Below are 468,406 nucleotides of genomic sequence, written 5' to 3'. Positions count from 1 at the left end.
GTGCATCTATTCCTACAGACTTCTGAATTAGATAGGCTTCTGAATTATAGGCTTCTGAATTAGATCTAAATATGCCAGCGAGGAAATGGTGAAGCCATTTGCTGTTTTTCTGTACTTACTGTTTCTTTTACTTCAGCAGCTGCCTTTGTACTTGTAGATAATACCATCTCCCAAAGTGATGTTAGCTATGTTGTCAAAGTATTAAATCTAAATGTTAGTTGAAATTGATTCAGATGTGCAAAATTGAACAGGTGGCTTTATTGTGAAAAACAATTTTTGCTAAATAATTACCCAGCAAGAAAAACAGAATATAAGAATCTTTTCCATCTCCTGCATTAATTGAATGAACAGAATTCTTCCATATGACTTTGCAGACATAATCTGTTATTGAATTATTGCATTAACACCGGGTTGCTTTTCTTTTGCCCCACTCAACAGAAGAGCTTTCAGACTTTTGAACTAGAAAGTCCCATTATCTATGTCCTTCTGACGAGACCAGTGTTCATATAAGACCTTGAGATTGATGATATTTTAACTACCTTAACTTTCCATTGGCTTGTCAATGAAGGACCTGGCAACCAAAAGTGGATAGGACTGGGAAGAAGCCTTCTTTTTAACAAGAATTCATTAATTCTTGCATAGAAAAGGTAGGTTCATAAATTCTGTTTACATGTAGGATCATCAGCAGATTCTTCCACCCACTTCTAAGAGTTCACTTCTGGGTTGAAAAGGTCAAGCAACAGTTACTTGAGCAGGTAAATTGTGCAGACTGGTTTTCTTTCATTGTGTGTTCGACATTTTTAGTTGCTATGGTATGTCTCAAAATAGGATTTTTAAGACTGCAGTTGATTCCCTGTGATAAAACTGTGGGGATACTTAATCTTTGAACAATAAACCGCAGGTGACATTTGGGGTTCTGGGGTTCTCAGTGTCACAGTGTGAACACAGTGGCAGTTCATGTTGTCACTGTGGAACAACTGGTTAAAGTCAAATCCTCAAAACCCTTTGTTCTTGCTTAGGCCACGGTGGTGTAAGACTCAGAAACCGCAGAGTGTAAATACTTCGCTGTGTTAAGCTGATGTTATCTGAAATGGAAATACTGCTGAAGCCATTGTATTTCCATTTGATGAACGCTACTGGTATTATAGTAGCAATTCTAGGTAAGACACAAGTATGAATTATGCAGGAAGAAACATTTCCTCTGTTTCTAGCAAATCCATAATTTCATGGCAAAATTTTAAGATTTTCTAAAAATATTTTTATTCCCAATTTTTTATGGGATCCTCTCCAGTGGTTGCACTATGCGGTCATATTAGTGTGGGTTTTCACTACATCAGCAACAGCAGCTGCAGTGAATACAGAATAAAGAAAAAAAATTACTTTGTTATTAATTGCTATTTGGATGAGAGACAAAGACTTATCTCAGAGCATTGGCCTTAACTACCTGGTGCAGGGCACTCTGAAGGGAGCAGAAACTTTCTGTTGGCTTCATTTCCATGGGCCCATGGGAATAGCTCGGGGAATGAACTGCCTGACTGAGCAAGGTCACAGGTGATAGATAGCTCAGGGGCCTGGGAAGCACACATCTGTCAAGTTTCTTGCACCATGTAAGACTCTCTCTGCTACATGACACTTCCCCTCCTCGGCATCATCATGTAATGATCGTCATGATCAGAAACAAGCCTTGTAACCAGGTGTACATCCTTGTCATCTAGTGTGGAGAGTCAGTTGGCAAGGAGTGTCAGTCTTGTACACTGACACCTGACTAAGTCAAAAGCAAAAAGCCCGCAGCTTTTGTCCATTTTATTTCAAATGGACTTCATTCTTCTCCCACTGAAACAGTTAGCAGCCTTGCCAGCAGGTCTAGCTGGCCGATGCCTTAAAATTAGAGGAAACAAAAATGAGTGCTTGTACCTTGGCGTGGCCTTGCTTGCTGCCCTGTAATGAGAGCTCTCCTTTGTGTTGACCTAATGGTGATCCCACTAAAAACTAATGAGTTGTTGAACTACCGCTACATCCTGATGAAGAGGTCTCTTCAAATATAACTCCAAACATCTCCTTTTGTGTCCTTTGTGGAAGGTGGTGTGTTTTCCACAGCACAGTGTTTGCTTACAGAGCTTTGCTCTTGCAGCGGCTGAGAGCCAGTGCAGATCAAACAGGCTCAGACTTCAGAGTGATGGAGATGCTAAGTCAAAAGAAAGGAGAATGCTGACAAAACATCCATTTTTAATTGGGGTTCTCCACTGAAAGATAATGAATCAAAAATCTCTACTTAAGAATTGACTGTAAAGCTAACTATTTATTTTTTTTTTAATTCAAAAGCAGCCCTGGCTTTCTGTATCACTTCTGGCCACCTCCAATATAGTACTCTCACTTGTGAGGGAAAGGTATACTCTTGGTTCCTATCTTCTTTAGAGCAGGTCAGAAGGGTGGATGTGGTTTGTGGTAGAATTCCTTGCAACATTCTTCAAGCAAGATGATGGTGCATTTTCACCTGAACGTGCATTTCTGTTCTAGGCTGAAGAAATTAGTAAGGGGGTGAGGGAGGAGGGGAAAGATATGGGTCCTACTGCGTGATTCTGGTTCTCTGCAGTATTGTTGGATTAATTAATTTCCTTGTCAAACAGAACACACTTTGTACTACAAATTTTTACCAAATTTTCTATTGCTAAAAGAGTACAGGAGGATTTTAGGAGGACTTAAAATTACTCAGTTGTTGCTTTGACTACCTATTGAGTTGATCAAACATTTCCAGAGGTGAATCTATTGATAAAATCTTGACATTTTAACTTTTAAACTATTTTTTGCAGCATCCACGCAGGCTTCTAGTGTGGGGATTGTCGACTGCTTACCGTTATAATCAGGCAACTGGACATTTGTCTTACATGCTTAGGGCTTGTCATGATAAACTGTGCAGGAACTATGCCTTTCCCTTTGAGGTGTAGCATGCAGAGAGAAGTAATGGTGCTTGCTTAATCCATGGTCATCTTTGTCAAAGAAAGAATCCAAACTGCCATCTTCACTAAAAACAGCCAAATACTAAAAAGTAACAGACAGTGGAATATGGTAGATTAAATTTAAAAATAAATTCAGTTATCCGAAGTGTTGCAGTACTGGAAGGAGATTTTAGAAAGCATTATGTTACATTAAGTATGTCCTTTAAGGATAGAAATATGTAAGGCAGATGTGATTGTTCCTATCAAACCGTTACATTTAGAAAAATTTTGTTAATATGTTTGCAATAGCTGGAAAGTAACAGCCAAGGCTGTTTAACTAGAATTGTGGAAATACATCGCTTTGCCCTTTTACTGGTGTACTCGGTAAGAGTGAATGCCCAGGGGGACTTGTCACCATCTCTGTCAATGAGTACTTTTCTTAAATGAAAAAAAAAAATCAATTCTATAATCAATCCAAAAGATTTCCATGTTTGTCTTGGGAGTAACAATAAACAGTGGGCAAAGAAAACCATCTCTGTCTGGAAGAGAGGAAGTAATGATGGGTGTCGTGCTGAAGGAGTACCTGTTTTTCATGGAAACCCCTGTCAGATTCCAGGCAGAAAGGAGGATCCCTGTGCTATTTATTTTGAGGACAGAAATTTATTTGCAAAGCCCTGCCAGTTGCAATAAGGCACAGAAACACCAAGCTTTTGTACAGGTAACAAGGACACATGCTGCTTTTCAGAGAATCAGGTTTGTTTTCTTCCCACAGTGCTGTGTAGTGTGTTGACCATCACTGCTCCCGGAGCTGACAGTGTTTCACTCACCCCATTATGGCACACATATTGTTTCTTCCACCTGTTGCACCCTGTCAGTAAACTTGTTGTGGTCCTGTAATATCTGGCACTGTGAATGATACCGTCATTTTCACTTAAATCCTAAATAATAATCTGTTCTGTGGTTTGTGAAGCCTTTGTGGCATCCCTCAGCCTGAGCTGCACTCTGTAAATGAATGCAATGCTTGTAACTACCAGTGATAAAGAGATGTTAGGTCACAGCTCATCTCTCTCATTAAGGCAATTAGTGACCTGGAGAAGATGATCAATCAAGGATTTTATGCATCTTGATGTCGGTGTCTGGTTGCCTGCACCCAAGGATGCTGTTTATAGTCCAGTTTATAATTTCTCCCTTTCCTGCTCATCATTAATATTATGCAAAGTCCATTTTTGCTTCTGTTAGCAAAGCCAGAATCCCCCATGCCCCAGTTTTAGCAGCTAATGTCCACAATAGGGGCAACTGATCCAGCACAGGAGTTAAATATAACCATGTCTAGTGTAAGGAGAAGATTTAATGGGAAATGGTTGGCATTCTTTTTTCCTAAAGGCACGGAGAGGGTGGGGGAGAGGGGGAGAGAGAGAGAGGCATACACACACACAGACACACACCCGCATCCCACAGCAAGGGAAGAGGCAGAGAGCAGGCAAGGCAGAGAGGGAGCGAGGGTAGAGAGAGAGAGAGAGAGAGATCCCCAAAGCAGCCCTGCGCCTCCGAGCTGGAATCTGCCAGGGTGCAGCCAGCATGTTGGTCCTCATCCCACTTGTCTGGGGATCTTACCTGCAGCTTTTCTTCTGCTTTGCTTTATCTCAGACTACGTACGTTGACAATGTCTTCTCAGTTTCAGCAGGTAAATTGCTTTAAGTCTCATTATTTTTCCTTGCTTGGAGCTCTCCTCTGCACTCTAATACTTGCACTTTCTGGTGATTTGGAACACAGGATCAAAAAAAAAACCAAACCAAAAAACAACAAAGCAACTTCAATTGCAAATCTCAGTGGAGGAATTTTACATTGCAGACCTGTTCTGCCACGTGCCGGGACATTTTTGTTGCTTGCTTGTTTTTGCTTTTTGCTTTATTATTTCTGGTTTCAAACCCCTCCCTTCTCTTCCCCGGGAGGAATAATAGACAAGATCCTCAGCTGCTCTAAAATGCTTTTTTTCCGTTGACTTCTATGGTGCTGTGCTAATTCGTGGATCTGGCCCAATTAGTATATTACTTGCATGTCTGCATGTTTCTTTCTATTTTGGATGAGCTTAAGTAGATTACAGCAAGGGAAAGAAAATGAATCTCAATGTATATCTGCTTCTATAAATAAAGCCCTGACCTCAATGAGTGCTGCCGGAGTCCGACTGGATGTTAGCAGAGTAAACATCATCTGGCTCTGGCTATGTCACTAACAAATACTCAAATGACTTACATAGCAAACAAGAGTCCACTGCATGGAAAATCCCTGCTAGGCAAAGGCAAAACAAATTAGTTGTCGGCTGAGCCAGGGCACTGGAAATCCCACTTAACAGATTTTACAGTTTCATCAGCAAGACCTTCCTTTAGCCCCGTTCAGTGCAAAGGAAAGGGAAGTCGGTGAGAGCTCTGACTCCGTCTCTCCTTTGAGGAACTTTCACCAACTTAGAGCAAATTGCTCTCTCCTACCTTCTGTCTGTTATTCTGTGTCTGTCAATAGAGATGCTTCTAACCAACATCGTAGATTCTTTCAGTGTCGAATTTGAGATGGTTTGACTGGGATTTGTAGGTCAAGGCCAGCTATACCTACAGATCCTCCCCGGGTCTTTCAGATGAAGACAGTGACCAAAAGGGTGTACATTTTAAGACTGTACATACAACCTTAGACATGAATCTAAAGACACAAAACCTTTCCCTCTCTCTCTAATGTCTCTGGTGTGACCACAGGGCCAGATGGTTTACATTCAAGGCATTTAAGAGAGAAAGGTGGTCAGGAGGTAGCTTCCATGAGATGATAGATTTCTGCTCTAAATAACACTAAAAGTATGAATTATTTCCTCTAACAGTCTTTTAAAAGTCTTTTAAAATGTGCAGAGCTAGGACACTGTATTCCACTCCTAAAGGTTTGAATAGTCCATTCATTTAAAGATATTCTTATTCAAATAATAAGATTCTGAGGACTGCAAGAGAATGCAGATATCCTTTAGGAAAAAACCCTATAGCATTTAATAATGCAGCCATTAGAGTTCTGTAGTAACTTCAGATAGCTTTTAAGATAACATCTAGAGAAGCCTAATGTTCAAAGAAGTACATCCTTTGAAAAGCCATTTAATCCATTCTTTTGAACCTTTGGGAGCTAATAATTTTTTCTGCTAACCTCTATAGAATGCCAAAAAGCATTTACGTTGGGTATGCTTCTTCCATGGTATTGAATTAGTTAATGCTGAGGTATGGGAACCATAAAGTTTTATCTTCTCTAATATATTCTAAATTGCTTTGCAATAGCATGGTAAGTTATTAGACATCAAAAATTGTTTTGAAGAGCTTTACATTTATTTGATGCTTGTAGATGCCACCCAGGCAAACAAGAATTTCACATTTCCGTCGCCTCATGGCCTGGCCTTTCTACTATGGCACACACTAGTGTGTCTAGAGAAGTCATTTAAACTGTTTGCGAAAAATAACAGTTTAACAAACAAGTCCTTTCTTTTCTGAGGGGGAAGTTCCTATTTCTGCTGAAAATGTAGTAGAAGAGGCAAATATGAAGGAAAACGCATAGACCATTTTTGTCCGCACAGGTGCTTTGGGGCAGAAGGGTACTATAGTATTTCATCAACAATTCAGCTATGTTAACAAGGAGATATGAACACCATTTGAATTCCTAAATCTGCACCAGTGAGAAAGCTGAGATAGAATAACAATAATTGCACAGCAATAAAAATATTTTACGGCAGTAATGCCACACGTACAGGTTTAATGTTAAGGATGGTATAGTGTCAAAGTAGAAAGAGCACTTGGAGACGGCAGGCTAATCTTCCACCCAAATAACATGTCATGAAACAATGACCTACGCCTACAGCTCTTGAAACTTGCTGTTGATAGCAGCAGATGCTGCCTGGTTGCTCATAAGGCCGGACTCCACTCTTCTTCCACCAGTAGAATATTTTCCATGGTGTGGCCCCCAGGGTTTGCCCACAAGAGACCCCAGGGGTCCCCAGGAAACAACAGCAGCCAACAGTGGTCCTCCTCCTCCTCCATCCCTGCACGCCAACAGCTTCTGGTTTCAGGCATGGAGAAAGTGTGAACCCAATCAGGAAATCTGGTTCCCAGTGTAGCAGCTCGGGGAAATCGCCACCCCATGCCCTGCTCCACAGTAAGCCCTGCACCATGCTCTTCCGGCCAAGCCACTGCAAATTTCCTTTATACCCAGAAAGCTCTTAGCAAGGCTTTTATCACAAATGTACTGTAAATGTTTACTCAATATGTGGAAAAAATAACATCTGGTGGATGAGTCAGTCATAATCCCAGAACCACAGGGCTGGATTAAAAGCTGTACTTTGGGGAGCTGTTATACGCCTCTGTGCCATTATTACTTGCTAATCAGGGCTACTGGGTATGAAAAATGACATAATAAATAAATTCCTTTAGTGCTTTGATTGCATCTGCATTTTAAGAAACACCTCCTAAGAAAAAAGCAAAAACGTCACTATTTTCTGGTATAAATCTCACAGTGGGTACAGAAGATGAATTAATTCCATTTAAATTCTCAGTTATTTTAATGGTCTCTCAAATATTCTGTGACTGTCAGCTGAGGCAATTATTTGTATCTGGCACCAAGGTGTAATTTCACATTCAAAGAATGCATTTCAGCACCGTACTTGCAAATTTTAAAACTAATCACATTTAACAGTGAGGATGTTCTTAAGTGACAACTTGTTTTTCCTATGGTTGGGAAAATACATTTGGGTATTTTTCAGGTATGTCTGGAAACTGCTGGGCTAAAAGTACTTTTATTTCTGTCCTCACCTTTGCATAGCAACAGTCCACAAATAGAAATGTTTACAGGTCACAAAGCTGTAACTAGAAAGCGGAGATGAACAACTGGTAGCGGGGGAAAAGTGTTTGTAAAATTATTGGGGAAAGAAAAATAATCTGGATCATTGTCTGTTTTGCTGCCAACCCCGCCTTACAGTCCTACCAGCCTCAAGCAATAGTGCATCCTTGTTTCTGGAAGAATTTTGAATGTCATGTCAGCTCCAAAGGGTTGGATCCCCTGGTGCTGAAGCATCATTTCTGGAGGAAATCCATCAGGGAATAATATTACAACACGCCTAAGCATGTGGCTGTGGTTCCACATGGCAGTGAAGACCCCCAGGGGTGGGTAGCTCAATCCTCCTGGAGACAGCAGGTTTCTTTTCAGGGTAACCTGTCATATCCCACCCTTGCATCACTGTATTTATAGTGTCCATTATAACCATTTTTCAGAGCTCAGCTCTACTGAGGTCCACTTGAAGAGGTTGCACTCGTAATGAAAACTAGGCGTGAATTTTATACTCATTTTCAGTAGGGTTACATGAACCAGTCTGCACCTTGTAAGAACCAGACTGAAGGAAGCCACCTTCCAAATTCAGGTAGTAGAAAGACTCTTTTCTCTCCCCCTCATTCCTTCTCCTCCCCTATTCTACTCATCCAGGCTGAAGGTTTCTGTGGTTTTGCAGAGAGATTCCAAAGTATTTAAATTACCAGCAACAGTGTCTTGATGCTTCTTCTGACCCAGACTGCCTTTTATGCATGCCACAAATGTATTCCTTGATTGAATTTTCTCCTGCAATCAGTATTGATACACAGCCCTATGAAAAGAATATGGCTGATTAATTTAAAGGAACAAAATGGGACGGTAACATCTGAGTACTACTGGCAGTATTCTTCATGCTTTCTTTGACTTTATCCCATTATTTTCCCAAAGTAAAGGAACTCCACATCTCACGGGTGGGTGGTATAGCCTCTTTGAATCAGGAAGGTGTAATATTAACCTGCAACCAGACCTTGTGTGGTATAGCTGTAGAAAACAATTCAACTATATCTTGTGTACTGACACTGTTGGAGCAGTAAGAGCTGCAGTGAAGGGCAAGGTGGGGTGGGAACAGGAGCTGTGCAGGGTGACAGCCTTGGCAGGGCAAAACACAAGAGGGGACCTTGGTACTCCCTGCGTGGCTCCACTGGTGGGAGAGCATATTGTGTGTTTGTGAGAGAGAAAACACAAAATCATGTGGTGATTCCTGACATTGAGGGAGTTGGGATACTGGCTGCCTTTCTGTAAAAGTAGTATCTGACCCCATCATCAGGGTGTTTTTTTTCCCTCTAATGAAACAACCTGCAGGAACCCTGAATACTGTCAAAACAGACAGCAGAGGTGGCAGCTGGATGTTTTTTGTTTCTAAGGAGAGTAATTGTAAATATTTATTTGCATAAAATCATAAGGGAAAAAATGATCAGAGTGATTGCAGGAGAAAGAAAGTTGCGGAAGGTATTTAAAGTAAAACCAACAGCTGGAAGACTCTCAAAGGAAGCATCCAGAGCCTACTGGGAAAACAGCTGGAAGGGTGACTAGCCAGCAGAGGTGAATATTTGAGAGGCAAAATTATCAGCCCAGGGAAGGAAGTCTGACTCTGCTCTGGAAAGTCAGCATGGGCCCAGGAGGTGCCCCGCATCCTGACTCTGTTGGTCAACAAGTTTCTCATGGAACACGCAAGAGCAGGAAATCTTTGGTTAGATTAAAATTCCTGATGGAAATCACAGAACCACAGAATGGCAGGGGTTGGAGATCAGCTTGTCCACCCCCCCTGCTTGAGCAGGCACACCTAGAACAGGGGGCACCGGAACTCATCCAGGCAGGTTTTGAATGTCTCCAGGGAAGGCAACTCCACCAACCTCTCTGGGCAGCCTGTTCCACTGCTCTGTCACCCTCACATTAAAGAAGTTATTCCTCATATTGAGGTGGAACTTCCTGTGTTCCAGTTTGTGCCCATTGCCCCTTGTCCTGTCATTGGGCACCACTGAAAAAATCCATCCTCTTGTAAACCACCCTTTAGATATTTGTAAGTATTTATAAGATCCCCCTTCAGTCTTCTCTTCTCCAGGCTGAACAAGCCTAGGTCTCTCAGCATCTCCTCATAAGGTTGATGCTCCAGTCCCCTGCTCAAGCAGTTCCCTGTCTTTCTTAAAATGGGGGGCCCAGAACTGGATGCAGTACTCCAGATGTGCCCTCACTAGGGCAGAGTAGAGGGGGAGGATAACCTTCTGCTGGCCACACTCCTTTTAATGCATCCCAGGATACTGTTGGCCCTCTTGGCCACAAGGGCACATTGCTGGCTCATGGTCAGCTTGCTGTCCACCAGCACTCCCAAGCCCTTCTCAACAGAGCTGCTTACCAGCAGGTCAGCCCCCAGCCTGGACCGGTGCATGGGGTTGTTCCTCGCCAGGTGCAGGACGTTATACTTGCTCTTGTTGAATTTCATCAGGTTCCCCTCGGCCCAGCTCTCCAGCCTGTCTGGGTCTCGCTGAATGGCAGCACAGCCTTCTGGTGTATCAGCCACTCCTCCCAGCTTGGTATCATCAGCAAACTTGCTGAGGGAACACTCTGTCCTTTCATCCAGGTCATTGATGAGTATGTTGAACAGGACTGGACCCAGCACAGACCCCTGGGGAACACCACTAGTTATGGGTCTCCAACCAGACTCTGCCCCGCTGATCACAACCCCCTGAGCTCTGCCATTCAGCTGCTTCTGTATCCACCTCACTGTTCACTCATCTAACCCACACTTCCCAAGCTTACCTATGAGGATGTTATGGGAGTCAGTGTCGAATGCCTTGCTGAAGTCAAGGTAAACAACATCTGCTGCTCTCCCTTCATCCAGCCAGCCAGTCATGCCATCATAGAAGGCTATCAGGTTGGTCAAGCATGCTCTTCCCTTGGTGAATCCATGTTGACTACTTCTGATAACCTTCTTGTCCTATGTATTCCTGGAGATGACCTCCAGGATGAACCACTGGCAAAGGCTACAGCTTCATCAGGAGAAGGAAAGCAAAGTATCATTGGTAATAAGAGAAGGCAGTCACCTGGCTGTGGATCTGGCTGGGCAAAGTTCTTGGGGTGGGGCATTTAAAGGCTTTCTATCTTGTTTGTGGCTCACAGAAGCCTGAAGGGGAAGGAACAGATTCTTTCAATAGAATCTCTCTTAAGCTTGAAAGAAATAAAACAGCCTTGGGATTGGCCATTTGCACTTGATTGCCCAAATAAGGGGCTAGAAAGGTAAGCCAAAATAAGGGTTGTATAGTAGTTACCCTTCTAAGCTGATAAAGGCGGCAGTTCCTAAACAGCCTCTGTGGAGGTAGAAAAATAACAGTGTTGTATGGTTAGTGTTGCTTGAAGTAAATGGGACTTTAAAATAAACAGTTACATTAAAGAAGCACCTGATTTGACTTCATCTGTAGTTTCTCCCCTGGTAGATAGGAACTGTGAGAATCAGGTTTCCTAGTCAGGTCAATCTGGATAATACTCATGAATGAAATTACCTTAGGATTCATAGATAATTCTCTGGTGGCATATGGTGAGACTGCCTGTTCTGGGTCAGGCGAGAGCAGAGCAGCCACGCTAGTGCACAGCCTGTCCGTGACATCATGCCTGCCCTTAGCCTGGTGTTGGGAAGGGCAAGGAGAAGACTGATGCAAGCTGCAACAGCAAAGGACCCCCAGGAGGTCCTGTGAAAGTAGCATTAGACCAATGAATAGAAGCCCACTTGATCTTGTGGGTGAGGGACAAGGAAAGTACATCCGGAGGTTGTGGCATTTGCCTTGCAGTAGTAAATAAAAATCAGAAGAGGACGCAGCCACTAGTGAGGAAGATGAAAGCTGATTGTGCCAAGGCTCCTTAAGTACAGCTCTGGGTCTTGCACGCAGTAGAGGAAAGGGGCTTCTGACCTGCTTGTGGCATTACTGGATGGCAAGGCACTCAGTTTGTCAAAAAAGGTTCAGTGACTATAATGCAAATGAAGGGAAAGGGTTCCATGAAATGCTGTTTAAGGTATCATGAACGTTCACTCACTCAAGAAAATGTATGTCAGAGGACAAAGTGGTCCCCCATGTCTTCCCCGTGCCCCCTGGTTTAATATAAAGATTGACTTGGTGGGCTTCACTTGGTGAGCTGATGGGGTAGAGGCATCCTAAATACAGAAGCCAGGTTTGATACCTGGACTCCTGAAGTGCAGGAAGCTGGGTCTACACTGGTGGCCCTTTCAGATTTTTTTTCCGGGGCAACATTTGTATTACAAGTAAGGCAGCTGTCCGGCTTGAGATATCGAAGGTCCTCTGGAGGCATGACCCAAGCAAAGCCAACATTTTTCAGGCAATTCTTCTGTGGTGAGCAAGTTCTCCAGCTGCCAGGGACAGTGGTCAGTACAGGAGCTGAGGCAGTGCTTGCTTCACTCTCCAGTAGAGGAAGCAGTAACTGGTCTGAAAGTCTTTCTATAACTTATGAAGGTTTCTGACAGGCAGCAACCAGTCCAAAAGGGAACCTCAGCTGAAAGCAACACTGCAGCTGGCATGGAGATCCCAACTGGTTCAAGTAAGCTTGTCCATGCTGCATTGCTGCTGTCAAAGAGCATAGCACTACCTGTAGTCCATAGGTATTGACCATGCAAGTGAATACTAGATTTTTGTTGTGACCAGACTGGAAGGTGGAGGCTTAAATTCCAGTACGGCAAAGCAAGCTGTTTCAAAAACAGGTGTTTTCAGTGAGTAGATGAGCGCTCCACCAACAAGAAATCCAAAATGCTGTAAAATCAGCTTACTTCCTATGTACTAGGAGAAAAATAGTGTTTGTAGGCCTCTGCTCCTAGTACAGGCAGTTCATTTGTGGTTTTGTCGAAATTACCAAACCCCAGCACAGGAAGGTAACAGCCTGTGATTTCTCATTTTAGCCCTCTTGGTTTTTACAGTCTGTTTCATATTGGACACAGAAGCTTCCCGTGAGTGGGGTGTATTGACGCAGGAGCACCAGCAGCATGATTGCAGCAAGAGAAACTGCAAATCTTAGTTAAAACTATAGAAAAATGTAATTTCTGTTTATTCAGGAGGAATTTTGCTGTCAGGATAGGCCATGTATCCCTGCAGTCTTTAACTCTTGGTGCTAGGATAGAGTGTGATTCCAAAATCAGGGAGCACATTCAGCTGAAATACAACACAGGGCTTGCCTAGGATATGTCTGGGAGACCTATTTCATGCTGCAACTTAGTAGGTGGAAGAGAATTAGGAAAGCCCTTCAGCACTAGGGGGAATTGTTTTAGGAAGATCAGAAATAGGTGACAGAGAAAAATCCCACAGGAATGATAAGACTCCAACCTAGATGTTCTGTTTCTCACCTTCTCCTCTCTAAGGAATCACTGCTTCAATGAAAAGGAAATTGGGGGAATGCTTTCCATGGTCACATGACTGTAATGGTAGAAGAGCTTATGGGATGAGAAAGTGGATATAGGAAGAACACAGACGAGGGCTGAGACAGTGGGGTGAGGAGAAAAGAAGCTGTTAACCATTTTTCTCAGGAACTAGCAAGTGTGTATGAATAAATGCATGTGGCTGGGGAATGCACACAAGTAAAGGGAGATGCTTTGTCTAAAGAAGGCAGTGCTACAATTTCAGTTTTCTTCTACCCAGGGAAAAGTGTCAATGGATACTTTTTTTTTGCTTTTTCAAACTACAAAAGTTAATGACTTTTTACAATGCTAAGTCAATACAGATTTATTTTTTGTGAAAGGCAGGAGAATAAAGACAGCTGGGCTGTGAATCTGTTGCAGCAAGGGAGTCATGAGGAATTAATTTAGTCCATGGCAGCAAAGTTTCAAACAGGAATTTGAAGGCGTTTCTCTGAAGTCTTTCTGAACACACAACAGCACCCACAGTCTCATAGGGATTGTCTGGGACCATCTGAACATGCGGTGGAGCAACATCAAAGTCAAGTACATGTTTGATCTATGCCAGCACCGACAGATTATGATCTTGCAGTTGCAGAAGGGTGGTACTGGTGTCTCTCAGCTTTGTTGCTACTGATCTCACAGATAAAGAGGGAGAGGACAGTGTGGCAGTGAATGACACGTAGAAGTCTTTCGGAACCAGCACAGCAGCCATCTTGCATTAATCGTTAGGATTTCAGGCTCTTCTACAGATGGTAGTAAGTTCTTAGGCTTTAATACTCTTTATAATATTGGTCTGGTGTAACAACCAGTTGAGTTTTATAATCTTGCTCATAAAATGACTGAGACAAGATATTGTGATTTACCAGACTGGAACTGTTTCCAGTATTGTAATTGAGTCATCCGTGGCTTCGGGGGAGTTGCCTAACTTCTCTGTGCCTCTGTTTCTCATGTATATACAGTTGTCAACATTGTTTAGCAGTACCTAGAGCTCCGTACCTCTGCAAATGGAAGGCAAGAGAAGGAAAATTGCACAAAATAGCCCTGTTGTGGTTATTGTGATTTATAAGACATGGGTTTATTTTATAAACCCATATTATAACCCACTGAAGTGTTCCATCCATGAGATTTTATTGGGACTTTCATGTTCTTGTGAACTGGAGCACAGAGCCAACCCAAGCAAATGCTCCTCTTTTTGTACTGATCTCAGAATTTTCCTTCTGCAGTCAATCCAAGAGAACAGTATATGAACTTTTGGCATGTGTGTTACCTCATACATGCATAAACACACAGAATAAACGGCTGAAGTATTTGTGTATAGGGAGCAAAAGGCCTTTCCCTTGCTTAAGAATCTCACGTGTCCCTTTTCTTTCCTGTCTCTTCCATTTCTGCGGCGTTTTCTAAGGCTGACCTGCAAAAGATGCAGCCATCTACCGCTCATCAGCCAGGCTGTGAAGAGTTTACCTGCCTCACTGCCTGTGAGCACGCGGGAGGTACCAGGAGATGCTGGGGGCTGCGGGCTGAATATTAGGTGGGGATGGAGGACAGAGTGTCCTTGCTTCTCGAGCCGGGTGAATACTATGATCCACCAGCCAGGCAGCATGCCAGGGTTCATGCTATTGTCAAGCTTTTTGAATGTCAACTGATTTTAAATACTTTTATTTATTTATTATGACAGCTTCTGAGTGTGTGCCAGCTGGTAAAGTACACATTGCTGCTGCCAAAGCCCAAGCCACTTTGGGGATTAAAACCAAAGTATTTTCAAATTTTTATGAGGTTTTCTTGGCTGAAAAGAACCTTGGAAGGTTTTGGCTGGATATTTTCATTTTCTGTCAGAAGGGTGAGGAATTTATCGCTGATCATCTTTGTTCTGTTCCTTAAAGAGTCTGAAACCTCATTTCAAGCAAGAGGAAACCAGAAGTGAGGGAGAGCTGCAGTCCTGTGTCTCATATTGTAACTCCCATGGGAGCTTCGTGGGTCACCACCTCCTCTGTGCAGACACCATTACCTAAGCTGTAGGGCTTGATATATTTCTTTGGCATATTTATATTAGCTGGTTTATAGGAAACTATATATTTAGGCCATCAACTATAAGGTCTAAGTTCAAAAGGGTACTGAGAGAAGCAGATCATTCACCAACCTGTCTGTCCTACCTGGCTCCAGACACGAGCTGTATTCCTGTCTCTGCTTATATGTCCTTAAGGCACATTTTGGGTCACAGAGCTTTGTAAAACACATTTTAAAGAAGTACATATTGTTAATGCTGACACATGTCTTCGGACTTTTAAAGGAGAGCTTAATACCTGCACCTGCTCTGTAAATAAAGGATTTTGACCTGTATTGCTCTCAAAAGGCATGTTTGACAAGTTCTTAAATTTTCCTAACTTAAAAGGAAAAAGTGTCTTATTCACCTTGTAATAGATGTACAGAATTGTACTGGGTGGCTGCAGCCCGTGGTGCACTGTTCTGCTTGGAAGGATAAGAGGAGACTGAATGAATGACAACAAAGCAGATGAAAAGTCTCAGTTTCAGCTGGACAAGCCCACATTCATTCACTGACTAGTCTGCCCAGCTTGTTTGTTATTAATACTGAGCGCCATCCAAGTGGGAGAAGCACCTGTGATGGGGTGTCACCCATCAGAGGTCTCCGTCTGGCAGAGTCCTGCCTGTCGCAAGCTGGGCAGGCCACCAACGCTGCTGTTGAGGTGACAGGCCTTTGGATAGCAGCTCGGCTTGGATGAATGTGGTCACAAATAGGAAGGGAAACACGTGTTTATCTTTTTCCTTTTTTGTCCTTTCTTCCTGACAGTTGCACTACAGCTTTGTGATTTTAGGATAAAAGTCAACTTCATGATTTACTTATTATTTTTTTCAATGAAATCCTGTAAATCTAACCTGAGCCCAGGACAGCACTTCTCTAGTACTTCTGTTGCAGCTGCGGGGTTGTAGGGTTGAAGGTCAGCTCTAGGAGCTGCTCTAGGAGGGCTAAGAGACCTACGAGCCCCACTTCAGGGGACTCAGCCTGGGTGAAGGCTTCTCTCTGCCTATGCATTGCACCATCTCAGACCAGAGTTCCCAACTTCCGGCTATGGTCAGAAGCAAGCAGTCTGCAGGAACAAAATGAAACATTGCAACAGCTTATTTAGAATATGTTATTTTCTGAAGAAACCATTGCCATAGATTTATACAGTCACTTTCTTGAATTAGATTAACATATAGTCTGCACTGTAAAAATAATTTGCTTTTGAAAATTATAAACACTTTCTATTTTAAAGCTGACAATTAGAATTTTCATGTTCTCTGAAAACAAGTGCCACTTAGATAAGTCCTATAAGGAGTTTTTCATTTTGACTTTCTTCTCTTATTGAATACGTTCACTGATATTGAGCCTGTTGAAAGAGCGGTTTCCCTACAGAGGTAACCACACACTCTGTGTAGGCAGGGTCTTCCCATTTCCCAGAAAACTATGACAGTCCTATTTTTGGTCTGAGATTTTTTCCGCTGGTGGGACTGAAGTATTCTGAAGCTGTGTTTAGCAAACAAAGGTAACCTGGAGTCTAAAAATATACGTTGCATTTGCAGAGAGCCTATAGGCCTGTCAAGGTAACCCTTTTGTGATATACAAGACAAGCCAATACTGTAATGGTAGCACGCCTTGGACATATTGCAGTTACACAATCCACACCAATGAAATGCAGTGCTTATTGGAAGAAAAAATTATAGCAGTTATACTTGTAGTCACTCTGTGACTCACTCATTTTTTTGATCCCTTTTCTGTCATATCCATCTGCCATACCTGAGTGTGGGAGGTCCTTGGGTCCAGGACCAGCCTTTTCTTAAATATTTGCTTTACAAGTACATTTTTGAGAACATAGCCATGATTAATGATGGAGCCCCTGAAATATTGACTACCTACATCATTATATAATTGATATATATTCTGTATAACAGTAGTTAGATACCCTTTTTTTCTTGCTTTAGCATTGAGATCAGTACATGCTACCACTGTTTACACCAGTAAACCTAAACTGGGTTTCAACCTAACTTGTCGTGCAGTAGTATTAGAATAGGACTATAAAGACTGAAATCGATGGGTCTTTTTCTATCAACTTGGTTAGCTATAGTGATTTTCAAAATAAAAGCTGTTCCACAGAATTTCAGACTTCAGTGCCAAAAAGGGAAAAATCCCAATATTTTATAACCCAGGGCTTGACTTTACTCATGAGGACATAATAAGTATCCTGTTAAAGCTATAGATGTACATCTATATTTAATCTTATCTTTGCAAAATATTTAAAGAGCAACACTTTTTTTTTTAATTAGTAACAGTACAACTGCAGTAATGCAAACCTTCTTCTACAGTGCCTGGTAGTGAACTTTTAGCAACTAAGCCACATTGGTCTAGCTTTCATATTCTTATTCTTGTTGAATGATAATAATCCTACTGAAATTTAGCTAGGTCATGGAATAAGGTAATACTAAGAAAGAATGATGATATTGGAATATGGCCTAAAATAAAATAATAATCACATTTTATATCCTGTTAAATTACAAGCTGTCTATTGCTTTAATAACATGCAATTTAGTCCCAATGCAATATGTTCAAATACAATCCTGAAATTAAGACAACCACAGAAGTATGTGTGGTAAAAATTGAAGGCTTTAGTTACAGTTGCATAAGAGTGACTGAATTCAAGCTAAGCCAATACAGAACTTAACTCTATGTATCTTCTTATTTTATTGTGTCTGCAAACTGGTTACAAGAGAACTCAAACCTTTGCTACTTTTTGAAGAGCATTGGCATTTTTAGTATGTATTTAAAGCTCTGAATGAAATTATATATCTGTATTTTTTATTATACATCTTCTGCCTTTCTCTTAAATTTAAGTTTTTGGCTGAGTTTCAAACTTGTGAGGAAAAATTGAGAAAGAGTCTTCATTATGCATCCTTTCAGATTTTAATTAATTCTTCTTTCAAAGGTATCATTACAAAGAGGGTTTTGAAAGAGAAAAAAATCTGGATAACGTAAACTGCCCCTGAATGCTGCTGAATGGCACTCCTCTGGGCAGCTGGTTTTCATGCGTCAGGACTGAGGGAAATGCTGTCCCCATTAACATGGGGTGGTGGAACACATATAATACATTTTCTCAGGTATTTGTAAAACTAGAAGAATCACTGCCCCTTAGAAAATCTGCCTTAACCTTGAGATGTAACTAAAAGCCAGCCTGCAATTGATTTGCACATAAATCTAGCAATTTTGTGGGGTTTGTTTGCCTAGAAACTTAATTTGGAGATTTTCTATTAATATCAGATACTGATACTTCACCATGGGCTTTTCTTCCTACTGTATTTGGCACTCTGCCACCCTTCAATTCACAGACACCCATTCCAGCTGCCACTAGCCAGAGGAATAAACCAACAAACATAAATAAATATTTGCTGTCCTTGGCCCAACCTTTGCAGAAGGCCGCCACCCTGATTAGAGATGTATTACCCAAAGACTATATAGATACAGGGGGAAAAAAAAAACAGTATAAATATATCATCTTCACATCCTTTCTCTGTGAATCTTCGGTCACAGCTGATTATTTTGTTGGTGGAATTTTTCGTCTTAGAAAAGGATAAATACATTGCCAGACACAACTGAAATCCTGCCTTACCAGTCAGTCAATGGCAAAGCTATCGGCTAAATCTCAGTTGCAGAGTATTTATTCTTAGTGGTGATACACAGATCAGAAGTAGTGCAGCCTGATTTCAGTCCCAGGGGAAATATAAGCAAATGTTCTGTGGAACAACTTCCCACTGTTGTCACAGAAGTGCCTGAAGTGATTCCATCCACAGGGAAGGTTGGTGGGCAATAGCGCAGAGGGCTTCCTGGTGGCCCATGGGCCATAACGGAAGATGCTATTTCTAATAGACTTTTGGAACAGGGAGGGGAGAGAGAGAAATATTTCAATCTATTTTCTAACGTTATCTATCTGAAATTTTCCAAACTCAGCCTGTGTCATAGCCACATTAGGAGCTTAAAAATCTGCATAGCCCTCAGCACAAGAAGGATCTTTAGACTTTAGGGACCACCCGGTTTCTTAAACCCCTGCTTGAATTACAGTGTTACAATCAATGCATGCAGGATGTAGAAAAGTCCTTTGGCATGGTAACTCCTCTTGTTCTGTAAGAAATGTTTGTGGTCTTCAAGACAATGGATGAGTGTTTGTATTGAACAGATCTCCCTTGTTTGGAACAGAAGAAACAGCTCAGTCGCAGAGCGTGCTGCCTCCTCGGCCCCCCTCCACCACCCCTATTTCCACCACCGTACTTCAGGCATGGCTGGAGCCCTGTAAGTATGGCCTGGGAGCCTTTGTCTTCTTTTTATGTGACTTTTTGTGTTTGACAAAGACTGACGTATCCTCTCGAGCACTGCTTCATGGTATCCACTCAGCAAACCCGTATGGCTGTGTTGATGTGGCTCTGTCAGGACATTCGACATACCAGTCTGGGGCCTGAAGTAAACCTCAGGTAGATCAAGGAATAAAACGAGGCCGGGTTTGTTCAAGCAGTTAGTTTGAGTAACTTACAATATTCTCCTTACTCTGTTTTGGGACCTTCCTTAGAGTAAGGCAATCGTGAACTAAAGGAAATGGAAATGCAATAAACCAAGTAAGGACAGAAAGGCAATTTCCTATCCTACGCAGTGATTTCAGAGAGTACATTATATATTTGTCTTGTTTTGCATCATATTTGCCTTAGCCAGTAGGTAAAATGAAGGTCCTGAAATCCTCCTATGGAATCTATTGCCATCATTTCTTTTTGCAGCAATAAAAACGCGTTTGGGTTGTGGGAATGGAGTTTTCACTCACGCACCTAGGCACACACCTGCTCTATAAGATATGTATCCGTACACATATGTTATCATATGAAACGTACAGGATACTATGATACAGCACTTATTGCCAGGGTCTATTAACTCCAATATATTTTCCATCCCAACATAAAGAATTTCTCTACCTACTGAGTAATTCCTATTTCTTAATTCTACTATTCATTTACCATATGCAAATACTGTGATCATTGCTAGTGTTATGTAAATAATGATTAGAAAGATCCCTGACAAGCTCTAACCTCAGAAGAAATACTATGTAAAGTCCCCCATTGTCTTCAGAGAGACCAGGGTTGAGCTCAGGGTGCTATTCCCCCCAAACCAAAATCTAGTTGACCCCCCTTTCCTCATCCCCTCCCCTCCCTCTGCTGTGGTTTCCACAGAAGGGAAACCACCCAGGGACAAGATCTCCTTAAGAAATGGGATGTATTCCTTCAGTGAGGAGGAGGTTGGGACCAGGGCCCCTGAGATTAGCCCAGAGAGTAATCTGAGCATAAAATCACCCTTCACACCATCTCCCCCATAAAAACATGAAATAAAACTAAGTAGTTACTAGGAGGATGTGAGCCACGTGAATTCACTATGAGCAGTTTGTGCCTTGGAGTCTCTGGTTAGAGCTTTTCTAGAAAATGTCTTTTCACTTGGATGCTGAAGATCAGTTGTGTTAATGCAATGTTTCTGGCTCAGTGTTCGTCTGTATTTCCGGGGAGATGGCTTTTGTCACAGGACATAAATAAGGTAGTTTACTCATGCAAGCCTAATATTGAAGTGAAAAGGTCAGACATTCATTGATTTTTAAAGGCATCAGCTCTGGTCTGCAGTGAATGAATGCCTATAGATTAGTATCTTCTAGAGCAAAGTTCACACTGCCTATACCCCCACTGAGCGCAGTCTCTATTATTAGAGCAAAGACACTATTCTTAGAGAGGAGCTGCTACTTGTAAAGTGGGATGGAGAGAGCAGGGTCAGGTCTAAGAATAGGCCAGGGTCCCAAGATGGCTCTGAGGGGCGTGTGACAGCCTGGCTGCAACGTGCCTCTGGGAGAGGAGGAGGAGGAAGTGTGGGGCAGGACGCTATGCTGAAGTGCTAATGTTCAAGCATCCGTGAAGATAACCTTGTGACAAACCCTAGGCTTCTCCCTAAGGGAGCGAGTAAACCCCCTTGAGGCTGTAGCATTTGGTAGCTGTTTATTTATGCATTTCTCTGGCTGGCTATGTATGGCTGGATGTTCACTCGTATGTTTTGTGTTACGTAGAAGCTGCTTGCCCTAGATATGAAAGAGTTGTGTCAAGAGCTCCAGATAACACAGGCTGCTTCTCTGCCTGAATTGCATTGCCCCGCAGGGCCTCCTGGCCCCCAGGTGAGTGATGCATTTGTGATTAAACCACATCGTTCTCTCACTTGCTCCAAGGTCCTTACAAAGCTGTAAAACATCTTCTGCAAATGCTTTTTACCATTTAATAACCATACCAAGCTCTGGATTAATTTCATTTTAATACCACTATGTATAAATCATATAGGCTTTTTACCCTATGTTCTCATCCCTGCTTTGCGTACTCCAGTAGGTTTCAAGTCCACCCCTCATTTTTGTGGAGTTTTAGAGTGGGTAGCACCCATCAAAAATCCCAGAGGCGCCATCACTTCCTTCAGAGGTCCTCTGCTACTTTTTTCATTGCCTTACACTGTGTCATCCTTTATGTGAGGGAAAGAGCCCATGGAGCGGATGCACAAGAGGTGTAATGAACTTGAATGTTAGTGGAGTACATCCCTGAGAAGGCAAACACCTACAGCACAGATCAGAGAAAAGTAGGGGCCTCAGAAGGGCAATGGGATGGGGTTCAGGAGATGTGGGATCTCCTAGCTTGACTTGCAACATCTGCGCCTCTGACTCGCTAGGTAGCCTTGGGTCAGTCCCTTTGAGCCCCCATTCCCTTTTCTACAATTTGTACATTCAGGAATCTTCTGAGGGAGGTGAGAAATCTTCTGAGGAAATGGTCCGCCTCTAGGGGGAAGGCTTTTGTGAACATCTCTGTAGTGTGGAGAAGATCACCTGTCTGCCTTTCTGTTCCAGTTCATCCCTTCCAAATTAAAATACAGCTTCTCAGGGAAAGTACTTCCAGTTTCTCCTGGGGCACAGGCGGTCCCTATCTATGTACCATGCCTGCTGCTTTGGGACAGTAATCTTCCCCAAGGCTGATGGGTGCTGGTTTTATTACAGTACGATAATAGCAGGCACAGCATGGGACCTTCACTGCAACAAAGCTATGACTGAGGCTTTGGCAGTCTGAGAGGTTAACAAGCAGACAAACACTGTTTAAAAAGTAAGGACAGTGCGTCACAGTAAAGGTTTGGTTATGTGGCAAAGAGATTAGCTTTAATTATTTACAAGTCAGTACTTCAGAAGGTATTTGTAAATAGCCTGGAAGATGCGCTGTGAAAGCCACAAAGTATTGTTTTATGAACCTTGACTTTTCTGTTCTGCCATTTTGTCTTTGCTGAGATGCAGGATGAGGCAGGCTCATTTAGCATGTGAATGATGAGGTGTGGAGATAAGCAATGGGAAACATTTGTCCTGTTCTGTATTGAGAAAAGACTTGTCTGCATTATGAAACAGCCCTGCAGTGTGGTTGGCCATGATCCAGAGTTGCAGTACATGTGAAAGAAGCAGTTGTTATTTCAGTCTTTGCTAGATTGTCTTTTTTTTTTAAAAAATCCTCTTAATTCTCTCTCTGACTTCAACTGAAAGAACAGTAATATTAATTCTGCTGCTCTGCAAGGTCCATTGCTATAAATAATATTAATCTTGCAACCAAATGATCTATGGTCCCTCCAAGAATATTTTTAAATAGAGTAGGCCGGCAGATTTTATCACAATGGCTGACAGTAGGGTGGGTATAACACGGCTTTGGAATTTTTAATTATAAATTGCAGTACTGTGCCTTATAATGGGGCAATGTTAGAGCCAGCAGTCCTCTGGGCAATACTTTAGGACAATGGTCACCTGCAAAGAAATGCTGCCATTACAAAAGATTATCTAAGAAATATTTCTGAAATCCTTTCTTCTGTAGCTTGCATGACCTTCAAAGGAGTTGTAAATGTTCATACTGTTCACTCATAGCTGAATTTTAACACTTTTTCATAAGAAGGAGAGTTAGATTTGTAATGATATAACTCAGCGTATAATTCCTCACATGTGCAACCTAAAGTAAAATGAAAGAAATAAGATAAAATTTGTCTCTGACTCTGATAGGGTGCATTCTGATTTACGTTATTGAATATCTAAAATAACTCTACTGACTAAAATAGTTGTAGTAATTTGCATTCGAGGGTACACTTTGCTCCTATTCATGTACAATTTGCATCATGTTTTGGACAGTATAAGCCAGAATCCAAACCTGAAGGGAGTGATTTCTACAGTGAATCTAAAGCTCCTCTGATGCAGGCTCATGGGATTTTTTTTTCTTGGTCATTCAAAAATAAAAGGTATCTGTGAACTGAAACATTCTAGAAACAAAACTGTTTTTCTGATTTTTTTTCTGAGATGAGGTTTGAGGTTTACCTGGATTAAGAAGTCTCTGGAAGGAGAATCAGCCTTATTTGAAAGAGACAAATATCTCCAGGATTCAGAAGTGGTTGCAATCTTCCATGTCCATACCACACTTCAGAGCCCATCCCACATGTTTTATGCTACTTCCCTTACCACCCCTTTGTCTGACCTCCTTTGCCAGCTGATGCAGTGTCTCCATGTCCTCTTTGTTGCTAATTCTTCAGGACTCCAGTAACTTCTCATCTTTCCTTTGTCCCAGGCCTTTTTTTCTTGCTAGCTGTCTTCATCTAGAAGATGATCCTGCACTTCTCATGTTAGTCCAACTCTCCAGCCTGCCCTTCAGCAGTGGCACAGACCTGGCATTTAAAGGCCACATTCAGACACCACATTCAACACTCCAACCTTGGGGGTTCACACTGTTCCCGGGAGATTCCTACAGGGCCATGGTTGAGGGAAGGCAACCACAAATGCCTTCTTACTAAAACATTAACTTTCCTCCATAGGGTCCACAAGGAATTCCTGGTATAACGGGACCAAAAGGGGATAAAGTAAGTGTCTGTGTTATGGGGTTTGGTATATTTTTGAGGGAGCAAGGAAGGAGATGGGGGGCCTTGTGTTCACTTTTTTCCTTTTCTGTTTAGTCAATGGTGGGCCTTTTGGATGTGGGGATTTGCTTTAATTTGAAACATAAAACTGTGAATTGGTTTGAAGCTACAACTTAAATCTTCATCTTTCAGTGTTCGTTTTCAATCTCAAAATTTTTTTATGGATGCTCATAATAACTACCTGTGTCTACAGTATGTGTTAAGAAAGCAGTTCAGGTGCACAAGTCAGTGATCTTACTGATTGAATAGCCTTTGACCACCTTGTCCCTCTGGGAGGATGTGAGAAGCAGAGCTCTCCCATGCAGTATTAATGGTATGGGTCAGCTCAGGTATTAAAAGTGATCTATATGTTAAGTTATGGCTTCAGATCTGCAAAGCATTTGCTCCATGATGATGTTGAAGGAGCCTTAAACCTGAAGCTGGGCACATAATTACAAGCTTTGCTATACAAGGGGGTGACTGTAGATTTAGGGCTGAAAACACAGGAAAGACCAAGAAGCTCTGCTAGAGCAATTCTTCTCATTTTATCTCTGGAAATAAAGTCTTGAACACAAAGATATTCTCAATTTATTTTATTTTTTTAATAAATGTGTTAACTAATGAGCCACTGTGCTTCGTGTGGTGTCTATGAGACTAATATATTCCTTTCTCTGGCAGGGGGAGATTGGCAGGCCAGGAAGAAAGGTATGAACAAAGGTGCTGTCTCAGACACCTGTCTAATACTTGACACACAGCAGCTGTCAGAGTGGGGTGCAGAAAACAGTTAAATAAAAAGTAGCTAATGTTGGAATTTAAAGGGTTTGTGCTGCTTCCCCTGGTACCAGGGTGGGTGGTAGGGAGCTCCGGGCACAGGGCTGGACAGCTGGGCCCTTTGGCTTGGAGAGCTGTCCCAGCTGGTTTGAATTCGACAAATTCCCTCCGTAAGAACATGCGGCTCTGGCCAGACTACTAAAACAGATTGGGAAATTACCTGAACTATGTCTCTGTGGACAGGGGAAGGGGAGTATGGGAGCTATTATAAAAAGTATATTTAAAAAAGCCCAAAGCAAATAAAACTTTTTAATCCTCCAAAGTCTATACACGGCTTGGCCAAATACCCCTGAAGGAGGAATAACCATTAATGATTACGCTTACAGAGTTTTGGCATCAGTGCAATATGCTGACTACAATTCTAGGCTTGATGGCATATGAGCCATGATATATTGTCAAAAATATGTGCCCCTACATGTAATGAAACAGAATACGTTATCTCAGTTGCTAAGTACCTCCATTTAATGTAATTAAATTTAAAAGAAGACAGAAATGCAGGATGAAATCAGAGATATGCAGGGGGTAGTCACTAACCAGGAAAAGAAGTGCCCTTCTAATAATATACCAAGGATTTTAACACCCTTCTAATAATATACAAAGGATTTTAACACCAGCTACCAATTAGTAATTCAAAGAAATATGAAACACAAACAAATGAGGTCTTTTTCTTTTTTCTAAATTACAAATGCCCTAAAGTGAAAAAAAAGCATTGCTTATATAAAGTCAAGTGTTCAAAACAGTTATGTCTCAGAGAGAGTCACCCACCAACCTACAAAAGAGTGCAAACCTTAAACAAAATGCACCAGTACTTACTCTTCTGACAAAAACTAGTACGTCCCAGAAGAGAAGTGGTGCTGGCTGGAAACAACACAGCATACCTCCTGCTAAAAGCTGCCTGGTTAAAAGCTGTGGGAGGTCGATCTTAGTCCCAAATGTCAGGATGACATTTTGTCATCATTTTGTCAAGATCATTTTGTCAAGTGGCACAAAAAAAGGGAATAGCACTAATCTGCAGCATTTTAGCAGATACTCAAAGAGTGATTTGGAGGCAGTAATTAAAATTGATAAATAATTGTATGTGTGTAATTATTGCTAGTCATACGGTAGCTAATAAAGAGCAATTATAGCTAATAATATGAGAATGTTCAGAATAAGTATAATAGTAAATAAAAATAGGAATATCTTAGCTAAAGATTTGGTTCTGTTCTTAACATAAATTGGATCTGTACTGATATAATTACATGCAGGTCTTTTTGATTTACACTGTATTATTAAATGAAAAGAGGATTTAAGTTATTGATACTGGGTTGTTAGGATGATTATTTTGACTGCATGTAGACTTACTCTGCAGCTGATCTATTTATTTGGTTCAGTATAACCTGTTATTTGTGCAAGCCCACACTTCCTCCAGTAGCATCAACACAAACTGTATTATGAATATAATATAGTGTTGTTTGTGTTAAAAACAATGTAAAGAAGCATTTGCAGTTCGTTTCCTGAAAAGACTTTATTCCTCCATACCTCCTGTCTGCAGCAGAGGCCTGTGTGTGTAGGAATGATGTTACATGAATCGTTGTAATCAATGTTTTCCGTTCAAGGGTAGACCAGGTCCTCCGGGCGTCCCTGGGATGCCAGGACAAGTAGGATGGCCTGGACCTGTGGGACCGAAGGTAAGGCTAAAATTTGCATGGGATCATCTGTTCAACATCACACTCTGAACACAACCGTTATCTCAGGAAGTCTCTAAACCACTATCTGCTGGAGGCTGGGAAGTTGCAGCAGTGCAAAGACACTCTGTGCTTGTCCCATTTCTTACACTGCTCTGCAAAGACCTGCCCAGTCTAGGGTTAGGTTACTGCACCTTCCGCCTAGCCCCTGTAGCACTTCTTATGTTGATTGAAATACATGAAAAGGAAATTGAAAGTCAATCTAGTGAAGACTCACTGATAACCACTGGTGTCTTACAATCACACGAATCAGCATTTCAAAATTGATCATCACCTTTGTGACTATCCTTTATAAAGATCTCTTTGCCTGAATGTGTACTTCTTGGCAGCATAACCGTGTGCCCATGTGATCACAGGGAAAAGACCAGGTTGGTGTCAGGGGAAAGAGATTAAAAGCCACATGGATTGCTGATCAGATCTCTGAAGTCCGTTCCCATACAAACAAACATTCAGTCCTGTGATTTTTCATAGCCAACAGCAGAAGAAATGGCAGGACATTTTTTGCTACTGTAGAGTGGTTGCTTCATCTGTATTTCTTGTAAAAAAGCTGAAGGCCAGTCCTTTATTCTATTACGTTATGCAAAAGGTATAGAGCTCTTCACAGAAGCCACAGTACGCAGAGTTTCTACTGGGACTTTTGAGATAAATTTTCTTCAATCCAGTATGCATCAGGCAAAAGGGCTGCACACAATATTTAGTTCAAAACTGCATTTTCCAGAAAATCTTGACTCTTCATTTGCTCCATGAAGGCTGGTGCCCACACCTCAAATGATGTGATGCAGTAGCTCTTGCTACTGCAAGAATAATAGTAGATGACTTCTGAATTCAAGACACACCTGGGAAGCAGACCCTCGAGCTCTTCACAGCTGTGTCAGATAAGCAACATCGTATTATAGTGTGTGAGAACGTAGGCAAGCAACAAGACACTATGTACAAAAAAGGAGCCAATGTTCACTTTAAACTGAGAGATGAGAAATGGTGTCCCCCAAAATGCAGTGTGCTGTGATTTCTCACAGTGGGAGCAGTGAGGGCAGAAGGAAGGTCCCTCACAGACTGATTACTGAGAGCACAGTAGTCAGGAAATTAATTCACTTGGCCTTTTCCTTATATAAGCTCTAATTTTATTTATGAAGTCTTCCTAATTTTAATTTTATCTCCTCTTTGTCTATTATTACGTTTTTCATCACACTTCTAGAAGCATCCCTCACATTCAGGAGTAATACTTTTTCCCATACTTTGACTGCAAATCCTACTTGGTGTGTGATTCCGATTCTCCTGCTTTTATTGTCACATCTGATACCTGCCTTCTCTGTTCTCTAGATGGGTTCAAACTTTCGTTTCTTCTGGTCTTTACAAATTTCAGTTTCCTGCCTGTCAGTGAAGGCTCCAATTAAACAGAGACCAGCAGATCTCTGCGCTCACTTCCATTGGTTGTGTCTGTCTTTCCTTTCTCTTCGTCTGATCTCTGATCTTCCCAAACTCCTGATACTCATTTTCACTATAGTCATTTGCTGCATCCTCTTCTTGCTGTAAATCTCCAGTAATCTGCTGTTTGTTTTTTTTTCTCACTCCCATCTCTGTGCCTTCTGTTTCTTCAGCTGGGTCTCCTCACTTGTGCTGATCCAATCCTTATTTCTCCTACTTTGTTTCTTCAAGTCTTTTCTGAACTTCTGCTGGGGCAGCAGCCAGTGTTAAAATCCTCTCCACTACTAGGACAGTGAAAGCCAAAGGAGAATGAGAACCAACTGTATTCTGCTGGTAGGGCTTCTGCATGTCTGCGGGGTCTTCTCTGTATTTCAGCCTAGATATAATTATCTGACAGCAGCCGGAGAAGTTGTTGTAAAGCCTTTTCATGACTTACTGGCTCCAAACAACTGTAAAGGACATGATGTCTCAGAACGATGATAAAAGTAATTGCTATGCCTCCCCGGGCCATAAAGGCTTGCAGCAAAATGCTTTTTTTTTCTGCAACTCAGTGGAAGCAATGCTGGGTAGAGACAATGCACCTTCATGCAGCAAAAGGATGCACTGCTGCTGCTAATTTGCTTGCACGTCCTTTAATAGCATCTGGCAAAACTGAAGCACAAGTTACACACCCAAGAAAATGCAAATAGAGGAATAAGATAACATATGAGGACTCAGGCAGAATACAACTGCAATATAGACCTCTGGCTACAAAGCTACACCAAGGTCAGGCTTGACTCAACTATTTGACATAAAACCTGAACCACTAAACTATCAGACATTCAAATATGACCTCATCAGAGAGCCACAATCAATAACTCTCTTTATTGACCCCTTTAGGGTGAAAAGGGAGAGTTGGGTGTGATGGGATTGCCAGGTACAAGAGGACCAATGGGCTCCAAGGTTTGTTAACCAAGCGCTGCATTTTCAGACATTGGTTTCTAATGCTCTGCTGACAGCTGCTTCCCTCATGAATTTGCTGGAAAGCTTTTATCAAGATATAGCTTTTGTAATACAGCTTAAAAGATATGTCCTCCTTCAAGCAAGGTTATGTTGCCTGGTTGGGCTTGGCTGTGTTTTTTGCTTTTCATAAAAACGCTTTGGTGTAAATTACTGTAATGCAAAAATTTCTTTTAAAAGCAAAACTCATATATAGTTGTGTCCCACTAGAAAACTGGAGTTCTTAAGTGTATCTGCAGCATTAACTTGTGTCTGCAATGTTTTCCACCTACTCGTAAGACTGTGGAGACCATTTTGGTCCTCTACTAAAACTATGCATATGGATTGATAGTTGGACAGTAAGCACAATTAGGTCTGGATGTTCTAGTATCTGTACGTCACTGTCTAAAGCATGGCTTCTGCCTTTACAAATTCAAGCCACAATATTTCAAGGTACTTGAAAAAAATTATGCAATTAGTTTATTCAAATAAAGGACTGGAAAGAACTGAGCACTGTTGTTTATTGTATGTTTCTTAAAGAGAAACTCAGTTTTATAGTCATCTTCACGTTAGAAGATTACTTAAGTATAATTTAAGGATGTTCCACAGAGATAAAAAAAAGAAAGAGAGGAAGATTATTGCTAAAATTATTTTAGATTATTAATTGTGGTGTCTAAGGCTTCATTCACTTTCAGCTACATTTTATTTCCCTTGTTTCAATTTTAAAAGCAATATCAGACCTGTTGGCTTTACCTGGCTTTTTCACATTGGCTTTGGGACTGAGTTGTCTTGCCTTTAATTCATGTTTCATAGTTCTGTTTCAGTGTAATTGTAGAAGCTATAAATATTGTTTTGCATTTACAAGTTGATGCGATTAATTATTTGTGCTTCATTCTTTTTCTTCACTTTAAAGTTTGAAAGTTCCGCTTCTTGGGTAATCTTGAAAAAACGAGTAACATAAACATATCTATCTTTCCCTTTAGGGTTTTCCTGGAACTAGAGGAGAAAAGGTCAGTGTGACAACAGAATAATGTATAATTTAACAAGTGGAAACAGCTATGTTAAAAAAAAAGTAATTGTAGAAATGAGAATGAATTTTGATGGAGTGAAGTCTAAAGGTCCCAATGAGAAATGAAAATAAGCATTGACAAGGAGCACAGTATTGTGGCTTGGGCTGGGATGCTAAAGAAGTGAGTTTTACACCCCACCTTCTTATGACCAAGTTACTACTGTGCACCTCACTACAGTTTCCCCATCTGTAGAATGGGTGTAATAATCCTTAATGGTTGGTCTGGTTTATTTAGGCTATATATACTTTTGCACAGCGACATTTTTTAGTGTAAGATCATACAGTGGGACCTGAACTTGGATGAAGCCAGCTGGGGAAAAAAGTCATTTGGAAGTATTACATCAGGAAAAACATGTATTTAAAGTAATTATCTGGGGAGAATGGGTCCCTTTTCCTACAGGCCTTACTCAATTCTGTTATAATATTAATGAAAGTAATAAGGAAACATTCTCAGGTATCTACCATATACCTTACTCTGGAGATATTTCTGTATTCTGTATGACTCCAAAGAATGCCTTGTGTAGGAGAAATATTTTTTTCTTCCTTGTGAAATGGTAGTAATTAAACTGTTGTCACGCTGTTATCTCTCTCCAGGGATCCAGAGGTGACAGAGGTGACAAAGGAGTCAAAGGAGACCAGGTAACTTTCTTTTCCAAATGGCTGTGAGCTTCAGCTGAACATGCACATGCGGACTAGTGTACTTCTGATAGCAAAAAACAGGAATGGTATGGAGGAAGGGAGCCTGGAGGGATCTTTCTGGGAGGGCAAGAGTGGTGAGGGCAGGCAGCGGTCCTACCTGACAGGAGGGCTGTGGGGCAGCCTCCACATCCATGTGCCTCCCCAGCCCCAGTGCACAGTGGAGTGATGAGGCAGAGGGCTATTTCCCTGGAGGCAATCTCAGTCTCTCCTGGCCTGTGCAATCCAGAACCACAACAGCTTGCCAGAATGCTTTTGGCTGGCAATATGATAATGCTGGGAGGGGAAGGGGGCTGGGAGGGGGAGTGTGAAAAGGGAGATTCTTGACCTGGGGGCTCTTTTGACTAAGAAAGAAGAAATAAACTGCTTTTGATGAAAATGGAAAAATGCCACTCCCAAATGCAGGCTCTGGAGTTCTGCAGGTAGCAGCATTTCCTATAGCCAAGGCACAACTGGAATGTTTTTCCTGGAGGAAAAGATGCAGGCAGCAGAGGATCAGATGGAGGAGTAGTGTTATCATACAAGGGGCTTTACAGTAAAATTTTGCTTAGAATTCTCCACCTACTGCATCACCTGCAGCGCTGAATCACAGTGAAAGTTTTTTAACTGATATCATTACATAGAATTTGATTTTCCTCCTTCAGAGGAAGGCACTGCTTTGTCAAAGATCACTCCACATTTTTGATGCTTTTTCTCCTTTTACTTTGTAGGGAGAAATAGGCTTCCCTGGAATGCTGGGACAAAAAGTAAGTGGGTGTGATGTATTGGGGAGTTGTGTTAAGTGCTGGCATAGGGTCAATTAATGGCTTCAGGGACATCCTAGAAAGTATAAGGCATTGAAACCCTTGCTTGACTCAATGACCAACACTTCTTCAACTTGATCAAATTCTTTAAGCTTTTTATTTTAGGAGAAAACTCTGAGATGAAGCTGTTTATTCTTGTTTCTCTTTTTCCCCCAAACATTATTTTAACCATAAACTTCCTCCTGTTTAACTCTCAGTTGTAGATTCATAACTGGCCTAATTATTTGGGTGTTATTCACTTGAAGATAATAAGTGTTTCCTTCTTGATACTCTGAATCAAAATGCCACTACTATAAACAGCAGTGGTAATCCTGACCAGTTTTGATATCATAATTTTTCTGCACTTACAAAAGAACTTGGATGTTGTTTTATGGATAGAAATCCTAGATGAGGATAATTTTATAGCATAATCGTATCTTATCTCTGAAATTATGATAAGGAAATAATGGTTGCTTCTAAGGAGGCTAGAAGATGAGTGAATTCACCTTCCTTTCCCTAAGTGATTTTATTACATGTGCATCTTAATCACAAAGCAAGATATTGCAAAAAGGGTCAGAGGGTTTTGCTAGCCTCGACGTCCCCAAGTCTCTGAGCATGTTTCTGAGCCATCGATTTGGCTTCCTCTTTAGGAAAGGATTTTTCAGGGAAATCTGAGTAAATTGTGAAAGATATTTTTCACTTTATATTTGTTTTAAAATATTTTATTATTTATAATATATTTTATAATTTGGATATTATGAGAAACAAATGGTGCCAGCATTATCTAGAGGAATTGTATGAATTAGAGCACCATCCACCTGCTGTCTTCTATAAGGCAGGTTTAACGAAGTTAACATGCATTTTTGTACTTACATCTGCTTCCTTCCCTCCACACCCACCAAGGGGGAGATGGGCCCGAAGGGACAATCTGGAGTACCTGGACACAGAGGACCTATAGGAAGACCTGGAAAACGAGGCAAACAAGTAGGACCATGGTGTTTCCTGTTCCCATGACTTCTGGTGTCTGTGAGGCTGTGGCATACCGCCATGCAGTCTGTGCTCTCGGTACCATGCGCTTTGTCACACCAGAAGCATACAGAAGCCTTGGAACACCTCACACACCTGCACACGCTGCACATTAAAGCCTCAGCTTTAGGACTGGAGTCTTATGTGCAACATTCACCTCCCTGGCCACACAGCATGGGGAAAGTTGTATTTTTCCTGGCTTGGTAACGAACTCGTTGCACGTAACTTGAGCAGACCTCAAACTCCCTCTTTGAATCCTAAGCAACACAGAGGTATGGTCCCAGCCCCACCTGATGTCTAGAGAGTTGACATGAGGTCCAGGTCTCAGACAGCATGGGACATATAACTCTGTGGGGTCCTACACTTCGTAGATCCCTAGTCCTGAGGCTGACTTAGGGAGTTGAGCTGCTTGATTTACAGGCAGCTTGGTAGGCTGCAATGGCAAATGGGATATATCTAGAATTCAACACATTTCAACATGCCCAGGTGCCATCCTCTACCCCTCATGAAAACGCGTTCTTGGGATAAGCAAAGGAAGGTTTGTAGGAAAACACTGGATTTCTGGGGCTCTGAATGAGGGAATAATTTCTGTGAATGCTACAAAAACCAGCCCCCTTCACCTCAGCTCCAGCAGAGAGACAGCAACAGCATCTTGCAAGGGACATCCCGTTGCCTGTCCATTAATTTTCTCCCTGGCTCACCAGTGCAGAGGGCTACACTACTTCTGCTAGCAAAAACACTGCTTGTGTGCACTGGCAGTGGTTGTCTGTACATTAAGGCCTGTATGCTGTAATGGATTAAGCCAGTATGTGGTCTGTGGCAATGAAAACCACTGGTCTATACATCCAAACCTCAGTCCTGTAATACACTCCTGCTTTCTACCCTACATGCACGGTGTGGCCAGTGTCCGTTCAGGCTCTGCGGTTGCTGCCAGGCCCACCTGGGGGATGCTTTCTCTCCACACCATCCAATTCGGTTGAGTCAGGCTTTGCCCAAGCCCAGGCTTTGGTCATCACAGATCAGTTTGCAGAGCCACAAGGCCTTGAAGATATCTGACACAGTGCAAGGAACCAATGTACTAAAACACCCTCTCTGTTTCTCCTGTTTCCTCTGTTAACGCTAAACTGCGACTGATTTGTTAGACTGGATATTTATATGGCAGTTCTCAACATAGTACTGCATGCCAGGGACATATTCTTCTGCTCTGAGAAAGGTCAGGAAGGCACACAGAGACCTTAAGGGATGGTAATCCTGCATGGAAGCCTTTCAGGAATGGGATAGTTGACAGATGGACCTTATTTTGGGCTCAAAAGAATTATGCTGGTGGAACTATTTTTCTCAGTCTTTCAGATTAATTGTAAAGACCAGGAATTGTGGTAAATTTGATACTCACTCATCCAATACAGCATTTTCAAAGGAGGAAGTAGCAATATTGATATAGTTACCTGTTAAAATCACCAAATGGACCTCTCTGAGTGCACCTTTCCTTGTGTATTTCTTTTAAGCAATGACGTTAACCCGAAAAGCGGGTTCGTTCACCCTGTGTGCAAAATGCCAAACTATACACAGAGCGGTGGTATTTTATTTAATTCATTTTTGTGCCAAGATTGGTGCTAGGTGGTATCCCACAAAGCTAGCACCCCACACCGAGAAACTACAAGGCATTTATACAGTTAAATATGTCAATCACAGCTAATATTCACACACGTCAGCTAATAATTGGTTAATTTCTTTCTTGCTTCAATGTAACAGTACAGCTCACTTTTAATTTATTACTTATGCTCATAGATTAAGGGACTTACTAGGGGACTTACTACGGTTCCTGGCCTGTGGGCCTGGGTTTTAGTATTATAATGAGGATAGTTCCTGTACTGGGCACTTTGTTTTAGTTCTTATCTACTTCCCAGTTAGTTGTTCTCAGTGGCTTCTGAGATGATGTTTTCTTTGATCAGTCTCTCAGCTCTCCCCAAGGATATAGTCATAAAACAAGAGCTTCTCTATCTCTCAGTTTCCATCTCTGGCCCTCAACTTCTGTCTTGCTGGGCTCGCATAGTTCATTGTTATGTCTTTAGCGAACAGATCCAAAAATTCAATTTTCTTAAGGATATCGGTGATATTGAGGCTACAAAGGACACCAGTTCCTGGTGCTCTAAATTGCCACCTGCAGAGCCTGATTCTTCCCACTGACTGACAGGGAAGGGAACCTGTTCTCCCTAGGCTGGCTTTGATGTTAATGTGCATCTACTGAGATACAGGAACTTGTAGATACCATGGTTAATGGGCTTAGCTGAAAGCATTTTATTTGCAATCTGGTTATGCCCAGCATTGCAAACAGAGGTACATGCCTGCTCCTCTGCCACTCTGATGCCATCAGTTAATATCTGAAGTGAAAGAACAGACCAGTGTGGGGAAAATTTCAAGTTGGATGTTGGTGAGGGAATAATAGGTCACCAAGTAAGGAAGGTATGCACACTGTAAGTCTGCTAGATGAGCTGGAAGAAATATTTTTTTTGTCCTTGATTTGTCAGTTTTTAAAAGCTGATGCATGTTATTTGCTGTTTTTTGGGTTTGGTGGTTTTTTTGTAAACTATGCTTATCTGCCCTGCCAAAGTAATGTGCACAGAATACGTTTCCATAGCATAAGGCAAAGAGAAGATGTAGCACCTGCAGATCAACTTGAACGTAGGGCACTCCTTACTTGACCCTAGGTGTTTGGTGACATTACACAGTGTCTTAATCAAAAATTGGTGACATAAGGCATGTCATAATTTAAGGCAACAATCAGTGTGACTAAAAGAGCTATAGTCTGGCCACAAAACAGGATTTCTAGGCCCAAGGCTCACTACACAAACCCCTTTCTGGTGCCCTGAAAGCGATTTCAACATTGATCTTCTGCAGGAAAACTAGGCTTCCCTCTGTAATTGGTGAACTAGCTATTTCCTTTCTTCTTTTCTAATCCTTTGTAAAAACTTGAGAGTGGCATTTTAAGGCTCTGCGGCTCTGGCTGCTGCCTTTAAGTGCTGTAGTTATCATCTGGCTGTTGTTCAGCTGAGAGGATAGTTTCCATCAACATGGGTCAGTTTCCTGTCTCTTGATCCAGCTGACATTCCTAGATAAAAGCAGCTAAAATTGGAAGGTGTCACTTCCACTTCCACTTTGAGTTACATCTTGATTATCTCACTGACTTCTTCAGGTCTCCTCTGCCTCTGGGGCAGGCTCTTCCTAAAAGGTGGTCAGGAGGTGAGAGTCACTATTCACAGCCTCACTGCCCTCTGACTCAGATATAACACCCAAAGCTTTGTCACTTGGGAATTGACCCTAAGGAGCAAGTTCAGGGTTTCAGCCTTGATACGGAGGAACGACTTAGAGCTTTAGATAGACCTTTACTTTGAAAGAAAGGAGAGGAATATAAATAATGTCCATGGGAAAAGCTTTTCTGAATGCCATGGGTGCATGTGAAAAGGAACGAGGCAAAGACATTTAATATAAATCTCTGCCATTAGTATTTAATCTATCTGTGCTAAACAAGAAAGCATTAAGCAATCACTCCTCCAAAGCAGGAGACACAGCAGACAGTGTTTTCAGGCAGTACATGTCCAACTGGCCCTGGCTTGCCTCTGCCAGATTGCTATTGTGTGGGGTAAGAGATTACCCACAGACTTCTTGGGGGCCAGTTCAGTGTTGCATAATGTAAGAAGTAATTAGGGATCAGCATCGCTGATACTCACATAAATCCTGGAATATTTTGATGGCACAGAGCTTACCTAATAGGATTAAACAAGGCAAATATTCAATTAGTTCTTTATGGACCAATGCAAAATCGACCTTCCTCTGTTGAAATGGTGCAAGTGACATTCAAATGTATCCATGGGATGCAACATGTTATATAACAAGAAATTATTTTAGCATATATTACTATATATATTTCATTACTCTGAGATTAGACATGCAACAACTCATCATGCACTTGTGAATGCACATTAACCTGGAATTACAGCATCTTCAAGGAGCTCCTCTCTTTTTTCATTAAAAGAAAACGTACATAGCACATATCATTTTTGTTACGCTAAATAATGTATACAGTTACATAAAAATCATATCAGATACTTAAACTTTAAGCTAGTGAAGACACTTCTGAAATATAAAGCTGAGAAATCCATCCTTGGAGAGTATATGAGCAGGAAGATAAATATAGTTATTTTTAATAAGTGTCACCATATTAAATTCAGGATCAATAAAAGGGAAGGCGCTGAACAGTTCTAGGATGAAACTTCCAAATGCCTAAGGGTATGACTGCACAAACAAGCTCCCATGAGGCAAATTAAGCTTGATTTTACATAATATTAGCTATTGTATGGTAATTGTATGTAAGCTCATCTCCCATAGGTAATTTTACAGCATTTTGGAGGGACGCCATTTGTCAGCACAGTGTTGCCACACACCAACTTGCACTTTTTAAATCCAAGCCCTTGCTTGCCTTGCAATGATTTGTTAACATAGCCATACCCACAGTGAAAGTCAAGGAGATAAAGAAATCCAGGCACCTAAAGTACTTCTCAAAACAGTGTGGGCCTCAAAGTCATTAGTGTGCTTCTGAAAAGCTACACCCTAAAACTGGGAAATGTCACTTTGGAAGCCCTTGCCAACACCTCACTGAATTTCCTCTTTTTCCCCCATTGTGTATTATTGCAGTGAATAGGGATTTCCAGAGTCACCTATTTCAGCTCCACCAGCCCTTTCTTTCTGAGCTGCACTGACTCCTAGAGAGCTACCAGGGGTAAAAGGCATTCTTAAAGAAAGGCCACCAAATGACTGGAGTCAGAGCAGGGTGATTCCTGACTCCACACAGAGCAGATCTGATGGGATCATTCACTTTTAGGAGCAGAAGTCCTGCCTGGACATGCTTTTCTGTCCCCACATAGAAGAGCACCTCTTCCCTGGGGTGATGCCTTTGAAGTTCACGTGGCAGGTTCCTATTGGCAAATGTCTTGGCTTTCTTGAAAGAGAAGCCAGTGCTGATTGGAACAGGTTATATGTTTTTAATAGTTTAACAAATAAATGGATGTCTTCTCTCTCCTAGGGACTAAAGGGAGACATTGGACCTGCAGGTATCATGGGTCCACCTGGAAGACCTGGTCCTTCTGGCCAGCCAGGTCCCCCTGGACCTTCAGGATCAGGTAAGCAGGAGATCAGGTGATTTCCTAAACAGTGTCCCTGCTCCCCAGCCCGTCCTGCCTCATCATGTACACCTACATTGGCCCCTTTACAAAAAGTGCTGCAGGGCTTTGTTTGCTTCTCCACTGACAGCAAGGAGAGAGGATTTCTCCTGAAGGCAGGTTATGCCATCCTTTTCCGTTATAAGGACTCTATACTTTACTTTAAAACATACATTATGGCTTCTGATGTTTTAAATAAAACCAAAAACATGGCCTGTGTTGGACTTTGGTGGGTGGAGATGATGAAAAGCCATCTGGCACCCTTGGAGGGGCTAGTTAATCTCTGTCATGAAAGCTCTGCTGCTTCTCCAGATATCCTGGCTTACTGTGAAAGATTGCAATTTCTAATCAGCCAGGACATACTCCGTGCAGCTCTGTAAAATAAAAACAGATGAGACTCAAGTCACAATGGCAATAAGGAAAGACGGAAAGGGATAGCAGTCAGAGGGAAAAAAGGGTGGTGAGAAAAAAATCCTCTCTCTAGTTAAGTGCTGTAGATCTATGCTTGCTGCAATTATGCGTATTGTAGAAATCATGAGAAGAATCTTCTGATAATTGTACAGCTTGAAATCTACACATGCACATGAACTCTAGGCAGCTTGTGAGACCAAGCATAGACATGAATGAAGGTCAATACATGACCCACAATCTTCAGTGACAGTGAACATTCAGGCAGGGTTTTCTCAATCTGGATATATACTAAAGTGACTGAAAAGAAAAGCAAATCCAGTTGGAAACTACAGTGGCCTCAAATGGACAACAGCTGCTTGCATTGCAGCTGAGCTGTTCAATGTTCTCTTCCATTTTGCTTTCCCTTTTTCCTCCCTTGTTTACACCAGTGGACAGGAGGTGTCTTCCTTCTGGTGGTCTGGAAATGGGGGGCTGCTTCAAAACCTTCATATATTTCATGTCTCCCATTATGAAACATCTTTATCCCGAGTAAAACAGCTGGAAGTTCTCAGAGGGCAGGATTTTCACCATGCTGATGGGAAGGCAGCCAGGATCCTAACATTACTTTTTAAAGGTTTTATTCCTTCCACGGAAGGTTTCTGTGTCAGGCTTGTTAATCTTTTTCCTCTAGAATATAAATTCTGATCCTAAATTACCTTTCTATAATGATCTCATTGCTTGCAGTATGAACATGCTTGCTCATAGTCTAAATCTGCAGGGTAGCACATCCTTGACAAAGTTTGAAAGTCAAAAGCAGGTTGTTGTGTTTGATTTTTTTTTAATCTGTAGCACTCCTGTATTTCTGTTTGAGTTTTATTGTACAGAAACCTCTGAAACAGCATTGCTCAAGAGGTTGCACAAATGCACAAATCCAATGCATGGTAGATGTCTCCAGAGTCTGACTCTACTATACTTGGTGCATAGGGGCTGTAGAGTGATCCGCGTGTTCATCATGACCTGAAACAGGCTGACGTTTATCTGGAAATCCTAAGCAAATGGCCTCTCTTTTTCTTTGTAAAGTTGGTAGGAAAATTTAAAAAGTGATTTGAAAAAAAAATGACTGTGTTATAAACCCTGCTCTTTCTCCTGAAGTGCCAGAATTGGTGGTTCTGGTAATCACTTCCTTCAGTTCCCAGTGGATTTGGTGGGAGATGTGTGTCTCTGAAAATTTGCATAAATGCGTATATCCACCTGACCTGTACTTTTTCCACTGACCCTGCATTTGTGTTTTGTATATGAACTTCATAACAAGGCAACCTGGCATTTTGCTTCCCAGGGCAATTTGCAGTAGGACCAAAAGGAGAAAGAGGACTTCCAGGGCCTCCGGGGAGATGTCTCTGCAGATCCCCACAACATGTGAATAACCCGCCATATGAGGAACCTGTGTTTGGACACAGTTATCCAAAAGTCCCTGCGGTAAGCTGATTTTCTGAAAGAGGATGTGAGTGGTTCTTAAGTACTTTTATTGTAAGAGGTGGTGTACTCATCAGTATTTTGGATTTAACAGGGAACAGGTCTGTGTGTGGGCAATGTGATATTTCTAGTACCCACCAACTCTGAGATCCAGTTGGTGCAAAAGAGTTTGGTCTCATAAGTAGTCTGAGGGTGTGTGATTGAGGTGCTGGAATGCAGCTGTTTCAAACCATCAGTAATGTAGCACTCTTAAGAACCTTTTTTCAAGCCTGAGGATGTTCTCTTCTATCTACTACTGTACATATATAGTCTGTTCTTTTTTATTTCAGTAAATTGAAATATATTTCAGATTGGTCTGTGAAATAAGCATCTCTTTTTGCTTATTTTTTATAGCTTCTTCTGCAAAGACAGTGTTTTCAGAATTAATATTGAGGTTAAGCATTTCACATACACAATAGAACTTTCTCCCAAAGCACAGACCTTCTACCTTGGTCCAAAAAGGAGCCTCCACGAACCTTGGGAGTCAGACTTCTGAGCTCCTGTCTGTAGGCATACACTTTATACAGCTAATTTCATTCTCTAGCTTTCTGGAAAGCATTTTTACAAGCAAATTGGACAAAGTACTTTAAAGGACAAGTCACTGATGGAAAGTGACCTAGCAATCTTTCATCTCTGATTTCTTTGGGCTTTGTAAATGCTATTTCTGTACTTTCCTTCTGCTGGTCTCTGCCTTATTATTCTGTGCATCGTAGCACTTAATCAGCAATAAAAACGCTACCATGCTGCTGTGTACCAGCATAGCCCAGCCACTCCACTCATGCAAGTGTATATTGCGCGGTGTCTGGTCGTCTCTGAATGACAATAAGCACCGATTAGCTTTGTTAACTTTCCCATCTGTCACGTTGTCAGAAAGCTGTTACAGTGTGTGAAAGGGACATTCTCACAACACTGTCCATTAAACTGGGTCATTGAACTCAATCTTTTGCATGACTGTGCTGCAAGTCTTGTCAGCTGCTCGCCTGTGTTGCACTGCAAAAAAGGCATGTTATTTTTAAACCTTAATGGTGAGAGAAGAAAGTGTATGACATAAAGGTGCATATCACATCATGCTGCACACTGCTGCAAAAAACTATCATGTCCTTCACAGCATGGAGAGCTCATAGGATAAAGTATAAGGCTTGCAATATTCTGTGTAGATCTTACAACCCTCCTTTTCCACCTGGCACATAGTGGATCCTAAAAGATGGTAATGAGAGTGTAACCACTGAAAATATAAGTACCCTACTCTATCTCTATGAACCCTTATTTGGTGATGATCAAATGCCATTTCGCTCTCCAAAATGAGGGATGGCAAAGAGGCAAGCCTCAGCTCTGAAAGTGGAGCACTTGCAGAGCAGCGCTCCTGCTTTGCCTGCCCCATTTCTTTTACTCCTCCAAATGTCAAGAGCAGGAGCTTAAACATCACTATTATTTATTCTGTTCACATCCCCATGTAGCACCTTTGAAGCCTGCCTTGTACCACTTGACAGCTATTGTCGGGGTTGCTATAGTTGCACATGGAAAAGGCCCAGAAGTGGTGCTCTGTGCCCCCACTCCCCACGTTGCGTGGTTTGCCAAAGCGGCATCCTACCGCAGCACGTCCCCCAGTGCAATCCCCCACTCGCCCGTCAGCTCCTCTGGTGCCAGCGCTGCCAGAGGAGGGGAGAGGCTAGGAAACAAAGCGCTGTTTTTTCTGTCACTGGCTAAGGTTCATTCCGGTTTTTAAATCTTTTGCAATTTCAAAGGCCAGTATCCGTAACAGACAGTTTCAGAGAGCACAGATCTGCTATTGATTTCAAGAGAAATTAGAGCTCTGGGGCTGGGACTTGAGCTCCTGAACACAATTACAGAATCAGTTCTTCGCTGGCTTTCTATTTCTTTTTTTTCTTTCATTCAGGCTGAAGGGATTTTTATTCAATGCCTCTTTAATTACATTGGCCTTTGTCTAGGGCTATGGGAATATCCTGCTCTGTAAAAACTTCAGGGTAACGTGTTTTAAAAAGAGCCAATTCTGTTTATGCTGGTAGGAATCAGGCTCAGCCCTGAATCCATTTTGCTCAGAAGTACTCCATTTGCTTTTTCTTTACTTAAAAATGGCTTGAATCTTGCTAAAATTAATTTGATTAGGCTGCTGAAGGAAATTATTTCCTAATGCCCCTTACAACCAACTTCAGTGACTGAGACATTAAAAAAATTGGTAAGAGAGCAGCTTGTCCTAATTTTTCCATTTTGAACTAATTTTTTTCTGTTTAATTGAAGATTTGGCTTCAGTCTAAAGTATATGCGTATAAAGAAGTGTGCATTTCAATACCAATTAAATCTAAACAGAGTTCAAATTAGTAGGAGATAAGTGAAGGTTGCACTGAGCAATGCCTTATTTATTTTCTGGGCAACAGCGTGCCCACAAAAAGCACTTATGCCCATATGGATTTTGCAGTTGTTCCAGCATCTAACCATTTGAGAATCTGACAGTTTTTCTCAGCAATGATTGTGCACAAGTATTTGCATGATCGTTACCCCGTGGATGTGCATTTTAAAATAGGGGCCATTGGAGCCATCACTAGGTGCTCAGGAAAGACCATTCTCCTTTGGAAATACCTGTCTCTTACCAGTCACAAAGGAGCCTCTTATGGTCTGGCAGTCCACGGGTGTAAGTTCTCACACGATTCTGCTTCTTAAAACAACCAAACCATTTTTCTGTGAGTTACTTACCTATTTTCAGATACATACGTCAACTGGCAAAACTAGATTCTGTGACAATCCAAAATACTTTTTCAGAGGGTTACCAATAATTTCTTTTTCTGTGCCCCAGATTTTTGTGGTGAATAATCAAGAAGAATTGGACCGCTTAAACACTGAAAATGCCTTAGCTTTTAGAAGAGATCAGAGATCTTTGTATTTCAAGGATACCTTTGGATGGCTCCCAATCCAGGTGAAAATATGACTGTGGTCTCAGAAAACTCGTGAGTGTATGTTTCATTTTTAAATACAGAACATACTTCTATACTTGAGGGGTCACACAGAATCAATGAAGCAATTGGGGAGAAGCTTATTTTTGAGCACAGCCACAACTGTACATAATTCTGTGATTTTTGTTGACAGGAGTATTAATTACTGAGGCATTAACTCATCAGTGTTGCAGGTTTTGCTAACCTCCCTGTGAACCAGGCTTCACTGGTGAACAAATGGGCTGAGTTCAGGGAATTACAATAGTAAAGAGCATTATTTTATTTAATACAAAATAAGGGAAAACTCACCAGGGTACAAAGTTGCAGAAAAACACAAACTCTGCAAACCAAAACCGTGTATTTCCTTATTGCTTCAAGGAGCTAAGCTAAGTCCTGCTGAAATCAGGACCACTGGACTTGGAATCAGATTCTGTATAAATCCAGTGAACCACCAAATAGCAGGATATGAAAAGCCAATTGCGGCATCTACCTCCCACAGTCCTTCACCTCTGCTTGCTATCCAGGCTGCTTGTGGTCCAGTTCAGTAATTTCTGTGTGTTTGTTTGGCCAGCTCACCCCTTTCTATCCAGTGGATTACCGCTTCGAAGATGGGAGTACCTGTGGAGATGGGATTGTACAGGATGGGGAAGAGTGCGATGATGGCAATGTGGTTGTGACTGATGACTGTATAAGTAAGTTACAACGCATCAAAAGCAGCCTTCTTCTGCCAGGGAATGTGCATTAGTTGTTTCCACAGGGTACACTGCTGTGTAAATCACACAAGCGTTTTGCTCAGGGGAGCCTGTGTGGTTTGTGGATCGAGTGGAGGCACAGGGAGAGGGCGGCACGACGGCCACAGTGCAAAAACTGTGGTCCTTCGTGCATGTGGGTGTCACACACCAGCACAAGACAGAGGTGATGCCAAGTACTTCTCACGCGTCCTCATCATCGAGGACTGTGTACCTCACTGAGTGGTGGTTGCAGTCAGAGCAAAACCACTGCATTTCCCGGGCCAAATCCAGCAGCTGGGTTACATACACACCTCCCCTGGCCAAAAGATGTGGCATACCTTTGCACTGCATCACAAAAACTCCTAGGACAGACACTGAAGCTGGCTGTTTCTAATAGTAAGCTAGAGCCTGGGTCCAGTAAAACCACGTTGGATTTTGTTATTCACTTGCACAGAGAAGGTGTCAGCCCACTACCTTCACTATTAGGTTTATACAACATTTGATCCCTGTCTAGTCAAGATTCCTTTCATTTTACTAGTTGTGGATAGCAAAGGGCATATAAGCATACAAGCAGCTGTGGCAACCTTCCATTGTTCCTTTCAGTTACTTTTACCGCTTGATTCTGTCCCCAGAGCGCAGCACTCTACACCATTTACAGCTGACACACAGCAGGTTTGGTACTCTGTTGGTTCTCACAAAGGAATGCCTCTTCACATTTCAGAATAGGCATCAGCCACCACTGAAAGGTGCAATTTTTCTTTTATATAGCCCTCCATTTTTTAGCCTGACTTTGAAAATGAGGTGTATGAAGCCACGCTCTGAGTTTGTCCATCCACCTGTCCATCACCACCCTTCCCTTATAACTTAGGAATCCCAGCCAACTTCTCAATGACAACAGGAAAGAGATTTCAAAGGCAATTCAGTTGCAACAGGTATAGGGAGACATATAAATAAATGCCCTAAGTTTGCCTGACTGCAGAGTAATCCAGTGAGAGATCATGAGCTCTCCAGGCTCCAAGCATGAGAAAATGATTCAATTAAGATTTGCAATCAACTGTAGGGAACAAGCATGCAGGAAAATAGTGTTCATTAGTTCTAGTGCCTGCAAAATTGTACATCGTGTGTCTAGAGACACACTGTGTTACTTTGTGCTATGCACTGGGCAAAGCTTCAGGTTGATCAAAGCCTTGCAATACATAACCTTCTGACATAGATGCAACCCCAAGCATTATCAATGAGTTACTTGGAAATGAGCACATTTTCATCATTCTGCTCTTCTGACTGACCCAAAACAAAAAGGTTAACCAAATGCTAAGTGGATTTAATTGTAAAGTAGGCACATTGTTCTTAGAAGCATCAACTTCTAACAAACAGATCCTTGGTGCAATAAATTAATTATTCCTTTTTGTAAATAACCTGCTTTAATCTGTTGCTTAATAGTGTCTCCAAGAATGATGTCAAAGGGATTTTAGCTAAATGAATTTGTTCCAGTTATAAAGTCGTACTCAAAAAGTTGAAGACATCGAAAGCAAAGTCCAGTTGCTAAAATAGCAAACCCACGAATTACTGCAGCCTACATGCCAGTCACAATGAAAAAAAGGTCACAAGGCCCACTCACGCTCAAGTCAGTAGGAGTCAGCAGTGGGAAAAACTCCTTTTTGGCAATCGTTATGTAGTCTTTTTTTTTTTTGATAGACAGGCAGTAGGTCTGCATAATTCTGTTTGTATGTGGGAAGTTGCAATAGACACACATAGATACTGTGCGGTACTGGGTAAAAGTCTAGGGGGGATTTTCAAACAACTAAATGACCTCAGAGTGTTTTTTGAAACTGTGACCTCCCCAAACCATTCATGTTAACTGTGTTTTATGCTGCCTTTAATTTGATTTGATAGTAATTATTTATGGTGTTAATAATTATTAGAATAAATGCTGTTGTAATTAGTGTTTCTCTAGTAATTATTTTAGTAGTTATCCATACTTTCCCTTGGCCATTTAAATTAGGCTAAAAAAGCATACTCTTTGTAGTGAAGAATACTGCTCCTCCTCAGACAGTCCTTACAGGATGCCCTCCCCAAAATGCCTTGTTTTATATTTTACCCTTAAAAATCTAGTTCCACGTACCTCACCTGTGTCCTTTACATATGAAGTGCCTTGAAAGTATTTCTTTCTGTATTTTTCGCTAGGATGCCGCCGTGCTTACTGTGGAGATGGCTACAGACATGAGGGAGTTGAAGACTGTGACGGGAAGGATTTTGGATATTTGACATGTAAAACATATCTCCCTGGGTATGTATGAGCCGTCTTCACTTTGGTTAGGGTGTTGGTGTTGTTGTTTTTTCCTTCTTTTTTTTTTAATTTTCTTTCCTTTTTCTCTTTGCCAGCTTTAAAACAGAAAAGTATTACCCACTTAAACCTTGTTCCACTGGGACCAGTGCAGGTAGTGGGGGAGAAAGAGTCTATCAAGTTATTTCTGCATATCATTGACTTTAAGGGCTAAATCTCATCTCTCAGGAATAAGCACATGCCTCTTACTGTACAAAAAGAATGAAAGCCACATAGATATAAGTTTGCCCAATGCGTGCAGAGATTTCCTTATTTGGTGACATTATCATTGCATTAATGTTCACCCATAACACACCAACAGTAGGAAAGGCCATAAAAAGGAAATGACCACACCGAAGTCAAAAATAAGAACTCCAAACCACAGCCTCCAACCGACCTCCGGTTGCCCTTACTATTAACGGGTACTCTAGGGGTATCTTTGCTTCTGAATCAACCAGTCATCTATCAGCCTTTCCAAAGACCTGGAAATTCACTCAACAGCAGATGCAAAGCCATGCGTCTGCTTAGCAATGGCCTTCATTTAAAGCGTCTGCTTATTGTTGACTTGCCTTCTCTGCCTCTGTTTAAGCAGCTTTCTCTGGTCAGCATTTTGCCTCCAACGGCAGTACCTCTATTTAACTGTCAGGTATTGTTACTGGCTAACAGGAAACATTTAATTTGCAAATGAAATTATGCGCAGAGCCCTCATCATTCATGGAAGAATAATGTGCTAATTGACAGGAATAAGAAACCACAGGATCCCTTTGTAAATCAAGTGCTGTGCTAATCCTTCCACTGCAATTGTTGGAGCACTCCTGCTGTAAGAGGTGACTGAAATCGAGACCAGCAAACCTGACAACCTGAAACACTTTACAGAGACCTCACCTGCAGACAGCGTGGAGCTGTTTTCTACTGTGAAAACTATTCCCTTCTAAAAGCCTGTAGTGCCAAAAACAGCACCCTAAAAGCTTGAGAAAAATTTATAAATTGAACTTTCCGTGTATATAATCAGGTTGTGAAGAGCAACTGAGATCCTTTATTTTTGTGTGCAGTCTGCAAATTATCTGCTAAACTAAAGAAAAAGCTGTGAATCATGAGTAAAGTGGGATAAGTATGTAAGGATGGCACTCCATGGGCGTTTCATCCCAAAGCAACCTTTCCTCGAGAGCTCTGCTGCAACTGATTTTCCCATTTTCTACTCTTTCCAGCCCCCAAATCCCTCTTCATATTTCACACAGCTTCACTTCAGATTTTATGTTGGTTTTCTGAGAATGTGGGTTATCCAAGGACATCGTTTTAAGGACCTGCTTAATGACTGCTTAATCCACAGCTTGTGGATTATCTGATGGATGGGTTATTCACTTACACATATGCTAGCAATAAAACCTCATGAAAATGTTTATTTTATTAACATCTCTGGTCAGGTCCTCAGTAGGTAGAGTCACTGCAGCTCAGTTTAAGTCGGTAAGACAAAAATCACTGTTTTTTCTTATTTTGCAAGGACCTTTCCGTTTACTTTTTTTTATTTTGAGGGTGGGCACGTGTCACTATCATTATTTTAAGTGCATGAAAAATAAGTTAAAGGACAGGCACAGTCACGCCTGCTGGAGCTATTGGAAGTAACTGGAAAAACACTTAACTCCAAGCCTCAGATATTTCGTTACACAGTTCCCATGGGTGAGTGCCAAGGCCTCCTGCACCCACCCCCAAAAAATGCTCGAGTCCTGTTGCCAATGGGGATTTTTTTTTTTTTTTAAATTGACTTTACTTGGATTTAAGTCTTCACTCATAGTTTCTCCTAGACTCTCATTTTGTTGACAAGGGGGAGCACAGAGAAGCACTGATAGAAATTACTCTTTTACTTTGGTTCCCATATGTTGCTGCCCATGGCATTTTCTGGTGTTCTTACTCCTACAGAGAGTTACATCCATAATATAATATAATGTGAATAATAAATATAATGTGAACTATAGCATACTCTGAGATATTCTCTTTTATTTTAGGTCTTACGGAAAATTGCGATGCACTGCTTACTGCTACATTGACTCTACACAGTGTCGATACTTCACATGAGGGGAGCAGAGGTGGACAGCATCCCACATGTAGCAGGGTGCTAGGTGCTACACTCTCATCTATTCAAGAAGGACTGGGAGAAAAAAACATCCCACCCACCTCTGTGTGAAAACAAAGAGATGTCATGCTGCTGATGGCCATTTTGAGATGTTTTTCTTTTTTTTTTAATTAAGTCAGATTGGGAAAAAATAGTACCACTGCATCCTGTCTTAATAGAGAAACGTCAAACAGTGTTTGCCAGTAAGACTTTCATGTGGCCATGGGTGGCAACTTGCTCTCCATCACAAATGCAACATTAAGCTACTGGAAACTGTATTTCACTCGCCAGGAAGATTGTGTAATGATTACCTCGACTTAGCACTGTTCAACCTACACGTAAGCTCTTCAGGGTTTTTGTCTTTAAACCTTCTCAGCATAAACACAAAGCATATCTTGGACGCTGTGTTTATAGAGACTTTCTCTTTTATTACAATGTGAACTTTGCAAGAGTTGTAACCGTGTGAGTGATGACTTCAGCGACATTAAGGTTAACTATACACCTTTGTGGGTCGAAGGAGCAGAGGCCCTTCAGTAAGTGCTTTCAAGATCAGCAAATCAGCCAAAAAAGCTGGTCAACTTCACCTTCAGGCTAAAAATGTTTGGCTATGTGTGTCTGTGTGCATGCACGGAAATGCAAGCAGCCACAGGAGGCCTGAAACTGCAGACCACAAAGGCCAAACTGGACAAATAAACTGTGAAATAGCCAAGAATCTCTCTCCCAGGAGAAAATGAGACAAGGAGGGAAGATAAAGAAGGAATGTATTTCTGTATTTTTCACCTCTGTTGAGTTGGCTGGGCTCTGCGTGACCCTGAAGGGGCTGGAATAGCATCGGTTACCTGCCTGAAACCACAGCGTGACCACGTACACATTGCCTTCACTCTGGTGTCTACACCAGAAGGTCTTTTCATTTTCATCCCCTTGTCCACCTGATCATCATCATTCAATTACTGGTTACACCCTGTCCCCTCTCCCACTCGCTGTTTCCACCATCGTGTTGGGGCTACCCTCCCAGTGTATGTTCTCACTTTTGTATCTCTGTAAATCAGATCTTGGAGTAGGGTGTTTATGGATGCTCATTCATGCTGCGTAATGTACATGTATTTTTGTTTTTCAGAAATTTTGTTTATCAGCTCTGACAGGAGTCAGAGTAATTATATACTTATTTATTAGCAAGCATTAAAGAGCAAATTTCACACGGAAAACATATTAAATGTTATGTGAAAAAGAGTCTATAACAGAAGAAAATGAAACAAAAGATGTGCAGAATTCAGGACTAAAAGCCTCAAACCAAGGTGTTATTTTCATAGAAGCCACTTTTTCCTGCTTTGCAATAAATGCTGTACACGACTGAAACACATGAGTTATCTGTACCAGTGACAGCACTGCAACAGCTGCACTTACACTGGTACTTCTGTAGAGGTTAAATAAAAGTGGATGCTACATTATAATGATAATGCATTAAAGCAATCAAGAAATATATACAACTTTTACCACCTGTATGGAAGACTTTAACTCTGCATGTCCAAAGTGATACTGGCAATCACGAATTTAAAAAAAAAGCAAACAACAAAAAACCAAACCAAAATTAGTGTACTTTTTGTGTCTATCACTTACCTGGGCTATTTATGTTGCTACAAAGCCAAGTCACCAGTATTTGTAGCCCGGTTCAATAGTTCAAAATTTTTCGTCTTTTTGCCTTTTTTTTTTTTTTTTAAAACAATAAGGTCTTAATAAAGGGTCAGGGAACCACTGGAGCAAGGAACTTGCCGTAAGTTTTGGAAATCTGGACACTAGCACTGCTGCCTTTTCATTTCCTGTGCTTGTGCAAGTGGTGGGGTCCAGCAGCATCACACCACGTGGGAGCGTGTACCCCAGCGGGAGACTCCTGAGGACAGCCATGCTCCCAGCAGCACGTCCTGCTGGTCAACCCTCCGGCTGAACCTCTGGCAGCATCTGCCTGGTGTTACCATCCTGGGCTTGGAGACACTTCACCTGAAGTCCTCACCTTCTCCAAGGAGTTCATCTCTACTCCCCAAAAGGCTGGAGAGTTTGAGAAATTTGGTAATCCCAGTGGTCTTTCACCTTCAGTTTTAAGTTGCATCATTTTTAAAAGCTCCTACCTCCAAAGGACATTGAAGTTGCAAAGCTAAGTGCAGAGGGTAGGAAATGTAAGCAGGAGATGTGATCACATAGGTAAAATTGTACTGTGCCGCACATGCTCAGGAAGGGGCGTATCTGTCTGGTCAGAAACATTCACAAAGCATGGATTTGAAATGGACTTTATTACTACAGCACAAAAAATTAAGCGTCTTAACAGAGAGAAAGCAATGTAAGATATAAGGGGAAAAAAAAAAACAAGTTTCTTACCACTGTTACTGTCTTGTTCCCCTCAGATGATAAAGCATGAGAAAGACACCTGGGAAGGTCTTAAGTATATATGATTTAAAAGGCCACAAAAGAAATCCTTCCTTCTTATTTCTGACATACCTGCTTTCTCATGGATTGGGGGTCCTTCAGTTGGACAGTGCCTGGTCTGCTGTGAATTATCTTCTCTCCTTTTCTGAGGTTCTTAACATTGTGCTAAGACTGGTTCAAAAGTTAATTGGGTATTTCAGTTCCTTGGCCTTTTGCAGCAGCAAATGCTTCTGGGAGAGTTTTCTAATAATCAGTATGCAACTCTAGACAAATACAAAACAAGTATGATCTTACACCATGCACTGTATTAAATGTGTACTAAAAATCCAGCTTGCACTTAATATATAATTAAATATATGTAGTTACCTACTGCATGTATTAGCAGCTCATATCAATAAATCATGCTACCTTAGTTCTGCTATGTCCTTACTTTCATTTATTTCATTTTGCATTTAACAACACAGTTTTAAAATATAATTACCTAGTTTAAGATGCTGAGGAGGGGAAGAAACCAGTGCCTCCTCTCCCACACCTGCTGCATCTCCCCGCCTGCCGCTGGACCTGGCTCTGTGCGGGCACACCGGCATTCACAGCCCAAGAGTGCGACTGTGCATCCCCGCACCTGGTCTTGCCACTGCCTCAGCCCCAAACTGACCGGTGCAACACACCACATGCAGAACCGCTCCACTTTCTTTGATTTCTGGTTGTAATCTGTGTCACATGGACTACTTTCAATATGACTTTGGGATGCAGTTTGCGGGACTATCTCCTTCTCGTACCTCATAATGTACTGGCTGGTTTGTGATTTCTACAAAAGACTGAGCTGATGGGGCAAGTCTGTCCTCCTGAGGCCTTTGTGTACAACAGAGCATCGGAGAGAAGGGCAGTGCTGTCTGTCCCCAGGGGAAATTGAAGTGTATTGACAGCCAGAGAATGAATGAATCTTTGGGGCAGTATCTTTTCTGCTTGCCTTTCTAAAAGCTCAGCTTCTGTGACGCTCACCTCTCTGGCTTCCCAAATGCCTATGTCATGTCTCTTTCCACTTCAAATCATTCAAAACGGTAGCTGCCAACCCTGTCCTTGCCCATAAATCTGGTCATGCAGCTCATCTCCTCCTTTCTTTATTCTTATGGTTTCCTTTAACAGCACCGAAGTTCATATACTGTGTAGCCCCTCCAAAACCCTGCATCGCCTCGGTGCTCTGTAGCCACTGGGTTTTGTCAGTTACTTTTTCAGCCTCTCACACTATCCCTTTTCTAACATCTGCATGTCGCAGCCCCGCAAATGTCACAGCAAAGCCCTTTGCCACGGTTCTTACCTTCTTAGGTAAGAAGGATGTTAGGGTGGCTTCTTAGAGAAGCTAATCTCAACATCTCTCAAAATCGTGTGGTGCAATTCCCATTTCAGTCCCACTGATTTGGACAAGGGGAGAGGGGATTGGTGGTTATTCTTAAACTGGGAATCCCCCAGAACAGGCACTGTCCTTGAGCACTGGCTGTACATGAGTAATAACTTCCGCGCTTAGCTGCTTTTGGGGACAATTCAATAGCTCCACCACTCCACTGCTACATACAATCAGGGCATGTATTTAAAAAAAGAAGACCAAGATAAACCCAGGAGGAGTGAATCAACACTGTGCTGTTATTCTTTGATGATACTCAAGCGTATCACGCAGGCAAGGCAATGCCACAAGAAGATCTTTAAAGAGTTGTTGGAAAAATCATGTTTTAATTCACGCAACAGAGAGCACTTTGTGATAGACTTTCGATTTCTTCCTCTGATAGCTTTTTCCTGAGGACATAGATACAGCAAAGCAAGTGTCCCTTCCTTAGAAATCATTCTCTTGCACAGAAAGCACCAAGTCATGGGCTAGTGAAGTCTGCTATAGGCAATGTAAGATGCTGGCAGAAAAACAGACTGAAGCAGACAAACAGTGAATGTAAAATTGGGATCAGGAATCCAGTTCAGAGTAATTGATGCTTATTGATCTGGCAAGGGACTGTGCAACTTGCAGACTGTCTGAGTCCTGCCAAGCCTCAATCAAAGGGAAAAAAAGAACAAAGCCTAAGCAAATGAGCCATTTTGTGTCTTTATTGAACACCGTCATTGGAAAAACCCCACTGAAGTAACGTATTCAGTTACATGCCTGGCAATGTGCTCTTTGCTGCAAACTGGGGTCCTCTGTGCTGAAGGCTGGTGTCACTCCAGGTCTGAAAAGGCCAGAGCAAAGCCTTAGGTGCATACTTTCATTGCACTGGTAATTACTGGGGCATTTAGGAGGATGGCCCTGAACCAGCCCAGCAAGGAAAGGCTGCATTTGGCAGGGTAGCCAGGCCAAATTACATTAGAGGAGTGTACTTCTGTTGGAAATTACGTTAGTGACTATTCCCTCCCTCTGTCCCCAACAAAATATTGGAGTTCAAAAGCACTGAGTTATAGCCCCAGCCTTTCAGGGCTTTTAATTTACTCTGACAATTTCCTGTGCATCTGATGGAGGCTCTGGTCTGGATGCACAATCTTCTCGAGTAAGAGAGACCAGGGTTTAAACAGCCACGTCTTGCTGCAGCCTTCCCACCCTCTGCTGACCAAGTAGCCCTCCCTGCACTGGGTCCTGCTCATCATTTTCTCTGGGAAAAGAGGGGGAAGGAGAACCATGGAGATGAACCCACCAAAGCCTCCCGAGGCAAAGCCAAGCAAAGCGGCAGGGCACTGCAGGGAGCTGGAGCCTCTCTGGCCACCGTGCTCAGGGCAGGAAAGGGCCTCATGCCACATGTGCATTGGAGCACCTCACACTCTTCAGGAAAAGCTATATGCTGGGCTGCCCCAGGGACAATGCTAGCAGTGGCATCTCCTGAAGGACACAGGGAAGGATAAAGCACTCCCCGAGCTGTTTTGCAGGCACGGCTGGGACCCTGCCTGGCTGGTGTGTGACAACACCAACACAGAGCCTCAACAGAGCAGGAATCTGAGGTAACAGCACAATAAATCAGCCAGGAAGAGGGGATGTAACACTAACCTCCTCTCACAGCAGAGTGTTTAGTATATTTAGAAACTCGGCAACTGATGACCCCCTCTTAGCTGGTCTAAAGTGTCACCGTTTAAGAAGTGAATAAACTGACATCGGTGTTAAATTCAAGCCTGTGGCAAGACATATCTGTTTGACCCTTGTGCCAGGCGTGGGAGAAAGCCTTCAGGATTCATCTTGAAGAGGAGACAGAGACCTGTCAGGGTCCTCAGCATCCCCTGCATAGGGAGGGGGACAGTTATTCACCGTCACCCTCCCAGGAGAAATATGGCATTTCTCACTGAACCACTACTGAGTGCTGACTTAATACATGGAAATGAAGGCATGTAAGACACACTTTCCTTTGCCCTCTTAACCAGAGCGTCTCCAGTTTGGTGGAGCAAGGAGGCAATAGCTTGGGGACCCCATACTGTTCCCCAGCCCCACCGAGGGGCTCAGAAACATTTTGATGATTACATTTGTTTGGAAGAGAAGAGCCCCCTTCTCGTTTCCATCGGCCGTGTTCTCCTACAAAACTCACCACACAGGAGCTGGGGGAGGCTGTGCTGAGTCAGGCAGACATTTGGGCCAGACTCTTTGGTGCTTCCCACGCCTTCCTCTCAGAGGTTATTTGATGGACAAACATATAGGGGAACCTGGCAACCCTGACACTTCATAGCAATATAATTCCTTTTACACATTTCCATTGCATTTGTCTTCTTACCTACCTGGCACTACTGCTCTGAGGACAGGATGTGCCAAGCAACATAATATTGAGGGCTGCTTGGATTTTGAGTTATTACTAGATTTAAAGGGGAGGATGATTGATTAGAGATAAGAAACAGTAAATCATTCAGGCAACTGAACTGTCCCAAAGTGTCCTGTGGAAATGTGAATACTATGGGCCAAAAACCACAGGGAAGCTGGTTGTGAAGTACAATAAAAAGCCATATTTAAGCTGCGATGCTCCAGCGCATTCAGATAAAGCATCCTAAACCATCTGGTGGCCATAGTGGCCAGTTACTGCTTCACTGTCATTCGATCAGAAATTAGTTGTCAAACCCAGCAGTAACCCCAAAGCAGCAGCATAGAACCAGTGGGGTGAAGGTGGTAATCTCGCTGGTCTTGGTGGATGCAGGAAAGGGCAGAGAGGTTTGCTCTGTGCCAGGACTTATTGAGCAAGACAACATCTGGTGTGAAATGCTGCAGGATTACAGCTTCTAAATAAAGCCAGGGAGCTCTATCTATTGCTGCCTGGGGTCAGCAGGCTCTGCTTTAAGCTGAGACTGAGCTGTTGAGCTGTTACACTAATCTAAAGATGTTAAATATTTGTTCTCTGCTCCACACTATCCCATTATCTGATGAGCAATAATGTCCTGTAGGTTTGCCAGGGAGTAACCACATGGCAGGGATGATAGAACTGCGTGACTGGTCCTTGGGGGAAATAGGTTGACATAAGAGAGTTTGTACTGGGTATAGGCAAGGAAGAACCGAGCCCTAAGGACATACAAATGACGTGATTATTCCTCCTGCACTCAGCAGTCAAGTATCTGTTAGACAGGCCATTTGTAAGGTGAAACCCATACTCTCTTTAGCTGTTCTGCCCCTGTATTTTGCAGCCCTGAGGACAGCGGGACTCCAGCTGCAGCATAAAGAGAGGTGAAGCTTCCCTGAAATGCAGAAAACCACCCAAAAGGCCATTAGCGTTGTCTCAGTAGTGGGCTTTCTGCAATGCCACACAGCATGGCCGCGGGCAATGCCAGGTGGGTCGGGTTTCTCCTTGCCTTGCAACACACATGCCCAGGTTTCATGGCGGGGTGGTCTGTTTTGCTAAAGGCACCCATATGTGAAGGTTGAAGGCTTCTTAATTTCTATTGCATCAACAGCAGATGCATTGCATCAGCATTTGGGAGTGGAAGGAATTACCCTCTGCACCCCTCACCACCTATGGCTCAACTGAAAGTTGTCTCCGAGTCTGAGGGACACACACTTAACAGCTCTGATTCATAGGGGTGGTCAGATCTGTCAGATGTTTATTTAGGGATGTAAACCAAGGCCCTTTTCCAGCCCCTCTCTTGGTTTCACCGAACTTTGAAGCCCACAAGAAAAGTCCTTTAAGGCAGGACTCCCTCAGCAGAGGGCTGATTATTTCTTTGCTTCTTTCTTTTTTAATTAAAAGGGTAATTACAAATAGTTATTTTTGAAAAGTTATATTTTTGCAGGAATATCCTGATTTTTATATGATTTTAAGCATCTTTATCAATAGCTGAAAGCAAAATCCACTTAAGAATATGAATGTAGACAGATTAATCCTCTCCCTGTACTGATAACAGCTACATATTCACAGGCTGTTCATATTGCCCAATGTTACAGGCTTAAGAAAATGTAAATTAATATTCAATTACTTTATCCAAGGCGGAAGAGCTTCGACAGAAGAGAATGCTATTTCAGAAGGAGCATAGCCTGCATGTATGGACTCTCCACACAAGTAAAGAACTGATATAAGAAAACGAAGTGCCACATGAAGAAACGTTCAGGCTGGCTGACAAAAAGCATGTCCACATTCCTTGAAATAGCCCAGGGTTTTCCCCAGCTTCCACCCAGGGGATGGTTTGAGCCCCTGTGGGGAGCAGCCTGCTCAAGGTAACTGATGAAGAGCGAGGCAGGTACAAGTAGCAGTGACTATACACCAGCAGTGTGATGCAAATTAAAAGTGAGAGAGTACAAATCCTTAAAAGACTGGGGGAAGGGGAATTTAATAAGTCAGATTGAAGAAAATTGTGAAACGTTCTGGCAGGATCCAGTGTGCAGCTGGGAGGTTCAGCATGTCCCCGATAAGGGGACAACTCCTTACAGACAGGTGCCTGCAAGAAGGTCCCTGCGCCTGGCTGGTGCATCTGGTGAGGCAGGACTGGTGGTGCCTCAACACAAGGGCTAGGGGCAGCAGAATGAAAGCTCTGTTTAGGAGAGCATGCCTCTTGCTCTTGACAAGGATCTCCCACCGTGTTTATCGGAAGAAAGCTCTCGCAGCTACCACAGTGCTCAGAGCAGTTCAGGTTTCATAGAGACATCCGCAGTGCCCTGCCGCACACGCAGGTGTGTCCTGCCAGTGGAGCAAAACCTTTTGTTTTGCTGGTTTTGGGAGAGCTGGTTGCCACTTGATGCATAGGTTATGGAGCGTCGGGCTCAGAGAATGTCGAATACCTGAGACCACGGCTCAAATATCACGGCAGGGAGAAAGCTGGGTAGGCGAGCGGTGGCGACGCAGCACAGGCTGGGGAGTTGGGTCACGGCGCACAGCTTCCTCTTGCCCACAGGAAGGAGGTTGGGTACCAGCTGCTAAGCAAGAAAGCAAGTGGAAAACTGTGACCTATAGGAAACTATGTGAGGCACGTCTGGTCTCTGAAGACTACAGATGAGCTGGCGATACCAACACTGCAAACAGATGCTAAATCGATTGGAAATTATGTTGGCGGAAAGCCATAGCTGGAGCAGGAGCCCCGGTATAAAGACAAATTGATGCAAAATGCATTTTTAAGTCTCAGATCTGTTTGATTTTCAGAAAACAGTGACCTGTTCTCTCTTCAGCATCACTGCAGGACTTTGCACAGGCCACGCACCAGTGCCTTTTGCTGAAAGCGCAGTGAGGCACACACGTAGAACGCAGCCAAGTGCTGCTGGTTGGCACCAGGACCCACTGGGGGCCCTGACAGGGAAGCAGCATGTCAGCGACTCCATGATTGGGAGCTCTGGAAGAACATGAGTGTCACTAATTTCAGCTCCTCCGGCTGCAGGAAAAACTCTGCACTAATGGCGATACCTTGCTAAGTGGTGGGTAAACAGCAAAAGATCCTGGAGAAATTTTACCAGAACTTGCAAGCCGGAACACAAGCAAAGTACGACAGGCTGGTAAAAGGTGAAAGTTAAGGGAATGCAGGAACACAACAAAACTCGGAAAAGCCTTTTTTCCCTAATCCCCAAAGTCAGGGGTTAAGCCTGCACTGCTGTCACTGCAGCTTCTCTGGGAACCATCCCCTCATGGGGCAGGGAAGGAAAGCTGGAAGTTCTCTAAGGCTGATGTGGCTTTTTTAATGATAACGCACAAGAAACAAATCTAAAATCTATGCTAGACACAGAAGGAGAGGAATAAGTATCTGTTGAGTAAGAAATATATTTGGGATAATGTATTGAAATATTAGGAAAAAATAAATGGCAATGTCTTGGATGAAATCTTCAGATGGACAGACAGACACAAGCTTGGTTGCACCAATGTTTGGAAGTGTCTTGTGTACTGCAGCATCTCCTGCACTTCCTTTCCTCAGTCCTAATACTTGTGCTTGACATTACTCGACCAGTCCCCAAATGATAAAGAAAACTTTTCTCCTTGTGGCTCTAATGTGGGGAACAGCTTTGCGCAAACACATTCAACTGGTGTTCAAAACCTGTGCTCTGTCCAGGCTGTAACACTGAATTACGGTCCCATATTCTGCATTTCAATAGCTTTGTATTTCCTGTAGGGCAGCAAAACTGCCCGCCAGCCCCACACTGCCCCCAGAGTAGCAGGGTTTCCAGCTGGGCTAAAAAGCAAGCAACCTAGTAAAGGTTTCGCTCTGCTTGGTTGCATTGGGCAAAGCTTTGCTGCTGTGAGTTTGCATTGCCTTTCCCCCTTAAATTCAGAAAGCATAGCCTTTTTCCACATAGGAGAACCCTAAAAAAATTTTACAGATATCTTGGTCATTGCAGGATCTTTAATGTGTCCTCTTTGAGCTTCCCATTTTAACAGCAGCACCTGTGTCTTCCTATGAACCCTACACGTTCAGCACACCATTTTTTATTTTGAACCATGGATCTAGATTCCTGTTGGGACAGGGGTGAGAACAGGAATTTAGCAGCCACCATCACAGCCTACGACCTTTGCTAACAAACATCACAAACTCTGTCAAAGCTGCAGCTGGGGCTCTTTGTGCAGTTCGTCTGGGATCCCGTAAAGGCTTTTTTTAACAAGGGGAAGCTGTGGTGAGGAGATACTTGCCTGGGAGATTCTTTTTGTGCATGGGCTTTCTAATAGTGTATGTCTGTGCAGTGCTGCTGGCCTGTGTTCGGCTATTTAGGAGAGCAGAGCATGTTACTGGGGTAACTCCTAAAACTCATGCTGGCAGACAGTCCCTCTGCACAGCCACAGACCTCCTTGACACAGACACCACACTGTGCTCTTTCTTTTAATGTCTGTCTCTGTGTACATCCTCTTCGCTTCGGTGTGAAGAGCTACAGCATAATACAGTATAGATACCAACACCAGAAGTGACAACGCTGCACAGGACAGGGCTCTGCCCCAGCAGCAGCCCCATCCAACTGCGACACGTAACGGCGCGCCTTCGGAGGAGCTGCCAGGTAACGCAGTGAACTGGGCTCAGCGGTTCGTTGTGGTGCAGCCGACTCTTCAGGAGAGCCACCAAAACGATCTGCACCATGGCTGCAATGCAAGGTTATTTGCACATGCCCACAGCACAGGGCCAAGACAGTGTCTTAGGGGAACCTCTAAAACCATTTGTGACACAACTGCTGTTAGTCAGCTGCACCACACAAAGCTGTAACTGCCAGGGTCTCATGTCTGATAACCTGCTCATTTCCTTAGGAAGGAGAGAAGATGAATAAAACCCTGGGGTGGGGTGGTGAAAAGGGGGTGTGATCTCTGCCCTGGGAGGTTTTCTAAACTATTCATCCCTCATTGAGTTGTCAGCTATCCACCAGCTCACCCCCAGCAGGTGAGGCAGAGAGATGCTGAGTTTGGGGCTCCTGCCAGAGCTCAGACCTTGCTGAAGCAAGTGCAGCTCTAAGCCTTTGCAGAGCTGATGATCTGGGGCCCACTGCAATTAGAAAGGTTCAGTGTCCTGCATCCCACAGGAGACAGCCAGCTCTAGCTATGTAGTGCTGCTGTTGCTGCAAGAGGATACGTGCATGCTCCTCTCTGCCACTGGGCTGCTTAGGCACAGGCAGGGGCTCAGCCTCATCTGATCTTCCCCAGCTGAGAAAACGCCTCCACCACTTCACAGATCTCCACCTGGATGCTGCCATTTAACAGAGGGACTTGCTCTTGCTAGAAAGAGACAACTGGGTATTACAGATCTGCTCCCAAGTCCACGCTGCGTTTATACAGAGAAAGAAAAGGGGGGGGAAGAAAGGGAGACGTTACGCCCACATTAAGGAGCACTAGTCTTGATCTGCATCTCAAGATGCCCATGCAGGGATTTCAAAGACTTCAGAAACTTCTAGAGAAGATATTCAAATCAGGCAAAAGAAGGACATAATACATGCAATTTTAAAACACAAATTCCTCTCACGCTGCCAGGCTGGCTTTTGTAACTACAGCCTTCACATATTTACACTGGCCAAGGACCCACAACCGTACGCCAGACACAGCTTTTATTCTTGTAATCAAAACAGGCTCCATGTGTGTTAACATTCTTCGTACAAAGATACATACAGGTAGTTTCTATGAACCAGAAACATACTGTTTTTGACTGTTCACACAGTACCTAGAACAGATGCAGTCCCGAAGAGGACTTTAGGCCCTCTATTGTAATAAAAGAAACAAAATTCATGCAAGGAGAAAGCAAGATTTTAAAACATGCTTATTTAAAATAAGTTTATTATAATGAGATAATATAAAAGTCTGACAAAGGTCTTAACAATACTCCAAAAGAAGGGACAGGTGCTGTATGATTTCAGAAATGATGCACACTGGAAACTCCGAAGTATTTAAAAACTGAACTGCTTACGACAGCACAATCTGTGCAATGTTTACACTGGAAGAGGTGATTTTGGGGGCATGAACAAGCCCTTAGAATTAAGTAAATTTAAAGTGTGAGGCAATATACCTTCTCTTCATCTCCAAATGTATTTCAGTATGTATGAGATATATTTTAGTATGTACAAGTAAGGCTTGCAGTAAGCTCAGCTTGACATTGATAAAATGTATGCTCAAAATTGGCTTGAAAAAAAGAAAGAAAAAGGAAAGGAAACCATAAAAGCAAGCTGCTTTGGTTTTCAGTTTAGTCACCATATTCTGGAATGCAATTTTCTTATTTAGTTTCAAGTAGACATAAACCTCAAACTTTAAGTCCTTTATTTAAAGCCATCTTGAAAGAGTAAGTTTTGGACCCCTTGAATGCTGCAATGCAAAACAACAAACTCAGAATTATGCAACTATTAGGATATGAAAACAAGGAATTTTCATATATTTTTTAAAAAATCCTTTAGTACATCTGGAGTATTTGGGGGGAAGAATAATATACCAAGAAAGGGATATTAAAAATTATAGTCAAAGGCCACATTTTGAAGGACTGCATGCCAGTGGGAGGGCAAGTGTGTGATTAAGAGAAGCGTATGCCTATGTTCTAACTTCAAAGCAAGCGCTTAAATCCTTGTGTGACCTGTGAGCAGGATCAGCTACTGCCTGGGCTTGCTCAGAGCCAGTAAGTGCACTACGATACACCTTTTTACATGAGGGTGATCTTATATTGCTTGGAGCATGCAGTAGTTTGCAGGGTTTGTGCACCAAGAGACTACAGAGGTTAGCAGAGAGGCATGAATTCAGCTATTCCCGCCCCCTTCCCTTTTTGTTTTGTTATCTGTACTATGCAGGCAAGAGAATGGAAATAAGTCAATTAAAAATAAAAATCCATGTGCTTTCACTCATAAGAGGTAGAACTCCCAAGTGTCAAGTGTTCCAATTTAAATTCCATCAGCAAAAGTAGAAGTTCAAGGTGGTGTGATTTTACTGGCAAAATACATCAAACCAGGAAGAAAACAGAAAAAAGCAGCGCATTCTCCATCTGACTGTAGGTTCGGCTGCCTGCCAAACAATTCAGGTCTGATTTTCCAAGTTTACATTTTTATCTCTTCATAGAGTGCAGAGCAGGAATTTTTGTGAGAGATGCTTCAACTTGACAGCAACACCTCTGGCAGCAAAGAAGTTGAGGAATGGAAGGAAAGGAAGGGGTGGTCACCAGGTGCGGGAAGAGGGAAAGACAGCCAGATAGGAACGGGCCAATGATCTTTTCAGGTGTCTGAAGGCATTTTAGTGTTCCGTAAAGCTTTTCACAAAAGCCAAATTTATAATTATAAGAAAGGTTTAGAAGGTCCAGCATATGGACATACGTAACACTGTTTTCTATAACTGTCCACACCCCGTTGCCAAAGCACACTGCAAACAACTGGAGCACATTTTGGGCATACTTTTTATACGTCCAGCCAACCAAGTGACACTTTTCAAACTGTGAAACATTTTTAAAGCAAACAGCTGTAGCCTAAAACCTGATGATGCTTTACAAAAAGCTTGTAAGTGAAGGTATACGGCCCTTAACTTTAAGTGCATCTGTTAAAGGGAGACCCATATTACAATAGTGTCAAGATGGGATGTTTCAATGACTCCTTAAGTTTACACCAAAGCACTTGAGTATCCGGTTCATATTCTACAATTGTAATGTCACAGAACTTCAATATGCAAGTGAGCGTGGTGTCTTAAAATAGCAGAGGGGGCTCCAGAACATAGTTTGTTTCAAAAAAAAAACAAACCCCAACAAAATAAATAAAATAAATAAAAGCCTCCCATTGCTAAGCAGAACCTGACTGAAACTATTTGAGAGCTCTGCTCTAATGCCAACGGCACTATATTACAAAGATGTTTGTACGGTCTCTATTCAAATATTCGGACTGCCATTATTCAGTACTAGACAGCATTTCTATCAGATTGCTTTGGGATTTACCATGTCTCAGCAAGGATGGGCACTAGACAGACACTTCAGTGTCATATGCTGTATCAGAATCCTACGCTCAGCTTACTAATTTCACAAAAAGCAGCCTTACTGCCCTAGGGTAAGGCTGTGATTACGCTTATTTTGCCATGGCTAAGTAAAATCCCTGAGAATACGCAACTGTTAGACATTGAAGGAAAGAGCCGAAAGCATTTCTAAAGGAAAGGGACGCAAAACTTCAGACTAGTACAGTTTAAGAAACCAATGCAGTTCATGTAAAGTATACTGAGCAAGGGTGCTGTTATCTGAGAGTCACGTGGACCTCCATCAGTATATGCAGGTCAGTTGTTCATAAATGTCAGCCATTAAAAAAACCAAAACAACCTTAACCAATTGACAAACCAAACAAATCAAACAGAAAGCACCGACCTTCTCTCTAATTCTAAATTTGAAGGTCAAAAGTTAGTTGCTTGTTCTCTACAATTATTAAAATCAAAAGCAATCCTCTCTGCTTGCCAAACCGGCATCACAAGAAAAGAAAGAAGTGAATTGTCTAGCAGCGTATTTGCTTCCACTGGTCTATTGCATGCTTAGTGGTATAACTTGGGAGTTCGGCTCCAAAACGTGCTGCATAGATTTCTTTCTCAGTGGCGGTTTGACTGGAAAGACAGCATTTGTTCATCTTAGAAGTGCTCAATGCCCTGCAAGAGCAGCGCGTGGTGAAGCACAAGTTTTGGAGGCAAGGAGACCTTGCTCAATTCCTTCTCTACAAGTCCCCTGTTTAACAACAGGCACACAGGGGTCTCCTTAAGCCACGGTCTCCTAGGAACATTCTCAGAAATACCAACTTTACAGAGAAGAGCAAGACAAGAAAGCCTGCTCCAAGGCAGGATGCCATGCTGATTAGAGGATATGCAACGTGGACCAGTCTCTATTTGTTAGAAGAAAGAAGAATGGTAGAAGTTAGTAACTGCTGAAGCTAATGGTCCAATGAAGCTGTTAAGTTCTCTGCTTACAAAGTAAAGTCTCCTTACTTTTTGCACCAAATACTGGGTCTGATGCACTGCTAACAAACCAGTGGTTCTCCTGCTAGTTAAAAAACAAAACAAAACAAAACAAACAGAAAAACCAAAAATACCTCCAAGACTTTAAGTGCTGAATACATTTTGCTGCTACTGGAAAAGCTTAGAGCAAAAAGGGAAGCCAATTTTCATCATGACCTCACAGTACATGTTTAGAGAAGAGGGATCTCTTCTGGCTCTCCCCATACCCCAGCTGATATTTTGAGAAAGTGTGGTCTCCATTACCTCCCCAGAGCATTCAGCTAAGAACTGTCACAGCAAAGTTTCTCACACAATAGCAGAAAACCCTAAGGAAACCACACGGGGTGGAGAGTCGGTTGTTCTGCTACAGAGGTTTCTTTGCATTCACGCTTAGAAGCGGCAGACAATCAAATCCCAAAGGCTCTCTGCTTCGTTTTAAGCACTGCAAGTAGTGAAATAATTGAATGGAGCTTTGGTCAAAAGTTTTGACTTCTTGAGTTTTTACTCAAACATAAATATATACTGCTTAAATTAAGAAAACCCCAGAAACTAGAACCTCCACATCTTTCTGATTCCTCCTGGTGTATGTAGGAACTACAGGCAGGCTCAACTCAGAGGTGACATGGACAAGAAAGACATTGTATAAATGCCTAATTACAGTTCTGGTATCTTGCTTTATACACCAAGTGTGATATTTGGTCTTTTCTTCAAGCATCATATGCTTTTCTTAAAGCTCACAATGCTAGGCTCTTTCAAAAGGATCAAGTATTTGGTGTGCAGAGGGGCTCCCACCGCAGAGCGATGCAGGGCAGCAAGCCTGCAGTACATTCATTTTACTGACAACGTAGTTTTTAGCCTAGCAAAAGCCAGTACTTCTCCTGTGAATATGGTGACACCGAAACTTCTCCTGTATTTATGAATATTTACTAATTCTACGTACCTCATTAGCACAATCTTCCCTCCTCCTGCAGATGAGTTAAACTCGACTCTTTGCACAAAGCCATCTGAAGCCCTAGGTCACCACTGAGACCTGTTTGTGCCTTGAATGGGCAGTCAGTAACTCAAAGACAGCCTTCAAGTCATCAGCGCAACTAGGAATTTTGTGCTTAACCATATCACTAGCTAACAGGACTTCTTTATTATTTTTGCTAACAGCAGTGTTAAGGAGCACATTTTTATCCGTATCAGCAAAATGGGAAAAAGGGCAAATCTTGCTTTCTTAATTTCCAGTCATTTCTACATCATTCCAGATTTTCAGGTTTGTAACTGGCCCAATGTGTAATGACGAGACAAATTCTAGCTTCTCCTACACTTTACTCGTCTCATTCCACTTTAATGAAGTCTCTGCCCATAATGGCAACCTAGGAAGGATTTTAATAAAATCTGCTTTTTAAACTGCTAGCTGCATCCAATTGAAAGGTACATATTACTTTTTTTTGTGTGAATGTGATTTAAGAAAACCCTAAACCCAAAATAGAAACCCCCCCCAAAACCTTAATAAACCAAGATGATGGACATGATCTTCAATTGCTTGGGTAATGCACTGTTGCAATCAGCTGGGCTCTGCCAGTCTGTCCCAGCAAATTTCTTCTGGCTCACTGGCAGAAGCTGATAGGGAGAACGTGGCACATACTGGGAGCTGGTCAGGGAACTCAGTCCCCAGTTTCAAAGGCTGGTTCCTGGGGAAGCTCAGACCACCAGCCACATACGCTTGTGGTGAAGATCTCCGTAGTATTTTGGGAAGTGCTTCATTAAAAAGCTTCAACCGAAATTAAGGGACAAACGCACCACAGATGTTATACGGTGGCATTTAACTGACTGTCTCTTCTGCTACCAAAGTAACAATAACTCTCACTACCTCTGTCCTCCTACACCGTTGCAAGGAGCGGGCAGAGGGCACACGAGAGCCAGAGCCAGCAGTGCCTGCTTGGGCTCCATCTTGACACCCCGACTGCCCTGCTGCACACGCAGCTCTCTGCTAAGGTAGGGGAGCTAAAGGCCAAATTCTGCTGTTACTTTTAAGAGGTGAAGAGAAGAGAGAGTGCACAGGCAGGAGAGAAACTGTGAAAAACATTAATCACAAACATAGTTATGACCCAAAGAGAAACAGTACCTCTGCATTTAAATACAAAACACGCATTAACAAAAAAATAAAAATCATACATACCCTTCCCCAGAAACACTCACAACACCCTTCCCACCTGAAAAAATACAATGAACAGACACGATGTCCAAAAAAACCACAAAACGAAAGAAATCTTTGTTAACAGACACAGTCCCTGAAGTTTTAAGACATGGTCTTGCTGTAGTCATACCACCTCATCTGACTCCAAACCATGTACTTCATAGAGAGTGTCCAAGATATTTAGCTGCTTTTCCATGGCTGGTAAGTAAATGTTGAGGTCCCTTTGCATTCCTTTGTAAAATGTTTCTTCCTGAGGATCACACTCCTCTACAGACAGAGCTGCCACAAAGTCTTCGTACGTTGGAGCTGCCCTTAAAGCTAACTGGGAGAGAAACCAAAGCTTAGATTTGCAAAACAGAACAGGAAAAGAAACTGAACTAAAGCCACAAAAAACTTCTGAGACATTCCTCTGCACTTAGATTGCATAACTTTAACATATTTACATGTACGTGCATATGTTAAGATTTTTAACTAGCAGGGGAACTTTTAAAATATATATTATTTATTTATTTTCTCTATGTAGATGCCTGGTTTAAGGCATCTTCAGAGAGGTCTGATATTTAGGAATCGAATACAAACCCCAAATAAAGTACAGTTTGTTAGGGGAGCTCCCAACCCAGCATCACACTTTTCAACATTGAAGTCTCATTCTCAAAACACTCTTCAGAAAGCTTTCCCCAACATTTCTGTCTCTCCCAGTCAAAGTCTCTGTCATTATTGCCTGGATGAGGCTCTTATTTTTTCCTCTGTAATTTTAGTGGTAATTTCCAGCGACAGACACGAGGGGGAGCTGCCAGACTGGACAAAAATAAACTATTTCCTCTAGCCAATATACTCTACTTCAACCCCCTGACATATTCTGCACTAACCCTTCTTGACATACAAAGACAGATCAATCCTCAAAAAAGCAACCTCAAACCCTCTTTTCTTCACTTAATAGCCCTGCAAGACTGTGCTAAAAATCACATAATGAGAAAGATGTGCATGCGAGCATGATCCATCTGGTTTGGCTCCAGAATGCAGGTTCCACTCTGAAAGCCCAATACTGAACATAGTGATAGCCACAATCCTCACCCAAAAAATAAGGTCTGACAAGGGAATATATCCATTTTAATGCTTATAATTTTAACATAGTTTAATAATTACACACAACATAAGATCCCATTAACAAGCCCCCCAGCTCTATCAGCCACCAAAATAAATACTTACTGCAAAGACCCCGCGGACAACCCAACCATGGTGCTGCCGTAATGTCTTTCCATAAGCATTGTCTTAAAGCAATAAAGAGGGGAAAAAAAAATAAATCAGGAGATAGATGCACGACAGTTAAGTTTGTACCACAAAGAGAACATGGAGCTTAGAAATTACTATTTAAGGATATATTCTTGCCCCTGGATGCAAATAATGGCTGTTCTTGAGTACCAAAGTTATGACTGAAAGGAGATGACAGATTTGGGATTTCTGCACTGGGGTCTCAGCTCTGCTGTCAAATCTCCTTCAACTCATCCATCGCAAGTAAGTGTTCTAACAGACAGGAAGCCAAATGTAATCTTTATTTGACCAGTGGCGCTTCACGACAAACACTTTGTCTCCTACCTGGTTCTCAGTTCAGTGCAAGTCTGAGAAAATAATGTACGGGTGAAACAACCCTGCAACCTGATGGTTAACCAGCCTCATGCAAGGTGGTTAGCTCAGGCATTAATCAAGAACTCTCTCTTTACATCTGAGAGTCAAGTTTCGAGGGTCATTGGAACAGAAAGTACCAGGCCTTTATTAAAATAATCCTCAGTATCTCTATTGAGTGCCCCTGATGAAGGCCCTTGTTATGTTCCTACACAGCTCCACTTTCATATGCAAAGCTTTCCATATACAAACCCAAAATATCTTTGAGCCATATTTTCCCAGTCCCAGATTGTCACTGTCATTTCATATCCTTGTCCTTCAGTTGAATTTTTAAGTATCTGACATTGTATTATATTCTCCCTGAGCTGTTCACCTTGAAGAAAGAGAACCTCTACATTTTGCTGCTTTAGGATATTCGCTCAAAAGACTGCAGACAGTCATTGGAAGAGTGTAAAAAGTCAGTAAAACACAGCTGTAATTTTTGTTGTAATACGAAGTACTCCTCATCTATCATTCTGATGACTGGGGAACGCGGCTTTTCTGTCCTTACAGTAGGAGTGAGAAAAGCATACAGTAATAAAAGTAATGAAATACAGAAAAAAAGAGTATTGTGTAGCAAACAGGACTGACAAGTCTATTCTCTGCCTTACCAGCAAATATAGGGGACATCAAAGACACCAGAAGTTGAAAAGTTTGCTTAGATGTAAATCCCAAGTAAAGACAAATCCCTTTCGAAAGCTGTTGGTTCCTCATATGATAAGAGCTGGTGAATGTTTCATTTTTTATTTTCATTTCATTAACTTGTTATTTGGGGTTGTAGAAAGAGAACATACACTCCATCTTTACTCGATATTCAAATAGCACAGTAATTCATAAATAAGAAACTGTAACAGTAAACCAAAGCTGCGCTGGTGATAACAGCTATGTAAGAGCTTTTCAGTGGGAGAAACGGAGAAAAAAACCCAGCAGCATGTCTCTGCTGCAGACACAGAGCAATTCAAGAAGTAATTCAGTGCTGAAGCCTTCAAACTCAGAAGGTCAAATAAGTGCCTTGACTTTCCGTGGTGTTTAACATCCACATCTGGTAGCAGTGTATTTACAGTCCCACTTCCAAGAGCTGCTTGCATACTTCAGTGTAGTAGTTCTTTTTACTAATCCTATAGGACAACTGCTTAGCTGTTTAAAAGAAGCTAAAAAAAAAACCCCAAGCCTTAAAAAACCTGTTTTAAAGCTGTTTTAAAGGATTACCATAACATTAGACTGCATGCACACAGAGAAGGTCTTACTCGGGAATAACCAAGTCAAGTCTAAGAGGGGTTTGTATTTCGTCTTATACTTGCTGTGGGCACTAGCCTGACTCTATAAGTGTCACAAACTGTGTACTTGGAAAAAATTCCTTCTTTTGTGTTGCAAACTCACTTCTAACTGATAACAGGCAACTCACAGCCTCACTGGCAAAGAGGTGATTTCAAAGAATGATGACCAATCTCACAAGGAACTAAAAAAATAACTCAGAACCGCAACTATAAATTTGGGAGCACTCCCACTGCAAACCAATAGAGAAAATGGAATGAGACAAAGCACTTTTTCCCCCTAAGATAGGGCTGTGTCTCCCCTGCCAAAGCTATACCAATTAAAGGAATTTTATCTGCTTTTAAATCAACATTGACCAGTTATCTAGTAATCTGCCTGAAGATGGCCATTTTTAAAAATTGTGATTTTCAAAGAAGGTTTGTCTTGGAGATTACTTGCATCATTAGTCACTGAAGAAAAGAAAACACAGGTTCTAAACAAGGATGAAAACAGCCAACTATATAAATTCAGAAGTATATGAAGAATAAAGCAACTGGCACTTACTCAGAGCTGTTTGGATATTCTTTTCCCCATTCTTCACTTCTGTTAAAAACCCTTTCAAGAACTTTAAGCCTCTGTCAGGATGAACCCAGGAAATAAAAAGAAACCATGTTTATAACAAAGTAATACACAGCATAACAAAGCCCCCAAAGTTGCAATACAATTCAGAAGTGCAGTAAAACTCAGAACTAAGGCGCCGTTTTCAATCTGAACAACAACAAAAAAATGCAGCCACCTCCTCCAGCCTCTCTCCTAGCCCAAAGCAAAACACTTCGCTAAAACATTTATGCTGCAGCCTGAAATCACCTGCCTGATGTTCTCGCCCAGAAGGATCAGTCACTCACTTTAACTTTAATTTTATGGGGAAAAAGGTTGCCTGAGATTGCTGTTTCAGGCCTTTTGGCAAAATTGCAGCGATACAACCACAGACAAAACAGTAATCTTGAAACTAGCCAGCTTGGATTGATGGAACCTGTGGAAAGTAACCAGTTTGCTCCATGTACATAAACTTGCACTGGTGAAAGGCCCCTCATTCCACCTTAGCTGTTCACAGTGTAAGCAGATATGAGACCATTACCTTTTCAGCCACAGGAGAGCCTCTGTAGCAGAGTTTCTAACTTGTGCTACGCCAGCATTCACTTCATGGAGCACTATCTTCTGAAGGGTATCAAACTCTTCTTTGTTGGTTATAAATTTCTGGTTTATTTTCTGGATTAAAAACAAGAGGCAAAGCTTTAGGCTTTTAAGACCAAACAGTGGCCTCTCCTACAAATACCACCCATTTAGCAGGACCCTTCCCTGCAAAGGGATACCACAGATCCCCAACCACATCACACACTCCCCATGGCACAGCTGGTCTGCTACACAAGGCAATGACTTCCCAGGGCACAACCCCAGACACATCTGGCTAACACAACCAAAAAAAGAGCATCTCAGTCAAAGATTTACATGGAACCTACCATTTCTGTCTGACAAAACGCTTTAGGTTCACATGGCAACCTCCATGCCTGTGGAAAGGAGTTAACTCAACCTGCTCTACGAGCAAAGTCCCATTTGCCCCAAGCTTCAGGTACAAGCAAGACTGTCTTCTCACAACTGCTAAGCTGCAAATTCTCAATTACACTTAGCAGTCATCGGCATACTTAAGCTTTTTAATTTATTCCAAACTTGGTTATAAATAACTCTTCAAAAAATAAGAAGGAAAATATATGAAGCAGTTAAACAGAGTTGTCTTCTACATTAAAGGAGCAGCTGCCTATCATTTAACAGATATAGTAAATTTTTTTTTTTAAAAATAGCATTCTTCCCTCTTGCTATTTTCAGTCTTTCAGTGACTACCTTCACCAAGGTAAGTGCATATCTGCCTTACTTTGTACCAAACAGATCTGAATATATGCAATGTTCCTTATCATACACTCATGAGATATGTTTTGTTTTTCTCTTTTTCCTTGAAAGAAAAGCTATGAAAAGTCTCGCTATGAATACATCTTGTCTCACAAGCAGCACTTCAAACCTTTTCAGACTACGAGATGGAAGGGCAGTCAGAACAAAAACGGAAGCTGCAGGGTCTGCCCTGACCTGCAGTGAAGCTCCTTCTTAGCACACTGATTTGCACCTACTTGTTTGAGGAAAGGGTTCCACCCCCCCCACCCCGGTTTGTTTTACAGTCTAAAGTCAATATTGCTACCATCGCATCATGACTCACAACCTATTCAGCTCAGAATCATAGTCGTTAGGTGTAACAGATGTTTTACTTGGCAGTCAATCAAGTATTTTATAAGTTCGTACTCAACAGCTGGATTTATTTAAACACAGCATGTACTATAAGAACAGAATTAGGGGCATTTCAGCATTCTGATATAACAGATGGTAACATTATCAAATATTAAATAGCCATCCAGTATTGACTCCTACAACAAAGATTCTTGAGCTTTAGTACCTAAAATAGATATTTTGGTTAAAAAAAATAAATCAGTGTTAGAAATAAGCTCTTACCTTGATGTTACCTACAAAATCCATTTTAACAGGGGCAAAAACAGTTGGTCCCAGCTTGTCTAGAAAAAAAAAAAAGGGTGGCCATATTTTAAAATTGTGTCTTTTTCCAGTCCTCATGTCTTAGTAACAATTAGTTTCATTTACTCTCTTAACAATCCTTCTAAATGGCAGAAGAATACAAAATGAATGATGTAAACTGCAGTTTTTGTTTGGTATAGAACCAATCCACCCCAGTGGGATGGATTTTAACAAGTGTTAAAATACACCGACCTACGATCTGAAAGTTTTCAAAAGGGTGCATGCTTACAGGGTCCTCACATCTACTGTTAGATTCAGGGGCCAAGCAGGTGGGGGGGGCCTGCGCTAGCTGGAGATAGAAGTCTCTGTTAAAATCAAGTAGCAGCAATAGCTAGCACAGCTGATGGTGTGCTGTCAGCAGTATTAAGACATGAAAGGCATTCCATGCTGTTCTTTTGAGGGCGAGAAATTGCTGTTCCAGATATACCCAGAGATTTCCTCACAGCTTATAGATGAGTCCCATTTAAATGAGAGTGGATCCTCTACAAAGCGAAAGAGTAAGAAACATCTCTTGGTACCAGTCAAATTGATTCTGCTGATAGGAACTATTTCTATACCACTTCAGCAGAGAAACAAATTCTCCAAACCAACTGCTCCACCTTTTCTCACAGCTGGCAGCAGTCAAAAGGAGTTAGATGCACCCACTGCATGAAAAGAAAGCTGCTTACCCAGAACAGGCACAATTGCATAACACGACTCCAGAAACTCTTCTGTTGGGATGCCCTCCTCCTCCCGAAGTTCAATATCACTGAACCTGGTGTCCAGGACAAGCAGAAAAGATTGTTACCTTAACAAATCCTTTTGTGCAATTTCTGAAGACAAAATTTCATTTCATGCCCACTTCACTTGCATGGAGGTAAAATTTATAGACATGGGATCACCAACATGGCTTTTGTTTCACTAGGTTAAAGTAAATGACTGCAGAAAATACGCATTTGGTGGCATGGAAGCAAGGCCTGTAATTATAACCAAGGAAAAAACCTCCCACTCTACTCAATTACACAGCCAATTCTACAAAGGATATCTTCTTTGATTACTGTGCTGTATGCAGCTTGTTAAATAATCTCAGCAAATACAGCTTTGCAGAAGGAACAGACTTAAAAATGAGTCAATTAAGGGCTTAAAGTTTCAATAATCCTTGTAATTTACATCTGCCACATATACTACCTATTGCTCATGACACTGAAGAAGGTAGGAGAGTCATTTTCATTTGTGTCTTCCTCACACAGAGTCAATCCACTTAAAGAATTCGTTTCTGACTGCAGCAACTTGTGGGCACCAAAGTTTTCCACAGCTTGCAGCTTGTTCTCTCCATCTTCTTTCATGCCTTATGTTTATAGAAAATAGAAGAAAAACAAAAATAGAAAAGAAACCAGCCACACATCCATATTGTTATTCCTGTTTCTTAAAACATGTCCTATTTGAAGGAAGGTACTTGGATATCTGGTTCATACAAGTTTAAAAGCTTTCCGTGCCAACACAATGACTCTCACCACAGTTCCTCTGCTGCCTGGTGCTCAGCCCACATTTCAACCAATCCCCTCCCCATTTCTTTTAATCAGACAGACCAAGCACCAGGCTCCAATGCAGGTGAGCCCACACATCCTCAGCAAGGACAGCAATATGACAGAAGAGTGTTGAAGGAGTGACTGGGTGCTGCAGGGAGCAGACTCATCTCCTTGAAAGAGAGATTACTTCTCACATGCTGTAACCTCTCCAGTGCTGATGAAGTGGCACTGTGCATTTTCAAAAGCAGAAGAATAATAGTGATTTGTTTGCTCCTTCTGATAAGTAAATTGGCTGCTTAGATGGGTACTGCTATGATATCAAAGGCTGCTATGTTCTCCCTGATTTGTATGAGTATTTTTAAAGATTCCCAGAAGATCCAGTTGCCTCTTCCCTGCTGTAGTCTGTTTTATTTCTGCTTTGGGGTCAAGTGCATTTTTTTCAAATAAACAGAGCACTACATGAGCAACTCCAAAGGAAGACGAAGTCTTAGACACCCAAAGAAAGTCACATCCCATGCATGGTAAGACCTTCTGACCTCACAGATAAGTGCAGAGGACAAGTCAAGAAGCAAAAGTGATATATTCACAGCATCTGCACCACACAGGCCATGGCCACAGCATGTCTTGCTGCCACACTGTCACAGTAACATAAAAAATTTCTCAGGGAACACATCTTTCCAAGAAAGAAATATTCTCAAAGGCCAGTGAGGATTTATAGACCTGAAGTGCAACTGAGATTCTGGCTGAAGGGACCCAACTACAAGGAAATATCTTCTGAGCAAAGCCTTAAGACGAACTTGCAGCTTTCCCTATTACTTGTAGAACCACTAAATAAGCCTGGTGCTGGGTGAAAAAAGAATCACTTGCACCCGGTAACAGCAACGAGACTTTAGCCATGCTCCTTAAGGCAGAAAAAAAATGTCCCCAGCCATCACTGACCATGCCTCACTCAGGAGCGAAGTGACTCTGATAAGGAACTAGAGTTTGAAGGATGTCACTGATCTGCCCTTCATCAAGACACAGGGGATGGTGAGTAGAGAAATAGCCCGAGTCCACTGTGACTCCACAGGAGTGCCATGCATAAAGCCTGAGGCCCTCTGAAACGTCAAACTCAAACACTGTGAGCACTAAATGACAAACAGGAATTTCTTACAGGAGTTAAATGCTTGAGTGTTTTTAAGGAGTGAGTGCTGTTAATAGAAGGAAGAGGGAGGGAAGACTATCTGAGACAGGGCAGAGCTCCTGGGCTCACAGGTAACGCCCAAATACAGCCATCAGCCAGACAGAGCCGCAGGCTGGCTGGGTCAGCCCATCCCAGATGGATGGCACTGCTCGTCCTGCTCTATCCTGTACCACCAGCAAAACTTTGCAACTCAGATGTGTGTATCCAAGAGGCAGTAAGCTTTTCTCTTTTTTGCACAGGAACAACCTCAGTAGCTAAATGATACCAGAAACGTGACTTGAATTAGTTTGATCTCCTTGCTTTAGCACTGTATTCTTGAGGTATTACACTAAATGTCGACACATGCATGTTAATCTGCAGGGACTTGCCACACTACACAACACCAGTTAAACAAATGGGAAAAATTCCAAAGAGAACCCATGTCAGAGCAAAATCACCATGTTAATTAACTTGGGCTTAAAAACTTCAGATGATTCACTGACTGCATATGTATCTTCTGGAATAATGGCCAGGCAGAGAAAGCTACTGTTCAAGAATGATACAGCCCATTCAACAGGACAAGTAAAATCGTACATTACTTGTACAGACTTACCCAAATTAAGTTCAACAGCCCTTAATAGTATACTTATGTTGGATGGAACTTTATACCAAATTAATTCAACAGTGTTACACTGAAGTCACCCAGAAATCTAAGTTTCATGCTATTGCTAAGGTAATGGAAGAAATAAGGTGCTTTCTAGTATACTCTTAGTTGCAGAAAAAGTGTTAATCGTCCACAAAGATTTGTCAGAACAATCAAGAGTGACTACAAGGTCAACCCCTCCAAGGTAAGCACATAAAGCTTCAATGCCCCCCTTCTGACAGTGCAGCCCTACACCCCAGCAGAGGTGCTGGCATTCCCAGTGGAGGGCCTCTGGGAATAACATGTCTGTCCACACTGCAAGACAAGCCCAAGCCCTGCCAGGCTGTATTGTTACGCATGTCAATCAGAATCTAGAGGAGCCTCTACTTGTCCAAAAAAGAATTTTTAATTTCCTTCTCCATTCGGTCTCCAGCTAGCTATCAACAAGGGCAGGAGCTATGCTGGGAAGACTCAACAACAGGCAGATATCAGACTAAAATATACTGACATTCCCTCTCATAGGAAGCAAGGTATCAGCACTCTCACAGGCAGCCTACACCTCCCTCCATTTACACTTAAAGAGTAATGATTCCGGATAAAAGACGGTGCATATATTTACCTGTCAAATCCTCTGCTATGTGATCTTCAGCAGAAACATCACTGCCCCCCTCATTTGTTTCCAGGTTTAAACATTCCAGACTTTTAATAAGGGTTTGCTCTTGATGGTTAATTTCTGCTTTTACAGAGCCATTTTCACAGGGGTTCATCTGCCTGAAGAAAGGGAAAACATAATGGTTGGTGTATAAAAGATTGCTTGGTAAGCTTCTGCCTGTGAAAACACAAATAACAATAAGATTAAAATAGTTCACAGAAATTATAGGCTGTCACAGGCTTCTCTGAGCAGAAGAACTTGTCTAAAGTAACAAAAGGAACCAGGCAGCTCTTTGCAGCAAGTAGGATTACCGATTCAACCTCAGTTTGCAGAGTCTGAATATATTTACAATGACCTTTACTAAAAAGAGATATCATAAAAAAATACAATTGATTATAAAAAAGAAAATCACAGGCAGGTATTATAGCTAAAAGAATATCCCATCATTAATACTTTAAAATACATACCCTTGCCATCTACTCCACAAATCACAGCCTGCTCTCTATCAATGATTTTATGAGCTTATGGAGTCGAACCTGAGATGCAGGAAAGAGCACTGAAGTGGGAGAGAGCTGGCTGGTGACTGACCAGTAACTCACTAAGTGGATGGCTGAGAAAAATAGAGGGGAAAGGGCTGATAAAAGAAGAGACATGAAGTGGGTTGAGCCATCTCCCTTTTGTTGTGTCTGCTTCCAAGTACACAGCTCAGAGCAATACAACCCTGCCTGCATTCAGTACTAGTAATATTAGAGTAAAAATATGGAGAGAACAGACACTACCAAAACCAGAGAAGAAAGAGATTGACAGTAAAGACTTTTTTTATACCTTTCCGTTGAGGCGTGACTGGACAAGACAGAGTGCTTTACCTGTAACATAAGTGGGGAGGGGGAATATTCTTTAAAGCAAGAAGCTGTATCATGCTTCTCAAACTTCACATTTTATTAAACATGAGCTGGAGTCAGCAAAAAAGCTGAAAAGCTAAGTATACACTCACCAATTCTCTGACCTGGAGGCAGTATATAGACAAACGTGAAAAAGGTGCTCCATTATTACACCATTAAAATATTGAAAAGAAAAAAGAAAAATAAAACAAACAAAAAGAAAACCAGAAGACTTCTTTTAGACTCTAGCTAGCAAGTGCCAAGTGAGACACCATACAGTATGAGGAAAAGAAACAAGGCAGTGAGTTTTCTTCGCAATGATGTTTTCTTCACTTAAGAAAAAAATTAAAAAAAGAAAAACCAGAAGAAACGTGAGGCCAGATACCAGGTATGGTAAAGTAATCTTACTTCCCAGATTCAGTGATGCATCTACCTTCCTACGTACACCTTAATCTGCTGTTTGCTGGAGATGCTCCAGTTTTGCATTTGTGGTTGTGGATTCAGGATTCAAGAAAGTGCCCTTGTCGTTAAAAAGATAAGCTCATCAGCTCCTGTTGGTGTATTACCACACATCAGACACTGCAGTAGCTTAGGAGAGTAATAATTGCTGTGAGCTCCCACAATGGACCAACTTGTCATACAGCCAGGTGTTTTTTGAAATCCCACTGTATGCAGCTGGATCAGGCCCTGAAAGTTAACGCTTAATAACTTTCACCTATCATTAAAAGTTAAGAGATTGGTCACTGCTTACTAAAAAATGGCCCTACCTCACTTGCAAACCACAAGAAATAGCAAAGTATGTCCAGTGGAGGACTGCTTAGCTATAATATGGGTTAAAATGCATTCCCTACTTCTAAAAATGGTACTTCTCAAAAGGGCACCTTACCATCCATGCCAAGACTGAGAGAAAAAGGATACTGGCCATTACCTTGTTCGTTCTGAGAACTGCTAAATGTGGGGATCCAGGCGGGGTCTGATGCAATAACTCAGAAGTGAAGGCAGTATTTGCAATCTGCATACATTCTTCAAGAGTCTTCAGGAAGGTGTCACAGGTTGATTTTAACAGAGCTCCCATGTCAATCCCGCTCTGTGGGAAGAAATCAATTAGAAAATATGGACTCACCACAGAAGATCAACTTGGAGTAATTGCCTACAAAGCCCACAGCTGCTACAGTCATGATTTCTGTTTAACATGAATTAGAATGCAATATGTCAATGGCTGAGAGAACTGGCATCACCTATTACTGGGGCTATGCCTCCTCACAGCATTACCACTCTTGCCAACCTCTCACTATCTGGTGTTAAAAGTGCATTAAATACTAAGCCTTGATGTATTCAGCAATGGCATTCCAGAAGACACCACTGATAAGAGAAATGAAAAGTAAACAAATTAAATAGATACAGAATTATCTGCAGATTATAATTTCAAAAATCCCATGAACAAAGAATTACTGCAACTGAAAAACGGGCAGAATGAACTACCTGATTCCCACAATACCCTTAATCTCTGCAAAGTGCAGTTATTGATGCTGAAATGCTTTTAGCACTAAGTCCTTCCAGTTGAATACCAGTAAGATCAGGGAAAGCGAGTTTTCCCCTAGAAGCATGAACTATGAGCTGGATAAACACCACATTACTTGTTTGTTGTAAACACGTGTGAGCTGTAAGTTCTAACAGTGCCCTTTAGTAATTTATACAGTACATCAGGCTTCTGCACTGTCTGTTAATTCACCATAAACAATTTACCAGGTACCTTTACAGAGGTGGTTTGGACGTTCAAATTATTAACCTTCAGGTGTTTTGCCTGCCTGTCCTGCACCTAAGGACCCATCTCTCCAGTGGGAGCCATCCTGGAACTCCACACCAGCTTCTCTACCAAGTGACATGCATCCCTCTTCACAGTTTTGCTATCAAAGCAAGGCACAGGCAGATCACTGTCATTAGGAGACCCCTCTTAAACAAGGCTTCTCTGGTCAGGAAGATTTGCAAGGGTTGAAACTTTAACTTAAGTGAGGCTAATGAGGCAGTTCTTTCTAGCAATTTTGCATTATTGTGGTCTGCACTGTCCCTTTCCTGTTAAGGGTTTTGGCTGAGAACAGAAGTGTTTTGCTGAGCAGGATGTTAGTGACTCAAGAGCAGACAAATGTGTGCTTCTTGGAAGTTATCTCTTTATAAAAAAAATCTTTTGCTTTTTTGATCCACTATACACACATTATCACCTACAGAGATATTATTTAGATCACAGATACCGTATCTCATCTCACTACTTGCTACCCCAACACAGGGAAAGTTATTTGCAACAATATAGTGCTTCTCCATTTAAACAAGAACTGTTGTGTGGGTACATTATTTCCCACAGGGTCTCTGCAGAAAGAGGGTGCAATATTAAGTAACTGTGAGTGAATACTACATTGGCTAACCAGAAGAGTTCACAATGCTCAAGGCTTTACAGGCATGGTCTACACCAAAAACAGAGCTGTACCTCTGGTTCTGATACACCAGAAATGCTGGCTTCCTTTGTTTTATGCACTTGCTGAACAAGGAGGTTACAGTAGAGTCTAAGTTCAGACATTTTAGTCTTCAAGGCTTCTGTGTTTTCAGTGAACTCTAAAAGTTAAACAAAAGAGTTAAATTTATTGTACCCATGTTGCAGTATATGATTTTGCAAAGCTGCTGAAATAGTACTATCCAATCTAATTCAATCAATACTTCCTTTTTTCAAAACATTTTCTATCAACTCAAAAAGGTGAGCTGGACTGGCCATAAATTATGCTCCTGACAGGTAAAATGCTGTTTCATGATTCACCATCATAGACAGGAACAGTATGTTCCTAGACTAAGAGAGTTAACACCTGAGATTTCTAGCTAGAGTTCCCACATGGCTTGCCTTTAGCAGCACCAAAGACCTGAAGCACAGGTTGGACACAGAGTTCAGGCATGGGTTTTGTCATCTTTGTGTGCACATCTACTAGGACAAGGATAAAGAACTAAAAAGCAAACAGTATATGCTGGCAAAAGGCTGTTATTACCTTTTTCCTTCTGTGTCCTGCTGTCAGTCAGACAGGCTTTGGCAGTTCCTAGTGCAACCAGCCACTTTTGCCTTTCAACTGCATTTCTTGCCTTCAGATAGAAGTATTGTTCCCCCGGGATGATCAGGTCCATTCGTGTGTTATCTGCAGGATGAACTGGAAGCAACACAGATTTCAGACCAGTACCTTAGCCCTTCCCAGCCCAACTGAATATACTAACAGTTATGTTAGATGGCAGGTCAAACAGTAACGAAAGAGGAGGAATCTACAGCCCCTAACTTCCCCTGTTGCCATTTTATGACTTATCTTCTGAATAAGGGAATAGGCAGGACACACACATGCACAGCTGTGGGACAAAAGGCTATGAAAGGCAGTTTTCTGGTCAGTACAATATCATCTGGGAGTCTTTATGGAAAGGACATTCTCTTCCAGCAAACCTCTCTTTTCAGGTTTCCAGCCCATAACTGAACCTCAAAGATGTGGCAAGTAATCCAATATGAGTGAGCAGAGCTAGTACTGAAGTTTTCTTATTCATATTTCTAGCTTCAGCTTTGTGCTTATGAAAAGTCTTTTGAAGCTGTGTGATGTTCCACCATGGCTCCTGAAAAACAGTGACCCACTTGCATGTAGAATACCCATTATATTAGAGGCTTGCAGCTTTCTCAACATTTTCAAAATACTATAAAATAGAAACCAGCATATAGTTCAAGTTACTGACTAACTACAAATACATACCAAAGAAATAAAGCTCTTATGACCTGTAATCTCATCCCGAATGCAACATTATTCAACAAACTTCATGCACCTGAGTGTTACTGTATCTTAGTTACCTTGAATTTCACACACGGCCATTTGGATGCTTCCCTTACAACCCTTCCAGGCATCTTCCTGAGAGTCATAATAGGACAGGATGCCACCACAGAGAAGAAACCATCGAGGCTGCCAGCCTGAAAAACAAAACTGCATTTCTCAGTTATTTCTCTCCCTGCAATTCTAGTGCCTCTCTCATTCAGGACTTGCTGCAAATAAGGCCCCAAAGATTCTCAGTCCCTCCAGGAAAAACAAACCATTTAAAGTGGAAGATTTGCGGACAGGCCTGGATGTTTACTACATACAGGGGATGTACACTACAACCCCTGCCTGCTGGGAGCTACGCGTCCTTTCTGCAGACAGCTGGACCACAGCGGTATGTTCCTGAGATGCCATATGTCATTTTAAGTAGTTTTGCTAACACAGTGTCACTGACTCACTCCCTCTTCCAAAACCACCTTTGCAGTCCACCACCCCTCAACTCCTTCCATCACTCCTCAACCCACCTCTTCACTCCTTCCAAAAGCTACCCCAGCTGTCTTGCCTTACACCTCTTCCTCCCTTGTGGGAAGGGCTAGCCAAACTGTCTTGAAAATCAATGGGCAAGAAACTCCTAAAAATCAGGGGAAGGAGGGGACAGAGGCGGATGTGTTGCTTTCTGAACACCATCTTTCAACGAAGCAGGTCTCATTAGCTCTTGAAACTCTCGTACTGCCCACACAAAAAGTGATCTTGAATTAATGACTTGCGCTTCTGGATACCTTCCCAGAGGATAACCAAAACACCAGGCTAGACCAAAATCAGTAGTTCCAAGTACCACTTTTGCCCACCCTGTTGCCCAGCTTCAGAAGCAAGTTACCCCTTTTGTTTTCTTCTTTTGGAAGTACTACAGCAGTAATGAAGAGATATAAACAAGCAAGACATGACAGCTGTCATTTATGTCTAATTAAAAACTACAAGCTCATTAACTTATGAAATGAAGCAGCAAGGTTACTGGAGTAAAGCAGCTTTCATCGCTGAGCTGCAACAAGCTTCCCCAGCCAGGCCAAGGGATCGAGATACTGAAGCTCCCCACGCTGTGCTGGCAAACCATCTCTCAGAAAAACATTTTGACACAACCATGTGGGCCACATGGCTCCTATGCATTTTTGCAGGGGTGGGGGGGCTCACTTCTGCTGTGCCCTGCACAGGGGCTCTTCCAACCAGCACAGCGCTGGGGGAGCCCACACTGGGCTTGGACCGATATCATGTTGGAGGAATGACCGCTCCTTATCAGATAGGGACTGATTCCTTAAGGCTACTGCTAAAGCCAAGCGCAACTCAGTTTAAGGTTAGAAAGCCCTAAAGCCACAGGCTAATAGCAGGAGTATGGTTTGGGTTTTTTTTTTGTTTGGTTGTTTTTTTAAACAAGCAGTACTACAGCATCTGGGCCAACCTGGTCTATTCCTTACTGAACCTTCAGGGCGCCTGGAAAACAAATTAAACATAAATCCTTTTTCACACTCTTCCAGAGCTCTTCCATTATTTCCATGAAGAATATAAAAACATCACAGTTGCCAAACTATTCTCAATAATTCTTTATTTTATATGAAGGGGAAAAAAAATCACAAGAATGAGCATTAAAAAAAAAAGCACCAACCCAGCAGGACTGATTTTTATTTGTCTTGCCACCAAAATAAAGAAACTATCCTAAAAGTCACTATTGATATGGAAGAACTCAGAAAAAAAGGAGGTGATTGTTCAGCAGAGAGAAGCAGTTAATTGCTTCAGACGCTCAATGGCACAGAACCAATCCTTTAAATAATGCACAGCACCACAGTCAATACAAGCCTCTAATTCAGTCTGGAGATCCTGCTGCTGCACATGAATCATTTCAGCCATGGTCCTACAGCTTACAATTGCAGCTGATGCTCAACCAAATTGCATCCCATCAATCAAAGGCTGTGCAATCAGTTAGCCAACATAGAAAGTACTCTGCCTCCATCACTTTGGAGGCTGGTTAAAAATATGTTATGAGTCAATATATTTTGTTGAGGTTTTTGTTTGGTTGTTTTTTTGGTTCTCGGTCTTTTTTTTTTTTCAGGGGGAAGAAGCAATTGCCTGTCTTCCTTTGCAGAACATAACTCTTCTTTATTAGATATGTATTAAAAAGACTATCACAGGCAGTTGTTAACTAGGACAGCCTATATTTTCAGAACAGAATTGTTACACTAATAAAATACATTTTTGTAAAAGGGAACTAATTTAAAAAAAAAAAATCACAGCAAGGTTCTGTCAGAAGATGCACTATCCACCTGGTACTCACTGATACTGAGTCAGCAGTCATGGGAAGGTTATCCTAAACAACCAGCTAAAAATAGCGTGTGGCTGACAAATCATGGGCAGTGCAACAAGGATACAATCTTCAATTACAGGAGCTTCAAACTTGCAGACAAGTAAAGAGCAGAGGAAAAAAAAAAACCAAACAACATGACAAAAAACAAAGCAGCAAAAGGACACCTAGACACTTCCATGAACACAAGCCTTGGGTTTATTTGGTTTTATTCTCTCCCCATAAACTGTCCTAGGAATATTGCAATTTTTGGAACTGAGCATTCAGACTTCATATGATATAAAAAGTTAAAGCTTTTGAGGTCTTACTGGTGCTAGCACTAACAGAACTTCGAAGAATTTACTAACCTCATTTATACTGGTGGTGAACAGGCAGGACAAAATATAGCTCATACTTCCACAGCTCATTTTAGAGGCACAGAGCCATTAACAGTAAAAATTGACCTTGCTGGGGAAAGATATATATATATATATAAAAAGACAATAAAATGCAAAGCACAATAAAAGTGAGTAGTAGCTTAAGGTCCCAGCCATAGAAGAAAGTGAAGAGATTACAAACACTGGTTAAGGTCCTAATACATATTGCACTTCTCTGTGAAACTTAAAGTTAGTACCTGCAGTACCTAAAAGATCTGTCATTGTCCAATACAGAAACAGACATTTAAGCAGGCTGTGCCTGCTAAGGACTCAGTATTTCTCCAGAAGTTTCCACAGCCTGAAAGTTCTGCCTACTTCCACCATTACACTTCAGGAAGTCTGGATGCAGCTGTCACTGAGCAAACTTGACATTTCTTGATAACACAGTTGAAATTTGGACATAATTCAAACTTTAATGTTATACAACTCAGACTCCAGACAGCATTTGTTCCAAAGTGCTAAGCCTGAAGAAAAAAAAAAATAAGAAAATTTGAAGACATGTAGATCATGTCAGACATCCACAAAACCAAACCATCTGGGAGAATAACACACTCAAAAAGTCAAACTGATGACTTGAAAAACAAGCTGCAATTAAGAGATGCCAGTTCCAGTTGCATTTCTAAAAGGCACAAAAAGACCAGACACCCAGGTTTTAATTATTGCTTGCTTTCCACTAGGATTATGTAAAACTTTATGCTTATTAACTTCTTGACCTTCAACATTAAATCTTTATAAAACTTACGCAATAGATAGTCCTTGGACTTCTTTGACCTTAATTCAGACTTTAAGCGCAGATAGGAGATAATTTTGAAATTTCCACGCTATGGCAACATCTGTGTAATAGGAGGAATTAAAGCCTTCATCACACCCCTACTGCTAATATCATGGGCAAGACCCAAGACTTAGCTGCAGGTGGCAGAGCAGGGGCAGATCCCTGCTTTTCTGTGCAGGGTTGCAAGAGAGCCCTTGATAGAGACATCTCACAGCAAGAACAAGCAATATCCATCTTTTCACCCCACCCTGAGCAAAGCAAGCTGCGCCGTGTGTTCACTGTACCACCACCGACCGCTTTATCCTGCGGCACCCAGGGGCTAAACAACCACAGCTTCTGCCCAGCACTCTGCCAGTGACTGATAGCTAGACTAGAGGTGCTAAAAATTCAGCTCAGATAGGACTAACAGTGCTGGTGTCTTGCAAAAAGCAAGAGAAAATCCAGCATGTGCCCTTCCCCAGTTGCCAGTGCTGATGTAAGACTATGAATGCCATCAAGTTCACACCTTTGCTGAAGCCCAGCCTGCTCCCGGTTGTTCAGGTAGCAGCTGTTGGCCAGAACATACCACCTTCCCCTCGCGCAACTGTGACCACAAAACACCTGCCTTCCAGTTACAAGGAAAGTCATGTTTTCCAGTCAGAGGATGCATCTAACAGTCAAAACACAGGACCGGGTCAAGAGATCTTATTTCCAGCTTACAAGGAAGACTGCTGAGCTGCCCTGAATCATGCTGAGAAAAACCCGACTTTGCGCTGAGCCGCCTGCGTCTCCTCACCTATAAAACACAAATATTTCATACTGGCCCAGAAGGACCACTGCTGGTCTTATTTATTGCACTAACGTCCAAGGGATGAGGATTTCCCTGGGGAATTAAGGCTGAGAAAATCTCCACGTCATAAATGGACAAAGCAGTTGTTTTCAATAACCCAATGTGCTTGCAACCTCAACTACTGGGTGCATGCACTAAATCTTACAATCCAGTTCTGAACAACTGATGGTGTGTACCTTTCACGAGCCTAAGTTCAGTTCATGCAGCCGTGTTTCGTGCTGTCAGTCACCACTCTGTTTCTAGTTGGGAACGGCATATAGCAAAAGAACATCTTGCACAGACCAAACTTGACACTTTTCCCCTTTTTTTCTCATACAGTGAACAGAAGTAATACAGTTAAAGGGTTATTTTGATATAAGCAATTTGCACCCAAAACCACTGCCTGCTCTTTCCATACAGCCTCCTAAGGCTACCCAGTATTTTGGGAAGGGCAACCCCCGGCACTGGAACACACTTTGCAGCCTTAATTCTGTAGCAAAACAATTTGTCAGGATAGAAATCCACAGTCCCTATCCATGAGGGACAGCAGACAGGCAGACAAGAGTGTGTGACAATTCATGCATCTCCTCTGAGCTATTATCATCTCACCTAGGGAGCAGCTTCTAGAAATGTCTGCATTGCAATTTTACTCTGATTATGTGCACATTAACAGCAGGCATCAATACCAAAAAAAACCCTAAAGGTCATGGAATTGACAGATTTAGCACTTCAACAACGGTATTTTAAAGAACTTGTTTGAGGGACACTAGAGGTTCAAGTGAAGCAAGCAACAGCCGGAACCTCTCCCAAATGATTTTTCTCACAGAGGTCCCATAAAATCCACCCTCATTTCAATCACAACTGTTAATGCAGTGCTAGCAGCATTGAAAAAGCATCCAGCCATCACAGGGCAACTGAGTTTGTTTGCAAATGATTCTATGCCAGTGACCATCCAAGGCACAGAGAACGCAACATACCAGCAGTTGGGCATTTCTGAAGGGGATGCAGTGAAAGGATGAAGGGCAGAGTAAGTACCATGGCGAGTGATGGAGGCAAAAGTTCAATAATCCAGGCCACTGCTCAGACACACTAATTCAAGTAATTCAAAGCTCTGGGGGGTTTCCCTCCTCTGTTTATACTTCCCAGCCCCAGCAAACTAGCTGCTCCTCTCTCTGACCCCTGGGGTGGTTATCAGGCCAGACTGGGCCAACATGATGAATTTATGAAAACACAAAAGGTGCTATCTCTTCACCATCATTCTGCCACACCCTTCATTTCTGTCCTACCCAGCCATTCCCTGAGATCACTTACTTATTTCAGTGCAGGACTGAATGCAGAGGCACCAGTACTGCAGCATACCTGGCAGGGAATGCTGCACTGTGTAGGCTCTGCACCATTGCTCTAACACCTAGAGGAGAGAGGGGACACCGTTTTCCACTCCTGCAGCTTCACCAAACTTTTCTGCTGTGAGCATATTTCAATTCCAAAAAGGTATGAGAAAAGCAAGATTGCTGCATGAAGAAAAAGGGGAAGGAAGGGAAGAGAGAGATGAGAAGGAAGGTCAAACCAAACAAAGGTCATTATGCAAAATCCAAAGAGAATGAACTAACTAGTCTCTGAAGCATCCTGGTGAGAAGCATAGCCAGGACTGGGTGAGACTAGGTCATCCATCTAAACCAACACCTGGTCTCTGAAAGGAGCTACAGTCAGTAATATCAGGCAGACCATTGTCCTGAAGGCAACAGAAACCTCAGGTATCTAGGTCCACCTCCACAAAAGCCAGACATCTCATTTTATACAATCAGAACTTGGACTACACCCAGAGGCTAAAAACAAAGGAAAAATGATAACAAAATAGCTTTTTAGAACCAAGTTTTTATCTAAGTGTGAAGTTTTCAATTACTTCTTCCATCTCTGGAAACAGGACCTTATTTCCAGAGCTTGATATCAACTGTTACTAAATGCTTTCTTTTCTTTGATCTTTACTGCAGAGGCTGGCCCTCAGGCATCCCAGTCCCCAGAGGTGAGAGAGAAAATCTGGAGAAAGGAAGAATTCCCCTGGCTGCAGAGGATTGGGTTAGAGATCATTTAGGCAAACTGGATCATCACAAATCCATAGGCCCTGATGAGATGCACCGACTGCTGAGGGAGCTGGCGGATGCTGTCGCTAAGCCACTCTCCCATCATCACTGAAAGGTCACGGAGGCCAGGAGAGGTGCCCGAGGACAGGAGGGGAGCCAATGTCACTCCAGTCTTCAAACAGGGCAAGAAGGAGGACTGGGGAAACTACAAGCCAGTCAGCCTCACCTCCATCTGTGGAAAGGTGATGAAGCAGTTCATCCTGGAGGTCATCTCCAGGAATACATAGGACAAGAAGGTTATCAGAAGTAGTCAACATGGATTCACCAAGGGAAGAGCATGCTTGACCAACCTGATAGCCTTCTATAATGGCATGACTGGCTGGCTGGATGAAGGGAGAGCAGCAGATGTTGTTTACCTTGACTTCAGCAAGGCATTCGACACTGACTCCCATAACATCCTCATAGGTAAGCTTGGGAAGTGTGGGTTAGATGAGTGAACAGTGAGGTGGATACAGAAGCAGCTGAATGGCAGAGCTCAGGGGGTTGTGATCAGCGGGGCAGAGTCTGGTTGGAGACCCATAACTAGTGGTGTTCCCCAGGGGTCTGTGCTGGGTCCAGTCCTGTTCAACATACTCATCAATGACCTGGATGAAAGGACAGAGTGTTCCCTCAGCAAGTTTGCTGATGATACCAAGCTGGGAGGAGTGGCTGATACACCAGAAGGCTGTGCTGCCATTCAGCGAGACCCAGACAGGCTGGAGAGCTGGGCCGAGGGGAACCTGATGAAATTCAACAAGAGCAAGTATAACGTCCTGCACCTGGCGAGGAACAACCCCATGCACCAGTACAGGCTGGGGGCTGACCTGCTGGTAAGCAGCTCTGTTGAGAAAAACCTGGAAGTGCTGGAGGACAGCAAGCTGACCATGAGCCAGCAATGTGCCCTTGTGGCCAAGAGGGCCAACAGTATCCTGGGATGCATTAAAAGGAGTGTGGCCAGCAGAACGTTATCTTCCTCCTCTGCTCTGCCCTAGTGAGGGCACATCTGGAGTACTGCATCCAGTTCTGGGCTCTCCAGTTTAAGAAGGACAGGGAACGAACTGCTTGAGCAAGTCCAGCGGAGAGCTACCAAGATGACCAGGGGACTGGAGCATCAACCTTATGAGGAGATGCTGAGAGACCTAGGCTTGTTCAGCCTGGAGAAGAGAAGACTGAAGGGGGATCTTATAATACTTACAAATATCTAAAGGGTGGGTGTTCAAGAGGATGGAGCCACTCTTTTCAGTGGTGCCCAATGACAGGACAAGGGGCAATGGGCACAAACTGGAACACAGGAAGTTCCACCTCAATATGAGGAATAACTTCTTTAATGTGAGGGTGACAGAGCAGTGGAACAGGCTGCCCAGGGAGTTCGTAAAGTCTCCTTTGGAAATATTCAAAACCTACCTGGACCCAGTCCTGTGCCCCCTGCTCTAGGTTTACCTGCTCAAGCAGGGGGGTTGGATGAGCTGATGTCCAGAGGTCCCTTCCAAGCTCTACCATTCTGTGATTCCCTGAATGGGAAGTGTATGTCTCTCCCATCGTAAAAGGTCAGCTTTCTTAAATTAAACTCCCAAAACAAAGCCTCACTCTAAGCAGTATCATGCGTATCTGGATTCAAGCTATAAAAACCAATGCTCTTTCACATTTTCTTGAGCTCTTCCCCCAAGTTTGTTAAGGAATTCTGAATCATCAGAGACAACAGTAATAAAGTTTTATGTGAAAGCTGAAATTTACCACTTGGTGCTGCAACTTGGCGTCTTGGGATAAACTGAAAGGAATTCAGAGCAGAACAATAACATGAGAGTGGATGATTAGAGACAGGAAGGTGGGGAGAGTGAACTATGGTATTTGGTATGATGCAGCGTCACTAGTGATGGCATGAATGTAAGCGTGTCATGCCTCGAGGAAGAGGAATTAGAGGTACTCAGCACAATTACAGAAGTGAATATTTAAATAGGAGGAGAAGCTTAGCTTTATGACGAAAAGTGATCAAAGCCATTTCACAGAGCATAGAGAGAATCCTAGGCAAGTCAGTGGAGGCAGTCAGCATTTTTCTTTCTAATGACGAAGCTGCCTTTGATCCCCAAGCCAAGAGCACATATCACCTTTTCCAGAGTCAGCAGCAATCCTGCCTCTGGCCAGTGATCCCAGGTAAGGTGTGCCTTATGCTGCAGATCTGAACTGAACTAAATTGCAGCAGAAAAATCAACGGAAAGTGCCGAGCTTTTCCAGACACCATTGAAGGAAGGTATTCCGCAACTCCACTCTCTGTTTCCCTGTGTGTAAGCGATAGTTTACTCATCCTATAAGCCTGGTGAGAAATCAAAATCGCAGATTTTTATAAGGTAATCTCCAAAGAATAAAGAAATTTCTTTTACTAATCAAAAAGTATGCTTAACAAAGAGCATGAACTGCAGCTTGAGTTCAGTCAGAGTGTCCCGTGGGAAAGTTTCCAAACAGCAAAGAGCAGCCCTCATGCAGTTCACCTCTGCTCTCTCCTTTCTCTATCCTGCAAGCAGCATCCCCTGGTTTGAGATCGGTCCTGCTACAACACTGCAGCCAGGATCTGGCTGTGATGCTGTCCACACCAGAATGCTTTATGCTCAGCCAGGACCACAGGCAGCAGCAGCACAACGTGCCAAGGAGCTATAGGGAAGGTATAGGGTGATGCTTTTGTCACCCCAGCTGCTTACTACAAGAAGCCCTACTGAAATAAGAGTTATACTCCCTTTATCCATGCTATAAAGCCCATCCCTAGGCTCCACAACCTTTAACACGCAATGCTAACATTAGATAAAGAGTTTTGGCAAAGGATGAAATCTAGGAATTTTTAAAGATCAAGTTACATGCTTTGACTGTAGGTTCAGCTGAGGCCAACTTACACACCTGCATGATTTAAGTCACCCAGCTCCAGGTTTTAAGGATTAATAATTTGAAGTTTGCAAAGGCATCATATATTTGCCCAAGTGAAAATGTGCATTCCCACTTTATATGTCAGCAATAATTCTGCTTGCAAAGTTCCCTGTTCCCTTAAGGTTTTAACCAATTTACTGGGGGAAGCATAGGCCAGAGCAATCTCTGGACATGTATATTGCAAACACAAGATGCCAAGTGGGTTTTCATGCATATCTGATCCAAAGTTGGCTCACTTCACTTGAATTTAAACAAAAATATCACACTGAGAAACCACCATCTGGTGGCCATTGCATCAGGGGAGAGAAAAACTCTAAAATCTCAGTTCTCTAAACTCTCAGGTTTCAGAGGCTGCACTGGAACCGCTGCATATAGAAACCACAACAGGATCAACACTAGAGGAAAAACTCCATCTCCAAGCAGGAGCCAAGTAACACTAATTCAATTTATCCTAATCTGTATAAAGCAAACAAGTGCATTTATTATAAAACAAGATAACTTGTTTGAGCAGTAAAGCAAGCTAATCTGTCTTTCAGTTGTAGGCAATCATTCTGTGCTTTCTTTCCCCTTTGCCCACAGAAAGCCAAGCTTGCTTCCTACTTCTGTAACGTTCTTGCTGTTAATAGCTACGTAATTTGCAACAGAGTTCTAGCTCCCTGCCCAAGAGGCCGGGGGAGATAAGTTGACGTGGACTTGACCTCTCATCATGGCAATAACAGAAGACGTTATAAAACCAAAGTTCCCAGAAAAGATTCAATTACCAACAAACTCCATCAGCTCCTCTCTCACAGCAAGATGGGAAAACAGTTCTCCTTTTCTACACTTTTAACCCTATTCTTTGGTGAATGTCTTATCTCCTCTCTATGTGAAACAAAGGTGTGTTCCTCATAATGAGGAGGAAAGGGCATAAGATACCTGCTGTGTATGTTTACATTAGCAAAGTGTTATTAACACAGGCATCCACCGACACACCAAAGATGACATTTTCCCAACCGTTTGCGTATGTCGTTTACACCATGCAGCACCAAAGTAGTTAACCTTGAGCAAGAGGAAAAGCAGAATACTGACACAAATACAGTTCTGGATGACCTGTTGAACCCTCTTGCTTCCCTTAATCCCCAAAGGGAGGATTTCCCGTCTCTCACTCCCTGGCTCTGTGCTACTGCTATGAAAAATGCCACATTCCAGCACAATGTTTTTTTTGCATCATCACATAAATTTATAACTTAATGGCTTTGTGGCAGGAAGTCCTAATTTTATGCCAAAAGAAAGCACATATAAGCCTAGTTAGCTTGCGGAACAGTAAATTTACTGTTCTCAATCACACACCAGACAGGCCTTCTACAACCTAAGAAGAGGTACGGAGTGACCTTGACCACCACACTTACTAGCAGAGTCAAGTTTTAGCAAAGAAATAATAATGATGCTTCAATCCTCCCTCACTGATTTTCTCTCTACTGAGAGCAAAAACTCATCTAGTTTTCAGCTGGGGCAAATCTCATGCATCCAAGGAAAAGTGATTCCTTTGGTTTGCATTCCCTTAGATTGAGATTTGCGAAGTGTCATCCTTCTTCATGAAGGGTCATTTGGCTGAAAGTGCATATCAATGCAGCTAGCAAAAAAAAATTAATTCTGATGGGACTGAAGTATTTCTAGTTCTTAGTCTTCATCTCACCATCAAAACAGAAGACAAGTCAAGCTGATCCTACCACATACACACTCAGGCACAAATGCTACAATGCCAAATGCCAGTCAGTCATCTACACACGCACTGGTTCCCACAGACACTCGCTCCCCAGATGTCATGGCAGGAAAGCAAGCACGAAGGCTCCAAATGCGTCCTCACATCTAAGCAATGCAAAGAAAAACAAACACATAAAACTTTAGATCGACTAAACCATGGACATTTTTATTATGGGGAAAGGACTAAAAACACTGCCCAAATTCTGCAATCCAAATGGAAAAGCCAAGCATGGCTGGCTGCTCCTACTGCCACATACTCCATCATTCAAGAGCATTCACAAATAATAATAAAAAATAAATCCATGCCTATTCACTGAGACCTGCCAATTTTTGATTCTCCTATTAGAACACCTATTGCCAAAAGTGGGAGAAGCCACAGCAATCTTCCAGCACACCAATAAATCCAGCCTCTCGCATCACTCCCCCCTCTCCACTGCCACATGAATTCATCGCTCGCTTGCGCTTCAGCTTTTTCTTTGTTCAATTTGGATTTCCTACACTTTCCCAACTAACCAGAGAGATGCAGCTGTTCCAGCCTCTCAAAACAATATTAAAGCAGGAAGGCAGCCCTCCTGCCTACACTCCCGAGCAAAACTTGCAGCTGGCAATGTCAAGGTCGTGCTTATTTACCTCTGACCATCAAGTTTCCAAACTGCTTCAACGAGCCACTGAGAGGTCTGCACCAGGCAAGACCCCATCCACGCACCCCAAATTACGAGCCACCCCCGACTCCAACGCGCCCGGAGGTGGGCACCCCACGGGAACACGGGTGGCACCGGACGCTCCCCGCCTCTGCAGCGTTTCTGACCCCACCACCTTTTAACCTCCCCTGAGGAAACCCTGGCCACGCACGGCTGCGCTCAGCCGGCTACAGAAGTCAGGCGTCCCACGGCACGGGAACACCCAAAAAATTCCAATCCGGGCCTAGTGCTAGCAGGACAGCCCCTTCCCCCCACCCCTCTTTTTTTTTCCTTTGCATGCATTTTCATCCAAATCCCCCAAATGTGATTTAACGCTGACACCTTCCCCTCCCGGGTCTGGGATTCCCCCCGGCTCCCCGAAGCGACTCAACAAAAGCACTGAAAGTTTCACAGGGGCGTACAGGACAGGGAAGTTCGCTGGCGACTATGACCTCACGCACCCAAAATAACCCCAAAGCCCAACCACACGGAGAGCAAGGGACGCCCCAGAGGAGGGCTGGCGCCCTACAAGTGGCTCAATCGCCTCTTCCACCGCTGGACGGTGACAATGTGGCAGCGCGGCTGGAAAACCAGGGTGCGCGGTGGGGTCAGGGGGCAGCGCTGATCCAGACTCAGCAAATATATATATACACACACGTACATGAATATATATATATATGGGAAGATAAGGGTACCCGTCCCGCCGGGGAGAGGCTGAGGACGGGCAGCAACTCACCACTCAGGTAGTTGGTCCACTTGTACAGCACCCCCTCCATGGCGGCCGGCCCCCGCCCCCATGCAGCGCGGCCGCCCCCCGGCGGAGTCACACCGCCCCCCGCGCCCCGCCGCGCCGCCGTCCAGGGCCATAGCGGGGCACCGCCCTCCCGGCCCGGCCCGGCCCGGCCCCCAACGCCGAGCACTGCCCAACCCCTCCACCCCCGCCGCACGCTACTAGCGCAGAACGCGGCGCTGCCCCACCCCCAAAGAACAGCTCCGCAGCGCTACGGAAGCGCAAACAGTTCTAGGAATCGCAACCCACGTGACCGATCGGAGAGCGGAGACGGGGTGGGGGAGGCAGGCGCAGAGCTCCCTGGCCTTTCGCAGCCAATCGAAATGCGCGTTCGCTGAGAGCACCGCCCAATCGGCAGCCGGCAGAAGCCGGCTCTATTGTGTGAGCGCTCCGCAGGGGCATCCTGGAGCGCCGAGGCCCGCCCACCCCTTTCACTCAGCGCCCCTCCCACGGAGCTATGCTTCCGATTGGGCAATCTGAGAGACGGACAGGGGCACACCCAATGGGCGACTGATTCTTCCGGCCTGGCTCTGAGGCGAGCCAATCAGAGGGCGCGCCTCCCGTCCCGGACGATCGGAAGGCGGGGGCTGCCAGCGGCGAGGGCGGTTGCCACGTCTGCTGGGCGGGCAGGGAGCGGGGCCAAGCACCGGGGCCGGCTGTCGCCGCCGCGGGGCTCGGAGGGAGCGGAGGGTGTGCGGCATGGCGGGCCGGCGGCGGTGAGGCGGGATCCGCGGGGCCCCGGCGGCGATGGCGGCGGCGGTGCGGGCCGCCCTGCTGGGCGCGGCGCTGGGTTGCGCGGCCGCGGCGCTGATCCCCGCGGCTGACGTGAAGGTGGAGGTGCTGCAGAAGCCGTTCCTCTGCCACAGGAGGACCAAGTGGGGGGACATGATGCTGGTCCACTACGAGGGCTACTTGGAGAGGGACGGCTCCATGTTTCACTCCACGTAAGTCGCTGGCTCCGGGCGGCTCGCCTTGGAGCGGGCCGGTGAGTGGGCTTGCGCGGGGAAATACATATATATCCTTCTGTTTATATGTATTTTACCGTAGGTGATCACTTCTGGCAGTGCTTTCCTGGGTGTGGACCCCTAGCAGCGGCCGCAGTCTGTCTGCGGAGTAGCTCTGTGAGGAGTGTTTTGCTGAGAGCGGGTGGCTTCTTATTTTATTTTTACAAATACCTCTCCCTCCCAAAACCTCCAAAACTCGCGTTTGCCTCTGTGCGAGGAAACAAAAGCAATGCATGCATGTTCGTAGCACGCCCTAGACTGTATTTGTTACTGAATTAAAGTAGCTTAAATAACGCCGCGGAAACTTGTGCGTGGGACCCTTTCCACCGCCACCTATTTTCAGAAAGTTTGGTTTCCTTTTGTGCCTCGGCAGTTGAGGAAGCACCCGCGCACAAGGCTGTTCAAGATGAACGCCAACAGTAAAGCTTACCTCCTTTCCCTTTGCCAGATTGCGGCTACAAAATAAATCTTATTTAGCTTTTATTTTCTGGGTAGTCTGTAGAAAGTAGAGCCATGTGTCATTTGTTAAAAGATGGGGATGTTAGGCATCCTCTTCAGCAATTTAGATATAGGTTTTGGTGTATGATCTCAGCAGTTTAATAAATCTTCTGCTATGCAGGAGTTTCTGTCTGGTTTCTAAAGCAAACTTCAGGGGGAGAGGTCTGCCTCTAAAAAAAAAAAAAGAGTTATATATATCCTTCCACTACTGGCAGCACAATGGCACCTTTTCATTACTTAAATGGCATATTCCTCACGCGCCTCCGACCAGATAAATCAACATACCAGAGCCACAGTGATGTAAGTAGGAGGAAGAGCCAGAAATTCGAAGGAGTCTGCTAAGAGCCTGCAACGACTTGCTAATGTTGCCTTTCTAGTAAAACATCAACGAAGTATTAATAGAGGGAGACAGCAAAATGCTCAAGTATCTATAGGCTGTGTCTGAAGTCTACTTTTGTGGAACATATTAAAAAAAAAAGTGTGTTTTGCATGTTTATGCTGTCGCAGGCGATTTTAACTAAAATCTCATTAATTTTCTCTTGTAGTTAACCTGCCTCTCTAAAAGGAGTTCTAATGACACTCTAAGTTTTTGCTGCTGACTAACTTCTGTAAGTGCTCTGTTTTCTTTTTAAGCACTTTTCCTGCATGACTAGTAAATCGAGCTTTTAAAATTCAGTGTCTCTCAGTAGAGTAATAGTCCTGGTGTACCACCTGGTTAAATTGGAAAAGGGACTTGTCTGCCTATCCTAAACTTGAATGTTTTGCATGCATTTGTTTCTGGTTTTTTCTAGACTATCTGTTGTGTAGCTGTTTGGGTTTTTTTCCTAATGGCTTTTTTGGAAGAGATGTGGCTGATTCTTCTAAGCATGTTATAAGGTATATTGTAATCATGACCAAACTGGTTCTTGATTTGCAATTTGCCGAAGAATATGCATGACCTTGAATAGATTTTTTTTTTTTTTTTTAAGTAGAAATGCCTTTCTTGTCTGATCAGTTTCAAAGTGGAAATAGGTGATCAGGAAAGTTAAGGTGGGGATCCAGGTTGCTAAGTGTGGTCACAAACACACCATGTAGCTGTTGTTTTATTTCTTTCTGCTTCTTAAGGAACCTTGTCATGCAAGGCATAAGTTTTAAAGACTTCAAAAGCCTAGGTCTTTCATCTAAGAAATGCCAAGGGGCAAATAGTGGTGTGTTTTAAACTATATGTCTATGCTGTGAGCATCTTCCATCTGCTCCAGGTGCCTTTTATGGAACTTACTGTCTAAAGACTGAGTGTTTTACTCCATTCTTTTCCAGTCACAAGCATAACAATGGTCAACCTATGTGGTTTACGCTTGGCATAAGGGAAGCTATCAAAGGCTGGGACAAAGGTTTGAAGGACATGTGTGTGGGAGAGAAGCGGAAGCTAACTATTCCACCAGCCCTTGCTTATGGAAAAGAAGGGAAAGGTAAAACACCTGAAGTCCTTCCCTTACTTTAATTGTTTTTAATCTCTGTATTTTACTGCTCTTCTTGGCCTGAGAGGTTAGCAAGCTTTGGAGAAAAATTGATGGAGTCAGGTGCTCTTTCTCACAAATTTGTTTTCTGCAGAAATAACCATTAAGTGGTTATGTGGTAAATGCAGGAAAAAACAGGAATTGATAGTAGCTGCTGTGCTGTATGCTCTTGAGCATCTTTTCTGTTAGTGCTGTGCACAACAGTGCTCTGCTTTTCTTTTTACTGTCAAACTGGAAGTGGTTGCTTAGGTAACAGTTGGCTTTTTGGCTGTTGCATCTCTGTTTGTGGTAATGCTTCATGAATGTGCATGTGCAAGCCTCATTCATGTTTGCAGGCTTCTTTTAAAGCCTGAAGAAACTCCCTGTACTGCTGCCCAACCACTTCTTAGCTGATACAGTGAAAAGTCACCATTTATTTCTGCATATAGGGACACTTAATTCTTTCTCTCCTTTAGCAATTTTCAGTTTTGGCAGTGGTCCCTGTTATCCACAGTAAGAGATGCAGGTACATGGGCAGTAATGCTGGCATCTACTGAAAATGTATTAAATGATGTGCAGATAGACAAAAGCGTTGGCATTGTTTGTAGTGTTTTTTCAACCTGTCTATTACTGATGGTGTTCGGGTGTTTTCCTTCCAAATGTTTCCAGATTGCTATTTTAATGGGGGGGGCTGGATCTGCAATTTGCAGTTAAATGAGTGAAAGTTTGAAAGATGAAGGAAGGTTACTTTTTCTGCTTCATGGGGTTTGTTTTAGTTAACATTTTTGAGCAACTACAAGAATATTTTTTGTCATGACAACAGTTATCACAAATGACCTAAGGTAATGCAAGCTTTTAAAGCAGAAGGGGTAAATGTGTTGGAACATATCCTTCCTGCTACTTTCCTCTCCCATTAATCTGAGACTGTTTTAGGAATGAGGAGTGTTTGCATGTCTCTATCTTCTGGCAAGCAGGGCTGAACATAGGCTAAGTAGTACTCCATATTGCTCCACGCTAAGTATCACTCCATACATACAAGCATACTTCATACCTTCCTTCCTTGAAAATATCCTTTTAAAACATCATCTTCTAGAAGCTGTAGTTTGGGGTTCAAGAGAGAGTGTTAGTAGTAATCATATTTCTAGTAGAGAACAGGAAACTTATGGTGGTCAGTTAGTCAGTATGCAGGGCCCAACTGTAAATTTTTCCACAAAAATATATTAAAAATTGCAGTGTTTATGTAGTCATCACAGGCCTAATTGCCTTGATTAATATGTAAAGCACTACAGTTGTTCTTCAAAGATTTGCAAGCCTTGCCTCTGTGTTTAGTGCAAGGCTGAACAAGTAAACACTGCTAGCTGCTGTAAGAAATTACTTGCTTTAGGAAAACTTTGAAGTATTTCAACGTAATTATGTTGCTGTTTTCAGATTATGCCCTTGAAGGCAGAATTATTCCATATTCTTCATGCTTTCCTCTGAATGCACATAATTTCACTAGCCACCCACCTGGTGCCTTCCTTGCTGTCTGACTTGAATGATGAGTCAGATGCCTTTTTCTGTAACACTTGGAAAAATTACTTGTGTTCCAAACTCTTAAGCAGGCCACAGTGCCCTGAATTTCCAGAAGTTTCTGCACATGTATTTATCCCAGAAATCTACAAGCCCATTTGTTGCCACAGCTCAGGGTGTATTAAACACCATAGCTCCAAAATAGTAGGTGTGGATTAGGTTTTTTGCCTATCTTCTTAAGGTACGGGAATAATTTTTTGGGGTTCTGCCATCCAATACAGAAATATATTTGGTCCTGTTCAGCCTCTCTCTCTATAAGAAGCAAAGTGGTGTGCTAAAAGGTCTTTGAAAGTAGCTTTAGCTGTCAGCACAAAGGCATATCACACCATTGTAAAAGCCAATGCCTGATAAACTGAAATCCTGGGTGGGGTGGGAGGTGATGGTCTTTGTGGCACTATTATGAAATTAGCAGTCTGTTCACCTGCATCAAAAATGGAATGGTGCCAATGCATGTCTTCTGAGCAGGTTTCTATACTTAGTTTCTGCTGTGTTTGAAAATAGCTCAGTGCTTTGTGTGGCAGTCCAGAGACAGCTATGGGGTACTGACAGCATTGCCGCCCTTTTGTGTCTCTGCAAGAAGAGTTTTTTCAGGGGCAGAACAGCAGGTACAAGGTGTCAGTTGGCAGTGGAGAGAAATTTGGGGACTGGCGGGGTTATGGTGCATCAGGAGGACTGAATTCTACCTTCTTGCTACTCTGTCCATTGGTCTTGGCTGTATGTTGCGGTAGTGGCTATCTGGCTGGCTGTACAGTCTCCTTCACTGTTTTCCACTTGCACTGTATCTGGCTCTGGCCATGAAAAAAAAGATTCAAGAATGTTGTCTCATAAACTTGTGATGACAACTGCTGAATATGAGCTCACATCAACACATACTAGTATCTAACAAAACTAGTTGCATCTAAAGTTGCATATGGACCGTAAGGGCTGCTCAGGGTCCAGGCTACACTCTGAAATAGTTATACTTATCACTGTTGCAGATACTTGTCCTTGTTAGTTCAAATTGCAAGATGCTTTGAAAGCAGTAGGATTACTGGAATTGCTCTGATGCATATGGCTTTTGTATGGCACTGAATATGTAGCTGTTTTTAACTTTTCTCCATGTTTACCATTTTGGGCAGGAAAAATTCCACCTGAGAGCACACTGATTTTCAACATCGACCTTCTAGAAATTAGGAATGGACCAAGGTCTCATGAGTCATTCCAAGAGATGGATCTTAATGATGACTGGAAACTTTCCAAGCAAGAGGTGAGGGGGTTACCCTTCTTGTGAGCAAACCTAACAGGATGAGATAGCGGCAGGGGAAAGATGAGCTTAACTTGATCTTGTTAGGGAAGTATCTAAACGCAAGTTAGATTTTTAGCTACTACTGTGCACAGAGCAACTCTGCAAGCTGAATACACACTATTTAAGAGTGCTTAAAGCTGTTATTTATTGGGTGATGCACAGTATGGGTAACTAGGACTAATGAGTTGTTGGCGTAACTACTGAACTGATAGGCTTATCATGAATAGTAAGACACCCAAAAAGTTATTGCTGGCCAGGTGGTCATTAGTCATGTGGGGAAGTCTCTGTAATTCTCTGGAGATGAGTGTCAATGTTGCTGTCTTCCACTCTTCTGCCTTTTTTCTGCCTTTGGAGTTTTATGCCTCTTTGTGGTGGTGTCTTTTTCTCTTGAATGCTCTTGAACTACTGTTCCTGGTTCAGCCATTAAGCTCCTCTCAGTGCTTTGCCTTTCTTGCATGACTTAAGCTCACATACTTTCTTATACCTTCACAACAGATTTTTTTTTTTTTCCTTCAGTAAAACTAAGCCAAAGATGCACACCTATGCTGCACCACACTGAGCCTTGGATCCCAGTAGAAATGCTAGACTGGGCAGTCCTGTTTCATAGCATTCACGGTCTGAAGGATGTGTACTGAGCATTATTCACCTTCTGTTTGCCTTTTACTTTCAGTCTTGTGCTTTTCTGATGTGCAAAAGTCATCCATGAGAAGTTAGGATAAACCACTGCATTCTTTTTGATTTGATGCTGGTACAGTTTGCTAGACCCAAAAGACTAATCTTTCATACTGTGCATCAGACAGTGTTAGTGTGTCCAGTGTCTGTGTATTAGAAATGTAAGCAATGACCCTAACAAATACCACGATGTGAAATGAATAGAACAGACCTGAAACATGGCCCATTCATCTTGCTGTTAACAGCCCACGGTTGCATAAGTGGTACCTGTTTACCTGTTTAACAGGTGGGTGTGCTGGCATTGATGTTCTTGTAGAAGGCTCTGTAATTTAGAACACTTGGGATCTCAAGAGTTAAACCTTAAACCTCAGTAAAAATAATCTGATGTTCAAAACGCTGCTTACCATTATTAACTAGCTTAGTGTAAATAACTGTTCCAGTAGTCTGTTCAAAAGCTACCATGAATATTTGTCCCTCAAAATTTTGAGATGTCTATAAATAAATCTTTATTAATGTAGTTCCCATTAGAGCAGCAAATGCTGAGATTGCCAACAAATATCTGTATATATTTGGGGCGACTATTGACATCTACTGGTTTGTCAAAGTGCTAGGATGTGAAAAAGCTGTTTGGGTCTCTGACCAATTGCTAGCTAGTAACTTCTGCCTAGCTATTTATACTTTGCTGTAATGACATCAGATGACAGGTATTCCCAGCTCATTTTTCAGTCAGATACTGTAAAGGTATGGCAACTAATCTGCTAGTCTTACTCTCACTTATATTACTAAAGAGTCTTTCATCACTGAAAGGGGCTGCAGAATCAGTCAGACAAATATTATTCTGGCAGAGGCATGGGAAGGAAGGTGTCTATTGTCTAACACTACCGTCCTGAACATAGTGGTCCTCTCTTATGCTACAGTAATTAATTCTTTCATAAGCCTAAAAACATTAACTCTTACCTTTCTGTCCAATAGGTGAAAATTTACTTGAAGAAAGAATTTGAAAAGCATGGAGCAGTGGTAAATGACACCCAGCATGACGCTTTGGTTGAAGACATATTCGATAAAGAAGATGAAGACGGTGATGGATTTATATCTGCAAGGGAATTTACGTACAAGCATGATGAGCTGTAGAAAAGGGTGGCATAGGGGGTTTTTTTTGACACAAATGGCAGTGACTTAGACTGTCTGGTTCTCTTGTCTTAAGTCTGTGTTTTGGAGTTGACAGCTGCTGTTGGCAAAGAAACACTCTTTATATAATTTCTATTCATTGTGTACAAATGTTTTAAGCTATTTTAAAGTATGAAAATGTACCTCCTTTTATGTAGCAAAGACTTGCACATCAGTGTTTTTTAAACTTTGTATTAACTTATTTTTCAGAAATGAAACAAACTTTCCAGTTATCAAACATTGTGAAAATCAAAATCCAGTTCAGTGCCTTTTTGATTTGTTTGCGTGTTAAGATCACTTTCAGTGACTCCTGTATGTGTAACTTCTAGTCTGTGGCTTAATTTCTTGACCTTCCTTCTTGCGTGTTGCTGCTTGAAAAGCAGTGTGCTGATCTTGCTTTTTTTTCTGCTGATTTATAAAAGATATGCTAGAAAGCATCAGCATCTCTTTATACAGCTGAGAAACTGATACAAAGCTGAATGAGAAGAGTGACTATCCTGTGCTGATTTTGCCCTTCTAAAGGGAGTGTTACCAACCATGCCAATAATTGTCTGCATTTTTCTTTAAATTATGTGAATAAAGTAGGAGTTAAATGTCAGACTTTCATGCTTAATGTCAGCACATTCTAGGAATTGTCTGTAATTTGGAAAATAGCAAGTTACACTGCAGTGCAGAGGTGGTGTCTTTTATGTATAAACACATTTGTTTTGAAACTTGGAGCTTGCATTCATGAAGAAAGGTCATACCTTTCTCCTCAAGTTTTGGGTGAGATCTCAAGCGAAATGTTGCAAGTCTGAGGCTTTTACCATTTGCAGAATGGGAAGAGCAAACTGACAAGGAGGGTCAGTATGGCCTGAAGATCCATTTGCATTGGCCTGCCTGCTTTGCTACTGCCTGAGTTGCAGACCTTGTTTTGTCATTTTCCCTTAGCAGTATTTTCAAAAGTAGCACACAGGTGATGTGAATTTTAAATAACAAAGTGACTTTTTAGAAAAATAGAGGCATGAGGTAAATATTATGGTGCTTTGTCTTTACAGAGGTGGAGACCATGAGGATTTCAACTCCATTTTGTGGGTATTTTTAACTGTTTCTGGAGAGGAGGAACAATTTAGCAATTGTTCGTGGGCCTTAAACAAGAGGGCAGAGTATCTCAGGGAAGGAATTGGCCTGTATTCTGGCACTGCTAACACCTGGGTCTCTGAACACAGTATTTTACTTGAAAAATGTTGCTCGAGGCTATGTAGGGACATAAAGCAAATCCAGTTGTATGAAACTGAGATTGCTGCATTGCACTAATCCTTAACGGTTGCCAAGTGAGACTCGACATTCAAGGTTCTTGATGCTGTAGATGAGCTAGTTGTTTTCCCTGCCACCTAGTGTTGCAAGTAAGTCTTAACCAGACTACTTTATTAAACTGAGTTCAGCTACATATGGACATTACAGGTTGCTGTCAACAGTGATTGTTATGGGGAAAAAAGTATAAGTGAAAGGTGCGCAATGGTGGGTGGTTGGTTTGGCGGTTTTTGTGTTTTTTTTTTTTTCTTTCGTTTTTTTTTTTGTTTCATTGAGTTTTTGTCTTCCAGCATCTGGCATCTTGTGGCTAATGGCCTATGTGATAATTAAATTGTGGCCACATATTTTGGTTTCAGGCACCTGTATATCTTTTTCCTCAATGATGCCATCTAGTTTTCTTGAACCCATTTATACTATTGCTCCCATAATATTCTATGGCAGTGAGTTTCATAGTAGAATAGTGTAGGAAAATATTTCTCTTTGGTTTTAGGCTTGTTGCCTGTCCTGATTCTTGCCTTGTGAGGGAAGTAATGAATAATCATTCCCTATTTAGCTCTTCTTGCTAGTCATGATTTTGATATATCAATTTTTTAAATTTTTTTTTTTTTTACTCATCAGTTGGGAAAATTCAGCTTGCCTGCCTTCAGCTCCCAAGGTTGTCTGTGTGTTTTGTGCTGGGTGTCTTGATTTCTCCTGCAGTCATTGGCGTGCTAGGCACTATGGGGGGAACTCACCACATGTATATTGTTCATGTTGTATCAGAATAGGTGCCTTATCAAACAGAGGTACCTGTCTTTCTCCGTTGTCTACGTGGGGAGCCCGAGCAATTACCTTAGCCTAGGCTGAAGAGGGCTAACAGAATATGAAGTTGGCCTGTAAGGCGACCTTACCTCCTTTGTAATAAATATGAGTTGGGAGTCAGGGAATACTGTGAAGTGTAGATACGCATTATCTTCTGCTTAGTGGGTTTTTTTAAAGCATTTCATAAAAATAACTTTCAGTGAACATGTATTGTAGTTAATTTGTTAATGTCAGCAGAGCATTAAAGCTGCAGGACCAAGATGCTTCATTTGGTGCATTGTAGGTTTATGCCAGATGAGTGGATGGTTTTTGTTCTTAGTGCTTTTCTTGGTAGCTGTATTATGTTTCTGAAATGGAAGTAAAAAAGCATTCCAAAAGTGCAGCATCAGCAGCAGATTTGAGAAGCCACTTCAACTTTATTACTATTTGCTTCTGTTAAAGCCCTTCTGTGAAGATGAAGGGATTTCTTAGGTAGAAATAGCACTGCCTGTCTTAACCTCAATTGCATCTGCTTGTTAATCCACAGGGCAGTGCTGCTGCAGTGCCAGCAGGAGCTGGCTCACTACCTGAAGGAGAGCAGAGGCAGGCAGCTGCCTGTCCTCTGAGGAGGGAAAGAATGTTGGAACTTCAATGGCATTCAGCAACATTTTTGGCTGGCTTGTGTGTGAAGTGCAAGGTGTATTTCCCTTGAAGAACCAAACCCTCACTGTGTGTCTGTAAAATGCAGCACTTTTTCAAGTGGAAAGGGCTCAAAACAGTGTTGGGAACATGTACCAGATCGTTCCTCCTGCAGCTTATAGCCTTCTTCACATGTTTCTTGTCATTCTGTGGTTATATAGGAAAATATGTACTGATGGTTTTTAGAACGGCAGCCTGTCATTCAGAGCCACTACCCAGCAATTACAGTAGGAGTTGCTGCCTTCTGTAGGTACAGAAGCAGCCGTCAGAGCTCATTTTATTTGAAAATTCTTGATATGCAATGCAGTGACACAAGAAAGCTTTTGGCAAAGCTTCAGGAATGATGCTTATAGTCTGAAATGTTTTTAAAGCTTTCTTTGAGATCAACTGACAAGGCAAAGAGTGTTGAAAACGAAGGAGTCGCTTTATTGGGTCTTAAATCTTTGATTTTCAGTACCATATGTCCTTGTGCTGCCAGCAACGTCCCCAGTATAGAGGTGTTTTGGTGAGTACTATATATGACAGAGTCATAAAATTGCAGTGCTAAGTACATATTGAACAAACTGCTACTGTAGTTTCTTCTCCATGACACAGAGAATGAAAATGATTCATAGTGTGTTTCCTGAGTACTTCCGTGTAAAAACAGGTATTACAGGTCAGCCTTAAAATTACAGTCGTTTTTGTCATACATGCTCCCCGCACCCCATCATTTCTGCTGTTAGATACGAGGTGGTCTATCCCTTGATCCAGAAATCCCAGTTTCAGGTGGCAAGTATTAGCAGAATGGGGAGAGCTCACTGCTTTGGGGCATTCCAGGAAAAGGAACAAAACTAGGGGAAGCATGGTGAGAGTGGAAGTACGCAGAATGATGTGAGAAACACAAAAGATATTTTTCTAGATCATTTGGCATCTGCTTACTTGGCAGAAAGGACATTGGCAGTCACTGATGTAGGTACTGCAAATTATAAAGCTGGTTCCTCATCTGGCTTTGACTAGAAATCACTGCTTCAGCCAGTTTCTATAATGATTTATGTAACAAAGTTTAAATTCACGCTTCCAAGGTTCGTTAAAGAGTATTCAAAATAGCTATGTTGCATTTGACTGCTTCTTAAAAATACATCAGCCTCATTATAGAGTTTTTGTAAAAAAAAAAAAACAAAAAAAAAAAACAAACAAAAAAAACCCAGAACCCCACCCAAAACCTACCGCCCCAAAACCTTCATATATCTTCAACACTGAATTGTTTTTGGTAACAGGAAATAAACAATAACTGCTTATATTTGTATAATCCTGGATAATTTTAGCCTCTCTTGGAAGTTAATCGTAATGCTTACATTCTGTGGCCTAGTTTTTTCCTGGTACATAGGAAAAACAACTCTCTGACAAGATAGGATCTTTCTTTAGCTATCCTGCATCTGTTTTTATGCTTGTGCTTGATTATGTCAACAGTTTCACACAAGCAATGTAATTGAAAAGCTCAGTAGGAAGCTATATATCTATCACAGGGACACGGACCTTCATTATCAGCTCTCCCAGCCTGGAGGGGATTCAGATGGAGCCTCCTCCTGCATCACATTTCTGCCTTTTAGGAGGTTCTGTTCTAAAAGCAGGCTGGTTCAGCTAGGGGTTGCACCCGGTTAGGAGCCATGTGATATTTCTGTTCTCTTGAACAATGTCAAAGAAGCAGGAGTTTGGTTTAGCTGAGAACTTTGCCATGAAGACAGAGGATAGTTTGAAACACGTCAGGTAAGGAATTTTGTGCAAGGTTTCCAAAGGCCATGTTCCTGACGGAGGGCTGGAGTTTGTCCACAGAGGTAGTATTTCCTTTTTTTTTTTTCTTTTTTAATAACTGCTCTGCATCTCCATTAGGTAAACAATAAACAAAACCACTTTTAAAATATTACAATCTGCCTGCAGAAGTCTAGTGGAACCAACTCTTCAGAGCTCCCAAATCCCAGTTATGTTTTCCTCTAAAAAAAAAAAAATTTGAGGCTGATGCTAACTACCATTAAGAACTGCTCTTTGTATTAGATACAATGCTTCTAATTTCTAGTTTGTGTCATGACCTGCTTAAAGAGATTAAATGACACAGGATAATTGATTCCTCATCTGGGAGCCAGGCTGAAAGCATTGAATCAATCCTGTCCTCTTACATTTTATTGCCATTGAAATTTCTTTAAAGCAACTGATGTTTCCTCTTCTGCCTCTTTCCCTGAGCTGTCAACTAGGTAATACCTATTTCTTTTGTGTGCTTGGCCTGCTGTCTGTCTGGGAGTAAATAACACAGCTTAGCTCTGGGCTCTTTAATCCACTGGGATATGTCTTCAGAGAACAGGTTTTCATTCAATAAATACAATGCAAAATGTTCTTGGTGACCCTGTTTCCATCTCTGGGTATAGAATATATATGGCTATAGCTAACAGACTAATGATAGCTTAAAGAAAATTATGTCCTGCTGGATCTTGCCCTCGGCAATGCTGATGACCATACTTAGGTAAGACTGGCAATGCTCCTTCTTTTTAACAGAAGGTAAGAATTTACATTTGCATCCAGTATTTCAGTCCTTAAGTGCTGTCATGTCCTCATTGCTATTGTAATTATTATTAGTTGGGTTAAAGCCTGGGCTTAACACGGCCATTATTGTGATGTAGACTTGCACTATGAAATAATTCAGTGCTCTCCTTCTGCAAAACAGTCTGAAACAAAGCTCCCAGGCGTGCTCGTCTTCCTGCTGACAAATGAGCACAAACTGCAATGGGAGCACATAAGGAGCAGAAATGGCCAATGCTCCTATTCATTTGGTACCAGATCCTGTTACTGCTAGCCTGAGCCAAGTCCAGCTCACTGTGGCACCCTTTCGAAACAGCTACCACCAGCCGTTCCTGCAGTGGTGGGGCTGTGTGAAGGCAGGCTTTTGAGGTGAGCTTTAGGACACCAGTTAATAAGCTCTGCCAGTCCTCCACTTACTTAGAACCTTCATGCCTTGCTTCTTGAGCAGGGAGCTGTGGGAAGGCAGCACGAGGATGTGTTGGTGTCTCTGGACAGACGGGAGGGGCACCAGCCAGGCTCATGCTGTTAGACCAGTGCCTGGGGGTGTAAGGCCAGGCTTGGAGAAAACACCAGTGGCCTTTGCACTGGGGGGAAATAGGAGAGAAAGTAGAATTGTAGAATGTCTCGAGTTGGAAGGGACCCATAAGGATCATCAGGTCCAATTCCCTGCTCCACTTAGGGCTACCTAAAACTAAATCATATGACTAAGAGCATTGCCCAGATGCTGGTGAACTCTTGACAGGTGCTGTGACTGCTTCCCTGGGGAGCCTGTTCCAGTGACCAACAGCCCTCTCAGTGAAGAACCATTTCCTAATGTCCAACCTGAACTTCCCCTGACACAGCTTCATTCCATTTCCTCGTGTCCTGTCGCTGGTTACCAGAGGAGATCGCCACCTCCTCCTCCGCTGCCCTCCCTCAGGAAGCTGCAGACTGCCAATAGGTCACCCCTCAGCCTTCTCTTCTCCAAAGCTGAACAAAACATTAGGCAGGGGAACAGCTCTGCTACCATCCAGTTCTCCTTGGCTGACATCCACAGCCGATACAAAGAAATTTAAAAACTCCTGGGTAATTTATTATTGACATTTCTTTATTAAAATACGTACAGAAGGAATAACACACAGCCAGCATTAAATGTACAATAAGGTTCGAGCTTTGTTATTTTTCCCATCTCCTATTAGCTACTCTTTTCCAGTTGTACGTTGTGGACAAGGCCATTTATGTAAATGGATTCCTTTATGAGAAGGAAATACTCAGTTGTGGATATTTTGAAAAATATATTTTTCCCATCCTTTTGGAAGTACAGGAGCCAGAAGGACTTGTATTATTTAATTTGAAGTATTTCCGTTATTAGAGGTACCTTCTCACCTGCAGCTACCACTTCCATGAATAAGGAAAATGACTTAATCATTGAGGGGGATTTTTGGAGGCAGGACTCCTTAAAGCTGTATTAAAAAAAAAAAAAAAGAAAGACTGCCCATGTTTTAAGTCTTCTGAAAAGTGGAAAATGCTGCAGCAAAAACATCTGTAGCCTACGAAGGACATGCCACTGCTCACAGCCCCTCATGTATGCTGTGCATGGGAGGAAAAAAAAAGCTTGCTGACAGATGCGTAACTTTTAAAGCATACTCAGCAGACCTGTTGCTGTGGTAACTAATCAGAAAACTGTAACTCTCCCTGAATGAGCGCTATTTGCACAGCACCAGCTGGCTGATAAATGGTATAGTGGCATTTTCTGCCCTTTGTATTACTGTCCCATCTTTCAGTGCTGTGATTTAATTTGCAGCAGTTTACACGTAGGTTATTGGGGCAGGACACGCTAATATAAAACACAAAGCTGCTTCAGGTATGCAGTCACTTTAACAAATTCCTGTATCACCTGCATAACACCAGAACTGTTTTTATCTTATGGATTTATGTTCAAGCTGTTGCAATTTTTTGAATAATGCTAAGCTGAGAAAAATCCTATGTTTGAATTTTAATATAATTTGAATAAGGGTAACTATATAGCACAGAGTAACTATAGCGCATTTCTTGCAGAGGGACGTGAGATGCTTTTTCCAGTTCATGGGTCTGCTACAAACATTTCTGTACAGGCAGCATCATAACAAGGGAACCATACATGAAGATTAAACAGGATCATTGCATAAGAAAGTAATGCTGTTGTCTCTGTATTTTCTGCTGCTTTGTTGTCATTACTGGCTTATCTTCTCAGGATGACATTTCCTTCTTCCACCCACTTTAACTATTTATTGTTATGAGTCTTAAGCTATTGACAAGTATTTTAGCTTCATTGTTACGGGTGCTGTTCTAACACGCTAAAAAAGCTCCAGGCTCATGGACTGTATAAGCCAATAATAATAAATGTGTCTTGGGGTACCTTTTAGAGTTATGAAAATGAGTATGCTGTCACAGGTTACTGTAAATTAAAGCAAGGAAGACGACAAAATTTATTAAGACAAAGCAACAGACAGATGCTTTTTTGATAAATCCAACCATTACTCCAGAAAAAGCCAACCTTTTTGAATGGGCAATGGAGCAGGTTGGTTGTAGGCTTCAGCGCTGTCCCTGACAGGTTTCTAGACACTGAGGGTAACTGTACTGGGCGCAGAGTCCTCATAGCATGCTGTCTTCTGTCCCTGTGACACTGGCTGAGCAGTTTTCTTCCATTATGTTGCTTGTGCAATGGAGAAATGAATCACCTTCTGCGGTGCATGAGTAAGAGAGTAAGAGCTCAGCATCTAAGGCTGCCATTGTGCCTACACTGACATCTTATGTACAGCTGCAGCCATTTACATAGACTAATCTTCAATGCTGTAATTGGATAAAGGGGCTGCAGTCAGGATTTCTCGTATCTTTTTCATTTTGAACGCTCACTGAGTCCAGCAGGTGAAGTATTTACTTCACATCAGAATATTGCACCTGCCACCCTCTTTCTTTGTTATGGGAGAAGCCACCTTTAGTGTGGGAGAAGTACTCTCAACTCTCTGACTATATAAAAAACCCTAAGCACCCAAGTACTATTGATACTTTTTGCTCTTTGGATTTGTTCTACGACATTGGATTTACTGGCCTATGGTGTAACTATTATCCTAGGGGCTCACAGGGTTTTTCAACATTACTAACTCTTCTGTAGGTAGGAAGTTTTTTGTTCCTGTGACTCCCTGTAAGACGAATAATTTAAGCTTAGTGGGGTGCCTTTATGGGAATAGGCTTAGAATTCTGACCTCACAGCAACCAGGTACATTTGCTCTGTACTACCCCAGTTCATCTGATTTTCAGGTACTCCAAATCAGTGCTCCACCAAAGAGAACAAGACTAAGATGGTGGCTTGAAGTAACGAAAATGAATACCAGTAAACAGGCTTTCTTGGCTGCACTAGCCTTTCTTCAAAATCTATTTGGAGATAATTTCAACAGTTAGATGGTCGTCTTTACCATCTGCATTAAGCCAGCTTCTCTCCTTCTAAATACTGTTTGCTGAGAAAACTAGTTCCATCGGTCATATGCCTGCACAGCTGCTGTCTTGAACTTGCAGAGGAAAGTATTGTAGAAATTATGACTCAAAGATTAGTGCTGCAGTGTCTTGAGGATTTGGGTTACTACTTCTGCTGAATAGGCTCTGATCTCCAACTAAGGAGATGTTTAAAGAACAGAAATAAACTGTAACTTAAGCTATATGTTGATGTGTTTGCCTTTTGGTCTCTTCCTTTCACAGATAAAACACAGAACAAAGGTTCTTTGAAATTCTCTTTTCTAAAGAAGCGTCCTTCCCACTCTCCTCCTTTGATGTTGCATCCCATTGGAAACTCATCTTCTGCAGGAGAAAAAAACATTTTTTAATATCCATAAATTCTGCTGTTATGTTATTAAAGATAAACAGCAAATAATCAATAGATAAGCATTGTGGATTTGTCCTAATTACTGTAATTTTGTATTTTCTGTTTACGCAGCAATCTCCACTCAAAGATTTCAAAGATACAGCTGTGAGTAAATGCTTTCCCCATTTCATGTATGAAGTAATTTAATTGCCACGAGGTTCCAGTATTTACCCAAAGTCGAGCAGCAAGCTTATGGCAGAACAACATACACCCCAGGGTCTCTTGATTCCCAGGACCACGCTCTAACCACTCATCCTTGCTGCTTTGCTCAGTTCATGGCAGCTTACACAGAAAGGAAGCATCAAAGATTTCTGCTTTGCCGGTATGTAATAATTCTGTACACAGTCTAATAATTCTTAGGTAGATTATACTCAGCCACAATAATCTCCAGTGTAATTAGAGAATACACTTAGTCATCTAAGTGAGCGTAATATGGGTAATCTAAGTGGTGTGTTATAGGATATAATTTAAACCCTCTTTTAAATTGCACCTGCTCTTTTCATCGGCTATCTTTCTGATTGTAAGCAGCAAGCTGCTTATGACACAGTTCATCCTTGATGTAACTCCAGAGCAATGAATTTGGGTTGTTATGCCGAACTGAAGTTGTTACAATTAAACTCGTAGAAACTCCTCAGCTTTCCAGTGATCCAAATCACCTTTCAGTTAGATATTTTAAGCAGGACATACCCAGCCTTTTTTTCTGTTGCAACATATTGAACTGCAATTCTGATGTCAGGGGAAAACAAAGGTCTTGCTTAAAATATGTAATGGAAGATCTTAGAGTATGAAGGCCTCCGTGTTGCTAATGATCAGCCCGGCTTTTTAATCAAAAGCATTGAGGCTAAGTAATGACATCTAAATTAGTCCCTATTCCAGTTACTGATGTATGCCCAAAAGGTGCAGGTGCCACAATATTTCACATTCACTGAGATTTAGACTGGGAACAGCAAATTACTTGCTCTTTTGGTTATGTAATGAAGTTGCAACTTCCGGTCTGCAATTAAGTTTACAGCAACAGTGTCCAAAGCTTATCCATAATTTCCGAACACGTGCAGACCCATGGATTCTTCTGCTGCTTGTGGTGGTGATGAAAAAAAAATTCTTTTTCCTGCATATGGTTCCAGGATTTTTTCTTCTAAATTTTCTTTTTATGTAGGGTCCCATATGCAGATTCTGTCTGTCTTGTTGTTTTTCTTTTGCCAGATTACTAAACTAGATGTCCTGATCTAATAAGCAGTACAATATTTAAGTGTCTTGATTCTTACCTTGTAGGAGTGAATGATGTGTAGTACTAACTGAAATTTGGAGTGACTATGCTTTTTGTGGCAATTGACTCTGCAGACATGTCAGGCTGGCTTGGCCTATGTTAATGAGTTACACTCCTGAAGAGAGATAGGAAGAAAAGCAAATATCCTGAGGAACCCAATTCTGACCACCAAGTTGTGCAGAACTGTAGAAGACATTCTGACAGGGTACTTTCAGGTAATTAGTTCTGCTGGCAAAAAGCATTAAAATCTGTGAAATGAGGCAATGGCTGCGACTAAACCTCTGGGACTTATGCAAATGCTCTTCTAGAGATTTCTGTATTTTCTGTGTCTTCCCTCAGTTCTAGACTGCTGCATCAACCTAACATACTTGCTTCTTCCTGCTCTCCTGCTGAAATGCTCTAGTTTTTAATGCTTTTTTCTGCCTACTGGTTCATCCTTGCATTTCTGACCTCTTCCACAGCTTCCTTTTAACCTTCCTGTCTTCCCACACTTGGCAGTCCCTTCTCCACAGTGTCTGGTCTGGGGCAGGCATCAGTGGAGCATGCAGCAAGGTTCCCGTCCTTTAAGACAGAGATAGAAATGTAAAGGTGCTACCTTGCACCAGCAAACCATGTTTGTTTTCCTAAACCAGAGCCGTTTAACTGGGTAGCCATGAACCTGCATGATTACACCTAGAAATGAAACTATTTTCACCTCTGCATGGAGGCACAAGTTGTGTGCTGAGGACCAAGTACACAATGGGACAGCCCCATTTGGGTGGGCATTGACAAACAGAACCGACCATCTGCTCCATGCGCCATGGCTGAGGCATGCTGTGCTCTACACCAAGTCTCAGAGGGACAGTCAGTGCCATTCTGCGCTGGGCCTGGCGGTGCTGGTGCTCTTGCTGAGGACCCCAGTGATTCAGCCACCAGAAGGGCAGGAGCCCACCATGACACTTCACAGGCGGTCAGCAGAGAAGTCCCTGATCACGGGATCATCCCGTCAGCTTTGCAAAGTTTGGTGTACTCTTTATCCAGCGGTTTGACCGGTTAATGAGGTTGCAGCTACGTCTTAAACCACCTGCTTGACTTTCTAGCCTTATCCTGTGCGCGAGACAGAGGAACACAAGTCACACATACAATTATAACGCTAAAACTGAACGAGCGCCTTTTCTTCCAATGCCTCACGTGAAGGGGCACGCGAATTTGTGCCCCCTCTGGGTCCCCGAGACGGACACGGGGAGGCCGCGCCCACCACTCCCCACCCACCACGCGAGAGGTGGACGCTTCTTCTTGGCGCCATTTTCATGTCCTGGCGCTTTGGTGGCCTCTGCCTCGCTGTGGCGTTTGAGGGTACACCCGCCCACGCGTGGCACTGGCGGCCACCGCCTCTCGCCGTGAGGGAGGGTGGCAGGGGGCCGCCAGGAGCTGGGACAGCCCCTCTCCCTCACGACGGCGACGTGGCGGCGGCGGGAAGACCCCGGGCAAGGGCAGGAACGGCTCTGAGGGAAGGCTTGGTGCCAACACGGCAGCCGTGGTGAAACGTCAGAAACGGGCAGTCCCTGAAGCCCGCGGTGACCGTCGGTGAAGCGCCTCGCCCCGGCCAGCACTCGCCGCGCGGAGCGGTTTGGCGGCGGCTGCGCGCGCAAGGGGGGAGGGGGCCGCGCGCCGCGCCTGCTCCCACCGGCAGGGGCCGCCGCCGCCGCCAGGCTGAGGGGAGCGGAGCGGAGAGTCGGGTTCGCTGAGGTACGGTCACGGCGACGGTAACGCTGCGGGGCAGGGCAGGGCAGGGCAGGGCGGCGCGCCATCTCCCCGTCTCTCTCCTCCTTTGAGCGGCGGGGCTGCGCTAGTTCCTTACCGTGGGGTGGGGAGTATGCAGGGTCTGCGGGCAGCGACCTGCCCGGCGGGGCTCGCCCCGTCAGCGCCGGGCGGCGGCGGTGGTGTGGGGAGGGCGGGGGACGATGGCGCAGAGCCGGCTTCCCGGGGCGGGTGCCGGCGGCGATGATGTCCCTCAGCGCCTCCGTGCACCTGCTCCTGCGGCCGCGGCGGGCGGCACCGCGCCGCCCTGGGCGGGGGCTGCGGGCGGGCACCGCGTAATGGCTGCCCCACCGGCCTCCCCCGGCCCGCGGGGGCGGCAGGCCGAGCCCCGGCGGTGCGGGTCGGGGTCCTGCGGCGGGAGGAGAGGGGGCTCTGTGTTTGGGGCTGGCATGGGCAGACGCTGTCCCCGTCTGTCCCTTGCCTTCCGGTTGGAAGGAAGGCTCCCTGGTCGCTGCCTTCCCTGGTCGCGCTCTCTCGTAGCTGCTGCTTTCCCTTCTTTAAGGACCCGGCCTGGATTTTGTGTGCGTGTCACCTTTTTTTTTTTTTGAAGGTGCCTTTTCATACAGTCACCTTGAAATCTGGATGCCTTCGTGAGCGTTTGTAAGCATACTGTCACACTCAGGTAGGTATGTGATGGTTTTGTTCACTTGAGCCGGCTAATGAGCAGATATACCTTCCTGCGAGAGTCTACAAAAGTGAAGTCTTTATTTGTGCTACTAGAGGCTATGAGTGACCTGCTTTAAAAAAAAAAAAAAAGACATTTTCTCCAGTACTGATAATTATAGGGTGGAAAAAATTATATTAAACCAGGATCTCAAGCAGAAGACAGCTTTGTTAGGGTCCCAATCCTATGAGTGCACATACATACATTTATACGTAAATCTACCCCTATGAAAAATATCCTTTGAACTGAGTAAAGCCATCCATACCTGTAAGATATGAAACTTTAATAATCCCAGGGAAGTGGTTGTGTTGCAGTACACTTCGTAAATTCTGTGATGCAAACTATCTGTGTATGATAAATTTGCTCAGTAGTTTAGAGGATAATAAATACATGAACTTGTGGGAGGTGGAGTAACTGACTCATTTGGTTATAGGTTATTACCGTTTCAGCTATTGGTCTAAAAGCTGATTTAAAATTAGGGATTTAAAGCATCTCTAAGCATACTGGTTTGTTCACAACATGTCACCCAAACCCTCTTGCCAGACAAAAAGAAGCCTCAAAACAAGTCTTCAGTCAAATGTATTTAGGAAGTTGATCTCTGTGAACACAGGACTTCCACTGATTTGAGATGAATCAAGACTGAAGTTAACTTAAAGCATTCACAGTGCTATAAACTTGCCAAGTAGTTTAGATCACAGAGCTTACATAGACAGTCTACAAAGACGGGTGTTGTATTGAGGCAAATGTGGTAGATGGAGATCCTTTATTGATATGAGTAGGTTTTGTCCTCCCAGAAAGTACTTCTGATATTTAGAGTTTGATATTTTTTATGTTAACTTCCTTTTTTGGAAGACATAAGTAACTTTTTTTGCTGTTAAAGTAGGGCATGGCTTGAGCTCTGTTTGTTTACTTTTGCTGAGTTTAGTATTTTTGGTAAAGGGTACTGAATTTGGCTCTCCACTGTCCCCTTCAGTAGTCAACAACCGTGGATGCTTTACGCAGTTTGCGTGTGGGAAAGTGTGCTGGTTTATGCTAGAAACTTCCAGTAAGAATTTCTGTATTTATTATGGACTTGAAGAGTTGTGAAGCTGGCCATTGTCCCTGTAGTCTTTTGGCATTCTCTTTCTGTAAATTCAGCAGATTGAGAAATTGCACAGAATTGCTAGATATACCTGCCTCTGTTAGGTACCCAAATGGCTGGTTTCTGCCATAATGTGTTGCATTACATCCTAACGTTTACAAACTCTTTTGCTAGTATGGAACACTTGCTGCTGTTTTAGTTTATATTCTAAACTAAACTGAGACTTCCAACGAGGTATTTTGATGCTTTTATTTTACCCATTGTTAACATAACCATGTTGCTAATTTGAAATGACTACCAGTCAGTGTGGATTAGCCAGCTATGTGTGGAGGCAGCCAGCCTCTCCTGTGCAGTGATCAAGACCTAACTGAACCCCAAAACTGGATTGTGGTGGCTCTATGAAGAGGGAAAGCTACATGGCTAAGCATTATGCAGCAGTTAGCGACTTCTCATTATGAAGTTGTGTGTTGTACAAAGATGCTTTGGATGCCAGAAGCTCCTAACAAGGGGCTCTGCCCCCAGTGATAGAGGCAGGAAAACAGGTGCTTTTCTATGAAATGGAGTATGTTACAAATATGACCTTAGACTGCAGGCTGGAATAGCAGCTACAAAAAGAATAGAGTTCTGGGACTGCTTGGAGACTTAATTAAGTGCATTGACATCCACTCAGTGAAAAGTCTGTATAAATAATGAATTTTTCCCTGTATGCACAGCCTGTGATGGAAATGAGACTGAAATCTTGTCTTTGGGATGACCGACCCTCATTTGTTTTTAAATAGAACTATGTTTTCATTAACATAATTCAGATTACTTGAGGCAAAAAATAAGATCCTGTCTTCTTTTGAAAGATGCCTACTCTGAAAGGCTGGTTGAGGCTGTATTAGACAATTAAACTAGAACTGGTTGGTCGGGACTGTAAACTCTTGTAACAGCTGAAATGTTACTGTTTGTTAGGACTTTAAGTGCTGAAGAGTTTTACCATGCTCGTTTGATGGCCAGTATCTAATTTGTTAGGCAGTCTTAAGGACTTAAGACCTGGCAGCTGTTGCCAGGAATATTCCAAATTTTCCCACATACAGCAAGAGAAAAATTTTCAATTCTTTCAAGGCCTACTATGCATTTGCTCAGTTAAATGACCGAAGGGGATGTACTGCTTAGAAAAGCTTTGAAATGCAGCTTGATTTTTATGCTGGTGTAGGGAATTGCTACTTCTTGTAATTCAAAAGTTAACTTGCTGGAGAAAATGGCCATACCAAATGTCTGACTAGAAGGTTGAGAAGTTGCTCGTTTTGAGAAAATTCTTGAAAAATTTTTAGCATGTAATTAATATAGACAAAAAAAGAAAAGTTGAGCATGGCTTGCAAGTTTCAGCTGCTGATAACTCCTCTTAGATGTCTTCTCAGACACAGCTTAGAGGGACAAAGACAGTCAAAGTTTGGGTGTGGTACCTTCAAGTGGTAAACTGGTATCATCATCCATTGGTGGTAAGGAAAGAGTCAAACAGTTGGACTAAGGTTTAATAATGAAATGTCCAATGATAGGGGCACACAGATCTAGCATGGTTTTGTGCTTTATATTGAGGAACAGTCTCTGCTTTCTAATTTCTTAATAAATGAAACCTTCCTCTCTCCTGATAAGTCATGCATTAAAACTGTCCAAAATGTCAATTAAAAAAATAACCTTTCAGTGTTTCCTCAGATGGGAACAATATTATTATTGTGCCTTTCAGTTTGCTGTCTTTGTTCTGTGCCTGCAGCTGAATGAATTTTGTTTTTCATTTCTGTTTTTGGAAACATTGCTTTTCTGCAGGATGCAGAGATCACATGTCTGTGCATAAGACACTAGGCTTGATTTGTAAATGGAAATACAAGCTTGTCTCAGGCACAGGAAACATCTCGATTTGAAGGTTAAAATAGAGGTTCAAAACCAACAACTAAACCCTGAACAAAGTTTTCAAAGCTGTAACTGACCTTTCTCCTGCCACCCCATTAAAAATATGGAAGAGTTGAGAATGCATAATGTGTGGCCTATTCGATATATTCTTGCCTTCCTAATGAGACAGCCTTGATCCAAATCTGAGTACCCTTGCTCAGTTGGTGCCTCTCAGTTTTTCACTGTAAATGTTTCTTGCAGGTTAGGTCACTTACCCTTTCTGTTAGTAGTGAAAACAGATTTACTGAAATCTTTAAACATTACTGAAATAGTTCAGAAGTATTAGCACAGCTGGGTTTCTGTTTTATAAAAGCCCAAGATATAGTGAGGAAAAGTCATCGTTCAATACAGAGAAACAAGCTGTATGTCTTTGTAAAAGGTTTAATGTGCTCTCTGGACTTTAAAAGCAGCTCAAATCCCTTTTGCAATATAAATGTTAAAGAAAATGCTGTCATCACCAGAATGCACTCAGAACTTAACGCCAAGGAGTTTAGCAGCCTCTGTATTTCTGATACCTAAAGCACCTGTTCCAGATCAGATTTAATTTGAAGAAACTGTAGAAGTGAGGGTGGAAAATTTAGGCTGTATGGTCAGTAAAACTGGTGTGTGAGCAAGATGCTGTGGAGGTCTGAGATGAAACCCCAGTGTAAAACCTCCCACCTTGTTTTTGTGGACACCCTCACTGTCTTGAAAATAAGATATTGATTATCATCAGCATTAACAATGGTTTACCTACAGCAATTGCAGGTGTGCTTGAAAAACTGGGGCTTAGGATGGGTTTAGACTTCACCCTGTACAACACTTTGTTATGTCTCTGCTTCAGAAAGCTCGACAGTTATGCCAACAAAATTCTTGAAGACAAGCTTAGAAAATGTTTGAAACAAGAATGTGTGTGATGTATCCGTGCAACCTCACTAAGCTGAATGAAAGCGAAGTGTGTTGTTCGTGGTTCCATCCTTGCTGGAAGACTTGCCAGGATAGGCGTGCTGAGTAATGAATGCAGTGCTTATGCTCCTAGGTGAAGGATTGGTTTGATCACGCCGAAGTTTTGCCAGCTTGTGAGTTAAATCATATCAATACAAGGCAAATTTTACAGTTAAATTCTACTTGTAGTAACATGAGGTGAATGCTTTCCTGTTGTCAGTGCTGACAGCTTGGTCTCACTGAACTTCTCTTCCTTAATATCCACTTGAGTGTTGTTTTGATTTCTTGTGACGAGGAGCTGTAATGGCAGTAGCTGACTTCCAATGTAATATTTTTTACTGGTCTGATATTGCTCTACATGATGGTGACTGGGTATTATTAAATTTTTAGGGAAGAGACTATATTGGTGTAGAAAGAAAAAATTTTGTGTAGCGTATTAAGGACACAGCTGTTTGTACATGTGTATCATTTAACATGTCCTAAATGGTGCCTTGTCAGGAAAGGAGTAGCTCTACACATAGGAATAGCTATTTCAAAATTTTTTTCATTTTTTGGAAACGTTAATTAATGTTAACAATAAATTTTAATTAACATTCCAGAAACCCCAGCTAACCTAACTTGCATTAAAACCAAAGAGTTTCTATATGTGACTTCAGGGCCATCTTTTCCTTTTATTGTGATAAAGTTGCAGGGCATTAGGTTAGCAGCAATTAAAAAGGTATGAAGAGCAAATATTGGCTCAGCTCACTAAGCGTGAGTTAAATATCAAGATGGACCCTTTTTTTGACCGTTTTCTCACACTAATCCTTTTTATTACTCACTGCTTCCTAGTAAGTGGTGCACATTAATTGTAACCCTATTGTTTTGTTTTGCGTTCAAAACAAAACACAGAGGAAAAAAACTTGCTGTTGGCAAAAGCAGATTTACTGTTTTAGAAATAAGTTTTGGAATTGCTTGAAAAATAAGTTGTTAGAAGAGCTTCAAAAACTAAAAGTTCATAATTGAATTTTTATTTTTGGTAATTTTTTTAAAATAAGGCATAGCAACTATGAAAGCTACTATTGGCAAGCCAGTTTTCACATAATTTGTAACTGTAAAACTGGTAATTTGTGCTTAATGTCTTCAGGGTATTTTGGTAAACAGGAAAGTTAGTTGGCTTGAAAAGAGTTGATATCTATTTGATATGGGAGAATAAAGTTATTTTTCTGATAAGTAATTTTATTGTAGCAGTTAAATGCTTGAACGTTAGAAAAGATTATTTCAGCACTGAATTGCAGCTTTCAGGGAAGCATTATATGGTATTATTCTGGAAAAAAAAACCAAAAAGGTCTGGAGCAAGTTAGTATGAAAATCCTCCTTTCTTCAGTTTGGACTCCAGCTTGCTAAGCTCAGAGTACCTTGTTGTGGATACAAAGCTATTTCAGTTTTCCTGGGTTGGGGTAAGGTTCCAAACCACATGGAATAATTTATGCCTGCCCCTGTTCTCTCAGGAGCATGGCTTCCGTCTCTGACAGTCATGTGTTCTTGAGGGGAGGATGGGATTCTGCAATCTGTCCTGTGCGCCTGTTGCTATAACAGCATTATTTGTCTGTTCCTTTTTTCTAAGTGAAAAATGACATGTAAATGAAGCTTCCATTAGATTATGTCACAATCTTTATGTACAGACTTAAAGAATAACAATTTTATTCCTGGTTGACCACTCTGAAAATCTTGATTGTGGACAAAGTTTGTCACTAATAGTGCAAGTTGTTCTAATTAGAATTTGTGACCCTTCTTAATACAAATTTGCATTTGTAAGATCGTAACACTGTGAAATGGAAAATACTATAGAGTGAAATGTTCCAGATCTTGATATCTTCAACCTGAAGGTTAGTATTTAATGTCTTTCAAGATTTATGGATTAGTTTTCTTGAGGTGGTGCTAGGCAATAGCACTTCCATGTTCGCCCTATTTCAGGAGTATAGTGATGTTCAGATGTGTTTATAAAGCCCTGGTAACTGTTGTACCTGTTGTTTCACATTGTGATGTTTGGAGCCGGATGTTGCCCAGTGGATGTTACTCTTTTCTTTCTGCATCAAAGTACTTAAAAGCTTGTCTGTTTTACCAATGACAGTAAGAGTGATTTGTTCATAGAATTAATTTCGCTTGGCAGTCTCTAAATAAGATTTATCACAGTTGGAGAAGGTCTTAATAAAGGAACTTGTTTAACAAAGCTTCTTCATAGTGTCTGAACACAAACTAAGCTAAATGCCATAGTGACCAGGAGACCCTGGAAAAAATATGATCTCATGCAATATCACATAGTACATTTTTGTCAGATAAAAAGATAGCAAGTGGAGTATGTTTCTTGGGGTTGTTGCTCAGAACTGGTTTTCAACCATTGTGCCTGTAGTGATTCTAGGTCAACCAGGTGTGATGCCTGTTAACTACCTGAAACAGCAGCAGTTATTATGTAGTGGCATAGTGTAACGTACAGCGCTCTAATTCTAGTGCTTTTGTATGCAGGATGGTTTTGGACATAGCCTGTAATAGGTGGCATAGTCCCTGTTTCTCTTAACTTGCAGTGGCCCTTCCATGAGTGTAATCATCTGCAGTCAAATCTAAGGCCTGTTGACATACAGTGTAGGTTTACTTCTGTCTGTCTACGCCAAAATGTATGTCTGAGGTACAATCTGTTGAGAAAATCAGGCCTGTATGCTAACATGCTTTGTGGTAAAGAACTGCAGCTGTGAATGGGCAACAAAGGTGTTCTTTGAGATCTATTTGCAGTCATTCCCAGTGTTTTCCAAGGTTTTGAGGATTGCCTTTTACTCGGGGAGCAAATAACAGGGTGTTTTTTTGTGGTTTTCTTGAAAATTTCATTCGAAAATTACAAAATTCGTGGAAGAAGAGCAGGAATTAATAGTAGCTGGTTTTGTAAGTTAGCCTGATTTATCGGAGGTACTGTGAAGGAGTGCTCTGTTCCTTCTGTAGATGAAAGACGCTTGTTTGGTATTGAGTCAGGATGGTATCTTGTGAGAGGACAGAGAGGTGGCAAACGCGTGAAAATGAGAATGAGGACAACCTGCAGTTGAACTAAGAAAAAAGGAAAATTAAGTAGGCAGGTAGAAATGTCCTTCTTAGGTAAGTAGCTGCTAACAGACTGCTTTAGTTACATGATGGAGGAAGATGAAGGTCGGTTGTGTTCTGAACAAACACAGGTTGTGGGTGTATCTGAGAAACTGCCATCCTTGCCATATTTAAAGTGAACCAAATAAGGTTCTAGGAAGAACTGCTACCTAGCAAACTGAGTAGATTTAAACTGTAGTAGACTGCTAGCTAGCTTCCTTCTCTAGAAACCTAATTTAAGATCCCAGTGCCAACTCTTACGACAATCATGTTTTCAGTACAGGGTTGTAACATTCAGCTTGCAGTGTTCAACTGTTGTATACGCCCCTGTATGAAATACAGGCGGTTGACATGAACTCTAGTTATATACTTTCATACTTAAAAAGTGTTACCAAAATAGCAATTTGGGTTTGGTTCAGTAACTGTTGGTATATTTAAAGGAAAAAAATAAAAACCACTCCAAAATATAGATAAGCCTGCTTTATTCCAAGGAACACTTTAGGAGTCTGTAGAATATTAGAGACCTACAGGTTTTTAATTCTTTTCTCTGCATGCTTAGTCTGCAGGTATGTAAAAGTCTGCCTTGCATACCTTCCAGTTCATTCAGGAGCATAGTGCCGAAGTATTCCTTCTCATCTTTTTAAGCCTACCTTGCAATATATTTGTTATGTAAGTTGAACAACTTCATGTAATAAAAATCAGAACTGTGTATCACTTCAACCTTTCTTTCTAGGCTGTTGGATGACTAATGTCTTTCTGCTGCCTTATGTATTAGTTTGTGTTTAGAATGAAGAAAATATTTCTTTTGAATACTGAGATCCACAGTAAGGCTGCAAATTATTAAAGGTTTTGGCTGGTCTGGCAAGGCCGCAGAAGATAAATTTAGAGCACAAAGTGATGACTTATCTGAAGGTAGTTGTGAACCCTTGGGATGCTGGGAAGCAGTCAAGTTCACATCACCAACATGGCAAAATAGATGTACATACTGGGAATAATTCATAGCAAAATATTAAATGGTTTCATTAGTGGTGAAGCTTGGGCAACGCTCTACATGTTGCGTTTCAGTTTAATTGCAAATGCTCTGATGACTTGCAAGTGGTAAGAGTGGTAATTAAATGGGGGTTTTGATCTTCCTGTGTGTCTGCAAGACACTCATCTAGAAGCAGTAACGTACTGAGACTTACTGGCACAATATGCAAGCCTGCAGGTAGGTGTTCTCTGCTGGATGTATTTTATCAGCTGAAGTAATTCCAGCTTATAGGAGCTTGTCCCTTCCCACTGGTCAAAACTCTGCTTGTAAAAAGGGGTTGGTTTGTTTCCTAATGCGTTTTCAACTCAACTGACTGATTATTCTTGTATATAATCTTGCCTAAATTCAAAGGTTGTGTGAGTTTCCTAGACAATTCATCACCCCACATTGTGTTGGTAGAGGGCACCTTTAACATATGCCTTCTCTTGAAGTTTTTTTGCAAGGTTGGGTGTCAGTGTGGCCACTTCATAGTGTACAGGCAAACTCTTAAGTGTTTTCTTCACAAACAATTACCACTTTATGGATTATAGCCTTTATCCAAAAGGCATTCTTTGGTTTAATATTGGAAGCCTGCTATTCTGTGAAAAGAGTGTGCTCAAATGGTACTGCTTTTAAAAAATAAAAAATCAAATTTGAATGTCCAAGTTAGTGATCAAAACAAGCTTTGCACACACCCCCACCCCCAGCATTGTCTTTCAAACAAATTATCAGCTTTTTTGGGGGAAACTTTTAATTGTATTGGTTGTTCTAAGGAGTCCAAATGTGTGCAGATATTTTTACTTGTTTGGGATATTGTGGAGGGATCCATGAAGAAATCTCAGACATCTGTGTTGAGTGCTATTTTAACAAGCAATAAATCCTCCACCTAAGCCACCTTTCTGGCTTAGGTGCCAGAAGTTTCCTGAATGGTGGGAAAAAATGTTAGATATGGCAGTGTACACAAGAGCAGCTACAGTGGTGTCATAGTTCTGAAACAGTTTGGTTTTTAACACTTGAAATGTTCAAATGTATGTGCTATCCTATAAGCATTTTAAAGAATACTCACATTAGCCTGCATAAACAAATAAACCACAATCAATTAAATTTAGGCAAGAGCAGCAATGCAGACAAACCACAGAGGAAATAAATTGCAATTAATGCTTCAGCCTCTCTCTGATCTGAGTAGATAAATCGACGGACAGTTTTTGATACAATTGTGCTATATCTTTGCTCTGTTTCTAGTTACACCATTGTCCTCCCTCAGGAATCCCTCAAACATGTTTTCTCTTTCCTTTTTTAAAATTTTAAACTGCATGGCAGCAGAGAGAGTAAATTATTTAAAATTATTCTGTGTCTCTGCACTTGTCTGAGTCAGCAGAATACATCTAGGTCATATGTTCCCAAACAGCTCTGGTGCAGAATATCTTTTTTTCTTTCTGTGAGGACTAAGTAGACTCATTAACTTACAGTCATCTTGCCTTTATTCCTCTTCTTTATGTCCTCACAAGGCTTGAGTGAAAAATGTCTGAAAAATTACTATAATTCTTTTTATTAAATCCAGATAAGCTTCCTCTGAGCTGACCTGTTCTTCCATTATCATTGCATGATTCGCTGAAAGATAGAGGGGAATGCATTGTCTCTTCGCTATAACAAATAGCAGTAGGCTCTGATTCTCTAATGCATGCAACTGAGTTCGGCAAATGCTACTTCTGATAGTTTGCTCCTCCTTTCCTTTCTAGGATGGCTGCAGCTCCCCCGAGCTACTGTTTCGTAGCCTTTCCCCCATGTTCTAAAGATGGGCTGGTGGTGTTTGGAAAGAACTCTGCACGGCCTAGGGATGAAGTACAGGAGGTGGTCTACTTTCCTGCCACAGCTCATGATCCGGGAAGCAAAGTTGAGGTAAGGGTGAATTGTTACATTCGAACTCTGAGCAGTGACTATTATTGAAAGAAATGAATGCTGCCTTGTTTTCTTGTCAGATTGTGGAGTCCTTGTTCCCATCACTCAAACCTCTCTTGAGTAGAGAGCAGGCAAGATTTTTGAAAGTCCTGAAAGTGTAACTCAGAATGTAACTTGTTTAATTGAGGAAAAATCTGTGACCTGTACTTTCTCCAGCAGACAGGCTGAACTGTTCACATTTCAAATTCCTGCACCATGTAGCCTATCACTTGCGTTTTCCTTTTAAGGGAAAAATATCTGGCTAACTGGAACTAGAAGCAAACTTTCAAAGTTTGTCACTTTGTCACATCTGAATTGTTTTTCATTCATGGTTGTTGTCTGACAGTTGTAATGGGGCCTGACTATGCTAGGTGTGTTGCAAAACAGGTAGCCAGAAATCTCTGCTTCAGAGAACTTGTGAGGGAATGCGAGAGGAGGAAAGCAAGAGCATAAGCTTTGTAAGCCAAATACAACTCTTGCACATACAGTTGGCTTTGGTGACATGTTCTGCAGCTGAGTCACCTGCATCATGGTCAATTTTCAGTGCCATGGCTTCTGTCTGAATCCAGGCTGGATGTGGAGTCCTGAAGCTGGACACTGCTGCCTTGGGTGCACATTGAAAGGGACCCTGCTGGAAGTAATTTTAATTATAGTCTGTTACGGCCGCCTAACTTTAATGTCAGGAGAAATGAAAGGATAAGCATATGTGGAAGGGTGAAGCAAGGGGACAAACAAAACAAGAAGACAGGAAGAGGAGAAAGTGTGCAGTGAAGGTGGAACGAAGAGACTGAGGCAGCAGAAGGAATGACAAGGATTTGTGGGGGTAGCCATTGTAGCAGAGACACAGAGCCTGATCTGCACTGTCAGGAGCTTTTAAAGTCCACAGGTTCTTGCTCTGTCTGGCAGCTGGGAAAGCAGGAGCCGTGAGTTTCCCTGCATTCAGCTTCCCTCTGTCCCTGTGGCTGTGCAGAAGGCTGAGGACACTAGGTGTTCTGCACCAGGGTGGTGTGTCTCATCCCTACAGGTCCTTTGTGGATGTAATTGCTGCTTCCCCAGAGGAGATCCTAAGGCCAGTGCCAGTTTTAATTCTGTCTTTCAAGAAGGATGACTTCCAAATTTCAGAGGATTTGGTGGTTTTCTTTGTAACAGTTAATGTTCTCTTGATTCATGTTGCTCCCAAAATCTAGTACGGCTCATGCATTATTAAATGGTTTAATTTTGGATATAAAGGAATCCCCTCCCCCTGTCCAGAAGCGCTAACTGCTGTTAATTGTAGTGATGTATTGGTACCACTATGGTGGACCCATGCTAGTATACAGAACACAAGTGTGACAATAAGACAAGAAGAACTTTTGGAAGTTCTTCTTCCACAGTAACAGAACTTTTTTTCATTTCCAGTTCTATGGAGAGAAGCTTTAAAAAAACCTGCTCTGGAGTTTTTGTATCTTTAAAGGAGAATGCTTTGTAAGAGCTTAATGTTAGAGTACTTGATTCTTTTTGTCTCTTTGCCCCATGTCTTACTCTTTGATGAGATTGTCATAATTTGCGGAAGGGTATAATTAAGCCATATATAATCTATTATGATCCCTCTCTCACCCATGATTAAGCAGTTTAATGCCTTTTATAGAATTCAGTCATAGACTGGACTCTTTTGCCAGTCCTTTCGGAAGTGAGGAGTACAATCCCTTTGCCTAGCATGCCAAAGATTGCGCTTTTAAACAAGGGACTGGAGTGGGCTCATAGCTTTTTTTTTTTTAAGTAGGGGCTTAAGCCCTAATTAGATGGATAATTTGGCCTCTGCTAGTCTGTGTTACTGTATAATTCTTCATTAGCTAGCCTCAGGTTTTGCAAGTACAGTGTTGTACAGAAACATACAGGCTCCAGTTGTTTACCAAAAATCTTCCAGTTTCCTGCCAGTAGAGAATAAAACCATCTTTAGTTGCTCCGGGAGTAGTGCAAGAATCTTCATCACACTCACCACTAAATATTGTTAATGACTTTTTTTGGTTTGGTTGGTTTTTTTTGTTACTCATAGGTAATTTGGGTAGAGTAAGCTGGTTAAAACAAGATACTGATTTTAGTGGTTTTGTTAGGTCTAAAGGCTGTCTGGTAGCTTTAACTGCTCTCCTTTGGACAGACCTGAGCATAGATTTAGTTGTTAGTTTTTCTTTGAAGTTAAAGGGATTTTTTTCCACCTTCAGAGAGAGAGGGTGTTCAGTCAAACAGGTCTAGCAAATATCAATGTTGTAGAGTAATTCTCATTAGAAATAACCCTCTTTTTTTAAATTTTATTTTAAAACTGGCCACTTCAAAGGCCTTTAATTAAAAAAGTATCATAGTAATCCTCTTCACTGTAGGCATTGTGAAAGATTAATTGAATCAAGCAAAGCTCTACAATCCAAGTTTTAGGATGCTAGATTTGCTGCTAGATTTTGTGGTTTTATGAACTTAAGGATACTAGTGAATAAGATTGCAATTTCAAACCCGCTGTTTGTGATAGCAGAACTGGAGTGAGGTCTTCGGTTTTTGCTAATTAGCTGAAATGTATGTATTTCTCCTATTGTAGGGATGTGTCTAAGGCTACTCTTGTCTCATGACAAATGCATACTTACCTATAGACAGAGCTTGTGCAAAGCCTGTTCATTCCTTGTGTACTGTTAGGGTACCTCTAAAGGTTAAGAAGTGCTTTAAAGTGGGCTTGAATTCAGCTGCTTCATGTTTTTTAAGTAGCAGGCATGCAACACTATATTCACCTTTTAAGCAAACTTACCGAGTTGTCAGAGGTAATTAGCAAATACAGGGAGTGGAGAGGAATGTCAAAGCTTCTAGAGGTAGCCTTTGACATATTCAGAATTATTACTTTGTTCTTTAAAACCCCTGAAAACTGCCAACGGTTCAGTTATTGTTGGGCGGGGCTTTCTTTGTGACAGCTTTCCTTCCCTTGTATTTTATGAAACTAACTAAACAGTTCTGAGAATTAAATGTATGATATTTTGCAAACAGAAAAATGTGGTTGGACTAATTTCATGCTACTATTTGTCTAAGTCAGTAATCCTTTGTGCCTCTGACTAAATTTTCCCTTTCATCCATCCTAGTGTGGTTTTTTTTTGCCCTCCCCACCCCCCCAAATGAACAGCTTTTCTCTCCATTCCATATTATACATTTGCATTGGTTTCTTTTGTTAGATACATGATCCTTTACCTTCACTGGGCAATGATGGTGGACTTGCTTTTCACTAAATTCTATTTGTTGCAGGTAACACAATCCAGTGTGTATCAGATTTTGATTACTTCTTTGTGATTGTCACTCACATTCTGAACTGTTAAGAGGTGGTTTTCAACACACCAATAATATGGGTTGTTTTATAAGGCGCTCTCAGGATGTCTGTATCCTGTTTATCTTCTGTGCTGCTCACATTTGTAAATGTGATAATGCATAATGTAACCAAAAGTGGCAGAGTAGTTCAGCTAAATTATTGCTATAAAGGAATCAGGCAGGCTATGCTATATAGCTATTAGCAAGTTTGTGGCAGGGCCTTAAACAAGGGAATTCAGTGAATGCTGCAAGTCATTTTAAGCTTGATCTTTGTGGCTCAATCTACCAGACAAGTAACCTTGCAGCTAACTCATCAACATAATTCCTTCCCCCATGTCATCAGGTTCCCAAGACTCTGAACAATGGGGCTTTTCATAAAGGTCTGCTCTGTGTGTGTGTGTGACAACTTTCTCAACTTTGTTCTTGTTTTGCATTTTAACTTTGCAGTGGCAGATGCTGATCAGCAGTGCTCTTCCTTGTTGTAGTGGTCAGTCTAGTGAATTTGTGCATACAGGTGAAATATTGCTCCCTTAAGCACAAACAGGGTCCTTTTTTGAATTTTTCTACTAAAAGTGTGTTCTTCTTTTCCCTGAGATATGGATTTTAAGAATTTTTCATGTGTTAGTGAGAATTCATGTTGTGTGGGTTTTAAGGTGCAAGCCCCTTTGTCTTACTTTTAAGGTAGATTTTACTGACTAGATTTCTCTTGTCCTCTAGTAACCTGTTGCTTGTTGTGGTTTTCTTTCTCCTGAAGAAGTCTTTGGTGGACAACCTTTCCTTAGCTGAATTCTCTGGGTCGAATTTTGGTTTTTTTCTTTTCGATCAACCTCTCTGTCTTCTAGTCTGACCTTTTATCCATGATTTGAAAATAGTCATGGTTGCTTGCTACAGCATAGAGCTGTAGAAGCTCTTTTATCTTGATAGCATGCAACATCTTATGGAGGAGTGGAATGGGGAAAATAGAAAGGATGGTCTATAATAAAGTCTGTTGAGTTGTGGAAATGCAAAATTTTTCTAATATATTGGTATTAAACTCTTCTGGCCTTAAAGCCAGCCCTCTGTGGGGCAGGAAGAATTTTGTGTTCTCTAAAACTTCACGGCACAGTTATGCCTTAAAGTTGGTTTTGGGTTTTTTTCTCTTTTTTTCTTTAATAGGGGCTTGTTTGGTTGGTTTTTTTTTTTTTAAAGGATACCATCCTACCTCCCCTTGCTCTGAGTTTTCAGAGGAGTGGTAAAATTATTTGCTGTGCATTGCTCTGAGTACTGCAGACATAAAAGCTCACCTGAAGCTGGCTGAAGGGTCTGTGGTGTTGCAAGATAGATATAAAGCTTGGAAAGTAGAGCAGAGTTTGGCTGTATTAAAGTTGTTTTTGTATTACCTGGAGGTATCTTAATTCCGGTATTTGTAATGTAATCATCAGGCATCATGCCAGTGCCACAGTTTAGTTGTGGTATGCTTTGACCCCCTTTTATGACAGCCATTTGGGTTTTCTGCATTATATCTGGGGGTAAGATATTTAGAATTTGGTAACAGAAGCCAAGCATCAGCTGAATCTACTGAGAATTTGCTCTTTGGGAAGCCTCCAGATCAGATTGACAGTGCCGTGCCTTACAGTCGTGTTACTGCAGTGTGAACTTGAAACTGGGCACCCCCACTACGATACCTCCATGGGTGACTGGCAGGAAACCTTGAAGAAACACAGCAGTGTATGTGCCCATAATGAAACTTTTCACTTTATGTAGATGATAAAGGTTGTGGTGTAAAGGCTTACAATTCAGAGATAGTTTAGGAAGCTGCTTTCTCTTGCCTCTCAGCTGAGACCTGATAACTGCCTGTGTAAGCAGTCTATCTCATGACACACGCAGTCAGACAGCTTACCTCAAGCTACCTTGTTTAAGCTAACCTTTAGACTGCGCAGAGATAGAGAAGAGGCGCTATGCAGGCAGACAGCAACTATAAAAGAGAGAAAGTGGTTGCTGCCTTTAGCAGAGACTATTGCTTGTCTAATGTGAGCTCTCTCTCTGTTCTGCTTCATTGCAGGCCACTGGCCTTTAAACTAATGTGTTTGACTTTGCTTTGTAACACAGGGCATGAGCCAGCAGCAGTTCAGAGGTAGAAGCCATAATCTCTTGGATGTTTCTGACCTCTCAAAACCTCTGTTTTTACTGCAGGAGTGCTGCTTCTTTACTCCCTTCTGCTACTAAAGCAAAACTCCTTAGCTTGAACTATTTTTTTCTTAATCTCTTTAAAGTTTTCTTTTTAATCAGAACAGAGAGGAAGAGGAGGGAGAGAGCTGGAATTGTGAGGGGCAAACCACCACCAACTGTCCCGTCTTGACCCAAACTGTTTAGCTGTGGCAAAACAGATGTGTGAGCAGGCATTTCAAAGTGGCCAAACAAAGAAATCAGTCCTAGGATGTCTGAGAGTTCCAAGAGATATCCTGTGATGGGCTTTTTGTGACTACTTTGAAATCTGTTTCTTACCGTTTTATAAAATTAATAATTGTCATCCCTATTTCAGTTTTACTTTTGCTCATCACCCAAGAGACTGCTATACTTGTAACCTAAAAAACAAGAGGTGAATTCTTGACTGCTAAATCAACTCTGCCATACAGTGTCTCCAAAGAGTGTTCTCAGCCTTGGGTGCCTTGCTGCACTTTGTGGTATTTTATTTGTTTAAAGTTTTCTCTATTTAATTTTGTTGAGTATATTTCCATACTGTGGGTCACATGCCTGAGGCTCCATGGTGGCTTGATAAAGTGGGTTAGAGTAGGTCAGAGGGTGTGCAGTTCTACTTTTTGACAGGGGAACTGTTCGGCTTTTTCTAGATTTTCTAATTCTTTTCTAGAACAAAATCTGTCATCCTCTTGTCTGTCTTCAAGATAAATGGCACTGCTTGAGATCAGAGGTATAGGCATACAGATTCAAATTTTACAGTTATTGGTTGCAGTGAATAGAAATAGCTAGGAACAATACACAAATGCAGAAGCTTATGTAAAGTGTACTAGGGTCTTCATAAAAAGGGGAAAACTTAATATGAAGAAGTAAGAGACACTCTACTGTGGCAGAAGTTGATTTTGTTCTGTGTGTGTACACTTAGTAAATGTTGCTTTTGTTTATATCTGGCTACAACATGGGGATACAAGTGCTAGCGTAACATGCGTTTTGCAAGTTAGCTTCCTGAGGGTTCATTCTGGCTTGACTATGTGACTGCTAGAACTAGGGCTGAATACTTGAGATGTACCCAGGCTAGATTTATTCTGGTGTACAGATGTCCCCTCCACTGTGGCACAACAGTTTTGCTGCTAGTAGATGATGTCATGGGAGTGCTTAATGGGTGTTGTAAGATCCTCCAGGTGTCTTCCACTGTATACTTAGTACTGCTTAGTGCATAAGCAAGCAGTGGTAGCAGCATCAGCTAGTCACATCTGCTGTATTGTGTGCTACTGCTTGCGTATTCCTCTTAGCAGAGAATTATTATTCACACTCCTTTGAGTTCTGTTGCGTTTGTTCCTGTAAATAAGCAGCAAAAGAATTGTCTGTAAAACACACCATGAGGCACATCGACAGGAGATGGTCTGAGGGACTTTTTTGAACTACCGTGTTCTAGCTTTACAGTCCTCTGCATCACCATGATGGGAGGGCCCAGGTAGCCCATGCCACCTGTGGAATTGCCTCTCTAGACACTTCCAACCAGGCTGTCAGTCTTGGTGTCTTGATGGCCATGGAGGCAGCAGGCTGCGAGACTGTCATCACGTTTTTGCCATCCCCTTTTGGAAGGGGCTAAAAGCAGCCATGGTGCAACTTCTAGAGTTACTGCAATAGTACAGAGATTTTGCCTGTTTTCAAATATGTGCTATCTTACAGCAATGATTGAAGTAGTTAAGCAAAGAGTTAACACCAAGTTAGAGCCTGGATCTGATGAGGGGGTGGTGTGGGGGAATCTCTTCTGTAATCTAGAATCTTATGGCCTTTCTTCAAAGATCATTTCTTTCTAAAGCATTCCCTGACTATTGCCTTTGTTACCCAGGGCCAAAGCCTATGTGATTTCATTGATATTTCATAATGACCTGATCAACAGTGCTAGGAATCAGGCTTCTGCAGCCTGTGTACAGTAGAAGCTGCACAATAGTTTCTTTTCATTAATGAAAGAAGAAATCTCTTGTGCTTATGACTGTCGTGTCTGTTTTTGGAATACCTCCAACATATCTGCATGCCCTAGCTAGGGTGGGAGGTACATTTGTTCCTTGTACTATACTTAGAACTGCCTTGATAAGATTCTTTTCTTGATACAGTAAGTGAAATAAAAGAAATGTCATTAGTTTCCAGCCTGCTCAATTCTCTTTAAAGTTATTGGCTGCATCTCTGCTATGGGAAGTCTCTGTTCTTTTATATTTTCTGATGGGAATTTACTGTCACAGGGCATGATGCCAGTTATGCTGCTTTCAGGGCTGGAGTTGTAGCAAATCAATGGAGCCTGACACCACTCACTCACAGCTGTTGCCACCAAATGTTTCAGTATTCTTCTGTTTTTAGCATTCATACTCAAAGAAAAATGTTAGTGTTAGGAAACGCTGAGGCTGGATGCTTCAGGAATTTTAAAGACAGAGTTGGTAGCAAGGAGAATCACAGCAGTACCTTATGTCTATTTGATTTGCCATTGCCTAGGCTGGCACAGCACTCAGTAGAACAGGCTGCTATGCTGTTGTGCTGGAGGGATTTGCCAGATAGGTGGGGTGCAGGAGGCAGGACAGGGACATTGTCACTTGTGCTAACTTTTGAAATCTTGTCATCTTATCTCCCATTTCTGGAAATCTACTGGCCAGTGAGGCTTTTTTGGTGGATAGTGTTGTCTTTCCTCTACCATATCCTTCCATGTCTCAGCTGTTATATGCTCTAGTTTCTGTGGAATAAGTAGCAATGGTTTGCTGTGCTGCAAATCCAGTGCTTGGCTTTAGTTGACCTACCTTTACGATTTACGTGTCGTGGATACAGGCAGATAGCCTGGTTCCTGTTTCTTGCGTGAAGATACTCTTTTATCTGGAAAAGAGTTTTCTGATGTTATTTTAAGGGGAATGGGGTGGTGGAGTTATGAAGAGTGAGAGGTTTAGGTTTAAAATGAATAATCTATTGTCACATCCGGACCCTAGTTTTTTTTTTTTTTGAGAAGCTAATACCTATTATTAACAAATATGAACCAAATACCTGCCTTAATACATCAATCCTAATGAGTGCCTACTTTTCTGCTTACTGGAGTAAATCATTCTAGTGGGAATGTTAGAATCTCATCAAGGCTTTTTCATCGTTGGCAGTAATCATGGCAAAGGATTGTTGAACCAGAATCAAGTTAGTGGTAGTTTTACAAGGCTGTGTCATCTACTATCGGATTGGAATGGTTTTCTGTTAAGTCTTCTAAGGCAATTTATATAAATAAGGCTTGAATATTGTTTATATACCTGAGTTACTGTGTGGAAGCTGAAAATAGCATGAAAATGTAGTCCCTGTTTGCTTGGCCTTGGGTTGGGGGACGTGAAGAAGCAATATAGAAGGTGAAAGCTGTATTCTGTTGGTTTGCTGTCTCGCTAGCTCTCTGGTGTGCTCAGCCAATTGCCTTTGTTACAGATTGAAATCTGTTTCTAAATGGAAGAGGTGCATAGAGAGGCCTCTGGATGTTTTCTGGCCTCTGATTACACAGTTACAAAGCAAAAGCACTTTTTTCAGAATGCTCTGGATCCTTCAAGCATGAGTAAACAATTTCCTCTTTCCCCTTTCTCGATTGATACCATTGACAATAAAATCTTTATTGTGAATAGCAGCTTTGGAAAGGTTTGGTTATGGAATAAGGCCCCAAGTAATAAGTGTTTGGTAACCAGAATGGTCAGAAAATGTTTTGGAGAGAAACGACATTGAGCATTTTTTTTTAGCCTAACCCCCACCCCCCCCCCCCCCCCTTTTCAGAGTGTTTTCATAATTTTTCCTTCTAGAAAATCAAAGCCTCAGTGTAAGCAAGCCTGTATAATAGGGGTATTCAGCCAGAGAATGGTATACGAGTGGGCTTTATGGAGTACTGAAGTCTCCTCCGCACTGCATCTAGGTTTTTCTTTCTGCTGCAGATTTGAGAAGGTTCATGTTCTGGATGGCTTCAAATAGCTGACCACCTGTGAGGTGTAGGGAGCCAAGACCTGTGCTCTGCAGGGGTTGGTGTCTCCCTGGCTGCAGACCTGTCTCCTGGTAGCTGCTTAGTCGTGTCTTCTCTTGTAACGTGGGAAGGTTCTTGGCCCAACCCCTTTTCCTGCTGCTGCAGCTCTGTGTCCTCCTTTGTACATCCAGGAAATACAGTTATTCTCTGTTCATTCACACGCATGCATGAAGTGCTAATCCAAACAGCACTGGCCTCGAGCTCTGAAAAAAAATTTGCAGAGAATGTCAAAAATGAGATTTGCTTGCTGACAGCTCAAACAGAGAAGAGGCAGTCTTGGTAAGAAATGGCTGCTGCATCATGGTTTGTTTAGAAAATGAAACAAAGGGTGAACTGTATAAAGTGTTTTTATTACGTGGATCTTAGCTCCTCCAGTGCCAGATGTTTTTTCACCTCAGTAGATGAGGAATCTGTCTCTACAAAATCATAGTGTGTTATGACATAAGCAATTTGGTCAAACAGCTTGGTTAAATATTAGGGATTTTCTCCACCAAATACAGCAGGTAAGTCCCTGTTGGGGTCTTATTGCCTAAGCCAAAAATCAAAACTAAGAATGTCCCTACTCTATTTTTAATTCCCTGGTATGGAAAAGTTCCTGTTCTGCCCCCCCCCCCCCCCCTTTTTTTTTTTAAAATCATGTGTCCTCTGAGACATCCTCCTCTTATTTCATCTATAATTTGCCTGGTTTTATAGGAAGATGACAGTATGACCTGTTTGCACAGAACTCCTAATGAAGGTGCAAGCTCATTTCTTGTGTCCTTCTTTCATGCTCAGAGTGAAGGACTCTAAAAATGCCGTTTCTGATCAAAGATTGTCTGTTATACATATTAATTGCATGCTAGATTATTACTGTAGAAATCATTACTCAAGACTGGAGGCTGAAGATGATCATGCTGTGTGTAATCCTTAGAGGGGGGGAAAGACGTGTTAGAAAAAAATAGCTTCTTACCGCTAATAATCTTAGACTGATTCCTTTGGCTTTAGGTTTTAATGTAGACAGAGCATTTTTTTTCATGGCAAACAACTTTCAGTCCACAAGTCCATTCTGTTCATCCTGCCTACTTTGATATGCCTGACCAAATATTCCTCCAGAATGATGTTGCAGACTACTTCCTGCAAGGAGGATGTTACAATACAAATGCTAAACATGGAGACACATCTCATAAATATCACAGACAGCTCCAGTTTTCTCTAAAGAAAATTCTGTGGACTTTGGCCCTTGAAGAACTTAATGTGACCTCAGTAGTAAAATGCAAGGCCCGTTCCTTTGGCTTGTACAAGCCAGTGATCTAATGATGGATCAAGCTCTCTTCCATGCTGTCTGGGAAAACATTGCTTGTTTTTAAGTCCTAGAGCAAGAGAAAAGTAAATCTATTTGAAAGATAACAAATGATTTCTTTCTTCCTTGCAGTTTAAATTACTTCTCTGCAGCATTCCTCTATTTTTGACTTGTCAGAATACATTCACAGACCTCTGATTACAGTAGACCATTTAAAATAGCAGAAACATCAGTTTTAAGCAAAAACAATGTCTGTGTTTTATTTCCTGTGACTGTTTATCAAAGCATTCCACTGAATCTTTTAAAATATTTTTTTGTTTTTTCTTTCTACCAGCAGTCTCAGTCCTGGGGTCAGCTGCAGGGGAGGCAGCAAGGGAGAGGGGGAAGCCTTCTAATTGCTTTGTCCGGCTGCCATTGTTACTCTATGTACTTAAAGTACTGGAGATTGTTCTTAGGTGAGATGGTAGAGTGGTTTGATGTTGTTACTATGTACAAACATGACCTGTGTTTCTTTACTGTAACAGTACAGCCTGTCTACTGGTGCTTTCCACTGATTCTAGCACTTGGGTTCTTGACTCTTTGAAGCCTGCAACTATCAAGAGATGTTTTCCCAGACTTTTGCAGTATAAGGATGTAAAGGTTCAAACATGACCATTAAATGTTTTTTAAAAAAATTTCCCGCTTATACTCAAGACAGACTTTTCTTAAATAATGTGTCCTGTCTGTATATTGAAATCTTGTGTTACTTCAGTCACAACATTAAATAAAATGCTTGCAATTGTTTTGCCTTTTTCTCTTTCTGCTCTCTGCAGTGCACGTATATTGAGATTGAGCAGGTGCCAAAGACTCATGCTATTGTGCTGAGCAGGCCCTCCTGGCTTTGGGGGGCAGAAATGGGAGCTAACGAGCATGGAGTCTGTGTAGCTAACGAAGCCGTTGTGACCAGAGAGCCAGCTTCTGAATCTGAAGCCTTGCTTGGAATGGATCTTGTCAGGTGGGTGGCTTGCTGAGCTGTGACCAGCCTTTTAAACACTGGAGGTTTAGATGATGATGATGATGATGATGAGACTAGGTAACAGCTTTGTGGTGCTGGCACTAGGAGGAGATTTTAAAACAATGTAAGCAGGGCGCCCATCTAGGCAGAGCTCTGGACACAGCTGAGTAAACACTTAAAACACTTGGAATCTAAATTTGGCTGTGAAATATGTACCAGTCAAATGTAGGTTCACTAAACACACCTTGTCTACCTACCCCACAGTCTAGCAGTGGCTATTCTGACAGGAGAAGAGAAACGATTGCATTGCTAGTAAGGAACTGCTGACTAATTTGTAACATCAGATTGCTGGTGTGCCTTTCTTTTCCCCCACTTTACACCAGCCTACTCTGACCTAAAAAGCTTATCCTGGGCTTATAGCCAACTGTAGGCATAAACAAACTACTATGCCTCACTTCAGCCCATGCATTCTAATGCAAACCATTGCCCTTATTTGAATGCTGGTAAACTCCTGTAAGTCTGTTCATTGAAGGCTGTCTGCCTAAAACGCTTGTGCTGCGCTGTAAGTCTCAACCTGCAAGCTGGTTCTTGTAGTGAAGAGAATTTAAAGGAGAGTTAGGTGAGGGAAGAAAGCTGAGAGAACAAGAGAAAATGGGGCAAAGTTACTGTAAAGAGGAAGGGAGCAAATGGACTCAGTTTAAAGATGGAGCAGGAAAACAACTGCCTATCTAAGTGAATCAATGTCAGACCCAGTGGTCCTGCTAGAATTTGCCCTAGGATACTTACTGAACGGGCTGAACCAATTTCAGGTGAATTCTCGTTTTTCTTGAGAACAGTGAAAGATGGGAGAGGTTCTGGATGACTGGAAAAGGTTAATTTTGTGGCTATACTTAATAGAGTTAAAAAGAATTGTGCTTATAGACCAACTTAACCTCAGTTCCTTAAAGGGAAAAAACCTACTTAAATATCAGGAGATAAAAAATGTGCAATAATGGCTGTTAGTCAAGAAAAATGCTGTCAAACCATTCTACTTTACTCCTGTAATGAGTTAACAAATTATATGGATAGAGGATAGGAGATAGATACCTTGACTTCTAAGAGGGCATTAAAAACTTACAAGGTATTCTCATAAGCAAGTTGGGAAGCATAGTTGGAAGAAATTGTTGTTAGGTGTATAGCTGACTGAAAGTGTAATTGTAAATATTCTCTGTAATGATGTCTCTGCAGAAATACAGTATCTGTTTCCAGCTACCATAAGTCAAGAGGAGTATGAGCCAGTTAGAGAGAATGCAGTGGAAATGGGAAATATGATCAGAGACCTATAGAACCTGACCAGTGAGAAAGTCATGAGGGAGTTGGGGTTATGGTTCTCTTCTGTATTTTCTCTAAACTCTGTATTACTGAAGGAGCCTGTGGAGAAGCTGTACCTAGGAGGACTGGGGAGTTTAGTTGTATCAAGGGAGACTGAACAGATTGGGGGTGGGGTGGGGGTGGGTTTCTAAGAAAATGTAGGAGAAGCTTTTGTCAAGAAGAGGGAGGTATTAGATGACTTTTCAAGCTCCACCTTTATTTTTTCCCCTCCTACTACCATCCTTTGAAACTTTAACAAGCCATTGGTTTAGATGCAGAGTTCTGCTTATTTTGGTCACAGTTATTGCAGTCTCAAAATACTGATTTATCCACACTAGCAAATCAGGAGATATGAAAATAAGGAGAAACTGGACATAAACTACCAGTGATCATAACCTGTAGATATTACCTTCCCTCTCTCTTATCTGCCGAAGGAATTGTCTGTAGCCTGAAGGCAGAGAGTGCTTCAGGCAAGGAGAACTAGAGATATATTGCAGACTACCATCTGTCTCTGTTCCAGCCAGAGTGATTCTTTCTCTTACTGTGAAGACTTGGCCAGTTGTGTTAAGCTTATCTGTTTTGGGCCACCTCATAGAATAGAGAGCTGTGCAGTAGAAAGTCAATCATATAGGCTGCTGGGAAGCAGCTGGCACCGGCTCTGCCTCTTTTTACCCATCTGCAGAACAGACTAATTCTATTGCTCAGGTTTCATAGGAATAAAAATAAAATGAGGAGTGTTAAACCTAATTAAGAAATGCACATTTCTGCTGGCTAAACTTTTCTCACACCTATGTATATGTTGGACTTCTGCAGCTGTGTCATCTTAGCTGAAGGATGAAGTCTGATGAAGACGCATGTGTATATGACTAGCTGCTTGCAAAAGAACCTAAAAGCTTTATACTCTGAAACATGTTCTTCAGAGCAGGTGTAAGAGTTGTCAGCCCAGGAATGTTATCTTGGTAGTAGAAGCAAATTTTCCTTGAATGCTCAAGGTCTCCTAAGGGCTTGCTTCTACATTGTTGTAAAGTGATTATTCTTCTTCTGTAGAGGAGACTTCCTCTCTCTTTGAACTCATCTGGAATTGTCACTTTTCCGTTAGGATTTAAAATCCAGCTGACACGGGCAAAGGCTGTAGATGGGTGTTGTGAGAGCACATGGTGTTAAATGGCTGGAGGCATCTTTCAGCAGGGTAGTATAATTCTGACATCAGCACATTTTGTTGTTGAAATAGTAAATTGAAAATCCACCCTGCAACCTCACAGAGCATTTTTTTCAATAAAGACCACGATGAGCATCAGTAAAGATGTATTTCATAAAGTTCTTAGCTTGTGTACTAACGGGCTGCTGGCTTAATGACTGAAAACTGTGTTACCTAGTATACTGCAGTATATGAGGATTAAGACAGATGGGTAGCTTGGTAAGTGTACCACAGCATGTCAGAACATATGAGTGATTCTTAAGAAATGAATAAAGTTTGTGTGATTGACTTTAGGGGTAGAAGTTGGTTCTACTCCACGAAGGCTTGTCCCTATCGCAGTTTATATGAATGGAGAACATGAACCTAGTCCCAACAGACAGAAAAATTTGGAGAAAAGTTTCCAGCCCAAATTCCTAAGAAACACTTCATTTCTGTTTTAGGGATTTATTCAAAAGCTGTTATTTGAAAGCTGCACCAGTATTGCTGCATTGGTTAGCTTATCAGATTTTCTTCAGATATCCTTCCTAGTGTGGCTGCAGGGGTTTGGGGTTTTTTGTGTTTTGTTTTGGTTTTTTTTGAGGCACGGTTGCCTTTATAAAGCACCTGTTTACTTAGGGAAGTACATTCATCTGAAGAGATGGCGTACTGTTGTGCTTATGCTGATACAGTTAGAACAAGACAACTTTATCATATAGAAGGTATGTATGAAGAAACCCGTAAAATATACCCTTATTTCTGCGTTGTTGTCTTAATTTTTAATCCCTATGTGCTATTCCTCGGTCTTTTCATCGCTGGTGCAATCAATTTTTCAGAGCCACACAGAGATGCCAATCTTGGCAGGGAGTCAAGAACGCTATTTAAAATGGAATTAATTTGTTTACCAATTTCTTTCCTTAGAGACATCAAAACCGAATAAAGTAGAATGTCATCGTCATCATGTACGTTAGTTACTTCATTTGGAAGGTCTGCATCTGTAACTGATACGTGCAGTTGAAAAGCTTAAGATAATGTTGTTTGACAAGGTTATAATATGCTGTGATAGTGTATTAGAGGTACTGAGGCAGTGGATTGTACTAAGTCACTGAAATTTTCTTAATGAATAATGCAAGCTCTCATCTAGGGGTGAAATTACTTAAAACTTCTCTTCCAGCTCGAAGGGTACCCTGAAATGTGTTAGTGGGAGGGTTATGCTGCAGTTACCCAGGATGTTGGTGCCAAGATAATGACAAGACCTACAGTTTTGTGGAGATGAGCAGTATGGTTGTTGTTTAAGGTGGGTTTTTTGTTTTCTTTGTTTTTTACTGCCCCTTGTGGCTGACAGATAGGAGCATCCAAATAAAGGCAGAACCCAGGCCTTTGTTAAATGGAATTAAATGTACCATTGGAGCTATTTCCAAAAATATGATCTCAAAGATGTTTCTTCAGCTTGAATCTCTGCAGTAGTTTTGACAGAGAAAGATAGACTATAACCATCTCAGAAGGAAAATTTCAGGGAGACATTATTAAGTTTTAGTGTGATGTTATCTCTTGGCAGGTTTTGATCTAATTATAACCTAATGCTTTTGGTCATAAATTGGAGAGAAGGGAGCAGATTTTCACTGAATCTAGTGACTATATGGTCACCAAGGTAGTTGTCAGCCCATTCGTTTACCTGTAGTGCTGACAGCTCTTGGAGTTGTTCTTAGGGAATAAGACATGCTTTTGGACTGGCTTTTAAATTATGTCTATAGTATGTGCTAAGAGTGGCATCTCTCCATTGCTCTGAAAAACCATTTGTGCCAGTGATGAAAAGAACAAAGGAGTAATGTAAATACACAGGGACTAAAACCAGAGATGATAATGCAAAGCAAGTTTCAGCTAATAAGAGGAACAAGACAAAAGGGAAAGACTCTACAAATGCAAAGTAGGAAGATGGTGGGGAAGAAATTGTCATGGAAAGTTAGGATCTAAAATGCTAGTTGGCTCATTTGTCACTAAGTGATGAACAGGTGCTGAGAGATGAAAACACTGCTTTCAATTATTCAGCCTAAAACAAGGCTAATAGCGGCCAACTACTTAACAAAGCAGGCCCAGTGCAGAGATCAGGTAGAAAAGTATTTAGATCAACAAATTTGTATTAAAATTATCAGGACCTATTTGTGTACTGTAGTTTTTAGGAAAGAAACAGAGTAGTGTTCTCTTGTCATGGGATTTCCAGGGAAATGGAAAGGGCTAGTGTAGTACTTAAATTTAAAAAGGTGAATTTCTTGGAACTATCTATCAGTAAAAATGACTTTGTCCCTAGAGCTATTAGAGAAAGATAAACACAGAGGAAAATTTTAAGGTGACATAACAAACAGAGAGAAATTTTGTTATGATCCAGAAAGCTCTCCCAAAGAATGGAGGCGTGGATATGATGTTGTTTGAAATACTGCATTTCTTCATTACCAGTAGTTGCATTTTGGAGCCAGTGGAATTGTTTGCAAGTCTGATTTGGACTCTTCTGGTTACTGCTTTCGTTGTTGACTTGGTTAGGGCTGTAAATTACCTCAAGGGTAATTTCATTCCCTTTATTCAAGGCATGATACAGTCATTCCCTATAGTTTTGTAAAGCCTATTCTTGTGCTTCAGTTTACTTTTCCCTAAAATACCCTTGCTCTGCTCAAACTTTCTTGTAAAATCATGTTCTTTCAGCATACGGTTACTCTTAGTTCAAACAAAAGCTGTATCTGGTCTTTGTTAAATGTTTTTTGGGGGAAGTCTCTGCAGGAACACTGAAGCGTGACTGTGCACAAATGCTTCTGTCTACAGTGTGCAATATGCATCAAAGGATAACATACATCTAGATTTCATGGCCAATTAAATATTGGAGCATTGGGAAAGAGAGGTTATAGAGAGATTGTAACACTGAATACTCCTTCCCTTTTTTTGATTTCTGGTAATGTTCATTTGCAATTTCCCACTCTTCTGTACAGAGAAGTAAACTGGCATACAGCTGTTACTTTAAAAAGGTGTTTGCAAATTGTCCTTCAAATTTATTGTGCCTGAGGGGGGATAGATAGAGGATTGCATGTTTACAGTGCAGCTGAGGCCATTGGTTGGTAATTGGACTCTTTTTAAAAACTAAAACCCAGCTATGAGAGGCTTGAGAGTAAAGAACCAGTGTAGAAAACAAAGGCTTGAAACAAATTAATTTAATATCTCATCCTGTAATTCTAGTAACTAATTAAAGCAAGAATTCTTACACTAGGCATACCTAACACATCGGTATTTTAAAACCAGATCAGTGCTGATGTTTACAATGAATAACTTATGAAGACCTCACTGTTACGTGTCTGAATCTGTTTTACCCTTTTCTTACAGACTTGGCCTAGAAAGAGGTGCAACAGCTAAAGAAGCATTGGATGTAATAGTTGCTCTGTTGGAAGAGCACGGACAAGGTGGAAATTATTATGAAGATGGGAGTTCGTGCCGTAGTTTCCAAAGTGCATTTTTGATTGTGGACAGAAGCGAAGCCTGGATACTGGAGACTTCTGGAAAGTACTGGGCAGCAGAAAAAATCACAGGTCAGTTTATCTCTCATAGCAAACCTCTCATTATAAATAGCTGTTAAGACTTGTCTTGGAAGAATTGGTCTTAAAGTTACTGAGTTTAAACAAGTGACTAATCTATGCAAGTGTTTAAGTCATCAATTTTAACCTTTTTCTGTATTTGTACTACTCTTATTTCTTTTAAATGTCGATTTGCACTGGGTGATAAAACTCAGCATTTTCTGTGAGGCTGGAGATTGTTACCTGTATACATAAGCACGTGATAATCATCATACTTAAATTTTTATCTTTCATAAGAGTTGGATTTTCCCAGATTGATTTGCTATTTGGAGTATGTCAAGTGTCTTTGCGATGGAGTTAATGCTCAAATTGTTACTTACAAAACTGAAACATTAAGAGGGAAGGATAAGCATTGATAGCTTTGAGTAAAGGGCTTGTGTTAGGTGGTAAATTGAATGGGCTGCTTCTGGTTGCTTTACTGCAATAGATATAGTCCCTTCATATCCACATTTCTTAGGTGATACTGCAAACCAATACCTTTCTGCTCTTTAAACTTGTGGGTGGTTTCTCTTTTTGCACGTGTGAAGCCAGAGCTGTCGAACTAACTTCTGGATGTACTCACATTTGACTGAATTAAAAACTCAGATAATCTAAGGGGATTTTTGTCATCCATGCTTTGAGCTATGACAGATCCATTCAATTCTCTTTTCATTTCCACTTCCTTGAGAGGTAGGAGATAGCAGATATGGGGAAGTAGGATGTTTAACTTTGTTGAAAATTACAAAACAAAGATGTAACACCAGGCTGTGTAATGTTGTCTGGTGGCCTGTTGTCAGTTCGTGCCATCAAATATGAATCAGCTTACCTTAGCAGCGATGGTGTTTTCCAAAGCAAAGCTTGCACTTTAAGGATACCTACAAGATGGAGGAGGTCGTCTGGCATAAACAGATACCAAACATAGAGGAAGGAAGACTGATAATGCTGTGCTGATAAAATCCAAATTCTGGAAGAGTTGGCCCCTGAGGTTCCTAGGATTATGCAGTGACAGCCTGCTGCCTTCTGTTGACCTACCTTGCTGATATTTGAAGAATGGTGTATTTTACTTAGCCTTTTCGCTATCTCAGCAACACATAACCTTCGTGTCCTTCTTCCCAGCAAATGAACTGTTGCCTTCATCTGCTGCTTGCAGCTTTTTGAAATTACACTGCAGCTGTTTTCTGATATTTACCGGCACATTTCTCTTCAGGAGGTCCCTGTGAGCTGCAGATAGAGTAGATTCCATCTCCTGCAGCCTGCAGACGCTGCCAGGAGGAAAGGCTGCTGGCTATGTAAGAACCCTATATTTCAAACTTTGTTCAGGGGGTTCTATCTTTTGCAACCATAAGGGTGCCTCTTAAGCTTTCAAATGAATGCACAAATGCTGCTAAAACAGGGAAAAAGTGTCATTCCCCAGTGCGAGGGTGTTTTTTTTCCCTGACTGTCCTCAGAGTGGTTCTGTTTACAGAACTGCAGCAGTAATATTGAAAGCTTATACCGAATGTTTATCAAGCAACTCTTTGACAGCAATTTAAAGATAAACACCATAAAAACCTATTCTTGTTCTTCAGTATGAGAGGAAAAATTTTATTTGCTTGATAAATTTTCATTTTTTGAGGGGGATCAAAACCATTAAATACTATTTCACACGAGTTACTAAATGTAATATTTCAGAGCTCTTAAGGAGTGGCTTGCCTAGCTTGATACGAACATAAATATTCCTATCACTCAAGTCAAGAAAATTCCCTGAAAGGTCTGCTGTTTGAAAGTCTGAATCAGAATGAACGGTCAGTGACCTAATGTAAGTCAGAACTGAATGACAGGGACTTTTTGGCAGACTGATGCACAGAACTTCCTACTCTAAGTTGTTACTCATTATTTAGATTGCATGCATGAGGCATTACAAAAGCAAGCTTACTTTTGTGGAAGGCAATATTAATAACTCACAAATACTGCTTTGATTTCTGTTTAAGAAAAAGTTTGTGCCAAATTAATAAACCTGGGTTTATTTTAGTTTTACTTTATCAGCTCTTCCCCTGGCTTCCAACGCATTTCCTTTATTCTCTCTGAGGAGTATCTGCAGCAGCCACTGTTAGTCATCCTGTAGATACATCGATATAAGCACTGCGGTATTTTTGAGAAAAACAAATTAAAAAACCCTTTAATATTCTTTGAAGGTTACTTACACTTCCCTTTTACTTCATGCCATTTTAAAATTTAAGATTAAAAATGAAGTTTAATTTAAGCCCATCCTGCTGCTTAAAATAAAATCGTTTTGCAATTGGTAAGCTTTTAAAAACATTTTCCAAATCAAATTTTCAATTTTGAGGGCAAAGAAGGTTCATTAATTTAGCAAACTGCATTTAGTTTGTATTTTGAAATCAAGTCAGACCTCAAGCATTGTTGTGGCAGTGGCATACACCGTAGGAGAAAAGATTAGGCAGGTGCCTTTGGCATTTGGAGACCCCTTTTATTTCATGGTGAGAATGTATGAGGTATGGATTGTGAAACTGGTGTTCTGACTAAATAGCACTATTAATCACAAGGCACTGTAAATACCTAAGTAGGCACAGAGAATTTTGCTCTGCAGCCTGCAGTGACTGGTAATTCTGTGTATGTATAGTTAGGTAGTCATGCCAAATGTACATCCTAACCAGTGGTTTAATTTGTTTCCTAATTGAAATTACATTGTCCTTCCAGCTTCCCCCAGAAAAACTGTTTTAATGCTCTTTTTTAATATGTGGCTCTTTCTACAGAGGGAGTGAAATGCATTTGCAATCAGCTTTCATTAACTACAAAAATTGATGCTGAGCATCCTGAACTAAGGAATTACGTGAGAAGTCAAGGCTGGTGGAATGGAGATTCAGACTTCAATTTTTCTGAAGTGCTCTCTCTTGCTGCTGACCATTTACCCTGCTGTTCTGGCAGGGAGAGCCTAGAAAAGCAAGGTGGTAAGTGCTGAACTAATCTTCCTGTGTGTGCAGTGGGATTTTTAGTCACTACTGCCTCCTTTCTGGAGAGGAATACGGATACATATTCCTCTGGAGAGGAATCCTGTGGTTTCTGGCATTCTATCCAGAGCTATGTGTGACTGAGAAGAATACCTGTACATGTAAATCATGTAGAAAGGAAGACCAGAACTTAAGACCATCCCTAAACTTGCCACAATTTAAGATGAAGACCTTAACATCCCCCTCAAGTTTGAGGTTCTAAAACAGTATTGCAATTATAACTTTCTTTGCTGTTGTCCTGTGCATGATGTGCAACGACATTTGTGCTTTGGTGTATTTATAGTGGCCCTACTGTATATGTAAAATTCTACTATTTAAAAAAAAAAAACCCACCTGTATGAAAGCTTGAGGTCAAGTAATTTTGAGAGGTTTTGTGGTTTACTTAGGCTTTGGGGGAAGGAATTAAGATCATAGTTTAAGGAAGAGCGGTGCTAGTCAGTTGCAAACTGAAGCCCCTCTTTCAGTGTCAAGCAGAACAAAGTTACCACAACGGACAATGTGCCAATTGCCTTCAGCCAAAGGAAGGGTTTATCTCCAGACCAAAATTTATTAATGACTTATGTTCACTGCAGCTGGCCAAAATCGCTCTGAAATGACCAGGCTGCAGCTGTGCATGGCTGACATGTATCTGCTCTTGTATGTGTGAAAAATGGTACAAAGTACCTTTTTATAAAAAGCCCCTTACTATAAATGTGACTTTACTAGATTGTTAGCATTTTCAGATGTTGGCAAATGTCAGGAAGACTGTAGGAGTGAGATATTTATTGCTATGCAGAGTTCCTGCTAAGGCCATGGAATTACATGGAGCGTGGTTTGGATCTGAGAGGCAGATACAGTAATTCTGAAGGACCATAGGTGAAAGGTCATAATAAACCTGGGTTATAGCACTAAAAAGCCTCAGGGGTCCTACAGAGAGATGGCTATGGCTGCACATCTTGCAGACTGCTGGATCATTTCATGTCTCCTGGTGTATTGAGGCACCTGTACATGGAAGGGTGAGTCAGCACAGGGTTTGAGAAGTTGCTGGGGAGGAAGCTCTACCTGCCAAGGGGGTAATGCAAGAAAACATGGAGGTGCCGTGGGGAGAAAGCTGTGATAAGATACAGGCAGGCAACGGAATGAGAACAGGGGATTTGTGTAGATAGTGGTTTGGAAAAAAATCTCAGTGTCTAAGTACACTGCTGTAACACCTTGTGAATGCGAGATGATGTTTCAAAATTTTGGAAATAGATGAGAAGTGGGAGATGCCATTCTGCCCGGGCTGGGGTAGAAGTAGCTTCTTAGAGGAAGATGGGTATTTTATGGAAGTAGTCTGTTCATAGTGTTTGTTAAAGCAGTATTACAGACATGATGGCCTTCTTCCTGAAGAATGCCTTTTAAATGTCATGTCTCCCTACCTAGGAGATTTAATGTAATGTTTTAATGTAAGCCTAATTAATGCTTCTTACTGTTCTCCTTTACTAGCTGGGCAAGTTAATTCTGGGTTTACATTGTTTAAATAGAAACTATTAACTGGGATCTGTGACATGCCCATGTCGAGTGTCACTGGCCATATTAGGCCAAAGCCCATTCAGGCTAAAATCTTTACCTGGGGTCCAAGCCATTGAACACTCAGGATATTTTTTTTTTTTTTTTAAACCCCTTCATCTAGGTGACGTTTCTGCACAAGCTATGATTAATGTCCTGCGTGATAAGGATAGTGGTGTCTGTGTGGACTCTGAATCTTTCCTTACTACAGCTAGTATAGTGTCTGTTCTGCCTCAGGACCCTAGTTTTCCTTGTGTTCATTACTTCACTGGCACGCCAGATCCTTCAAGGTAAGCCACAGCACTGCATAGCAGACAATGTGTTGAAAGATATTAAACAAACCCTGCTACCTGAATTGGAACATGTTTCAAGGGCATGTTCTAAGCAGAAATGCAATCAGTAGTTGTTGGTGTGCAACCTGATACTCCTGTGTTACTGAACTGCATCTTGCTGCAATTCTAAATGGATGCCATTGGGCTGAAAGGCTTGATCTGGAACTTTGCCTAAATTCAGAGCTGCTAGAGTAAATGCAGTTTAGGGAGAACCCAGCAACTACTACTCAGGCATAGTTGCTTTCCAGTGGGTTCTTATTAAGATGATGAGGTTGAGACCATATTAGTTGCTTCTCTTGAACAGGTGGGTATACAACTGAAACAAATGAAGTGTCTAACTAGCAGAGAGGGGGCGTGTACTGTCGGTAGCTTTGTATGACTTCAAAATGTTAACAGCAAAACATCAGCAATTCCCAGGTATCCCAAGCATGTGTGTTTTTATTGGAGGGACAATTTCTTGTTGGTTTAAATAACATCTTCTCTAGTTGAAAGCAGCAGAGGAGATAAGGGAAGTCATGGGCCAAATCATGAAAGAACTAACAAATTATCTTATGTTTTAAACAGAATCCACCTGGGATTCACAGAAATTAAACTAAACCACTTGCAGTTATTCAGGAGATCTGCCACTTGCATTGAGGTAAAGAGGTTATGGAGAGAAGAAGATGGTGTCCTTGAACAGCTGACAGACTTTCCTATGAGAAGAGTAGCGTTAGTTTCTTAGGTAGAACCTAAGTAAGCATTAGGTTCTACTGAGGGCTACAGAAGTCATCCATGTCAAAGGGACTTTCTACCTGCCTTGCATTATGCAACTCAGACCTTCTGGGTTAAGTATGAAGTTTGAACTTGCTTACCAGAACTTTTCTTTGACTTGATGCAAATCCTTTGAGATAAAAAGGAGCAAGGCTTTAAAATGTTTTGGTGGGATTTCTTTTCTTTTAAAAGGTGGAGAGCCTAGCTGTAAAAAACCCTTTAGTGGCCTTTCTTGCTTTATTTTACACTCTAATGCATTAAAAAAGCATTAAGTGCAGCTAGTGAGTCACATAAACTCTTAGTCAGCAAGCTTCATGACAGTGATGGAAAGGGTAGCAGCATTGAACCTGCTGACTGTATGCAGGCAGTGATTATTAATCACGTTTTGCAGAAGTCTTGCACTTCTGGCAGCTTCTTTACCGCAGAACGCAGGGTGATGTTTTGTTGTGTATCTAAAGGGAAGGAAGGCAGTTTCTCCATGCACTTGCCAATGCCTACTCTCAGATTCTCAGTAATTAAGATCCTGGATTGCTGGGGTTTTGTCTGTCTGTCTCTGTGGAGTTTAGATCCAAACACAGTTTGAAGTTGTTTGAGAAGCATCACAATATTGGTAGCTATGTCTTTTTTTTTTTTTTTTCCCCCCACCTTGAGATAAAATTTTGAAGTCCTGCTGGTTATGTTCCAAATCTTCTTATATTGAGTAAGGTATGTAATCTTCCCTGCTCCATACCAGTGTGTATTTGTGATTTTAATGAAAATTAAATCTGGGAGGATGAGGAGGAGGATAGATGGCAGTCTGAACAGAGGAGAAAAACTGATGTGAGGCCGAATGCTGAGATTTGTTAAAAAAACTTGGGAGAGGAAAATACAGTGCTACTTTTCTAAAGAAGTGGCAGAACTGGCATGAAGGAGACCAAAGAAGCCAGTATGTAAAAAGGGGTAATAAAGTTTTACAGTAATTGGCAAACCTAATTCTTTTAAAACACAAAGATGTATTTTAATTGTGACCAGTACCAACTCTCTAACCTAGTCTGTGTCTAGTGCACATGAATTACCTATGCTGTTCTGTATCTGTCATTTTAAAATAGCCTGGTGAACGTTTGAATAACATACTAAAACAATCTCTCTTATTTACTGCAAGCAATAATTCTCATTTCTTTCAGGTCCATATTTAAACCCTTTATTTTTGTTGATGATGTAAAATTAGTACCAAAAGTACAGTCTCCTTCTTTTGGCAATGATGATCCTGCTAAAAAGATACCTCGATTCCAGGAGAAACCTGATCGCAGGCATGAATTGTACAAGGCACATGAATGGGCCCGATCTCTCCTTGAGAATGATCAGGTAAGGGCTGTGGGACCTGGAATTCAAGAAGTAAATGTAGATTCCTAACTCTATAACTTCAGAGTCACTCACTGAAAAACAAGGATACAGCCTGTTCTGGCTAAACATTCCTCCATGCTATCAGAATTTAAAAAAACCAAACAACAACAACAACAAAACAAACAAACAACCCAAAAACAAAACAAAACAAACAAACGAAAACCACAAAAAACCCCCACCAAACATTCTCTGAATATTCTTAGAATCCTTGCAAGTTTAGTTTGAATAATGACGCCCTCTGAAGGACAAACTGTTCTGCATAGTTTGTTGGTGTTTTTTTTTTAATTCTTAGAGTGTTGCTCTGCTCCATTATTTTTACAAAGTGAAGAGTCAAACTGACGAGCTGGTTAGCTTGTTCAATCCCCCATTGTCTGTCTACCTTTTTAATTGATCATTGAACTCTGGATGCTAGTACAACATGGTATCAGAATTATATGATAGGATGATGGCAGGAATGTTGTAATTATATGCTGGATTAAGAACTACATAGTTTGAGTTTTTTTTTTCCTTGAAGGAATAATTTGCATGTGATGGTTTTGCAAGTCTCAATTCAATGCATTTCTGTTAATTTGTACGAATTAACTGAAAAACGCCATGGAAGAAGAAAGGACGCTTGCTAATGCCATGCAGCAAGTACCTGAGAGCTGAAAACCTTCCACTGTAAAAACCTAAAGCGTTGAAAATCTTTTACAGGAATAAATAAAGGCAGGAACAGGATTTTTCTGTACAGCTGTTCCAACTGATTTAGATACAACTTTTGCTGTCATAGTGCAAGTAGCTCAATAACTGTTCTTTGACATTTGTGATTACAACTACAGCAGTAAACTGGATAAGTGGATATAAGGAAGTAAAACAGAGGGAGACATCGCCAGGGCATGCCAGTCAAGCTGGTATTGGTATTTCGGGCAATTTGTGGAAGACCCACATAGTCATGTTGAACTTCCACAGAGGACTTGCTTTTCTGCAATTTCCTCTGTGTGTATTTGGGTAAGTAAGAGTCTAACCGAGATCGTAACAGCATTCAGACTTGTGCATTAGTGATTAAGGAAACCACAGTAACCTTTGCTAGTACAAACTTTATTTAAGTGCAGTCTTGGCTAGATGTGTATTTTAATCCCTTGGAAGGGTTTAGTTTCAAATCTGTGGCCTCTGTGGTAACACTGACTCAAAGTGCAGCTGGCTCCCATAGCATTACGTGAGATGCTGATTTAGGGAAGACCTAGAACAGGTATGTTAGCATCTTGTTAATTCTTCCCTATTAAAGTCCCCCAGTGTAACACCAAAAGTTGTGGTAGAAAAGGAAACGCAGCTTTTTGGTCAGGCTTCATGCTATAAAAACTGCCTGCCTGAGAGCCTAAACCTTAGCTTAGGTGCTGTACTCTTTCTGCACAAAGGCTGGCATAAATCCTGGAAAACTCAGAGCCATCACTCATTCTAAATGATCCCCCCCCCCCCCTTTTTTTTTTCCCTTCTGGAATTCAAAACAAACAGCACTTCACCATTTAAAAAAAACCCAAACCTCATTTAAAAATAGGAGACTTTAAAGAACATCTGGATAAAACAGAATGATACCTTCTTCAGGAGAGAATTTCCTGCCCAGAAACATGAAGAAAAGTCAGAATGACATGCAGAGCCTTCTATGGGATTTGGGGTCATAATGCTGTACATTACACAGCAGTTCAGATCTAATTATCATCTTGCAGGTGATGATCTGAGGGATAAACATGCATATACCATGATCTGTACAATCCTTGGGGTTTCTGGTCTTCTCATATAGTTCTGTTTGCAGGTTTGCAGGCTTAAGAAGTCGCTTTACCTCTTTCTCATAGAGGTATATGTGTACTCTTTCTCACTGTGTACAAATGCTATACCATTTTCCTCTATCCATCTTTCACTCCATCTTCCTTCTCTGCTTTAAACTTAGCAGCTCCTTGGTTATTTTTAATGCATAAAGTATCCAGCACTGTTCCTTTTAGCCTTGGACCATCAAAAAAATCCCTATTAACAGATATAGTTTGTACTTAAAAAGGCTTTCTCATTTTGAAAAATACTTGAAAAGATCTCCATAACAAGAGTAAAATGCTTTAATGAGCCTGTTTGCTGGTTAATTGTGTTTGGTTCTTTCATGCCTTTAGGATAAAGGCCAGAAACTGATGAGGATTATGTTAGACCTTGAAAAACAAGGCTTAGAAGCAATGGAAGATATCCTTACTCGTACAGAGGTTCTGGATCCTGCTGAAGTAGTGGATCTTTTCTATGACTGTGTTGACACAGAACTAAAGTTCTTCAAATAAAGTAAGCAAACACTTTAATTCTTTAGGTACAGAGTTTCTGATACCATGTGTCAGTGAATGTGCAATGTTGGATCAGATTCTGATCCTCTTCTGTCTCTTTTACACTAAGCCTAACGGTGTTCAGAATTGGGTCCAAAGCCACCTTTCTGTGACAATGCATCTGCTCGGATTGTCTCCAAAGTCCCTTTTCCCTATACTACATTGCAGGCAATTTCTTTTCAATTTCACTTTTGTTTGGAATGGATTTTAAATGAATTTTATCTCATTTCAGCTACAGTGGCTATTGTTAGCCTTTTGACTGGAAGACTGCAAAGTTCTTCAAGCCTTGAAAGAAAGTCTTCACACTTGTGAATTTGCAGGAAAAACATTTCTAGAGGAAAAAATGTTAATTGCTAGCTGTATCCGGTTAACAAATTTGCTTTCCTTTGTCCAATCTTGTGGTGTTCCTGTTTGTGTATGTATATAGTGAAAGGAGAAAGTCACTGACTGGTCCAATTGCTGTGTGCATGCTGGCTAATTTAGTACAGAATGTTTAAATATGTATGTTGGGCAACCAATTAAAGCAAAGATTAACTTCATCAGGCTAACTGCCATATCATCATTGAAAGCAATCTGGTTTTTCCTCTGTCGCTCAGGACTAGGCTTGCAGCAAAGCTGACTTGCATTTTTCTCTTCTTGCCAATTCATACAAGGAATAGTAGGGTTGAAATCCCGGTTTCAGGGGGCAGGAAGTTAAGTCCTGGTTCTTGACCTTCCTGTACTGGCCTCATATGGGCATATCTGGTTACATAACTCAGCATCTGACATCATGGCTGTACAAATGACCAGAATTAGGTCCCCCAGGTTAAGTTTTGCCTTTACCTGAACCCACCTTTGGGAAGCTTGTGTTTGTAATTCACCTGTCTGCTGCTCTAGTACTGAGTACTAAAATGCAGAGCCAGCCTGGATGCCTAAGACATCTGTACAGAACCGATTGGCTCTTAAGATGCAATTAATAAGGTGTCATATTTATATATAAGCTACAAATTTGGAAGTTTTTGAGGGAATAGATGCTGGACATTGATCAATACCTGACTATTCTCTATCTTTCTGCCTTTGTACTGCTGAACAGTTCCTAGCAATCTCTGTGGTGAACATACATGGCTGATGAATCCATTAAGTACCAGTGAGTTACTGGTGGGTGTGGCAATCCAACTGGGTAGGCTTAGAAATGGCTGTCTTATGCTTCCTTTTATTAAGTGCAGTTCTGCAGCATGCTTTCCTTCCTTGACAGTCTTACAGACAGACCTGCTTTTCATGTATTTTCTTCTTGTAGAAGTGAGATAGGGCAAACACTTTTAAGAATTAAACCAGTAAACACTGCTTCCTGTGTCATGTGAAGATGGTTGGGTTTTTTTTTTTTAACAGGAGGTTCAGACAAGAAGCCCACGTCTTTAAAAAGCGGAACTTAGCATATGGAGTTAAAATCCTTCACTGTTCAGGGAAGGTGAGGGTGAAGAACCATGGACTTTTGTACTGAGGAAATAAAAGCTCTTTAGAAGGCAGCAACACCTCAACTTGAAACTGTAAGAGTTGTGCATTAGGGAAATACAGTCATTGCCATATTGGCACACTGCATTCTCAGAACTGTTTTTACGGAATTATTCCATTCAGACTCGTTACTTTGGTATTGCCTTATATGACAACTGGCAGTTGGACAAGAAAACATTGGGCCTTTTCACTTGCAGAAAACAAACATGAAGGTATTTTCTCTTATGGCCTACCTAACCACCTTCCCATTCATAGTACATTCTTCCTGTGATCTCTATTACTGGAAGAGCTCCTGTACCTAGGTATTCTGAAAATGGAGACAAGGGAAGCAGAAAATAGGCAAGTAAACCCTAAAACTTAGCTTCTCTCTACCTAGCCAGAGTAGGGACCACAAGGAGCACACCTAATTCCAGAGGGTATTGTGCTGGATGAAGCCAGCTGAAAGAGAAGCAGTGCTTTTGCCAACTGCCCGCAACTGAAGTAAATGGATTTCCCATGAAATCCACTTTTGGTAGTCTGAATGAAAATAGTCCTAAGCAGAGTACCCTTAACATATACATACTGAACTTTGAAGCTGCTTCTGTCAGTTGTTGTTTGCATGCTGATAGCAGTAGCTGGATATTTGTGAAGGGGAGAACAGGGATAAAGGTGATTAAAACATTTTACAATATGGAATAAAACAACTGCCCCAGCCAGAAGGCAGAAGATGGGATATCCCATTTCACACAGCTCTTTTGCACAACTTGGGTCTGTAGCCTTTGAGAGTTGGGAGGGGAGGCAAGATAGAAGGAGAGGGTGTTCCTGCTAAAAACATAATATATCTTATTTGACTGTTTCTTAAGAAAGAAAAAACCAACATTTGCAATTATCTTGTGGGAATTTGTCTGTATTGGAACTGTTTATATGACAGAACTAATAAATTGTTTTGAGCACAGTGATCCAGGTAGTAATTTTCTAATAGTATGTTGCTTTTGCTTCAGCTGTGTAATCCTTTTTAAAAAAAACCCAAACCAACCAAAAACTGTGCTACACGCTTGAGCACAATCACTGTTCCTACAAGTTTGAAAAAGCAGAGCACGCCCACGCCTTAAAACTTCAGTGGTCTTGAGTGCAGCAGTGGCTCAGTGCAAGGGCATAGTGGGAGTAACGGCCACTGGGTGACAGCCAGTGTAATTCTCTATCTCCAGGTAACACAACCTCAGAAGCTTCAATGGATCTTGAACAACAAGGATCCAGTATATATGAAACAACATTTCACCAATGCCTGTAACTGTGCATGGGCTTTGTAGTTTAATCTCTAACCAATGCTGTTTCCTTCTAGAATACCCCTAACCATAATAAAAACAGGAGTAAAATTTTTTCTCCTTTAGGTATCTTCTGGCAGGTAGCGTAGCAGTAAATAATTTTAAAATCCTTATGAAGGTACTTCTTATGGAGCAGTACACAAGTTCCAGAACAAATGAGAACCAACAGTAAGTCACCTTTAATAGTACTATAACAAAATTTTCTTCAAAGCAGTATTAAACTTTTCCAGTTTTTTGAGAAGCAATGTATATGCTGACCCCTGCTTACTAGTGTATTCATGCATATTTATCAAGTAACTACAGTAATGGTGTGACAGTAAGTATTGGTCAAAGCATCACTTTTTTTTCTTTTCACATGAACAACAAGGTATCACAACAGGCTAGAAAAGGCTAATAATGCTTTCTGAAGAGTCCTACAGGTAAAGAGCTTCTTACCCTTACACCATCTCCACACCATGAGCAAGCATGGGTGTGGGAGTAGGAGTTAGAGCGTAATGGAGCTGTTGCAAGAACTAAGAGAAAAGCAGAGATCTGTAAAGATGCAGTTACCTGTCTTTTCCAAATACTTTTGTTCAAAGGCAGGGCCAGTGGAAAGATTGATAATGTTTACTACAGCCGCAGCTGAGGGGAATTTATGGCAATTACATAAATAATACCATAACTGTAAATTACCTGGCTGTTAGCACCAGTGCAACAGCAGTGCCCTTGCTTAAGCTGGTGAACCCTGGAAAGCTGTAAGAAGAGGAATCAAAGAGTGGTTGAAGTTAGAAGGGACCTCTGGAGGTCATCTGGTCCAACACCCCTTGCTCAAGCAAGGCCACCTACAGGCAGTTGCTCAGGACCTCATCTAGGCAGCTTTTTAATATCTCCAAGGATGGAGACTCCACAACCTCCCTGGGCAACCTGTGCCAGTGCTCTGTCTCTGTCACCCCCCACAGTAAGAAAGTGTTTCCTGATGTTTCAGTCTGTGCCCACTGCCTCTGGTCCTGTCACAGGTATGCTGGAAAAGAGCTGGGCTCTGTCTTCACACCCTCCCTTCAAGTATTCATACACATTGATGAGATCCCCTCTGAGCCTCCTCTTCTCCAGGCCGTATGGTCCCAGCGCTCTCAGCCTCTCCTCACAGGAGAGATGCTCCTGTCCCTTCTTCATCTTTGTGGCCCTTTGTAGGACTCTCTCCAGTATGTCCATGTCTCCCTTGTACTGGGGAGCCCAGAACTGGACCCAGTGCTCCAGGTGTGGCCTCACCAGTACTGAGTAGAGGGGAAGGATCACCTCTCTCAACCTGCTGGCATCACTCCACCTAATGCAGTGAAGTGCACAAGAATAAGGGTAATTCTTGCTGGAAGTAGGTATCGTATGACCAGAGCTGAACATCTGTGATCCAAAGCCCTTACCCCAGGCTGCATATTAAAAGTGGAAGCTCCAAGACTTGTCCGCTGCTAGGCTGTTACTTTTTTCCAACCAACTCTATTCACGGGAACAATCACTGTGGGGACTCCTTCTTTCATACTCTGTCTTTTGGACAATGAATCCTCACTGCTGCTGTGGGTGAACAACAGTAGCTCTAGCAGCCTGTTTAAAAGGTAAGTGTTGGACCCCTCAGCCAAAGGTCTCCTAACGGCTGGGTAAGGATGGGCTGTCAGAGAAACAGGTAACATCCACTTTGCCAACAGGAAAAGACAGGACACGCCCTTACATACATCGTGGCACGTGCAGTCACACACAGCAGGTTTGGGGTTTTTTTTGTGTGTGTCTTACAGTAGAACAAATTTATTTCCCTCCAGTTTGGAAAAGTTCTGTCTTTGTCAAGTCCACGACCACCCTACCCAGCTGGGCTTCTTCAGACACTATCCTATAAGGCTCTGTAATCAGTAGGAGGTAGGCTCAACAGCAGCCACAACTTGTAATCTCCTTCCTCTTCATGCTTGATGAGAAAAGGATTGCGGGCCCATCTGTTCAGGAGAGCGACGTTCTGCTGCCATCCGAGGATAGGGGGAATAGAAGTGAGGAAACATACAAAGAGGCTAAAAGAAGTATCACATTAATTTCTGCTGGTTCATTGAAAAATGTCTGAATAAGAACTGGAGAATTTCCAAAATACTTAAAACTGGTGATGGAAGGGGAAAAATGAACTACAGGCATGTAATACGAAAAGTATTCTAAGGTAACATCTGTCAGCGTGGTAAGAAGGAGAATTGTTTTAACACTACAAAGAATTTAAATTTGATGCTGCTTTGCTTAAAAAATATCCACCTATATACAACAATTTAAAAGCCTGTGCTGACATTCTGGCATGTCAGCCAGGTCAAAAAGTATCATTTACATTGCTTTTCCAGTTCATAGAGATGTCAGCATTGTAGCACTCGCAATTCAAATATAATCGCTGTCGCTGTAGTGGGGACCCCTTCTGTTTTATATATTGTCTTGTTGTTCTTTTTTAATACCAATCCAGAGAGCATCAGAAGACTCATCTCACATGTGTTCTTAATGGAGGATTTTTAGAGGGATCTGTAAATGGAAAGGACAGGTTTAGTCAGAGGTGATAGATGCCTTTTTTGGATACACATTTTGGCTGCAGCTCTACGGCAGGGACGCTGCAGTCATCTCCTGCCCTTGAACTGAGATGCGTATATTGCTCATGCTCTGTTGCCCTTCAGTAAAAAGTCTTTGATCAGATCATACAGTGAATGATTTAGATGGACTGAGGCTGCTATGAAAAGTCATGGAAACAAAAAACCCCCCACCATCTTAATGAAAAGTTGGAGATAAACAGTTGACCCAATAATACAGAAAAGACTGGATTTTATAAAAAGCAGAGTATGGGCATGAGATCTTTCAACATCTTCAAATACCAGTTTCCAAAGCTGGAGAGGTGAATGTCTACTCTTACAGCAGTGTTTCTAAGTTAAGGGGGAAGAAAAGGAAAAGTAAGGTTCAGTCATTCATTACTTTCCTGACAAGGCTCAGGTTCCAAGTCCCTTTGTTATTCAGGTGTGTAAAACACCATGAATAGGATTTATATGAAAATGCAAGATGGAAGATCAAGTCACTTTTTGTGATTTCACAAGTCCATGAACAAAAAAACCCCAACTCAGTAGCCACCTAAGCCTGTTTATGGGTCATCACTGTTTTTAACACCTAGGGCTCTGCAAATTGAACAACCTAAAGACCACAGGCTGCGTGGCAAGCCACATAATTTTGTTTTTAGCTACTAAGACTTTAAAGTAATTAAGTGCTTTTCATTGTATCTTTAGTCCCTGTTACCACTGTAGCAAATCCCATTGCTCTCTGTGCCGATGCTAGCAGCCCAGTTCTTCACGTTCATGCTGGTTTCTCTTCTTATTTTCGCTCCCCGTTTTTAATCCTATTGGATAATTTTCAGACCTTCCCATGTTTACACACTTACCTCTAGCTATCTTGCTGGGATATATTTTCTGAAATGGCTTGAATTCATCAGGTGGGGGGAAGTCTTCCACGGAATGGAAAGTAAATTTAGATTCGAAGTCATCTGGGAAGTTTGAGGGAAATAAACATCAGGCACTGTTAGAGATATACTTAAAAAAAAAAATGCCACAAGTAATTTCAGTTAAAACTGCTGACTCATCTTCCCCTGGAACTGATAGTGGCTCACTCCACATAAACCACCTTGATGAGTACATTTGTGAGCCATCCAGGTTTTCTTGCTTAATTTCAAACACTGCCTGGTACTAACTAAAGTTAAGCTCCGTTCCAGTTTTCTGCCTTGATGATATTGTAGTAGTAGAGGTATTCCTAGGTGGTTTTCAAGCCATTTACCTATAAGCAAGAATGAATGGCCAATTCATCAGACCACCAAAATAATTCTTAGCAGTCTCTGCGCTATAGGATTGAAGCTACTAAATGTCCACGAACTGGTTTTAAGAATAGTAATATAAGCATGCTACAGCAACGTCTCACAATCTTAAATAATTCTGCAGGTAGTGCATGCTTTTCTTGTCTGCTGGATGATTCAAAACCTTTCTGAAAAAGCCTTCATTTTCTCTCATCGTATAAGGTTGTACAAAAATGTTTCTTATGGTTCTAGTTATGCTGCCCTGTTGTTGTCATGAGGAAGTCTCGAATGAGTTTTTGAGGTCTGAGACACGCACAGGCTTTTGTACTAAAATCATTACCTAAGGCTAAGAGCTCTAATTTACATGACATTACCAATGATGTGCATATTTCCATTTTTAAGTGGTGGGTAGGGGTCATGAGCTGTAGCCCAGGCTGAGACTCCAGACTTGCTTGTGAGTTCAGTTGTTGGTGATCTTGCTGGTGGCTGCGGAGGAACGGCCAGCTTCCCAGCACCAGTTCCTGGAAAAGAAGCAGCACACCAGTACATAACCGTCATCACGGCTTAACAAACCTGACAGTGAGCTTTGCACAGAAGCGGAGGGAGTGTAGAACAAACGCAATATTTGGGGCAAACGTACCCAGCTATCGTAGGGTATTTTGGAGCTGCTGCTTGTCAAGCCTGACCGTGGATTTATAGCAATAAGTATTAAATTTAAGTCACTACTGGAGCTGGCTGGGGCTTGCTATTTCTAGGGAAAGTCTGACTGAAGCATGGTTTTGCCCCAGTCTAGAGGGGAAGATTCTCTTTCCACTTTCACAAGAACAAGCCATTTCTTTAAGAAATAAAAAAACCAAACCAACCTCACTACATGGTCTCTCTAAAAGAAAATAATTTCCGGACACTTTGGCAGGTGCGCAGAGGAATTACCGCTATTCTTGTGCATTTCACTGAGGAATTGCGAGAGCCTGCAAAGCTTACATCGTCTGGGCAGCCCTACCACAGGAACTGTGTCAGGGGGAGGGAGCCCAAGGCCTCCAAGTTCACAGCCTCTCAAAACTGCTTCTCCCCCTAGATAGCCAAGAGAAAGGCAGCCTAATTTTATGGAAACCTCAGAAGTTGAACCACTGTGAGAAACTGGCATCTCAATAAAAATAACCATTCATCAGACAACTCCTGAGCAGCATTAATCACCATCACAAAGCACCTGATCCACTGTACTTACATGGCCTTTCCCATGGCTGTCAAAGGGAACCAGTAATCTTTCTCTTGACATGTGGCTGCTAAAATACAGGGTACAGAACATTCTCTTCAGATGTTCCTTATTAAGTGGCTGTCTCCATTTTTCAAACCCACGCAGATCTAGGCTCATTTTTTTTTTTTATCATCTTCATTATAGCAGAGAATGATAAAAGTTCCTTCTACCATCTGCTCAAGGAAACACTAGCCAATGTCCCCACTTCCCAAGCAGTCAAGGAAACCTTTGGCTACCACCTTGATCACAGGAGGCACTGGCTGCTCCTCTTTGTTGAAAAGCAGAGGGCTGCATTCATATTTGCTCATCTATGGCCGTAGCTGCCCCATATTTGTTTTAATACCTCCTGTAACATTTCCCAGCCATTAGCAATATTGCTGCAGACTGCACTGGTGCAGCGTAGAGGGGTGTCACGGGTAGGCTGGCACTCGAGCAGCTGCAGATCTGGCACACTCTGCTGTCCTACCTGAGACTTGTTAGGACACCACTCACGAGCTCAGTCATCGCACTGCTGGAGGCACACCAATGCCAACACAAAAGCAAGAAGCCCAGCAGTCCTAAAACGTTGCTTTGACTGATCAGCATGTTCCTTCCAAGAATCACAGATGTGAGTGCCCAGTGCTAAGAAGAACCTGGTGTCTCACGTGCTCATTATGTGCCGTGCAACCTACGGGTGTTCTTCCCAGACAACGGACGCCACCTTCCTGCTACATGTGCTCTTCATCCCCACCCCTCCAAGCTCTCCAGCCACCAGTGGCCATTTCCCCCGCTAGGCAAAGGGAGAAGGAAGCCTCCCTTCTTCGAACGCTGCTCTCACCTGCGCCTCGGCCAGGTCTCTTCTTCCTGGTCTCGGCCACCACTGCGGGCTGAGGGAGTCCGGGGGTGGGAGGAAGCGGCAGCGACTGAATACTGCTCGGCTTATGGAACTGTGACAGCAAGTGTGGAGACTTGGGGGGCAGCGGAGGGGGCACGTCAGCACTGCTGAGAGCGCTGTTAAAGGCTGGGGAGGGTGGAAAGGAGAGCCTGTTGGAGGTCAGGGAGTGCGTGTGTGGCGGAGGAGGAGGAGGCAGTGGGGGCGGTGTGGGAGGTGGACAGTCCCTTCCTTCAGATGGAGAAGAAGCAGCAGCAGAGAAATCGGTTGTCCTGCCTGGAAACCCGCAGGGGGGCATGAGTGGCAGGGGAGGAGGAGGAGGAGGAGGCGGCGGCAGCTGTGAAGCACCTGCTTGAAACTTGGTGGGTTTGTCAGCCTGAGGAGGAGGGAGCGGGGGCTGAGGGGGGAGCAGGGGCTGAGGAGGGAGCAGGGGCTGAGGAGGGAGCAGGGGCTGAGTAGGAGCATTGGGGGACACCCCCTTGGGAGGGCGCTCGGCTGGAGGGGGGAGAGGGGGAGGAGGAGGGAAAGTGAGGGAAGGTTTGCTGGAAGCAGGAGGTGGTGGAGGCGGGGTGGGCAGGCTGGGACGCCCAGGGCTGGCTCCGGCTCGGGAGATGCTGGGGGGCTCTGGCAGGACAGCTGCCCTTGGGCCTTCGGCTGGATGCGAGGGGTTACTGCTCGCCTTCGCAACGCTGCTGTTCGGTGGGGTGGAGGGCTTGGGAGCTGCTGCTCGGACTCCAGGAAGCTGCCCAGGCCTCCCAGCTGAAAAACAGGTATCCCATGTTATACATCAGGATTTCATTCCCACTCACAGATACAACAGTGCAAAGAGCAAGCTCTTCGTCATCCTCTCCCCAGTGGTTACCCTCAGCGATTAAACTAATTCTACCAAAACATCGCATCTCCCAGCAGGTTGCCCCTGGTGTAACGGGGCTTGGGAGAGGATGTATTCCAGTGCACACTGGGGACTCTGCTTAGTTACATGACAATCTGCTGAGAGACCCTGCTCCCCTCCCTGTTCCTCAGTTTCTGCAGAAAGAAATAGTTTAAGGAGAAGGTGCTTTTCTGCAGAAGCCTGGGGTCCTTCATATCAGCCTTGTCTGCCTAGTACAGCCTGCTGAACATGGATGAGCCACCTGCTTGGAGGAATCAAGAGTCCTAGTGAAAAGGCCTCAGACAACACAAGTAGATTAACACTTACCAGCTTGCATTCTTGAAGTCAAGTACTTCCTTAAGATCAAAAAATTCACGCAAATGTTACACAGACATCTCAATCCCATGGATAAAAGCCAAGTTCTTAAAAGTAGTGCCTCAAAGGCCTCTATGAGGCACAGGTACAAATGTTTCCTTTTCAACAGCAAATGCCCAAAAAGACTCTTGACCTTACATAATGTAATTTCCTGAGTAAATGTCAAGGATTTCACAAAGCAAGATGTCAAAAAAGGCGTCTCGTTCTATATTCACATCTAAGAACAACTCAAAGTAGCTACTGCAGCTGAAGCTATGTGGGGAAGCCTAGTCACAAGCAGTGCTGTGCATCTTGGGCTTGCCTTCCAGGAAAAAAAAACAACCCTGCAGGTAGAGCCAAGTTCTGTCTTTCCCTGCAAATGCCTACTTCGCTGTGTGCTGCCTGAGCAAGCAGCAGCTGCCCAACAGCACCAGAGGTCATTGCTGTGACTCTAAAAGTCACCCCTCATTGATGCTGGCACTTCTTGAGGTGAAAGCAGCAGTAGGGCTCCCACACATGCCTTCCTCCTGTCTTCATGAAGCAGCAATAACCTTCTTTTTCAGATCAATAAATAACCTTGACGGATGAAAGCTGTACTTAATAAAATCCAGAGGGCAAAAATCTGAAATATGAACCTTTGAAAGTAACACACAAGCCCGTAATACCATAGAAATACACGGTAATGGAGGGAAGGAAATAAGATTTCTTCCCCATTTGTGCTGAAGTTGATAAGATCAGATCTCAACACAATTTGAGGCACAATTAAAAGTTTTCATTAAACTAATGGAAAAAGTTATGTTAGTAACAATCTACTCGATCTCCTTCCTATCCAGTGTGGAGATAGCTTGTTATTACATTCTAAGGAAAAAGGCATCCAAGATCTAGAAAGACGATTTCAAGCACATTATTAATTGAGCCCTCCATAGTCACATGATGAACTGAGGGTTCAGAAAAAAAAGGCCAATAAAAATCAACCACTAAAGCTAACCCCAAAGCACTTTTATTCCAAATCACAGTTCTCTCCAGCTATTCCTTCATACAAATGAAGCCCTTACCCGGCATGTCCCTCTGGCCTGCTGGTCTGAGAACAGGAAAGCCACCAGCAAACAAGCCTCCCAGAGGCTGCTGAGAGCCGCCTTTGTTAATAGCTGGATTAACTCCATCTCTGTTAGTTCCTTTGGGTTCTGTTAAAAAGAATAAAAAACCCCAGGATGTATCATAAATTCATTTATGCCCTCAGACTGCTAAGACTTGGCACCAACACACATAGCCAAGACCAGACTTTTCCCTCTTTAAGCAGGCTCAGCAAGGAAAGTTACTGCTAGTAGAGTAAACTACCATTACTCTGACCCACATCTCAAGAGCAAAGCACACTCTGGTGCTTTTTAATCTCATATCAATAACGACACCAACAAGAAGTTGTGTTAGACAACATTAAATTTATACTTCCAGATTTTTTTTGGCATTTTTTGTTCTTTTTATCTGTTAAAGAACAATTCTGCTGCCAGAGCCAACAATTCCACTTGAAGAATTATTTTACTGAGTAACTCTCAAGTACTTCATCATTCCTGGTTTGTTTGGTTTTTTGGGTTTTTTTTTTTTTGGACAATGAATGCCTGTTAAAGTGATATCCCATTACAGGCTTATTATTAAGCATTAGCAGTTGCTGATCTCAGAGCAGGATGCAAGTTTAGAAAATCAAACCCTCCCTACTCTGTGTCCTAAAGCCATTTGAAGATGCAGGCTTTGCTGATCATCAAACCTGCCCTTCAATTTGAAAACGGTCCAGCTGACCTCCCCAACTGAGGCTTCACCAAAGCTCACCCAGGGACCTTCCTCAGGAGCACATCATACTTACTTTCAATCTGTGGTGCACTGCGGTCATTGATTTGAGTCACTTTTCTTAGGCGTGTTCCCTGCTGGATATCAGCTAACAGTGCGTTTCGTGCTTTTTGGTCTTCCTTCCGCAGTTTTGGTATCTCTGAACTTGCCTGTTGACAATAACAGCATTACATGGGAGGTACAGGCAAAAATGCATGCTTAGAAAGGACACAGAGGCAAACATGGGATAGAAGATTTGAAATAAACCATCCTTGGCAGCTGTCATTTCAAAGCCTTTGAGTCGTATCCACAAGAACAGCATTCAGGTGTATAGGAGGCAGGAAAGCTGGAAGTTTAAATGTAACACAATTCTAATACTAGCTGTGCTAATATAGGAATAAAGGAAATTTGGGGGCGTGTTTAAATGAAACGGGACCTCTTGCTTGGCTCTTTGTGGTCTCTCCCCCACAGCTCCAGCTCTGACTGCCTCTCTCATAACCCTTTTCATGCTATTTACAATGCTTTACAACAAAGATTTTATATGCCTCCTTAGAATAAATATCTCCCTGGTTTATCCGCTTTGCCTCAGGAAAAAAAAGACAGATAAATGCGAACTGCACTTATATTTGAATGTGATCACTAACTAATTTGGACTCTCCCTCTCTCTATTGGAGATTTACACCAGTTTGAGTAGACTGTCTTTAGAACAATCCAATTATATTTTAGTAACATTTCCAGCCTAACCAAGGTCTGTAAATGTGAAGTCAGGTTGTAGTTTAAAGTTTTGTAATAAAATAACAACAACAAAAATTTATTCTTTATGAAATAAGAATATATTTCATCAAGTTTCCTGTTATTAAAAAAAAAATCTTTAAAAACTTTGGGCCTTGACAGAGTGGTCTAATGGAGGAGAATCCTGCCAGAGGAGCAATGTGCTGAATGTTTCCACATCTACTGCAAGTTCCCGTAGGTTAGCTAACCTCCTAAGGAGAATGAATACCAGAAATGTTTCCATAGCCCTTAATTTTAGCATCATAGTCATAATAAAGCGCAACAATATTGTCACACTTTAAAATAAACAACCAAACTTGGAAATAGCATTCTGAAAGCAAAACAGACCCTTGAAAATACTTAACCAGCTGCTGAATTAATGAAATGCCTAACTTGTGAATCCTAAATGAAGAATTACACCATTACAATCTTACTTGTGGTTATTTTTGTATTTGCTAAAAAGAAAAAAGCTAGATTTGCAGAGCCCCACTAGATGGAGCTCCAGATTGCTGCTAACGCCAGCTGCATTCCTGATACCTGATGTAAAATCTCAGAATTATAATCTTGTGACTGACACTGTAACCATGTATTTAGTTAAAAATATTAGAAAAAAACCCCTACTTTGTTACATGGCTTCCCAATTTGAAATAGCGCTGCCTGCCCTTGTGCTTTCAGGACAGCGAGTCCCACCGCCCACGGAGACAACCCAGAAAAGCTGCCTGTGTAAGCGGCGTTAGACCACGTACCAGCCAGAAACTATTTCCACCTATATTTTCTACAAGTTCACAATACTTACTGTGAAAAATGGAAATACCATAACTGGAACAAGGGTGACTCCTCTTCTCACAAAAGCTTTTTACCAGTATCTTGAACTTCACGCCTCTCTACTCCCACTAACGACTTTACTGTAGTGGGACAACTGGGATCTACAGGGATCTGATCAAGACCTATGTTTAAAATTAGATCCAGCAGCTGTGTTTTCGTTTCCGGGTTCAAGTGTCCGTATATTATGCTAGCTGCCCACTTCACCTCCCTGATCTACTTCTCTGAGCAGGTAGGCTATTGGAATATATATTGGAATATAAAGTCTTGATATCCAAATAGCTATGAGGCTAAAATACCTGACTTGTGGCAACTTATATTTGTGAGTGACCCATGACTTGGTATCACTTTAACTCTTAACAAAGATACTAATTTGTTCATAATTCGTAGTATTGAAAAGGCAGGAACACTGTTCTGCAGGCCCATGATGCAGCGTAACAAGCTGCCTTTCTCTTACAATAGATGCCCTTTCTTCAAGCACAACTCCATCCCACGCCCCAGCTGTTCCTTCTTCCTCCTCAAATACGTAAGAGATACAATCTCCCATGCCCAGCCTGGTGGACTCAGGTGATGGATTCGCTGCTGAGTAGCTTGATACGGATTCTCTTTTTCCATTACAACGTGAAGATGGTTTGGGGTGTAGTGTTGCCTGGTGGCACAGCGGTCAGAGCTCCTTCGGATTTCTTGTTTGCTGCCTGCAGTCCCAAGGCTGTTGACAATTCTTGTCAAGAATCATTTCACCAGGTAAGTATCTCACCCACTCATCTACTGGTGTCCTGTGTTTGCAAATTCGTGTTTTTACCATATTGCTTTTTGATACACAATCAGAAAGGAACCTTCCTTTGACTAGAAAATTGATGTGGGATTCACTCTCATGCTATGCCTGCAATACATAGCACAACAGAAACCAAATGTGTAAGCTGCGTATCAAGAGAAAAAATAAACAGGAACTTTTATGGGTGTCAGATGTTCAATCCTGATGACATGAAATAGAAGTGTTTAAACAGGAAGACAAATGCTTTTGGAGTCACAGAGGAAAAACAGCTGCAAGACAAAGAATGCAATTCTGAGGCTGCTTTCTACGACACCATCCACAGGGCAGCCTCATTTGTTTACAGAAAGAGAAACATCTCAATCTTTCAATGAAAATCAGAAGGGAAGCAGCGAAGAATGTGAAGATCGTGTGTTTTATCAGATGCCAGAGCTGCCTCAGGTAACAGAGAGTGAAATTAAATTCCATATGTTATTTACATGAATCGGTAAGGGAATCGGTGGGTTCTCATTACCTTAGTAACCATTAGGTTTTTCTGCTACGATTTCAGACATAAAGAATGGCACATTCAATACATACTTGGAAACAGAACAGAACAAACCACACAGGTAAACAGGCGGAATATGAGACGATCTACTCCCTTCTCATCTCGCCAAACTCCACTACGTTTGTCTTCAGTGTCCTAAATTACACCCTCAGCTATTCCATTCGGTACGGTATAGAGGATCAATGTTTGGGCTACCTGACAGGCCTCCAAAGGACCTGTAAACAGGAAAACACCGTCAAATCACAACATTTAGAGTGATGTTCCAGAGTGTAAACCATCAATGATGGAAATAAAAATTTCAAAACTTGCAGGTGGTAACTTAGACTGGGAGAGAAATGAGTAACGAGGATGGCATGGTTATACATAGAGATCCGAATCACTGCAACTTGAGGCCATTTGAAAAGAACAAAAAACCAAAACTTAGCGTTCCTCTGCCACTGGGGAAAAAAAACACACAATATACAAATGTAAAACTGAAAATTACTGGATGACAAGTTCTGGCCGTATCTCTGAAACGAAAGCCTACATCCACCAGAGTGCCACAAGCCTGAACCTGTCAGCAGGCTCCAGCGGTGAGTGTGCAGGAGCAAGTGCGCCTGACCTCCCAGCAGAGTGTCGTGGCAAGAAGGGACAGTGCACTCCCCTGACGTATTTTTTCCTTTCAGAAAAAGAATGTGAGCAAAAATGGAACTAGAAGTTCAGTTCTGGCCTCCAGATCTTCAAAATTACGTTGAAAAACTGGAGATGCACAGGAAAGAGCCAATGTGGTATTCAAAAAGTTGGAGGAAACCACTTGGATTTTAGCAGCTCAGCCTGGTCCGTCAGCCCTGAAGTCTATCTGAGGGGTGGTCTGCCCGCACAACACACAAACCTTTACAGGGAAATGGTGGTGAGGACTCAGCATCTGCTGATTCAGCAGAGACAGGTATTTGGTGAATTAATGCAAGACACAGCCAGACAAGCTCCGATTAGAAAGCAGCACGTATGGAAGCAGCCAGAGTGACCGTTCCCCGCAGCACGGGGCTGCAGATGGCAGCAGATAATCAGTTTCTTCAGATGAAGGCCAGATCCTCTCTGGCAGAAGTGCTTTTTGTGAAGCACGACTCATTGGGACCCACACAGAGCTACTTGCTGACGTGCAATACACCTTGCAGTGGGGAGGTAGCCAGTGGTTTGTAACAGTTTTTTCCCATTTTCAGTGTGAATAATTTATTTTAACAGAACAATTCTGTTTACACTCTATATATGGACCACACAAGGTTCGGCCCGAGTAATCACAGTCTTAACATTCTAAACTGGGTTGTACCAGACAAATTAAGATCAGAGACTTTTTTCAAGAAAATTGACAGAAATCCATTGCAATGAGCTCCATGTCTGGGTACATGACTGCTGTGATACTTGCATCTCCTTGGGAAAATCACTTTACATCAACCTACCCTCTGGGTTCCTATGATACTTAAAATATTTAAGAGGTGTTTGTGCTCAGGTACTAAAACGATGTAAATGCACAAAGCAGCAGGCATTTGAAAAAGTTCATAGTAGCACTAATTATAGGGAACTACTAATTATTATTTTTCAGATTTTAAAGAGCACCCCTGCACACAGAAAAGGGGAAATCCTCTGGACTCTGGGAAGGTTGTTCAGGTCACAGTGGATACATACACTGTCCCATAAATGGGTTATATTTACTGTGATTTTTAAATTACTTTACTGAATTTACTGCATTTGCAAAATACTTCAGGGTAGCATAAATCTTCATAAACGTGACAGCTGCAGCAAAAATGTACCTCCAGCTGTCTGGACAATCAGTAGCCAGGCAGTCGCGGACCTTTGCTTCAGAAAAAACCCATCAGCTAATTGGGAAAAAAGGGTCCAGTACTCCAGCTCTATCACAGGTAGGAGCCATAAAGTAAGATAAAATAAAGCACAGTTCCATCCAAAGACACTACATTCTCTTTTATTTCAGAGAATTTAGAGTATTGAGTATTTATACTCCTAGCATGTAATGAATTGTATCATCACAGTAGATTCCCTTTCCTGGTGACTTTTTATCAGAAATATTGGAAATACAGCCATGTAGAAAATATGTTAATTTATCTGAACTAGATATAAAAACTAAAACAAAAAAGAAGTCAAAATACATTTAGCTTATCCCTAACTATCCATTTTGTGAGACATATACTGATAAAAAAAAAAATAATCAATCAATCAATTTGACACACAGTACTTTATTATGGGCAGAATTGTCCCATGTTGTCTCTCCATTGCTGACAATTTCCTTTATTTCTGCGAATCTGGTGTCAATCTCTGTTCCTCTTGCCCAATTTTTTCCCCCTAGACAAAAAGGATTCAATGCAGAGATCAAGCACAGATACTGGCAGAAGGCATACACGGTGTATATTTTAGTAAAAGAAGAGTCTGAGGACACCCCTTAACAAACCCTTGCTTTCTTATTTTTCTCTGCCATGGCCAGCCAAACCTGCACAGACATGGGCTGAGGCAAGGGATCTTCACCAACGTAGCACACAACACTTCAGGTTTGGCTTTTAAGGAAGGGGAAACACATTACAGCAAGGCAAAGAAAGGTGAACAGAAAGCACTAAGATAAGGGATGCTTGATCAGAGACGCATATTCATGAAAACAAGAGGTCCAGGGCCAGTCCTGGCCTTCTCTGGTGCCCAATCTGACATGATTCAGAGACCAAACTTAAACCAAGAAATGCAAAAGGAGAAGTCTGCAAACATGGCAATGAGCAGTTAAAACCAGCATGCAGAACAGCAGACGGGGCAAAACCAGCAACAGCTGCGTAGGCGATGCAGTCAGTGACGTGACAGTGCCAAGTCTGGCCAAAGAAACCGTGCATCAACAGTGAGAGACAACTGAAACATCTAGACCTGAATTCAAGGAGATGCAAAGCATGAAGGAAGAGCCTGAGCAACTGGAAATGTAACAAAAACACCCCTAAATATTATTCCTATATTAACAATAACTGGAACTCTGGGGTAGACAAAAATGGATTGTTCAGGACAGGAGGACAATAAAGGTGAAGCTAGCTGCGTAACGCTGTACGTGCGTCACACCAGAGATGGCTAAGAATATAGAGAGGAAAACACAGCTTGTTTGGGGTTGGGAAATCATCTGAGGAAGGATGATGAGTGTTCTCGTCATCCATATGGCATAGCAAGGCTCTCCAAGTGGGAGAGCACGGAAGGAGAGATGATGACTGGGTCCCCATCCAGCCATAAAGCTCCTACTCCCTTGAAGGAAAGCCAGGCACAGGGTTGGTGCTCACAACAGTCTTCAAGGGCACAGACATAGAGTGAGGGGCTGTAAGGGGCAACATCCTGCTAAAATACCCTTCTGGGGACTCTACTGATGAAAAAAAGTGGTCTAAGAACAGGGGAAACCTGCTTGCAACTTACTCCATAATGTCCTTCCACTTAATCACAAGCTGCTGACCATAAGTGCTCCATAAGGAGATCCCTGTAAGCATCAGGACTAATGTATTTAAATTAATTCAACTCTTAAGAGACTGCATCCTTTTCAAAAACAGAACTGACAGAAAAAAAGATATTGACAGTTAGATGCCAGAAGATGCAAACAAACTACAATGTAATAATTTTTTATTAAAAGAATGATGTTTTGGAACAAGGTAGAATATGGAGGATGACCAGAAATCTCAGTGTAAGGTAGCCAGTGTGTCTCCCTTGACATAGCATAGGATTATAAAATTCATCTATGCATCTGTAGCCCAGTATGAAATCGGAAATGCCAGAGGAACTTGTTTTCCTAAAATCAGTCCACTATTACTAGATTAGAATTATGCCAAGAACTCACAAATTTGTACTTGCAGCAGAAGCAGTTTGCCCAGCAGGCAAGAGGCTTTTACAAAGAATTCTCAAACCAGCAGCTGAAGTGTCCCCCAGGAATGTGCCAAGAAATGCAATTGCAACAAAACCCAGGAGCTTATTAAAATAATAAAATAATAAACCCAATTTCCAGCAAGTCACGAACAGAAGTACAGTGGGGAAAAAGATTGTCATCCTTCTTGCATTTACTTTAAATATGCATCAGGTGTGGTTACACTCATGCACAGTCAAATGCAAAATAAAACAATCAAAACAATCTCCCTGTCCAGCTTAAGGAAAAATCCAACAAGCCTCAACAACAAAGCACATGACTTCTTTTAAGTATTTTAAATGTTCATTTATAAAGAAACTTGCAAGATCTGGTACGTGCGAGTTTTAGTTCATCTATTCACAATAGAGCCCTGACCTCTGATTTAAAGCTTTTTAATTATGGGAAACCTCACCACGGTGCAAGACTCCACCTGCACAGTCAATCACAAGATCAGAGCCACCTCGTGTGTTTCTGCTGTGTAGCATAGGATGAAACTAATTAATTCTTGGCAGTTGGTCTACCTGGGTAAACATGGCAATCTTTCAGCCTTCTAGCAAGCTGAGCTTCAAGCGCTTCCCATGTAAGGGGTCACTCTACAGCCAACATTTTTTCTGAGGGAACCCACACAAGGGGACCTGCCAAATAGCTTCCTGGCAGCTAATGAAGTAATTGTTTTAAGAGAATGACAGGACCAGTGTTCCACGATTTCATCTACAATAATGATTAACCATGATCTCAGTCTCCATTGCACAAAGTTCTGCAATCTGAACCCGCTGGGTTGAAAAGGTCATCGAGCAATGTGTGTACTTAGATAGGCTGCGTCTACACCAGCCTCGTTCCTCTACTTCTAGCAGGGGAAGTACTATGCAAAAGTTGTTACAAACCTCTTCCCGTCATTTTAGCCACTGCCTAGTCCTGGCATTAGTCCCAAATAATGAGGTGTTTCAGTGCTAGCAGAAACGGTGCCCGCTCTGCACTAGCACCTACCTGCTTGAAGTGTGCCAGTAAACACAATGGCAGGGAACAAAAGATAAAATAGCACAGCAGGAGTGACTCTCTTCTACATCTATATTCCAGTGCTCATTTCAAACACCACCAGCAATCAATGCCACTGCACTCAATAAAAGCCCTCTTCATTTTACATTAGCGCCACCCCATCAGACAAGGTAAAATCTTGTATACTTAAAGGTTCAATTGTTCCTGCTACAAATGAGCAGTGGGCTTATTAACAGGGGTGTATTTAAAGTTTTCCAGTGTGGGTTGCTAAATTTTTGTACCTGAATGCAAAAATGCAACAGAATCAATATGATGATTTATACCTACTGAGCCATTCAGCTTTTCTGTGGGTATTTAACTTAGTGACACCCACATTTTAAACATAAATTCTGGCTGTTCCTTCACTGAAAGAAAATATGCCGTAATAGAAGCCACCAAAATGGAGGCAGTAGAAAAATCAAAGCTACTCTAAAATTGTTTCCCAGCAGTTCAGAAAGATCACAAGTCAGATGCCAAAAATACTCTGAGCTGGCTTCAGAAAATAATTTTGAACTTTACCTTCTGATTTCTAAATTTTTAGTATTCAAATTCGCAAGATTTCCTCTGCATCAGCTAAAACAGAAGTGAAAATCCTTACATAAACAAGAAAACCTGAGGCCCCGGCATTGCAATGAAAATGTCAAACAGCACAAGGCTGAAAATATTGCTGTGGGAGCTGGTGACACTACTGTTGTTTATTTTGTCTACCATAGCAGGGTCCCCAGAATGACAAGGGCTGTTATGAGTAGTGATAACAAAATATTCAACATGTGACAACCTACACATATCACGATTTAATCTCACTCAGTTCTAAGAACACTAGGCCATTTTCTGCTACCCGGTTACCTGTGTAGAAGCTACTGATCATTCTGAAACGCCTTTTAGCAACCACGCAAAATTACGGTCAGTCCAAGATGGGAGAACAGTGAGAAACTAACATTTCTTGCAATGTCACCTTCCAGCCACACAGAGAAGTCCAACTCAAGTGTCGCTATAATTCTGGGTTCTCTTTTAATTAAAAGGCTACACGCACAATAATAATTGACAGACGGAATTTAATATGTAGCCACCACATACCCTACAGATGGGGTACTGATTTTTCAGGGAAGTATTACCTTGTGATTAGAATGGTAAGTTAAGCTATTAGCTCTCTGCAGCTAGGCTGCTTCTAGTACCTGGGCTTGATCATTTACAGCTGGTACCTCTGTGACATGCTCCAATTTTCATACTTACATGGAAAATTATACAGATGAAACACAGACAGCAAGAATAAGAAAAATAAATTTAAATGCTTTCCCTTCCGTTCAGACAACATGTACAACACACGATGTTATGAAGAAACCTGCAAAACAGAACTCACCACCTAAATACGTTAGAAGTGGTGACCCAAGAGATCTCAAGTAAAGCATTCAAGAAGATTAGCACGTATGAATATATGTAGTACATGCCTCCGTACCTGTCCAGATGAAACATACAGAGCAATGACAACCCAGTATTTATGTTTTCTTTACATCTTCCCCCCCTTTCACAGCTCCCACTTACCCTTTCTGTATTTGCTGCTACAGGAGTAGAAGGCTACAGCAGCAACACTTTGAGACGCCACAGCTATCCAATCCCACATTTTCCACTGCCTGAAAATTAACTCAGATAAACCTCACAAAGACACAGCATTTTTTCCACATAATTCCCTCTCACTCCTTTATGAAAGCAGACTGGTGCGAGATGTGATACGTTATTAAAACACTATAAATCAGTTCCTTTATTTTGGCTGGAACAAAGCACTCTTAAAGTTTTCAGCTGTACCTTGCCCAGTCCTTAGCACAGTCTGTACGATGACCAGTCACCAACAAGATTACCAAGTCCGCACTCTCGCTCCAGTATGTTTTACCTAGCAGCAATAAATATTATGATTTAATATCTCCTGACCTAGGGACTTCACGACAAAGTACTAAATCTCATCCTACTCACAGCTCACATAAAATTTTAATAAACACATTCCTAAATACTTTGTAATTGGCACTATGCATGACTCTGTTAAGCTTTCAGTGTTATGTCTGTACGCCTAGGAGTCTGAATAAAAACCTGAGAAATTAGCTTCATTTTAAAAATAAATAATTAGCAGGCACACACACACATTTATGCATACACACACACTTATATGTGCACATTCTCTTTCTCATATTTGGTAAGACCAAATCAAAATACCACATATCATCAGTATCTTCAGCCAAGCTGTTTTACATATGCTTTTTTTTTCTTTTTCCAGAGCACAGTAGTACTAAATGTCATAGGAGCAAAACCAACTCCCACACAACTTCAGAGAAGCACTGTGCCTCCCTGAATTTCTTGGGAAGGTTGAGGAAAACAACTCAACAAGGTTTGCACTCTGACAACTGCATGAAGGAGGGGAAAACACCCCATCCCCACAAGGAAAACTATCAGCTGATGTTTTCCCTAACATTGGGAATCCTACCTCTGTGTAAATTATGCATTTATCACAGTGTTATACCATGAGGAATTGCTCGTCTGAGTTTTTTATTACAAGACTAGAAAATAATGTCAGAATAACCTGGTAAACACTGACATATATTTATCTACTACAGCAATTCTATTTCTTTCCTTTTCTTTTTAACTAAATAAGGATACAGTAATCATTAAGATTAATCTACATGCCAGTCTAGTGTTCACCATTATTTCAAGTTTCACATTTCTCTCCCCAAAGTAAGCATGTTCCTTTCTTCTCCTGCTCTCCCAGTTTTTAGTATGCCGATAAGGCAAATAAACTCCTGGTGCTACTTTACTGCCTTTAATCATTTGATTCTCTGTGATATTTTGGGGCTTAATTTCTATGCTAAGACTTTAATAACACCAATTCTAAAGAGAATAGAAGTATTCTCTTAAACTCCACAAACATATGAATCATTAAACAAATATCTTCTCTGAATAAGGCACAACCCAGCAGGGCTGCTACACATACACACTTCCTTCAATATTAACATTTTAATAGGTGATGACTGATCCTAACATTAGGAATTCAAATGTACAGACAAAGGCTGCATAGCAGTGAGCAGCCTCCACTCCACATAAAAATTCTGTCTTGATCCTCTCTTGGGACATTAAACAGAAAATTTTTAATCAGTCTCAATGGTGGTATCTACTCCAGGAAATATGACAAACCAAAACTAACCAGCATAGCTCATATGCCCAACTAAAAGGCAAAAGGCGTAAAAAGAAAGAGAGGGGGAATAAAAATAAGTTTTTCAGGAGCAGAAAGCTTAAAAACCAACCAAACAAAATGCCAAACAAAAAAAAACCCAAACAAAAAACTATGAATGTGATACACATGTGCCTATAAAATTGTAAGAGCTTTAGGACAGACATCCTAATGACTCCTTTCTAAGTTTTCTTTATTAGGGTGGAAGGGCAAAGGGAGTAAAAGATCTGAATTCTCTAAGCCAGTGCCAGGAAATAAGTTGGGGCACAGTTTCATTCTGCCTACTCATCCCTCTCATCTTTATCTATGACCCACAGAAGGCAGGCATTTGAAGATATGCTCAATTAATCCAATAGCTATTTTTACATTTTGACTTAGCCACCTACATCTGCGATCGCAGATACCCTACCATTCCCTCCTGAAAAAGCCACTTCATTTTAAGTACACTCTAACAGCCAGTAGCTTTTCAGCTGTTGGGCACAGGTGGCTCCTAGCATGTCTTAAATACCATCTCCAAATCACTTTAGTATTGCCTTGCAGCAACTTCTGTGAACAGAATTTGGTACAAATACTTACAGAATATCTGCAAGGCCAAAATCTTTGAAAATTGTAAGAAAGAACCTAACTGCCTTCCGCCTTAAGAGGGAGTCGATAGTACAAAAAGGTCAAGTGTCAACAGTGCTTAGGATTTCAATGAAGTACGGACTGAAAAATCATTTGGGACCATGGCTTATAATATTCACTAAGACAATATACAGGGGAAAAAAAGGTAATGTAGTGACTATTTCTGCTAAAAATATCTTAATAATGAAAGTAAGAGGAAAGTACAGCTATTATCAATATAATCAGAAAAGCAAGACAAGACTACAGTACCATGCATTAGTATCAGAAGATTAGACAGGATTCTAAAACCTCTACCTACACAGAGACATTTCTCTTTCAGCCTAAATCAAGTAAGTTAAACTAGAGGATTGCCTGCATATCAATACTGCATTTAAAACCTAACTTTTATTTGCTAATATGTAAATGTTATGTTTATTTTTAATTATGTTGTGGTTTAGCCCCAGACAGCAACTAAGCGCCACACAGCCGCTCACCCACTCTCCCCGCCCCAGTGGGATGGGGGAGAGAATCAGAAGAGCAAAAGTAAGAAAACTCATGGGTTGAGATAAGAACAGTTTATTATTATAAATATTACAGTATAATAAAAATCACACTACTGTTTACTTTGGAACATTTCCAGGTGTTGGCCAAATAAAACTTATTTGGTTTGAAGGTTTTCCTTAAACCTAAGTGCCTGACAGAATTTTTCTTCTCCTATCCTCGAACTGTAGATTTAGCAGCTGTAACAACAGCTGGGCAGTTTAGCAGCTGTAAAAGACAGATGACAAGCTCTAGAAAATAGCTTTCTAGTAAAAGAAAATAGGGTCTGTAGCAAGTTTTCATGGATTCCCCAATTACAGGGCTTTACTCTGCAACTTGGCACCAACTGGAGAGCTGACTCTTTCATACTGCGCTTTTGCCAAACTCACCAGGCAGACTACAGATCCTCTCAAAATTAGCCTTCTCTGATTCAGTTTTGACAGGGGAAAATCCTTTTGCTGTTACAGAAAAACAACAATGTTCTGTCACATTATTTCACTAATTCTTTAAGTTGGTTCACGTGCTCTTTTCACTTGGAAGGCTTTAATATCAGACATTAATTAGAAATACATTTGGTTTGTATCACATCACCAAAAAAAAGCTGACCCTAAGTTCTGTATATCTTACATGCAGAAGATCACATTTGAAATAGAATGATCTAACTAAAATATGGAAATACACTATAAGCCTTCTTGTATCAAAACCGTATCATAGTAGTGGGTTTAGTCGTCAGAAAAGGAGGGGAAACGAAAAACCAAACTTGTTCATAGTGGTCCTTAGGTGTCCTCTAGCTTTCTCAAGTTTTCTACAATCAGCATATGTTAGAGGAGCCTAAAAACGTCTCTGATACTTACTGAGCTAAATTTATTAGGATGAGAACCCTTGCAATTAAAATTGGGGGCATTAAGTTGCTCACAAAATTCAGTCCACTAATTTCAGTATCTAACTATAGGTTGTGTACCAACCCAGAAGAGCTGCTAATTGAAAACACTGCTCGTGGTGCACAAAGTTAAGCCAGAATGAGAAAAGGAATTAAGCACTGCTTATTTCATGTGCTGTCTTTATCTTCCTCCTCTTCACCTCCACAATTCATGGAGAGGTTTACAAAATGGTTCAGCCTGGAAAGTAGCAGAGAGAAATATGCAAGGAAACCTCCTTCTGGAAGAAGATAACATAAGAACATTATCAAACAAAATCAAAAGACCTTCATGGGAACAAAACAGGCAGAGATGCCAGAGGGTTCAAGGGAGAAATACAGTTATTTTAAACAAAGAAACCCCCAAAAAACCCCAATATTTTGAAGTACATTTGAAGTATCACATACTGTTTTGCTACAGGGACTAACATACACTGCAAGTAAGTATAGCACTGACAGAAAAATATATGAAAAAAAGTCAGGAGAGGTTTTATGTCTTGAACACAACCATGCCAGGTTTCACTATTTCAAAAACGGTCTAAGAATTTCAGTGCAGAAACAAGCTATGAACAAATGACTGCAGAATAAAAGGAATGACAAACATGTTTTATCACAGGTACAATCATTGACTGTGAAGGTACGAAAATGTAATACCCTGAAACTCCACTCAGAGCATCCCTCTGATTGCAAATAGGCTGGCAGGGCACATGTTCTACTTCATGACACACAGAGTAATGATCTGTTACAAGCCATAATTGTTCCTGCACATGTATAAAAGCATATTGTGCTGTATCACCAGGAAGACGGCATGTGCTAGAAAGAGCAACACCTACAGCTGAACACTGTGAGTCTTAACAGAAGCTGTAAGAAAGATGAAGAAATTAACACTTACCACCTGCACATTACCAATACAAAAATTAGTTCTCTGTGGCTGGAGTATTCACGAATGCTAAATTCTCACCACATGCACTCTAATGCAATCATCTCCAAGCTTTTTGGTCCCACACCCCGAACAGTAAAACAATTTTTGAGCAGGCACCCCAGTATACATATATTTTATAAATTATACACGTATATGACTGAAGTTCTAATATTTTCTTCCCACACCCCAATGGATTACCTCACGCACCCCACTTTGGAGACCATTGCTCTAATGAACAGAAGAACAAAAGGCAGCAAAACAAGCATCTGCCCCAGATATTTGCTATGAATATCCACGCCAAAAATCTGGGGGCCCTAAGCTGGCTACTATAGCTGAGCTTTTGCTAATAGATACGAAAAGTCAATCTTACCAGAGGCGGTGGTGGAGGGGGCCCTCCAGAAGGTGGTGGTGGAGGAGGAGGTGGTGGCGGCGGTGGCGGCACAGGCATCCGTTAGGATTTCTAGCTTCACGCAGTTATGAAAAATATAGACGAAGTCTATGTCCTTGAGGGGAAGGAAGGGAGGAGAAAGAAAAGTGGGAAAAATAAAAATAAAAAAAAGAAGAGGAATGTGTTTATACACTGTAAGCTGAAGATCAGCCAAATTTCTAGCTCTCAGCAGACTGAAGACTTTTATACTGCACTGTTCCAAAACTACAGTATGAACAGCCTCATTATAGTTATCTGATGACAACATTCATCTAAAGAGCAAGCTCACAGATCTGGACAAGTGCCATAAATACCAAATGCATAGATGCCAACCTGTCCAGCTTTAACTATTACGCCTTGCCTTACTCTAGCCCACAGCCCTGAAATGCAATTCTGCAGAGAAGAAATCACAGTCAACCACATGTAGACACTCTGCTGGGACAAAAACTCCATTGACTTTGAGCCAGAGATTTGCTGCTCTAGGGACAGAGTAAAGAACTGTGTAAGGTTCACTGGACTTGCTCCAATGTTAAAAAGAAAGAAAAAAGAAAAGAAAATACCCCATGACTGAATAATAAATGAAGAAATAGTTCTACAAATTAAAGCTTCTATTACCAAATGACAGCATATAAGGACCAGACATTTAAGTATTAGTCACATGTGTTTTCCCCACCATTTTTAAATGTTAACTTTTCACAAGCCTTTAGTAATACATTGACTAAAAAGACTTATGTCTTCTAACATAAGCTATATGTTTTTTTAAATCTCTTGCAGAATGACAGTGCATCATTCACTGATTTTTATCTCTAACCTAGCCCCCAGCATGACTGCATCCACTCTCAGTCTGAAGTCACCTGTGAAGTTAACAAGCAACCCCTGTATCAGTAAAATTGCAAATGAAAGTACTAGGCAGTGCCAAAGAGAGCCCCCTGCAAGCCATAGTCGATAACTTTTTTATTTTGACAGTGACTCTTGGCTAAATGCTTCAAACATGGTTTTAAATCTAGTTTTATGTCCATGGTGCCATGACTGTCTTCTGAGACTCTTTACAATGTCACGTGAAACAGTGTCAAAAGCCCTACAATAACACCAAGTATGACATCTGCTATTTCTTTCCTTTCTGTAAGGCTTTTTCTTAGCAGGAAATTACATTGATTTGACACATTTGTTCTTTATATAGTTGTTTTCCTGTCTCCTCCAAGCATTTAGAAATATTTTACTCATTTTGATGTTTTTCTAGAAATTGATGTTAAGTTGAAGGGACCACAATTCCCAGGCCTTATTCCCCTCATCCCTTCCTTCATTTTTAAAAGCAGGCACTCTGCGCTTTTCCAGCTGCCTGAAACCTTTTGGTCAAGCAATTTAAGAATCACCTGTGTAAGCAGGAGAAATGAGACAGTTCAATACGGAGAGCTTCAGGACAGAGGACAAGACAGAAGTGAGACAAGTTATAATCTTTAGAGGAATATCTGGCTGTTTTGTTAGAGAGGGATAGGTTAGAAGAGGTAATAAAGTTAAAAGGTATATGCTACCTTGTCCACTTCCTAGCAAGTGTACACGAACAATAGCCAGACAATACCCAAGTATTTCCCTTCTGCTGCATCTTTTACAATACTCGATGGAAGACCGATCAAAAATCGACTATGCAGAGCCTCTACAACATTTCCTTTCTCCCATGAGAGATTGCTATGCAAAGGACTAGCATATCAAAGCACTCTGAATCTGTAACAGAATTGGTTACAATCACTTCAATAATGGCTTAATGAAGCTTTCCAAGAAAGCCGGCATCACAGCATCGCCACCGTTCCACCCTCACTGTTGCCCTATGCAAAAAGCTATTATCAGAAGATACCTCTTTTCTTCAATTAAGTCATTCAAAAACATGGACATAAGGAGAATGAGTCTTCCCAGCTAATAATATGTTTCGGGTTAGTATCTTCCTACCCTGCAATAGAGGCCTTTTGTCTTCATTAAGGATTTAGATTGGGAAATATGCTCTTAGTCAAATTAGAAAAAAAATACAACCCACGCTTCTGTGACAGACCATGTGCATGGCAGCAGGAGGTAAAGCACACTGGAGGCGAGTAGCAGTGGGAGAAAGGAAATGGGAATCAGCTCTTAGTGTTTAGAAGTCACAGTCTGAAATGCTGTCAGCTGACTTTTCTAGCACTCTCTCTCTCCAGTCCCAGCCCCAGCACCCATGCCTCCAAGTGAGGCAGCCTAAGTTCCAGAACCAAAAACTGGGGGGGCCATCTACAACCCAAAATTGAATGCACAGGAAGTGTTCACTTCACCATGTATTCCACTCTCCTATCCTGAATCCTCCTATCCTCAGGAGAAGAATGCATTTCGGGGGGCTATAAGCCACAGCCCGTGAATGAAATATTGGGGACGTCCTATAGCTTTCCTCCCATGCTGTTTTGGATCCTCTACAAATGAACTATCTTTCAGAAAATTCTGTGTATGTGCCTTGCTTTGTCTCTTATCACAAATTCAGAGGCTCAGTGTCCTGACCTTGGTGTGCTTTTGTGCACACAGGCAAATTCATGTGTTTTTTACACTGGTACTATTACAGCGTGAGGGTGATTACATCTAATAGCTACACAATGAAGAAACATTTTCCATGTAAGGGTTCTATTTGTTCAAAAGAGCTTTGGAAGGAGTGCTGTCATTCACACAAGCAGACACTGAGAGCAAAGAAAGACTGTACACAGATAAAGGGAGGCCTCTTCAAACTAACGTACAATTTAAAAAATAGGCTCTTAAAATTTACAAATGACTGCATGTTCTCCACATTTAATATGTAGGACTGGGTACGAGAACCTCTTTTGTGTCACTGCACCTATCTCACATGGTTTGTAATGAAATGAAATTACAGAGAAGGCTGCAACACTCTCGATATATCAATATACATTATTTGGAAGCCTCTCTTTCTTGGTTAAAGGCTATATTTCATTTGCCCCCCTCCCAATCAAGTCACTAGTACAAATATGGTTGGCAATTTCAGACAATAGCCTCAGAACATGCCAGGGTAATGGATTTGCATATTATAAGCTAAATAAATACTGAATTAAAAACAAAAAAGGAGTATCACATTGATCAGTTCTAGTGACTGTTAAGATCCAGCGAAGAGGGAAATGCCACAAAGGGTCCTTAAGGTACATGTGCCCTTTCTCCTCTCCTTTAAATATATATATTTTTATAATTGGAAGAGAGGGGTCTGAACTATCCCTGAGGCACAGAAATAAAAATATGCAGTTTAAAAAGTTGGCAATAGGTGGAGGGGAGAAACCTGTATGTTTAGCCTCAGTTTTCTCAGGCAAAAAGCAATGTAAATCTTCCCTTGACTTCCACATCACAAAACAGAATCAGGCCCAACAATTGCAGAATTTATTGCAAGGAAAAAACCCTGTGTTTTCTAGTCCACCTCCCCACCGAAGCAAGGTTGTACATTTTTTTTTAGTGCTTTCTGAAGTCTAATTTTAGGTGTCCCAAATAATGTGGCTTGTATTATTTCCCTTGGGAAGCTCTTTCACAGTCAAATAACTTATAGTTCAGATTGCCTGTCACACAGCCTAATTTCTCCTTTTCTTAATTTGATCCCATTTGCACTCCACTGCAGCTAACTCTACTTTGTACCAAGCAAAACAGTTTCTTCTACCCCCCAGCACCAGCTTTGTGAAATATAAGAATTACAATTCAGGAGTACATTTACAAGGACTAATTATATTTTTTGAGCTGTTTTACTTCTTATAACGTTCACTGACTGATGGGACGACTTGTTACTGTTCTCCGATCTCAAAACAATTGGTCTTTTTTGTCCTCTTGGTAAGGGTAATTCTAAGACTGGTAATTTCAGGTGTCACAGACTGTTCCTTGCTTCTTCTCACAGTGCTTCCTTGAATAGCAGCTGGGTTTAAGTAAGAACAGCAAGTGCAGTCCTCAATATAGAACCCAAGCTCCAAATTTCTGAAGGCCCAGATAAAGTCTCCACCCAGACTTTCATTTTGAAATGTCAGGCAAGATGGACCAGATGCAGATCTATCTTCTTCATGAACTGCTCTCAGCCCTGTGCTGGATTCACCTGTGGTAAATTCAGTACATCTGCCTACGCTTTTATATGGATTTGGTCTCACCTTGCCCAGGCACCAGATGTAGACAAGCTCTGATCCAAAAGCTTCCCACAGGTCTCCTTCTACAGTGTCACTGCCACAGTGCTGGGCTCACACTTAGACAAAGTCCTGCCGGGAGCACAGAGCCACACTAAGAAACAATGCGGTTTTTGGACAGCAGCCGATACGCCTCCTGCCACACTAACGCCCAGCAGAACCACCACGGGTCTGTCTGCAAGGGCTATGCTAAAGTACCTTTACCCGTCATGGAAAGGCAAGCCATGGATCAGCTGTGCCTTCAATTTGGAACAACCTCTAGAAGGAGAAAGGACAGGGATAAAAATCACAACTATTTAAATGCACATGATATGCATTTATACACAAAATTATTTCTTAACTAGTAGGGTTTATTTTGTTGGGTTTTTCGTTGTTTTTTTTCTTTTACATGGCTATAGTCCTTAGGTCTTTAGGTGGTATAGTCATTAATATATAACAACACATTTGGAATTGAAAATGCCACCCTTTTAATCAATTTGGAGAAAGGACTGCAAAACAACTGATTCATTATTACTGGATTTGCAATCACTGCAACTGTGCACTCTGAGCTAGGTAATTCAGCTTTGGGGAAATTCAGAGATTTTTTTTTTTTTTTTGCTTCAGAGTGAAGGCTGGGGTAGATATTTCACAAGTGTGCAGGAAAGCTTACCTAAAACATTATCATTTTCTTGATTAAAAACTAAGAAAAAAAGCAGACCACAAACTCTGGTTTTAACTTTTAATCAGCTTTCATATAATCAAATATCATTTCCCCATTAACTATACTGTTCTAAGTTACAGCTTTTAAGTCCTTGTATTTTAACAGAAAACAAAGAATTTCAAAATTACACAGGAGAAACAGCATCAATAAGCATCTGCTCGACTTCCACCATCTGAAAAGTAGACAATGAGCCCAATTGTGGCCCCATTTGTTCCTGTCAAACATCACTGAAGAACAGCTGAAATCACTGGTACAAGCACACCACAGGTCTTTTAAAGACAGTACAACACATGTAGAGGCAGAGAAGAGAAAAAACAGAGTAGTAGACATGTGCTACACAGATCAGTTTTTCTTCTGTCACTATCACACAACTCGAAATGACTTGGAAAAAGCTTCTGTTAGAAAGGAACCAGTTTAGATTTTAAGTATAACAGAACCAAAGTATGTATTTTTCAAGCGCCAGATGCTACATTTCTTTCTACCATTTTCAGTGTGAATTCCTTTTTGTGTTTAGAGAACAGAATAAGGAAGAATCAAGGTAAAGCCTCCGAGTACCCTCATAGTCACTCTCCCCTCTGCAAAAATAACCCTGTCCACAATATACTTGACAGTCTCTGCTGTATTTGAGAGATTTAAGAGCAGTGCAGAAGCATGAAACTGTTCGCTTCTTTTACAGCTCACGAGAAATGCAAACCCTCATATACTTACCTATCTTACTAGATATCTTTTAAGACATTCACAGGTATACTCCTACAGCTGAATAAGAAAACATTAGCCTTTCACCATTTCCTAACAGACAGTATCTGGATTGCACAAAACTTGTGAGAAAAATTTTTGCTCTCAGTCACCATTTACATCACTGCAACTAAAGGCAGATTCTGGCTTTTTCATTTCCGTTGAAATGTACAACCCTCGGGTGCTCCTCCTCCATTTAATATCTGATGAAACACTCCTTAGCAGCATCTGTCTACACAGGGTCCCTGGAATTATCTCACAGCATGTAACAGTACCCTGCATTTAAGCCAAGGAACATAAGTTCTCTGCAGTTTGGACTACTTCCACCAGGCTTGATCCAGCTAAGGGCTGCATCCCCTTTCTGCCTGAAAAAACCAGCATGACTCTTGTTCTGTCAGGAGCTTGATAACACTGCAACAAACCAGCTGGGGCTGACCTAGCACAGATTATAGGAATTTGAAGATGCCTTGCTTCCATGTGTGCCACGGGCAGACCTCTCTGCTGGGTTCCCTGAGAGCTAGAAATTAAAGTGCTATGTCTTGACAAACCTCCCTTCAGAGGCCAAGCTGCGCAGATGACTTCATGTCCCTATACACGACTATTTCAGGGTGTAGCTTCCTCTGCTCTGTGGAGATCTGCCATAGAAGACTAATTGCTGTAAGGAAGCAGCAGAAGAAAATTTGTTATCCTCTTTTAAATAAGGAGTAAGAGGAAAGAACAACACCTGAGAAGAAATATATTATGCTGACAGTAGCGCTAGCCTGTAGTTAGAGAGTGCAGAGACAAATGAGGTAAGTTAGAAGCAATTAGGACTTCCACAAAGACATGCCTTTGCAAATGAAACAATTTATACAAAGAGTTTCCTTTAAATATATCGTATCATCCATGCAAAGACAGACATGGCCTATTTCACTGCCAGATATATAAACAACGGTGAATTTGATATACAGTCATTAGAAAAGTTAATCATTGGCTCAAGTTAAATAAAGAAAGTGCAGCTCAGTGGAAGTTCAAGGTCATTGCCACATTCTGAAGACGACTGTTTTACACTCCTCAAGAGTTTCACTGTGAACAGCACTTGAGCTCTCTTAATAGAGGCAATCTGACGTTTCAAGTCAACACAAGTTTTGTGGTCTCTGCAGAGAAGTACATTGTATGTTTTAACATCGTTACTAATAATGTATTTCTTTATAGTTATTAACATATTTATTTACTATGATTCATATGATATAAAGAGAGATATTTGATAAGTATATCTGTACACGGAATGGTTTCAACCAAAGAAATTCCTGAAGTTGTTTAATCAATTCTCCTAACAGAAGAAAGTTTTGCTTCCGAATTAAGTAGCTAACATCAAAATAGAAAACCCAAACAAGGTAGTATTCAGCATCGTGCTTTTTATATTTTATATTTTTATATTTGCACAGAAAATGTCTTTTTTCAAATGCCAATTAAGTGAAAAGAATCTGCAAACGTGGGTATCAGAAGACTACAGGACTTTCAAAATCCATGTCTCATTTCTAAAATTTTCACTTTCAACCACATGATGTTTCATCAGAGATCCTATTTTAAACATTCGCAGCTTTCCATCTTGGAAATATAAATTTATAGAAACCTGCACGCATGCCACATCAGGCTGATATGTATCAGCTTAAGAAACACAGTCTAATACTGGCAATACAAGGAAAATAAATCTGGCAATCTAACATGAGCCATTCTTCCCTACAATACAGTATCGGTATCATGCCCCAGAGCATGGGTTGTGGTCACTGTACGCTGTAAGGAGAACTGTCTTTCATAAGGGATGTAAAACACGATGGTCTGGTTGCCTGCAGGAATAAGTTGCCAGGGAAATCCTCACCTCAAATAAAGAAAGGGAAGCTTTGATCCTGGTTTTCAGTGAAGTTGTGATTACTTAATATTCCTTCCAAATCTGTTTCCAATGGTGAAAATGCTAGCCGTGATGTCCCGACAAATTAAACTACTTCTGAACATGGTTATACATTCTTGCTTTCATGCTCTTATCTGTCAGTCCTGTTGAAACTGCTGTTCCATTTCAATGACATAGTTGGTAACCTCTTCTTAGGTGTTCTTTACATCAGAGTAGGGCTTCCACACGTGTAAGTAAAAGGTACATAAAACCCTACGTTATTAAGGAAGTCTCTCTACATTACCACAATGTTGCACTGTTAGTATTTTAACTAATTCCGTGTTACAAAATAAAGTGCAAAGTGCTCTTATTGGCCCTTAAGTGTCATAGCTAACACATCCATAAAACTTCCTATGTGCATAAAAGTGTAAATATGTTCAGCTGTTTTTAAAGGTAATGGACAAAATATCTAGTTCTGAACTTAAATCCATTTACTCAGGACAATGATTTCACTTTGTACAAAGAACCGCAAATTGGAAAGTCATTTGCAACTGTTAATTCCCTAAAAAATCCCTGACAAAAGATATTAGGATTTGTAGGCCTAGGTCTGAATTGCTAGCAAAACAAAGTTCTCAGAAGAAACATGAGTTTTATTGAATTCAAGATTCAACCCTTTGACTTACTAAAGGACTTCAGTTGCAATTCTTTGTGAAAGTAATTATATTCAGAGGAGAATGTGATTGATACCTACCTGTACACACAGGATAAGCAATGAACACTAGGAATCCAAAAATAGTCAACTAACTTTGCTGCCTGCTGAAGAAGGAAAGTAATTCTAGGGATTAATTGGCAATAGAAGATTTTTTTGAAGTTGTGTCTATCATAAAAACAAAGGAGCAAAGTGGTTTTCTACAGTTTTCCTTCTTTGAACAAGTAGATCAGAATTGGGTGCCAGAATCAGCTCCCAAGCACACTTCCAGTTCAGCCTGCTATGGTCAGACCAAGCAAGGGAAAGATAAGGACACATTTGTTTCCACCAACTCTGCTATCAAGTTTTATGCTGGTTTTGGACTCCACCTTTCACTTTTATCAGTCTGGATTTGGCCCTTCTCCTTCTTTACTTCCCTCTGGGAAAATTCTCTCCTCTTCTAGTGGTTTACCAGTCTCTCTACTCCCTCTCTCCACTTCCTCCTTTGTCTCTGCTCTTTTCACCAATCACCTCACCTGTTGCCTGCTGCTGACAAAAGGCAAGAAAAATGAAGACAATTCACTTAAAAGGTAGAGTTGTCTGCCCTGGGGAAAGAAATGCTGCACATGGTGCAAAAGTAAATAACTTTGCATGATGATACTAGAGGTTCAGCACAGGTTGCTAGTACTAAGAAAACAAAAGGAAATGCAGAACTATGCTGATTTGGCTCTGAAAAAGGAAATGTTATTCTAAGAGGTACCAGGAGACATATCCTGACTAGAGATGGTAAGTATTATTGCCAATGTACAAAGCCTCAAAGACTGGATACAAAGACTGGATACAAGACCAAAATTTTGGAGAAAAAATGACGAGGTAAAACAGTTTGGACAGAGGAAAGCAGCAAAGCAACCACAGTATATGCATTCTGCAGCTATACTGGCCTTTGCAGCTCCTGGTACAGCTTGTTCAGAGCAAGCTCAGGTATCCCCACGTGGCACTGCAGCATTTATTGTACTGCTAAGTCAATGTAAACTCATGATCGCTTGATCCAAGAATATTTTGTATAATCCACTTTTGCATAATTTCCTTGCTACTTAGTCATTTCAAGGCTAAAAAAGGCTTTCATTCTGCATTAAATGCCCTGTTGGGCCCCACATCTGTCACACAGTACACTACAGAGACAGTCTCCATTCCCTCTGACAATTTACTAATTTAGGGACTAATCCATCTCTTCTTATTTTTATGCTAAATTTTCATTTGTTTTAAGTAGAAGTGAGGTCAGTCTTTAGGGTTTAATTCCGAAGATGCTCTAGAACATACAAGCTGCAGTACAGTACATACGATGTTACATACAAGTAACATCACTAATGTGTGTCAAGCTGTTTGCACTCATACACTCATCAACTGAAGCAACTTTCTGTCCAAATCCTAGGCAGAATTTGACAGATACTTTTGCAGTGATTCACGCATCCCCAAGAGGAGCAAACATTCCCTCTGAAAAGAAGTTACTAAAAAATGCTCTGTTTTCCTGATACATAAGCCTGGCTTGCCTTTTCTGCTATTTTCTTTATGCGTCTACTCAACTTAAGCAGCAGATTTATACATTTTGCACAGATGCAGTGTTATTTCTTTTCTTCTGAACATACAACAAAAGTGTAACTGACTTGGATAAAGGCCCAAAACTTCCCACACTATTTTATATGCAGTCAACAGTGCTGGTGCAGGTACTTTTTTCACTGCATAAAACTATGCCAGTCAGGAAAGCAATAACATAATACCTTTCAAACAAGAGGATACGAAAGAGGAACAAGAGATCCCAAGACTTCCCTTGTGATCCGGTACCATATTCTGCTCTCCTCTTTTTACCTTTTTTGTTACTGATAATTAAGAGAGTAAAACATGATATAGTAACTAGAAAAAGTTAAATGGTACAGCAGCCATTTACAGACCTGCGCAGAGTTCGTGAAAGGGACCAACACAGAGGGGTTACTATCTTTAAACCCATTCATTCACTTTGTTCATCTAGAAGGACGCATTTTACCCCACCTTATGAATCAAACAGAAGCACTGCAATTTCTAGCCATCACTTTAATTTATCAGGGCAGACACTGTAATTGCCAACAGTGTAAATGAAGGCTATAGCATATCCATTACACATAAGCTGCAGAGCAGACACGGGAGGTAGTTTTCTTAGACCTTTGCAAGAGCAGCGTCAAGATTGAGCAAGTGCTTTCATGCTGAATTTTCTGTTCTGATGCCTACTAAACTTTATCTTGTAGGGACCTTTGGTCCAGCTTGCCTCTGCTTTTCACTTGGTATCATCACTTACACTGTAGCTATAGCATAGCTGGTTTGTTGCTCTCTGCCCGGGGTTGGCTACAAAATGATACCACTTTTATCACAGAGGGTTACATATCTAGTCATAACAGTGGTGAAAGATGAAACAGCGTCAATGCAAAGAAGAATGAGGCTCCCCATGCATGATCTTATTTGAGAGGGAGGTATTTCTGGTAGTCTAAAGGAAATCCATTTCAGCTGCTGTCTGAATTGCCAAGGCAGGAAAATACGCTTTTCACACCTTATGAAAATTCTTCAGCTGTTTCACATACTTTCAAAACAATCCAAAGGCAGCTTTACAGCTGTCATGCATGTCACACTGAATAAGTCCATAAGTCACATTAAGGTGGGCATATTCAAAAGCATACAATTTTGACTAAAAACACACTTTTTTTCCTCTCTGATTTGGAAGCCCCAAGGACATTTTTTTCTGTTTGCAGCTAAAGCTCTGTTTACATCACTGTTCATCCTGGCTATGAAGCCATAGGACAACCCTGATGCAGAATGACCACACATGAAAAAGCAACTGTGGAGTCCCACTAAGGTTTTGCTACTATGAGCCGATTTCCAGAAAGCTTCAGCCTTTCAAAGAGAGTAACTACTTTGTGTAAGAGCACAGATTAATTGAGGAAGACCTGTAAGAATAGTGGTAAAGGCATTCCAACAAGCTATACCTCAAAACTACATAGCAGTCACTAGTAACTCAGTATGAGTACTGAAAACTTACAAAAGAATTTACTGGACATCATAGTTGATTATTACATTTGTTTAGACATTAATTTTACATCTACTCTGAAGAAGCTAGGAATCTCTATTCTGACACAACAGAGCCTAGTAGCATTTTCCCCAAAGCAATCATCTGCTTCAACTTTTCAGCTGTGATATAATTTATTAGACCTTAAAATGAATGGCATAAAATACGCACATAATAATGTAGCTGATGCTCACACACACCTAGGATCGGTAACTTATGGAAGTCAATGGTAAGAGAACTGAACTGAGTTAGTCCAGTCTCACCTGCTTTTGATAAATGAACAGGACTTGTCCCAGTCACTGAGCACAGAGAAGAAAAGCTTCTACAGAAACAGATATTTCTGAAAAATCATGTAATTCTTAAAGGTGAGTTATGACTAACAAACATACAAAGACATTTAATGCCAATCCTTTCACTGCTCTGCTTCTCTTTGGGGCTAGAATATTTTAATTATTAATATAAACCTATTTAATATTTAATATCAGTTAATATTTATTTTAGATATAATGTAAAATAGTAAATCATGTTATTCAACTTCGAAGCTTTTAACGTCTGCCTCTTTAATTGTGCAAATATTTTTCTATTTGTTATGACTAAGAGATTGTTTTCCCTTCAAGGTCTTATTTTCAGAGGACAATGAATTTCCCAAAATACTGACCTCATCAACAAAAAAAAATAATTACTGTTAAGTATAAAGAGCATCTATTATCATCTATGCTACGTTCTGTTACGACATTCAACGAACAACGCTGACTTTTATGGAATGATCACTGAAATGCGACACTGCTAGGTTTTGATTTACTGTTTACAAAGATTACCTAAATACTTTCCACAAATTCTTATTTAGTAGTCATTAAATACACAATCCTAGCATGGCCCTTCCTAATGTAGTGCAGTACCAGAAACTGAGATGCTACAGGATCTTTATTTGTATTTCCTTTTGGGGAAGCTGATGAAGAAACAGAAAAAAAAAATAATGAGGGAGTTGCTTTGTATTATACTATATGATTTGATAAGTACAGTCATATGTTGCTCTTTCCAGTGCAGTACAATCACAGAATCAGAATCTCAAGTGCATCTTAATCATTTTCAGGAACAGATCCAAACTAGCAATGACTTGAACATTGCACCTAATGAACTTAAGCTTTGCATCTGCCCCTAAGCAACCCGTCTGTATACAAAGCTGATGAAACTATTTATACACTCCTGTCTTCGCAGAATATGTATTTTTTTTTTTTTTAAATTGAGTTTCATATTTATAGTGTAAGCTGGCACAGGCACCTGCACTTTTGTATGCCACTTAGTCTACTGGAGCTTCAGTCTTAATAAGGTGTTGTAGATAATACTTAATAATGTTTAATAGCAAAGTCGCTGTAACAAGAGGGGTTGCATGTTGGTTGCTAAGCCCCACTCCTTCTAGGATCTTCTACAGGAGAAGAATCAACTCCCACAGAATTTCCTTCTGGTTATGAGTCTAACCCACATTTTGTCATCATCATCTACAGCAAAACATCCAAAGCATTCTATCAGTGAAACAAAACACACTTACACAACCCTCTCTAAGGGTCCCACTCTGAGCTCCTTGTATGTTACCTTGCATGTGGAAGCTGGTAACTGATGGCAAAACAGACTCGGTCTTCCCACCTCACCGTGGGCAACGTCCCTTAGGAGCTGTGGGTGGCAGCGGTGTCTGCTCCGCCCGCACATTCCAGCCGGGACACTGCTTTGGGTCGCAGGTCCACGCAGTGAACGGGAGCCATCCTCACACACACATACCTAACAAGTGTCCCAGCTCGGACTGCCATCACGGAATAAAATTGTATTCATTTCCTTGATTATCTTCCCTGTGGCTTGTCTTTCACTACAAAGGATGTGAACTAAAGACTTTTAACAATGATTATACAAACACATGGTGTTAAACAAACAGAAGTTTGTGCTCGATATTCAGGTGAAGAAACTGAAAATACTGATTGTATCATGAAGCAGTTCAACGATTTTTATTCATGCAGCATCCACGATAACAGGTATCACTGTTATCACAATTTCAGCAATATTTCACTGTCTGAATCAGCATAAGCACTTGCAAATTTTAGCCCATAAATCCAAACTGTCCCAAGACCATTCTGTGTTGAAGTCATAATATCTCAGTCCCTCCTCTCGTAAATCAGATTTATTTTGCTCCCTTTCAGAAATCTTGGTAATATTCCACTTTCAGGAACAAATAGAAATAAAAAAAGGCATGTTGGCCTAACGTGTCCTTCTTATTCCTAGGACTCCTGAACTTCTCGAACTACGCAAACACACCCTTCCTCCGCTCCCCCCCTGCACGGGCAGGGACACCGGCTGTGACACAGCCTGCCCCGCTATGCCTTTGCAAACTCCGAGCATATCCTAAGAGTAATAAGGGAAAACCCTCTTCCCACCCTGTACCAACACATTCCCCGCCGCTCTGTATTAGCGTAAACAGGCTGATTTTAGTCAGGTTTTCACCCGGGGTTAATTATTATTAAATAATAAACCTTTAAAGCTTCTTTCTAACACTTCTCCAGAGCTCCCCCGGCAATAAGTGCGCAAGCGTTCAGCACACGGTAGCTTTGGTTCGGCCCGGCTCAGCTCAGGCCCCCCTACTCCCCCCTCAGCTGACCTATTCCAGCACATCTATTTCAAGGGCAAAAACTAGGGGAAAAAAACCAAAAAACCAACTTCTTCCTATCCACCGCCGCCTGCAAACAGCCCGTCTCTCTTTACTTGCAAAAACAGAAGAGCACCGGCAGCAGCACCACGCAAGACCTGCGCCTAACTCGGAGGCACGCTTCCTCCGCCGCCGCGAGCGACCGCGTCCCGAGGGCTTGGGCACCCCGCGCCCCCCCGGCCGGGGGCTGACCGGGGCCGAGGCCGAGGCCGGGGCCGGGGCCGGGCCCGGGCCCTGCCCGCGGGGGTGCCGCTCCGGTTACTGGCCCCGGCCGCAAGTTTGTCCCCCGAGTCGTCTCGGTCCCCGCGGCGAGGGTAAGCGGCCGCCGCGCCCTCAGGGCCACCAAACACCCCGCCGCCGCCACCCGCTCCCCCCGCGGCGGGCCGGGGGCACCCGGCACCCCCAGAACCCGGCAGCCGAGCGCTGCCTCCCCCCCGCGCCCACCTGCTCGGCGGCCGCCGGTGCCGGTGCCGTGGGGCCGGGGCGCGGCGCGCTCCTCCCCGGGCAGAGGGCGGCAGGTACGGCGGCCGCCCGCCTCCCCTCAGGGGCGGTGGGAGTTGGCTGGGAGGCGGGGGGAAGGAGCGGGGCGGGGGGGTATCTTAACCTCTTGAGGGGGGGAAAAAAGCCTATCCCGCTCCTCAGGGAGGCATAATTTTTTTAATTTTCCTTTTTTTTTTTTAGGAGTAGTAATTTAACACACGCCACCCCGAGCCGGAGACGGCGTGGAGGGGGAGCGCGGGAAGCACGTGAGCGCCGGTCGGATCCGGCCGGTTCTGGCGCCAACAGCCCCACAGCGCTGGGTGCCGCCGCCGCCGCCCCCACACCGGCCCCGGGACCCCCGGCTGCTCCCCGGGGGGGCCGGCACCGCGCGGGCGTTCACCCGTGGGCCCCGCGTTCCCTCCCCACGCCTGAAGCACGCGAGGGCGAAGTCCAGCGGTGGCCTGGCGCGCCATCCCACGAGCGGACGCCTTGGCAGAGCTGCTTACATTTTAGCTTCCACGTGGGCTTTAAAATGCTGCCCCACGGCACGGAGGAAAGATGCCGCTACCCAGTCCCCCCACCAAAAGCGATCCATCCACCTGCTGAACCACTTCTGCTGAGCAGCCTTGGAGCTGGCTGGGTGCCCTCCTTTTTTGTGCCCCAGATTGTGCACTAGAAGCATCTGAAAAAAAAAATACTTGTTTTCATCTGAATTTTTTTCCAAGGTAGTTGGCAAGACGTTTCGGCCTCGCCTTAGCGAGCCTTCCTTGTTTCTGTCAGGGCGAGGGAGTTGCTGCCGAGCGGCCTCTCAGCCAGCTGGGGAACGAGGCACCCTCATTTGGTCATGCAGCGAACACCGCAGGAATGAGGATGCTGCTGTATTAACTTTATTATAGTGCGGGTTCTTGTCTGCCCGGTGGCCTTTGGATGGTCCTTTCAGGTGGCTGAGAGGTAGGTCTATCTTCTCTGGATTTCTCTGGAAAACCTGTCTTGTTGTAGAAATGTCAAATTGGGTTTTTCATTGCCCTGCTTGGTTATAAAGCAGCCCGGGCAAATCGGTGTCGCTTTGATCCGGACAATGGCAATATCAGCCTCGGACACTGGTGTACAGTCACTGATGGGCTGTGGAAACTTTGCTTGTCAGGGCAGGGGCATGAAAACCTGTCTGTCTAGGGGTATGAGTTTGATCTATTATTCTGAAAATATCCTCCTGATTGCTTGTCAGACTAAATAATTCTCAGTCCAAAGTGTCTGCCTCAGTTGCTTCCAGAGTGGTCAGGGAGCACTAAACCCATTTCCAGCTGGTCAGTAGTTTGAACTTCAAAGCACAAAACAAAGCCAAGAGTGCCATAGGCAGTGCCCCAGGGAAAAAAAAAAAGGTAAGCATTCACTTAAAAAAACAGATATAATGGCACACTTAAAAATAGCTTTCATTATTCATGCAAATTAATCTCCGCTGAGATTTGGTTTTAGATTGCTGATGCTAAAATGGATTTTGTCCACCTTTTGGTTTAGATCAAAAAGGAACTTAAGAGGATCAAGCTGCAAAAGTGCAGGAAAAAAATTGGTTTTGTCCCATTTCTATGACTTTTCTTTCACTTTCTTTCTTTCACTTCCCAACGAAATCCATGTGACAGCACAATTTGTACAGTGCAACAGTGACCATTTCCACCCATGCAGCTAGGCTGGCCTGGTATGAAGTTTATGCACTGGTGTAGTCTGAATCAATCAACTTTACCCGCGGTGCATAGCTCGCATATGTTTAATACACTGAAGTACATAATACTTGCCTCTTGGCTAGTGGTAGCTGGTTACAGAAACCTGTTACACATTAGATTTTATTAAGAGAGTCCTACGGGGCTGCATGCCTAGGAATCATAAAAGTCTCCTCTTCCTTTTTTGCCTTTGAGAAGCATAGGTGGAAAGGAAATGCTGAGTCAGAACAACGGCACTTCTGGAGCGCTCGGTGGTAGTGGAAGAGGCCAAAGACTTCTGTACAAACTGCAAAGAGCTTTGTGAAGGCCAGTGCACTGAAACCCCCATTTTTATTGGTTCCCCACATGGAATCCTCCTCCTCTTCCTCACAGCTGCGTCCAAGATCACAGAAAGGGCAATGCAGCCGGGACAAAACTGACCCCAAAGTATTATACAAGATGTGCCTTTGCTCAGTTGTATTATCTACCCATTTAAGATAATTTTAAGTGTTTCAAATACAGAAAACTTGCCTCAAACATATTTGTAGCTAACACCAATATGTTTTACAAAACATAGCCATAAAGAGAAGTTTATTTTCCATACATCTCATCTGCATAACTATTAAAAATTATGTTGTATACTGGAATTATACCTTTGCTCTTGAAAAACACATTTTAACATGGATGAAACAATATATCAATTTCTCCAGAAAAGGAGAACATCTGCATCTGTCCTACACGCAGGCTACTGATGCGACAGTCTCTGCGGTTCCTTGGTACCATGTTGCAAGCAACTGCAAGGCTTATTTTGGGTTTCGCCGCGGGTTGGGAACATGCCTCTCAGGTCAGTCTGGGGAGTACTTTCTGAGTGGCTGTGCTGAGCAACATAACAGCTCCAGTCTGTCATCTTTTTATTCCAGCACAGACAGCTGCTACACCAGTATTTTTCTCCATTTCCTTCCCTTGCTCTGTCTTGCACAGCTGAACCCCAGCTTGTACCTTCAGCCTTGACAACCTAAATGAGAAATTTCGCACCGTCCCATTTCTGGTCCTAGCCCTTCTGTGGAAGGCCAAGTTCATTGTGAGACTATAATTTCTGAGAGGTTACAAATGTGTAGTCTAACAAGAGTATGAATAAATGGCAGGATAAACTTAACCTAAACCAGGAGGAAGCAGAATGTCTGTCCTCTACACCAAGAAGCCGTGACTTTTAAAGACAGAAGAGATGCAAATGGCCTGTGGTGACCTGCCATAGTATGTGGTGGGTGAGGGATGCTTTGTAGCAAGAGAAATTTAATTTTGATTAATCTCTTTTTGCTACAAACGAAAAGAAAATTAAACAGATTTCAAAATGCATATTAATTGAAGATTCCTCCCGTTCATAACTTGTTCAATACTAGATGATAATAATTCTTAGCAAATATATCATTGACCATTTCTTTAAAAATATCTTTCCACACTAAGAGCATGTTTATGACACTGCCATCTTCAAGACTCCCCAAGAAAAAGCTGAAAATCTTCATTCCCTTACAAAATTTGTACCTTTGTATTTTGAAAAAAAAGCACATGTAAAGCTTTCTGGTCACCACTGAACACAAGCAAACAATTATTTAAATTTAAAGTAAAAAAAATTATTTTAAACTTTGGTCAAGGCTAAATACATCTATCAGAAAATATGGATTGGTTTGTAGTTGTCATTATTTATGCACACATCATTAAGACACAACAAAAATTCCTACAGGTCGAAGCATTTGTGCGTAATGTAAAAAGTAGTTTTTGCATAAAAATGCATGAAACTTAAAAGCTTAAGAGAAGAAATAAAAAAAGTTTCTTGCATTTAGCGTGCCATGTGATTACACTTCTGAATAGCTTACAACACTTGAAATCTGTTACAATAATAGTCTCATCCGTTGTGTTTGATGACTTTGTTAGCTCTAATTCCATAATTAACGACTCATTCCCATGTATGAACAGAGATATTCCCATATATTTGTCTCCAAATATTGATCTTCTCCTTGTTATCTGTACAAATTCTGTCCTTTCCGTAGAAGGTTAACAATAACTCAAAACTTTAATTTTGCTCTAATACATTTTGCTAAGAAATTCCTAAAAGTAACTGAGTTGCTTGCTACAGGACAACGGAATGATGCTTACAAATGCAGTTTAGAATGCAATACTGAAGAAAGCTGTAGACAAATAATTAGTAGAGATGATTTCCCTAGAGGGGGATATTAGTGTTTACTTTTTTTCGGTGTTTTTAATCCAAATCCTAAACCCTTACTCCTGATCTTTTTGAGCAAGTTGTTTGCTGAGTTCATTGGAAACAACATCTAAGTACATTCAGGCTCATAGTAAATAATTAGTACCTAGCGTCAATTCCTTCGACTAATTATATTTCTTCTGCTTATTTCTGTTTGTGCTGTGGGATGCCTTAAAAGTATCTCTTAGTAAAAAAGCTTTGGATTTTTTTCAGTGCTTGGTTCTGCCATTCATTTTCTGCATGACCTCTGTGAAAGTACTTAATCGCTTTTAATAGCATGAGTAGAACAAGAATGCATTCATTAATATTTGTGAGGCTGCCAGATACTATGCTCTTGCAAGCATTTACAGTACCTTAAAAAAATTATAATTGCACTATCCAGCTGGTTAATGTTTATCCAGTTACTGAACAGCTAAACAAAAAGCAGAGAGGCAGCCCTACTGTTTGCTTTCCATTGGTATTGAATTTGAAAGGAATTTTTCCATGTTAAAGCTGTAGAATTAGGCAGTGGATGATCTCCCATTAGCAGGCCTCTGTAGAGAATAATGAGCTGAAACCATGCCCTGTGCTAGTCTGCAATTAGGGTGAAAAGTGAAATACGGCAAGAATCAGAATATCATTTTTGAATCTCACTTTTCAGTGTATAACCGTTTTATCCCCACCAGGGGGAGTGTGCTTGAAGATAATAATTAGTAGGCACAAATAGTGTGTTTGAAGAGGATGGTTTCCTTTGCCACTTTCTTGAAATAGAAAGGTACCTTGTGGTCTTTGCAAGCAATTTTCCCCCCTAAAATTCCCTTTGCTTCAGCTATCACATTATGGCAAAGAAGCAGCATGAGTGTTGTTCTACGTCCTGGGCTTTGAACATGTTTGGAACGCTTCTTTTTTTAAGCATTGATGTCAAGTACAAGATTTAGCTCAGAATTTACCTAGAACACAAGGCTAAACAGCAAATGAAAGTCTCCTACCTAATGTCATGCACAGTTATTAACACTCATGTGCTGCTCAGGTATTAGCATAGTCAGAGAGAGGTGCGAGTCTGTATCTGTTCATCTTGGGTACAAGTGCCGAGGTAGTCCCTACTGCTCCTGACGGTAACTCAGGCATAACTAACTACTCTTGGCAAATTATTGTACTTCCCTGATACTCTGCCTCTGGACTGCTCCTCTTCTCTGTGTATTCACCACCAGCCAGACCTGAAATACCGTTCAACTCTGCAGTCCTTAAAATCAAGCTCATACAGAGGGACCAGCCTATGGTGTTGGATAGCAGGACATGGGCAGGCAGCAGGTCTCGTGATTTGTTTGCATAAGCAAACTTGCAGCTTTAGCATGTGGATATATTCTTGTAAATCCTTTGGATTTTCTTTGAAATAATAATTTGGTCCTTTGTGTCTAAAGAAAGATATAGTCTCATTTAAAACCAAGATTTAAACATACTGTTAGTAAATGCCTGTTCAGCTTTTCAGCACTTAACAATAAAATCTGACACATTTTGCGGTCTGTTGCATATGAAAAATATTCAGGTAAGTCCTGTTGGAACAAATGGACTCACACATATTTTTTACAAGTGGTGGTATCAACATTTTTGTAGATGTTTAAAGGTATTTTTCTCTTTGAAATATAGTTGATATCTGGCCCAGCCCATGAGAGCACTTAAAGAACTTTAGACTCATTGTAGGGATCTGAAGAAGGGAGTGCCCTCTGCTGCGCTAGATGCAGATAGGAGTTTCAATCAAATTGTTAAAGGGGAAAGATTAACACTGGAAGGACTATCATCAAATTCACTGTCAATTTTCTCGGCAGTAGTTTCTGATACTATCACTGTCTGGTTTTGCCCAAAGTGACATTGTTATTTTCAATCATTCAATGAGATAAAATTCAATAATAACTTATTATCGTGGACTACTAAGCGGAGAATTTCTTCTCAGTACATATGAACCCAATGATACAGGTTATGGTGTGACATTCAGGTACTAATACTAGCCACAATAAGGCAGGGCTGAAAAATATTACAATGGATCATTTCAGGAGGAATGGCTGGCGAGGGGGAAATAAGTGAGAATCATTGAGAGTAGAACACACATTTTGTGAGTGGGAAAACTAGTCACAAGCCATGAGCAAGACAGAATTGTACAGCTGGGAGTACAGCGCTCGGAAGCTATTGCCACTGGCCTGGGCAGCTCATTGGAAATGCACTGCCTCCGCCAAAGGAAGTGTGGTGCGTTGGTGAGGAGAGCGGGAGAAACAAGCCTGCTGAGCACCGGAGAGCCGAAATGCTGCTGGATTGGAGCCTTAAACAGATAGGACATCTCTAGAGATTCCTGGGAGGAGCTCCAGTGGTTTCCCTTGTGCTTATGTGGTTGCTGAAGGCACCAGGCTGGACACAGCTATTGGGAGAAGGTTGTTGGGAAAGGGAGGAAATCAGATAAGCAGAGGGAGGTAAAGCATAGTTTCTGTTTGTGATATTCATTGCTTACTTTCCTTGCTCTATAGTTGTATCCTTTCCAGACTGGACTTGCAAAGTACAGAGCTTTCAGAAAAACGGAAATGTGGAAAACTATGACCAAAAGTATTTATCTCTCCCACACCAATCTTGAGCTCAGTTGTAGTGTAGAAAGCAGAAGAATCATGGAGATCAGTATAGAAAAGAGCACTGCATGTTTTTTTCCATTAAACCCTTTAGAAACATCTTCAGAAAAGGTGCTCAAGGCTTCAAATGTGTGGCAGGAGCAGCGTAAATGTTACTGAAATTTTTTTCTTGCTACTTTTTTTTGCAGAATAAAGCTTGACAACATATTGGCAATAAGCATCAAAAAGAGAGGACTGGATTCTCCTCTTTATTCTTTCTCCTGTAATATTTTTTCCCTTTCCTTTCTGTTTTCCTTTTTTTTTTTTTTTTTAATTTTAATCTTTTTTCTTTTTCTATTTATGGCAAACTGACACAATAATTTCTGGGAGTTGGTGGTGTTCCCATAGAAACAGCCTTGATTTGATGATATCACTGCAGGTTGCTGCTGTTATTCTGCTATGTTCTAATTAAAATAAAATCTTCCTAGATAAATTACATTTAAATCTTTAGACATTTCTCTAGGTAATTGGACTGGTATAATCTCCTTTTTTCTTTTGGCCATGTCTGTGTGGGGGCCAAAAGACTTACAATGATCAAGACACCATTCTTTTTGAAGTAATCTTTTTGTCTCAGTTCTCCAGCATTCATAAAACCCGAATGGGCTTTTATAGCTAATAATAGTAGTTCTAAGTGGCTTTAAGTGATTTGTGGAATAAAAGCTGTAACTATTACATACCACTGAGGTGCTGCTTCTTTTACTCAACGTTTAATACTTTGCAATAACAAATATTTTTGTTTCAGGATCTCAATGCACTTTCTGTTATTACGACTTAAAGTGCTAATGAATTCCACATGAAGAGCCAGATGTTTAAGTATCTGGGATAAAACTCTTCAGAGAAGGATTTCAGTTGCCTTGCAGTATCTGTCCCAGAAGTGTTGTAAAAGGCGCGGTGTGTCAAAACCACTCTTTTTTGTCTTCTGGTTTGCATCTACTTCCCCTGTAGGGCATAAAAAAGGCATAATTGCCAACTCATCTTTTCTAAATACTGAGATGAGAATAAAATTGTGGGTTTTTTCTAGTCGTGAAGTGAATTATATTAGAGGGTGGGAGGGCAAGCAGCATGTGGTTACTGAAGCAGCAGGACTGCTTTGAGTTTGTGTGAGAGAGAGACTCAGTGTAATTATTGATGCAGTCAAAGATGCCTCACCTTCTTTGGCAAGCAAAAACTACTGTTGTGAGATTTGCTACTGTCCTGTTTGAGAAGACAAAACACAAAGAAAGTAACACAGTTCTTATTCTCTGATTTCTCCACCTCTGGCAATGTAACCCACATAATCACGAGCATTAGTACTTCTTAGCAAAAGGCAACATGATTAGCACACAGCTTTCATCTCTCCCTAGCAAAAGTAAGATTAATAAGTCTTTTGCAGAGGGTATGGTAATTTATAAAAGTGTAGCAGTCCCACAGGTGGAAAATCTAAGAACAGAATTTGGGGCAAGATCTTTTTTTCCACTTTCTCTATTATAAAATTGCCATCAAATTGCCGTTCATTTAGTGCAATTACTGTGCTTTGTCATTTGTTTTTGATCATATATTTATCAAATTACTATGTTCATCCTCAGAAAAACTCATAAACAAAGAAAATTTACCTGAACATGAGCTAAAATGGGCCAAAGACAAACACATTCTTAGAAACTACTGGGAGATTAAATATGTCAAGGCAGAGATCACCTTTTTCTTCTGAGGCTGGAGTGTGCTCTTTATGGTAGGGTCAGAGAAGTCTGTCTGAGGATCCTAGATACTGCAACAGTAAAAAAAGAAGAATATTTTTTCCCTCAGAAGGTGTTGCAATATCCAGAACTGCCCAATCAACTCATCTTGTAAGCATGGCTGGCACTCCAGCTCAAAAACTAACTGAATAAATAAACAGAACAAGCCCAGAGGAAGTAATTTCTGAGTTTCCAAGATTAGCAAAGACACACTGTGAAGAGGAGCAGGTCAGCACTAATCAGGCTTATGATTCTGGTGTTTAGCATGAAAGGGCTAGAGAACGAGAAAGTCTTCCCCTGAAGCCGCCCAGGTAGCCTGCAGTTCGTTTCCCTCTAGAAAACTCTGTAGCAGGGCTGGTGCCAGACTCCACAGGTGCTCTGCAGCAACAAACCTCGTGCAGCACATTTCACCAGCTGAATTCATCTCGATACAAAGGGCAGAATGACCCTGTAGAAAACGAGCCACCAGCGTGTTGCTAGAAATCAGCCAACACCTCTGGGTTGCACTGGGCTGCCAAGTCTACCCCGGCCAACTGGAAAGTCACAAAACACACTTCAAATGTTTCCAGGCAACAAGGTCACCATGTCTTCACTGGTTATACCACTTGCTTTATACCCAGCAGGCAGCTACTTTGTCTTAACAGCTAATATCTCCCTTTTCTTTACCTTCTAGTACTCTCCAGTGTATTGAACACCACCCTCATCTCCTGTTGGGGGCCAGTTTTTGAGTCCTGACTGAAAAAGGAGGGATTTTGATGCAAAATTTGCTGAAATCAGAGGTTTTGCACCAAGTGGTTTCTAGCACAGCTATCGCTTTTAATGCAGTTAGTGATCTGTTTTTCACAGATCTTTTTCTCTACTCATCTTTGAGGCCATCTATGTCTCTTTCATTCTGATTTATAACAGATTGCCCCTTTATGTCACCTCTTTCTAAGGTTTTTTGGTTTGTCATTTGAAGCAAAGACAGAAAAAAATCCTTTCAGTTTGACTAGAAAACTTTATTTTTTAAATTTATAGTTCATAAATATCCTGTGAATTAAACAAAACTTCCTTTTTGGAGGATGGTACATTTCTTTGCGAGTTTTGAAAAAAGTATATACCGTTTGGAATAAAATCAGATTTATTAGGCAAAAGTGTTGTGCTTACACCAGATTCAGCTTAAGGCATCTTAGCAGCATCAGCAAAAATGAATTTTGCTGCCTGGAGAAGAGGTCTGGGTTCTTCCTACCACAGGAAAGGAGGAAGGCGGGGAGGGGAAGGACTGAGCTATGGTGGTGTGGAGAGGAACTTCAGGAGAGACAGACTTGCTGCTGCCAGAGGAGTGGGTGAGGATGACAACTGGTTATTCTGAAATGGCTCATTCCCTGTCCTAAGTAGCATCCCTGACTGGGTTTTCAGGCTCATGCTTTGACAATGCTGCCCATGTAGCTCTCATTGTCCCTGCTGCTTATAGTTGACCTATGTACATATCCAGCTTTCACTTAAGGTACAGGAAGATGATGTTCAGATCCTTTCCTTGGCTGATTTGGAGCAAGGAATTATATTTAGGTCTGATATTTTAGGAGAGTACCTTGGTCATTGGCTTAGGAAGTGTTTGAACATCTGCTCTGGAAACTGTCCACTTTGTTTAACTCCAGTCATCAGAGCGGGCCCTGGAAGTCACAGATGAATGTCCTGCAGAGCACTGTTGCTCGTTCTCTGGCCCAAAGAACATTTGAAGTGTATGAACAACTCCTGTGAGAAAGACTGTGAGAAAACAGTCCTGTTGCCATGTCACTGGCACTAAACCTGGATGTGGTTCCTTCTTGCCAAAGCATGGAATTATTCTTGATTCTCTCCAAAATTCCCATTTTTCCATTCTGTTTTTCACCCCATTCAGCACACAACTGACATTCATATTTAGTTTTACATTATTTTAACTACAATATACTTTCACATATTCGGCTCCCACCCTTACTGTAGCAGTTCCCTTCTTATACGTCATAGTATTACAAGGTTCAGTTGTTGTAGAAAGCTGAATTGAACTACAAAACACAGAAGAAAGCTATTTTCTTTCTGTTTCTGAATCAAATTTGTTTACTCTTCCTAGTTTTTAAAGTTCTGCATGTTTTTATGGAACTCTGCCAATCTGATCCAGTGCATTTCTGCAACCTTAGGGCTCACAAGTGATTGAGGTATGAAAGCTTAAGAAGTTACTGCACATCAGCTAAGCCATGGCAACTGTCCTGTATTCAGGCTTAGCCCGCTGCAAATGCGATGTATTGTGAGTTATCTTAAGCCTCTTTCGTGATGGACTTATCTCTCCTCCATACTTAGCTGGGAGGCTGCTGGGTGTTGTTATTCCAGTTGCACAGATTTGTCTGTTTGGACTCTCTATCCCCCTACCCTGCCAGTAATTAAATCACCTCCTGCTATACATTTAACCTTTAAAATCTTTGCTTTTTTACTTCACTTTAATTGGCTGCTGCTGCACATATCATACTTTGCTCTTACGTGGAAGTCAGTATTAAACATTACAGGCTGGTTAGAGGAAGGTTTTTCAGCAGAGAAGAAAGAAAGAATAAGAGTAAATGCAAACAAGTCTACACAAAGGCAGCAAATCCCTTTCTAAATGAATGCCTGCTCTATAACAGACGTCTCATCTTACCTGACTGCTGATGCAGGAGACTCCAAAGGTCTGACCAAAAATGTTGGAGGCAAGAAGAAGTATAATGGGCGCACCTAAGAGCATGAGGACACCCAACAGATGTGAGACAGGGTGTGTGGCTACTGCTTGGGGGTGACCTTGGTGCAGTCCTTCTTTGGTTATGGGGCAACTCTCAGAGAAACTGCCAGGGCTGCAAGGCCACGTGTCAGGTGCATTTGTATTGCAAATGCTAGAGATGCAGGCTCTGCAGCAAGGCCTAGGTTAATGCAATGCAAAAAGGGCTTGGAAACAGCAAGTCTAATTATTACAGTTGTGCAATAGAAGTAAAGAGGAGAGTGCAACTGCTAAGGGCTCAGATACCAGGCAAATGAGCAGAATGTCTGTCATCCGCTCATGGACTAAGAATGGTCTACAAAAGATACCTGTGTATTGCATCTGCAGACCAGGACAAGTCCAGCTACAGCATTAAAAGAAATGTAGCCTGACCTGAATACCCATCATTGCTGAGGCCTCGAGCTTGTGTCCCTCCTTAGGGGCTGGGTTAAGTACGTAACCATTTAGAAAGGGCATGATAAAGATAATACCCAACAATATACTACAAGATATATAGAACTAAATAAATATATACAAAAGAGACTTGCTGCTTAAGGGTTATGTGATTCAGGTAGCTTGTCAGCTGACTGCTGCTTGATTGACAGTAAACCATTGCTGTTTGTTTTCCTGTCTTAATAAAGGCTAGTGATAAATCTGGTATCAAGTTGAGCGCTGTGGCTGAGCAAGGCTAGGAGTGAATTTGGTTCATGGAAGAAATAGGATTTGAAATCAATTTAGGAGAAGCCAATTGTGGCTTAGCAGCTGCACCCTAGAGAGCCAGGAGCAGGAGTGAGGTGTACCTTGGGGGAGCAGCCGGTGCAGGGGGGGCCTGTGGGAGGAATTCAGTTGACAGCGCTTTGTTCTCATGGCATGAAACACAATATGTCTGAAACAAATGAACAGAACTTGTTTTGAACAAATATCTTATCCACATTTTCAGCCTTTGGGACCTTAGCTTGCCCTGTGAATACAGAGGTGAAACTAAAGCAGTCCTGATATCCAAGTCTGACTAGAGTCCAAACTCAAACATGTTTCAAAAAATGAGCTAAATATAGACCGAATGTGGACTGGATTTTTGTATCATAGGGTCTTCCCTGCAGTTAATAACTCTAGGAATATTCTTCCCTCATCGTTTGTGTAATGAAATGCAGCAGTTACTTAGTGGCCTACTGTGAAACGAAGAATGAGACCACCTGTCAAAGCTGGTGGAGCTGGGTGCAGCAAAATTGTCCTGCCAAGTCACCAGGAGGCTGCCACATGTTCAGAAGAGATTAGTGCAATCATGGGACACCTACAAAATCTGCCCTGAATGTCTGCAGTCAGGTGATTACTTTCTATAAGAGTTTTTATCTCTTTGACAGATTGTTCATTGCAGCGTTGGGTCTGTGAAGAGAAGACAGTTGGCCTACTTCACTATTTCATTACTTTAACATTAATGAAATTGTATAAACACATTATAATCAAGGGAGTTGCACAGATTAAATGGAAACAACCAAACATTGCGTTAGACCCATGACAGATCTTTATATTCTGAGATAGTTGCCAAAATTGTGACTATTTTCATCATACTCTCCTACACAGAGAAATAAAATCTGTGCTAAACGTGTTAAATTTCCATTAATATGTATGAATATGTAAAAAGAAAAAGAGTTTGGTTTGACATAAATGTGATTGTCATTACTGTAGCAAAGTATATATACACCCAAACACAGGAGAATGCTGGTAAAGAAAGCTGATCCTCGTCTTCTGCTTCAGTCTCTCAACATGGCTTAAGCTGACAAAAAGATTAATAACCTTGTCACATCACAGAGGTTAGAAGTCACAAACTGACACTGCTCCTACTGCAATAACTGTGGAAATGAGAATAAAGGCAAAGAGACTAAGAGACCATTTTGATAGTGTTGTTCATGGCTATTAATTCATTAAACCAGTAGAAGTTTAAACACATCAGTTCATTGTTAAACCCCCTGGCCAAATTTAATCTGATTGAGGTAGCCAGAGTCAGCTGAACCGAAGTGCAAACCCCTTGTGGTGTGCGATACAGATCCCATCTGTGCTGATTCACAGAGGCGTTTTACAGCTCACAGCTACGATGCTGTAACTCTTCAGCTCAGACTGCAGCAGCACATAGATCCTTGAGGTTTGTTTCCCCCAAGGTCCCTGGTTCATTCCTCAATGTATCAGCCAGGGCAGCAGCCTGCACATGAGCTTCCATTGAAAAAAAGAAATTGCATGTGAGACCTTGATATGATTGAGAAGATAGCCTAGTAAATATGATTGGACAACACCACATCCTAGGCAGTCAGCATCAGCAGTTTTTGATGTATAAGTTGTCCATGTAGTGGACTGAGGCATTAACTTTGAACGGTACCTTGACCAAGTAAAGCTTTACGCTAATCAAGGAATTGCAATTGTGTGATCACTTTGGAGGCATAATTATTACAAGGTGCACAAATCAAGCAATTTAGTCTACCAATGGCTACACGAGTAGAGGACAAATAATACACTGATATTGAGGTGCTTTGCATCTTATTCCCTACTGCTGTCCAGTTTACCTCTAGTTTTATACTGTTCAAGCTATATCAGCTTGAAAACAAATACAATTCACATGCTAACCATCATCCTGCTAAAATAAGGCTGATCTAGTCTCTTGAATTTAGAATTTATTCCCAACCAGTGTTCCTTTGCTCCAAGGCCACTATCATAATCCAATATAACCCTCACCAGTTTGTATACACCCAAGGCCGCTGGAGCCTTACATCTCCCACACTCCTTAGGACTGCATCCTGCCCACTACACAAGAAATTTCAACTAGATCCTGTTCCTTTAAGCAACAGGAAGCAGAAAAATACAGGTCTGGCATTCATCCCAGGTCTTAAAAAAACACATACCTAGGTACACGGTTTTATGAACATATTCCAGCTATGAGTAATGTTTGTACAACTACATGCATGATAAAGCATTGGGTATTTTCATTTTGTCACAGTATCTTCAGGACATGAATTGTACATGCTGTAACAGGGCAACTGTGACATCTGTAGTGGCCACATCCTGAGCACAGTCTGCTCTAATACCCATGGAGTGACTGGGCCTGGAGCTTTTTCAGGTTTAACTCCGAATGTAGTTGCCAGAAGTTGGACTTAAGCATGCAATCTGTCTTGTAAGATGAATTTATTTTACAAAGCACCAGTCTGTATCTAAAATTTTCTTTGGGTCTGCTCCTGAGAGGTGCTTGGTCCTTGCTGCTCAACAGGAAGCCTGTTGGTATCAGTGGTTTGGAGAATGGTCTTTGCTGAAATACAAGCCAAGGTTCCCAAGCCAAAGTTGTCTGTGTTGGATCACTGGCTCAAAACAGGGTACAATATAGTTGCAGGAGGATCTTTATTCCAGAGAATGAGGGAAAAGTCATCTTGTGTTTGTGTGTTTTTTTCCATCTTTGGAGCTGATTGCATTAGGTGATGCATGTGGTTGGTCACATCACAATGACTTACCAACACGAACATTTCATGATAATAAGGTTCATGGACCACTGGAGACATAAAAGACTCTCTTTGTTTAGGCACCCAGAAAGAAGTTCCTCTTTGGCATTTTTATTTTTCGTTGAATAAATAATCTGAAACTAGAGACTCATTCCCCACCTTGTGAGCAGCATTTTAAAAAACCAGGATAAACAGGAAAGGATTAATGATTACGTAAGCATTGTATTTCGCAAAGGGCAGGATCCCAAATGCTCTCACTTTTGTTAGGTGGCAGATCACAGCCAGTAGAAGTTCTCGATGAAATGGCTTCTCATGAAGTCCAGGAACATGGGAGGGACACACCACAGGCCAGGAACTGACCACCTCTGATGGTGGATTCTGTAGCTGCACCTAAAGACAAATTTCCTGGACACCATGCTTTCCTTCTGCATAGTTGGCTTTTATGAGCAGTAAACAATGTGAGACCAGAAAAGACCTGACTGCAGAGCCTTCCAATGATAGTGTGGAACACAAGAGTCAAACTGGTCCAAAAATACTATTTGAAGATGTCTTTGCTTTAAAGAAATTGCTAGTTGTAATCCCAAGCATTAAGATAATCTAAAAATGATGTGAAAGTATGTCAGTTTTGCAGAAGAATCAATGATGCTGTGACTTCTATCATAGAATATTAAAAATATTTTTTAAAATGGCAAGCAATAAGAATGGACAAAGTAATTGCAGAGTCATATTCAGTGGATTAGAACGCACTGACCACTATGTAGATGTAGCATATGAAGTTCCTGTTCATCAAACACTTTCAAGTTGACAGTTTCCTGTTGTGAATCAAGAATTGTTAAGTGATAGCTGTTGGTAAGCTCAGAGTGGTAAATGGCAACAAACCAGCTGATCACCCTACCACAGAATCACAGAATGGTTAAGATTGGAAGGCACTTCTGGAAGTCATCTGGTCCAACTCCTCTTGCTCAAGCAGGGTCACATACAGCCAGTTGCCCAGGACCACGACTAGACAGCTTTTGAATGTCTCCAAGGAGGGAGATTCCACAGCCTCCCTAGGCAACCTGCGCCAGTGCTCAGTTACCATCACAGTGAAGGTTGGGCTATTTGATTTTAAAAGTCCCTTCCAACCTAAACCATTCTTTAATTCTATGGAACTGTTCAAAGTCAGGTTCGACAGGGCTTTGAGCAACCTGATCTAGTGAAATTTGTCCCTGCCCATGGCAGGTGGGTTGAACTACACGACCTTTAAGGGTCCCATCCAACCCAACCCATTCTATGATACTATGAAAAGTGTTTCCTGATGTTCAGACAGAGCCTACCGTGTTCTAGTTTGTGCCCTTTGCCTCTGGTTCTGGCACTGGGTACCACTGAAAATAGCTCCATATTCTTTATACCCTCCATTCAGATATTTGTATGCATTGCTGAGATCCCCGCCCACCCCCCCCGAGCCTCCTCTTCTCTAGGCTGAACAGCCCCAGCTCTCTCAGCCTTTCCTCATATGTGAGATGCTGCAGCTCAGGATACTCTTGGACTCTTTTGCTGCAAGGGCACACTGCTGGCGCACGTCCAAGTTGTTGTCCAGGACCCACCATGATTAATCCTGTTTCCGTTGCAATCATACAGCTTACAAGTAGCATTTATTAATCCAGAAAAATTGTGACTAAATAATAGCACACTAATTTTTAAGAGACTTAGCTACTTGAAACCCAGCCAGATAAAGAAGTAGATGTGTTAATGCAATCATTTCTATTGAATTTTCTGAATGGTGATAAGTCAGAGTTGTACAGTCCAGGTGGTTCTTGTCTTCATAATAACCAATGTCAATAGCTCAAATAGTAAGTTACCTGCTCAGGGCTGTTTCTTTTACAGCAGAGCATTGTACTGAAAGCTGTGTCATCTACATTTCAAATGGTTTACCTCTGTGATTAATCCCCTGTAAAATAAAAAATTTATTTGATTGCATGATCCTTAATATTTGCTTTGCATGTGTTATTATGGAGATACTTTGATCTGCACTATCATTTCTAAACATTGCTATATATTCTAGCTTCTGCTTACAGAAGCTAAAAAATTGCATTAATTCTCTTTTACCACTGGGTGGCGGTCTCTTAAAAATTATAAACGTTAAAAGTATCTTGCTCGATCTTTTAATTTCGGTATAACTAAAAGAAAACTCAGAGATAAGACTTTAATACTTCTGAATAGCAGTGGTAAAGTCAGTCTAAAGGAAAACAATATCCGAAAGCCTGCTTTCTAAGCATAAGGCATCCCAGCAGATCTGGCTACAATGAAAATAATACCATTGTTTTATAATGTCACCTGTGCCAAAGTATTCAAATGCTGCAGAGTTTTCTATGACTTATCAAAAGAAGCAAAGGGTTTTCTACACAGCCAGATGCAACTCACAGCTTTGGAGAAATGTATTAGGTGTAAATCCTCTCTGAATGACATACCTTTTGAATTGTATTTTCAATCACTGTCTGGGATTTTGTGGATTTGGACACATTTACACATAAACAAAACTTTTCTGCTTGAAAAGTCCCCCTGAAAAGACTTTCTCATGTCAGCAAGTCCCAAAACTATTCTTATTTAGTATAAGAATTAATAAAGATTTAGACACACCTAAATGAAATCGAGCTCTCCAGGAGTGCAGTGTCACATTAGCTAATCTATCTTAGAAATTGTCTTTCCTTTTATAGGGTTTTGCAAACTTTATAATACTGAGAGTGAACTGTGACCATTTTCTCACAAAACAGTGTTGCTTCCTAAAGTCAAAGACCTTCTGATTTTTATGGTACTTTCAGTACATGCAATGCTGTGGTGCTTGTTACTTACCATCCTTCTCTACATTCTACAGCTGGAGTAGAGTAGCTGCTTAAAATACATTTTTTCTCATTCTTTGATTATTGTCCAGATAAGGAAGCCACCAGGAAGGCTTTACCTTCAACAATGGTGTACCAAGTGCAGTTCTGTAGACACACTCATTCCTTTATCATACCCTCAGATATGAAAGTGGAGGAGGCAATGTGAGCAGCAAGACAGACAAAAATAGAGAAACTTTTTTGATAAACCTAGCAATTAGGGTTTTTAATATACTGAGCGTGTGTATTGTCCACAGACAGGATTTCCAAATGGGATTACCATGTAGCCTTAAAATGCCACTGTCTGTATAGAAGCATTGCTGAATACTCCAAATTTTCTTAACTAGTGGAACTAGCAAGTGCTGCAAATGAAAGTCAGGTATAGGTTTGATACAAAACAAGCAGCCAGTCTTGCATCCCTAGACAAAAAGTCTCCTAGGTTTGAGAAGGTTTACAAAAGTGATACCTTATAGATGTGTGTGGTGTTGTACTGCATCTAGTTGAAAAGCTACTTACAGTTTAAGGATAATTCTGATTAGTGTTGAAATATGATTGAAGAAGTTTTTATATCTAGCTGTACCTCCAGTGATAACGAGCTCCACATTTGGCATGGATGGCACCGCAGTCCTGCAGCAAAAAAATTTAGATTTAATATAAGGTGACCACTACCTTTTCCCAACCCAATGAGGGGCCACAAGACATGCCCATTTCCTTTTGACACCAACTAAATATAGAGATATGGTTTTCAGTGTATAAGATAAATAAGTCAAGCCTGGACTCTGCCAACTGCAAACAAAAAGCAATCCAAAAGCACATGAGCAAAGGTTGGCACCACACCTGGCTGTCCTTAGCTCTTTTATTTTCATTTAGTCAGCTTAGTCACAGTAGAACAGCTTGTGATATGTCTTGTTGCAGTTACGGGACACGCTGGAGAGGCCAACAACACCAAATGGACCTTCACACCAAATGGGTCTTCACAATCTTTCATCTGTTGCTTATCCTAATGAGATAATAAAATAAGTGCCATAATTTTTGGATTTCATAAGACAGTGATCAAAGTATGAAACAATAAAAAAGCAGTATCATAGAAGGGAAGAAAAAGCCCTTAGCTTAGATACAAGGCTGGAGAAGTGCAGCTTCTCTAGTGGAGAACTGTTTCCAAAATATTTGTCCATATGCAACGTTATTACAATAGTAGTCACTTCCGCCATGCATCTTACAGACTTACTTCTTCCTTGCTGGCTTTTGGATTTGATCAGGAACCTTAACCCTCTGGATTCTGTGGAAATGCATAATCATCCTTCTGAGCAATCACTTGGCTTGCAGCCAAGACATTCTTGCCTTTGCTAAGCAAAATGGGAAGGAATTATGACCACAATAAAGCATCCAGCTTACTAATTTCTATAGTTGCTCAGCATTTCCAATGCAATAACTAGCAATGATGGTGTTATATAAACACTTGAAAGCACCAGCTGACTCTTTAGGACATAGGGAAAAGCATATAGCATGCCTGAGCGTGCATGTGTGTGTGTTCTTGTGCATGTTGGGAGGCATTAGACCTGAAAAGGCTTCTCTTCCTCACTCTGCATGACACATAGTCGTGAAGCATATGGATGTCTCCACCAAAGGAATAGCCATTGAGTCTAGGTGATTCTTTCCTATAGACTTAACATCTCCAGAGGGTGTATATACATTCCAATACCAGCTGTACAAGACAGCTCTGGCAACAGGCTTCCATTTTTCAAGTGAAACTCCTGGGTTTTTTCTTCCCGCCCCATCCAGAAATGCCCCTCTCAAAATGTTGTGCTTCATTAGAAATGCAGTCTGACAATGCAGGATGAAAAAAGAAAATGAAAACAAAGGCAGAGAAGAATAATTCCTCCTCTTCTATAAATGGGGAGAAGAAGGAAAAAGGGAATAAATTCAAACCTAAAGAGATTCAATATTTTTAGGAATAGCTGTCAATAAAATACAGTTCCTTTCAGCTCTTGAAGAATGCTCAATTTTCTATGAAAAATCCTTCCTGTCACCATATCTCTGCCTACCTGCTTTGTTCAGGGCTGCTATGTGCTAGGCCATCCACATGCACAGATAGACCTGGAGCAGTTATAATCTTGGGACAGGTTAAAGACACTTGTAAAGGCTGTGCCTTGGGAATGCACTGGATATGCTGAGCAGGGGACAAGCTGGTGTGAGCCCTCACTCTGTACCCATCCCCTTGCATCGCTGTCAATGCACAGGGACCAGTGCACACAGAGAGAGCTGGGGGAGGTAATGGGACTAGGGCCATAGGGCACCTTGCGGTGTACATCCAAAGCCTAGATCCAGTCAGACTGATGCAATGGATTCCCATGAGCACAGTGTGGTTGTGGTTATAGTGAGCTGAGATGCAGCCGCTGGGCTGCATTTCAAATGCTTTCAGAGCAGTACAAGTCCTGAAAGCGTTCTCAGCTTTGTGCACGTCAGGAGCATGGGCCTGCATTTCTCATGCACCCCACTCTATCTATCTGGCATTGGCAGGTTAATAGCTAATTCACATTAGGTGAATCTTATTTCATTGTCCTCTGCAGGCTCTAATAAACAGAAGGAACACTGATCCAGAATCCCCATCAGTATTATCCCATCAGCAACAGTTGAGATGCCTTCCCTATGAACTGTGCGCATACGCCAGTATTCCTCATCCCTTTCCTTCTGCACTCCTCCATCGCTATTTTGCAGCACAAGGGGTGAGCCACCAGAACATGGGCACTGCAAAGATCCTGAGAAGGGCACTCACTCTAAGCACAACATCAGCAGGTGTCTCAGTGAGGTGTGGATGACATTTTGGTTAAGATAGCACTAAAGACTATGTAAATTCAAATCCATTTTCTGCCACAAGCTTCCTGTCCGATCTTGGTCAAATTACTTAATCTGCAAAATAGGGTATAAAATAATTTCCTTTAGAACCCCTTTGGGGCAGAGACTGTCTCCAAGACATAGCTGTGCAGTATTGACTACAAAGAAATATTGATTTTATTAAGAGTCTCTTGATATGCTTTAACATACAATGAAATTATAATGTAGTAGTCATGGGAAATTTTCTTAGTAACCCATAGATTATGTGGTTTGAGGGATTATTTTGGTTACTGAAGCTGACTTCATACATACCATGAATTAGGAGCTTTTCATGAACACTTTCCTGCTTGAACTAGAGCTTCTTTCTATAAATAATTCTATTACTAGCCTAAAATGGCAATGATTTTATAAAAAATTACATCTTATTTAAAGACTGGGTTTGCTGCCACCCTGTCCCAGATCTTGTTATATCTTTGCCTGCTAGATCAAGGAGCCTGAGATCAAAGTTTTGTCATGCTGTGGCTCCTTTGTTAAGCTAAATAGATTGAACTCCTCTTGTCTTACACTATGAGGTATATTTTCCAGTGCTTTAATCATTCTTGTATGATCTTGTATGATCAGTCTTCTCTCTAATCATTCCCAGATAAATGAACTAGATGTTCTTTTAGAAGTGGCTACGCTGGTGGAATGATGGAGGCAATATGTCTTCCGTGCTCATTCTCACCATTCTCCTGCTCACACATCAAGGTTTACAGTAGACATTTTGGCCACTGGAAGTTTGCGAAGAGGGCTTGCCCTTCATGGTCTAGTTGCCCTACGATCTCTGTGGGAAGTAATTTTTGTTTGTACACATTGTCTGATGTGACCAGAAGATCCAGATTGGTCTCTATCCATGACACGTCTTCTTTGTTGTTTACCCACTATCTCCAGCCTTTGTGTCAGCTCAAGCTTTCAGTAATCGTTAAGACTGGGAATTAATTTTTCTTCCATGTCACTGATGAAAAATGTTAAACGACAAGAAAATAAGAATCAATTTGTGTGAGATTTTGCTGGCAACACAACTGTGCTAATTTCCCACTGACAGTGAGATTTTGGACCTGTCAAGTTGTAACTATTGAAAATATACACATTTTTAAAAATTCTTTTGGCTCAATAAAAAACTAGTGTCATTGTGAGTATTTCTGCACATTATGATTTCTGTACCTTATAGGCCATACTTTACCGTCAAGGCATTTAAGGATAAAATATTTTCATTCCTGCAATTTCTCCATCCAGTGTTTAAAACTGAAATCTAAACGCCTTTGGAAGGGAGAGGCTACTCCTAGCCTCCCATCTCCATTGTATGGTATAGAGACAGAGGGGAATGAGGCAGGGGTATAGCTCAGCGAGCACCAGGACAGTTCCCAAATCCTTCTGTCTAGAAGGAAAGCTAGGCCAACTCCCATCAGCAACAGCAAGAACAGCTGGGAGCACGCTCTTGCAGGTGTTGTGCTTCCAAAGGAGCACCCATCTGCACCTAGATCTCCCTGCTTCAGGAACATGCTCTTCTGCAGTCTCCCTCCCACTTGACAGTTTTGGCTTGCTCTTGGACTGTCGCTAGTACTGCAACCAACTCCTCTCCCACATTTTTTGGTATCTTATTTGGAGACAGTGGTATTTTGGTATTCGGACAGGACACAGGTTTACCCAGACAGTTTTAACCTGCTGTCCTTTTCCCACAAAAAAAGTGAGAAGTCTGTGAAACCTGTTAACAAGAAAGAAGTGAGAGTCTCTCCTCATCTCACCATCAGGAGACCCAGCCACATTAGGTGAACAGACCTGGTGCACTGAATGGGTGGCCAGTAAATGCCAGTTCCTGCTCCATGTTCTAAAACTTCTCAGCCAAAACCTTTTGCTGCTATTTAATAATCGATTTTTTATCACTAATCCCTAACATGAGTTGGCAGATTTACTGCTCCAAGGCTGTGCTTGCTACTGACAGATGTGAATGTGGATATTTGCTGTCTCCTCGGATTTGTGCAGCTCCAGGGTGGGCACTGTGTCACCCGCTGTGTGAAGTAAACTTCCAGGGACTGCTGCAAGGGGCTGAGCTGAGGCATTGCCTCATGTTGATTCATGTCTGTTTTAGGGTTCTCTAGCTGCAGACCAAACTATCTAAACAGCATTTTTGCTTGGTAAGGAAATGAATGGCTTCAGCTCAGACTGGAAAAGGTAAATGTTTGTGGGCACACTGTAAGAAGCGCTGGGAGAGTAAAGCACACACACTAGCATGAAATTTAGAATCCTCCCACACTGGTTTGTTCTGGACCCTGGAAACAGCTGCATTCACCAGTTCTTACGGAATTTTTATCTACTGCTTCTTTATCAGAGCTAGTAATTCCTTTTAACATGCACTTTGCAGAAGTCGTTTATGACTTCAGCTTCCCCAAGGCCAGATGGCTGCGCTCCTCTGAGTCATTCTGAAAAGGGCCGAGTTTTGGCATCTACAACCCCTTACAGATCTTATTGCTGAGAAAGATCCTAGATCTTTCCCAATAAGAGGCTTTTCTTTATATTACTCTAGCTTCCCATAGTACATGCCAGGTATTGTGAAGGTGGTTACGGTCTTTGCGGGTGTCATAATTATCCTAGGTCCATACGGGGATTGAAATAATTCATCATGTTTCCCAGGACCAAACAAATGTTTTCAGCAAGATCAGCTTAGTATAAATTTCTTTCCTCAGTGGGACTGCTCCTCCTGTGTCCATAAAACAGTGAACAGAGACAGCCAGCCATTATTTCTCCCTTTACAACCAACTGCTTGGAAGGCTGGAAGGAATCCAAAGAGATCCCTGGCTCCAGCCTCCTGCCCCAAGGCAGCGTCAGCTATATTTCAGAGACACCCTTATCTTAAAGCTGTGTATGGCAAAGGCAAGCCTTCCAAGCTTTGCTTTTTCAAATGTCAAATCTAAAGCTCCCTTTCTGTAGTCAAGACCTATTACTTCTTACATTAGCTACCAAGGACACAGGAAGCAGATTATTCTTTCTTGCAGCAATTTTATAGGTGTTTCGAGACCATTATGTTTCCTGCTCTTTCTTTTCCTTTCCAGATTAAAAAACTCTATTTTCTTCAGCCTGTCCTCATATATAATGTTTTCTAGGCTTCTGCTCATGCATATTAAGCACCTCTCATAGACTCTCTTAATTTACTCTCCCTCTTTCTTAATGCCTGAAGGATTCAAACCTGGATGCGTGCTGCAATTCCAATCTCATCAGTGAGGAACAGGCTTGAAATATTGCTTCCCAGGCCACGCTACTCTTGATTCAATGCCTTTTCTGCAACAGTTTAATAGCATTGTCGGTGGGTAAAAACCAAGACACAGTGTTTAAGGGACTCCAAGTATCAACATGGCATCCTTTGTCACAGGGGTCAGAATGCAACTTCAGGAAGAAAAGGACTCAGAGGCCTGCACACATAAGACATAATCATTAATCTTCTACAGATTTGTTGTTGTTTTGCTTTCAAAGAGACTTCCTGCTGTTTCTGCAATAAACTGGAGAACAGTACATCAAATGCATTGTCAGTAAAATTATAGGGATCTTACGCTCATTAAGGATATAGACTCTTTGGTAAATTGCTGTCATTCTTCACTTTCATTGAGTTACTTCTGTGATGCAGTTCATCCAGACTGCAGCAATTCTTGCTGCCCTAGTTGTTCTGCTACCACAGCCTGTCATTTGTATGCAGTCCTTGCACTACTTTCCTGGTAAGTTCCATACTAAAGCAAAGTTCTTCCTAACAGCATATTCTCGTGGTTCTGAATGGTGATTTCCCACTGAACCAATGACTACCGTCCTCTCTGTTTTCCTTCAGTTTCTTAAAATTATCGGGCTCCTTTGAGATCAGCTGGAGGGGTTAGGAACCTAGAAATGAGATTTCAAGAATGGCTAGGGGAATTTCATGTTCCTTTTCCCACTGGAAGTCAGCAGAAGTTGTGTGTCTAAACCCTATTTAAAAAAAAATTAAAAATTATGTAAGAATTCTGTAAAGCTTAATTGTGAAGCACCCCTTGGCCTCTGGATTATGTGAAAGGTTTTAAGCTAAGTGGTCAATTGTTATTTATAAAAGATTTTTGATCCTAAAGGGTGCTGTTTGTAACTCCCTGAAAATACTGTGAGTCATTTCTGAACATTTTGGCTACTTGCATTTTACAGAGAGCATAAAGCAGTCACACCATGAAAGGAAAAGGATTTTAACAAGGGATAGGTTCACACTTTGTTCTGTCTCACTCTAAGAGCGCCTTTTTTTGGTTGCTTTTCTTCATTGAAATGTTTTCCATTTAAAATAGAAGACATTAAAACATATCTTCGTACTTTGTGGAAAATATTCCACAGAAAACACCAAGGCATTTAAAGAGCTCTATGAACATGAGCAGATCACACACTAATGCAACAAGCAGTGATTCATGATTTGGGTACTCAACTTGGAAAGTAATTTAAAGGGACTGAATTTTCAAGGAGGAGCTCAGCTTTTCCTGAAAACCAGAACTGGCAAAAGAGAAGTAGAATTTAGCATTTTAGCCAGCCCTGCCAGCTCTGTGCCTGGCAATGTTAAGGTCCAGGGTTTTTTTCACCTGCCTTTTAATTTCCCTTGGAAATATCCTATCCATTTACTAGGAAACCACATTTCCCACCTGCTTTGCAAAACTCGGCAGATGACAAGTGATGTTATATGGCTGACCAGGACTAGCCTTACCTCCGTGCTCTCCTCCAGCTTTCCCTCCTTGGCCTTCCTTTATATTCACTGTTTACATTCACAAGCCATCCCACAGGGGCACAGACTGCTTGCACTGGAAGTCCAGTCATGGTGTTATTTTGTTTGGTTTTGTGTTTTGTTTAAAGTGGAGTGATTCATTGTCTCCAACCCCAAAGTCTGTTTGCTAAAACATCACCAGTTACTGATCCTCTAGGTGAACCAAAACACCCATTTTCAGTAGCTCAGAGCAAAGGGCGGCAGCAGACACCAGCTTTGCTCCGCCTGAATTGCCAGCCTCCAGCTTCCCCAAAATGCTGTACTCTCTCTCCCCTTTCAAAAAGAGAATGTAAGTTGATCAGTGAATAATGGCTTTGCTATTGCAAGTATGTGAACCCAACCTACAGGGAATATTCCAGAGAAAGGAGTGATTTCTAAACTGGCAGTTACGATTTTGGAAGGTGGCACTTCTGTGAGTCACGAGCTCATTGGAAATTCAATGGCAGGAGTTTGCTAACAGGAATGGGATTGTAAAGAATGAAGTTCAGTTGAACTCAACCACAGCTACAAAAAGGTGTCTTTTCTGACAAAATACAGTAATCTACTGGACCATCAGATATCCCTTTAGTAAATATTTGGTCTTTTCTTAATTTAAAGTGCAATGTGAAAATATAACAAAGTGGAGATGTGGGTATAAGAGAAAGCTGCCTTCACAAAACTCACTTTTTTGGTGCCTCTTGCCAGGGGAAACTTCTGCAGTGATGTCTTCTCATTCTAAAAAAGAGGTTACTTTAGTGCCTGCCTACTTCACAGCCCTTAGCTAATTGATGTTTGTAAAGCACTTTGAGTTCCTCAGATAATAAATGGTACTACATGAATGGGAAAATGTGGTTGATCTCTGTTAAAGATAAACCACTGTGTAGTCTGGATCTTTCTATAATAATGTGGAAACAAAAAGCCTTTTCTCAGCCCTCTCTAGCACATGGGTTCAGAGTGTTAGTTCATTGCGGTTTGCAAGATTTTGTAAACTCTTAGTTCTTTGAAGTCAAGTTTTATTTTCAGAGATTCATCTAAAACTGTTAACTTCAATGCATCTCAGACCCACAGTTTAGGCATACCCTAATTTTTAAGATGGCGTATATGAATTTATTTTTCAACCAGACTGATTGGTAGCAAGACCTTGATCTCAAAGCAACCATTTGACTTCAACAGAGAAATAACCTTTTAAACTATCATAAGTTCTGGCGCCAAGATTCTGCCATGACCCGTGTTATGAAAATAATATAATCTGTGGCAATATAACATTACTGAGTTACTACCAATAGTCTCAGAGAGCGTAGATAATGAGGACATCATGTCATTTTATAATATCTCCCTGCAATATTTTTGCAAGAGCATGATAGATTGCTTGTATACTTTTTATGGGACTCTCATAAGATAGCGTGTATCTTCTAGCACTATCTGATGCATAAACTTCATTTCAGTGTATTTGCCTGTCAAACAATTAGATTTATGGTGCCCAAGTGCAGTCATACTGGATCTGAGCAAAGGTCCATCCAGGCCAGTAGCTGGGCTCCGCCGGCAGTCAGTAGCAGATTTTTAGGGAGAGAGTGTAAGAATAAAGTGAGTGCTCAATTATACATCCTGCAGTATATCCTCACAGACCCTAACAGTCTAGTTAGGGACTACCTGAGACAGAGGTTTAATCCATATCTTTGTATTTAATAGGTTTTGATGGATTTTTTTCATCTGCAAATTTATTAATTTCACTTTTTTCAACCTACTTATACTTTTTGTCACTGTAACACCCTATGGCAAGGAGTTCCACAGCCTAATTCATTGGTTGTGAAGAATACTTCCCGATTGCTTTAAAACAGCTTTCTCGAGCTTTGGCATAGAGGGAGAAAATTACAGTATCCTGCTCACCTGTCTTTGCTGTTTGTGATTTTGTATAGCTGTGTTATGTCTTTTCTTTACTGCACTTTTTCCAAACAAATCTGTCTAAACCCACCTTGAACAAAAACCTTTCTGTTCTGATCTGGTTGCTGTTGAAGACAAAACTTTTTAATCCCGTGCGCTTTATACATTCGCAGCCTCAGTCTTCATACTCAGAATTAAAAGGAAATGTCTTTCTTTAAACATAACAGCTCTGGATCCTGCAATCAAATATATGTAATTTTAAAATATATACGGTGGTTGCTGCACACTCAAAGCATTGGTTTGGCTGCATGGACCTATGGTTCAGTGATAGAATCATAGGATCATAGAATCATTAAGGTTGGAAAAGACCTCTGAGGTCATCAAGTCCAACTGTCAACCCAACAAATCCATGTCTCCTAAACCATGCCCTGAGGTGTCACTTCTACATGTCTTTTAAATACCTCCAGGGGTGGTGACTCCACCACATCTCTGGACAGCCTGTTCCAATGCCTCAGCTTTCTTTCAGTACCATAGTCTGAAAAACACAATAAAGCTCTCAGCATATATACTGGTAATTATTTGTTTTCCAGAAGTATCAGGAAATCTAGATTTTTCTGCATATAAAACTTGGAGAATAAAAGCAGAAAAACCTCAGAGCTGTTCTACTGTGGCTGAGGCAGCAGGAACTGTTGGTATACTCTACTGAATATCAGATATCAACAGTATAATGAAAAAGCTTTTCTGTCCTCAGCAGCTTTTCTCAATTGGGAAATTAAATGTCCTTTCGTCTGCCAGCCTCAGATCAGGATCAACTTTGGTACTTTACTGCTTAAAATGCCAGTATAGGATTTGTTAGTAGGCATTGAGTCATGCTCATAATGCGGATAACAATAAAACACAGAATCAGTGTCAGTGCTGTCCCCACTTCATTATTGGTCTGTTTCCTCTGACTGTACCAAATCAGACTGCTTGCCCATCAAAGAGCATACAATGTGCATAAATATTTACATCCAAACCTGTTTTATAGTGGATATCACATCTGAAGACATACCATCAGCCCTTATTCCTTTCTGGCAGGTTACCCCGCTGCATCTGTAACCAACACAGATCAGATCGTGTCCTACTCCTCAGCTGCTGGTCTTCCTACTCCTTCAACCTTTCAGCCCTGGCACAATTTACAGTTCAAACCCAAGAGCATTTGCAGGACTCATGGCAAATCCATGAATGAACCATATTCCTCATGCTCTGGGTGGGGGAGAGAAGGACTTTTCCCTGCAGATTTCTGGCTCCCCCCTTCCAGGTGCCTTCTGTGACATTTTCAGAAGCAGACTGTCAATCCGGTATTGGGAGTGTGCAGCATGCCATCGCTTTCTGTGGAGCTGGCAGTGTGCAACACATCCATTTGTCAGGTTTCCTAAGCCAGCAAAAAGCAGAGCTACTTAGCACATGAGAGAGTCAACTCCTCTCACATATGAAGATAGGAAATTAAAAAGCCTTACATAGAAAATTCAGACTTCGGAGAATGTGAGAGTGAAGGACCTTTCACCTACACCTTAGCAGCTACATACGCTGAGCAGAGGACAGCAGCAACCACGTGATGTGAATGAAGTTACTAGGGAAGGCGACAGAGCAGAGATTAAAAACTATTTTGGTGCCCACTGAGATTGCTCCGGGCCCAAGACAAAACAAGGCTGATATATTGAACTGGAGCCTATGTGCTATTTCTTAAAGCTCTCCGCCACTTTTGGCAGAGTGAAGCATTCATCCCTTGTAATGCCTTGAGCACCTAGACATACATATGCATGAGTCTTAAGAACATCGGATTAACTCTCCCTCCCCAAGGAGTCTAATAAAATCATAGGCCCGGCTTACTCTTGATTTAGTTATACACAGTAGTCTTAAATTTAAGCTAAATTAAGCTATTCCTACAGTGTATTATTAGTTGTGGATAGGAGACAGCTTTAGAAAACCTGTGAAAGCTGTGTCCTTAGCCAGATCATCAGTGTCAAAAGGAAGGCCTGCAAACACAAAAATTAACATTTATACCCCTGTTCCTAATGCGTAAAGCTTTAGGATATTTATGTTTAATGTAATTAAAAGCCTGATTAAAACCACTTGGAATCCGATGGTTGGATATTCCCTTGAAGTACCAATCTGCAATTTCAGTGTGCCTCTCAGGAACTCGGAGGGCAAAATGAGTGTTAAGACTGATGCATCAAAGAGCAAAAGCTTTGTTATGGAAAGCTTAAATCCTCCAAAGAGGATCACTTCTGACAGAGAATCAGAATAAATAACAGCAAATATTGTCAGCACCCAACAAATAAAGCTTGTAAACTGCATGTTTTCAAACTGATAAGAGGGTGAGAAAAAACTTGTGTGAGCCATAGATTGAGCCTGGGATTCACAATTCATAGAGATTAAAATCTCAGTAGTTACTAAAAGTTGGTTGTCTGACCTCCTTGCCTGAAGCTGGTCATCCAACTTGCAATAGCCCCTGCTCCAGAGAAACCTGTAGTTCCCTTTAAAAAAAATCTTGGAGTTTTTTTTTCTTTTTTTTTAAAACAGATCCTGAAGTATTTATGACAAAAGAAGTCTTTTTAGTGATTTTTTTTCCTGGGACTTATTACAGTGGTGTAAAAGGACAGCCAGTCTCTATGAGAGTGAGGCTGTTGCTGGAGAAGATAAATTATAAAGAGCTACTATGTGCCAGCTCAAGAAATTATCAATGTTAAGCAATTTTACATATACATGAAAGGGACTGTGCAGTGGTCAGCCTTACACAGCTGGAGTTGTACAGGTAGAGTTCTCACTCTTCCTGCAGGTTAAACTTTTACCAGGGCACTCTAAATCATCTTAAGGTTACATCATAACTGATATTAAAAATAATTCCCTTGGTAGGTAAGTTTAAAATCTGTCGAGTCACTAGAAAGAGAACGGGAGTGCAAAAGCTGTCATCTACTGCAGAAGGAAAGCCCCTGGAGCTGACAGACGTGGGAGTCTCTGCTGGGAAGGAGTTTGAGGATGGGAGTTCCTCCCAAAGGCTGTGGGTAAAAAGCTTTTCACATCAGCCCCTCCCTATAGCAGGAAGGACGTTGTCTATTGCTGTGTAATTGTGAATATTTTATTGTTTGAACATTGGACAGTTTAACTGCTATACAACACAGCATGTCATGTCACCCTGCATGTGCCTGGAGCTAGTTTGGTTTTTTTCAAATATTGAATATGACAAGGCATTTTTAAGATACTTGATGTTCTAGTGCAAGCACAGGAATTCCTGCCAAGTACTTGTTCACCTCTAGGAACAGAAAGTTATCCCTTTTGCTCATGCAGCTCCCATGCAGAGGAATTCAAAAGCATTTAGCAAATATTATCTGCCTAGAAATTAGTACATGATGTTCAAAAGTACAGCCGCATTTAGATAAAAAATATAGCAAAGATAGCTTGTTGTAGCAGTTGCAAAAGGTGCCTGCTAGGTTTGAGCCTAGCAGAGAAATCAGCACTGACAAATGCAGACCTTACTGTACTTTTGTGTGAAGGGTCCTTGCTCTGGTGTAAATAAAATGCATGACTTCTGGCTTACTAGCATAGCCAGATTCACTGAAGAGCTTTGGTTTTTAGGCTCCATTCCAGTCTGGGACTTCTCAAAGCTCAGGTGCTAGGCTCAGGTGGAAGTCCTGGGGACAGGCATGAGTTTTTTGTGTTCTCTCTGCTGGGACATGCTTTCATAAGGGCACACTCCACAGCCCAGAATCCCCTCTTGAGCACAGGTGCCAGCACCATTTCTTCCACAGAAGTGCATAGGCCTTGCTTTTATTTTTTCATAACAAGAGAGACAGATCTTTACCAGCTCAGACCAAACGTCCACCTAGAAGAGTACTTTCACAGTAATTGATAGCAAACTTTCTCTTTCCTCATCTCCTGAACATGACTAACATGAGATATCTCCTCTGCTATGCTTTCCCACTTCTGACAAGAGATCAAGGCTTGCTGGTCAAAGGTGGGGTTATAACCCCATCTTTGTGCTAATAGCTCTCCATGGACTTTTCTCACTGGAATATGCCTAAGAGTTTCACACTATCACCCATCAACAGTACTGAGATAGCTAGCCTGACAGTTAAAGCACTTACCAAGGAAGGTGGCTACCTCAGCGGTGTTTCCCTCATGCCTCAGGGGACTCAAACCTACCTCTGTCAGGAGAGTTACCTGAGGCTGCAAATCTTCCCAGTCTGTTGGATGGGCAGGTTTCTCTAACTACCTGATAGAGCAAAGCATCTTCATTCTCAGGCATATTTTTAATAGCCTCTGGGCAGATTCAGAGAGAAGATTACCAGCACAGAGTAATCTCACAGAGATCACAGAGTGATTTCTGCTGTCCAAAGCAGAGATCAATTAGCTGGATTAATGAGCAAGCAAGGCTCATTAATGACCACAGGCAAGACTGATCAAAATGGCACATCGATGATACATTGCCATAAGCACAAAAGAAAACTGTCAATCTGCCTTTCTTAAACCAATTACATGAGTGAAAAGTCTGCAGGTTTCCTACTCATTGGGATCTGATCCATTAGCAAGGATAACAAGTCTCAGGCTTAAGGTCCCTCAGAGCATACACCACTTCCTACTGGAGTGAAAGGGCATCTAGATCAGTCCCCTGTATGTAGCTGCATCTTCGGATAAAATCCTGTAACTCCAATTCACAAGAATTTCATGGGTATGTTTGTGAACAGATATAGACCTTGGACAGGGGGATCTCTCTCCATATATTTAGTTTTATTTTATTATGTAAAAACGGCTCTTCTCCAAGCTCATTCTTATTAAAGCCTCCAGTGAACCACACCCCTTCTCAAATCTGTCAAACACATCCAAATGAAATTACCACACTAGTTAAAGGCAAATGAAAGTAGCTGGGGAAGCTGTCACAGCAATAGCCAACAGCAACACAGCTTCAACAAGCCAAAGCACAAGTAGCTTTGATTTGGCAAAGAAGAGCAATTAAGATGGGCTCCTCCAGGATCCCTGTGGCATTAACTCCTCCAGTAGTAGTAGCTTTTACTTTCCGTTTGCTGGTTGAGCAAGCCCTGTTTCCTCTCAAGGGCCTACCAATGTGCTCTAGGAGAGGTGTGATAGAGTCAGAGCCTTCTCAGGTACAGTGTCACTGAGGAGTCACGTGGGGCGTGCATGGATGCTGTAGCCGATGCTACAATCCTCAAGCAAGACAGGAAGGACAACATTTTCAAAATGCTCCCGGCGTGTGATAACCTATGTTGATTCGCACAGGTCCACGCCCAAATGCAAATCCTTCACACATACTGGCAGGTGATATCTTATGCGCAGATGCCAAGGGATGGGTGTCACACATGTCCTGAAAATACCCCATTTGCTAGCACACACTGGGCATTCACATGCAGAAGTACCCAGTCTCAACAAACCCAATTTGTACTGCCATTTTGCCTCTCCCCAAATAGCAGACACTTCTTGGTATCACTTCTAAAAACTGTTATAGAGCATGCAAATACCAGAAGGGACCAGCAAAGCCGTGGCAAGTGACCTTTCCCCAGCCTTGGGAACAAGCTGTGGATCATTATGGTGATGGTTTAGAGCCAAAAGCGAGTTAAAGATCTATTGCTGGTTACTGCTCTGTGTTGCAGGGTTTGGAAAGGTGTCGTATGACTGCTGCTTGACATGGGCATTTGTTGAAGCAAACATTTTAAAAAAAGAGCCTGAATAGCTCTTGATTAAATGGGTTCATATTGTGCTGGGTGAGGGTGTGCCCCATCCTGGCTGGCAAAGCGACACAGGTAAAGGCCAAAGCAGTAACTAACACTGAAACGCGGGGAGGGACAGGGGGCTCTGCACACCTCAGGACTTAAAACTGTCTTCAACCTGTGGTATTGTTCTCCACACAGACAAAAACCACGAGAGAGGATTTCATTGGGGTTTATAGAGAACCTGTTTAGCAGTAAAAGCCGATCTACAGGCAGAGGACAAAAGAACAATGGCTCTGCTGAAATGCTACACTGAGAGGTTCTGTAAGGAATCATTTCGAGTCAAGACTGGAAAAGATCAAATAGCAGCTGAAAAGCAGGAATATACCAGGGAGGAGGGGAGCAAGGAGCTATACTGCTTCAGCACAAACAACTGAAAATACAGAATTAAAAATATATGTGTTATTAGGCAGCTTTTTTGCATTGTTAACTCTATCTGCCTTGGTAAATAAACCAGAAATTTACCTTTTTAACTTCCTCATCTTAGTTCAATTTTGACAGTTTTGTATAACTATGCTCCCTCTTCTAAGAGGTTTTACTGAAGCTTAGCTCCACAAAGGTACTGAGACACCATTGAAGCAAGTGGAATCGGACACCTCAATGCTTTTGTCAATATGACCCTTTGACCACACTGGAAATCTGCAGCTGCACGAGGGGAGATACATACTCACACGACCACGCTAGTTTAAATACACATCTTAGGTTATAACTAAATTGTTTCTCCTGTGTGTACAAGTGGGATGCCACTGCCACAAATACAATTCAACTTCTGCCTGTCTCTGTGGTTCTCGTGGAAGTTGCAGCCACGGTTTACAATGCACAGCATCAATAGCAGTCCTGGGGGTAGCTTTGCAATGACATGTAAGTAAAAATGATGTTAAGACTCCCACATATCCAAAGGTTCCTCTCAGAGATCTAAAACTTCAGAAAGCCCATTTGAGTGTCTTGCCACCATTTATAGCTTGGTTTTCTTAGGCAGTTTTGGCATAGTCTGATTCCTGGTCTCAGACTAGATGAGTCATTCATTCAGTTACTTACGAGCTATACTTTAGCCCTATAGCCTGAATTTCCTTTCTTTAAGGTAGGGATGATGCATGATTTTTTTCAGAAAGGTGAAAGGATCAGTCTTCAGTGGTGAGCTCACGTCGCCAGAGCACTCCACGACTGCAAGGTATTTTCATTAATTTGAGTTTAGGTGTAGGCATAGGTTGTAAGAATATCTTGAAATTTTGTGGAAATGTTTTGCAGGGGACAAGCCCAGCCAAATTTCTGTTCCAGCACAAAAAAGAGAAAACCAATAAATAAAACTAGGTAGGTAATATGTAGTGAATAAGATTACTCATTAAAAAGGTAACTTCACGGTAAATTATTATAGCAGAAAAATAAAAACTTACAAATTCAGGAAGAACAGCTGTCTATATCAATAACAGATCATATTTTAAGTATTTCAGCAGATCATTTAAAATGGGACCTCCGCTTTCCAAAGCTGCTTTCAATCATGGGTCTGCAATGTTTGCTGTTCTAATGTGATTCCTCACTTTCTCACCGCTTTCCATTTCAGAAGCAATTCAGCAGATATTAATTAACACCTGCGGTAACTAATATATTTCTTAGAGGCATTTCCATATCTACTGTTAGCCAGTTGAGAACTGAGCCAGGAACAAACTGTAGCTTCCTGGCCTTGCAGGAAGAATTAAACCACCTTTAAATGCTCAGTGTAATGTCTAGTCATTGGTTTGTCTCTTCCTCAAGAGAAAGCCATTGCAAAATGCTGTTCTTGTATATTCTGTACATCTGCCTATTTCATAAATTTTACTTCCCTAGCTGCTTTAGGGTCCAGCAAGGAGACTGCTATAGCACAGGTATGCCAAGAAAAGAAACCAAAAATAAAGCCAGAAAATTTGTTTTTTTCTCTTCCTTGCAGAGGTCTGAGCTACAGCATTTCTAGGAAGTACTGCTGGCAGGATTTCTCTTTTAAGTTTACACCGTGTTCCTAGTCCTGTATTCAGTGATGTTAAACAGCACAGGTAAACCAACTCTGATTTTTGGAAACTTGTGTCACTGAAAGCGCATGCCAAGATAAACACAACCAAGGATGTGCAGACTATGAGGCTCCTTCTCTTTCTCAGGTAGCTGCATTTCCAGAATCAAGACTAAGGCTCAGTTCTGCTCCTGTTCATAAAACTGAGAGGGAATGTGCCCAGAAGCACATGCAGAAACGGACCTGTTACAACTTCTCCTTTTCCCTTGGCCACTGAGGTGCTGCCGACTCTCCTGTCACTGAGCAGTTCTTGTGAGATCAGTGGACAGTTTATCTGCTCAAACATTTACAGGCTGAGGATAAAACAAGGGCCTGGTAACCAAAATGGACTGAAGTCAGCGGTGAAAAGAAAAGGAAAAGTGAGCCACCAAGGTTCAAGGATGCAGAGTACCTCTAATTTTTCATTTCAACAGACATATACAGGTATGGTTCTTATTTTCAGTATCACAGAGGATCATGCTTTTTACCTCCCTGGTGTAAACGGAACTACTATGATAAATGGCAACTTTGGATCATGGGAAAGACCCGAGGCATTGCAAACAGGCAGCAGAAGATTCATGGCATGTAAAGGCTTGCATCTGAGTGTCAGGCCTACTTCACGCATCCCAAAACAACGGATAGCCTGGTAACTAATAATACCCTGAAAAAACATTCTAACTAATTTTTACTCACATGAAACATGACATCTAGATCGGATGTGGATTACTCACCAAAGTAAATTTTTCATTTAAAATCATGCCTTACAGCTATCATGGAAAGCTGTTTGCTATCCCCCAAACATGTATTATCTGATGTTATATTGCTTTATCTAGATAAAATGGGCAGTAAATCAAATTCCTAAGCTGCAGCTGCTAATCAATATGCTTTAGTTGAAGACTACATCCAAATATTTTTTCTTAGAGCTATTTGTGGATTTCAGATGTGTCATTAAGGATAAAACAGATAAATTACTTTACTACTTCTGGTATCTGTAAAATTGAGCAACTTTATCCCTTTTGTTTTATTCTGAAATGAAAAATCACAGCCAGCAGGTTGCCCATCTTATTTACAATAAATTAGTGATGAAGGGGAAAGGTTTGTTTCTCAAAATGGTGTAATTATATGGCATCAGGTATAATTCTGTAACCAACCCTCTCTCACCCCAGCTTTTAAAAGACATCTTAGAAAATACCAGGTTTAGGTTTCTTTCTTTCGCCCTACCAGTTAGGATCCCAAAAGGCAGCAAAATGAGCTTCCAGTTTGTACCTGCACTTGCAACATCTTTTCTTTCAGTTAGATATCAGATCTTTGAATGAGCTAAATTAAACATGGGCTTTAACATGAAGCATCCAGCTGCGCTGGCCAGGCCAAGGCTGGGAGTTCTGTCCTTCAAATTTTAGCCCTTGTATGAGGTTATCTTGTTAATGGACAAAAGACTTGAAATTTCAAATGTAAAATTATCATTGGTTGCACTGAAGACAGAACTTTAAAAGAACCAAACAAACCAACCCAAAAACCAGTGAAGACCCCTCTCCTCCCCAAAACAGTAAAGTCCCCTGTCTGTTCTTTCAGTTCAGTTTAAGTCATACCCTGAGATAACATCTGAGGTTAAAAGTCTTGAGGCTTTCAAGGCATTTATTCCAGTGTTTCCAATTTAGGACCATTTTCTGCAGGTGCTCTCTATAATCTTTGTTGAGGTCCAGACTGACCAGCCTACAATAGCAAGGAATGATTCACCAGGCAGCTACTCAGAGATTTATTTTTAGTTTTGGCAAGAGCAGGAATAAGCAGGCATATACTTTGCAAGTTTATTTGAAAAGTTCACTCTATTTACCAGGTATTTACTTTTTGTCCCAAGCCTGCAATCCTTAGAAGTATCTGGAATAATATTAAGAAAATTGCACTACAACTGACGTAGCTGAGGTTGAACCTCATCTGCTTATTTCCATTTATTTTGTCAATATGTCACCGCTTGCCTTTAAAAACAAACAGCAACTACTTTCTCAGCTGCCCTGTTTCCCAAATTTGCTTTCCAGTGCATGATCTTTATAAAGGAGATGAAGAAAATACCTACATTAAGAATGACGACAGCCTTTTAATAATTCAATGCACAGAAATGCACTATTGTTATAACTGAGCAAGTATACTCCAATATAAAAGGAAGGTCAAACCTTCTCCACTTCACACAGCCTCCATAAAATGCCATCTTTTTCTGTATCAAGCTTAATTAATTTACATGTGTATAGATTACTTAAAGCTTTGTCTGATGCTCAGACTGAGAAATGAAAGGACTATTTCGGCGCTGCAAGTTGGTTATGGCCAACTGGGCTTCTTGCTCCTTGCTGTGGCACCCAGGGCAGCGCTAACCTGAAGATATTGCTGCGTGGCCCTTGCACAGAGGGCAGGGAAAGTGAGACGAGGTGGTCAGCCCATTTTCTTATGGATCTAGTTTTTCAGTGGCTGCTATCAAATTCATTGAAGCAAGGATTTGACTGAGGAGGAAGATAGAATTACGTCTCCTTCCCACAGCTCAAGGTCAGGATAAAGATGGAAGGTGGCTGCAAGGGAGCAATTTTATGTGCATTTATTGACTTTGTGACCAAATTTCCAAGCTGAAAGTACCATACACAAGGATTAAGATGTGGCTTATATTTAGTCACATATTAACCAGTATTGATGTTGAATCTTAACAGCAGCCATCTGAAAATCATACCAGACTTCTTGAACAAAACACAAATTGGTAGATACCTTGTGCCTTGGTAAGGACTTGCAACTAATAAACCTGAGACATTTCCAAAGAGCAAATAGAGGTAGCTGTAGAGAGAGGTAACTCAGAGGTACAGAAGTGAGGAAACTCTATTTTCACAACAGTGTAAGGATTAAAACTGCAGAAAAGCCTCTGCATGAGATGTATGAAACACTAGTCTGCATACCTGGGGCTCCGGGTAGTTCTGAGGACCCGACCCTCACAAAGCTCACACAAACCATATGCAGGAGTAAGAAATGCAGCAGTGCAATATCTGCTTACTTGTTCTTCCATTTTGGACACACACACACAAAAAAGGTTCTTTGGGCCCTAGAATATATAAATACAGGCAGATTTTTTTTTTTTTTTTGCTTGTAATAAATGTGAGCATGTTGCCATCCAAAGTTAATATGACAACCCGGCAGCAAACCCACCCCTTTCTGCCTCCTTTCCCCCCACCCGGGGCTAACTGTAGCTGAAGTACAGTTCTTCTTCACCTGTCCCTCCATTCCCAGCTTTTAAACCTTCCTCCTTCTCTCTCACACCCCGTTGCCTGTGGCTGGGTTTGCTCCAATTGCTTCTTCTCAACAGAAGGATTTCAGATGCCCCTTGACTGAAGAGGCTCCATATAGGAAAAGCATCTCTGAGGAGAAACTTCTAAGAGGTCCCCCCGCAGCTCCCCAGCCCTTTGCTTGGTCAGCATGTAGTCAGGAACATAAAAAGGCAGCCCAAAACCAGTACCTTGTAGTACTGCTAAATGGAATAAAAAATCATATGTCTGCACATTGGGTTGAAAATAGCTTTTATGGAAATAGATTTGTTGCTCCAGTCCCTTCGTCCTTGGGTTTCAGAGTCTAAAGGACTAGCTGAGTGAAGGACCAGTAAGTACCTAAGCCAGCTAGGTTGTCCGAGTTTATTGTGCGGGAGCTTTCAAAGTTCATTATATATTATTACACACTTTGAACCACGGGGCACTTGCCCAGCATCTACTGCATCATTTCAGTGATTGATGATAACTGGTTTAATCCATATTTTCACCTGGAACTCAGCTCTTGTTTTCTTTCAAGTCACTTTTTATTTTTAATTGACCTTAAATCATTAGTTACAACCAAAGAAAATCATAACTGTGTAATACTTGACTGCTAGGAAATAATTTTCAGTCCCTGCCACTATGTAATATCTCACATTCAGAAAAAGGCTAAAACCATTTTAACAATATAAAGTATATTGCAAATGCATTTAAAATAAATAAATCAGTTGTTGCTACAACTACTATCAAGAAATGTGTAATTGCCAAGTGTTTTTAGCTGACTTTGCTCTGTAAGGCACAACACCAGTATGAATCTGGCTTATAGTTTACTTTGTCCAAAAATCCAGGAGGAGCTGTTAGAGGGGGCAGATAACTGCCTGAGTTAAAGCACATTATCTTGCTATCAAAAGAAATCCTGGGAATCTTTAACCTTGCTTCACAAGCCTCGGACATGGTAAGCAGTAAAGAACATTTCCAGTGGTGCCCAAGCCTATTTCCACATTAGGAATACAACCCTGCCTGTGCTCTCCAGGGCTGGTCTCATCTCCTGGAAGAGTATTTACATTTTATCACAAAGTTTCTTTATTGGAGCTTCATTATACCAGCTACCACCTATTATGCAAAAATCATGTCTTTCCTGGGTAAACAGCATGAATTGCTAGACAACAGCCAGCCTCCTTCTGTAACACAACTACGGGAGACCAGCCTCTGAAACACCTGCTTTTCATTACACAGTAAGAAGAGGGAGAAAACCAGCACAGTCCTGCCTTTTGCATATTTAAATGCCATGTGATGTGGGGCATGGGCGAGAGCAGGCGCACGGCATGCCCGCTAATGGCAGGGTAGGAACGCGTACGGCACCGCCGCAGGTCCTTGGCCCTGAAATTAGATAAGAGCACTTTGTTCCCCCCTTCCTTGGATAAGGCAATGCGTGGGATGAGAGCAGCAAAGTGCCTCCTCGGCTGGAGAGCCTAGAGAAGCTGGGTCACAGGCCTAAGAAGTCAGTGCGCTGGCTCCTGGCAAGGGCTGGGGAGAGGTAGAGAGACCCCAGCGTCGCCCCTGGGATAGCACCTTTGAATCCGCTCACCACAGTACAGGGAGTGGGGTGTTTATTGGTGTTATTTTGTTAAGACAATCACATCGTCCCATCATCTGGGGGTTTGGTCTTGGCAGCGTTCATGTGATTCGCTTGTCTGGCGGAGTTGCCGGGCTCCCCGCAGTGTCCGGTCGGGGCTAGGGAGGCCACTGGCACGCACCTCCATGTCGCCCATGGGGCCAAGGAGGCCACCTCCAGCCGCGGGGCAGCTGCAGGCTTCGGCCACCTGTCCTGCCGGTGCTCCGGCCACCCGTCCAGTGGCGGCTCCTCACGGGGCCTCGGCTCCGGGGGCGAAGCCTCCCTGGGCTACTTGCCCCCTTGGGCGGCGTGGCCCGGGGCACCGCCGCCGTCGAAGACTTCAGGGCTGTCGGCCAGCAGCGAGGTCCGCACCTTCCGCCTCTCCTTGAAGCGGCCCGAGTGGGAGACGCGGAGGCTCCGGCGGTTGCCGCCGCCCGCCCCCGCGGCCTCGCCGCCGCCGAAGAGGGACGGCGGCTCCTCCCGGCCGCCGGGGCTGGGGGGGGCGGCGGGGACGTCGCTGGCGGCGGCGGGGGGCGCCGGGGCGTCCGCCGCTTCCTTGTGCTTCTTCTTGCTGGTCAGCGACTTCCACCAGGGCCCCGCCGAGCTGCCCTTCACGCCGGCGCGGGGGGCGGCGGTGGCCGCGGCGCTGTCCGCCATCTCGGGCTTCTGCGGATGAGGCGGGGGGGGGGAAGAGAGAGAGGGCGGGCTGGTAGCCCGGGTACCCTCCCGCCGGGGCCCATCCGCCCCGGGGACCCCTCGCCCCAGCAGAGGGGAGGCGGGCAGCCCCCGCAACGCGGGCAGCGCCTTTGGGGGAGGCCCGCCCTCGGCCGCGGGAGCTGCCGCGCAGGGGGGACGGCTCCTGCACAGGCAGCCGGGTGGGCGCGGGGGAAGGATTTTGCGGTGCCCGGTATCGGGCTCCGAAAGGCCACCCCGCCTTCCCGTGCGCGGCTGACAGATATAAAGGTAAATAAAGCCCCGGAGGTGAGGCGCGGGACCCGTTCCCTGCTCTCGCCACCCCCCGAGGCCCGGCACCTTGGGGCTGCCGCCTCCCCGCGGGACGGGGCCGGCAGCTCCCGTCCCTCCTGGGGGCTCCCGCCGTGGGGCGCCGCAACCTCCCTCCCTCCCTCGCTTCCTCCCTCCCTCGCTTTCTCCCTCCTTCCCCCCGCCGGCTCCCGGCGCAACAGGTAGGGGAGGCGACACTGACCTGCGGCCGCCCGCCCGCCCGCCCGCTGCGGGAGCGCTCTCCTTCTGCGGGGAAGCGCGGCCGCTCCTCCCTCCGCACGCCCCTACGGCTCCATCGCCGCGGCGGGGAAGGAGGGAAGAGGCGGCCGGGCGGCCGTGGGGAGCGGCGGCAGGTGGCGGCCAGCCCCGCGGCTCGCCCCCGTGGGCGGAGCAGCGGCCCGGCCGGCCCCGGGGCCGGGGCGGCTCCCGTTCACCTGCCGGGCTCCCGCGGTGCGGGGCGGGGAAGCTGCGGCGGCCCGGTGAGGGGGTCCGGCCCCGGGTCCTCGGGGCTGCAGGGAGGGGGCCGCGGGGCGGGGGAAGGTCGGCGCCCCCCTGAAGGGACAGGGAGGAGGAGGAGGAGGAGGGCCCCGCAGTGCAGGTGAGGCAGCCCCGTGAGCGCATGATGAAATGCGGGGCTGCCCGCGGTGGATGCGGCGTTGTCGGCGTGCACGGCTAAAACAGTAACGCGTTTTGTTTGTGCGCATGATACGTGTCCGTGGGTGAATATTTTGTAGCCTTGAAGAAAACAGAATTGCCCTTAATTGCCCGTCTTTAAAAAAAATTAACGTAGCTGACACACTAAGAGTGTCGTGCTGCCTAATGGTTAGTTATACTTGAACTGGCCTAGAATTGGGACTTGGATTTTCTGTGTGATGATACACGGCCATGCAAATGCCTTTACCTTTTTTCATTCATCCAGAAAGGAAAAAAAGATTTGCTTGTGCCATACTACGTGTTAAAAACGGTGATTTGTTCTTGGGAGAACTACGCCATGTAGTATTGATGTGATTCCTCACACCCGTTCGACCAGCTACACATTCAGTTACTCAAGGATGCCTGTGATCACATGGAGGAGTTCGTGAAAGCAGTGGTATTTCAGCCTCATCTTCTTTTGCAGACCAACTTCTGCTACCTGCAGCTTCTCTGAATAGCCCATAAAGATAAGACACATGGAAATCGGTGAATGCAGGTTACTGAGGGAAGGGAGCCTGGGGTGTGCGCTTCTATTACACTGTAGATTGCTCTCTTCACACCCAAAGGGTTTTAGACAGGGAAGCCTGCATGCACATACACTTGAAAGCACTCTATACTGTCTGTCACACTAACTGATGTCATCAGCAAAAAAATCTCTTCTATGGAATAAACCAGTAACTTCCAGTGCAAAAAGATGGCCTTTACATTCCCTTCTAACAAGTAAGCAGCTAGCATTTTCTAAGATGCATAGCACTGGGGCATTGGTCTCTGCTGGGCCAAGGACAGCAACAGATAGAAGGTCAAGTTTCTCCCAGTGACTATAACCTACTGCTGTGCTACTCATTTCTATCTATGGATAAAGAGAGCACCAGCATCTCTCCTCATCTTGCGTCCCAGGGAAATGCTTCAGGAAAAGGGAATTTATGGAGAAATAAGGGTAAATATTATTATTAAAAGGCCTTTTCACAAAACATTGCTAGTTGACATTCGTACCTTCCATTCTCGTTACAGGCTTATACAAAACATTTACCACTGTATTATTTGTTTATATTATTTTGACCACCATAGACCTGACATCTTCCCTGTCTCATCCCTAGAAACATTCAAGGTCAGGCCGGACGGGGCTCTGAGCAACCTGATCTAGTTGAGGATGTCCCTGCTCACTGCAGGGGGGTCGGACTAGATGACCTCTAAAGGTCCCTTCCAACCCAAAGCATTCTATGATTCTATGATCCTAGCTCACATAATGCCAAATGTACATCAAATCAGTGCATTTTTTTCAGTTCAGCCAGTTTCAAAAAATCTTACAATATAAGAGCTTTGTCCTTTTTGACACTGGACTGAAAGCAGGGTCTACTGAAAAGAGGCAGGTTGGAAAGCTTTGTGAGAGATGGTGTACGTGGGAGGGTGCTTCCTGTGTGTGTATATGGCTGCACAGGAGAACAGCAAAACCTGCTCTGCATTTGAAAGTCACTGGTACGATTCAGTCACAACATGCTGTTCCACAAGATTGTCACTAAGGGTAGTGTTTATATACAAACAACTCTGACAGTGAAAATGTTCTGCCCCTTTCTTACTGCAACGGTAGTTGTTGCGTTCCTTCAGTATGCATATATTTACAGCACTGATATAAAAAAGGAAAGTAAAATAAACCATGGACTCTTTCAGTGCATGGAAATTAGCTACTATATTCATTTAATATGACTGCTGCAGTTAAATTCTGTCCTTTCTTTGCAGGAGGAGAAGACAAAAATTAATGGGGTTTTGTAGTCCCATCTAGGGTGGATGTGCCGGATTCTAGCAGATGCCCCAGTACACTGCAAAATAAAAATGTAAGGCCTTTTCTCCTACATTGTAACATGCTCCTTTTGTGTATGATTGGACCGTATTGACATCAGGTCCCTTCGTAATTTTGCAGGCTCTCCAAAATTTAGTAATACCCTGGTATTCTTGAGATTTAGATTCTCAAACACTAATGTCAGGTCTCAAACTAACCTTACTTACAACACCTAAACTCTTACTGCAGTGAATTAAAAAAAAAAAAGATGTTCCCACCATCCTTTTTCCAAACTTGGCAGACCCTACTGTGTTCAGGTTGAAACTGGGCTCTGGAAACCACACCCTTACCGAACTGTGTTGAGGGGACCCATTTCTACTCACAGTAGAAGAGAGGCGCCATCAGCCTTCCCAACACAGTGGACTGTGCAGTGTCCAGCTGTGCTCTGGAACCTTCAGGTTTCCAAAACATAACAGCAACTTTAACCCATTATAATTATACCAAGGGGATCTAATGATGCCCTCAGAAGCATAAAGGGCACTAGTGAATATTGATATCGGATCTCTTATTTACCCTGACGTCCCAGACCATACAGCGAATATACTGGACTTTTGAAACTTGGGATTCTCAAATACTAACCTTAGGGCTAAGGACAGGTTTGAGCCTACTGTGGAAAAGAACATATGACACTGGCACCTATAAAGAGCAGAGTTCTTGTTAGGTCCATGTTCCCAGCAATATTCAAGAGCATGCTTAATTCTTCCAAGTTTCGATTCTTAAACTCTAACCCTGATCTGACATACAGCTGAGCAATTGGCCCTTAGAAAATCTGCAACACTGATACCTGCTGGCACAAGCAGGCCTTTTAGCATTCAGCGTTAAAATCAGTTCTAGAAACTCCTAAATCTCAAAGCCTAAATGCCACTTCAATTTTAACCAAGGGATGCCTGTCTACAGGAAAATACTGCAGAAAGAATGGGGCCCCATCCACATCAGGCTGTCTACTCTGAAAAAGGCAGCAGTAACTTCAGCTCTTTAAGCTTTTGTTTTCCAAGTACTAGCAGCATCTCAAACCTTAGCCTTTACCATAACCACAGGAAGGACTCCAACCCTTTTTTAAAGGGGAAGAACATTTTCCCTGTTGACACCAGGCTGCTTCTTATGGCTGTGGGACTGCAGCATCCACACCCAGGCTATATCTGTTCCACCAAAAAAAAATAAAGCCAGGCAGTGAGTTTGAACCCTGCACATGGTGAACTGTCCCTCTTCTCAGTGGTGGCTCCCTGGTATGATTTTGTCCTATGTAAATGACATACCTGCTGTTCAGGCATGGTTTGGAGGCAGTAAGAAGGAAGACTTATTCCCCCTAGGCAAAATGGACAGAACGACACGTTTGCCTCCCTCCATAGTAATCCAGCTTCATTGCAACAGGTTTTGCACCCTCAAACACTTCAATATACAACCACTCCTCTTGTTATAGTCTAGGACATGCATTACATCATCTCAGCCTCAGGGTATGAAAATACCAGTTTGATGGGCTGCAATGGAGCCTTTGCATTATTACGGGTGCTAAATCACAATTTTTGATTCAGTGACTCTAGAAAAAAAATTACTCTCAAAGGCCATAGGTGACACCTCAGGGGACCTCAGTTAAGTACAATGTAATGTGGACTGGGCAAGACTGTGCCGCTTGGGATGGGAGAGGGCCCTGACCCCATTTTATTGAGCGACACAGATGTAGTATTCCCTAATCTTACCTCCAACACTAGTACGGACAATATCCTTGCTTACATGGGTGCTGACAGCAGCTCTGCGAAGAGAACTAGTCCTGTAGTGGAATGTAAGACTTTAGCATGTGTTAGTGCTAGTGCTCATCCTCATTCAATGGGAATTTCAGCTTTGTTAATAAATCTGGCTCAGAATACAACAGATTCTGCAACTTTACCTTAACAATACCTATACCTATAATGAAACCCTTCATCAAAGCAGACCATAAACACAGCTCCTCAAACTTTTGGTTCCCAACCAGCGACCAGCCCTTTCTTGTATTCCATTAATTCATTCCCACAGCAGAAGCAGTGGAGTGTAGGCCTCTAACAACACCAGCCCTTTTCTTATGTCTGTATATCTAGCCGCAAACTCAGTCTGCTTATTTGAATCCCAGATTCTAAACCTCATCTTCTCTTTCACCCATGTAGTATCTGGACATAAAACCAAAGTAATGTTTCTATAGCAGAACATAAAAAGAAAGAGGTTTGTGACTGTTGACATCAGTACCCTTCCTAGCTCTGCAGGCCTTGCAAAAAAGCAGTTCATCCAATATCCATACTCCTAAGCAGAGAACCCACACCATGAATACAAGGAGAGAACTGATCATTTGCTGCAACAGCAAAAAACCCCACCATAAATAACTGTCCCTTATTGACATCAGCCCTATTCCTAATACTGAGGGCTGTGCAGCATCCAGTAACAATACAGGTTTCTCAATATTTGGATTCCTAACCTAACCCTTATTATGAACACCTATGGACCTCAGTCTCCTAATGTTCTTGGGCAGCAGCATGTGGTAAATAATATGGATCTTCATGCACATTGGCCATATTTGTACCTGCCCTATAGTAGAACGGAAAATAAGGTACCTACAAATACTGCCATCAGCGATTTGTGTTCTTAAAGATCTACAGTTCCAAACCCTACAGCTAACCCTACTCCTCATTCTAACCTTCATCTTAGTAGTAACAAATGCCTTATACTTTTGAGAAAAGAGAGAATACTTCAACCCCGACTTTATCAGGCACTGCAGAACTCTTCAATGAAGGCAGCTTCCAGTGGTAAGCTTGGTTCCTGACATCCCCAAGTCTACTGTAAACTGAACCCTGACAGTTTCTCTACTTACAACCTGCTGCTCATTTCTACTGTAGTTTATAAAGCACTGGCTTCAACTGACCCAAGCTTTCTTCCTAACTGCAGTCCTTGCAACATCCTGCAATAATCCAGGTCCTTCAGGCTTTGAACTCCCAATCTTGGCTCTAGCTGTAGCATCAGCATAATTATATCCAGAATACCATGCCTTTGGAGAATGATAATGTAAAGTATGGCCCCCATGTAAGACCCATTGATGCCCTAAATTTGCAAGCCCTAGAGCACTCAGCAATAATCATAGTGCCCTAAGGTTCAGATTTCTGAATCTTAACCATGATCTTTAATCAAGGAATTAATCTCTACAGCTAAAGAACATAAAACATATTGATGCTCTCACTCTTATCTTCATGAGCCTTGTAGTCTCTTCATTCCCTTTAGACAGCTGTAGGGGACATAGCAATATAATTCTGCTTTGAAGATCCAGTTAGATGGCATTCTTCTCCTTGTATAAGTGTTTTGAATTACCTTCCTACTCAAGAGTTTTCATCAGTTCCTGGTTATTGGCAGGGCATTTGAATCTTCTTCCTCCCTTTTCTGCAGACCTTGAGCACGTACTTGTCAATAAAGAAGGCAGCCAGACAGGCTCCTGCGGCTTGTGCCCTTTGAGCAAGGTTTGGCAAGAGTGCAGCACCGAGGGAAAATGTTGTAGCCTCTCCAGCTGCTGCCACTTTGGGGAGCTTGAGCAGCTGGAGAAGCGCTGTTTGTGGACCCTTCTGTGAGCCTTCTTCCCACTCCCATCTCCTTTTTGGTCCTCTCCCCCACCTTAGACAGCAGGGCAGTACCTACCCAGCCATTAGCAGGATGAGGGGGCCAGGCTGCCTTTTCCCTGTCTGTACTGTGTTTGGGAAGAAAGTGATACTGGCAGCAGCTGAAGGTACAGCAGAAGAGGCTGTCAGCTGTCTTCATCTCCAGGTGGGAGGGAGGAGGAGAGAGCAGCAGAGAGTCTAGCTGGGTTAGGGAAATGCTTTGCCTCCAGACACGTGAGCCCAGGCGGGGCCCTGTGCAAACATAGTTAATCATTTTGCAGTGTCTCATTTGTACAGGTCTGCACTGTGCAGCGTTTGAGCTTATCACAAAAGAGAAGACGCAGTTGATCCACTGCTCTGAAGTCGCTCTCAGCACCTACCTTCGCTTTTACCTCCTTGCAATGTGACTTTAAGCCTTCCTTCAGCCCAGCTATTTATTACCCCAGGCACTCCTGGCACATCTCTGAGACCTTACTCAGGCCAGAGTTTCGTCCAATACTACGCCTGCAATTCTTCCTCCCTCCTGTATCCTAAATTTGACAGTAACGCACAGCTCAGGTCTTTCAAGCACCTTGTTTCAGCAGAGATCCCAAATCTGCTATATTCCTTCCCAGAGTCTCAGGCCAAGTGTCCCTGCAGCTCTGCTTCTTTCGTTAAACTCAAATGTTGTGTGAGCTTTGAGACTCTTTAAGTGTATAGGAAAGTGTAGTCTTAACTGCTTGCTTAGAAATAAAATGAACATGGTACCAATTCATTCAGTTTTGTGCTCTGTTAGACCCATGCTCTAGATTAACATCATCTCGCAGAGCGGTGAGGGCAAAGCTGTGTCTCCTTTGTAACCTAATTTTAAAAAGTTTTCCCAAGGAAACAATATCTCCACTTATACTCTTTGTTTCTCTTCTTTTTCTTTTTTTTTTTTTTCAAATTCTTCTCCTTTCTCAGTAACTTCTACATCCTTTGTCCAATTCCAATGGTATTTGACAGCAGGAGAGATTAAGTTTCACAACAACTGGTCCCTGGGTAGACGAGCCCCAAATCGGTGTCTCAGTTGAGGAAACCCTTCAATGGTTCCCTGTTTGATCTTGCCTGCCAGCTGCCTTTTCAGCACACATGTGCTTTGGAGTCAGACACAGTGCATGCTGCCTCGCCGCCAGCGTGGTGTTCTCAGGAAACAGTTCCTTTGCCTGGTTGCCCTGGCAGGCTCAAAATATTTAAACCTGACAGCAATGAGTCTCACCAAGACAGAGGTATAAAGATGAAATTTCAGCTGTTCCATAGCACTTTGGAAAGTTACTATCTTACAAACCATTAACTTGATGTTTTACTAATTGTGGCTAAGACACTTCTGCCTTATGGGAGGCAAGTCATCTCACGCTGGTAGCTCCAAGGACCAGCTGTAAGGGGGTACAGAGTTGCACCCATCATACCAGAAGATGGGGCTAGCTGAATGGCAGATGGGAAGCACGGGTGGATGCTGGTGCTAGGGGACTGCTGCTGCACCCGCAGCACTCCACCGAAGGCCTTCTCCAGTAGTTGGATGGGAACAAGGTTCCTACTGAACATCCAGCTGCACACAGGCTCCAATGCTGTCAGACGCAGGCATCTCACCTGCTTGCAGAGGAGCAGAGCTGCATTCCCCTCAAGATGAAATGACCTCGCAGGGAAATTACATCAGCTGAAACGCAGACTCCCGGAGCATCTTTCAAATGACTCTTACCACCCTCTAGTAGTGCCTCATGGGAGATAGTCATCACACTCTGCTGCATGCTTTGAAGCAAACGGAAGATCCAGTCAGACATTTTTCCCAAGTACCGCAGTATGGGCTTGCATTGCAGAGATACATGCTTTGTCTTCTGCTTTAGCAGTCAGTTTTGCAGAGAAAAGTCTGCCGGCTGTTTATTTCCCTGAAGGGTGAATTTGGAACAGAGACAATCAGATCTCAGAGGTGCTGCTCAGCCCCAGGTGCCGGGGTGATGGCCACAGCGAGCCTGACATAAGAGATAAAGTGTGCAGCACTGAGGAAGCATGGAGGGGACAAGGTCCTCCATACACTCAGTATGCCCCTGAGGATGCTGACCATTGGTTAGCTGAGACAAACATGGACAATTAATTAGATAATTGTGTTTTAAGATGCAGAATCATACTCTTCCCTCCATCCAACACATTAGAAACTTCTGCCCTCCAAAGCCACTATGCATGGGTATTTCTAAACACACTGCTTTGTACTGTCATTGAATCCTTAGGATGGGGCATGTGTTGAAGACCCCAGACTGCGAGATGTGGCAAAGCTACTAGTTTGCTGATGGTAGAGGGAAAGGGAGAAGCAGAACGGCTTGTTTGTCTTCCTGCAAAAATAAAAAATGGTGCTAAGAAACTGTTCTTGCCTTAAAAAAATAACTTATTACTGAACTGACCAGAAAAAATAAAGAAAATCATTGTTAGTCAAATGCCTGCGTTCGAGGGAGTGGAAAAGTGCTCTGATAGCATTGATTCTTAGAAATTGATTGGACTGATATTGCAATTCATTGCTTGCTTGAAGTTTTACACGGGTGGTTCAGGGTAGTCGTAGAAAATAAATGTGTGCATAGGCTTGGCTGTGGTAGTATGGGCATCCAAGTGCCAATCTGAAACTGCTGACATTCAGGCAAACTGTTCTAAGTTTTCCAAGTAGGAAAGTTTCCAGCAATGTCAGGATGGTAATTAGCGATTGATTTTCATTTGGCAGCTTGCCATGTGGTCAGAGTGACAGACACCAGAACTCTTTAACACATTTAATGGGATTTTTCCTTCCATTTACACTATCATAAATTACAAAGCATATTTCACTTCACAAAATAAAACCATTTCCAGATCATTTTTATGACAGCATTAAGTAGTACATAACCTACAACAAATAGTCCTGTACAAGGCAGGAGGATCTATGGAAGTATTGGGAACTCAGACTATTTAGCATTTGCTCTGCAATCTGGGTTAATCTATCTAGCCCTTAGTTATTTCTCTAGAAGACGACAAATTTACAGTCATACCCTCCACCTCCCTTCATTATCATAGTTACACATATTTTTCAGTTTGAATAGAAACATGCACTCCCTGAAATAATTCAGGAAACTGCATCACTGAGTTACCAAGCATATGATACAAACAATCAAGATGAGGGATTATTATAATTTTTTTTGTATTGAAAATTGAGTTTGGTAGTAAAGTATGTTGATTTTCTATGCTTGCAGAAACATCTCATGCTGAGAAACAGTTTTAACATTAGGAATAAGTTGCAGTTAGACTATGAACTCTGTCGGTCAATGTTTGTGAGGGGAGAAAAATATTAAAATTTGGTAATAATTAAATTTACCAACTCCCACATTTCCTACACATTCCTTCTTTTTTTTTTTTTTTAAAACAAACCATCAGGAAACACATTCAAGATAAATACCTACATTTTTAGCAGATTTACTGTACGTTTATAAATAGAGAAACATGACAAAACATAACTCAGTTTTTACAGATAAACCAAATCCTTCATAATTAACCCAAAAAAGTGCTAACTTTTCAACAAGGCCAGAAAATATCCAGTGTCCCAGCATCACTTAACTTACATATTACTGTAATCCCAGAAAAATCTGGCACATGAAACTGATACGACCACCAGGACTTCTGAAAAATTCTCAATACCATATTTTACATGGGAGTAAAAACAAAAAAAAGAATAGAAAATACTATATGTTTTGGGAAGTCTCAAATGGCTAAAAGTGTACAATCTTAGGTGCTAGTGCCTAAATGCAAAGAAACCTAAGGAAAGCGGGAATACACACAAGAAAAGAATTCTCCTTTAAAACGCTTGCAATGAAAGAGGTATGTCAGGATAATACTGCATTAGTGGTAATTGTTTTCAATATATCATAGCAAAAATGCAGGAAAGAATTATGTGGAAAATAATCAATGCACCGCATTGATTTATAGTTTGCTAAAATAAAATGCCATTCTTTCAGCTAGGTAAAGTAAAAATATCTTTATAATATAGGTTCTGTTTCACAACTGACATATATAATTATGTCGCATGGAGAGGGAAATGTATAGGCGTATACAAGAAACACTGATTAAGTACCTTTTCACTTCTCTAGCCTTATTAAAATATGTTTTGTGTTTCTTAATAAGTTAACAATAAAATTGTTTGCAACTTCTCAAAACAAATATACATCTGAGGCAAGGCAAAAGATACAAGGTAAGAGGATTTTTTCTGACCTTTTTTTTTCCCTTCTACAAAGAGGCATATGTCTATGAGACATAGGCTTTCCCTAAACATTTTGGCATCCATCTGCAACTTTGCAGAAATTGAAGTGCAGTCAAGGAACTTTTCCTTTATGTTTAAAAAAATTTAAAGAAATGTTGCTTTTCCTTCAAACTAATTATTTTAAAACAAATGGCTTTGAAGATACGCCTCTCTCTGTCTAAAAAAGAACATCTTCGTTTTCTATTAAAATCTGCACAATTAACTTCTGGTACCGCATGTCATTCAGCGTAGCAAGGGTACTGTCCTCTGGAGGTCTCATTAAAGTAGGCCCAAACACTATTCCCAGGTTTTCAGCATTCATAAAATTCTCCTTCTCATGCAAGGTAACCCTAAAAGAAGGGGGAAAAAAAGTAAGTATTTGTTTACTTCTCAGAAGAAAAGAATATATGCATCTTAATTTGTAGTCCACTTCACATCAAAAAAAGGTAGGCTACGTGTGGCTGGTGCAAATGCAGGCTGCCAAGGGTGCACAGAAGTCACCCCTTAGCCTGGCTTAAAAATGCGAAATGTGCTCAGGGTTTCCCTCCAGGTAATAGAGCTGGATCACACCCGTGTTATCCCAGCAGGTCTTTGGCATTTGAATTTGGTCCTGAGAGTGGGTGCTCTTGCACTGCCGTGTAGAGGCAGCTGTGGTCCCTTAATCGGTCACAGTCCCTCACGGACCAGACACTTGCCATTACTAAGCAGAGCACAGGTGAGGTTTCACATCTTCTCCACACACAACTCCTCTGCCAAGATGGAGCACATCTGATTTTGGAACCAGCTTTCCCGGAAACAGCTGAGACCACCCCTGGCCATGGCAATTCCCAGCTCAGCAGCAGTGGATTCACTCATGCCGTCAGGGGAGCACAAAGTAATCTGGTCTTTCCTTGTTTGCAAGGTCCTTATATGATTATGTTTTTTTTTTTCCTACTGTTGGCTCTCTGCAGAGTGGCTCTGTCACAGAAAAACACTGTCCCTCTTTGCTTTCAGGATAGAAGTCCATCTGTGCCCCTGCTCACAGACACGCCCTCATCTTCTAGCACAGATATGCTAGCTGTGCTTTACAAGGAGAAAAGACAAACCAAGGTTGCCTAGGTGAAGCCGCCTCTGTGCAAGTGTATGTCTAACACTGCTTTGCATCCATGGCTGTATGCAGCAGAGAAGTTGAACAGCTATGCAATGCCACATGCATCGACCCAATGCCCCTGTGCAGGAGTGTGGGGCTTCTTGCATGGCCTGGGGTGAACACAGAGAAGACTCAGCTGCACAGCTTCACTGCAACATCAGCATGGATGGAGTTGTATGTATTTCACCACAGGGGGGACTGCTCATGCTATTGTATTTCCTCCAATTCTGAGCAAAAGATTATCAGAAAGAATGCTCCATTTAACTGAAGAAAACAATTAATTAATTGACTGACAAGCTCATTTTTCATTGCTGATATTGTCCTCTGCTGGATTTTCCTGACTGCACTAGGTTATTCCTTCCATGGAGGAGGAAGAAAGACAATAAACAGATTCAGGGAAAGTAGCTCTAATATTTCAAAAGCAATATAAAACTCAACTTTGACTGAGCTCAATTTAGTGTCCCTTCCATTTGATAAAGAAATATGAAGTGCTTTAAACAGCAGCTCAGTGCAGTTTCTTTTCTGTTGAGAAACAGCGCTGGTGTAGAGGCTGTGATCCTGCAGTGATCCTGCAGTCCATACATAAGCAGACTCCCTGACACCAGTGCGTGTTTTCTCCAGCAGGAAGAGCCAGCCCTATGGGTCTGGACTTGGGATTTTATGTTTAATCTACGGAACAGCATAGTCTGAACCTGAAGAATCCTTCCCTCTTTTGCATTCAGATCTCTCTGACAGGTTCTCTGTGAGAACTGACATGCACTTGATTTCCGTGCAGGCACTGAAAGCTACGATTTGGGAAAGGAGAGAAAATTCATTGTGTGACTTGCAGATGTTTGAGAAAGAAAGCTTCATCAGCTGTTTGGACTATTTTTGTCTCATCAGTACTTCAGCTCAATAGCTGAACCAAAGCCCCTACTGCAGTTCATGAGAAAGAAGGCAGGCAAGTCAATACTTGGCTATTAAAAATTTGCTGCTGGGACATGGAAGTACTGATTCTGTTTACGGGTTGCTTGTCTACAGCCTCCACAGGCCTCCTTAAAAGCCATCATGGCTCGTCCTGAGTTGTCCATGCATATGCGCTGACAAGGGGGGGCGTTTGCACATCTCATTTCTGCAGAGTCCAGAGAAGCTCCTGCATGCCCAGGTAACATCTCATCGAATGGTAAAATTACTCAGTTGTAATGACCTGAGCCGATCCAAAATGAGAAAACGTCTCTGCATAATGAGAATCTGACTGAGCATGAAATGCACTTCACATAAGCTCTCTGACGCAATTTTACATGAGTTAAGGTCTTTTTCTTTTCACGTTGGCATTAATATGGCAGAATAGTGCACATCAAACCCAGAAAATACTCCAAATTTGCAACCATGCTGCAAGTAGTGGGACAACTAAGAAGAGATCAAAAATGAAATTTAGGCACTTTTGAAAATTTTGTATGCCTTATGACTAAAGAATCTTTGGAAAGCAAATGAGGCAGAGCGTGTTTAAAACAAAAAGAGATAGGAAATAACTGGTAAGGGCCTGTATTGCTTTTACTAGTCGTACAAAAATAGGCCCTACTTGAATCTTGGCTTAACTGTGATATGAGCAAACAACTCATAAGAGACAGCTCTTTCCTTTTAGGGTTATCGTTCAGGAAGACAAACCAGGAGCTAAGGGGAGGCAGACGCAAAGTGTGATCAAGTGACTTGCTGCAGCACATCTAGCACATCTCTAAACTACCTACCACTCTGGTATTTTTCAGATATTATCGGCCTCAGAGAAACACGGCAAATCTCAATTAACTCTTCAAAGGCTTGCAGTGATCTGCCAGCAAAAGGGTCTGTGCTATACATGTGCATAGCTTATATGCATTTATACAAACATAGCTTGCCTGTTTATTTGTAACATTATTACTTTAGTGGCAGTGCCCTAATGGAAGCTTTATTGGTACTTTCAGTAATATCTCTCTTCCAAAGCACAAAATTGATAAGCTCTTCAAGAATTATCCTACATGCCAATTAACTCACTTTTTGAGATGAATCATTAGGTATCTAAGTGTCTCGTAGTGAGCAGCAGGGAGTAACATCAACACTTCATGTATTGCTTCTAGTCGTTCATCAGGATTGGAGATTTCTGAAAAAACACCGAACAGCATTAATGTTAATAGGGCTTTCCATTTGTAAACACCAATAATTCAGGAAGCCAAGTTATTATTATGGAGTCATTTGCAAGCCACTGACTGTGCTTGGAGGGATAAATATTAAACTCATAAACATGGAGCTTATCAGCAACTTCTGCATCCTGAAAAAAAAAAAAAAAAAAAGGCTTTACAAAGAAATCAGCAACAAAGACCACTCAATACTCATCTCTATGGTCTGTAGCTCTATCTACAGGCCTGTATAGGTACAGTATCCAAGCTTCAGTAAGCGCTTCCTAATACTCTGCCTGGAACTGACTCTTTAAAGTCTGAAATAAGATTTCTTCCATTAGCCTTCAACACCAGCTGGGAGTGTGGATATATGCTTTAGAGCCTGTGCTTCAATATATGTTTAGGTAGAGATTGAAAATGGAATTACATGAACAAAGATTTCTGAACATCTTTAAATATGTAGGTGTCAGCGATCAGAGAGCATCTATGCTCATTTGGCAATCTCTCTAAAATCTGAGCAGGATTTACATGTATTTTACATGAAGAGTATGGATTCCTAAGCTGTGAACTCAGTTGGAGTTATATTTGCTGCAGGACTTTCCATACAAATGGTACCAGGAGCTTGAAATTTTACAAGATTAAGAATCTCCATGTCCTCCTTTTAAGAGATTGGTTTATTGACGTGATAGGAACTGCTTCCTCTGGGCATGTTCTTCATAGGACTAGTGACGAGCAAGAATAATTTCTCTGCCAAGGAGGAGAAGGAGGAGAGTGCAGGAGAGAGGTATCTGGGGTTGCATGGGGAGTGCAAGGTGGGGTAAGCCAGAGGGGAAGGGAAGGTGGCACAGTCACACAGACAGACCACTCTTCCTGCTGCTTATCCATACGCTGGGTGCCATTTCAAAATTGCTAAGGATACTTTTCAAAGAAGAAAGCATGCTACTTCTTAAGACACCTCAGGTCTTTAACGTTTTTTGCTAAGACCCAGTCTTGCATGCATCTGCGGCCGTGACACCAGTCCTGGGATGTACCTGTATGATGTCCCATCCGCAATAACATTCAGGCAAAAGTGTCATGTGGAAGACGGGTAAGGCAGAGAAGTAATGAACAGGACAATGCCCTTGCTTCCAATTGTTGCCTGTCTTTCTTTTTCTTTAACATGGACAGCTTTATGGACAGGAAGTGTAATTAAAATCGGTACAAATTACCATGCAATACTTACTTGCTGCCTCTATGAACTTGGAGTAGGTGTCGTAGGTGATCACGGGAATCGGTAAGTCTCTGAAGTATAGCTTCAGTGCTCCGGCAATGATGTTTATGTCTGGATAAATACTGGCAGAAATATCAGCCTTTTCACCATCTAGAAGAGGAGAAAGAAATCTTTTTGAAACCAGGCTAATTTTGACTGAAGCGAGGCTAGGCTTCTAATTCAGATTTATTGTGTCCAACCTCACAAGAAAAAACAACCTGAAAGCATGTGGAAGCCTTAAATGAGAATATATTGCTACCAACTTTACAGTATACGAATAAGGAATGGTAGTTTCTTTATCTTACAGTAAACAGTTTATTTGCTTACATGTTTTGGAGAGGCTGGTGATTGCATCAACAATATCTGCTGTGTACCATCTCACATATAATGTTTTAATGCTGGATGAAAAATCATACTAATAATATATTTGTTGAACTTGGCCCATCTATTCACTGAAAATAAGCTATTAATAACTTGTTCTGATGTTGTATTTTGTACCCACAGATCCGTGCACAGGAGTATGAACCATTCTTTTAATTTTCACTTCGGGAAACAGAGACACAGAGAAATAACGTAAATTTCCAATGACCCTCAGGAGACCAATAAGAAAAATCACCAATATTGTGATTGGATGTTGTAAACATCCAAATGTTGTAAGTCCTGCACCAATCTATCTACATTAATTAGCTAGGAAGAAAGCCGCCTCTTTTTCTGGATGTCCTCTAATGTCTTCATATTTGACTGATTTATATATAGTAAAGGTTTGAATTTAAATAGACATTTAGTTATACAAGTTATTCTGAAATGTGGATTGCAATTTGTTAAATGAATATGGATACTTGTAATGGATGAACAGCTAAATAGATGAATTAAGTAACAGAAATGACATACATTTTGTTTGCCACTTATTATAATACAGTAGTCAGAACTCCATTATGAAGCACTTTTAATCACATAAGCTTTATATTTTGCAAGTGTTGCTGGTAAGCCCTTGACCAGCGCATGGCTTGCCACAAGTGAAAGTACAAGAACTAGCAGCAAGGCTGGATCTCTGTTATTTTTCAAGTTCAAATGACTACATCTGTTCTGTACTATCTAGTACCCTCATACCCACGTTTTTCTCCAGACCGAGAAATTCTGCTGTCCTCCCCTCCTGCGGCCTGTCCTTGGCGGTCTTCCAGTAAAAAGATGGGGTAGGACACTGGTCAAACGGGGGCTGAGGCTGTCTGGATTTAATCCCCAGCTTTACCTTAGGCCTTTTTGAGATCAGTTATACCCCTCAGTCCTTACTCACCACCTTTCAAGTGAGGATAATAGTGCTTCCCTCACAGGAGGTGGTGAAGATCAGGACCATATGGTGAGTGGGGGCAATGTGAGGTTATGCTTGCTTGAACAACGGAGGGGAGTTTGCTTGTACGTGCCAGGAGGTGCAAGCACAAGCTTGGGCTGTTACCACTGAGGCGCTGACATGCTGTAAACCCATCACCTTGCTTGTCTTGCGATAACTACTGCTTGTAGACATGCTCTGATACAGACAGATGAGTGGGTGTGCTTGATACACAGCGTCTAAGATGTTGATAAAGGCTTTCACAGCAGAGTAAAAGAGTTTATATTGATTGTAGACATTTTATACAAACCTATGGCATTAATCTTGAAGGGATATGTCCTGTCCAATGTATGCACATAATTCTCATTAAGACTAATAGCACTACATGCTCTCTTCAAGAGGAGATTATATGCTTAAGTGTTTAAAACAAGCAGCCTTTCTTGATGCAGCTGAGCAGTCTGAATACATCCATCAGCATTTAATTTAATACAGCATGAATAAGCCCTAGGAGGATGTTTACACTGCCCCAATCTTTTGTTTAATCCACACGTTCCAGGCACTGTAGCATTAGTCTTGTAAAGCTTTGTGTGGAGAGCTCTATTTAATTGATGGACACTGAGCACTCAAAATGCTCCACTGAAAACAGATACCTCCAAGGAGCCAGCAGCTGCATCAGAACAGATACAGCAAAGCAGAAGGTTACTTCTATTATCCAGGTCACCAGTAAACTAAATGGAAGAGTTATTTATTTAGCACTTTTACAAAGCAGCCCAGCAAGCTTCCTTAAAGGGGCACTTCAGCTAGAGGTACTTCAAACTAGAATGTACTTCAAGCATATCTGTTATTTACATATTTGCTTACTATAGGAAAAAACGCATTAATTCATGAGTCAAAGATTTTTCACTTCAGAGACAAATGTACATCTATTGGAAACACACTGAAGATTATTTTAAAGTGAGTGTAACAATACATCTGTTATACCTACGCATTTCTGCAGTGGGTATGTAGGGGAAGATGGATTTTTATTTTCCTTCGGTAGATTTTGGATTGCCTGGGTTTTTTTTCCCCTCCTCCTTTCAGTTTCAGCAACTGAAGGCCCTTGGCAGGCTGCACTTATTTCTTATGCTTACCAAATTCCTGGATTTGATTTGTATTTTCTATTTAACCACACTTAAAATTCGAAGCACTAAGAAAGAAAAGTTAACTCATTGCTGGTAAAGCCATGACAAATATTTCATAGAGGATCCTCTGCAGCAGCATACTGTATGAACTACATCTATTTTATATGGTGCTTTCTGCATTACCACAATATTTTTCTTCACTCTTCAATACAGTAACTTTCCTCAGATTGTAATTAGTATTTTCAGTATCATTGCAGTGGCCATATGTTAATACAATCTTTTTGTTTTTTAAATTTTGGATTACAAACATACAGTTCATTTCAGCTTTACAAACTTAATCCTACCCAAACCCTGTCATTTCTCTTTCCTTGTAACTTTGACTCTCAACATATTCTGTTGCATTATGTTGAAGTTTTAATATCTCAAGACAAAGAAAGTCTTTATTCTGTTCCTTAAAGGTTGCAGCTGACTTTGGATGCCATAGAAATACATCAATAGTTTTATTAGAGAATGAAATGGAATGAGTATTACATTCTTAAAGCCTCAGCTATGCCCTCTGAATACTGAATTACATTTCTACTTAAGTTCCTTTTCCCTTAACACTTTGTTTTATTGCACAACCTTTGCCATGCTAACGTGCTTCTTTGTGGTTTTTCTTGGATTTGGCATTTGACAGGTTTTCAGCTACGCTGGCAAAGGAGCAAGTATGAGTTAGGATGCCTCTAAGTACTCATGTAATATTTAACAGCATAATATTTTTAGCGAGTGTATTGTACTAGGCAGTCGTACAAACAAGTGGGGGGACAGAATGCACTGGTGACAATGGCAGCTCTGTGGATAAAGTGCACAATGAGGGTTTTCTGGATGCACAACGCCACAGCTCAACAACGCTGACAGAGATCAACTGTCGCTCTATAGCACCAACATTCACCAGATTAAATAAATCCACATTATTCCCTCCTTTTCATTATAAAAATCACTAAAATGGAACATTGTCAGTGCCTCAGAGCGCTTAACACTAATTTACAGTAAGGGTATTTACACTGGTTTGGCTTTGGAAGGGAGTCTTAGTTTAAATCAGATGAGGACCAACTTCTCCCTGTTTTAAAATCAACTATCACAGCTTCATTGGGCCCAAATAATATTATGTGGGTTGCCATTCTCTTCCCGAGATGTTAACTTTCAAACCTGCCTTTGCTTTTCTGTTCTCACTATAATTCTTCGGAAGCAACAAGTGAGTGCGCCTTTGGCAAAGCTGAATTAGGTAGAGGGAAGGCTGGCTTCTCTTCATTGTGCCTCTTCAGCTGCACTTAAAAATCAGCAGGAGAGGCACCCTACGGTCAAGTCAACCCCTGCTCCTCCTCCCTGTATCATAGTGTCTTCTGGCTCCTGTGGCTTGACGAAAAGCTGGACATGAGCCAACAATGTGTGCTTGCAGCCCAGAAGGCCAACAGTATCCTGGGCTGCATCAAAAGAAGCGTGGCCAGCAGGTCGAGGGAGGTTATTCTGTCCCTCTGCTCTGTTCTGGTGAGACCCCCCCCATTGCTGTACGGTGTCCAGCAATGGAGCCCTCAACATAAGGACATGGAACTGTTGGAACCGGTCCAGAGGAGGCCACAAAAATGGTCCAAGGGCCGGAGCACCTCTCCTATGAGGACAGGCTGAGAGAGTTGGGGTTGTTCAACCTGGACAAGAGAAGGCTATGGGGAGACCTTATTGTGGCCTTTCAGTACTTAAAGGGGGACTATAGGAAGGATGGGGGAAACCTCTTTAGCAAGGCCTACTGTAATGGGAGAAGGGGTAATGCTTTTAAACTAAAGGAGGGTAGATTTAGACTGGATATAAGGAAAAAAGTTTTTACAGTGAGGGTGGTGAAACCCTGGAATGGGTTGACCAGAGAGGTTGTGGAAGCCCCATCCCTAGAAACATTCAAGGTCAGGCTGGACGGGGCTCTGAGCAACCTGGTCTAGTTGAAGATGTCCCTGCTCACTGCAGGGGGGTTGGACTAGATGACCTCTAAAGGTCCCTTCCAACCCAAAGCATTCTGTGGTTCTATGATTCTAGAAAGCTTGGGAAACCAAAAAGCTTAATGGCATTATTTGAAGGATGCATCCTGCACAGTAAATGGGAGGACACCTTGCTTGTTTATTTTCAAACCTATTTAATAAAAGCTGTATTTCCAGAGATGCAAAAGCATACTGGCATTTTAGCCAGGTGCCTGGGGACTGACTTGGAAGTGATGGGCAGGAAGGGACCTCTGTAATGCCAGAGATCCCTGTCTAAGATAGTGACCTGGCCACAGATACGGCCACTTCTGCTGCAACACCCACCTATTAACCAGAACTGATCAGGAATTTTCCATTTTATATTTCAGACATGAATTTTCATTTTTTTTTTTAACTTTTGCAAAAAATGTGTTAATTTTATGTAGTGAACGTGGAACAACAGTTCTGTAAAACTCCCACAAACTTCACTTTCTGGGCAGAAAATGAAATTTGAACAAAAACCTTCCAGGTGTTGCTGGAGGTGAGACCTGCAACCTGGCTCTCAGCTCCCTTCTCTCCCAGGTCTGTCACCTGGGACAGAGATCTGGGATATTCCACATCCTTGGGATAGTCCAATCCCTCCTGCTCTGGCTCCTAAGGCTAAGGAGGGGTAACTGGGCACCAGAAAAGCAATGTTCCTACCTGGGGGGCTGGGATGCAGAAGGTAGGGTGGGGTCCCTGTCTCTGTAAACTTGGATCTGACAGAGAAGCAAGCCCTGATCTGTCAGATTGGAAGTGTCTTGCCAATTCAACCTTCTGCCAGCTGACAACACCTTGTAGCTGCACAGTCCACAAGTCAGAACAAAAAAATTGTTTTGGTTTTCTTTAAATCCCTTACTGCAAAAAAAACCCCAACAAACCCAACCCCCAAAACCCGACTCCTGCTTCTCCATCTTAGTTCAGGGAGAAAACATTTTCAGAACTGTAAAGTGAAGTTCTCAGCTTCTGGTCTCAGCAACACTGTAGTAATACAGTTCTCATAACAAGGTTTTGTTCACTGTTTCACTGCTTTTAGCATTATTCATGGCAATGTTCTCCTTTCCTATCCCTTTTCCCTCATGAGATTGTTAAAAGAAGATGAAGACACAGCTTTTTATCAATTTATGCCAATGGTTTTCCCCACAGCCTGTGTGTACAGACTCAGTTCTTGCCTTCTCCGCTTCCATGTTTATCCATTTCTTTGGAAATCTGATACTGCTAGTGACCTTACTCTTCTTGTTTCTAGGTGCTGCCTTCTTTGCCACTAAATCACACTTTCTTCCTTGCTGTGGGTCTAATTCAAGCGTGTATTGCCACCAGATTATGCCATGAGTATATGCGATAATAAAAGTTATACTGTCTGTAAAACTGAACTGGCTCCATTGGTTCAAAGCATTTGCAAAGGAACTACAGCTGCAGCAGTATTCAAGTCATCCTCAGATATAAATTTCCATCTGCTTTCTTCAAACTCTTCCCTCTGCAGCCTGCGCTTCTCCTTCTGGGTTTCATTCAGGTTGGTACACATAGAGGAGAATTAATACACAGAACAGAGGGTTTGCCAGGCCAGATCTACCTGTGGGGAGCAGAGTGGGACCTACAAGGACTGTGACTCTCAGTAGCACTGCTTCATGTGACACACTTGCAACATACATCTTCCTATGATAGCAGTTACGTCACTGTGCATGTCTTTCACCCAAATCATGGCTGACCTTTGTGTATATATGCATATCTTCACTACTGCAGCATCCAACACATTTAAAAATATGTATTATTTTTGAACGGATATTTCACTATAGCAAGAAATCAGTCACTTTGGAATTTCCTAGTTGGACTTTGCCACTGACATCTGTGTGACAAACCGCCTCCAAACAAAAATGTATTCAGGCACAGTAAGTGTAAGATGTGCCACCCATAGACCTTGTTGGGCCTGCCCAGCCTCACCTGAAGCCCCCAAACCTTCTGCCCATGGGCCCCCAGGGCCACTAGTCCCTGCCTAAGCAACATCATAGCTGTCTCCAGCTGGGTCATGGCCATGCCTGCACTTGGCCATGCACCCTTCTGGTTGGTATCCTGACCCACAGGCCGACTTCCTGGCTTTACCTGGCCCTGCCTCGCCCATGGGCTCGCAATCATGGGGCTGTGTCTGACCCTATTCCCTAACATGGCAGAGGTAACACCTGAAAAACTCAAGTAGGAAGGAAAGCACTATTTAAGCAAAAGGAGAAGAATATGTAACTTCTTAAATGTACTTGAAAATGTATTTTCTGTTGATGAAGGCCCTACTCTGCACCCACTAACATACATAAAATTAGTCTTGTATGGAAAGACTGCGTGCACAACCAGAACCAAGGGAAGCAGCTAAATCAGTTCAGAAGGGCTACTAGGATGGTAATCATGATTAACAGGCAGTGATTTATTCATTAGTTTTTCAATATGCTATACAACCAATCTCCCCGGTGCTCCTCTCATCTGTTGAGCAGATGCAATCATGTGCACTGTGGTGCGGTGCTTTCTACAAGGCTAGAGGCAGAATGACTTCCTGGTTGGAGTTCCTTGTTCTTAAACGCATAAATAGATTATTGTGTTGTAAAGCACTGAGACTACTAAAGATAGGACTAAGAGCTTTCCCCTGGTACTGTCTAGGCTTGTACTTGAACAAAGAGCCAAGGCTGTGCTGTTTGGTTGAGCAATCATCCTGTCCACGGAGCACTTAGCCTTCTGCCTGCCATTACTTACTGTTAAACTATTCCTTCCAACTATGAAATATGATTTTTTCTTATGAAAAGTAGTACAGATTAATTTAAGAACTCAGAAAAGACAGGTTGCTTTCTGTACTTCTGCTTATATGCCAGTTTCATTACCACAGTACCTACATAAACACAAGAAGAACTGAAAAGTCCTAGGACTGAAATCTTATATTAACATTGTACAAGATTAAAAAATGGTATACCTCGATCAAAGGCCATTTTCACATCTTCAATGTGTTCAGTGAAGCCTGAGACTCTATAGAGGCCCTCGGACTTTAAACCTGAAACAAAAAGTTCTTGGTTAACTTTGCTTCAGTAACCAACAAATATTCAGGCTTAAAAACAATAAAGCAAGAACAACAGATCTAGTAAGTATAGCAAAATATTAATTGTAATGTGAAACTCTGGAGCGTTTAAGGAAGGATCAAGCTAATTTTAAGTTTTTTAAAGGATTAAATAATTTTAGAATTTGTACTTTCTGATTTTGCTAGGTACACAGTTGATTATGTTAGCGGAAAGTATTGCGATTTGCTAATGGTGGCGCATGTGATGTTATTATGACTTATTTATTTTATGTGGGAGATTTTCCTGGATTTGGCTATAATTAATAAGACTTCAGAGATCTCCTTTCCTTTTGCCAGTTGCTCAATGATAAATAGCAAGGCAAGGAAAAGACTGCCTTTATCTACAAGCACATTTGTTCCCAGTTTTGGTCTCAACTTTTACTTATACACAGCTGATAGATGTGATCGATACTGTTGTTCTCTGCATCAGTATCTCCCTTCTACAGTTTTTTCACCACAAGAGACCTAGACCTGCTCACTTGCACAACTCTCCCCCCATTGCTCCGCATCACCATGAAATGCAGGGCAGCCCGCAGAGTAGGCAGAGCTAGCCAAAGAGTTACACACGTTACTTATTTTTATCCCAGAGCTCCTTATTGTGACTATGCAAAGTGCTAACCTACGTATAAGATCCAATACACTTTGTTTTCTTAAGAAAAAATCAGTAGCTTACACAGTTCTACAGCAATTAAAGAAATTTAAAGATGTTGAAAAAACAGCAGGCAGCAGATTTTGTCTTAATCAATAAATGTTTCAGTAAGTGATTAGATCTCAAATGCAAAGTAGCTTCCTGCTGTATCATCAGAGTAAAGCTCTTCTGTCTTAGTCCAAACTATTCTTTCTATTTGTCCCTGCAATGATGATATAATCCTGGTAGAGCTTTACAGAGTAGTGCAGGGGATTTACTTGTAAATCTTTGATTCATTTCAGTAAATGATGCGTGGCTTTGAAATCCCTATGTCTAGTATCAATGTGTTGCCATGCAGATTACTGTGATGCCATGAATTCAACATTATGAGATTCCTGTGCTGAAGCTATGACTAACAGGGAAATTTGGCTTATTGGGCAGCATGACATACACATTTGCTATCCAAACCAAAAATAGGTGATCATTACTGTGTTGTGTTGGAAGGGATATGGCATTTCTTCAATCTGGCATGCTTCTGTGTAGCAAAAACCTGTCACAAGCTGGAGCTTTGGCTGTGACATGCCGCCTGAGCCATGGCATCCATCAGTCAGCACCTGAGCATCATGCAAAACCCTGTGCGGTTTGTGACATACCACAAAACGCCGCAGCCTGTGACCTCACTTGTCTGAGTCACTTCCAGTCACCTGTGTTCTCTTGCCCATAGTGTCCAGAAAGGTTATTAATAACGGGTTTGATTTAAACTGATTAGTCTGAAATTGGAAGTGTCCCTAGGTATGTTAAAAGAAAATAATGAAAAAAGACACATAAATGTGAACTTAAAGTTCACTTTAAAGTTCACCCCTTTCAGAAGTGTAACGTAATACATGTTTTGACATGTTTTCAGAACGCATTTCAGGAAATTTCATTATGAAATGTCATGATTTAATCTTCCTAGCTAATGCAAAGCAATGTATCACCTACACTAAAAAAACCCTTCTCTCATCCCGTCTTCAGTGTGCATAAACATACTACCCTGTCCTAGCTTAGCATGTAATTCAAGTTGTCTTCATTTAATTGTGACTGCTGCTTTCTGAAGCATACAAACCTCTTGCTTCGATCTCTCGAATGCATGAATCCACAACCATCGGCCTCTGGGTATTGTGGGCTTTCACTAGTGTGGTGAGATCGCAGCAGTAGACTCGCTTTATCCTCTTGAGGTCTGGCTGGCAGTCGTTGGGCACGTATTTGGAGCACTGCTTATGTACGTTCAACCCACAGTCTGTAACCAAAGTTAGCCAGGTTAATTAATTAATACTAACACCAGCAGGTGTTGCCTGACAACTTCTTTCCTTGGGCCACATCAAGCAAGGGGCATAACTTCCTCATCAGTCAGCAAAGCTAGAATTAATAAGATGGAGATGAGAAGGATGAGCATGGAAATCTGTATAAAACTTACGGTGGGCAAAGTGAACTCCAGCATAGTTGTTAACAAAGCTATATAAGCTCTGAATGTCCTTCACATGCTTCTGAGCTGGAGGTGACCGCTGGTGCGGTCTGGGTCAGTTCACTGCTGGACATGTAGCTCTAGGTGCTGTGTTTGAAAGGACACAGGACTTAACTTCTGAGTATTTTAGTTTAGCCTCTGTAAAATTAGCACAGTAATGACTTTCTTCTGCTGGCCAGCCTGGGGCTTAGCACTGCTAACGGGCAAAGGACCTAAGATTCACCTGAGCACTCAAATTGGGACAGTGCTTTGAGCCAGCATGCCTCCCTTACCCTTCCACTTTTCTGCAGTGTCGCATTTTGACTCGCTCTACCACATTAGCAGCCTCCCTATCCTGTCTCATCACTTCACTGGTGACTAAAGTGTCCCCTGTGTTTAGTCTGTAGGTCAGTTTAGGCATATAAAATGCTGTGAAGGGCATGATGTAACGAAGCGGTTCATTTTACAAATGGTTCTTGGTGTCTTACTCCAGAGTCAAATCCTACTCTTGGTTGCACAAGTGGGTTTCCATTAAACATCCTTGCTTGGTCTCCAAAAATTGAATTTTTCTAATAGATTCGAATATTCAGCGAAATCAATTTATAAGCTTCAGTGAAGAAAACACCACCACTGTGAGTTACATTATCTCACATAATTCTGATTCCTGTTTTAATGCCTTCCCAGTCATGCCCATCATTGACAGTATCTTTTGCGCTGACTTAACATGTCTAGTATCATCACTGACATGTTACTGTTTTTTCATGTTGATTTACTGCCCGAGCTCTTAAAAATGTAAACATGCCTCTATTAGTTGCAGCACATTTTGGTATTATTCTCTAGAAAATATTAATCAAGCAAAATCATATCCTCACTACAAACACACCTACACATTTAATGGAATTGGTATTTTCTGAGTGTTTCTCTATACAGTTATTACTGCACAACACATTATTGTTCTGTGGAATCTAAACAAACGGGAGCAGCTGCAGTTAGGTTCCTCCCTGTATTGTTTTCAGTGCTGTTCTCCAAGCATGTGAAGTTAAATCCAAATGCATCTGTCTACTTAGAGTTAAATGTTGGTAATTTAATGAGGGAGAGTATTATGTTTCATACTAAATAAATAAGCCTTTCACAAGTTTAATATTTTATGTATGTGAAAAAATACAGCCCTATCCATTAGTGAGGTCAGTTTTTGCACACTTGTGTTAAAGATCAAATAGATTGAAAAGCAAATTGCTATTAATTTTCATCTTTTTTAATGTCCTCTCATATTCTTTGTGTTACCATCATTCATCTACAGGCAGACAAGATGTAGCAGTAACTGAGACTGCGCTTATTAAAACTTTGCATTTGTGAAAGGTATTTTGACCCTTTAAACTGCTATCTAAATTTTAGGTAACAACCGCCTCCTCTACCCATGCAAGGCAGATGTTGGGGCAGATGTGTTTGGTGCCAGTCTGAGATCAGGAACGCCCGAGGGTCAGGGCAGGGAGAGGTAAGACAGAACCATATTCTGTTGAGACATGGAAGGGATTGAAGGTATGCAACCCCATTTGCAATGCACCAAATACCATTTCACTTGCTGAATCCAAATGCTCACGATATGATGATTATTGCATTTTTGCAGGATGGGTTATTTTTTATAAAAGAACAAAAAAAATTAAAGTAATTAAAATGCTGTTAAAATGCTGACACTATTACAGAGGCAGCAGAAAACTAATCCTGGGAAAATTAAGGTTGTATTTTTTGCTTTTCCTCGAGGTGAGCTTAAGGCTTGCAGCAACACATGGTATTTTTATAGGAGACAGGTGACCGTCTTTTTGCAGGCAAGAGCACTTCTCAGCCATGGGTGCAAAAAGACGAGTTACGAAGCCTAGCTGCTGGCTGGCTCTGCCATTTCCAAAGGTTGTTTCTTAAGACATAAAAATATTCAGGGATAACTTAATGATACCATAAAGAAGAATTCTTAATATATACACCAAGGCATGTGCATGACCAAGGTACTACTGAAAGGATGTCACCTTCAGCGACCAAGGGCTGGTGGCTTCATTTCTAAACCAGCTAATGGGGAAAATGACAGCACTCTAACTTGCACAGGAGGATTTCTTCCCTTCTTTTCTAAAGTAATCCCTACCCGCACTCCTGCAGGGAGTGCAGGCTGGGGGTGGGAGGGACGCCTGAGCATTTCAACAGAAAGACAGAAGATGTTGAAGGGCTACCTGAACACCTCACTCCCTGAGCGATGAGACCCCACATGAAGTTGGCGCAGTATTCACACCAGTGCGGACCTCGAAACGTATGGACCTGTAGTACAAATGGGGGGGAAAAAAAAGGGTCATTGGGAGGCAGATGGTCTGACAGATGGAACAACTGAAATGGATAAACAACAGAAGACTCAGTAGGAGTAAATCTTTAGCACACAGTGCCCACATCTTTCCAAAGTCTAGATGAAATAAACCATGGGAACAGAAATTTGCTTTGATCTTGAAGTTTATCTTTCAATAGGCTTAACATAACAGAGAACTGGGCTGTATACGGCACTGAAAACAAATGGGTTTGCTAGCTGACATTTTAGGTATAGTGGAGGGGAGGAAACCAGGTTCACTAGTCAAAGGAGAAAACAGTAAAACTAATAATCCCAAGGAACTATAGTCAGTGCTTTTATTTGACTAGTTCAAACAAAACAGGAAGGATTAAACACTCTTCAACAGATCACTTGAAAGTAGGGGAAATGCAGTGACAGAAAGTCCCTTCGAATGCACCATGTTTTGGTTCCCCATAAACCCATGTGACCACAGGTCTAGTGCAAGACCCATATTATAAGAGCACCAGGCAGGTTTGAGCACACTATGACTACGGTGTTACATGTGTATTTATATGTCCTTCAACACCAAACAAAACTCAAGGCGATTGCTGTATATTTTTGTCAGGGATGATAATGAATGCTTTGTGCAGCCACTCCAGGCAGTGGTTGGCTAATGATCTGATTTTGCATACTAGAATACATTACTGATAAAAGCAAATGACACCTTTCCCCACTGTAGTAAGCAAACTTAGTAGACTCTTTTTCAGAAGAGCAAACTTAAGTTTGCTACAGTCCACACATGAGTAAATAAGGAAGAATAAAAAGACCTGCGTGCTGACAGAGCCCACCACTCCCCAGCCAGGCTTTTTACAGCACTGCTGCTTCTTCCACTGCTTTTCCAAAGGCTATGCTGAAAGACCTTTTTATTTAAGATGCATGGTCTGGTAAAGTAAGCATTTAATTTTCATTGAAAAGAAGAGTAATTAGTGAGGTCTACGCCCATGTGAACGGACATGGTATGGGTTAGTTCTGGCCAGAGACTTAATTGAGCTTAACAAAACATAAATCATGCACACTCTGGCTGCTAATGCTTCCTTTTCCCTCTCTCTGCTCTTGTTTACCCATCGGGTGGATGGCTGAAAGGCCACTTCCACCCCCTGGGATAGGGAAAGCTGCTCTTTACTTTTCATAAAATAAAAAAATCGTCACTGCCCTTTTCAAATAAACTTGGTGAAGTTTTAAACCAAGCATTTGGCTTGCTAATGTTTCGCCCCATTCGTCTGCAGGGTCACACCTAAACAAGCCTGTACTCTTGAGTCCATTTCCCAGGAAGATGAAGTAGTGTGATTTTAATACAGACCTTTCTTTCTGATTTAGTAATAAAAATGTGAGTCTGACCACAAATGACTCCTACTCACCAACTGCTCACAGTCAATAACTGTGTGAATAAGCTTAAAGGAATAGTGATTCTTCCTCCCTTTTAATAGTTAAAGGTCAAAACTGGAATGTCTGACTGGTCATATTTATTTTTTGAAATGGTATTTTACCTCTCAGAAGAACGTGTATCTCTGGGAAACAACACTTTGCAATAAAGCTTGAGAGAGATAGATTGATAGATATAGACACATACTTCTTGCTCATTTCATCTTATTTTATTTTGCAGGGTGGGTAGCATGAATTGCAGACATGGCTTTTAGTGGTGGTAAATGACTACACCTGACATCGGCTGGTGACCCGAGTTTCAGGCATATGCTCTAGTGTGACCTTCGGTGGATACAAAACTATGGATACAACTAATTATGCCTGCCTCTTTACCATTTTTAGATTGATAACCACATAATTAGTAGGTCTGCACCTGCATTTAATTGTGGGTGAAAATCATCTGCTGTGGGAAGGTAACTATCTTCTTTGCAGCAGTTTACAAAAGCTAACCTTGTGAGAATTGGCTGTAAAAGCTCATTCAAGATTTTTAAAACTGCACCATTTCACATTTAAAGTCCATCATAGTTGCTAGGATATTTGGGGCCTACTCGCTCACTTTACATAAAGCTTGTTTCAGCTGATCTCGCTGTGGAATATTTAGAAAACTGTAGCTGATTGTTCCTTGATCTCTCCTGTCATTAATAGGAAACAGTCACCAACGCTGACTGAGGGCTCCATCTGAGAAGTGCTGACTGTGCACCCTTCCCTTGTTCCCTTCAGTTTGGTGGCCCTCAAAGGTTTAGCTCTCTTTATTCATTCACTTCAATTTTTCGTGGATCTGTGTTTTAGCTCAAATGGCAAGTTCCCAGCTGAAATGCCATTTGAAAAGCTAGTCTTGGTGCTTCCTGGTCAAGTTGATACAGGGAAATATCTGCTATCTCTACCTGAAAAAGGGATATCTTCACAAGTTTCTAGATGAAGGTGCAAAAAATCTTTTAAGATGCAGTTTTGAACTAAGTCTCTTATGGCTTGCCATTAATTTTAAAGAAATAATGAAGGAAGTCTCTCCTATGAACACAACACTTGAACACAGCCTGAAGCTTGCACACAACACTTTTGAACAGTAAATGGGAATTCTGCCTGCAAGATTGGCCTCATCTCTATTTTGAACAAGGAGAGGTAACAGCAGGTCTTAGGTTTTTGAGATGGGTTTTTAGGTTTTGCCCCATCCTTTCTAACTGCATCATTACAAATGGACTGGGCTTAGATTTTCTGGAAACATGATCAATATCTACTTCTTATGGATCCCTACCCCATCCTGCAGTCTCAGGACAACTCTGTGTGTACACACAGCATAGGCTCAGGCTGCTTGGGCTACAGTTGACACGTAATTCCAATTTTTAAAAAGAATTTACAGGGAAGCATTTCTTCATATAAGCCAAAACCATGACATTTCAGACTATACACTGTACTTGTCTTGTTCAGTCTGTCATCTTCTTTCCACAATGCCTAACTTCTAACTTCTTCACTGTTTCCTTTCCAGCTCTTTCAATGAAATGTTATTTCTTTACATTCATTCTCTCTTCTCTACTGGATGATCTCACCCAATACTACACTGAGTGTCTCTTCTTATTGCCTTCCTGTGCTCTCACTTTCATCCTTCGGCCCTCTGGTGCTTTTGCTTCCAAATGGCAAAATTGCCCCCATGGGTGCTATCTCATTCAGTTTTAAGTTTGTGTCTGAGCTGTCTTCACAGAGGCAGAAACTGAGACCAAAGTTAAGGAGTGCCAATACAGTGGCAAAACAAAATAATCCCTTAAGCAATATTGCAGAAACAAACTAAAAAATTACCTTGAATTGAAATGCATGTTTTTTATTGGCATCATATAGTACTGTTTCTGAGGCAACTTTGTTGTTTATGTGACTGGTTTGGAAGACTTTTCTATTTGCCTCCAAAGAAAATAAGTTTTTCAGACTTTCGCCTGAATACATGTACTTTTGTACTCTCTGGTGGACTCCTGCTGAACTTGATCCGTTAGCAGAGAAGAAAAGCTGACTCTGCTGTTATTTTTGTTTAAATACATACACGTAATCTTCATGATGTCCGTAAAAAAATGCCTCCCCTAAACCCTTTGTCTCCCAGAAGCAGTGTTTATCTGCAGTGGTTAACACAAGGGAAAATTTATCCCAGAGCCTCCTTTCTCCCAGCAGATGATCTGACTTGTCTGTAATCATCCACCTTTGTTCAACTAGCCCACCTGTAAATGGGATTTGTGCATGCTGTAGTGGCAAACAGGCACAATATTGTGATAAAAGAACATTATTCAGCAGTATTTGCTCACTTAAAGCAGCACAGAGGCCCTCTCATTAATTCCCAGCTTAGAACAAAACGTGTGGAGCATCCCCAAACTCCATGCTGCTGCCCTTGGGCATGAGGTTGACCTCACCACCAGCTGGGACCCACTGAAGTTGGGAGGTAAAGCACATCCCTGCTGGATCCTAACTGTAATGAGATGCAAGAAGACTCTGCGATCCAGTTAGGCTGACGCCCACATAGTTACAGAAATACCTCTGTGTTTTTCTAAACAGGGCTTCAGAGATTTACTCTCTTTCCTGAATTACAGTATGTCTACGCTGGCTTATGAAAAGTTGTCCCGCCAGACAGACGCCAGCTCCAAACCTAAATCCACGTGACTGTGTTGTATGCTCAGGATGAACCCAGCTTAACAAATCAGTCTGGATACTAAATCTTTTTTTGTTCATTTGCCTTGAGTGCCTTGAAGTTTGGAAGAGGGGCTGAATGAGAAAGCATGGATGCCTAGAAGGGCATAACCTGGTGTCCTCACACTCCAAACTCCAACACTCCTTTTTAATTTTTGTATTCGCTTGCAAAGGATGGAGGGAGGGCTGCCCTCGCTTGGAATCTTTGCCTTGAGTCTATGTCTTCCTTTCGTTCCTTCTCTCTTCCAGTAGGTAAGATGTTCAGTGTAAGATCTACAAAAATGTCATCAGCTTCACTAAAAACGTACCCTTCATTTTTAAGATTCTTCATGGCTATAGGACAAGAGCTAAATGACAAGATTATGAAAGACACTGTGACACGTAACCTTTGTCCTTATGAACTGAGATGAATGATACAGTACACATAGGTATTCACCTAAAAATGGGGAAGATGACTCTGAATGTCTGCAAAATAGCGTTCTTCTTCAGATAAATCCCATATCATCATACCCTGAGTGCTGTTAAAAGCCATTAAGAATTTTGCCCCAAGACCCATAAAGCCAGTCTTTCTCTTTTAAATTATTTCTTAACCCTTTTAGGTAATGAATAGAGAATATATTAAAGATATTAAACTTGAATTTATCTATCTTTTAAATCGAAATGTTCTATTCTAAGCATTCTATCCACATTTTTTGTTCAACAACTAGACATGTTCTAATATATTCCTTTGGAAAACTAACTGTATTTGCATAGTGAACATATTTGTTCATTAAGTAAATGTAACACTTTGGCCTTTCTGGAAAATTTTTAAAAAAATGTTTCTTCCCTAAGTTTATTATTGCCGTTACTGGGATAAAACAATAATTTTCTGCTGTCAAGGCTTCGAATACATATAAATTTTAATCATGTCATTTTCCAGTTAAACTATGACTCTTTTGAAACAGAAAGGAACAGAGACTGTACAACAGCTAGATTGTGCAAACGCAAAGTTAACCGGGCACACGTCCAATTATAAATCAAAGCCAAAACAAGGGGAATTTTGAAGAGGAAAGAATGCATGGGTCAAAATGGAAAAAAGTCTCAGTCATGAGAAAATATTTTCTAGTTAAACTAAAATAGTTTTGATATTAAAATGATAATGAGGGCAAAACCCAGAAAGAATGAAAGCTGGTTTAATCAAGCAAGAAAACACAGGGTATTTCCCCTGTTTCCTTCAGTGCCTATCAGTGAGATAAATATTGTCTTTTGTGTAGACTGGGTCAAGGGGGGAGAATGAGAAAAGGGATGCCATTTTTTGCTTTGCTCACTAATATTAAATTATTGATTTACCAACTACAGCAGAAACACTGCAGAGGAGAGCAATGTCTGCATGGCAGAATATATAGAAAAATAAGAAGTGAGGCTTTCTTGCTAAACCAGAAAATCAGTGAAATAATTTTAATCAGCCTTCTCCTTTTTTGACAGGCCCGAGGTGAATATCAGAAAATTCTCTTTTTGCTAATGAGTTGAACTGTTCTGACAGTGACCCAGATCAGCATCCTCAAGGAGCATTAGTAAACTGAGGTTTCAAAGCTGAGATGCATTCCTTTCTTGTCTTGTTACTGCCTCTTACTCTCTGTATCCACCCTGATAAGCATCAAACTGCAGTTTGACAGCATTAGGTACGGTAACTGGCTGGCATACTCTGAAACCAGCACAGTTCTTTTGGCAAAACATTTTAGTACAAGCTGCCTGGAAGGTCCTTTTCCAAAGCTGAGTCACTTCCCTGCTGCAGCATGCAAGACACAGCACTTGGGGAAAAAAATCCCTAAGAATCTGATTTTGTATGTGTAAGACAACAAAAAGATGATCCATTTAAACATCCCTGTGTTTGTCCAGCTATTTGGTTTAGTTTGACAAGCAAACACAAGCTCAGATCCTATAGCTCAGTGGGACTCTGAGAGCATTTCCTTAGCATATGGTAGTGGAACAAAAGCTAAGAGACAATACCACTGCTGTGCTCTGCTTTATTGTTAGGGAGCACCCGAGCTCCCTCAACTTCTGAAAACAGAGAGAGTCCAAAACGTTTGCTGGTAAAATGCTACTGGCTTCTGATAATAGCTAGATTTTGAAAAGGGGGCCTTTTTCTCATTTATAAACGGATACGCTTTAAGATAAAGACAATCAATATGAAGTACTTTGTTTCTGAATAAAAAAGAAAACTGAATCTGGGCAAAAAGAGCTAAAATGCCAGTCAAGTAGTGTAGTGAGTAGCAAAACCGTTATTTGGATTAAGTGCCTGTATAAAAGCATATTAAGAATGAAGTCAAGGGAACTTAAAGTAAAAAGAAAAATGCTTTTTTCAACACTTCTCTCAGAGCTAGTACAGATGGGTACGTGAAAACCCCATCACAGCAAAAGATAAAATGTGAGGCATCTAAACAGAACTTTTTGCTGAAAATAATAGGAAGTTGTGCTTACCTTAAAATTGTGTGCTTTTTCATAGTTGAAGTGGTTGTCATTTTGAGTTAAGGCTGCTCTTCTGACCAAGGAGGTGATCTGTGAATAGGCAAAGAGTTTCAGAGGTTGCCACAGAAGTGCCCCCTTGACTCCCACCTTCACCCCCAGGGCCACGGCCAGGAGCTCTTGGCGCTTCCTTCCTCTCTTCGACTTGTGAACAACGGCACAGTTTTTCTCGTTTTCCAGCCACAGATCCTCTGAGAACATAGCGCTGGGATCCCAAATCTTTTCCCTGTCTTCCTCGGCGCCCGGGAGCCTGACTGTAGTCAGTACAGTACAGTTTGTCCAACTGCTTCTGATGTTAGACAGCAGATTTGAAGCAGCTGCAGCCCATTCTGCCGAGACCTCTGGCATGTGACTTGAATGGGCCGTCTTGTGGGACGGAAGGAGCTTCTGCATCTGAATAAGTAACGGCCTGTGCCGAGCAATGTCTCAAGGCAGATGTGTGCCTCGAACAATAGCCCGAATTCATACACTGAGCGACCTTCCCCCCTACCTTCCCTGAGCGGTGGTCTCCAGCTAGGTGCTGCTGAAATAATGGCTGGGGGGGTGGAACAGCGTTACAGCTTCACGCCGAAACGCAATTCCAGGGACAGATCACTTCAACTCCGCAGCATGTTAGAAATGAACAAACAAAAAGCCCCAGGAAAGCCCTCACAACTGAATCCGATGCTGCATCCAATTACACTCAGACTCGGGAGACTTACCAGCCAGCAGTCTGCATGCCAGCAGATTAAGCCCTTAAAACCACGATGATTGTTTAATCTTACAGGGCTAAAAATCTCTCTCTTCCCCCCCCCCGCCCCCAACCGTATCCTGTGCGAGGGGAAAAATCCAGCAGCACTCCAAGCATTAATAGCACTTTCATGCCACGTTTTAAACCAGAGCATTTTGTCAGTGTGCAATTGGTAGCACAGAGCTAGTTCACTGCCAGGGAAAGTTGAAAGCCCAGCTGGTAGGATACAGGTGGGAAGCCCCCAAGACCCGTGCAGCACTTGAGGGAAGTCAGGGAAGCTTCATGCAGATGTGGGAAGCCCTTGTGCACAGCCCCGTTTGCAGAATAGGGTCTACAAGGCAGCAAGAACAGTTGTCCTTCACTCTGGTTACACGCATCTATAGATTTGGGGGAGGGAAATGATTTCTAGTTAAAGCCCAGGGACAGCAGGGATCTGGACTCTGCCAGTCTGTACTACAGCTTGCAGAGTTACTTTGGGCACCTGATTCACTTTACAGGCAGGAATTTCCCCATCCCGGGACACAGAAGTTGTGTGACACTGAGCATCCCCTGCGAAGCACATTCAGTGCCCCCTTCCCACCAGCCTCCTTCCCTCTAGTTTCCCTCTCCTGCTCCCTTAGTGACTATGCCTGTTTTCCACCCATAAGAGGAGGATGGGAGTTACCTGCTCGGCAGAGCACTGTGAGAATTCTCTAAGGCGTGTCTAACGCTTGAGATGCTGCGACAGAGCGAAGTGGGGGGTTACCAGCACTACTGGGAAAACTGCCTCTTTGGACTAGAGACACTAAACACCACATCAGCCTTTTACAGTCTGCACCACTTCAACTTACCCAGAAAATATGTGAAATTAAAGTATTTAATCCACTTATGTCAGCTTGTGAAGTTGAACTTGCCTCTGTTTTTTCAGTCTGCTTTTACCTCAGGCTGAAAAGTCAGAAGGTTCATCTAATTCACTTACTAAAACCTCCACCATATAGACTGCCTGCTCTTAGTAAAAGCAATGCTCTCCTGATTTGAAAGCCTGTGGGGACAGATGGTCGGCTGTCAGTAACATCAGGCCATGCAATTTCAGATAGTGCCCTACTTAGGCTTTTCAAGAAGTTGTGCAACCTGCAAAAACAGCTTCTCAGTTATAAAACTATGCACTTACTTCTATGTATAGCATACTTAATTCCTTTCTTTTCTAGGTAACTCACAGCACCTCTTTTTATGTGCTCCCATACTCTAAAGCTTCTACTTTCCTTTAGGGAGGATTTCCACACAACCCCATTGTTCCCTGAGCAGTTGCTCCCTGCTCATCTTTTCCCCAGGACTCGGCACTGTTATCTGACCACCGGTGACAACTGGCTGTGATGTATGTATGAACATTGCTCTGCCTGGAGGAAATCCCTGCTGCTCTTCCATATGTCCTCCCACTAGTGAGTCCTGATTTCTGCTAGCTCAGGACCTTTATCTTCTTTCCAGAGGATACAGCTCCCCAGCTCTCTCTCAGTGTATTTCAAGAGATGAGGAGCACTGGTTTTAGGGACATCTCTGACCCCATCAGTGGCAATGGTTTCATTTTGGGCCATCATGAAGGAAACTTTGAAGCAGCTTCAAGTTCTTATTACGCTCCAGTTTCTTTCCTCAGTACCGTTTTAAATGTATTTACATTTATCTGGAACAAAACCCCCAAACTAGTTCTGAGTTGTTAGACACCTCTGAAGCTATTGCATCTAAATCCTCATATGTACATAAGATACTTTCTCTCTGACTTCCAGCATAACAGATCCAAAGTTGGAGTCAGGTCCTAATAATGCTCTAGTATTTGTATTTATGTCACTAGACTGATAAAAATCCCATTATATAACCAATATTTTTTACATAACATGGCAGATTTGATACTTAAACTACAGGCTTATGACGATACATCTTGGAATTTCTATTTATTAAACTATTTTTGGAATATCAGAGTGTCATCCTGGGATCAGACATACAGTACTATATTTAATGGAAACTTTTGAGTGTTCGCACAGAAGCATTAAACAATAGACTTGGAGGAGGACAACTCAGCCAAACCAGTTCATATGACTAAGTAGATCAGTATTTACTGTTTATCATATATGAAATTTTATTTATCCCTGAGGTTGCTTTTTCTGCCTTGCTTGGGCCCTGTTTAGACAGCTGTTTAATGGGATCCCTTGCAAACACAGGATGTGTACAGAAGGCCAACAGTGAGTGCATCCTCTTAAAAATCTTAATCATACAAAGCCCTATCAGGTTCAGCGTCTAAAATGGTGCTGTAAAACTGAGATGAGCTGGACCACATATACAACCCCTTCCCTCTCTAAATATAATGCAAACAGCAGCGACAACAAATTCTCAGCAGCAACCATTTCCAATGTACTACTACCATAGGCCATCCTCAGTGCTCTCTTTCATCCATTTTCTTTTTCTTAATACAAAATTTACTGCATATGGTGTCAACTCATTTAAAGAGGATCTCTTGATCAAGTTAGGAAGTTAGCCTGCAGCTAAGGAGGAGAACGCCAGTGGCTAAAAATATTATTGCTGGTTATCACTGAACATCTAAGCTAGTGACGATACGGGCAGATACGGGCGGTCTGTGTTTTCAGCCCAAAGGATTTCTGCATAACATATGATTTTAGTTTACTAGCCTCTCTGTAAAACACATGTACTACGTAGCAAATTGGGCATTTACAGCAAAATAAATGTCACTGAACCAGAATAATAAAATTAAAAAGGGGCGGGGGGGGAAGAGGGCAAACTCAGCTGTTGCAGCATTTCCAGGATGCCTTCGCGGAGCGAGCTGTACCACACCATTGTCTCTTCCCTCAAACACTGGCGTCTTGTTTGCTAACAAAGGCCTCAGGGGTGGGAAAGAACAAACTGTAGTATGAAAAGCTTTCGGTTTTGTACATGTGGTATGATTTCTGTTGTAGTCGTGTGGGCAGCGCTGAGGACTCGCTGGAAGCAAGCGGTGGGGGAACTTCGCATGCCGCCTGGCTGCTCTGTGCCAGCTCCAGCATGGCGGGAAGAGATGCTGCAGTAGCGATGGCTCCTTTCCCCCCGCCACTGCCATTCCCGCACAGGCTGGCACGGGTGGGGTACTGAGTGGCAGGTCCTTGGCTCGCCACTCTATCTGCCACAGGGCACAACTACGGTGAGCAGAGGAGCAGCACAGGCATGTCTCCTTGGACAACGCCACATGCAAATGGGAGCTTGCTCCGTGATGAGGAATTGTGACAAACCCATGACTGATCTCTATCTAAATACACTTAACACCACACACACGTACAGTCATAGGTCAAAGACAGGCCTGTTTCCTCGCAGGCACGGCATCCTCGGTAATCTGCCAGACAGATTATGTTTGCTCAATTGCAAACACGCCGTGTAGATGACACAGAGTGCAGGAATCTTGCAGCTATTTGTTTTTATTTCCATGATGCGCTTAGGAGACACCAAAAAAGCTGCCTTTTAGCAAAACACAGGGCATGGAGGGGAAATGGTGGCAGAAGCTAGTCAGCCAAAGGCCTTTGCCATACCACAATGCCACCAGCCTGTGCCGTGGCACCGGGAAATGCCATTAAAAGGCTTCTGTGCTGCTGAAACAGGGGGAGAAAACAAGTTCCTGGCAGAAAATGTACTCAATACAAAGCAGAGCACAATGCCTGCAGTGGTGCTTGCCAACCTGATCTTGCAAAACCCACTTTCCTAAGAAACCCTCCCTCTGGCGGGAAGGCTCTTGATGTCAGTTAGGTAGGCAGAGACTGCAGAGGTGAGCAGGGCCAGGAGGCTCCACAAGACAAAGCCCGGGGTTAGGAAAGGAGTCAGACTGCACAGAAACTGCGCTGCTAATGTTCTCTGGCTTATTTTTGAGGGGAACACAATCTACTTGCTCCCAGGGAATAAAAAACCCCACAAAAATAATTAGGATTAATTGCCTGCCACCCTCCTCTGTTCAACAGAGCTCCAAGTGCAACTGCTGAGCGCTTCCCCCGAACGCAGGTCCTGGACTGGCTCCTCAACGGTGGCAGTCTGGACTCCTCAAGGGTGCCGTCTTGCCCACTGAAAACCTGACAGTGTCTCATTTCAGGCACAAAACTTCCTTTCAGGTGAGATGGAGCTCAGTAAACTGAACATCATTATTAAAGAGAAAGCACTGCAGGGTTTTTTAAAGGATTAAGACATATCAATGGTTTTGCTTTTTACTCCTCAGTTTCAACTTTCTTTTTTTCAATAACAGCCAGTTCCGCTGCAAATCATGAGTCTGAGGAGCTGTCAACAATGTGCTGTAAGTGTTTATGGCAGCAGACTATCTACACCGGGCTCCTATTCTGGAGAGCCTGGGTGCACTTCCGTCACCACTAATCCCACCTATCTTTTGAGGAAAACACACTTTAGAGAAAAAGGAACTGCTCCTTTAGGAGGACTCCTCCAGTAAATGCTCTGAAGTTAAAATTATTAAACTTTTAATCTTTACACCTCTCCTAAACTAATGCGATTGATTGTTTATCAGCATTGCAGTGACCAGTTGTCATTTATATGTACTTCTTTCTGACAGGGTATTCGATCCCCTCCCCTGCAGATAAAAGATATCTTACCTACAGCAAATGGAAATATAATCTCCCTTAAACTTCTTATCCCCTTTCTAAATCCTTCTCAAACAGATTTTTCTGTACAAATCATGATTATTTTTCTCAAAACAATGTAGTGAACAAAACAATACAACAGCCAAAGGTGAAATGCTGTAGAATCAGGAAGGCACTAGCGAGATTATTATTAAAAATAATAGTTGCTGTAAGCCTCTTATGGAGTATTAATATAATAAACTATTGTCTACTCTGGAACAACAACTGGAGGTTAAATCAAATGGTACATAATTACATAGTCATCTTCAATTAGAAAAATAATGGGCAGACTAAAACATTTTATGTTGTCAGGCAACTGCATCACTTAATGTGTTAAGATGTGTATTTCATGTCCGCCCTTGTATTTAATATGTCTGAAATAGTATTTGACTTCTCATTTTTGTAAACTGTAGTAAATATGCATTGTATTACAAATACATTGTTGGTATCAAGGAAGAAATAGTCCAGAAATAAGGAAAGGACCTAGGTATAGGATGAACTAATTCAGCGATTCCCCCAAATAACCCTGTAGAGATTACATGGTAACAGCAGGTCTAGCCTATTTATTGCCTTGTCTTCCTTTCCTCCCACTCTCTCCTTTATCCTTCCCAATCCATCTCCATACTTGTCAAGGTTATTAATGACATTTTCCTGGCCAAGATCATGAGCCTCTCCTCTGTTCGTAATATTCCTGACCCAAATGGTAGCAGAGGGATGGAAATGCAGGGACGTGAGGGCTAAGCAGGGCAGATGAGAGCAGAACCGGACACTGCTGCCATTGCTGCCACCATGGAGGAAAAGAAGCACCTGGTCCCCCACAGTGGGGCTGGAAAGAGCCACTTCATCTGCAGATAGGGCTTTCTCAGGGAAACTGCACCAAATGTAATTCTGAATTACTTCTTGTTCTCTGCGTGGCTACAACACACGTGACTGAATTTGTCTGACTGCAATGTATGTGAATAAGTACTGCTACCAAACCTATAAATTAAAGTATATCTATTATAACACCTGGTCTGTAGTCAAAAATTACAATATTTATCCCGATATTTGTAAAAATTCTGCAGTGATCCTGTTATTCTGTCAATGATTTTGTTTTTGTTGACAACAAAACTAACAGTATTTTTCTAACATAGTGACATTTAGGCTTGGATGGATGGATGGATGGATGGATGGATGGATGGATGGATGGATAGCAGGTGTCTAATCTAAAACAGTAATCTGGTCTCTCTTTACAAACAAAGGAGAAAACCAGAAACCTCCAGACAGTGATTCATCCTCTTCTATGACAGAACAACTTTAAAATGGGTCTTTGCAGATCATTTATGAATCATACAAGGAAATTAGATGACTCAGGTAGAAACAGATAGCTTACTTTAAGGTATTCAAAATTATGTAAGATTTATCTCTCTCTGAACTCTTCTCTACTTCTATTTTTCTATTATCTATTCAATTTTAGAATAAATTAAATAAGGAATCATTTATTTTATCAGCCTCAGCCATATCTATAAGCAATTATAGAATAATAACTGTACTTTGTTTTGGTTATCATATTTCCCATACTTTAGACCTGGTTAAGACTCACGCTCTGCAAACATGGAATACCTAGTTTACTATATCATTAGTTACACAGCTGCATAGGTTTATCTGGGCTCATTGGTTGAACTTTTTCAAGAAGTATAACTATAGACAAAACACTCTGTAATTAATGCAAATTTCTCACGCTGATTATATAGGTGGCCAGTATTTTGACATTTCACCCACAGAGGAAATAGCCTAGCAACATAATGAATTTAATATGATATACAATGGCTTCTCTGAATTAAGAGGGAAGTGACTCATGCTCTCTGCAAGATATGGGACTATTAGTCAAGAGACAGAGATTAAAAAAACTATCCTAAACATTACAGTTTTTATCCAGACCCCCAGTGGATGCTGGCTCAGCACCACAAAAGCTGTGCATGTATATGACCTGTTCATCTTTTTACATTTTTGCTATGAAGCTCTTGCTTTCTGAAGAAACGGCACTTTGTTTAGGAAAGCCAGCTTGCCATTGATTGAAACTGTCACTGCCCTGCAAGGAGACTGCAGAGCTTGAACGAGAGCCAAACCTGCTGAGTTACCACAATGGAGAAGTTGATGTCCTTACTTCCTGGTCTGGGGAGAGAGAGGGGAAGGCAAGAACATCCCTGCTGAGAAAGGCGATGCCTGTGGGCACAGTGCAGTGCCCTTGAAGGGATGAGAAAGGGCTAGAGGCACCATAAGCACATAAGTCCTGCCCTTGGGGCTTTTTCGGTTTGCTTGTGTGGGGTTGTCATTAACCATAACTGCTTGTGCATTGAAGGACCTGGGTGGGTGCCACGCTCAGTCACAAGGTTAAATTGAGGACCACATTTTGTGAGACTGCATTAAGTCTGTTTAATGTCAGGACATCACATGAATGAGCTTGATAACAAATCCCAGTCCTATACAGCTACTGTGTTGTACAGCTGGTGTGTGTAACGCCTGGATGTTTGACCGTGTGCCTCATCATACCCCCTAACACATACATAGGACAGTACACAAACACCTACCTCCACACTTCTGGGATAATTCTAATTTCTGTTTCTCAAACACTACTACACCCTACAGGCAGGTGCTATCTCAAAGCAATACAGTAACTGGCTATCTGCTTCATACACAGTAAAATTAACACAGCAAAAAGAAACACAATACAAAAAATAAAACACAGAAAGTTCTTCTGTTTCTCACTTTGAGTTCTGATACTATATGTTGGTGGAAGTAAAATTCTGTGGGAGTGAGAACAACTCAGCCTTGCAGCATGTGCTCTAGGCTGAATCTTATGGATCATGGTCAGAGCTTCTGTTCGTATAGTGAAGTAAAAATCAGCCCCTCCTGGGATTATGACAAACCATGGAGGAAAACAGGCTTCAGGAAAGTTTCCCAGAAACCACAGAGTCAGACAGCAATGGCATTTATGTTCGGAGCCACTAACCGCTCAGCAGAGCCAGCTGATCTCTGGAGGGGCTGTAAAGCGATGCCGAGAGAGCTGCCAGAATGTAAAGTATGCTGTGGCAGTCTCGGGAACCAACATCAGTGCTGTAAGTTTTGCCATAAGAGACTTTAATGTGGGTTAAAGAAGAGATTTATGTAAGTGAAAGAGAACAAAAAATTTGTGAACCAGAGATTCATGAAACAGGAAGATGAGGATGATAAGCAATTTGCAGGCAGGACAGTGCCAATTCAGTGTCAAGCAGCAAACAGGATTTTTCTCTAGTTTTGGCAGTTTCTCGGTGGTGTGAAGGAACTCTAAAGCTTCAATCTGAAACTTATAAACAGTATGACTGAGTTACACCACTGCTCAGAAGTCACGACACCCTCAGGTAAACTACACAGAACCTAGAAATGTAGTCATGTGTTTTCCATCATTAGTAATATTTCTGTCCCCTTTTACTGAAGCATCTTGTGACTTCCTATAAAAATGCACAAATCAGGTAGACAATCTAAGGTGAAAGAAATCATTCATGCCAGTTAGGACACAAAGTAGGCAATTAGCAAACACATTTTCAGGTTGAAAGAATACTTTTTAACAAGCCTGAGCCATTGTACTTTACCAAAAAAGGAAGAAATGCTAGTTTTATAAAAATGCTGTGCTTTATGACTGTGAACTTCTACTTCAGTATCCTTTATGAATCGCATGGAAAAAAAGAAAAAAGGGCAATAGAGAATCATTTTCAACGTGCATACGTGGGACCGCGGCATGCAGGGGATCCCTGGTTTTGGTGCTGGGGCAGCCATGGGTGTCTTATGGCTTGTCTGAGCTCAGCTGTACATCCACGAATGCCTCTGTGTCCCAGGACGTGTTCCTCTGAAGTGGGAGCATACGGTGTTTCAGCCTACCCAGCTGTGAAATACGTGCTTCTGTCCCATCAAGCTTCAAAGAACGTCACCCTGTTCATGAGAGTCAGGGTCAAATCCTGGACCATCATGCCAAAAGAAGTGGTACGGCTGTATGACCCCTGGTGTATCTCTGACTAATGGCTCCAAAATGTGTGCTTGCTTAGAGACAGAGCAGGAATCCATGCAGACAAAAGTGATGTGGGGTTAAAGAAATGATAGGAGGCTCTTCACTCAGCTGTGATCACTTATTTATTTCATTATATGCATGAACTTTACCCTATATATTAGTTCCCCCTTGGTATATAATAGAGGTTCCAATAGCATAAACCTTTATCAGCCTCTGTTCTTCTTATGAAACTAGCACAGAAATGGAATAGTTGGGACAGGACTGGCATCACTTGTTCAAAAAGTAGAAAGCTACCTGCAGGAATGGGCATTTTCATCCTGTAGGGTATGTACCTTCCTCGAGTGCCTTCCAGCTCACCCTAAAGAAAAAGCAGCTCAAGGCATAACCAACTACTTTTGCTGAATGTAGCTTCTGAGCAGCACTTGGCCCTCACTCAGCTTCCCTTTTCCTATGAACAAGCAAGGGAAATACTCTGTGCTGCAGACTGTGTATAAAAATCATGGTTTACTGCATTCCTATAAGGGTGGGCTATAGGATATGCAAACCACTTGAGATCACAGAACGGTAGGGGTTGGAAGATCATCTCATCTTGTCCAACCCCCCTGCTTGAGCAGGCACACCTAGAGCAAGGGGCACACAGGTCTGTGTCCAAGGTGGGTTTTGAATGTCTCCAGGGAATTCTCTGGGCAGCCTGTTCCACTGCTCTGCCACCCTTACAGGAAAAGGTTTTTCTCATGTTTAGGTGGAACTTCCTGTGTTCCAATTTGTGCCCATTGCCCCTTGTCCTGTTGGGCACCTCTGAAAAGATCACATACTTTGAACTTGTATAAAGTACCAGAATATATACAAGTTGTTTAATTTTCCCCTCAAAAGAATTGTTTTGTGTCATGCTTGCTTTGCCTGATGCTTGAAGCTGGTTTTGTTAGTCCTTTGCTCCATGGGTAAGTAGCAGTGCAGCTCCCCTTGAAAACACATATGAATTCCCATGGCCATTAGCATAAAGCTCAGACAAAGACTGACCCCACTTCTCTGCTAGTGAATGAACACATATAGGCCGTATAATCCTAGTTTTGTTTTTCCGTACAGCATGGCATCAGGTGTCATTTGACCCTGATATCCTTATAGCTCCCTGCGACCTGCAGCCCGCTGCCCTCCGGTATGAAGCAGTGGCTTTCGTTCCTGGTAGCACACCATGCACAGCTGCTTCTGCCATTGTTTGGAGGGGGACAGATGGCTGCGCTCAACACAAAAAAGAGATTAAAAAAGGACTGGGGGAATGACATCACTACCTAGGCTGGGATTTAATTCATGGGACCCATGGGGCTGGTGGTAACCAGCATGAACTCAAACTGCAGTTGACTCTGCCCACAGAAAGAAAAAAGTTTGTATTTTGCAGAACAAAAAATGTTTCTTTTAAAATATGTAGTTGCCATCACTCTAATATTCTTTTACAGCTGTTTAGCTAATCTGCATGGATGCCATTTTATCATCATCACCACTTGTAAAGTACTCAAAAAGCAAGACTGATACTGTACCCTACCTCTATCCATGCCCATAGTTCAACTTGAGTAATTTGGCCTACAGCTTATTTATTTTGTTTGGCTTGTGATGAGGCATTCATAAGAAATGGTTGGGGAAACACAAAACAGAATAAATGAGTTTCACCATCAGGACCAATCCTGCTAAAACATTTGTAGGTAAAGGATTTCATCCATACCTCATAGTCCCACTTAAGTCAATAGAACTAAATAGCACAAAACTTCAGTTCTGGAAGTAGTTAACTTTGTAGTCACTTTTTTTGCCTTGAATTCAGCTCCAGATCCATGAAATCATGCTGAATTCTCCCCTTTCTGATCACTGGACACCAAACGATGGCAGCCATTGTGACACTCCCAGAGGAACTCTCTGGGGAACTACAAATACCTTCAATGGACTGTGAATACAGTGATTTTGTCCAGCTGAAGCATTTTCTGCAGTTTACCGAGCTAGTATTTATCTGAATTTACATATTATCTCAAGTACATTACCTGATTTCTGTCTGGGCAGGGGAATTTGGCCTCTGTACATGTGTGGTACCTGGCGCCATCACGTTTTTCTGCAGAGCAGAGATTTTTGCTTTGTGACAGATTACATTCCTAGGAAAACCTTACCAAAATAATGAAATGAAAGTTCTGAAATGGAAGTACTTGTAAGATCTTTCCAAAGTGTTAACCTTCATGAAAAAAGCTTAGCAGTATACATAAGGCACAGTATACATAGTGTTGCACATATATATTATGTCATCGGCAATCAGAGCAGGATTGCAACACTGTTGTAACACTGTTGACCTCACAGACTAGGCTAAAATAATTAATCTTTCTGTGCCTCCATTTTTCCAGCTGTAAATGTGACACAATACAAGCCTGCCTGTGATCCTGGGGCTTCTGTAAGATGTAATTCATACTCACGAGCTTCTGCTAGGGTGTACAGGGACCAGCATAACAGAAGTACAGTTTTAGAAGGAATACTAATAATTTGGTAAAATTTCTAAAATCCAGCAAACACTTTTATAAAAAATAAAACTCAAACAGGGCATGCTGATGTTAATTTTGATCCACAGTGTTTAGGGATTGTTATATTCAAGTGACATTACTGCTTTTAGGATGATACTCATCAGTGTGGCCAAGTAGCTACTACCATCCGCTTTATTTTACTAAACATTGCCAAAAGGACCAGAAATTATTTTTCCAAACTGTTTTATTTCACCCTTCCTGTTTAACAACTGACAGGCACTAGATGTGCAGGAGTGCCGCCATGGGAAGACGAAACCATTCCACAAAGAACAAAAAGCTCCTTCAAGGCTGGGTTTTTTCCCTGAGAGGAAAAAAATGGAAGGTATTAAGCACCTTCTCTCTCCTCAGAGACAACTGGGAGCACAACACATGGGCATTACCAAGATCAAGGAAGCCCCCAGCATCTTCTGTAACTGAAGCAATTTCTTCTTTCCTTGAGTGACTGGGAAAAGCAGAGATGTGCTCCTTCATGCAGCCCAAGTTGGGGCTGGGACCCATCACCCAACGGTGCCCCACCACAGCTCCTGCCCCAACCCCAGCACCTGAACCAGGCTTAGACCCAAGGGTGGTTTTAATCCTGAACACAGAACAGCATCCGTGAAAGACATCATTGTATATTTGTGGTTTTGCCTGAAGAACCAAGCTGAGCCTTTTTCTTCTTTATCTAACCACACAGAGTAAGGTTAAATTACCCCCTCAGGCACAGCTGTACAAACCAGCTCTATCTGGGAGACTTCTGGAGCAAACCCGTGGATTTGCACAGCTGCAGCCAGCAGACAGGAGCACAGAAAACCATGATGCTCATGAGACAAGAGACGTAACAGTTCCCATCAAATGTGCTCTGAGTTTTACTGTCTCAGCAACGCTGACGGCAGCACCAGCACATACTGGAAGGGCTCAAACCAACAATGTGCTGCACATCTTCCACTGCCACTAATTCAGACCTGAAGGCATTCACCACATCACAGAATTAGACCAGAGGTTATGATAAAAAAGAGGAAGGAGTCATTTGCTTTATAAAGTACCATCATTTTTTACTTTGCTAATCTGAAGAGTGGAACAGCATATCTGTCAGTTCGTTTGAACTTGGTGGGGGGTTGTTTCAGGGAAATATTTTTTGTTGCAGAATATGTAACTCATCAGACCGGGAACTTGGCACAGCAAAGTTCTGATCAAGACCGAAATTAAATGTTTTTTGAACTATGGAAACATGTAAGTTTGAAATATTTTAAAAAGCAATTTTTTGTTTCCGGTTTGAAACACTTTGTTAAAAACAGTTAATAAAACATTAGAAGTAGTTGGAACAGTTTCAGTCTATCTAACTCAAATCTTTTTCTGCCTTTTATCCTGCTTACTCAGAGCTGGGTCTTGAAAAGTTGACTGTTTTATCGCAATTCAGAAAAAAGTAAAAACAAAAGTGTAGAAATTGCCCATTACTATTATAATCCTCCACTACGGTGCTTTGATAAAATATTAGTTTCAAAGGCGATTCTCTACTGATGACTGCTGAGCAAAGTTGTATTCCCCTGTATGAGCTCAATACAGAGACACTGGGGCTTTGCATTTGCTTTCTTTCTGTTAATCAGTTGTTCCCCAGGGCTCTTTTAATCTGCAGTGACAGCCTCAGTCCCATCGAGAATGCCTTTTCTGCTTCTAAAACAAAAGGCACGTCCCTAAATACTTTATAATTTCAAACAGAAAAGAATCTTATTCTCCTGCTTGAAGAAAGCAATAACAAAAGACTCATGTCTTAGTAGGCTGATGTGAATCACCGCCACCTTCTGCTTTGATTTTTGCTCTCTCAGGACTTCAGCTGAAAGACAGACTTAATCTAACCAGCACGGGAAGAAGGAGTCATGCCACAGCCATGCCCTTGCAAAGGCCGACTGATGAGAAGCGCCCCTGAAGGAATGCCTTAGAAAGACTCTCAGCTGTTTGTAAAGTATTGCACTTCAGCCCCGGTGGAGGGGACAGACATACTTAATATAGAAGGCATTAATGAAGGATTTACTCAGCCAGCAGCAGGGAATGCAGCATTTTAAACCTCATGTTTACACAAACTAGTCAAAGACTTGCTAGAACACAACGACTAAAATCAGACTTCACTGCACTGAAAGGAAACCATAGCTCCATGCACGTCTTTTTTTGGGTAGTACGTTTTCACACCACACTAATTGCCTCCATTTATATTAATTTCCAAATTAGACAAAACTTTAATTTTTTTTTTAATTGCAACATTAAGAGTAACAGTTCATTGGGTCTACATTTTGAAAAATAGGCTGAGTGCTGTATTGCCCATTCAGACAAAGTAAGTTAATTTATCACTTAAATGCATTTTCACTTCATTCTAAAACCATCTAATTTGCTTTAAGAATTTAACAAGTTGGTTTACTATTGCTTTAACACAGGGAGATTTCATTAAGCGAACTGCCATCTTCCATCAGCATCATCATGATTACATTGTGCCCTTGTTTTATTTTAATTTATAGCATTTTGTTTTTCAACTTGCCAGCATGGGTTCTTAGTAATTTAACAGAAGTGCCAGACTAGCATGGAAAGTAAACCAGTTGTTTCCATTTCCCCTGTGCTAGACATTTCATTTGCACCCCAGTTTCACAGCCTTCAGTGCTGCATAGTACTTGCAGAGCACCAGACCTGGAGACTTTCCTGATGTGTAGGAAGAGGTCTTCCCAGCTTGGGGCTTTTTACTCTCTTACTAATCTTCATTAACTTCAACAGCAGCAAAATGTTGCAAAGAGAAAGGTTATCTCCATAGGCAACAGTTCACAAATCACCTCAAGCTTTATAGGTCAAACCTCAACATCCTAAATTTGTTTGCAAACGGGCAAAACACGCCTTACAACATGTGTACCACTTGCTCCGCAACGCACGAGCCGCTGAAGAGGCTGTTGCTCTAACACTGGTTTCTAGCTTTGTTTTTAGGAGCAAGCAGCCAGTAGCAGCAATGGGACAGATCATGGTGGCAACGAAAGTGTCTAAAGGAAACCACTGCAATCCCCAGGTAGATGCAGGTTAAAACAAAAGCACCCTCACTAGATACTACTGCTGGTACATGCTAAAGAGTAGCAGAGGGTGTAGCAATACGCACAGCTGCAGGCTCTAGTAACACACACCAGGCAAACACCCAGACTTGAAGGAGCAGCTGTAACCCCCAATAGACTTTCAGGTTGCTTCATCACATCACCCAGATTCAGCTCCAAGTTATCCAGAGCTTGACTGAGCCACTGACTTCCATATCGTTGCCTCTATCCACACGATGGAAACCAACTGGCTGTTGGCAAGATAAAGCCCTACACCTCTGCACCACTGCCACTGCATGGACTCTACAGGGCAGAGGCAAGGGGGAACACCTGTCCCAGGGAGCCCCTGGGACAAAGAACAACACCTGGAAATGACCAAGTGGTGGCTCTTAGCTAATAAAAAAGCCACTGAAAAGCAATTACGGCTGTTCCCCCAGATCTTTACACTGACACTGATCAATGATGGTCTCAGCAGTGTTAAAAACACACATGTTTATTGATAAGGGGAAGAGTTAGGAACCACACAGGTACCAGCTCTCTACATCCAGCCAGTAAGGGCCAGGTACCAGGTTTTGGCACATCGTGTGCAATGGAAAAGCATGGGGGAGGCATCACGTCTTAGAACGTGTGGCAGCTGCTTAGCACCAAATGAGATCAGAAGGGCCTTGGAGATCAGTCAGGGATAAGGAGATTAGCTCCTTGGTTTCAAACAGACCAATGTCATGGGAGGTTTATGCTATAGGTGAAAAAGAGTGGTGGAAATTGTGGCAGATTTTTCCCTACCAGAAAAACATCAGCTGGGCAATCAGAAAGCCTCCTGAGCAGCCAGAACATTCTGTCTAAAGCACTCCTCCTCCAAAAGTAGAACGACAATTTACAACCACAGTACTTTTATTTCTTATTTTTGAATGATAAAGAATTCCACTCAGAAGGAAGAACTCTTCCATAGTTCAGCACCAGCTCTAAGCAGGGATCTCTGCCATCTCACAATGACATACTTCTACCCTGTGTATTTTTCACCTTTTGCTTCCTGCCCTTGTGTAATTGCCTGTCTCATGTTTGAAGTGAGCCATCCATCCCAGTGAACACATTTGGGCCACTATTTTCAATGCAGTTTTACGTACGCTATCCATACTATCAATATTCCCCTCATTTCCTGCTCATATTCAGCTGAGATGACTCTGGTCTCCTAACCGCATCAAGCATCAAATGAGAAAAATACTTACTGAGCTAATTCTGTTGGTAAAGTTTCATTTTATTCTCTAAGATGTCTGGAATCACTAATACACATTAACTCATTGCCTAGAGAAACTTTTTTTTTTTTTAAGAAAAAATGAAGTGTCTTCTATGATTAACTATATGGTAATACAGGTAGTGAATTGAATGATCAGACACCCTAGATTTACAGAAGTACTTCACTGTATGCTTTAGCAGTTCTGCAGTTTGCAGTGATTTATATTTGCAGAAGCCCTTTAGGATTCAAGGGCTTTTTAAATGGCAGGGTCACAGAGTAAGAAGAATTTCCCTTTGTTTGGTAAATCTGTACAGTCTCGCTATTTATTGCTAACAGGAAATATCATATTTATCATCAGCAAATCTTCTAAAGTCTGCAAATTATGAACTAGCTGCACAGCTAATTTATAAAACTCATTAATATTTTAAATTGTTACTATAAGCCTAACAACCCATAATCGAGAGCATTGACTTTGACACCTAATTTCCCTGTGTTCATACTTGGTTGCAACTCCAATTGACCGAACAGACTCTTTATTTTTCACTAGTGTTTATTATTTGCATTGTAATAGTGCACAGGAGCTTGAGTCTTTAACCAGGTCAAGCCAACAGCGATGCTGTACAAATACAGAGTAAGAGACCGTTCCCTGCCCTGAAGAGCTTACAGTCTAGAAAGCTGTCCCTCCTTTGTAACGAGGCCTTTTTCTCGCACAAGAAAAAAAATATGAAATGGAACATAACCACAACAGACAGAGACATTCATTTTTAAGCTCGTGAAGAAGAATTTGCAAATATTGGAGCAAGTACCCAACAGTAGATTACCAGAGTTTTTTAAAAGTGCACTATATATAATACCCCAGGTAGTAAAGCTCCTGCCTCTCCTTCGGTTAAGTGCTGAATCAGTGATTAACACACAAATGAAGAGGAGGAGGGAAGTAGAAATCTTCCAATTCACAGGTTTTTCTCCTTGCTGTCCCTCTTTTGCCCAGAATAACCAGATCCCTTATTTCTTCAGAGAATAAATCAGCAAAAGTTCAAGAGAGGAATGTGTACAACAAAGGCCAGACAATTTATTCAACATTTATAAAAATCTAGAGCTCTCCTTGAATATTATCATGGGAAGTAGACTATTTTACAACCCGATACTCCATTTTATAATTCCTAACAAACCCCAATCTGCCTGAGAACCAGCCCTTGCTACTGCAAAAGTCTGCAGTCTGCAACACATACACAACTAGAATATTGTTAGAACATCTACTGAAAAATTACAAGTATTCTAGTTCAAAATAAGCCTCTTTTAGACTTTCCATTAAAATACATCTTTAAAATAACTTTGTATGTTTATAAATAGACTGCAAACTAAAATGTTTAGGAGCCAAGAAATACCAAAGTTAAGAACTATCTGAAGAATTCCAGCACTGCCCTTCTGGGCATAACACAAATCTACCTACTTACAGACAACATATTTTGACTAATTTTGTGTGTGTGTATATATATATACACACACACACTCTCACACACACAAACATATATAGAAATGTATTTATTCATAGAGTTTGTCGTTCCATGGACATAACAGGAGAGAAGCAAATATTTAGGTAAAGGTGTTGTGAATTAACATGATTTATCAAAGAATGTGAGTGGACTAGACTTGTCTGAAAAGCAAGAGGTTTGTTTTGTGTAAAATTTCTTGTCTTTTTTTCCAAAATTTTAACCCCCAGGGGAATGGCGGGCATTTGGTAAAAGGAGTTTTCTGGCAAAAGTGACACTGTTTCAGGTCTGCTGTGTCTGGGGAAGATCTGCCAGCCAGAGAGGGGACCTGTGTTTCGGGTTCTCAGCTTAATGGCAGACTGCCTAAGGCCTGGGAATCATTAAACTTCCAACATAATCAGTCAATCTATCAGGCAGATTACACCAAGGCTGAGGACACCCAAAGAAATCCAAGGAAGTGTTGAGGTGTGAGTGCCGAGGATGGAGGTGTGATGTGTGAATACATATGGTCACTTGGACTCAGTGAAATATTTTTTCCTTTTTAATGAAACATTTCAGGCTTGAACATACATTTTCTGAAAAATAAAAAGGAAAAAACCCTAGGTGTTGCTGGAAAACTTCCAAATATCTCTAACCCAGACTCCTGCCAGAGGAGATAGACTGTATTTACTGGAAGAACCAGGACTAATTTAATGAGCAGTGGGTCTACTTTTTCTGCAATGAAGATAAAAATAAATATTGAGCAGCTGCCTACTTCACTATGCAGCAGCCACAGGCTTTAATCCATTTGATAGTCCATAAATCTGCACGGAAACCAAAGAGCAGTGGGAGTATTTCATATTTATGAATCCATTATACTCATGCAATATAACATTACACTATTTGTCTTTAGTACATCTGCATATGTATATATCTTTTGATATGCTATGCACATACTATATTCATGCATATAATATGCATATCAATATAGAAGCATCTCTATATCTAAATTTAATTAGTTGGCCATATTTGAAAAATTTATTACAGGCAAAAGAAAGAGTCGGCATGTCAAGTGGAGCCATGCGCAGTAAACACCACCCTCACGTACCCAAAGTCTGTCTCTAAACCAGATACAATTGTGCTAAATTGTGTACAGGTAAAATTTAACTACGGGGATGTTTCATCAGAAATATGCAAATATTTAGAAAATTTTGGATATACAGTCCCACGTGAGTGCATTTTGTAGCAGTGGATATATAGGGAAAAAGTACAGCAGTTAGAAAGATAGAACAGATTTTTTCATATGGATCTAAGTTCACAGCCAAATCAAAGTAGGAAGGCTTTTATTCTAAGCAAAAAGTGCCACCTGTTCTTCCTGCATACCTTTCAAATGGTATTGTTGAAAAAAAAAGATTGTGCTAGGAAGTATACTATTAAAACAGCTTTATGTCTCAAGCAGCTGTGTACATTTACAGCCAGCAAGTGTGTTCGGTAAATAAGAACCTGAGCTGTCTACAGAAGGAAGATAAATCACCTTTCCCAAAAATGATAACCAGCAATTAGCAGAATTTATTAGAGCTAGCATCCCTTCTCAGCCATCACGGAAGACTAGTGCCTTACATCATTTAAAATGTCAGAGAGGATGTGAATTTTTGTGTCTCATGTAGACTTTGCAAGAGACTTCCATGCTTTACCACGTTCAGGGTGAAGGTACTTCCATGCCATTTGTTTACCATCAAATCTGGAGCACCCACCAGAGGCTCTGCATGACACAGGTTGTAGCCACCAGCCTCCTTGGTGGGGATGGGATGCTCAGAGCACCCAGCATCTGTGCTGAGCCTCCTGTGAGTCACTTCTCCCCAACGGTTCTCCTTCAGCACCAGGAACGTTGCTTCTCCCATTTCCTTCTACAATACAAATTTGGCAGGCTACACAAACATCTACTTGGCTGAGTTTCTGACACAGCTAGAATTTGGAGGGGAGCTAGAAGAAAAAGAACCAGGAAAGACTGATCTGTTAACTTTTTTGTTCTTAAAATATCATTCCAGCTGCAGGTCATGCTTAGATTCCGCCGTGGATCACCTACCACATTTCTAGTTTTTGTAGAACAAGAGCTGTCACGGCCAGGCATGCAAGATAAATCGTTAGAAGTAATAGATAAATAAGTACAGCCCAGAGAGATTCATTTTACGCTACTGCAGGCAAACCCCTATTGATTGCAAGTTCCTAGGAAAAGTAACTCCCTTCCTTACTTGTCTGTAAAGAGCTTAGTACATGTCGGTGCTTTTGTAGAAAACAGATATTAACAAGAAGAGAAAATATTAATAGCAATCCTCAATATCTGTGAGACAAGCAGATACTTGCTTCTGGGTGATGGAAAGCAAGTGACAACTGAGGAAGTAAGTGTGGTCTATGGAGAAAGCCTCCGAAGCATTTTCTGAAAAAGCTGTCTGATTAATTTTCCTTTCTTTTTATTACAATATTGCGACTAAAATTTTTGCTTATAACGATGGCAAAGCTGGCAGACTGCTGCTTTACCCTTAGTGGTAAGAAATGCTCTATTCAGCCACATTATGCTCTTACAAAAAAAAAAAATCAAACACTCCCTGTGTAATTTGTTTTATTTGTTTCTTCCCATGACTTTATGGAACAAACCGGTGGCTATTTTTCCATCACACTGACTTGTATTCAGCAAACAGCTGAATGCCATGCATGTAAATCTTTGAAGTGCAAAGAAAAGAACAACCCTATTTACTTCTGAAGTGAAATCCCAGCATCCAGCAGAATTTTAAAACTGATTTTTCTAGGGCAATACTTCTTTCATCGTCCCAGCACTAAATATTAAAGAAGGGAGATCTGTCTTAATTCAAGCTGAGCTCTGACCCTTGAAGTCTTATGATGCTATGTTTACATGAGCGCAGACTATTTTTCTCCAAGCCAGTTCACATCATGCACATTCCCCTCAAAGTCTCTTCTCAATCCTGAATGTTATTGTCCCTCCCTCGCCCCCTGGCTCACCAGGGAATTGGGAAGCTGTGCAGTCTGGATGCTGGACAACAATTTTCATCAAAAGGCTGGTATTATTCCCATTTCATTGACAAGAGGCTGACTCATTATATTAATTTTTTTCTCCTTTTTGGCACCTAATTGGAGTCACAGCTTGCATTTTTTAAATAACATTTAATAGGGTATATTATTTTCTATATTCAGATAACAGATCCCATTAGTTTCACCCGCATTTACTCAATACTTATGCAGAATCTAATTTGTGCACTCAGTAGCAGAAGTAGCCTCATTAGCCTCTGAACATGTTTGAGCTAGTTGCCAACGTGAAATGAGGGCTCTGGGCAGGGATGTAATCCAGCCCATTGTGCAACTTTCAACCAGTTTCATCACTGCAGTAGACAATTTTTTTTTCCTTTTCGTCACATGCCTTTCACTTCCATAAATAGCAAGGCAAAGCTGCTTGCCCACAGCCACCCACTCTCCCACAGCCATGACTTAACAGTCATCAAGAAGTGGAAATAGAAGAAACTGTAGTCAGCCATAGCTGTGGCATTCAGGGGAAGGCAAAATTTGGAAATTATTCTTATTTTGAAACCACTTGAATTCAACCCGTGGACAGCAGTTAAACAGCATGTTTAACAACATAACCATGCTTCTTTAGCTGAGCAAAGTTGTTCCAGTGCACTGAGCAAGGCAGGAGCCCCACAGGAAAGAAATGGGATCCTGTAACTAAAAACAGTACCATCATGTAAATGTACAGCTGGGGTTGTACTGGCAACCCTCCATTTGGCATTCCCTAACTTCCAAGTGCTTAACTTTGCGCCTTCAAAGCTCTTTTAATGTTGACTCTTTTCCCTAATTTCTTTGGACTCCTGCAGCAATGTGAACCCCTTCCCAAGCTAAAAATATGAACTGGGGAGCAGCAGGGACCCCAACATGGTTAATCACCCAGACTGGACCAAAGCTTAAAAACCCAGGGTCAGAGATCTGTAGTACGAGCCAGCACAGTGACTGTCAGCAAGGAGCAGATAATGACTTCATGGATGGGTCAGTCAGGGAAGAGCATGAGGCATCAATGGATTTTCACAATTGTTTGCTGACAGCAGGGTAATGATGAGACCTCAGACACAGAATTTTTAAGCCCTTTAAGGAAGAGGGTCATGGGGTACAACACCACCCCATCAGGCATCAGCCTGAGCCTGGCCTCTTCTATCTTGGGGTCCTTCAGGCTGTCCCCATTAAAGTGAGTCATTCGTTAGGGCTGACCCTCCTCCACAAGGAGTTGGCATTTTTGAATAGAAAAAAATGCTGCGTAGAAAAAATCCCAAAGAACTCAATTAGCTTGAATCTTCTATGTGCTGTCAAAACCTTGTACTTCTCCTCAACCTCATCTGATGTTCTGCAGTCAGAGAAGAAAAAACAGCTTGACACATGATGTGGAAACCTCACAGTCACATGGCTGAGGCCGAGCAGAAGCATTTCTGGGGGCCCTTTTTCAAATGGAGAAAATCAGGCATTTATTCCTCTGCACAACCAAGACAGTAACTCACTGGGAACAGTTTCATTAAAGAAGCAAAGGAAACTCAATCTCTCTTGGAATTGGAGCAGTCAGACAAAAATGGAGAACACGTTTTAGAAGTTGCCAACCTGGAGATTTAAACCAAACCAAACTAGAGGAGGCAGCTTGATGCATGTTTTTGTGAGATAATTTTTCAGTATTGCTTAGCAATAGAAGGCTGGAGACCACATGTTACTCATGAAGTTACTTCATGAGCATGAAGTACAGCTACAGTGAAACCTCTTTTTTTCTCCATCCCATACAAAAACATCAGCCACTTTCTGGAGAGGCAGGAGTCACCCACCTCACAGTTTCAAATGAGCAGGTCTCAGATGCTGTTAGTGAGGTGCTCAACTCAACCACAGCCACATCTCCTCCCAGCAGCCATCAAGTAGTGGAAATTGCAGTCAGCTACAGCAGTGGCATTCAGGGAACAGCAAAATTTGGATTTTTTTTTCTTTTCTTTTTAAATCACCTGAAGCCAATATGTGGGATATAATAAGTTGGCAAGTTACAAGGTACCTAGCCAGTTCCCTGTAAAACACCCAGAAGCAGTCTGCATAGCACTGGTAGAAACCAGTGGAGCCCCTGCAGCCGGGTATTTTGCAGATGCAGTATGTTTACAGACATGGGGTAGGGGGAAAGAAGAGGTGGATCTAATCATTACACTTACAGAGGTATAAAAAACATGCCTGGAAATGGTACCTATGGAGCTTAAAAAATATTATTAAAAATAAAAGGTAATACTGGTCCCAAAGTAGCCTGGTTGCCTACAGAAACATGACTGCAGTGTGTGTCAATCTGTCTTGCAGCTTGCCCTGACTCTCTTTGGAACCAGCTGGCTAATTCTAGCTTCAGTTGATGGGCCAACAGACGTCTGAGTTTTGTGAAATTTGTTAGCTGGACCAAGGCCAGAGACGCAGCCTGTGACCTGAGCTCCCATGCTCTCTCTGGGCTGGCCTGGCAGCCTGATGCAGAGCTTCCAAGCCTGCTGTCTCCTTTGCAGGTACTGAGAAGGAAACGTTGAGGGGAGAAGAGGGTAGGAGGAATAGGTGTGAGGGAGGGATGTGTGAAAGGTCTGGAGGGATGGCCAGGCTTACTAAAGTGGGATTGAAGTGTGCAGAAAGATAGAGCACAAATTCATCAGGAACCAGGCACCACCAATTCCAGTGTTCACAGAAAACCCCCCTATATAACTGGCTCCAAGTGTTTTGTCTCAACCAGAAATATCTGGAATTGCAAAGATTTATTCTGTTATGTATTCATAGATTTTAGCGCTTAAAATTTCAAGGCATTGTATATCTTTGCTATGGGGCTCCCTTTAACCCCTTTGCTGCTGGTCCTCCTTGCATCTTCTGTGCTGCGGCAGAACGTGACTGTTTTCCTTTTCTGTGCCGATGATCCATAGGTAGAAACCAGGGTATCTGTGTTGGGGTTTCTGAAGCATAAAGTGGGAAAAAGCCAAAAGAGAGACTTTTTCTTGTCCTGGGAAGGCAAGAGGGGAAATAATGAGGAAAAATAAAGGTGGCATAGGGTGGTTTTCAGGATGGTAGCTTAAATAAAAGAAAAATGATCGAAGGAAAACCACAGGGTGAGGGGGAGATACTCCAGCGCATCAGATTGGAGACAAGTCTGTTGGTTTTTCAAGTGAAATTTTTACTGAGAACATCCCTCTTTTTAAATTCTTAATGAGTATTAAGGCAAACTACCTACCGGGGGATGCTTTTGAGAGGTGATAATTTTATTTAGCAATTAAATTTGCTGCACTTTCTCACAGAAGGCCAGGGCAAAAGTTGTCTTCAATGTAATTTTCTCCAAGATTTCTCAGAGCAGCACCTGAGAACTTTGCAAGCAGAATCCCAATATAGGAGTCTGCCTGGGTGACCTGAAATGTTGAGGATCAACATGTTTGATTGCTGCCAGTGAATGAGGAGAGCTGATGAGAAACACAAAGCACCCTGTGTTCCCAGCCATGCCAATCTTTTCAGCTCCCAGGGAGCAGGTGCATTTATTTTTTTTCATGGAGAAGCTCTGAATTGCTTTTTTTTTTAACCCTCTGGATCCCTGCTGTCACCGGTCCCCCTCTTCTCCCTTCTGTGCTCCTCTTCCAAAAAAGCTACACGTAGAAGAGCATGGAGGCAGCTGGGCATGCCTCCTCATGAGTCTCAGCTTTGGGGAAGGAGTCCCAATAACATAATGGGGAAAACAGCCTTTCTTATACCCTCCCTGGGCATCCTTTTCTCCAGCTTCTCAGGAGAGCCTCCATTTCCACTTTGACATCTGAAAGAAGGTAGCAAGGGCTGACCCATGAGGACTGAGCAACCTTGTAGAGACCAACTGTTCTGATGGTGCTCTGATTAATCCTGCCACGGCCAACGCAGTGTGATATCCGTAGTTCCCTTTGCTAACAAGGCAAAAGCTGAGACTGCAACACACCTAATGTAAAATGTTAATATATTCCCCAATGAGGGCTTTGCACAACCAACCAGCCTGGATGACACTGCTGGGGGTGTTGAAAAAGTGCCAATGACAATGAAAAATGACAGTGCCAAGTCATTTTCCTCTAGTATCTGTGTACGTTAACACATATTGAAAAAATAAAAAAGGTTGTTCTAGAAAAAAGAGAAATGTTATGGACATAGAATTCCCTAAAAACTATTGTATGAGGAAAATATATTTATATACATATTTACCATGACCGTAAAAGAAATGCTTCCAAATCTGCAATGCCTGTTTTTGTCAGGCTGAAGATTTTACACCAGCTTCAAGCTGATGCAAGCTGTTGGAGAACCAGATCCAATAGTTTTTTAATCCAGAACTACCTTTTGTTTCATGTAATTTTCATATATTAACAATACTCAATATTCATATAAAAGTTGTTATACATTTTGGGCCAAAAATAATTAGTTTTATTTCTTCATAACCTTGTTCCTTCAAATGATGGCAAGCACAGCATTTATGACCATTCTAAGATATTTTAAAAGGGCTATTCCTGAAAATGAATACTGTAGCTTAGTATTACGTATTAGCTGGATCCAACCCTTTATTATGTGTATATCTGTAAAATATGGCCATTTTGTTCTGAATTTGGAAGGCTTCTTTCCAGTTGTTGCTGTGCCTTCAATGTCACTTAAGACTAAAGACAGACAAGGCAGCAATTTCTGTACATCCCTCAGCAATTCACAACTTTGATCATTAATAGTTTGATTAGAAATGTGTCTATGTTGTTTAAATGAAAAGAGAGGTCAACAGAACTAGGATCTGCTAATGGACAGATCTTTATTTCATATTTTTGATGTTTACTTCTTCCCTCATTGCTTCTCTGGAAGTGATGTCACTTGTCAGAAGAAATTATTAATGCTCTGCTTCTTAGTAGCAGCAAAAGGAAGCCACATTTCTCATCATGTGCTTCTCTTCGCAACAGAATCTGGGTAAATGTCAAGTCCCATTCTTGCCAAAATTGTCATTTCATCCCATGTGAGAGATACATGATGCAGAACAGGGACTAAGGCCTACCACCTGCCCTTCAGGGTGGTATCCCAATGGTGGGAAAGATTTGCAAATATCCAATAGGAAGAGGCATAAATAAGAGCTGGTGCTACACCCTCTTCCTTCTCTGGGATTAGTGTAGACACCAGAACGCAGCTATGATTTTTAACAAGTTTGGTCATCCCATGGACAAGCAAAGGATGGGACACTAGGACAGAGCTTGGTGTTGCCTCTTCCCAAGGTCCAGGCACTTGAATTTCTTTTTCTAACTATCAGCAATGGCCTGTTGCTGGAGTTTCCCCTCCACTGAAGGCTGGTAATGGCAATAACTCAGTGACTTTTACACTGGGGCAAACTGGCGGTGACTCTTTTTATAGCAGTTAATCTATGGGGCTTTCTAAACACCACCTGTTGCATATTCCTATCTCTCACCAGCTCAGAAGCGCAGACAGGCGAGTTACAAATCACTGCCTCTAATATCCCTCTTGTCTGGTGGAAGAGGCTGAAGCGTAGCTGGAGGTGACTGCAGTATTGGACGACAATATTAAATTTTATTGTTGCTCCCTTTGAACAGAGCAGCAGAACCTCTCCTGAAGTGACAGCACAGCACCTTTAGAAAGTCAGTCTCACAAATTTAAAATAGAGAAAAATTTGATTACTGAGATGGGACATATACTTTCTTATACAGACCACACTGCCAGATTCAGCAATACCTCCTTGTTTTGAAGTGTCTGCTTCAGAAGATGTGGAATCTAACCACATTAACATTTTAAATTTTTTTTAGAGGCTGTATTTTAAGAACTCCCTCCTCAGTTTCTGGCTTAGGCAGTCTCCTCTGCCAGAACAAGTTCCCTGGACTCCTTTATTACACCACCAAAAGTTCTCAAGCTTGATTTTTGAGAGAAAAAGCCTTGTAAAAGCAAAAAAATTAGACTGAATGGAAGGGCCCAAAGCTAAGGAAGGTAAAGCCTGAAGCACCATTACCGGAGATACACCCATGAGAGGTTAGCAAAGGCACAGATGAGAAAGCTGCAAAGTGTTTAACTAGGAAAGGGACACACTGCTTAGTAAGTCTCCTAAGCATACACCGTGAAATCTTAGAGTTGCAAAGCTGAAGCAGTGGGACCTATTAAACCGAGGGATGAACCAAGAGCCAAAAGCTGCTAGGTTCAAGCCTGGGCTTTGCCCCCGTCTCACTGCCACAGTCGATTCACTTAATGGCTCACCGGGTGCGTGTTGCTACGTTTAGATGCAAATCATACACTTATCTACTCATCTGAGTGAAGATTCATTAAAGTTAGGGGAATTTGAAAATTCAGGCTTTGGAGACCAAATCTGATGCAATTTCTAGCACTATCTTCTCTGTATTTGTTTTAACATTAGCTATATAGATGTTTTAAAAATTCTGCAATTTTTAGATCCTATACTCTCAGCTATCAAGACATCTTCTATAAAAGTGTTGTTAATGCAAAATGTTTTGTCTTTGATATTGTGCTACAGAAAAACGTTCAAGGAAAAAGGCTGATGATTGAGAAGAATAAACGCATTTTTAAAATGCTTTTTATGACATTTCTGCTATTGTTTCTGTCTCTTCTGGCTCTGCAGTTTCTTCACATTAGCTATCTTTTCTGCATTTGCCACTGAGATCAATGAAGAGCTGTTAATTAAAAGAAAAGCTGCTGGAGGTTGTACTTTTCAGTTTGGGATTTATCCTGGGCCCCAGCTGCAACACCTCACTGGCCTTGACTACAATGCCAAACTAGGCCTGGCCTTGCGTCATGAACACGTGCTTAGGCACAACCCTGACCTTCAGTGACAGTTCCACTAGCACAAATGTGCCTCCTTAACATCCTGCCACCAGACCCCCTCTTTACGAGAGTGACTCCTGAGGGCAGTTAGGTATACAAAATACATTGTGCATCAATATTGCTATTCCAAAAAACCAATAATGAGAATGTATTTACAAAACCACCCTAATTATCACAGCCACCCACTGACACATCAGTCTTGAATGAGACGGATCTGCATTTCTGTCCTAAATTCACTGTTTGCACATCTTCGCCTTTCTATCTGTGAATTGAAGGAAGCAAGCATCCGTGTGTAAAGCCATGTGTGCAACGCACTGCACGTGCAATGGAAGGTGAGGTAAGGACCCAGTGGAAGCCAGGAGAAAGGACTTCACCAGCTGCTGAGATACAAATATTAATTCAGCTGGGTACAGTATTAAACCCGACAGTGGTGAACAGCAGAAGAATATCCGGTGGTTTTGGTTGATAAATGGTGAACGCAACAACGCAGCAGGTTCTTACTACACCAGGCAACACGACCACTGACAGACCAACTGCTCTGTGTAAAAACGGTGAGGCAGACAACCAGCTCAACAACACAGATTTAAGTTCAGCAGAATATGTGTTGCTAATGGAAGGAAAACTGAGAGGGACAAAGATCAATGACATGCTTTCTGGGAGCAAAAAAGGCATCCTCTGACGCTCTGCATGACAACTATTTTCATTAGGTTCAGTGAAAGCAAGCCGAAAAAGAAAACAGGAATCCCACTGAAAATAAAACAGACAGTTCGAGGTTCATTATTGTGTGTTTTGCCTGCACCTACGAGTGGGCTGAGAATCCTTTCTGCTAGGTTTCTTGCTTTTTAAATATATCACAAACACATGCACAGGCGAATCATGAGGCATAGACCTGTCAGGCGGCAGACTAATGCCAGCACTTCAGCCTCCTGGCTGTCAGGTCTGATTCCAAATAACCTTTTGTCTTCCTGTTCCAGCTACTAAATTACAGATCAAGAGAAAAATGTAATTATACCCCAAAAGACCATAGATAGCATCTTAAAATACACTGAACTGTGAACAGAACAACAATAATAAAAAGATAAACCATGATTACCCGTGGTGCATAGCTAATCCAAAATGCTCCATGGTCTCACATGCGTTATTATAGACCTGTTTTCTATTTGCCGATTTCTATTTTGCAGGGACAAGTATCCCCCCCGCCCCTATTTTGATTATAATTTTGATATTTGAAATCTTTTGAAAAATACATCTCCCCTGTTGCAATAAATACTGTTATACTGCCACTGAATTCTACTGTACCTGTTTGTTTTTCTGAAGATGATGCAGAACTTGAGCACTAGCATTTTTTTAAAGTATTACGAAGATGGGAATATCAAGATTTATTTTCTATGCACAAACTTAGCTGCTAAATGTTTACAGAAAGAAAAAACATTAAAAGCCTACAGGAATATATTATTTTCTCAGTTAGCTCTGAGTATGTTATGTTGGATAGGAAGTGCTGTCAAATACTGAATTAACTTGTTTTTTCATCTGATTATTGGAATATTAAATATTCAAGTACTTTTCCTGGATTCTTGCACACACCTATAAAAAGATAACTATTCAAAACACTAAACTATTCTTAGCAACACCTGGAAAGGTTAAAAATAGGTGGTGGTGTCAGAGTGCAAACCTCCACAACTGTTAAGCCAATCTACATACAATCAGCAAGGCTGCTGATGGCTGAAATTTTTAATCTCCTCTTTCTTATTAATGTCATGATGCTTACCCTTATTCAAGAATTTGAACTCATGTTTTCAAAGGAAAAGAGACAGGCAATAAAATAGGAAAACATTAACATTTCAGTCACTGTCCCTTTATTTGCATCTTCTACTTCAAATACATTTGCAGAAGAATCAAATTCACCATCCCCATCTGTTTGCACCGAAGAGGGTTCTTCTGAGTTAGAGAAGATACGAATATTTATTACCCCATAGATAGCTCAGGCACTAGCCGATACAGTACTCCGGTCCCAAGTCTGATCTTGAATTTTGCTGCAAGATGTTCGGCTTGTGTAGTAGAAAGTCTAGATGCTAAATTGAACTAAATGGACTGATTTATTCCCATAAAACATTCTACTTAAAAGATACTGAGCAGGTAGATGTCTGAACTCTATCTGTGTTCTAATGCGCAGTGCTTTAATCTCCCCATTACTGTCATCCAGTAAGATGCATGTACCGAGACCTCCAGGTAACCTGCTCAGAGCACTAGCCCACGTGCTCTGTGAACTGCACTGGAGCTGATATATTGAACAAGCTGCCTGAAATGGCTGTACAAGCTGCCTATGCTGTACCAGCTCAGAAGGCTGGCTCACCACAGCCCCAAGGGACTGGACTCTGGTGTATATCACAACATACTTGTCCACATTTCTAGTTCTGGGCAGCTCTAATGGGACACCTACATGCCTCAACCCATGGCTATGTAGGCTCGCACTCATTTCATCTGGGGCAGTATCGTGCCTTTGTTGTACAGCATATGCTGTGATCTGCAAAGGAAGAAAATGCTACACGTACCCTAACTACTTACTATTCTTTTTTTTTTTTAATTTGCAACATAAAATTTGATGAGGAATAGGACAAGGGAAATTACAGAAGGTTTTGTATTTTCTCATGAAATTCAATGTCTATAGCTGGACGATACAGAACTTGTACACAGCTCACATGTGAAGAATGGAACTTCAGCCCCTGAATTGAGAGCTTATTGAAAAACCACACATGGAAAAATTCCCTACAAAGCATCACGTGGAAATTATACAAATCCTCCATTGCATGCAACATCTCATAAGAAGCAAGTTATATCAAATGATGACTTGACTTTATTCAACTGGGGTTCTGCCAGCCCACAAAGAAACCACAATCCAGCCTTTTCCCTTAATTCCTAGTACTTTGAGGTCTACAAGAAACCAAATGATGTGAACAATATCCTTGAATATACACTCCCTTTAGCCCAGTCTCTGCCAATATACTTCATTTTCAGCCATCCTGGAAGTGCCTTAAGCTTTGTCTGCAAATTCTCTTGGCCTGACATTCGGCAGTGCATTATAGACCAGATGGATTTAGGAAACTGCACTGACTGGATTAATCAAATTAAAGGAGGGGAAGAGGGAAATAAAAGGAAATTATTTTTTCCTCTACTTCCTAAAATATATAAACAAATAGAATTAATTTATTTGAAAGAGTGCGCCAGGTGTCTCTGTGTGTACATATACTGTAAAACACAGCCTTGTGAATGCAGCCCAGCAGTGGCCAGGGATCCAGTCACTGCATGCAGGGGAGCGGACTCAGTTCCCTGTCCAAATTACACACTGGTCTACTAGTATTTTCCTGGGAGCTGGGAAAACAATGGACATAAAAAGCCTTACAGAATATGGGCATCAAAAGTTACTGCTGAAAATGAAAATAGGCATAAATTCATCTCTGTGGTACAAAGCTGACCAGATTCTCCTGATGCCTGAGCACAGATGCTCTGGATGCATTTTTGATATCCTAAGGCAAGCTGTAGAGATGTTCAGCTTTTGCCCCACCACATCCCCTGGCACCAGAAAATACAATAGCTACAGCCTGCTTCTTGTGTGTGAGGATAGGATGGAAAAGGGAAGGGAAATGGGACTTTCTTCTCCCCTTCAAGAAGACAGGCATGCGTGGGGCATGGCCAGTGTCAGGCAAGGAAAGGATTTGTCCCCATAATCCTGTTCTCATAGCGAGGTCTACTTTCCACACTCCTTGGCACTGGCATAATGAGCACATCCCAGTTCAGACCTACATATTTAGCTCCCTGTTTATACGGCCTACTTGGTTTACAAGAGCTTGCACTGACCAGCTGTTATCAGTTCTGTCGACTTACAGGTCCATATATGAGTTACAGCAGAGCTGACTGATGGATGATGGGATTCATCTCAGAAAGCGAGCCAGTGTGTGGACACTGGTCAGCAACCTACAACGCCCTTCCAGAGGCGGCTGCAACAACCTGCGCAACCAGCACTATGGAAATCTCCTGCACTAAGGAAGTTTATCTTCATGGTATCTGCAGTTAGTCCAAAGTATCTATCTGTCTTAAAACACCCATAGGAAGAATTAAGAATTTTTAGAGAAGACATACTGAACATGGTGTTTTTTTGATAGAGACTAAGTGCTCTACCCTGGCAATAGCTGTGGCACTGTGTTTTCTCAAGGATGCAGTGTGTGAAAAGGCATTTCTATAAGCTAGGTGTATTTACTCTTTCACCGATGGAGAATCAGCAGCATATGGAAAACTGCAGTCTGGATAACTTAACAGGTGTCATGCAGACATAGAATTAAGGTGTACTTTCTGCCTTTGAGGATTTTGTCCAAACCACTGGATGCTATTACCTTAAAATACCAGCTCTGAAATCAAAAGCTGTGCTTTGCATTCACATAAGGAGAAAAGTTATGTTTCCTTCATTTGACTTTTAAAATGCATTACATATTCCTACATTCAGCCTTTCAGACAAGTAAAATAAGTAAATCATACTATTACTTTGCATATTAACCCCTCTCACTATTTACGCAATTCCTCTGAGACTGGACCTTCTGTAGGACCATTGCCATGTACACCTATTCCTTACCGCACTGCATCTAACGATCTGTGCATTTATATAGAAGTGACTTTGAAGCTAAAGAATAACTTTAAGGCTGAAGCAAGCAATGGTGTCTTTGTGTCAAGTTTTTAAAGAACAGGATGAATGCTCATTGTTATAAAAGTGCATCAGGTGGTCAAATTTCCATGAAACTACACTCATTGCACAAGCACAAATGGGTGTCAGCAGTGTGAGATGCCCTAACACAGTACCTGGAAACTCTTAAGTAAATATGCCACCTAGTGTTTAATTGGGACAATTTCATTCATAAATCACCTTGATCGATTCCTCCCAAGCTGTTCCCTGCGAGTCTAGGTGGTATAGAGTCTGGCAGAGGTATCTGGAGACACCTTCTCTACCTTTACTCCTCCTTTCCCCCAAACACCCAACCTACAGCTTTCTTATTGAAGAATTATCTTCCCCTTGGGGATTGTTTAGTTCCTGATGGACTTTGCCAAAGGGCCAAGCTACACTCCCAACCCATCTTTCTCATTTGAGGAGCCCACACCTCAGACTGCCACAAGCAATCCAGAAGGCACCAAGAACTGATCCTAAGGGCTCACCCCTTCTGTAAAGATCTCAAATAAGCCTGATGGACTTCAGAAAAAAAGGCCTTGTACCATCAGCCAAATGGTACCTCGTCCAGCACACGGGCACAGAGTGAAAGCAGGGCTTTTCACATCTCCCTGCCTATGGGTGCTGGGCACAATCATTTTGAGAAGCCAAAGCACTATTCCCAGCTTACAGCTTGCCAAAAGGGGACAATGAGTTACCACTGCAATAGGTATTATTTAGATGGATGTGTGAACCAACAGAAAATCAGGGAAATAGGCTTTTGAAGCGTAGCGACAACTATCTTGACAAGCAGCAGAGACATAATTCCTCCTGAGGCTATGGCAATATTCTCCTTCCTCGCCTCTAGCCCCTGCTTAATAGTGACACACATGGCTTAAATATAAGCAACCCTCTCACTTTTGACAGAAGAGATACTCCAGGTATGCACGTGGCTTGGCCCCTTTTCGTGTGCTTAAAACATGCCAGATTGTATTCTTATTTTCTAATTCAGGTTGTCTTGATGTTTCTGTCATGGACGCTCATTATGTTTCCAGAGATTAAATTCCTATACTGAGTCACATCATAGCATAAACTATCCTGAGTTTTTCGTCATGTCTTGTTTGCACTTTTTCCAGATCAATAAAAATCTTAAATGAAACTCCCATCCCTGCAGTACTTCATCAGCTACCTTTCCCCAGCTTATCAAGCAGCTGTCTATCTTTATTCTTTGCTTGAAATTCCTCTACCTATTTTTGGTCCATGTGACAGTGTTCATGTGCCAACCCGTTTGAAATAATGTCAAGAGTATGATTTCATGAGACATTGTACTACTTTGCTAAAAATCCAATTACTCTGCATCTGCTGCATTCTTTTCATTCAGTACTTTTGTAAAGCTATCAAAAAGGCAATCAAGTCTAACTGGCAGTATTCATTCTATATAACCCATGCTGACGACTGTGCGCAGTCCCACTGTTCTCCAGGGCTGAGAATACATTACAAGAAAGAGCCCATTGTTACGATTTGTACTTTTCACACCACAGCGTCCTCTTTTCCAAATATTAGCAGTTATGAAAAGCACCGGTTCCTGACCTTTGTAGTCAAGCCTCAGCTGAGAAAGCTGTCAACAGCATGTGCTTCACTGTGGCCATTATTAGTTGTCATCCTGCCCAGGCTGCTGCCTTCTCCTGCCGGGCAGCTCCAGTGAGCTCTGCTAGCCCTGCGGCTGAGACTGCGGCTGACTGAGAGCTGCTGACCCAGCCCACAGGTGACTGGGTTGATCCACGCACCTGGATTCCCAGTATCCCAGCTGCAGGGTAAGGGTGTAGGCTGCTGAGCTGGCTCTCCACGGCGAGAGACCAGATCAAACAGAGGACATTTGCTTGGGCTCTGCACCTGACTTCACTTGAATGCCCACATGCCTCAAGGGTGAGATCTTCTGCACCCTGAGTATGGAAAAAGATGCTCAGTGGATATGACATACACATTTTACGCTCAGAAAGGACAATATCTAGAGCATGATGGGACAAGTGCCAGTCAGCCTGCAGGGAGACAGAAAGCTAGCCAAGACATTCCTTGGCCGAAGGTCTGCAGAGTGCTCAGGATATAGAAGAGGAAGAACTCAGCATATCTTGGCTAGCATTAAGCATTTCATGGAAGCCTTGGATATTAGGATCATAGCTGCTGTTAATTTCTCACTAGTGAAGTGACGATTCAGAATTGAATCACAGAATCATAGAATGGTTTGGGTTGGAAGGGACCTTAAAGATCACCTAGTTCCAACCCCCCTTGCCAAGGGCAGGGATACCTTCCACTAGACCAGGTTGCTCAAGGCCTCATCCAACCTGGCCTTGAACACTTCCAGGGATGGTGCATCCACACCTTCTCCGGGGAACCAGCTCCAGTGCCTCACCGCCCTCACTGCAAAATATCTAATCTAAATCTACCCTCTTTCACTTTAAACTTTAAAACTGTTATGTCTCATCCTATCACTACACTCCATGACAAAGAATCCCTCCCCACCTTTCCTGTAGGCCCCCTTTAAGGACTGGAAGGCTGCTATAAGGTCTCACTAGAGCCTTCTCTTCTCTAGGCTGGAATGTACTCTCCCCTTCCTCCTTAGCTACATTGGTAAGGCATCTTCATCTAGACAGGATGAATCAGAGGCTAAAGAATATATTTTTCAGGCACAAAAAACCACAGGGAAATAGGACTAAAAGGTAGTTTAAGAAGTTTTTCTCCTGCCTGCCTCAGGTGTCAGTGCTACCTGTTCCATTTCTCCCAGATGTTTTCTAAGGTGTTTCTATGCTTCATGATGAGGGAGACTTTGTCGCCCCCTCAGGCACTCCATCCCAGTGTTTCACTGTTCTTTCTTTTTTTTTTTTCTCCCTTAATAGCTAACCTGTGATGTTCATCGCTGTATTTCAGGTTTATCATCTCTTGTCATGTCCGGCATGAACACAGAGACAGGTTATTTTTTTTCCTTATAAATAGCCAAGCAAGCATACAACCTAAACAAGCACATCACTAAACCCATTTATTTTCTAAACAAAATATAAAGGATAAGTATCAGTCACCATTTAAACACTTTCCTGTTGACACTAATTCCAAGTCCTTCACTAACAGAAATTAATATCTCTCTTATTCTTAAGAAATTGAACACTTGTCTTCCAAGATCAAAACATGGCAGTTTAGAGGCGCTTGTAAAAGTTTAGTGCCTATTCCTTCGTGGTGTCTCAAGATTCATGCAAGATAATCAAGTATAGATTTTAACTTAAAAAATGGCTTTTCATTTTCCAGTGACTAGACAAATGAAATGTTTATGCTGAAGGCTCCATCCCAATCCCTATGGAAGTGTGTTTATACTAATTTAATACCATCAAACTATGTAAAGAGTATAAAAGCCAAGATAAAAAAAACTTAGATAAGGCTTTTATTTTTAATACATCAAAATAAGCATGGGTTTTATGCAACAAACATTTAGCTTTATTAGATTTATTAATATGCTTAAAACAGGAAAATACCCAAGAGGAAAAGACTAATTTATGTATTCAGCAGAGCCTAGCTGCAGATACAGTACTGTACCTGAAGAGCCAAGTGGTGTTTGCTTTAGGACTACTATAAGCACTTCTGGTGTATCTGATCACTTTTAGTACTCGTCTGACATTCTCATTTGAGAAAATTTCAATCTATGGTTGTGGTACTCAGGTAAGAATTATTCTGCACCACTTCCATTTGGCTATCTTTCTAAAACACTGGATTGGGAAATACTTTGGTGGTAACAAATTCCATATTCACCTTTGCCCCGTATGCTTAGCAGTACCCCGAGCAAGCTCTCTTCTGGCGTAATCACATCACTTATTCTGCTTCAGGCAAAAATCCTGAATCCTAAGCTGACAGTAATAACATAAACCAGGAACCTGGAGAGATGTTAACAGCTCAGGGAAGCAATGTAAGCAAATACTTTGCAATGGAATCTCTCTCTCTCTCGATTCCCTTATTTTCCACTACTGTTAAAATGAGCCCGAATTATTCCTCTCAAAAATCCTTGCCTAATCAGGCAAAACATAACGTATTAGTTAGGAATGCCATGGTCAACTACAAAGCAGCATCCTTTTTCCTGTGCATAAACACAGACAGCCAGAGGGAAGGAATTGAAAAAGATAATTTCCATGATTTTACTTTGGTAGCTTTCTTATCTTTATTTCTATGTATTTCCTATTTCATATTTATCATGCTTTAAACAAAAAAGAAGTTGTAAAGGGACACAGCTGGAAAAGAATACAAAAGAATGCCAACATTGAAAGGCAAAAGAAAATGATCAGCCAGCTATATTTTCTGTAATATGGTATTTGTCACTCAAAATATAAAACCGCTTACTAAAATACATATCCTGGTACATCCACTGTAAAAATATAAACTTCTCCTTGCTGTGGTATAATACCAATGAGTATTCTGGATTAAATCAGTACTGAATTGCTAACAGTTATTTAAAGACGACATTTGGGTATGTAGTTAAGTACTCGTGTCAGGGCATGCTACAGTTAAGAATGTACACATGGTAACCTGTGTGTAGAATACTACTCTTGCAGGACAAGCCTGAGTGGCTGATGAAAAGCATTAATTACTCCCAAAGTAATTTTTATGTATACGTTTGTTGCTTCTAGCAGCAAAAAATGCCATGCACCTTTTATCACTGCATGTATTACTGAAATCTGCAGATAAAGGCCATTTTTGTGTACATGCTTTATGCTGCTGCTTATCAGTGTGGTGCCTGAGCATCTTCCAGGGAAAATCAGCTGAGGAGGAGTCCCTTGTGAATCCTGTGGATACGCAAACAGGAGTGAAACTGTAACTACTAATAAAAAAGAAGGTGGTGGGTTGTTGATGTCCCTGTAGAACAAATTTTAATTTGTTGTGACCAAGCATACATGTTGCAGAAACCAGGGAGTTGAAGGAAATGTAAATCACGCTGGGTCAAATTATCAGTGTCGCTCCAGCCCAGAGTCTGCAGGAACAGATATTTCTGCTCACTATCCTCTTAACCCCATGATCTGCTGCTAGTGCCCTGCAGCCCTCATGTGGAAGGACATGCTCAACATCTAGATAGACATCCCAGCAGAGAGTTAAACACTAGCTAGCAACCTGTAATAGGATCATTAGAGGTTTATAGGAGCTACAGAATGGGAAGAATAATGAATAAATGAAAGACTGAAAAGATTCCTTTATTGTTGGCTAACAGCAGTACCTGTAGAAAATTCAATGAAGAGACAAAATGGAGTGGTAAGATGAGGCTAAAAGGCCTTCAGAAAGGGACGTGGTGTGAATAATAATGTAGCAGTGTAAATACTTACAAAAATTGAACCAAACCAGAGGTTCTCTTACAATTGGCTGTCTCCCATGCAGTTTTGATGTAAGGAAAACTGCAGTGCCCCTAAAAAATTTAATTCTATAACCAGATTACATCTCCAATTAAGAAATATTAGAAAACAGGCTTTCCTGGAAGTCCTGCATTTTCTTCTGTGGGAAATTGTGTGTGAGCAGCATGACTAATGAGAACAGTAACACCAATTCCTACTTCTAGCAAAGTTATTCTTCCTTTTCTGTGACCTTTGTCTTAATCGGAATAGCTTTTTAATCTATCTATTATTTGTGTAGGATTTTCTGCTGAGGATTCCAGACTCCGTAATATGCTTATCAGTTCAGCTCTTAAGTTCTAGATGCAGTATTAACTATGGGCTCTGTCATTTCCACTTAAATGCCCGGTAATGAGTTCCAGCAAAACAGACAGAAAGGTTACCATTTCAAGCAGCAATACACAGTTTTCTGCAATGTCCTGCTGTTAAGTGAAGACTCCACATACAGCTTGCTCTTGGTTTCACTCAAAATGCTACACTATTCTTTACAGACCATCATCCTTAAATGCCTCTTGCTGCTCCTGGTGTCTACAACAGAGAGCAGAACAAGCATTCCAGCCCAGGCTCCAAGCAAACTCATATTTCAGGTACAACTCGTATGTTTGAACTGACTGAGCCACATCCTACTTGGAGAGAAGCTGATGGGAGCTTTGCAAGGGGCAATGAGCACAAACTGAAACCCAGGAAGTTCCACCTGAATATGAGGAAAAAATTCTTTCCTTTGAGGGTGACAGAGCACTGGAATAGGCTGCTCAGGGAAGTTGTGGAGTCTCCTTCCCTGGAGACATTCAAAACCCGCCTGTTCCTCTGCCCCTGCTCTAGGTGTGCCTGCTCAAGCAGGGGGGTTGGATGAGGTGATCTCCAGAGGTCCCTTCCAACCCCTACCATTCTGTGATTTCAGTAAAGGCAGCAGTTGCAGGATAACATGATATGTGATAGCGCTAAATGTTTCAGAACTACATATTTTACTGACAGACTGCTGCAATTTTCTCTCTCCTACATGTGAAGATTAATTGCTTACAGCAAGTTACATTTCTCGTACATTCACCAGTAATGTGAATTACTGATAATTAATTACAGTACGCACCAGTACCAGGTACTTATCTGCCCTACATCTCCTAGAATACATTCATTTGCCCCAAGTACAGCATTCCATAAGCAGAGCACATACGAAGCAGGCGATCAAAACTTGCCCAAGCTTAAATCACAACCCTAAACAGAAAACATACAACCTTCAAATGTTTTTTTTCTACAAAAAACTATTTCTTTGTGCAAAATCAGTTATGAAGCTGGATGCCATTAAGATGAAAATTGCCTCACTGCTAAGAAAGCATTTGCAGCATGCTGTTCTCCCACAACACTTCATTTCTAAAAATCACTGTGGCTTCTTTCAAATTAAAGACCTGCTAAACTATTTGGACTAAAATTTGGAATCTCTGTCTACATATCTAGCACCTCTTTAAAGCTAGACAGAAATAACTTTTGGATGAAATGTTGGCATTAAATATCTTAAAGAATAAATGTTTTCTTAGGCCTGTTACAAAAATATTGGATAAAAAGGCATGAACAACAACAGCTTAATCCAGCCCGTGTATCACACCCCCCTTCTGGAATGGGCATGACTCCACTAATTACCGTTATCAAAAAATTATTATGGGAACAGACAGGTACCCCAGGCAGTACCAAGACATTTCATCTGAATGCGCGCTCCTCCCACCAGCCCGTGCCTTGGCGACCCCCTTCCATTGACCTACCCCACGGGGAGCGGCAGCGCTGGAGTGGCTGAGGCATTGAATAATCTCCGCTGTCAACATGGGACACAACAGAATGAGCAGACTCCCTGGATGGTGTTAACAAACCCGCTAAGGAGACGAATGCCTTCAGCTGCACTTTCACACTCTGGAATTGGTTTCAGTATAAAACAAAATCTCACTTGTAAAAGGCCTAATCTGTAAGAGAAGTACTGATGCTTAACCTTAGAGCACTGAATTCTCACATTCCTCTTGAGAAATAATGGAAGTTTCTGTCCTGTTTTCTTCCCTGTACGCTTTCGCCCCACTCCATCATTTCTGAAACATTCAAAATACTCCAGGCAGCACTTTCAAATAAACCAGCTCAATCATAAAAAACCCGACATTTTTCCTGTTAAATTGGCCAGAGAAAACACACCTTACAAAAAACACAATTGTATTTCACACATGTAGCAAAGAATGCTGAGTATTCATTCCCTTATTTCTAGGGGCCTGAAATTTATTGGAGTAATTGAAGGTTTTGATCTGTGGGCAGACCATGGCCTTTGTCTAAAATGCTGTACAACACATGACAGCCTCAAGCAAAACATCTGATACAACTCCCGTTGAACTACCATTTTCCCATATTATTTTTATATTTTAGGGGACTTCTAAACTTTATATAAAGACAAACATTAAATTCCCTTTACCCTCCTCTGCCCCTATATGCTATTACTGACAAATGCTCGGTACTTCACTGGTTTATTACAAAGCCCTGTCCATACTTTATCTGAGTTTACTGCGAGGAAGAAATACGAATGATGACCTCTGAGTCTTTGTCTGCTACCCAAACCTCTCACGAGCTTCTCCCGGGAACATATGAAGCAAAGGCAACCATAGTAGGCTTCACCGTATAGAATTCTGTGAATTTCTTTCAGTTGCTAGTAATTTAGCTGAAGTAATCTTTTTGCACATGGATTTCCATAAAATGATGGCAAACTACTGGTACCAGTAGAGAAGCCCATTGGGAGTCTTAATTATCAATAGTGAGGCCCCAGCTGCTATGGCAGGTCTTCAGCCTGTGAGCAGATTACCTTGCCTATTTAGCTCTGCTCCTCTTGTAGCTGTGATTGCTCCTACTCCTCCTGGCAAGGAAAATATGTTAGAAACAGCTGCTGTTCCTCCTTCTGCTGCTTCCCCTCAGTGGGAGGAAGGCAAAGAGGGTTGCCAACAATGTAATGGCTTAGCTGAAGCCAGCTATTTTTACATGACAGCACAGCCACGCAGGCTGCTATGGCCTGCATGTATGGAAATTTAGATGAGCACTAATCCTTGTAAGGTAAGGACCCATAGTACCGCCTTTTGCATCATGGGCCACCTCGGAGGTAAATAACACTTTACACACCTTAATTTCATTCAGCTGCATTCTCTTTTCCCAAGTAACAAGCAATAGGACAAGATGAAATGTCTTCAAGTTGCGCCAGTGGAGGTTTAGATTGGATATTAGGAAAAATTTCTTCACTGAAAGGGTTATCACACATTGGAACAGGCTGTCCAGGGAAGCAGTTAAGTCACCATCCCTGGAGGTATTTAAAAGATGTGTAGTTGTGGCACTTAGGGACATAGGTTAGCAGTGGACTTGGCAGTGTTAGGATTACGGTTGGACTTGATGATCTTAAAGGTCATTTCCAACCTAAATGATCCTATGATTCTAATTCAATCACTAATGAGGTCCAGAGATGTATTTTCACTATTGACAGCAAGTTACATCAAGGCCAAACATTTTCAAGCACAGGTGCCTGGAACTAAAAATGCAGCTCTACAGTTACTTTAAGCCTATATCATAATTTTCTGAGCTGTCATCAGAAGAAAGTCTTGCCCTCTACTTTGTGCTGTGTTTCATTTTCTCGATATGAAAGAAGCTTTTCCAGAACATCCTTTGGACCATTCTCCTACCTACACAAAAACACCTACACAAAAAAGTCTGTCACACTGCACTACGTTTATTTCGTATTGTGCCTCAAATAAAGTCAAAATTCACTTTGTTGTGCCTGCAACAGCATTTAAAAGCAACCAGTGTCCAATCACAGGAATCAACTGAATGAGCATGAAACCTGTCTCAATGACATCCACTCCTTTTGCATATTACAATACCATCCAATTGAACCAAAACTATTGTCATCAGTGGATTCATTTTGAAATAAAACTTGAATGGAGGACTTGGTGCTGTGCCATTCTCCAAAGGACTTCCCTGTGGCAGCGCACCTTCCCTAAAAAATGTCATTGTTAATGGAATTAATTTGTTATAGAAGGTGAATAGGTTTACATGTCAGGTCAGTTACTCAGACAATTATTATTACTGAGAAATCCAAACCAGTATACAATCAGCCAATGCAGATATGTGAACCCAACAGATAATTATGCCACAAATGTCCTAGAGTGATGAGGGTATACACAAAAAAGCTGATCTCTTTTCATGTTCAATATTACTATATGATAGCAAATTCACTCCCTGCTTCCCAAATTCAAACTGGCTCTAGTTCTTAACTAGCTAGTCAGCACACTGAACACTAAAATCATCAGTCACACAGCAGAAGTACGCTTGCAAATGTCAGTAAGTCAATTCAGCACGAACACTGGACTCAAAAGATTTTGTTTGACAGTTCTTACTGCCTTACCACCTGGGAAATCAAAATATCCACATGTCACTGCTTACAAGACTGTTTCTCATATGTAAAAGATTTTCTAATTTTACATCTTCAGATGGCTTCTAACTGCAAGGAATTCTCAATTTATCATCATGTAAGTCCTACTCCATACAGTGCTATGGGATACGGGTGCATGGGAGGAGGAGATCAAGGACAGCCCACTTCAAATGAGAAGAGCAAAGGGAAGCAGACACAGAATATCCCGATTTCAGACCCACGAGAAGAAAGGGAAGAAAACACAATATCCCAATTTGAGACCCATCCACCAAAGAGGAGCTTTGGACTGTGAATGGAAAGATAACAAACTTGAGCTGTGGTGAAGGGTCAGTGGGAACCAGTTTCATAATCCTACTGTTGAATATGCTTGAGTATACATGGACAAAGAAACATAACCTTGAACAATTTTAAATACAATTCCCAGTCAGATGGTGTGTGTGTATATATATACATACATATGTATTTACACAGTGAAAATATTGGCATTTGGTACTTATTAAAAAGCTTTCATCATAAGCTCCAGTAAAATATTAGTTTGGAGCCAAGATCACATTAACAGGGTATAAACTTTTCAGTGGGATAGTAATACTTAATGAAGTATAGAAAAATTGAAACAGGGCTTTAGACAAAACACTTTTTTCTCTCAGATTTGATAGAAAGACTGGTATTAATTGTCAAAATTTTAAACTGAATACTTACCTTTTCAACCGGGGTATTTTCTTCACTCGTTACACTTGCTTTTCTTGATTCATTTTTTGTTCTGCTCAGCCTCCGGGACACTTTATCTCTAAGCAAAGTGGCATATCCAATGTGTTCATAGATGGGGTTTGTTGTCATTTTGGAAATATACTCAGAAGCCTTTGTTTCTATATACAATGTTATCAAGCCATCTGTAACCAGATCATGGATTGATTCAAATCTTTTCTCCCCAACAAAATGCTTCCCATCATAGAACAACCTGTAGTTTAAGGTCTGATTACCAAATCTGCAAGTACCAGAAAAAAAGGAGGGAGGGAAGAAAGAGAGAGAGGGAAGAGTTAGAGGGAATTCGTACTGGCAAAACACTCAGGAGGTAATTTCGCTGATGAGTCTATATGTCTGGATTACATATGGAATATGCACACAGCTGCAACAGGGTTCCTGTGTAGAGACCAACTCAAATTCAAACCCAAACTTGACTGCATCATATGGACTGGGCTGCAGAACTGAGGCCAAGTCTCCGCAACAAGCTACATGACCCAGACATACGCGGTTTAAACCTAAATCCTAAAGGGACTACCGCAGCGATCGGAAAGGCATGTTTGCATTGACAAGACCTTACACCAGGGTGCATAACTGTGTTAAGGCCTCTTCCATCCCAAAATATTTCTGAGGTGTAGAAAGTGGATGCTTAATTTACAGTCAATGAAGAGAGATGGGCATCTCTAGCAAGTAATTCAGACCATAAGGGTCTGAATCACCCTCTGGCAGGCAGCCAGGGAGACCAAGCTCCTAATTCAGGGGCCCATTTAAACACCCAAAGTTCTGTGGGATAACCCTGGCCCTATTTATGGCAGGTGTAATCTATGGGTTTTTTAAAAAGTGTTTTAAAAAGCAAAGTGCTGTACTAGTACATTTGGTTTATAACACTGAAGTTGTAATCCCATTCTTGATTAAAGGATTCAAAGATATGACATTGGGTTAAGTAGTCCTTATATTGCATCAAATGTGCATGTCTCTGCATAGTTTGTTGGGCATTCAAATCAAACTGTTTAAGCCTCTTATTTTTCACCCACATTTTTCATATGAATTCCCAATTTATAATCAAATTCAGATTTTGTTTCTACAAATAATGATCCAGATGGATTTAGAAATCATGCTGTTGTGTCAAAACAACAGGCACTTTGCCATAATCCCATCCTTTAGTACTTTTTATTCTTTATTTTGAAATATCTCTCTAAAGCCCTAAAAAACTACATTTGTTCTTTTTCAGCTGACAAGAGTTGCTTTCAATTGACACCACTTTTTAGTTGGCATGACTCACCAGCTTTTCCAGCTCTACCATCTGCACATCAATATGAATTCTGAGGATGATTTCACACCATATCACAGTTACTTGGGGTAACTCCTTAAAGGATTTTTCCTTCTGGCTTATCAGTAGCAAGGTAAAAAAAGCAGACTTTTATTTTGTGTATATCTTGTAGAAGTAATAATGCTATAAAAATTGCAAAATATTGCCAAGGAACTTGTTTTGTCAAAACCCAATAGAATATCTTGTCCTCTTGCCACTAACCCACAGCAGCTTTAAGACTGTCGTGTGGGCAGGTTTTGAATGGCACAGCTAAGCCAGGAGCGGCTGTATTTTCAAGGAAAGGCACCTGTGAGGGGCAGTGAGGTTGTAGCTTGGGTTTCCACCGAATTTTTCATTCAGTGGAATAGCAGACTCTTACTTCTTTGAGCAGCAGCGTCCCATGCTTCACACTTTATGTCTACAGCAAGCTGAAATTCCAGCTAGGGAAGAAAACAGAAGTCCAGTATGCAGCCTTTGACAGCTGGTCAGCCACTGGACTTCATGATTTTCCAGGTTTATCCACAGTTATTATGCTGATGGTTGTTGATGTTTGTGTAGAACACTTCACTGCGCTCAGAGGACAACATGGCTGTGTCCACTGCTGGGACGCTCTCCTGTTCTGTACTCACTCACATCTTACACAGTTTTCAAGGAGAAGCTCCATCTTTACAACACTCAACTCTAGGTAGCAAAAATTTTGAAAAATGGGCGCAGGCTGCTTCTGCAAAGGACTTCCCTAGACAAGTTCTAAAGGAGTGACTGAATTGCTGCTGTACTGCAATGGTCAAACTACTGACAAGAGGGTGTAAAATCACTCTGACACCATGAAGTGCATTAAGTGACAGTGGACAGAGTTCACTCAAAAGGGACTGATACAATCCCCTCCATTAAACACATTTACATTTGAACTATAAGGCTCTATTAAACAGCATTTACCTGAGAGCAAGAGTATAGCAGCCGGGTTGCCGCTGGCTTTCTCTAAGAATATAAGCTCCTTCTACGCCGGCAAGTATTTCATCTGCTTGCTCCCGAGAAATGATCCCGTGAAACCTAAGGGAAGACATTTCAGTGACTAACAGAACAACCAGACCAGAAACACCTCCTCCTCTACCCCAGAAACCATTTGAAAACTTCTGCACTGCAGAACATCATGGTCTAAGCCATCAGGACTGCTTCCAAGCATCTAGAAGCAGCAGCACAGTCATCCAGCCTGGGCAAGTCCAGCATAGGGGCAAACCAAAAATTACACTGTATATGCAGTATCAGTCAGTATAAGCCAGCATGACGCTTCAACCACACCCAAATACTTTTTTCTGTAAATGCCCCATCTTTTCACAACCTTCTTCTCTTCTACCAGTCGACGCCCCTCTTCCTTGTTTCCTTTCTAGAGCCCTTATGACAGTATTAAAAACTATCTCATTATCAGTTTGCTTTATTTTTATATTCCTCAAATTTGTAAAGGAAACTGAGACAAAAAAAATTGCAACAATTTTTCAAAATTCTATTCTGCATATATTAAAGTAGAAGATACAGAGTAGCCTTGAGAAAGATACTGTTTTTTCATTTCAATGATTCCCTTGTTCAGCGTTAGAAAAAAGCAATACTTCTCTGGTTCTTTTGTGATTGATACTTTAAGAAAGAAAGAGGCCTTAGGATGCAGAATTAACCTTATGCTAATCAATATTTAGAGGTGATCTTTCCATAAGTACAAATGCCGCCTTTACAGCAGTTTGAGTCTTAACTCCTACGCACATTTTGCTGGCTGGTAAGTCTCCGGGGGTCTCCTCAGAGGTTTTGAAAGTTTCTGGGTTTGCTGCTGTCTGAAAAAAGGCACTAAAATGTACTAGCCTTCAGCATTTTCTCTCTTCTGACAATACATATGAAGTGGCACATTTCTAACACTGCCTCTGGCTCAGTAGTGAAAGAGAAGAAAAACACATTGGATGTAAATGCAATTGTTCCGTTCTCTTTGCACAGTCTTTTCACAAATAATATATTTTGGAAATATTAGGCTTAGGTGATCTTTCCAGAGCGACTTTCTATTCAAAATTATGTAAACTGATTCATACTTCCTGCCTGTACTGGTGGGGGACACACTCATTTACTGCCACGTGCAAATTGAAATGAGCATCCCCTAGATGACATAATTTAAGCATGTCTTTACCACTAAACTCATGGCAATTCATAACGCCAGTTAAAAATAATGAGCATAAGCTATTTGATGCCAGAAGCTCATTATAGCAGGCTTTAGGTTAGATATTAGGAAAAAAGTTCTCCTGGTGATCAATTTAAGAAATCCCTGGGACAGGATACCTGGGGCACCTGTGAAATTTCTTTAAGCATGGGTGGTAAGTACTGGGTAATCCAAGCTCTCTCATGGATATTTTTGGTACATTTTTATAAGGGCATAAAACCAGTTTGTACACAGTACAAGATCCCCTGAACTCAGACGCCTGCCTCTGACAGCAGCCAACAAGAAATGCTTACGGAGAGAGTACAGGAAGCAGTGACATATTTCTTTCACTTCACATCCCTGTCCATCCATCACTGGTTTAGCCAGAAGTTGCATCTGATCAGCTGTGACCTTACCCTTCATGAATCTGAGAATCTCACTTGTAAATCCTTTAGTATCTTCATGCTTTTGGCCTTTGCAGCACCCCGTGGCAATGAACCTGAGAGGGACACTGTGGTGCACGTCCCTCTCTTGGACAGCCACTGAGGAAGACCTGTTCATTTTCCTCCTATGGTAGGAGCTGCATGCCTTTGCTCCACCAATGTTGCACTGCGCTTATGTTTCATTTCGTCTATAATCTTTCTAAAAAGGAGGGAGGGGGAAGGGGTAGAGAGGGACCAGAACTACAGGCACTTTTAAAAATGCAGCCACATCATAGATTTATATAGTAATATAATTATGTTTTTTTCTGTTTCCTTCCCTAGAAATTCCTGATTCTCTTTCCAAGCACTACTGAACACTGAGTCAATTGCTTTTATAGGACTGTCCCAGTGGTTCTGAAATCTGCTTTCTGAACGATAATAACTAATGTTATCTTCCCTGAGCAGGTTCGCCCAGGTGACCTTTTACAGTACCTGCCAGCCCCGCTGTTCCACAAACCCAGAGTAAGTCAACAGCCAAGCAGGTTCCTGGACAAGAGACTGGGGTAATGGTTTTACAATTCCCGCTGTAGGAAGTGTGATGGGTTACCCAGCTAGTTACTGTCTTCAGCTGTGTTGTACTTTAATGGCTAGACCTGAATTCCCTGTTGTCAAAGATAATATTTAAAAAATGAAACTTCAGTAATTAGGGGCAAAGCTACTGGCTCTTGAGGTTTTTGATGGTAGAAAAGGATCATTAAACACAGATTATGTGTCTGGGATGGAAGAAAAAATAGAACATGGGATCTAAGTAACTCAGCTAGCGACAAAGGCTAGTGCCTCAGCAGATCACTCTAGTAAAGGCCAAATGCCAGGTCTGGGTGGTTGCTGCAGTGACTGTGCCCAGATCTCCATGCCGATGCAGGATCCAGCAGCTTTCAAGCTATTTATTGGCAGGAAGACTGCTGAGCACGAAGGAATTATACTCTTTTCCTCACAACAAAAACGCACCTCTTCTTTGGGTATTTCTGACTTCATAACTTTAGCAGGGAGAACAGCATTTACACATGCAGTAGTATACACACATACTTCCACAACCACGTAGGGTGGTGAAAGTATAGGAACATACACAAAAAGGCAGTGAGAGGGGCAAGCAGCTTCTCTCCTCCCCAGACCAGTGGGAGGTTAAAGCCACAACCAAAATAAAAGGAAGAAATATTCCAGACAGTATTTATTCCCCAAACTGTCCTGCAAACAGCAAAATAAACATGCAAGCTCACACAGCAGCACAGTCCACGGATTGTGAGCAGCAATACTGGACTGTAACATAGATAAATTATTAGGCTTTCAGTATATTTAGCTTCCAGTTGAAGTGAAAGGTAAAATAAAATATTTTATCAGACCTCCACTGTGTCTTTTTTTTTTTAAGTTCTAGAACAACAACTTTTGATTACACTCAATAGATACTTAAAAGAGGAAATACTTACTCTCTTCCGTAATACTTCGGTCTGTTCTCCACCTAAATTTTGAAAGAATAAAGAATAATAAAAATATACTCAATTTTAAATAAGCTACAAAAAAATAAATTATGCTTGGTTATTAATGAGGACTACTGCATCTAAGGGACAAAATTCTGCCGATTCAAATCTGTGACTGGAACATGACTACAAAGAAGAACAGAAAAATGAAAACAGAAGAGGTGGTTTTACTGATGCATTTCTGGGAAGAATAATACATATTAATGGTAAAAAAAATAGACATAATTGTGTAAAAAGTACATATAATTGCAAAAAATCTGATCAGATGGATAAAGAATAGTTTAATGCAGTTTTGCCAATCTAATATTTATACTATAAAATAAGACTATTTTTGTTGTACTCCCTTCAGCTTCTTAAAAACATTTTTTTCCTATATACAGCAACTAACCAAAGATAAAAAAAATTAATATTCTTGGGAGAAAGAAGGTTTCTGGATTTAGATCTCGTTTTAAATTCCTTGAAGTCTCAAGGACTTGCGGGCCTGATCCAAAGTACACTGAAAGTTGCTGGAAGGACTCACAATTATTTTAAAGAGCTTTGAACCAAGTTTTAGGAATGTCGTGTTTTTATCCAGAAACTTTGGCTACGTCTGACACTTTGACTCGTTTCTCAGACCACAATCTTTTGCCAAGTTCGCAAAAAAGGAAGCTCCCCAGCCCCTGATTTCATCTGTCACCAGCCTGTGCCTTCACCTCGCCTGCCTGGTGCCAGCAGGGGGCATGGCTGCCCAAGCTTTCACATGGGGGCTGGTGCGGAGGTACCTTGCCATGCACACAGGCTTGCTCGATTATTACGTTATCTGACTATTACAAATTAATTTTCAGATTTTAAGATGTATTCATATATATGCATGCATTTAAGTGTCTTTATAAAGAGATGCTCTCTCTCCAGCTATGGCACTTATCAATAGAGTCATCTTACTGGGCTGCAACTTCAGCCAGCGTTTTCATGTGCAAGCATGACAGAACTTAATACAAGATATAGATGAAGTCTCTTAATTACAAAAAAAAAACCAGCTGAGTGCATGGAAGTTGTCCATATCCATGGAATTAGTGCTTCATACGTAGTGGCACACACAGAGAAAAATTATGGTTTCAAGACTGTTTCACCCTTTAGGATAAAACCAATGAATTTTCACCATTTTATCTGACTGGAATCAAGGACGCTTCTCTTGTTTTTATTATATCTCATTATTCCATTCATAAAAACTTTACATCAATGAAAGTTTTTAATTTCTGAATAGCAAATGCATACATGTGACATTTTTGATTCAATAACTGACATACCACGCACTAAACCGAGCTGACTTTCTACCCTGCAGTCACTAAGGCTACAACACAGTGCAAAATGAACAAAAGTCTGTACAAGATAATGAGAATCTTCAATGGAAGCCCTATGGGAGTTCAATCAAGTCCTTACTGCACTTCTTTCTCAGCTCGGCATTTGTCTTCTAGCACGGCACTAACAATAGCAGTGCCATACCCTTGAAACTCCTGCCTAGGAGTAATACCTTGATGCCAACACTGTTGAGCTCTGTCTGAGGGGCATGAATAAGAGGAAAAAGCAAACACAGAAGTGAAGTGAGAGCAAAATTGGGGGAATTGCCAAGTGCAGGTGCTGTGTTTCTATGTGCATAAACTGCAACTCAGAGAACAAAAAAGTATATGAATTAAATTTTTTTTCACCTTTATATTTTTATAAGTAAAAAAAAATATCAATAAAAAGCCATATTACCTCACAAAGGAGGTTGTTCATATGTTAATCTTTAGTAGCACCACATGACTTTATTATATTGGAACTGTGCTGCTTTCCTGTCATCCTTACAGACATTAATGATGCCCCAAAGCATATATTTAGCCGGGAACTTGATTAAAATATACATATCCAAACCTGGGTTAGGTGAGACCACCACATGCAATCTTCTCTTTCATGGAAACAAAGGCTACTCAGTACATGAAAATGGTGACAAGTAACAAACAGATAACATTTCATTCCCACAGAAAGCCAAAGAAAACCTTTACACCACGGAAGTAAAGCATGACTTTCATCTAGGATTCAGAATCTGCTTCTTTTTAAAAATATAGATTTGCCTTGATTGTATGTACACACAGAATAAAACCCAACACTTTCAATCTACCTTAGAAAGATAAGAGTTAAAGTACCAGCACTCAACCTCAAAATTACCTGTAAGCACAAGTGTCCTGTATCTGCTCCCCCCTTGCCCAGTATATATAAAGTATAAAAGCAATCGGAAATAACTCCTTGAGCAAATGGGGGTGCATTTTGTATCCCTCTCACAACACCATTCATGCAAAAATACAAATTTGTCTGTGAAATTTTTCTCATTTAAGTAGCAGCTGACTGAACTGCCCTGGACACTGAGGCTTCCATTTTTCCTGCTGTTCGTGAGCTAAAAGATTTGTTCTTCTGAGAATCCACGCAAATCCCATCAAATCTTTGGTTCCTCCCTCTCCTCCATTAAATAGAAACCTTTTCTCCAACATCTTTGAGCATCCCCGTGTTTAAAATGGTCAGAACTTCAGCACTTGGCTTTATGCAAGGAAGATACTGTAGTGTTCCCTGACATTTCAGGGATTCAGTTCCAGATATGCCAGACCATCCAGGCGCCCCAGAATCTAGAAATTCTCTCCTGTGCTCACCGCAACCTTTAGCCTGAAATAATCGTTTCACTGCTAACCAACTTCACCGCTAGGAACAAACACAAGGAAACAAAGTTACAGCAGGATAAAAGATCAAAATAACATCAGGGTCCCTAGATCAAAACCAGAATGTTGGACTGAACTTGGAAATAAACCAAAAGCCTGCACAATTGATGGAGGCTTAAAAGTATCAAAGGAGCCAGTAGGTCTGTTTTGCGCCAACCGCAGACTCTGTACAAACTTCAAGGGAAATTCTATATATCCCAGAAGGCAAAGGTGACCGAAATTCACTTGGGCTCAGCTTTCCCTCTTCTGCTATAAATGGGCTTGCACACACAAAGTCAGGCAGATCCGCCTAAGAGAATTCTTAGTGGTGGAAAGAACAGAAAACCTGCAGGTAGAAAAGTGACTGTTTACCGGTGGTAGGAGCCCAGAATAATCAGCCTTATTCTGAGGACACATACACTTAGGTATTTTTCATAGATAATGGCTATGAAGAACACTTTCACCACTTTCTGTATAGCCCTCACAATTTCCTTGTTCAAACAGGGGCCACTTTTCCCAGGTGACCAGTTGGTTTTATCCATTGCTCTGCCCCATCTCCCCAGACACTGAGCAAAGGGAAAGGTCAGAGGTTTTGAATCATTTAGGACTCTTATGCTAATAGACAAAAACAAAGTACAAAACTGATGAAAATTACATAAGGCAAATAATAGGTCTTCACTAGTGGAAATATATTTTGTCTTAAAGAACTCCACAGCTTGCTTTTACTACTCCCATACAGAGGATAAGTTAAATGGGTTCTCTCGCTCCACTAGAAGTAAGCAGTAGCTTTCAATTCAAATGTGAGATGGTAATTTTTTGGCTTAGAAAAAGGTATTATTGCCAATCTTAAACCAAAAATGCTGTTACAGAGCAGGCATTTCTGGCTGTTGTTCCAGCAGCCACGGAGAAAACGCTGAAAATTAGTACTGAAATTCATAGCTGTATAAATTATGAATCAGCAGTAATGCCAAAATTTTCTAAAACTATAGCCAAGTTGATCAGGAAATAAGATGTATGGTGAAAGCACTACTAATCCAGTGCTCTTACAAAGCCAGCAACATTCAGTGATATCGAATATTGAAGCATGCTCAAAGGAAAATAAAACGCAGCACAGCTCTCCTGGCAATCCCCAAAGGCCTTTGGAAGCTAGTATTTGAGAGACTGTGCATACTCCAGCCTTGACACCCAGCCTGCCAAACCTGCTTGCCTCTCCCCACCCCAAAAAAACCCCTGACTTGTACACTTAGTCTAGTTTTACAAGTTTTTTTTTACAATGTTACAGCATATTCTTCAAGGTGCGGAGTTAGTTGTACTGGGGTTTGAAGTCAACACTGAGATGCAAATAAGTATTCTTCAAAAAAAAATGCACTCGCTATCTAAGGTAATCCAATATATTACACTTACATAATTTTGAAGTTTACTGAATTTTAATGCCCTGAGATTTGTGGCTCCTCTTTTGGCCAGGATGGTTTAGCCCTGGCATGACATACTCCTGCTAATGTACAGATTATTGTATTAAAATCCTACACCACTCTGCAAGGGAACTCACCACAAAGCTACTGGGAATCATGCAGGCAGGAGGTGAGCATCCCCTAATCTGATAGATTTTCATTGCAACCATTGACACACAAGCCACACTGCACTGAAGATTTGAAGATACCCTGAAGGATTCTGTCTGCGTAAGTACTACCACAGAAATAAGATAACCCTAATTTCAGAAAAATTTAATTTCTCTTCAGCTTCATTGCACAAGAAATATTTCCTTATCCAGTGGCCAAAGCTGAACTCTAGAAATGTTGGAACGAAAATTTAGAAATCCTTCTAGGACAGCACTCTGTCTGTAATTCAGAAGGGCCAGCACAGCATAACATTGTATATCTACCTATTTCAATTACTGCCTTAATACATCCATGAAAATAACATAAAAGGGGAAAGGAAACAATACGGTGGGTAGCTGCACCTGGTGCTCTGTTGTTCTCTCCAGTACACAGAAAGATCAGAGAAACAAGATCCAGGAATTAATAACGTCAGTGTGTTCACTCAGAGCAGGCAGCGAGGCCTTTTTCCAAAGGAAATTTAATCTGATATATTTTCTGTTTGGAACAATCCTAATTATTTTTCAGTAATTCTAGCTGACTAGATACAAATACATTTTTCAGTTCGGTTTGACATAAAGTGAAATGGAAGAGTTGGAAGAGAAGCTTTCAAGACAAGCCCAGTAAAAACAGACTGTACAGAAAAGGAGTTTATTGTCTGAATTGTGCAGCTTCTGCTAGAATTGTCATAAGGGAACTGTAAACTTTAGCCTTACAATCAACAACCCAAAAGGATTAAGGAAGATTGTAAGCCCCCATTAAATGGAATGAAGTAAAAAGCTATGTTGAATTTCATTACTTCTATATATTTTTTTGCCTCCAAATTTTTCTTGAAGAAGTTTCCACTTAGATCAATTCCTGTGTATAACTTTCCCTCTAAACAGGGCAAATTATTTTACACCAATGACTCTTCAGCAATTTAAATTTGGAGAACGTTCTTTTTGAATGGCAATATTTATCCACCTTTTTTACTACCTTTCTGTCACTTTCTTACTACTACCTTATCAGGCTCTCTGGCACTAACATTTTCAAAGAGAAGCAACTCTTGGTTTTGCAAAAAGTATCATATCGTAAAGCCTGTTGCTAATTTTGTTAGTAGGAATAGCAGCAATGTAACATCTGCAATCCCCAGGCCAAGGACCGGCCAATTATAGTCACTCACTATGTAGATACATAGTGAAAAGATGGTCTTCTCCCCTAAGATTTTCAGTCAATGGCATTCAGCCTGATGGATGGGACAGGCTTCATGTGACAAACCTATCCAGCACGTTTAACCTCACGAGTATGTTCACGTGCTCTGGCTGTGTGATAAGGGAGGAGCAAAGACATTCCTCAGAAAGAAGCTAGCAGTGCACAAGTCCCCAGAACATATTCCACATGCGCTGCCCATGTTTCTGAGGCTCTCCAGAGAGGTCACATGAATAGTTTTGGAAGTCTGCATCTCCTTTTGTCACTCAGTCACAGAGCCATGGGGATGCCAGCGTAATGGCCACTCGATGGATACACATTCAGCCACATGATGGCGAGGGATTACAGTGCCTCCAGGACAAGAGAAGAGCTGGGAGCAAGATGTCAAAATCATTCAAAATACCAGAGGGGCAACGACTAGACAGGTCTCCATAGAAAAGGACCCTGGCATCATTACAGAGCATAAAATGAACATGAATCACTGACGCTGTCTGTTGCAAAAACTGCCAAAGCCAGGATGCCATACTGGGATATAAAACCAAGAGTGCAGCCAACAAAACAATTTAGAGTAATCCTCTCCTTGCAATGTCTACTTGGAAAGCCTCTAGCTGGAATACCGAGTGTGGGTTTGGGCACCACGTCTCAAGAAAGACTGGAGCAAATAATCAGAGTGAGCAGGGGTTTAGCAAATGTGAAAGACATGAAAAGTGAATGGCCTAAAGAAGAGAAGGCAGAGAGGGGCTGTAGCAGAGAGGTATGAAAAAGGCCACTATCAAGAGGAAATAAAAGAATTTGTTCTCTGTGTGCTTACCAGACATGACAAGAAGTAATTGGCTTAAACTGCAAAAAAAGAAGATAGATCTTAGAACTTAGGAAAGTGTTAAAAATAATTAAACACAAAATAAATAAGCAGAGGTGGTAATGAAATCTTCAACCTTGAAAACCTTTAAGAAGAGGATATGCAAACATCTCATCTCGACACAGGGCTAGCAACCTCTTGAGTTTCTTCCAGCCCCGAGATACCATGACCCAGCCTATTCCTCATCTCTGCCTGGACTGCTCTCAGGAGACAGGGATCAGCAGGGAGCACACTGAATAGGTTGTATAAATCACATATAAAACCACAATAATACCATGTCTCTGCCCACCTCTGTGAGGCTCTCAGGAGAGAAGGCAGCAGGGAGAAGGCAGTGCAGAGTAAACCGTTCTGGAGAAGAAAGGCAAACCGTCAAGTGATAAACTGGTCACCACTTACCTAAAAAAAGTCAGTTTAAATTTATCAGCATAGCGAAGCACCAAATTGTGTTTGATATCTTCTAACAAAAAATTCTGCGGTAAAATTTACAGCCCTGGGGAGAAGGTAGTAGTGGAGCTCTTCACTATTAAGAAGAATATAAAATGAAGGACAAAAGCAAAGAACACAAGGAATGCTTTTATTAACTTCTGCTCAAAGCTGGACAACTTCTCCGCTCTCATGGCATGCTGTAATCTACGGAGAAGGTAAGATGCGTAATGACCCTTTCGCAGAAGGATAACGCGTCACAAAGAAACGCAGGAAGCTCAGCAGCTCTGATTGTTACTTACTGCAGGCTGATTTCCACTCTAACAAGGTTATTTATATCATTTTTAAAGACAAAAAATTTTAAAAGAAATGGGTTTGTTTGCTTACTTGCTTGTACCAAACTTTCAAAAGAGCTGCTGCAAGGCATCCTTTATGAGGGTATTTTTAACCTGGGTTTGTTTCCTATCTATGACCTTGAGCAAACTGTCCAGCAGCCAATAACCAATATACCAGACAGAACACTGTAAACTCCAGAAGGTAACAAAAATCTTCCCCAACACAGACATCTGCTATTGCTACTAACCAGAATATATTTCTGTATATATTCAGCTCTAACAGAAAAAAGCAAGATTTAACAAAAAAAAAACAAACCCCAAATATTTTCTGACCTAGTAAAGAAAATAATGTGCTCCTGAACATGAGCTAAAATAAATTGAAATAAATCTTAATCAAGGAGGCTGCTGCTAAATAGTCAGGGGAGAGAAAAGTCAAGTTCAAACAACTTCAACAGCAAAAGCAGGGGTCATCTATTTTGTTATGCAGCTTCCATTCACACAGTAAGGGCATCGTTAAATGTAAGAAGGAATATCAATGTTACCTTGAATGAAAGATGAAGAATTTGAATATAGCATTTAAACTGTGCTCCCTTTTTCCAAGAATTATGTGTTGAGTCATTTAAATGGGAGGAAAAATATCCCCAGCAGCAGCAGATAAATGCAGTAAGCTGTATCAAGGCTCTAAATGCTGCTTGCAATTCTGTAACCAGCGAGAAGGATTTAAAAATTCCTGACACAAGCCACAACAGTCCACAGCGCATCTGCACAAACCTACTGGTGTCATGTCACCTACCTTAATGCACCCCAAAAGCTCTGTTTCCTAACCAGCTCACTGCTACTATTTGATGCAAACATGCAGCCCTTCAGCAAGGTGCCTAGTGATGCACTTGGGAAGTGCCAAGCGGACATTTATAACCAACCTGCTGGAGACTGGTTATAAACTCGAGGACGGGCTGGAGGTTTGGAAGGAAAATCAGGAAACAACTCATCAGAACTGAGAGTGGATGGGGTAGGTGGGAAGTGAGGAGGAGGGGGCCTTAGACAAGCCCCTGCGTAGCGTCGTGGGGTGTGAGACACACTGCCACTTCATTACACTGGGAGAATGCCTGTGCATGGGGACAGGGGAAGGATGAAAGCAAAAATCCAAGGAGAAATAATAATATTCATTCAGTTAATCTCCTGTCATTTATTTTATGAATACTTCTGCTCCGTACTTGAGAACAGGAGACATTTCTCTTAAGTCAGGCTATCTGCAGAGTCTGAACAGGAATAAGGGAGCTTAGACAGCACTGGCTGCTTTTCCTGAGTCTGGAAAGGGTGGAGATCCTATTAGCTCCTCTGCAAAATACTAAGTAGGAGAATATTTCCATATGATGAACAATCTGGTAACCTACAAATGCTTTCATTTCAACAAAGCTGAATATTTTGAGACCTATTTATGAGATATACTATCAATAAAAACATCTCTATCACATACACACACACACACTCACTTATTTGTACAGGGTAGTTGACATGTTTGTGTATAATAGTCATGACGGTACTTCAAACAGATATGCAAATATTTTGGAAACGAAGGATATATTATAAATCTACATTGCAAACCTTCTGAATTTTCATTTTGAACCCTGAAATTCAGGAGTCCTTATTTGAACACAATACAAACTCCACCATGTTCATGACCACTTCTCTTCGATGTTCCAAATAGACCTGTACCAACTGGCTGATGTGTTCATTCATTCTGTGTGTAGGTATATACGTACATATACAGGAAGATAGGAAGCAAGACAGGTGTATATATAAGAAATATAAATTCATCAACTGTTCAAAACTCTGTGTTCTTATCTTAAATCTTGAAAAAAAGATATCAGACACCTCACAGAGCATCAGTCAGAAAGCAGAGAGAGTGAGACTCCCTTCTACCTATTATTTTAACCAGACACAAGGAATACTGGCCTAAATTGGAACAGATATGCAAATCTATACAAGCACATAGGATTTTCACCTACACACAGACTTACTGATGAACTACTAAGGCAAGATATGAAAAAGGCTTTCATTTATTTTGGCTTGAAAACTATTTATATTTGACATCATGTCAAAATAAAGAGAACTCGGTGAAAAGACTGATATGTAACAAGAATAAAAGGAAACAAAATATTAGGAGAATAGCAAAATCATAACCACACATACGTATCACACACTTCCAAGGGAAAATGGAGAGGCGGGTAAAACTTCCCAAAAAAGCTTTCAACCAAGACCAGAGGGATAATTAGCAAGCTCATCAGTCCAGAAAGACAGCTACATACAGTTTCATTAGTCAGAAGTTGCCATCTTGTCTTCCAAAAAGATGGCTTTAACTATTCCATTTCACAGTGATTAATAAACGCACCAACTGGTTCACACTGTATTCCTCTGATGAAGATGAACACCAGTCTAATTTGAAAATCATAACTTAGAACATTAGTAAATCAAACTTGATTAAATTCAAGTGGAACAGACAAACCTCTTCTAGTTTTGTTTAGCTGTAGCTACTTAAATGAAATATTTACTATCGTGTCTACAGAATAATTAGAAAGCTTTCTCCTCCATTCAGTAGCCAATGGACTGTTAAAATGAAGATGATGTGGCTTCATCTGAGTGCTCCACCACCCTACTACTGCAGTGGGGTGAGACTTTATGGATTTTAGGAGAGATGAGATTTGCTGTCAGTCCTTAAAGTGCCTTGGGAAAAAAACACACTGGCAACTTTCTCTGGTGTGATGAATATAAGAGAATTTTGGGCAAGCAATAATCCAGTCTCCCTTATTTCTTTCATCCACTGCTGCAAATCACAGGCATTCTGTGGGACAAAATTCACTATGGAGACACCACTGAAAAATGATACCGGGTGTCAAACCACATTTTAAACCTAACAGAAAAACCTGCATGTGGCCAGCTTAGAGGGATGCTGGATACAATGCATTTTGACATTCCATGGGTCCTCTGCACCAATTTAACCAAAGACCCTTCCTGGCCCTTTTCAGTCCCCTCCAGCACAGCCAGGCTTTCTATTTTCGCTATGGATTTCAGCTGAAGAACTTTCCTCCTTTTGTCAATGTCTATTCAAAATTGCTCTTCAGCTTCACTGCAACCCACAGACTACTGCTGTGTCCTCCTTGTTTCTATCATAAAGATAGGATTATAAAAACACAATTAAAGCAGCAGCAATATTATAAGAATTTGAAGATATAGGCTCCATTAAGTCTTACATGTACAAACATTTTCATTAATGAAAATAGGTTTCAGAACAATTCTCCTCATTTTCACTCAGTTGCTGGCTAATGGGGTCTCTTGGTGTGTCACTGTGCGCGTCCTGAGGTTTCTTTCTAAGGAAAGATAATATTATGAATTATCCTAGATAAGCCCTCAGGACTGACAGTAAGAGACACCTTCTCATGGTAGTGTCTGACTTTTTGCAGTAGAGTGATTTGAACAAGTGCCATGAAAATTCCCATTTACTCCCATTATTTACCACCAATTTCATGACCAATTTCAATGCCTATTACAGCTCTCTCGTACTTTACCACAGTATAGACATTGTTCTTAGAAAGATGAGGGCAGAGGAAAAGAGGAAATATTCAGCTTGTAAAGGTCACTAAGTAAGCAGAATAAGGGAATTAATGGAAGACTTATTGCAATGATTAAATACTTATTATCCAGTCAGATACACTCTGCAAACATCTTCCTAAGGCTTAATTTTAACAACCTTGCTCAAGCTTACCTAATCACAAGCTTTTTCTTACATACCAATATAAAACATTTTTGTACCTGAAAGGACTGACAAAAGTAACCAGCATTTTTAAAGCACTTTTCAATATCGCTATTGTTTAAATGATGCTCTGCTAATTGCATTGTTCTTAGCTTGAATCCCATGCTTCAGAATAAACTCTGAGGATAAATGAGTAAAGGAAAATTTGCAGTGGTTCAGTTTTGGTGATGTGCAATGATCCTGTATATTCTCTGCTGGTAATGTACAAGATGGCAGTATCATTACAAACCTGCTAGTGACCACTGCAACAGTTATGTTCTGTGAAATGTCACTATTTATACACTGTTTTGATAAAGCTGGGTAATTGATACCCAGAGAGTCAAAACAGTTCCTGACCCTCTGGATGGTTAGAGTGAAAGACTCTCAGCGGTCAGGTCTGAGTATGCCATCATTATTTTAGTCTCTTACAATCACTTAAGCAAAAAGGAAATGGGGTGGGTTGTTTTTTTTTTCAGAGAAAAGTCTCCCTTTTGTAATCATATTTGCTTTTAATCAAGAAACCATAATTTTGATACTTTAAGGGTAGAGACAATAATTTCTACCACTTCTGACACAACTTATTTGGAATTCAGAACGACAAGGAAGGCAATTAACTGACATTTTTCTACATAATAATATAAGTTAGGGCTCTAAGGCTTTGTCTACACTAGGGAAATTTAGATGAGTTTCTCAGTGTTGCTGACACTGACTTGGCCAAGGCACTGTTAGGAATATGCAAGGTCTAATGCAGACAAACTCACCAGCCTCAAAAATTGCTGTCAGCAATTAAGGCTTTCTTTGAACATAACAGGAATAGCATTCACAGGTATGAATATCTCTCCACAAGTAATCCAAAAACTCACAGGTAAGAATTGCTCCCTCTTCGACGGAAATTGATAACAAGCCTATTGTTTAACCAACAACATTCCCAAATAATGTCACCATCCTTCCTTAATTCTTTTACTTTGTTAAAGCCTCTATTTCTTTAAAAGATATTTTAACATTGAATAGTCTACTCCTGAAATATTTCTTAAAACTAAGAGTTCTTTAAAATGTTACTTTCGAATAAAACCAGGAAGTTCAATGCTTGAATTATTTTCTGAGAATGTAATCTTTTATCAGTATTTCTGCAGCATAAACCCTGAAAGATGCTTTATAATGTGAATTCCTTACAACACGAATCTGGTTCTTCGGTGCCTGTCATCGCACTTGCACAATATTTAAAAGCTACTCCTCCACCTGAATAGTGCTTTTAAACGAAATTTTTTTCTGTTTAAAAAATAAATCATTAAAACATTGCTGGGAGGAATACGGTTACAAATTAGGATATTGGCAGAAATCCAGTGTTATTGGGAAGATAGGATATTCACACTAGTTCTGCTGCCAGTGGTGATTAATTAAAAGCCGTTAGATACCTGAAGCCCTAACAGTTCATTCAATATGATTCCCATTGTAGGAATGACCTGCTTTTGCTGACAAGATATTTATGCAGGCAAAAAATAAAAAGGAAAGAAAAGGAAAATCACGATAGCAAAGCTCAAAGACACAAAGATATAAATGTTCATGTTTTATTTACGGTCCCAGCTTTTAGTCTGGTGGTTTGCATATCAGGAGAGGTGATTTCTGTCTCCACAGTACAGTTAATCAAGAAATCCACACAAATCAGATGGCAGAACTGCAGAGATCTGAAGCTAAAACCCCTGTGACTATGGGGTAACAGAGAGGTAATGGAAGAGCAAATGAATGCAGAGAATGTGGAAGATTGCAATGGAAAAGATGGAGGAATGATGAAAATGCCAAGTGCTGGAGAAAAAAAAAACCTGCAACCCTTCACAAGTTTATCTGTTGGTGTTACAGATTTTGTTTGCAGCAGATGCTTCAAGTTCCTTGCGAACAGTGCAGAATTTGGCAATTATGAATTAAAGACATCTTCCCATACATGTGAAGGATTTAAAATTATTTGCAATTTTTACATTTGGCTGAAGCAGTCTGAATCCTGAATTATACAACAGAACACCATCAACGAAGTCCAGTTCCTATAATACGGACATGGAAAGATAAATCTTTCTCCCATCAGTCACACATCCTGCTGACACCTGCTCCCCAGATGTTGGATGAGCATCACATTGCATACTAAATAACTACCGTATTGCCAATTAATACACTTTCACATACAAAATGCAAAATTAGATTTTGAGATCTTTCTATGTATCTGAAAGAAATGTGGGATCTTTAGTGAGGCAGGCCTATACAATCATCAGATTACACTGAAGTCCAACTAGAATCAAGAAAAACAACTCCAAAACACACACCTTATAGTCTGTGTGCTAAGGAAAAGCGAATAGGTGTGATAGGAACATAGTGCTGAATTTCCTCTCTAAACCAACCTGTGATGCTCTATAAAATCAGTATGTAGCTCTACTTTATATAAAACTGATAATATGAACCGCAAGGAACAATCTAGGTATCAGGACACCCCACCTGCCCCCACCTCCACAGCTATATGTAAAAATAAAGCACATCATCAGAGTTGTAGTGTTTTCTGATTCTTGGATCAGAGAATCTGTGTTTCTAGCAATCAGGTTGTGAACACATACAGTAGAGTCTCTTATTTTCAGCTGTTTAACTAAATTAAAAAAAAAAGTCAAACCAAACCGGAATAGTCTTCAGTCCATGAAGTGAGCCACTAAAAATGGTTAATGAGTCAGAACCAAACCCAGATTATGTGAATCAGACAGTTTTTACTTATTTTGTTATGTACTGCTTTGCCAATTACATATTAATTTGGTTAATATAATATGATCTTAGCGTCTTTCTGCAAATCTTTGGAAGTGACCTGAATAGGCACTAAATATGTATGGTGTTTAAACATCAGGCAAAGGGAGCAAAGTCTAACTTCAGTTCTTGAGTCTAAGGAAAGAAGTTCAATACAGCACACTGGTAAAGAGTTCGTAGCTGCACATATACTCCACTTGTGTAGATGATCTTGTTTCTAGAACAAGAATACAATTGCTACTCCACTTTAAAAGCACATTTAACCTTGATTCAAATTTTCACTTCTGGAGGCAAGGTAAAAATGCTTTGAGTTAGCATAATAAATTTTGGATTAAACTTATTCAGACTAAGTCACTTGTATCCCCACAAAGATGAGTTCAAATTGTAGACAAGGCTTCCAAAGCATTCAATGCTTACTAATCAGATTTTCTCAAGACAAGTTATTCCTCAAAGTAGTTCCAGTATGAAATAGATAAATAAAATGTTAGATAACTATTATCTCACACAAAGCGAGAAGCTCCTCTAAGGGCGCACTGGAAGTAAATAAATTGTTTACCTTAACTATTTTCAACTATATCACTACTAGTTTAATACCTGTTATGAGATATTCATTTAGTAAAACCCTTAACGTACTCTTCTTTAGAGAATATCAGCCACAGACACCCATCATTTGATCTGCATGAGAATTTTGGAGAGGAAGGTCTTATTAAAACCCTTCAGCACACATGCACTGAAGTCCCACAGGGCTACAGCGTGCTCCTTCTCCCCGAGCCTTATATTTGACAGGGAGAAAAGATGACATGAGGGTTCACCCACTCTGGTGTTTTGCTTGCCCTTCTCAGCATCCTGTGTATATGTCTTGGGACGATCCTAAACTGACAGGGGTTGAAGACTTCCAGTCTGAGGCCAAGACCCTGCTCTCCCTGCCCTGAAACAACTGGTAGATGGCACGTGAGAGGAAAATGCAACAGCCTTTTAAAAAGTTAAGGCACTGGTTGGACTCAGGAAAACTGGATTAAATTCCTGGCTTCACAGTGGATCTGCTTCACAACCCTGGGCAACTACCTGTGCATTGGTACAAAAACTCCCGCCCCACGCAAAACCGTATCTGTTAGTATTTGACAGACACTGCGCAAGGGCTCTACTTCAATGGCTACGCAGTGTGGGAAGCAGGTCAGAGCTCACGATGATATTTGAGAGTAGGGCTATATATCATGCCGATGAACTGCGGTTTCTATCTTCTTCCACATCATCTTTCATACCTCCGGCAGTCACTTCATGCGTTTAATATTTCTATTACTAGTATTACATGTCTATTTGCACAAAATTTGTCCCTGACATTATAGATGATAAAGCTATCACAGCTTTATTGATTGAGCAGAGACATCTACATATGTTTTCCATTACTATTACGCCATGCAGGTTGAGGAACTGACATATTTAAGTAGAAATGGAGAAATACAGAAAAAGAGAACAGGGAGACAAGATGACTCAGCCAAACCTGCAGCCTTACACATTTCTAAATATCCTGTAACCTTTGAAATTCCTGTGACATAACCAAGCTTTCTGGCTATTACGTCAGTATTTTAACTTGAACATAATCCTTGGCAGAATGCATTCAACAAACTGGAGCTACATGTATCATGTTGAAACATATCACACAGATGTTAATACGCAGATGCAGGAAGAAAATACACCTTCATTTTGACAACGAAGCACAAAGCTTCAGGCAGTATACAGAAAAGCACACTAAACAATGATTAATGAGCATTTGTCTAATGGAGGGGCTTCTAGTGGTAGAATGAGGCCTCCATGCCTAATTAGCAAATATTAATCTGCCTTAATTAATCAACCTTAAGAAAAATTATTATATAAAATAATGGCTTTGAAAAATTAAAGAAAATACTACCCGCAGAGTGTACAAAAGTTTTTTTGGTAATCATATGCTGCTGACAATTCATCAGATTTAACAAGGTAGAGCAAAACAAGAACTAACCTCCCGAGGACAGATGATTCTCTTGGGACGTGGCGCCTCTTGTTGCAACTGATACACTGTCAAACACAAAAATGTACAGACCATTAGAAGATGGCAAATTACAAAAACTTTTATTGAGATGAGTCTTCTTAGCCAGAGGCTGCAGAGAAAAATGCAAATATAAAGAAAAGGACAGCAAACGGAGGTATTTCAGTGTATCTGAGTCATTTATATGAAAATCAGTTGTTGACCTGCAAACTAACTAAAGTGATCATTGCTTTAACTTTTAGAAGTATTATCTCCTTTTGTACTTGTTATTAGATTGCTATACCAGGGAAGACAAGCTAGAAAGATTTACTAGGTGTATCTCAGGATAAAATCTCACTTTTGCATATACCATGCTGTAACAGCTCAAGAACAGACTTCTTACCAGTAACACCAGCAGTTTTTTGGATAGGCCAAGCAGAAGTTCAGCACGTTTGAAAGGATTCACCACAATCTCATAATTTATTTCAAGATTTGCTGGCAATTACTGACAAGCAAGCAAACATTCCTTTCAGAGCAATTACGCCCTATTCAAAAGGCCCTGGATCAATTTTGCAAATCTTCTGAGGGCTGGAGGAGAGAGACCTGAGGCTAGGGGTAGTCGCTGAACCCTAGCCCCCAGCCTCTTCACTGCATGTATTTAATGAGATCCTCTCCTTCCTTTCCAGTCCAGAGTCGTGAAAAGAAGCTGACATGCAATGACAGTAATCAATTCCAGCACAGACAGACTGTCTCTCCATAACTCCAGTAAAAATCCCAGAGGTTTGGACTGCGTCCCTTGAGAAAGGCCTTCTGTATGCTGACCTCCTTGTATTTAGAAAGATCATGTCGTGTCAATGAATATTTTTAAAAGACCGAGTTTCTAAAACAGGTCTCTTCATAATGTTTGTGAAGCTCAGAATTATGCCCCAAAAAGTGGTAGATTATGGGAGGAATATAAATGCCTGTAGGTTTGATAAACAGCGAAGCCCTGTTGCAGAAAGTGAACTGAAATGGTAGGTGTTACTCTTCAGTACCTTCTCTCACCTTCTGCACCTTCTCTTTAAATGGGGCTAGGAGGCTAGGAGTAATGAAATCTGAGAAGTGGGGAAGTCGCCAGCTTGCACCCAAGTTTGTCACCCAGGGGATGTGAAAGCTTTGGGGGCTTCTGATCTCTGGTAATGTCAAAGTGGAAAAACCCATCACCTCTCCTTTTCCTAACCCAGCCTTCATCCCTGGTTCCTCAGAGGGGCACAGAAAGAGAGTTCATAATTTCTTATAATCCCTATCACTTTTAATGCATATGTACGTGATCCAGCTCTGAATCTGTACTAAGGCTTTGGATTAATCCTGCATCATTCAGCACTGCCAGATCTCCCACTACTTTTGCACAAGATTCATGATAACACGTGGTCCTTCTTACCTCTTGTAACTGTGTGACTAAAATTCAAAGCCTTCCTTTTACTCTTTTGTGATCAAATGACTTGTGTATCCAAAAGAATTGCCAAGCAAAGTGTGAAAATTTTGCTTCAAAAACCAAAGATAATTTTTTTAAAACTCCTGATTAGTCTGGAGCCCAATACCATGACTTTAGAGTCCATTTCTGAATGTCTGAAATCAGCATAACCATTGATTCAGCAAGTTATTGATGTTTAATATTAAACATATCCAAGAGGAAACCAGTAACTTTTTTCTTCCCCCATACTTTTCCAGTAGAGAGAAGGAGCTCTAAGGATTCAAAATATTGCAAGAATATGACTGCTTCCTATTTAAAGTAAAAGATCTATTTCTCCAATTTATTAATTTTAATTGAAAAATCATACTTCATAAAAATCCTGTTTTTCAATAATCAAACCTGTTAAATATTGACTGACATAGCAAATGAAGCTAGTGGAGCTGTTTCTAAGATAACCTTGATAGCTGTGGTGCAAAACAAGTTGGTCTGAAGAATACACAGGAAGCCTACGATGTGATTTCATTTCTAAGAAATGAGAAAAGCAAAGTGCTCTCTGAAATGACCAAATGGATCTCTGAGGCTGATAGCACTGGAGAAGCAAGGGTAGGGAGAAGAGTCAGCATTTCACAAAACAAAGGAAGGAATGACTAACAGGAGGGGGCAGATATATGAAAGACTTGAAAGCAAACACAAAAAACTGGATGCTGATAGGATGCAGGGATTCATGATGAATGCAAGGAAGACAAATCATCCTAACAACTGTATTTTGGATAGACTGGGAAAGGTTGCTGCCACTCTCAGGCATGGGTAATTAATCTGCACAATAATCTGAACTGAGAAAGATATCTGATTTAGAAATACATCAGAGGAAAATGTAAAATTATAAGTATACAAATAAATAATAATAATGATGATGATGATAAATAATATGCTGCCTTAAATGTGCAGGATGAGAAAATGGCCCCAAGTAACAAGCATAGTTGAGATTGTGAATGGTGGTAATCACAGAAAACATTATGAATGGAAAATGGTTTCCTGGGAAAGATAAAGAATTTGGATTTGGCCGTATTAGCTTTAAATTGAAAGACATTAAACTGACAACCCAGTGGAACTACTGGAGAGAGATGCAGAACTATTGGAGGGAGAGAAGACAGACTGGGAACAGAAAGAAAAGGACTGAGAACAACCAGTGGCATCGTGGTATGGGATGCCAAGCAGTTCAATGGGAGACAAGAGAGAAGAGAGAGATAGGCACACAGCTGCCAAGGATGCCCAGAAAAGGCACACAGCAAGGCAAGGGTGGAAGAAGTAAAACAACAGTGAAAGAGCAGTTCAGGGAAAAACCAGGAAAAAGCAGTATCTCACAGACTAAGTATTAAGGAGCAAAGCAAGTGTGACCCTACCAAAAGCTGTATTCTTCTCTAGAAAGGTTCTCTCCTGTTTCTGCTTCAAATGATTGCTATATGAAAGCCTGCTAATGGGCTATGAATACAAGTGCAATATTATGGCTAAGGTGACTTGAGAAAAACGTGCCCTACAGCTAAGTTCCAATGAGTGTAGACACCTCATTAAGTGACCTCATTTTCAGAAGTGCTGAACATTCTGCAGCTCTGCCCAATTTCATTACATACTTTTTCCGAAGTGCTGGGCACTCACACTCTGGCTGACATTGCTGAGACCCCAGCAGAGTCCAGGGGATGGTCAGAAGTTCAGAAAGCACATGCCCCTCATTTACTTGCTCGAATAACAAACAAGCCTTGCCTTTCTGCCTCGTTTTCCCCCCCTCCACCTCTGAAAAATCTTAAAACAGAATCCAATGTATAAGGATATGGTTAACTGAAATAATAGGAAAACACACTTATATAATACAGTGTTAAACAGTGATCGACATCTGACCCAGTCTATTCCAGCATTTAGAACTTTCAGGCAGGATAGAGACAAACCCACTGCAATCATAGAAAAGATGATACTTGAACACAATGATGCATTATTACTTTAGCTCTGAGAAAATTAACCTTATAAAAAGTCAACTGCATGCAAAAAGAAAATGTATTATTACTGCTTAGAGAACAGCATCAGAGTGGGAGTAGCTTTTTGTTCAGCATCAGATGCAAATGAAATGCACAGTAATAATACACAGTAAATATTAGACCAAAAAGCAGCACTGCAATAGAAAAATGCAGTAGCTTTTAATTGGCCCTTGAACATTTTTATCAGTTTCACAATTCAGAGAGTTTGTCAGCATTCATAGTATCATGATCACCTGGGATCCTATAAAGTTAACAAAACTTTAAATTATTATTGAATTTCTAGGGGAACATTTCTTTGAGATGTAAAGTAACTAGTCAGAATATATATCTCTTTTGTTCCTGCTACAGGACGAGTCTTGTCTCATGGGATGAACAAGGTAAATTCTACAACATGTTTCAGAAAGGACTGTCTAATTCTGAAATCTGATCTAAGAAACAAAGGGGTAACATGCAAAAATCAGCACTTACTCCTTTTCTGCCAGGGAAAAAGGACTATCACCAAACTCTTCACACTTTTTTCATGCTGCAGTGTGTCAGGAACTCAGGCTTTCTCCTTTAACTCACCTATGACTAGTGTTCAGTGATGTTCCAGCAGAGAGAAATTCCTATTATTGCTTTTATAAAGCAGCAAAGAAACATGCTGCCTTCTCTCTGAAAATGTTTCACAGAGTTCCTTAGTTTTACCTCCTCAGCCTCATCTCAGTCAGGCATTTATCCACGTGCTGAGCTTGAACAATATGAGCTGTCCTACTTCTGCAAGATTACTCACATGCTTAATTAGGAACCTAAGTGCCTGCCCGAAATAAAGCCTCAATTTCTAACAAAACGGAGTCTCAGACACTGCGCTTATTATTTGATGAAGGGCAGAAGGCAGGGAAACTTTGCGAGGAGCTGAAGCATGGCATCAGCTGATGTTCTGTGCCTTGCCACATTGCTTCACACCAGTGTACTGATCTTAAATAATGCAAATAAACATTGAAGTAGCATTGACATTAGACTCGCTTGTCACATGCCAATCTCAACAGTGGTAAAAGGAGACAAAGAGCGGTTTTACATCTCTTCAAAATTCAAGCATGTAGATGCTTTAGCTGGAAGTCAAAAATGACTATGCTGTTTCAGCAGTCAAACAAATTGCCTACTTGTCACATGAAGCAGGTAAGACCATTGGTTCTGCTCTAAGAGGGCAGTGCAGCGCTGGAGCAGGTTACCCACAAAGGTGGCAGAGGCTCCATCCCTGAAGGTTTTCAGGATGTGGCTGGATAAAGCCATGGCTGTTCTGCTCTAGAGTCATGCTTTGTGTGGAAAGCTGGATCAGCTCACCCCAGCAGTCTCTGTCAACACGTTTGTAATTCTTATCTTCCTTTCTTTACTACTTCAGTGATGGTAGAAAGACAAAATGCCATTTCGCATAATATTCCTAACACACAGCAGACTACAAAAAGAAGTCTGTTATTGGATATTTATTTGTTGATCTGTTACTCAAGTGTAAATGCAGTCAAATCCACTGCCTAGTGACTGCTGGCTGCTAGTAACTTTCCAATTTTTTCCCCCCAAGTTCCTTCCTGGTAATACAAAATTATTCTTGCCATTTCTTTTAGTCTCTGTATCCCAGGGCTATCAGGAAAAGTCTGAAAAACCTTGTGATCTGTGAAACCTATATACCTTCTAACAATTTGTCATAAACAAGTGAGGATCTTCAGCATTAGAAGTGTCCATCTTTTCAAAATACAGTTGAAACAACCTTGTACATTATCCTGAAAAGTAAGGCTTGGATTCTGAAAGCTGTTCCACTTTGATCAGCGCTTGCCCATGGATATGTGCAATACTGTTTATCTGAATACTTTGCCTGCATAAACAGGAAAATCTGCCTTTGTTGAGAAGCTAGAAGGATTGAAGCCTTGATCATGATGTCAATAAAAGGCACCTAAATTTAGTTCATCTAAATTTATCCAGGACTTAAAAAAGAAATCAAAACTGTATGCAAAGTATTTTGATAGTATGTTAGCAAACTTTAAAAGTTACTAGCTAAAATACACTTAAAATAATTGTTACGTAGTCAGTAAACACAAACTGCTAAGATTGAAATACGTACACTAAGTTAAAACTGTAATGAGACAAGACAGTAGATTGCATCATAGATTAATGTTATTGTTGGACATAACCTCTATAATTAATTTACCAGATAGGGATTTCTCCAGCAGAGCAAAGAAGCATACATTACCTAACATTGCAATGAAAAACTTAAGTCTGTGGCTACGCAGCCTCAGCAGTAAATCTCTGTAACCTTGAACTCTTTTCTGCATTTTGGAGTTGTGTAACTTTTTCCAAGGTCATTCATGCGTGTGGTTCAGATGCTGAGGCCATGACTTTGCCATTACCACAATACTGGCAACCTACATATATCTGAATAGGAAATGACATATTCATATTCTATTAGTTCATTCTGTTTTTTTTTAAATTTTTAAAAATATTTCCTTGGACTATTGGACTATCAGGAAAAGTAACAACACCTTTTTGCTACATGCAGTGATCTGTCTGCTGCACCAGTGGGGCAACTAAGAGAAGGTAAGTAAAGACATGTGCTTATTCCCTGAGTCTCTAATGAAAACTTCCTGCAAAAAAGAGGAAATATCTGTCATTTCAAATTCTGGTCTCATCAGAGTCAATGGGAGCTTTTCCATTGATTTTGAGTAAGCCAAGTTCCTCTTCTAAAAAAACCCACTCAAGTGGCTGTTTCTTTCCAAGTGCCCAGGAAAGTACACTGGAATGGTCCAACTCAAATAAATACACTCTTGCTGACGTTTAAGGAAGTTTTTCTTGTACCGCAACAAAAAATAAGTCTATGGAAAACAGTGTTCTGAGAAACAATTTTTGTAATTTAATGGCATCCCTAAATTCTGGTTGAAAAATTCCCAGTCCCTTCTGAGGCAGAATGTCATTCTTAGGTTACACAGAGGTGATGCCTTTGAAGGCAGCAAGGTAGTTTAATGTGCATAAGTGAGGCCAACAAGTTTATTCCAGTCATTAAAATTATACATGTACATGCATGTAACTACTGTGATCATTGTCTTTTTGTAGTTACGTTTTGTTAACGGCACTGTACTGAATTTGAAGTTGCCACAATAAAAGAGATGACTTTTGCTTAGGATACTTCTGTATCTGAAAACAGCAAAAACAACCCCTCCGCACCCAAAACCACAAGTTTCATTAAAGTTCCAGTAAGGGTTTAAAATAAAATGATCAAATTTAAAGGTCATCTTTAGTAAGGGTTTTAAAAGCCAATATTTTGTCTTAGATCTGTGCTATTTTATTAGAAAATAAATTTGGAACAAAGCAAAAAGAGCATTAAATATGTACTTCTGCACTGCACTCTATGTAAATGGTTTTTCTAAAGGCAGAGAGGAAGGTTCAAAGAACTGATAATGGTGTCTCCAATTTCTAAGCCACCACTTCAAAAATCAGCTTCTATTGCTAGGATCAAAAATATGATTATCTTAGAGTGATTTGGTGACCTGCATAAAAAGACAAGTATACTCAAGCCTGACCTTTACTAAACACATGAAGCATTAACCTCTACCTCTGGAATCCTTCCTGAAAATCTCAGCAGAGAAACCATGAAACACAGGACTTGCACACTTGTAAGGCAACCCAGAGTCTGGCACTCATAACCCTCCTGCACTTGCTCCATGGAGAACCAGAAAAGTTCAGGTTTCGCTGCTGTCTCATACAGTAATTTCTACAAGCATCTAGTACATTTATGTCTTTTTCCTAAACAAAGAAAGGGAAAAGACCTAACAGTGACACCTTAGTAAGGTACTAAGACTAGTCAAATTCCTGGTATACTCACAGTATGATTTCCATATTGGAGGCTGGTATTCTTCAGCATCTGAAATAGAAGAAAAAAAGGGGGACAGAATTCAGTCAATTGGCCACTGGGTCAAACTGTCAGCATGCATTTTTCTGCTGAGGGACCTCAGCTTGTCAGCAAAATTCATATTTCTTTCCCTAGAGAGATACTAGCTCATTTACAGTACAGTTTCCTATGCGAGAGAAGAATATAAATTTCAACCACTTGTGGAACCAATGTGCTTCTTCCAAATTATTCAAATGTAACAGGAATTAATTTCTTACCAATTTGCATATAGTTTCCCAACTCATCAGTATTATTAAAATAATTAACTAGACTGGTAACTACGTTCTTTATTTACTTTACTTGGCACGATAAACAGACAAATCACTAGTGGTTTTCAATCAGGCTTCTAACCACACTATTAAGATTTTAGAATGAGCATCAATGAATAACACATGCCTTAGCTAAAGAGATGCACGGCTCAGGCTGGACTTTGATGCACAGACCCGACAGTTCCAACAACGAGATTCAATTACACTTCTCGAACCCACTAGAATATGTAATTGGCATATTTTTCAGAAACTACATCAGCAAAAATAATAATAAAAAGTTAGAAATAGGAAAGACTGCAAAATCTGCAACTGGAAACAGACAATCATTGCCCTTATTGACTGAAGGGGCACAAAGACAGTTGGTGCTGGGTAAATTTTTGGCAGGGGCACCAGAGCTTCTGTGTTTAAAAGTGTAAGTTCATAGAATCTGAGCTAATAAAAACCCCTATCTTAAAAGCCTAGTGAGCAAAATGCTCTCCAGGCTGGGAGGCAGACTTCTGCAACTGGAGGGCATAGCAAGTGTATGATCCTACTCCACAGGGAGGTTTCCAGCTCTCTGCAAAAAGGCTGTTGCTTCAACCTCCAGAAATCCCAGAAGAGGCCAAGCTTGAGTGGTAGGAGTTAAATAAGTTACCAGCCACAAAGGGTGGGTACTAGTTTGGCTCTAAACTGCCATGCTGCCAAACACACACATGGAAGAGTCATTTACAGGGGGTATGTCATTAACCTCTTAATACTGTGCAAGTTAATGAAGGTGTTGGGTATTTACTAAACTTATACTTATGTTATGCTAATGTAATTCAATTATAGTTGCATAGCTCATGCTCCCTGTCTATTTATATACACACAACCACTTTAACTATATCCCTGCAAAAGTTTGTTTACTAGGAATGTTAATCATTAACTACCATCTGCCACTTTTAACTCTATTGTTTTAAAAAAAGGGTATACCTAGCAATGATCACAGTTACTGCCTGGAATAACGCCCTGCAACAATTTGCAGAGATATTGATCAGCAGACCCATTCAGTTCCAGTTTCAACTGTATCCGCTTCACAACTTTGGCAAAATTTAAAACACTCCCAGACTAACAGAGTTATACCATGCTGTGGCAATCCAAGAGTAATTAGCTTGCAAGTTCATTATACGTAAGGATTATTTTAAATTATATGAAGCTATTCATGAGACCAGTGAAAATTATTCATGCAAAAGCTAATTTTTTCTCTTCTTGCATTAGAATGGTAATATATTACTCTTTTTTCCTATACATCTGTTGCTCCACATATAGTTTACTCTAACACCAGAATATTGTGTATTAAATTCCTCTGTCATACTTCTGCACTACTGCAAGAGAATTTCTGAATTTGCCTGTTCACTTAATATATTTTTCCAATAGGAGAAACATTGAGATAATGCAAATATCTGATTATCTATACTTGTAACTCCAGAAAAGGAAATACTTGAGGGAGAAACAATGACAAACCGCCAAGTACCAGTTGTTGCTTTAGTCTTCCAAATTAATTAAAAAGAGCACAGTAAATTGAACACTGAAAGCAATCTACAAGTGGCCATAAAGTGCTTCATTAGCTTGAGACAGACTGATGATGTGGAAACACTGCAGCCTAGGTGGAGAACAATCATCCAGGAGATAGTCATAAAACAAAACTCCTGGTGATTACATTAGATTTGTCATGGTTATGAATCTGTCAGGCCAGGAAAGAGTGGACAGAACCATTCCTCAACAGCTAAAATAATTCTTGAGGGCAGCACACTTGGAGGAAAACCATGGGTCACTGGCTCCACATTCACCCTTATGAGGCAGTGCAACATCCTCTGTGATCCCTTCAGCTGATAACACACCCCTAAATCAGGGAACAAAACTCCATATAGGTGATAGCATTAATCCCATTTCTGGTCAAGCTATCATGCATGACATTTGATGGCACCCATTTGTAGGGAAATAAAGAACAATTAGTTTAAATACAACCTGGAGACAGAGGTCACACTTAAGGATCAGGAAGATGCTTAATAAAGCCCAAATCTAAACCTCTTGCTCTCTCTGTGGAAGGAGGCCACTGGGCCCATCTAGACGTGGGCCATGTACTGCTGAAGATACCATTCTACACGGCTCTCAGCGTGGAAATTAGCCTTAGGACAGCGATGACCATGTCTGAGTCACCCCAGGAATACACTGACTCTCCTCCTTGTATGATACAGTCTTAGGAGTCCCATCCTGGATGACTAGATTAGACTAAATGTCAGCCCTTCTTAAGTCAGAGATCAAGTGAGACAAATCTTACCTGAGCAGACTGGATTATTATTATTTGCCCTTTTCTGAGATTTCTGCTGTGCTTCTTTTTTATTTGTCCTCTTTTACTGTAAGGTAGCTCTACTCATTAAATTGTGCTCTACTCTCTATCACTGGACTAAACACAGCAGGTTCACAGAAATTGCCACAAACAGTTTGGGTGGTTGGCTCAGTTACTATGAAACACACCTCAACTCCCACAGTTTCTGCCTTCACTTCTGGTAACAGTCTCAGCAAGGACCACAGACCTCAGTTTTGAGCCATGCAGCAAAAATCAATCAATCAATCAATGAATCAATGAATGAATGAATGAATGAATGAATCAATCAGACTTGGCACAAATGACAAGTGTCCACACTCAGCTCTCATTAAATGATATTCCTAATATGAACTTCAATCATCATGCCTATCACAACTGCGACTGGCAGCATGGGAAAAAGGATTCACTGAGATATCCTTAGCTGACAAGACAGGATCTCTCCTATTGCTGCCTTCTTGAAGGGTTCACACTTCCAACAGTGACTTCTTGTCTAAATTCAGAGATTGAGCCGGCTAAGGTTGAAAGCACTTGTCACAGGAGAAACTCAGAGCAGAAGGTGAGTTTCAGTTCTGAAAAACTCAACAAAATGTCACAGGGCCAGCTATGAGACACCTTTCTGAATCTAGAGAGACTCACCATAAAAGAATTACAGAATGCCCAGTTTAGGTCTTCTTTATTGTTTCAAGTCTTACCCATACTGTATCAGAAATGACCTTAGCAAAGCCAGAAAAGCTATGCAGAACTCAGGGAAAGACTAGAACTGGCAAAAAAGCCTGAGAGACTTCCACGAACAATATTACAGGCACTATTGTTAACTAAAAGCTTTGAAACACACCAGTTGAGAAGGTTAATAATTATTAGACCTAAAAAAGTAACTAGAAGTTAGTTGTATGCTAAACAGAAAGGCAAAAGGAATGGTGAATGCTGACTCTTGGATAATATTGCAGCTACCAGAAGGTTTCTCACTGCATGCATAATTGACGTGAAAAGATACTGGAGAGAACCATCAAACCAAAAATGAGACTATGGAATTGGAAGCTGGGAGTAAGGAAAAGCAGGTTAATTCTTCACTTAATTTGCTTTACTCTTCACAGAGTAGAGAGGATAAAAAGCATCTTAGGAATAAAATATTTTCATAAAGCTGATGGAGCACTGTAGACCTGTATAAGTGTAAAAAGACTACAGTAAAGGGAGTACTGAAAAGTTGACAAACCTTTAAGCAGACAGATAACAAGTAAAACTATGTAAGTTTTTTTTTAAAGAAACAAGAAGACAGAAGACAGTATTTCTGCAAATGATGTGTGGTAAATGGTTAATGCATTACTCAGAGCCATTCTTAAGCAATTTCTGAGAAATGGGCTTACGTTAATTACATAGTAAGTAAAGTTATCCATGGACTTCAAACCTTGTTCTTCACCATGCCTGGCTTCATACCAAAGGTGGCACCTTTCTGGATGTAGTTGTGCAAGACACTGGAATGACTGAATTGCTTTTCACTACTTCCTTGTACTTTGTGAAGGTGATGACGTAATGCCAATGCTTGTGGTTTTGTGCTACCAGCACTGGCACTGACCTAGCTAAAGCAGGTCTAATAAGATACTGATTAAGCTAAAACTTTGATGCTTCGAAGTAGCAAGAGGGCTAATGTGCTAGAAAGAGGAAACAGTTTTACAGGAAAGATCACATATTATGTCACATGAATCAAATATTTGACTTGTAAGTAACAATTCTAATTATACGGGGAACAGTAACAGATTTCCGTACTGTAGCTATATACCATGTCCAGTTCTAGATATTCTAAAAAGTGTTAATGATTCCTATGGTAGGAAGGAATTATGCAGAGTAGTAGCAAGACAGCTACCAACGGGTGACCATCATTCTTGGCTAATTTCTTCATAGTCACTGTGAAAGAGGAGAAAAGGTTTTTTTTTTCTCTTTGTCCTTACTATAGGATTATAAAAAACATACTGCAGTTCACCTTGGAAGAACTGCCTGAGCCTGGAGTTTCTGCCACCATTGTCTGAAGTTTGGACTTCCTTTCCAGTAACAACTAATTTTAAAACTCTGCATGTGCAAGAAAACACACTTGTGTGTGAGGAAGAGCCAATTTGGAAGCCACTAGCTTACTGGCAGTGTGCAGATAAATGATTCACCGGACGAATAAGTCTAGTTACTAAGTTTTTCATCTTCCATTGTTATTTTCAGGACCAAGACTAATAATTATTAGTATTTTAATGCCTTTTGTATATTTCCTTCAAAGAGATTTTTCAGTTTTACCATATACACTTTCATATTTATAGCTTTGTTTCCAAAACATTAAGTTAGCATATATTATTAAATACCTTTTTCTTATTTTCATGTATGTAATTATATATATCTAACTGTTGAGTAAAAGGCTACGTGAAGATGAACAGTGTTTGTACTCTCTGGAGGTCATCTAGTCCAACCGCCCCTGCTCAAGCAGGGCCACTTACAACCACTTGCCCAGGACCGTGTCCATATGGCTTTTGAGTCTCTGCAAAGATGGAGACGGCACAACCTCCTCGGGTAACCTGTGCTAGTGCTTGGTCATCCTTACAGTGAAAGAGTATTTCCAGATGTTCATACAGAGCCTCCTGTGTTTTATTTTTGCACCCCTTGCCTTTGGTCATGTCACTGGGCACCACCTAAAAGAGCCTGGTTCTGTCCTCTTTGCACTCTCCGTTCACGTATTCATGTGCTTCGATAAGATCCCCCTGAGCCTTCTCTTCTCCAAGCTGAACAGCCCCAGCTCTCTCAGCCTTTCCTCATAGGAGAGATGTTCCAACCCCTGCATCACCTTTGTGGCCCTTTGTAGGAGTCTCTCCAGTATGACCATTTCTCTCTTGTACTGGGGAGCCCAGAACTGGACACAGTGCTCCAGGTGTGGCCTCACTGGTGCCGGGCAGAGGGGAAGGATCACCCCCCTCAACTTGCTGGCAACACTCTTGCTAATGCAGCCCCAGATACCATCAGCCTTCTTTGAGTGAAGGGCATGTTGCTGGCTCATTTTCAACTTGGTGTCCACCAGGACCCCCAGGTCCTTTTCTGCCAAGCTGTTTTCCAGCTGCGTGGTCCTCAGCATATATTGGTGGATGAAGATTAAGTGAAAGAGTAATAATGGGGCTTCTTTGATAAGGTCAGTTCTTTTTCAACACATAAAATATCACTGCATTCTTTAATGTCCACTCTGTGCTTAAAACTTATCAATTCTAGAAGCTCATTTTCATCTTATCTGAACCCCTAATGGCTAATCTTGTGGATGGTAGATGGCTATTTTCATCTATTTTGCCCTCTCACCAATTAATATATATGCATACACAACTATCTCACATTGCAGTCAATTTGCAAACTATTTTAAATAGGCGCTTTTTTCTGTGTTTGATTGTCATTTGGCATATACCTTTGGGCGTTACGATTACTTCTATTATATTCAGTAACTGTCCTTGCAGGCACATCTGACTACACGTTGAGAAAAGAACATTCTTATTTTTCAAGTTGCAAGTAATCATACTGTCAAATGAGCAGATCTCTGTAACTCCTGAAAAGTCACAGTTCCTTTGAAGAGCAAAATGAATTATCTTGCAGTTAGTAATTAGCAATGTAGCTGTTGAAACATTTCAGCATGTCAAAAGCTCTGTTTAACATTTCGTTCAGAATGCACAGTTGCCCATGGAGGAGCCAGCAGTTGCCAGCTTTATAGCTGAACTTTCTCATCATCAGTACATGGACAGCGAAAATATGGAATGAGACTTCAACTTTGGTTTTAATGAGACACTTCAACTTTCAGTGTAAGGCACAGAAACAGAAGTGATCACTGTTTATTTGCAACATAGTTAATAATTGGTGTATTAATTCAGATGATGGGTGCTTCCCACTGTGCTATTCTCTTTTAGAAAAAAAATTCAGCAATAGTGTGTAATTTAAAATGTCAAAAAATGCTGACAAAAGGGGTGGAGTTCTGTCTTGCACAGCAATTAGACTGAAACAGTAAGCTTTTAATAAGCACAATATAAATTGACAGCTATTTTATATCTTTTAATTTTGCCTACCATAAACTTGTTGTTAGAAGCCATTGCTGTAAAGATAGCTCATTTAGTCCATTCTATGAATCAGAGTCTTTCCAAATTGTGCTCTCTCCTGCTTTTGCTTCAGATTTCAAAACAGCACCTTTCCACTAATAGACAGGTGGTCACTCCATGGCTAATTTTTTAAATGCACTTGTCTGTCTTACTAAAATGCAGATGAAAGGTCATGCAAATAGGTGACTTTAACAAGTTAGAAGAGTTATCAAGTAAAAAAAAAAATATGGCTGTGAAATAACTGAATTATTAGGGACCTAGTCCAACAGATCACAGGAGATATGAAAAATTTGAATCCACGGCTAAACCTGTACAACAAAAGCTTAAGAAGCCATGTGAGGGGTGTTCTGCCAGCTATGACCATCCAACTGGAGCAATATCCCATTTAATTAAAAAATCTGCTTTTTTTATTCTGCACAGATTTAAAGTGAATTAAAAGTGTTGGAAATATTCAAAATTTCAAAATGGAGAGAAGGAATAAGCAGGGCTCTCAATAGCAATAGGAGAAGTGTAAAAGGGCAGGGTATTTGTACAACTCTAGGTTTAGAAGTCTCTTTAGCAGACTAGTCTTTCTTAGGGCTACACTATGGGGCCCAAGAAATAGAATTAAACAGGCTCTTCCAGAAAGCAAACCCAAGAACCCGACAGAGGTCTAAGTAAGCTGATGCAAATATTCCCAATGCTTTAAATATTTCCTGGGAAATCTGTAAGATTTAATAGTGCAGAGGGGTACTCACACTGCCTAATCTTAGGCAGGTAGGTCCTTTTTAATGCTGAATCACACTGAGTCTATTTGACCTTGGATGGCATTGAAGATCCTCCACGATTGAGGTGCTTTGAAACATTTTGTTCACCAAGCAACAAGGAAGAATTTCCTCATCCAAGTCACCAAGCATTTATGTCTAAAAACTAGAAAGGTAGACAATGAAAAAAACCACAAAATATCTCCTTCATGCTTGATTTCCAAAAATCTGTTTGAGTTAATGGCTGCCATTAAATTTAATCTGGTCACTAAAAATTACTCCCCAATGCTTGTTACCATTCTCCATGTTAACACTACTGACAGTGTAATTAAAATGTAAGATGGCTATTTTCACATTTTCATGTTTTTCATCTATAAACCAGAGGTATCAAGACATTGAAATGGCACAATCAGGGCTCTGCTTGACTGAGAGATTGACATTTCTTTGGTAGGAATAAACGCACGACATAAGTTAAATCACATTACATCAGCAGACCTCCTATCTTACACAGATATCCTCTACCTTCTAACAAATGACCAGGTAGTTCCTGGCTAAAAATCAAGACCAGATAACTGGCAAATATGAGAACAGCTCCGCTGAAGGAATTTGATCACTGTGCAGAATGTGGCAATGCATTTCCAGTCATTTACTTATTGCATCCTAAAAAAAAAAACCCCAAAAAACAAAAACCAAACCCTCTAGCCAATGATCACTGGACTCAGCAAAGCAGTCTAGGCATTGTATAAAAACGCATGTGACTGAAATAACTGCAATAATGCCAAAAAATGGCATTAAAAGGGTCGCTGTGAAGTATTTCAATTAGAGCATTTATGTTGAAGTAGTGTCAGCACATTCCCCGTTCCAGAAATGCACTCATACATTGACATGATGCCCGTTTATCTCGCCTGTCAAAGGAGCCAGCACATGCCCTGAAAACTTATTAACCTTTAGCAAAATCCAAATCATCGCTTTTGGTAACTCTGTTGTTTCTGACATGTGTTATTTTATCATCTCTCTAACCAAGGGCACGGGTGTTTGCTTTTGACTATTCAAGGATATGAGGTGGTCCTAGTCCCGCAGCTGCCTGTGGAGGCTGTTCAACAGCTTTTCAGAGATCATCTCGGTCTTCTCCATCTAGCCCTGCATTTGCCCTTCTCTGGATAGAGAAATGTAAGTATTTTAAAGGCCAAAACTGCAGACTCTGAATCAAGTGGAAACCTAGTCACTCATATCCCTCAGGAAAGCCATGTGATTTAGAGAATTTATGTTGGTAGCTTACAAAAATCATAAAATTAGTTGTACTCTGCTCAGAGACTACTTATATGCTAGGGACTTTACTGAACTCTGCAGCCTAAATTCAGTTTCAAGGCTTGGACATCAGAGATGAGAACCATTCTGCCATGCAGAGCATGCATAATGACCTGCCGAAGAATAAAAGGTTAGCAAATAATTAGATCTTTCTTTGGCTTCCTTTACCGGTCCTGTAGCATTTGCTGCAATATTTGCTTCTATACATAAAAGCATGAAAAACAGGAAAAACACCACCCACCTGCAGAGCATATTAATCATTCCCACAGCTCTCTGATAAAACTGAATAATCAGGGCTCCTAGAATAAAAGGCAACACTGTACCTGTGTACGTCCACTGTTACAAAACCACAACATTTTTCCTTTAATTGGAGTCTTTTGGCGGACTTTTAATTACACTCTTTGCTGGATTTAAGTGTGCTAATCACATTCAAGGCCAATTGAATTATTATTTTATGCAAAGTTAGTTTCTGGATCTTCAACTTATTTTTAAAAAAATAGTTTTGATTAATCAATGTCAGATATTTATGAGGCACCCATCTTCTCTTCATATACATTGTACAAATGGACAAACACTTCACAGTCTTTTCTATTGTATTGCCACCCACCAATTAACTGCTCCCCTAGTACTGCTGTTCCTACAGTTATTAGTTTGGATCTAAATAATAGAGAAATGTTTATCTTCTTAAAAGTAGGTTCCATAACAAGAAGTTTATGCTGACAAGACTACACTTTCCTCCCTGCAATCTTAGCAATAACAGAGTTACTACCAATATTTAAGATCACTAGAAAACTGTAATGGACTATTCCCTCCGAGAAGAATATGTTTTCTGTATTGTTTCCCTACTCAGGAGGAGTTTTAATTGCTTTCTGGAAGTCTGTAATTCTTTCAGGAGCTTTTTACTATAGCTTGGCACTTCTACAGTTGATAATGAGTTCTTACAGTACCATATAGTTGCAAAATACCTTGTATGAAACACTATAAAATTTAAAATACACTTAAGTGTTCCACAAGTTTTATCAAACTAACCAACAGGGCTGTGCAAAATATCCTGATGCCTGGGCGTGGGTGACAATTTTGCTTTGCAGCTTTGCAACTTGACTGTGTTTTCCCTAGAGAAACACTGTGGTTAATGGCACATCTTATGAGGCAAACCCCATGTCTCCATAATATTTTAACTATCAAATTAAAACACAGCCAAACCAGTGCTCACGGGACAGATGTACGAGTGCCTCCAGTGGCATTGAGTGGGAGGACAGAATTTAGCCACCTGTGATGTATAAAGGAAAATGCAAGTGTAGCCTGGCTAACACGCTGATTTCCTAGTTCGCAAATTTTAAAAATGCATATAACATAAGGATACTGTATTTAAGTGTCTTAGAACGCATGAAGGTTCTTTATATGTGACAAGTAAATAAAATACAGTGAAAGCAGTAATTCCCAATATAAAAATTAATTTTGCTTCTGTATAATCAGAGGTAGGCCGGTTATTTTTACCCAAATAAATTACAAAGCGAGTAGAAAGCACAATTTTTCTCAATAACTTTTCTGGAATTTTTTTTCACCCTTGTAGAAATAACGAAGCAAACTTGTTTCTTATCCCACTATACCACACTCATCTTGCAGATACACTCAGAAGACAGTCAAGCCAGTACTTAAAAGCTCATCCATCAGATCTTTGATCATAAAATCAGTACAGTAAGAAAAAAAATCCTCATCCTTGGAGTTATTTTTAAAGATACACATAGCTGCCACAATTTTGAACAAACCTTCTAACTCATCCCACTAAAACACTTTATGTAAGGTCAATTAATTATGAATAAGCCTATGGTTTTGGCACAATAATATTTACTATATTTCATGGCAGAGGCGCAGGGAAAAGAAGCAATATTCATCAAAAGCTTAGCAAGTATATTTGCAATAAGCTTCCAGCAGTTAGATAATAACCAGTACTCAGTACAGTATCAGTAAGCAAGTACACTTTCTAATGTGATTTCTATGCCAAATGATAAAGTTTAGATGTCAAATATCCCAATTCTTTTTTACTGTGGGCCAAAATCAGCAGCTGATCTTTATGATCCAGCACAGGCTTCTCTTTAAACAGCAAATGTGTCAGAATTTCAATAGCTATGGACACAAAAAAGATGCTTTCCACCAATTGCTTCCTAGCAATGAAAACAAGGAGAGCTTTGCTCCTCTGATAACGTACCAGTCTTTGTCCAACAAAAAGAGGTTCAGGTTCAAGCATTTTTTGACTCCTGAAGAGTGAACATGTGTCTACATGCTCAGAGACTCAAAGCTATCAGCATAGTTAGACTAATGTTACTCCGGAGCAGAGAGGGAAGAACAAAACAAATTCAGGCCTTTCCTTTGGGAAGATCTGGCGAATCTCCAAAGCGATATGATGCAATTTTTTTTAATCTAAGAGGAAGGGTTGGTGCCGAGTAAGAACTGCAAGTCTTAGTAGCAACCACCGCTCTGCTCCCACCTTGGGAGACAGGAAAGCTGGGTAAAAAGATGAGCTAATGCTCTCAACTCCGACACCACCCAAGCTAGGATGGATATTTCATCTCATAGATATAACAACCCATGTAGAACACTTTTAAAAAAAGATTTTCCTGCTTTTCTTATATGTTTTTTATATCATATAGGAAAGCTTGTCAGAGCTTGTCAGATCATCCTAGTAGCTAAACTCCCAAAATATAGATTTTCTTGAGAATCCAGAGGCTGAGGTTGCTGTTTGTCTGCAGGTTTTTTGGCATCACCAAAGGTTTGTAGCTAACAACTGAGACAGTGTGCTGCCCTATTAGCCGCCCCAAATGAAGCTATATTTTTGCCAAGTTTTTGCTTCATTTCATCATTACTTGATGCTCACAGAGACAGTGAGCAACTATGTCAGCTTCATGCACCAGGAAGTATAAAAATATTCCACAATTATAAAATATACATTTATTTTAAACTTTTACTTCTTGTGCTTGTTATTTTCAAGGACAGTTAAAAGGTGAACCAGGCTGAGAGAGTAAATACGCCTGCTTAGGACAGCAGAAAATACACCTGAATATTAAAAAGAAACACATCTCAAAAGACAAGCACAGTGAGACTTAAATCCAATTTGTAAGTTAAATGCCATCTGATAGCATTCAATTTTGCTTGAAATTCATTAATATACTAGGTAATGTAAGTACAGTGTATGTATACAAAATTAATTCTATTAATTTCTACATTAGAAAAATCTACTGAAAGAGGAGGAGAATAATTATAAGGCAGTCTTACCCATCTGTGGAAAAGGCAGCGCAAAACCAATCTAAACCTCAGAAGAATAATTATCCCATGAGACTCCCACCTCCTGGGAGTGCCCATTATTGTGTTAGGAGAACATAAAACTGACAGCTATTCAGAAAGACTTCCAGAGCAATTTCGGGCTTAGCTCTACTGCTTATCTTACCTTGTCATCTTTTTAGAATATCTGCAAGCTTCCAGCTAATTTACCAATATTGTATTTTATTTTTACAAGTGAGCAATAAATGCTTCTTTTTAGAGCATATGCTTTGCCGAACAGACCAAATGTTGAAAAAAATGCTTATGCATCTTAAATAAAAGGCTATTCAAATTTAAATGGTTTTATAGAGTAATAATATTTCATTTAGATCTGCCTACTAACTGCTGATTGCTTAGTCAGATTAGGTGGAACTCCGAATGAGACAGAAGCAAAGCATTTTATTATCACTAAATATTCCCATTATGGCAGCATTTGGAACCCAAAATCAGGTTTCGTGTTACGTCCAACGGCTAACAAGTACAGTTTAAAAATAAAACACAGCAGTTGCTGACCTAAAAGTGCTTGTGATTATAGTGTGAGGCAAGCACCCAACAGATAGAAGGAAAAGGAATGGAAAAGCAAACGGGTAACAGGAGGACTATCCATGTCAGAGTCATAAGTACCAGTCACAGCATCCTCCTCTAACTACTAAGAGAATAGTTTCATCTGAATGCAATGCAAAGATAGCTAGAAAACAGCAGACGATGTTAAAACCAAAAAAAATTAAGAACCATGGAGCATCACACAAACACACACAAAACTTCAGCTGATTTATTATTACATTAGGAAGCTTTGCTTATAAATGTTAAGAAAAATGGTGGAGATTTAGTTCCTTCTGAGAGCATGAGAAACAACAATGTCAATACATTTATGTTACATTTTTATTGAAGTGACACATCACATAAATAATAAAATTATTCTGGATCAAGGTTTTGTAATAACTTATCTCTACTGAAGAGTGAATTATTCAAAAGCAAACTGCAGCTCACCCAGAGCATATCCTTTCCTGCTTAAGGTGCACCAGAGAAGAGTACCTGATTTCACTGTATTTTCAAGGACATGCCTATACCCTGTCACTCAGCAGTTTGATTTCAGTGCATCATTTTATCTGATGCCAGCCAATTTACTTACACTGCTGCTGGTCTGGCCCAGAGTCCCCAAATGGTAAACATTTTCAACAGAGAAATGCTTCTTTTCTGAAACTAATTTATTGTCTAGAAGAACAACATTTCCTCCCAGCTTCTCACTCATTAGGGTCCAAAACTCAGTCCCCACCGGAGTGAGGAGGCCAGATTTGAGAGCAGTCATGTATATCTGATGAGGTCCATGAGGCACGCGATTGGTGCCATTAGACAGTGAAATTCAGGAGAACGCCAAGTTCTGCCGCAGACAATTTACAATGACATAACCGTTGGCTAAAAGGAGCTGTGAAATGTGAGCTTCCATCTAACGAGCCAGTGGTTGTGCGCAAAAGCACTAATGAAAAATCAACCTGAGGTGGTGCTTCATGATCGTTAGCTGCAAATCACACCTCCCCAAGAAATGTATTACAGGCACTTTTAATATAGCAGAAGAGCCTTACACAAATGCTAATCTCAAAACACTCACTTGAAAATGCTTCAATGGTTTTATAACAATTGAAGAGATGACTGAATTAGGTGCTAAAGTGGTTTGATGCCAGCTCTGAAGAAAGGCTTTGCAGCTCTTATGATCTCTCTTAAAACAGATGCAACTTTAAGTTGCAGTGTCCTTCAAAGTACAGGTGCCTTTTTGCACCAGTTCCGACTGGGATTTCAGAGCTGTGTCCTCACTGCTCCTGCTGCTGTACAGAAGTGTTAGCCTAACAGGCATGCTACTTCTTGCATATCCAAGACTGGTGCATAACATTCCTGCACCACTTGTTCTGCATCTAAATCATTATCTTTATTGTCTTCTGTACAATAGCTGACGAATACTCACATGATTTACTTAAAAGGTGCTGCAAAATATGTATTAGCTTTAAATTTATTAAAAAATGTATACAAGTGGGAATAATGTAGCATAATCTAAAGGTACATCACCTAGGAGGTAAACAATGAATGCAGCCTACAACTAAGATCCCCATAATAGTCCAACTCAGTAAAAATTTCAATATCAGAGTGCCAAACTCTGACTTATAAAACTTACCCTTGTTCCATTGATTTCAGTAGGGTGGGAGTGATTTCTTTCAGCCAAAGAACTGTCCAGAATTATATACAAGCATTGTGAGCTCAGAAATCCCAGTGGCCATGGTGTTAACAGCACACAGTTCTCATGCCCCTCTCAGTAAGCTCAGTACAATGACTGCAATGTACTCTACTAACACCGAAGTATCAAGAACTTAAGTTTACCAATTATAATAATTCTATTAATGCACTATATAAGAGTAGCCAGAGCCAGGCACTCTATGATTTATCCCTTACAGTCCAGAACTCTTGCCACTGAAAGGGCACTTGAATTCTGCACCCATGTCCAGATCTAGAGAAGTATTCTTCTACGGCAAAACTTACATGAACTGCTAAAGTAGTAACAATTAAAATGACCTACAGAACTACAGAGGTACTGGATGAACACAGATTCAGCTGATCACTGAAATAAATATCTAGCCTGATAAAAAAAAAGATTATTGAAAACCTCTTTAAAAGCTAAGCTAAAAAAATGCCAAAATCCCAGGCTAGATGCAGTATCAAACACCTTTTAATTCAAACTCTGTTTAAATCCAATTCCTTCATCCATAAATACTGTGAAGATAATCGTATTTCAGAACTGAAACCTGTATCTTTACCTATAACAAAAGTAAAACACAGCAGCCCTGACCAAAGACCAGCACTACACAACCGTATTTTAAAATGGATGAGTTCCAGTGGCTTGATCCTAAATGAGCCGAAAAAGTTCAATGAGGTCCATCTTTCTTCTGAATGTGCTCATATACATTTACCGGCATATACAGATGTAGGTATCTTTACCTTATGTACTTACTAAGATTCAGTCTTTCTTTTTACAAGTGTGCTCTGTGTACTCCATCTCACAACACACACACTCTCTAAAACTCCTTCAATCACTTCAGGTTTCAGTGGATTTTTCCTAAAAGAGTATATAGAATGATTGGTACGTTTTCCTGCCTCTTTGCACTGACTTCCAAAATAAATTATGTGGTTTTACCAATTTTTTATTCAGAGTTTCATGGGTCCAGCTAGAGAGAAAAGACAAACCAGTGACACAGCTCAGAGGTGTATCAGAAGGGAACACCCTGATATTTAGGAATGACAAGGGATGGGTCTGCAATTAAAGGAGAGTACTGAAACTTCAGATAGTGAGTTTAATTCCCAACTCTTCCAAATATTCCCTGTGTTACTCTCCATACCTATAAGAGAGAGAAAAGAGCACAGTCTTTCTCCCAGCCACTCTGAGCTTTCCTGGGGATGGAGCCACCTTGCCTGGAGCCTTGTGCAGCAGCAGAGTCACAGTCCAAATCTGGCCTTCAGACATCATGGTAAAATGAGCCACAAATATGACTGCTACCTCAAACAACAGAGCACATTTCAAAAACAAGCAACTCTCCACAACTGGCACAAAGTAGGGGCAGGGCAGAAAAAGAGGGAGACAGAAGTAAACAAATCCAGTCTTCAGTGCAAAATTCAGCAGAGTAAATATTTCTAATCCGACAAAAGTAGCCCTTTAGTGCCGCAGTGCTCCACCCAGGGCACAAAAATCAATGGTAGCTGTTGAGAGCATCATTGAAGAGGGGTACAGGGAAGAAAACCGCTGTTGCACTGTGAGCTGACATGAGTTTCAGGAGCTTTACTTCAACATTTCTAAATGGACATCTCCATAGCAGGCAGCAGAAGATGAATTTCCTCCATTCTGATTTCAGCTGCAACCCGTCTGATTCCATGGTGGAGGAAGTAAGAAGCTGTAAGGTGTGAATGTGGAAGGAAATCCAGAAGGGGCTGGAGTGGCTGTGCTTGTACCTCATGGCACATTCTAAAAAGGGATCCCTCCACACCTGCCCAAAGCACTGCAGGAGGCTGAGCAGGAGAGAAGGAAAGCAGATAAAAAAACAGCCTGCCTTGGTTCCCTGGCCTCACTGTGTCCCCTGCTAGAAGAGCCACTCACCTGTACAGGCGGGCAGCGTACTGGCAGAGCACAACCCCAGCAGTGGCAGAACCATGCAGAAGAATTTGCTGGATCACACCTGCAACAATCAGCTACCCTCTAACCGAGCACTTCAATGCGGTTTCTGCTGTCTCGCACTCTTGTTCTGGACAAAAAGAGCAGGTCAGGTCAGACAAACCTGCTGCTGAATGTTTACCTCGGCGGCTGTTTATTTCTTTATTTATTTTTAGTAGCGCAATGGGGGTCTCGGCAGGCACCGCTGCCTCTTGGGCTCATCCCATAAATGCTTGTGCGGGCTGGACTAGTCCCATCTCACCACCTGCTTCTGGGGGCCTTCAGTTCTGACCGCTGAGGTGGGTATTTTCAGCCGGCATCTTCACTGCATCAAACGGTTATTATCACTCTGAGCACTCTTTTCATTAGCCAAACATTTCTCTATACTCTTTTAAGATGAAACCACCACTTCTACTTAATGGAATAGCAATTAACTTGAAATACTTGGCTTTTTAATGCAATGCATCACTCCTTCACAGTCTGATATGCTAATAAAAATTGTATGCTAACATAATGTATAAAATATCATCTCTGATTTTAAACTAAACCAAAATTTATTGGCTCCAACAGTGCAATACTGATCTACCTAATGAATATTAATGTATTTACTTAGGTAGCAGAGTCTTACACTGTCAGGGAACTAAATCAGAGCAGAGCAGACCATACAGTGCACTGGAGAAAGTCTCAGTTTTTCTGTTTCAATAGAATTTCAATTCTACTTCAATTCTCAATGCAGCTCCAGACTGAAAAATAAACTTGAAATGATAAGGGTTTTTTTGACACGTGGCAGCTCTCATACTCCATAAAATATTCCTTCAACCCCCCAGTAAACAAATTAACTGGCAATCTTGCAAACAAAAATCTCAAGTTCTTTTACTTCTTCTGAGGCATCATTAGCAATTAGAGGATGCTGGCAGGACAAATTATGCTCTCACTTATATCTCTACAACCCACCTCTTTCCTGCTTATGCTCTTAATCCTTACCCAACTCCACTGAAAATGCAAATCTTTACAATTATGACTGCAGGAATAATGGTACGACATCACTGCCGTAAAAATGCCCATTACCTCAATGGTGCTTAAACTCCAAGCCTTGCACTGGCATGGATAAACATAAATTAACTGCAATGTTTAAATGTTTAAGCTGCTATTGAGCAACCATCACCCCAAACCAAGCCAGCAAACAGCACTGCTGGACTCCATAGAGAGCTACACCCATCCATTTCAACTGAAAAAGGAAGCTGATGCAATGCAAGATGACATGAGAAAGTGATGATTGATTCAGTTCCTCATAAATAAAGTACTCCCTAACTCGATGAAGGAGCAGTTAAGTGCAGGAAGTAACTGAAGTACTGAGACAAAAGTTACCAGCAGACAAAAAAAGAAAAATCCAAATATGGTCGGACAGACAGAATTATCCAGGAAAAAACAAATCTCCAATAGCTGTACAATTCAGGTGTCTCTTCTGATTTCAAGTTGTGTACAAATTGGACAAGGACATGTCTACCTTACCCACTTCTAAAAGTTATTGTTATATATCCAATTCCAGCTCTATTCATTATTCATTTACTGATTTGGAATTTCATCTTGCAAACAAACTGTTACTGAAAATCTTTCGAGAAGTGTCTCTTGTGACCTTTGAGATGTCTCCTTAAAAGAAACATAATTCTGAAATACAATTATGCAGCAGACCTTGCACACCGATGCCTCACTGAGTAAACTGAATTAAGGTCAAAGTCAACGGCTCTTTTGTTACTCTCTGGTACTAGAAACTAACCCAGGAATAAGCCATTTCAGCTTGAATAAGAAGTACAATTAATGAAATAGTGTACATTTGTGCTGCCATTAATGCATAAAAAAATAAACAGATGTGCCAAAAGTTTGACTTGAAAAAGCTTTTACAACACTATTTTTTCATCCATCCTATTGACAAATGCTAGTTACTACTAAAAGCTATTAGAAAACACATTCACAGAATCACAGAATGTTAGGGGATGGAAGGGACCTCTGGAGATCATCTTGTCCAACACCCCCTGCTTGAGCAGGACACCCAGAGCAGGGGGCACAGGAACACATCCAGGTGGGTTTTGAATGTCTCCAGGGAAGGCAACTCCACAGCCTCCCTGGGCAGCCTGTTCCACTGCTCTGCCACCCTCACAGCAAAGAAGTTTTTCCTCGTATTGAGGTGGAACTTCCTACGTTCCAGCTTGTGCCCATTGCCCCGTCCTGTCATTGGACACTAATGAAAAGAGCCTAGTCCCATCATCCTGCCACCCACCCTTTAGATATTTATAGGTATTTCTGAAATCCCCTCTCAGTCTTCTCTTCTCCAGGCTGAACAAACCCAGGTCTCTCAGCCTTTCCTCATATAGGAGATGCTTCAGTCCCCTGGTCATCTTCGTAGCTCTCCACTGGACTTGCTCAAGGAGTTCCACATCCTTCTTAAACTGGGGGGCCCAAAACTGGACACAGTACTCCAAATGTGGCCTCACTAAGGCGGAATAGAGGGGGAGGATAACCCCCTTGAACTAAATATATAGAAGAGAAAGTTAAAAAGTATCAAGATATAGAAGTCATAATAACAAAAAAGTGGCAATACCAAGGGAAGCCCAAATGCCCGTCTCACCCAACATTTCCATTCCATTTCCAACATTTCCAACAATGGCCAACAACACTGACTCAAGAGGAGAGTTTGAGAGCAGGATGACCACACTGAAGGAGGTTCCTTCCCATGTGACCCCATCGAAGCTACATCATACCACTCACTCCAGAGTGCTTTGGACATAAACAATCCCATGGCATATACCAGTACCCACATGGAATAACCATGGGAAAAGTTTTATGTATGCATTGCTTTTTCTTAACTTTAAAATACAGAATATAGCCAGCTGCCATTATTTGGTCTCTGAAGTAAAAAATATGCAAACTGCAGACAGGTTCACTGCCTATATTTCAATTTTATGACACTTTAACTGCACTGAATTATAAAAGCAGTAGCACTGTAGCATAACTGTAAAATCATTATGTTGAACCAGAGCAGTTCTTCTGAACAACATGGGCATTTACACCAGTATCCTAATGTAATACATATTTATAATAGAGTGCCTGGTGAGATAAATTAGTCATACTGTAAATAGCCATCAGGGATATGGAAAGTAATAGTTTCTCCTGACCTGCTACATGTGTACAAAAGCAGGTGACTGAAGTGATGTAAATATTAAGATGGTATCTTTAGCAGGCACTCCTCTGCCCTGGAGGGAGGAGAATGACGGGAACACTGTCTGCGCACTTCCAGCTTCCCTGTGCTCTAACGAACACGCAGGCTGCAGATACACATCCTCTCCAAGAAGCAGTTCTGCTGGTTAAAAAGGCAACAGAGGAGTATAAACACATTGCTCGGTCACTAGGGGTTAATATCAGGAAGGTCAAAGGCCAGTTACAGCTGAATTATCCAGCTACGCAAAGGGAAACAAGAAGGGCTTCTGCAAGCAATGCCAGCAGCAAAAGGAAGTTCAGGGAAAATGTAGGTCCAGAGGTGAATGGCGTAGACAACCCACTGACAGGCAATATGGAAAAGCTTGCCTCCAGACCTTTATATGCACCTCTATAGTTTGGAAAAGGGACGGGCAGTTGACAGTTGGGAAGTAACTGGTTAGGAACTTGTCAACAAAACTAGATGTATTCATTCAAATACCTGGGGCTGGATGGGATTCATCAAAGGGTGCCAAAAGATTTGGCTGATGTGATTGTGTGGCCATTATGTATGAAAAAACACACACAATCAGGGTAGGTCCCCAGCAGCTGGAAACATACGGATATTATGCTTATTTTAAGAAATTCAAGGAGGAGAACCAACAGAAAAACAGGCCAGCCAGCCCAACCTCAGTCCCTGGACAGGGCAGGAAATGTGTTCGTTGGAGTCCACTTCCAGACACACAAAAGACAAGAAGGCAATCAAAAAGGGTCAACACAGGCAGACCACGCTTTGCCGAGCCGACGGCTTTCTGTAACAAAATGACCTGCTATGTGGATGAGGACAGAGAGGTGGATGCAACATACCCTAACTTATTAAGGTTTTTGACACTGTGACTCTCCCATACTACTTCAACTCCCAAATGAGTAACGGCTAGAAGAACAGACTCTTAGGTCATTTGAAGACTGGTTGGCCGGATTGCCAGTCCTAAATGGTGATAATCAATGGCTTTACAACTGCTTTGCAGCTGGTAATGAGCAGAGTACCCCAATAACAATAGCGGGTTGATATAGTTCAATATCTTCATCAACTACTTGAGTGACAAGACAGACACCTCATCAACTTTGTGGCCAATAGTAAATTACCATTTAGCTTAATCTCTCCCTGATAGATTCAGTTCAGAAGGACCTTCATAAACTGAGGACTGGGACAACAGAAACTTCATCATGTTCAACAAGAAGTGCGAAGTTAGGGGTCTGAGGCAGACTAACTCCATATATCATGGAAAGCTGGGAACTGACTGGCTGGGTAGCAGCCTTGCTGAAATGACCTGGGGGTCATGCTGCACTCCAAACTGAATATGAACCAAAAGCATGCTTTCTTCACGAATAACACAAATGCCGTACAGAAGGCACATTACCCACAATGAGAGGTTAAGGGACCTGGGCTTTGTTAGCATGGCAAGAGGAGGCCAAAAGGCAATCTAATAGTAGCCTACAATTGCTTAAAGAGCAGCTTCAGCGATGGCAGACCCAAACTCTCCTCAGTAGTAGCAGACAATGCAACAAGTGGCAAACATCACAAACTACAGCTTGGATGGTTCAGATTGGACAAAAACGAGTAAACAAAATTCTGGGCAGCAGTGGTAGAGGTTGCCCAGAGAGATGGTACAATATCTATTCTTGGAGGTTTTCAAGATTAAGCTGGACAAAGCTATGGTTGACCAGATATAATGCTGGAAATGGTTTTGATTCAAGACCTCAAAAGGCTCCTTCCAACCAACTTTTCTACAATTCAATGAAAAGATTATTGCCCAGCTCCCTCACACAGCCCTCTTGCCAGATATCTCAGCTCCCAAAATTGCAGCAGGTAGGGTTAAACAAAGCCACAGTTTTTAGGCTGCATAAATTAATCAAGCTTGTTTTGGATGCAACAAGGTCAAGAAACATCTTAAACAAGCATATCTGTGGGAACATCTGAGAAAATAGTTACATCCACCAAGACAGCCACACAAGCAATTGAGGATGGGCTGGAAAAAAAAGCTGCAACATGTTTCAGTGTTGGCAATAGCTGCTGTGTAAGTAGCTGCATGCTTAGTTTCTTGCCAGGATTGCTCCCCTAAGCACACCAAGAACTCTATACCTTCCTCACCTCCCAGCAGTGGCTCTACAAAGAGCTGCAAGAAGTTTCATGTCTTGCCCTCTTTTTTCCTGATTTCCAACCCAACAGGCAGGTCCAGCTCACTGACATGCATTACATTTCTCAAATAGTGAAACTCATCAGATCTGGAGTTCAAAATTTATCATACTACGTCCAAGCAGAAATGCTTGAACACGGTCTTAACATCTCAGCCAAAAGTCTCCAATAAAAGCAGTGTAAAAGCTGATTAACAAGATCCAATTAGCTGATTAGTCAAGATCCAATGCACATAGGTATACAGAGTGCAAAGCTAATAAAAGGGTGTCATGGTGGTGGATGAGGAGGTAGGAACAGCCTAAACTTCAGCTAATAGCTTCTGATGGTGTGGCACTGGCAGAGATAATCCAGTGACTGAAAGCCTGTCAAAAGCCATGAAGAATAAGTCAGGGATACCACAGGATGCAGTGCTTGGTATATTCTTTCCAAAGAAGATAAAATCAGCGTTACTTCTTCTGCCTGAATCTGCCAAAGAAATTATGAATCAGACTGGTATGTAATTTATATTTATTTAAAACATATTAACCTGATCCAATCTCTACCACACTTAAGACATACCTGTGCACTGGGTATACGCACTAGTTACCAGTAAGCTGCTGAGACAAACTGGTTTGGTCCCTCCATCAGGCCTTGGATTGTCCAAAAACTAAGCCTGGACAGAGGGAGCATAATGAAATGTTTCTAGGGATTTGTCTCCACTTAGCCATCTAGAAGATGTGCACCTAGTCTCAGCTAGTCATTTAGGCTACTGTAATTATCAGTCTGGAGAGATGCTTCTTGGTGTATTTGAGTCCTGTGTAAGATGGATGGAATAATCCCCCTCTTCCGCTCCCTCTCCCTCCCACCAAGGCAGCATTTCTCCACTCCTACCATAGGGAAGAAGGCAGTTCAGAACAGTATGGGAAGTGGTCCATCATGGGGGAGGTTTTGAGAGGATTTTTATCTCTACCTTTACAGCACAGAATCTGCTATGTGACTGTGTGCTGGAAGAGAAGATAAAAGAGAAATACTAGATAAAAATATTGCTTAACCAGATTTTTCAGACTTTTGGAAGGGCAATTATTCTGAAGTCAAGTATTTCTTATCCAATGTTATAGAGAGGTCCTGAACATGTCCATGCACAAAGGACATGCACAACACATACATGCATATGCAGGACTTTATAGCTCAGAGCAAGGTTGTGCTTCCAATTGTCTAAACTGAAATCCTATTGCGCACATGAATTAAGAGAATGCTGATACAGGGAAGATCTCAGGGGATCAGTTTCAATCCCTGGACGAACACACACACATCAAACTGATTTCAGAGGAGTGAAAAATTTGCCCCTCAAGAGTTTTTATTTATGTGAAATCACCACAGGAAAATTAATTACCAATCCACAATATAAAATTTTGCTATATGTTTTGATGTTGCTATACAGTCAAAGTTCCTATTAACATTAGGACCTCTACAAAACATGCCAAAGGAATTTAACGTACCTAACGTAAATAAAACCTGCAAGAACCTCCTGCAACTCAGCCCCACTCTCTGTGTTTTATAAATTAGATGTTGGCTGTTGTGTAGTTCTGCTCAAAAATTATCTGTATCTACTTATTTCAACTAAGAATTCTTTCGACCATTTTTAAAACAAAGGTAGGAAATGGGAACAGAATTGTAAATAATTAAAATGATTTCTTTTGACAGAGAGACAGGAAATCACTGTTTTAGTTTCTAAATCCTGAGTTTAAGAAGTTCCCTTCAGGAGGAACATGTGCTCAGTGTTAGTGGGCACATGCTTCAACAAAGCAAATTGAAAAGGGTGACACTAAATGACAATTAGCAGCGCCGATTTTTATATCAGAACGTGTTTTTTGCTCAAATGAACTGAACAGTGACATTAATGAAGTTCTACTTTTTCCCCTCATGGGACACCCATTTACTGAAGACATTCTCCTCTCCGTTCCCAGGTCTGCAGAAGGGCAGGCTACCCTCACAAAGATGGCTCCAGGAAATGGGAACTGCCACACGACCCATTAGATCACATAATGGCATTATCAAACATCGGTCTTTCCTCAGACTGGATACTTGAGGCTGGATTTGCAGCACAGCTTTCATTTTATTTTCCAAGAGGAATGCTTCAGTGAAATAAAATTCACCACCCTGTAGCTTATTCCACTCTGCCAGGGAGAAAAACAAAAGGAAATACATAACTCTCCTGAAAAGCCATTCAGCACTCAAAACTCCGCTAATGACAGGGAAGGAAACAGATTATTCTCATTCCTGACTTAAACTTAGCTTTAAATAGTTAGGATGGCAAAAGTAAGAACAATGACATGCTGCTTCACTTGGCACTTAACGCAGTACAATACCTGGAGCAAGAAAGAAATAGAGAAAATAAAATACTAGAGCACTGTACCTGATCTTGAATCAAACCCCATGTATTCCTGATAGCTTTCTTCTTTCAGACCCATCTAGTGTTTCTTGCTATGCCCTTTCTATTAAATAGAACAGTCTTTTAGTTCTTTTTGCACAGATCAGTGTGCAAGGGGTAGAGGTCAAGACGCAGAGTAGATGTCATTAAAAGACTGACAAGGTAGAGGGTCCAGGACATGTAAGATCGTTTTCAGATCTGAGTACAGTTAAAATTGAGGGTACCTAGCATTCACCAGAACTGAAGCTGCATACAAAAATATACCACTGCTTTTAATTACAGCACTCAGATCCTTCTGGGGAGGGTCGTAATGACCAGGTATTTTGTATGCCAAGCTATGTCCCCCTCCCAACAGGCATCAGCTGTACTCCCTCAATTGACCTTTCCTTGCAGCTCCTTTCAAAGAAAGGAAAAGGCCATACAGCTAAGCAAGAAAACCCCTACCAATAACAAAAAGTTAAACTACATTTTAAAAATCACTCTGACCTCTGTACTGCTACCGAAAAGGCTTCCTCATTCCTAAAAATAGTGCAGTAAATTTTATCAATTTACACCTCAAAGTCCTATAATCTTTCCTGAAAGCCTCCTTCAGAAGAAAATGAACTCAGAATAAATAGTGCCATTTTAAAAAGTTCTTGCAGTTGCTCTAACAATCATGAGTATTAAATCTGTAACCATCTAACCCTAAAATACCTTTTGAAATGTTTTTGTCTAATGCTTTTGAAAAGCCCACCTCCCTCCTGCCTCGCCTTCTCCAATCTTGAGATACTCCTAAAGACATAAACTTTTAGAAAAATGGCGTCATGCACTTTGCTCTGCATCTACAAGGCCACTGCCATTCATTCAATTTAAGAAAAGCAAGTCATTATTATGAATTGCAAATAGAACAGTATTTTACCCTTCCTCTCTCGGCTCTTCAGCACTGTTTGCCTACCAGTGCTTTCAGTACCATGTGTATACTAATCAGTAATGCTGCTCTACAAATAAAAGTGTTGTGAGATGATAAGAGGTTTAAAAGACAAACAGAAATTGTTAAACTGAAATAAGTTTGTGACTAATTCTCACCATGAGCTTAACCATTCAAATACTTCAGAACAGAAATAGGTCAGCGTATAAAACAGGCACCGTAACTGTACTTACATACAGGCTTCTTGTGTATTAACTGCTATATTAGTGTCTTCAGCTAAAGTGATCTGGTCACTTTATTAAATTTCACAGAACACCAGGCCGGAGACTGTATAATGGCCTATATATCACACCCTTATTTTTACTAAGGTTTTATGAAAATACAACTTTTTCAAAAGCATTCAGTGTTGATTGGAAGAAATCGAGGGATAGAGACTGCACCATCTCCCTCACTTATTCATCCTTTCTCACATTAAATCATGTACTTTATTTCTACTACGACTGTATCTGATTTCTGTTTCTGACTCTTACTCATTTTCCACTAAGTTAAAAAAAATCTTTAGCACTCCCTGTCTCCTCTTGGTGGAGGAATTTGTACACTGTAATCAAGCTCTCCTTCAAACTTCTTCCTGATAAAATGAGCCTGATAAGTTTTTTATGTTTACTGTATAAAATGCATTCATTACTCAGGCCCCATATCATTCTGGTGTCTGTCTCATTTGCTGTTACCTTTTACAACTTACTTTCTGAAGGAGATAAGGACGACTGACTCAGTACTCTAGTACCAGTTCCACCAGTGACACGCACACTGCAAGTCATCAGTCTGCTCCTGATGATTACTGCCCTACTTACCTTTTCTCAGAGTTTATGAGCTTATTTTGTCAAAGCCTCTCTCGAGTTGCATTTTCACTATCACCCTTCAAAAAAGTGCCATTCACTGCTTGCTGGGGCACTGTAACCCCATTCTGACACAGTCAATCAGAGATCACCCTTTAAACCAGAAACTATTTTAGGGTTTCTTTTGGATTGGCTCAGCTTTTCCAGATGACCATACTGTCCAATATGACTGCCTTGTCTTCCTCATTATGTACATCCACTAAAGACGTCAGCAGCAATTTTGTGTACTCCAGGAATATTGATCAAAGCTCCATTCCTCTACAACCAAAACAGCCATAAACCCAGATCAGTCTTTATGGCTCACAAATACTTTGTGGTAAATGTCGCATTACTTTTCAAGCCTACTTGGATCACCACACTATAATCTGTTTCATATTGAAATTACATTGAAAAAAATCTGCAGGAAATCAGCAAAGAAGCAAAACTAGGGTCAACATCGCATTTCATTCCAGCTCTTTTCATTGCTCAGGCTATTTGAAAAGCCACTAAAATAAAAAAAAGCAGAGCTCATCGACACTCACCAAGTGACTCAACTGTCACAGAGCATAAAGCAAAACCAGAGAGAAAGAGAAATGAAACCATAGTGCACTGAAACAACAGCAAATACTGCCAGTGCCATACCTTTCATGATAGATTTACTGTGAAGTGCTACTGCAGCTAAAAGCACATTGTGAGGGAAGACTGTTCTGATTCATCTTGGTACTCTGTCACCTTGCAAATGAGCATTTTGTGAACCCTTATGGTCACAAAACCAGAAAAGTGCACCACTTGTATTATCCAACACAGGCATATTAAAAGAACTTTCCCAATCCATTATGTAGCAAAGGAAACAAGTTACCAAAGAAATGGTAGAACTTAAATGCCCATCAATAAATATATAATTGATAGAAAGTATAACTCTCCACTTTCCTTCTAAGTTGGTGAGAGTTAACCAGGAGTTAGTCAAGGGCCTCTCTGTATCTTAAGGACTAGAGATTTTCAAAAGCCACAGAGATCCTACAGTCCAATAGGTATAAAATATGTGTTCAAGTTGCAAAATTTCAGTCTGAATGCAGACTTTGAAGATCTCCATTTTTTTTCCCCAACTAAATAGTGAATAGTGTCTTAAGGTTACCCTTACATTTTATCAGCTGCATTCTCAAGAAGGAAGGTAAAATTTGTGATTGAACAATGCGAGAAAGGCCACAGAAGGGATTTAAGGGTTTGGTTTGTTAAATTCAAGAGCAATGCATACTGCCTGCAGCCCAGCTGGCAGTTAAGGGAGAATGAAGGGAGGAGGAAATATTATTGGGGGCAAAGCACAGGAAATTGTTTTGAGGCAAGGGAACACTGAAGACCATGGGAACTGCAGCTGCAGATACTGGGGTGAAGCACATGGTGAGGAGGTGAAGTCATGCAGTGCAGTGGCTATGTTACACATCCATAGGAAACCAGGTTTCATTGCAGTTCTGCTCATGGAATAACTTGCTCTTGATCATGACGATTGCCCGATTGAGGAAGTATTATATTCATCCTCTCTGGTGCCAGACCTCACTGGCAAAACTGTTCATCTAGCCAAAGACTTCATTCATTGTCCTTTTATTCCTGCAGTTGTGAATCATCTCCGCCTTTGCATATTCATGCCTAAGCCTGTAATTAACCTGCCAGCCATGTTACTCATGGTTAGAAATTGCCAGGTTCCCTTCTCATTATTTATTTATTTTTGTTTGGGCAATGAAAATACAGTAAATACATATAAATCTAAATGGTATTGTATCTACTTTCTAGCCTATACCTTATTATTAAGAGCAAGCGACTCTTATCACACTCAAAGTCAACATCCTGTGACAGAACAGCCTATCTGAAGCAGATTCTAAAAGACATTTAAGAACTAATTAAAACTTGGAACCAAATAAAAGGAAAAGCAACATGCAAATCCTTCACCAAAAAGCTTGTGTTACAAAGAATTAGTGTTTACTTAGCAAAATACATGCAAATACCTGTGTTAAGGTATCAAGTCTTAAAAATGAGGTCTTCTTTTCCCCAAGTTATGCCTTTCTATCAGCACTGGCTCATCACTAACTGTTCATACTTCTCAAATACTAAGGTCTTAGCACTGCAAATTTGAGGTTAGCTGGGACTTTGGCCCTGTTTTCAAAAGAGATTCCGAGTCCTAACTTTTCAGCTTTAGAAACTTCCAACCAGATGCTCCCAGAGTACCAAGCTGCTCACCTAAAATTAGGATATGTTAATCATCAGTTGTTATTGAAGGCTTTATGTCAAATTTTCATCTCCTTTTTGTCAAGGGAAAATCTCCATATACATTCAGTGCTTAGCACTGAAGTTCTTTGTTGCATGCTGATGACCCTAAAAGTTCAATCTTAGTTATTCAAAATACCCATGCAACAGTACCACTGCAGGCTCATCAACTGCCTCACCTTGGACACTCCACACTATCAAAGTATACTCAGTTACAGTCTTCAAAATGCATTCTGTATTTGCCTTTGATTCTTTTCAACCTTGTATTTCAGCTATTTTGAATTACTGGGGACACTCCCCACCATTCAAGTCTGTTGAAGAGCGGTGATTTGAAGTTACAGGTAAGGTAACAACATTCTCTTACACTATCAATGAACATTTTGACTGCAACCCTAATAACATTCTCATAAATGTGATTACTACACAGTTGAAAGAACTTGAATGGCTGTGTTATATGCAGACTAACATTAAGGTGTTACAGACTGAAAACAAGGGCAGCTTCAAACAGCCACACTGCCAGAGGAAAAAAAGGCAAAGGGAGGCTCCTTTTGTACCTGAGAAGCTTTGAAGCTAACAGCATTAGAGGCAGGTCTAGACTAGCCTCAAGCCCATTAAGTAAACAAAAAAACATGTAGGTAAAATTTGGGACTATCAGCCTTTACAGTGTCTCTTAAAACAATTATTTCATTGTTGATACGCTCCACTGCTTTCAGAATCAAGCTTCCTATTAAAAATCCTCATCTGCAGCACAAATAAAAAACATAGGAAGCATGATCTAAAGTAATGCAATTAATAGCTCTGCGTTGGTTATTTCACAACACTTTACACTTCTGATCTCTAAAGTTGTATAGTCATATCTTGCTTCCCTATAATAGAGATTTGAGAACAAATTATAGACTTAAATGTAATTGATAGTTGCACAGGGACATGAAACTAGAAGTAGATCTATTATAAAAAGTGTTCTCCTGACTGCATTGTGAGTAGGGTGAAAAAAAACCACTTCACTCCTGCAGTAACAGCATATGAATGGGTAAACCAGAATTTGGGTGAACAGTTTTGGCAAATTATTATAATATAGATTACCCATATATTAAATTTTTAAATCAAGAATGAAGCATTTATTTCCACTTCTCATGTCCAATAAAGAAGATTACTTAATAGCTGCTGGGGATTTGACATGGTCTTGGCACTTTGTGCAAGATACCCGTGGTAGTTACACTGTTATGGCTTCACATACCCCAAAACAGTAAGCAAGTCCATCAGTAAATCAACCCTGAACCCAGGATGAGGCTGTGCCAAACTGTTCTGAGTTGGGTTATCAAATCTGGAATGCTTGATCACACTGGGAGTGGTGCTGAGGCATCTGTCCAGAGATGGGCAACCACTGATTCTCTTTCTGCCCAATTTTTAAGTTCAGCAGTATACAGTGAAGTATCTTTCTAGCAACATGTACAGTATATGCGATGAATTCTGAATTCTGAATTCTTACTAGAAAAAGTTCTAAACTGTTATTTTAAGCTTGCATTAGCAGACCCTCCCTGCTGAAAATTTTGTTATTATTGATTATACCAGCCTCATTCCTTAAGGCATTTGTCTGAACTTATAAACACATGTAACATAAAAATCACTTTCCACAGCATGCAAATATATGTTATTATATAAAACATTCAGGTCTTATTTCATTAAAAGAAAGATAGAGTCTTTAACACACCCAGTTCTAACAGGTCCTAAAAGACAATCTTCAGAAAAGACCTTTCCATTTTGAAATGTAAAACTCCTTGTCTCTTAAACTCTCTCTGCACTCTACCTTTTGCCATTTCCCAGTGTCACCCACCACCCTACCAATTAAGTTCAAAAAGCTGGAGGTAGTTTCTATTCCTTCCCCCCTGTCCAAGGAGTGTTGATGCAGTGCTACTTCTTCACAATGCCTCTAGGATCATGTCCTTTCCAAAACAAGATAAAAATTGTTCCTCATATCCCACCAACTCCCATCTCCATTGATGATTTATTCAACAACCGTAGGTCTACCTGGACCATATGAGGGAAGGCTGCTTCAGCATAGAGATTTCTGGAGTGCCCTGGGATCTCCAATGCTCAACCAACCTCTGGCTTGACAGTTATAACAGCTTATCTTGGCATTTTGTCCTCTGACAGCATTTAAACTTGCTATTGCATAAATGTTCTCAGAAATCACTGTTGTTTTTTTTTAATACATGAATTTACCTAATTACATCAAGCCCAACTAACATTTTTCCCAAGACTAAATTTGCCAAAAAATTATGAGGCCAAAACCTAAATACCATCCATGTGGACTAGACAGCTTGCCTAAGCCAGCCGATCTCCGACCTCATTCTAATCCTGAGGACGCCAATGATGACTGCAGCTTTCCACAGACCTTCAGCAAACTTTATTTGCAATGAGATCTGTGCAGAATGGTTCTGATGTGTATTCCCTGCACTCCCAAACCTCCTGCTGCCATCCACAGTCACTCCTGGAGTACAGGCTACACAGGAGCCATTTCTGAACAGCATCTTAACCCAGAAAAACTACGTGTTCCATGGTGGAACAATACACAGCTTGTGCAGATGAGCAGAAAACTCAACAAATTTTTTGGTTTCAGTAGCAATCCTGAAGAACCCGAAGCATTTGGTAAATAATCTCTTTCTTCAGCAGAAGAATTATGACTGACTGAAGCCAGACTGTACAGTTCACACCCAGGTGGTTTTGCTGAGCAGGAAGCAAGAAACTGCATAAAAGGGTAATCTTTAAAGACGGTGTTTTAACGTCCTGAAGTCTGACAATCACTTCTGCCAACAAAAGTATTCTCTACCACACAGGACGTAGACTAAGAGGGAATAAGGCTTTCTGAAGTGGTAAATGGTGGTTTGTGCAGTGATTATCTCAGGACTTTCCAATCCCAGCTCGAACATAATGGGCAGTACGGCAATAAAACATCAGACCATAAGACATGGCTAGTCAAAACCTTTCCCAGTCCCAGAAACGAGACATGCATGTTAAAATATTTTTAAGCAAAGCTAAAATACACCACTTTCCAAGTTCTGTTTTTCTGCAAGACATTCAGTCATTACCTGTTTAAAAAACAGGATGCAAACAAAGTTTATAAGGGGAGTGAAAGCGTGTGGGGCTGTACACAATCATTTCCTGTCAGGCCTCACCAGCTACTTCTGTGACCCATGCTAAGCAAGAATCAGAAGTAGGAAATGCTAAGAAGTGTTCCGCTATGCAGAATTCAAAGCAGATTTTTAATAGTAAATACCAAACTGAGTGTATTTATCTTGCATTCCAGTATTTTTTAAGTTGCCATCCATATTATTAAAAATTTATGCTTTTCTACTATCTGACTTCCCTAGTTTTATATGATTTTTATACTTGTTTAGGACTTCCTAAAAATTATGAATTGGAACATTTGACTCCTCTGGAGATGAAAATGATTTTCATCTGATAATTAAATTTCAGTAAACTGAATATGTTTCTGAAGATTCTTTTAATTATGGAGGATTTTCCCTTTAGAATTTAATATGTAATTCGCACTTTGCAATTACTACTATATATACTATTACTACCATTATTTATGCCCCTACTAAACAAGTAGGAAACATATACATCCTACTCCATGCTTTCAAATTTGTTTTGAAAGCCTTCTTTTTTTATCAAGAAAGGAAGAGCAAACGTCCCTGGAAATGCCAAGATATTCCATGTAGATTTTTTCTCGTGGTTAAGGTGCTATTTGTGCTATTTTCTTCTTCTTTTTTTTTTTTTTTTTTTTCGGTAAGTTCCATCTGTGTTATAAGAAACTTTATAGCATAAACCAAAACACCAGTATTTTGTCATCAACGGTCTTGCAAAACAAAGATGACTAACGTATCGACGGCATTCCCTTCATTGTAGTCAGGAGCTACCTTCAAAATCTGCCACTAAACTCTACCAATGGTGTATGGGTCAATGCCCTAAGGAAATCTAAAGTGGTATGTCAGCATCCAAGCACCTATTCTGACTCAGTCTGGTACCACTCTCATAGTGCTACTTCAAACCCAATCCTTAGATTTTATATGTATACAGTCTAACGCTGCAACAGCTGCTCATGTGAGCAATACTATTAGTGGGTTTGCATATTACAAACATTGTTTTTCCAGAATAACTTCTCTCATCTTCCGGATACTGAACAATGAACTTTATCCCACATTACAGAGTAGTCACCTTCACTCATTAACTTTCATTATTTGTGAGAGCAGAGCCACTCTGCAACCACCTCTTGTACCATGTTCCCTAAAAATTCAGAATTGGGCACTAGCAAACATATAAAACTTTCAGCAAAAAAAAGCTTGTAGATTTTAAAGGGAAACTAAAATTTAGAAAGCTCTGAAACAAACAGAAAAAGCCAGCATGGGCTTGAGATGCTTTGAACGTATATACCAGCTTCGTACCGCTAAAATGATAGGTTTCTTCTTTAATTTCATTTACTCCTTTCTGCTACTACTCAAGTGTTAAAAATTTCAGTTCTTGTCGTGCTGTTTTCCCCTTTTCTATACTCTATTAGCTTTTTCTTCTACAAATAGTTAAATCCGTTCACAAGTAAATTCTTTCATTTTCCTAATATGCAAACTCCATGTGTTCATCTTGCACTTTTCCACAACCCTAGATCTGTACCGGCCTTTCCCTTTAAATTCCCCTTAAAGCTGGTGAGCATATTGGCTCAATGCTGCTGCTGGAAAGAAGCTAACCGAAATTAAGGAGCAAAATTACCGAAGTTTGAACATTCCTAAAAATGCTGTGCTTGTTAAGATCTAAGTTATGCAAAGGTAAATGCAAAAGTCCTTTATTTACATAAACAGCAGGAAGAATGTATGAACGTTAACATGCAAAACATCTGTCCATGAACTGTAATAGCTTACAATAATACGGCTTATCAACTAAAATTACAATTGGAAGAATGAAAAAGATCTGGGACGTGAAGACAGACTTCAAAATATTCAGTAAATTCCACTTGGGAAGTGGGCCATAGTCCTGCAACTTTTTTGCATTCTCAGTGTTTCTTCTGCTCATAATTACATTCCAAACCCCAAATTTTGGCTAACACATTTGCATATGCTTTGTACTTCAAAGGCTGACTTGCTTATTAGCAGCATAACCTAGTTCCTGTTACTTGTATAAATAACTACGAACAGGAATCACATTGATCTAGCTGCACTTGATTTCCATTCTCTGTATTGGGAATTCTTCAGATTCAAGCTCGCATGGAAATTTTCAGTCGGTTTGTTATAATCAGTTTTTGATTATGTGCTTCTATGGGGAAAAAAAAAGTTTTTCATTAATAGAGGAAATTAATTTTGTTAGGGAGGTTACAAATGTTTGGAGGCTCAGTGGTAGTAAAATGTTGACATAAAAAAAAATTTACAAAGTGCTAAATACAAAGTGTTAAACACAAAGATTAGGAGAAGACAGAACTTGATCTGATTTTCAAACACTTCAGAAAAAAGACTTCATAGACATAGAATTTTATCTGAAAAGAGTTTGATTTTGACAGAGTTAATTTTACAGATTTGAAAAAGTATTAGAAAGTTTATTTAGTAAGAGTTTTTTTGCAAGTGTAATAAAACTGTTAAAGTATAATCTATGGTACACACATCAGGTGAAGTGCATATACAGGCTTGCTCAGTTCTAACTCACAGCAATGCTTAGGGCCCCAAGGCTAAACTTTGGGTGCATATTACGGGCACTGAGAAGCTGCTGAATCAGGCCTGTTAAAATGTCCTTTAACAAAACACAGCATGGATTTTATCAGGATTTCCCCTCCTCACTCTATTCAGTCTACAGCTACGCCTTCCTCTCCCTTGGCAAAGAATTTTTAGTCTGAGAAATCAAAGTTGTGGTTTTTTTCCTGAAAGAACATGTATTAAATACTTTCTGACAGCATCACCACTTCCTGCCATTGACCATGATAGCTCTTTAAAAGGGAGATCTATCGCTTTCCTGCAGGATGATGGGAACACCTCATGCTGGTAAGCAGGACAGAAAAGGAGCTAGAACATTTTTTCCTGGTGGAGACAGGATGAAATTAATTTTCTGGGGTTTCAGATTTTTCCCCATGACATGCATTTACATACATTTTGGGAGTCAGTCAAAGCTTACTCTGAGCCATCATACAATGACAGTTCATTGACACTGCCCTTCTTTAACAGGGGAGCACTAAGGATGGTGGACAGATGTGCCAGGGCCTGTGCCATCTACAAGGGCCCAGTACTTTCTCAGCATCCTGGTTTCCTCAGTCTATTCTGACCATCTGTGGCCCCAGAAAGTCCATTCAGATGAGGTTGATCCACCCAACAAATCAGGACACGTTCTCCTCCGTAGTGTACCCAACAAAGTCTAGGCTAAGCTGGGTGTTTTGAAGTGTGCTTTCAACTTTCTTCTAGCCAGAAAACAATGTACAATTATTCATTAATTTTAATGCCATAGAACCTAGTTTGTATAAACCATACATCCCATGTCAAAACAAGAACAAAGAGAAGTTCTAGTTTCTTCATAGCTTCTAGTGAGTGTGCAGTCACCACCAGCATCACTATGGAAATGAATAACGCATCCTTTTGGAAATGCATTGACAAGCATCTCTTTGAACTGAACTCTAAACTCAAGATGACTAATGGCAATATGCCCAACATGTTTGTGTGCTAAGCTAGTAAATGAGCCTGTCACCCTTGCATTTTCTTCCATGCCATAGTCCCCTGTGCCCCAGCTTAAAAGTGATTTATTACTAATCAGCAGAGAAGACATAGCAAGGAGGAAAAAGGAATAAACTTCAAGCATTCAGAAATTAGCATATACATTGCTTGAACGGCACTACCTTTTCTGCTAACCCTACTATAGGTTTTAACAGCAAAAAAGCCTTGTCTGACATATGCTCGTTAACAAAAAAAAAAAACAAACCTCTTTGCTTTTTGAAGTGCAACGCAACATCTTATCATTCCTTAGGAAATTTAACCAGGGCTCAAAAATTCTAAGTTTTTTATCCTTACATGATTTTTTATATGTCAAATATTGCCTTCAGCATATCTATGTTCTTGGTGTTCTAAGAGGAGAAATGTCTATATATGGGGAAAACTATACTTGAAAGGCAACAATTACTACAGACCCAAATACAAGAACTCGCAGAAATAGTGGTGGATATAATTTTTTTTTTTTTTTTTGGGGGGGGGGAGGGCTTTTGTAATATATGCATTACATTAAATGAGAATATTTTTTGAAAATATTTTTTTTTCTGTGGGAGGGAAAAGCCTTTTTTAGAAAACAAAAGTGTGCAGCTTTTCACTTGACATTACTTATTCTGGAAACTAGCAAAAATATACCAAGGGGATGGATTGTTTGTTCCTTGGCTGGTTTGCTGCTAACAGCAACATATGCAAACAGACCACAAACTCAAATCACTCTTAGGATACATGAATTCTTGTCATATTAATATTTTCTACATTATAATTTAGTCATCACTGCCTGTTAGTCAACTTATAATTTATTAAGTACATGTTTACAAAAAGATTCGTTCCATGGAAAATTGCCATCAAAAAGTTAAGCTGTCAAAATGAGTAACGTAGAAATAGCTCATATAGCTATCACACACTCATCAGAAATATCAGGGGGAAGATTGCGTTCAGCTGCATTTTGAAGAGAAATGCACTATAGATTTTACTATTACACCGTCAGATGCTCAGATTTCTTTTAATGGAGTTAGGTGGAATAAATTTCTCAAAAAATAATTTTATATATGCTGAACTAAGCATCCTAGAAAACACTGCATTTTCTATAATATGAGTGTTAGCTTTTTTCCCCTCAAATAAACAAATCACAAGTCAGAAAGTTTTAAAACATATTTCACACACAATAAACAGAACATTATATTTGTAAACAGTTTTTAGTTCACAGGCTACCTTTTCAACCCCTTTGTCTTGGGAAGCCCTAAGTATATACCTAATTAACAAAACTGATTTTGGATTTTTAATTCCTCTTGCAGTTCCAACACTCATTTCATTCAAAAAGTGATCACAACATTTACGTCCCTCAGTAACTCAGTAAAGCAGATGCATTGGTACAGACCTCACAGATTTCTCAGGTCAGTTAAAATGCTGTATTTGCAAAGGCTTTGATGGCCTTCACTGAAATATATGTGAAAAAGAGTACTATTTAAATTGTTGACTTGTATTGATGTCGAAATTACACTGGGCACATAAGAGAAGTTTTCTGAGGTCAGACCCTGTTGTCAGTACCCAGCCTGGACAGAAGGTTGGGTGCTGCCTGTTCCAGGTAACTGGCTCCTCCACACCAAGATCCTGGCAACCCTTCCAGTCCCTGCTTCCCTTTGTCACAGAGGTTTTGGCTAAATATACACACAGACATTTATCCACCCTTCAAACACTTCCTCTTCAGATCAGTGCTTCACTGTGCACAAGGAAATGTTTCCAGTCACATCCTGCCCCTCTGTGAACTTGACTAGCCTTTACCGCTTCAAGCTTCTTCCAACCTAAAAAGAGATTACAGGAGCAACTTCACTTTCTGTAATTAGCAGTTTGCCTAAGATTTAAGCCATAATCTAGCTTATTTCTTAAAACCAAATGCAAAATTAGAATCAGACAGACTCATTCTAAGATGACACTCCACCTACATAACCGGAGTACTACACTTGCTTGACCTATGTTTAGGTCTGCCTGACTTCTCACATTAAACACATTTTCCACCACAAGTGTGTTCTTACCAACCCTTCTGAAACCTCCCTTTATGTAATCTGTGAAGCATGACTTCTACAGCCCCAGTGGCTCATTATCTATGGACCATAGCTCATTTATCCTGCTGCAGATGAGGCTTTTATCTCAAAGCTCCTGCTCCTTGCTCTCTTCTGGGCTTCCTCCATAGGAGACTGACACCATTACACAGTGTGTATGTAACACCTGCCTATGAACCTTAGAGGTTCTCCATACTCCTAGTAGATGCTTGTTGTTTCTCTGAATGACAACAAATTGCCTTCTTCATGCAGGCCTGGACCTTCTTACGCTGGATAAATCTCGTTTGTCACCTGTTGTGAAGGCCAGCTTAAAGCAAAGCCAGCCAGGCTTTAAGACTACTGCACAAAGCATCAGGTCTCACTGTGGGTACACAAGCTCAGATGAGATCCCAACACTCAGAAACAGGGTTACAAGGGGTGTCGTAACTCCAGAAAAGCACTGCACCTTGCAGCTGGAAACTGTGCATCAGGGCTGCAAGGCAGGAAAGAGTCCAAAGCAGGTAAGTTTGGGAATTGTTGACATAAAAGATGTATCAACTTGAACAGGCACTAATAAAAGAAGGTCACAAAAACTGCAAATATCATCTTAGCATTTTTCAAAGATACCCCTCTACAGTTCTGTTTCTAAAAGTGACACATCAGACATGAAAGAGACTTGCTCGCATTACGGAATGCATTGCATCATGCTAAAATAACCTCAGTGCAGTCAGAAAATTTCTTTACAGAGAAATGACCCAATTATAGGAACAAAATTTAAACACCAGCTTTCCCTCCTAAGCCACTTAGTTTGTGAGAAGAGCAAATGCTCATTTTGCTTATATGCTTATATGTTCATTTTGCTATGGACAAGTCCACAGATAAATTCAAAGACGTATAAATTTCACACCCCAACAAACATTCAACAACTGAAATGGTGTCAACAAAATTACTTTTTATTCTCTTTCAATTTTTGAATGTTAGGGTACACACAAAATTTGGCAGATATGGTTACATAATAGGCTTATCTACACAGAAGTGTAGTCCTCTTAACTTGAGCCCTAGCTCTTTGGCAAGATTGGATTAATAGTTTAGACATGAAACCTGGCATTCTGTGCCAGTACTCTCCGTTTGTAAAAAAGTGGGCAGAACTCAGGCACCTCTTGAACATACCCTGTCCAGATGAAACTCAGCTGGGGCCAACAGTGGTCCTGTGCCATTCCCCAGAGGTGAGGAACTAAACTGTGTCCAAAGAGAACTCCTTCCCATCTATATATCCTGCTGCACCATCCCAGCCCGCCAGTAACCTCAGAGCATGGGACTGGCATAGACTGTGAGTCAACGTGCTTGAAAAAAGGTCATGTTTCAATCACCCACTGCTCAATGCTATGTGCTGGGGCCTCCTGGCAGCAGGTAGAAGGCCTTGCAGAGACTGCATTTCACACCAAATGAGTCCACAGTCTGCAGCAACCTTGAAGGATTTGCATCTTCCCAAGGAAAAGCTATGCTAAACTGCTCTGAAGTTTTTTTTAAATAATGGAAAAACGTAGCCATTTATAGTGGTTCTAAGAAAGATTAAATTGGTTTTTAACACTAGAATAATTGCTTCCAAGCTAACAGGACATATCTCATTGCAAAATGTGAAGTTTGGTTACTATTTTCTGATGTTTCCGTCCAATTTTCAAGCTCAGACCTCTTAAAGACATAGACGCTTTTGGGATTGTTGCTCTGCCCCTACACCATTTCTGCTGAAGATTCAGTCAATGCCTCTGAGCCAGAGACCTCAGCAGAAAAGAACCTGGCTGGGATTCAGCTATGAATGATTTCTGGAGTGGAAAAGAAAGCATTTTAGAAACATACAAATACTTAATCATACAAAACACACATATTGTGTCAAGGGCCAAGAAGTAGATTTAATTGTGAAGCCCTTAAGACGCCAGAGCTCAGTGATGCTGAATGCTACGGTCCCAAATAGTAAAAATACTTATGCACAAGCTTTGTATTAAGTACCAGTGTAATCCACTGAAGTTTATGACAAGCACGTTGCCTCAAACAACAAAAGCTCGTGTTGAATACAACAGGAGTTCTATCTGTGTAAGGTGGAGAGGAAAGGCTACCTCGAACAAAAATCCAGTATGTGCCGGTAACACTGAGGCTGAATGACTAATCTCTCTTATTCACATAAACCTCATTTCCCTGTTCAGAAAATTCTGTCCCACCTTTTAAGGTGTTTTTAGTCTGGTGGATATAATAAAGTTAATACTCTATCCATAAGATTTCAGGAGATGAGATGCAGAGCATTTAATTCTATTAGAGTTTTATCAAAAGAAGCTCCTTCCATTCAGTTAAGGACCCGAAAGAAGGCACTTCTAATCCAATGACTCTTCTAATTTTAGTAATGGAGACCTAATTTAATTTTAGACAAGTAGATAAAAGGATACTAAAAAATGAGACATATCAAGGAAGGTGTTGTTACAAGTACTGTCAACAACTGCCTGTTTTCTCTCATCTGTCTTAAAGTCCTGTGTGAAAATGTCTTCACTGAAACTGGTTCCTTCAAGAGCAAGCAAATCATGTAAAAATACAATAAAGCTCATAATGATCCACACTCATGCTCATAATTTCAAAGAATGCCAGGAGCAATTACCTCATTTCCACTAAACCTTTAAAAGTGACTACTTTCAAAACAAAACAAGAGGAAAACTGTAGTACTGTCTATGGGATGAAATCTAGTGCCCATTTTCCTTTCCTACATGTCCTACTTGCAAGAGACCGCCTCCACCTGCTACCACCGTCCCAAGTTAACAGAATTTGTCATGCAAATTGGCTTCCCACTTGCACACACAAGAGAAAAATCTTGCCAGCAGCTTGGAAGACACCATCAGACACAGAATGGCACTACTAGATGTATCCGTGATGGTGACCCAGCTCTTGCACTTGCCATTCATCGCACCAGGCCTGCACAGGTTGCTGCTTGGGGTGCCAAAGCCCTAGTGCCATGACACTGCTGAAGCTACAAGCACACAGCACTTCACTGAAGTTGCACAATTGCTTTTCTAATCTAATGGTTGGGAGAAACAGAGGGACTGCAGTTTTAAGAAGGTGTTTCCATCCCTCCAAGCACTCCTGGGCTTGTCTCCCTGCACGAGAGCGTGTGGTAAAGAGAGGCAGAGGGGGGAACGGTCCCAAGCCACTAGCAGTACTAGTAATATATCACTCTGGTTGCTATACCACTTGTATTCATCAAACATGTAAATGTGCTAAGAATGTACTAATTACTGCTTTCCCAAGATAATTTTTCCTGTTAATATCTTCAGTTTGCACAGTGGTTACTAGTAGCAGCAGCTGCCAAAACAGTAGCAGCAGTAACAGGCATCAGTAGTTTACCTGTGAATTTTTAGGCTACTTATTCCTGTTTTCTACATTTATCTGAAAACTTGTACTATTTTGCCATCACGTGCTGCCTATTTAGTACATCCAAAATATTCTAACAAATTACCTATATTCCGCATTTAGACATTCTGTATCATAAAGATTATGTTAACTAAGCACCCTCAGCACTCAGCCTATTTCTAAGTATGGTCAAGCCACTAACTTGTCAACAGGAATTCTCTTTCTATGATTAAAATAAACAAATAATTTTTTATCAGAGCAGATGACCCAGAATCAGGTCTCTTTTCTAGCACTGATCAAAGATAAAGCCAAGAGCAGGAAAACAGAAACTTGTTGTCCAAATAAAACAACGTCCTACTAAACACAAATAATTATTTGAGAATGTTCATGTACTTCAGATATACATATTCATATATATTACTTCAGAGCACTCATAGAAAGTAACAAATTTGCTCTTAGAAGTCGTACAGCAATATACAATCCAAGTCTGTAATGCGCACTGCAGGGCTGACCCAAGCATGAATCAAAATTGTTGTTTAAAAAGTGTTTAGATTCTTTTGACAATCAGTAAGAGGGAAACAAGCAACTGGTATACAATTAATTGTTCATCTGTCAGATTTTAATTTTGATACTTTGATGTCAAATCATCTCTTTCAGTATTTTTACAATTCGCAGAAGATAAAGATGGACTTTCAGCTATCCCTTAACTGCTGCTATTGAATTATTTTATGCCATTTTGCAAGCCTCCATTTACTCAAGCGTACTCCCTACAGTCAATGCTGACTAATAAGGAAGGACTAATGAGCTTAATTCCCTCTTTCTTTTATGCTTTTAAACAAACAAAAGCCCATGCTTTCTTCCTTTTCAACAGCAGAAAAGGAAGGGAGCACTGGCAGCCCAGGACCGGGGTAAGGACAGATGAGAGAGCGGCAGATGGAAACCTAATCCCTAGCAACATTCTCCCACCCCAGCCCCCTTCCTCTCCCCAACTCCCCATCACTCTCCTATTAAGAACTGCTGAGGCTGACAACCTGCCTCCAACATCTCCTCCCCTCCCATCCAGAAAGGCCAGGCAAGTCTGGGACCTCAAGAGAGGACAGTGGAGGCAGAGGGACCATGTAGCTGAACACTGCGATTTCAAAGAGAAGGGAGAGAGGAGAAAAGGTACTCTGGCAAGAGGGATAAAGTGAAAAGAGAAGAGCAGGGAAGGGAGGTGAGGATGGATGCTTATTAATTTCTGAATAGATCAGGAGACTAGCGGTGAGCTTTCTGGCAGAATAGGGGAGCAAACATGCACTTAACAGTAAAGTTTGTCAAATTATGTGGGAGGCTGGAAACAAGTTTGTGTAGAATTGAGAAACAAATGTTTTGGACAGGTGATAAAGGGTAAATGGCAGCAAAATGATTTCCAGCTCTTCCAATGAAACGTTTTATTTCAGAACACAGACTAACATCTATTACGCTTAATACCTTTTCATAATACTGTAAGAAAGTTGTCATGATACTGAAACATACAGCCTTGGGGAGGATGAGGGATAATTTCTGAAACTTCACCCCAAGCAAACATCTCTTCAAACAGCCCTAATTTGCATAGATATTTGTTAATGTACATAAAGAATAATAGGAGGGAATAGCCAGAAAGCAAGTCCACTCCCACTCTGTGGGCCACGGCTTCACTCCGCTTGTGTCTGTCAATACACTGGGCCTCATTTTCATCTAAAATTGGTGTCATGCTGCAAAACGTAGTCATTCACTTTGAGAACTGCAATTATTGCTGTGCTCACATGCAGCAAAGCACCATCTGGCCTGTTCACAATGCAGGCACAATGCAGGAAGAGTGAGAGCTGATGTAAATGGTTTTCCAGTAATACTGAATTCCTCCATAAAAAGCAAGTACACTTGGATTTCAATAATTTCTTACAGAATCAAGCACTCAGATTTAAATGAATACTCAAAAATTTTTGAATGAACCCTACTATCATCTTCTGTTACATACCAGTCAATATTTCAGGGACCTGAAGAATCACTGAATATTAGAGTTTGTATCTATCTGGATGCATTTCCAGAATTTCTGGAGGAATATATGACTCACATTCCCCTAGGCATACTTACGTTACAAACATATATTCCTATTTTTTAGTCAAAGCAACCTATGGATTATTCAAACACGTAAGAAAATAATACTAATCCATGTGATCCTTCCAGTAAAAAAATTACACAGCCAGTAAGTGCTTACCATTTTTACAACTATTAGCATTTAAATATACATGATCCAATGCTTAAGCTAGTATTTCAGCTATGCCTCCATGAACAGCAAGAATAACATTTAAAATGAATAGCCTGCTACAATCACAGAATGCATTACTGAGCATATACTGAATTAAGCTGGTCACACAGATGGTGGTCCCTCCTCTGTCCTCCCCTCCACTTTGGAAAGATATGATCTCAATAGTGATGTGATAACATAGACAAAAGTACACTGAGAAGTGCTAGTTTGGATACAGACTTTGGCAAGTTTTACACTAGAGTTTAGGCATGGATCAAGCAACTGCTTTGGCAGCAAGGGCAACCCAAGGTGCTAGCGAAGGCAGTAACTAAAAAAACAAAGCTGCCACCACATTAGTAGAAATCTCACAATTATTTGCTCCAAAAACGTCATCACCTCTTGCATTGAAATCTGGTAAAAATTGCTGTTCTTGATGCCTTCCCAATCAGAACGAAGAGGGAGGTACTCCACAGATTTTGGATTTGTCCCAGATCAAAATGCAGGAGGTACTTGGGAACAAAGCTTCGGTTTGGGGCCAAAATTGATTATAATGCTTAGCAGAAAGCAAGTGGCAATTCACTTACCAAGCTGCCACATTTTAACTTTGTTTTAAAGAATTAAACTTGCAAATTTCACCATAACTTTGCTGTACATGTGATAAACAAACCGGTAAGGACTATCAACCACAGAAAGAGTGCTTTATCTAAGAAAATTTGTGTTCAAACTCGGATTCAGCTCACTTACCCCAAGCCATCTGACGCTGTTACAAAATCATTGAACACAGCCCTTGAAAAAATGAGTACCGTCTCTCAATGAGCGATGAACCCTCACGTCAAATACCAGGGAACACGGATGAGACCCCAGCTGTTAAAAAGCCGGAGCTCGAGGCTCAAGGGGAGAGGAGAAAGAAGAGAGAGACCCCGGGAGTTCTGTCTGTGCCAGCCCGTCTTTGTTCATAGAGAAAATCCAGTTAATGACTATTAAATCACAATACATGCCAAGGTACTCCAAAAGATCTCATTTGATAGAGGAAAGAAGCCAGCATTAAACTGAGAACAAGTACAACAAGGAACAGACTGGGGAAATGAATAGGAAATTTAAAAAGATAGCATATGATTTGTTTCCAGAAGCACAGCATAAGACATTGGATTCAGCAGGCATGTCCATCATTGTTCAGATGATGTCTTTTTTATGAAAGTAATTTAAGTTTTTGTGTAGAATACAATATACAACCGGGAAAGATAAATGAATTTCACATCACCCAACTGAACCGTCTGCAACTGGCAGCAATATAAAAATTAAGCTTGTACACATTATTTCCAAATGAAGGAAAATACTTCAACAAATAATTACACAGATTAGAATGCCTCCATTAAGTTTATAAAGAGAGGTCTAGTAAAGTTATTTTCAGGAGTCAAGCACCTAACAATAACAAAACCATTTAAAAATGTTAAGAAAACAGTACTATTGGAACAATGGCAATACATCTGCTAAATGTCAGTGTGTAATAGTGACAGGGTAGAGTTGCTCACGTTTTGCAGCAAGAAGGCAGCCAGTGCATGCAGTCCAAAGGATGATTTACAAGTGTGCTCTGTTATGGCCATAAAAGGAGGAGAGGAAATCTGATGGCCAGAAATAGAAACACTGTAAATTAACTAGGGGGGAAAAAATACTAGAGAAGTACACAATAAATGAAATCGTTAGTAAAAAGATGGGCAAGTAAAAACAAGGCCAAAGAATGGAATATCAAATTAAGATGCAGGGATACTGTGCAAAAATGTTCTTTAAAAGATGATGCCAGGCATGTATTGACTGCTGAGATCAAGGAAAACTCAAATTACTGTCCCAGTGCTAACCAACTCTCTGTGAAGGAAGGACCAAATTATTTCATCTTGCTATCTTGGTCTGCAAATTAAAGGCAACAATACCTACCCACGCCTTGGGACAGGGCAATGAAGAGTCAATCCATGTCCTGACAGCGCTTCGAACATTGTGTGTGAAATCCTGGCTCTGCTGAAGCCAGTGGGACTTTTAATGCCAACTTCAACAGTGCCAGGATTTTATCTAAAATTTGTAATAAAAATGTTGGCTATTATTATTTAAAAAGACTTTGAAGCCTTTATACTTAGTCTCAGTTACTTTCCAAAACAAATTTGCTTAGTCTGTAAGTCAGGAAACAAGCAGGGATGTGGAAATCCCACTCCATTCTTCCTGCCTTGCCTATCGCTGCCGTGAGCAAAGAATCAGGATTTGACCTGAACTGACAGTTCTTTCTGTGTTAACAGAGTAGCACCCAGTTCATTGTTATGCACCTAAGCAGGGTCTTAAAGTTAGCACTAATAGAAAACTGCAAAGAACTATCTATGAAAAATGCACATAGAACTTGAAGACTTTCAGACATAAAAATCTGTTGTTTCTATATTGCAACTTTTCCTAGAACAGCTATTCTTCAATACCTGCCACAGGGATCTCATTAAAGACACAGAAAGGAGAGGGAATTAAAAAAAGAAAAACAAGATCACCAAGAAATATTTAATGCTATTATTATCACTTTTATTAGACATTTCAAAATGCAAAAGAAACTGTCAATATTAACATTATGAATCCAAAAACAAACATTCAGAAAAGCTGAAATTACAGACAAAATGCAAAGCAGTTTCCTGTATCAAACAATGCCGCAAAATAACACTCTGCTGGCACTATTACTGGGAGATAACTTCATGCCAACATCGTGGCTTCTCCATATGTCGGTTGAGAAGACAGAAGTTGTTAGTGAAAACTTCCAGAGTGCTTTACAGAAACTGGGGGGGGGGAGGGGGGTAATATATGCCAAATTCTTTTCAGAATACCGCTCTGGAATATATTACATCATGCTTTGAGTGTACTTGCATAGTATTAAGAGTTCAGAAATATATGTAAAAACAGTAACTGGGAGGTTCAGTGCTTGTGTTTTATCATTCAAATATATGTTACAAGCTGTAAACGTACAGCTTTGCTGCAGGGGATGAAAGCATCAGCCCATTCCTTAGCATCAGCCATCAGGTTCCGGTTTCATGTGTCCCTGTCATGATCCAATGGTTATGCAGTCCCTTCCCACCATGACATCAATACACTATCTGCTGTATTTCAATTCTTACAAACCTATGTTCTGTTATTTCAAGGCGCTGCAGCTAAAAGCATGTCTAGACAGAAAAATGTGGCAGATTCTACCTCTGCCGTTTAAGTCAATGCATTCTCAAGTCTTAAAATGTAGCTACCGTGTGATAGACTTTGATGATAATCACAGCTGCTCATGAAACATCTGGAGTGAGAAGTGCCAAGTCAGAAGCCAGTCTGTGCTTTGGTTTGAAGGCGAGGATAATGTCGTCCTCTGGATTTGCACCGACCCGATCTCCCAGCACAGTGTGCAAAGTCCACGTGTTGTCTGTAGTGGCAGTTTTCAGAGAAAGCCATAAACCAGCACACTAGATGGTTTATTTCATGACTCATTTTACACCAGAGGCGGCAATGACTTCAGTGTTGGTGCCAAGTTCCCCTTGGGGTGCTTGCAGCCCACTCACCTACAAACTCATATGCAGCAGCAGATGCTTCCTAACTTCCTCTGTTGACCTGTTGACCTTGCTCTATGCTGCAAGGCTGTGGCAGCAGTTAACCCTCAAACTCTTCTTATAGTGTACTCAAGGCAGTGAAATATTTTAATTTCCTGACTGATTACATGCCTTCCATGAACATAAGGTATCAGCACCATCAATCAAACCAGCTGGTAGTCCCTGACCCTGCCCCAAAACTGGAAATGAATGGACAGCTTTAACAACAGATCACTTTACTGAATAGATATAATTTAAAGATACTTAAATTATAGATACTTTAATTTAGATCTATCTAAAATATAGATACTTTATTATTGCTAGGGTAAGTCTTAAGATGAAAGGGAAAAATTCTGACTTCAATTCACAGGAAGCTGAAGTTTCTTGGTGTTTTAATTAATCACAAATTATGAATACTGATATTTTTTCATCTACAGACATGCTTCAGATTCTAATGAATAATTTTCCCCCCTTTTTTTTGAATGTATGTAACTAATCAGACTGAAAGGGGTCACATTCAGCCACTCATACAGACACAATAAACCAGCTTTCACACCTCTAGAAAGTTGAATTTTTACTTAGTATCAGTTCTGGAATGACAGTACCTGCTTTTCTCACAGTCAAATAAGGCTTACCGTAACTTGTCGTCCAATTACCACTCAATTTAACATAGAGTGAAAGATCTCAAAGACATTAAGTTCCCGTACGTTTAGTGAAATTCTATGCCTAGACAGAGGCTCAGTGGAAGATGGGGAGAACTCAAAAGCTTTAACACCACTGATGGTGTTAGAGGGAAAAACCTGACTGGGAACCTAACTTTGCAGAAAGACAAACACCCCTTCTGCTCACCTGATAGGTATGCACACGTTTCCTGACCAGTAAGTGCACGTACAACTACAGACTATCAAAAGGAAACCATCGTATAGAGGGTACTGCAATAGGGAGCTTACAGATTTGGGAGGATGTGGAAGAAACTAGGGAGGGCTGCAAGGAATTGGATAGAGAGGAAATATGAGCACATGTGAGGGGAAGACAGATAGGGACAGTGCCTGGAGCACTACAGCTGGGGTCTCACATAGGATGTAACTGGGATGTGGCGTCATGGCAAGTGGGTAGTTTTGAGGACTCAGGATAAAGAGGGTTAAGATGATCATCTATTCAGAGGATTCCTTATTTTAGTCCCCTTCCCCCCAAGTTGCCCACCAAAAATTCCCCAGAAATTGCTATTAGGATTAAGCAGTTTCAATCCAAACCGAAGCCTGTGCTTGTGTTAGCCCAGGCAGTAAATAAAGACCGTAAGTATAGCTGGATGAAACGCACCTAATGGAAACAAAATAATCACAGGCTTTATCCTCATGATCAAGAACATCATACAACATTTAGCTGACCAGATGAGACATGCTGTCACTTCATTTTGATGATGCAATCAGCTCTACACAGTTGAACCATGTACTATGTGGGGACCTGCTGATAAAAGTGATGTTCTGCAAAGGCAGAAATGTCTATCCATATGGAGCTCATTGCACAAACGAGCCTCTCTTTACACTCCTGGTTGGATTTCTCACTTATCTTCATTATCTGTTATTGAGCATTTGCAGAGATCTAATGTTGTGAACCACAGAGCCAATTCCATTTCTACTGCTCTCCAAAGCACTTCTACTGTTCCACCAAAGAGGTTCCAGAGATTTAATTATAAGGGGCATTTACTCCCTGTTGAAAAGACTTAAAAGTTTTTTTTTCAAAGTATTTTTACAAAAAGTTTAAATTAACATCTGTGTCATCTCTGAAACTCCTTACCTGGCTATTTGATATACAATGAGTTGTCTCCCAAGATTCAATGGGACCAAAGTGTTTCATGTAAATAAAGATTTTATGTTCCTTATTTTATTATCATGTCACTTAAGATCATCATGCATCTGAAAATTTAAACTTATCAAATTACTAACAGATTAAAAAAATAAATGTTTGTAGAATGTGTTTAAGCTAGGGGAATCTGTTTCCTAAAATGACATGACTCTGATAATCTCTCTGCTTTTAAAGTTGTGTTAGTCTTGGTTGTAAAATATTTCATATATATGAAATAAGTTATTCATTCAGCATTTGAAAGCTGCAGTTTAAAAATTCTCATGGTAAAATATACCCCCTTGTAGATGTTATTTATCTAGAGCTGCTCAAAAGGACAGTTTAGGTTAAAAAAAGAAAGCAAAACAATCAACTTTGAATCCAAGGATTAATAATTAACCAGTTGCTAGTAACGGCTTTATTGAATTGGAAAGACAAACTGTCAGCTGCACAGAAATTCACAACATTTTTATAACCCAGGTACTATGAAATATTGAACCTGAAAATTGGCACTATTTCTCCAGGCAGAAAAAGTTTTCTTGGCAATAGCCCAAGTTAATACAATAGGTCACAGAACATCACTGTTTCCACTCCAGTGTTTCAAAGGAATAGGGAAGAAAATAACAGAAAAAAAGACTGCATCCTTAGAAGACAAAAAAATCAAGTCTTTTCATGTAGATGGCAAAACAGGACTCTAAGATGTTCATGTATGAGTACAATTCTCCCCTCTTCCCTTTTTCTTTTAATCCTTTGGCGTTTAAGGGTATTGCTATCTCTGTTTAATAAGCACACTTCATCTAAATAGTTTTCTTCAGTTCCAGCTCACACACTGAATAAAACAGAGTATTTCAGAGATGTGCCAATATTGTAAGCACAAACTGTATGTTATATTTTATTTTTTGAAAATTAATGTTTCATCATACGGTTAACAATGACATTTTAATCATTATGTCAACAGCAGGCCATGAAAGTGTGCACCTAGACTCTCAACTTTGGAATTTTATGGCTCCTCATTACTGGGCAATACACTCTCCTTAGCACCATTTTTTCTTTGTAATACAGAACATTGTCCTTTTTTTCTCAGAAAGCTCCCAGTATGGTCAGCTACACTAATATTAAAAAAAAAAAAACAACACCCAAAGATGCTCTATCAAAACCTAAGAATGCCTCAGATACTAAAGAATTAACAAAATCCACGTACAATTAATCCAATTAATACTGCTTCCTACATGAAAGGCATGCAATGATACAGGCACCAAGAGGTTTTACAGTTATGAATGAGAACAATTGCCTGAAGGAGGGCAAGAGTAGGAACTGAGGAGAAAGGCATGGGCACTTTGGAAGCCTCTGAATGGTATAAGAAGTGATCAACATGCCATATACTTTTGAAGAGAAGGAAAAATCAGATTTTGGGTGACAGATACTGGAATAAGGAGAGGAGAACCTTGCTAAGCAAATGCTAGAATGAGATTTCTGCTTTTCACTGTCAGCCCTGTCTCTCAAACGGTGCCGTCTGCCAGCTCACAGAAGGATGAGACAAGTGCCAGAGCTGCGCACAGCAGCAGCAAGAGCAGGGACCGGGAGCAGGCAGCAGGCTGGGACACCCCTCTCTCCAGCAGCAACAAGCTGTTCAGTCTGTTCAGGCTGCCTCCTGGATCTTCACCCTGTGACTCTGCTCTAAGTCAGGCTTAATAAACCCTCTGTTTTCCTACACATCTTCTCTAGCACTGGGGATTACGATGAGCAAAGTGAAAATGGTGAGAAAGCATGCAGGGCTTGCTAAGGTGAAAGGGAGCTGCACAAAGCAGGGCACATGCACTCAGGAGGAACATACTCCCCAAGGAGATGCCTCAGGAAAAGAAGTGGGAACACATCGTCCCAGTTGGACAAAAGCCTCAGCTGCTTCTGGAATAGACCTCCCTAGCCATTAACAGGAACCCATTTCAGTATAAGATTTTCCTTATCCAATTAACATAGAGCCACTCATCTTAAAATCATATTAAAAATATTAATAAACTATAAATAAACAACCTGAAACCAAGCAAGGATTTGGAACACACTCTGTACACGTTCATGTCATGGGCAAACTGAAATCAAGTGTGACCAGCCAAGAAGAGATGCTTCTCAGACAGGGGCATTTCCAGGCTCTTTGGTCTCTGCATCTTACTCATGCAGCTGAACTATTCTCTTGCAAGCTCTAAAAATAAACTTGCTTTCAGATAAAGCTCAATGTTGTAAAATTCAAACATGCAGAGAAAGGTTCAGAAAGACAGCGTGGAAAATATTATCATAAAGAGAGCTCTTGTTTGAAGTTTAAAGAAAAAAATTCACAGAGCGTGTGGTTCTTGCCTGGAACAGGCCAGATCAAGATTAATGGCTGGCTAATGTGACAGCTTTTGAGTACATGTACTATGTATATTGGCTCTGCTATTAAACAAACTGCATGATTTTGATTTAAAGGAAGAACATCATCTCACTGTTTCATCTTTTCTGAAATTCTTTTACCTTCTTCTATTACAATATTTAAACATTACTAATCCTCTTCACTTTTTTTCCCCTTTGAGCAGCAGTGTCAGCAATCTTATGATGCAATCCAATTACTCTTACATTTTCTGACTCGCTGAAAAGCTTTTTCCTTAAAAACAATATCACAGCTAAGTGACAGGACTTTACTAAGCTTGTTCAGATGACATCAGTCCACACTTACTACGGCCCTTCATCAACACTTACTGACTTTTCAGCTGGATCTATCAAGTCAGCTGTGACAAAGACATGCAATTTTAGGGGACAGCTCCAGATTCTGTCAGGAATAAAGTTTGCCTACTTTGGCCCCAAAAAGTATGTCTAACTGTATAAGTTGTCTTGCTAAACTGTCTTGATCCGAATTCCAAATTCCAAAACCAAGACCTTGCTTCCCAGACTCCTCGGGTGCAAAACAAGCTTGGCTGGCCCTCAAGCAGACACAGGTGTCAAAGAGGGCAGCGTTACATCTGAAGGTACAGTTTCTGCTAGTTTAGAGCCTGATAAAAATAAACAAAAAACAGCTTTGACTGCCTAGATTCTACATTCAGAATTATTCTTCCTGTCAAGAATGATTATCTGTTCCCTATCTATGATGAACAGACACACGTGCTTACGCATTCACACATAGGTTTTACAGTTAGGACATTTTTAATGGGTTTGTAACTGTAGGTAGTGTTGATACACATACTAGGAAATTTTGACAGGACTGATAAAACCTTCAAAATATGATTTTTTTAAGTCACCCTGGAGGATACATTAAATCTGGCTAAAAGAAAGCTAGCTAAATGGGGAAGCTAAGAGGGTTAAACCTTCCCAGGCAGTATGGTAAACAGAGATACCACACTGGAGACTGAGAGAAAATACACGCCACGTAGCAAAAAAAAAAAATTAAGAAAGTGGAAAAGGAAGGCAGTGTAGCTGAACAGCAGGGTACGAGAGGTTATCTGAAGCAAGAAAACATCCTTCTGAAATCTGGAGTCGTGTCCAAATCAGGGAAGTCGAAAGACTCATGAGCTGCTGCAGGTTAAATAAATAAATATAAACCCCCCCAAACCAAAACCAAAGCAAATTCAAACTACAATAAGGTAAGCCAAAAGACAGCCTGAGAAATGACTAGCAGAAGACATAAAAATTAACAGCAACCCCATTTTCATGCCCAAGTGCAAAGTCTGCCAGTCTGACCAATAGATGACCAAGGCACAAAAAGCAGCACTTACAGGCCATAGCAGAAAATAATCAAGTATTCCGAGTTCTGCATATAGAGGACACAGAGCTTTGAGAAGTCACCACGGCAGAACATGTCTTTATGAGAGACTGGTTGGATCATCCATTTCAAATGGAGGTTTTGGTGGAAGAGGTTACAGAACAAACATGAAAAAAAATTGTACAGATCAGATGATATTTATGAAAGAGTTCTTAAGGAACTCATGGATGAAACAGCAGTACGACTGCCTCTTTTAAAACTGCCTCAGTATCAGAGCACTGCAAAATGGCTAACATCACATCAATTTTATGAAATGCCCCAAGGAAAAGACAAAAAAATCCAGGTAGCCTGACATCTGCACTGGGCAAACTGGTAGAAACTATCAAAAAGAACAATACTAGCAGACACATGATAATATGTTGTATTAGGCAAGTCAATTCAGCTCTCATAAAAGCTTGAAACTACCATGAATGCAAAAGTAAATACTAAGGAACAGAGAACAAGGTGAGAACACCCTAATTCCAGTGCAAGAAATATAGGATGCATCCATCCCTTGATGACTGTTTTAATCTCTGATCCATTTTTATAAGATTACATTAGGACTGGAGAAGAGTAATAGAAGACAATACGAATGACCAAAGATATGTGGGTTATTCCATACAAGGATCGGCCAAGTACCTTGTGACTCTTCATGCAGGAAAAGAATTGACAGTGTCACTATGATAAAGGGCTCTGTGCCACTTTTCATACATGTATATATAAAAAATCTCACTGTTTCTTCCAATAAAAGAGGTGGGGTGTATCAAATGAAACTAGCTGATGGCAAGCTCAAAAGCAAATGAAAAAGGTATCTTTTTCCATAACACATTCAAACTCTGGAGCTTTTTTGACACGGGATGTTCCAAGTTTACACAGGTGCACAGAACAACTAACCAAATTCATGAAATGAAATATAAGCGTAAAGTAGATCTATTAAGCCTACGAATCCAGCTCTTCGTCTCAGGAAATTCCCAAGCCACAGCTTTCTGGACACCAACAGAATATTCTGCAGAAGTTTACTCTGCGTGTTCATCCTATTCTTACACTCTCTCCTCAGCATTTGCTGCTGGCGCAGGTGGGCAGAAGGCACAGGGTCGTGGCTGAGCTTGAGGCAAACACTGTACAGCTCTTCCTATGCAAACATGCTCTAGCCACTGTTCTGGGTGTTGTGCTTTAGCCAACTGCCCAGCATGGGCAAATATCTTGCAAGTGACTGAGAACAGGGAAAATAAAATGACCACAAAGTCATCTTACAGTAATATTGTTTGTCCCCCTTCATACTTTTTCAGCTCACCTACCTTCTGCTGCATTTATTCTGCTGTTTTCAAAGGCAGGAAAGAAGGACCAGCATGAGTGAGGCATTTTGAGAAAGTGATGCTAAGGGTTGAAGGTAGGTTCCCCATACTTGAACCATTGTAAGGCTCATTTTTATTTTCCTCTTACTAAGGCTGGCAATATGAAGCCAAGAGGACAACTACTTAGCACTTCTGTTTTAATTCCCATTTGCACTGAATGGGAACTTTACACCACTCTGACAGGTCAGCTAGTCCTGACTAGATTAACTAGAGAAGTTAATCTCTTACAAAACAAAGCCAGTGGTGCAACTTCGGGTTTAGTTCCTTATCATCACAGATTATAAAGACTGGTGTGTTTACTGGGCAGGAGGGCTGCTCTGGGAGGAGCAGTGGGAATGAGATGAAGACAGACTGGCCTAATATTTGGTTTGCTTTCAAGTAATAACCTCATTACAAAACTCTTTTCTTCTCAGTATTTCAGAAAGCTGGGCCAGGCCTGAAGGTGAGTTTCTCATACTTTCTTACAGCCACCTCAAATGAGAGCTGGCATCTCCCATTACATGGACTGCAGGCTCCAATAAATCACAGGATACAGTAAACTGAGCTGACTACCGAGTCGTACCCATACAATCGTATTTCTTTAAGTTTGTCATAACCTGGCAGGTAATCAGAAAGAAAGTGCCCTTGCTCATGTGCTTATGGGAGCCTTAGATATACAAAAAATCCTTAAGTCACTCCTGCTTGACATCACACAATCAGACTCAGTATCTGGAAGCAAGATAAACACATTAATGGTGGGAAAAAAAACCTGTTAAAAATAAAATATGCAAATGCTTTCAGGCTTGCACGTCGTTGATACTTTGGAAAGGTTTTGTGCGCCCACGATGTTTCTTCTTTCAAGGGTGGTAGGGGACACGTCCAAATCGTTACCTCAGCAGCTGCTATTCCAAATGGTGCTCAACAGCCCCAGAAATGAACAGCATCAACTTCTTTAAGTACATAGCAGTGAATAAATCTGTTCTGAAATGTTTACTAGGGAACAGTCTGGTCATCAAGGATGGGGAAAGTCAGTATCAGACTAAGTAACTGTCAGAACATAAATCCAGGATAACACTGTTCACATCATTGACGTTACTTGCAGTTACTTAACTAGTTTAAGCATAAGCCTACCTAACCCCAAGCCTATGAGTGGCAAAGCTTTACATTTGGAGGGAGAGAGCACATGTGAGAAAGGATGGAAAACCAAAAAGAATGCTATCTAAATTTTACTGAGACAAAGCATGTCCTAAGCTGAGTTTATAAAAACAACCAAAGATGTATGAGACAAATTTGTGACACACTATTATATAAAACAAAAATATGGTAAACTATATAAAAGGAAAAAAAAAAGTCCTGAGCAAGTCCCTTATATGGGCCAAAGCTCCCAATGAGGTCCAAGGGGGGACGGCGATTCATTCTCTAATGAATTGAGAATGTTTCCTGAAAAATCTATTTTTACTCCATGTTGATTTTACTTTTAGTCCCTGGTAGTAGCTGAGTGGTTCCATTTTTCTGCCTAATTTCTTTCCAGTTATGAAACAGGTGCTGTGAAGATTAAGTATTTACAGAATGATGGAAAAAACCTATTTTAAAAAATGCTGCTATTATTAAGCTCTTCCTTATATACATCCAGTATTTTTGAAGTTAACATACTTCTTACAAACCCTAGACAGTGATGGAGCTTCCTTCTATAAAACACATCCCTTTCAGTCAAATCTGTGTACACTTATGTTTTCTAGACACTCTGGATGATTTCAATCAATACACTACTGCCAGGAGTCAGTACGTAGTTTTCTAAAGCTGCTTAAGGGATGAAGCTGAAAGCGTTTTCCTGTAAAGTGAAAGTAAATTACGCTACTCAATTACACTTACAATCATTTTATATTGAGTTTTTTCATCTTTAATTTTTGAGAAGTCTGTTTTGATAAGCTTATTATGCATATTGATAAGACGGATCAATTATTTTTTAAAAAATCAGCCTGAACCAGACTCCCCCTCGTTTTCACCATTTAGGCTACAGTACTTTCCAATAACTGAGAATTACATAAATTTTAAATTATACTCTTCAGTGAAAATATCTATTACTGTCATATCTGAGCAAAAGGAAGCAATTGCAATACCAAGTGATGACACGTACTCATCAAACCAGAGATCAAAGGATCTGAAACAAATACAAGACAGAAAAGGCTTTCATGAGCCAAAGCCCTCTGCAGCAATTTTTTGAAGACAATGGCACTCCTCCTTCTTAGTTACCACAATTAAAGAAGAAACAGCTCGTGGGGGGCAGGGGGCAAATAGCTGCTATTTTCCTAAACATTCTCATTCCTGTTCTTTTCTTACACATACTCACACATTTTGATACACGTAATTAATAGTAGCGTGCCAGTTCTTCACCATTTCCACTGTAGTGTACACCCACTACCCTCAATGCTTGTAGCGTTCTTCAAGTTACAAGATTTTTTGGCCCCAAACTGCCATTTATTCTATATTTATACAGCTACCAACCTCCCTGTGACCTTTTCATGCAATCTCTATATAAATGTATGTCAGCATAAATGAAGCAACAGTAATTATAATATCCTGTTCAACAACATTCAGCAAAGTAGACCTCCAATCCTGACAGCACCTTGTACGTGCATGATATGAATGCTTCTAACAATTAGCTGTTCTGTTTAGCAAAGTTTTACTCTGAAATGAATCATCTTTATCTTCACGTCGGTTTATCCTTTAATAGTTTAACTATTATGTGATCAGGTCCTGTGCTAAACAGCACAAAATGAAATTAAAGACGAAAAAATCTTGAAAATGGCAGGTTCAGGTTTGAGTTTCTGATGTCAAGAATGCATTATGTCTCTGAAAAAAAGGAGCAACGAGCTTTTAAGAATACATCAAGCAGAAAGAAAAAAGAAACAAAAGAAAAACTTAGTGTTACTCGACAAATTAGTATAATTAATGGTATATTCCTGCACTTTTCAAGTCAATTATCTACATTACTATAACTTAACAGTGTTCAGGAATAGCTGTTCCAGAAAAACTATTCCATAATATTTCCATGGTGGAACATTTTCTTCACTGTAGCTCTTAAGACCTTTTTTTGAAATAATTTTTATGTGCAAACAAGCCCATATATAACCTGTACACATCTGCCAAATTTTGTAGTTCTAGAAGAAATCACACAGTATGTGTTGATTTCTTAAGTTGCCAGTGCTTAAAGACTTACTGTTACATTAATCATTAAAAGTAATACACTTAACTGTTTGGTTTTGCACTTAAAATTCATTTTTTCAGGTTTATTTTTAAAATCAATGGTATAAGGCAATTTAATGCATTTGGGAGGAAAATTTTTTCATTTCTTCTTTCATAGAGCTTATTGAATGAACTAATCCATCACTTCTGAAAGGAAATAAAACAACTGTTTAGCAATGTGCAATAGCACTACTCAGCAATGCTACCCAACAGCATGCCCAGAAAACCTCATTTTATGTTCATGATACTTTTCAAATTGCAGGAGAAATCTCTCAAACTGCAATATGGAAAGCCACCACAGTGGTCACTCCAGGCGCTGCACTGATGGAAATGCAGCTCTCGGAGAGTTCCATAAAAATTCGAAAACTCATAGCCTAGAAAACATGTTGTACCATGTGTGCACCTAAAATGCTACTGTAGCATGGGATGCTTCTTCACTTTGACAGTCAACTGCTGGTTCAACTGGAGGAAAAAAGGTTATTACCTAATTTTTCACGGCCAGCGACTGATGCTTTCAGGCATGCCTTGGAGCTCCCTTGCTCCTGCGCTCACTACTCACAAACACCAGATAAGGCCTGAACCCAGCATTCAACATTTTGTAAGAAAGCGTCAACATACCTAAGGCTCTTCTGTCTCACACGCTGGGACGTACTCATCCACTACCAAAATGACCAGATGTTCTACATTAAAAACTTATAAAATTCTACCTCTGTTAAATAACATGGTCTGACACAGCAACCTGCTTTGTAAAGAGTTCAGGATCCTGTATTCTTATCTCTATACAACCTAAATAAAAACATCTCTTTTTCTTGTCTATATAATTCCATAAATTCTCACCAATCTGACAACTACTTACCCCCATCCTCTAGTTCATCCGTTTTATTTCTCAATGGATCCCAATTTAATGCTGTTTTTAGTGTCATAATGGAAAAGGAGAAAAAAGCATGCCTGTCAATCACTATTTCCACAGCTTTAATTTGTCTCCCAGCCTCAAGCGCTCACTCAGGAGCACTGAGGTTTCATCCACGGCAGCCACTCCTATTTAAGTCACTGTTTACTGCTCTTCACTAAACTTAAGCAGAATTTCCAACATACACCAATACGCGAGGCACAAATGAGCATGCGGAAGCTTAGAATTTAAATTTGTCTTTCCGTTTTTGTTAAGACATCAAAGGGTTCAGTATTCTTTCAGGAAGTAAGTTCGTCAACACAGAACAACCTAAATGCATGCTTCAGATTGCAAAATAAAACAAATGCAGAGCTATCACAGCACGATGCTAAAAGCTGTCCATCATCTTCATTTGCCTGGCAGGAGATCAGGAGTTACGGAGAGTATGCTCTCTCAAGAAGCAGGTATTTATACAAATTATGTACAATTTAAGACTTGTACATAACCCTTCGAAATTCATCACCAATGAATTTACATGTTCTATATATATAAATATATATGATGTAAACGCACTGAATATTAAATATGTTAGCTACCAGTACTTGGAGGAGGGGAGGTTTACCATGTAGCCTATAATAATTTGCCCCATCATAACAGCAGATGCTGCTTTAATGGAAACTGCATTAAAATACTCAGATAAGCAACTACCCAATCCTGCAAGCTGCTGATTTACTACCTCAATGCAGTGGAACAGAAGGTACCAAGCAGCTTGAAGGGTCAGGACTTCATATCTTGTGCTTATAAAGGGTCTGTCATTTAAAAAACAAAATCTTTACAAAGAATTAATTCAGCTTTAAGACACTTCTGTGCACTACAGAAATTTGATTGCAACATTCAGGTTTTTTTGTAAAGCCCTGAATTTTGGGACTTTGAGGAACCTTATATGAAAAACTCCGTTCTAGCTCTTAAAAGTTTATCAATTGCTAGCCTTAATATTGGAATAAAAAAGAATATGATCCAGCTACAGCTAGACCATAAATCCAGCTGAGTCATATGTTCATAAAGCAAAGGAGAAGAAGGAAAAAGCTTTTCAATCAAAGGAAGAAAGAGGGTTTGAGACAAATCTATATACTATTCTATACAGCATGCTATTAATAAGATTTTCCTGTCAGGTCTCATGGCAACATAGGTGTGAGTTTTGGTTTTGTTTTTAACCTGCAACACAGAATGTCAACTTCACATATTTCAAACCCACCCCAAATTTCTCCTCTCTTCTAAGAGTTCTTGGCTGTAGAAAGCAGGACCTAGAAGTCACGGTGTGCTGGCTCAGCAATAACTCTACCAGCTATATCCATAAGAACAGCAACGATGGGTCAGATCAGTAGATTATCCCCCACAGTGACTATCGGCAGATACCTAAAGAAGTGTAAAAGGATACAGCAGGCATATAGAATATATATTTCACCAGCTTCCCAGACTATACACAGCTCAGGGACTTTAGACAGAGTTGGTATCATTGTGTTTAAAAGCAGTGGATGGTATTTTTCCGGTAAAGTTATCTAAATGTGCTAACAGCCCACGTCACCCGCTAGCATCCCCAATTTTCTGTGCCAAAGAGGTCCACAGTTTATATATGCCCCTGTGCTAGGAAGTACCTAACGCTGAACTCCTAACCAGGATAGGATACAGTCCACTATTAAGCTACACAGGCGCACACACGATGTAACTGCTTCAAAATGAGAGATACAAGGGCTGTCACTCTCCGTGGGGCCACGGCACTGTATAATTTGCACAAACAGTACACAAAGACAGGGTACAGCCACACAAAAAAATGCAACTGCCTTCAGCAGCAATCACACACGATACCTTGGAAAAGCTAAAAATGGAGCACCTGTCTGCGTGTCTCGTGATCCTCTCACCCTCTCCTTTTGCTTTTGGGGCATTTTATCTAGCTTATTGGGAATCAATGTCGAATTCATGCAGCTTCACACAGTGAAAAAATACTGTAACAGATACTCCATGTCTTTTGTTGGCAAACTTAATACTGAAAGAGCTGTCAGACTTTTGCTTCTGACCACAGCACAGGCCCTCTGGCCCATTGTACACTGCTGGAGCAGAACCACCACCTTCTCCCAGAACTTCTGCCTGCCTTTGCAGTGGCCATGCCCAGTACGCCTATAGATGATGTTTGCTTGCCATTTTGCTTCCTTGCCATAACACAAAGCCAAACATTTAACCAATTTATCTGTCAAGATAAGACAAATTCTTAGCAATTAAACATCTGCTCAACAAGCTGAATCTCATTTACAAACAGAGGTCTCCATCTCTTCTAACATTTAATTTCCTTCTTTGATGAAATAAAAAGCGTAACACCACAAATGCACTTCATAACATGTTGTTTATTTTAAAAGCTACAAGCAATGTTTAAACAGCCAACAAGAAGGTGATAAGGAAAGAGAAGAATAGCTACATGACAAGCTTGTAAGAAGAAATTGAGAAATGTCACTCGACACACAGGTCACAGCAGGTGACACGTGATTTACTGATGCTAAGAAAGGGCCCACACCTAGTACTTTCTACACTGTCAGTAATACTACCGTACTGGAGACACCTCGTCTCAGAGGAATCGGACTGCCTGATAAAGACATCCTCAGAACAGATGTCTTATTTACTGAACTAATTCGTTTGTGATGACCTTGATCAATAACACCAGAAGCAAGGTGAGCCACACTTGCGCATTCTTCTGAATTTTAAAAACCCTTTAACCTCTCCTTACCTTACCAAACATATCAGCCCGTGCTGTCAAGTTTCAACATATTCATCGGCAAACTTTAAAGCACATTAATGTTACAAGGACACTATTGCAACATCAGTTTCCTTCTACCAGGGATACAATCACTCTCCAGCCCCAGGATTTGGATTATTGCTGAGTAAAACAGGATGATGAAACTATTATTGCTGAATTGCCCATGACTCATAGTTTGTAATAACCACCTCCAAATGTAAAATTCCAATTTACATTCTCATCATCAAAGGTCAGAAGAAGATAGCAAGAATGGGTCGTTATTCACAGCAGTTAAAACTATACCTTTACACTAGCTACTGTATATAATTCTTACATGAACTGTGACTAGACCTGTAAAGACTGTGATATATACAGAATTACAGACTTATAGCTTCCTGTATAAATCCTACATTTCCCTGCAACAAAAGCTTTTTCATGCAATATTAATGTGCCATTACTTAACGCACAGTTCTCCAAATATTTAATCTCCTAAGCATCTCCTCCTTTTGTAGAAGAGAAGAACAAGCGACAACAGACTGGCTCCCCAGCATGGGAACACCTTCTGCCAGCACTCAGCGTTGCAAGCAAGGCAAACCCAGCCACTGTTGCCCTTTAGCCAAAGGTATGTATAGAAACAAAGCAACTTAAAAAAAAAACCAAACAAACATTTCTTTGTCTAAAACACTACATTTAAGACTTACCTATGCATCATAATAGCCAAATTATTACAATCTGAAACATGTGAAACACAGGCACAGGCATACAAGAGGACTGTGTATAATACTCACTAATGCAAAATGTTCCTGCCTACAGTCGCTCAGCATTTGGCATATCTAAGCCTTCTCAGAACCATCAAACAGAAGGCAAGAACTAGTCAATTGAACTGGTATCCAAAAAGGTCATCATCATGACAGCATGAAAGACTGTTCGTCTGATCCTCCACATATGTCTTTGAGACAAGCAGATCCATAAGAAGAATAAGACTTTTGCTTTAGAGTACTGATATGAGCTAAATTGTGAAGCAGGCATGCATTGTACCAGTTTCCAGGCTATTTTATTCTCAGTAATCACAGACTCCACATTCAGTAACTAACTGTTGGACCAATCACTACTTCAGAACGGAGTACTTTGGCATTTTTTCCTTTTGAATTTTTATTATTTTTAATAAAAATGGTGAGCTCTATATAATCATCAAATACAAAAGGCTTCAGCTTTAATTTAGACCAAGAATACCCTGGCCAGCAGAAGCCTGGTACAAGGAACAGAAATAAAAAGAACTCTATTGCCCTTTTCAAAATCAAAAGTAGCACCTTATCAGCATAATGGCAGCATTATTTAAATAGCTTTCATGTGCTGTTTTCACAACACTATTTCTATTACATCATTGAGAATAAACATCTATTTTCATTTACTAATCTTTTTCCCAATTAGAATCTCTCTGAATCTGTGTACAATAGTAATTTCATTTCTTCTCACTTGCTTCCATCTTAATTAAAATCAGCCTATGTTGACTTTCATTTTTACAACATATCTGCCTATTTCACATCATAGCACCTTCATGACCCCAAGAGAGTCATGAGCCTTTAATATTTTATTTTGACCTTGTTAAGTTACTGGAACCACTGAAGATTTTTCTTCTCCCCTCAGTAAGTGGTTTTTTATCCTTCTTGAAACACAGAGTATGTGTGAAAACACGTAGTTGAGAACTATGCTGCCTTTAAAAAACATATCTCTGTTCATTTATTGAAAAAAAAAACAACCCCTCAACAATTTATTGCCTTTCAATTTATTAAAAGAATTAGTTTATGAACCTGTGCTTGTTTTGGCTGGAGTAGAGTTAAATTTCTTCACAGTAGCTGGTATGGTGCTATGTTTTGGATTTGTGCTGAAAACAGTGTTGATAATACAGTGATGTTTTGGTTACTGCTGAGCAGCGCTTACGCAGAGCCAAGGCCTTTTCTGCCTCTCACCCCACCCCACCCGCCAGTGGCTGGGGGTGCACAAGGAGCTGGGAGGGGGCACAGCAGGGACAGCTGACCACAACTGACCAGAGGGATATCCCATACCATATGACATCATGCCCAGCATAAAAAGCTGGGGGAAGAAGGAGGAAGTGGAGGACATTCAGACTGATGGCGTTTGTCTTCACAAGTAACCGTTATGTATGATGGAGCCCTGCTTTCCTAGAGATGGCTGAACACCTGCCTGCCCATGGGAAGGAGTGAATGAATTCCTTGTTTTGCTTTGCTTGCATGTGTGGCTTTTGCTTTTCCTATTAAACTGCCTCTATCTCAGCCCATGAGTTTTTTCACTTTTATTTTCCCAATTCTCTCCCCCATCCCACCGGGGGGGAAGTGAATGAGTGGCTGTGTGGTGCTTAGTTGCTGGCTGGGGTTAAACCACGACAGAACCATAAACTTTGTTATAGTTAAGTGAGGATCAATGTTTAAATGACACTTAAAGGCCTTTTCCCCTGAGCTTCAGGACAGGAAAACAGTTTTAGATTTTCAATTAAAAAGCAAAAGCATCAACAATTGGTGATTTCAAACGAATTTAGAGTGGTCATCTTCTACATAGGTATACAAAAGCAGGGAGCTTGTGGGGAGAACCAGTATCTTTTATCAGAGCAGCAGACACAGCTGAAAAGTAAAAATACCCTGACAAGACACACAGCCCTTCTTCAGGTGTGTAGCAGACAGCTTGCCCATACGTTTCAACTTCATCATTTGGCCTAATAACAGGTATTACTTGAAATGCACCCAGCACATGAAGAAGCATCAATTCAGATGGGAAACAGAAAGGTGCTATCCCTTCAGCCTCACACATGCAAATTTATCTTTGGAGCTCATGGAAAACACAAAATACTGGGTACACTGGCACGTATGTTTACATGTTTGCCTTGGGTCTTCATCCACATTCTCCTAGTGTTACCACTCTCACAGCACAGGCTCAGACTCAGGCAAAAGTTTCGACACAGTCTGAGTCCTGCCGGAGGAGAAAGCCTGATTACATGCCATCATTTACCAGACTTACCTTCAGTGTGGACCCTTACCTGACAGATAGCCCAAGCTACCTAACCTATTCACCTGTTACAGGGAGACTATTTGGCAGAAGACTTTTCAAGCAGAGCTCAAAGCCTTAAATGCAGCTGGGATTTACAGCCACTCCATGCTAGCTTTGGATGGCACAACTGCACGGAGGCTGAGACATCCAACACTTAGGAATACTGCTGCATGGAGCCTAGCTAGGAAGCATGCTGGATTTTTTTGCTCCTTAGACAAACAGAACAGAAACAGCCACAAAGGTCTCTTCACTCAGGATTGGATTTACATTCCAGCAAACAAAGCCTCAAGTTTGTCAGTCATGTACAATTGGTATTTGGCTATTGGGTGGAGAAAACTAGAGGCAGCTGGTGACGAAATGGGAGAGGTAAGTTGTTTGCCAGGAAAAAGCTGGAAAGTTTAAACAACAACAACAACAACAACAAAGTTTTAAATTAAGAAAGATGAGTGAGAGTAAGAGTCAATAGGAAGACAGGGAGCAGCAAGGAAATATGTCTATTTTAAGGAGAAAGCAGCATGAAGGAAAGCATAGAAACATGTACCATCCTCGTTAGCAGTTAGGAGAGACAGAAAAGATGCTGCTTGTGGTTGAATCAGCACTTCATCTAGGGAGAAGAACAAAATTTAGGGGCTTGCAAGGAATACAGCTAATAGATCACCTAGGCATGTGCTATAGAAGAGATTACAGAAAGTAAAGCAGAATTCCCAGTGGAAGTAATCATAATTTCAGCACCTCATATACTGTGCAGATTTACCCAGGATCCAAAGAAGAATGCTTAATTTAACTGCTTGTCACGCCAACCTTCTTCCCTCAGCACAGTGTACCCCTTTCTCCCCCAGCCACCTTCAAACACAACTGTTGGTAGTCAAAGAGCAGCTTAATTTCTGTCACCAAAAGCGAAAAGCTATATATGAAGAAATACAATACAAATACCCGCAGCTCTCCTGTAGATTTTGTTACCAGTGGGTGCTAGCTTACTGAAAAAATTCCTTCATAGGCTCCTGTCAGATGGGCCCCGTGACAAGTACCTGTTGTTATTGAACCTGTAACTAGCAGCCCCACAGTGGCTCTTGAGACCAGTATGCAGACCACAGACATGAGCTCTGAAGGAGGGACAGGTTCTCTAGCTGTGATAGCAAAGGAGTAACAGATTCCCAAGTACAAATACTTGCTTTACCATTATTTGATAGCTGGAGTCCTAGCTCTACATGCACATTAGCTCCCCATCTGTACAACAGATACAGATAACCACCCTGCCATGTCACTGTGCAGGTAGCGCTTATGAACAACTGCTCCAGGACAGAATCAAATTCTGGTCTTTAATGTAGGCACAAGTTCAAGTGAAGACTATAAATCCTACTTGCACATTTACAGAAACGTAAGTGGGAAACAGAATATCTACACCATAAAATTCTTGGGCAGCTTCCTTACTGTAAATGTATTTGAACTGTGTAACATTTTTCCTCATTGATATGAATTGGCAGGAATCAAGACAGGAAGGTTACATTGCAAGTGGTCACTGCAGCAACACATTCTCAGCCTTCAGCAATCAGCATTTACAAGCAGACCTTCCCCCCTTCCCAGGCCTAATGTGACTACTTTGTTCCTACAACACATCTGTGCTCACCTGTATGAATACATGATTTTACAAAACAAGAGTACAGATGGACACTAAGGAAGGAGAACCATCTGTATGTTAAGAAAGGCGGGTAAGAGATGGAAGAAATCATCCTTTTAAAAAAGTTAATGAAAATTTCCATCTGCCATTCAAACTCTAATATCCACTGTTATCACTCAGTCAATAAACTTTTTTACTCCTTTTGAGATGGATTCTAGCTAACCCTTGCCTTTCCATACAGGCAATGGAGGCTAACCAAAATCTCAGTGTGAATAGAAGGAACCTGTAGATACTCTGCACCACTTAGATTCTGGCCCACCTGACCAAAATCAACCACTTCAACTTGTACTCATGCATATGCAGGTCAGCTATTACCCCCAGAAGTTCTTAAACAAGTCATCTATCATTTCTCAAGTATCATGTCCTAGTGTTCAAACCTAACCACATATTTGGATGTTACAGACACTAATGAAGGACAGAAGTGAGGCAGATCATCTGTTGTTATCTCAAAACAACAGCAAACCCTATCAGTGGTCTCAAACTTGAATTATTTATATGGTGTCAAGATGAAGTTTTATTTCTTCTCAGAATGTTTGCATATGAGCATGTTTTTTTTAAAAAACCTAAAAGTCAGGTTTTGCTGAAGCTAAAATTGCATTTGCAAATATGGCAATTGTTCCTAGATTATTTCAAGATCTGAAAGGATTATATAAGTAGTCCTTTAATTGGCTTCAGAAGTTCACTATGAGATGGGCAAACACTAAACTGCTCTTAAGATGGGCAAAAGATCCAGCAACACGCTACACAGCTTGACCAAGGCCAAGCATCAAGTCACTTGCTTTTTCCATTAGTGAGAAGTATTGTGATACTATAGCCTTCCCTCTTCTGTGGAATAGGAATAATTATACTGTTTGGAAGCCTTCACATTGGTAAGTTAAGCATACATGTAAATTCTACCAAATGAAATGTAAAAGCAAGACTGTTTGGTTATATTATGTAAGCAATATGCTCTAAGACTTGCTGAGTTCTGAGAAGAGAAACCACAGGCAGCCAAAATACAGCTGCATACAGTCAGATATGGTGTGTCTGCTAATATTGGAAACTTTATCATGCTGCAGCAAATTTAACTTCTGATTAGTATGTGCATAGAAGAAACATAGACTGAATGTGCTGGAACAAAAACAAAAAACACTCCAAGGTTGTAAGTGATGAAAGCCAAGGGCACTCAGTTATTTTATGAAGCAGTTGGCAATATTTATTAGTTGTACTATTGTAGCATCTAAGAGCCCCAAGCACGGGCCAAGGCTCAGCTGTGCTCATCGCTGCAAAAATACAAAACAAAAGATAAACCAGAAACTGCTATAGGCTGTAGCTAAGGGCTTCATACAAAGCAGGGTACTATCAAGTGCCAAAACCTGACTTTCATGAACGTGCACCTAAAGCCCAGAGCTCAGTTCCTCAGCTAGATGCTAAGTTTGGTGCTAGATTCACCTGCTGAGCAGGAGGCCACCTGGAGTTAGCTGCTATCAACTGCGTGGACCAAGATTGTGCCTGAACTCCCACTCTTCCCTGCAGTTCAGGCATGTGAACCAAGACTGTGAGGGAGACCCATTGGCCAATTAGGGATTCAGATCCTGGGACCCAGATTCAGTAAAACCAGAGGGGATTCAGAAGTACGCGCTCAGTATCCTTTCTCAGAAGTTGGAACAGTATGCAACAAAGACCTTGAGATTCGCGGAGAAAGGAAGCTACGCACGCAGGGGACATGCTTCTGCAGCTTAATGGTTAGAGCAGCAAGGAAGAGAGTCCCACATTCCAGTCTGGGCTTTTAGAGTTGTTTCTGGTTGTACCACATAACTGAGATGTAAAAATATACAAATGATCCATAAAATAAAAATCACATTGCCCAAACAAGTACCTTAACTAACAAGCTATTGAGTTGTGTTGACTCTTGCTTGTTTTCATTCTGGTCTTGCGATTCTTGCATCGTGAATGTGAACAGAAGGCAGAACTTCTCATGCCTACTTCTTTCAGGTGCTTTCTAGTTGAGGCAATCAGGGCTTGCAATGTTAGTGCTTTTTATTAAAGAGATGGAATAAATATTTATTTTTAGGAGCCAGTTCTTTCTTTGGATCTGGCTGTAAGCATCGCATGCTGGAACAGTGACAGAATAATTTGTGTAAGTCACATACACCACCTTTAAAAAAACATAGCTGCTCACTGCCTTTTTAGATTTATTTACATTTTTCTACAGTTGTATAGATAGTCAAAGGAGCTTCTCTGCTTTTCACGGCACATATTGCTATGTTTAAAACACGCTCTTACAAATTCTCAATCTGGCACCTCAAATAAAACACTGAGTCACAAGTGCCTTGAACCCTAAAGTTGTTCATCCTTCTATTTACTTCTTCAGCCCAGTAAAATGCCAGGATATTATCCTCTGCCAATTTCTCCAAACTTAAATATTAAAATAACTGCCCAGTGAGCTAAGAAGCAAGCAGTGGTGCCTATTATATCACTGCTTTCAATTTCAAGCTGCCTCGCTCAGAAATGGACCATAACTTTTCTGTCCTCCCGCAGGCAGCCAGCCCTCCCCGTCAGAGGGGCAGCAAGCCGCGCCGCCTCCCACCCCAGCACCCCCAAAACCCACAACAAGCACCAGCTTTTCACAGCTGCCCGCAGCCCAAACGCTTAGGGCGGTTTTTCACCTGGAGCATTTTTTTTAAACCGGATGGGCAATTCCCGGTATTGTAGAAGTACTCAAAACGCCCCGGCCCCACCGAGGGGCGCGTCAGGCACTCCACGCAAGACACGCGCCGAGATGCGATGCGGGGCCGGTCCTGCCCCGCGGGGAGCGCGGCAGAGGACGCCCGTCAGCAGGGAGAGGTGGTCTCCGAACCCCCCCAGGCCACCCAAACCCTGAGGCGGGGGCTGCCGATAACGTGCCGGCCGCGGAGGCGCGGGGGGGCCGCGGGCGCCCCCCTTCCCGAGCCGGGAGGGATACTGCTCCCCCAGGGAGGCAGCCGGCCGCGGGGGTCCCCTCGCCCCCGCCCCACACAAAGACACGGCGGAGCGGCGAGTAGGGCCCCGCCGCGCCTCCCTGGTCCCGGCTCCCCCCCCGCCCCGGCGCCGCCTGAGGGACAGCCGGCCCCGGGCAGGGGCACCGCCGCCCCCCGGGGAAGAACCCGCTGGGGCTCGGGGACCACCGCGGCGGCTGCCGGCGGGGCCGGGGACGCTGCGGGCAGGCGGGACGGCGAAGCGCTCTGCAGACAGGTAGCTCCCTGCTAAAATGGAGGGAGGGGAGAAATGCGGTGCTCGCCGGAGAAACTTACCCGAGGAAACCGACGAGCCGGACAAACTGGAGTTACTGGATGCGGCCATGGTCCCTCCTCCTCCTCGCCCCTTAGCTGCGAGTCCCGCGTCGGCCCCCGCTGCTGTCCGGCCGCCGCTGCCACCAGCCCATCGCAAAGTGCCGGAGCCGCGCCGCGCCGAGCCGCCGCCGCAGCCCGCGCTCGGCCCCCCGCGCCGCCGGGGAGCGGGTGGCGGCGGCGCCCCGCCGAGGCGCTGCCGGCCGCCCTCCGGGGCTGGGCGAAACCGCTCGGCAGGTCAGGGAAAGGGGCCCCGCGGCGCTCCCAGCGCCTCTCTCCGCCTGGGGAGCAGGGCTTACCTTGTGACGGGGACGGGAGAGCCGCCCTGCCAGCGCCTTCCCTCGCCTCCTCCCTTCCCTTCCCGTCCCTTCCCTTCCCCGCCTCCTCGCGGGCAGCGCTGACAGCCCGCCGGGGAGACCCGCCGCAGCTCCCCTCACGCACACAAAGGAAGCAGCGGCGCTGCCGGCCGGGCTGCCGGCCCCGGCTGAACGGGCAGGGTGGGTCCCGAGCGAGCGAGCCCCACCGACCGGCGGCCAAGCCCCTTTCCGGCCGCCGCCGCCTGCCACGGGGCTGGCGGCGAGCGCGGCTCCTGCCATGTGCGGGCGCCCGTCCCGCCTTGCCCGGCGGGGCGGCAGCGCCTGTTGAGCGCCCTGTCCCGGCGCCCCCCTGGGCGGTACCGCAGTGGGGGCTGCGCGACCCGCCGCCCCCCGGCCCCCACCCCCCGCGCCGCCGGAGACTCCCTCGCTACCGCGCAGCCATGGCTGGAGCGGGGCTGCGCACCTGGGGCAGGGCTGCGCCCCCCGCCGCCCTTTGTCCGCCACCTTCCTCCGCAGGGTGCCCCCGGTTCTCCTCCTCCTCCCTCCTGGTGCGCTCCCACCCTCACCCCCCCCCCCTTTTTTTTTTTTTTCCCCTCCCTCCTGGCATCCGTTTTCTTAAAAAACCGCCAGCACCAACACCGGGCTCTCCCCAGGCTCGGCCACATTTGGGGCCTCTCCCCTTTCCCCCCGGCAGCGCTCCCGGGCCCGGCGTCTTTGGGAGGGACACGAGGGGCACCCTCCGGGCCGGCTGCCACCCACGCAAAGGGGCACGGCGGGTCTGTGGCAGACCAGCCTGGGCCGCTGCCCTGTCTTTTAATGGGCGAGTGGGAAAGAGGAAGAGCCAAGAAAGCATCACTTGGCAGCTTCCTCCCGTTGACTGCCCTTCGTGCTTCCTTCACAGTGCTTTATCGACAGCCAAAGCTTCCATCTCATTTTCTAAAATGAGGGCGAGAAAGGCTGCAGGAAGGTGGTCGGCTGCCATACGCTCGTCAAAAGCCCAGTGGCACAGCAAAGTCTGGCTGGCACGGGATCTGTAAGAAGCCTACGACCCATTTGCCTTGATGATGATTTATTAAAGCCTTCCATGTTTCATAACAGAGTCTGTAACACAAAGTTACTTCGGGACGAGCAAGGAAGCACATTAAAGTTCCTTTGGCAAGCTAAGCCTTACCCACCCAGCTTACACAGCCTCTCAAACCAGCGTGCAAAGCGCCTGCCCTCTCTGACCCGCTCCCAGCCGCTTCCCCCCTTCTCCCAGAGCCAAAAGACAACCCGGGCTCCCCAGACTCTGCTGTCGGTATTTTTTTCCTCGGGAAAACAGGTACGGAGACCCCCTCTAGCGGCAAAGACACCAGTAGCAGTGATCCCCGCAGCCGCGGCCGGCGGGTCCCACACCTCCCGTGGGATCTCTGCCAGCAGCTTTAAGGGCGCCGCTGAGGCCAACTTGCTTTTCCAGGTTTTATTTTGTAATGACGGCTTGCTCCATATGGGAAGGAACGGGCTTTTAAACCAAGCTTTAAGCACTTAACTCTTACTAATCTGTAAATTGCCATGAGACAGACGTAAAAATGGGACAGGCATGTCACTGCTCTTTGGCCTTTGGCCAAATATTTCATGTCACGCATTTTAAAGACTGAATGCTGAGAACAAAACGAGAACAGCAGAAAGTTTATCTTCTGGATTAGGTCATAAAACCAGGCTGATACCGGGGGTGTAGGAAAATACTGTAGTAATACAGTAAACATCAAGATTGTGCTGGTAAATTGTCCACTCAGAGTACATGATGTTTCGAAGTGGCATTCACTTGTCTTCTACATGTTTGTTTTTCCTGCTCCTATTGCTATATCTTTCTTTCCAGTATTCGCCTCCCTGTAGTCTGTCATGTCTTCATTTTTCCCTCCATAATCTAGTGTTGCCTTGCCCTCACGTCCCTCCAGCCGCTGTTGGAAGCCTATCTCACACGATTGGTGAAATATAGTGGTGTTAACAACACTGGCAGAATCTGCAGGTAAAGAGGTAAATAACCTAAAAGAGAAAAACAACCCGCACTCTGCTGAGACTTTGCAGACATAAAAGGATTTTCACAATTAATTTTCAGTTATCTTTGCAGCTATACATCTGGATAAAGCAAGAGAGGAATTTCTTCAGAGAATGACTACTCCAAGTATTCCAGTAATTGCAAATGAAGTATTTTCTCTCCAAAGTCAGTGAGTCTGAACATGTCTGGTTATGAACATGTGTACCTTTGAAGGACAGGCAACTGCTGATAATCTTTGTGATAATAGCAGGTATGAGGTTGTGTAATCTCAGTTTCCACAACATTGAAAGGTACATTAATAAAGTTAAGTGGAATGTACTGTAGATTAAAAGAAACTCTTTCGCATTTCAAGACAGGATAGCCTTTTTCTTGTTACTAGCAAAGAACATAAAAGCCATGAAATTAGATGGGAAATTACTAGATCAAAGCGGAAGCAAATTTAAAAGAAACAAAAGTAGCCTTCTTATGTGTAAAAAGTGCAAAGTGAGGACAATGCAGCCAAATCTCAGTTCTATTTTATAGCAACTGTGACCAGATTCTGTCCTAGTCTAATTTGTGCAAAGCCCGGATTTATCCATTACTAATAGTGGAAATACTCAGATAACAAGAATAAACTTTAAATTGTAAACTAGATGCTCTCTTTGATGTAGACTATTCGTGGGCTTTCCACAAGTGCGCGCTTCATGTAAGCCTGATAAAAATCTTCCACTTTACACTCTCTGTGGAACTAAATGTAGTGCCTGCTTGCATGGTATCAGCACTTTTATGAGAAGTCCCAGCTTCCAAAAGTTTTGAGGAACACAGAAAAAATACGTTTCCCTATGTATGACCTTAGAAACCCCCCACAGAGGGTGTCATTGACATTAACAGTGATTTGCAAAGGAAAAATTACAGTCTGTGTGCTTTGTATTACGTGTGAGAAAGATCTGAAAGCTTCTCTGGTTTTCATTCCTGGGGAAGATTCCTTGAAGATTTCCTTGCTTCTAGATTGGTTCAATGCAGTGTTTTTTTTACTGAGAGTTTTGATGTTTGTTTCTTTAAGCAGGTTTTTTTGCCTTTTTTTTTTTTTTAATAATGAAGAGATTAGGGAGTTTTTCAAAGAAGAAAGATTTAACAAACCAGTCCTCAGCCTATACCTAAATTCTAAAGAAGTGACAGCCAGCTAGCGACACGATATTTTAAATAATATGAAACTTACTGTGGAAGAGGCCGCTGTATTTCAAAAGCCAATAGATGTGAGAATCCCAAAGTAATAGTTGGAAGATTAAAGGAACCCAAAAGCATTGCTGCTTGTTTCCAAAGAAATCTATGAAAACATTTAAAAAGTTTCTCCAAACTTTCAGTGTATTAGGTTATTTCTGTACCCTACTTTAACGGACCACTCTCATGCTTCTGCATGGTAGGATTCCTACTGAAGCTAGAGCTTACACACATTTTGTTCTCAAATAGCCAAAAATTAGTAAATACCATCTAATTACAGTAAATAATAAGTCTTACAGCACAAGGCCTACTGAACCCAGCGGAAAACAAAGTGACATTGAATTTGGTAGGAATGCTCTTTCACAGTGAAGCTCTGAACCTGTGTTGTATGTGTACCTGCCCAATTTGATTGTCACATGAACTCTGGTGGAACGACATGTTTTGGTAAAATTATAGGTATGAGCAGGATGAGGACCTGCATTTGGAGAGCCATCGGTGCAATGCATAGTGACTTTGACAGCTGAGGACATGTCTATGCTGCTCTTGTGCTGTGGGGTGGCCTCTGGAGTCGCCTGGGTTCCTTAGCCAACTGGTACGTACTGGTTCGTGTCCTTATTTCAAAACAAAGGCGCTGCAGAGCAGACAGGCCACCTGCCTACTGCAGCCATTAGTGTCATAGCTAACTTGTAATGGCTTTGTGAAGGCAAGGCAAATCCTAGCTGATAAATAGGGTTTTATGTTCCCATGCAATAAAAGCAAGCAGAAAGTCACCCTTCCCCCAGACAGCAGGATGAAAATCTAGAAGTAACAAATAAAGGAAAGCAGGCAGAACTGCACTGCCTTCCTTCAAGAAGCCAGATTTTTCCCTTTTGACCAAACTGCTTATTGCATATCTAAGTATTTACACATATTTAACATCCTGGTTTCCTCTCATTCAACTTTAGACATAGTAAGCACTTTTGCTGTGGAGGCAAAGACCTCTGTGCAGAACTTTTTTCATTTTACTGACTTGGCGGAATGCTTCCTGCTGTAGAAAAAGACATCTGAAATACAAGTATAGATAAAAAAAAAAAAAGGTAGGTCACTAGATAGCGACCTGAATCTCTGCATCAGCCTGATTCACTCAGTTTGAAAGACATTAATTTAAGGCAGACAGTCATTTATATGGCTATCTTCTACCAGTTGAAGTCTCCATTACACAGGAGCCATTTCATAAGAGCCCTCCTAAAAGAACCTCGCCCAAAGTCAGTACACCTTGAGTCTCCTCATCCACAAGCCCTCCCCATCCAGCACTACAGCCAAGCTTCATGTTGACTCCTAGCAGCCAAGCCTTTGTAGATGGCTGCAGTACAATCCTTAAGGCCCTTCTGGTTTTGCAGTCATGGTATCTCAGTTTACGTTTATGGAATCTGGCATGATCCACTATAGCTGACTGCTGGGTTAATACAGCAGAGTAGCAATGTCTTACTCTGCGCCCTAAACCTGGTGGGGAGGGCAGGAATTTGAAAGCCTGTTAACGGATTTATTTCAGGACGAAAATTGTCATTTATTATTTCAGTGTGAGTATAGACAGCTTGGCAAAAATGTTGGGTTTTAATTAATTATGCAAATTAGAGGAAAGTAAAGATGTTTGGCCCACTGCTTTGATTATGTAATAGGTATAGAAATATAAATGTTCTGCACAAGACATCAAGACGTATGACACAAGGATTTAGTGTTGTCAAAGACCTAAAATGCTAATCCTTCCTTTCATGTTTATATTGCTTAGCTAGAGAGGGAGGAAATGCATTATTCATTCTTTGATGTTATGAAAGGGAAAGGCCTTTATAAGCAATATATAATCCATATTTATATGTTCTCCACAGTACTTGGAAATTTTACTCAATATAAGCACAAGCCATAATAAGAAAAATAAACCAAAATATCAATAAATAGCAGATGCACACTGTATTTGGGTATGAATAAATTATGTGAATCATAATGGTTGCAACAGCAGGTGGTGGTGTAGTTCAAGACTCTGTGATTTCTTACTATTTTCCTCATACTCTAAAGAGGAAGGTTTGAGACCCCTAAGATCTGGTGCAACTTTTAGCTCTGCACCTTTAATTGGTTAACAAACTAGAGGCATCAACTGAATTTCATTAGGTCTGCAAAAAACACAGCAAATAAGCTGGTCATCATTTGTGAGTGCTAAACCTGCTGCTATGACTAATTTATGAATGCTCATCCTGTTTGTCCTTTCATCTTTCTTCCTCTCTCATACATTCTATTTTAATTAAATCTCAGATTGAGAGTTCACTGGGGCAGAGAATTTCCTTGTTATGTTGTTTTCAAAGTTTTTTATACAGTGGAGCTCTAATCTGTAATTGGAAGCTGATAAAGATTTTGAAATTACTAGAGTCGACTATGTAACTGCCATTAGACCTGATCTGAAAAAGAAAAAGTGCAGAAAAATTTATGTTGAAATTGAGCTTTAGTGTGTTTTTCCTTTCTTAGTAATAAGCAGCAAGTTTCATATCCTTTGCCTTAGAGAACAGTCCAAGCTACTTGCAGTATAGTTCTCCTTTACATTGTGATCAAGCTCTTACTTTGGAACATGTCAGCATTTCGTTTAATTGTTTCCAGGGATGGAACCCAAGACTACTAAATATTTAAGCAGATATATAGTTTTTTACTGAACCATAAACATTCATAATTTTGGACAATGAAGCCTTTTCTTGGTCCAGACAACAAGTATCAGACAAGTAAAACATACACTGGAAAAGTGGAATTTTCTCCATGTTTCTATACCACCTTTCTCTGAACAGAATGGATCACATTTCAGTGTGAAGGTCATGTTTGTATAAAAGCTACTTTCAACCTCTGTTAAGCACTACTACATAATTTGATATAGATGGAGAGGTGGAAAAACAAGAACCGAAAAAATTTTGAGAACTTAACAACAATCAGTCTCTTTTTCTGAATATTCTGATTCTCGTGTTACTACTGACAAACCCTACATGAAATATGGTTCTGTTGGTACTAAACTGAGATTTTCTTTCCAAATTGTTCCAAATAGATAACACTTAAAATGAAACTCCATGACATACACTGCATAGCTTTTATTAACCTTTGGCCTTTTATCTAGACTAACATGTAAATAAATTATTTTCCTCATAGTTCAACATTTCCTTTCTTGAACCTATAGTAGAGTCATCATGTTGAATTCACAGCTTCCCAATTACCATGACAATGCAGTGATATCAAAGCCTCAGCTTTACTCTTTCATTAAGATGGAAGAAAAGAGCAGGACTCAGAGCAGAACTGCTTTAACTCCTCTGTCATTTTCCCTTGTATGTCAATTGTATGCAAACCTATGAAGATTTAATTAATTATTATTATTTGTTTGACAATTGTTCAATGCAAAAATGTATCTGGATATCCAGAATTCACAAATAGTGGTGGAGCTGCATGATTACTTAGATAAGTCATGTGTTATGAGCCTTTAGAAATTAAATCGGCAGTTGTCCAAAATAAATTTTATTTCAGCTACAGAACTGAAAATTGCATTCGTCAGACTCTTGCAAAAACAAAGCTTTGCTCCTTTATTTGTCAAAAGTAAATTAGTAAAAATATTTATTTAGAAGTTATTTACTTCAGATGTTCATGCATTATTTATCTGAATGTTTTCCCTGTTTAACTGTGATACCAGATTCTCTTAATTAGCTACAAATATTTTAAATGATTCAAGGACAGCTACTAGAGGAGGATTCCCATCTTAATGTGGTTTTTATTTATAATGTTTTCTGCCCCTTTATAAAGTTCTGTCTAAATGTAATTTTGCGTCCTTTACGATTTACTACTATAGGCTATGGTAGCCTCAAGCTTTGCTAGTTTATTCTTAAATATGTTCAGATATGGATGCTCTGTATTACATATGTAGGGAGAAATCCTACAGGCTATAATGGTTTTGCAGCTGGGTTCTTTTTTCTTCATTTATAGAAACAGAGGTCAAATATAGAGACTTTGGATGTTTCATTGAACCAACATACCATTCAGCTATGTAATGCAATTTCCTAAAGGCCTACTGATATTAAGCATCCTAGATTCCAGATGAAGGCATTTCTCTTCTCTACGGTTTTACCTAAGAGGTAAAATCAATATATGGCTCCACATTTGTCCCTTAATGCTTGGACTGAAACCTTGCCTCTTCTGAAGGCAGTAATAGTTTTTCTCACTGACTTCAGAGAGGCCAGTGTTTCACCCTTCATTTCCCTGCTGGATACTGCTTTTCCCTTTAAGCTACCATGTATCATAAAAAATGGTGTGATTTGGAAACTATAATGCACCACAGTAAAAACTGTAATGCCACGAGGCAATGTCAATATACATTTTTAGGTAGTAGTGGGAGGAGGAAATAAACCAGGAGAGACAAATGTCCCTACTCACAAAGCTCAGAGTTTTTGTTATATTTATAAATGAAAATACATCCTTTCAAGCAATAAAACCCCCATACAGCTGCTTAGTACCATTCCACCAAGGGCAGCTGTCAGGTAAACTCAGGTTTACCAACAAATCTATTATTATTTCTCAGTTGCAAAGAAGGTTAGAAATGGGATTTTGAGCTCTAATGAAAGGGGCCAGTATCAAAGAAGTTCTGCAGATCTTGCGTATTGAAGAATGATCCTGGGGAATCCTAGTTTTTAGTAAGTTCAACTTTATTCTAAGAAATGGCATCCTGGATTACCTTGTTGATTGTATTCAGTTTTCCCAAGCATCTATATTCTGCCTGAGATCCTTTGCTGTAGCTTTAAGCATCCAGTCCAAAATATATAAGGGATGATATGATGGAGTTCTACCAAAAAGTTAAGAATAAAACTGCCTGTATCCTGCAACCAATTCTTGTCCAAATTCCCACGGAAAAAAAGGTAAGCTTTGTCTCACATTCAGAACTGGATGAAGTTATTTTGTATGCAGACAATAGAAAGTACAGATCTATAGAGACATGGAGCAGTTGGGACGGCAACTCTTCAGTTTGGGCTGTTTGCCTCTTTTCATTTCCTAAGTCAGGTCAATTTTAAGATTTTACAGGCCTGACTCCAAAAGGAAGGTCAGGTCTTGGTCCCAGTGCAGTAAAACCAAACCTTCATCGACTTCACTATCATCAAAACCTCCCCCTGTGAAACTCCCAGTAATGCTTCGATGAAATCTGTATTTCTATACCTGTTATTTGTGATTTTGGGGGGCATGTTGGGCCAGCAAAGATAAAAGCACAACTCATGGAATATTTTAATGAAAATGTAGTAAAGAATATGTCCATACCATGGACAGTTTGCTGTAATTATAGACTCATAGAATCATTAAGGTTGGAAAAGACCGCTAGGATCATCAAGTCCAACTGTCAACCCAACTCTACACAATATATTTTTTATATATATATATAGTCTATACCATAAACAGAACTTTGTTAAGTAACTATCTAAGACTGATAATGGAAAAAGCTGACAAAGTGAGCCAAAGCAAAGCAAAGTCTCCTGTTTAAAATCAGCATCAGAGGTAAACAACAAATCTGGGAAGGGAATGAATGTCTCCTGATAGTCCATCCAGGAGCCTATCTGTAATACCTGTCATAGCTCTTCTCTGGCTTGTTTCTGGTTGGGTTGGTTGTTGTTTTGTTTTAAGGAAAAAAGAATGCTTGATTAAGCTCATTCTTTGGCTTTCTCCATTTGGTGCATAATTAACTCAATATTGAATACTCACTTTGCATGTTATATAAAATCAGCTTAAGTGGGCAGGAAAACATTCGGAGTACAACTGAGCTTTCATCAGTGACTGACGATTCTATTGTCTATGATTCAAAAGGAGAGTAAACAGAGGTGCCCATACCCAACCTGCATTTCATTCCACAGGTATAAAAAGAAAACAAAATCTCAGAAGTCCTGCTCTCATTATTATGCTGACATTTTGAAACATGTGAAAACATAGAGTGAAATGCTAATTCCAGAGGATTTTATCAGATGCGAGTGCCTCAAATGATATGATTCTAAAACTGCACATTAAATTAAAGATAAAATTGGATGGAAGGTACGTAAAAGAGCTGTAAATAAGTATATATGTGTAAATAACATTAATACGTCATAAGCATAGCTGGATAGCATGGGGGCTGTAAATGTGTTGAGGATGATTTGGTTCAAGATTGCAGGTTCTTGGCTACAAAGGACATACAGTGCAGGATTTCAAGGCCTGGGCAGTTGCCCAGGGAATGCTGTGAAAGGAAAGATGGATGTCATTCAGCTAAACTCCTGCTGCGAACACCAATAAAGAGATTACCTTTTCAGGCTCTGCAGAGGTCCCATTTAGCAATGGTTGTTTTGCCCCAGAGCATTAGGAGCACCATGTGCTCAAAAACTACAGAAAATTAAGGGAAAGAACTCCACCACAGAAACAGCAAAGTATTTGTATGTCTTCAGAAGGAAATGCCTCAGAAGAATGAAGAATTAGGTGGAATGACTTGCTAACAACCAACAACTTATATTAAAGTTCATCCTGAAAAGAAAATGGAAACGACTGGTACAAATGTTAAGGATGAAGTCAAAGCACATCCCTCTGCAGGGGTACCACTGAGCAGCTGAGGAAACTTGCTGATGACTAACCAATATTAGACTCCACACTCACCAAAGTTAGTAGAATGAAAGCAAAATGTGGTACAGGGCAAATAAGGTTGTTCACCAGCCTTTTTTGGTCATGTCAGCTACCCCTGACAGCACATTAAACACTCAGATTAAAAACAAAAACAAATTAATTAAGCAAAATCTATCTTCTTTTATCCCTACTTGGGAGGAGCAGCCAGTGGGAAGAGCAGCAGAATTTCAGACAGCCCTGTGCTATGAATCAGCCTGGTTGGAAAGAGACAACGACTGAGGAGGATGTACTTGTGTGAGTCTGTGAGACACCACCCATATACACATCTGTGAGAGTGTGTGTGTATGACTGCTCACATACATATAGCCTTGGGAAAGCCAGAAACATTTCATGACTGGCTGGTCATGAAGCCCTTTTTCTCCCTCCACTGGTATAGAAAAAGAAATAATTTCTGTGGTCATTAGAAAGCTGCAGATAATTTTCTTAAAACATTTTGCTACATCTGGGGGCCTATTTTCCTCTCCATAGGTTGCTTAACTCTTATTAATATCAATGGGGGTTATGCACACATGTGGAGAATAAATTAGATTCTTCATTGTTTCCTTCTGATAAAATTAAATGTTCTTTCCACATGTTAAAATTAGCTCACATACTGTTGTTCTCATGGTATTGGAAACAGAGAACATTGGTCACTAAATGAATCTTAAATTATTTCACCTCTTAATAAAAGACCTTATCCTACATCTTTTAGAATCAGAAACCAGTTGTCAAAAGCCTCAGTCAGAACTTGAGTGGAGCATCAGTTTTGTGACCACTGATTTAATCCTTAGGCTGGATAGAATACCTTTTCTCCCAGTGTGGTGCATTATACAGACTAGATCTGTGAGTAGCAGTTGCTTCATACTACTAAATGACTAAACTCTTACCCAGTCAAATTTTTATCAATCAATTCTTATTTTCTTTTTTCTTATTTAAAAGCATCAGAAGACAAATGTTTCTGTCACAGCCTGTATCAGGACTCTCTTAACTCATTTTCCTCTGATGCCTGTAAGTGAAAAATACTAAATGAATTTTCACTGACACGAATTTTAGTTGCAATTTAATACTGTCATTATGCAGGGAGTCATTATTGTGCATCATTTGGTGTATGTAAGATGCTGGGATGGATTTTATACCCTTTGAAGTGTTTTTTGTAGGGCAAATGCTTATATTTATAGCAGACCTATTAATATTTATCCTTGACATTGCATCAAAGGAATAGCTACAGAGATTATTCTGTATTCTGTAGACCTTTTGACATTTTTAGAATATGGAATGCTGTACATTAACATTCAGCTCAGTTGTAAATGCAATTCCCTGAGGGATGATGACATCAAACAGATTGGACCGTCTTCTTAGAAACTGCATCCCCTATGGATCACTCAGTAGCAGAAAATGATTAAGCGTTATAAATTCCTAGGACAGAACTGGAGATGCAGCTGCATCTACAAATGGAATAGTGTGTTGGTAACGTCTGCCTAACTATCCCAGAAGCAGTGCAAGATGGGTGAATGTCTACAACTTGAGAGACTGGGAGATTCTGTAATATTAGAAACCTTTTGTTGTAGATACACTCTTGGAAAATAATTTGACAGAATTCTATTGGATAAAACCTGTGTGAACTCAACTTTAACCTACAGCTAAGAAAAGTGAGGAAGCCAAAAGAACCTGTACCTATGCCATAGATGGAGTGAAGAAACGGGAGTCAGTGAAGTTACTTGACCCAGGAATCAAGCCAGTATTATCAGAGAAAAACTGATAATCAAACTGTCAGAGAAAAAATGGTATAATAAGAAATAGATTTACCAAAATAAAAAACCAGCATCTTTTTTTTAGTATTATTTCTTTTACTGTTTAGTAACATGAACAGCAGTTTTTCACTGCAATTCATAAACTATTTAGACTTCAATTTTTTCTCAAAACTATAGTTCTAAGCTATAGGTATTGGGTTTTTGTTAGAAACTCAGTATGACACAGGGTGTCTTTATGACCTCAAAACAAGTTACAATCTTTTTGATACCTAGTTGTACTTTTCAGATTTTGTTTCAGTTTTTCTCTGTAATTGCAATACTATATCTCAAAAGATGTTAGAAAGGCAAAACTGTATTTTGTGGCTAAACAGATATAAAGAGTAGCGATATTTATTTTTGCCCTTGATTAGACTCTGAACGTCTTTCAGGCTTAACTGGAGTTTGACACACCTTCTATGTCCTTGGGTGCCCTTGTATGAGAGGTGCTGAATGAGAAGACTTGCTATGAACCGTTCAGGTCACCCTGTAGTGGATGGAATCCACAATATCAGAGCACCTACATTTAGGCACCTAGATACTTTAGTGACTTACGTCCCATTATAGTTAATCAAGATATTGTCAGAGTCATCAATGGATCTTAAAGAGCCACCCAGCTGCCCGGGTAATAGGTATCTATTTTAGAGAGACAAGTTGATTCTACTCTGCTGGAACTGAATGCCATAGAGAACTGAGTCCTACCCAGAGTTTCAAAAAAATTGGATGTTCTTCCAAATCTTCCATGTTATTAAACTCTAGCTTTTTTTAGCCAGAGAGATAAGATCTGGTTTACTGCTTTTTGTCCACTGGTTTTGCAAGGGTTAGAATGAGGGATTTTTTTTTTACTGGCCACACTATTGTTGGAATCCTGGCTCCCTGTCCACATTGCTGAAGTATTACACTGAAAGATTACTTTCTTAACTTTGTTATGGCTAATAAAATTCTAATTTGCAAGTCTTCACAGAATCACAGAATCCCAGGTTGGAAGGGACCTCAGGGATCATCTAGTCCAACCTTTCTAGGAAGAGCGCAGTCTAGACAAGATGGCCCAGCACCCTGTCCAGCCAAATCTTAAAGGTGTCCAACGTGGCCCAGTCAACCACTTGCCTGGGGAGATTATTCCAATGGTTGACTGTCTCACTGTGAAATATTTTCCTCTGATGTCCAGTCGGTCTTGGTTCACTACAGTTGATATGCATGTGAGTAATATGGAATTCCTTTGGCTAAAGCTGTTCAGAGAGCCCTACAAGCCAAATATATTATACAGGAAAGAATTTGCCTTTTTTTTTTCCTTTTTCTTGAATTGATGTTAATCTATACTTGCTTTTTGTCCACCAGATATGCTTGGATTTACAACCAAATCTTGAATTTTAATTTTGTTCTCCTAAAAATTAAAGAATTACTGTAAGGGCAGTTGGAACATGTTCAGAGATTATATTGGCCTTCTGATTATTGAGCATACATTGAAACATGAAGTTTCCACAATCTGAATGTATTAATTACTATCACTGGCACTATAAACTTCTCTAGCTTACACCATAACAAAACACCTTCTAAATCAAATACTCTCAATATTAGAAGAAAGTTTTCAAATCAAGTGTCTGTGCAGTGCCTTGAACTTCTTGAGGCTTTTAGTATTCATTAAAATGTGTAAAATGCATTTTCAATAAAATAAAATATGGCTTCTTGCTCTGACTATGTTTGCATATTGTATAATGCACAGTTATGAATTATTTCTGCAGATAGATTTTAATACACATTATCTTTCCTACTTTATGTTATGACTAAACTATTCTCATTCTGCAGACTCAAACCAGAGCTTATGTAAGCTGTGGTGCAGCTGTAAACAGCCCCTAACGCTGCTGCCTTTTAGTCACATGTCTTTTAACCACAAGATCCTTCCTTAATTATAGTAGTGCTTTTGCAGGGGCAAACATGTATGATGAAACTTCATACTCTGCTTTTTCCTGAAGGAAATAAATTGGTTTCGAGTGCAGTATAAAACTCCATGGCTGTGAATTTAACTGTATAGAAATTCAGTAAGTTGGATTACAATTTAGGAAGTTGGATTGTTTGTATTATTTAGGACTGTGGATGGAAGTAAATAGGATAGTGTTTATGTTAGAGCTGTGAACTGATGGCAGCACAGCATGCCTACCCATTTTTCACTGTGCCATATGCACTATGAACAGAAATTTCATTTTAAAAGTTCATAGTCTCTCATTCACATGGAAAACCAAGGACTTCTCTGTGAGCTTATTATTTGTAAGTGAAAGATACAGAAAATCTGAAGTTCCTTAAACCAGCTTCTTGCAACCTCTGCTTTTTGTTATTTCCTGAGAAGCAACTTTGACATAAATAAGAAGTGCCTTGGCCTGCTCTTGTCTTGAGATATGCTGTAAAGTTAGAAGAGTTTTGGATGCCAAATTCTTACTGTCGTCACCTTCGCAGAAGTGGTCATGAGACATGTCACTCAGGGTTGTCTTTCCATCCCCTCCACACAGTCACATAAAAACAACAGTGAAGATAACTCTCTTTAAGTGTAAAGTTTTGTGAATACCAAGGCTTGCGCAGTCACTTTGGACAGACTCTGATGGCCCTTCTACCTACTCTCCTAATAGTATTTTGCTTTTCACTCATCCAAAACTCCTATGCTAGAGCGATTTTATAATTTTCCTAAACTGTAGCTTGCTGCCTACCAAAGCTTCAGAATATTTTCATGTCACTTAATGGCAATATGGAAACCTGAATATCAACAGTTTAGTCATCTTGGTGAACCTTATCAAAAAACTCAGCTGCTTTTGCTGAAATGGGGTGAAATTTCTGATGACTTAAAGTGACACTGCCAAACCCAAATGTTGCCTTAACTGGAAGTGATGACAAACCACAGTGAAGGATTTTAGATGCGCGTTCCTTTACAGCTGAACCTGTTTGACCTGATAAACAACTCAAGGCTGCAACAATGTCTTACCTGTATGGAAGAGGAATGGTGAGAAGGGGAAGGAATTAGTTTGGGGACTAACCCTTCTGCCTCATGCAAAACCTTAAATGAGGTTAACAGGGGAGGACAGAAATATTCATTGCCAAAAAAGAGGTTGAGACTGTGTTGTCCCCAGCCATGCTGATTGATGCATTCCTCTGTGAGCATCTCAGAGCTGACAAGGGGAAAACTTACTTAGCAACACCTCTTGTAGGAGTAGCAGAATTTTGTTTAGCAGTTGTATTTAAAATTAAAGGAAGTGTTTTTTTCCAGTGACCTGGAGTCAGTCAGAGTATAAAATCTGCATGCTTTCTTTTTGTGCCAAGGTAGAGGAACCAACAATTATAAAAGGAAGCTATGTTCCCTCACACCTTTCCTGCCTGTTTTCTGAAAGCAGATCTTCCACCCTACTGGATACAGCCTGCCAGCTTTTATTTTTGTTGGTTTCCCCTAACCCACGTTAGAGTTGGTTTTGGTGTCCTCTCCGCACTGTTACTCCTCTCACAAAATTTCCTATGACTTGCTTCTACTATATTGTGGAAACAGTGATTGAACCAGACTGGCACATCGTGGTGTGCTGTGGTAGCACTTCCACGAGCCCTGATGGCATCTCCCACAGATGGTCTGCTCAGGGTTATTTTCCTTGTATTTGTACTTCTCAAAAATGCGTGTCAGCTGCCAAAAGAGGAAGAAATGTGGTCCCTGTGACTGCAAGGGTTGTGTCTGGTCTCCTCTGACATGGTAGTGTTTGCTGCCAAACTCTGCTCCAGGGACGCAGTGCTGCGACCTCATGGTCGGGTGTAAAGCTGTAATGTAAACTGTGTAAATCTCTGCCGTGCTTGTTGCTGCCTCTCTCTTCTCTGGAGGAATTAATGTGCTTACCAGATGGTTAAAACACAAGCAACACACAAACACCAAGCTGTCAAAATATCTAGCTGACATATTAGACACACATTTTACCCATGTCGGAAAGCTTGTCTTTAGGCAGACTGCTGAACCAAAGGCTCCCATTTTAATGTGAATTCCACTTGTTTCCGTAACTTTGCATCAGGGACTTTATAAAAAGTTAACATCTTCAGCAGAAACATCTTGCTGCATCCTTTCTTCCTAAGTCAAAAAGCTGCAGCAGCATTAAATGGATTAAAAGGAAGGAGCTCCATAACTTGTGTTGATGCAACAAAGTACTACACCTAACTTCTGGTTTGGTGCATTCATTCAGTCCTCAGTGTGCTCCTGTGTTTTCAGTAGAGTCCTTCCACATGTGTGGATATAAAAGTCCCACCTGTGACCCTCCCAGCCACCCCAGCCTCCATAAAGCAAAGGCCGTGAAACAAAACCATCCCAGGCTTTTCAGAGTGTGGTGCCCAGGACAACACAGAGTGATGACTGAAACACCGCAGGGTGACTGTATTGCCACACGCAAGATTAAATCAAGAATATTCAAGAAGTGACTCACTGGTATTTTGTACTGGAAGTGGCCCTGGGCCGCCTTGGTTGTCCAGTACTAATCTGTGTTGACAACACTGAGCCTTCGTACTGTTTCCTTCCTTAAACCCGTTGAAAAACTCCCAATGCCAGGCAGTCTGTTTCTGAAGGTTGACAGGTTTTGTATGAGTGGAACTAATGTGTTTCTCATACTGTTGCAAAAGCACAGTTTAGTGTTATTTTCTGATCCATCTCCTTTATTTGCAGAAGACTACAAGTAGCACGGCCTTGCTGCATGGCTGGGCTAGGGGCATTTAAACAGCCTCCTGCTCACCTGCTTTTCATCACGTATCTTCATGCTGAACTTGGGAGGAATTTAAAACATGCTTAGAAGAACAAAAATAAGCACTGCACCCACACATGCGCAGTCTAAAAGTAAGCCTTTGGGAAACTCCTACAGGAAGAATGACTGAGGGTTGGCAACTCTCCTAGCAGAGTGACCAACACCCTAACTGAAATCAGCATGATAAATGAATTTTAGCATTGCTGGCGTAAGAAAGCCACGTTGCCAATTTGGTCTTTCTGAGAGACAAATCCACGTGGAAAGCAATAGCCAGACCCTGGTGTGTAGCCGAGCAATGCAGCACGCTGCTCTCAGTGTGTGCTGGAGCCGATGAGAAGCACAGCTTTCCCAGACCTCTGCTCCTGTCCTGCACACCCGACTGCAATGAGCTCAGGGAGGGAGAGCTGTGTGTCTGCCTCTGGGGTGTGAATCACTTCCACTAATCCAGACACAGGAGCAAACTGCAGCTTTTTCTCAGATTTTAGCAATGTTGCAATTCAACTGCTTTTTCTTGCAATGTTTTTCTTTAAGGCTAAAACTAGAAACGCAGATCAAGGGAACAGTTTAAGCTCATCTTCTTCTTATGGTTGAGAAATATTTGTAGGTGTAACCAACTTCTGCTACAGCCTTCACAGTCCAAATGAATACTGCAATAGGTTATGAAACACAAAACAGCTCTGTTCCAACATAACTGCTGAATCCAAATTAATCCACTGATTAACCAAGGCCTCTGTCTAATCTGTCTAGGCCTATAGCATAATCTATAACGAACAACATAAGAGAAACAGCTTTGCTTGTAATACAGTTCAGCCTTTATATGAATGAAGTTCCACCTATGATATTCTGTAAAATTGTGGAGATTTTCAGTAAATTAGACTTGTAGATGAGTGAAGTTCTATTTCTTTGTTTTCCTTAGGATGTCTCTGCTCCATGGAGTTAAGAAAGGACACTTTGACTTTTGTTTTCTCACTTAAATACTCACTTGTAAATTATCTTAGAGCATGGAGCGTTCAGTGCTGCCTGTCGTAGCCCCTTCGTCCGGGCAGGAGACTCAGAACAGATCTCTCTTGGGGAACAAGCGATACTGGTTTCAGTCTCTGAAAGTGGGAGAATCAATAAAACCTGGCACTTTCTTCTGCTGGCTTGGAGTTTTAACTAATGAGTCATTTAAACAGCAGCAGCAACTGTGTGACTCCAACTCTTTCTTTAGATTGTTTCTCTTGATTCAGATCCAAAAGGGTTGAGGCTGAATGGATTATCCTGTGTCCAAAACCACCGACTGACCTTGCTCACCAAATAGTTCTTTCAGATTTTCATTTCAGCCGTTTCCTTTCTTTTTCTTCTCTTTTTCCCCAGGACTCAGACAATCTCCAGAAGACTATCAGTTATTCGCAGGGCCATATTAATACTATTTTGAGGGTGTTGCCACCTTCTTTCCCATCCTCTCCAACCTCACACAGTTTTCTTGGCCCTTTGAATTAGCACACATATATCTGTTTTCTCTTAGTCACAGAAGCTGGTCTTTGTTCCAGCCCTCCTGTGGCATATTTTCTGGTCTCTGTTATAAATGCAATTAAAGCCTTGAATGGACATGTTAGGATGTGGGTGCAAACTTGTGATGTTGGTTAGCTGGTTTATTTTGTAGTGTTTTAGCTCAAACAGCTGCACTTCACCATAGATCCTGTCTTCAAGTGAACAGCAGGTTTTATTTTTCATTGCCAGCTTTGCACACGTGTTGTGAAACTACATCCATCTGTGGACTACCTTTTTCTGAACCCTGAGCTGTGAAAACGTTGGACCTTCTACAGGGCCTGGTATCCTATTGCAGTATTGTACTGTTTAAATCCTTGTAAAAATATGAATGAACTTAGGAGAAATCTTTCCTTCTTTTTCTCTGCAAAACCTAATGTCAGAAGGCCTCAAGGAAGGCCTTTATTAGTTGTTATCTATCTATCTATCTATCTATCTATCTATCTATCTATCTATCTATCTATCTATTATTACTATTCTTTATTGGAATAACATGTGAAGCCAAGCTCCACAAAATACGTGTTTCCTTTTATTTGGTGGAAGTTCTTGAACAGTCAGAAAAACTTTCAGGTTTAGATTAAACTATGTTTAGACTTCGTTTTTCCCTTTGATAATGTCAAAATGATGGAGCTTATTTTGCTGTACTAGGCGAATATTTATTTGAAACCAACATATGTTTTGGTGTTACCAAGTCCATGGGGCTTTTCCTGGGAGATTTTTTTTCTAGCCAAAATGTTCCTTCAGTATTCTTCCCACAGTCTCAAGGTCCTGAGCAGAGGTTTGCAGGCATTGCATACACAGAAGAAAAAGACCTCCAACCTGAATAGCTTGAAACCTTCTGAGTCTTTGCTGCTTTTTTATTTCTTGTTTCTCATTGTTTGGGAAACAATATGACGTTAACCCATAAAACCTTTTAGATGTGATGGTTTTAAAATTCAGAATTAGCTTGTAATACCACAGTGAAGCAGCCTTAGAACTGTATCTGGGAGCTGAACAATTCCAAAGTGCAAGACACTCAGGACATAAATACAAATTCTGTAGCTGGGGCCTTTCTGAAATTACAGTGTAGTCTTTCTGATTTTGCCTTTTAGAAATGTGTTTATGAAAGCTTTCCGCTTCTCCTTCAGTGATGCCAGAAGGGCACATTATCTGCTTCCTGCCGTAAGTCATCAGAAACTTTCTTTTCCTCTGCTGTATTACTGTGAAAGTGAGAACAACTTAAAGAAGTGAAAGCAATTTGTTCTGCAGAAGATATTAGATAAAGGGTGCCTAGAGGATTCTTCATACCATGTTAAGATGGGGATAAAATGGAACGACATGACAGACCATTAAGCAAAGCAAAGTAAGCACAGCAGCAAATTCCTTTCTTGTCTCAAATCTGTGATATATTTTCTTACCTTGGATGATTAAATGACAGGGTCTAAAGCAACAGCACTGCTGGCTTTGCTGAGCTGGCATGGGACCTTAGAAGTCAGCAAGCAGTCCGTGTTCAAAGATATCGAGGATTGCAAGCCATCAAGAGGAGATCCAGGGCAGCTCCTCTTGCTTACCCCTTCTTTTGAAAATGGCAACACAGTGAAAACAACTTTACAGACTCCTTGCCTCGCCTTCACTAGGGAGCTGGAGGACTCTATCACTGCCAATTTCTGAAGTTGCAAGAATTAAGAATCAAAGCAAGAGATTAAATGAGACTGCAATGAGATAGCCTAAAGTACTGCTCATATGGCAACAGCAGAGTTCATTAACTGTGCTGGTGCTTGAAATGTTACTGAACACACTGTTAAGCAATTCATTTTTAAAGGAATTCTTCGAAACATGAGACCTCTGCTCTGAAAACTTTCTGAAAATTTGGAAAACAAAATCATGAGAGTTACAATTTGCTTTAACCAAAAAGGTTTTTGCTTTCATCCTCTCTCATAACAAGTTAAAAAGTGCTTATATTTTCCACATTACTACTAAATATCTAGCAAAACCCAGGATCCTATAGAACTGGTTCAAGTGAAATAAGATCATTAGGAAGCTAAATTACCTTCGCCCTTCACTGCTCTGCCATTTTACACATTCTGTTTTAAGGGAGAGTCACTTCTATTCCCCTTCTCGTCCTCAACTCACGTGTGCTCTGTTCGAGTTGCACTGCGTAAGGAGGATAACTGGAATGGTCCAGTGATGTGCTTGAGGGACAGGATCTTCCCTGGGTCATGTATTCCCTGAGGGAGGTTTTGGTTAGATCCCAAGGGCTCATTGTGCAACTCATGTGCTGTGCACTGTGCTGGACTGGAGCAGGAACCAAAGCCGTTGTGGCACTTACCCTAAATTAAGATGCTGATGGTGTGGATTTTCCCCTATTTTATTTGCAGTCTGTAAAGAAAGGATCAGCTTCTTTAAGTGCCCAAATGATAATATTGGCTCAGGGAATAGGATGTGTGATTTTGGTCTATCCCCTTCTTATTTTTCTCCTTCCATTCATCACAGGTAAGAAATCTCTGTCCATCACTTTATGCCTTATAATGACAGACTCACTAATCTGAATGTCCTGTGTCTGCCCATTGGCACCCTGTACAGTGAAACCACCCATTCCTGTCAGCTGAAACCAGGGTTTTTCCTCACCCTGCCACTTTTTTGTGGTGTGAAGAAGTTTGGATCAGCACTGTCACCTCTGTTAGCAGAATAAATCAGAACAAGTCTTGAAGTCAACACTGTTGTGTACAAAGAAGTGCTCTGAATTATAAATATATTGACTTTTCAGTGTATGAGTAAAATAGATGATGCCTTAAAAGCTTTATCACAAAAGCGTGTGTGTGCATTAACTAAAACTGACTTTTTCACAAATATTTTGAGCATATACTCCACTCCTTGTTTTAATTTCCTCTTGCCCGTTGGGAAGGAAATTAAGTTTTGTTGCTCCCCTCCAAGGAATAAATGTGAAAAGTTATTCTGGTTTCCCTAAACTGTGCAAGACTCAAAACAGCAGTCTCTTCTGAGTACTCTGTGTCAAAGGAGAGTTATCACGTGTGAGGCTGGCAGAGATAAATCCTATGAAACAAAACAACCCACCCCTAAACCTCAGCATGGCAGTTCTTTCACTCTTCACAATAGGAAGATGACATTTCAGAAGAAAAGCACTATACCTTAGACACCAGCTATCAAACAAGCACACAGAATAGCTCGGAGTCAACATCTGTGTAATGGAGACCAGATAATAGCAATGATTCCCCTGGAGAGGCTTACCTGCACCTCTCCTTTCTCTCCTACCCATCATATTCTCACTGGCTGTATGTTGGCTCCAAACTGTCGCAGGTTGATTTAAGAGGTCCAAAATGATCCCAGATCAGCTTGTGTGCATCCATCAAAATTCAATGACCTGTCTCAAAGGGCTTTTTTTTTTTTTCTAAAAAATGGAATATGGCAGGAACAAAAAGGTTATGAGAACCTTACATTGCTTTGTACTAATTTCCCACTGCTGATTATCTATTCTCAGTGTTATTCTCTTCCCTGCAACTCATCTCACAAACAACCTTTAGAAATTTCCGTCTTCTGTTTCTTTCATCCATCCCTTTAATGTTCTTTAGCTGGGAATTATCCCATCATATTTGCCTCATGCCTTCCAGGTCTTATCTGTCTTTTCTCCAAAAAATTATGGGTGATTGATCCTGTTTTTTAAGGAAAGAGTAATTTTAACTTTCTAAAGCAGGTTTTCATAGCACACTGTATCCTGTTACATTCTGCTAGGGTAGCGTGGTGATTCATTTAATGATGTGCGATTACAGTTTTTCTCTCCTCCTGAGTACTGAAGTAGAATATTTCATCTCAGAACGCCAGCCTTTTCCAAACTGCTAGCAAAATAGATCCCTTATGAGAAATGTATACTGTGTGCAGTCCCCAAGGTTAAAAAGGAAAATAATGAAAAATAACCAGCTAATAGTTTTACCACATTTGTCCCCAAGGATCCTGATACTCTGTAGCAAGTTGGAGAAGACAGCCCAGCAATGACTGACTCTCAGGCAGGTACTATGAGGTCTTGGAGGGCATTTAGCAAGGAGAAGCCAACACAACACATAGCTTTCAGCTTCTTGAAGGAGTCTGACTCCACATTAGCCCTGCCATTGACTAATTTCAAAAGTTTGGTCATCTGTATGAGTCACCATCACACTGAGGCAAAAGCATTTGACAACAGACTGGTATCTTTAGGTTAGAAAACAGTAAAGCTGCATGTTCCCACAGGGCTGGAGCAAACATCTCTGAGTCTCGAGTACTGCAGGTGCCTCCAATTTTACTCCCATATTTGGTGTTACACATCTCCGTGCTACGTTGCTCTATCAGCCTTTGTTGTTCTGCCTAATTAGGTCAGCAAGAAGGAATCTAGAACTGTTTTGCACTTTGCCTGAGCATGTTGGAACAGGAAGAACTGCATATCAGTAAGTTCATGAGGGAAGCTAAAATGGAAGCAGCTCTATTTCTTAATAGAATAGGTATTTCAAAACTACCTACAGGGTTTTTTCCTGCGAGGATTTAGGCTTCCTATCCAGCATGACCTGCAGGGGGCATCAAAAGAATTCAATGGACACCGAACATCGTTTTCTGAACGTAACTCTTTATCAATAGCGACCCTTAAATGAAGTATTTTACCATTAAATTAAAAAAAGCTGAAGAATGCATGTCATGCATGAAGAGCATGACATTTCACTGCATCTTTTCCGGTTCTTCTGGTTGCTTGATAAGTCTTTAATAGTAAGACCAGTTGTTCTGCAGGTGCCCAGACCCCTGAGCTGGAAGACAGGGACAGGGAGCAGAATGAAGCCCCCATAATCCAAGGGGAAATGGTTAGCAACCTGCTACACCACTTGGACACACACAAGTTTATGGGGCCGGATGGGATCTGGGGGGCTACAGGCCTGTCAGTCCGACCTCAGTGCCAGGGAAGGTTATGGAGCAGATCATCTTGAGTGTCATCACGCAGCACGTACAGGACAACCAGGGGATCAGGCCCAACCGGCATGGGTTTGTGAAAGGCAGGTCCCGCTTGACTAACCTGACTCCTCCTATGACAAGGTGACCCATTTAGTGGATGAGGGAAAGGCTTGTGGATGTTGTCTACATAAACTTTAGTAAAGCCTTTGACACCATTTCCCACAGCATTCCCCTGGAGAAACCAGCTGCTCATGGCTTGGACAGGTGTATTCTTTGCTGGGTAAAAACTGGGTGGAAGGCTGGGCCCAAAGAGTAGTGGTGAATGGAGTTAAATCCAGTTGGTGGCTGGTCACAAGTGGCGTTCCCCAGAGCTCAGTGTTGGGGCTGGTTCTGTTTAATATCTTTATCAATGATCTGGATGAGGGGATCGAGTGCACCCTCAGTAAGTTTGCAGATGACACCAAGTTGGGCACGAGTGTTCACACAGAATCACAGAATGGTAAGGGTTAGAAAAGACCTCTGGAGATCATCTTGTCCAACCCCCCTGCTTGAGCAGGAACACCTAGAGCAGGGGGCACAGGAACACATCCAGGTGGGTTTTGAATGTCTCCAGAGAAGGGAGGTTGTGGAGTCTCCTGGGCAGCCTGTTCCACTGCTCTGCCACCCTCACCAGAAAGAAGTTTTTCCTCATATTGAGGTGGAACTTCCTGTGTTCCAACTTGTGCCCATTGCCCCTTGTCCTGTCATTGGGCACTAATAAAAAGAGCCTAGTCCCATCATCCTGCCACCCACCCTTTAGATATTTATAGGTATTTCTGAAATCCCCCCATAGCCTTCTCCAGGCTGAACAAACCCAGGTCTCTCAGCCTTTCCTCATAAAGGAGATGCCCCCAGTCCCCTGATCATCTTGGTAGCTCTCCGCTGGACTTGCTCAAGGAGTTCCACATCCTTCTTAAACTGGGGGGCCCAAAACTGGACACAGTACTCCAAACGTGGTCTCACTAGGGCAGAGTAGAGGGGGAGGATAACCTCTCTTGATCTGCTGGCCACACTCCTTTCAATGCAGCCCAGAATATTGTTGGCCTTCTTGGCCACAAGGGCACATTGCTGGCTTACGGTCAGCTGCTTGTCCTCCAGCACTCCCAGGTCCTTCTCAACAGAGCTGCTTTCCAGCAGGTCAGCCCCCAGCCTGTACTGGTGCATGGGGTTGTTCCTCCCCAGGTACAGGACCTTGCACTTGCTCTTGTTGAATTTCATCAGGTTCCCCTTGGCCCAGCTCTCCAGCCTGTCCGGGTCTTGCTGAATGGCAGCACAGCCTTCTGGTGTATCAGCCACTCCTCCCAGCTTGGTATCATCAGCGATCTTGCTGGGGTTACACTTTATCCCATCATCCAGGTCATTGATGAATATGTTGAACAGGAATGGACCCAGCACAGACCCCTGAGGAACACCACTAGTGACAGGCCTCCACCCAGACTCTGCCCCATTGATCACAACCCTCTGAGTTCTGTTGTTGAGCCAGTTCTCGATCCATGTCACCATCCACTCATCCAACCCACGTTTCCTTAGCTTGCCTGTGAGGAGGCTATGGGAGACACTTTCGAATGCCTTACTGAGGTCGAGATAGACAACATCCACTGCTCTCCCTTCGTCGACCCAGCCAGTCATGCCATCGTAGAAGGCTATCCGGTTGGTCAAGCATAATCTTCCCTTGGTGAATCCATGTTGACTACTTCCGATAACCTTCTTTTCCTCTGCGTGCCTGGAAATGACCTCTAGGATGAACTGCTCCATCAGCTTTCCAGGGATGGAGGTGAGGCTGACTGGCCTATAGCTCCCCAGGTCCTCCTTCTTGCCCTTTCTGAAGATGGGAGTTTCCTAGCTCTGCAAAACCTTTTTTTTTTTTTTTTTTTTTGCCTACCTCCAACATAAATCACTGTTTTGCCCTCAAATAGATGTCCCTGCAATATGCTTCTGCCTGCCTTCCAGTGTGCTGCTTGCTTATTTGTTGTTAGATAGAAGTTGTTTGCTAGTATATAATTTTCAGGGAAGGATGATGTTATTGATAACTTACACTTACCTGGAGAATACTGTAGCATTTTCTTTGCAAAGAACTCACTAATACCTGTTTCTGTTACTTTTACACTTTGGAAAAATACTTTCCTCAACAGTATCTCCTCTCTATGTTTTCTTTGCTGCACATGGGTAATCATTATGTTTCATATACCCTATTGAGGTCTTTTGAAAATTAACATTTATCTTCTGATACAGCTGATATCAGGTGCATTTTGGAACAGGCACCATTGTATAGGAGACTAACTAAAGCCAAAAGAAATTCAGTCATCCTATTTTGTCTGGTTGTTCTTCTAGCAAAATAGATCATGACTTGTTCAGCCTCTTTTTGATTTCCTTGTAAAGATGAGGTGCCATAAAAGCAAACAGTTGCTAATCTGAGTGAGAGTTGTGATAAAAATTCCCCAAAGATGACTGAGCTAGGGTTACAGGCTAGGGTTAAGGCTAGGCAGCCTTAACTCTCTAGCTTTTGAGCCCTTCATTTGACAAAAATATTCTTTTAAAAGGCAGCTTTTTTTTTTTTCTTTTCTAGTGAGGCATAGGTTCTTCTGATACTTCTGTCCAGCCTCAGCTCTGACCTTCTGCTCTATCTTTCTCCTCAGTCTCTTTCTGTGCCAGGCCTGTCTCTTCCCTGGCTTTGTGTCTTCCTCCCCATTTTTCTAGCCTTCACTGTTATTTTTCTTACCCAGCCAATCCTTCCAGACCTGCATCTGAAATTTTCTTCCTAGCACTCCCAGGTTTGACCCAGCATGCTCTGGGGTCCCTCAGCTGCTCTCACGCGCTTTGTTCTGCCACTTCCACCTTCCTCCAGAGCATTGTTCCTTGTCTGGTCGTTTCCCCTTCCCACTTCCTACCTCCTTCCCAAGCTCTCCCTCCCGCAGTTTCTCCTCCAGTTTTAGTGTTCTCCATCCCAAGACACTTCCATATCCAGCCTTAGCAGGGAGAAGGACTGCTTCCACTCTCCTCATCCCAACCACCTGTGTATTCTCTTTTCCCCTTCCCATCCACCATCCCATCTTCTCCCATCCTCACTCCTTTCCACAACACCTCCATCTCCTCTGGCACACTGTGGACAGGGTAAATATACTGCCAAAGTACTTGCGTCAAAGTCCAGAAACACAGGACCTGTTTAAAGGGAAAATCACCAGGATGCTTTAAGATGACTCTTGGAAATGATGAAATAAGTAGATCTGAAAATGTTCTCCCCTAAATTGTCATGGGTCAGACATTGGCATGGAAAATTTCAACCAAACATGGATGAAATTGGGCAACTGAAAACAGGTCTTATAATGGAGAGGGTCCAGCACTTATAATACAGAACATACTGGGAAAAATCAGTAGCTGCTATGTCTCTTGTGCAAATTTTCCATGACCATATTAATTTTATAACACTGGTATTACAGCTGTTTCTAACATGTGCCACTGACATTAGTGGCACATGTAAGGGAAAATAGGGAAACATCTAGTTTTTGGGGGTGACAGGAAACATCGACGATATTGTTCTGTAGTAGTATTTTTATAAAAAAATTCCTTTATTAAAAAATAGTCAGGGGTGATAAAAAAAGTCTGTTAGCAGTGAATAAGCAAGTTTCCTTGTACATCCAGGTTTTCCATGCTTTCCGTTGATAATCTTCTAAGTGCAAACACTGAATACGTACTTCCTCCTTCATACCTGAAAGTAAATGGTCTATACTTGCCAACTACCCTTCCGCAATAGGCTCTTAAGACACAAAGAAACCTTTGGAGACAGAGAGCTTTCTGAACCATGTGCATGCACAGGAAAAATGGCAGCTGCATATATACTTTTACATCTATGAAAGTACACATCTATTTATAACCGTCTAACCATTTTTCGAGCACCTCTGGCTAGATGAGGAACTTCACTTTAGCATACATTTTCTTTCTTACTGGAGAAATAATAATTTTTTTTAAAAAAATGGTCCACCCTGAGCTATGCAAATCTGCAGCCTCTGGAAGACTCTTTGCTCCTGGACCTTGGTAAGCATAACAGCTGAGGAGTAGATGGAAATTTTTAGATGATCCAAAGCAGTTTGGGTTTTTATTTCTGGTTTTTAAAAACAGATATAAAACATTTTATCTGGTTGATAAAATGAAATATGCATTCCTTTCATCTTGGGCTTGTGTACAATGCCAAAGGAGAAAAAATGCAAGCCTATCTTGACTCTATAAAATTTAGTGGCCCTAAGTCTAATTAATTTGTTTTAATTTCAAGAAGCAACACAATGTTATTTTCCTAGATGCTACAAGGAAACGTGAGCAAACCCCTACAAGTAGGGTTAGTGATGAAGAGCTAGGAGTGGGCTTTTCTTTTTCATATATCCAAGATTTTGTTTTATTGTTAGGCTGGGATTTACTTTAGTTATGCTAATGCAACAGAATGTGTAGTAAATGAAGATGATGTGGAAAGGGTAAATGCTGCTTCCTTGGTTATATTATTTCTCTTTTTTAAACACTTGCCCTTTGGGCTCCCAGAAGCCAGTACTGCTAACACCTCCTGGGCAACTTCTAAAATATTTTTAGTTCATCTTTTTCCTTTTTCTCCTATATATTTTAAAGAAATTGATGTAAAAAGAGCTATGAAGAAGTTACTGCTTTTAGTGATAATCGCTGGTGTTAAGAAATCTCTCTGGGGCACCAAATTGTCTGTAATACCTGTAATATAAATTATTAACTGAGAGAAAATCAGAAATAGAAAACTTAAGGGAAAAATAATGGTGGATAGTTAAATAATGATTCAAAATGGTAAAAAAAAATCACTTGCCTTATAATTTGTCCTTGGAATACCTGTTTCACACAAACAAGACTTTGAACAGGTTATCTCCAGGAAAAAGAAATTTTTCTTAAGATTTGGTTTTTGTCTTTAAGCTCTTTTCCTACCATCTTGGTGTAAATGCTTCCTTTTTTCTTAAAAAAAAAGTCTCCCCTAGCTCGCTTGCAAGCATCTGCCTTGATCTTTTTGTTTAAATAAATACAGCGTGAAAAGTCCACTTGTGGACTTGCAGCCTGGATCTTTACAGGCCTGTTTGAATGGCTTTCAGAACAAGACTACAATTTCAGTGTTAATGTTTTTTTCAAAATAGGTAGCCTGTTATCAACTAGTAAGACCTTTTTTGGTTTTTTTTCTTTCCTAGTTGAAGCAGACAGTCACCTGCTGTTTTGAGGCTTTACTGGTGTTTCCAGGAACAAAATCTTCTAGTGGATGGATTGAATTTCCTGTATTAGATATATTTACTTTTCTGTTGATCTGTTGTCTCCTTGCATCCCTGAGCAGCAAGACATGATCTTAGGGGATTGGCTTCCCTGGAGGAAATGGGTCAGAAGCGTTGGGCTGCACAGGGACAGAGTTTGGAGCCCCCAGCACCACTATATGTTCAGGTAGGTTTACATTGTTGCTGCTCTCCTCCATTAACAAACGTTTTACTTGCTTAATTAACAGACATCTTGATTTTAATCTTTTCTTAAGAGTCCCGAAGATGCTTTTATTTGTTAGTTTCCACCCTTGGATTTTGTTGCAGATTCCGGCTGACCTTCTATGTGGCTATTCACTGTGGGCACGTCACTCTCTCCTCTTGCATGACATATGAAGAGAAGCTAATTCAAAGCGTTCATTGTTTATGGCTGAGTTTTTTAGTTCTTTTAGCTTCAGGGGCTTAAAGCTGGAGAACAGCTAATCAAATGCTAGTGCAGAAAACTGATTTCAGCTGTCTCTTTATAGGTTTCACATTTTTTTCAGGCATCTTCCCCCCTCTCTAATAGAGTCCCCTTCCCTAGAACCAAGAGGAAAGCAAAGGCAAGTTTAAAACTTCCAGAAAGGCATGTCTAGCTACAGGAAATTAAGGGCTGATGGGCCATTTTTAGCTTTATGCCCTCCCTTCCTTCACTTAAATACTCAGTCACTGCTGATGGTTGCCTCCAGGACTAACAAACTTTTCTCACTCATAACCCCAGGACTGTTCTCTCCAACCTTAAACATGTTTACTGCCTACTTGTATCTAGGGAGGTACATATAGCACCTCAGAGAGAAAACAGACTTCTTTATGGCCAGGGCTTAAGCCAAAGCCAGCTACACTTCCCCCTCTTTGTCTTCTTGAAAGGAGAGAGCTGTTTCCTTCAACAATACTGTTTATAGCTTCACCAGATGAAAACTGTCATATCCCATTTCCACTGAGACTGAGTGATATCTATTGGCTAGATACAGAATTAAAAAAAACCCAGAACTTAGTTCAATTTTATGCTTGCATAGACACCATACAAATTTCCTTCAAATGAGCCAGGAAATTCTAAATATCATCTCGTTGCAAAAAAAAATTGCTGTCTCCAAAGGTCAATTCAGAAATGTTGTGACCTGTGATGTCCTTTAGCATTGGCTGCATTTCCCAGAAACTATGTGAATTCTGGATGAGATGACTGCTCAGGCTGGAGTTACATATTCAACACCAAGTAAAGAGACAGTTGGATCTTTTGAAGTGCCATAAACCTAGCGAAATGAGTTTTCTAATGATAAGGCTACCAATCCAAACAATCATGTCCTGCAAAGTCTCTGTGGAACCCTGCTGTGTATTTCAAGTAAATGTACCTTAAAATGTGTTGCTTGAATTGGGTGAACATTTCCTATATAAGCCTGATTTGTATTTTTATTTATAGTCCAGTACATTTACCCTGTTTTCCAGTGATTTCTGTGCTACCAGAGAAAGATTTTCTATGTTACCGGAGAAATGGCTTTGGATAACACTGCCCCCAGTCCCTGGAAACTATCTTGCTTTATAATTACTTGGGAGCTCAAGAAATAAATCTTCATTGCCTTACACTCAGTGACAGAGACCAGTGAGCAGAATGATGAAAGGGAAGATTTAGGATCTTCCAACAGTAAAGAGGGGTAGGAACAATTTTCTGTTGTAAATCCTGTATTCCTTCTCTTAGGTGAGGATGAAGCATTTCAAATGCAATGTAATTCTCTGCATCTGAATCCACTTCTTACGGTTTCTGTTGGAGTATTTCAGTTTTGTTATCGGATTAGCAAAAGATCACCTGACAAAAGGATGGATGTAAATTCTCTATATACCTCACAGGGAGAGTAGTCACACATATCTTTCTTATTTATACACATTCCTCCCTAGTTCCTTCAGAAAATTACTTCACAGAAGCAGTCTATCAGTGGATGCTACCATTACTTTTGAAGTATATGAGATAAATTATTAACCAAGTTTGCCAAACTTATTGCAGATAAACTTTAGATAAAGATTTACTTTACTATTTTGTTACTCACTGGATTTATACTTTAAGATTAGAGACTTGCCTGGAATAGATGTTTTTCATTTTAGCTCCTTCATGGGATGCATTATTACAATAAGTCCATGAAACTGTCATTGAAGCTTTTACAATATTATCAGATTTTCATTGGGTTCCCATTTTGGTGGAACAGGTACCAGCTCCTTAGACAAGCTTGAATCCTGAAGCCTAGATTTCTAAAGCTAGGCTCCCAGCTATATTTGGAAATTAGTAAATTGCCCTGTAACCCAGTCATGGAGTTCATCTGGAAGCTTGCTAGAGGGTGTTGCTAGACATTATCTTTGGAAATTATTTCCTTTAAACAATTTTTTCTACTAGTTGAAAGATTTTTATTTTCCATCATTCACTCACTCCATAGGAAAGGTGTATTCTTTGAGACTTCTGTTGGTCTTCCTTTCTCTGATTAGAGAAACTCTGTGATGTGACTATATGCAAGGGTGGCCTAGAGGTGTACAGGTATTTTATGTAGCTGTTTGACCTTAAAAATGCTAACAGAAATCTAGATGAAAAGCTGAAGGCTAGCTGTTTTGTGGCCTTCACCCCATGAACCACCATGTTTTGCATCCTGAGCATCGCCATGGCTCACATTGCAGGGCTGGCTGGAAGCGGATGTCTCCTGCTGAAGCTACTTTAGGAGCTTCAGACGAAAGCTGAGACACATCTGACCAAGGTCTGGTATCACCACTGCCTCAACAGACTCACGGAAAAACACATTCTTCATTTGCCAGGACTACTCCTGTCTCCTTTATCAACTTGCACTCACATCAGTTTGACATTGTATTATCCTCCTGCACCAAACTGGCCTTATCCTTAGTTCAAGGCATTGCAGGAAATTCTGAAAAGAACCCCAGTCCCTTCTGAAGACTTTTCAATTCTTTATTCATTAATTTAAAGACAACTTTGGAATTAAGTAGGATCAGGAATTCGTCTCCATAGGTGCCTCTGGCAGATGGCAGCATCCCTCTGGATTCAACTGCACCTGTGAAGTTTTCTTAATTTGATTTCTAAGTCCTGTGCCAAATGGCTTACAAGTAAAATGTTTTGTTATTTCTGTAGATTATTACCTTTATCTCAGATACAGATAAAAAACAAAAAAAGGATGCTTACTTTTTCCAGGTTGGTGTTACATGAGCAAGCTGCTCTTGTTACTTGTATAACTTCACTTTAACTTACTTGTCTAGAATAGGCAAATATCAGGTTCCTACTAAAAAAACAACCAAACAATCCAACACAGCTCTTCAGGAAAGATGCTTTTAATATATCTGGCTATTTATAAAGGAACACAAATAATAGCAGAAATTTTTCACCGGAGAAATTTAGTTCCTAGAAGCCCTATTTTTTCTTCTTTTTCTTCTTCACACCTGAAGGTAACCTCACCTACACTGAGACCATATAGGACTTTAATCTACCCAGAAGGTGTAAATTAAAAAGAATTATTAAATTTCCTTTGCTGACACTTCATTACATATTTTCATTAAACATATTGAAGCTGCATTTTATTTTTACAGTAACTTAATAAGAGAAAGTAGGCCTGCCACATTTCAATTAGATTTGCCTAAAAAGGAAGGCAAAGAAGAAAGAAGAATAAGAATAAGAAATAATTGAATAAAAGATAATGACAAATAATTTTCCTTGGTAAAAAAAGCTGTTACATAAACAAAGCTGCATTTCCTGATATCCCAAGTAAAACCTCAAATGAACCACAGCTGGGTGGATGAGAAGCTAGCTACTTGTCTATTTAAGCCTACACTGGGTTATTACAGTGAATGGATTCCACGGGGTGAGTATTTGAGAGCATGTGGTCACTCCTGCATGCTTTTCACTGAGAGGACAATGCTTAGATAATAAAAATCCATTAAAAAATAACAATAAAAGAGTGCTTTAGGGAGTTCCATAGTAGAAAACACTATTTTCCTAAATTAATTACAATTTCACATGAAGTGCTATGTGAGAGCACAGAATTATAAGTTCATGTTGTTTATTTAAAGTATAGGGTTTTGTCAGGGTAGAGTCTAATTAAGTGTGTGGAGATGAGAAGGAAGAGTCAATGTTTGCTTTTATTTGTTATCTCTCAGTACTGCTTAAGATAATATGCAGGGCTGAAAGAGTCAGTCTTTTTGCTTCTCTGCACTCTACTGTTATCACTATTGTAAGCTTTTTTTTGTAGGGACAAATGTCTTTGCTCGTGTAATGATATTAGTGAGCTGCAGAAAATTCAGCCATCAGTAATAGTGTGGCTCTGGGAAACGTTCATGAATTAACCAGCTGAGGGAGCACAAGCCATCAGCTTTTCAGTAACAGCACAGTGGATTTTAGGGGACTTCTAGAAGAAACAGTATGGTAGTTATTATGTCTGCTTCACTTAACTTTCCAGTGAAACATCTGAGGGACTTCTTTCATGCAGGATAGTTTGGGTCAGAATAGATTTGACAGTGGCTGTTCTGCTCCTTTATTTAACATTCTTACCTAGAATATATTTATATATATTTAACTGAAACTTATTTCCAGTCAATACTGTTTGATTTTAAAGGTATGAGGTGAAATTCTGGACCACCCGAAGTTAATAGCAAAGTATAATTTATGGGATTATAGGCAAGTGTTCATCCCTGGTCTAAATACAAAGTTGTATCACTACATGAATATAAGAATAGTTGTATCATATCAGGCCTACAGCCTGATCAGTCCACGATCTTGCCTGTGGCAACCAAGCAATAGCAACATCTGCAAAAGAAAATAACAGCAGGACAAGCAATCTGGGGCCCAGAGAATTCTTGATTTAGTTGGGGTATTTAATACTGATAAAATAATAAGCAACTAAGCCAACAAAAGAGTGTCGGTCCACCTTTCTGTGTGCACTAGACAAGTTTTGCTTTTCTGTAGGACGGAAGCAAGCCGAGGTCTTCTTTTCAGCTTTTAACAGCTGGGCGTCCACACAAGGATGTGCTGGGCTGTAACTGAAGCAGTGCGGGTTCCTACATAGAAAAGCCCTTTGAACTCACTTTGCAGACTATGATTATGTAGATAGGCAACACTGAGAAAGGTGGTGATAGTAACCACTAACACATGTGAAACTCTGGTCGAAATACATTGTTTTCATTATAGTTTTGTTCTCTGCAGCTACTCTGACTCTGAAGTGTCAGATTCCAGTTTGATTTTTTCATTAGGAAAGCCGCTGCTTCAGTAGTAATGTACAACAGAAAAAGCACAAGAAAACCTGACAATGGTCGTTTTTGTTTGAAAACGATAGCGTGGGTTAGACAGTGTCTAACGCTAATGCCCGAGACAGGCTTCTTTCATTATGCTTTGCATTTCTGCAAAATAGGTCAGCCTGTTTTCACAGAAATTGGTTAATTCATACAGCATAGGCCAGAACAGACACATAAACTAGTCATGCTGCTTCTTTTCAAAAAGAAGTAAAACGCAGCCTCTTGGTAAAGAACCTAAGGTATGATGCCATTATGCTTATTTACCACCATAGCCCATCATAGGCCACTTACTGTAAAATGGTCTCTCATTTCCTGAAACAGAAACCTGGTCTCGTGTTCCTGTAAAGCACTGTCCACCTCCAGATCAAAATATGATGCCTTTCTATTTTTTGTTCATAGGAAATATTATCGGATACTGGGATTTTTATGGTATTGAACTTATGTGGCTCTCTCCAGATTTATGAGAGTATATAAGCCCCAGTTCACTGTTCTTTGCCTTTCCTTTAAGGAAATAATGCTTGAACTTACTTTTTTGTTTGTGCTTCAGGAAATTTCTTCTCTTCCTGCCTTGGGCAAAAGTGAAGTTATGGTAATGAAAATATGCACAAAATATTAAAGGTGAAAATCTCTGTCCAAAAGGAAATGATAAGGAATGCTTTAAGGGTAGATTAATTCCATTTTAACTACTAAAACTTTACTCCACAGTCTCTGCTTGTGAGAACTAAACTCCTTTTGATAAAAATGTTTTCTTTAGGTCTTGTATAATTAGTCTGGATTGCTGAGGTGACAGTGGAATGTGAAGATTAAATTTTGAAATTTGACCAGCAGTGTTTGGAAGACAAAGAGATGGCTGAACAGCAGGGTCATCTGCAGCCGCCAGCACAGGTAGGCTGCATTTTTCTGCCAGAATGAGGCTCTGCACCACTACCCCCACTTTTTGCATCAAGAATGATTAAACAGTTTGAGATCAGATCTTTGCTTGCAAGGAAAGTCAAAGGCATATTTTGCTGATGCTCTAAGGATTTTCTAAATTTGATGGTGGGATTAGCATGATTTAGGACCTGTATACTGACATGAGCAGAGATAGAGGCAAGGGAAGATAACATTTATGTATGTCCTGGTTTTGGCTGGGATAGAGTTAATTTTCTTCCTAGGAGCTGGTACAGTGCTGTGTTTTGGATTTAGGATGAGAATAATGTTGATAACACACTGATGCTTTAGTTGTTGCTAAGTAGTGCTATACTAAGTCAAGGACTTTTCAGCTTCTCATGCTCCACTGGCTGAGAAGACTGGAGATACACAAGAAGCTGGGAGGGGGCACAGCCAGGACAGCTGACCCAAACTGGCCAAAGGGATATTCTATACCATATGATGTCATGCTCAGTATATAAGCTAGGGGAAAGCTTGCCTGGGGGCCGCTGCTCAGGGACAGGCTGGGCATCAGTTGGTGGCAAGCAATTGTTTTTCAGTTGCATCACTTGTCTTTCTTGGGTTTATTTCTCTTTTGGTTATTTTCATTTTCATTACAATTAATTTTATTATTATTATTATTACTACTATTATTACTGTTATTATTATTTCTATTATTAAACTGTTCTTATCTCAACCCACGAGTGTTCTCACTTTTACTCTTCTGATTCTTTCCGCCATCCTGCCGTGGAGGAGGGAGTGAGCGAGCGGCCGCGTGGTGCTTAGTTTCTGGCTGGGTTTAAACCACTACAATGTACCACATACTTTTTGAAACATTTCTCTTTTTCAGTCTTGACCAGAATCAGTGCATTCCTGCCAGATTCAGCTTGTGACAGCTGCTTCTCATTCAGCATTTGATTTCATGAAGATGCTGTGGTGAAGTCACTAGATGAAATAGGAAATGTATGATAGAGACAAGTAAGTCTCACTCTGTTACCTGGTGGGTCATTGATTCTGATTATAACTGACCTTAACAGCAAAACTTTTCTATCAGATAGTCCAAAGGGTAAGTTAGGGGGGAAATAGTGGACCTCCCATTTTCTGCCCATGTAAGACCCTGAAATGATATACACAGAAGATGTGGACACCCTACTCTCATAGGACTCTGGTCCATGGACTCTGCTGGCGCACTGGCCTTGGGTCTTAAGCAAATAGGGGCGATCAGTCTCCTAAATGACAGCAACATAGGCCACCACACATCATAAGTGATTGTCGTTAAACAGTCCAGTCCAGTCTAGAAAGCATTGCCGGCATAGTTACCCCATGAACACACGCCTGCAGACATTAGAAATTTTTCATGAGCTTAAGTCCATCTAAGGGTGCCAAAAAGAGCTATCCAATCCCATCCAGTCCAGTCCTTCTCTGTCCTTTCCCCTGGCTCATGCATCTCCTAACTAGGTGAACATGGGAATGAGCATGGGTATTTCCCCAGGAGAGCAGTGGGCACCCTCGGCTGGGGAGAAGGAGGACATCACAGGTATAAGCCTCTCCAGGAACTGCAGTGTACACCATCACCCTTGCAGGATAGTGACCTCCATGTCAGCCCAGAAGTCCCAAGCAAAGTCTGATGTCAGAGTGGTCCTGCTGGCAGCAGCATCCCTCTTCCCCTCCATCCAGGGCTCCTTGCTGGAGGCAGGCTCTTGGGCTGGGAGCAGCAAAATGCTACCATGGCTAACATGCTTCTGGGACCTGTTCCAGTGCCGCATACGTATGTTAGCACCATCAGAACTTGCTCAGGAGTCTTTAACAAGGTAGCTAGTATTTATGACTAGAAGGTTTTTAAACATATACTGAGCCTTACATAAGGAGGGGACTAACTTGCCAGATTCTTATATTTGCAGGCTAGAGATTTCAAAGCTGTTTCTCCTCACCCTCTCAGTTCATGGAAAAGAGTCTTTTCTTTCTTCCTTCCCTCTTTTAGGGTGTAGCTATGAGTTGGAATGCAAGTTTTCATCTGTGCCATTTCCCATCTACCTTACTGTTGAAGCAGACACCAGAGCTGGCTCAAAGGAAATTGTGGAGGAGTAGAGCAAGGCCAGTTTGTGAGCAGTTTGCACGTAGCGTGGCTCAGATGTATTGTAAAAGTACACCTTGGGCACACTGGGATGAATAGGGCACTTCATTGGTCCTAGTGCTACTGTTCCAGGTGCTCTGCACCTGTTGTTCTGCTCAGACATTGGCCTTTTTCTTCACAGCCATAACCATGATAGATGCTGGTTAAATAGACTTAATATTGTGTGCGGTGAACTAGGAGCTCAAAAACAAAGCTGGTATGTCATGCCTCTGTGTTCCTGGATAATGACATAAAATCATTCAGCAAAAAATACTTTTAAAGTATCAGATTTCTATGTGGTTGAACTGCTCAATTTACATTGTAAGTAATGAGATTTTATTATTCAAATCCTCTGGATGATTCGACAGTTTTGCCCACAGAATTTTGAAGCCCTTTGGTTACGATATTAAGTAAAATTTTTGCTTGTTAGGAATTGATTAGGTAAATGCTGCAAAGAAATAGAAAATAAAAAGACCAGAAATCTATAGTCACCATATGAAAGCTGAATTTAAAAAATATTGCTAGGCAGTCTATCAGAGAAATCTTCCAGCCCTAAGACAAAACAAACCATGTAATCTCATTTTAAATCTCATTGAATCAGTCACCCTAGTGCTCCCTCCAGCTTTAGGATGTACCTGATGTCAGGTACTATATTCACACCTATAATCCTAGCTCCCAGGTTATGAACAACTTCAAATGAATTGTTTAAGGAGGTGGATGGTAAGAGATTTACCTTTCTTTGTTTCTCAATTCTCTTCTTTGCAATTAAGCAGACTTGTTTGTCCTACTTTGATAAAAGCCATTTTGCAAATGATTTTCTAATAGCATTAAACCTCTAGTAGCTGTCAGAAAAGTCAGATGTCACCAAACTGATTATGTGTTTTGTTGTCTAATATAAAATGCATTCTAATGCATTCAGTTTTTGTTAGAGTTACAAAAAGCAAACAGAAGTTATCTTTGAGAAGTAAAATATCCTTCCCCCAGGAACCAGTTTAGGATCTTGCATGCCCATCCAAAACACGATGGCTGCAGAGTCCCCTCCCCAGTGGGCTCGTGGGGCAAGAGATGGAGGGGCACATCCAGCAGCCAGCCAAGCAGGCCCTTAAACATATCCAGCAGAAGGAATGGAGAGATGCCACTAAAGTACATGCTGAAGGACCTGGTGTTGGCCTTCTGCAATTAAAACCAGCTGAGTGGCTGGAGGTCAGAAAGGGGCACAGGGGAGGTCAGGAGCTGTCTGGCAAAGGTGTTCCTTACAGCGGCGCCGAGGGGGGAGAGGCAACCAAAGGGAAAGGAAGAGCTGGCCGCAGCGTTTGCTTTGGCCTAATTTCAAACAAGCGCCTTCAGACTCTGTTTATACAATCCTGTCTTTCATGAGCTGTTTTAATTTCTTTAACTAAGGGTCTGCAAGCCCTGAAGGTTTCACTTATCCCATGGAAATCAGAAGAAATGCAGTCTAGAGAGATGAAGCAGACTCAACCACATGCTTTATAAGTTTCACATTCAGAAGGAGCGGCTCTGCTTTAAGGCACAGCTGAGCAGGGACTGCAAGGAAGCATTGCACTCTCTGATGGACACCAGGTCGTAGTTGCCAAGAGGGTTATAGCACAGACATTTACTAAGCACAAAGTAATACACTCCCAATAAGTTACAGCAAGTTCTACTTTAATAATCTTAACATTTGTATGTCTAATGTGTAACTTTGCTTTTTGATAAGTATTGCCCATCCCCTGTAGCTGTGCTACTACATGTTTAATATGCAGAAATATGTCCCTCATTAACATTTGCAAAAAAAGCAATAAACTAAGACAAATGTTACACTTCAAAAATAAAGGTGAAATGCTATTAGAAGTCATCCAAGAGTATTTGGCAGTACAGTACTAATTTTGGAGATGAATACCTCACTAGTTTGATAAGGCTGGAGCCTGAAACATATCTAGCATGGTGAAAAGTTTCACTTGGCATGTGTGCCAAGAGCTGGACACCTTCCTCCAAGTCCTTGAAAACTTCATGTTTGATCCTGGCCAAAACACGAAGGCTTTGCTCAGAGTAAGACTTAAGGAAACCAGGCACTTGCTACCAAAAGTACCTTCTTCTGGCCCAGCAGCATGGTGCCTGCCATCTCAGCAGCCAGGGCAGGGCATCCTCCCACTGCACAGCTAGCCCCAGAGCAGCCTGTCCGTAACATTGGGACTTATATCTTGGGGACAATGAGATGTTGCTATAACACTGCCGCTCAGTTAGGAGGTGAAGTAAATAGCCCAGCAAAATTGTATATGGGCTAGACGCTTCTGCCAGATTTTTATTGTCATGTCTTGTTTGGTTTGGGAGGGGTTGTCTCCATAAGGCATACATTTTGCTGATACAGCTGCACATGTGCAAATACCTCACTGCTGTTATGTCCCCAGGTTTCCAAACCTGTAAAATCTCTCAGTTAGGTAAGGCATAGATTCACCTGACCAAATTCCCTCTTAGTCCCAGTGCCAGCTGTTTCAAATTACCTCAGTCCCTTTAAAATCTCACAATAAGGCCATAGGGCCCCATGTGCTAGTGTCTCTGCTGTAGAGTAGGCAAAGCTCAGTGTTTCATCTCATAAAGATGCTACAACGGCAAATTCTTTAAAGGCAAGGCAGTGTTCAAGTACTGTAGGAACAAGGTCAGATAAATACCCATATATCTGTATCCACATTTAGGTAACTTGTCACTTCTGCAAAGATGATGCCTGCTACCTCCAGTGATGAGATATTTATATGGCCAAAGACATAAACTTTGGGGTATCCAACTCTGACACTGTGATGGGGGGCATTCTCCAAAGGCCTACAGTTTTGCTTTTTTGTATCTTTACTTACAAGAAGCCAATTCCAAACTTTCCCAATAAAAAAATTTTACCTTTCCCAATAAATCTTGCCTTTCTTTGCTTCAGACTAGCACTGTTGGAAAATTGCCATGTAGTCATCTGGAATATTCCAGAGTCTGGATTGAATTTGGATCAGTAAACTTAAGGCCAATGAAAGCAAAACAATGTGGCAAAACTCACACAAATGCCTGCTTATGTAGGGCCTGATATTGTTCTCAACATCTCTGAAACAGTATGTTGTAATCTACTACTGTGCTCCATCAAGAGATAGCGTTCGAATCCAAAAAAAGAAGTTAAGATGCCCCAGGGACACCAAACCCTGTACTTATTCTCTAGCCCAACAACTTCTTTACCAAAACAGGGTAGATAAGGATCTTAGGGTAAAATCCAAAAAGGTGGGACAGATTTAGAGAAGTACAGTATTTCATCATAAGACTAGAAAGATCTGGCCCTGTTGGGTTCTGAATATTGTAAAGGGACTGGAATAGAATAGAATAGTTGAGTTGGAAGGGACCTCCAACGATTCTCTAGTCCAACTGCCTGACCAATTCAGGGCTGATCAAAACTTGAAGCGTGTTAAGGGTGTTGCCCAAATGCCTCTTAAACACAGACAGGCTTAAGGCATTGACCACCTCTCTAGAAAGCCTGTTCCAGTGTTTGACCGCCTTCTTGGTAAAGAAATGCTTCCTAATGTCCAGTCTAAACCTCCCCTGATGAAGCTTTGAGCCATTCCCACACATCCTTTCACTGGACTCCAGGGAGAAGAGCTCAGCACCCCCCTCTCCACTTCCCCTCCTCAGGAAGCTGTAGAGAGCAACAAGGTCACACCTCAGTGTCCTTTTCTCCAAACTAGACAAACCCAGAGTCCTCAGCTGCTCCTCACAGGACGTGCCTTCCAGCCCTTTCACCAGATTTGAGGCCCTCCTCTGGATGCATTCAAGGACCTTCACATCCTTCTTAAATGGTGGGGCCCAGAGTACTCCAGGTGAGGCTGCACCAGTGCCGAACACAGCAGATTAATCACCTGTTTTCATCAGCTGGTTACGCTGTGTTTGATGACCCCAGGATGTGTTTTGCCCTCTTGGCTGCCAGGGCACACCGCTGACTCATACTGAGCCTGCTGTCGACCAGCACCCCCAGATCCCTTTCTGCAGGGCTGCTATTGCTTTAACTTAACGTCACAACACACATGAAAAATAAATGTTTTGAATAACAGGGTGTCAAGTAGAAAGAAAACAAATGTTTGAAAGTGGCTTTCATAACCTTGCATTAAAAAAACCTATTGGACTGCAAAGCTGACTTACGCTATCTGTTCCATTAGTCTTTGTCTCAGTAAAAATGAAGTAATGTGTGAACCCTTAAATGTAAATAAGAGGTTTTGTCTCTGATTTAGTATATTCAAGAGATTCTTTCACATATTACACTGGTCTGAGTAATAAAAGCTATCACAGTATGTTAGAGAAGGAGTATTTGTTCAGGCCAGAACTTCAGTGGCTATGAAGGTATTCATCTATTTTTTCTGAAGCCACTGTTGCTGTCTGCCATCTTAAGTGAACTAACTTGTGACAGAAATGTCATAAAGCAATACAAGATGCTCCAGATAATTCTAAACCCACCTCGGTGCTTTCTTATATGACCACAATGGAAGGCCTGCCGTGGGAGCCAAGGTGAAAAACCAAACAATTTTAGAAGAGATTTAATGTATCTGATAAATTGCACTATCGCCCTGCTTAAATTTCAGATAATCACAAAGACTAAATTTAAACAAGGCAAAAGACTTCACAGAAATACATGCCAGGCCATTTTATAAGACAAGTTCAAACTTCAGGATCACTTTGTTTTTACGGTAGAACCTTGGGACAAATGATAATGTGGCACTTACTGGTTGCTGTTAAAGAAAATAAATGGCTTTACAGTTACTTTGAATGAGAAATTTTGTGATAATTAGCCAACACCCAAGGTAGTTGAACTTTTCTTATAGTACAATGCATGGATACCATAGGGACTTCTAAAATAATAGCTGAAGCCACGTATAAACCTATTTTTCAACCTGTAAAGTAGTTAAAAAAGCTTCATTTTTACTTTCTACTTGCAATATGCCTGGCATAATGGGATCTGTCTCCTAATGAGTATTTTTAACTGCAATGATAATACAGGTAAGGATAGTCCACTTTCAGCCCTGCAGTGACTTGTTATTCATATGTATGTATAAGCCGTCTCTTAGCCATCTTTTTAGGGTTGGAAACAAAGCAGAGATCCCTTTGAAAAACATTAGCCCTCAAGTCTTCTGAACTAAAACCCAAACTGGAAAGCTTCTCTGAGAACAACTTGAACTGGGCACGAACTCAAGCATTATTGAATAGAGGCTAAAAATATAGTTAAGTCCTAAAGATCTAAATATTTCAAATTGAATTGTACCTAGAAACTAAACAGAATCTAGTGTTAAGGGAAAAAAAAAAGAAAGTGAAACCCCATTACTTATGGGGGGGCAGTGAGTTTTGTCTGTGGTCGAGTGCAGACCACAGTCTCCTATAGAAAATGAAAGACAAAAAGGAGTGTTTAATTACTATGACTAAATGCAAGTAGTTAGAAATACTAACAGACCTGTCCTACACTGTACAAATATTCCTCAGTTAGCTTCCACAGAGAATAGATAATCTTTGACTCCTGTATATGCTACAGCTAGGCTGTACATTTGAAACCGCTTATATTAAAATGTAATACAATTCCTTGCAGGTGTGAGGGAGCACTCCGTACAATAATGTGAAAGTGTCCTCCTCTCTCACTGAGGGTTCAGTATAAGAAAAGTAAACATTCGCTTTATATTTATACCTGGAATGGGATTCAAATTTAAACTTCATCAGAAAATGACCTAGAAAACAAATTCAAGCTGAAGAAAATTTTTATTATAGGGTTTGTGTTTTAAATACAGACATCCATCTTGGTTTACAGTGATTGTTTCTGCAGGTATTATCAGGTTGGCTGTATAATAATACAAATTGTCTTCGTTCCCTCTATAAGAATGTTACAGAATATATTAACTTCTATAATTTCTTTTATTGCTAGGCAAGCTCTCAGTATAATTCAAACAAATGACTTTGCTACACCATCCACTTGGCGTACAACAAAAAAAAAAGTAGTTTAATGTAAATAAATGTCTTATTCTTATACCAGCACTAGGAAATAGCCTAAATGTAGCTAGTGTAAAATTCAATTTATTCTTGCCATATACCCACGCACTTCGCTGTATGTTGTTCGAAGTGTAGGAGCAGCTCCTGCTTTCAAAGAGGCTACTCATACAGATAACATTTGGCTTATGCACTCATTTAGGTTAAAGCTTAGAGTATAAGTCACCTTTAGAAAGGACATTTTGAAAAAATAACGAGCTTCTTGATAGCTCTTGTATTCAAGCCCAATAACATTTTGTACTAGAGCTTTGTCACTAGCTGGAGAGGAATTCCCTTCCATGCAGATCAGAAAGAGAACACCTTAACTACATGGTCATGGTCTCACCTCTCCTCCACTTAATTTTTTGTCAAGGCACTTCCCCTTACAGTAAGGGTTATTTGAGGATTGCAGTGGACTCACTCACAAATGCTATGAACAAGCTTAAATGATAAGGATTATGGTCTCATCTTGGTGCCTGAAGTCAAACCATTGAAAATTGCTGCTCAGTTTTCTTTGGCTTTTGGATATGAAATTAGAAGCTGAAATGATGAATCTGACTATGCTCTCCATAACTGGTCTAATCCCTTCTAGAGCCAGGATCTTTCTGAATTCTCACAATAATGAGCCAAAATATTTTATAAGAGTATGTCATAACTGGATTTTTGGTCCTCATGTAAATATTGTTTTAAGGCATTTCTTTGCTTGACACTGATATTGCAGGTATCATTTGTTGATCACTGGTGTATTTAAGTCTGTCAGAAGATGTTTACACTCTCTATGGGATTATCTAAAAAGGCGAAAACATATTCTTAAAAGAGTTTTAGCTGTGCCTGCTGCATCTGGGAGATCAGATATTTGACATGCCTGACAGCATTTTATAAATGACTGACTGAAGTTAAAATGCACCTCAAACTCTGTATGTTTTGCTACAAAAAGATATTTAAAAGACTAAAATTTAAATTTAAAGACCAAGTGTTTAATTTCTTTTGTATAAAATGCATTTTTGGGTCCCATCATACAGTCCAGAAGCAAAGACTAATACCTGACCTTGTGAGCATAGAGTTCAACTGACCAGGAATACGCCAAAATCCTATTGGGAGTGGGTTTGATACAATTAGCTTCAATTCACTGCCTGGCATGCATGAAATGTAAATTTAAATAGCTACTCTTTCCCTTTCTTACAGGGGGGAGCAAACACAGACAATATGTGATACCTTTGCTTCCCTGTGCATTTTCTCTTCGTAGAGAGTGGTCGTGGTATCGGAAGCGTGACTGGTTTGAAAAGAGAATCTTCCATCTTCTTTTCTGTTAGAAAACACATCATCCTCTGGATCATGGGAGGTGTTTGGGTTACTTTGCTGTTGTTTTCCCTCTTCTGACACAAATATTATGAAACATGTCAAATGATTTAGGACTCTGAAGTGCTAAAGAGAGATTTCAAAAATCAGGAGATTTTTATTTCTGTGGTAATTTTCATAATATTAATTTGTTCAATTTATTCATAATATTCAGTTGAATCTCTGCATCGTGATGTTGGAAATAGGTGCTGACTGTGTTGTTTCGGGTACTTTTTATTCTTGTTACAGCAACTTTCCCATCAAATTTCCCTTACAACAGAAGCCTGAAGACTGGAGTGATTTTGCAAACTTTTCATTGCTCCCAGAACTGAATAAATCCACCCATGTGAGAAACCACACTTTCCACAACAAAACTGTAGTTGCATAGTTCTTAACTGAAAATATGGTGAAAACAATAAAGCCTTGTTAGCTGCATTAATGCATACAAGAGCTTTTAACCACCCAGCCTCTGGTCTTGTTTCCGTGCAGAAATAAATTTCCTTGCTGCTTATATGCTGGCTATATCCCTTCTCCTGGCCATCCACAAATCATTGATCCAGACACTGGGAAGTTTCTACCAAAGGTCACTGGTGTATCAAGAGGAATGGATCAAAGATAAGGTGTTGTTTTTGCTCGATCTGGTAACCTGCTCTTTTCATAATTAGGAAATACAATAAACTATTTGGTAGCGTATTAATCTTTCTGGAAATTTTTCTGAAAGAAATAACCCCCCCCAAGTCAGTAGGTGGAAGTTGAAGCCCTGAGGTTTTTGAGTGAAATATCTGGAAAATGAGTTTATACTTCTTAGGAGGAAAGGGGGGAATAAGAGAACTCCACCAAACATCTGAACTCTGACCAGACTCAGTTGTAGTCAAGCGACCACTAATGCACCTAAAAATACAGCTGGATTTATAATACAGCTTGCTGTAACTCACTGTGTGGGATATGTGAAGGAATGTCCTGTAATAACTGCCGTGATGGGTCCTGGGGCCCTCTGCTCTTTTATCAGGGCATATGCAGTTGCTGATGAAGTATGTGCCCGGTGTTTTTTCATTTGGTACTTGAAATTACATCAGAAAATGCCCGCAGCATTGTCTACCAGAAACGCTGCTTGTAGCACCACTCTCCTTGCAAGCAATGATGTTTTTCTTTGGAGGTTCTAATAAAAATAGAGTAGCTTAAGTGAAAGTCTAAGCCTTTCACCCCCCATAGTGATGTCCTTGGCCCAGTGAAATAAGGGTGGAGAGGAGGCAGTGATGCAGCCCAGGCTGCAAGGGGGAGCTCTGCTGAATTCAGCATCCATCAGTGAATCCATCCATCCAGTGAATCCATCAGTGCCGGTGTGGAGGGCACAGCAGGACCTGCATCACATCAAGGCGACACAAACACACAATTCGGCTGCGGTCTGGGAGTGTAGGACTGAATCCATCCCCTCAGTTCATGTGTCTGAAGGGCCTGCCCTAGGAAAGCGGTTGTTATCTGCTCCTCATCTGCCAATAAGGAGGACCAGTCACACCCCAGAAAACACACTATGATGCGTGTGTCCCTAGCATACACCTCACAAGCAATCATCTGAATTTATGCATCTGGGCCAAGAGAGGTTATTCATCATCCTGAAAGGCAGACCATAGACCTTGAATATATTGGTAATTTTTTCTGGTTTTACAAGTTGCAGAATTACAATCGTATAAAAAAAAAAATAATCAGTGTTTTATGTAATCAGCAGGCTAAGCAGTCATTCTCCAAGATCAAGCTGGCTAACACAGCTTTACTGGGGTTTTTGTTTTGCAAAGAGTATTCTTCTAGCAGCTGCTCTAGCTGACCATCTCACTGCAAAGCTATTACAGTTTGCCATTGGCAGTGTGGGTACCCTAAAGAGTTTCTGGCTTCCCTTAATTGAACAGAAGAAACTAATTTGAATTTTAAAAAATATAATTAGTTTGACTTCCTCTACCAGGAATTCTATAATTGATACTATGAATAAATTATGGAATGTGGTTGTGACAGTTCTTAATTACAAAGCTTCTTAGCTGCACAGCTTCTGTGCTGATGTGTGGTATGTGTTTTGTCCTCCAAAATGGAGCATAATCCTTGTCATAGAATGTGTCTTGCATGCCACAAGTTGGAAGTGAGGGACAGAACCGAGCACATAAATCCTGGCTGAATGCCTACTGAGGCAGGTATCACTCATCTTATCTGTGCAGAATGCAAATACAAAGCAAAGCAACTGGTCCAGGCTAGTCAAAAAGCCAGAAGGGCTTTCAACCTAGTGATTACAATTAGCTTAAGCCCAGTTTAAATCCTTTATTTTCCATATGTCTGAATTAGTTTTCATCCATTGTCATGCTTTCCAGCAGCTGCATGAGGGTTTCTTTCTTTCTGCGCAAATTATTCACCAAGAAATAATTCAGCCACTTCTCTCTCCTTTTCCTCATCTGTTGTGTCATTAAGCACAAATGACATTGCATACTTCTCCAAATGTACAGAGAAAACTTTAGAATATGGCTGCATTTAATAGTTGTTTGGGGTAAAGAATAAATAAGAAGAAATAAATCTCTTTAATGGAATGTAATCTTATTTACTAAAAACATCTTTGATCTGAATAACAATATAGACCTTTAAACATTTCATTTAGTTAAAAATCAGTGAAATCTCATGCATTAGCTGCCTCTAGGGAATGTATAATGGTTGTGTTTTCCCATTTCTCATTGAGATGAAGCTACCCTTTCTCAGATTTCACTTCTGATGCAGCACACTTTATTTCTTAATCCCATGTAAATTTACCTCTTTATGTACTTTCTAGACTCAATAGCTAGCATTAACGTTATTGAATTAAAGAGGCCAGAGGCTAGTCAATATCCCTGCGGCAAAGCATCCTAGCTCATCTTGTATCCCTATACCCACCACCTCTTCCTCCCCAAAACCAGGTTAATGCCCCTAAACCACACTCCTAGGCAGTGCCAAGAGGGCAGTGCCGATCAGGCAGTTCCTCCCACTGCGCTGGCCCGGCTCTGGAATCTGTGGCTCAGCACTGGCAAAAGTCCTGCCTGGGAAGGAGCTGTATGGATGAATGCAAGGGCAGTGCCGGAAATCATGCCCTGCCCTTGGTTCATACAGGGATGTAGCTACTGAATGTGAAGTTGAGAAGAAAGGATTGAATAAGGGAGGGAGGGAAGGAAGGAAGGGAAGGAAGGAAATATCTCTTCTCCAGCCCGTGAGCCCCATTGCTTACCCCTTTCCCCTACCTAGCCAGGCAATGCTAGAAATTACCATGGCTGGGTACTTGCTGCTTCATGCTGCTCCAAAGCACCAAAGAGCAGACAGAGCTAAAAATCCCATCCTACCACTTGCAGGAGCAAATGTTTTCTCATGGTACATATCTTCAAACAACGATTGTACCAAAATTTTTTTCTTTGACTTTTTAAATTTAGATTATACTTATAAATTCTTTCATTTTAAAAACACAAGGAAGTTCTTTTATTTAAAGCAGTATTAAACTGCAGTTGAGATTGTGTATAAATCAGTCATTTAGGATAATTATCACAAGAATAAGGATTACATCCTCAGGAAATCCAGACTAAGATTACACTTCAAGGAAAGTGAAACAGATCTAGTTGAACAACTTTTGCATCGCCTCGGAGCACGCAGGTGAAAAATGCCTTCAATGCTTTCAATAGTCTAGTTAGGATTCAGGCTCTGTGTTGCCCTGATCATAGCAGAGTATTCACTGCATGGCAGCAAAACCAGGTGGAATTAATATGAAAGCTGCTTTTGGGGCTAGTGGGAACAAATTGGTTTTGAAAATCAGATGCAAGAGGTCTTGTTGGTGGAGGATTATCGATATATGTAACTCTTTACCATATAAGAATGCAATATTATTACTGAGCGAAGGAGTTTCTGGGAAGCCCTTTTTTAGGCTACAAATCTTATTTTAAGAGGACTACTGGAATTACTGGGAGAAACTGGAGGGAGCAGAGGGAAGGTGATTGTTTCCAAATGGTCACTTACCCTTCATCATGCACTGCTCATGCTGGAGCAGGGAGTTGATAATTTCCTTTAGTTTATCTATTTGATAAATTACAGTTAGGGGACTTCTGGCTGGGAAGTCTTGCAGAACAGATGACTAAATCAGACTCAGTCCTCTGGATCAAAAACCTGGTGAACTCCTTGCTGCTTCATCCTCTTGAATCACATTAGATTCCAGCATGTTTCAGAAGGGGTTTTAATTAATTCATATTATTTCAGTCAAGATAAAGTGTGCAAAACCTTATGAAAACACTTTCACTGTCTGGACATAGGACAGCAGTTTTTTTCCTTGGGGTATTTTTCTGTTCTATGGTTTGGAGGTTAGGCTGTTTTCAGTCAATTACTTGAAAGTATGATTGTATCAAGCTGCCTTTAAAGTAGAAAGAATTCGGTAGCTTTCTTGCTTGCAGCTGCTTAGGAATTTCATTGCATTGTTTACAGATTTTTATCAAGCTTTTCCAGAAGATGTTTTATACTGCCACTTTCAAGGAAATATTATACCAACAGGTTTAGGCAGTGATTAAAATATGGCACAAGAGCAAATTGGCCATCTTTCAAGGCTCTCCCACAACTTTGGCTGCATTGTTCATACTGAAATCAGAAAAAGTCCTCAGGAATTAATTCACATACATTTAATCTTCTCGCGTTAAGTGTTTGGCTGCTGGGGTTTTTTTGTTTTTTTTTGTTTTTTAAAAAAAGGGTGAATGGTACACTGTATTCTTAAAATCCCTGTGACTGGCCAAGAAAAAGGTTTCACAGAACAACTTTAACATAGCAAACTCTTCTTATTCACACACCCATGATTGTGCTGTGCCACCAGTATATGAGAACGGTACAAAATCCAGGTACTGTGAGGAACAAGCAGTGGTTGGATGGTTTGTGGCCTACCGGTGTGAACTGTGTGACTCTTCTGCTTGTCTCACAAAGGGTGGCGGTACATCACTCTTCACTCTTATGTTACTTGGCAAGGGATAATTGCTCATGTTGTGGCAGTTATTTGTGAAAGGTTGGATATAAGAATTATTGGCACTTCATTCTATGGTCTTTGTGTTCCAAATTGAGTTATTCAGCTGGGACATTAGATGGCTGTTGAAAGCTTTTGTCATCATTGGACATTATCCACCCATCTCTGAAAGCCATTTTGCAGTCTGAGAAGTGTGCAAGTGAGTCACCTATAAAGATAAGTGAGGAAATAAAAAGCAAGCCTATCAGCAGTCCACTAACTCTGAGTTTTGTGAAGATGCAGCTTCCCCATGACGTTGCTTTAGGATTGGGCAGATAGACATGGCAGGGTCAAAATTAGTAGTAACCAAATGTCTCAGACCTTTTGTTGCTTCCTTTTCCGGCTCTCCCCCTCCCTCAGCACAATGCACTGTGCTGCTGGAAAGGGGATTCCTCTTTACAAAGCCTGTCCTAGGTTGGATTTCTCCGAAGGCAGACAGATCATGGCTTTATCTTTTCCCCCAGAGATACTTCCCAGTACACCACACTGTCGTGCAGCGGTGCTCCCAAGATCGTAACTTCTCCTTCTCCACTCCTGCTACCTGCCTTTGCCCATCTACAGACAAAAAGATAGTGATGGGCATGCCCCCAAGAATAAGGTTGGCTCAAGGTAGCTGTGTCCTGGGGCCCTGTCTGCAGCCTCCCTGCTTCCCACCCCATCAGTAGGATAAAACAGATGAAAGTTGATTATAGGAGAATTCCTCAGAAAAGCACTTACAGTCTTTAAATGCAAAGATTTGTCATGCATAATCATGCTCTTCCTTGCCCAAAATAATTAAATAGTGGAGTGTGTGGCAGTTTTGAATAGCTGTGAGTGTTGGTGATAGTGCAAATGAAGCATTAGTAGTATTTGTCCAGGGTTAGGCCAGCTTTTCAGCAAAAAAGGTAGTTGGCAATTAATTCCTAAGGATGTTAACTGAGTTGCAATTGTATTTGACTCCTTTCACAGTTAGATAAGGCCATAGTTCTCACACAACCTCATTACACATTACTCTTCTTGTAGCAAAATCAGCTTAATGTACTCCTGCTCCCTTGTCACATCAGCTGAGCTTTCTCTGCTGTGCAAATGTGATGGCTTGTCAGCCAGGCTGGGCACCAGAGGGTCAGGGAATATTGTAAGAAAAAACAACGAAGTAAAAAGATGTGTATTTTGCTGTCAGCCCCAGAAAAAGAGATCATCCTGCATATAAGACCACTGAGGAAGGAAAGACTGGCAGGCAGTGGAGAAAGGTAGAGGGACATCACAGCTTGGTAGCGTTGCTGAGGGTTTCCATGTCGTTGCATGTTTCACAGCCTCATAACTTCTGAGCTACATATCAGAACAAGTACTATCTCCCTGGGGCTTCTAATAAGCATGCCGTTGGTATCATATTGCTAGCTTTAGACACCCGCCATAACACATACATAACAGTAGAGATAGCAGACATGGCATTTGGGGAACGCCATGTTTAATCTGTTTTCTTCATCGCTTCCTCCCTTGCCACCCACTTTCAAAAGTTGTTTTCAGTTTTGAAGTCCCAAGCAATTCCCTGTACTGATATATGGTTTGTGTACATTTGCCGTGGACATGAGCATGCTGCTGGGCTTTCTGACAAATCCCAGGTGTTCAATGCTCCTATGACATATGCAGAAATCCTGGACTGTGCTTAAGCATGAGTAGGAGCTCACTGTTCAGCCCAGCCTCTTGCTGTGTGTACAGGCAGGCAGTGTCGGGGTCTAGCGAGGTCTTAGGGGATGGGATTTTTATTATTTAGATATGATCATTTAAATCATTTAGAATGGGATTTTTATGATTCTCATTGACCCAGATATTTAAATTCTGACAAAATCTCAGTATGGGCAGAACCTAGGTATTTTGGAGCTTTCCAGGGGTCTTTCATCGCATTATCTCTCAGTCTTGTTGGCTATAATTTCTGTTAAAATGGACGGACGGAACAAGGGGTGGTGGCTGAAAAGAGGAGTAGGAGTAAAATTCAGGCCCTGCTCCATGGAGTGCATATCTCAGTCACAACAAATGTGTGCTCTGTGCTGAAGGAGGCAAACCATGAGGGAAAGAGAAAAAAATTTTAAGTGTTCACGCAGGTATGGCACATTTTACAATTTCTCCATCCTAGAAAGATTAAGATTCAAAAGAAAATATTCCCTTTTTGGAGTACTGAAAGCCTTAACAATATGTCAGTGTCTCCCATAGGGAATCTAAGGACTTCAGCATCTTCAAATAACTTTTTTATCTGTAACATTCCCCATGTTAAGGTTGGCAGGGAGAATTTGACTTGTCAAAAGTCATGGACAGCCAGAAGCAATTAATGGTTGCAGATCACTTGATTCTCAGACCCATGCTTTACCTAGCAGACTTTCTTCTTGACGTCTGTGAACGTGTTTTTCTAATGTTGGGTTTTGCTTTCTTTCTGGGATTGCATTTCTGGTCCTCTTTTATGAGGTGTTTTATTATAGGCTTTCTTTGTGCATCCTCTCCATCACCCAAACTGTTTTTGATGTGGCTGGGGATATTGGATGCCCTTGATATCCTATCCGACTGTGGCTACTTCAGAGGATCCTCTTGACATCAGACAAACTCTTCTAGTCACATAAACTAGATTATAAGGAGCAGAAAAAAGTGTTTAGACTAGCATGGAAAATTATGTTTACTCTGATCAGAGTGAGAAATTGCCCTGAAACTATAGGAATTTCCTGTTGCTAAAATATTGTGTAGGTCCTAAAAGCTTTGCAAGCAGTTGTTTTTCCTCTGGGCAGCTAGAAAGGTCAACGTGCCTTGGGGTAGGACGTAGGATTGCAGTGTTTAAGAGTTCATCTAGTCAGGAAATTATGGCTGTAAAGTTACATGGCCCTGTCACTTATCATTACACAGCTCATTAAATCTCAGCTAATTGCAGCTTCAGCCTAGTATCCAGGTCCTAATATTTCTGTGCCTAATTAGCACACTGAAATCCTAAAATCCAAATTATTTTCCTTATTTTAGTCACTTCTTGTACAGAAAACAATGGAATGCAGAGGTTAAACTTATTCTAAAAAATAGAAATTAACCCTGATTAGTCAATCTTCTCAGTTGTTTAAGAGGTAAATTCCTAGAAGTGTCTGGGAATGCAGAGGAAATTACTTTTTTATTTTTTAGTGTAAGATGCTCCAGGTTGTGCATGAAAGTTGATTCTTCATCATTTATTGTTTATCGTATTTCTCTCGCCCCTTCTGTTCCTTCCCATGAATAACTCTCTGAAGAATTATCTACAAATTATCTATGACATTTTTGTCATCATATGATTTCTGGGAAGAGTCATGTCTCTGACAACCAAAGAAATATCTCATAACCAAATAGCAAGAAAAAATATTTGAGTAGTTATTTGCTATAAATAACACACCCTTATATTTCATTGAAATATTCAAAGTATATTTTCACATCCAAAATGTTCTGCTGCCAATGTCCTACTTAAAAAGCATGCTGGCATACATCATATCTTGTACTTGAAATATAAATAGGATCTGATTCTCAGATACTTTTAACAAAACTGAGTATCTTCTATTGGGACAAATTAAAGCAAAAGTTATAACCTAGAATGAATCATAATTTCACAGGAGTTTACCTCAGGAGCATTCCATGATTCAGGGTTGTGACAGAGTACTTTTTCCTCCATAATGGGCTTGAGAAGATGGAGGTAACATGCATCAAGCTTAGTATTATCCTTGTTCGAACTATTGACTTTTATTTTGCAGTCAAAGAAGCTGATAGCTTTCAGTCATGCATATATGATAATGAGGCAAACAGATTTTTTCTTATTCTCCCAAACCTGCCCATTTCAATTGACAGATGTCAGGTTTTGTTTTTTTAAAAAAAGACTTCCAGGTAGTGGATGTATTTGCTATGAAAGTGTAAGAATTTTTGTAGTCGTGGGAATAATTCAATTGTAATTTGTGTTTAGATCACTGAAATAAATGAAAAATTCTTGCCTTTTTGCATGAAACTTCTCCTTTTTAGCATTTTCATCATCTTTATTCCAACTTGATACATAATATTCGAAGTGTCTTTTCAAATGAACTCCTTCGGTAAATAAATTCAGTTTGCAGTTCATCCTCCTGTTTGAGATATGTTCTTACTGTGTGATTTTCTATAAGGAGCTGAAATTGAGAGTAAGCATACTAACACATTAGCTATTGCTGCCGGTTTTACTAGGTTATGTTATAGCTGTTAACCTAGATTGATTCTGTTAATTATACTGCACTTACCTATGGGCTGTCTTTTCAGACACTGTATTTCTGAAAGTGATAAAGATCAATCCTGAAGGGGGAAAACTCATTAGGTTAAAAATAAATAAATAAATACCGCACTTAATCTAAAAATCTACCAAACACACAAAGATTTCTCTACGCTGTAACACAGAATACATTTAATTTTTACAAAGCCACCCTTTTATGTGTAGAAAGTGGCAATGCAGCTCTGCAGGATTGCCCATGAATCTTCTGATGCTAAATACTGATGCCTGGATAATAATTATTACTTGTTCCAAGAGGATCTCAGCACAGTTGTTCCTACTGAGAAACTCCGGAACCCTGACACTGTCTCATGAGGTCTGCCACTGTACACATTCCATATCAGAGCAAGTTTATAAATACTAATAAATTAGGTCTTGCAGAACTTGTGTGATGTATGGAATATCTTCATTTTACAGACAAAAAAAAACGCCATAAGAGCCTGAGAGGTTAGCACTGGGCAAATTACAGAGAAAAATATTGAGGGGCTGGTGCTAAAGCTCATGTGGTGACCAAGCAGAGTTATCTTGTGCCACTCTCAGTGTCGTTCTCTCAGCCTTTATGGACCCAGTACAAAAGATGGTCTTGTAAAGTGTGATGCCAGATCTCTTCTTTGCTGATGTGAACAGTGCTTGTGTGACTGCTATTTTTAACTGCTAGTCACTTAGCATTTGAGACCCATATATGAAATATTGCTATCTAGCCATCATCAGAACAAATGAGTCTTGGAGGTTACATCTGGAATAAATGAGGCAGTATTCCAAGATCCCCAGGAAAGCGTGCAAGGACTTCGCGCGGCTGTTTGGTCGACAGCTTTCTTGGAGTCTTTTCCTCTTCCTCTGTTGATTGATACTGAGGCACTCTGCCCCTGCATACCTCCACACAGAAATACAAATGATCAGCCCTGATTTTACAGTTCATCAAAGATCAGTTATTAATTTGCATTAATTTATCAAGTGTTGGAGGCCAAAAGTCTTCACTCAGACATCTTTTTTTTTCATTGTTGGCTAGTATGAAGGGGACAGAACAGTTGAAGACTCTGGGCAGGATATTCTTCATACAGCCTGTTTTATATACTAAAGCATGACCACGCCATTACTCTTTTCAAAGCTGATACTGCTTGATCTTGCTGACATGCCTCTGTTTGTTACTAATGCTGCAGCTGTTAGGCAACCTGGAGAATTTGAAGATGGTGGTTCTCCCACAAACAGGTTTGTTTAACCTCCGAAGTCCCACTCTCAGAATGGCAGACTGAGGGCAAGCTGGGGTGACTCTGCTCTCTCAGGCATCACACTTTGCATTGTGAAACCCTCTACAGATGGAAGCGCCACTGCTCAACATACTGGTCCCCCAGGGCTTGGAAAGCCCTCGGCAAAGCCTGTGCCAGGCTTCCAGGGCTGCACATGCCACTCACAGGCTCCAATAATTATAACAGAAGTGACAGCTCTGGAGCACAGTAACATTTACTTAAATGATGGACTTTCTTTACTTAAACTTTCCTGGACTTGAATCATGCAGAAATATTTGTCATCATTATTTCTGAATGAACTTGAAAATGTTAAGGCTGTTTCATGGTTATCTTGCTCATCGATTTCCAAAGGACAAAATCCATGATGTGCAACTGCCCGTGACCACACGTTTTATTCTGAACTTGTTCCGCTGCTCAGGAGAGTTGCATTGTCTCCAACTCATTGGAAAACAATTAGTGGAAATGTCTCTCTTCCTAATTAGGTCAGGCACTATGGTGTCTCATTTCAAATTTTGGATCTAATTTTACATTTACTTTAGCAATTAGGAACACACTGGTAAAAAAATTGTAGAACTTGACTTTGAAAGGTCAAAATAAATGCGGTCATTGTTGCAGGCTTTTGCATTTGTTTTTGTTTTGGAAAACTGTGGACATGTAAGACTCAAAATTATATGAATGCATTGATCATCTATTTTCTGTGTAGGATCTCCCTCTACAAAAACTCAAACATATAAGGTCTTCCTGCCTCTTTGAAAGCAGATAATCACTCAGAAGAGAAGATTTTGAATGGAAAGATTCAAACACCTGTTGTTGTTTTAAAAATCCCACAAAGATATTTTTTCATTTAAAAAGAAACAGAAGAATTAACAAGCCTAGATTCCTATGGTGTTGTTTCCTGTGACCCTTTGCAGTCATAGCCTCAGCTCCCTTCCATTCCTCCTTGCTGCAGTATCATTAAATTAACTCTGTGTCTCCTAAACCCTCTCACAGTACTGTGGTCTATCTCCTCTGCCTCCTGAATGACCCAGGCTAAATCTAACAGACTGTAGCCTTATTTGTGTTAGAGTATTACTTCAGGTTTCTTTCTCCTCTCTTTAGACATGGCTTTTCATGGACATAGTGTTGAAGTCGGCCAATAGGTTTCATAGTGGTTGGGTGAGGTGGGGAGAGGCAGGTGGACACCACTGCTGCGGGTGCCCCAGATTCTTGGAAAACCAGGCTGAAAATCAGACTGCTGCACTCCTCTGCGACTTGCACAAACTGGGTATTATTTGGTATTACTTGTCAAACTGAAACATGATCTATATATCAATGCTTTCCTCTAAACATACGCCGAAAATCAGCTCCTTTGACTTGACCACTTCCCCCCCACCCCCCACCCCCCCGAAAGGAGGGAGAGAAAAGCCCTCTGCTTATTTTACCTCTTCCTGTTTTCCCATGCTGGCCTATCTGTGATTGTTTAGACAAGGGGCAGTGCAGACTGCTGTCAGGTCCCGGCATTTAAAAAATCAGAATTTTGGTCTGCTCTTTTCTGCTGGCTTACTGTGTGATCTCAAAGCAGTCTTTTAGTTTCTTAACCTCTGTCTTCCCTTCTCATTCAGACTGTGGCTCCTTTGCATGGGGGGCTGTGGCTACACAGATGGGGTGAGCCTGCGGGTGAGATGCTGGGTCTGCAGGAGGAGAATGAAGGACAGTGGGGTGAAAGTGTTGCCTTCTGGCAACAACAGGCTCTTAGAGCAGCTCAGCTGCTCACCAGACCACACTGTGAAGAGAGTTTAAGAGTTTAACTGTTGATTTTAACTTTGGAGTAAATGTAGACTCAGTCACAGTGCAGGCAGTGCTGAGGGAAGGCTGTTCTGCACAGCTCCTTTTAAAAATTACTCTTAACTGACACATACAAATTTTCAGATACTAAATTTTCTGTGGGAAAAGTGAGAATTCAGTTTAATTGAACTTCATGTCACTTAAATTACTATAACAAGTTTCAGGATCCCCATGTAAAATGATGACCAAATTTCTCCCATGAACTTCACCAGAGAAAACTTTTCCACATGAAGTGCATCTTAACAACTACATTTTGACATTGCTTTCAAAATGATAGTAAGCTTCGTCACAGAGTAGATGTGCATTTTTTAGCAGTGACTGTTAGGAAAATCAGAGAAGGAAGATGAAAAAAATACAAAGAAGCTTCCAGATCTGGGAGATCGTCTTTTCTCAGCATCCCATTTCTAGTCAGGCTGTCTGAGAGAGGTCAGAGAGAGCAATGGGAACAGAGAGCTATGGCAACTGTGACTATTTTGAAGATGAATTTCCAGAAGTCAAAGGTTATGATTTATCCCTTTGTTACTAAAAGATGTGACTATAAAGCTTCAACAGAACTTCTGGTGACCTTGAGGTTGCAGTTATGTTTTATCTTCTCTTGCTATTAATGTTTTAGCTTCTTTTCAGAATATCAGAAATAACTTTCCATTTGAGATGGATAAATATTTTTCAAGGTTTGCATTTGTTCGTGACTGCAGAATGTGTACCCATCTTTTTTTGATTTGTTTGATGTGGCTCAATGGCTTTGATGATCTCCCAGTCTGTAACTTGTCTAAAGGTTTAACTGCAAAGAATGGATATTTTAAGGTGAAACTAGTCTGGATAGAGCACATCTTTGCAATGCCTCTAGCACAAGAGAAAAATGTGATTCAAACTCACCATTTTTCTGCTGTACAACTTTATTATGAACTTCTTTAAGTTCAAGTGCTCAAACACTTGAGTTATCTGACCTGTCCTCCACTTTAAGAGTCTTAGTCCTGTCCTGTCATCCTGTCTTAGGCTGAAAAAGCACAAACTAATGACAGTGATGCACTTTACACGTAACCTTAGATAGGTGAATACTGTATACTACATACTGTAGTTTAGTGCAGCTTTTAGAATCTGGTGTCTGATAGAGGTACTCAAAATCTTGAAATCTTGAAATTTTGCCTTCAGTAAACCCCCTGAAATATTGTGCAATACCATGGCTGGTTGAAAATTGAAAAAAAAAACAAACCACCAACCAAAAACCAAACTTGTGACCTTACCTAACTTCCACCTTCTTAAAGCAACATACCTTAGCAAATGTGGTTGTGTAACATGCAATCTGGCAATAAAGACAGGATGACCACTATATAGCTCTTTAGAGGACTTGTACAAGCCTTCTCATGTCTCTGTTAACCTTAGAGGGAGCCTGGATGAACAGTATAGATTATAAATCAAAGTTCTTGATTGCTTTTAGGCCTCTGGGAACACAAACTGAGTTTATGAGTCCAAATAAATGGAGTTATAGATCCACATAAATGTCTGTAGGTGCTCTCCTGCTGTACTCATGCAGCCATTTCTGGGATAGTGCAGTTTGAAGCACCAGATAATGTCCTTCCCATTTTCAGCTTGATAATGAAAAGAACCAAAGTTCGTGTTCACAGGGAATTGAGCCTCTGATAGTGCTGGGTATGGTACCTGGGTCATTTTTACCCAGAATCCTTGTTCCGAAAAGTTCTTGAATTTGTGAATAATTCATAATGTCCATACCATTCTCCTTCAGATGTGCACAGACTCTTGCAAAAGTAATTGCTTCAGAACCTGAATAAATCTGTTCTTGCAGTGCTGGTAGATGCAATGGAAGCAAATATTAATTCTGTAGGAACTTTCTTTTCTTTGATTACAAGATTTAGGGGGAAGGAAAAACTTTAGTCAGCCTGTTTTCTTTTTTTCATCCAATATAGCTCAAATAAAAATACAGTTATTCTTTAAACAAACAAACAAACAAACAAAAATTGTAGGTAAATTATTTTATTTGGCATTGTCTTCCTTGTTACATGTTCAGAGTGTGACTCCAGGTTTAGTAAATGTTCTTTTAATAGGTATCTATGCTCAAAAATACGAGTGAGTGAAAACTACAGTAAAAGGAACTATCTTTGCCTTGTTATTTGTCTGTTCACAGTCTGCTAAAACTCTAGCTATAAATCCCTAACAGCAGTTTGCTGTTTCTACTACTTTAAATTAGCCTTAATGAGGTAAATCAAGCCATTGATGTCTGATTGGGCTTTAATGAACTGAATTCCTCAAGAAAAGATTTATGGAGAGTTTACCTGTCACGAACAATTGCACCAGGGAAACTCCTTCTCCTCTCCTCCCTCCTCCCCCCCCCCCCCCCCCCCCCGCAGCAAGGAAAAAACACAGGAGACATGAACGAGCACAAAGCTGAAACTATTGCATTGCTGTAGCTGAAAGCGTTCCCACACTAGATAGGAATCTCCAGCAGTAGAAGGAAGAAATATGTGTTCTTCCTTGCAGATATTTCACTGCCATCCTGACTATTGGCTTGTTTTGGTCAGTGAATAGAAGAGCACTCAAAATGCAGATGCATTGGAGTCAACTGGGACCAATTTGCTGAAAGAGCTGAAGTTGCTTCTCTAGTGCTTTCGCATGTAGGAAACCACAAAATGTTAGAGATTAAGGTCACTGGGTCATTAGGAAAGGCACCTAGGTTTGTCTGCAAAATAATATCCTTTCCTAGAAATAGGCCAAGATATAACAATGAAAATAGTCTTAAAATGCGAAAGGTGTTGAGGTGGAAAAGTAAAACTTTCCCTGCATCAAGCAGAGACCCTGAAGCAACCTCCAGCTGTTGCTGTAAGGGCTCAGGAAGATGTGACCTGTTTGCATGCCTTTGCCCGTCACCTGCTTTCCCAGGCTCTTTGTTGAAGGATGTCTCCTAATTTCCTTTTGCTACCTGCACTTAGCTTCAAAAGGACACTTACCCTGTAGACACATTTCAAACCCCTTTACACCAACGGTTCTGAAATTTAAATTCTTTGTTTATGCTCGAGGTAGGGCTTTATCTCCTTCAGTATACAGATTACTTTATTGACAGTTCTTCTCCTCTAAATGTTTATGGCTGCATTATAGGTAAAACCATCCATGCAAATGCAAATCTGAATGAATATAACACATATTTGCATGTGTGCTCTTAGCTAGTGATATGAAATGTCAAGCCAATAAATGCTTTAATCAAAGCTTCAAATACAGGCACTGTATTTCCTACCACCTAAAAGTAAATGAAGAATTCATGCTGGCAAGGCTCTCCCTCTATCCATCTTCTAAATGGTGATTTGAGTATTAACCTAATACCGGTTTTATGGAACATCATAGTCTGCTGTGGGTCCCCAAGGATATCTGATGTGCCATTGAGCATCCAAAAATCATGAGCCAGGCTTTGAATATAATTGGATTGCCATAGGATCGGGAGGTTTTCTAACCAACAACAAAAAAAGCGCCAATATGTAACTTGCGGTTCTTTTAATTTGCTTCTCTGGTTTTGAGCCTCTTCTTTGCCACAAACTTAACTTTGCAACACAAGGGCTACAAAGTGTCTCTGTGAGAGAGAGAGAGAGAGAGACGGAGGGAGGGAGATTAGAGTTCATCATCACAGGAGTCCTGAGCTCTCTGCTTTCCAAAAAAAGTAGTATCATCATATTGGACCCTGCAGCAATTTCAAGGCAAAATGGGGATTTCCTGGTGTTGCAGCAAAGGGCAACTCCTCCTACAGTGGAACAATTTTGAAAAGCATGCAAAGAACCAGGAGTGTTTCTGCCAAAAGGAAGATGATCAGACCTCCAGTAGCCTTCTTTATTTCTCTGGCTCAGTGGCTCCAGGCAAGTTTCTACTGTGAAAGTCTGGAATAAATCTAAAACCCTTTTGCTTCAGATAGCAAAATTCCCCAAACTGCTTAATATTAAATACCTGGCATCAGACAGAGTGCAATTTGAACATGTCTTCAATCAAATTTTATTACTATTAAGCATGGAAGGCAGAAAGTCTTTAATACAAGCATTACTACTTAGAAGCTGACTTGCTGCCAAGCTGCCTCAGACCTGCCTTTCATATGGTTGGCTTTCCTGGGGTCTCAGCTTTCTTATACAGCCTCAAGTTGACATCCCCACCAGCAACTGTGTGCCCTCGGTGGCTGGTAATACAGGAAGGATCGTAAGGCTGGCTCGGAGCCCAGCCGTAATACTGAATCTGCCATAACTCAGCTGCCATGAATATGTCTCCCTGAATTCCTCATTTGAAAATTAATGGTGTTTGCTTGGCTCAGTACCTGCATATCTAATACACATACATATAGTAGAGGCCAAATTACTGATATCATATTAATAATTGCCACTGAGTGATCCTAGAGCCTTAGGAGGAGGAGGAGGAGAGAGAGAGAGAGAGAAATGATATCAACTGAAAATAAAGGAAATTCGGTAAACTGATAATGCATTTAATAAGTCTCTGCTTCTGAATAAAATAGCAGTAATGCGAAAATGTTCTATATGCGCTAGAATGGTCTAGCTCATCTTCCCATATTGTATTCTTTTAATAATCTGCTTAACACATACAGACCTGCTGATTTTTTTTGCGTGTTAGGGGTCTTGTTCTTTTCAGTAAAAATCATTAAAGTAGCAATTAATTCTTCTGTGTCAAATAAGCTCCTATTGCAACAGTTACTGATGGAGAAAATGATGGGGAAAGGCTGTGATTTCTAGCTGAATTTTACTGTAGTCCCATATTTGCATTACATTGGAATACATCTTAGTGCATTTTCTACATAGATAAAGCTACGTACACTGTAATAAAAATATTTAGTGGTAACAAACAATAGAAGAAATAAATGCTAACAATTAATGTAATCTGAGTGCTTCAGAAAGAATACAGAAGAATAACATAGTTAAAATGCATAATCTTTGTTATATAGTAATTTTCTGTGTTCTCACTCATGACGTAGTGTATAACACAGATATAGTGGTGTCTATGCTGGTAAACACAGCAACTGCAGAAAATTCTTTTAAAGTTATGAGGAATCCAGATCTCTCAACATCACTTACACATATAAGCATTGCAAGTATTCATTCATTCATTTTCAAAAAAAACCTTTGTGCTAGTATTGGACTTTTTAGTGGCTCATACAGGAAAGATCTTCATACTCTACACACAAAAAGATCTTTATCTTGGTTTTAATCCTACCAAATTGCTGCTGGCTTCTGATTGATACAAAATGTAAATACTACTTCAGCCTGGAATTTAAAAAGGAATATTACCCAATGTATTGGGTTTTTTACTATTGATAATATGTCTCCTCTAAAGTGATGTGTGCTTTCAGCACATAGGTACTGCTTTTAATTTACACCTGTGCCCTGGCCAATGGAGAACAAAAAGCATCAGCCTCCTTCCCCCTAACCTGATAGAGTCCACCCATGTTGGAGTCCAAGAGCATCTGATTCGCACATTTGCCACAGTGTCTCCTGTGGATTTATGGGTCCTTGTGCTGCCATCATGAACCTATACCAGGAAACGCTCAGAAACGCAGTCCAAGGGTTAAGTGCATTTTTTACTATATCAACCACTTTTGTAAATGGTGTTTTTAAGGAAACATTAAATCTTACAGTGTGCATAAATATTTTAACAAAGTTTTCACCCTGCTTTATTTATATGCTGCAACAGTTATATACCATGTTTTGAATGACAGTTCTTCAAACCATTTCTTTTTGTACCATAAGTGCACTTATGAAAAGACAAGGTACCTTTTTTGCTCACTGAAATGTGCTAAGGGCATCAAGGGGTAATTTTTCAGACACTGTTAGTATTTTGTTGCTTCCACAGATGCAATTAATAAAAAAAACCTTTTCAAACACTTAAATTCTAGTTCAATTACAGTTATTAAAATGTATGGTGAGACTGCCTTAATGTTGGTTTTTTTTTTTAATTAATGGCTGCATTAAACTATCTGATTTCCTAACTGCTGTCGTATGCAATCTTTTGCATTGGCATTTAGAGGAGTGTTGATGGAGGCTAATCTCTCTGCACTTCCTCTACAGGCACTGGAAAGAAAGGGGCTCCTTCAGAGGTACGATTTAGAGTGTCCGAAGTTAAGCTCCTTTTCTAAATCACCTCCCGAAACTCCCTATGGTTGACAGGCCTCCCCACTGAAGTGAACCTTTGTGAACTTCTCCTTTATCATTGAAATACAAAATGCATGTACACTATACAGGAAAATGAATAGCCAGACAAAATGCTGCCACTGAGACTTCTCAAAAAAAGATGCTTTCTGTTTTGTTTGGTCTTTGCAGGCTTTTAGGAGTCTATGGAGAATGTTGAAGTCAGACATACCTTGTAATATCTGCATTTTTAGGTCTTTCTGACGACAATTTGGCTCTAGCACAGTCTCTGCGCATGTGCTAGTGATCATTAGCTAGTGATATGCTTCTCAAAAGAGCAGTGCAGTGCTGGGAACCAGCAGCCTGCAGAAGACTTGGTGAAGAAGGAGAAAGGTAAAGTGTACAGGCAAAGATGACTTTAAGTAATTTTCACCTTTGAAATTTTAGACTGCTTCAAAAGGTGATAAACCTAACAAAGTAATCAAGCAGGAACTGGTGATGTTCCCCAGGATCCCCAGGGGTCCAATACTGTTTAGCATCTTCATTAATGACCTGGATGATGGGGCAGACTGCACCCTCAGCAAGTTTGCTGATGATACAAAACTGGAAGGAGTGCAAACTGGAAAGAGTTATAGCCAAGAAGTCCCTTAGGATTCAAGCTGCTGCAGGTACCACTAAAGGAGAACTAGGACAGGTGACTGACATAAGGGAAAATCCAACTTTGCATTTGGTTTTTGTGCTCCTTTGTAGCTGTGTTTTGGGCTCAAGAGTTTAATCCACTGCTCCTCTGTGGTCTTCTTTAAGGCGGTTTTCTGATAACTGACTTCTCAACAACTCTGGAAAACACAGAGCACTTCTCTAGGAAACAAAATGCATTTGAATGAAGCCACCTGGCTTTAGAAACCCTCCGACTGAAAATTAAGGCAAACCAGGGTGGTTAGTATTGGGCCTGTGTTTGCCAAAAGAAGCATCTTCTTGGTTTGGGAAAAGGTGGTGTGCAATCTCAGGGTACAGGCAAGGAAATCGTTGCTAAGAGTCGTTAACCAACACAGCCCCGGCAGAGGCAGAGGGCAGAAGACAATCCACAACTGTGGACACAATCCCACTGGGTCCTGTCCCTGCATTCAGCAAGCAACTTGGAGGCTCAAGACATTTCCTCACTAGGACTGTTTTCTTGCTCAAAATTAAAACAAGATCTTGGTCCCCAGTTGAAAAAGTATTGGATAAGGAGATCCACATGAGTTTCTTCAAAATTTTCACTGCATCTCCAGCTGAAATATCACAGAATGAACAACAGAAATGCAAGTATCAAAATAATCCGTGTTCCTTACTAGTTTGAAGCATATTCATAAGGTTCCTGTGATATTTTTCTTCTTAACTATGACCTCTTTGTGGCCCTTGTTAAAATTACTGTGAACTGAATTGTAGTTCTAATTGTAAGTAATTTCTTCACCAGAGTACAGGTAACTTTTGTGGGTAGCTGGAGAACACCAGCAGAGGTGCTTGGATGCTGGATGTTAGGGACAAGTGCTAATAGCTCACAGTGCTGGATTTTGCCATACTTTGTTTCAGAAACTGGAAACTTGCCAGTTCGTGAGAACACTCTAATTTTGGAATACAGCTA

The 468,406-nt window shown here is 41.2% G+C and overlaps 7 protein-coding genes and 2 long non-coding RNA genes across 15 annotated transcripts; 4 read left to right on the top strand and 5 right to left on the bottom strand.

Annotated features, from left to right (window-relative positions):
- Positions 1–2,209: 2,209 nt before the first annotated feature.
- On the bottom strand, positions 2,210–5,116 carry LOC142052699 (uncharacterized). Its single transcript, XR_012658944.1, has 3 exons — positions 4,551–5,116; positions 2,973–3,039; positions 2,210–2,518 (listed from the first exon to the last, which is right to left on the bottom strand). It is a non-coding gene; the product is annotated as an uncharacterized LOC142052699 (long non-coding RNA).
- COLQ (collagen like tail subunit of asymmetric acetylcholinesterase) lies at positions 4,394–50,818 on the top strand. 2 transcript variants are annotated; one of them, XM_075083171.1, is made up of 17 exons: positions 4,394–4,620; positions 19,425–19,537; positions 21,333–21,437; positions 24,128–24,172; positions 24,887–24,913; positions 26,638–26,709; positions 29,071–29,133; positions 30,153–30,179; positions 30,833–30,877; positions 31,645–31,680; positions 32,620–32,700; positions 37,823–37,919; positions 39,685–39,824; positions 42,673–42,792; positions 43,380–43,500; positions 45,724–45,826; positions 47,866–50,818. In XM_075083171.1, exons 1-17 carry the CDS (start codon positions 4,515–4,517, stop codon positions 47,933–47,935), a joined length of 1,371 nt encoding a protein of 456 aa, XP_074939272.1. In that variant the 5' UTR covers positions 4,394–4,514; the 3' UTR covers positions 47,936–50,818. The 2 variants fall into 2 exon arrangements, with proteins under 2 accessions (XP_074939272.1, XP_074939273.1); XM_075083172.1 differs by lacking the exon at positions 29,071–29,133.
- Positions 50,819–65,297: 14,479 nt separating this feature from the next.
- On the bottom strand, positions 65,298–92,230 carry PLEKHA8 (pleckstrin homology domain containing A8). Of its 2 annotated transcripts, XM_075083155.1 has the most exons (14): positions 92,134–92,230; positions 79,634–79,750; positions 78,804–78,959; positions 78,257–78,381; positions 76,703–76,861; positions 75,719–75,759; positions 74,861–75,012; positions 72,096–72,255; positions 71,597–71,682; positions 70,851–70,909; positions 69,433–69,563; positions 68,859–68,929; positions 66,588–66,649; positions 65,298–65,700 (listed from the first exon to the last, which is right to left on the bottom strand). In XM_075083155.1, exons 1-14 carry the CDS (start codon positions 92,171–92,173, stop codon positions 65,503–65,505), a joined length of 1,557 nt encoding a protein of 518 aa, XP_074939256.1. In that variant the 5' UTR covers positions 92,174–92,230; the 3' UTR covers positions 65,298–65,502. The 2 variants fall into 2 exon arrangements, with proteins under 2 accessions (XP_074939256.1, XP_074939257.1); XM_075083156.1 differs by lacking the exons at positions 79,634–79,750; positions 92,134–92,230 and adding an exon at positions 79,241–79,373.
- A 507-nt stretch (positions 92,231–92,737) lies between these two features.
- FKBP14 (FKBP prolyl isomerase 14) lies at positions 92,738–100,455 on the top strand. Its single transcript, XM_075083154.1, has 4 exons — positions 92,738–93,131; positions 94,986–95,137; positions 97,852–97,979; positions 99,663–100,455. Exons 1-4 carry the CDS (start codon positions 92,935–92,937, stop codon positions 99,819–99,821), a joined length of 636 nt encoding a protein of 211 aa, XP_074939255.1. The 5' UTR covers positions 92,738–92,934; the 3' UTR covers positions 99,822–100,455.
- Positions 100,456–111,952: 11,497 nt separating this feature from the next.
- On the top strand, positions 111,953–150,338 carry SCRN1 (secernin 1). Of its 4 annotated transcripts, XM_075083148.1 has the most exons (10): positions 111,969–112,051; positions 112,674–112,745; positions 122,581–122,740; positions 134,385–134,566; positions 140,457–140,659; positions 143,437–143,631; positions 145,343–145,508; positions 147,464–147,644; positions 149,819–149,978; positions 150,249–150,338. In XM_075083148.1, exons 3-9 carry the CDS (start codon positions 122,582–122,584, stop codon positions 149,975–149,977), a joined length of 1,245 nt encoding a protein of 414 aa, XP_074939249.1. In that variant the 5' UTR covers positions 111,969–112,051; positions 112,674–112,745; position 122,581; the 3' UTR covers position 149,978; positions 150,249–150,338. The 4 variants fall into 4 exon arrangements, with proteins under 4 accessions (XP_074939253.1, XP_074939251.1, XP_074939249.1 ...); XM_075083150.1 differs by lacking the exon at positions 112,674–112,745 and having other exon boundaries at positions 111,954–112,051; XM_075083151.1 differs by lacking the exon at positions 134,385–134,566.
- A 2,034-nt stretch (positions 150,339–152,372) lies between these two features.
- WIPF3 (WAS/WASL interacting protein family member 3) lies at positions 152,373–190,905 on the bottom strand. 2 transcript variants are annotated; one of them, XM_075083147.1, is made up of 9 exons: positions 190,657–190,905; positions 180,404–180,508; positions 176,211–176,343; positions 161,835–161,967; positions 161,032–161,160; positions 158,698–159,510; positions 157,000–157,146; positions 156,221–156,322; positions 152,373–155,322 (listed from the first exon to the last, which is right to left on the bottom strand). In XM_075083147.1, exons 3-9 carry the CDS (start codon positions 176,286–176,288, stop codon positions 155,282–155,284), a joined length of 1,443 nt encoding a protein of 480 aa, XP_074939248.1. In that variant the 5' UTR covers positions 176,289–176,343; positions 180,404–180,508; positions 190,657–190,905; the 3' UTR covers positions 152,373–155,281. The 2 variants fall into 2 exon arrangements, with proteins under 2 accessions (XP_074939248.1, XP_074939247.1); XM_075083146.1 differs by lacking the exon at positions 180,404–180,508.
- LOC142052692 (uncharacterized) lies at positions 190,434–228,337 on the top strand. Its single transcript, XR_012658943.1, has 3 exons — positions 190,434–190,526; positions 190,894–191,647; positions 225,451–228,337. It is a non-coding gene; the product is annotated as an uncharacterized LOC142052692 (long non-coding RNA).
- A 1,850-nt stretch (positions 228,338–230,187) lies between these two features.
- PRR15 (proline rich 15) lies at positions 230,188–231,793 on the bottom strand. Its single transcript, XM_075083153.1, has 2 exons — positions 231,432–231,793; positions 230,188–230,893 (listed from the first exon to the last, which is right to left on the bottom strand). The coding sequence occupies exon 2, from the start codon at positions 230,882–230,884 to the stop codon at positions 230,516–230,518; it is 369 nt and encodes a 122-aa protein (XP_074939254.1). The 5' UTR covers positions 230,885–230,893; positions 231,432–231,793; the 3' UTR covers positions 230,188–230,515.
- Positions 231,794–240,123: 8,330 nt separating this feature from the next.
- CHN2 (chimerin 2) lies at positions 240,124–404,350 on the bottom strand. Its single transcript, XM_075083145.1, has 13 exons — positions 404,100–404,350; positions 336,035–336,073; positions 328,699–328,754; positions 312,982–313,013; positions 309,839–309,952; positions 307,552–307,837; positions 264,727–264,804; positions 258,038–258,122; positions 255,441–255,614; positions 253,567–253,644; positions 246,118–246,255; positions 244,774–244,879; positions 240,124–241,984 (listed from the first exon to the last, which is right to left on the bottom strand). Exons 1-13 carry the CDS (start codon positions 404,146–404,148, stop codon positions 241,813–241,815), a joined length of 1,407 nt encoding a protein of 468 aa, XP_074939246.1. The 5' UTR covers positions 404,149–404,350; the 3' UTR covers positions 240,124–241,812.
- Between the last annotated feature and the right edge of the window lie 64,056 nt (positions 404,351–468,406).

This window comes from Phalacrocorax aristotelis, chromosome 2 (assembly GCF_949628215.1).
Source record: "Phalacrocorax aristotelis chromosome 2, bGulAri2.1, whole genome shotgun sequence".
NCBI lineage: Eukaryota > Metazoa > Chordata > Aves > Suliformes > Phalacrocoracidae > Phalacrocorax > Phalacrocorax aristotelis.
The sequence above is the reverse complement of the archived record's forward strand: the minus strand, read 5'-3'. Positions and strand labels throughout refer to the sequence as shown.

Excerpts from the sequence above, each read along its gene's own strand:
- COLQ (XM_075083171.1), top strand. The coding sequence starts at position 4,515 with ATGTTGGTCCTCATCCCACTTGTCTGGGGATCTTACCTGCAGCTTTTC. Across the intron at positions 26,710-29,070 it reads CTGGACCTGTGGGACCGAAG|GGTGAAAAGGGAGAGTTGGG; the intron begins GTAAGGCTAAAA and ends TGACCCCTTTAG. Across the intron at positions 31,681-32,619 it reads CTGGAATGCTGGGACAAAAA|GGGGAGATGGGCCCGAAGGG; the intron begins GTAAGTGGGTGT and ends ACACCCACCAAG.
- PLEKHA8 (XM_075083155.1), bottom strand. The coding sequence starts at position 92,173 with ATGGAGGGGGTGCTGTACAAGTGGACCAACTACCTGAGTG. Across the intron at positions 78,382-78,803 it reads CAGGACACAGAAGGAAAAAG|AGTTCACTGAAAACACAGAA; the intron begins GTAATAACAGCC and ends TTTAACTTTTAG. Across the intron at positions 65,701-66,587 it reads TTGTCCGCGGGGTCTTTGCA|TTAGCTTTAAGGGCAGCTCC; the intron begins GTAAGTATTTAT and ends TTTCTCTCCCAG.
- FKBP14 (XM_075083154.1), top strand. The coding sequence starts at position 92,935 with ATGGCGGCGGCGGTGCGGGCCGCCCTGCTGGGCGCGGCGCTGGGTTGC. Across the intron at positions 95,138-97,851 it reads TTATGGAAAAGAAGGGAAAG|GAAAAATTCCACCTGAGAGC; the intron begins GTAAAACACCTG and ends CATTTTGGGCAG. Across the intron at positions 97,980-99,662 it reads GGAAACTTTCCAAGCAAGAG|GTGAAAATTTACTTGAAGAA; the intron begins GTGAGGGGGTTA and ends TCTGTCCAATAG.
- SCRN1 (XM_075083150.1), top strand. The coding sequence starts at position 122,582 with ATGGCTGCAGCTCCCCCGAGCTACTGTTTCGTAGCCTTTCCCCCATGT. Across the intron at positions 134,567-140,456 it reads CTTGGAATGGATCTTGTCAG|ACTTGGCCTAGAAAGAGGTG; the intron begins GTGGGTGGCTTG and ends CTTTTCTTACAG. Across the intron at positions 140,660-143,436 it reads GGCAGCAGAAAAAATCACAG|AGGGAGTGAAATGCATTTGC; the intron begins GTCAGTTTATCT and ends CTCTTTCTACAG.
- WIPF3 (XM_075083147.1), bottom strand. The coding sequence starts at position 176,288 with ATGCCTGTGCCGCCACCGCCGCCACCACCTCCTCCTCCACCACCACCT. Across the intron at positions 156,323-156,999 it reads TGGAAATATGCACATCATTG|ATGACTTCGAATCTAAATTT; the intron begins GTAATGTCATGT and ends CAAACTTCCCAG. Across the intron at positions 155,323-156,220 it reads TCCCAGCAAGATAGCTAGAG|ATCCCTCTAAAAATCCTCCA; the intron begins GTAAGTGTGTAA and ends TTCCATTTACAG.
- PRR15 (XM_075083153.1), bottom strand. The coding sequence starts at position 230,884 with ATGGCGGACAGCGCCGCGGCCACCGCCGCCCCCCGCGCCGGCGTGAAG.
- CHN2 (XM_075083145.1), bottom strand. The coding sequence starts at position 404,148 with ATGGCCGCATCCAGTAACTCCAGTTTGTCCGGCTCGTCGGTTTCCTCG. Across the intron at positions 244,880-246,117 it reads CAAGTTCATAGAGGCAGCAA|AAATCTCCAATCCTGATGAA; the intron begins GTAAGTATTGCA and ends GTGTTTTTTCAG. Across the intron at positions 241,985-244,773 it reads CTAATGATTCATCTCAAAAA|GGTTACCTTGCATGAGAAGG; the intron begins GTGAGTTAATTG and ends CCCTTCTTTTAG.